The 576,716-nt window shown below is 43.2% G+C and overlaps 4 protein-coding genes and 2 long non-coding RNA genes across 8 annotated transcripts; 5 read left to right on the forward strand and 1 right to left on the reverse strand.

The window, feature by feature from the left end:
* Nucleotides 1–5,472: 5,472 nt before the first annotated feature.
* On the forward strand, nt 5,473–20,918 carry APOD (apolipoprotein D). Its single transcript, XM_012780294.2, has 5 exons — nt 5,473–5,599; nt 8,750–8,899; nt 13,197–13,318; nt 16,914–17,002; nt 20,441–20,918. The coding sequence occupies exons 2-5, from the start codon at nt 8,777–8,779 to the stop codon at nt 20,674–20,676; spliced, it is 570 nt and encodes a 189-aa protein (XP_012635748.1). The 5' UTR covers nt 5,473–5,599; nt 8,750–8,776; the 3' UTR covers nt 20,677–20,918.
* A 16,473-nt stretch (nt 20,919–37,391) lies between these two features.
* LOC105879794 (uncharacterized) lies at nt 37,392–40,803 on the reverse strand. 2 transcript variants are annotated; one of them, XR_012919233.1, is made up of 2 exons: nt 40,078–40,803; nt 37,392–37,978 (listed from the first exon to the last, which is right to left on the reverse strand). It is a non-coding gene; the product is annotated as an uncharacterized LOC105879794 (long non-coding RNA). The 2 variants fall into 2 exon arrangements; XR_001157894.2 differs by lacking the exon at nt 37,392–37,978 and adding an exon at nt 39,752–39,944.
* Nucleotides 40,804–40,814: 11 nt separating this feature from the next.
* PPP1R2 (protein phosphatase 1 regulatory inhibitor subunit 2) lies at nt 40,815–66,637 on the forward strand. The gene is made up of 6 exons (XM_012780292.2): nt 40,815–41,274; nt 54,233–54,340; nt 57,357–57,434; nt 57,964–58,058; nt 62,980–63,147; nt 65,069–66,637. The coding sequence occupies exons 1-6, from the start codon at nt 41,153–41,155 to the stop codon at nt 65,113–65,115; spliced, it is 618 nt and encodes a 205-aa protein (XP_012635746.1). The 5' UTR covers nt 40,815–41,152; the 3' UTR covers nt 65,116–66,637.
* A 30,157-nt stretch (nt 66,638–96,794) lies between these two features.
* ACAP2 (ArfGAP with coiled-coil, ankyrin repeat and PH domains 2) lies at nt 96,795–220,658 on the forward strand. Of its 2 annotated transcripts, XM_012780281.2 has the most exons (24): nt 96,795–97,138; nt 149,092–149,149; nt 156,420–156,539; nt 157,405–157,458; nt 165,009–165,067; nt 166,697–166,880; nt 170,969–171,013; nt 174,984–175,079; nt 176,248–176,322; nt 181,836–181,948; nt 189,433–189,484; nt 191,980–192,080; nt 192,251–192,356; nt 197,626–197,834; nt 198,480–198,549; nt 202,260–202,351; nt 203,693–203,877; nt 204,284–204,388; nt 204,776–204,868; nt 205,956–206,143; nt 206,590–206,699; nt 208,536–208,646; nt 210,325–210,386; nt 215,980–220,658. In XM_012780281.2, exons 1-24 carry the CDS (start codon nt 97,086–97,088, stop codon nt 216,078–216,080), a joined length of 2,442 nt encoding a protein of 813 aa, XP_012635735.1. In that variant the 5' UTR covers nt 96,795–97,085; the 3' UTR covers nt 216,081–220,658. The 2 variants fall into 2 exon arrangements, with proteins under 2 accessions (XP_012635735.1, XP_012635744.1); XM_012780290.2 differs by lacking the exon at nt 204,284–204,388 and having other exon boundaries at nt 96,796–97,138.
* Nucleotides 220,659–225,210: 4,552 nt separating this feature from the next.
* On the forward strand, nt 225,211–388,418 carry XXYLT1 (xyloside xylosyltransferase 1). Its single transcript, XM_012780277.3, has 4 exons — nt 225,211–225,844; nt 255,235–255,382; nt 315,070–315,202; nt 386,889–388,418. The coding sequence occupies exons 1-4, from the start codon at nt 225,341–225,343 to the stop codon at nt 387,283–387,285; spliced, it is 1,182 nt and encodes a 393-aa protein (XP_012635731.1). The 5' UTR covers nt 225,211–225,340; the 3' UTR covers nt 387,286–388,418.
* Nucleotides 388,419–448,128: 59,710 nt separating this feature from the next.
* On the forward strand, nt 448,129–494,706 carry LOC142873720 (uncharacterized). Its single transcript, XR_012921673.1, has 3 exons — nt 448,129–448,317; nt 471,404–471,504; nt 494,252–494,706. It is a non-coding gene; the product is annotated as an uncharacterized LOC142873720 (long non-coding RNA).
* The last annotated feature ends 82,010 nt before the right edge of the window (nt 494,707–576,716 follow it).

The raw sequence follows: 576,716 nt of genomic DNA on the forward strand, positions 1-576,716 counted from the left end.
GTGGTAACAGCTGTTATTCTCTTTAGTTTTGGGTTGAGCCCCACTGTATCTCTTACCAATAAAGCTGACGTTGAGACAAGTGTAGTTAGGGGAGCGGACATGTCCACAGAAGCCCTTCCACGTGATCAGAGCAAACCTGTTTATCCCACACATCTCAGCCAGGTGAGTGACTTAGTCACAGTCACACAAAGAGAAAACCCTGCCTCTTCTTACCACTGAGTGTGGGCTCCCTGCACCGGGGTGCCTGCTCTCTGCCTTCCTCTTGTCTCTACAGACACAGAACCTCCACTCCTCTCAAAAGCCAGCGCCTCCATCTGTGCTCTGGAGCCCACTCCTCTTCCCACCAGGGCTGCTCTTGCCGTCCCCACAACCCCTTCTGCACAGTCAGTGTTTCTCCTCTACTGGGTTGTCCCTCTGTGCATGCAAGAGCATCTCCCTAATCTCCATGTTCCCTTTCAGCTACTAATTTCTCTACTGTCCTTCAAATGGAGAGAGTGTTGCTGTCTCCTCTTCCCCTCCTCAATCCATTCAAACTGGTCTTGTAACCCCACTGCTCCACAGAGACTGCTCCTGTGAAGGTCACCAGTGACCTCCATGTTCCTAAGTCCTGTGGTCACTTCTTTGTTCATATCTTCTTCGACTTCTCAGCAAAAGTTGCTTGTTCTCTCTCTCTTGAAACAATTTCTTCCCTTGGTTCTGTGACAGCCCACTATCCTCTTTTCCTTCTGTCTCCTTTATTGGCTCCTTCTCCTCTGCTCAATCCCTGAAGATTAGAAGTACCAGGGATACGTCCTGGGCACCCTTTCCTCTCTTTCTGAATGTTCTCTCTTGGTGGCCCTGTCCAGTCCCATGGCTTTCATCTGTGTTCTGATGACTTTCAAATCCCTATCTCTAGCCCTGATTTGTCCCTCAAATTTGACTTGAATATCCAACTTCTTTCTTAGAAGTTCTTCTTTCTTTTTCACTTAGATGTCTAATAGGCATCTCAAACATAACTTTGTCCATAAAGAACTCAAGTTTTCCTCCCAAACTTGCTCCTTTCTCAAGCTTCCTAGTTTTAGTAATTGGCATGAGCACTCACTCAGTTGTTCAACCTGTAAGTCTAGGAGCCAGTCTTGACTCCCCTCTTTTCTTGTCATCCATATGCAATCCATCAGCAAGTCTTGTCCATTTATCTCCAATGTTCTAAATTCATCCACTTCTCTCCATTTTCATTATAATCACTCTAGTATAAACCACCATGATCTGTTCCCTGAATGATTACTGCAATAGCTTCTCAGCTGATGACTCTATAACTATTGTATAATCAAGTCTTCTTTTTTTTTTTTGAAATAGGGCTTCACTCTGTCACCCATAGCTGGAGTGCAGTGGCCTAATCATAGCTCTTTGTAATCTCAAATTCCTGGGCTCAAGCAATCCTCCTGCCTTAGCCTCCTCAGTAGCTGGGACTACAGGCATGTACCACCACATCCAACCAATTTTTAAAAAATATTTTTGTAAAGATGAGGTCTCGAACTCCTGGCCTTAAAGAGTCCTCTTGCCTCAGCCTTCCAAAGTGCTGGGATTATAGGCCTGAGCCATTGTGTTCAGCCATATAATTCATTCTTGACAGGGCAGCCTGAATGATCATGTCATGCTCTTGCTTAAAATCCTCTAATGGCTTCCCAGGGTACTTGACATAAAATTCAAATTCTTCAAAGTAGGATATAATCTGTTTCTGCCTACTTCCCCATATTAATTTCCTCCTTGCCTTCTCTGCTCCAGCCACTCTGGCCTTTCTGTCTCTTGAAAACATAAAGTCTGTGCCTGCCTTAGGACCTAACACTGACTGTTTTTCCTAGAACGCTTCCCCTTGATACTTGAACGACTGGTTCCTTTTTATCATTCACATCTCAGCCGAAATGTCAGTACTCAGAGAGGCCCTTCTGACCACCACACTGAAATAGCCACCCTTCGCTCCCTATCACATCACATCCTTCTCCCCTGGATATTGTCCCATCTGTTGGCCTGACTGACTCTCCTCTGGAAGGTAAGTGCCACAAGAGTGAACACAATGTTTTTCTTCTTCACTACAATATCTGCAGGACTTAGAATAGTGCCCAAACATATACATGTGTGTGTGTGTGTGTGTGTGTGTGTGTGTATATATATATATATGTTGTGTTGCTATGTATTGTCGAATGAGTGAATGGATAAATGAGTAACAGAGCTAGGACCAGAACCCATGCCCCTGCTGTCCAGTTACATGTCCTTTCCTGTGTGCTATATCAAGTTGCTATTTTCACCAGTTTGATTGCTTTCTTCCTATTCAGCAGGTGGCTGGCACCATTCAACCCTCAACTGGTTACAGCTTCTAGTAATAAACGAAATGGCCACCAGGGGGCAGGAAGGAGGGGAAAGAGGGCGACCGAATGAACCATGAAGTATAATATATACATTAATCCCTGCAAGACCTGAGACTCAAACATTCTACTACTCATTTAGTCATCCTCACAATAGCACTTAGTAAACACTTGCTATGTGTCTGGCATCATGCAAGGTACCAGGAATAAAAGGACAAACCTACTCTGAACGATCTGACAGTCTGCAGAGGGAGATGGGGGCATGGGCACAGTGAAGCGCTGAGGACAGAGGGACAGGTGCTGTGAAAGCACAAAGCAGAGACTGAAGGACTCTGCATGGCATGGGTAGAGTCCAGGAAGAAACCCAGAGGTGGGACATTCGAGCTGAGTCTTAGAGGGAATATGAATTATTGAAACCTCTCAGTCTGGGTTTTCACATGAAAAGTACAGTTGTGTTCCCCCTTTAGTTTAACTGACAAAGAAAAATCACTTTAGAAAAGCATACAGGATTACTCTGGTAGTTGAAAGAACCACTTATTAATAAATAAAGAATTTTTCATCAAGACAACTTTTTTTTAAGAGATGAGATAGTTCTCTATTTCTTGCCACAAACTGTCCACCAAAATAATTCCATCTTCCTTGTGGGTCTTATATTGAAACCACTGAGTCAATCACCTACATGATGGATGAAGGTCACCCAACCAAAGAAATACTTTCCTGTAAATCCACAGGCTGCCTCCTTAAGAAATGTGCTGTCAGATAAAAGCAGCAGTTGAAAAAACGAGGTAGATCTATGTGTACTGATATAGACAGATGCATTGTTACATGAAAAAAGCAAGTTTCGGAACACTGGATATTGTTATTAGTATGTTAGGATCTGTATAGAATGATCAAAAGATAAATACAAACATAACAATGGTTATCTCTGAGATGTCTTTTTCTGAGTCCTGAATTTTTGATACTATTTTGTTTAGAAAAATTTTGCATTATACTGGAATTAAAAATAAAAACTTAGAACATAGGTCTGATTTGTTTTGTGATGGTCAAGAACTTGTGATTGGCTCTACATTCCAGAAACATATACAGAGAGGATTTCTCTAAATCATTACTATATCATCTGCTAAGATTTACAGGAAAAAATTAACCGAGACCTAGAAAGATAATGTGATTTTTCTTATGCTGTGGCTCCTAGACTAGTACTTTTAGCTCCACAGTTATCAGTCCAGTCCTGAGAGATAACATACACAGACATATCCAACTCCAATGTACACATTTGGAAACTTAAACAACATCGCTTTATGGAAAACTGCAACTGTTTGGAGTAGAAGGAAATACTCCTTTCATGAAGGTGAAAGAGGCCAATTGTGTATTTCTTCAATGACAGGCAATTCTTGGTGACAAATGTGATGCAAGTGAAGAGGTCACAAACTTACAGGCTAGTGCTTTCCCAGGAAAACAATTCAAATAGAAATCTCTTGAATATTACCTCTAGTCCTTTTTCTATACTGAGAATACTCATTAAATTCTTTGGATAGCAGGCACTTTACAACCATTTATTAAGCACCTATTATGTGCTCTAGCCACTGGGGTACAGCAGTGAGTAGATGAGACAGATTCCTGCACTCATAGAGTTTATCGCATACCGAGGAAGACACACTAAGCAAGACAATATATAAATAAAGTATACAATTTCAGGTAAAGATGTGATGAGGATCTAAAGAAGCAGGGAAGGTGACAATGACAAGAGTGCTGTTTTTAAAAGGTCAGGAAGGCCTTTGCACACATGGACTGCCACACAAAAATACAAAAACTTGGGGCCGCAATGTTTTATTACAAAAATAGAATAAAAACTTCGAGTGTAATTTAAAGGTAAACATAAATAGAAAATGAAATTTATTGACTTCTATTCATTTAATCCACATTTTTAGGATTAAATTGTCAATAAAATTATCACAGTAAGAACATCAACAAGTAAGTATGCTTCACGTGGTCCCCGGGGTCAAAACTAGAGTGAGTTAAATACAACTGTCATGGCAGTTAATGCCCTAAGGAAAAGTGCCATTTGAGCAGGGACCTGGAATGAGGCGGGAGCCATGCAGAGTTCCGAGGGGAGGGCATTGCCGGAGCACAGCGAGAGCCAGGCCCTGAGCGGGAATACGAATTCCTTATTTTTCTGAAAAAGTAAAAAACATTCCAAAGAAAGAGCTCTCAGTGTTTGGTATGTTAAGGATTCACTGCTGTTGTTTTCATGTTTATAAGGCCCAGCGCTATAAATTTCTCTCTATTGCTTCTATATTTGATAATAAATTTCATTCAGGGATCTGAGTCTGTTACAAAGGTGCCATCTTATCTAAATGCCACTAAAAATACCTCCTGCCTATCACGAAGGCATAGAATCCCATTCCCAAGAGCCAAAGTTGTTCATTCCACAAGGAGAGAGGAGGGTGGACAAAAAGTATCCCTGGTTTTAAATCCGCACCTCATTCCCCCACTTGCAAGCAGTAACGGGCCGCCTAGGATGTGCAGCTGGGAGGGTCCTGAGGGGACAGAGAGAGGAGCTGCAGAAGACACCTCTGGTGTTCTCAACTTTTAGCCTCCGCTGTTACTGAACTGGTATCTCCCCTATACATCCAGCTCCGGTGGAGACAGAAGTGACAGTCTCCTTCACAATGGGGAGACTGAGGCTCAGAGAAGTGGGGGCCCTGCCCAGGGCCATGCAGGAAGCCAACTCTGATTCCTGAGCCACATGCCAGGCCAGGGACCACATGGGGTAAAGCCCATGCTCCATTTCAGGAAATGGGCTTGTTGATTTTTCATTTACACAAAAATGAAAAATAAATACCAGATGTTTGAAAACATATTGCAACACATTTTGCTGGAACTTAAAAGTGCACTCTAGCTGAAAAAGTTAAATTAGAAAAATCCACATAGCATAAAAGATGTTTTGAATGAAAATGCACTGTTTCTCTCTTACACACACATACACAAACAATATCTCGTTTCTTCTTCAGGGAGCAGCTGTGAAGGAAATTGGGGGAGGAGAATGGACACAACATCCCATCTTTGTGTTTGGTACAGAGCTGAGCTTTTAGGCCAGCCTTCCTGAACTGTAGGGGTGTGGCATGCATGAAAATTAAACATCAATGACCTGATGAAGCTTATAAAATAGCTTGGGAAAAGACAGCCACCAAGACAGGCACCTCAAATTGGAAGATTTTGCATGTGGACACTGTCTTCACCTTGATTTTAAAACAAAGGTATGTACTATAGTTTTAATATTCCTTTATGATAAATAATGCTTAAAATAGAGACAGTCTTGATTTCCCATTGCCTCTTCTCAGCTAAATATAATAACTACCACTGATTGAGGGCTTGTGCCAGGAGCTTTACAGACTTGGTCTCATTTTTCCTCAAACATATTTACAAGGTAGTCATTCTTTGAGCCATTCTTCAGGTGAGAAAATAGGTTCAGATCCTCTAAGCAACAGGTCTAAGACAAAATCAAACCCAATGTTGACTCATCCCAAAGTCTCTTGCTTATACTATGTCCTCCCCTTACCCAATGAGACAATGAGAACATTTTCCACACACCAGTACTGCACTAGATGAATTCTCAGGAAGTTATCCAACTGTGCATTACAGTAAAATTATCTGAAAACTGGAATTAATTATATTCATAGAAAGTGCATTTAACAATATGGCATAAAAATATTGTCTTCAGAAGTTAAATTTCCTGTTATATTCAATAGTTAAATGAGTATTTAAGAGCTATTGTAGAAACATATTTTATTTTATCATGTGAAATCTTGGAATCTAGTCCTTAATATTCTGCAGCTGAGATCAGGGAGTGTCCACAATAGCCCCCGGGCACTGAGAGTGCAGGCTCTCAAGAGACCTGGCTTAAATTCTTACCAGGAGATAATGTGGGCAAATTAACTTCATTGAGTATAAAATGTCAGCATGGTCACTTCCAGATAAGACGTTGTGGAGATTGAGTGCATAACACACTTAACACAGTGAGGCCGGGACTTCTCTGTAGGGGAAGTTGATAGAGTGTAAGCAGTGAGTTGCAGTCTGTGCCTGGCCCAGGGTGGATGCACTGTAACAGTAGGGTTACGTTTATATTATTTACTCTGCAGTTAAAAATAATATTTAAATTATATTTATTTTTAAAGAATTTGAACTCCTCATTAGGACAATCTTCCTACTGGTATCAAGAAGATGCAAAAATCTATTTTAGCCAAAGTTCCCAAGTATACATCAATAACGTGCTCAGTAAGTGTTGGGTAAACAGGAATGGAAGGGGCATTGAAAAATATTATGGATGCCATCCACCCTTTCTCTCACTGGGAGTTTTAACCATAGGAATAAAACTACTGAAGCAAAGAGGCATCTTTGGAAGAGATACAATCAAGGGAATTAGCTTTGTTCTGAAATCCTCCCACAGAGCTAAAGAATATGTTTCAGCCCACAAGAGAACACTTTGTAATAAGACATTCATCAGAACAAGATATGGAACTGACTTTTGTTGTACCTGTCACATGGTGGTGAGACTCATCGGGGCACAGAGGCAGGTGATTATTGAAATCAACCAAGGGGGTGCATAGGAGGAAGCATGGCTCAGGGTGCTGCAGACGAGGGAGCTGGAGATGGGGCCAATGCCCAGCTCTCTGCCCGCTTCCAGGCCTCAGCTTCCCCATCTATATGCTTGGGAGTAGGGTTGGATAGGTGAGCTCTACGGTCTGGTCCAGTTCCAGTTTTGGAGACCCTGTAGAATATGTGTAACACGTGGCTATCCGTTGAGGTAGATCCTCTGGGCAAGGCCCTTAGCTTGGGCCTACTGAGTAGGGCTCCAGAGGTTCTAAGAATCTCTTGAAAGTAGATGCAAATTTTTGTGGGTTTAGGCTGGATTTCAATACATCCATCATCCCCCAAAAGGTTAAACAGCAAGTGTTGTTTACATGGTGGTGGGAGCGCATGGGAAGCGGAGCCTCAAAGACCAAGGAAGGTGGTCGCAGGGCAGACTCGCTCCCAGGCGCTTGGCAGCCACACCCTCCCCCAGCAGCCCAGGCTGGCAGCTTTCACTCATTACATAACTGTTCTTTCGAAAACCAGGCAACGAAACCTCCAGAAGAAAAGCTATTGATTATTAAAGGTTACTTGGAGGCTCAGAGACTCATAATAAAGCAGTTATAATTATTCCTGTAATGACACAGCCTTTCAAATGCTCACATCTGAGAACATGTTGCTTGCATCACGTCCGTCATCTTCGTCACAGGGAGAAAGGCAAAGAGCTGGAAATAGCTCATGTGAAGCAACAGGCAGGAGTCACAAGGGAAGGAACGCACTAGAAGCAAGTCGGTGAAAGAAGCAGGGAGGAGCTCAGAGCACCCAGAACCTGCACCCAGCTCAGCCTCCCTCTCCCCGCCCCACGACCCTCCCCAAGACCAGCTTCCGCTGCTGCAGGACCGCAGCCCGGAATGGAATGCTGGCTGCTCGGCTCCATGTCAGCGGGCAGTCCTTCTCTTGTTAAACGCACATCATCTATGAAAAATACCCCCAGCAGAATGTTAAAAAAAAAAAACAAGCAGAAATCTGGGAAATATAATCATTTGTTTCTGCTTTTTATAACAATAATAACTAGCATTTATTGAGCATTTACTCTGTGTCAGACACTGCTCTAAGTACTCTCTGTGTATTTATTATCTCATATAATTCTCACCAGAATTCATGGGGTAGGTATGATTGTTATTCCCACTTAATGACAAAGAAGCTAAGGCATAAATTGAAAACAGTTCTATTAATACTTATTAATATATTAATACTAATATATGAATACTTAGTGGCAGAACCAGAATTGGAACCCAGTCAGGGTAAGCCTGGACTTAGCCAGTCAGCGTGCCCAGCAACACTGCACCCCGTTAAGGTTTCCAGGCCCACTCTTGGGGTGCTCAGCAAGAGGGGGCACTTCCCTTATGAATCTCAGAGTACACTAAATGCTGTGCAGTATTGGTTTTGTTTTGCTTTGCTTTGTTTTTTCCTTTCATAGTTCACTGAAGGCTCCACTCTGCCCCTTTGCCTGGCCCTTCATTGTTTCTGTGCATTTGACAAGTGTCTACTGAGCCTGACACTTGGAGGTCCTGGGGGCGATCCCCTGGGAAACGCACAAGTAGGTGCAAAATCAATTCAACCAACTCCAATGCCAGTCAAGGTGCACCCCAACAAAGGCAGAAGGCTCTGAGGAGGAAGGTCTCACAGCAGGGCTGACAATCAGGTGTCCCCTGAAGGAGGAAGGGTCCCCAGGGGCTGGGGGTAGTAGGGGCTGCCCCCAGAGGAATCTTGCCCCTTGCTTGTGTGTCCTTGAGAGGGTCACAATGCCCCCAGCTGCTTTGTTTCCCCCAATCCAGGTCCCCTCGACAGCCACCCGGCCTGAGATGGCGTCGATGCTGTTGCTGCTTTCCACGCTGGCCGGCCTCTTCGCTGCGGCAGAGGGACAAGCTTTCCATCTCGGGAAATGCCCGACTCCCCCAGTGCAGGAGAATTTTGACGTGAATAAGGTGTGGTAAAGGCTAAACGCCCGTTTGTTTTTCTATGTCTGGTGTGAATAGCACCCTACATGGCTGGGTTTCATTATTCCGCTCTCATCTCGGCAGCAAGCCTTGGGGCAGTTACTCGCCTTATTTGGGGTTTCCCCAGAGTAGAGTCTGAGACAAGGACTAGGGCAGCGAGTTTTTGGAAGATGATCCCAGGAAGCACAAATGGGCCTGTAGGAAAGTGAGACCGAGAAGTCAGAGAAGCAACAAAGGATGTGTTCACCAGCAGTTACTCTGCGAATGACGGGGTTCAGTCCTCCTGGGGGTCCTCTGAGGAAAGGCATGGAATGCACCCCACATTGTCTCACAGCGGATGCCAGCAGGCCATGGGGGGAGTGCCTGTGGAGAGGAGAGACATGGGGTCTCAGGTGGGCAGCTGGCAGCTTCCAAAAGACCTATACCATTTACATTCCCTCCAGCGGTGTGTGTCTAATTCCAATTTCTCCATATATGTTTGCCAAAACTTATCATTGTTGTCTTTTTTATTATAGCCATTTTTAGTGTGAATGAAGTGGTATCTCATTGTGGGTTTGTTTGTTTGTTTGTTTTTTACATGTTCATGGGGCTATTTGGAATTTTTTTTATTCTTGTTTTTAAGATGGGGTCTTGCTCTGTTGCCCAGGCTGGAGTATAGTGGCACAATCACAGTTCACTGCAGCCTCAAACTCCTGGGCTCAGCCTTTCAAGTAGCTGGGACTACAGACATGTGCCACCATGCCCAGTTAATTTTTTAATTTTGTATAGAGCCAGGCTGGTCTCAAACTCTTGGCCTTAAGAGATCCTCATCCTTGGCCTTCCAAAGTGCTGGGATTACAGGTATGAGCCGTTGCACCTGGCTCTGTGATTTTGATTTGCATCTCTTCAATGGCTAATGATATTTAGCATCTTTTCATGCGTTTATTGGCCATTTGTATTAAATATATCTTCTCTATATATCTTCTGTTCAAATCCTTTGCCTATTTTTTTAACTCGGGTTTTAAAAATTATTGAATTATTATGTAAGACTTCTTTCTATATTCTGATATAAGTCCCTTATCAGACATATGATTTGCAAATATTTTCTCCCATTCTGTGGATTTTTTCCCTTTATTGATGTGTGTTTTGAAGCACAAAAGTTTTTAATATGAATGAAGTTGAATTTGTCTACTTTTTTCTGTTGTTGCTTGTGTTTTATGGTATACATAAAATAATTGCCTAATCCAAAAATATAAAGATGTATTCCTATGTTTTCTTTGAAGACTTTTATATTTTTAGCTCTTACATTTAAGTCTTTGATCCATTTTAAATTAAATTGTGTATATAGTGTGATACAAAGGTTATTATTTTGCATGTGGATATCAATTTGTTCCAGCACCATTTGTTGAAAAGACTGTCCTTTCCCCATTGAATAGTCTTGGCATTCTTGTGGAAATCAATTGACCATATACTCGGGAGGGTTTATTTCCGGACTCTCAACTCTATTCTATTGATCTATATGCCTATACTAATGCCACTCCCACACAGTCTTGATTACTACAAATTTGAGGTAAGTTTTGAAATCAGAATGTATGAGTCCTCCAACCTTGTTCTTCTGGCTATTCTGTATGTATTATGTTCTCATATGAATTTCAGGATGAGCTTGTCAATTTCTGCAAAGAAGCCAGTTAGAATTGTGATAGAGATTGCATTGAATCTGAAGATCAATTTGGGGCATATTGCCATCTTAACAATATTGTCTTCCAGTTTGTTAACATAAGTCCATTTTTTCCATTTACTTAGGTCTTCTTTAATTTTTTTCCAACAACATTTTGTAGTTTTCAGAGTATAAGTTTTACATTTCTTTAGTTAAATTTACTCCTAAATATGTTAGTCTTTTGATGCTATTGTAAATGGAATTTTCTTAATTTCATTTGCAGACTGTTCATTGCAAGTATAGAAATGCATTTGATTTTTATATATTAATCTTGTATCTTTTAACCTTGCTAAACTCTTTAGACCTAATAGTTTTTGTTTTTGTTTTAGAGTCCTCAGGGTATTTTATATGCCATCTGCAAATAGATCTAGTTTCACCTCTTCCTTTCTAAGATTCTTTTCAAACACTGAATTCTCTTTCTATAGATAGAGAAACTGAGACCTGAGAAGATTAAGAGGCTATCACAGAAATAATAACTTCATGAGGGAGCATGATATGAAAATCAATCTTCTACCTCTGAGTTTCCTCTTTCCCAGAAAATCAGGCTCCCTCAGTTTTAATTGTGGAGCACTAAAGTCACAATTACAATAATAGAACTATTTTAAATGCACGATATAAAATGGAGCTTTTTCTGAGGATGTCTATGAAATCAGCCAGCCTTTAACCTTATTCTTTGGTGCTTTAGATGAATATTAAGCTCAGTGGTTTTAACTGAAAGTTGTGTTTTAATAAACAAGTGGAAAATTTATGGTCACAAGTGTGGGCGCATATTTGAGCAGGGAGCATGTGACTGAGGCAATACTGCCACCTGTTTGCATTATGCTCTCTTTTCAAGTTCTGGCTCTGAAGGCGAGTGCATCTCTTTTTGTTTTGTTGAGTGATACATTTTTAAATTTCTAAAATAATTTCAATTAAAAATTTGACTAGGTAAATATAGTCACATGGTTCAAAATCTAAAGGTACAAAAGAATATACAATGAAAAGTTTCTCTTCCACCTCTGTACCTCAGTTTCCATCCCCAGTAGCAACTAGTAAAACCAGTTATTGCATATCTTTTTTGGAGATAATGTACACATATTCAAGCAAATACATATAAAACTGTGGTAAGCAGAATAATGGCTTCTGAAGGTGTCCACACCCTACTCCCTGGGACTTGTGAACATTCCTTTACGTGAAAAAGGGGATTTTGCAGATGTGTTTAAAGTTATGGACATTGAGACGGCCAGATTAGCCTGAAATCCCTGGACTATTCAGGTGGGCTCAATCTAATCGCACAAGTCCTTAAAAGCAGAGAATCTTTCCCAGCTATGGTCAGAAAGAAAGGCTTGATGATAGAATAAGAGTCAGAGAGATGCCATGTGAGAAGGATTTGGCTTGCTTTTGCTGGCTTTGGAAATAAAAGAAGGGGATCCCCAGCCAAGGAATACAGGTGGCCTCTAGAATTTGGAAAGGGCAAGAAAATAGATTCTCCCCTAGGGCTTCCAGAAAGAAACATAACTCACACCTCGATTTTAGCCTAGTGAGCCCCATGTCAGACTTCCGACTTACAGCTGTAAGATAATAAGTCTGTGCTCTTTTAAGCTGGTGGTGACTTGCTATAGCAGTAATAGTAATCCAATATAATAACCATTTTCCCCAGTTTTACACAAAAAGGAGCTTAACATATATGCTATTTTGTACCTGGCTCATTTTTCATTAAATATATTGTAGAGACAATTGCATATGATTCTTTTCAAACAGGATGCGTAAAATTCCATTATATGGATGTGCCATTATGTATGTACCCAGGCCCCTACTGATGCTCACTTAGGCTGTTTCCTATCTTTTATTATTACAAAGAGTACTGCAATGGGTAACCTTAAACATACATGATTTCTTCTACCAGGAGAATGCATTACGAGAAGTGCAATTGCAGGGCCAAAGAGCATATGTATTTTTAGCTTTGCCAGATGGTGCCAAACTGCCCTCCACGGAGGTTGTGAACTAGTCTGGTCTTCATGTTAGGTGTGTCCGGAAGCCTGAGAGTGCACAGTGGCAGCTTTCTTTAAAGTTGACTCCATCCACTAGAAGTATGGAGGGCCAGCCCTGAGAGAAAGAATGATACAAGTCTTCTAAATCCTGATCACCTGCCAAAAGGCTTTGTGACCAGTTCCCTGTGCAGGGTCACATGAGGAAAGTTCCATCCACTCTGAAGTCCTAGGTCTCCACAGTGAACAGATCTGACTTTGCACAAGATTAAAGATGCCCTGCCAAATTGTAAAATGTTTGAGATGAAAGGTCCTTTACATCATCCCCTCCTTTTAAAGGTCTAGAATTTCGCAGAGCTTTTGGCTAAAGTGGACACTGAGAGCAGATCTAAACAGAGAGCACTTTAGGAATAGAATGTAGCACTCACCCAGTGCCCACACATCCGCTGCACTCATTCTCGTTGGAATCAATATCTTGCTCAGTTGCCTTTGAGAACAATGAGGCCCATTTTGCCTGGTTTCCCCAGGAAAGGGCTCTGCTTCTGAGAGGCTACAATGGGGAAGAGTTTGCAGGTCCCCAGAGAACCACAGGGCTTTGCTCTACTTGCTGTTGTCTCTGCAGTATCTCGGAAGATGGTACGAAATCGAGAAGATCCCAGTGAGCTTTGAGAAAGGAAGCTGCATCCAAGCCAACTACTCACTAATGGAAAACGGAAACATCAAAGTGCTAAACAAGGAGCTGAGGTGAGTGGCTGCGCCCACCCGGGCCAGGCCTGCGGAGTGCTGACCTGGAGTGGCTGGGGAGGATGGGGACGTTGCTGCCTGTCTGGACTGCCTGCTCACAGCGGGACCGAGAGGAAAGCTCTTGGCAGGCAGGGGTGGCAAGGAATAGAATCCACTCATGAATTTCCATAACCCCTTGCTGAGCACCTACTGTATACCAGACCCTGTGGGACCCACTCCAATAACCCAAGCTGGCAAGGCTGTCCTCAATGCAAAATAGATACTCTGGCAGCAAACGACATCAGGGACCATCTTGTCAGGCCTTGAAACCAAGAGAGATGCCCCTCTGATACCATCTGCTGACAGAGGCGTTCTGCTTTGCCTGGACACTCTCAGGAACTGGGAGCTCCTCGCCTTCCGTGATGGTTGACCCCTCTCCAGGCAGTGTCACCTTTTAGAAAACTCTTCTTCTTATTAAGCAAAAATCAAACATATACATATTCACACTTTTATAAACAGATATATGTATTTACACTATGTAAACAGGATAGCCTAGAGAAGTGTACATTTCTATTACTGAGGGCTTCTAACATTGATATTGGATCCAAAAATTTATGCTTTGGAAAGCAAAAATCAACTTAAAAAGAGCCCCAGAAAGAACTCCTTCCTACTCACCCTCTATGGATAAAGACAACAGCAGCAATAAACAACAGTAAGTAATATTCATTACACGTTTCCTATGTGCAAGGCACCATTCAATATATGTGCATATATACATGTGTGTACACATATGTACATATGTATGTATATATGTAAATGAATACACATTCATTTAATCCCCATAACAACCCTGAGACAGGTTCTATTATTAACATCATTTTTAATGAGGAAACGGAGGTACAGAGAGGTAAAGTAACTTGTCTGAGGGTCACGCAGCCCATAAGTGAGGAAGCTGAGATATGAGCACAGCGGGCAGTGAAATAGCGAAGAGGACAGAAGACAAATGAAAGGAAGGTTGGACGTGAAGGGCTGCCCTCCTGTTCCCTACAGGATCTGAGAACTATTCAACTCCAAGAAAACAACTACAGCCAGGCTTTCTGTGGTTTTCCCAACATCCACTAACATTTTCTGTGCTCCAAAACCCAGTGGGTAGACTGCCTAGACCTGCACAAACCAGCAAAACAAGGCAAGGATCTTGAGGGGCTCTGAAGAAAACTCCAGCTCATTTCAGAGGGAAAAGCTCCAGGAATTGGGGTGCAGATGCCCAGATCTCACAGGAATTTTGGAGTCCCCAAAGTTGTGATGACCTCATTTCAAATATTTTATCCCATTCTATGACCAAGAGTCAGTGACACAGATCCCAAAACCCATGAGATTCCCCCACCTCTCCTTTGGAGTTGGCCGGGAGTCCTCTTTAACTGTACAAGTTTTATTAGGTTGCTCTACCTCTAGGGTTATACCTGTCTAAGACACAGTAACACACGGAAGAACGTTTGTCAATTCGGGAAAATGGTATAGTTTCTCCTTCCAGGAAGAGTGTAGAATGAGCGGAGGACACGACAGCAGGGGATCTGAGCAGAAGATTGTTCTTAGCCAAAATATCATAGAATTTGAGGGCAACACAGCTGGCACAGGGTTGGGACCTGAAAGGCTCAGGCTTTGGAGTTAGGCTGCCTGGTTTCAAATCCTGGTTCTGCCACTTACCATGTGATCTTAGGTTAGTTATGATAATTCTCTAAGCTTCAGTTTCCTCATCTGTAAAATGGCAACAATAATAGAACCTACCTCCACAGGGCTGCTTGAGCATTAAATGGGATTTGGCAGGTAGTAATCATTTAATAAACATTACCTACTATCATTAACCTGCTACCACCCTTGAAAATACAAATGCATTTTTCTCATGAACATGGAAAGTTTATGATCAGAGACTGGTGTTTTGAAAACTGTTCTGGAGTAAAAAGCTAATGACAGTGGAAACGAAAGGGTCTGTTGGGAAGAGGCTGGTGTGTTGCTAAGTTAATGTATGCAGATAGAACAAACCATCGTCCCAGCTATCCGTGATGCAGGTGAGAGTGCGGGCACGGTCTCTAGCCCTACACTGTGATAAACAGGATGTAGTGGGACATGTTCCCACCTCCCATATCTGTTGCTTATTGTCTAGTTTTTAGGACATCCTTCACCACCAACCATAGCACTAACCTACCGACTTCCTAACACACATTGTTGCTTTAATTTTAGTTTGCCTGTCCTCCTTGAGGACTGAGGACAGACGGCTCCTCTGTTGGCTTCCTGGGGGGTGGGGTGCGGGGCACCCTGATGCCGGAGCATCCTCCCTTTGGTGCCTCCCTCCCCAGGCCTTTCCCTTCCTCCCAGGTTCATGGGTCGTTAGGAGTTACCCAGAAATGGGGCCAGGCCCATTCAAGAGGGTGAAAGTATTTCACCCAATCTAAGACCACCTCTTTTAAGACATACCACTATTTTATATACCAGTAAGAAAGAATTGACACTGCTACTTATAATTGTCAGGTGGCACCAATTGTAAGATGTGTATTTCTTCACATTTAACACCTCTGAGGCACTCTGGAATTCCGAGGCAGGAGGATCACTTGAGGTCAGGAATTTGAGACCAGCCTGAGTAAGAGTGAGACCCTTTCTCTACCAAAAATAGAAACACTTAGCTGGGCATGGTGGCATGTGCCTATATATAGTCCCAGCTACTCGGGAGTCTGAGGCAGGAGGATCGCTTGAGCCCAGGAGTTTGAGGTTGCTGTGAGCTGTGATGACACCACTGCACCTAGCCTAGAGCAATGGAGTGAGACTCTGTCTCAAAAAACAAAAACAAAAAACCCATCTCTGAGTTGAGGGCACACCTGAGAATGACTAAGATAAGGCAAATGTTTCCTCACTGCCTGCTTTTACCTGACCTATGTGGAAATGCCCCACACTCACTTAGAGGCTTGCTGAGCTGGAAGGTGTCGCAGAGCTCAAGCCCCTTGAAGGGACAGACAATGTAACACAATATCACTGAGGCCCAAAGAAGGGAAAACCTTTAGGGTCTCTAACTCTGTTTTGCATTCTTTTCAGTGATCAAGTCCATCCTTGTTCGTTCCTTTGGTCCCTTCTCATTTCTCTTTTTATTAATTTATTTTGCTCTCATTTTTTTTTTCTTGATTAGTCATATTTTCCTTAAGAAATGTGATCCCCTCTCATTTTTAAAGAAGTAAATCTTCTTTGTGTGTTGAGTTGTCTTGCTTGGTTTTCCTTCTCCTTTACTCCCTCTCTCTTTAGAGCCTGGGACAGGAAATGGCCTTTTAGGCAACTGCAGAGATCCCAAGAACAGTGTTGAAGTGCAAGGGCCTAGCCTCTCCTCCAGCCCTGCAGCATTTCAGCGGCTGCTTCTCATCACACTGTGCTGTCCTCCTCTGCTTGGTCTCCAACACAGTCACAATGGGAAGGGCAGGGTGTGGAGCCAGGGGCTGGCCTGCCTTTGAGAACCTCTCTCACCAGAAATCAGTGTTGGCCGCCGGTCCTTAGTGCCATCTTGCCTTTCATTGATTTGGGGCTTTCAATCAGCTGTTTTTATTTTCTTTTCCCTTTTTTGTTTTGTTCATCGCAGACATGATGGAACCGTGAATCAAATTGAAGGTGAAGCCACCCAGGTTAACCTCACGGAACCCGGCAAGCTGGGAGTGAAGTTTTTCTGGTGTAAGTGTCCACTTCTTTCAAAAGGATTTGGGGACAGGGACATGCAAACTGAAGGCGAAAGCCCTGGACTGGGGTGCTTCCGTCACATCTGAGTGTCATCTGTAATGACTTAATATGTAATCACTTACGAGTGCACGCTACATGCCGTGCCCTGGGCTGCAATATGGGCAAGAGGGCAAGGCAGAGCTGGCCCTTGTACCCAGGGAGCTTCCGTCCCAGCGTGGCTATGACAAGTAACCAGGCAATCTGCTAAGAAACTACAGTCAGGGTTTCAAAAGGTGAAGCACGAACAGGAGCACAGAGGGCATGAGCTATAGAAGACCAAATCTAGTCTTGTTTCCCAGAGGAAACTGAGGCCCAAAAAATTAGCAGATGTTAGCAGAACAACTAGCATGTGCCAAAGCTTGGAGGCAAGAGACGATAAGAGTGAAAGCGAGTTTAGTTCCTGGCTCTGCCACTTTCTAGCCACAGAGTTGGAGACCTTGAGAGATATCTAATCACAGGCACTTGTCCTCTGAGTTCTGAACTAAGTGAGGAATGGACACAGTCAATGTTGAAATCACCAAATATTAGTTTTATTGCTGATGTAGATACACTGGAGAATTCAGCGCAGAACTGTGAGGCTCCCTAGTGCTGAAAGTGCTTAGGAGCCTCTCCCCACACACAGGGCAGACACTGAAGTCAACAGTTGCAAGAGAAATCACTGCCCCCACCCCCGCCACTCCTCCACCCCACCCCAGCCAGTCCCTAGAGTGGGGCAGAGAGGAAGTTCTTACTGCATGGACTAAGAAAGGAATGCTGGGAGGAGAAAACAGCTCTTCCCACACAAAGGACTACCTGTACAAGCCAGGGATACCGGCCCAGCGTTGTGAAGATAAGCTAGACTGGATAACACATGCTCTGTAAACTGCAAAGGGCTTTGTGCACGTTAATTTCTCTTGTCATTTTACAAAGAAGGAAGTTGAAGTACAGGGCACCTGGGTGACGTAGGCAGACACTGACCTAATTAGAGGGGAAGTTGGGACCTAAACTTAGGTCTCCAAACTCTCAACTGAGTATTTTTCCCATAACACAGATCAAGAATAGGGATGGGAGTGAAGGTTAAATGCTATGTGCACGATCTTCATAAGGAAGCCAGGGGCAGGAGCTAAGAGAGGCAGGAGCTGTTACCTGGGGAAGGTGAAGAGGGAGAGATCTGTTCTGGTTGGAGGGATTCAATCAATGTATGCATTGGGCCTTGTAGGGTGTATGGGAGGTTATGGGAAAGGATGTCCCAAGTGGAGGGAATGGCTCAGGAGAAGGCCTGGATAAAGAGGCCTAGAGCCTGGGCGAGTCCATGGGTTAGGGTTGGCCTTGAATGCCTCGTAAGACAGTTTGGAGTTTCTTCCATAAGCAATAGTAGACTGTCAATGTTTTCTAAGAAAGAGAGCGACATGGAAATTTTCTGTACTAAGGGGGAAATATCTGGGTAAATTTATTCTTGAGAGCTAGACCTTGTGAGAGGAAGACAGAACCTGCATGCCTGCGTGTGTGCAGGTGGGACATCATGCCGCTGCTAGAAGAGGTAGGAGACATATCTTTCTAAAATTGCTCAGTGCTGAAGCGTTCTCAGCCCAGCTGGGAGTACTCAGAGCAGCTGGAATTTAGAGAGAGCAGGTGGATGATGCCTGTAACACTCTCGCTCTCTGGGTGAGTGAGGCAGGCAGGGCACCAACAGTGCTAGAAAGGTGAGTCAGGAACAACACTCATTCTAGGCTTCTGTCCAGACTTCTGCCAGGAGTTGTTCTGTTTCCAGATTTATAAACAAAGTCAGGGGTAGCAGGGACCTTGGTGGGTGGTTGTCTGGACCAGCCCTCGTGTGTCCTCCTGGTACCCAGCTGGGTCCTTGACACCAGCCATGCTCTAACCACTCACACACTGCCTCCTTTGTTCAACAGAGTCCCGGGGCATTCACAAGTGCTGAGTACTGATTTTCTGAATTTGACTTGGCACACAGGATTATTATTATTATTTTAGAGATAGGATCTTGCTCTGTTGCTCAGGTTGGAGTGCAGTGGCATCATCATAGCTCACTGTAGCCTCAAACTCCTGGGCTCAAGGGATCCTCCCACCTCGGCCTCCCAAAGTGCTGGGATTACAGGTGTGAGCCACTGCGCCTGGCCCTCACAGGATTACTTTTGAGCGGAAGAGGTGGGATGCTTGAAACCCAGGAAAGCAAATCACCCCTGACTACAAATGTGTCCAAGTGTTGTGCACTCGCTTACGGGGTCAGGACACGGCTTTTGCCCACTTGCGTCTATCTTCCTCTTTAACAAGCTGGGCTGTGAGTTTTCACTGGCTTGGACCTTGACTATGGAGGTTAGGTTCACAGAAGAAATTTCTAGATTCACATGAAGAGGGTAAATCCTCCATCTTTCCTCTTAAAGACCCCTTTAATGTTGGGCTTTCAACACTTTACAGATATCAATTAATGAATCTTTATAGGCATTTTGTGAGCTTATGACCTGTTACCAACTGGCTTGCCATTTTTTTTTATTAAGAGTAGAAGAATTTTTGAAGATCATACAGGAAGAAAAGAACAAAAACAAAAATAAGTTAGCCTCTGCCTCCTCCCATGGGCAGGTTCTAGAAGAAGCTGCGTGGTACAGACTCTGAAAGCTTGGGGCTCTGGTCCTACATTCTTTTTTTTTTTTTTTTTTTTTTTTTTGAGACAGAGTCTCGCTTTGTTGCCTAGGCTAGAATGAGTGCCGTGGCATCAGCCTAGCTCACAGCAACCTCAAACTCCTGGGCTCAAGCAATCCTTCTGCCTCAGCCTCCCGAGTAGCTGGGACTACAGGCATGCGCCACCATGCCCGGCTAATTTTTTCTATATATATTAGTTGGCCAATTAATTTCTTTCTATTTATAGTAGAGACGGGGTCTCGCTCTTGCTCAGGCTGGTTTTGAACTCCTGACCTCGAGCAATCCGCCCGCCTCGGCCTCCCAGAGAGCTAGGATTACAGGCGTGAGCCACCGCGCCCGGCCTGGTCCTACATTGTTGACTCTGCTTAGCTATGTGGTGCCTTCGTGTGCATTGGTGCTAAGTGCAGTCTGTCAGGCCAGGGGACCCAGCCAAATCCCCCAGTTACCCCAGACTGTTACACCAGGAGACCACCTGCTACCAGGGAGGAAGACTACAGTGATGGTTCTTAACTCTGGCTATATATCAGAATCACTAGGGAGATTTTAAAAGTACAACCACCTCCAGATCTGAATCTAGGGGAGGAGGAGGGAAGGTGGACTCTATTTTTTAAAGCTGCTGTGTGCTTCCCACGTGCAGCTAGAGTTGAGAACCACTGATCCAGAAGAAATAGACCCCCAGAGCCTGGCTTCCCGAGTCCTGGAGTGAGGTTTCTCTTGCCCTGGTCCCTCCTAATCCTGCCTTCCTCTGGTCCTCAGTGATGCCATCGTCGCCATACTGGGTCCTGGCCACCGACTATGAAAACTACGCCCTCGTGTACTCCTGCACCACGATCATCTGGCTTTTCCACATGGATCACGCTTGGATCTTGGGAAGAAACCCTTACCTCCCTCCAGAAACAGTGACCTATCTAAAAGATATCCTGACTTCTAATAACATTGAAGTTGAGAAAATGACTATCACAGACCAGGTGAACTGCCCCGAGTTCCTGTGAGCAGGCTCAAAAGGGAGGCTACAGCCTCTCCAGTTACTTCTGCCTTGCTTTCTCCCCCCCAGCTGCCCCTCATAAAGACAAACCAGCCCCAGCAAACCATCACAGATACCAGAGGGAAATGTGCCCGCAGAAGCTGGTGCAGGGGAGCTCAAGGAAAGTTGGCCCAACACTTAGCCACTCCGTACCCTGCTACCTTGCTAGCCCCATAATAAACCTGTTGCTGACCTGCTGTGCTCACAGTACATTCCAAATTGGATTAATTTATTGTGTTTTTTTCCCCCATTATAAGCTTATGCTTAAAAATCCTTAAGCTGGTAGGCTGAGAAAAACTAAGCACTGAACCGTCCTGGTTTAAAGGTAACCATCCTGTTTCTGGAAGGGGAAAACTGATGGCAAAGGCATATTCTGAGCGACCTGAATCCAGGTGCCCCCATTCTGGAGTAGACACTCCTTGAGGGGGAATCATCTGGGATTTTTGAGTCTCTGTTGGGCAGTTTCCTTGAAGCTTTTACTTTCTTATCAGGAAGTCTTCAGAGTCAGGCTGAAGACCATCCTGGGGTCTGTGCAAGGAAGAAGAGAATCTATGAGGGTGTGTGTGTGTGTGTGTGTGTGTGTGTGTCTTTTATTCACCTGCTATTTAGAGAATCCCAGCTGCATTCCAGGCATCGAAGAATACAGATTCCCTATCTTCCCACAGAAGCTCACAGTCTCCTGAGGGAGATAAACAAGTAAAGACGCAATTATGATCCAAGGTGAGGAGTGAAAAGGTAGAGGCATGTGGAGGATGCTGTGGGAGCTCCAAGAAAGTCCCAATCCCGCCAAACAGGGCAACCACAAGGGTGGCGCACTTACACCTCTGGGCATCCTAACTTCCCTGCTCCAACAGGGAGCCAAGGACCACCTTGAGCTTGGTTTTTCTTGCATTGAGAAATACCTCAAAATTATCACTCTTCAATTCTGCTTAGCTCACAAAACATTTATAATTTACTAATGCTTTGAGTAAATGGATAGAAAATTAAGCTATTTGATTAGATTTTTGCTTTTTTTTTAGCATCAATATAAAATAGTAACTTTCTTGAGCACCTGAGACTCTTTGATGCTTTATATTAAAAGGTACAAAAATTCCAAGGATCCTAATATATACAATTTTCATTTGACTAAATAAATATGACCTCAAAATGCAGCCTCCAATTTGAAATTCCAAAATGTTGGAAACTGTTGAGCAAAAGGGTGGTAGGAGGGGGCAGGTATTGAAGGAGAAGAGCCTGTCCCCAGCTCTGCCTGCCGTGGCACCCCGTGTCCCATCACACTGCCCACCCCACCAGAGGGCACTTGGCTCCTCTGCTAAACACAGTAATACCTAAGAGTGTTGAGCTGGCTTTCATCTCATGGTACCAAGTAAGGTGTGATCTGTTCCTTTTAACAGCAGTCTGGTAACATCTAAAACAATGAAAGTGACTACACTTTGCATCTTTTTTAGTGTCTTGCCCAACATAAGCTCAATTTATTTTTTATGTGAATGAATTACTGAATGGGTAGGTAGATGGATGGACTTGAGTTTTTATGTAAAGAAGAAAAAGGAACCTATGAAGCAGGTATCAGGGGTAGCTAAACCTGAGAAAATTTTTTGGAAATCCAGAGAGCAGCAAGTGGGTACCGAGTGTCCCGGAAACATGGGTAAGAACAACAAAAAATCCAGAAGGGAGGGAACTGGGGAGTGAACAGTAAAAAAGAGACAACAGTAGATAATAAATCTTCACACATCCACCATCAGCTCCAACTCTCACCAATATTTCACCAAACTTGCTTCAGCTATCACCACCCCCAATTTGTTTCCTAGAGTGTTTAGAAGCAAATCCCAGATATCACATCCTATTGTTTTGCTCATAGCTACTTAAGTGAAAATCTCTAGCAAATATACAAATTAAACAAAACAAAGAAATTGCAAAAGTATGTTTTACATTCTGAAGGTGCTCAGAGAATCTAATCTCTATGTAATTTAAAGATTATTTTATATAATCTTGATGAAACAGAAGATGTATGCACAAAAATGTTCATAGTTTTAACTTGTAACAGCCCCCAAATTGAAAGAAGCTAAAACTAAAACTAACAGCAGAGGAATGGTATTATAATTATGAAATAGCCGCTTCAGGTAATGCCATGCATTCATGAAAATTTGTAGTTGTGAGGACTGCGAAGCCACACCCAGTGCTGGGGAAGTCCCAGCACACAGCCATGCTGCCCTCTGCTCTGCAGAGGTGGAGTCTACCCACACCTGATTGGACCAAGATGTGTCCATCTTGTGACAGCCAATTCACAGGCTTAACAGTGACAGCCAATCCACAGGCTGAACAGAAACCTCTGACTTCTGTTGCCTTACTGAATGGAAAAGATAAATTGGGAGGATCAAATCAGTATTTGAATAAGCCAAGGTAGTGGTGCATCCTTGTAGTACCAGCCACTTGGGAGGCTGAGGCAGGAGGATTGCTTGAGCCCAGAAGTTCAAGGTTGCAGTGAAGGTGCCACTGCACTCCTGCCTGGGTGACATAGCAAGAACCGATTTTTTTTTTTTAAATCAGTATTTGACATTAGGCAATCTGGAAAGAGGATGATTGAAAACTCTGGAACTGTAAGGTCATGTATTGTGGTGGCTATTATAAGCAATGCACAGCTGAAGTTGTAAGTGTAGAGCAGAAATGCAGAAGTAAGCAGAGACCCCATCCATCCACCCAGAGCGCTGCCAGAGCAGCTTCAGTAGTGGTGGCTTTCCATGTCCTGGCTCCAATTCCTGTGGGGCTTAGCTACCTTAGTTTCCTGTTCTTGGATTTCTGTAAGATTAGGTGTGCACACGCACATGCACGCACACACACACACACACACACACACACACACACACACACCTTTTTTTCTGAGATAATTTAACTTGCCTGAGTAATTGTTCCTTGTAACCAAAATAGTCCTAAGACAAAAGTGTTCACAATATAATGTAGGGTGAAAAAAAGAATGCAGCATTTTAACTAGGCTGTATTTATAGCTACATCAAATGATGGCATAAAATCAAGGACTAAAAGTGAACAGAGAAAATGAAAGCAATTAATGTGTTAGAGTGGTGGGATTAGGGTGATTTTCTTTGCCATTTTTATTTTTCCTACTGCTTTTTGTAGTGGAGACCCTAAAACTTCAGACCCTGAAACCTCCTTCTAGTTCAACTTGACCCTCTGGTTAAGTCTAGTGCCATGCCCCCAAATGGGGAGAGAGTGGGCAAAAGAGGGCAAAAGATTACAAAACATTCCCCCCACCAAGTGATTCATATTTGCTTCCATGCCTTGACTGAGAACCATTGCTTTTTGAAAGAGAGCTGACTAATTACCACTCCCCATGTCTCCCATCTCTGCAACTTTGGTACACATCATTCCTCTTGAAATGTTCTTCTGTCAAAATCCAACCCACCAAGCATACATCAGTTCTTTTGCAGAGCAATTTGGCAATATCTATTAATAGTAGAGTAGAAGATGACCTAATAATTCTCTTCTCTGGTAAATATCCTAAAAACACTTCTGCACATGAACACAAGGAGACACAAACAGAAATGTTTGTCGTAGCACTGTTTGAAAGATTGAAAAACTGGAAAGAATCTAAATGTCCATCAACAGAAGAATTGATTTAAAAATTGTGGTAACACACATACACATACACACACCAATACAATGGAATGCTATGCAACAGTGAAAACTAACTAGAGCTACCTGTATCAACATATATAATCTATAAAGTATGTTGAGCAAAAAGCAATATACAGAAGGATACAGTATGCCATATATAAAATGAGATTATTTCAGAATACATGCAGTTGTGATAAAAGTATAATGAAATTCTGGAAATAATAAACATCAAATTCAATGTCCTAGTTACCTCCACAGGGGAGGGGGATGGATGGGGTTGCAATTGGGTAGGGGAAGGCAGCTGACTTTCATTGCATTGGTAATTGTATTAGTTTCTGTGACTGCTGTAACAAACCACCACAAATAGTGACTTAAAACACCAGAATTTATTTTCTTACAGTTCTGGAGGCCAGAAATCCAAAATCAGTATCACTGGGACAAAATGAAGGTATAGGTAGTACTGTGCTCCTCTGGAGGCTCAAGAAGAGAAACTGTTCCTCACCTCTTCCAGCTCTGGGTGACTGCCAGCATTCCTTGGTTTATGGCCACATCATTCCAATCTTTAAATCTGCTCTGTCTTCACAGGGCGTTCTCCTGTGTGTATGTATGTGTATGTGTATGTAGGTATGTGTGTGTGTATAATCTCCTTCTGCCTCTCTTTTATAAGGATACACATGATTACATTTTGGGCTCACCTGGATAATCTAGCTTAATCTCCCCATTTCAAGAGTCTTAATTTAGTCACATCTTCAAAGACCCTTTTTTTCAAATTTAACATTTACAGTTTTCTGGGATTGGGACCTGGTATCTTTGGAGGGGCATTTTTCAGACTATTATAGTAATGTTTCATTTCTTAAGATGAATGGTAGGTAACAGCAGATACAGGCTTCCAACTTGAGCCTGGTAGAATGGCTCCTGCAAAAAGGGTGGCCAGAAGAAAGGGGGCTTTTCTGCCATCGATGAGGTGCCAACCTGAGAATATGCCATCAACATTCACAGGTGCATCCATGGAGAGGGCTTCAAGAAGCGCACCCTCCAGGTGCTCAAAGAGACCCAGAAATTGGCTATAAAGAAGATGGGGGCTGGGTGCGGTGGCCCACGCCTGTAATCCTAGCACTCTGGGAGGACGAGGCGGGTGGATTGCTCAAGGTCAGGAGTTCGAAACCAGCCTGAGCAAGAGCGAGACCCCATCTCTACTATAAATAGAAAGAAATTAATTGGCCAACTAATATAGATACAAAAAATTAGCCAGGCATGGTGGCGCATACCTATAGTCCCAGCTACTCGGGAGGCTGAGGCAGCAGGATCGCTTGAGCCCAGGAGTTTGAGGTTGCTGTGAGCTAGGCTGACACCACAGCACTCTCTCTAGCCTGGGAAACAGAGCAAGACTCTGTCTCAAAAAAAAAAAAAAAAACACAAAAAACAAAATATAGGCTGGACGCGGTGGCTCACACCTATAATCCTAGCACTCTGGGAGGCTGAGGTGGGCGGATTGCTAGAGGTCAGGAGTTCGAAACCAGCCTGAGCAAGAGCGAGACCCTGTCTCTACTATAAATAGAAAGAAATTAATTGGCCAACTAATATATATACATAGAAAAAATTAGCTGGGCATGGTGGCGCATGCCTGTAGTCCCAGCTACTCGGGAGGCTGAGGCAGCAGGATTGCTTAAGCCAAGGAGTTTGAGGTTGCTGTGAGCTAGGCTAATGCCACCGCACTCACTCTAGCCTGGGAAACAAAGCGAGACTCTGTCTCAAAAAAAAAAAAAAAAAAAAAAAAGGAGATGGGGACTCCAGATGTACACACTGATACCAGGCTCAACAGAGCTTTGTGGGCCAAAGGAACCAGAACTGTCCCATACCAGACCCATGTGTGGTTGTCTAGAAAACATAAAAGGGAAGATTCATTGAACAAGCTCTATACACTGATTACCTATGGACTTGTCACCATTTTCAAAAATCTATAGATAGTCAGTGTGAATGAGAACTAACCACTGATTGTCAAATAAAGTTATAAAATCACACACACACAAACAGACATAGAATCATGGCCCTCCACCTTGAGTCACTGTTCTCTGTGAATGTGTCTTAAGTCAAACACAGACTGTGAGCTGAAGAGAAAAGTCTTCAGGAGTATGAAGAACAACACAATGAAGGTAACTCAGTAGGAAAGTGAGAAGACTAGGAGTCATGCCTTAAGAGTAGGGTATATAAATTGATCATTTCAGATGCGGGGCAATCCTGGATAAGATGAGATCCAGGGCATGACATCTATAATCTGACTCTTACCATCTTTAGAATTTTTGGTGAGTCTTTTTTAAGATGTCCAATTGTGTTTAAAGAGTGGTCCCTCCTCCAAAAATTCACATTAAATGGAGACCTGAAAACCAAAACCCCAAAACCAAATAAAAAACTTTCAAAGCCAAGTGGATTGGATGCTAACCTCTAGCAGTAGAATTTCAAGTATTGTGGACATGTCAGCAGAGAAAAATTCCAGTCAAGTTACTAGGCAGCCACCAGTTCCACCTGCTTTTAATCCAAGCCTTCTCTCTCCCACCCCTCCCAGGCCAAAATTGCTGCCAGTGCTCTGTGAGTCAGCTCTGTCCCCAGGAGGTCACCAATGGGCTCAGGAACTCCTAATTGGCATAGGCAGGGCTGGAGGAAGCAGGTGGCCACTCCTTTGTCAGCACAGTTCAGCTGTGATTAAGTGGATATTTGTTCTTTGCCTGCAGCCAAGTCTGAGCAGGACTGGTGCTGTGCTAGTGTGTACATCACAGCGTCAGAGGATGCCCTGTGTCTTCCCTCCCCAAATAAGGGAGTGGTCGGTAATGACCAGGACCAATCTGACTGGAAGATGCTATGGAAATCCACAAAGTTGAAGCTGACATCTGTGGCATTTTGCTTAAGCATGTTGTCAACAAAGTATATTGTGCATTGGAAACAGTCTAGATGGGCCATTTTTGCACCTACAAATTACTAATAAGAATAACCTTTCTATCTTGGCAAGCTTAGAAGCTGAGGTTGTTGACATTTCATTTGTCAAGTCTCAGCTCAGATGGTATCTCTAGAGGAATCTACCTAAAATTGAGTGCCCCAGTTACCTTTCATCACATCACCCTTTTTGTTTCTTTCTTACCACTTTTCATAATTTGCAATGATCTTGTTAATTTATTTGCTTATGTATTTATCCTCCACTTCTCCCACTAGAATGTAGACTCTCTGAAAGCAAGAATCCTGCCCTTCTTGTATACTCTTGTGTCCTTGGAGCCTAGGACAGTGCCTGGCACATATTGAGACAATAAATATTTATTGAATAAATGAGTGAGTGAATGAACAAATCAATGCAGATGCTGAAAAAATGTCACAGGACCCAGAAAGAATCAGGTATAAAAGTGAAAACAGGCCGGGCGTGGTGGCTCAAGCCTGTAATCCTAGCACTTTGGGAGGCCGAGGCGGGCGGATTGCTCAAGGTCAGGAGTTCGAAACCAGCCTGAGCTGGACCTGAGCGAGACCCCGTCTCTACCAAAAATAGAAATAAATTAATTGACCAACTAAAAATATCTATACAAAAAATTAGCCGGGCATGGTGGCGCATGCCTGTAGTCCCAGCTACTCGGGAGGCTGAGGCAGTAGGATCGCTGAGCCCCGGAGATTGAGGTTGCTGTGAGCCAGGCTGATGCCACGGCACTCACTCTAGCCTGGGCAACAAAGTGAGACTCTGTCTCATAAAAAAAAAAAAAAAAAAAAGTGAAAACAGAACCCAGATATAACTATCTTATATTCATGCATGTCAACATATTTGACTACGATTGCTTCCCAATTTGCTCTATCTGGTATGTTCCCCACAACTTACCACTAGAATATTATTCCCTTATATGCACATTCATTTTCCATATGAGGAAATGAAGCCCAGCAAAGCGAAGTCACTAAACAAAACTATATAGCCAGTTATAGTTGTGGCTTGAAACTTAGATTCTGATTTCTATCAGAGAAGTCATTTACACATAGGATGATTCAGGGTTTTTACCTTGTTTTGTTCCTTTTCCCTACAAACAAAACAAAACACACTCTATGAGAAAAGCGTTTTGTCTCCAAGAGACAAAAAACTGTAGTATAAGGCTGGGTGCAGTGGCTTTTGTCTGTAATCCCAGCAAGTTGGGAGGCCAAGTTAGAAAGATTGCTTGAGGCCAGGAGTTTAAGACCAGCCTGGGCAACATGGTGAGACCCTATCTCTATAAAAAATAAAAATAAAAAACTATGGCATAAAGTCAGTGTTACATTGACAAGTCAATAACCACTGCATAGGGGGTTCTATTCCAGGACTAATTATTAAGGAAGTAACTTTGGCTAGGCTTGATGGTACTCTGTTATTAGAGATGAGTGAGATGAGAACACCCTGCCTCCCGGGGCTACCAGGTACGTGAGATGGTCATCATGGAAGTCTTGGACTCAGACTCTGGTTATTTTTAGCATTAGGGAGATATTGTTTCATATGGTTAAGGGACAAACTCCACCAGGAAGCAGGGGCACTGAATGACTTTGTGAGACCTTCCCAGCTCCTGAGGGCCAACTGGACAAGGACAGCACAGGAAGCATGAAGAATAAGAGCTCCAAACACCCACTTCCCCCTCCTCCCAGGAGACTATGCTGGCTCCTTATGATTTGAGATGCAAATGATGATTGTGAGTATTTAATATATCAACTGAAAAATATTACTATTTTCTTAATAAGTGTCAATGTTTTATCTGTATCCAGTTCTCATTGTCCCTTTATGTGTCATAGAAAGTGTACCCACCCCAGCTCATTCACTGATCCTTAGTCCTTTCTCTTTGAAAATGTCACCCATTCTGAAACTTGTTTTGAATTATAACAGAAAAGTACCACTCTCTGTTATTGAAAGGAGAAAGAATTTTCTTTTTCATTTCAAACAAATAAAAGCCATAAGGTATCATATCTTCTCATAAGTAAGTTCACTGCCAACCCTTAGCAAAAGGTCACCCACAGTAAGAAAGGACTCTATGAAGATGAGTGATTTACCAAAGAATAACCTATTTTAGAGAATTTTCCTAGCTCTCACACAAACCCCTTCCCAAAAAGTAGCTAAAAATTAGCTACTTTTATTCACAAATTATGTCTAGGATGGTAGCAACCACTCCACCATCACTTTAAAGAAAATACCTCCCTATAAAGCCACAAAGAGCAAACAATGGGTGATTTCCTCAGACATTTTCAATACAGAATAATAGCACCCTAGATGTCTAACACAAAACTCCGGGAGAAAAAGGACAAAGCAAAGCAATTTTAAATGAAGAATAATTACTTCTGAATAATAAAAGAAAAGTCAAAGGAAACTCTTTAGGTAACGGAGCAGCTCTCTAGAAACAGAATCCACAGAACAACACAGAAAATATTGCATTAAGCCACCAAATTCAATACCAGCACGAAAAAGTATGGTAACTTTCTACCTGAGGGACAAAGATTGGTAGCCTTTGCAATGTTTTCAGTTATTTGCTTTGAGGACCAGTTTGACTCACTCCGTATTTTCTGGGTTTGAGTTTAGTTGTAATTGTTGTTGTTGTTGAGACAGGGTCTTTCTCTGTCACACATGCTGGAGTGCAGTGGCCCAATTATAGCTCACTGCAGCTTCAAACTCCTGGACTCAGCAAGCTTCCTGCCTCAACTTCCCAAGTAGCTGGGTCTCCAGGCACGTACTACTATACCAAGCTGATTTTTAAATTTTCTGTGGGGACATGATCTCACTATGTTGCTCAGGCCGGTCCCAAACTCTTGGCCTCAAGCAATCCTCCCACCTTAGCTTCCCAAAGTGCTGGGATTACAGGTGAGCCATCACGCCCAGCCTTGACTCATTATTTGAATTATACCTAAGAACTCAACCCTCACAAACTAGCTTTGGCAAGAAGGCAGCTAGTTCTTGTTCTTAGAATGATGCCTCCAAAGATAAATCCAACCTGTCAACTCTAAACTATTTACCTACATTATCTCCCTGATTCTTAACTGTTGTGTTGCCAGCCCGTCTCTCCCTCTAGATGGTGGGCAGGAACCCATCTTACTCATCTCTGTACGCCCTACTTCCAGCGCAGAGGAATGAAGTTAACACAATTGGGGGTGGAGCCCGGCTTAATCAATCCCTTTTGAGTACTTTTTAAAAAATCAGTTCTTTTCTTTGTTCCTATCTTTTTGGCATTTTAAGGACATTTAAAAATATTTTGACCCAAAGCACCTCAGACTTCATATTTCAAATTAGCTCACAACAGATTTACAGCATTTTATGAATGATGATGTTGCTGTTCTTTTATTTACTGTTAATCAAGATCTCCAAAAAAATCACAAAATAATATACCAGTTCTGAAATAGTAATTATAAATACCATAAGTCATAAACCCTAATTTGTAGCAAATGCTTTGGGTGACGGGCAGCAGGTTATTTCAAGCATCTGCAGTTGCGATCCGCCCACAGACTACTCTTCAGAGTGTCCTGTGACCTCACATCTCAGCCACAGCCGCGCTGAGGCCAGCTGCCTCTTCGCTGCTCCAGCTCAGTCTTTGTAGCTCAGCAGCCATTATGGGTACAAACACTACTTCTTTGAAAGGGAGTGTCTTAGAGTCCACAGCTAATGTCTATAGAAATCTGGAAATTCCATCAAGCAAAAGCAAAATTAAAATGCCAAAAATTATGCAAAAAACCCACAAAAACCAAAAAGCACAGATATCCCTACAGATGCCAAAAGAACAATGATTTGGGTACCCTGCTTTTGGGAGAACTGACCTGGATCCTGCTGGAGTTGCTTTCACTCTTGAGGGAAAGATAAACAAGAAAACCAGCCACTTAGATTTGGAGATCACACAGGATTAGGAGGCTGTCATGGAGGGTGGAATGGGGGATTATGGGGGAACAGAGGAGGGCTACCTGACCCTGCCTGGAAGAGGTGGGGATGGGCAAGGCTTCATTCAGGAGCAAATCCTGAGCTGCATTGGGAAAAACAAGCTGGAGTTAGCTGGAAACAGAAAGGGGAGGAAGCAGCATCCCAGGCAAAAGAAAGACTGCCACCCAGCAGGAGCTCAAATAATCCAGGAGCATCTAGAGCCCAGGGTCCTGTGGAGGAGCAGTAGACTACGGGGCTAGATAGGTGGTCCACGGTCACATCGCTGACAGCTTTGCAAGCTATGACAAGGAGCTGGGATTTCAATCAGAAGGTGAAGGGGAATGATGGAAGGATTCAATTCTAGGAAATAATTTAATTTGCATTTTAAAAATGAAATCAGAATACCAACTTATTAATTCATGGTGGGGAAAAAAAAGTTCCTAAAGAGCAGATCAGAAGCTGGAGTCCTCTGGGAAGTGAACACAGTGTCTCTCCATGGTCTGATGAGGAAGGGGCTGTGACGCTCAGGCAGCAGGCTAAGGCAGCCTCATTCATGACACGATGGGCACCCACCTACCGCCTGCCCAGGCACCTTCTCCCTGGGAAGGGTGCTGTCCTGAGCATGGGCGGTGGCTCTGGCAGTAGAGCAAGGGGCCTTGGGGATGGGCAGGCCTGACAGTGGGAGGACCCATGCATTGACGTGTGCAATGATGCAGCCCAAACTAGGTGGTGGGGCTGGAAAGGAGAAGGTAGGTTTAGGACAGTTTTAAGAGGCAGAATTATGTGGATTTAGGGACCAACTGAGTGTGGGAAGTGATGGGGACATAGAGGTCTAAGATGTCTGGTTGCTGAAGTAGGGCGTACAGAGATGAGTAAGATGGGTTCCTGCCCACCATCTAGAGGGAGAGACAGGCTGGCAACACAACAGTTAAGAATCAGGGAGATAATGTAGGTAAATAGTTTAGAGTTGACAGGTTGGATTTATCTTTGGAGGCATCATTCTAAGAACAAGAACTAGCTGCCTTCTTGCCAAAGCTAGTTTGTGAGGGTTGAGTTCTTAGGTATAATTCAAACTCTCAAAAAGGGAGAGTAAAGGAGTGCAGGCATGTTTGTGTGGGGAGATGACCAGAGGCGCGCCCTGGCTCCTGCCACACTGCAAATCGCTCACAGTTTCCAGAGGCGTCATCCTCTCAGGCCTCAGTTTTTGGACACATCACTCCAGAAGACATGACATCCTTCCCCCTCCCCTACTCTACCTGGCTGACTCTAATTTACCTGCCCACCACGTCTGTCGAGCCAGCCTTCTCTCTCCCTCCCTTGCTTTCCTTCCTATCTAACTGTTACAGGTTGAACTGTTTCCCCCCAAAAGATACGCTGCAGTCCTAACTCCCAGTACCTGTAAATGTGACCTTATGTGGAAATAGGGTCTTTGCATATTGAATCAAGATGAGGTCATTAGGGTGGGCTGCTAATACAATGTGACTCATGTCGTTATAAGAAAGGAAATAGCCATGAGAAGACAAACACACAGGGAGAACGCCGTGTGCTGACAGAGCAGAGATCAGAGCGATGCAGCTGCAAGCCAAGGAATGCCGGCCACCACCAGAAGCCAGGGAGAGGCATAAAGGATTCTCCCAGAGCCTCAGATGAAGTAGGGTGCTGCTGACACTGTGATTTTGGACTTTTAGCCCTGAGAACTGTGAGAGAATAAATGTCTGTTGTTGTAAGCCTCCCAGTTTGTGGTGCTTTGTGGCCTTGCCAGCAGCCACAGGAAACTAATACACCATCACTTCCAAGCGCCCATTCATCTATGTTTGTAAATACTGCATGTCCTTTGAGGCATTTACCACCTAGTCTTGTAATTCTTTGTTTTATATTTCTTCATTAAACTATGAGCTCACCTTTAGGGACAAGAATTGTGCATTGGCTGGGCATAGTGGCTCATGCCTATAATCCTAGCACTCTGGGAGGCCAAGACGGGAGGATCGCTTAAGGTCAGGAGTTCAAGACCAACCAGCTTGAGCAAGAGTGAGACCCCGCCTCTAATAAAAACAAAAAAATTTAGCCAGGTATGGTGGTATACACTTGTAGTCCTAGCTAGTCAGGAGGCTGAGCCCAGGAGTTTGAGGTTGCTGTGAGCTAGGCTAATGCCACGCACTCTAGCCTGGGCAACAGAGTGAGATTCTGTCTTAGAAAAAAAAAATCAAGAATCGTGCATCTTTGTACATGCAGCAAACTGTAAACAGTAAATGCTTAATAAATATTTAATGAGAAAAAAAATGAGCCAAAGTTCTTGATGGAATTTAGAGATTGGAAGGCTGGGAGCTGTGGCTCACGACTGTAATCCCAGCACGTTGGGAGGCTGAGGTGGAGGATCACTTGAGGCCAGGAGTTTGAGACCAGCCTAAGCAACATAGTGAGACTCCGTCTCTACAAAAAAAATAAATAAATTAGCCATGCGTGGTGGCATGTGCCTGTAGTCCTAGCTACTTGGGAGGCTGAGACAGGAGGATCACTCAAGCCCAGAAGTTGGAGGTTCCAGTGAGCTATGATAATGCCACTCTACTCTAGCCTGGTGACAGAGCAAAACTCTGTCAAAAAGAAACAAAGAAAGAGAGAGAGGGAGGGAGGGAGGGAGGACCGGAGGAAGGAAGGACTTTAGAGATTGGCAGGAGTTTAGCAGATGGCAGCCACTGGAAGGGCAGGCAGGGATAGGCAGTGGACAGGAGCCTCCCGAAGGAGGAGCGTCTCCCTTGGGGGGGTGTGGGGATGGGCAGAGTGATGATGGAGGAGGCAGCAGCCTTGGGAGGCAAGGAGAAAACCCAACTTCTGCCCAGCCCTGTGCTCCGTGGCACATGGGTAAACTGCCAGCCATTATTTGCAAGAGCTGCATGGGAGAGAAAAACCAGAATTCTGCTAAGGCAAGGAGTGCAGGCAGCAATGTGGGGAGGCCTGGGGTCTCAGGTGGCTGGTACTCATGGTGTGGACCAGCAAAACAGTACCACTTGGTGGGCAGCTACTCTTTTGAGCCTCCATGATGTTCCCCACCACTTGACCACCCCTGGGTCTCCCCAGTGAGCCCCCAAACGAAAGAGGTAATACTTGGTACAGCAGAGGCCTCTATGAATTCCATGAAACCATGCCTGTATGATGGCTATTTTCCTTTCTGCTTGATTGGGGCCAGCCCACATCATTTGGGCTATCAAATATTCTGAATATCATCTGAGTATAAGCAGCTTGTTTGTGCAGAATGGAGGCTGGAGCCCAGCAGACAGACTATGGAGGAGAAGCTGCACTGAGATGCCTGAAAATGACAGTGGGGAAAGAGACTGCATGTCCAGGGAGCTGAGGGTGACAGGTCTGGGAGGCCCAGCCAGAGGACTGGCCTTGGGTGTGAAAGGGCTTGTCCACCACACCATTTGACTCTCTGAGAACTGGCTGGACTAGCCTAGTTGGCTCCTGAAAGCAGCTGTCCCAGGAGGGAAGCGCTTAGCTAGGCCCCAGAGCTGAAAAGATTGAAAGAAGAGTTCAGTGCTTGTGGGGGGAGCAAAAACCATTTGTGCTCAATTCTGCTTAGAGCTATTACAGCACTAACTGCATTGTATTATATTCTATTCCTTCAAGAAATATAATCTCACATTTAATAAGTATGCTGCCTTGATAAACCAGAAGGTTTTGTTCCTGCCCACTCTGTATAAATTTTCTTGATTTCTGTGTCCCTCTGTGGAAGCAGAAACAATATGAAACAAAAGCAGTTAATGTTTTTATGCATTCTCCCTGACCTTGAAAAACCCTGAGGGCGTTTATTCCACAGCCTTAGTTAATTGTTTCCTTTATGGAGGAATCTAGCAAGATCAAAGTGAGTTTCAGCTCAACAACCTTGCACCTGCAGCCCTTCCTAACACAGTCAGACATGCTCTGGATTCTCTTCTGAAATGTGACAAATAGAATTGCCTTCAACAAAAAAATAAATAAAATAAATAAGTAAAAATAAAAACAGCGTGGGGTTTGGGTGCGCAAAAAAAATTTTTTTAAGTGAATTTCCTTTGACAAGCACACTGAGCAGTGTATTTAAGACATCAGAATATTAGGAGTGTGGTAGACTTTCATAAAATTAAGATAAAATTTGTGTTGATTAGGATCTGTCTTGGACAGGGTTGGGCTTCCAAGTAGGTAAACCATTAACAACAGGCAGGTAGAAAGAACATTCTAGTATAGGTAACAGTATAGGTGCCACAATAAAAGAAATTTTAAATCTAGAAACACAGCTAGTTTTCACGTTGGCTTCATTTTTAATTGAATTCCATTCAAGATGCTGGCTAGAAAATCTCCATATATGAGAAATTAGGAGAGGCAAACTCTTTTGTGTCCTAGAATGTTCTTGATAGGAGATATGAGAAAGGAGTATTGGAAGCCTCTGGCATTTCCTGCTTTATGTTTCACAGATCGAAGTCTGCAGGGAAACCACCAGCCCACATGGCCCTGGCTGCTGGATTCCTAAGCCTGAGCTTTTCCCCACAGTTGCCTTTAGCACCACTTTCTCCTGGCAGAGTCCGTGGGGAGAAAGCAACTAGATACTGATTTCTCTAGTAAGAGCTTTGTGGTTCCTATTGATGGTTTCCACCCACCCCTGCTTAGCCACAGGAAAACTCAGAGGGTCTTGAACATCATCTAGAGCACAGCCCACTCCATCAAGAACACCTGGCTGATACACAGAGGAAGACACACTTGGTGAAAACAGCAGCAGTGCTTCCTCAGAACACAGAACCAGAGCTGGGACAGATACATGAAACTGGGGTACACGTGTGCACATGGGTGTATGTGTGGGTGGAGGGTCTAATAATGAAGAATTTTTTTAAGAAAAGGTTCTGAACCTAAAATGGAAAGAAAGGGAATACTATACCTGCTGTAGTTTATTTTACTAAATAAACTGAGCAATAGTACTTAGAAAATGGGCTGGTTCTGCATGACCAGGCATACAAAAAAAAAAAAAAAAATTAAAAACAGAAAAGGGCCTGGTACATAACAGCCCTCAGTGGAGGTTTCTGACTGATCGTTGACAGGACAACCTCCTCCTTTTAATGCCTTCTCTATCTACTCAGCAGTCTTTCTGATTTCCAGCATTATATAATAGCTCTTAATACCTCACTCTGCCATGTAGAACAAGATGGATCATCAGATTGCTATCCAAGAAATTGATGTTTTATGGCACCATTATGCAGGGAGGGGGGATTTCAGAACAGTTTGTTCATTTATTCACTGATTCAAGCAGCACTTATTGAAGGTTTCTTACGCCAGAGACTGCATTCATTAAGCCATGCTGTTGGGCAGTAAGAGGAGAAAGACATGCGCCTACTCCCAAAGAGGCCACAGTGGGAGGCTCAGACGCTTGCAGAATGATGATGCTGTGAGACACAGGGATGCAAATGGATCCTCGGGCTCTCAAAGGAGGTGAAGATCAACTCTGCCTGCGTGGAGTCAGGGAAGGAGATGGCCTTTGAACTGGGGTCATTTAAGGGCAAGAATAGGTGACAGCATTTCACACAAATTAGTAAGGGCACGAAAAAGGAAGGGAACATGGGGTGCTCTGGCACCTTGAGAAGGGCAGCATGATTGGTGTGAAGAACATGGGGGATGTGAAAAGAAAAAGAGCCTAGAAAAACAGATGGGGCCATATTGTGAAGGTCAGAGGAATTTGTACTTTATCCTATGCAATGAGCAGCCACCGAGACTGGTTCCTTGAGTGAAAAACAAAGAGAGAAGGATCTGTTTGCCTCATGCCTGACACCATGTGTAGCAAAGCAGAGTTGAATTTATAAATTAAAGATCCTACATAACCCATTTGTTTTTAATATGAGTACAGTATGAGGACGAATGGACAGTGAGGAAAGTGGAGATCTGTAGACCAATCTGGAGATGGTTACAACAGTGAAAGAAAAATTAGAAATTTCAGAAACTTCTAATGAGCATAAATACAGTATTAAATTAAAAAAAATCTTCCTATTGTGACTTTTCACTACTTAGGCTTCAAACTATATTTCGAGTTTTCCAAAAAGTGTCTATACCAATACATTCTGAATCAAAATCTATACTCCTTATCCCATTTTCAGTTCATAGAATTATAAAATGCAATAGAATTTGGCACAATAGACACAATGAAATTACAAAATATGGTATTGCTTGCTTACTTCTTGCAGTAATTTATAAACAAAACCAGTTAACACTTAAGGAAAATTTACAGTTATGAAAAGCTGAGTGATTTCTGGCAGGCACAAGATAAATTCATAGCTTAGCAAAGAAAATAATTCACATTTCTTACTTAACATTTAAAGGCTTGTCACACTACTTATCCTGCCTTCTTTCTTTCCAGTTTTTGTTTCATAGGTTTTAAAAAAAGGAAACTGGATTTAACTAGTTTTTAAAGGGTCAAGAAACATCTAGGGACTAATAAAACCTTTGTGTACCAGAGGGAGGCATATACCCTGTGAGTCTTCTCAGAAAAGCATTTTGTACACTTGGAGGCTTTTGTGGTGAGGTTAAGGAATCCTTTTTGTAGATGTTTTTGAAGAGAGGAGAAACAGTGGAGTGTTTCATGATTGCAGATCTAAGCCATTTTTTAAGCAGAAAATGATTAATCTCTGCTCTTGTCTCTTTCTCATACTTTTTGTATTTTAAGTAATCTTGTCCCCTGCTACCATGAATTTCTACTATGTATTAATACTTCAAAATCTGTAATCTTCCTGTCCCATGGGGGGATTGCCTGAAAAGGAAAAGAACAATATGCTATTCTTGGCAAGAAAAGAATTGCTGCTGATTCAGTGGTCACATTAAGTCACAACTCTTAGGTACTTTTCCAGAGGTTGGGGTGGGGCATTACCCATTTCTCTACTCTGTGAACCTGATTAATGACTCAAGCCAGCCATGGGAGCCATTGCTAGCTGTGGAACTCTGTTCTTGGTGAGAAACCCAGTGGTGTCAGCCTTAGTAGTCTATTCCAGTGAACAGAGGGCCAATTGACTCAGTCACATAAGAGGGTACTTTAGAAACGTCTCCTCTCCTCCTCCAAGCATGTTAGATTGGTTCAGGGAACCATGATGAATAAAGTCTTCAAAAAGACAGCAGAAACAATTGTCAGATCATCTTTAAACATGTATATATTTTTAAAATACGAAATGCCTTGAGCTCAATAGCTACTTCCAGAAACAGAAACCAAAACAGAAGATCTCATTCACAATCCATGTCTTGGCAGCCAAACCCTCAACATGCAGGAAACATAACACAAATACAGCCAAATTCAGTGCTTGGGCTGTTTGGTCCAGAAGACTTCCTACAAGAGCAAACCTCAGCAGAGGCATAGAAGGAGAGCTCTGCTTAAAGGCATTTAGAAATCTTCTTTGGGCCACAGAGAGGAATAAAGTGGTTCAACTATTCTGAAATATAAAGAAAGGCAGTACTGGCACTCACCATCTTGCAGCCAAACTAATATTTCACTTTTTTAAGTGTTAAGGAAGTTTTCATCTGCATTAACTTTCATTGGGGTTGGGAGTGGACAAAATAGCACAGGACGCAAAAGTAACTTTTGATGAAGGAAACATTTTCCCAAGGTTCTTCAGAGAACCCTTTATCACTTCCTGTTCTGATATTTCTTAGTTTATTACCTGTAATAAAACATTATGTCATATTGTGGGAGCCCTTTTCATTAGAGGGTCTCAAAGCAAGGCAATGCTTAATTAAGGGCCTAGTCACAGTTAGGTTCAGGGTGATGACTGCCAGCCCAAGCAGGAACAAAGCAAATCTGCCCAATAATTTAGAACGTACAGGGAAGTTTTGTGCAAACAGGCTTACCACTGCTGACCTAGCTCCTGCTGACAAGGCAGGAGAGACAACACAGGTGTTGGACGCTGGGATGGAGAGGATCCAGGAAGGGAAGAGAAGTGGCCATCCTGCTTCCCTCACTGAGAACTCTCTCTCTCTGCCCCATGGGCTGCACAGGGCTGGCAGGGTGTGAAGTCAGAGCCACTGGGCAGTCCTGGGCTGGAAAGCGGGCTCTGGTGGACATTTGGATGGGAACAGAGGTGGGGCCAGTGCCACAGGTGGCTGTGGAGGCCCCTGGCTGGGGGAAATCCCGGGAGAACACATTCAGCTCTACAACTAACAAAGCTGTTTCCCTCTCCCCTTCCTGCTCACTTCCCTCCCACTATCTCCATCCAGCATTCATTCGCCCCTTTCCTCAGTGCCAGGAACTCAGCTGGGGGCTGGAGGCCAGACAATAAAAACAGAATCATTTTCAGGAACCCTGCAGCCATTTCTGAGGAGCAGAGGCCTAAGGACACAGAACTGACCATGGTCCTCAGGGCACAAAGCCAGTGTTAAGGGAGATGACACTTGAGGCCCAGAAACAAGAGACCTGAGAGATTGCTGCTGTAGGAGTGAGATAGGATAGAATCCTCCCTCTCACCCTACACCAGTGGACAGATGTTGCTGGGAACCAGGTGTGAGCTCAATCCAACGAAGAACTTTCTGAGTCAGAGCTGTCCAAAGATAGAATGAACTGTGTTGGGGTGTGGCCACCGCTGGCCACAGAGGTTGCTGGAGAGAGAGGCTGGGGAGCCACCTCATGGGACTGCTTGACAAGGTCCCTTCCAGACCTAGACCTCTGTGAATCCACAGGGGGCTGGTCCACCGGATGTGGCAGTTCTAGGTGGCTCAGTCTGCGCTGCTCTGACCTGTCATGAGGGTGACGAAGAGGCATGATCAGGAAAGGGAAATAGAAAAGAGCATGGAGAGGAGTGGGCTGTAGACTGGAGAGGGGAGCAGGAGGAGAGGGGGTGCACAAGGTGGCCATAAAGTACCACAAACCAGGTGGCTTTAAACGGCAGAAAGGTCCTGTCTCAGGTCTGGAGGCTTGAAGTCCACGGTCACGGTGCAGCAGGGCTGGTTCCCGCTGAGGACTGTGAGGGCAGTCTCTTCCCCGCCTCTCCACTAGCTTCTGGTAGGCCAGGTGTTCCTTGTCTTACAGGCAGCACGGCCCCTCCATGTCACATGCGGTTCTCCCTGGCGGTCTTCACGTGCTCTGGACAGGCCAGGTGACCGTGCAGGACCGTGACCGTCCTCTTTGCCCATCAGCTTCTCCAGTGGTAAACAGAGGTTACAGTATTCCAATGCAGACAGACATTCCACGATTTCACAGGAGTCGGTATTCTATGATTTCATAATAGGTCTCTAAGGCCCACTCCAGTGCTGATATTACACAATTTCATAAGGAGTTAAGCTGTTTGTGCAGGTTAAATGGAAAGAGGAGATATTATTGTGAAAGTCAGCTAATATCTGTGGGGACTGGCGTCACCTCGGTTTGCTGATCTATAAAATAGAAATAACAACACGGCTTCATAAGGTGGCGGGAGTGAGGATGCTTGAGAGATGTTCGAGTCTGTACAGAAGCAAGCCGCGAACCCCCAGCCAGGTTCTGGGAGGAAGCTCCCGGGCGCCCAGCCCCGCGCGGGGGAGGGGTGAGCACGGCGAGAGCGCCGGAGGGGGCGGGAATGGAGGTTGGCTTTGTTCTCGCCCCGCCCCGCCCCCGTCCTGCCCCCGCCCCCGCCCTAGATATCGCGAGAGGGCGGGTCCGCTTGGCTTTGGCGTCGGCGTCTTTCCAGCGCTGGGGCGCTAGGCCCGTGCCTCTCCGCGAGCCGCGGGTAAAGTGCCTCCGGCAAGGGCGCGCGAAGGGCCGCCACCCGCGCGGCTTCGGCTCTGGCGTCGGGGTCGTTGTGTCGTGACAACGACGCGGGTGGCCGTTTCCGAGACAGCAGGTGCGGCCGCTTTAGCCCCAAGCGGGCTCCGCGGCTGCCTAGCGGGTGTCTGCGAGCGCCCGAGACCCTTCTCTTCGCGGACCCCACGCCAAGCAGCGACCCTGAGCCGAAAGCCGGAGCGCCCGGCAATGGCGGCCTCGACGGCCTCGCACCGGCCGATCAAGGGGATCCTGAAGAACAAGACCTCTACGACTTCCTCTGTGGTGGCGTCGGCCGAACAGCCCCGCGGGAGTGTGGACGAGGAGCTGAGGTGAGAGCTGGGAGGGACGGCCGGAGGAGCCCCTCCTTCCCGGCCGGCGGCCTGGCGCGCCGCCGCCGTTACCGGCCCGACCCCAGTGCGGGCCGGCTCGGCTGCGAGGATGCGGCTCCGGTCTCCTCCTTCCCCGGCTAGCCGCGGGTGGAGTGATGTTACAGAAGGCAGGACCGATGACGTTTGTCGTGTTTCCTTTTTTTTTTTCTTCAGGTATATATGCATCTATAACATTTTTAAACAGATGTGATATTTGAACTTACTGTAGTTGGGAACATTAAGGAATCAAACCGAAGCTTCAGAGCTTCCACTGTTCAGCTTTTATTATTTCTTAACCTCATCTCGAGGTATTTAAAATTCTTCGATATTTAAAGTGTGTTTTTTTGCCTTGGAACCTTTTAACATTTAGGTTCAAGGTAATAAGGTCCCACAAAAAAGACGATTTGTCCATTAATATCGTGCCACACTCACTCTCTTAATTCCTGGTTTGTCACTATTTCTGTGCTAAGAAAAACCAAAATTTTCCAAGTCCTAGATCTATATTTAATGGAAAGTTTTTTATTTCTAATTATTTTTGCATCTGCAACTAGACTTTTGAGTGCTTTCTAGTTTTGATACCTGTTGAAAGACATGTATAAGCTCAGAACAGTTCAGAAAGGAGCAACTTAATGCCCCAGTGATATTTTAGTTGCTTTTGCATCTTCTGCAAATACACATTTAAAAAGATGTTGACCTGAAGCGTTGTTTGTAATAGTAATAGTTGGAAACAACCCAAAGTCCGTTAGTAAGAACTGATAAAATATTAATTATGGTACATTTGTATAATGGAACAATATATCAGTCTTTAAAGAAGAATGCAGTAGGCATTTATGCACAGAGAAAGAGATCCAAGGTCCAATGCTCTATGAAAAAAATGTTACAGTACAGTATCTACAGTATAAAATATACTGCTGGGTTAGAAGTGCAAGAGGGCTTGGATTATACTAAAAATGTAAGGACTCTACATTCTGGAAGTAAGACTTAAGAAAAGTTATTAAAATGTGTAATTATGAAGTTCAATGAGGATGTTCATGAAATCTTAGAATATTGGAACTAGGACATTCCTGTATGAAAGATCTAATTAAGATCATGAAAAGAACTAGTACTTGGTAGTGATAAATTTATAGGGACTCGTGTTACCGTGTAGAAAATACTCAGTAGGATCACAACTTAGAATTGTGGCCTTGGAGTTGGAAAAGACCTTAGTTTTGTCTAGCACCTCCTCCATGTCCATGTTCTTAGATACTTAAATCTCATATTCCCTCAGATGTAATTTTCCAACTTCAGTTTGGGGTAAGCCACTGTAAGTGGGGTTGGGGGTGGGGGGGATTGGATGGTTGTGGGTCATGGAATTAAGAAAACGGAATCTCACCAGAACATAACTGTAGCAGGAAGACCAAGATAGTTAAAAGATAAATAAAATAACTATAGAAGGCTCTAATGCAGCTTTATGTTTTTCAGCAGCAGGAATGTGGTCCTCATTGGCATTAGTTATTTAGCTGTTCTCCAGTGTGAGTTTATTTTTGTCCGGAAACCAAGTGGCTTAATCTTTTTCTCTTTGTCTGCCTACCTAATTTCTGTTTATTCTCAGCTTTGATCTACTGTAATTTCCCATGGCCCCACTCTATGGGTTGCCCCTATCTCTCTGTTATTAGCTGGGGTTTACATTCAGGTCTTTCTGCCTCAAAGGCCACTGTACTAGATGAACTCAACTATCTTTGTAGGACTGCGTCTTCTGTAGGAGCTACTGGCAGGGCAGATTCACATAAAAGGGATTTTTGCAAGGTAGGTAACTATCTTGTCTAGTTAGAAGGTTATAGTCCTATCTTCAGAGGAAGCTATAGAGAACTAATTCATTGGAGTTTATAATGTTTAGTTCCAAGTGGTAAAAGTGATGGACTTTTTCATGATCATTGTTATATGACTGTAAAGAATTCTCTTACTAATACAGTATTGTTGTCGTCTGTTTTCTGTTGCTTATAATGGAATACCTGAAACTGGGTAATTTATAAGAAATGACAAAATTTATTTTACACAGTTCTAGAGGCTGGAATGTGCTAGGTCAAGGAGGTGCATCTGTTGAGTGTCTCCTTGTTGGCGAGGTCTCTCTGTAGAGTTCCAAGGCAGGACAGGGCATCACATGGTGAGGGGGCTGAGCATGCTAGCTCACCTTTGTCTTCCTCTTATAAAACCACCAGTCCCTTTAATTGATGAATGGATAATCCATTCATGAGAGCAAGGTCCTCATGACCCAGTCACCTTTTAAATGCTCTACCTCTCAACACTGCCACATTGGGGATTAAGTTTCAGTGTAAGTTTCAGAGGGGACAAACATTCAAACCATAACAAATATACATTATTATTTATGTCACAGCTCATGCAGATAATATTGGTAACTCTATGAGAAGTTACTAATAAAGAAGATTCAAACAGAAACAATAAAAAACTATATAGTTGGCTCACTGTAGCCATGGATTTTGCATCCACAGATTCAGCCTACCGTGGATCAAAAACATTTGATAAAATAACAATACAACAGAAACATTTGATAAAATAACACTATAATTTTTAAAAATACAAATTTAAAAAAAACAGCATAACAACTATTTCCATAGCATTTACATTGTATTAAAAGTATTATAAATAATCTAGAGATGATTTAAAGTATACAAGAAGGTATGTGTAGGTTAAATACAAATACTACGCTATTTTATATAAAAGACTTGAGCATTGCACATTTTTGTATCCAAGGAGGATTCCCCACAGATATCAATGGACGACTAGCTGAATACATTTAAAACAAGCATTTTGTAATGTTTAATTTTAATTTAATTACAACCAGCATTCCCCCTTTTGTATAAAAAATACTGAAAATAAATAGCTCTTGCAATTACAATACACTTAGAATTCAGAAACTTACAAAGGTAGTGTGATAGTCTAACTTGAAATCTTGGGGCCAGGCGTGGTGGCTCACACCTGTAATCCGAGCACTCTTGGAGGCCGAGACAGGTGGATCACTCAAGGTCAGGAGTTCAAGACCAACCTGAGCAAGAGTGAGACCCCGTCTCTACTAAAAAATAGAAAGAAATTAACTGGACAACTAAAATAATGTATGTATGGAAAAAAATTAGCCGGGCATGGTGGCACATGCCTGTAGTCCCAGCTATGAGGGAGGCTGAGGCAGAAGGATTGCTTGAGCCCAGAAGTTTGAGGTTGCTGTGAGCTAGGCTGACGCCATGCTGGGCAATAGAGCAAAACTCTGTCTCAAAAAAAAAAAAAAAAAATCTTGGGACACAGAGTATAAGGAAGAAGAATCTCATATTAATGTGAAAATGACCAGGGATCTAAGTTGATTGTCATTATAGTAATAATGTCCTATAAAGTCCTGACAGACACAAAGTTAATGAGTACTGAACCCTTAGCTCCTAGGGGAAATGTGGGGTTAGGTTCCTACAAGCCTCTGGTCACATTTTCGTCACCTAATCAATACACAACTTGTTTCTGTGTGTTTGTATTTAAAGACATCTTATTTAACATATAGGTAGTTTGTTAACGTTGAACGTCGCTGCCAACTACACTATAACTCCTGGACGAAGGAAGTTTATCTAAGGAGTATTTTCTCCGTAAGTCACATCACAGACTTCTTGCACTTAGGAACACTAGATAGTACTTTCAGTTGGGAGCCATTCTATACACTAAATTCATCAACAAAAATGAAGAAACATGGTACTAAACAGACCTCGAAAAGGACACTTTTTTACAGTATGTGAGCTAAATGAAGAAGGCATAACATCACCTTGCTTGACCTCAGTCAGGAAAATAATGCCTCAGCTGGGGATGAGTGCAGTGGGTAACTCACATTTTACCCTGCTCTGCATATGTCTATGAGTGACCAATAAAGTGCCTCAAATGTTGGTTTGGGGATTACAAATTTTAGCAAGTAGGTGAATTTGCAGATAATCTGTGAATAATGAGGATAAACCCTACCTTTTATTGGTGCCTTTATCATGTAAAATACAGTGGGATATTACCAAGGGACTTTTTTTAAGGAAAAAATTTCAAACACTCTTCAAATATGTATGTTTATAATTCATATACATTATATACTATTATCCTTAGATAATTATCAAGACTAAATATACTGGTTTTTTTTTTTTTTTTGAGAAAGAGTCTCACTCTTGTTGCCCTGGCTAGAGTGCCATGGCGCCAGCCTAGCTCACAGCAACCTTAAACTCCTGCAATCCTCCTGCCTTTGCCTCCCAAGTAGCTGGAACTGCAGGCATATACCACCATGCCTGGCTAATTTTTTCTATATATTTTTAGTTGGCCAATTAATTTCTTTCTATTTTTAGTAGAGACAGGGTCTTGCTCTTGCTCAGGCTGGTCTCGAACTCCTGAGCTCAAACGATCCGCCCGCCTCGGCCTCCCAGAGTGCTAGGATTACAGGCGTGAAGACTAAATATACTCTTAAAGTGAGGTTTGTATAAAGCCATATTTCAAATATTTCTATTTTTTAATCCAATCCTTGTCAGAACTCATCAAAACATCATTGGGGGGGGGTTCGTTAATTTTTTTAGATGACTCAGTGCTGTTGTTATTCTCTCTATACCTTGCATTGGCACTATTTTATTCAATGAATGATTTCTTCAGGTACCAACTTTTGAGGGTTAGTTAAATTAAAACCGGATAGAATTCATAAATCTACATAATTAGGCATAGATAAATCTCAGTACATTGCAATACTCTGTTGAACTAGTTTGAACACCATTGTCATATCCTATGATTGTGGAGTTCTCATTCTTCTTTCAAGACACCTTGAATGTAGTACACAACTTGTGAGGGTCTAACTTAACAGACCAGAGTACATGTGTGTATTTCATTGAAAAGAAAACACTGTTGATTCTAAGATGTACCACCAAGAAAGAAAAAATACTGCCAATTATGATTATGAGATCCAGTCCTTTCTAATATGTATTTTTCAGAGGTATAAAAATGTGCATTTGGAATTATTGCAAATATATTAAATGTTATTAAAGCCTATCTATGGGAAGTATTATACTTTAGTGGTAAATCTGGAGGCAGACTGCCTAGGTCCGGATCCTGTCTGCCACTTACTAGCAGATTTTATTAGCTGTTTTTTCAGTGAGTTATTCATTACATCTGAGCCTTAGTTTAAGATTAAATGAATTAATAAATGCAAAATGTTTAAGCCAGTGCCTCACACTTAAATGTTAGCCTTATTGTAATAGAAATAAATGCAGAAGTTAATTTTTCCCACATCTCAATGGGTTGTTTTACACAGTCTGCTTTGGGGTAGTCCACTACTCTGTTCAATTCAAATTTTACCATACTCTTAGGTAATATGCAGGCAGATTCTGCTTGAAAAAAACTGTGCTTGGATTAATGATTTTTGATTGATGTAATTTAAGATGTAAGCACATTCTAACTTTGTCCTTTTCTGTCTATGAGGTGATGTGGAATGTTACAGTCAAAGGCTCACTGAGTAAAATAAAAAATTTGTTTCCAAAAGTTACTTTTTGCTTGCTTGTAATTGCTTTCATTGTTAAATCTTATTTTATTGTTCAGTATTGTTGTCAGGTTTCGAAGTCTTACATTTTGTCAGTCTACATAAGTTGAATCTTCATCTAAAGAAAGAACCATTTATTGAAATGTGCAATTAAATTTAAACACCTTGAGGCAAAATTCTGCCTCCCACTTCAAGCACAGCCAAAATTATCTAATGAATAAGTCACGTGTAACAAGAAGTACGAGTAGGTCTTTGAGATGGCACCATTTGAGCTAACAAAGTGAAAGTGAGAAGTGGTGACTTTTTCAGGACGAGATTTAGGCTGTAAGAAAACCAGTCACCCAAAAGGGAAGGGGGGGGGACTGGAAACCAGCAGGTGCTTTGACCATACAGCAGATCTGCACTGTAAATGGTAGTACCCCTATTTTTGTCTGTGGAGATACTCCAAGAAGGTCATACAGTACATGATGGTATTGAGATTAAACTCAGGTTTATTCCTGGGGGTTTGTTATTCCACAACTCACGTTAATTCTACCAAAAATTTAGAGATGCTGATTCTCATATCCACTGTCCTCTACTAACAGTTTCTTCTGCTTTACACTAGCATTGGAGCCTGTTGTTTTATATCTTTATTGAAATGCTTATTATTGCAAAATATTGTTATCTTTCTTGGATCTGAGTAATTCTAAAGATTTCTCTTTCTCTTAGTGTTATGTTGAGCAAACGGAGGGGCTTCTATTTGCAGTGAAAGTAAACTAAACTCCAAACAGACTGGGAAAAACTGGGGGTCTGTATAATGTGGTGTATGTATGTAAATCTAAATAACTCGTGCAAATGTATGGAAACGTTTCCAATAGATAGGCAAAGGATGTAAATGTGATTCACATAAGCAAAATTAAAAAAGCATTTTTCCTAATATTAGGTAATGAGCAAAGAAACACAAAAACAGTTTTTAAATATTATTTTATATCTGCTGAGGTGGGAAAAACACACACACAAATACCCAATCCTAACATGTTTTGGTAATTATTTGGGATATTACAAATGGTCCTCTTTACAAAAAAAATGCTATATGGTAACATGGAATGGAACTATTAAAGTTCTTAATTTTTTTTTAAGAGCTAGGTTCTCGCTCTGACTCCCAGGCAGAGTGCAATGGCATGGTCAAAGCTCACCGCAGCCTCACACTCCTGGTTGACAGTATCCTCCCACCTCAGCCTCCCAAGTAGCTGGGTTTACAAGCCTGCAGTGCCACGCCTGGCTAATTTTTAAAAAAAAATTTTTGTAGAGACAGGGTCTCACTATGTTGCCCAGGCCTCAGACTCCTGGCCTGAAGTGCTCCGCCCACCCTGACCTCCCAAAGCACTGGGGATTATAGGCAATAAATTTTAACTCAAACACCTATACTAGCAAATTATCAAATTTATTCTTAATTTTAAGAAAGCATGATTTCTGCTTGTGTTCTGTAGTTCTTTTTCTTCTTTTGCAAAAAAAAGGGTGTTGCCCCTGACCCCCCCATTAGAGACTTTTTAAACTCTAAAGGTCCATCTTCATTCTCTTTCTATCCTAAGCAACAATGACAATAAATTATCATTTTTAATTCAATATTGTTAACATCATTTAGGAAATAACTTGTTTTGCTTTGAGATTAGGAAGTGTGTGACAAGGTTGATATGTGTTTATTTTTTTAAATATTTTATTGTAATGCACATATAGCAAAGTGTTTTAAATGTATAGTGTAAGAAAATGTTAGAAGGCAAACACCCATGTAACCACCATCCTAGTCAAGAAATATTTCCATTACTTCAGAAATGTCACTTACCCTTCCCAATTAGTCTCCTCCTTCCCCCAGTAGAAACCACTATTCTGACTTTTGTGGTAATTGCTGAAGTATACATCCCTAAACACTTTAGTTTGCCTGCTTTTGAACTTTATATAAATGGAGATGTGCTAGTTTTCTTTTATAGTATCTTTAATAGGAAATGGTTATGGGGGAACATTCAGTTACAGTATCATGGATCTCTACTTGTTAATTAATTGGATTGCTTTCTTCACAAAATTAATCTACTCTTAAAACTTGTATCCACTTTTTTCATTATCCTATTAATCAGAAGCTTCTTGATCATTTCTGCTATCTTCAATCTTTAGAAGTGTATCTCTTTTCATTGTGAGTTTCCTTATGTAGAATATGGCATAAGCAGACCTAATCATTTACTTTCTAAGTTTACAGAAATTTGTATGTTACAGAGCTATGTAGCAAAATAAAATTTCTGTAATTGCAGATTTAGAGAGAAATAGAAAATTGCTTTTTAGAAATAACTCATTCAGTGGCATATCTTAAATATTTCAAAATCATATAAATTTTGAGTCTTAACAGGTCAAAGGTAGAAAGAGTTCAGTACAAAAGCAATTTAAACTTCTTTTCAGAATGCCATATCTGAACTAAATCCCTACAGTGGTAAGTGAGATCTTGTTTCAGATTCTTAACCCAAGACTTTAGATTTTAAAATCATAAAAGGCTGGTACCGAGTTACCTCAATTGATTTTTCACAGTCACAGATTGAACTCCTTATTTTGCTCTTTTCCCCCTTCTCACTACTGCATTTGATTAGTAAATACATAAATAAATAAATATTTAAAAATTAAAAGTTAAAAATAAAATCATAAGAACTCTATTTGTGTGGTGCTTTTATAATTTAATTTCACAGACATTTCAGTTGGTTTAATAATTCTAAATCATAAGGATTGTTATTAAAATCCCATTTTATTATAATTTCCATGTAGAGTACAGTTAAGCCTTGAACAATAAAAGGGTTAGGGCACTGACACCCTCCCCCACCCTGGAAGTCAAATCCACACATAACTTTTGACTCCCTAAGACTTAACTACAAATAGCCTGCTGTTGACTGGAAGCCTTACCTACAACATAAGCAGTCACTTAACACATATTTTGTATGTTATGTATATTATATGCTGTATTCTTACAATAAAGTAAGCTAGAGAAAAGAAAATGTTAAAATTTATAAGGAAGAGAAAATATATTTACTGTTAGTAGAAGTGGATCATCATAAAGGTCTTCATCCTTGTTATCTTCACATTGAGTAGGCTGAGGAGGGGGAAGAGGAGGGATTAGTTTTGCTGTCTCAGGATAGATGAAGAGGTGGAAGGAGAGGCAGACATACAAGGTGTAACTTTATGGAAATACATCGTAATTTCTGTCTAACTTTTTGCTTTTCCATTTCTCTAAAAATGTTTTATATGATACCAATCCATCTTCCACCATTTGCTTTAGTTTTAGTGCCCATGTCATAGAAGGGTCTATATTGTAAAAGACATCAAAAGCAGTCTTGAATAGTAAGAAACCTGCCAGATTGTCTAATGTCAATTTGTTTTCTGACACTGCTGCTTCTGCATCTTCTTCATTGTCTGGCACTGGTTCAGAATTTCTCATCTCCATGAAGTCATCTGTTAATTCCTCTGGTGTGATGTCTGTTGGCTCTTGAATTTCTCCAAGATCCATATCTTGAAACTCTTCACTCTGCTACCCCCACCTTTTTTTGGCCACAATCTGTTTTTTTATTTTCTTGATTGGCTGTATCATAAATCTGTGAAGTCACATACAACATCTGGACACAGTTTTCTCCAGCAGGAATTTATTGTTTTGGGACTGCTGGCTTTCCATAGCTTTTTCTATAACAATGGCATCTTCAATGATGTAATCCTTCCAGACTTTCATGATGTTCTGCTGGGGTTCTCTTCCATAGCATTGATAATTCTTTCCATAGAGTAATATGTACCATGAGCCTTAAAGGGTCCTTATGATGCTCTGATCTAGAGGCTAAATTAGAGACATGTTTGGAGGCAAGTAGACCACTTTGACAGCCTTTAGTGTTGAGCTTGTGGGGTTCTTGGTGGCCAGAGACATTGTCTGATATCAAAAGAACTTTTAAAAGGCAGCCCTTTACTGCCAAAGTACTACCTGATCTCATTGACAGAACCAGTCCAGAAAAAGGGTTCTTGTCCAGGCCTCCTTGTTGTGTCTGTACAACCAAAAGACTGGCACCTGTTGTTCATCTTTTCCCTTCAAGGCTCAGGAGTTAGCAGCTTTATAGTTAAGTACAGTCTTGATCATAAACCCTAGTGCATTTGCAGAAAAAAGTAGAGTTAACCTATCACTTCCTATCTTAAATCCTGGAGCTCATTTCTCTTGCTTACTGATAAATATCCTTTATTTATTAGTGGCATATTTTTCTAGAATAGGGCACTTTCTGTGCATTAAAACCTATTCAGGCAGATACCCTTTCTTCTCAGTGATTTTCATAATGCTATCTAGGAACTTGTCTGCTGCCTCTCGGTCAGCAGAAGCTGCTTCTCTTGTTGTCCTGACATTTTTTAAGACAAACCTCTTTCAAAATTATCAAACTATCCTTTGCTGGCGTAAATTTTTCAGCTTTATATCCTTTACCTTCCTTTTGCTTTTAAGTTACTATATAATAACTTCACTGTTCTCAAATCATATTAGAATCTATAGCTATTCCTTTCTTGTAGCAGTCCTGCACCCATTTAAAAGCTGCATTTTCAAAACAAGATAAATAGGTATTTCACAAAAAGTGCAAGGTTTTTGTACCTGCTTGTATAGCTGTAGTGACACTTTCATGAATGTTCTTTTCTTTTTTACAGTGGTCCTTACACTAGAAATCAATATTGTTAAAGCAAGATCTGTTTACCCTGTCTAGTTTAATCAAGTGACTTTCTCAAATACTAGTCACATTTTAATTTAATCAGTTGAAAATTCAGGTGAATTAAGCGAATATCCACGAGTTCCATTCTGAATGAACAAAGCAGTTCTTTAAACAAGAAGCATTCTCTGCTTTAAAATAATGACTATTATGTCTTAATTTTTAACTTATAAGCTTTTAAGATTTTTACTATTTCATGGAGAAAAGACTTTAGGCAACTTCTGACATTGAATTTTTTGGGGAAAATAGGAGTTGTAGTGTCAGTCACCTGTGGAATATCTGTCTGGGCCTGCCTTTACCTCTTGAGAAAATGAAGGATAAGTAAGATTTGTAAGGAATCTGTAATCAAAGGGCTTAGTTTACAGTGGAAAGTTATTCGGCTTTAAAAAGAAGGTAATTCGGACACATGCTACAACATGGATGAACCTTGAAGACATTATGCTAAGTGAAATAATCCAGTTACACAAGGACAAATACTATATGATTTCACTTATGTTAGGTACATAGAGTAGTCAAATTCATAGAAACAGGAAATAGAATGGTGATCAGATGGTTTCCTGGAGGGAGGGGGAATGGGCAGTCGTGTTTAATAGATACAGAGTTTCAGTTGGGGAAGATGAAAAAGTTCTGGAGATGGATGGTGGTGATGGTTGCACAACAATGTGAATGCATTTAATGCCACAGAATTGTGCACTTAAAAATGGTTAGTGGTAGGCCGGGCATGGTGGCTTACGCCTGTAATCCTAGCACTCTGGAAGGCCGAGGGGGGAGGATCGCTCAAGGTCAGGAGTTTGAAACCAGCATGAGCAAGAGAGAGATCCCGTCTCTACTAAAAATAGAAAGAAATTAATTGGCCAACTAAAAATATATAGAAAAAATTAGCCGGACATGGTGGTGCGTGCCTGTAGTTCCAGGTATTCTGGAGGCTAAGGCAGGAGGATCGCTTGAGCCCAAGAGTTTGAGGTTGCTGTGAGCTAGGCTGACACCATGGCACTCTAGCCTGGGCAACAGAGTCTCTGACTAAAAAAAAAAGGTTAGTGCTAGCTTCAGCAGCACATATACTAAAATTAGAACAATACAGAGAAGATTAGCAAAAAAAAAAAATGTTAAAATGGTGTATTTTATGTTATATATATTTTGCCATAATAAAAGAAGAAGGAAAAAAGCGCTTAGTCTGAAATGAGGACACTGTGGGTACTTGAGGGCAGAAAGCAAGAGAACATAAAATCAAACTCACCTGCCAGGAGTGAGCATGTGCAATTTTCAAGGTGATTTATCAAACCCTTTTGAGAGCATGGAGAAGGGAATATAATAGTAACTAACATGTAAGTATGTCATTCTTCAAGGGCATTCAGGATCTGGGAAATTGAAGATATCTACAGTAAAACCTCACCAATTGACAAAATGGATAAAGGATGAATCAGTGTAACATTTATATTGATTCTTTTTTTTTTTTTGAGACAGAGTCTCGCTTTGTTGCCCAGGCTAGAGTGAGTGCCATGGCGTCAGCCTAGCTCACAGCAACCTCAAACTCCTGGCTCAAGCAATCCTCCTGCCTCAGCCTCCCGAGTAGCTGGGACTACAGGCATTCGCCACCATGCCCGGCTAATTTTTTGTATATATATTAGTTGGCCAATTAATTTCTTTCTATTTATAGTAGAGACGGGGTCTCAGCTCTTGCTCAGGCTGGTTTCGAACTCCTGACCTCGAGCAATCCGCCCGCCTCGGCCTCCCAGAGAGCTAGGATTACAGGCGTGAGCCACCGCGCCCGGCCTATATTGATTCTTTTTAAAGCAATTTTATTTTCAAGTACATAACAGAGTTACAAACTGTATATGTAACAAAATAATGTTGGCTTGTAGAGAGATCTTTGAGGTCTTTTTTAATGAATAGATAATTTGTATTTAGGCATTTAATTATTGAGCACTTTAGTAGTGGTGCAAATACTTTGTTGAATTTTAATTGATGTTCTTGAAGTACTTACAAAGCATTTTTGTTTCTCTTCAAGTAAATCTGAGTACACCATTTCTTAAACCCTTGTTTTTCTAGATTCAGAATTAACTAACCTATAATTTTATTTGCAGTCTAATTATTTAGTGGTATCTGAGTTTAATGAGGCTTTCTCTATAGTTTTATGCTCTGAATCTTATTCTGATTGTTACAGATATCCCTGAAGAAATTGTGATATTCCCTGAAGGAAATGTTTGTTATTATTTATTTTTATCCTTCTGTACACTGATCTTGGGGTTTTTTGGTTTATCAGTTACCAGTATTTATTAATAGGTCAAAAATCCTTAACTACTGACATCAGACAATGTATGGATTTTGATTGTAGTTATTAATTCTATAGGTCAAATGAAGACTAAGCATGTCATAGTATGTAATAGTGTTTTGAAGCCCAGATGTAGATTCTGAATACTGTGTTTTTAATATTTGGTCACTAAGTGTTCTATAAAATATATACCAACATTTTACTTTAACTACTTAATGGCTTTTACCCTAAGTCAATTTCTATTCCAAGAAAGTATATGTAAAAGTAGAGATTAACAGTCAAATAGAAGTTGAAATATGGGATTTGAATGTTTGTGAATTTTAAATGTGCAAGTTTATCTTTTACTTCATTGGGAAAAATTTTTTTTCTTTTTAATTTTAGTAAAAAGTCCCAGAAGTGGGATGAAATGAACATCCTGGCAACATATCATCCAGCAGACAAGGACTATGGTTTAATGAAAATAGATGAACCAAGCACTCCTTACCATAGGTAATGTTACATAGACATCATTCCTGTTGTGACTTGTTTCCATTTTGCATTTGATATGAGTGTCTGGAGAACAGCCAATTTGAATTTGTGTTTTTATTTTATATTTTTTACTAGAGCAGTAGTCAATAACCTAACTGCACTTTTTTAGCAATAGTAGAAGTAATGTGTAACTTTAAAATTGTGGAATCCATTTTGTACTTATAATTGTAGAAAACATTTATTTGTTGCACTTCCGTGGTCACTAGCTACTAATAATGCACAAAGATTAGTGAGTTTTGCCTTCCTTGAAAGGAAAGTGAGACCTGAGCTTGTTTGCTTCCCAAGTAGAAATCAGGAGCTTACTCAGTCTCTTTGAAAAAAGGATAACTACATGGATAGTAACTCTGTTTTAACCCACTGAAAGACAGCTCATTTTTGTTATTTTATGTCCTTATTTTTTAACTTATGTAATATTGTAGTTCAGATAATTACATTGTGATTTTTGGCAGTTTCACGTCTCGGAATTTTTTAAATGCATTGCAAAATAACAGTGTGGCAATAAACCAGTATGAAGACCAAAAAAATGCATCAATAAGCATTATAAGAAGTTGGAGATTCTAAATAAGTAGAAATACCTAATTAAGATTGTACCATCACTTATATTGAATAAATAAAATATTTTGTCATTGAAGACAATATAAATCCAGAAATTACCATTAAAATAGAGTTAAGAAATACTGTATTTTAAATCAATGGATGAAAACTTTGGAAGATGATTTTAATAACTCGATACTAACAAAAACAGTAAAAATAAGAATACATATGAAGACATTAAAGATTGTGACAAGGAGAGAAAGAAATAATGAAATAGGAGGTACAGATACTAAAACCCAATACTAATGAAATTTTAGTGAAGAAATAGACATTTTATGAAGAGTTTTATACATTATTTTTCTCCTAATTCCAAGTATGTATTTTGAGACGTGTCTATTTTCTTTCTTTCTTTTAAAGAGATGATTCTCACTACGTTGCCCAGGCTAGAGTACAGTGGCTTTTCACAGGCACAGTCATAGCGTGATACTACAGCTATGACTCAAACTCCTTGGCTCAAGCAATCCTCCCACCTCAGCTTCCCAAGTAGCTGGAACTATAGGCACATGCCACGGTAGCCAACGTCTGAAACATTTCTTAAAACTTTTAGTGTAGCAGAATCCAAAGTTAGGGCTTTCTTCCTTTTCAATAAATATAGTGGCCATCCCTCACTTATTTGTGTAGTTGGGGATGACCATCCTAAAAGAGTTAAGATCTGGCATGATTTTAAAAAGTAGTTGTGGTTGTTATTTTTTGACTGTTTATATTTAAAATAATAACGAATGATAGGTATTTGCAGAAAAGTTACTTTGTCCCTAAGTAATTAAGAATATATGTACCCAGATATATGTGCTCAGCTTTTGTTGTCAATTCCTTTCATGGCTTTTTGCTTTTTTTTTTTTTTTTTTCAGACAGTGTCTTACTTTGTTGCCCAGGCTAGAGTGCAGTGACATAGTCAGCTTACTGCAACCTCAAACTCTTGGGCTCAAGTGATCCTCTTAGCTCAGCCTCCCAAGTAGCTAGGACTATAGGCTTGTACCACCATGTCCAGCTAACTTTTATATATTTTTTATATATTTTTTATTTTTTTTTATAGAGACAGGGTCTTGCTGTGTTGCTCAGGCTGATCTTGAGCTCTTGGTCTCAAGCAATCCTCCTGCCTCAGCATCCCAAAGTGCTAGGATTATAGGTGTGAGCCACTGCACCCAGCCAGAAGATGCTTTTTATAGACAGATAATATCTTACTACTTAAGAATTTCATATTATTAGTATACAGAAAGTTATTATTTCTTTTATGTACATACATAAACATACTCATACAATTCATCTGTAAATTTTATAACATAAATAGAATTTTCTATAGGATAATTCCACAAGTTGGCAAATTCTTTATTTTACCCTACTCTGGTTAATTAAATCCAATAATATAGATGAGTTCATTTCAACTTCCCTTGGAAAAAAGAGTATAATGTAAACTATAGTACTTATCTCCTTAATTAACCAGGAAATGTATAAACTGACAGTTTTTCTGTCTAATTGAGTTCAGTTTAATGTACCTTGTGACTTTAATATACCAGTGGCTTGAGAACTAAGGATGCTCATTTTTGCAGTATAGTGGGAGCAAATTTTTCAGTAGAGGGTCCACTGGGAAAGCTAAATAGCTTTTAAATTTCCTGAATGAGATCCTTAGGATGTAATTTTGTTATTTTACCTAGTCCTGTATCTGTTAGATCATTTGTCTTGACTGTAAGATTGACATACAAATACTTTAAAACCAAACAGTGGTTTATTTTACATTACTTATTCCCTCCCATTTGATGGAATCATTCAAACTTCGTAGTGTTTTTATTTTTTTCAGATGATCAAGTTTTCAGTATAGTTTGTCCTTCAATATCCATGAGGAATTGGTTCCAGGACCTCCCTCATATACCAAAATCCACAGGCACTCAAATCCCTGATACAAACAGGCATTGTATTTGCAAAAACCTGTGCACATCCTCTTGAATACTTTAAATCATCTCTAGGTTACTTATAATACATAATACAATGTAAATGCTGTGTAAATAGTTGTTATATTGTTTAGACAGGAATAAGGACAAGAAAAACATCTGTCCATGTTCAATACAGCTGCAGTTTTTATTTTCAATGACTATTTCAGTCCACAGTTGGTTGAATCCATTGATGGTAGAACCCATGGATATGAAGGGTTGACTATTTTTATGGTTATTTTTTTTTTAATCAGTTGGAGTCTTTTCTTGGTTGGTGCTATGCTTTTAAATATTTGCATTGAATAGAAACTGTTTAAAAGTTAAACCTCAAAGATGATGACAAAGCTATCAATATATTGATATATTAAACTAGGTTGATAGAATTATGTTTTTCTGCCTTGTTTTTCTTGTTGAAAATTATATTTCAAGTATTAATTACAATGTGCTTGTCATCCTAGTATGATAGGTGATGATGAAGATGTACATAGTGATTCAGAATCCACTGAAGCCATGACTCCAGATATCTTAGCTAAGAAGTAAGTACTGATCACTATAAAAGCATTTTCACTTATGCTGTTTTTAGCTGTACAGAGTTAAAGGAATTTTATGTTGCTTTACTTGTACAAGTGTAAAATAAACAAAAGGCTAAGGTTAGATTTTTTCATATCAATTTTTATAATCTTATTTCTTGATCAAAATCAAGGTATGTAAGTGGTAGGAAGATTGGAGTACCTGAACCTGGGATACTGAAGTATGTCACTTCCCTGTGGTTTTTTTTAAAAATGCCCTGTCACTTATGTTTTAAAAATATTTAAGAAAGGCAAAAAAGAAGTAAATTCATAAAATAAAAACTCTCTTCCTTGGCTGTTCTTGATTTTAGCATCCTTTCCACTGTTCTTATTGCTTATTGGTTTCTATTGTCTCACTTTTTATTTTCCTCATCAGATTATTGCTAGCATATTAATAATCTTTAGATGTTTTTACGAGACTCAGAAGTTGAATATGACTCTTAAACAATAAAAGAATATCAAAGTGTTAATTTCTTTGTAAATGGTTGTTGTATAGATTAGCTGCTGCTGAAGGCTCGGAGCTGAAGTATCGCGTTCGGGAAGAAGAAAGCAGTGGAGAGGAAGATAGTGACCTCTCACCTGAAGAACAAGGTAGTTTCTCCTTTACTACTTTAAGCATGATGATAATAATTTTTGCTAAAATAAGTCCATTATTTGGCAGATTGGCAGATGGTTTTCTTTTTTGGAAAGTGGATGATAGGAAAATGGAAAGCAACATTTTTATAATTCAGATTCTACTTGTGAGGGTTCATTGTGTAATAGTTTTTCCCCCCCTGGTTTCAAAGTATTACCGTCTTTAAAGTAGTTGTAAGTGGCTAGATGTGGTGGCTCACACCTGTAATCTTAGCACTTTGGGAGGCTGAGGCAGGAGGATCACTTGAAGCCAGAAGTTCGAGACCAGCCTGGGCAATAGCAAGACCCTGTCTCTACAAAAAAATATTTTAAAATTAGCCAGTCAAGGCTGGGCGAGGTGGCTCACGCCTATAATCCTAGCACTCTGGGAGCCCGAGGCAGGCAGATTGCTCAAGGTCAGGAGTTCAAAACCAGCCTGAGCAAGAGCGAGACCCCGTCTCTACCAAAAATAGAAAGAAATTAATTGATCAACTAAAAATATATATACAAAAAATTAGCCGGGCATGGTGGCTCATGCCTGTAGTCCCAGCTACTCGGGAGGCTGAGGCAGTAGGATCACTGAGCCCAGGTGATTGAGGTTGCTGTGAGCCAGGCTGACCACCATGGCACTCACTCTAGCCTGGGCAAGAAAGTGAGACTCTGTTTCAAAAAAAAAAAAATTAGCCAGTCATAGTGGTGCAAGTCTGTCATCCCAGCTACTTGGGAAGCTGAGATAGGATGAGTGCTTGAGCCCAGGAGTTTGAGGTTGCAATGAGCTATGATGATGCCACTGCACTATAGCCTGGACAATAGAGTGAGAACTTGTCTCAAAAAAAAAAATAAAATAAAATAATTATAAGTATTCCTTTCATTGTACTTTTTAGTGCAACTTGGGAGCCCGAGAGGCAGGAGGATCACTTGAGCCCAAGAGTTTGAGACTATAGGCTAGGATTGTGCCACTGCACAAGGCTGAAAACTCAATCTCTTTCTAAATTAATTAATTAGTTAATTAATGCTTTTAGAGTCATTGACTGGATGGTCATAAAGTGCATAGCTGTAAGAACTAATTTCCCATTTGCTTGTGCTTTTTCTATTGTTAGACAGTGGTACAACTTATCAAATGAACCAAGATGGTCAAATGCAGAGTGGCAGTCTTTATTAGGTCCCATCAAACTAAAAGAGCAATAGTGTCATCGGCTCTCGTAGCCCATACAGCACATACACAGTTATGGCATTGCTGCCTGCTTATGGCTTCTGTTTTCACAAATAACAGTGGTTACTATAGAAGTGGGAAGAAAAGGAATGTATTTTATCTTTGTTGCTTTTTATACTTTCTGAACCATGAGAACGTATAATCTTTGCAAGAATTTTAAAATTGTGTATAGTTTATTTTCAACTTAAGGAAAAACCAAGCCTATATATGAGGAGGAAAGATGCAAGAAATACACAAACACTCACAAAAAAGAAGAAGAAAGGAAGTAGAGTAGAAGTGTACTTGAAGCTTTACAAGCGAGGACTACCTTTATAAAGAAGTTGAGAAAAAACTTTAGAACTAAGATTCCAAATATTTTCTAGTTAACTGTCAGGATTTTTGTCACATGTGGTTGCTAAGGTATAATTTGCTACTTTTTCCTATAATCTTTAGAATACAGCCTGTTACAGAACTGTGAGGGTCGGAACCTAATATTTGTATAAGAATAATTTTACATGTAGCATATTTTCAAGTTGTAAGTCTTTTACTCTCAGTGATTTGACTTATTTTCCAAAAATATGCCTCCAAGAGGTCCTTGAAAAGGGTTTCAGACACAGATTGTTTTTAGTTTGTTTCCTCATTGCTCTCTAAAAATATGATCTGTTGAGAATAGAAAATTTATTATTAATGTATATTGTCAATTTTCATAAAGGTATCATTATTCCTTAAGTTGTAGTTCCATTACCTAGCCGGCAGGGGGAGCCAGGTGACTGATTATAATTTCATTAATTCAGTTTCCAGTGGTAGAGTTACTGAATTACATAGGTGTTCTTTGTTTTAATTAATTACATGACTAAAAAATCATTATTTATTGACAGCAAAGATTCTTGGAAAAATTTTCTTGTAACTTATAGCCTAGCAAGTAAAATTATTGACTACGGAGTTAGACAAACCTGTTTGTGCTCCAGGTATGCCACTTGACTAATTTGCTTAATTTCTCTGAGCCTCAGTTTCCTCATTTGTGAATTGGGAGCTGTAAAAAATACTTATTTTAGGATGTCTCTGTAAAAAGTAAAAGGTACAATAGAATAATTCACTTGTTTAGTGTATACAGGCAGTTGACCATCATTAGATCTGGGCCTGAAACCTAAATGTTCTTGTACTCTTCGCATTATGTTGCTCTACCATATAAGGATTATAAGTAAAGTGAATATAAATATTCAAAGACTATTGAGACCACTTATCTTAGCAGCTTTCTATGTAATGAATACTTTGCATATTTTAAGTGACATAATAAATATTGATTATTCCAAAATTAGAATATAACAACTCAGTTCAACATATTAGAATTAGAAAGAATTTTCTTAGACTTCATAAATAACATTCACAAAAGAGAAATACTATAATATCAATTCCTAAGAATAAGAAAGTGCAAATTAAAACAGCATCATGGTACCTTTCTTTCCTTGCAGATCAACAAAGATTAAAAAGAATGACAATTCTCTTTTAGTGTGAATGTGGAGAAATAGGTTACTCACACAGTAACATTGGTGGGTATGAAAAATTGGCCATTTTGGAGGGCAGTTTTTTTGAAGTATTTTTTACCAAGTCCCATTCAGTATACATGTACTCATAATTACAAAAGTAAAAATTTTACAAAAAAGTACTTGCCTTTACTATATATGATACATTCCAATTTATTTTACTTCATCTTTTTAAATGTTGGTTGTTACTTAGGAAAGAGTCATAATGCAAAGTTCGAATAACACTGGCTTATATTGAGAAAAATAATAGAATAAATGTAAAAATATTTATATACATTACACCATGAAAACATTGAAAATGTAATAGGGAAAATCAGAAATCTTTGAGAATAGCGAATTAAATTATAACTCAGTACCTTGTAACCACTTAAAAATTATGTATATATGCTATGTACGAGGCAGAATGTTTACTATATGTTCATATACTTTACTGTCTAAACTGGGTCATCATTATAGTTCTACCAAGCAATAGGCACAAACTGAGACTGCTCTATGCAAACTGGATATATATTCATCCTAATAATATATTAAATAATGCATTAAATCTTAATAATACATTAAAAATACAGTATGATATATTTTTATAAAATACATTTTTAGAAAAACATCTTATGAAATACTGTTAATGGTAATTTCTGAGTGAGGAAATTAAGAGGTTTTTTTTAAGTTTCTACTGTGAACATATGTTACTTTGTAATGAAAAAAGTGTTACCTTAGTAAAATTGCCCTTGGTAGTGGAGGCTTGTAGAACAATTATTTTTTGTTATTTTTTAGTATTGTTTTTACATCATTTGAATGCTTGAAAGACATCACTAAAAATTTAGTCATGGAGATTTGATCCTTTTATTGGTCTTTTTTAAAAATTTTATTCTTCTCTATAATATAATACCCTCAAAGAGCAAAACATGTCACAAAATTAATTTATAAAGCTATCTGGCAAGATCTTGGTAATTTGAAACAAATGTTTATACGGTGATATTATGGATGTTAGTCTCAGAACTTTGACTCTCCCTATCCAAATAGAGGATGAAAAGTGATCGATAAGTAGTGACATGAAGATTTTTTTAAAATATCAGCATAGATGATGATAAAAACTTAGAGAATTAGAGTCATTAAGAAAGTATTTTGAATCACCTTATTGAGAGATGTCTTTATGCTTTTTTGACATTAAGATATTTTAATGAAACTTTAAATCAATGGTGAATGAATTTTAATGCTCTTCATTGGCAAAATAGTTGGCAATTTTATGTAGACCTCTCTTTTTTGTTTTTTTAATTTACTGGTCTAAGAAATTTTAAAATCCTAGAATTATTTCTTCATAAACAGTTGCTCTTTAAGGTGCTGTCTATTAATGCAATCAGTTGTGTTGAATTGCTGCCAGCTTTGTGTTTCTATGGTGAAGACTGTAAATGAGAGAATAATCTGGAATCACTTCACCATTCCTTTATAAACAGGTTTCTCTTAAAATTACTCTGAGAATGAAGTTACTGTTTTAGCTGGTAGTGTTTTAAATCATGGTGGTTTCTTGACAAATAATAAGGTTTTTTTTCTTAATTATAAAAATAGAAAATATGAAATATTCAGACTGCACCATGCATCAACTACTGTTAGTTATTGAGTCTTATTTTCTGTGTTCATGGGTATGTGTGCAGGTTTAGTACATAATATATACAGTATATGGTACTGTCGTTTGCCTTTTTTTGTCCCCATTCAACTCTTTCTGGATAATTTTCCCATAATCTATAAATTTTCTTCACAAATATAACTTCTTCCATCCAAGTGCTAACCAGGCCTGACTCTGCTTATCTTCTGAGATCAGACGAGATAGGGCACGTTCAGGGTAGTATGGCCATAGACACACAAATATTTTAACTTCTAATGGCTCTATCTTATTCCTGTTCTCCATTGAGATGTACTTGAACCATTTAAAGCAGAGGTTGGCAAACTTTTTCTGTAAAGTACCAGATAGTAAATATTTTAGGTTTTACACACCCAGTGGTCTCTATTGCAAACTACTCTGTTCTGCCATTGAGCACAAAAGCAGCCTTAAGCATGACAAAAACAAATAAGCATGATTATATTTCAGTAAAACTTTATGTACAAAACAGGCATGGGTCAATCCTTGAGATAAGACTTCCTAAGCTTACTTTTTTGTATCTTATAGAAAAAAAGCGACAGTTTGAAATGAAAAGAAAACTTCACTACAATGAAGGACTGAATATTAAATTAGCTAGACAATTAATTTCAAAAGACCTACATGATGATGAGGAAGATGAAGAAATGTTGGAGACTACAGGTGGAGAAAGAATGAATATGGAACAATCAAATCAAGGTTAGATGTTTTGAAAATATCACTGAGACTTTTGTAATCCTCTGTGCCTAAAATAATATACTTTATTTTGCTTTAAACTTGTGAGAAAACTTCAGAGAATTTTACTGAGATTCACTTATGAAATATATTTCTAAAATTTCAGTCCCAGTGGGTAATTTCAGAAAAATGAAGCTTTTATGCCCAGAGTTGTTTTAAAAGAAACATGTTGTTAATATGGAAAGTCTGTTTTGACATTTTTTTTTGGTACAGAGTATGTCGTATCTTTCCAATGTTGATTCTTTTGACTATTGGATTGACAAATTATTTGATTTTTTTTTTTTTAAGTCTTAGACAACCAGCCCCTGTAGCCTAGCAACTCTTGATCAGTCATAGGAAATAGATTTTATTAACTTATTTTTTATAAACTGTTACTTCGGTATTTAATGAAGGTGAATCTTCCACACCACAAATGAAGTTTTTTGTTTTTTGGGTTTTTTTTTTTTTTTTTGCCTTTTACCTACTCTTTGTACTTGCATTACTTATGCTTTTCAGTAGAGGTATAACTTATTTTATTATGGTGCCTAGAATGGTTAAGACTTAGAAAAGTAAATAATTATATTATTGTTTGGGTGAGCATAGTATGAAATATGAATGAATAATTCTATGATACATCCTGATGAGTCACTTGTCTTATAGTATCAGGATTATAATATTTTTTGTTATTCCATATTATGCTTCAGCCTTTCAGTCTATTTCAGACAGGATTTCATTTCTATTATATATATACACCACAATCTGTTTAGCTTATATTTAACTTAAACTTGATCTTAAGTAGTACTTCTTACATGTCTCTCTTCCTTTTTTTTAAATTTATTATTCATTTTTAGATTATCTATCTCCTAGTTGCCCTAAAGTCTTTGTTTCTCATTTTACATATATCTTGAGGGTTTCCTTTGATGTATTCAAATAAATGTTTCTTTGATTATAACTTCTCATCAGTTTTTACTCAGACTTTCAATATCAACTCTAAGTGACTTGTAGTAAGATGCTCGGAATACCCCTCATTTGCCATTTGCTACTGGAAATTTGTACCAGCACCACTGTGCCAAAGATTAAAGGGGCTTCCTTTTTTTTTTTTTAAGCCACAGCTTTTGAAAAATAACTCTGGCATTTTGTCCATCTCTGCTAATAAGACATTAAATTTCACACATTTAATATATAATATAATATTTAATATATAATATAAAATATATAAATATATTTTTTCATTTAAGCATAATAGATAAAAATTTGTATGAGCTTAGTGCCTGATTTTTCTTCAATGAAGATAAAGTACTCCTCACATAAGATTTTGGAGTATATCCTGCTTAGCATTATAAAACTCCCAAGGATAGGATAAGGCTTAGGAAAATAAGTTCTTTATTTGTCCCTTACCCTTTTGGGGCTCTTAAAGACATTTTACCAGTTTTTAAATTTCCAGAGTCTGTAGAGCCCATTACTTTTTTGAGCATTGGCAGTCTCTTCCCTCCCCCATTCCCACCTGTTTTATTGGAGAAAAGTGGCATGTTTAGACACTGAGGTAATATTTTATAGTTTTGAGGTAATAGAAATCTTTTTATAGCTTCATATATTTGAGTTGTAATAAACCCTTTGCTTTCTACCTGTGATTTCTTCAATCTAAAACCTGTTTGTCATATTACCAAGTAGACACTTCTATTCTGCTCTTTAGAATATTTTAGGGGTTTATATAGATTCTTTCATATCAGTCTAATTCAGCCTATATGAAATATACCTAACTTGTTTTTAACATTATTGTATTTATTATTTATTTATGTTGCATTATTTATTTATGAAATAAATCCATCATCCATGTGAGGGAACTTTAGCCAAGGTGGCAATACACAACAAATTATGCTGACTTGTTTTTCTTTTATCTTTGCAGGATCTACTACAAGTGACCAACAGCAAAACAAATCACAAAGTTCATAGAAGATATTTGTTCAATACTGTAATTGTTTGTTAAATCCAGACCCTGTTACTATAATACACTGCTTCTTGTTCTCCACAATTCGTGACTTAAGTACCAAAATGCGTACCAGTTATTATATATTGCCAAGAATTAAATGATAACCTTAGAGACTGAGTAGACTGAAAATGCCTAATTGATATCTTGTGCCTAGTACTTCACCACAAATACAATGTAATGTCATCAGTCCAAAACTGCATTACTTTTGTAAGAACACTGGTTAATTTGTATAAGATATTATATAGCTTTTTATGCTTTAGAGGTTAAACGATATTTTTGGTGGGGGAACTAATTTATTTTCATCACTTTCGAGATGTGGTAGCTCTTATAAAAATTTTCTTTCTTTTTTTTTTTAATCAAAAGCCAATTGGAACAACAGGATATATAGGCTGATAAATATTCAGACTACAAAGTATTTTAACATTTGTCTTCAACTTGATTTGTCTGTTTAATTGAAGAGAATTATAAGAGTTAACTGTTGCATTTTCTGACCTACTACCTTTAAAATTTCTATTGAGTTTCTTTGTGTTTACAAGGAAAGTATTGAACTTTTTCTCATCAAAACTACCCTTTTTTTTCACAAATAAATTATCAGGTTAAACTTGCACTTAACGTCTGCTCTTTTGTTTTTGTTTTTGGTACATTGGGCAGACTCCAGATCAATTTTTTTTAATAGATATAATTCTAATGTAGTTATCCCAGCATTCCCTTTATGTACCTGTATTAACTACTTGCTTTTGTTTCCTATTCCTTTCCACACATATGCACATACTCCTTTACCTTTTAAAGGATGATAAAGATTATCATGGCATGAGGAACTGTTTTCCTCTCACATGTTCTGTCATTTGCTGCAATAATGAAATTCTTATTTTGACCATCAATGCCTATTAGTTCTTCTAAAACATGAAGAAAATAGAGTAGCAGTAGTACTGTAGATAGGAAATACAGTTCAACTGCTGAATTTCTACACCTCTCTGATTTACAGCTTGCTAATTAAATTGCTGTTATTAGTTTGTTTGACTTCATTAGAATTTAGAAAACAACTAACTGAGGTTTTTTTGCATGATGAGAGAATTGTGTGTAATCAGTGATATGATTGTTTACAGAAGTAAGCCTGAACATTTTTTAATTTAAAAACTTTACATAGTTCCTGCTTTAAGGGAATACAATAATGTTATACTATGACAAATGTATTTTATTCTTCTAACACAATAAGAATTATTTGGATCTTTTTCCTGAAATGAAGTGCAGGAAAGTCCTGTGTACCTTGGTTTAGTGATAGTGTCACTTATAGTCAATTATTTGTATCTCAATTTTTTGTTAGTACCAAAAGAATCCATTATATGAACAGACTTTTAAAATTTCTGTATATTATATATATGAAAAGGCTTTTATTGAACAGCTTATCTTCCACTTGCAAGTTGATGGAAATATCAGTATGTCAAAATAAATAAAAAGTGGGAGAATTCTTTGCTGTTAGTAAAATGTGCTTATTATTTTGAATGTTTTTTCCTTTTAATGGGATCTAATCAAAGTACCTCTGAACTGCAGATGCAGAATTCCAGCTACACATTTTGGCTGGTAATAACCACTGATTTACAAACAAACAGTATTTATCTCTGCTTTCTGAGTATAGAATGATGGGTTATCTTATCTGTTTAAACCTGTTTGGGGGCATGTGTGGGGATCAAATCTGTACATATATGTGTATATATGTTCATGCACCCAGACTTCTGTTTTGGTTTTCTCATTTTGAGTTCTTAAAAGTATCCACATACTTGTTATTTGTAGAAGTAGCTGTACAGTGAAGAAAACGTAAGACTTTTTAACAACTGATTCTTTGGGTGTTTTCTGCAAACTATTTCTTGAAACTTAAATCACAGACATACTCTCATTTCTGGTTTCAGAAAGTAGGTAATTATTTCAGAGGAGTAAGACATGCCAAATAATATGCTCAATAGGGTTTTAGGTAGTCAGATGCAACTGAGTAAAAATATTTTCATCTAGTCATGAGTTCCCAGTTGACATGATATTGAACTATACAAAAAATGGACCTTTCTGAGTCAAGTTAGATTTTTCCTTTGGAGAAAAGGTATCTGTGAATGTTCAGTTCCTGCTAATGTAGATTTTACTTTCAACTTTTTAATCAGCATCACTTCCTCTGCTTAACTCTGTGTCAGTTTGCTTATTCATTTATCAGTCTAAAATTGTGCAGGGATGACTCTTTAAAATTCAAGACATAATAGTATAAATGGATTGTTAAAATAAGACTTTAAGTTGAAGATTAAAGCAAAATGCCATTTCCCCCTAAACTTTCATTTTATTAATGTTTTTCCCTTTAAGTTAGTATACACTACATATATTATAATAAAATACAATAACATGACAATTGCATGTATGTGGATTTTATTTTCTTGCTCCTCTTGCTCCTCAAGACCATAATCCATTGACCAAGTGTTCAGGATACGAAGAGTGGATCTTGGATGATGTGGCAGAGTAGTTTGGTCAGTAGAAATGATAACAAGAGCAACCATTTATTGAGAACCTATTACTTGCTCTTGCCCAACATCGTGCTAGGCCCTTTGCATCTAATCCTCAAAACCACCACACAAAGCAGGCATTCTTATCTGTACTTTATAAGTGAGGCAAACACTCCTGGCCAAGTTCTTTAGTTTCAGTGTCACAAACATGCTAAATGACAGGATTCAAATCCAGATCTAATTAAATTTCATACTCTTTATGTTTTTTTTTAGGTGTAGAAAATTCATTTTAGAAATTGCCTGTTACAAATAAACTTTATTTGGATTATTGATATATATATATGCTTTAGGAGTAACAATTTTCAGGTATTTAGTTTGAGTTTCTATTTTTTAATTGTAATCTGAAAAATTAAAAATAATTTTGTTTGCAGTTTGTGTGCCAAAAGTGTCTCAAAACCACAAATACTCAGTGGCTAGAGATGTCTAAATGCATGTGATTTGGTTGCATTCTGCAAGATTTTTTTCTAAACAGGCTGTTTCAAGCTCAGAGAGATTTTTTTCATAGAATTAGCATTAAAAAGTCAATTACCAAACCAGCCTATAAAAACCAACATGTACCTAAACCTGCATTTCCCATTATGTTGCCTAAACCCTCATACCACAAGATGTTGAATGAAAATTATTTCATGAGCAAATTAGCCTTACACATGCTCTATACTTTATTCCTCTACCCCCTGGGAGACATATAATATATACATTATCGTATTAAAAGGTCTGAGAAGTCCTGCTTATAGGAACCTATTTATAATAAAACTTAGTTGAACATTTTTCAAATGTATTTCACCATAACCACCCCACCATGTCCATCAAATAACATCCCAAGTAGAGCATTAGGCTAGGGTTTCTAATATATGAAAGTTGAACTTCCTCCTAAAAGAAGAGGAGAAATGGTTTATCAGTGATAGAGGGAAGACATGGTAGCAATAACTGCACAGTATTTATAGATTGTATATAATTTGCCAAACATAAGACCTTAATTTTTGGAAACTTATGGAAGAAACTAAAATGTGTGTCTAGGACAGATGAGGATGTAGTTGATATGGTTGGTTATAAGCTGTTGTGGTTTAATACTGGTGGGACGATTGCTCCAAGACTGGCCGCTCAAAACAGTTTTCCCAAGCATGCTGGCCATCAGCTGGTTGACAAGAGCAAATCTGCTACTCATTAGGAAAATAGAGCAGACAACAAGTCTCTCTGGTAGGTTGTTCATACCTCTAAGCCTTGGTTAGTTGCCCCAGCAATGTGGTTTTGGTTTTTTGGCTCCTATACTTTAAATTTGGGTTTGACTCATCTAGTTTTTTATTTGAGGAATTATTTGGGGGAGGTAATGCTGAGAGTAGGTAAATGAGGGTGGATTTGGCAAGTGTTTAGTCATGATTTTATCTTAACTGCCCAACCTGAAATTTTTTTCAGTAGGTCTGCCAAGTGTTCTGCATTTCTATTCTATTACCAATGGGAATCATTAGAATTGGAAGAGAACTCATGAGTTGTTCTTCTCTGTTAATTTTTTTTTTTTTATTGATGCCAGTATTGACTAGAAATAGCAGAGGATTGTGCAGGCTGATCTTTGGTATCTTAATATCCTTTGACCTCACTGTAAGCAAAGGAGATTATAAGCAGCTTTGCAGTATGCCTTGTTCTAATAAAATGGTTCAATCTGAAAAGGTGTTACCAATAATAGAGCTAATGAACATAGGAAGAAGTCTCATTTAGTTAATTTCCCTGGTTTCTGAAGTATCCCTTACGTAAGCAATTAAAGACAGAATACTGTGTTTTCTTTTCATGTACCTATGTGAAAAGAGACTCCCAATTGAAAAATAAGCAAGCACTTTCTCTGTTGTAGGGCATATGCCAAACTAAATTAGGAAATGTGGACATAACATTTTTTCCCCACCTTTAAAGATTGCCAAGCTTAGATGTGCATGCAGAGCACAGAAAGAGCATTGCTTTGAGGAAACAAGGAAGGAGCTTAGCTCACCCTCTTCAGCCATTCCGAGGAGGCCCTTCTGGTAGATGAGACTGAGAAGGATGTGCTAATTATAATTAGGAGGACATTGCTATGTAAATTCCCTTGAAACCAAATTAAGACATCTAATTAATCACCTACCACAAAATTGTTATGAAGCAAGAAAGTTCCCACAGAAATCAGAAATGTCAAATGGTTTTCTTAACACCAAAGCGTAATATAAATGTTGAATTTCAGAAGTTGAAGCAGATTTGTAGATTGTTGCCAATTAAGCTTCTGCTGCTGTTTTAATAATCCCTAAATCAATTTTTTAGGGAACCAAGGGGTTGTGGAAGGAAGGGCTAAGTCAGAACCACAATATGGGAGTCCCACTGTAGCTTAATACTATCTTAGGAAATGTGCTGTGGTTCAATGCTAACTCTGAAAAGCGAACTGGTCTTCACTTCCCCAAGTAGGAGTGTCTGAGTTTTTCATGGTAAATCACAAAATATATAATCCAATCTAGGAGTCTTATTAAAAGCAGCCCTGGGTTTACAGGGAGGAAACAACTGATCAGATTACAAAGTGAATTGAACCCAAAATAGTATCCTCTATTATTCAAAGCTTCAAGCATTATTCTGTAGACCTAGACTAGAGTCATCTGGAATTTTGTGAATCAGATGAGGAGACACTGATAAATTAAAGTTGAAGGGGAAAGATGTTTATTTTTGAGAGCATTATTAAACATTTATAAGCACCAACTGTGTGCCCAGGAATTTTGCTGGACAATGTATATAAAAAGGCAAACAAAAGATGGTTTAGAACAAAGGTATACAATACTGTGACCAAAAACAAAATGTCAGACATATGACGGGTAGAACAGAGGTATCAGGATGTCTATTGCTTACATAAGATGTCTTACACATGTCACAAACACCGTGTCTCAGATGGAACTCTATATTTTTCCTCCAAACTATTATTAATTGCAATATCCCCCATCACATCCTGCCAAAATCAATAACTTGGCTCCACATTGTATCTCAACCTTTCTTCAAATTCTTTGAAATAGTCAAATCCAGTCCATTAGTAAACCTTACTGACTTCACCTCCATCATGTATCTAAATCTTTCTCCTTCTCCAGTCTCTACTGTGGGTGTCTTAGTGAAGCCACAATACTTGCATATATTCCTATGACAACAATCTTAAGTGATTTCCCCACCTTCATTCTACCCCTCTTCAGTCCGTTTGCTACACAGCAGAAAGCGTTGCTTTTCTACTTAAAGCCTTTCAGTGATTTCTCCACCACCCTTCAGAGTGAGCCCAATTTCTTAGAATGGCTTAGAAGACTCCGTGTACTGGCCCCCACTTACCTGTTTAAATCTTTTTGTACCATTTTCCTGCTTAATTATAGTTACAATAATTTATGGTTTGGGTTTTATTTTCTTCAGTTTCTCCAACTTGCTAAGTTTTTCACCTCTTGTAGGGCCTAGACACTAGGAAATCCCTCTGCCTGAAGTTACTAATTTTTCATATGACTTTTCTCACTCTTTAGGCTCAAAGGTAACTTTGTGCCATTCTCTTCCCACTCTATATAAAAAAGATTTTCCTACTATTCTCTGACCCTTTCTTACCTAGTTGGTTTGCTTGGTGGTTGCCTGGATTCCTCACTAAATACACATCTTCACGAAGACAGGGGTTCTTTTACTTACTACAGTATTCTTAGAGCTTAGTATGGGCCAGCTCAATAGAATCCTCAACAAATATTTATTGAATGAATGAAAGGATGATACTAGTTCATAATGTGATTCACCTTTTCCTTCCCTATTATATTTTCTTCATATGCTTCATATTAAAATATTAGAACCAGAAAGGATTTTAGAAATCAACCAGTCTAATTTCCTTATTTTTTAGAGAATGCAACCCAAGCAAAGGGAAGTCAAGATTACTAAACTGATTATTGGTAGAGGAGAAACTAGAATTCAATTCCTTTGACTCTTCACTTTCACAATAAATCTCTCCTTGAACCACTCTGGCCCTAAATTGGTTTCATGTTTTTATTTTTTTTGGAGTAGATGGACTTAAGAATCAATTCATTATTTAGGACAATCTGAAAAAAAAATCTTCCACCCAAGTAAAAGTTCTCAATCAACTGAAGTGTTGGTCAAGGTGTGGAGAAAAGGGTACCCTTGTAAATTGTTGGTGGGAATATAAATTAGTACAACCATTATGGAAAACATTATGAAGTTTCCTTAAAAAAGTAAAAGTAAACCAACCCTCTTTACCCTTTCCCTTTATAGAAAAAAAATGAAGTACATATGATCCAGTAATTCCACTTCTGGGTATATATCCAAAGGAAATGAAACTGGTGTGTTGAAGAGAGATCTGCCCTTCCATGTTTACTATAGCATTGTTCCCAGTAGCCAGGATGTGGACTCAACCTAAATGTCCATAAGCAGATGAATGGATAAAGAAAATGTGGTGTATACAGACAAAATGGAATACTATTTAACCTTTAAAAAAAAAAGGATATTCTGTCATTTGCAACAACATAGACAAACCTGGAGGACATTACATTAAGTGAAATAAACCAGGCACACAAAGACAAATACTGCATGATCTCACTTACGTGTGGAATCTGAACAAGTCAAACTCAGAAGCAAAGAGTAGAATGGTGGTTAACAGGGCCTGGGGTGTGGAGATTGGAGAGATGTTGGTCAAAGTACACAAAATTTCAGTTCAGTGAAGGAATAAATTGAGGCAATGTGGAGACTATATTGTACAATATGGTGACTATATTTGTATATTTGAAAGTTGCTAAGAGAACAGATTTTAAATGTTTTTACAACAAAAAAATAAGTATGTGAGATAATGGATATTTTAATTAGCTTGATTTTATTCCACAATGTATATATAACAAAAACATCATATTGTGTGCCATAAATATATATAATTTTTATTTGTCAACTAAAAATTAAAATGAAAGGGCATATTTTAGTCTTAGATATTTTCTAGATTCATTATGTAAATGCAAGTGAGTGAAAATGTGATGACCTTTCGATTATTTTAAATGATGAAAAGATCCATTTGCTGGACTTACTTGTAGTCAGAGGGTGTGGATAGACCAGTAAAAATACGTTTCGAACATAGCTTGAACATTTCAGATACTCTACTCAGTGTATTACACGAATTAGCTCATTTAATCCCCCAAACAATAGGGCTAACATGACAAAGAGTTCATTAGATTTAGGTTCAACTAGATCATTGGTATCCTAGGGAGAATGACTTCATTGGCCTTGAGGGTGGAAGCAATATTGCAGGGGGGCTAAGAAATGAGTGGAAGGTGTGGAGATGGATACTGCATGTATAGGCAGCTTGTTGAAGGAGTTTAGGGTGGGTGCAATGGCTCACATTGGGAGACCAAAGTGGGAGGATCACTTGAAGCCAGGAGTTTGAGACAAGCTTGAGCAACAAAGCAAGACCCCGTCTCTACAAAAAGTAGAAAAATTATCTGGGAATGGTGGTGTGTGCCTGTAGTCTGAGCTACTTGAGAAGCTAAGGCAGCAGGATCCCTTGAGCCCAGGGGTTTGAGGTTGCTGTGAGCTATGATGATGCCACTGCGTTCCAGCTGGGGCAGCAACAGAGTGAGACCCTGTTTCCAAAAAAAAGTTGTAAAAACAAAGATAGAAATAGAATGGACAAGGTGGGGCAGATTTTGTATGTTTATAATTATGTATTAGAAATTACTTATTATAGACTTAGGAAATGGGAAAAGAAGTTTGTCTCTTGTATATAGGTACAAGTGTGCTCATTACTAGATATTGTTTAAAAATTAATCATCAGCAATAATAAAGTACCTAATCAATAATCCTGCCTTCCTGTTCTTTGAAGAAGCTATCTCCTTAGCTGTATAGCACATTATACTATACACATAATGTTTATTATGTCTCTTTGTGGCATCTTCTCAGCCTGTATTTTTCCCTTAATGCAATGCTAAAACACATCATTGTTTTCTATAGTGTGGGTTTATGAGATCTATATTAATATTTTCCATTATTTTCATGTCATTTGCCTTCAAAAGATCATCTATTTTTAAACCATTAATTAGTCTCCAAGCAGATGGCACAACTAAAATTTTTTTCAGAGTCAGAGATTTTGGCATAATGTTAGAACCCCAAACTTTATGGTTCTTTGTTAACACATCTTATTAACAAAAGTTATTGCATACAAATTTTAGTTATAATACAAATTAAAATATATACTGATGGCAAAAAAAAGGCTATTTAGAAAAACATCTAAAATTACCACCCCTTATTTTTTGTTCAATGAAATCTTGGACAGTAAAATGTCAGGTCTTACAGAAAAAGGATATTTCAACACCCCATAACAAAACACTTGAGCACAGAGCTAGACAGCTCAGAGCTAATTTTGGAACTCAGCAGTCAAAGCAAAATTTTTCAAAAGGATAGCTGAGAAAAAGCAGGTCTTAAGTTTACATTCTTTTGTTTAAACTCAGTGTGTACAAAACTAAATTCCTCACCAAACAATGCCATAATTGTGAAGAAGTATCTTCCTTTCACCCATGCTATGCACCAAGTCATCTTTGATGTCCTCCTCGCCATCATCCCTACATCTTATATAAGTGATTAAACTCTACCAATATTACCTTCCAAATGTCTCTTGAATCTGTCCTTTTCTAGCTTCTCCATAACTATTCCCATTCTGATCCTTTATTACCCACCCCAAATTAGTCTCTCTTTTTCAGTCCCTTCTTTGTCACTATTGCTAATCTATCCATCCCATTCCTAGATTAATTATCCTTTTAAAATAACTGTAATCATACATTAAAATATTCCTGGTTTAAAAAACCCTAGCTCCCTATGTCTTGCAGGACAAAATTGAAACTCAATTTGCCCTTGGTCCTTTATGCTCTGGCCCTGGTCCACCTGGTCCACCTTCCTAGCCATATTTTTTCTGTCCTCTATATGTCCCCTGGGTTTAGGTGAAGCTCAGCTGGTCTTTTTTCTCTAACATAGCACTTGCTTTCTTACTTTTTCTTTTCTCTGAACATCAACTCTCCAATATAATTCTACCTCCAACATTAAGTTTTTTCATATGTGATTTTTTTGCCTTTGAATCCTTATTACATTACACTCATTTCTCCTATATCACATTCTGCTGTGCATTATAATTATTTGTGTACCTGTCTTCTCTTCCCCTGAACTGGTCACATCTTTCTTTTATTTTCTAACACATAGGAATGTACACAATGAATGTTTAATTATTCTTGAGTCTTGAGGTACATTAACTAGCGAAGCATTAGTGTGATTCCAACCTGTAATGATGGAGCCCTGTTGTCAATCTATAGCTGAAAGTGAGTGGAGAGACCAAGAAGAAAGATTGCATAGATTGCAATGGCTTGGATATTTTTCTCAATTGGATGTAAGAAAACATTCCACCTACATTCCTCATCCTTTCTCTTTAGATCTAGGCACCAAGGAAACTTGCTGGATTGCCAAGGTATGCTAGGCTGCAAGGTACACATAGATTCCAAAATGTGTGTGGGATTTGGGTTACCAGAGAAACTTCTATTCAGTTTAGTTTGAACTGAGTTTATCCACCATGTGTAGTGCCATACAATATTCAAAGGTGACAGGGATTAATGCTACATTAGTAATAAATGGTTCCTCTCTCAAGAAGAACTGGAGTAGGTTTGGCTTAAAGAGCTATGTATGCTGGTTAGTAGGCAAACCCAAATGCTGGTTAGTAGGCAAACGCAATGATATTTTATTTTTCAGTGACATTGTGGGTCCATGGAGATAAAAATGTTAATTTCAGCCGATGTGTCTTTTACTCAGGAAAAGGTGTCAGAACACTGTACCATCACCAAAAATAGCTTCTAAAGGCATTGGGTGTCTGGATTTAGAAAGGTTAAAAATAAAATAAAAACGTTTTTACATATTTTTCAAATGGTGGGAAAATATGCTTTATACAAGAACTTTTCAATGTACTTATTTATTAATATCAGAATAGTTTCTTGCATAACTCACATGACAAAGATCCCTGCCAAGTTTTCATAAATTTCCAGGGATTTTTTCACCTGCCTCTTGCTCACACCTTGCTTTTCTCAAATATCCCAAGTTCATTCCCACCTCAGGAGTTAAAAAATTCTGTTCCCTCTCTCTGGATTGTCCTTTCCCCAGATTACTCTCTCACTTGCTTTCTCATTCTATTATTCAGGTTTCTGTCCAATGTTACCTTTTCCTTGATTACTCTATAACCCCCTACCCTCTTCCTTCTTTCCTTCCTTCCTTTCTTTTTTTTTTTTTCTCTCTCTCCCTCGCTGCCTCCCCCTCTCTCCCTTCCTTCCTCCCTTCCTAGAGACAGGATCTCACTATGTTGCCCAGGGTGGTCTCAAACTCCTGTGCTCAAGCAATCCTCCCACCTCAGCCTCCTGAATAGCTGGGATTACAGGTGCAAGCCACCACACCTGGCTTGTTTTATTTTTCTTTATAGCATTTATCACTCTCGAAATTATCTATTTGTTGTTGTTCTTGTCAATCTCCCCTTCCATGAGAGTGCAAGCTCCATGGGGGTGAAAATTTTGTCTGTTTTGTTCATGACATGACTCTGGTGCCTACACAGTGCCAGGCACATGGTAGACGCTATCTATTTATGGAATGAATAAATTTAGTTTCTCCCAAGAGTGTATAAGGAACATAAGACAGATAGTATTACATCCTTTTATAATTGAGATGGTCTCAAAAAGATTAAATAAATACCTCAAATGTATTGGCTAGTACCTGCTTGGGACTAAAGTGAGACTAAAACCTCTCCCTCTTCACTCTCAGGTCTGGGCATTTTTCACTGCACCATCCTGGTCTGCCTGATGTCATCTGTTTTTCTCTTTTTGCCTCCAGTGTGGTTACATTTCTGAAATTACTGTTTGTTTCACTCATTACAACAACCAAACCACAGCTAAGATTGACTGTGTAGTTTGAGAATTCTTTGGTTAGTGGCTCTAATGTTTGCTTTTTCCTAACATGATTTTTCTATGACTTAAACTTTGAAGTATTGACAATTTGTGTCCTTTTCTTCATCTCCCATTCCATACACAGTCAGAATATTTATCTTAACCCAAATTTTGCTTAATTTGAATCAATTAATTCATTTACTCAATATAGATTTAAATCCTGGCTCTTCTACTTACTGGTATAAGACATTTCATCTCTCTGGGCCTTGGTTTCCTCATTTAGTAAGTGGGGATAATAATAGCAAGTACCTCATAAAGCTGTTCTGATGATTAAATAAGATTATGTAAAGTGCCTACTACCTAAAATCGTAGCTATGAACTGGATTGCTGTGCATGCACTCATAGATGTGATGACACAACAATTAAGAAGCTTGATTTGGGGCCTTCTGCAGAACTTTCTGTCTAATAGGGGAGATAGTTAAATAAGTACAACAATATATGCTAAGAACTCTAAGGGGGCAAAGGGGCAACCTTGGAGCTATCCTTGACTCCTCTCAGAGCCACCTCCAATCCATCAGCAAAACAGGTCAGCTCAACTTTCATAAAAACTCCAGAATGTGGTCACATCTTACCACCTCTACTGCTGGCTCCCTGGTCCAGGCCTTGGCCAATTCTCACCTGGACTCCTCCAATAGTCTCCTGACTGGTCTGCCTCCCGCTGCCACCCTATCCCCTATGCTTTATTCCCCACAGAGCAGCCAAGGGTGATCCCATTAAAATGCAAGTCCGATCATGTCATTTGCTGTAAGAAGAAAAACAGATCCCACCCCCAAAGATGTCCTTGTCCTAATCCCTGGGGCCTATGGAGATGTTACCTCATGTTGCCAAAAGACTTTTCAGATGTGATTAAGGACCTTGAGATGGGGAGATTATTCTGGATTTTTCCTAATCACATGAATCCTTAAAAGTGGATAACCTTTCCTGAGTGTGGTCAGAGGGAGACGTGACTCCAGAAGAATGGTCAGAGAAGGGTAACGCTGTTGGCTTTGAAGATGGAGGAAGGGACTTGTAGACGCTGGAAAAGGCAAGAAAACAGATTCTCCCCTCGAGCCTCCAGAGGGAGTGCAGCCCTGCCAACATACTGATTTTATCCTAGTGAGATAACTTCTGACCTCCAGAGCTGTAAGATAAGAAATTTGTGTTGCTTTAAGCCACTAAATTTGTGGTAACTTGTTACAGCAGGAATAGAAAATTAATGCATCACTCTTCCACTCAGAATACTCCAGTGGCTGCCCAGCTCACGCGGGGTAAAAGACAAAGAGCCCTGCAAGGCCCTGAGCCACCTGTCCCCCACTCCGTTCCTCACTGACCTCACTTTCTCCAGATCCCCTTGCCCACTCTGCATCAGCCACACTGTCCTCCTTGCAGTTCCTCAAACATCCCAAACACTCTTTCCATGCAGGGTCTTTGCATATTGGCTGCCCTGTTGTTCTGGACTGTTCCTCCACCAGAAATCCAAATGGCTGTCTCCTATTTCCTTTGATATCTGCTGGGATGTCATCTTCTCCATGAGCCCATCCCCAACCTCCCAGTATAAAATAGGCACGTGTCCCCTGTCCTATGGCACACCAAGTCCACCTAACCCTGCTTTACTTTTCTCATTAACTCTTATCACTACCTGGTGTATTTAATTGTTTATTGTCTCTCCACCCACCCCACACACACACTTTGGAAAATATGAGCTCATGAGGGCAGGGACTTTGTCTTCTTTGCTATTATATCTCCTTGCATGGGGTAAGTGCTCAATAAATAATTTATCAAGTAAACTGACCAGAAGAATGAGGGAGAGAGGGGGAAGGAAGGAGAGTGCTATGGGAACACAGAGAGGACATCTCAGGTGGTATAAGGAAATGAGGGAAGACCTAAGGGGAAGCCGGTATGGGGATAAACCAAATGCAAGAGGTGATGCATTTTAGACATAGGGAAGAGCATGTGTGAGGTGATGAAAATGGCCAGAAGGCAGGAGCATACAGGGGCTGCATGATGAGGCTTGGAACTATGTTAAGTAGTGGGACTCACTGGTAATTGCTGAGAGGAATTCTGGCCGGGAGTGTTGACTCTGGAACTAGACTGCTGCTTGGGTTCAAATCCTGGCTCTGCCTCTCACTAGCTGTGGGTCTCTGGGCCAGTTACTCATCATCTCTGTAAGATGAGTACCTTCCAGGGCTATTGTGAGGAATAAATGAGTGAGACATATATAAAGTGTTTAGAAGAGGGCCTGGCACGCTGTAAGTACAGTGTGAATGTTAGCTATTATTATCAGCAACAGGGGAATGTTCAAGAGTTTTATGCAAAGGATCCACTTGATAGGACTTATGTTTTAAAAGCCTTGCTATGACCATAGTATAGAGAATGATGAACAGGGAAAATAACTGTCTTCTGAAAATGGCTTTGTAAGAATTGTGATACCATTTTTTTTTTTTTTTTTTGAGACAGAGTCTCACTCTGTTGCCCAGGCTAGAGTGCCGTGCCGTCAGCCTAGCTCACAGCAGCCTCAAACTCCTGGGCTCAAGCAATCCTCCTGCCTCAGCCTCCCAAGTAAGTAGGACTATAGGCATGCGCCACCATGCCCGGCTAATTTTATATATATATTTTGTTTTGTTTTAGTTGTCCAGCTAATTTATTCTATTTTTGTTAGTAGAGATGGGGTCTCACTCTTGCTCAGGCTGGTCTCAAACTCCTGAGGTCAAGCGATCCTCCTGCTTCAGCCTCCCAAGTAGCTGGAACTATAGGCATGCGCCACCGTGCCTGTGCCTGGCTAATTTTATATATATATATGTATATATATACACACACACATATATATACACATATATATTTATATATGTATATATTTATATATGTATATATACATATATTATATTAATTGTATTATATACAAAAATATATATATACATATATATACTTATATATATGTGTATATATATATATTTTTAGTTGTCCAGCTATTCTATTTTTTTTTTTTTTTTTTTTGAGACAGAGTCTCGCTTTGTTGTCCAGGCTAGAGTGAGTGCCGTGGCGTCAGCCTAGCTCACAGCAACCTCAAACTCCTGGGCTCGAGCGATCCTCCTGCCTCAGCCTCCCGAGTAGCTGGGACTACAGGCATGCGCCACCATGCCCGGCTAATTTTTTTTTTAATATATATATCAGTTGGCCAATTAATTTCTTTCTATTTTATAGTAGAGACGGGGTCTCGCTCTTGCTCAGGCTGGTTTTGAACTCCTGACCTTGAGCAATCCGCCCGCCTCGGCCTCCCAAGAGCTAGGATTACAGGCGTGAGCCACAGCGCCCGGCCTATTCTATTTTTTTAGTAGGGACGGGGTCCCGTTCTTGCTCAGGTTGGTCTCAAACTCCTGAGCTCAAACGATCTTCCCGTCTTGGCTTCCCAGAGTGCTAGGATTACAGGCGTGAGCCACCATGCCTGGCCTACGAGACCATTTTTTAATTAAGAGTGATGATTACTCTTTTTAGAAATTTCTACTACATAGGGAGTAATTAATATATTCAGGACAACCTGAATCTGTGTTCTCTCGGGTTGCAAAAAATATACTAAAATATTTTTAATTAAATTAAAAATTTAAAAATTGTTGAGAATATAATTAAATTTAAAAAAATCAAAAATTTTTACATAAAAATTTTTTAATTTAATTCAAAAATTTTTTACTACATAGTTAAAAGTGATTCCAATGGTTCAGCATGAAATAGTAATACAAGGAGTTTTTGCTTATGTGTATAGTGCTTTTTAAACTGCAGGTTTAGTGGGTCACAGACCAATTTAGTGAGTCAAAAGAGCTTTTAAAAAAACGAAAGTAGAAAATAGAGCATAGCATTTGAAAGGGATAAGTAATGCATCGTGACATTTTTGTTTCAATTTATATTTATCCTCACATGCTTGTGGGTCACCACGTAAAATGTATTTCTGACCAAGGAAATACAAGTTCAAGAAACACTGGTTGAGGGGACCTGCTCTAATTCTTGTTCTGCAAGCTACTGTGTCACCATGGTTGTTGAATCCTTTCCAGGATTGTTGACGTTCTTATGGCTCCGTAAAATTATGACTCTGGATACAGGAAATCCTCCCGGTTTGGGTGTGTGGCCAAATGTCTTGCTGTAACCTACAGTGAGTTAAAAGGCAAAACCCAACCACTCCTCAAGGGACAGCCTGAGGAGGAAGCAGTTGGTAAAGCATGAGCCATAGCACAACAGCTGCGGGAGGCCGATTCCAGATCCCGAAGTACCTTGTGTTTGCAAGTTCGGAAGTGGGAGGAAGGATGGGGAGGTGTGAATTGCTTATCTCCATAGTGCCACCCACCTCTACTGCCTCCGGGAAAGTCACATAGACAAGCTGCGACAGCTCAGTGGCAATGCCCTGCCTACCCTGGCCCACCTTTCAGCTGACTATTATGGAATCAGCTGAGGAGGAAAGTGAGGGCAGGAGATTGGAGGTCCCCACACGCCTGATGGTCTGTCATCCCTACTGAACTCCTTTGTCAGATGGTTGCCTGGCAGGTCAGCTGCTCCATGGGTGGAAGGAAGGGTTGAGTCTGGCTAATTGCACGTATGTAGCAATTAGCCAATGCCAGTGGTGCCACGCACACCCCTGTCAGTGGCAGCATGCTGTTGGCACTAGCCCACCTATTAGTTTTGCTCTAAAAAAATCTTCTGATTCTCTGAGGAAGATTAAGAGCACCAGGAGACAGAACTCTGAGGAACTGAAGCGGTGGTAGCTGGGACCGGGGGAGTTGGACAATTCCTGTTCTTTGAATTTAACTATGCTGTGACCAGTCATGTAGAAATCACAATGCGCTGAACAGCTTGCACTTGGAGGCATGAAGGCTCAAGGGTGGGGGCAGGTAACTCCTTGCACTTCTCGACTCTGTCATTTCTCTAACATTTTATTCTTCACTCTGGCTATTTTTCCTAACTTGAAACATTGTCCTTCCCATTGCATTCCCTGAGCACACACATCTGGTATTTTTAATGTGTAGTTTTGGACTTACAGCATTTTGGCAAGCATTTGTTTTGGTGAAAGGGTTATTAGTAATGTCAACATTAGAATGTTTTTTAAATGTTTTAAGAAGCTGGTGGAAAAAAACTTCTTTTTAAAAGACTTTTTTTTTGAAGTCATAATTATAATATAAACTTGTGTTATGATACAGGACAGCGTGTTCAAAGGGACTAATAGATAGATAAAATTCACCCCCCAACACACTGTTTTTAAAACAACAACAACAAGCCACACTGTCATCATGACAGATTAAGGAATGAGACATCTATAAACCTTATTTAGCAGATAATTTGGGGAAGCTAGTTTCTTATCATTTCTAGTAGGGGACATATTTGGCTGTATTCCTCTTGTTGACAAAATTAAAGAAATGCTTTAATAGGCAAGGAAGTCAACAGCTTGGTTTTATCTATTAGTACCAATTTCATCACATGAAGGAAAAAGAGAAAGAAGACAAATTTATATCTGTGGGCTTACACTTCCCGAGCACCTCCACCAAGAATCCAGATGCAGTTGAAGAGAAAGAACAGATATCCAGAAGAAAAGCAGTGAATATTCCTGTGGAAGGTGATGGGTGACCTTTGGCAGTTAACGAGAGAAATGAAGTCCAAGACTTGAGCCCCGCTGGCATCAACGCGGAGGGAGAGGGACTTACTCTTTAGTGAATATCTCCGTATACCATGTGCATGCGCTTAAAGTTTTAAAATCATAAACAACAGCAACGAAACTAAAGTCCCCTAATATTTGGATTAAACCTTTTCATTTTCATATTTGGGAATACCAAATTTTTTTCAAATAGTAAAAAGTAAAGAAAATAAGGTATGTATTTTGATGCCTACTAAAAGGAAATACCAAAATGTCCTTGTGATAATATCACATGCCCACGTGTAAGCACTTTCAAAGCCATGGATCCGGCTTGAAAGTGAGGTTTCAGTGGAAGGGCAGGTTTGCTGGCTAACAGGTTATAGTAATAGGAATTAAGCTGAATAATTTCCTCTTGGAACTCAAGAAAATGTTTGTCTTTCCTGACAAACTGGTATGAGCTCTTTCCTCAGTTAATTAGAACAACATCCCAGTGCATTTTAATTTTTCCTTTGTCTAAAAACAAAAGCCAAAAAACAAGTCTAGGTTCTTGCCAAAACTTTTTACTCTCTTTCCCATTAGGTTCTCATTTCTTTCACCTTTCATTTTAACTGTTATCACTTAATTTTTTTTAATTTGGGAGACATGAAGGATATACATGATTAAAATAAAGTTTAAAACCCTTCAGCGTTCACAATTCTTGGAATAATGAGTCTGAAATTTTTTTTTTCAAATGAAAATTTTGTCTAATTGTAGAAGTAATCTACATGTTCATCAAAAAAATGGAGAGACAACATAAAGGAATAAAGGCAAACAAATAATCACTAACATTGGATTTACTTTCTTCTCATTTTTGTTTTAGGAATAACATATACTACCTGGTCTTCTACTGTACAGATATACTGTAATTTTATTTAACCAATCTATTAGTAAAAATGTAGGATATATCCCTTTTTTCTCTAGAAACATTACAGCAAGCATGCATATGTATATACTTCTATTATTTATGCTGTCCTTTTCTGAGGATAAATTCAAAAGACACACATCTATAAAATTTTAATACTCCTACCTATAAAATTTATGCTCCTACCAATACTCTGTGAGACCCTCTATCTGCATAGCTCACCAATATTTACTTAATTTTTCCTGTGTCTACATGTTTCCTATTTCTTTTTTTAAGGTAATTTATCTTCTCACAAACCAGAGCTTTCAGAACTGTGCAGCATAGCAAGCCATGCTTCTTTTTTTAGAACAAGTGTTTCCTCATGGTATTGTATGTGTCAGAGGGAAGAAGGCTCTGATTTGCCCACTTCTCTTAGCAATAAGGGAAGCACCTATCTGACAGGTATGCTAGTCATTTATTAAATATTAATTGAATCTAACTATAATATTTGCCAGGCCCTTTGCCAAGCGATCAGGATATAGTGGTGAGCAAAACAGTCAGAACCTGCTCTCAGGGAGTTTATATTCTAATGGATTATTTTCTAAGACATTAGTCTTTTTCATCTTTACCATGTGATGGGGAAGAAGAGGTGCATCCAACTTGCATGCATTTGATTTCTGAATTCAATAATTTTTTTTTTTTTTTTTTTGAGACAGAGTCTCGCTTTGTTGCCCAGGCTAGAGTGAGTGCCGTGGCGTCAGCCTAGCTCACAGCAACCTCAAACTCCTGGGCTCGAGTGATCCTTCTGCCTCAGCCTCCCGGGTAGCTGGGACTACAGGCATGTGCCACCATGCCCGGCTAATTTTTTTTTTTATATATATATCAGTTGGCCAATTAATTTCTTTCTATTTATAGTAGAGACGGGGTCTCGCTCTTGCTCAGGCTGGTTTTGAACTCCTGACCTTGAGCAATCCGCCCGCCTCGGCCTCCCAAGAGCTAGGATTACAGGCGTGAGCCACAGCGCCCGGCCAGAATTCAATAATTTTTTTGTCCATTTGTATTTCTCCCATTTTTTAATATGACCACTCTTGGTCCTTTCTATCTTTTTGATTTGTAAGGGTTAAACACATTAATCCACTGTCATTGTGGCAGACAGCAGTACCCCTCTTTATCCTTGCTAATGGAGCCCTGATTTTGTTCAGGCATTGGGTGATCATATTAAGTGGAGCTGGACTCGGTGCCTGGGGTTTGAGGAGAAACACTAAGCCCTGGCTCTGGCACTGAATCCTCACGTGAGCCCATAAGTGCACAGGGCCTCCATTTCTCTTGCTGGGCCTGCATTTCCTCACCTGTAGAATAAAGGCACTAGGCAATGTTTTTAGGTTCCTTCCAGTTCAGGAGGTCTTGGTATTAGGAATTTAAGAGTACAGAAACAAATCCAACAATATTTATGTTATGTTTGCAGTACAAAAACTATGCTAGACATTGAGTGTACACAGAAAAATAAGACACTGTCCCTACTTTTTAAAGGCTTCATGAGTTTGTAAGAGAAATAGATGTGTAAACAAACAAAAAGTAATCTACTAGGATGGACTTTCCAATGCACAGAACTGGAACTATTAATTATCAATATGTTTAAAAAGTTACCTTTGTTATGCCATTTGCAAAAATTGATTCCATGTGGTATTGAAGACATCTGAGAGAAATAACACTTCTAGAAGACTATATAAAAGAACGTCTTCATAATTCAAGGTATGAAAAAAATTCCTTCACACAAGAAGCAGAAATTATAAAGGAAAAGATAGATTTGACTATATTAAAATTAGTTCAATTTATCATAAGGCGCCATAAAAAAGAATAATATATACAACTTGGAGGAGATATTTGTAACATATATAATTGACAAAATGTTGATATCCAGAACATATAAAGATGTTCTGCAAATAAAGAAAAAAATAACCCTAATAAAAACTGGACAAAAGATATGAGTAGATATTTCACAGAAGAGGCAACATGAATGACCAATAAGCATGTGAAAAGATTTTCAACCTCATTAATAATCAGAGAATTTTAATTTATATATGTAATTATTTATATATAAAATATATTATAAATTATAAACTCAATGAGATGCTTTTTATTCCATCAGATTGGCAAGAATGAAAACATCTGACAGCACCAAGAATTGGTGAGATATGGAGTAATGGGAGCCCATAAAGGGTGGAGGTAATAAAATCAGTTTAACACTTGGCTGCCTGTATCTTGTAGAGTTTAGGATATGCATACTCCCATGGCTTAGCAATTCCACCCCTGGGTACATGCCCTGAAGATACTTTTATAAATGTGCACTAGGAGACATGGACAAGAATGTTCACAGTAGCATTGTTTCTGAAAGCAAAGAACTGCAAACAACAGTTCTCAAAAATTCACAGGAGAATGGATCAATAAAGTAACATTCATACAGCAGTGAAAGTGACCGATGTAGAACTATATACTGGATATGGGTGAATCTCACACATGATTTTGAGCTAAACAAAAAAAGGAAAGGCCGTGGCTCATACCTGTAATCCTAGCACTCTGGGAGGCCGAGGCGGGAGGATTGGTTGAGCTCAGGAGTTTGAGACCAGCCCAAGCAAGAGTGAGACTCCATCTCTACTAAAAACAGAAAAATTAGCCTAGTGTGGGGGCATATGCTATAGTCCCAGCTACTCAGGAGGCTGAGGCAGGAGGATCATTTGAATCCAGGAGTTGGAGGTTGCTGTGAGCTAGGCTGCTGCCACGGCACTCTAGCCCAGGCAACAGAGCGAGACTCAATCTGTCTATCTACCTATCTATCTATCTATAAATAAATAGATAAATAAATAAATGAAAAAAGGAAAGAAGTAATAAGAGAATATATATAGTATTATATCATTTACAGAAAGTTCAAAAATATACAAAATTTAACAATATTCATATAAAAATAGAAAGAAAAGAAGGAAATAAAAAATGCAAAATTCAAGATAGTAGGTATTTCTTGGGGAGTCGGGAAGGAGAAGCAATCAGGGAGGAATTCACAGTGGGGTTCAACAGTGCTGGTAATGTGCCATTCATACATTGGGTGGTGGGTACAGGCATTTGTGATATTATTCCTTATATTGTACATTTATGCACACATGTGCACACACATAGGCATTTGGGGATGGCCAGGAGGAGAATAAGTCATTTCTTGCATGAAGGGTGTAGCAAGTGCAGGGGTCCAGAAGCCTGTAACAGCATGGTACAACGGGAAAACTCCAGACAGTTTGTCATTACTTGAGCATAAAATGTGAGCAGAGGAATGGTGAGAAACTCCTTCAACACATGTTTGTAGAGCATCTGCTAAGAGCCAGGCACTGTGCTGCATTACACACTGACACACATATGTAAAAGGGTCCATTCCTGCCCCTGAGCTCAGTCTATGGCAGGACAGTCTGGGGAGTGCTGCAGTGGGGAGTATACACAGACAACAAGGAGAAGGCAAACAAGGGGCCTGAATCCAGAGGGAAGATTTTCTGTAGAAGAGGACAATGAAGTGGATTTTGAAGGATGAGTAGCAGTAATCCTGCTGAAAACCTGAGGAACACTGATCCCAATACAGGGAATGCTGTGTGTTAGAAAGAAAATACAGTAAGTCATGGTAATGAGCATTGCCATCCTTTTTTGGTCACTGTTAGGGACTGAATTGTGCCAAAATTCATATGTGGAAGTCCTAACCCCAGTGTGACTACCTGGTATTTGGAGATAGGCCTTTAAAGAGAATTAAGGCTAAATGAGGTCATAGGGTGGTGCCCTAATGCAGTATGACTGGTATCCTTATAAGAAGGGGAAGAGACACACCAGGGATATGCTCAGAAAAAGGTCACGTGAGCACATGGTGAGAAAGGCAGCATCTGCAAGGCAAGGAGAGAGGCCTCAGGAGAAACCAAACCTGCCAGCACCTTGATCTTAGACTTTCAGCCTCCAGAACCATGGGACAATGAGTTTCTGTTGTTTAAGCCATCCAGTTTGTGGCCTTTTGTTACAGCAGCCCTAGCAAACTGATACAGTCACCCTGTTGTTGGATGCCCTGACTGTCTGGGGAATCCCCCACATCACATAGCAAAGTCAGCCTGCCACTGACAGAAAGCTGACTGTCATTCTCTTTCCCATCCCTCCCACACAGGGAGGGTTGTGACCTAGTGTTGGTCAATGAGAAGCACCCTCCCCAGACTTGGTCTCAAACCACAGTCAAAAGTAGCAGCAGTTGCATAGAATCCAATCTGGAGCCAGGAGTGGCAGTGATGGGAGAGGCATCTTGGTTCTCAAGGATCAGTGGCATGGCCCAGGGTGGCAGTGGCCCATGGAAGTGGTGCTGCTGGTGAAGTCATAATGTCTGGAGTAGGTGGCAGAGGGATAGCATCTTCACTGGACTAGTTCTGATCTGTGGTTATAGGCCTTGTTGCTGCCACCATGGAGCCCAAACCTAGATCTCTATCCTCCTGGTGATCTTAGGAACTACCCAATAGACTTTCTATAATTTCTTAAAAATCAACTTTACTGAGGTATGGTTTACAAATTAAAATGTACCTCTTTTAGGCCAGGTGTAGTGGATCACACATATAATACCAGAGCTTTTGGAAAGTTGAGGTGGGAGGATCTTTTGAGGACAGGAATTTAGACAAGCCTAAGCAACGTGGCAAGACCCCATCTTTATAAAAAATAAAAACATTAGCAGGTGTGGTGGTACATACCTGTATATGCCCAGCTACTCGGGAGGCTGAGACAGGAAGATCGCTTGAGCCCAGGAGTTTGTGGTTGCTGTGAGCTATGAGCAACCAGAGTTGGTTTCTGTTTCTTATTAAATCTAAGGACTGTGGCTGAAATGGTCTGTATGATTAGAGTCTTGGAAGTGGTGGTGCAAGGATAAAAGGTGGGGCTGGTGAGATAGCTCCTGTGTGCTGGGCCAAGGAAACAATGGGAAAAACTACAGGAGTTTGAGCTTGGGAGTGATGTGATTAGAATGGCTCTTGAGAAAGATATTAATACTTTTTAGTAGTAGTACAGAGGCTACGTTGGAGATATTGAGACTGGCAGGGAGACTGATTATGATGCTATTTGGCATAATACAGGCAAGAAATAATGAAGGCCTGAATGAAGACAATGACATTGGGTTTTGGAAGGAAGACACAAATTCGAGAGCTACTACATGAAAACAGTCAACAGGATCTGAGGATCAATGAAAGGTGCTGGTTATGAGAAAGGAAGATTCCAGGAGAGGTCCTAGAGAGTAGACTGAAGCCAAGCCAAGAGGTTAGGAAGCAAATTCTTAGAAACCTGGGTGTTTTGGGTCTATGGGGGTTGTAGTTGGGCAGAGAGATTGTCTTACTATGTAATAAAAGCAGAAAGGTGGGCAGGGAATGGAAGGAAGTAGGAGCAGCAGAGTTTACTCAAGTACAGACCCGACAATGAGGGACCCAGAATCAAATTTTGGTCTATCCCCCTTTAGCCTAAATCTGCCCTTTTACCTCAATCTCTTGTCTTGTTAGATAAAAAAATTTGTTGCATTTTGAATATTGAAAACTTCTTTCAATTTCAACTCATTCTATATTTAGCAAGTACCTACTGTATTGCTGGTTTCTGAGCTAGGTCCTGGAGTTACAAAATGGAACTTGGCCAGCACGTGAGTTTCAATCATAAAGGCCATGCATCAGAATCACCTGAGAGACTCATGCCCAGGCCTCACCCCTGGGAGATCTGATTCAGTAGGTGGGGCCCATTCATCTATATTTGAACAATGATCAGAAAATTATACAGATGGTTCTGTTACAAAGTTATAAACTACCAATGAATTAGACACTGTTATCTATATCTTATTTAATTCTCACAATCATTCTGACAGAAAAGTATCACTCTCTGAGCTTATAATCTGTTGGTAAATACATATATGTACACAAATTATTACAAGGATTTGAATGAGGAGCAGATTACTCTGGGAAAGAAGTGTATATATTTCTTCAACAATTTATTAGGCACCTATTGCTATGGTTTGTATGTGTCCCCCAGATTTCATGTGTTAGAAACTTAATCCCCAATGTGGTGGTATTGAAAGGTGTGGCATTTAAGAGGTGATTGGACCCAGATGGCTCTGCCCTCACGAATGGATAAATAGATCAATGGGTTAATGGATTAATGGGTTATCATGAGAGTGGAAGTGGTGGCTTTCTTTACAAGAAGAGGAAGAGACACCTGAACAAACATTAGCATTCTCAGCCCCTCACCATGTGATGTCCTGCCCCACCTTGGGGCTCTACAGTGGCCTTAAGAGCAAGAAGGCTCCCACCAGATGTGGCCCCTTGGCCTTGAACTTCTCAGCCTCTGTAACTATAAGAAATAAATTATTTTTCTTTATAAATTACCCAGTTTCAGGTATTCTGTTATAAGCAACAGAAAACTGACTAAGACACACAATAAATGCCAGGCATTGGGTGAGGTTCTGGTACTACAAAGATGAAAAGAACATATTGTCACCACCCACAGTACATAGACATAAAAATCTCCAATTAGAATACAGAACTGAACCCTGTTCCAGCAGAGTTATGTACAATGGGAAACAGAACCCAGAGTACAAAGGAGAAGTCAAGTCACTGTGGTGGGAAAGTACCTGAGGAGATTCCACATAAGGCAAGTTTTAAACAATGAAGAGGAGTTCACAGGTACACAAAAGGCAGAAGCCTATTTAGGCTGAGGAAAACATCATGTACCAAGGGGGGCTGAGAGAGAAGCTCAGTGAAGCAGCTGAGAGAATTCCTTCACGGATGGATGGACTCATCTTCTGGAGTAGAGAAACTGGCAGTGAAGAAGGTAGGAAAGGTTGGCAGGTGCTGGATATTGAAGGGACCTTATTTGTGAAATTAAGGAATTTGGAGTTTATCCTAGAGACTTGTGGTTTTCAATTTATACTCAGTGGAGCTGTGAGTAGCCCTTGGAGTCCATACATGGGTCATCTGGGGAGGGGGCGAGGCAGGTAGGGCTCTGGGTCTCCCACCCTGTTTCCACCACACTGACTCTCCTTTTATCTATTTAATTGAGGTGGGCATAAATGAAAGACTATTCTTTTAAACAAAGAGTTTCATGACTAAAAGAAGTTTAAACTTATAGCTTTAGGTGGTGACAAAACATTGAAGAATTTTAAGCAAGAAAGTGGCGTGAGTTTCCAAGGTGGAATAAGTTGTCAATGGGGTCAGGTGCTGAAAAGACATCAGGAAAATAAGTACCGAAGAATGTCCTTTAAGTTTGGCAACTGGAAAGTGACCTTACTGAAACAGTTAATGGGAGGGGTGGAGGAGGGAGTGGAGAGCAGAATGCAGAGGACAGTGGAACAAAGAGGTGGTTAATATAAGGAGCCTATGCTTTTAAAGAGTCTTTGATATAAAGCGATGGAAGGAGATTTGGCAAAAGCCAGAGGGGGATTTATCCAAGTGAGAAGCCCCCCTTCTTTTATGTTTTTATTTTATTTTTTGTTTTAGAGACAAGGTCACCATTTGTTGCCCAGACTGGAGTGCAGTGGCCTGATCATAGCTCAGTGCAATTTCCAACTCCTGGGCTCAAGCAATCGTCCTCTGCATCAGCCTCCTGAGTAACTGGGATTATATGTGTGCACCACCATGCTAATTTTTCTATTTTTTGTAGAGACAGGGTTTTGCTATATTGCTCAGGATGGTCTCAAACTCCTGGCCTCAAGTGATCCTCCTGCCTGGGCCTCCCAAAGTACTGGGATTACAGGCATGAACCATTGTGCCTGGCCTATCCCTATTCTTTGCTAACTGATGTCCCATCTACATGGTCACAGGGGTGGGCTTCTGGGAGCCACGTTTGTATATTGCTTCCCCCTTGACTGTAGTTGATTGGCCCTTGGTGGGGTACATCATCCAAGTGGGTTAATACTTCCACCAAGAAATTTAGAATTGGGGCCAAGAGAGAAAAAGCCCATCCGCTCTGGTTGGTTGGGTAATCTTGGGAGCTGGTGCCTTGGAGAGTCGGATGAAGTGAGCTGCAGGTGTGCCAATGTGCAGACAGGATAGACAGGGAGGAGCAGCAAGGGTTTACAGGCTCTGCTTCCAAACCGTTCTCTAGGCCTGGGGAAAGGCTGCCATCTGGGTTCTGAGCGAAACCACCCCATCTTATCATGAGTGCTTTGTGTCTGGTTAATTCAAGTAGTTTCTCTTACTCATAACAAAAATAATCCTTTCTGATACAGATGGTGTATGATTTGATTTCTTTCTCTTTCCTTCAAAGAGAAAAGAATGGTCAGTTGAGAGAAAGTTTGAAGATGCAGAGAAAGCAGGGATAATTGATAGAGCCAGAGAAGAATGGAAGAAGTGGGTCTGGAGCACAACTTAGGAGTGGCAGGAAGAGACATGCCTTCCTCTGAGGTAGGTGGGTAAGGAAAAAGGAAAGTGAGAATGTATTATAGACAAGTGTGTGGGCTGGGCTAGAGGAATGTTCTTAATGACTTTTATTTTCTTTTTGATGAGTCAAGAATGGGCCACACTTTGCGGGAGGCTTGAGGAGAGTGGCTAGGTTTCAGAAGAGCTTTTGTGCCTGTGGTCCAGAGATCTGGCCGCAGATAAATAATACAAAGACAGTTGAAAATCCTAAGTATGTAGAGGTGAAAGCAGGGATAGAGTTGCAGCCCTAAAAGCCTTCATGCCTTTGCTTACTTATCCTCCTTTAAAATACAAATCGGGCCAGGCAAGGCTACTCACACCTGTAATCTCAGCACTTGGGGAGACTGAGTGGGAGGATCACTTGAGCCCAGGAGTTTGGGACCAGCCTGGACAGCATAGTGAGACATCCTCTCTACAAAATATTTTTAAAAACTATCCAGGCATGGTGGCGTGCACCTGTGATCCCAGATACTTGGGAGGCTGAGGCAGGAGAATTGCTTGAGCCTGGGAGTTTGAGGTTGCTATGAGCTATGATGATGCCACTGCTCTCTAGCCTGGGAAATAGAATGAGACCCTGGCTCAAAACAAACAAACAAACAACCTCCCCCCCCCCCCCCCGCCCCAAATCCCAAGTCATATCACATCATTCTCCTGCTTAAAATTTTCCAGTGGCTTCCTGCTGCTTTAAAATTGCTCAGCAAATAGCATGGGGGAAAGCAGAAGGAATATGTTTGGATTGATCCAGAGCTGGGTGTGTGAAACTGCCAGGGAATGACTGGGGGGGGGGTGAGATAAAGTGGGTGTCAATAGCCTGGGGGACAAAAAAGAGTACTAGGTGGGAGTGGGGGTGGGGACATGAAGTGATTTTTGTGGGAGTAAGACAACTGGAGACATCCTGAGTGTGTGCATGATATGTTCTGGGTGAGACAATGATTTAAGATGGGGACATTTAAGGACTTTCTGAAATGACATATTTTGCAACACATAAACTTTCTCTTCTCTCTATGAATGGCACCACCTCCCACCCAGTCACCCAAACTTGAAACCTGGAGTTTAGTCTTTTTTTTTCTTCCTCCCTCACATTCAGTTGGCCATCAGATCCTTTCAATTGTATTTCCTAAACATCTCTTGACTGCAATAGCATTGGTTGAAAATGCTTAGAGCATGTATTCTCAGTCCTAAGAGTTCCTACCCCTTTGCCCCTTTAAAATCCAAATTGAATCATGTCACTCCCCAGCTTAAATTCTTCCAATGGCTTCCTATATCTTTAAGATACACATTCTTTAGTGTGACAGACTAGGTCCTTTGTAATCTGGCTACTGTTTACCTCTCTGGCTTCTTGTCTTGCTTCTTTTCCAAAGCCATATGCTCCATTTACAACTCTTGAAGACCAGGTGTTTCTCTTGCTTCTGTGCTTTAGCCAATTAGTTCCTGATGACTAAAGGTCCCTGGAAAGACCTTCTTTGCCTTTTCTTAGATCTTGCTTTTTCAAGATTCCTCATATCTGTAGAGATATGAGAACTCTTATTTCCTTTCCAAGGAGAAATGTCTGCTAGAGTATTAGTAGCCCCCTGTGCATATCCCTGGCACAGAATTTACCATGCTCCAAGAGTTCTAGGGAAAAAAGATTGTTCATTTCATCTGTAAATCTCAGCGCCTACTATAAGGTCTGGCTAGATTAGCATGTTCGATGGATATTATTGAATGAAAGGAAGAATGATTGAATGTTGAAGTCACCTTAGCTGATGGCAGAAGTTGGGGTGGAGGACTATGAGTCATGGGCCAAAGTCCTGGATGAATGTGAATGTTTACCAGCTGTGTTTCATGGGGCCCAGCCATCAACATACTCTTTCAGGGAAAATGCCTTGACTACCAGGCAGCTGTCCTGCAGCCTACATTCCCACCCACCTCCCTGTACAAATGATTGATTCCATCGCTCTATTGGCTTGCCAGGAACTCACGACCTGTGTGGCCTGACATGAAAAGATGATCTGGGCTAATGTGATTTTCTCCTGAGATCTGAGACTTGGGAAACAGACTGAAGTGATTAACACTAGGAGCATAAGTTGAAAAGATATATCTAAAGAATTGCCAAGGAATATATAGAAGTTGCATAGTGGTTCTGAAACTTATTTTTATAACTTGTGCAATGGTGTTTAATATTTTGAAAGGGTTGCCAATATTTGAAAATGGGAAGATTTCACATTAAAGCCTGGCTATTTGGCTTCTTTTGTAAAATTCTGAAGATCTGGCATGGTTGAAACTGACTGGAGCTGAGCAGTACACAGGGCAGAAGCTTTCTGTTTCCCACTTTTCCACCACTCCACACTGTTTATACCTGGCCAGCTTCATTTATTTCCATTACCTGCTGGGTCTCTGTGGAAGGAATCAGTAGCAATGACAGATTCTAAGCAAGCTAGGTTCACAGGGAACGAACCTATAAGAGAGCAGAGAGGAAACTTGGTGGGGGTGGGGGAGTAGGAAAGAAAGAGGATACAGATGTCAAGAGAGGAAAACCAGTTCTCAGGGGTACCTGGGTTTCTGTGCTTCTCAGTTCCAATGAGGGTGCCCATAGTTACCTTCATCATAAATTCCTTTTCTTGAGATAATCTGCAATGCAATTAGCCAGGCTAAGGCAGGGAGTTACTAGGAAATTGGTGGGTAATAGCAATGAGGAAAGTAAGACAGTTGTATGGCTAGTTGGCATTAGCCTCAAATAAAGAGAAATCCTTGCATGAACATGGAATGTAAATTGTAAGTCATCAAGGGTTAGGCTCTTGCTGATTATGTATCCTGACTTAGGAGTACCAGGGAGGAGAGAATGAACAACCTCTGCTCAAGAGGATGTGTGGTCAAAGTATCCTTAGAGGAAATTAGAAGCATTCTAGAAAGATCTATGGGTATCCAGGGTTCCAGAGAGTTTGTAAGGATGTACTGAGAAGTCTGTGGAGAAGAAATTTGGGAAACACTTAAGGTTTGATAATTTATATCCTTTTAGAGTGTAGACCGGGCCTGGTATAATTAACTTCCATTATATGTTGAAAAGAGAAGTCTGTATTTCAGCAAACAGGTAAGGCTTTCTGAAGGAGCTGGCATATGAGCTGTGTTTTAAAGAGGGGATGAAAGAGAGATTGCTACATAGGTAGAGCCACAGCTGCAAAGGCAGAATTCTTAAGGGCAGGGTGAGCAGTTTCTACTTAGGGTCTGGTGTCATGGAGCCTGTGTTTGGCCTCAGTCACCTGGCAAGTTATTTTTATATCTTGGGGCCTCGGTTTCCATTATTACAAGACAAAGATAATTATATTGTATTTTTTCTATTTTAAGACCCACTGCTCCCACCCCACCCCACTTTTAAAGTTTCTTAATTTAAGACATATCTTACAACTGACACCCCAAAAGTCTTGCTTTATCACAGGGCAAGAAGAAAAATTGTGACAATGTTATCACTAACTGGGCATATGCAAAGTTAGCCATCCATAGAAAATGTTCATTTGGTAATTAGCTGAGTTATATACATTTGTGGTGCCATGCAGTTGAATTTTAATTTGAACTCCAAAGTATCACCTTAGGTATCTTCCAAAAGGCTACACTGTAATGAAACAATGAAACAATAAGTTATAGCTTATGCAGCTTAGTTGTCATGCATCAGGAATGCAACCAAATGTAGTAGAAATTGCCAACTCTCTTGGTAAATTTGACATTGAAGTTACAATGCTAAAAGAGGTTGTTCTGACCCACTAACGTGTTTGAGGACACTGAACATTTATTTAACAGTCAATAGTTTTTAGCTATCAAGAGAAGCTGTGTAGATTCTAGTGACACGCAATTCAATTACAAAAAGAAATTAAGTTTATAACCAAGAAAGTAACGTATATAATGCTTGTATATTCTTTAAAATGCCTCAAAATTATACCGTTAAATTCTAAAGGTGCTAAAGAGATCAATATATAACCATAGGTTAATGAAAACCCGTATGCCATCATGGCATACTTAGCCAGAAGGTCAAAAGGTTATATTAAGACTTTAGACAGAGAAAGTGAGAGGGCTTAGGCCTTAACCTTTGATTGTGGTACTGAAGAAAGGTGGTATAATTATAACAGCCAACAGTTACTATGATTACTATGTGGCACTGTGTTAACCAGATAGCTCTATCAAATCAGCGGTGTTATCTTCATTTTAAAATGAGAAAGGTAGGATGTAAATCCAGTAAGTTTGCCTCCAGGTTCCCACTCAGAGTCACTGTGCTGTTAGAGCACCCTATGTATACATTTTTATGGATGCTTTTTAGGTTGGTTTAAAAAGTATGCATTTGAATATAATGTATCCTTGTACTTTTTACAGTGAATGCATCTTAAAATCAAGGAGTATGGTAAATATCTGCCTCCTTGGGTTATTGTGAGGATCAGATGATACAAACATTAAAGTGTTCCAAGAAAAATTGTGGATCAGAGGGGCAGGTGTTGCAAAGTGGAGTACAATGTGCCTGGTCTTCAGAACCCCCTCATTGTAGAGCAGGTGAAAACTACTGGTTGAAAAGTCAGTTAGGAGGAAAGTCTTCTGCAGTTTTGAGAGCAGCTCTTTCACACGAAAGGCCCTACCTCTCCTACCTCTCTAAATCCTTCTGATCTTTCGATGTCCATCTCAAATGCCACCTCCTTCAGGAAGTGGTCTCTGGTTCTATGAAAAGATGTACATGGGAGCAATTTCCAAATTATTAATCGATGAAATCAATAAGTGAATGATGGATTTTATCATTAAAATTACCCTTGCTCCATTCTCCTGGTCTTAGTTTCTCTAAACTGAGAGGAAGCAGTGGTTTAGCTCATCTCTTCCTTTTACAATTTCTGCCTCTGAAGAAACTTCTTCAGATTTCTGCCACGGCGGCTTTGAAAAGCAAATTTCCTTCTTAAGACCTGCAGGAGGAGGTTCCTCTGCGCTGGCAGCTCAGCAGGGCGGGGTGAGGCAGCCGGAGAAGAGGCGGGGGCTGGGAGGAAAGCTCGGCGCTCAGTCACGTGACTTCCTTCCCAAGGAGCCTCAGCGGCCGGCCTCCCAGCAACCGGTGCGTCCCGCCTAACGACGTCCGCGCATTCCGGTTGGCCCTCGGGGACGGTTGTGGCAAGGCGGCGCCCACGGTCGCACTGATCATTGGCTTAGGCTGCCGTCGCTCAGGCGCGTTGCCCGAGCGCCCGCAGGCGGTGCTGCCGGAAGCTCCGCCCATTGGCCGCCGGGTTCGTGGCTGGCTGGCCAGGGCTGTCACTCCCCGGCCGTTTCCCTGAGGCCAGCGCTCTGCTGGGGGCGGGAGGAAGAGGGGCCGGACTGGGGCCTGACGAGCCGCTGCTGTCTTCGCGGCTGCTATGACCAGCGGGCGAGGCGCCCTCCGCAGCTCCGCACAGCGCTAGTCGCGGCCGTGCGCCCGCCGTAGCCGTCTGTGTCCCCAGCGCGGCCGCTCCCGCGGCCCCCTCGGCTCTTCCAGCGCCGCCTGCGAGCGAGGCGGAGGCAGGATGAAGATGACAGTGGATTTCGAGGAGTGTCTGAAGGACTCGCCCCGCTTCAGGTAACCGGCACGGCCGCCCGGCCGGCGTCACCCCGGAGCTGCCTCCCCCTGCGGTGGGGGCGTGAGTCCAGCCCGGGGAACTGGGCGAGGGCCCCGCAGTGCGCGCCTTCCGACGGGGCGAGCAGCCGTTGCCGCCGCTTGCGACCCTGAGAGGGCACTGCAGCCCCTGACCGACCGACCCTTCCCGAGGGGAGAGGCTGTGGCCGGGAGGGGGCCGCCGCCTCCTTGCCCCTTTTCCTCGCCCCCTGCCCGGGGCGCAGCGCCCCAGAGGCCCGGCGCACCCGCTCCGGCTCGGAGGAAACGGGGTGCAGACGCGTTCCCGAAGTCTCGTCCCCTTTGCGGGCGCGCGCTCTCGCCCTCTTCCTCTTCTTGCTGCTCTTCCTTTCCTCTTCCTTCCGCTCCTTCTGCGTGTCCACCCCCTCCCCACCCCGTCTCTGTCTCTGAGGGAGCTTTCAGGGCATCCTCTTGCAGCTCACTTAGTTCCTCTTTGCGCTTTTCGGCTCCCCTTACCCGGGGAGGAAGGCGTAGGGGGCGAACTGGAGCGTCGACTTCTGCTTCGTGTCCCCTGCCGGGGGACTCTCACGGAGGAGCTGGCGATTGACTTGTACCCGAGTCGGGGCGGAGGTGCTTTGACCAACCGCATTCCCTCGACCCCAGTTCGTGCTTTTTCTTGCCGCTTAAGCTCTTTGAAGGGGGCTGAGGAGTGAGGACTAGGAGAAACAGTGCATTTCTGTTTTGAGAACGGAAGTAGGAGGGTCACGAAGATTACATTTGTGTTTCTTCCAGGAGCCTCTGCCCTGCAGGGCCCGCATCACAGTCGGATGCTCCCAGTGGATCTGTCACACAGACGACGTGGGGGCACTCCGATTCACACGGGCTGGCCTTCTTTGCATGTGAGAGGTCGCGGTCCTGGGGTGTCGGTTTAGAGCATCGTAGGAAACTCTTGAATTGTTTCGGAGAATGGAGTTTTTCTGGGTTGTATTTTACACGGTATTTACCGGGCTGGCCTTAGGCCTTACAAAAATATGGCCTTAAAACTTCCGTTAGATAGTGACATTTCTTGAAAGCTTCCTCTGAGCATTGATTGGTCTGTGTCTGCCCGCTGATCTCTGGGCCAAGGCTGGATTGTAAATTCTTACGTCTTCTGACTGGGAACTAACTTCTCATCTTATCGCTGTTAATTTGATTTCCCATTCTTTCAGTGAAAAGCAAGGAAAAGAATTGTAAAACTAAAGGAGCTCCTTCTTAGAGAAAATTTACAAGCACTTTTTTGTCTTTGTCCATTTATCTTATTTGGGTGTTAATTTTATTTGTAGCTTAGGGCTATTGCTTGTAAAAAACTGCAGTTGGTTTGATTGCTGTTGTTGCTATTCGTTTTTGAAATTTTTATGTTCCGTATAAATTGAAGGACTCAGGAGACACACAGATTGTCTAGGACAGCCTTGTTTGTTACTTTCCAGGACAGTGTGGCAAGTGAAGTAATTTTTAAAGTGTACCTTAGAAACTTCTACTTTTTGTGAGATTTTTATTAATATGAATCAGCTATTTTTTAAAAATGAAATAATCATGGGATTTTTTTCATAAAGAATGTAGCTTTGTGTTCTCTTTGTTTCACATTTTAAATTTGTTTTTTTAAAAAAACAAGTCGAGGCCGGGCGCTGTGGCTCACGCCTGTAATCCTAGCTCTTGGGAGGCCGAGGCGGGCGGATTGCTCAAGATCAGGAGTTCAAAACCAGCCTGAGCAAGAGCGAGACCCCGTCTCTACTATAAATAGAAAGGAATTAATTGGCCAACTGATATATATATAGAAAATTAGCCGGGCATGGTGGCGCATGCCTGTAGTCCCAGCTACTCGGGAGGCTGAGGCAGGAGGATCGCTTGAGCCCAGGAGTTTGAGGTTGCTGTGAGCTAGGCTGACGCCACGGCACTCACTCTAGCCTGGACAACAAAGTGAGACTCTGTCTCAAAAAAAAAAAAAAAAAACAAGTCGAGAGAAGTAATTTGGAAATACTTCTAGCTGCTGGTCTTGGTCACAAACCATGTGATGTCTTTGTTTTTGAAATAAAGGAATCTTTGAATATAAAATGAGGGAAGGATACTGATTAAGTTGTATGGAATATTATATTGAACTTTTGTTAAATTTGAATGTATTGTCGATTCTATTTTAGTTAAGGTATTAGAGATTTTCAGCCAGGTACAGAGGTGTGATCCTGTAATTCCAGTTACTCCGGAGACTGAGGCCAAAGGATTGCTTGCTTGAGCCAAGGAGTTTGAGGCTGTGAGTGTTATGATGGTGCCTGTGAATAGTCACTGCACTCCAGCCTGGGCAACAGTGGAACCCCCTCTCTAAAGAAGATAAATACAAAATAAAGATATTAGAGATTTTCAAGTGTTGTTTCCATTCTAATTATTGTTGGCTGCAAATTGGGAGGAGATACCAAGATTTCAAGAGCTCCAAAATCTTGTATACACTTTGGGGACCTAGATTAGATTTTCAATACAGAGAAGAATGCCAAGAAACAGAAGTTTCATTATTTACTTTCCTAATTTGTACAGTTATTTTAGAATTCTTTTATGTAGATTTTGTAGCATTTGGAAAGAATATTTCAGAAGTCTTTAATCACATGCTATATGTACAAGAGAAACTTCACTTATAAGAGTATTGTGCATGTCATGGGTGATATATTGAAACTCAGATGAAAACAGAAAATTTGTGAGCTCTAGGCTCACCATGACAGCTGCTCTTGTAGTGTCCTGATCTATTGTGCTGTCTTTAAACGAATTCCTATTTTTATTTTCCTTCAAAAATGAATCTTGTGGCATTTAAGTCCAGCATATATATATATGAAATTAATGTTTTTGGTGCTGTAAAATTAATGCAAAAGTCAGATCTTGCTGAAGAAAAATCTCACCACTGTTCAAACTTTAAGCATTCATTTTCCTGTTAAATGGATGAGGAAAATATAGCGGATTGGTTGAAAGGAGAGAAGGATATTGCAGTTGCAACATTGTCTTTAGTAATTTGAATAGTCAATGGTTACTTTTACATTCCCATGAACATTTTTTGTTTTTAGATTGGAGGGCATATTTCATTGTGTAATTTCGGGTTTCCTTTTTAGTTTTTTAAACACCAGTCTAATTTCAGCTTAAAGGTCAAAATCTTCTTTATCTAAAAATTTACAAGACTGTAAATGTGTCTAAGTGTATTTTTTTTTTAGTAGAAATTTTACATGTTGACCATCATTTGTTGCAGAAATTTAAATTTGTTTGGGCCCTAAATTGTATTAGTTATGTGTAGTAACTCTTTAGGATTTTATAAAACTTTATATTCTGTTTCAGGAAGTGAAGATTTTGTTTAAAATAAAAAGTTGAATTAAATCTTTCTGAATTGTGAAAGACTTGCCATGTATAAAAATATTGGCCTTAGTAAGCTGTCAAACAGTTTTTATTTGATATCTTTATTTTTTTAATCCTTTAACAATGTCTATTGTATACCATCCCAAAGATTTTTCATTTATAGATTTTATTTCTGATATGATTCTTGTTCAATAACTTAGAATAAAATCTTTTTTAAAAAAGGATTTGTAGATAAAAGGTTTTAATGGGTGAAAGACATTGGAATAAAATGTGACTACTGTATACACCTTGATTATGTTTTGCTATTCAGCTGGCGCCAATCCTGGCTGTTTGCACTTTACCTTCCATCTTTGGAAGAGATAAACTTAACAACTGACACCTTATACATCATATTATACAGTGGGCAAGGGATAAGGGGAAATGTGTTTTTATTTTAGAAGTGGTAAAATGGAATTATAAAGTAATTGTATTTTGAACCAAAATACAGGAATCCTGATCTTCCTCATTGCAGCTTCCAATTCTTCATTTAATGCAAAATTGAAATAAACACAAGCTTTTGTAATGTGCTTGACCTCATAGTAGATGTTTTTATAGTTACTCTTTCATTTAACTGTTAAAACAGCTTGTGAAGTTGGAATTATTATCCTCATTTTTCAAGTGTTTAAAAAAAATCCCAAACTGGTTGTTTTGGTAGGTTAATTGACTTTCTTAATGGTGGACTGTCAAATAATGGACCCGGAAGTGAATTCACTCATTTACTCTATGTTTAAGCCAAAGGCTTTAATTGCATTAGTTAATTTACATTAAATTTGCTTATGGTGTCTTTTGTCACATAGAAATTTAAAAACTGGCTTTTATGTATTGCCTAGAAAAGTCTTATTTTCATTTAATGCAATGGGAGCTTAGTTTGGAGTCTAGGAGATAATCTAATTTTATTTTCTTTCTAATGAAAGCCACTTGACCTAATATTACTTTCATGGAAAAAGATCCATCCTTTCCCCATTGATTTAAAATGCTACATATACACATCTTTTTGTAATATCTGGTGAAACAAATTTTTCTTTGCCATTAAAAAAATTTATTGACTGTTGTTGACAGTCAATAAAAGTACTGTCTTTACAGTACTTTCTTCAGTTTCAGAAGAGGATATGACTTTCTATGTATTTTGGCCTTATTTAAAACTTTATTATGTAAGATTTCAATGATGATCCAACTATCTGCTATTTATAAGAGGCATACTTTAGAATGAAAGACAAAAAATAAAAGATAAACCATGTAGACAATACCCAAAAGAGCTGGAGTGGTTATGCTAATATCAGATAAAATAGACTTTAAGACATAAATTATAAGAGATAAATATGATGATAAAGGATTAAGCCATAAAGAAGACTAGCAATTATAAATAAGTATATACTTAGCAGAGCCTCGAAAATACATGAAACAAAAACTGACAGAATTGAAGGCAGAAATAGACAATTCAACAATCATAGTTATAGCACATAAGTACTCTACTTCCAGAACTAGGTAGAACAACTAGGCAGATGATGAATAAGGAAATAGAAGACATGCACAGCACTATGGACCTACAAAACTTAATCGTCATCTATAGCATACTACATGCAGCAACAGCCAAATTCACATTCTTTTCAAGTATACGTGAAATGTTCTCCACCATAGACTATTTGTTAGACCATTAAACAAGCCTCAGTAAATTTAAAAGGACTAAAATCATGCAAAATGTTTTCTGGCCACAATGGAATAAAATTAGAAATCAGTAACAAGAGATTCTGAAAAATTCGCAAATATGTGGAAATTAAGCAACACACCTCTAAACAAAGAGTGAATCAAAGAAAAAACACAAAGAAAATTAGGAAGCACTTTCAGACAAATGAAAACAAAAATGCACTCAAGGAGGCTGAGATGGGAGGATTGCTTTGGGTCAGGAGTTCAAGATTAGCCTCAGCAAGAGCAAGACCCTGTCTGTAAAAAATAGAAAAATTAGCCAGTGTGGTGGCACATGCCTTTTAGTCCCAGCTACTCCAGAGACGGAGGCAGGAGGATCGCTTGAGCCCAGGATTTGGAGGTTGCAGTGAGCTATAATGACGCCACTGCACTATAGCTGGAGTAACAGCTGTCTCAAAAAAAAAAAAAAAAAAAAAAAAGCTGCTTCAAAAGAAAAGCCCAGGCTAAGATGGGTTCTCTGGTGAGTTCTACCAGATGTTAAAAGATGAATTAACAACAATCCTTCACACTCCTCTAATTATTAGAAGAGGAGATTTCACTTTCCAAGTCATTAGTCCATTAGTATGCTACCAAAGCCAGGCAGTACATCACAAGAAAACTACAGACCAATATCCCTTATGAATATAGATACAAAAATCCTCAACAAAATACTAGCAAACTGAATATGGTAGCATATAAAAAGGATTGTATACCATGACCAACCCCGATTTATCCTAGGAATGCAAAGTCGGTTTAACATACAAAAATCAATTGGCTGTGCATGGTGGCTCATGCCCAGGCGGGTGGATTGCTAAAGGTCAAGAGTTCAAGACCAGCCTGAGCAAGAGTGAGACCCCGTCTCTACTATAAATAGAAAGAAACTAATTGGCCAACTAATATATATATAGAAAAAATTAGCCGGGCATGGTGACACATGCTTGTAGTCCCAGCTACTTGGGAGGCTGAGGCAGGAGGATCGCTTGAGCCCAGGAGTTTGAGGTTGCTGTGAGCCAAGCTGATACCAGGGCACTCCAGCCAGGGCAACAGAAGTGAGACTCTGTCTCAAAAAAAAAAAAAAAAAAAAAAAAAATCAATCAATGCAATATACTATAATGATAGGGTAGAGGACAAAAACAGTGTAATAATCTTGATAAATACAGAAAAAGCATTTGACAAAATCCAACACTGTTTCATGATAAAAATACTCAATAAACTAGGAATAGGGAACTTCCTCAACCTGATAAAGGATGTCTATAAAATATCTTCAGCTAACTTCTTGCTTAATGGTGAAAGACTACATGTTTCCCCGTAACATAAGGAACAAGAGGCCTGAAACTACCACTACTTCTATTCAACACTTTACTGTAGGATATAGCCAGAGCAATTAGGCAAGAAAGAGAAATAAAAAGCATACATATAGAGAAAGAAGTAAAACTATTTCTATTTTTAAATGATATATCTTGTACAGTCATCCTTCTGCCTCCATGGGTTCTGCATCTGCAAGTCAACTAACTGTGGACTGAAAATATTTGTAGAAAAAAACCCAATATAATAAAATAATATAAATTTGAAAATGTAACAACTATTTATGTAGCATGTACATTGTATTAGGTATTATAAATAATCTAGTGATGATTTAAAGTATACAGGAAGATGTGCATAGGTTATGTGCAAATATGCCATTTTATATAAGCACTTGAGCATCCATGAATTTTGGTATTTGGGAGGGTCCTGGAGCCAATCCCCTGTGGAAACCAAGGGCTTACTGAGTATAGAAAATCCTAAGGAATCCACAAAAATCAACTAGAACTAGTAAGTTTAGTAAGGCTGCAGGATATAAGATCACTTTTCAAAAGTCATTTTTATTTCTATACACTAGCTAAGAAAACCAGTCCATTTACAGAGGCATCAAAAAGAATAAAATTCTTGGGAGTAAATGTAATCAAAGAAGTGCAAGGCTGTAGACTGAAAACTGCATAACACTATTGAAAGAAATTAAAGACTAAATAAATGGAAATACATTCCACATTCATGGACCAGAAGGCTTAATATTGTTAAGATGGCAATCCTCCCCAAATTGCTTTACAAACTAAACACAATCTCTATTAAAATTCCTGTTGGTTTTCTTTGAAGAAATTGGCAAGCTGATCCTAAAAGTCATGTGGAAATGCAAGGGACCCAGAATAGCCAAAACAAACTTGAAAAAGAACAAAGTTGGAGAGTTCACTTTCCAACTTTAAAACTTATACAAAATGATTTTAATGAGGGCAGTGTGATACTGGCATAAGGATAGACATATACATCAGCGAAATAGAATTGAGAATCTAGAAACAAATCCTTACATTATGGTCCACCAGTTTTTGACAGGAGTGAATTCAACGAGGAAAAGTCTTTTCGACAAATGGTGCTATGGACAACTGAATATCCACATGCAAAAGTATGAAGTTAGAGCCTTACCTTATGCCATAGGTCAAAATTAACTCAAAATAGATCATAGATCTAAATGTAAGACCTGGAACTATAAAACTCTTAGAGGAAAACATAGAATTAAATCTTTGTGACCTTGAATTAGGCAATGATTTCTCAGAAGTATAAGCAACCAAAGAAAAGATTGATAAATGGATTTCCTCAAAATTGGAGACTTTTGTGCTTCAAAGGACACATCAAGGACATTTAAAACCAACCTATAAAATGGGAGAAAATATTTGCAAATTATACCTGGTAAGGGATTTGTATCCAGAGAATATTAAGCTTTACAATACAGTTAAAGGACAAATAACCCAATTAAAAAACAAAGGATATGAGTAAAAATTTCTTCAAAGAATATGCACAAATGATCAATAAGCACATGAAAATATAATCAGCATTGTTAACCAGTAATGCAAATAAAATCCATGATGAAATACCACTTCATACCCACTAGGAAGGCTATACTGGAAAACACAGACAATAATCAGTGTTGGCAAGAATGTGGAGCTATTGGAACCCTCATGCATTGCCTGTGCAAATGTAAAATGGTGCAACCACTTTGAAAAACAATTTGGCAGTTCCTAAAAAGTTAAACAGTTATCATATGTCCCAGCCTTTCCATTTCCAGGTGTCTACCCAAGAGAATTGAAAATATGTGCCCACAAATTTTTGTACATGGATGTTCATATAAGCATTATGCACAGCCAAAAAGTGAAACAGCCCAAATGCCCATGAATGGATAAATGGATAATTAAAATATGGAGAATCTATACAATGGAATATTACTCAGTTATAAAATAGAGTGAAGTACTTGATGCTATGTTATGGGTGAACCTTGAAAACATTATGCTAAATGAATAAACCAAACACAAAGTCCACATATTATATAATTTCATTTATATCAAATATCTACAATAGACAAATCCATAGAGACAGAAAACATATTAGTGGTTTCCAAGGGTTGGAGGGAGGGAAAATGGGGAATGATTGCTAATGGATATAGAGTTCCTTTTGGAGCAATGAAGATTTTCTGGAGTTAGGTAGTTAATGGTCATAGAACTATGAATATATTAAAACTCACTAAGTTGTATATATATTTTTTCTTTTCTATACCCATTATGTGAGATAAGTTGTATATTTTTTTTTTTTTTTTTTTTTTTTGAGACAGAGTCTCGCTTTGTTGCCCAGGCTAGAGTGAGTGCCGTGGCTTCAGCCTAGCTCATAGCAACCTCAAACTCCTGGGCTCGAGTGATCCTTCTGCCTCAGCCTCCCGGGTAGCTGGGACTACAGGCATGCGCCACTATGCCCGGCTAATTTTTTTTTATATATATATCAGTTGGCCAATTAATTTCTTTCTATTTTATAGTAGAGACGGGGTCTCGCTCTTGCTCAGGCTGGTTTTGAACTCCTGACCTTGAGCAATCCGCCCGCCTCGGCCTCCCAAGAGCTAGGATTACAGGCGTGAGCCACAGCGCCCGGCCATAAGTTGTATATTTTTAAATGATGAATTTTATATTGTGAATTCTGTCTCAATATAGCTGTTACTAAAAAAGATTTGAAGCATAGAAGATTTATAGTCAAATGCATAGATAGAATAGAAAATATATATTGAACCCCCATATTTCACCCTAACAGTTATTAATGCATATTAATCTTTAAACTCCTCCTCTCCATTTCCCCATATGATTTTTTTTTTTTTTTTTTTGAGACAGAATCTCGCTTTGTTGCCCAGGCTAGAGTGAGTGCCGTGGCGTCAGCCTAGCTCACAGCAACCTCAAACTCCTGGGCTCGAGTGATCCTTCTGCCTCAGCCTCCCGGGTAGCTGGGACTACAGGCATGCGCCACCATGCCCGGCTAATTTTTTTATATATATATCAGTTGGCCAATTAATTTCTTTCTATTTATAGTAGAGACGGGGTCTCACTCTTGCTCAGGCTGGTTTTGAACTCCTGACCTTGAGCAATCCGCCCGCCTCGGCCTCCCAAGAGCTAGGATTACAGGCGTGAGCCACAGCGCCCGGCCCCCATATGATTTTGAAGCAAGTCTCAGTATATAATTCTATTGATATATATCTCTAAAAAGATAAAAACTTTAAAAAATTATATAACCATACACCAATATCACATCAGAAAAAAAGTAACAGTAATTCCTCAATATCATCAAACATCCATCAGATAAACTTCATAGCTTATGTAGGGTTTATTTTTTATCTTTTATTATGTTAGAAGATTTTGTCTCTTCTCTTCCAAGTGAATTTCCTTTCCCATAATCTGACTGTACATCAGAGATCCCTGTAGGTCATCCTGGAAGAAACAAATCATCAGTCAAAGAACATTATTTGACAATCATCCATGGACTCTTTTGGACATATTATTTTCATATCTTTTTTTTTTTTTCAGGCCTGTCAAGTCTAGGGGAGTATTCTTTTCATATGTCTCATCTTCCTCTCTAACCTAAACTGGTTGCTCTCTTGGTCTTCTGCACTTAGAAATATTTTCTTTCTTTTCTTTTTTTTCTTCTTTTTTGACAGAGTCCCACTCTGTTGCCCGGGCTAGAGTGCCATGGCATCAGCCTAGCTCACAGCAACCTCAAACTCCTGAACATTTTCTTTTGGTTATGGACAATTTCAAATATGTATAAATTAAACAAAATGATATTAATGACCCCTTCATTGCCCAGTTTAAACAAATATCAATCAACATTGTGCCATTCTTGTTTCATCTATATTTCTGCCCACTCTTCCCATTATTATTCATAGTTTTTTTCTTTTCTTTTTTTTTTTTTTTTTTTTTTTTTTTTTTGAGACAGAGTCTCGTTTTGTTGCCCAGGCTAGAGTGAGTGCCATGGCGTCAGCCTAGCTCACAGCAACCTCAAACTCCTGGGCTCCAGCGATCCTTCTGCCTCAGCCTCCCGAGTAGCTGGGACTACAGGCATGTGCCACCATGCCTGGCTAATTTTTTTATATATATATCAGTTGGCCAATTAATTTCTTTCTATTTATAGTAGAGACGGGGTCTCGCTCTTGCTCAGGCTGGTTTTGAACTCCTGACCTTGAGCAATTCGCCCGCCTCAGCCTCCCAGAGAGCTAGGATTACAGGCGTGAGCCACCGCGCCCGGCCCATAGTTTTTTTCTTGAGATAAGACTTACATACATTGAAATACACTATTGTATACTATGTGTGACCTATATTTCTGTTACCATATAGAATATTTTCCATCTTCCTAGAATGCTTTCCCCACCACCCAGAAACAACCACTGTTCTGCTTTTTTTTAAACCTTAGATTTAGTTTTGCCTATTGGAGAACATTATAGATAGGATCTTGCAGTTGTTTATCTAGCAAATAATTATTATTCTCAACATTTTGGTACTTTTGCTTAGCATTTTATCTATGATATTCATGGCTGTTATTCTCTTTGTCAGTAGTTCATTCTTGCTATATAGTATTCCTTTGTGAATATGCCATAACTTGTTTATCCATTCTCCTGTTGATAGATTGTTTCCATTGTTTGACTTGTGAACATTCTTGTACAACTTCTTTTGTTATGGCAAGGTTAAGTTTTCATTTCTCTTAAGATAAATATCTAGGAGTTGATTGCTATGTCAAGGGGTAAATATATGTTTAACTTTATAAGAAATTGCCAACCATTATTGCAAAGTGATGGTACTGTTTATATATCTGCCAATAGTAACAGGGTTCCTGTTGCTCCACATTCTTACCAACATTTGGTGATGTCACTTTTATTTAACCCTTGTGGGAGTCTTTTTGTGTGTGTGTGTTTAATTATAGTCATGTGCACTTAATGATGGGTTTACCTTCTGAGAAATGCATCATTGGGTTATTCTGTTGTGTGAACATCACAGGATATACTTACACAAACTTAGATGGTATAGCTTGCTACACACTTAGGCTATCCAGTATAGCCTGTGGCTCCTAGGGTACGAACCTGTACAGCATGTTATTGTAGTTAATACTGTAAGCAGTTGTAACACAATGGTATTTGTGTATCTAAACATATCTAAATATAGAGAAGGTATGGTAAAGATATATTATAATTTTATGGGACCACCATTGTATATATGTGGTCCATCATTGACTGAAATGTCATTATCACGGTGTGTATATGTTTGTATAAATACTTGTGTGTACATTTATATATGTACACATGCGTACATAATTGAACAGATTGTTGCTATTATTATTTTGAATGGTTATCTGTTAGATGAATTAAGAATAAGAAAAATATCAACACTTAAATGGACATAAAAGAAAAAATAAAAAAAAGAATAAGAAAAATAAGTTTTTATTTTACTTTCAGTTATTCATTCTCAGACGCTCTTCCTTTCTTTATGTAGCTCCGAGTTTCTGACTTATATAATTTTCCTTCTGTCTGAACTTCTTTTAACATTTCTTGCAGGTCTACTGATGACATATTCCCTCAATTTTTGTTTGTCTGAAAAAGTCTTTCTTCTTCACGTTTGAAGGATAAGTTTGCAGGGTACAGAATTCTAGGTGGGTGCTATTTTTCTCTCAACGCTTTTATTTCACTCCACTTGCTTCTTGCTTGCATGGTTTCTGAGAAGTTAGATGTAATTCTTATCTTTGCTCCTTTATAGGTAGGGTATATTTATACTCTGTCCTCCTTCAAGTTTTTTTCTTTATCTTTGATTTCCTGAATATTGAATATGATATGCCTAGGTGTAGGGCGTTCTTGTTTTTGGCATTGATCCAGCTTGGTGTTCTTTGAGCTTCCTGTATTTGTGTTTTGGTGTCTGATATTAATATGGGGGATATTCTCTGTTACCGCTTCAAATATTATATCTGTTTCTTTTTCTCTTTTCCTTCTGCTATTCTAATTATGTGTATTGTATACCTTTTGCATTTTTCCACATTTCTTGGATATTGTCTTCTGTTTTTTCGTTATTCTTTCTTTTTGCTTTTTAGTTTTGAAAGTTTCTGTTGTCAAAGCCTCAAGTTCACAGATTTCTTTCCTTAGCTGTGACCAGTCTACTAATGAGCCTATCAGAAGGTTCTTCATTTAGTAAATTTGTTATTTCTTTTTGAGTCTTTCTTGGAATTTCTTTCTGCTTACAGTATCCTTGTCTTCTTGCATATTGTCTTATTTTTTCCATTAAAGCCCTTAGCTTATCAATCATAGTTTTTTTTAATATTTTGGTCTGATAATTCCAACTTTCCTGTCATGTATTTGTCTGGTTCTGATCATTTTTCACTCTATTCAAATTGTGTTTTTGGCATTTTTGCATGCTTGTAATTTTTTGTTGAAAGAGAGACATCAGGTACTGGGCAAGGAACTACAGTAAATAGTCCTTTAGTAACGTAGTGGTAAGGTATTGTGGGGAGTGAAGTGTTCTGTTGTCCTGTGACTAGGTCTCAGTCCTTTGGGAAGTCTGTGCCCCTGGATTGTGAACTTCACAAGTGCTTCTCATACTCTTCTAAGGTGGGACAGGATGGCTGGCAGCGGGTAGGCGGGGTCGGGGGCTGGAGCTGGAGTTGTGTGTTTGCCTTTCCCCATGTAGGTTAGGTTCTGGTAAAATCGTTTCTCCTGAAGGCAGGCTTTGTTAGAAACAGAATGCTTTGGTGTATTTCACAAATGTTCTTTTCCTCTTCCCTTTGCCAGAAGCAGGAGGGGATTTTCCTCCCAATCACTGTGAAGAATTGGTAGAGCTTCTGGAGGTAAAACTTACAAAACTGTGAGGCACACTATTACTACCACCTTGGGAGTTTTTTTTTTTTTTTTTTTTTTTGAGACAGGGTCTATCTCTGTTGCCCTGGAGAGAGTGCAGTGGCATCATCATAGCTCACTGTAACCGCAAACTCCTGGGCTCAAGCAATCTCCTGCCTCAGCCTCCTGAGTAGCTGGGACTACAGGTGCACACCACCGCACCTGGCTAATTTTTTCTATTTTGGGTAGAGATGGGGGTCTTACTCTTACTCAGGCTGGTCTCAAACTCCTGACCTCAAGTGATTCTCCCACCTTGGCCTCCAAGAGTGTTAGAGTTAAAGGGGTGAGTAACCACACCTGGCCCCCCTAAAGTTTTTAAGTCTCAGTCTTGTTACATATTGAGCCTTTAGCAATTTGTCATTACAGTTGAGGTGGTTTTCCTTCCCTGGCACTGGTTACTGGGGAGGTTTTTGCTTGTGGGTTTCTGCTCCAGGAAGTTATGATTTTCCATATTTATGTGTCTGTCTCTTCAGTTTTGGGGGCAGTGGTTTGTCTTGTGATCTCACTCCTCTGATAGGTCTAAGAAGAGTTATTGATTTTTCAGTTTGTTCAGCTTTTTAATTGTTAGGATGGAGTGGCAACTTCTAAGTTCATTACACACTGGACCAAGTGTGGTTTACTTTCAAATTTCCCTTAAGACTAATGGTGCTGAGCACTTTTAAAGGTAATCATTGGCCATTTGAAATTCATTCTTTGTGAAATATCTGTTCAAATCTTTTGCCCATTAAAAAACTTTGTGTTGTATTTTTATTTTTGTGTTATTGAAATTCTTTATATATTCTAGATCCATGAATATATGTGTCAGATACATATTTTGTCACTGTTCTCTTTACTTTTGATATGGAAATTCCCTGTTTTTCCTATATTAGATTTGGTTTGTCTTTATTTTCACGTTGCCTTTTCTGTTTGTTTTGGCACAATACAGTTTCCATTACCTTCCTGTGAAAATGTGCTTTTTTTCTCCCCTTTTTTTGAGAACTTAAATGTTAGGAAATGTCGAAACTATTTTCTCTCAAAATTTGAAGGCACTGCCTCTTTGTCTTCTGGTTTTCAGTGTTGCAGTTGATGTATAATACTACTTTGGATATCCTGATTCATTTTTTTGTCCTCGAAGGGCTTTTTTTTTTTAGATTTTTTCTTTATTTCTGGATTATTGAGCTTTCATAATGATTTGCCTTTGTTTGGGTCTTTTTTATTCATTGTCTTGGACACTTTTTTTTTTTTCTAATCTGAAAGCCAATGTCTTTTACTTCTAGGGAATCTAATATTATTTCTTTGAAAATTTCTTCCTGTGTGTTATTTTCTTTCTGGAAATTTGATTTAAAAAAATTGTGTTTTAAATTAATCTTCTAATTTTCTTTTTCTTCCATTTTCCATTTATTTGCCTTAAAATATATATATTTTTTTGAGATACAGTCTCACTCTGTCTCTTGGGTTAGAATGCAGTGGTGGCATCATCCTGGGCTCAGGTGATCATCCTACCTCAGCCTCCAGAGTAACTGAGACTATAGGCACAAACCACCATGCCTGGCTAATTTTTCTATTTTTAGTAGAGACTGGGTCTCGCTCTTGCCTGGGCTGGTCTAGAGCTCCTGCCTTGGCCTCCCAGAGTGCTAGGATTACAGGCATGAGCCACTTTGTCTGGCCCATAATTTAAACAATTTTTTTATAGAGACAGAGTCTTGCTATGTTACTCAGGCTGGTCTTGAATTCTTGGCTTCAAGCAGTTCTCCTTCCTTGGCCTGCCAAAGTGCTGGGATTACAGGCATGAGCCACCTTGCCTGGCTACGTTTTTTTTCCTTTATGAATTTTCTTTTTCCTCCAAGTTGTTTTCTATTTTTGTTGTTTATTTTGGTGTCTGATTTTCTTTTAGAAGTTTTCCTTAAATATCTCTGCTGATCATTGGCTCTCTGTTCACATCAAAGAATGAGGCATTTAAAAGATTACTGGAAGTGTGATCTGCTTGGGTATGACTTGCTGACTGGTAGGTTTCACTATGGGGTAGTATTTTCATAGGGGCCATTCCCAAACATTAATATTTTTAGATTTTTTTCTCTTGTTTACCTGACCAATGTCCTTAAATAGGTATCTTCTGTCTGGTGAATGCAAGCCTGAGTGCTTGCCTTCTAGGAACTGAGATAGGAGAGAGAGCTAGAATAGGAGGCTGTGGGGTAGGGAGTTCTCACTGGAGTTTTTCTGGCACAAGGAGTTTGTTACTGACTTTTATTTTCATTATGTAAAACCTCTACAGAAATTAAATTCCCATCTTTTGTCAGGGTTGGGGAGGGGTGGTCATGTCAGCATGGAGGAGTGGAGTGAGGATCTGAGCAGTCTAATTGTTCTTTATGAAAGTAGGATGTTGACCAATCCTATTTCACTTCATCCACACCCCATTTTGAGACATATGATGTCTTCATGCCTCTAACCATCTTGGGATTCTGTGTTACGAATCTTATCACTTCAAACTGGCTTCACCAGTGCAGTTTGCAGACTTAAGTTTTAGCTTTCTTTGGTCTAACTGGGTTACTGTTCTTTTATCTGTCTTTTAGTTTCCAGAATTATGTTGCTACTGTTACTTCTTCTGTTCTTTGTCCTTGTGGATTAATGCTTAAATTTTTTTTCCTGTCATTTTAATTGTATTTCTGGAGAATATAAAGATAAATGGGTATGTTCAATCTGCAGTGTTTAACTGGAAGTTTCTGTTGCTGATAGGCAAAACATAATTTATACTGGAGAACTTTCCTTTAGGGTACTGAATATCAACCAAGTATGTATGTGGATTCTGGAGGCAGATTACTTGTTTTACTACTGTTTTTTCCACTTACTGGTTGTGAGACCATGAACAGGTTTCTTACTTTTTCCCAGGCTCAGTGAATGGGAACAATACTATCTTGTTGAGAATTCAAAATATCTTTCCACAGAACTTGGTATGAAGTATACACTTGATAATGCTAATTCCTCTCCTCTTTTTCTTGTATCCTTGAAGAGAACTTGGAAGATTTAGTTAAGGATACTAACATTACCATGTGGAAATAAACTATTGATTAGAAGCATTTTAGAACCCATGAAGGAAAAATAAGATACAAGTTTGGTATGCACTTGTAAAGATGAAAATCACTGATATTGTGGATGGTGAAACGATACAAGCAGATGGATAAACTTCACTTAACTTTGCATGAGAAGAGCAATAAAAGTCTTAAAAAAGGTCATATGTAGATTTTAAGTTTGGAGTAGTTAAGAAGGTAGAGCAAACAAAAGAAGAGGAGAAAGAAAAAGCTAGAGCATTAAAGATTTAACTCTGAAATGATGTCAGAGTAAAGGATAAAAGTGAACTGAGAGGTCATGGAAGAGAACTATTATGAAGAAATGTATATGTTTATTTGAGATTACATGAAGTCTTTTTCTATGTAATTGTATCTAGAAGGATCTGGAGATTAGGCAGATGAGATACAATGTAAATTAAACCTCTAGAAAGATTTGGGTAAATGGATGTCTTACTATTCTTATTTCAGAGATAAAGAAAATCTCACAAAATGAGTTGACTTGATTATAATCTTGTAGCATTTTATACTTGAAATAAGTCAAGATTCTTCATTGAAATATGGTTAGTTCTTCCATTTAAAGTTTTTATATTTTTCTCTGATGCTACAGACCTATTCAAATTTAAATAAAAGATTTTTCCTTGTTTAAAAAAATATAGTCTAAGGCCGGGCGTGGTGGCTCACGCCTGTAATCCTAGCACTTTGGGAGGCCGAGGCGGGCGGATTGCTCAAGGCCAGGAGTTCGAAACCAGCCTGAGCGAGACCCCGTCTCTACCAAAAATAGAAATAAATTAATTGACCAACTAAAAATATATATACAAAAAATTAGCCGGGCATGGTGGCGCATGCCTGTAGTCCCAGCTACTCGAGAGGCTGAGGCAGTAGGATCGCTGAGCCCCGGGAGATTGAGGTTGCTGTGAGCCAGGCTGATGCCACGGCACTCACTCTAACCTGGGCAACAAAGTGAGACTCTGTCTCAAAAAAAAAAAAAAAAAAAAATATATATATATATATATAGTCTAGTTTGAAGTGTAAAACATAGCAAAACAGTTTAATTGAAGAAAGACAGTGGAGAGTGGGCACTAGGATGATTAATTTGAGAGTTTATCTTTATCTCTATGTATTTTAGTCACTTTAGACAAAATGTAAGCCAAGTGTATATACTTTTTTATTGACTCATGCAAAATTAAAGTTGATAGAACTAACCGTTTTGATTTTTATAGTTCTAGCCAGACGTGTGTTTAAATAAGCAAAACTTTTCCTGTTGTTATTTTTCAAAAATGGCTTTTAACTTGTTAATATATTATTTCACTTTGGTTTTAGATTTCTGCTTATTGAAAAGCTTTATTTATAGTGAGTTAAAAATACATTCCTTGGATTTTTGAAACAAAGTATTTAAAGTAATACAATAGTAAGGAGATTAGGTTTTATTGGTTATTTTCAGGTAATAGTTTTTTGTGAATAAAACAAGTCAAGATACCTTCTAGCACATTTATCATTTAATTCTGAACACTTTCTTTGGTATTTGTTTCAGGGCTTGTGGGGTGGCTAAGAGCCACCTCAATTTTTATCTGAAAACGCATTTGTTTTTCTTTGATGTTTGAAGGCTGTGTTCCCAAGGTATAGAATACTAGGTTGACTTTTTTTTTTTAAGTAGTGTCATTTTATTGTGTTTTATGTCTTTATCATTTATGGTAAAGTCGATTCATATTGTTGCTCTTTTGAGGTTAATGTGTCTTTTTTCCTTTGACTACTTTTTTTTTTTTTTTTTTTGAGACAGTCTCACTTTGTTGCCCAGGCTAGAGTGAGTGCCATGGCTGCAGCCTAGCTCACAGCAACCTTCAACTCCTGGGCTCAAGCAATCCTACTGCCTCAGCCTCCTGAGTAGCTGGGACTACAGGCACACGCCACCATGCCCAGCTAATTTTTTTCTATATATATTAGTTGGCCAATTAATTTCTTTCCATTTTTATAGTAGAGACGGGGTCTCGCTCAGGTCCAGCTCAGGCTGGTTTCAAACTCCTGACCTCGAGCAATCTGCCCGCCTCGGCCTCCCAGAGTGCTAGGATTACAGGCGTGAGCCACCGTGCCCGGCCCCCTTTTGACTACTTTTAAGATTTTTTTTCAACTATGGTTTTTGGCAGTTTTACCATGATATATGTAGGTGTGGTTTCTGTTGTATTCATTCTGCTTTGGGCTTTTAGATATTCTTCAATAATTAGGGTTTTTAGGGTACCTATGATCAGTTTAAACAATTCTTGCTATTATCTCCTCAAATATTGTCTCTGCTTCACTTTCTTCTCTCCTTCTGGGACTCAATTACACATGCATTAGAACTTTTTGCTGTGTCCCATATGTCTCTTGTTCTCTGAAATTTTATGCTACTACATAGAGAAATAGAATATTTTCTTTTGATCTATATACTTGTTTATTAAGCATCTCATCTTTTGCTGTGTATAGTCTGCAGTTAAATATATCTGTTGAGTTCTTTAATTGTGTTTGTCAGTTTTGGAAATTTCATTTGATTTTCTTTTTTAAAAATTCCAGTTCTTTGAAAATTGCCAAGTGTGTCTGTTTTTTTTTTTTGTTGTTGTTGTTATTTAGTTGTATCTTTTGCTGAGCCCAAGTTTTTTTTTTTTGAGACAGAGTCTCACTTGTTGTCCAGGCTAGAGTGAGTGCCGTGGCGTCAGCCTAGCTCACAGCAACCTCAAACTCCTGGGCTCGAGTGATCCTTCTGCCTCAGCCTCCCGAGTAGCTGGGACTACAGGCATGTGCCACTATGCCCGGCTAATTTTTTATATATATATATATCAGTTGGCCAATTAATTTCTTTCTGTTTATAGTAGAGACGGGGTCTCGCTCTTGCTCAGGCTGGTTTTGAACTCCTGACCTTGAGCAATCCGCCTGCCTCGGCCTCCCAAGAGCTAGGATTACAGGCGTGAGCCACAGCGCCCGGCCTGAGCCCAAGTTTTGATTTAATGCTGTATAATGTATATGAAAAATTGTAGATGCTCTGGATGATGTCTTTCTCCAGAGAGGAAGATGTCTGCCTTTGTTGGGTGGATAGAGTAGAATATGATCATCTTAGTCCAGTCAAGGAATGAGCATTATTATAGTCTTGGCCAGAGTCTCACTCTTTCACCTAGGCTAGAGTGCAGTGGCATGATCATAATTCAATGAAGCTTCAAACGCCTGGGCTCAAATGATCCTCCTGCCTCAGCCTCCCAAGTAGCTGGGACTACAGGTGCACACCAACACATTTGGCTAATTTAAAAAATTTTTGTAGAAACAAGGTCTTGCTGTGTTGCCTGCATGGTCTTAAACTCATGACTTTAAGCGATCTTCTTGCCTTGGCAGTCCAGAGTGCTAGGATTACAGGTGTGAGTCATTGTTCCTGGCCACACATTTATCTACTGGTCAGAGTTTTAATACGGGTCTCTCTGGGCTAAAATAAAGGGCCATTTGGCATGGGTGCATTCTTTTCTGGAAGTTCTATGGGATAATCTTTTATTTTTATTTAATTTTTTGCTTTTTTGTTTCAAAGAGGACTTCTTCCACTCCTTGGCTCATTGTCCCCTACCAGCTTCAAAGACAGCAATGGCTTTGACATTCTCTCTTCTGTCCCCCTCTTGTACTGATAAGGATCCTTATGATAATGTTGAGCCCACCTAGATAATTCCAGGATAATCTTCTGATCTCATACTCAGATGATAGCAACCTTAATTCCATCTTCTGCCTTAATTCCCCTTTACCATGTAATCTAACACATTCATAGGTGCTAGATGTTAGGATATTGACCTTAGAAGGGCCATTATTTTGTCTACTGCAGTCTACCTTCTGGCTCCCAAAGATTTACCTCTGTCCACATATAAAATATATTCACCCTATCCCAACATCCCTAAAAGTTTCAACTCACATTGGGTTGTAATTTTGCCGAAGATCTATGTTCATTATTTTACGTATTACCTTCTTATAGTTACAGTGTAGATTTTTGGTAGCTTTGCTATTTTTTATTTAATAGTATATTACAACATTTTAATATTACTAGTAAAGTTTTATGATTAAAAAATTGTTGCATCATGCGTTTTATCAAGATGTTATGGCATAACACTTACTGGTTTGGACATGTTGATCTCCCGCTTTTCTGGGCTATTGATAATTTAATAAGTAACAATCTTATGATAATTACTTTTTGAAGAATATAGATTAGTTATCTTGTAGAATGTCTCATATTCTGAATTTGTCTGATTGCTTCCTTGGGACATTTTTAGTTTAAATATTTTTGTCAGAAATGCTCATAGGTGGTGATGTATTCTGTCATCTCCATCAGGAGGTCCATGATGTTTGGTTGCCTCCTTGTTGGCAATGCAAAAAAAAATTTTTTTGACACAGAGTATCACTCTGTTGCCCAGGCTAGAGTGTTGTGGTGTCTGCCTAGCTCACAGCAACTTCCAACTCCTGGGCTCAAGAGATCCTCCTGCCTCAGCCTCCCGAGTAGCTGGGACTACAGGCACACACCACTGTGCCTGGCTAATTTTTTCTATTTTTAGTTGTTTTGGCTAATTTCCTTCTAGCTATAGTAGAGATGGGTCTCGCTCTTGCTCAGGCTGATCTTGAATTCCTGAGATCAAACAATCCTCCCACCTCGGCCTCCCACAGTGCTAGGATTACAGGCATGAGCCAGCACACCACACCTGCAATGCAAAATTTGATTACTGGAGCCATGGGTAGGAAGTGGGGGTGGTGACGGGGTGGGGGAGATGCTTGTACATAAAAGACCCTGAAGTAAGAACGACCTTGATTGTCAAGGAACAGAAAGAAGGCCAATATAGCTGGAGCAATGTGAACAAGAGGAAGAACAGTAAGAGATAAGATCAGAGATAGGCAGGGACTAGGTCATGTTAGGCCTTATAAGTCATCCACAGTAGGGAGTTTGAATGTTATCATTACTGCAATAGGAAGTGATTAGAAAGTGTTTAGCAGTGGTGAGAAAAGTGATAAAGTTTATATTTTAAAAATATTTTGACTACTATTTGGAAAATTGGTTGTGGGGGTCAGGGTGGGAAGAGTGGGTTCAGAGAGACCAGGTATAAAGCCATTGCAGAAAACTAGTTATCAGGCTAGGCTGGTGACAGATGACTTGGGAGATAGTCCAGAAATTTTTTGTGGTAGAATCAACAAGAACTGCTATTGTATAGGGAATGAAAAGAATTAAAAAATGACATTTTTGGCTTTAGCAACTGAGTGGATGGAAGTACTATTTAACATGAGGAAGTCAAGGAAGAACAGATTTTGGGGAAAAAAATCTAGAATTCAATGTTTTACATGTTAAGTTTGGGATACCTAGTAGACACCCAAGTGGAGGTGTTAGGTAGGATTGGCACTTCTGTGTAGCCTATTATAATTTACTCCACAAATTTACATGATCACATTCTATAGTCCCTTTTAGATTATAAACTCTTTGGGGCAGAGACCACCCATGTCTTTGGATTCCTTCACTCTTCAGCACAATGTCTTACACACAATAGATAGGCTACAGGCTTTACTACCAAAAACAACTTTCTTAAAATAGTTACATGTTCTCCATTTTCACATACTATAATTTTTATTTTAGGAATTTTTCTATTATTATATGATTGATGAATTACAAAACTGTAAGAAATATATGACAGCTGCTAGGTCTTGTTTAACACATTGACTGCCACACTAGAAAAATAATTTTTTTTCCCTGGGGCTATGGTGTTTTATTAAGACAAAATGATGCTTTCTGATTTGTTAATTTTGTTTTCTGTACATGAGTTATATGCAACACAGTCCATGTTTTTAGAATTAAATTGTCAATATTAATTATAACAATAAGAACATCAACAAGTAAGATTTTCAAGAACCAACTGCAAGGTTTTGCTTCATGAGATCCTGGGCTCAAAACTAGGGTGAGTTAAATATGACTAACATAACAGTTAATCTGTTAAAGTTTCTTTTACAATGTAGTAATTAAATCAAGCCAAAATCTTTAAGTCCTCTTGGATAGTTGTCATAATTCTTGAGAGACCCTGACTAGTCTGTTTCTAAGTTATCAGCATATTTTTATATGGGGTCTCTAAGGAAATATTATATTTAATTTTACAAACATTTTTTATAAACTGACCTATTCAGAGAATTCATACTTGTTGAAGTTGTATAAAAATTAAAGAGAAATGTGCCTCATATCTTGTTATCTTGATAAACTTAAAAATTGTTTGGCTAAATGTCCCCTGGAAAATCTAAGATAGTCTTTTCTGTTGTCCCTGGACCACCTGAATCAGAATAGGATATTTTTAAAAAAGTAACTGAGGTTCCTTGAGTGATTTTTAAAGAGTTGTTTCTAAGATGCTTTCAACAATTCCAAAATCACTGGAATACGTGTGTTTTTCTAAGGTGATCTTTTGAAGCATACATCAGTTTGGAGATGTATAATCCTGAAAGTCAGTGCTTACTTTAAATCATGTTCTGGTTTTCTACTGCAGTGTAACAAACTAACCTAATATTAAGTAACTTAAAACAGCCATTTTATTTTGCTTATTATTTTGCTTTATTTAGAGTTCATGGAACAGGTGTTTGGAAAGGGCCTGGCTAGGTGGTTCATCTCTGATCTATCCATAACTGATCCACAATGCCAACTGGAGTGGCTGAGGCTGGAAGACATACTTTCAACATGACTTCTTCTCCTTTATGTTTCTGACATGCACTGGTATTCCTTGGTCTCTCTGTCCTCTCTTCACATGGCATCTCATTCAGGGTTTTCCCATGTATCTGGGGCTTCTCTAAGCATGTTAGTGTTAGGGCAGTTGCGCTTACATAGCAGCTAAGAGACAGGAGGTTGAAGCTTCCAGGCCAGGAATAAGCATAACTTCAATTTTACCATATTCTGTTAGAGTACAGATATGATAAAATTGAAGGCGGGTGGATAAATAGACTGTACATCTTGACTGAGGAGTGGCAAGGTCACATTGCAGATGACCATGTGTGGCCAGTTTTAGAAAATACAATCTATTGCATATTATGTCCAAAAGTGCCTTAGAAATCATGATGAAGAAAATTAGGACGCAATAAGATTGTATAGTTAAAGCTAAAGCTAACTGTTTTTGTCTGTCAAATTGGTAATTTTAAGTATTCCCAGTGCTGTGAAAGATACAGGAAAATAGTCCTTATACTATTGGAAAGAGTTTGGTTTGATAGAGGGTTATTGAAGGATAAAGTGGTAAAATATTAAATATCTCAGAATTTAAAAATACTTATATTTTGATTCAGTATTTTTATGTCTAGGAATATCTTCTAAGGATATTATAGGGCAAGTATGCAAAGAATATCTAGAATATCTTCTAGGAATTATAGGGCAAGTGTGCAAAGTTATACTAACAGATATTTATCAGAGCGTAGGAAAAGTTGTGTAAAATAATGTCATGTTGGCTAAAAATACTGTTTCATTATTAAACTATATTGATAGCTAAAACATATAAAACACTTAATATATACTAGGACCATTCTAAGTACCTTGTCTATATGAAGTCATTTATTCCTTACAGTAATCTATGAGGCATACATTATGTAATACTATTATTATCTCCATTTTAGAGATGAGGAAACTAGAGCACAGAAAGACACTCAGCAATTAAGTGGTGGGGGAGAGATTTGAACTTTGTCAATTTGGCTCTGAATCTTGAAATATCTCAAGTATAATAGAATCTACGCCAGGAATTGGCAAATTGTGGCCTGCATGATTCATGGGTGGCAGCCTGTGCAGCCACACAGGGACCCATCCTGAGAAGGGAACTGTACTTGGTTTAATGCTCTGCTGTCACTATTTTGAAATTTTTTTTTTTTTTTTTTTGAGACAGAGTCTCACTCTGTTGCCTGGGCCAGAGTGCCGGTGGCATCTATTTTTTAGTAGAGAAGGGGTCTCGCTCTTGCTCAGGATGCTTTTGAACTCCTGACCTTGAGCAATCTGCCCGCCTCAGCCTCCCAGAGTGCTAGGATTACAGGCGTGAGCCACCAAGCCTGGCCTATTTTGAAATTCTTAATAGTTTTTAAACAAGAGGTTCTACTTTTTTTCCCCACTGGTTCCTGCAAATCATTATTATTTCTACTTGTGAGGTAAGTTTTCACACCTTTAAAAGTTAAAAAACTCAAATAATTTCATAATACATGAAAATTATACAAAATTTCAGTGTCCATAAATAAAGTTTTATTGGAACACAGACATGTTTATTCATTTACTTATTGTCTATGGCTGCTTTTTTGCTACAATACCAGAGTTGAGTAGTTGGAACAAGGACTATATAACCTGGAGGTGGGGGAACCTTTTCATGTTGGAAGTCTGAATTAATTTAGGTATAATCGAGTAAGGCCACATTCAAGAAACTTTAAGTAGATATACTTAAAAATGTACATTATTTTGTAAAACTATAATTACTAAGTACTTAATAATTTCAAAAAAAGAAAACTATTTGTTAATTTTAAAGTTAACTAACCTTTTAATGATTTTGCTGTGTCTGCTTTTGTTGGAAAGCATTTGAATATTTGGTTGCAGCTTGGAGGTCTAGTTTCAGTTGATCCTCTAAATGGGTATCAGTCATTTGTGACCTTAAAGGCATCTTGATTTGGGTTAGGTAGGAGAATGTAAATTTGTAGCAATATGTGATTGAAAAGCAAGAAAGTATTTTTTGGGTATGTTGCTGAAGGCCTGAGTATTCTACTGCATTTTTCCATATTTTAATTGGATCTTTCTTAGCATCAAACAATGGCTTAAAAATGTCATCTACTGAGAGCTCAATCAATTCCATCTGTGGTTCTTTAGGTGCCTTGGTGATAGCAACTAGGTGAGGCTGAGATGCTAACTTGAGTGTGAGGTCATGATTCTCAAAGTCAGTGAACCTTTCTTTGTATTCTCCAATTAATAGGTCTATGACAGCTGTTTATTCTTCAAATCATTCGCATGTATCATCCTGTTTATCAGTGACCTTTGCTACCTGGGGAAAATGTTCATCCAAAATTTCGTCTTGAAGAAGTGTTTTGAAAAAAGATAGCTTTTTATGAAATGCGTGGATTTTTTGCCCGTATCTTATATAGACTTAGTTTTACCTTGCAAAGAAACATTCAAGTCGTTTAGACTTGATATCACACAGAAAGGCTGCATTCCTGTAGAAATCTTCCAATAATTCACATTGCTGATTCTGTTGTTCATAAAATGTAACTATCTGTTCTCACAGAGATAAAATTTTGGCTAACACCTGTCCCTGCAATAGCCAATGCACTTTAGAATATGGCAAATCCATATTGAATACCTCATCATTAAACTTTAGCATGTTATTAAATTGCTGATGCTGTGTTGCATTTGCATGAATATAGTAAATAATACTTAAAACTTGTTGCAAAGTGTCACCTAGAATAGTAGCTTTAGCACAGAGATTTTGCTAATACAAGATAACAATGAAAAGAAATGAGAGCATTTGGATCTGTTAGTAATTTTTTTTTATCTGTGCAATAAACCATCATGTTGTCCTGTCATGGAAGGTCCACCATCTGTACATACACTCACTAAGTATACCAAATTCAGTCCAACTTCATGACATTTATCTTGAAAGTTGTTGAAGATATCTGTTTCCTGTGTACTGTTTGCAAGAGTGCCCAAGACCAGTAACTCTTCGTAGCAAAGAAAATCTTCTGTTATAACCTGAATGAAGTATAAAACCTGCTCTAGGTCAGTAGTATCAGTTGATTCATCCAAAGCTATTGAATTATATATATATTTTCCTTTTGAAGTATTGCATGAAGTTGTTCTGTTAAGTTGAAGGCTAGTTCATGCTGCCGATCGTTATGGTTCTCCTTGAAAGAGGCAGTCGGTTTGTACTTTGAAACGTTATCGGGGTCTAAGCATCCTACAATCTTGACAATGCATTCTTTCACAATTTCTACATCACTGAATGGCTTCCCTTTTTTCCCAAGTATATAAGCTACTTTATAAGTTGCTTCAGTGGCATTATTTCCATATCTTACTGCTGCTTGAAAGAATTACCTTTGCTTTTACTTTTCATCTTCTAATTTCTGTAGTGTAACCTTTTGTGCTTCTCCCTGTAATTTAAAATATTTGTTGTCCTTGTGAGTGTTATATTGCTGATGAGCATTGAATTTCTTTAATGTTGATACTTCAGTATGACAAAGCAAGCAAATCATATTATTTTTAGCAGAAACAAGATTATATTGCAATTCCTAATCATTAAAAAAATCTGTTTTCATCCTTCAGCATTTGCTTAGTCTTCTTTGACATGATGGGCTGTTAAGCAGACAAATTTTTTTTTTTTTTTTTGAGACAGAGTCTCACTTTGTTGTCCAGGCTAGAGTGAGTGCCGTGGCGTCAGCCTAGCTCACAGCAACCTCAAACTCCTGGGCTTGAGTGATCCTTCTGCCTCAGCCTCCCGAGTAGCTGGGACTACAGGCATGTGCCACCATGCCCGGCTAATTTTTTCTATATATATATCAGTTGGCCCATTAATTTCTTTCTATTTATAGTAGAGACGGGGTCTCGCTCTTGCTCAGGCTGGTTTTGAACTCCTGACCTTGAGCAATCCGCCCGCCTCGGCCTCCCAAGAGCTAGGATTACAGGCGTGAGCCACAGCGCCCGGCCTACGCAGACAAATTTTAAAAATCCTGTGAAGCTGTGCAACTATCCACAAATTCCACTTCAGACAGAAACACAGTGCACCATTCTCAAAAGCTGATAACAGACTGGCATACTTGACTCCCATAAACACTCACCAGTCAGCCACGTGTGGTAGTGGTGCCAGTCAGGTGAGGGATGTTAGAACTAAATGAACATGGTAGCCATCAGTTTAGCCCTTGTGGTTCACTAATATTCTAATTGTGCCTGTCAGTCTGGGAGGATTATTTTGTTAAACTTATTTTATTCTTTGGTATTTGAAATAAATTCATTTTAAAAAATAAAATAAAAATTTAAAAGACGAACAAAACTATATTAATAAAAATAAAAGAATTTGTTCTTTAAAATTTGGTTTCAGTCAAAAGGCTGCATTTAAGGACCTAGAAGGCCACATGTGGACTTACAGCTGCAGGTTTCCCACCCCTGGTATAAGCTATAAAACTTAAAATATTTACTATCTGGTGTTTACAGAAAGTTTGCCAACTCCTGCTTTAAACCACTGTACTGTTTTGCCTTTCATAAAAGAATGAGAATATAGATCTCAATTTATGAGGATGATGTCCATGATACAAGGGAGAGAAAAAGTAGATTATAGAATATAATTAGAAAATATGACACTGCATATGTCAAAAGGGATATATATTAAAAAGTCTGAAAAGCCTATTAACACATTTTATTTTTGGGAAATGAGAGAATGCTTTTGGACCTTTTCCCTAAAGTTTTGTTTACAACAGTCATTGCTATCAATAAAAACCCAAACATATTAATGGAAAAAAGGAAGCAATATATTCTTTCTCTTTTTCCCCCACAACTTTTTAGTTTTAAAATGTTCAAACTTGGTGGGGTGTGGTGGCTCACGACTGTAATCCTGGTACTCTGGGAGGCCGAGGGGGGTGGATTGCTCAAGGTCAGGAGTTCGAAACCAGCCTGAGCAAGAGTGAGACCCCCGTCTCTACTAAAAATAGAATGAAATTAATTGGCCAACTAAAAATATATAGAAAAAAAGATTAGCCAGGTATGGTGGCACGTGCCTGTAGTCCCGGCTACTTGGGAGGCTGAGGCAAGAGGATCACTTGAGCCCAGGAGTTTGAGGTTGCTGTGAGCTAGGCTGACACCACAGCATAGCCCGGGCAACAGAGTGAGACTCTGTCTTCAAAAAAAAAAAAAAAGTTCAAACTTAACGAAAGAGTTGAAAGGATCATATAATGAACAGCTTATCTAATCTTCATCTGGATTTACTGTATTTATTCTATCTATGTATGTCTCTATCTTATACACACAGGTATACAGAGGTATATACATACAACATGTACATTTAATTTCTGAATCATTTGAAAGTTTGATATGCATTTCCTGAAAATAAGGACATTCTCTTACATAGCCACATTTATAACACTAGTTTTAATTACATATTCAGATATTCCCAGTTGTGCCAATTATGTCTTTTATAACTAGTTCTTTTCCTTTCAGTTCAGTATTCTGTCAAGATTCATGCAGTGGGTTGCTTTTTCATTACCTTTAGCAGAGTGTACATTCTTGATTCTTTTAATCCGTCATCTGTTATTGAGATAATTTAAAGATTAAGAAAATTTTGGATTACAGTGGAGCTAGGAGAGTTCTCAGTCATATCTGAGGCCTTGATTTGAATAAGGGGCAAATTATGTAAGATATTGTATGTCATTAAGGATTTTAAGGGCTCATCATAGAAAATATAGTGGGAAGCTCTTAAAGAGATGTGACCTGTTGAAATTTGCAAAGCACATATAACATTGACTTTTCAAGTAAAATATTTTAGTGCACCACAATTTGGAACAAAAAGATAAAGTCTTGAACAAAACTAACCATAACAGTACATTCTGAGACAATAAGGGAGAGTCATGCATGAAATAGGTTTGAGATATTATTAAGGATTTTTTGTTAATATTGTTATATGTGATAATGATAAAGAGGTTCTGTTAAAAAAATCCTTATCTGTTAAAACTCAATAAGCTAATACAGTATCTGGGATTGGCTGTAAAGTACATTAGCAAAAAAAGGAACGGAACTATATGAGACAAAAATTGCCAAATTTTGGTAATTGTTGAAACTTGGTGAGAGGTACATAGAAGTACATTATATTTTTGTGTCTTTGATTCACTTCAAGAGGTTAAAAAAGGCATAATCATTGACATCTGGTTTTTTAACATACACACACACAGAATGAACTGGTACATTAACTTGTATGTGAAACTTGTCTGGTATCCAAAACTTGTGTTACTTTCCAGAGGAGTTTTTTCTTTACATAAGAGTGTCAAGATGAGAAATAAGGTAAAGTCACACATGAAATAGTATGAGATACTCTTACATCAGAATACTAAAGGAACTTATTTGTATTTGTTAGAAAAAGAATTCTTAACAAAAATAATTTAATTTATTACATGTTCCTGAATCTCTTGAAAAGAACTCAACATTTTAAGGTATTAGGAAATAATCTTACTCTTATAGTATTTATTTAAAAATTGCAATCTTTTTAAGTATGGCAGAGAGCTAGCGATGACAATAGAAAAATTCTGTGCAAATTACAAAACTGTTTAATTCAAAACACCACTCAAACAATTGTACAACAACCATTGTAGAGGAGATTTCTTGCTTATCAATCAGCTATTGTGTAAGTAGTGTGTAATCCTTCCTATGACTACAGAACTAGTGCATTACTAGTACTGCTCTCCTATGATTCCAACAGATATAAACAATGGCATTTCTTTTGATTTGAATCCAGCAGCTATATCCTAGTCATAGGTGCTCATAGCAGTCATTGAAGTAAAAGTATAATATTGTTATGAAGGTAGAGTTAGAGCATAAGAAAGATAGTACATGATTTAGTGTTATATAAGTTAATATAGACTTGCCCTCTATATTATTGATGTTTTAGTTTTCTTTTTATTTTAGTGTTTATTTGATCATTGAGAAGTCATCTATGCAGTCAAATAGGCAATTTGTAACTAGAGGTGCACATTAGATTCACCTGGGGAACTTTTTCCAAAATACCTTTGTTTGGACTCTGTCCCAGACCTACTGAATCTGAACTCTTGGGGGCGAATAGGACCTAGGCATAGATAGTTTCAGTAAGCTTTCTAGGTGATTCTGATGTAAACCTTTGTTAAAGGACCACTGCTCTAAAAGTCTCAGAATTCTTCTTTAACATATATAAACAGATGATAGCAAAACACAATGATTTTTTTTGTCTTTTCCCTCTCTTTTTAATTTAATGGTTAAAAGCAAGGCATAGTTTTCCACTGGTTATGTATCTATAGCTCTATTCCTTATTCTGTCACTGTAAAACAAGTAAGTCATTAAAAATTGCAATGGATAGCTATGAAAATGTTCTAGCAGATAAATGACTTGGTAACATTTGTTTTCTAGTTATTAGTAACAAAATTGTTGTGCCACAACTGAAACTGATCTCAGTAACCACCCCACTGTAGACAGCCTCATCATAGCATGGTTCAAGATAACCTGTTCCCTGCCCAACTCAATGCTACCTGTTGTTATCATATTGTATTAAATTCTTAGTATCTTTACTTGGCCTTTTAAATAAACTCTGTTAGGGCCTTCTAATTTACTCCTTCCTATGCGCCTTCTACTCTCCAATAAAATTGTCTTTTATGTCACCTAAACATTGCCATAGTGACTACTTCAAACATTATATGTATTGTAAATTCAGTTTGTAATGCCTTGCTCTTTTTTGTCTTTAAAAAAGTTGTGAAGCATTATTTTTTCTTGTAAAAGTTCTTTTTTTTTTGGTACAGGTTTTAAAAACAATTTGTATTAGTTGGAAAAATAATAAAATAAAAGCAATTAAAATAAAATTTAAGTGGTAACAACTTAGTGTTTTGCTCTGTTTATGCTAACACACACCTTTTTCTTACATGAATGGAATCAAATTATATTTAACTTTTTGCACTTGGCTTTTTTTGGACTTTATAATATTCATCTTATTTGTTAGTTCATATAGATCCACCTTACTCTTTTTTTGAGCTTATTTTTATTTTTAAAGATAAACTATGTGCACACACACAAATGGAATATAATTTTATAACCACTCAGAAAAGACATGAAGGCAAATAATCACTAAAATTATCTTCGCTGTTATAGAAAAGTCAACAGCAGCTCAGTGAATTCTGACCCGGTTTATGTAATTTTTGGGGATGAAGGGCTGCAGGGGAGTGTCTCCGTGTCACCTTACTCTTTTAAACGGCTGTATACTGATTATTGAATGGCTGTACTATAATTTGATTAATGAATTCCCTGATGGGTTTTTAATTTTCACCTTATTTATGTTTTCTATGAAGTTCCCTCTATACTCCTGGTATATTTGCCTTGTTCCACCTGTAGCATAAATACCTAAGAGAGTCATAATAATTTGGGTCAAAGAGGATATGCACTTAAAATGTTAGAAAATGTTGCTAAATTTTGCTCTAAAAAAGAAGAAAAATGAGGGGGAACTAGTCCAACTAAACTAGTGCTTTCTTTTCTCTATGTGTGTTATCTTAAAGAAATAGCTCTTTATTTATAAATAGAATTTTAAATTAGGAATGGGTGGTTAATTTTGTCAAATGCTTTTTCATCATCTGAGACAATCATGTGTCTTTTCTCCTTCGAATTATCACCATAGGGAGTTAAATTAGTTAATTATTAATAAAGTTGATATTATTACAGTCCTATAAGTAATATTTACTTGATCATAATATTTAAAAACACAGCTGGGTCTTATTTGTTTATATTTTATTTATTATTTTGCATTGATATTGTTATAACAAGTTATTATTGTTCCTTAGAGTTTGGTAATAGTGTTATATTGACTTTTTAAAAATAGGGAAAATGCCTCGTAGTAGTGGGGAATAATTTACCTGAGATGGAGCACTGCTCCAGGCCCACCTAACAAATTATTTAAAAGAAGACCCAAAAGGATCAAACTATTTTAAAGTAATTGAACTGCACCCAAGGACAAAGCTCAAGAGTATTTATAGTAATACTTATGTATTTAGTATCCAACAAAGTAAAACCCAGAGTATCTGAGAGTTAATGGGTCCTCATGAAACTACCTATGGCATAGACTGGACTCTGGTAACTAAGAGAAACATTTAAGACATAAAATAATGTTACCGGGGAGAAATAGGCAGAAAAACAATAGGAAGCAGTGCTACCATTTTGCACTTATTGGACGCTAGTATTTATCATCCTTCAACAGTCTTAATCACAGGGAAACCATTAGTTATGGTAAGATTTATTGTAATTAGCACAATTTTTTTTTTTTTTGAGACAGAGTCTCGCTTTGTTGCCCAGGCTAGTGCGAGTGCCTTGGCATCAGCCTCGCTCACAGCAACCTCCAACTCCTGGGCTCAAGCGATCCTGCTGCCTCAGCCTCCCGAGTAGCTGGGACTACAGGCACGCACTACCATGCCTGGCTAATTTTTTCTATATATTTTTAGTTGGCCAATAAATTTCTTTCTATTTATAGTGGAGACGGGGTCTCGCTCTTGCTCAGGCTAGTTTTGAACTCCTGACCTTGAGCAATTCCCCCCCCCCCCCAGAGTGCTAGGATTACAGGCATGAGCCACCGCACCCGGCCTGATTAGCATAATTAATAAGTGATTTATTTTGATCATGAGCCTCTGAAAGAGTATCCAAATGCTTGAAAGAAAGGAAAAGCAACATAGTTGTCCCCTTTATCCCCAAATTAACTGTGTAACACAAAAATCATTCTATCACTGAATATATTTTCATGATTTTTCTATCATAATTTATTCCAGATTTAGTGAGATTCTTTTTAAAGAAGGATACATCTCTGTGGTAGGTCAGGGTTCCTCACCCCACCCCCTGGGAAAACAAGTATGTATCAGTTTGTCAGATAAATTCATCATCAAGTTAAGTAGTAAAATTACTTTTTTAGATTAGAAGTTATGTTAGATGGACTCTGAGTGGAACAGGATTATTTTCCTTTTACTTCCACCAGTAGTCTTCTTCACCTAAGTTCTGTATAATTCATTCTGCTGATTATTTGGAAATATCTCCCATCTTCCTTGGGGAATTTTGCTTGTTGAGTATGGTCAGAGCTGGATGTATTTTCTGATCTTATTCCTGTATGCCTTTTCAGCTTATAATATTTAGTTCTGATTAAGTATAAGGCAGGTATAATGAAAATTAACACAATAATTCAAAAAGGCCTCTGAACATATTTATACATTAAATAAAATTAGTAACTTTATTATATACCTTTATGCAGATAGAAAAAGAATTATGGGCAAAATCCCATTTAAATTAATAATATATAAAATAAATAGAAATAAAATTAACATAATATGTGGGATGTTATAAAATAACTATATTCTTCCTAAATTAATTTATAAATTTAAATGAATATTAATCAGTGTTCTAAAGTTTCTATGAAAGAACAAATGTGTAAGACTAGCCAAAAACATTTTGTAAAATAAGAGCAATGAGGACAATGTCCCCTATAAAATTTTAAAATCTATTAATATTAATGAAATATAGAGATTGATACTAGTACAGACAGATGAAAGGAATAGAATTTTAAAAATCCAGAGAGACACCCAAATGTATATAAATTTTAGAGAAGTTGGGTGTGGTGGCTCATGCCTGTAATCCCAGGACTTTGGGAGGCCAAAGTGGAAGGATTGCTTGAGCCTAGGAATTTGAGACCAGCCTGTGCAATGTAGTGAGACCTTGTCTCTACCAAGGAGGGTGGGGGGGGGGGAATAGGGGGAAAAATTAGTCAGGTGTGATGCTGCATGCCTACAGTCCCATCTATTCAGAAGGCTGAGCAGGAGGATTGCTTCTAGGAGTTTGAGGTTACAGTGAGCTATGATCATGCCACTGCACTCCAGCCTGGGTGACAGAACAAGACTGTGTCTCTTTAAAAAAATTTTTTTTCTCTTAGAGAATGATGAAGGGCACCCATTTCAAATCAGAGAGAAAAGGATACTTGATAAATAATGAGAGACAGCTGGTTATTTGGGTAGGCTACATACATTTCTCCAGAATAAATTTTAGATGGAGCAGTGGTTTGGATGTTAAAATTGAAGCTGTGAATGTACTACTAGAAAATATGCATGAGAATATACGCTAACTTGGGCCTAGGACAGTCTTTTTAAGCATGACACCCAAAATAAAGGCCTTATGATAGATTTTACTATATAAAAATATTATCCTTCCCCCAATAAATGAAATATTGGAAAATATTTGCAATAATGTGAAAGCAGTTTCAATTTCTATATATTTAAAGAGATTTAAAAAATATCTTGCAATTCCACTTAAATGAAATTTCCAGAATAGGCCAATCTGCTTAGACAGAAAGTAGATTAATGGTTGCCTAGGGCTGGGAGCAGGGAAAGTAGGAAGAGGGAGTGACTGCTAATGGGTATGAGGTTTCTTTTTGGGATGTGAAATGTTCTAAAATTAGATTGTGGTGATGGATGTGCAACTCTGTGATATACTAAAAACTATTGAATTTTGCACTTAATATACATGTGGTATTTGAATTATGTCTCAACAAAACTGCTAAATTTTTTTTAATTGCAAAATTGCATCGTTAGAAAATGGGCCAATATTATAAATGGGCAACTGAAAGAAAGAGAAATAGAATATAATAGAATAGAAAACAGTCTATTGCAAGTATCTACATGTTATTATATAGTGTCTCAATATTTTGACTAGCTCCTTATATGTAATATTTAAGGGGCGGTACTCTTTACAAAACACTTTTATAGGAATTAATGTTCTTATCTGGACTGGATTATCCCTTTGATCATTAAGAAATTACTAGAAACAGGCCGGGTGGGGTGGCTCACGCCTGTAATCCTAGCTCTCTGGGAGGCCGAGGTGGGCGGATTGCTCAAGGTCAGGAGTTTGAAACCAGCCTGAGCAAGAGCAAGACCCCTGTCTCTACTATAAATAGAAAGAAATTAATTGGCCAACTAATATATATACAAAAAATTAGCCAGGCATGGTGGCGAATGCCTGTAGTCCCAGCTACTTGGGAGGCTGAGGCAGGAGGATTGCTTGAGCCAGGAGTTTGAGGTTGCTGTGAGCTAGGCTGACGCCATGGCACTCACTCTAGCCTGGGCAACAAAGCGAGACTCTGTCTCAAAAAAAAAAAAAAAAAGAAATTACTAGAAACAATCTTGAAGGAGCATTTTAATGCAGACTAAGCAGCCACCAAAACAAGCTAATTGTAAATCACTAGGAATACCAGTTTCTTGCTTTTTTTTTTTTTTTTAAGATAGAGTCTCACTCTGTTGCCCAGGCTAGAGTGAGTGCCGTGGCATCAGCCTCGCTCACAGCAACCTCAAACTCCTGGGCTCAAGCGATCCTCCTGCCTCAGCCTCCTGAGAAGCTGGGACTACAGGCATGTGCCACCATGCCCGGTTAATTTTTTCTATATATATATTAGTTGGCCAATTAATTTCTTTGTGTTTATAGTAGAGACGGGGTCTCGCTCTTGCTCAGGCTGGTTTCGAACTCCTGACCTTGAGCAATCCACCCGCCTCAGCCTCCCAGAGAGCTAGGATTACAGGTGTGAGCCACCATGCCCGGCTAGTTTCTTGCTTTTTAAAAGTTCAACCTGTCAATCCTTTGAGCTAGGTTTTGGACCTTTAATGGTGAGCAAGACTTTGTCCCTATCCTCATGTAACTTGTCATCTTACAGGGATTGTTGAAAACAAAATGGACATTAACTTACAGTATAAGTGATACAATTGAGGTAAATGCTGGAAGCTGTGGGAGCTGATAAGAAAGATCTCTTGTCTTGCATAGGTAAGGTATTCTATTTCTCTATTTTCTTTGTTGCCTGTGCTTTTGGTATCATATCCAAGAAATCATTGCCAAATTCAATATCATAAAGCTTTTACTCGATGAGTTTTGTGGTTTTAGATCTTATAGTTAGGTCACAGATCCCATTTGAGTTAAATTTTGTATGTGGTGTTAAGTAAGGATCTAACTTCATTCTTTTGCATGTGGATATCCAGTTTCATCAGCACCATTTATTTACTTATTTATTTTTTAAGAGACAGGGTCTCACTCTGTTGTCCAGGCAAAGTGCAGTGGCCCAACTGTAGCTCACTATAACCTTGAACTCTTGGGCTCAAGCAATCCCCTTACGTGATCCTCCTGGGTAGCTGGGACTACAGGCACATGCCACCATACCTGGCTAATACTTTAATATTTTGTAGAGATGGGGTGTTGGTCTATTATTGCCCAGGCTGGTCTTGAATTTCTGGCCTTAAGCAATCCTCCTGCCTTGGTCCCAAAGTGCTGGATTTATAGGCGTGAGCCCCTGTGCCTGACCAGCAGCACCATTTATTGAAAAGACTGTCTTTTCCATATTGAAGGTCACAACACCCTTTTCAAAAATCATTTGGCTATATATCTGAGTGTTATTTCTGAACTTGATTCTATCCATTAGTCTGTATGTCTTTATGCCAGCACCAAACTGTTTTGATAAGTTTTGAAATAAGGAAGCGTGAGTCCTCCAATTTTGTTCTTTTTCAGGATTGTTTTGGCTATTCCAGTTTGCTTTATTTCCAGTTTGCTTTAAGTTTTTCTGTTTCTGCAAAAAGCATTGTTGTGATTTTGATAGAGATTGTATTAAATCTGTAGAAAACTTTGAGTGGTACTGACATCTCAACAATATTAAGTCTTCCCATCCGTGAACATGGGATGTGTGTTTCCCTTTGTTTATGTCTCCTCTACTTTCTTTGAGAAATGTTTTCAGAAATCTTTCAACTTGTTGGTTAAGTTAATTCCTAACTATTTTTGTAATTTTGATGTTATTGTAAATTGAATTGTTTTCTTAATTTTCTTTTCAGATTATTCATTGATAGTGTATAGATAGAAATGCAACTGATTTTTGTGTGTTGACCGTATCCTGCTACTTTGCTGAGTTCATCCATAAGTTCTAACAGGTTCCTTTGTGGAATCTTTAGGGTTTTCTACATATAATATAAGATCATATCATCTGTGGACAGGGATAATTTTACTTCTTCCTTTCTAATTTGCTAACTTTTGTTTGTTTGTTTCTTTCATTTATTTATTTATTTGTTGCCTAGTGGTTCTGACTAGGACTTCCAACACTATGTTGAATAGAAATGGTGAAAGCATCCTTGCCTTGTTTCTGTTCTTACAGGAAAAGTTTTAGTCATTCACCATTGAGTATGATATTTACTGTGGGTATTTGATATATGGCTTTTATTATGTTGAGATGGTTTCCTTCTATTCCTGTTTTGTTAAGTGTTTTTATCATGAATTTTGAATTCATGAATATTGAATTTTGTCAAATGTGGTTTTGCATTCATTGAGATGATTTGTTGAGGTGGTTTTTTTCTCTCCCTTTGTTCTGTTATTGTGATCTGTTAAGTTGATTTTTTTGTATGTTGAAGTATCTTTGCATTCCAGGAATAAATTCCACTTGTCATGGTGTGTAATTCTTTCACTATGCTGATGAAATCAGTTGCTAGTATTTTGTTGAGGTTTTTTGCTTCAGTGTTCCATCAGGGATATTGATCTGCAGTTTTCTTTTCTAGTAGTATCTTTGTCTGGCTTTGGTCAGGATCATGCTGGCTTCATAAAATGAGTTTGGGAATATTCCTTTCTTTTCAGTTTTTAAGAAAAGTTTGAAAAGGATTAGTGTTCTTTAAATGTTTGGTAGAATTCACCAGTGAAGCCATCAGGTCCAGGACTTTTCTTTGTTGGGAGATTTTTGATTACTGATTCAGTCTCTTTACTAGTTCTAGGTCTATTCAGATTTTCTTTTTTTTGTAGTTTAGTCTTGATGGGGTTGTTATTTCTAGGAATTTTCCATTTCATTCATGTTATCCAGTTTGTTGGCATACACTTGCTCATAGTACTCTCTTATAATACTGATTATTTTTCTAGAATTGGTAGTAATGTACCAACTTTCATTTCTGATTTTATTAATAATAATCTGAGTCTTTAAAAAAATTCTGTCAACTAATGGCTTGTTATTTTGTTAATCTTTTCAAAGAACTAAATTTTAGTGTCATTGATTTTCTTTTTTTATTCTCTTTCTTTTATTTCTGCTTTCATCTTTACTGTTTCTTTCCACCTACTAGCTTTGGATTTAGTTTGTTCTTCTTTTTCTAGTTTTTTTGTTTTTGAGACAGAGTCTCGCTTGTTGACCAGGCTAGAGTGAGTGCCATGGCGTCAGCCTAACTCACAGCAACCTCAAACTCCTGGGCTCAAGCAATCCTTCTGCCTCAGCCTCCCGAGTAGCTGGGACTACAGGCATGTGCCACCATGCCCGGCTAATTTTCTCTATATATTAGTTGGCCAATTAATTTCTTTCTATTTATAGTAGAGACGGGGTCTTGCTCTTGCTCAGGCTGGTTTCAAACTCCTGACCTCGAGCGATCCGCCCGCCTCAGCCTCCCAGAGTGCTAGGATTACAGGCGTGAGCCACCTCGCCCGGCTTTTTTCTAGTTTCTTATGTCATAAAGTTAGGTTGTTGACTTGAGATCTTTCTTGTAATGTAAGCATTTATAGATTTTTTTGAGATAGCATCTGGCTGTGTCACCTGGCTAGAGTGCCATGGTGTCAGCCTAGCTCATAGCAATGTCAAGCTTCTGGGCTCAAGCAATCCTACTGCTTCAGCTTCCCGAGTAGTTGGGACTACAGGCATGCACCATCATGCCCGGGTGATTTATTAGATATATATTTTTAGTTGTCCAGTTAATTTCTATTTTTTTTTTTTTTAGTAGAGTTGGGGTCTTGCTCTTGCTCAGGCTGGTCTTGAACTCCTGAGCTCAAATGATCTGCCCACCCTGGCCTCCCAGAGTGTCAGGATTACAAGCATGAGCCACCATTCCCAGCCTCACTATCTTTAAGGTTTTTTTGATAATTGAAAATCTGGTCTGTGAATATTAGCTTGCATTAGAGGCAAAATACATTTTTCTGAGTCCTTCCTGCTTCCTACTTCTGGTCTTTATCCGGATGATAGATGCTCCCTTAACACATGGCACTGGGAATGGCCTTCTTATTCAGGAGAGCCTCTGTCCTTTTTAGGAGTGTGACGCTATAAATAATATAGCTTCATCAGAATATAGCACAGGCCTATATACATACAATAAATGTATCTATTTAGTGTTGGGTTGCTTTTGTGTTAGGAAAGATAATTTTTACTTTTCCTTAGCAATATTGGAAATAGTAATAATAGTTTAAATTAGCCACCAGAATTAAAAACTAAAGGTGATTCCTGTCCCCTACACATTAACATACATATGATTTCTTCTTATTTTAAAATATTAAAAGATCATGTTTATGTGTTACAATGTGTTTTATGATAGAGTTTATAGACTTAATTTGTCCTTGAATGTGGCTGATTACATCAGAGTCACCTGGGAGCCTGTTAAAATTATACATTCCTCAACTCTGAAGATAAAGATTATATCTTAGTGGAATAGGACCCAGGGATCTGTATAGTGTTCTGAAATGCTCATTAGTTGGTTGGAGATAGGTGTTGTTGCCATTATTCCAGGAGACTTCCATATTTGACACCCTTATATAATCTAGATTTTAGTTTGTATCATATGCACATATGTCTCCATTCCTTATGACATTAAACCAAAGACAGTTATTCAAAACTGACTTATCACAGTTATTTTGAGACTCCTGTAGCATCCTTTTATGAGGTAGGCTGTTAAACACATATTTATATATGCTACATGACAAATAAGATTTAAGCCATAGAACAAATAAATAAGAATTAAATCAATCTATTAGTCTGTAAAAATTTAAGTAGTAGTTTACATTTTTTCCCCTTAAATTGTGTTAAACACAAAATGTTTTGAAATTTTAGGGTGTCTTAGTTTATACTTACTAGGAAGTGTCACACTTAGGAGTTTTATAAAGGTAAGAAAGTACCTTATCATTATACATGTTGCTTTTAGTTCTCTCAGCTAAGTAATTTGATGTCTTAAAATGAGTAGTACTGTCTTATTTAATTGGTAATATTAGATATCACCAGGAATGTACTACTGTGATACTATAGAGATCAACAATTGTTTTATTGTGTATCCATTGTATCTGCAGTCATTTTCTATTGATGGATTAGATCTAGTGATGAACTATGTAATATGAATAAGTGCCCAGCCTAAGAACACATAATCTGTCACTTAAATTGCACAATCTCCTATAGAGTATAAGGATAATTAAATAGGAGGGTGAGGACTTAATGATAGAAAATAAAATTTGAAGTGTAAAGGTTCTTGACTCTTTTCAGTAATATAGTTGATGTAATTGCATTAAGGTTAATATAGCTAGATTATTGGAGCAAAGATAACCCAGTTTTCCAGTTTTGTTTGTTGCTGAAAGAGAAGATTGCTAGATTTGTGAGACAGAATGTATAATCCATCCTGAACAGTTAATCAAATTAATTTGAAGTTATTGATCTTGTGTATATGTGTTACTTTTAATTTTGAGATTCAGTAATGAAGAATAACAACGGTAGCTATACGAAATGAAACATAGAGTTGGAAAGCAATGGATCCTAATATTATAGAAAGATAAGAAAGCATAGATCTTGATCTGTATTGTGTCTTATATGGAAAGTTAGAGCTAAATTATCAGTCTTTGTAAAAGTTAGACTGTGTTTAATATAAGTAGCAATAGAACTTTTCCCTCACACTTTTGAGAAAGAAAATGAAGATTTCTTTTTCAGCCAATTAATTACCGTTAGCTTCCAGAAATGGGTTGGAAATTGGAAAGGGGAGAAAGGGAATCTAGCTGCTTATCTTGCTTGTTGAATGTTAATGTGCATTTTCATGGTTTCTAGTTGGGGACATTTTTATTCTTATTCCAATTTGATGTGCTATGTATAATTCAATCAGCATATATTGCTGAAATATTTTCCAAGCCGTTATTTTAAAATATTTGATTAATCTCTTCCTTAGAAGCATATTTTTGGCTTATCAAAGTATCAGGCCAGAAATATTTTTCAGCATTTTAAAAATTGTTTTCCAGCCATTTTAATTTGACTTAAAACTTAGGTTAATTCTCAGTCTTCTTTTTATTTGACCTGTCTGCAGCTTTGCTCTAATTGATCACTCTCTTTTCTTTGATATATTTTTTTCACTTCCCTTCTCTATGACATTCTCTTAGTTTTCCTCTAATCTTGTCAGCTTCTTCTCACATTCTTTCCCTAGTTCTTCTTGTTCTTCCTGGCCTTTAATATTGGAATGTCCCAAAGCTCAGTCCTTATCTATCTGTCTGTCTGTCTATCTATCTATCTATCTATCTATCTATCTATCTATCTATCTATCTATCTATTGCTTAGTCTTATGGCTGTCAATACCATCTATATGTCCTTGATTCCCAAACTAATACCTTTAGCTCAGTCTTCTCTCCCAAACTCCAGACTCATGCTTATCCACCTATTTGATGGTGTCACTTGTGTAGCTAATAAAATGTTTTGAGTCAAGTCCAAAACTGAACTCTAAGTCTTCTCTCCCTAAATTTGTTCTGCCCATAATCTTCCCTATGTGGATTGGCTGTAAGTCTGTCCTTTTTCTGCTCCAGCCAGAAACTTTGACCTCATCCCTGATTACACATTTACCTGTGCATCGGTGTACCCATGCATATGCTTGCATGTCACATCCAATTCATCAGGAAATCCTCTTGGCTCTACCTTGAAAATATATCCAGAATCTGAGTATTTCTCACTACTGATGGGTGCTTATTTTGAGCCATCTTCATCTTTCACCTGAATGACTGCTATAGCCTCCCAACTAGTCTCCTTGCTTCTTCCTCTTTTGTTTCTCTACAGTCTTTTCCACATAGCACCAGAATGAATCTTGATAAAATAAGTCATATTGCTTCTCTTCTCTGGTTCAGACTTTTTGGTAGTTACCCAATTTTACATAGAGTAAAGCTATTAGAATCTTTACTGTGGGCATACAAGGTTCTGAATGTGTTGGGGCTCTCCTTTAGTTCTCTGACTTCTGCAGGTCTCTCCTGTTATGCTTCTGTTTCAGCCATATTGACAGCCTTGCTATTCCTTGAACATTCCAGAGCTGTTGCATTGGTGGTTTTTTCTGCCTATCACAGCCTTCTCTGTATGGTTCCCTACATTACATCAGGTCTTACTCAAATGTCACTTTCTCATTAAGGACTATCTTGACCACCCTATTTAAAATTGTGGTTGTCCTCCTCCTCTTCCTTCCTTATTCTGCTTTTTTTTTTTTTTTTGGTAGTACTGATTACCTTATAGAATGCTATCCATTTGACCCATTTATTATGTTTGCTGTTTATTGACTATCTTCCCCTTCAGAATGTAAGCTCTAGGATGGCAGAGATCATTGTTTATTTTATTCCCATATCCCAGGCAATAGATATTTGCTGCAGTTTGTTGTTAGGAAAAGGAAGGAAATTTTCCAGTTTTTTCATTTGTCAGATTTTTCTAACAGTGGTGATTTCATTTTTAAATTTTTTAAAGTTGCTGTTTTTAAAACTTTTCCCTACTTCTGATTAGTATAGCTAGTTTGATTCTTCCCTTTGAATGTTTAAGAGTCCTATCTGATTATAAGTTGAATGCATTGAGGAAATCATGACAGTATAATTTTGTGGTGGTAATGGAGTGCATTACCTCCTTAGCTCCTGTCAAATTTCTGTTAAGACCTGTTTAGAAGTCCAAATTTTTTATTATTCTACATTCTGGAATATTATAAAAGTTTCTAATTTCTCTCAACTTTAAAAAAATATATTAATGCTTATTATAATTATTAGATATAGGTATATAGGCTCATCTTTTATGCTGAAAGATGGCTTTTTCCTTTTTTCATTATAACTCTAGTCTTGAGGTTTATGTGATTGTTCTTTTTTCTTTAATTTTTTTCTAAAACTATATAGTAGCATTTATATGAAGCTGGAGAGGACATGGCAGATTGGAATAACTACAAGGCTGGAGTAAGAGGGAATTGGAAAGTTACACATAAATACATGTACACTGAGATGCAGGTATATAACTATTATGAGTGACCCAAGCCCCCAGATTACATAGTTGTTTTAAATGCTTCTTCTATCCAGCCATCCAGCCTGCAAACAAGTGTTTACTTGGTAACTAACTGACCTAGGAATAGATAGCTGAATGGACCATAGTTTATGCTTTTGAGGCCTCTCAGTCCAGACATAATGACCAGTAATTTAATTATCATTTATATGTTGAATGTGAAGTGCTCTATTTGAAGTGAGCACTGGGTGCTCTGTGGAGATGGTGGTGGTGGAATGCTCATTGTGCTAAGGAGTAGAAGGCACTTGAGTGCCACAATATACTATCCTAGGCAGTTTAGGGTGTGAAGATTGTCTTTAAAATCTTGAGGCTATTTATTAAGCTCTTAAATTTGTAGTTTTCCACATCCAATTTTAGTCTTTTAAAATGGCTGGATTTGAATGGAGATGAAATACTGTGTAAAATGCTTTTTTAAACACAGCTGCTTTACTTTCATTAAACAGGTCTGTCATTCAGCAGGTTACCAAGGTTTCTTCTAATTCAAATGTCTGTGATTCTGGGGTTGTGGCTCATTTTTTCTTAATGTTTTTTCTCTTTATATTTCATATTCCTATTCTGTATTCTTCTTTTACTATAACAAATGTGATATCACACATGAAAGTACCAAATTATTAATATAAAACACATTAATATGTAAGACAGAATTATTTTCATTGTGTATTAATATAGATGTTTGGTTGTTAATGGAGGAGCCTGGGAAAGTTATAGATGTGATTGTGGGGCAGCCTGTGATATGTTGTGGAGAGAACCCTGGAAGGCTGAGTATGTGGTTACCTACCTGTTGTGATTTGCAGGATGTCTTGTGCCTCAAGTACCATTTCCACTTCCTGAAAAGGATAATGGGGAACAGCCAGAAAATCAGGAATATGGCAGGTCTCTGATTATAATTTTTGACAGTTTTGTCTGGGCCTGGCCCTGGATGTTTCTACCATCTTGCTTCCTTCTCTTACTGTGAGTCTGCTGATAGTCCCATCTTCTTTGAAATGCTTAGTCATCCTGACAGTGTCATCAGTCAGTGTTCTTTCCCCATGGACATCTCTCCCCTTTTATGAACCATGAAGTTTACAGTGTTCTCTTCTCCCAAAGATATTGCCCATGACATTCCACTAATAACATAAGCACTGAACTTTAACTGCTTTGGTTGAAAATTTGATTTGAACCGTTTAAACAGTGATGATAACTTCTTTATTTTCCTATCATGTCAAAACCTACTACAGTGATAAGAATTCTTGGGAATGCAGTGAATAACTTTGTAGAAAGTCAACTTAAAAATAAATTTTTTTTGAGGGAGCTCTGCCTGGGTTTGTTGGGATGTCAAGACAGAAAGATCTTTATTTTTTATTTTTTCAGAGCCTAGTTGAAGGCAACATGGTATAGTCTACAAGTTTGTAGCCTTTTTCCTCTTAATCCTTTTTTTTGTCATTAAGGTAAGCCTTATTCCTCTTTAGATGACTAGTGCCTTTATTCTTATTTTATATCCTCTATAATGAAAACTGAAAGGGACTATTACCCATTTGTCACTGTTAATTTATTGATCCCAATATAATAAATGGGCCATCTCTTCTTCTACTACCCTTTCCTAATGGCACAGCAGAATGATGTTAATTCACACTGTAATTTTTTTTTTTTTTTTTAAAGAGATGGGGGTCTTGGTATGTTGCCCAGGCTGGCCTTGAACTCCTGGGCTCAAGCAGTCCTCTGCCTCAGCCTTCTGAGTAGCTAGGACACCAGACTTCACACTGTAATTATAGTGCCATTTCACCTGCTTGAAAATGCTAACTGCCTGGGCAAGAAATGCAGGCTGTTAGAGGAGGGTGAAATGGAACATTGCTTTCTAAACTAGCACAGATTTTTTATGAGGAAGAAATACAGAATAATTTAATATCTAATCAAAATAAAATATTACTAGTATTTCCTGAGACTGATTTCCTGTAAATAATATTTGCCACAGCACGTGTTAAAAATAACTTTGTATATAGCCACTATCTGTTATGCAGAACAAATTGTGGAAGTAACTATTGCATATACCTTGTTAAGGTGAAAAGCTGAAGCCCTAGTAACAGAAAACCCTATGCATCTCTCTTCCCATCCCAACTTCTTTTTGCAAGATGGTAATCTGGATAATATTTTAAGAGTGTTATCTTTTTTTCTACCATGAGCTGGGATTTATAGGGTTATTGACATCTGAGTAATGATTTAGGAGTATAGTATTCATTCACCTGGGCCATACTACTTGCATCTTAACCTTGTGCTATGGTTTGGTTACTTTTTCAGTTACACACTCATCCCTGGTCCTGATGGGTTAACTTTGGATACAGTTTCTTGATAGGGGAAAATATGAAGGGAGAAGAGTTTCTTTCATTACTTTTTTTTTTTTTTTAAGTTCTTCACTCTTTGGGAAATGGCAGAATAATGTTTACAATCTGTAAAAAGCAAATATAAAGAAGCTTGCTCAGAAAGACACAAGTGTGGATGGAAAATGAAACCTTTTTCCTTCTAAAATATTAAGCTGAACGAAAAGCTTAAACTACCACTTTTTTCATCTGTATTCATTTCGCTTACCTTTTAAGAAATGCACAGAGGAGACTTTTAAGAGAAATTAATGAAACTTAATATAAAATCTGGTGAGAATTTTCATGGCATATAAATTTTTTGGCCGGGTGCGGTGGCTCACGCCTGTAATCCTAGCACTCTGGGAGGCTGAGGTGGGCAGATTGCTCAAGGTCAGGAGTTTAAAACCAGCCTGAGCAAGAGTGAGACCCCCGTCTAAGAAACTAATTGGCCAACTAATATATATATAGAAAAAATTACCCAGACATGGTGGCACATGCCTGTAGTCCCAGCTACTCGGGAGGATAAGGCAGGAGGATCACTTGAGCCCAGGAGATTGAGGTTGCTGTGAGCTAGGCTGACGCCATGGCACTCACTCTAGCCTGGGCAACAAAGTGAGACTCTTGTCTCAAAAAAAAAAAAAAAAAAAAAACAGAAAAAAAATGTAAAAAAAAAATTTTTTTTTTCCTTTTCTTCTCTAACTCTGTTGAAAGTACAAATGAGGGCCTTGAGGAAAGCTTGGCTTGGGAGAAGAGATTCAAATCCAGGTTCTAGCTTTCCTTTGAATGTTTATTCCAGAATAGTGGAATGTTAGGTCTTAAAGTGACATTAATGATGTTCTAGTCTATTTCTCACGTTTTGTGAATGAGAGAAATGAGGTCTGTAGAGATTAAATGATTTGTTATGGACTCAGTTGACAGAGAGTTGGGTTTAAATTTTGGTTTCCATTTCTAGTTTGTTTTTCCACTATATTCTCTTTCCCATTATAAGACTAAATTTCTTATGGATCTTGTCATATTTGCTTAGTAGACCAATATGAACAAATAGGAGCCAGTTATAACATTCGTAAAATAACAAAAGGACAACAAAGACATTTTAATTTTAATTTCATTCATTGAAACTTCTGAAAAAAATGAAGGCCAAGACTTTTAAAAATGTGATTTTTTATTATTATTATGTAATAAATATACAATTGCTTCTCTGACTTCTGGCTAAGATCAGAACCTTAACTTTCCTTAATACTGACTGCAGTATTGGTTTTCCTCTGTTGTAGGCTCTTAGAGGAGCTCATAGAGGAGCTGGGCAGAACTCACCTTGGTAACCCTGGAAACCAAGTGGATTTTCAAAAATTTCCTCATTATATATCATATATATATAGTCCTCTGGCATAGGTCGAAGTTTTTAAGTTAAGAGAAGACTCCAGTGTGTATTTGGCATGTGATTTTTGAAGGGGACAGAAGTATTGGAGTGTTTTTTCTTAAAGGCAATTAGACTTGCTGTTTTATTTGCTGATCATAGACTTGTAACTTTTTTTTACTCCATTTTCAAACTATTTCACATTCTTGTTGGAAGTATGCGATAACTTAATCTTATTGTGGTTTTTTCTGCATGACCCCACAACATGAATTAAAAAAGGACTGTGTATTGTCTTTAACATCATAAATAATTATGGCTCACATTCACTGATTACTTACTGAGTGTCAGACACTGTGCTAAGGTTTTCATGTGTATTTTAAAATTTAATCGTTGTATATCTCTATAGGAGAGATTATTATCTATATTTTATAATTGAAATTGAAACACAAAGAACTTGTTCATCATTACACAGCTAGTAAGAAGTATAGTAGGGGTTCAAACACATGCAGGTTTTTTTGGTTTAACTCCATTGCACTGCCTCTCAACTTAAAGATGTTACAGAGACACAGTATAAAGGACCCAGAACTTAACAAATAAAATAAGGGGTGATCATTCATGTTACAAAATGATTTAATGAGGGATTTCTTCTAAAAAGCAGGTTTCCAGGATGTGTGCACTCTATGTTTTCTGGTCAGAAACCCAGAGGGAGCCATCTCATTGGTGTGGGGACTTTTTGTCATTCCTTGTACCACCCAGTGAGTCACAGGGCAGCCCTTGGCTCAGTGGGCTATCCCTGATCCAGCTACTATCTTTTCTTTGCAAAGCATAGTCCAGCATTGCCCAGGGTAGGGAAGATTGTTGAGCTGAAAAAGGACGTTGGTTGGGGATGGTAGGTACCATGATGGATACATACAGGCAACTCTTCTGAGTATCTAAATGGTTATTCAATTTATATGCAACTTAAAAAATATATCTATTATATAAAACAAGAAATACAAAAGTTTCAAAATGTGCACATTATATTTTGAGTTATTTATCTACTTAATAATTATTTGTGAGGTAGTTATGACTTAGAGCCTCAAATCCATCTTTAATGTTTGAGGATGTTTATGGGCTTGTTAATGATCTTGAATATCCTGTTGTTGCATTTTAGATTGTATCATCATGTGACCTAGTTTTAAATTATTAATTCCATCTTAAGGATATTGCCAAGGTTGAAGTAAAGGGTTTTGTTGTTGTTTTTTAAGAATCTTAAATGGATGAGAAAAATGATCTTTATCACATTTCCTTTTCCTTTCAAATAATTTTCTTGTATAAAGAAAATGTAACGCTCATAGATACTATTTAGTTTTTTTAATGGATACTTTTTTAAAAACAGTAGTTTAAAAAGTTTATTGGAACAGCAGGGATATGTATGCAATTATCTGGGTGGGGAGAATTCTATTTTTGTGCTTCTCTTAGAGCTTCATTGAATTCACAGCCAAAAGTGATCACTATGTGATTAGAAATGTCTCTTTGTTCACACTTGCTGCTGGATGTTTTTTCACTTCTAGTTTTATGTTTTGAGTTAACTATTTTCTGAGTTGATCATGAAAAACTATGATGCATGAATACATGAAAGAATGAAGGTATTGTTACTAAAAATAAAGTGTCCATTTTTCTGAATTCTGGCCTTATTCAGCTTGTTAGGGTACAGACAGTTAGAGTTAAATCCTAAAATTTATTTTCTTGTGTGCATTTCATACATGAGAAAAGGTTTTGACTTATGTTCTCCTATTTGATATTCACAGAGGGCCAGGTAGTGGTAAAAATTTTAGGCTTTGTGGGCCATGTGGTCTCTCTTGCAGCTACTCAGCTTTGCCGTTATAGCATTGTGCCATAGACAATATGGGAGTAAATGAACTTGTCTCTTTTTCCATAAAAATATATTTTATGAGAACTGAAATTTGAATTTAACATAATTTTCATGTGCCACAAAATATTAGTATTCTTTTGATTTTTTTCAACCACTTAAAAATGTAAAAAACATTTTTAGATTATGGGCAGTATAAAAACTATAGCGAGACTTGTCTGTTGAGCTATATTTAGCTGGCCCTTGTGACTTTGCTGATTGCCTTCTCTTTTCTCCCCTTTCTTTTAACATCTATTGCCCTTATTATTTATTTTTTGTTTTGCTCATTTTGCTGCTTAATCATATATTTTCTTTATTAATGTGTCTGTCATTTAAGTTTTTAAAATTACATTTTAAACCTTGAAGAATAGGGGTCTATAATTTTGGACCCTTTCATGCCTTGCACATTTATAAAAGTTATATCTTAGTAAATATCTGGTTGAATTGGAGAGGAATAATATGTCATCCAAAAAACTTAGATAAGATATCTTAGGCTTAGATAAATTAATGGTAGACCAGAATTTGACCATATACTTTTCTTTTTATGCTAAGAAATATTCAGCAAGAACCAGTCTGCCTTAGACACTAACTACTTACCTATTGCAACAAGTTTTCACATACAGCTAAGATGATCTATGACAGAGATTTTTTTTTAATTAAAAAAATATTTTTTTAAGAGATGGGATCTTGCTCTTTTACCTAGGCTGGAGTGCAGTGGTCTGATCATAACAAACTACAACTTCAAATTCATGGGTTCAAGTGATCTTCTTGCCTCAGCCTCCCAAGTAGCAGGGGCTACAGGCGTGTGCCACTATGTTCAGCTAATTTTTTAAAAAAGTTTTTATACAGAAGGGATCTCATTATGTTGCCCAGGCTGCTCTCAAACTCCTGGCCTCAAGCCATCTTCCTACCTCAGCCTCCCAAAGTGCTAGGATTACAGGCATGAACCACTGTGCCTGGCTGAGATTTTTTTTTTAAGAAAAGATGAGTTGAAGGATCTCCAAGATAAACTTACAGATTCTTTGTACATATGATTACAAAGGGCTGTATTTTTCAATGACAGGTTAAAAATCAGACATTTCTCTCTTGTACATAAACTCTTACCTTTCTTTAAAATTATTATTTCACAAAAGTAAATTAATAGAATTGCACAATGAAATAAAGTTGAAGAATATACATGAAGTTTCTATCAAACTATGTGTTTAATGGAAACCAATGATTAAATCAAATCTTAAACTGGTGATTTCAACTAATTTGCTTGACAGAAATTGACAATTGAGTCAAGACAAAACAAAGATTAGAAATGTAAATGAAGAGCATATCTGACAATTAGAGGAAATACTTGTAGAGTTTCTTCCCTGACTAAACAAACATTTGAGCCTCTATAACTGCTATGGGGAGCCCAGACTAGTGAGAGAAGTGAACAATGATAGAGATATGCATCAGGTGCTGTAGGGGCACAGGAGGGCTATGACATTCAGCCTGAGTGGGTGAGGGGAGAGATTCCAAGAGGACTTACTTCTTGGAGAGGTGGTGTCTGAATTCCATTCCCCCCCTTAATAGCTTTTAAAATTACTTAACAATGCATAGTTGTTAAAAATAGTGAAACAGAAAGTATAAATCCTTGTTTATACTTTCTGCTTTCCAATTCTCATTCTTCAGAGTTATAGTTAATTGATTGGTAAATATGCTTCCAAATACTTTCCTATGCATAGGCCAACAGTTTTTTTTCTCCCACAAAATTGGGTTCAAACCATACATACAATTTTGTAGCTCACTTTTTTCCCCATGTAATACTCTATCATGTATATATTTCCGTGTTGGTAGCTATAGATGAACCTCATTTAAAAACTTGCTGCCTCACATGATAGGATGTATATACCATCATTTATTTACATTGTTTCCTATTTCCTATTGCAGGACATCTAGGTTTGCAGCCTGTTGTAAACAGTGGAGGAATATCCTTGTACAGATATATTTGTTCTCTTTTGTGCATTAAGTTTTAAATGATAAGCAGGTGAAGGGAGAGGATTAATGTGAGGGGGAAATGTTTTCTAGGCTAAGCAAACAATGTATAGTTTGGAGAACACTGCTGAAGAAAATGGCAAACTTTTAGTCAGAGAAGTATTTCTGTTTCAATGCTATGAAGGTGCAGCACCTCCCCTTTTCTTGAAACATAAGCTATAGGATCTCATAGGAATTTCTTTGCTGAATAATGTATAATTATTTTCATATTTTGGAAATTTAAAAACTTTTTAAAAAAAATAAATGTTACCAGATAGAGATAAAATTACAATGTGATAAAGTGACTATTCAGAGGTGAAGTGGGAGTTTTTGTTTTACTGTCTTTCCCTTTATTGTGTTGTCTAACTCAGAATATCTTACTCAGTGCTCAAAATACCTTTTTGTGTGTCTTGTCCCCCACTATCCAATCAAAACAAATTTGGGTTAATTCTTAAAATAGCTATTGGAAAATTGCTACTTTATTAAGTAGGTATGTGTAAATGGCATAGATGACTTAAAACAGATGAATTACATTTTGTTATATACTACTCTTTAGTATAAAACCTTATTATCCTTAAAGTGTTTTAGTTACTGCTGTTTTGTTTCAGACAAATTTCCAATTTTGGAATGTTGCCCTAGTGTGATAGTAAGTACTAACTAGTTTTATAATTTTATCATTCCCTTTTTTCAATGAGTACCTGACTTGTTTAATTTCTGCTTTTTACATAATCTAACCTTTGCTAATTTTTCTGTATTAAAATTATATTGTTAGAAGACATGAGGCTAAAATTCATCAGTGTTAGGTGCTGATTTTTAAAAAAAGGCTTTGGAAACAAAATGATGTATTAGACAAGAGTATTATCTTTCAGAGCTAGTTTTGAAAGTCAAAATCCTTCTTTTTGGTTGGGAACAATACTTTGCAGTTTGGTTGCATATGCTTTGTTGTCTAGAAATCTGATTCTTTGTAAGACTCAATTTTTAAATTTCTTATTCATTTAAAAAATACGTGCCAAATAGTTCCAATTAGTGTTATTAATTTGAATAATATTACTTCTTTGAGTAAATCAACCTAATGTGTTCACTCATTGTCCTAAACAATAATTGTATTATGAATTGCATTGTATGATTATGGAGTATTTATGCTTCATTCTAAGGTAATTATTACTTTATGTGAAGTGTAATTTTTAAGCATTCATGTGTGTAATTTTTGAAGAGTAAAATATACATTTGAACAAATGAAATAACTTTATATTTAATTTTTCTAGGGCTGCTTTAGAAGAAGTAGAAGGTGATGTGGCAGAATTGGAACTAAAACTTGATAAGGTAAATATTACATTTTTTACTTTTTAAAACATTTATTCTTGTTTTCCACAGATTGGTGGCTCATGTTTTTATCTCTATGAGGGAAAGCACTGCTATTATCTCAATTTTACACATGAGGAAATTAAGACTAGAGACATTAAATAGCTTGTTCAAAGTCTAATCTAAGTGCCAGAACAAGAATTTGAATCCATGTCTGACTTCAAAGCTCACTAAACATTCTTTGTATTGTTGGAAGCTTGTTTCTGTATTCTCCATCAAAAAGATGGCACCTGTGTTTTTTGATGCTTAATGGATTTCACACATAAACTAACCATTCTATAAATTTGAGTGACAGATTCAAATATAAATAAAATTTAAAATATTCGTTCCATTTTAAGCTAATACCAGAAATGTTTAATATATACTTAATAATTGATATGGTTATATTTTACATAAGGATAAATATACATTGATTCTACCCTTCTATTTTCCCTCCTCCCAAAGTTCCATAGTTACTTTTTTATTTCTCTGATTTGCGATCTTGATCCTTTATAAAATATACCTCTCCCAAATTCTTAAACTATAATCTATCATTTTTTCCTTTAGAACTATGGGGAGTTAGCATAGATGAGAACCTAAGAGAAACAAGAAATGCTTGTTATTGAAGGTAGTGGCATTGAAGGCCTAAAGACAGGGAGGGGTTGCCAGAAGCCTAGTTTAGTGATTTAACTGTGTGCAGGGCAAGTTCCACCTATAGTATCATTGTAAATCATGCCAGCAACAGGTTAAACTAGCTTGATGACTTAGCTTCTATTTATTTTGCTTATAATGTCTGTCACCAGTAGTTATATTCTTTCTGGTGAGTAATATTTTATGAGTGGCATTGCTCTACTGAGTTTAATTATTTATCCATTCTGCCAGGTGTTCTGGCATTGGAAGCATCATTCGTAGTTGCCATCCAGATAGAATTTCTGAAACTGTTGCATTGTCTCACTGGCATGCTTGCTCCCTGTTTGTTAAGCAGACACCATTTAAATCTCAGCTTATGTACTACTAAACTTTGGCTCTTTTTCTTGTATTACATTGTTTCTTAAATGTACTTCCCTTGAAACTATTATAATATTTGGTTTGTAGCATATCCTAGTAGTTAGGAGCACTAAGCCTGGAGCTGCCTGGGTTTGAATCTCCCTCTACAACTTACTAGTTGTATGGTCTTGGGCAAGCTCTTCAACCTTTCTGTGCCTCAGTTTCTTCATCTCCAAAATAGAGAAAATAAGAGTTTCTATGTATCTGTCTGATAGGGTTATTATGAGAATAAGGTGAAATAATACATATAGAGTGCTTAGCATGGTTCTTGGCACATGGTAAATTCTAAATAAACAGTAATGATGAAGACAGAGACTGTCTTTAAAAGGAAAAACCCCTCATTTGTGCACTTATTATATACAAAGTCCTGTGTTTTACTTATATAATTTCTAATCTTTACGACAATGTTGCAAAGTTGGTATTATTGCTAATTTGCACATGAAAAAATGTGAATTAGGGAGGATGTTGCTTATATAAGGATAGTCAGCAAGTGAGTTGTTTGTATTCCTATCAGCTGGCAAAGTATCACCTAGTAAAATATTGTTGAATGATCCAGGGCTACTATTAATAGTTTGATAATTTTGACTAACTTGACATTTAATCTTATTCTTAGGTACAAAATTTTCTTCTTCTTAGGTTTATCTTATTCGGTTATAATCTCATTCATCACTGTCATCTAATAAGGATTTTTTTTTTTTTTTTAAAGACACAGTCTTGCTCTGTTGCCTGGGCTAGAGTACCATGGCATCAGCCTAGCTCACAGCAACCTGAAACTCCTGGGCTCAAGTTTCAGGTTGGGCTGAAACCTGGGCTACAGCCTTCCAAGTAGTTTTGACTATAGGCACGTGCTGCTACACCAGGCTAATTTTTTCTATTTTTAGTAGAGATGGGGTCTTGATCTTGCTCAGGCTGGTCTCTAACTCCTGACCTCAAGCAATCCTCCTGCCTCATCCACCCAGAGTGCTAGGATTACAGGTGTTAGCCACCATGCCCGGCCACTCTCTCCCCTTGCTCCATTCCCCTTGCTAAGTCAGTTCTTCCACCCAGATAGTTGCAGAGAGTTTGTGTGTATGTATATATGGTTCTGCTATATGACCATTTCATTTTCTCCTGAGATAGTGACCTCTACTCCAATTCAGATACTTGTTTTCATGGCTGTATTCTATCCCTCATCACCATAGTTCTAATCTCTGAAATCTGGAATGCTGATAATCCTACTTTCTTACTTGATTATACAGTCCTTCCGGTTCTCAGCCTCGCTACTGCTTCAGTTTCAAGCTTACCTCTCGTCTTTCAATCTGTCTACTTGTGATATTTCAGATCACTTTTAACTTCACTTCAGAGTACTTATTTTTTTGTAATTTTTAAAAATTGAGACAAATTCACCTAACATAAAATCCACCATTTCAAAGGGTGGAGATTTTTAGTATAGTCACAGTGTTGTGCAGCCATCACTTATATCTAACTCCAAGATATTTCTGTCGCCCCAGAAAGAAACTCTGTACTTATTAGCAGTCATTCCCAATTTTCTCCTCCCTCTATCCACTGACAACCTAATCTACTTTCTGTCTCTGTGGATGTGCCTGTTCTGGAAATTTCATATAAATGGAATCATGCAATATTTGGCTTTTTGTGACTGGCTTCTTTCACTTAACATAATGTTTTTAAGGTTCATCCATGTTGTAGCATGTATTAGTGCTTCCTTTTTAGTGATGAATAACATGCCATTGTATGGATATACCACATTTTGTTTATTCATTCATCAGTTGGTAGACATTTGGGTTGTCTGTCTTTTTTGGTTATTATGAATAATGCTATGAGGGGCCCTTTCAATATACTGTTAATTTCACTACATCATTATTTCTCTTCAGAGACCTTTATTTCCCTTCTGTAACATCTACCTTTTAGAATGCTCACTGTCTTGTGTGATCATTTATGTTATTTGCTCCATAGCTGGGCTATAAAGCCCTACAGGAAATGTTATACAACTGTTTAGTGCAACCAAACGGAGCTACACATTCCTGGAATTCTTGATAAAAAGCAATTTTTTCTAAAACCCAATTAGGTTCTTCTCTTGTTCCCTTTAGCAGCTTTTCAATACTTTACTATTTTCTCAAAACTCACCACTTTGTTCTTCATTTTTAGCAGATGACCTTGTTTCTTCCTTCTCTTTAGTGGGAATGCCTTTATTTCTTGTTTCTAATCTAGAAACTTAACAGGATCTGTTCTTTGGTTTTTTCTCTTCCATTTGAGTGATAAGAGTATCTTTTATTTTTTTCTATGCAATTCCAAACCTTCTATCTGCTCAGGACTTTGCTTTAGCCATTTCTCTTCTTTCCCTTTTCGATCACCTCTTCTTATAAAGATGTTCAAATTTGATTTTTAAAAGGCAAAAGCAAACAACAAGAAAACCTCCACCTCTGACAAAGAAGCAAAATTCTTGATTCTATAATTACCATGTGCCAGTAACAGTTTGTGCCAAGATCTTTATGTGCATTATCTAACCCTCTTTATATGCTTTAGGTATCATATGGGAGAAGAAATTGAAGTCTGTTGAGGTTAGGTTACTCAGGCTCACTTAGTTAAGTATGGCATTAAGATTTGAACCTCAGCACCCTGAGCTGAGAATACTGTGTTTTTAACCATGATGTTTTACTGTTAACCTGTTTCTCTCTTTCTGTTTTTGTGGAAACTTTCAATTTAATTATTATTATTATTTTTTTTTTTTTGAGACAGAGTCTCGCTTTGTTGTCCAGGCTAGAGTGAGTGCCGTGGCGTCAGCCTAGCTCACAGCAACCTCAAACTCCTGGGCTTGAGTGATCCTTCTGCCTCAGCCTCCCGAGTAGCTGGGACTACAGGCATGCGCCACCATGCCCGGCTAATTTTTTATATATATATATCAGTTGGCCAATTAATTTCTTTCTATTTATAGTAGAGACGGGGTCTCGCTCTTGCTCAGGCTGGTTTTGAACTCCTGACCTTGAGCAATCCGTCCGCCTCGGCCTCCCAAGAGCTAGGATTACAGGCGTGAGCCACAGCGCCCGGCCCAATTTAATTATTTTTGAATTATTTAATATATTGAACAAGTAATACCACCTCTGTGGCACAAAATTCAAAGGCAAAAAAGTGTGTACTCAGTGAAAATTAGTCGTTTTCTAATCTCTTTCCTAGAAGAGTGCACTGCCTAGTTTCTTCTGTGTCCTTCCAGAAATTTTCTAAGTATATAAAATGACTCTCCTCATTCAAACAAAAATATTAGACTTGTTCTACATTGTGATTTTTCTCTTAATATATCTTGTGTGTTTTTGTTATTAACTATAAAGATGTCTTATGTTTAAATGACTGAATTGTATTATATGGACACATCATAATTTATTTATCTAGGTGTCTACTGATGGACACTTAGATTGCTGCCAATATTTTACTGTGACTATGATGAATAACTTTCCATGTGTCATTATGTGCAAATATATCTATATGATACATTTTTAAAAGTGAAACTGTTAAGTTAGAAGGTATGTGTGTTTTAAATTTTGATAGGTCTTGCTAAATTGCCTTCCTTATAAATTGTAGCAATTTATACTCCCAAAAAGAATATATGAGAGTGCCTGTTTCCTTATACCTACCCTCTCGAAAACAGCATGTTGTCAAACTTTTTGATCTTTGCTGTTCTGTAAAAAATAGTAATTTCTATTTCTTTTATTATGAGTGAGACTGAATATCTTTTCATGGGTTTAACACATTTGTACTTCCTTTTTTTGGAATAATTTGTACATGTCTATCACCCATTTTTTCTAGTGGATGGTTAGGTTTTCAAAATGATTTGTCTGTCTTTTCTTTTGGTAGAGAAATTAGTCCCTTGTGATTTGTTGCTAATATTGTTGTCTTTGTGTTTATTATTTTATCCTTACAAAAATGTTTTATTTTTATGTAGTTGAATTTATCAATTGCTTTTTTTCTATGGCTTTCAAGGTTTGCATTCTTCTCAGGCTTTTCCCACTTTGAGATTATTAAAACAACAACAATAACAACAACAACAACAAAAAACCCTTGGCCAGGCTGAGTGCAGTGGCTCATGCCTATAATCTTAGCACTTTGGGAGGCAGAAGCAGGAGGATTGCTTGAGCCCAGGAGTTTGAGGTTGCAGTGAGTGATGCCACTGCATTCTATCCCAGGCAAAAGAGCAAGACCCTATCTCAAAAAAACAAAAACAACTAACCAACCAACCAACCGACCAAACAAACAAAAAACCCAAAAATAACCCCCAAAAGTCCTCTGCCAAGCACAATGGCTCATGCCTGTAATCTCAGCACTTTTGGCAAGCCAAGGATTGCTTAAGGCCAGGAGTTCAGGACCAGCCTTGGTAACATAGCTAGAGACCCTGTCTCTACAAAAAGTAAGAAAAATTAGCCAGGTGTGGTGGCGTGTGCCTGTAGTCCCAGCTATTCATGAGGCTGAGGTGGGAGGATCACTTGAGCCCAGGAGTTTGAGGTTGCATTGAGCTATGATCATGCCATTGCATTCTACCTTGGGTGTCAGAGTGAGACCTGGTCTCTCTCTTTTTTTTAAATCTTCCTGTTTTTTTCTTAGTTTTCTGATTTCATTTTTTTTATGTTTAAATCTTTATTCCATCTGAAATTAATTGTGAGGTTTTGGAATCTAACAGTTTCTCCTCCCTGCCCCTTATGGTTCTCCAGTGTCCCTGATGTCAGTTATTGGACGCTCCCCTCCCACACCCCACTGGCTGGAATATTACTTTAATCAAATACTATATATTTGTATCTGTTTTTTGAGTGTGTATTCTGTTCCATTGATCAGTTTGTTTATCCACATTCACTACCAGAGTTTAATTACTATATCTTTATAATATATTTTAATATCGCATAGAGCTAATGTTCCCTCCTTACTTCAAAAAAAATTGTTTTTTGCTGTTCTTGCATGGTGGTTAGAATCAGTTTTTCTGGTAAGACATTATATTTTATTTTGTAAATAGCAAACTATTTAAAAGACTTATCTCTGCCAGCGTTTCTCATAGAACATTGGTCCTATGAGAATGCTTCCTCCAAATAAAATTACACAGTCAAATATTTTTGAGAAATGTTGTATGTTATACCTCCTCTCTTCAATGTACATTAATATGTCAAAAACTCTTAAAAGTTTAGCAGTATCTCATGTTGCCTTTTCCTGGAATCCTTCCCCTGGTCCCCACAGTCCTGGTTAGGCCTTCTTCCTTTGTTCACTCATGCATTTTTTTGTTGTAGCAGTTGTGTCTGTGTGCTGTAGAATTTATCTGCTTGTCAACTGGTTAGAATTAGAGCTTCTTGAGAGCAGAAATTATGTTTTTAATTTCTGTTTCTCTAGGCCTTAGGGCAACAGTTTTAAGTTATACCCTTGGGATCCTTTAGGAGTTTTTTTATGTTTTTCTTGGCTCTTTATCCTCTTCTTGGTGTTCCCCTTTCCATCCCCCTCAGTGCTCTTTTCTCCATCTAGAGCAGTTTCACTTTTATCTGTTTTTTAATATTTGACATGGCACCCAAAATTTTGTTTAAAGAAAATGTTCTATGTCTTAATGAAAGAAAGAAAAGAGAGAAGGAAGAAGGAAAGGGGGAAAAAGTGGGAGGGAGGAGGGGAGAGATAGAGAAAGAAGAAAGGAAAAGAAAGAGAAAAGCTCAGTCCTAAGGCTTATGCAATGCCTAGAATAATAGGCATTGGAGAAATATTTTTTGGGTAAGTGGTTGATTAATCAGTTCAGACATCTGCTTTTGATAGACTGATTTTGAAATGATCAGCACAACTAATCTACCATACTAGTTTATTCTAAAACTTTCCTCCAGTATACTATAGTTAAAAAAAAAATTTAAATATCTTTTTATCATATGGCTTACTTATCCTTTTCTTCTAGGAGTTACTTAATAAATTTTTGTGGGGTTAATTTATGGGATTGAATCTGACTTGAAATGATTTCTTTTTGTTGTTGTTATCAGATAGCCTTTGGATCCTAAAGGTCAACTTTTTTTTAGTACAATTCTCCTACAAATTTACTTTATAAGCAAGAGGAAAAAATAATTTTCAGTTAGTCCATTTTGAATTTATTGATGAAACATAATTTAACTAGGTTAACTCATGGGGTTACTCCTAACACTTGTTCAACTAAGTTAATTTGTAAAATTATTTTCAACTTGATGTAATTTTTTTTCTTTTTCAGCTTGTGAAGCTTTGTATTGCTATGATTGATACTGGAAAAGCCTTTTGTGTTGCAAATAAACAGTTCATGAATGGGATTCGAGACCTGGCTCAGTATTCTAGTAATGATGCTGTAGTTGAGGTTAGTATTATTAAAATTGCAGTGAAAATGAAAAAAATGCAACAAGACATTAAAGAAATGTATATTCATTTACCTACCTGATATTACTAGTTATGGTGATCCTTAAAATTAGAAATATAAAAGCTATCATTGCTATCTTATATAATTCTCTTTTCTAAGATAATTAGAAATTGTTGTTTAATTTGTATTATACATACCGAGCATCCCTCTTCTAACCCAGCTTCTCATTGTTTTGCCCAGTTTACTAAGTTTACTTGCTGCTAGGTGAGCTGAAACATTTGCCAGAGGTCCTGAGCAGGAAATACAGGATGATACCTACTAGTAGATGCTTATAGGGGCAAGCTGTGAACCTTAACCTGAGAATAATATGAATATGTAACTGTATGAATGGCGGGCTGTCTAGGTTCTGGTCAGACAGCTATGTTGGATTAACTTAGATCCCTTGCTATACTGTGTGATGTTAGGGTATTTCTTCCCCAAGGAAAAAAAATAATCTCTTTTTTGGAAAAGAAACGGGTGTGGTTGGGTGATTATTTGGTCCATAGACGCTTAAATGATCACGTAATCTTGATACGATCAAACAATTTTACCTTTAGGTTTATATATGCCATTCCTATTTGTTAGGGTAATACTATTGATGGGGCAGTACTAATTCTTTGACTTTTCTAGAGTTTTATATGTTTCCACTTGTAGACTTGATCTTTCTGCAGAGCATCCTCAGGAAGTAGTGAGAGTGCCCTTGGAAATAAATGTTACTGATTACAATGTAACTTGATCTTTCTGTCAGAAACGCTGAAATAACATTTTTGTGGCCTATTTTACCAGCTCATAAATGACTTGGTTTCTTTTTATTTCTTTCTCATAGACAAGTTTGACCAAGTTTTCTGACAGTCTTCAAGAAATGATAAATTTTCACACAGTAAGTGTCAGTAAGTAGGTGTTACTATGACCATGTTAATAGTTTAGTACTTTCCTTAGGTGGCAGGATTTTGTACAGTGACTAAAGTTGAATTCAATGACTTTGATCAACAACTTTTTAGTTTGGTGGATCTAAAATGTACACTGAGTGTGTGACTGTGTGTACACGTGTGTGTTTGTGTGTATGAGAGAGAGAGAGAATATACATCTTACTTCCCATTCCGTTGTAGTGAACTTAATATCAATGAGGTACTCACCCATAAAAGTTAATTTTTCCCTTTTGAGTTGTGGCTTTGTAAGTTTTTGAACAGTTATTTAAAAATAGTTAGGTAAGAAATAAGTTTCTTATTAAGATACTTAACAGTATATCCCATTTATCTGATCAGTTGCTTATATTAAAGACTGCTATAATCTTTGAACTATCTTTAAGATTTGAGACTGTTATCCATCAAGAAGGAAGGTATATGTTACTTTCAGAATGTCATGAAATTCCTTTATAAATTTTGTAAAAGTTTACTGGAGATATGGTAGCTTATAAACTATATACTGCTGCTGCTTTTTTTAAAAACACAGATGGGGTCTCAATCTGTTGCCCAGGCTGGAATGCAGAAGCCCAATCATAGCTCATTGTACCGAACTCATGGGCTCACGCTATCCTCCCACCTTAGCCTCCTGAGTAGCCAGGACTACAGGCACACTCCATCACACCTGGCTAATTTTGCTTATTTTTTTGTAGAGATGGAGTCTCTTGCTGTATTGCCCAGGCTGGTCTTGAACTCCTTTTCTCAAGTAATCTTCCTGCTTCAGCCTCCCAAAGTTCTGAGATTATAGGCATGAGCCACTGCTCCCAGCCTGTATGCTTCTTAAATTATTTAAAAGGCTTAATTGATATGGCTGCCATGTAATTATGTATTCAGTGCTTCAAAATTTATTAGCTGCTGTCTAGAACAACAATATCAATACTCATATTCTTTATAAAATCTGCTAATTTTTGGTTCCTAGTTAATTTGATTTTCTTAAAGTTTTTTGTTGGTCATATTAAGGATAAAGTTATATGACAATATTTTAATTGTAGTTCAAATTTTAGCTGTATCAATACTGACATGTGCAATTATCTGCTTGAGTGCTTGTTTTTAGTTCTTTTGGATATATACCTAGGTATGGAATTGCTGGGTCATATGGTAATTCTACGTTTAACTTTTTGAGGAGCTGTCAAACTGTTTCCCACAGAGGTGGCATCATTTTATGTTCCCACCAGCAATGTACGAATGTTCCAGTTTCTTCACGTCATTGTCAGCACTTATTATTTTCCTTTATTTCAATTTTAAATTATAGCCATCCTGGTAGGTGTGAAGTGGTATCTCATTGTATTTTTGATTTGTATTTCTTTAATGACTAATATAGTTGAGCATCTTTTATGTGCTTATTGGCCTTCTGTGTATCTTTTGCAATTCTTACTATTGTTGTCCGTTGAAGTTCTTTGTCCATTTTTTAAACAGGTTGAGTTATAGTTTTGTTGAGTTATAGTTACAGAATTCTTCATACTGGATATTAAATCCTTATCAATATATGTGAGACAAATATTTTCTCCCATTTTGTTGGTTTCCTTTTTTACTTTCTTGAAAATGTCCTTTGCTGCACAAAAGTTTTAAATTTTGATGAAATTTGAAGTCCAGTTTATCTAGTTTTTCTTTTTTTACTTGTGCTTTTGATGTCCTGTCTAAGAAAAGCCATTGCCAAATCCAAGGTCATGGAGATTTATCCCTGTGTTTTCTTCTAAGAGTTTTATTGTTTCAGCTCTTATGTGTTATACCAATTTGACCACTTACTAGTTTTCTTTTTTGCCTTCTATTGAGTTAGGATGCCAGCATTTGGTATAGTTGATTTCTCTTTAAATCAAATGATCTTTTGGATTTAATTTGATTAAAAAATGTAATATAGTAAGAATTATTTTTTTGTCATAAATTATTTATTTTAAATTAACATAATAGGTTAACTATTTAATAGGTTAATTATTTATTATCCTTTGAAATATTCCTATCGCTCATATTTTGTTTAAATCAGTAAGTCTTATACTATTGTTATATATAAGAATACTTTGTTTTTTTGTTATATGTGAAAAGCTATGATAAACTTTTGACAAATAAATCGTTTAATTGTATGTTGGAAGCTTTTTTGATCAAGAAATATTTCTTCAAAATATTTTATAAATTACTCTTTTAGAGTAAATTCGATCTTTAAAAATCAGGTTTGTTTGATGGAAAGTGTATATGTATTATTTGCTTCAAGGGGATAGAGATTGGTCTTTTTAATGTTCATGCTCTCAATGTGTACCTACATTCCTGAAACCTAGGCAGAGATTCCACTAATGTGTGTTTTTCCTTTCTAAAATTGAAAGCAGTCAGTGTTTCTTGACTTAAACATTGTGAAAAGAACTTAGGAATAGATGGAGATAACTTAATTTTTATCCTTAAAACTTTTTTTTGTATAATGCTTCTCTTTTCCATATACTCAATGTTCAATAAATTAGCAGAATATACCCTAAATCCAACTATCAGTAGTTTCTCTGCCACCTCCAAGTCTAAACTCCCACTGCCTCTTTTTTAGGCTTCTTTCTACAATAGCCTCCGAGCTGTGCCTCTTCTTCTCTTCTTTGCCTTCTACAATGAATTCTGAAGACAGCAACCAGAATGAACTTTTAAAAATATAAATTAGCCGGGCGCGGTGGCTCACGCCTGTAATCCTAGCTCTTGGGAGGCTGAGGCGGGCGGATTGCTCAAGGTCAGGAGTTCAAAACCAGCCTGAGCAAGAGCGAGACCCCGTCTCTACTATAAATAGAAAGAAATTAATTGGCCAACTGATATATATATAAAAAATTAGCCGGGCATGGTGGCGCATGCCTGTAGTCCCAGCTACTTGGGAGGCTGAGGCAGAAGGATCGCTCGAGCCCAGGAGTTTGAGGTTGCTGTGAGCTAGGCTGACGCCACAGCACTCACTCTAGCCTGGGCAACAAAGCGAGACTCTTGTCTCAAAAAAAAAATATATATATATATATATATATTAATTAGGCCAGATGCAGTGGCTCACTCTGGGAGGCTGAGGCAGGAGGATTACTTGAGGTCAGGAGTTTGAGACCAGTCAGAGCAAGACCCCATCTCTACCAAAAATGGAAAAATGTTAGCTGGGTGTGGTGGCGCACGCTTGTGCGCACTGGTAGTCCCAGCTACTTGGGAGGCTGAGGGAGGAGGATCACTTGAGTCTGGGAGTTTGAGGTTGCAGGGAGCTATAGTGAGGTCACTACATTCTATTCAGGATGACAGTTCAGGATTCACATTCAGGATTCATATTCAGGATTCACAACACTCCCATGCTGTAGTCATTCCCTGTCACACTCAGAATAATGTCCTAACCAAGGCCTGCCAAGCCCATTGTGATTAAGCTCCTGCTCATACTCCCAGGTCTTGCCTCTATTCTGCCTGGCTGTAGCCATTTGGATTTTTTGTTCTTTGAACATACTGAAGTGACTCTCATTTCAGGGCTTTGTGCTTATTTCTGTTCTATCTGGAATGTTCTTACTTCACATCTGTGTGTGGCTAGTTTCCTCACAATATTCCTTCCCACATACATACATACATACATACATTCATTCATTCATTCATTCATTCATTCATTCCAGCATAGTATGGGGGTACAAATGTTAAGGTTATGCTCCCTCACTTTCTTTAGGTTACTACCTGTCAGCGAGTCCTTCCTTATCTACCCTATTGTCACTCTCTGTCACTTTACCTTGCCATTACATGCACATACACACAAGAGATTATACATATATGTATACACACATATACATGTACACATACATGGTGTGTTTTCAAATATATATACTTATTTTATTGTCTAAGTTCCATGACTAGAGGAACTTTGTTATGTTCATCTCAGTACCTAGAATAGTACTTGGTAGAAAGGAAGTTTCTCATGGCAGGTTTAATGTGAGGTTATGGACTCAAGAACAATCTTAAATGTTTTTTCACTTTTTGTTTTTTTTTTAAACATAGGGTCTTGCTATGTCACCAAAACTGGAGTAGGTGTGTTTATTCTCAGATGTAGTCATAGTATACTACAGCCTCAAACTCTGGGCTGAAGTGGTCCCTGCCCCCCTCAGGCTCCCAAGTAGCTAGTGTTACAGGCTCTCACCTGGTTTAGTTTTTAAATTTTTTGTAGAGACAGGGTCTTGTTATGTTGTCCAGGCTGGTCTTGAACTCCTGGGCTCAAGCAATCCTCCCACCTCAGCCTCCCAAATTGCTGGGATTACAGGCATGAACTATTGTACCTGGCCCTAGATGACATTTAATCATAAAAAAATCCTGAAATTATAAATTGCTATTTATTATAATATTTAAATATGATCTCAAAACTATTTGTTAAAATATGGGAAAAGCCTAATTATATAAAATGCTTTGTTTTAGTAGCATTCTCTGCAATGGGATTTTAATTACAGAGCACTCCAGTATAAAGGAGACTTAAGAAAAACTGCTTTCTGGAAAGTAATAAATAGTGGAACCTGCTTTACATTCTGTAGCAGAGATCACAGCACTTGGGTTTTGATGTTATCAGTTTTTGTTAGGATAAAAGTCTGGATTTTCTAGAGATGTCATTTATAAATCACTTTGTGGGCCTAAATAAATGTTTGAAAATAATAGAACCATTTGTGTTGTTAAGTCAAGTAAAGATTCAGCATACATTAGGATTTGATTATCTAGGCATTAAAATAGGTCATTTAGATTATCTTGTGATTTATGTCTTTACTTATATCTTGTGATTTATGTCTTATAACAATGGATAGAACTGTTTCTTATGCTCTCTTTTACAATGAGAATTTCCCTGGCGTGCTCTTTAACTTATATATCTTTATGAGATTTGAACACATGACTTTTCCAAAGATATTAGAGTAGATTTGGTGTGAAGACTTAACTAGTTTTCCTGGAACTTAGAGGTTTTGATGACTTCACTGATGACTCTTTCAGATTCTGATTTGCTGTTGGTATAGGAATTTAGAATATTTATTGATTACCTTTTCTAAATGTAGCTTTAAAATTGATTTCCTATATAAATTCTATGAAAACGTATGACTCTTTAAGTTTGAGTTTCTAAATTAGAGCTGTACACTCATTAACTCAACAGATAGTTTTAGATAATGAAAATACAGTAGTTTTAGTGTTTCCCAACTTTTTTCAGCTCATGGCACAGATTGAAACTGATGGTCATATTTGTATGGGACACTGGGGAAAACTGCAGGGGGACCTGAGGGCACTCATGAAAAATTTTTATTTTTTAAAGGAATTTTTAAAGGAATTGTGTCTTACAAAAACACAGTGTTAGGGAAGATATTATATATTGAGTGTGTACAACCCTTCCAAATATTTAAAACATATTTTAATGAGGAGCTTGAGCTTGCTTACATAAGTATAACTTAAAAAAAAATACAGGTTTTTATGCATGAGATGGCTTCAAGCAATTCCTACTCAGGATTTAAAATTGATGATGTTTTCAAATTCTTGGTCATTGTCATTGATAAGAAACTTTGCCTACAGAGGCATATTAGTGAAAGGCAGAGAAATATTTATTGCTCTTCTCCTCTGGCTCTCAGGAGCTTCATTTTCACTTAATTAGAATTTAAATAATTCCATCTCTTCAAATTGTATTTCAAAGGGGCAATCATTCATTAATGGAACTGTTAGTTTTCTCTCATTGACACAACTAATGCTTAAATTTTCTGGGATAAATTGAACAGATTTTGAATAAAATAATGGTGAAGCTTTCCTGCAGTTCTCCATAGAATATGCTTCACTTCTTCCCTTTCCCTCTTTACCCCACTTTGAATGATTCTCCTTTTGGATTCAGGTAACATACACATGTACACAGAGATTATATATACATGTCTACACACATATACATGTACACATGAAATGCATAAATGCATTAAGATTCACCTATGTTGTTGCAGGTATTAATAGTTCCTTTTTATTGCTGAGTAGTAGTGTATGAATGTACCATAGTTTGTTTCTCCATTCACTAGTTGAAGGACATTTGGGTTGTTTTCATTTTTTGGTAATTAGGAATGAAACTGCTGTAGACATTTGCATACAGATTTTTATGTGGACCTAAGTTTTGATTTCTTTTGGGCAAATACCTAGGAATAGGATTGCTAGGTTTTATGTAAGTTTAGCTTTAACTTTATATGATATGGGAGGTTTTAAAGTATAGATTCTATTTCCTTAATTCTGTTCGGTTATCAGTTCCATCTTGAGTGAGTTTTGGAAGTTTTTATCTGTCAAAGAATGTGTCCATTTCATTTATTGAATTTATACAATACAATTGTTCCCCAGCTCTGCCGACTGTCTTTCTAATATATTTACAATCTGTGATGAAGATATCTCTCTCCTTCTTGATATTTGAAATTTGTGCTTTCTTTTTGATCACTTTGGCTGGAGGTTTATCATTTCATAATCTTTTCAACCAGCTTTTGGACTCGTTGATTTTTTTTTCTCTGTTGATTTTTACTCAGATCTTTATTATTTCCTTTTTCCTGCTTAGTTTGGGTTGAATACTTTGGTTTTAACATACTATAGAAAAACTTTGTTCTGTGGAAATAAATTGACAAATTTTGAAACCCCAGACTACATCCAGATTCCAGATTGTGTGTGTATGTGTGTGTCTTAATTAGGAGAAAATAGAAGACACAATTTCAGAAAGTATGAAATTATGGTATTGATTTTAATTAATATTGTTTTTAATTAGTTTTACTTGTAAGAAGGACACAGGATTTTCTTTTTGCTTTGAGTTTTCTGCCTGTTATCTAATTCTGTTTCAAACTCAGAATGAAGTATATCTGTAAATTATGAAGTTACTTGGAATTTCCATAATAAGCCCTGTGACATTTACCGTACACAGAGCCATCAGTGTTAAGTATGTGGCATCATTTAAGTGGGGGCAAAATACTGTTCTGAGAAATAAAATTTTATTCTTGTCTCTAATCTTAGCAATATTTGACCTAAAGGACTATGCAATGTTTACTTGAATTCAAAACACACAATGCTTAAATCCCCAAGTCTTCTCAAATGAGTAACCTCTAACTAAGGTATATGGCAGTTATAGAGTTGTTTTCATTTGGTATCCTTTGATATATGGGAGTAAGGAATTTCTGTGATGGTTAGAGTGGGATTTGCATTACTATTTTAGGTTGTCTTCCAAAGCCTGAATTAGAATAAAGGAAATAGGTTGCTCTACTGTTTGAGCATTCTGTTTAAATATTAAGGCAGTTTTGTTTTTCTCTGTAAATAGAAGTAATTTTATTTTTGAGACAGGTGAAATTGGCTTAAAATCTGTTTCAATTTCTTTTTTAAACATATTTCTTTTGTAGTCTTCAGTAAGAAGAAATATAGGTGGTATTAGAATTATAGTATTGATGAAGGGATGCAGTATTTGTAGAACTACTAGAAAATTATTTTCTTTGTTTACTTTTCTAATCACTAAATATTACATTTTATTTTTTAGATCCTGTTTGACCAAACTCAAAGATCAATTAAGGCACAGCTTCAGAACTTTGTTAAAGAGTAAGTTAATTACAGAGGCAAAGAGGAAATAAAAGCAACCATTTCATGACCACTTCTGGGAATTGGTATCTTTTGGAAGAAATTATGGGCCATGAATTACTGAAATTACTAAAAAATTGAATTTTTTGTTTTTTGTTTTGAAATATATATTGTATTTCTTCCTAAATTACTCTGCAATGGAATCAGATTTCATGTCTTTTAGTGAATCATTTACATTATGACTATGTGTTTAGGATAAATAGCTAGAGTTATAGTTTTAAAAATATTTTTAAATGTAATAAATAATGTGATTGACCTTTCATATCAAAGCTAATCCAAAAGTGATTGGAATGCTATTAGTTATTGTAGTTGAAACTAAGTTTTCCATTGTTACAATGATTTTTTCTTTGAAGAGGAGATAAATATATGAGAATGAGTCATGGAAGCATGTACCGTTTTTTGTTACATGAGTCTTTTGTGTCACAACCATCACATTTTATATGTGAAATAAAATGGAACTAGAAATAAAACAACTCTGAACTTTCTGAGTTAGGAAAGTTTGCCTTTTTCTCATTAATAATTCAGTTTTTCTCTTTTAATTTTTGACTGAGGATATATAAAATTACAGATAAAGTTGATTATGATATAGTATTCAGGATACATTATAGAAATTACAGGCTGTAAATAGTATCAGATCTCATCAACATAGTACACTGTTTTAGTAGTTTAGAATTTGTTATCCTAGAGGTGATGTCTTGCAGATTCTATATAAATTATTTCATAATAGACTAACACTCAGAATGTCCTCATAGAATGTATACATAAAAATTTATGACTTCCTTCAAAAGGTTTAAAGTCTTTCTTATGTATACTTTATTATGATTTTTTAAAAAATCATTTATCTTGAGGTTATTTTGCCCGGTTCTCTTATAGAAAAATAAAAGCAAAAAGATGTTATATGACTTATCTAAGATCAGTAATGAATCAAGTGTTTCAGATTTTCAAATAGTTGAAAGAGATACTAATACCTTTTACTGGTACAACAATTCTTTTAGAAATTTGTGTGTGTGTGTATGTGTTAAGAGTTGTTTTATTCATGCCTTTTGATCCAGTAATTCCTTCCAAGAAGAAATGAATGTTGTTTCTAGAAGTGTAGGATCTGTAGACCACCCATACGAGTAAAATCAAGGGTGTGTCCTTAAAAAACTCTCAGATTTCTAGGATTTATCCCAGAAATGAAGTGTAATCTCTGGGAAAGGGTCTTGGAATTTGTATTTTAAACAAGTGCCCTATGGTGATTCATATGTATACTACTGTTTAAAAATCATTTGTTTAAATAATAGTACATCTCCCTGAATTTGTCTTTAGAAATTAACTTTGCCTTTTATGTTTCTGTAATGTTAATTTGATAATTTATTTTCACCTCAAGTTATGTAGATTTAAATAAAGAAATGTTAGCTGACTGTATTAGGTTGTACATATAATTCAGAAACAGTATATTAATATGTTTTAGTGGGAAGTGCTGGTGAATGTCAATGCAAGGTGAAACAAATAAGTGGAAGAACACAAGAATTAAATTCTAAATGTTATTTTGCTAAAGTTTTTGATCAAGAAGGTTTTAATGAAAGTTTCATGGTTTTTATTTTTTAGAGATCTTAGAAAATTCAAAGATGCCAAGAAGCAATTTGAAAAAGTCAGTGAAGAAAAAGAAAATGCATTAGTAAAAAATGCTCAAGTACAAAGAAACAAACAGCATGAAGTTGAAGAAGCCACAAACATTCTCACAGCAACAAGAAAATGTTTTCGACATATAGCCCTTGACTATGTACTTCAGGTATATACTTTATTACTATATATGTTTTCAAACAATGATTATTATGCCGGGTGTGGTAGCTTATGCCTGTAATCCTCATACTTTGGGAAGCCGAGGTGGGAGGATTGCTTGAGCCCAAGAGTTCAAGACTAGCCTGGGCAACATAGTGAGATGCTGTCTCTATAAAAATTTGAAAAATTATTCAGTTGTGATAGCACGTGCCTGTAGTCCCAGCTACTTAGGAGGCTGAGGCAGGAAGATCTTTTGAGCCCAGGAGTTTGAGGTTGCAGTGAGCTATGATGATACCACTGTACTATAGCTCAGGCAATAAAGTGAGACCTTGTCCCCCCAAAAGCATAACAAAACAACAAAAAATAAAACCAATGGAAAAATAAAAAATAAAACCAATGCTTACTAAACAGGTTATTACTTTTGAACGATTGCGTCAAGAAAAAATACTTTTTCTTTGAATTTAAAATTAAAACATCTTTTATGGAAAAATTTCATCTATGTGTATATCTGTGTGTGTATCTACTTGTGTGGTTGTGCATACCTTTGGTTCTGAGTTCTTCATCTTTGCACTTAACATTATGATTTCTATCCACTTATAAATGTTTTAAAAAGTGCTAAATTTTATTCTGTGGAGTTGTTATGTCAATTTAATTGATACTTGATTATCAGACATTTATGGTGTTCAAGTTTTTACTGACAATAGTGAAAATATAATTTCTAAGAATTATAAGTGATAATAACATCTTGATATATAAATCTTTTGCCACATTTCTGATTTTTTTTAGAGTAGATTCCAAGGCTCCCCATAAGGATAAATTATAATAATTAAATTAATAATTTGGGAACTAGTTTCTTCCATGCATGTAAACAAACCCACATGGCATAAATGGCTTGTTAGCACAACACGTTTACACTAGTGTCTGGTCTCATTGTTTATACAGTCACTTACGCACAGCATCACTTTCATTTTGGCTTTTTAATCTGATTTCGTGAGTCTATATTTACCCTCATGACCATGCCTCCAAAGCAAAAGTCCACTGCAAGGCCAGCCGAGCCTGCAGTGAACAGAAAGGTGATTATAATGGAAATGAAAGTAGAAATAATTAAGCCCTCAGAGAAAGGCCAGATACCCTCATTCATTTGGAAAGCATTAGGCTCCAGTTGCTATCAGAGTAATAATAAAAGATAAAGTGAGAATAATGGAACATGAGAAAGGCAGTGCTCCAATGAAAGCATCAATTATTACTAAGCATTGTGGTGGATTAATTACTGAAATGAAAAGATTATTGTTGATTTGATTAGAAGATCAAAACAAGCATAACATTCCTATTAGCCTAGGAATTAAAAGAAAGAGCATAATAGTTTTTGTAACTTATTATTACAGTATAAGGGTATTATTATTACAGTATTATACTATATTATTACCACATATGAGCCATTATAGTATTATTATTATTATTACTATATGTACACTATTTGTCAGGCGTCTGAGTTAAATACAAATCCAACCCAAAGACATTCTCAGTAACGTATCTCATCTGTAACACAGGGACTGCCTGAATTCTCTTTCACTAAAATGGTAGACCACACTCTCCTTCTTGAAACATACTTTTGGTTTCATTTATCTGAAACTGCTTTTACGTCCTCTTCCTCAGTTCTGTTTCTTTTCGATTTCTGCCTTGGGCTTCTCTCCTTTGTCTGCTCTTTCAAGTCTCCTTTTTATGGCTCCATCTTTGGTTTTATTATTTTCTTCCTTTATTATTTTCTGACAGTCTCATCATGCCCCTTGCTTGAATAGCTACCTGTACATAGATGGAAAAACTTATTTCTCACAGAGGTACCTCATTGTATCCACAACTGAAATCTCTCATCTTCCAAAATGGCTTCTCTTTCTCTATTGCCCTTATCTAGCTGAATGGTGTCACTCTCTCATTCTCATGTAAGTTCAAACTGAGAGAATTACATCAGATATTCTCCTCATTCTAAGCCACTATATCTGGTTACCAAAATGTCTTGAAAGTTCCTCCCATGTCCCTCTAAAATCTGTTTTTTCTTGACCCTTCTGTACCCCTAACCCAGTCTTATTGTTTCTTCTCTGGAGTATTGAGATATTTTCGTAAAATCAGTCTTCCTTAAATTGCTTTTACCTGCCCTGTCACCAATTCATTCTCTGTTCTGTGGTCAGGGTTACTCAAATTTCTCCAGGTATAATGAATCAGTCTTGCCTTTGTCTTTTCTGTGTTGCCATAATATTTTCATGCACATTGCAGTTAGACCACTTATCACATTTATTATAAATATTTATTTATATGTTTTTTCTATTCCTAGTCTCTAGTCCAGTGGTTGGAAAATAGATAGGTAATACCTCCTTTTGAGACAGTGAATGGCTTGATGTTATAAACTTTGTATGGTGGGGGGTTAGCTAAAATATTAATTATTTTCAAACTTCACCTTACAGATGATCCATTTTCTTTGGTGTCCATTCAACAGTTCTAAATTAGGGCTCCTACCTCCATAAATAACTATTACATTGATTTTTTTAGTGAGAACTGTTATATCACTTTATTTTATGGCCAAGGTATCTATTTTACAGAATATTAAGTAATAAATACCCAACTGTATAAAGTTTATCATGCTTTAACTTCTCTAAATATTTGAATTTACTTTTTCCCCCCCAAGAATTTAAATGCTGTTTTTCATTGCCAAATAGGAAAAAACACTAAAACAGAGGCACTTTTAACATTATTCAAAGTTTGAATAATAGGCTATTTGCAGCCTCTTCTCTTACTTAGAGCATTTGAATATTAATATTTTAGTTCTCAAAACTGAATAGGCATTGAAACAGACATGCAAAGAAACGTGCTTAGCTATGCAAAGTTATTTAGATTTTTCCTTGGTCTGGTTTTATTTTCTAGTCAGTGTGTTAAAATTATCTTATAAAAGAGAGAACTCAGCGGGAAGGACATTAAAAAGGCAGATATTTTATAATCTTTTGGCAATATTAATAACAAAGAATGAATGATTCTTTTCTTGGTAAATATTTTATTTTATTAAGCTGATATATAATAACAGACAAAAATAAAATGTTGTGAATTTGTGGAGTTGGGAAAGATCACATAAAAGGCAAATCTCTTAATTTGCTGATCTTTCAGTAAGTCTAGTCTAATTAAAATATTTATTTAAGATCCATTAATTTATTTAACAAATATTTATTGAATGCTTACTGTGTGCTACTTGAGGACTAGAACTGGGAATAAGACAAAGACCCTGATCTCACTGAACTTACACTTCACCTAGGGGAAAGACATAATGAAGAAAATATAAGGTATAAGGTAGTTGTAAATGCTAGGAGTAAAATAAATAAGGTTGATGTATTAGGCACTGCATAAGGGGCTACCTTAGACCTTTGTGAGGAGATGATATTTAAGTTGAGACCTGAGTGGTAAGAGATAGTCTTGTGCCCATCTAGGCAGAATGTCATGAATTGTAGGCAAATAGCTGGTACAAAGGCATTGAGGTAGGAGTAGTCCAGGTTGGAACACAGAAAGGGGGAAGGTAATAGAAAACTAGGTTGAAGAGGTAGGTAGAAGATTTTAAGCTGGAGGTAACAGGATCTTATTTATATTTTAAAAAGATCACTTTGGTTGCTGTGTAGAAAATGGATTGTAGGGAGTCAAGAGTGAAAGCACAGAAGAGACTAGTTCTATTGCAACAGTCCAGAAAAGATATGATAGTGATAAAGTGATGAGAATTTGCATTAAGGCTATAGGTTGCCTCTTGATGAGCAATTAGATAAAGAAGGTGGGGGAGAAAGATGGAATTCATAGAAGTTTAAATGTCAAAATAGTTCCATCACTGTAATATAATTTAAATGACTAATTTTCTTTGAGCTCAAAAATGGATGAGAATTTGTTGGTATATTTGTCTTAATTGTTTTTTGCAAAAAGAGGGTCAAAGGATGAAAAAACTTGAACTTTGTTTTTATTTGCTTTTTGGAAAAGTATTAAACCATTAAACTAAGCAAGTTTTACAATATTGCATTATGGATTAGTCTTTAAAATAACGATGAGTGATTAACTGAGTGTATTTTCCCTCAGATTAATGTTCTTCAATCAAAAAGGAGATCAGAAATCCTAAAATCAGTAAGATATAATTGAAATGATCTTTTAAGTATTTTAATATGAAACTAAATGTACATATTTAAGTGTTTAAAACAGCATATGGTATATATATTCCAGGTTCATAGTTGCTATTACTTCTTTTTGATCTTTATTTGTATTTCTTATATGGCACTTAACCACTCTTTGTCTCCTTCATGTTATAGTTGTTCATGTGTGTCTCGTCTGTTAATACACTGTGAACTCTGTAAAGGCAGACTTCTGTACATTGTTTTTATATTCTGTTATCCTAATGTGATGTTCAGTGCTGTTTGGTGAATAATTGGAAATGATTGGTATAAAAACATGTGAGCCTATTTCAGGATTTATTTTTAAATTTATGAAAATAAAATAATATTACATTTAGGTTTTGAATTTTCTCTCAATTTTATTTGCTTTTAAAAATTTTCTACCCAACTTCTTTCAACATATTTTATTTTTCTCTATAATTTTGTGTATTATTTGGATTTTTAAAATATACAAGATTGAGAATTTATACAAATAGTGTCACTTCAAGAATTTTCACCTCAGGATTGATGATGTGTCTGTATTTTGTTCTTCTGTATGCAATTATAAAACCAATGGGTTGAAATTTGAGAGTCACTTTTATTCCTGAGCCTCTTTATCCATGGTGACAATAATTTTTTTTTTTTTTTTTACTTCTCTGCTCCCTTCCCCATCTGTTTTGTGACAGGGTCTTGCTCTGTCACCCAGGCTGGAGTACAGTGGTGTGTGATCACAGCTCACTGCAACCTTGAACTCCTGGGCTCAAGCAATCCTGCCTCAGCCTCTTCAGTAGCTAGGACTACAGATTCATGCCACCATGCCGGCTCATTTTTTTTGTTATTAGCCTGGCTAATTTTTTTAAAAAACTTTTTTTGTATGAGTTACCCTGGCCGGTCTTGAATGCTTGGCCTTGAGCAATCCTTCTGCCTTGGCCACCCAGAGCACTGGGATTATAGGCATGAGCTACTGTACCTGGTTTGCCCATATTTTTGTCTCAAAGATAACAAATAAGTGGGCAGAGGATGGTAGTGGTATGGCATTGTACTCTTCATATTTAGAGAACCCTAGAAATAACTTCTGAATTTATTTACTGTATTTATTTTCCCCTAAAAAGGCTATACTTAAATTGCTTTAGATCCTTGTCCCCACCTAGCTTTTTCCTAAATTTTATGTATATATTCATATTATATCAGGTAAATACAGTGTACTTCTTGTTTTTTAAAAGACAACATTTACCACCCTCCTTACTCATTTTGTAGATTGACAGTAATGTGTGTTGATTGTAGAAAATTAGAAAATGTCTAAAAAAAATCCATAAAAAACCACTCATAAATTCTACTACCAAGGGAGAACCACTGTTAATATTGTTAATATCTTGGCATATATTTTCGTCTTTTTTTTCTCTTTCTTTATGTGAACATGTATATCTCCCTTTTAAAATTGCATCTAATTGCATTTAAGCAAAATTGATCATTCCTACATACCATTTTATAAAATTTTTTTTTCCATTAGTAGATTGTAAAATCATGTGTCATTTAAATGTTCTTTATTTAATGATGGCTTTGTGGCCAGGTAGAATTATTCTACCACATGAATATACTAAGGGTGGGCAGATATTTCTTGTAAAGGGCCAAGTAGTAAATAGGGTATGTTTTACAGGCCTCATGGTCTCTGTTGCAGTTACTCAGCTATGCCCTTGTAATGAGAAAGCACCCATAGACAGTATGTAAATGAGTGGTCATGGCTGTGTTCCAATAAAATTTTATTTATGGACACAGAAATTTGAATTTCATGTATTTTCATGTGTTATGATTCCATATATCTTCATTTTTTTCTGACTATTTAAAAATGTAAAAACTATTCTTAGCTCATGGGTCGTCCAAAAACTGGTGGTAGGGCTGGATGTAGTTTGCAGATCATAGTTTGCTGATTTGAATGAAAATACCATAAATTAACTTCACCTATTAATGGATATTTAAATAATTTCCATGTTTTTGACATTAAAATGTAACATTGTAGTGATCATTCTAATGCATAATCTGATTATTTCCTTAGGAGAGATTTATAGATAAGGGATTACTTAGAGAATTTGAGTACTGATTAAAGCTTTTTAAAAATATTGTCAAATTTCAAGGGTTATACAATATTTCTACTAATACTGTGTGAGAATGAACATTTCTTCACATTTTACCAGCACTAAATATTACAGTTTCCCTTACCTACTCTCAATTTGGTAGATAGAATTTGGTAGATAGATGTGATCTCATTATTCAATTTTGTGTTTTGTTAATATAGATAAGTTAGAGCATTTTTTCCCATATTTTTTGCCAATTATGTACCCTATATATATCCTTTATCTCTTTTTCTGTTGGAATATTCAACTTTTTCATACTGATTTGTAATATTTCTTGCATATTAAGACTACTAATGTATTTGTTTTTTTTTTTTTTTTTTTTTGAGACAGAGTCTCACTTTGTCACCCAGGCTAGAGTGAGTGCTGTGGCGTCTGCCCAGCTCACAGCAACCTCAATCTCCTGGGCTCAAGCGATCCTGCTGCCTCAGCCTCCCAAGTAGCTGGGACTACAGGCATGCGCCACCATGCCCGGCTAATTTTTTCTATATATATTAGTTGGCCAATTAATTTCTTTCTATTTATAGTAGAGATGGGGTCTTGCTCTTGCTCAGGCTGGTTTCGAACTCCTGACCTCGAGCGATCCGCCCGCCTCGGCCTCCCAGAGAGCTAGGATTACAGGCGTGAGCCACCGCGCCCGGCCTTGTATTTGTTTTTTGTTACGTGTTTTTTCTTATTTTATGATTTTTTAATATGCCTTTTTTGTTTTGATGTACAGGCATATTTTATATTTTCATATAGTTCTAGCTATTAATCTCCCTTCTCTATTTTTTTAAAAAACAATTTAGTGTTTTTTATTACTTTATGTATGTATAGTTTTATTCTATTCACAAAGTTTTCCATTATCTTATTCCAGAATAATTTTTCTTTTGTGAGTTTTATCATTTTGTCTTTGTGTTTTATTTAATAGGTTTTTCTCTCAGAAAGAAAATTTTTTTGGAGGATTTTTGAGTATTAAAGACCTTATGACCTATTTTAGACTTCAGAGAATTAAACAGATGCCTCTTCTTGCTAAAAATAATGTGGATGCTTAGAAACTTTTTTCAGTATTATGCATTTAATTATGTGATTCCTTCCCATGTAAAAACTAATAAAAATGAGGGTGATTTTTCTGTCATGAATAGGTAAAATATAGGAAAATTTAGAGAAAACTTAATCCGTTGATATCATTTCTGGATTTATGGAATGACTATAAAGAAAACTCCATATTGGCAAAATCTGTTTCAATTCATTTTATTTTTGTATTTTAAGGAAAAAATGAACACTTACCCACTTCAAGTTGTGTTTGGTGATCTAGTAGGTTGTGAAGTGTGATTATTTTGAGAGCTTTATATTTCCCCTTCTTATCTTTTTATATCTTACTTGCAATTTAAGGTTTTACAGTGAATTTGGTTGAAGAAGCACATAGATATTTTGTAATACACCTAGGAAGATAGTGAAGCTATCAAAAATTGATTATTTGAATTAATTGTATACATTTTAATCATCTGGATACAGTCTAAACAACTAAAATGTTGGGCATTTAAAAGACTTTAAACCACTGGGAAATTTCTTTTAAATAAAATTTATTTTTATTTTAGTTTCAAATATTTCTGAAATGTTCTTTTAAGAAAAATGGCTCAGTTTAATTTTAAATAAGTTTGACGTTTTCAGCGCTTGTGGAATAATTTTTAAACATTAAATAGGATTGGGATTTTTTCTTTCTTTTTTTTAAAAAAAATCAGCATTTTCAGGTTGAAAGGATTAGGATATTTTAAAATTTCAGAATTAATTAATCTAAGAACAGATTTTAAAATGGCAATCTTTTTTCTCTATTAGATGTTATCCTTTATGTATGCCCATTTGGCCTTCTTTCATCAAGGATATGATCTGTTTAGTGAACTCGGGCCCTACATGAAAGATCTTGGAGCACAGGTAATATTGGACTATATTTCTTGATTTTGTATTATACACTGATATTTGTGTTTTTAAATAAATTTAGCATATTTTGAGGTATTTGACATTTCATGTACTTAATGAAGGAGTTTGATGGTATAGCAAATTTTTGTATGGGTTAAATATATAGCCAAAAATGAAATCAAAGGTAAAAAATAACCTTATGTTATAGATTGTATATGAGGGTACTGAAAAGGAGAATTTAAAAATAAAGTATTTGTTTTACAGTATACACAGCTAGATTTACTTTTTAATTTCTAACATGTGGATAATTGAGTTATTGTCCTAATTTGGTTTTTGGGTCATAGCTTTTTTATTTTCCAAAGAAACATCATATATTTTGCTATTTGAATAATATTATAGACTCTTAAAAATATAGGGCCTCTAGAATTTTTTTCATTTCACACAGACACATGTGAGTATCTGTGTATATATAAGAATTATACATACACATAAGAGTTTTATATGTATAGAGATGTCATTCTTTTATATTATTTTTCATATATGATTAGAATTTTAATTAGATATATTCTGGGGATTTTTTTTATTGGTAAGCTTTTTTGATTTGATAATTTCAACTTTTAGGTGATTTTCTTTCCCAAGATGGTTTAATTTACTTTCTGAGGGGAGTGGATTAAGGATAAAAAATGAAGTTTAGGGAAATGTGAAAAAGGTAGCTGTTACAGTAGACTTGTGAGAGCCGGCTGCACTAGTTTAACTGCACTACTTTTGCTATTTGGGAAAAATCACCAGTGTGTTTTCTTTGTATCTTGGATTGTAACTACCAGGGTTTGCTGAGTGGGTCAGCAGGCAACTTAAGCTAGAGTCATTTACTTTATTTAAAGCCTGAACATGTATCACTGCAGTGCCCATCACAAGGCCTCCAGTCACATATGTGTGGCATGATGACTCTTCTTGGAAACATTTTCTCTAGAGGCTATCTGGATCTTCTCAAGAGGATGTGATTACCAGAAAAAATATGAACTACTTTAAAGTTTGGCCAAAATGCGTTTTTAATTAAGCTTAAATTGAATGATTTATTGCTGTGTTTGTCTGTGAAATGAATTGGAATATGGTTTGAAAAAATAATCATACCTTTTTTCCTTTGATTTTAAGTCTACAATTTTCTCTTTTCCCCCACTTTAAGTTGGATCGACTGGTTGTGGATGCAGCAAAAGAGAAAAGAGAGATGGAGCAAAAACATTCCACCATCCAACAAAAGGTACCTGAGGGGAAAAGTTAAAGGAGACTAATTCCCATTATACACAGTTATTTCATTATTGGTTTATGCAAGGTACCATTGTGTTGGAACAAATCCTTTGATTTGCTTAATAATTGAATTGTGTAGATAAATTCCTCCTCTTTTTGTGAAAAGTGGAATATTTTTCAGATATTAAGGTATGTATTTTACTATCCTTTTAGATCAAAACGATTGAAAGCCACGCTCTTGACAGTTTATAAAAACTTTAATTTCTTAGGGCCTTAAGTCAGTTAAAAGTAGCCTTTAGTGAGAATTTGAAACACTGTTTGTAGTTTTGTTTAGGATGTCACCAATCCCCTGTAAACGTATGTGTGTGTGAGTGAAAGAGAGCGTGCACACGTGCACAAGCGCAAGACGAGATGGGGAAAAGGGTAAGAGAGGGCACACACACTTTAGTGACAATATGTGTGTTTGGTTTTATGGACTTTCCAGCTGCAGTCACTCTAATGTATAACTACCTTCTTGTGTGATGCCGAAACTTCACTTGCATTGCTTGTTAAATTGGCAAACCCTAGCTAAACTAATTTTTGAAAAATACATTTTAAACATGAAAACTCAAATATTAAACAGTTTCTATTTCTTCATGAGGAAGGAGTTGGTTGTGACATGTCTGAAACCCAACCTAATAATTTTTTATCTTATATAGTCAGTGGTATTTTTTGTGTAGTAATCTGAAAATAAAAGGAGAGAGTTGAAGGTTGAATGCAATAATATGTGTGTGGCAAGATACCTTTTGGTATTGCTCTAAGAAGTCTGCTTTCTTGGTGTTGAGCAATCAACTCAACTTTTGTCATGGTTTATTTAGAATTTAAAATGTCAGTAAACTAGACCTGACATAGAAGTTGTCAGTGGAAAGAAATGAAATCAAAATCGGTAATAAAAGTAGGAAAAATTTAATTGATAATGGATTACTAATGCTCAACGGGAAACAGTATTAGAAAAAGGGAAAGATTTTCTGGCTGTTTTTAATTAAAATAAGAGATCAATCATATTTGTAGAAATATGTGACTATTTGCTTAAATTAAATTATTTAATGAATATTATATATGTTTTAACATCTTTTCCTATGTGTACACAGTTTATTGTCGTATTGAAGGTCCAAAAATGGTAAATTATAAATATAAGATTAAGTTATTTTATTTTAAATAATACTCAACTGTTTTCCTTTAAAGAAAATAATGCTATTTTCTATTTTTGCTCATTATGAATACTCACCTCTTTTCTGTCCTTAAATGCTGACACAAGGCTGCATTACAGGTAAAAAAAAAAATTCCAGCCAACTAAAAAATTAAGGGAAAATATGTCTAGTTTAATTACTTAGCTTTTTTAAGAATTGAAATTGGTCAGCTGAAGAAATATTCATGTACATGCCTTTTTTTTTTTTAAGAGTCTCACTATGTCACCCAAGCTGGAATGCAATGGTGCTATTGTAGTTCACTGTAACCTCAGAACTCCTCTGCTCAAGCTATCCTCCTGCCTCAGCCTCCCAAGTAACTAGGACTACAGGCGTGTGTAACCATGCCTGAATATTTTTTTATTTTTTGTGAAATGGAATCTCCACTGTGTTGCTCAGGCTGATCTGGAACTCTTGACCTTAAGCAATCCTCCTGCCTGGGCCTCCCAGAGTTCTGGGATTACAGCTGTGAGCCACTGTCCTGGCCTGTACATGCCTTTTGGATTTATACACACATTTCTGTTGGGCTTATACCTAGGAGTAAAACTGCTGAGTCAGAGGGTGTATTAACATTAGTAGATAATGTTAAATTGTTTTAAATTGTATTAGGGTTATTACATAATACTAAATCGTTTTTCAAAATGTTATACCATTTCTGGCAGGCAGCACTGTGTGAGCGTTCTCATTGCTTCTTGCCACAGCAATTATATTGTGAGATTTAAAAATTTTTGCAAATTGGTGGGTAGATATTAACATCTTACTGTGGTTTTAATTTATACTTTTTTAGTGACTAAAGAACGCAAGCATCATATTTTATATTTATTTGTCATTTGGCTATCTTATAAATGCTTATTAGTCTTTCTCTCATTTTTTACCAGGTTGCCTCAATTATTGATCAATACTTAATATATTCTGGATATAATCCCCTTTTGGGATACATGTATCTTTAATTTCCATATAGCTTATTTTATCAACCTCATATTTGGTGCTTTTTGTGTCCTTCCCAACTCAAGATCATGAGAGAGAGATATCTTGTTAGATTTGCTTTTCATGTTTAGACATTTAATCCGTGTGTTATTGGGTATTTGTGTATGGTGTGAAGTAGAGATCTAATTTCCTTTCATTCTCCCATTAGTAGTTAGGTGATCCAGATCAGTTATTTAGGTCCTCTCCTCACTGCTCTGTCATATACCATGTGTTATATAGAACACATTTCCATATATATGAGGCATGTTTCAGGCTCTTTAATCTGTTCCATTGGTCTGTTAGTCTAAAGTGCCAATACTCTGCCTTCTTGATTATTTTTAGCTTTATAGAAAATTTTGATATCTGATAAAACAAAGCTTCCTATCTTCTCTTCTTCAAAAGTAACCTGCTTAGTTTTGTATTTCCATATACATTTCAGAATATATATGGCTTTTAAGTTTCCATAAAACTAACTTTTGGGATTGTGGTTGGGATTATATTAGATCTATGAATCCATTTAGGAGAAAATTGATATTTTATTCCTTCTAATCCATGAGGTTGTTATATTCTCCATTTATTTCAGTTTTCTTTGATGGCCTTCATAAAGTTTTATGATTTTCTTGTACATCTTATGTTAGACTTATTCCTAGACACTTGTATTACAAATGTTATTGTAAATGTTATCTTTTAAAAATTTATTTTCTCACTGTTTCCTTCCGTAATATGAGAATAAAATAGATTTTTCTGTATTTTGTAACTAGTAATCTTGCTGAGCTTTCTTTTTATACTTGATTTATCTCTGGATTCTTTTGGGTAGTCTGTGTATAAAGTATTATCATCTGTAAATAATGATAGTTTGTTTCTTTCTTTCCAATCCTGTACTTTCCCCTATCTTGCTGGCTAGGACTTTCATCATAATCTTGAATGGAAGTGGTAATAATGGTTTTCCTTGTCTCGTTTGCACTTTCAAAGGGAAAGCTTCTGTTAGATTGCCTTTATCGACCAACCATGGTTTTGCCTTCTGTTCCTTGGACCCCACACAAAAGCTCAAGTTCTCCTGATAGGCAAATGACCTTAAGGTGAAGCCTGGATCCCTTGCTCTGCTTACCTTGATGGCTTCCAATTTTCACTCAGTCTTTTGCCTTTGAGTATTCCTCCCTAATTTGTCAGATCATCAGTGTATTTAAGTAGAGTTTAACAGTATATATTTTATCCATTGATATTTGCTAACATTATGAAATGTGTCATATTTTAAGTACTATTAAATATTAATTGATATTAATAGTAATTAAATTGAAGATTTAACTTATCTCAAGAAATACAGTTAAAAATTAGAGAACACTTATAATACACTGCACTTTCAAGGAAGTCTTATTCTGTATTTTAAGTAGCATCAAGATCATTAAAAAATTACAGGTGTTACATACAAATGAAATCTTTAGAATGTTCCCCAAATCAGTTATATCTATTGCTCCCTTAATCCTGTCTGCATAATTAAATAAATTATAGCCTCAAGTAAATTTTACATAGGGGAATTAACGTTTGCCTGATTTTTTTCTAAAGAAAAAGTAGGAAAAAATGTAGTAATTCATTTACAGATTCTGTTTCTTTTGATTAATTAGATTGTCATGTCGTTTTGTGGTTAAAGTTTGAAAGGTAGCAGGAGAGTTTTTTTTTTTTGTTTTTAATTGTGGCTTCAGTCTGTTTTCTTTTCCATCTGATTAGACTCTTAGATTTGTTTTTTTTTTTTTTTTGAGACAGAGTCTCGCTCTGTTGCCTGGGCTAGAGTGGTGTGGCGTCAGCATAGCTCACAGCAACCTCAAACTCTGGGCTCAAGCGTCAGCCTCCCAGAGAACTAGGATTACAGGCATGAGCCACCACGCCTAGCCTAGACTCTTAGATTTGGAAGGCTCTTAGGTGATTCTTATTCTGTCTCCCCTCCAATGCAGGGCCCCCACATCTCAGCATTCTCAGCAGGTCCTCATACAGTCTCTGCCAAAATGTTTCTCAAGGCAGGAAGTTTACTTGAAAGACAGGAAGTTTACTACTCCCTAATAGGATAGTATTCTAATTTTAATCATTGCTTCAGGAGTAATTTTGAAAGTTCCGAAACTGATTTTCAGAGTTTTCAACTTGCTGATAACAGCAATCTTGGTTTTGTTCAAAATACTTTGGAAGTTTGTTAGGAAATACTTTAAATATTGGATTCTTGACTTCCAAACTTCATGAATCCTTGGAGGAAAATTGACAGTTTATATTGCATTGAAGTGATGACTTGAATGATTAGAATGATAGGCGAAGACTATGAGTAATTTCATAGTCCTCAGGGAAAAAAATGAGCTCAACAAGCCCACTTCAAACTGTGGACTAAGATCCTTTTCCTTTGCAAAAGTGAGTTTTATTTCTGGAAAAAAATGCCATAGATTCTTTATCCTGTTTCTGAACTTCCCAAATGGTGGAGTGATTACTCCTATCAGACCAAAAAATTATCTTGGTAGTGATATGTTTAGAAAATAGTAGTAGATTAGGCCGGGCGTGGTGGCTCACACCTGTAATCCTAGCACTCTGGGAGGCCGAGGTGGGCGGATTGCTCGAGGTCGGGAGTTCGAAACCAGCCTGAGCAAGAGCGAGGCCCTATCTCTACTATAAATAGAAAGAAATTAATTGGCCAACTAATATATATAGAAAAAATTAGCTGGGCATGGTGGCGCATGCCTGTAGTCCCAGCTACTCGGGAGGCTGAGGCAGGAGGATCACTTTAGCCCAGGAGATTGAAGTTGCTGTGAGCTAGGCTGACGCCATGGCACTCACTCTAGCCTGGGCAACAAAGCGAGACTCTGTCTCAAAAAAAAAAAGAAAATAGTGGTAGATTTAAATAATCCCAATTAAATATATTCATATGCCTTTTAAAATATTGATAACACATATCCGTATAAAATATTGGGGTAAAACAAAAACATTTTAAACATAACACTGTGTAATACTCAATTGTTCTTTTATCTGTTTGCATACATATTATTTCGTGCTTTTAATCACAGCATAATACAAATATCGTTTTCTTTTTTTTTTTGCCGTATATTCTATATAATTATCTGTTTTTACATCATCATAATAAGTATTGCATAGTAGTCTGTTGAGTAGAAATACTATAATATGTTCAAGCATTCCTTTATTATTGATCATTTGGGTCCCCATTCCCCTTTCATATGAATATTGTTGTAACTGTCTTAATAGCAAACTTTTTCTACCTTTTGTGCTCTTTCTCTAGGATACATTTGTTATCTAGGGAACTTAGTCAAGTCATATAAACTTTTTTATGTGTTGTTTTGTCTAGGATTTCTCCAGTGATGATTCTAAGTTAGAATATAATGTAGATGCTGCAAATGGTATTGTTATGGAAGGATATCTGTTCAAACGAGCCAGCAATGCCTTCAAAACTTGGAACAGGTAATATATTTCAAATACTAGTGTTGTTCTTTCCTTAGTCACAATTTTATGACTTTCTCTGTGATTTGGCAGCTCTCTCTGTAATAATTCTTTAAATTCTGTAAATTCCATGGCAACTTTCCTGAACCCAGTCCATTGAAGAAAACATGTCTTTAGAAGCAGGTGAAAAATGAAAATATTAATTCTAAATTTAAGCAAGGTTTAAACAAGGAATCAAGGAAAATTTTTATAATATTTGGTCTCTAGTGACTAAATCTTTACAATAAATAAATTCTGAATATGAGCTACCTCCTATATTTGTTATAAAATAGATTCAAGTACAAATTATACATATTAAATGTAATGAATGATTAGGAAAAATGAGCTTTCTGTTTTCTTTTGGTTTCTCCTCTGTATGATGTTTATGTAACTTTTTACTTAGTGTTTGCTTATGAATTTTTAAGCTAGGTGATCCTGATCTTTTGATCTTTGCAATAGCTTTAATTAACCTGGAGTTTTAGGAAATGGGTTTTTTTTTCCGTATGTGAAGTTGTGGCAGCTAATGCTCCTTTATTCTAAACTTAGTGGCTACCAAAAACTTTAAATTTTTTTAAACTTATTTTTACAAAATATAAATCCAATAAATGTCTATTAAAATAATGACTGTATAAAATGTTTCATTGTATTTTCCCATGTATTTATGTCATAAAACAAAATAATTAAAGCATTAAGACATAAAAAACAAAAAGAGATTGACTGTCTCAGGAATATCCTTCTGAATATCAGTGATTCATCTTTTATTCAAGGATACCTCTCCTTTTACCAAGAAAAAAAGTAGTCATAACAATTCTGTAGTAATTGAGAGTAGTATTTAGTTTCTCATTAATTGATTTACTATTATATTATTGGTTGCAATGTGTATATTTTATTACTGGAACAGAATATGAATTCACCCAATGATAAAAAAGGTTGTTTTGTTTTTTTTAAATAAATGGACATTAGTGAAATAAATAGAATTTTCTGGTAAGTTCAATTTAGTATACATTTTTGGTAATTTAAGTGGAAACACATTTAATGCTTCATTGAAATAAGTTCCTAGTGCACTTATTTTGGTTTCTTGGTGTTGAGGTTATATAGAAAAAACATTTACTGACATTTTCAAATGTCAGTGATTTATTGAGCATTTCCCTAGTATTCAATATTGCTGAATGTTTAAATGGTGCATGGTTTGTTTTATTTAAAATAATTTTCCTGTATCCAAGATTGAATATAAATTGGAACGAATAATGGCTATATTTGACACTAAACCTCTTTAAGTTATAGAAAACTTTAAAAATAATACATGAATATAGGAAACCCAACTAAAATGTTCTGGTTAGAAATGTTTCTAGCTGTTTATGTAAAGTGAAAATGAAAAATTAAAATTTGTTTTGTAAGTTCTAAAAATTAAGACAATAATCTTTAAACTTTTCCTAAAAAATTTCTGTAGCCAGAGTAGAAATTTGGGGAAAAAATGGTATGACTGGTGAATCTTTATAATAAATAAAGATTATTCAGCCAATATGGTTTCATGATATAATGTTAGAATTAATTTATCTTGGAGATTTCAAAACAACCTACTTAGAGTTTAATGAAGTGAAAATACAATAAGTCCATAGAGACATACCATTATGTTAAGAAGAAAAGAAATGAACTTCCATGGACTACTCCAATGAGAAATGATCTCGGACTTCAAAGTGAAGCACACTAAGTGTTAGTGGAAAATTGCACTGCCATTAAGGGCAATAGAAGAAAGTTAATTTTGATTTAAGCATGGACCTTTTCATTTTTTGTTATCTGTTTTAGGAATTCTATTAATTGACATAGATATTAAAAGGCAACTAAAATCAAGTAGGGAATAACTGATAAATTCTCATTTTTAGACATGTTACCTACCATTTGCAAAGTGAAAAAGGCAATACCTTGAATTAGGCTGCTTTTTAAAGCAGATACCATCTATAAGTAGTGAGATGACAATTATTGATTAGAATTATAGATTATACTTCAATGCCCTGATTTTCAGTAAAAAAATGGAGCTTGAGAGACGTCGTATAACCTTTATAAAAAAAAATTGAGGTGCAAAACCTGAAACGCTGAGCTCTTAATCAAGTATTCTTTGACATTTTTAAATTTTACTTGTGGAAATTCCAAACAATCTGCATTTTGATAAAACTAAATACAACTTCAACTATTAAAAAATACATCACTTTTCAAAAACTGTCATAATCCATTTACATTATTACGAAAAGATTATAGATAGCAAATTACTTGTTCATGTGCTGTTAAAGAACATTTTGATGAAAACACTAGTGAAGAACATACTTGTGAAAGAATGTAGCATATAATGATTATATAAAACTTCCTTCAAAAACAAAATTGGTAGCCAGGTATGGTGTTGTGTGTCTGTAGTCCTAGTTACTCTGCAGGCTGAGGCAGAAGGATCACTTGAGCACAGGGGTTTGAGGTTACAATGAGCTATGATTGAACCACTGTACTTAAGCATAGGTGACAGAATGAGACCCTCTCTCTAAAAAAACAAAAACTAAAACAAAACAGGAACAAAAGTCAAAACCTTGTAACAAAAGTCTTTAAATATTTTCTAGGTTATAGGAAAAGAACTATATAAAAAAGGAGAAGAAAGAAGAGTAATCTTTTAAATGATATTTAGAATTTTCTCCTGTTTTTCAATATTAAAAATTTCAAATGTATCTAAAATTCTTAAATGAGGTTTTCTAAAATCTGGCATCAGGAAATACTTGTAAGTAATTTCCTATTATCCAAGTTGGACTTTAGAGTACCTACTTCTCTAATTAGTTCTCTACCCAGCTTAATTTAATATTCTACTAAACTCTGGGTAAAAGACTATATATTTTTGATATTTGTACCTTAACTTATCATAAAAAATCCAGGAATCCAACTATTCAAATATGAAGGTTTTTCTGCCCATTGCTTAAGTACCTTTTTTAGATTACTTATGGATTGGTCTTAGGGCACATTTTTTATTATAGTTACCGTAAGGTATACTAATCATATAATGACATTCGCCCTTACCTATTGTTTTATGGAATTATGGCACAGAGTATTTTAAAAATAAATTTTTTAAAAAGACCTCCTTCCTACAGGAAATGTCAACATCACTAGGAATTCCCAAATAGTTTTAAGACCTTACCCCATGCATGATTCATGAATTACAAGTATATTTTGAAAACATTAGTCTAAAACCTGAAATTTAACTGAATAGATAATATTTGGTGTGATTGATTGAAATAGCATAAGGAGTGTAGAGTTTTACATCTTCTATGGACCATTGAACTTAATTCTAATTGGTTTCAGATTTCTAGTTTGTGGCATCTCAAAGTTTGCATGTATAATATGTAGTTTTCTGAAGACACGTGTGAGGTCTACCACAATAATTTTTCCTTATGACATTTTCATGGTGTGTCATCCTTATTTCAGGCTCAAATCGGTGGATTACTAGAACGTTTATTTCTATTTTGCTTTTCATTATAAACTTAGAAAAGATGAATGAACAAGAAAAATAAGTAAAAATTTATTTAGTAATAACTTAGAAAAGATAATAAAGAAACTGTATAATTACCATGCTCTTTGTTGAACTAGAAAATAGGGCTAAAAGCATAAAATATAATACCCAAATTTTAAAAGCAGTGTTCTATATGCTGCTGGTACAGATATAACAGATACAACATTTTTTTCCCTTTTGTTTTAAAAGAAGTATACACATAGATTAAAGATGAATCCTACTTATGTGTGGCCTTAGAGTCTCTGCTATTATTTGACAAAAATGGGGGTGGGGGTGGACAGGTGGGAGAATGTTTATTTGGTTAAATATTTTATGATCTTTGAAAGTCTTGATTTAGTGATCCAACTTTTCCTTATGAAAAGTTTTCATTTGTCTCAGGTTTATATATTAATAGATATACCCAGAGTAATTATCTTCCTGAATTTTTAGGAGCAGCTTATTAAGATGAGGCAAGGTACTATCTATATTCTATAACCATGACTATAGAAGCAGAAAATGAATAATAGAGGTATGCCCAAGCATGCTAAGTCCTACCAGAACTTCCTATAACATAATACTTGAAGATATTTTTTGAATATTTCTGAAATATTAGTGTTTGAGATTTCCAAGAGTTGGAATTAATTGTACAGATGCATATATGTATAACAAGTAAATAAAATGCAACGGATAATTTTGACTTTTGTTAGGTTCTGAGCTTAAGCCTGTTCCTTTAATTCTTGCTTTATTTTTGTATCATGCTAGTCCTTTTGCTTATTTTGCACATTTGCATTTTCATTCTTTTACCACCTTTCCCTTATGTTTTAATCCTGCCCCATTTTTTCACATGACAGGAAAAAGCCCGATCATATCAGGTACCAAACTGGCTTCCTTCCCTTTCCCCTCATCTTACTCTGGTTTCCTTTTTGGCACGAGAAAGCTCATAATTAACCTGTATTTCAGTTGGATTACTTGCAATGGATAAAAAGTCTCTATGTTTTGAATTGGGAAGAAAATATAAATATTATATTTGAGGAATGGAATTATGCCTTTTAATTGTATCAGTTTGTTTTAATGTATAAAATTATAAACATACTTTATGTGTTTATAATTATCCAAAGAAGATATGGATTGATGAATATCTTTTTTGATATCTTTTTATTGAAAAGGAAAACAAGCTAGTAAGCTCTTTTTAAAAATTGGAGCAGCAACTAGGATTAGTCCCTTTGGTAAAACCATATTAATTATGTTAAAAGAATACATTGTCAGTTCCTAGGCTTTTTTTGTTTACCATTTATTTTCCTTGTGAAAAAATAAATTAAGCTTGAAATAAAGGAGCAGACATGTTCAAGCTTTTAATTTTATCAAATGTTTACCTGCTTGGCACCTATATGAATGTGTAAATTAACCCATTGTCTATATATTTTTAGTGATAAAGCTTCTACAGATTTAGAAGTTTGACTTTTACTCCTGTTCTTGATTTCAAGTCCATTTCTGGGATTAGTGATCAAATACAATAAAAAGATACTCAATTTCTAAATTTATATATTTCTTCCTTTCCTGCCTAAATTTTGTCATCTGGAAGCTCTCATTGGTTTGTTAAAATTAATAATATTTAATTACTTATAAATTTAATATTTATAGTATAAATATTATATTTAAATGATATAATATTTAGAATTTAATAAAATAATTATTATATTGATTTATTTCAATTTGAGATAGGTATAAAGTGATATTTTTCTGAAGCAAAAAATTTTCCTATTTTGAAAACTGTCTTATATTTCGGCTTTGTGGTCAGTTGCTGACTCTTGTAGAATAAAGTTGTTAGCACAGTGCTTTCCAAAGTTTGTCTCTTTGGATCTAATTTTTTTTTTTAAAGTACTTTCAAATGCAGGTACCAAGTACTTAAAATATTAAGTATTTTTTATATCTATATTGCATAGGCAGGCCATGAACTGTTTATAAGTCTCATTTTTCCTTTTCTTAGAAACATTAACAATAACTAGGATTATTCTATAGGAAGAATTAAAAATTATATTCCATTTTTACTTCCTTACCTGATTAAAATTTTGGTCAGTATAAGATGAGTATAGTTAGCTCTTTTTATTTATAATGGCAGGGGAAAGGAGATAGTGTCATAAGACATACAGATCTTAGTAATTCAAAATTTTTTTTCTACCTGGGATATATTATATAACTTTTTTCCTTAGAAGACAACAAGTTAAGATGAATTTATTTATATTATCTTTCCTGAGTGTATAAAAACTGATGATGTGATAATGTCACCCAGAAGCAGATAGGTGCCAGAAGAACTGGGTTTCAGAAATATATATGATCTGTATCATTAATCAGAGGTCTCTGACAAAAAACATAAATTTTTATCTAATATTTTGATGTTGTTTTTAGAGGATTTTGACCTAAGATGAAGTTGGTCAAAAGAAATTTGTTTTTTGATGACCTCAGAAGCATGGAAAGTTTACATAGTTATATGGGTGTTTTCCATTATTCTATAAAACTCCTTGTAGCTTTCATCAAATTATATAGTATGATTACTATAATATAAAACATGGATTTTTATTAATATGGTTCATCATACTTCAAATGATTTAAAAAAAACCACTTTAATCAATATCAGAGATTGTTTCCATTGCATGTCATCCCATGTGGCAGGGTTGCATCATTCTGTTTGTAGGTATTTCCTTTAACATTTCTAACCAATTATGTATCCCAAAGCAAAGAAACCCAGAAGTTCTTCCTTTTCTAGCCTGCCTCTTGATGATTTGCATTTAGAGGCAACCCACCTCATTTTATGTAGATGCTTATTTAACAAATCTCTCTATTTTAATGGTAAAGGTGATTCCTTTTTGAGTGGCAAGAAAACCTAACAGTCTGTCTAGTAAAAGGCTTAAAAATGGAAAAGCATCTCCTAATCATTTTCTCAGCTTTGGAGAATTAACTTAATTTTTTAAAAATAGAAATTCTAAATATATCTAAATACAATTTCTGGTCCTTTGTATTAGTATCAATGAAAAGGTAGAATCTCTATCAGCTAATTGATTAATAACTAATATTTACAATAGAAATCATCTCACATGAAACTAATTTTAAAATAATGACTCAAATATTGTTTTACCTTTCATGCTTGATAAGAAGTTTTGCTTCCTTTTATGAATGGCTTTTGGCTGTGAATTTTTTTTTATAAGTCTTTAGGTCTTTTATTGTTTTAGTAAAATAGAAATAGTAAATATGCCATACAATAGCTTAGCTTTTTATTATAAAAAAGATTGCAAGTAAATTGTTTGCCTAATAATTTACAATAATGAGCAGAACCATATAAACAGTCGGGTGGATCATCTGTAGTAATAACTTTGATAATTTTGCTTAGAAGTATTTCATATAAAAGTAAGGCCAAGTTAATTTGTGATTATCTCCTGTTAGATATCAGTTCTAAACAGTTACTGAATTGTTTGCTGAAAGGTTAAAATTAAAGCACAGTTTATTTCAGTGTTTTATTATATGCATGTGGATATTTTTATTCACAATATGAATTTATTTCAACTTTATAATAAAAGCAATTATTTTGGTAGAATGATTTCAGTTATTTTTGAGGAACCTCAAAAAACTATAAATTTATACTGTAAAACAATTATTATTTGGTGATAACATAAATGATAACAGCTTTGGTTAGGATACAAATTTATGACATAAAATGAATCAAAATATAGTAATTTCATTTTCCTAATCTGTGGTTTAAAAATGCTTGTTTTTTACTTTCAGTAGTTACCCATATTGAAATCAGTTTATATAAAAGCAAAATGAAGCAGTGTACATCTTAAAACATAATTACCATAATCTGATTTCCTGTGTTTTCCCAAACATTTCATTTCTAAAAACAATGGAAGTAAATGATGTTTATGAAAACTCAACTTATTTTGTATTTATTTAGACGCTGGTTTTCAATACAGAACAATCAGTTGGTTTACCAGAAAAAGTTTAAGGTAGGTGTTTGGTTAAGTAATTGAGTGAAACATGAGTAAGTTCCCAATTTCAATTCTTTATCTGTTTGTCTTGGTATAAACATTGAAGTCCATAAATACTCTTGTGTGCAAAATTATTGTAATTATTGTTTATTAGTTTTATGTTTGAGCATGAGAGGACTCTAGAGTGGAAAATACCAAGATCTGATCCATAAAAGCAGAGTGATTTTGAATCCTGAATTCTTAATTCCTTGCTCTGAGATCGATTTTTCTCGGGATGTCCCAGGATTATATACTTTTATTTCTTTTTTAAAAAAATGTTTCCGGCCGGGCACGGTGGCTCATGCCTGTAATCCTAGCATGCTGAGAGGCTGAGGTGGGCAGATTGCCCGAGGTCAGGAGTTCGAGGCCAGCCTGAGCAAGAGCGATACCCCATCTCTACTATAAATAGAAAGAAATTAATTGGCCAACTAACATATATAGAAAAAATTAGCTGGGCATGGTGGCGCATGCATGTAGTCCCAGCTGTTCGGGAGTTTGAGGCAGTAGGATTGCTTGAGCCCAGGAGTTTGAGGTTGCTGTGAGCTAGGCTGATGCCATGACACTCACTCTAGCTTGGGCAACAAAGCGAGAGACTGTGTCTCAAAAAAAAAAAAAAAGTTTTGGTAGCTTTTTATTGTCGTATATTTGTTGTACATATCTTTGGGGTACATGTGATATTTTGATACCTGTATACAATGTATAATAATCAGGGTAATTGGGATATACATCACCCTATACATTTATCTTTTCTTTGTGTTGGGAACATTACAAATCTTTTCTTCTAGCTGTTTTGAAATATATGATTTCTTCCTTCCTTCCTTCCTTCCTTCCTTCCTTCCTTCCTTCCTTCCTTCCTTCCTTCCTTTCCTTCCTTTCCTTCCTTTCCTTCCTTTCCTTCCTTTCCTTCCTTTCCTTCCTTCCTCCTTTACTCCCTTCCTTCCTTCCTTCCTTCCTTCCTTCCTTCCTTCCTTCCTTCCTTCCTTCCTTCCTTCCTTCCTTCCTTCCTTCCTTCCTCCCCTTCCTCCCCTTCCTCCCCTTCCTCCCCTTCCTCCCCTTCCTCCCCTTCCTCCCCTTCCTCCCCTTCCTCCCCTTCCTCCCCTTCCTCCCCTTCCTCCCCTTCCTCCCCTTCCTCCCCTTCCTCCCCTTCCTTCCCTTCCTTTGACATGGTCTCTACTTCGTCACCCACACTGGAGTTTAGTGGAGTGATCACTGCAACTCTGAACTCCTGGACTCATGTGATCCTCCCACCTCAGCTTCCCAAGTAGTTAGGACTACAGGTGCACACCACCATGCCTGGCTAAGTTTTGAAAAGTTTTTGTAGAGACTGGGTCTGCATTGCCCAGGCTGTCTTGAACTCCTGGTCTCACGCAATCCTCCTGCCTCAGCCTCCAAAAGGTGTGAGCCACCACTCCTGGCCCTTTTATTTCTTTATGTATTTTTTATGTCTAGTTGTGTGGCAGGAACAACATTACCATTCCATGGTAGTATTTTGAGGCTGGAGGAGACGGTGCCTTTTAAAAAATATCACCTTAGGGCAAAAGGTAGTAATATAGAAAGGTTAAAAATGGCATTAACTAAAATGTAAGCTTGAAGTAATTTAAATAGAAACACCTAAATTTGTTAATATAGTTTTTGTATATTTTTTTTCCTAAAACTTATTTTAAGGGTGAGGAAGTTTTATTTATTGGAAAGGCACACTGGAATATATGACTTGAGAATATTAAAAATAATTAGAAAAAAGAATCATTAGTTAAAATTGATAACTTGCTTTTTACCTAATTAGCATTTATAAATAATATTCTGTCAACTGTAAATTTCAAATATCGACTTAACCTTGAGATGATATTATATGAAATTTTACTTGCTAGATTCTAAGGTGAGCATGTAGGTTCTACACAAGTCCTTTAATTTAGCCAGTAGTTCATCGTTTCCTCTATTCTGATAAACTTGGTTTTGAGTTTATATTTTTATTAAGTAGTAGAATACGATAAAACCTTGCTCATTTTCTTAGGTGTTTTAAAAAGAAGTTATAGCTTCTTATCTTTCTTTGAGGTGTTCGATATTTGACTGATTAAAGACTTTTCTTTTGGAGGAAATTAGCTTTTGTTATATGTGAGTGGGGCCAGGAGAGTAATAGATATGAAAGAAAAAAGAAAAAAATTGACAGGAAGCTAATATTTATTGAGCATCTAAGTATCAAGTGTTGGACCAAGCTCTTTATATACACTATTTCATTTAATCCATACATAATAATTTTATGAGGCAGAGATAATTTATTAACAGGACAGAATTACCTTTATTTTTAAATCTATGTTGATAACCTTTATCTGTATCTAAAATAAGGTCAAGTATAAATAAATCTTTAAAATTAGACCAGTTATTCCAAGTAATATTTTTAGATATGTTATTATTATTGGTGGTAGTATTTGAAACCTAAGTTGTTAAATATGGAAATTTCATTTCCTTATTTGTAGGATAATCCCACTGTAGTAGTTGAAGATCTTAGGCTCTGCACAGTAAAACATTGTGAAGATATAGAACGACGATTCTGCTTTGAGGTGGTCTCTCCAACAAAGTAAGTGGTTCTAAAGAATCTGTGAATTGTTTTTATGCTTCTAGTTTGTCTTAAAGAACTTTTCAGAGTAGAGAAATTTGCATTTGACTGTGATTATCTGTGCTAAAGAGGAAGAAAATGTTTTAAAAATAAATTTAAATAATTAATCATTACAACTTCCTTCCTTTTAGAAGTTGTATGCTCCAGGCAGATTCTGAAAAGCTGCGCCAGGCATGGATTAAGGCTGTTCAGACCAGTATTGCTACTGCTTATAGAGAGAAGGGTGATGAATCAGAGGTTAGTAGAGGTATTAGCAATATCAAATGACATAGTACCAAAAGTTCTTAATTTTACGGTTACTTAAAACATTATATAATTTTAACATCTTTTTAAATGAAGGATGATTATATGTAATTGAAATGAGTTTTATTTTTAAAATCTGGATTTAATTTCTATTTTATTTCTCTTGATTTTTACCTATCATTTTATTTTAATATTTGAATATATGTTTATTTTAATATTTGAATATATGTCTCAGATTGGAATAAGGTATAGCAATATCAGTATTTTTCACCAAAATATTTTATTATTTTAATTAACTATAAAATAAAATAATAATCATGAAAAGTATTTGAAATTAAAACTGAGGAAAAGCAAAAAAGGAAAGTACAATATTGTCTCTTAGTTGAAGGCTCCTTGGAAAATATAAGCTGAATATGGAATCTTGGGTGATAGTCTGGCTTTAGCCTCCCAAGAATTTACACACTTTTTTGGGCAAGGCCATGAGTGAGTTTTGAGAAATGGAATTCATTACTTTTGCATCATCTGGCAGGACTGTGGCATAGGTTTGGTGATAGACAGGTGTCAGGGGGAATGGATTGTTCTCTAAATTGTATTTCAAAGGTCATGATGGCCAACTTCCAGCTCTCAAGAGTAGATAAAAGAACTCTTCCCAAGCAGGAAGTGTGGGGACTCACTTGATGTAAGCTACAGGACATAGAGAGGAAAGTAGAAATTTCTTAAGTGGTCAAGTTCATCTGGGGTACACTGTTGGGTACAAATGATGAGAACATTGACAAAGGGCGTGTTGGCAAAGCTGAAGTTCCATATTCAGCTTATGTTTTCCAAGCAACCTTCAACTAAGAGACAATATTGTACTTTCCTTTTTTGCTTCTCCTCAGTTTTAATTTCAAATACTTTTTATGATTATTATCTTATTTTATAGTTAATTAAAATAATACTGATATTGCTATACCTTATTATTGCTATACCTTATTATGTTTGTCTGTAGAATCATAGTTCTTCGGTCTGCACCACTTTCCCCATAAGCCTGCAGCATAGCTATTAGTTTGGAATTTCCTTACATAATCATTTTTGAAGATTCTTCTTTTTCCTATATCCCATATATTTTTCCTTCTTCAGAAAAATGTAAGTGCTTTCTCCAGTAGTTTCCTGAAAATGAGATATTTGTGATTCTATGCATGTCTGAAAATGTCTTTCTTCTGTCCTTATATTTGATAGTTTGGCTGGGTATAGAATTTTTAGGTTGGAAATAATTATTCTGAAGAATTTTAACAGCATTGTTTATTTGTTTAGTTTCCAGTATTGCTACTAGAGCTTTTTTCATTTCTGATCTTTTCTATTTCTCCTCTCCAGTGTCTCTGTTTTTTCTTCCTGGAATTTCTGGACTGGTATTATGATATTCGTGTGTGTGTATGTGTGTGTGTGTGTGTGTCTGTGTGTGCTTTGCTCTACTTTCTGGGAAATCTTCTCAGTTAATCTCCCAAGCCTTCTATTGAATATTTCAGTTCTTGCTAGCACACATTTAATTTCCAAGAGTTTCTTTTTGTTCCCTGAATGTTTATAAATATAAATCTGTTCTTTTCCATGGATTCAGTGTGAGACCTGTGGTTCTCAACCTTGACTGCTCATGAAAAACATAGGAAGCTTTAAAAAAAATCCCAATGCTCAGCCAGGCACAGTGGCTCATGCCTACAATCACTTTAGGTGGCTGAGGTGAGAGGATCACTTGAGGCTAGGAATTCAAGACCAGCCTGGGCAACATAGTGAGACCTCATCTCTACAAAAAATTAAAAATTAGCTGAATATTGCCTGTAGTCCTAGCTACATGGGAGGCTGAGGCAGGAGGATTGCTTGAGCCCAGGAGTTCGAGGTTACCGTGAGCTACGAGCAAGCTACTGCACTCCAACCAGAGCAACAGAGTGAGACCCTGCATCTTAAAAAAAAAAAAAAAACAAAAACCAAATCCTGGTGCTTAGATGCTACCCTAGAACAACTGAATAGAGTTAGGACCCAGGCATCAATATTTTAAAAACCTTCCTAGATGATTTCCATGAATAGCCAAAGTTGAGAACTGTTGTAGTAGAGGCTTTCTTTGGCTATCTGTTAATCTGCACATGATTATAAGTTAGGGATAAAAACCTCTTTAGAAGCTCTGAACAAATAGTTAGGATTTTGTCGACTGTGTGAGCTTCAACTAAATCTAGATCATTTGTTGAGGAATGAGCATAGTCAGGGTCTTTTGGTGTCTTCTCTGCTGGTATGATTTCCCAGGGAAGACTCCCTGATCTCTTGCATAGGGTTAAGGGACTGGCCCAGCCCTAAGTGCTGCTATCTCAGCATTTGGTATGTATATGTTCACTTAATCTCCTGCCTTAATCTTCCATTTTCTAGATGAATCCCATCTAGACACTCCTCCTAGTGGTATGTGGTTGGGAAGGGATCCCTGAGATATAACTGCTTCTTAAACAATCATTTCTCCTACTTTCATGAATAGGTGTCATGTTCAATGCTGTATTCCTTGAGGTGGCTGGCCCAAGTTATGCTGTGTTATTGTACTTAGCTTTTAGCTTCTCTGATTTGGTGCAAAAACATTAATTACCATATAGAGAAAAACTGGTAATGAACCAACATAATTTTTGTATTATAATGCTGTCATCCTTTCCCTAGAGGATCATTGCTTATGAGCTAATTCACATTATCAAACATGTTCTGGTAAAACAGATTATATTTCTTTTTTTAAATTTTGAAATAATCTCAAACTTGCAGAGAAGTTCCAAGTACAATACAAATAACTTTTTTCCTGAATCATTTGAAAATAAATTTCCAACAACACGATGCCCTGTCACCTGCCATTACTCTGATGGAGTACTTCCCACAACCTAGGACATTCTCCTATATAATTGCAGTACAGCTACCAAAGTCAGGAAATGAGCATTGATATGTTACTACCATGTAATTCCCAAACATCATTCTAATTTTAACAATTGTCCCAGTAATGATCTTTATGGCAAAAAGATTCTGATCCAGAAGACAGGTAGCATGTAGTTGTCATGTGTCTTTAATCTCCTTCAGTCAGGAATAGTTCCTCAGTCTTACCTTGACCTTCTTGATCTTGATAGTTTTGAAAATTATAGATTAGTTATTTTGTAGAATGTCTCTCCATTTGAGTTTGTCTGATGTTTACTCACAAGGTTATGCATTTTTGGCAGAAATATTATATAAATGATATTGTGTTCTTTTCACTTCATCCTCTCAGGAGACACATGATTTTGATTTGTCCCATTATTGGTGATGTTTGATCTTTTGATTAACGTGGTGTTTTGCTATACTTCTCTACTGTAAGAATAATCTTTAACCTTTGTATGTAATGAGTATTTTGTGGGTTAGGTGCTTTGAGACTTCCATTTGGTAGAGAATTATATTTAGAAACCAAGATAAGAGTTACAGCGTTTGTGTATACATATATGCACATTTACATCTATATTTCTTTATATATTTATTTATATTGAAAACTGGCCATGTGCAGTGGCTCATGCCTGTAATCCTATCACTTTGGTAGGCTAAAATGGAAGGATCACTTAAAGCCAGGAGTTTGAGACCAGCTGGGCCATAACAAGACTCCATCTCTACAAAAAATAAAAAAATTAGCCAGGTGTGGTGGTACATGACTGTAGTCCCAGCTACTCAAGAGGCTAAGGCAGGAGGATCGCTTGAGCCCAGGAGATGTGAAGGTTACAGTGAGCTGTGATCACGACACTGCACTCCAACCTGGGTGGCAGAGTGAGATTCTGTCTCAAAAAAACAAAACAACAACAACAAAAAAAACAAAAAAAGGAAGGAAGGAAGGAAGGAAGGAAGGAAGGAAGGAAGGAAGGAAGGGAGGGAGGGAGGGAGGGAGGGAGGGAGGGAGGGAGCAGGAGGGAGGGATGGAGGAAGAGAAGAAAGGAGGAAGGAAACCATTAAATGCATGCCTATTGGTATCTCTAGTTCTAATCTAACAAGATTCGTTCTGGTTCTCTGTTTTCATATAAATAATTCCTGTCTCTGCATTGAGAAATCTGGCTCCTATTTATCTTTAACATGTTTGCTTATATGATTGATCCCCCTTTATGTCACCAGTATCTTGTCTCTGTTGCCACCTGCCCCCAATCTTGTCCTCTCATCCTTCTTATCCCACTGAGGTTCTGACACCTCATACTAGGTAGCACTCCTGTTACTACTTAGATATACTTAGATGCTTTCCTCTCCCTACTAAAGCTCCTATTTCCCTTGCTGGGCTGCTGCACTAGACAGACATTCTCCTTAACCTGCTTGGGATCCAGCAACCTGCGCAGGGTTAACCTACCTCATGTGGATACATTCCTCAGTCAACCCAGTCCTCTAGAATACTGTATCCCCACACTTACTTGCGGAGCCCTATCTAATTGCTCTTGAATTGAGCTTTCAGGAAGGGGAAGACAAGAGCCAAATTATATTTCTATTGATTCTGTACTCACATACTGGCTTGTTGAAATTGGGGTGTTTTTAAACCAGAAGGCATTTTATAGACCGTATCTTTCATTGCTTAGGATCTGTGAACCACATCTTCGTATTTAGTCATTGTGGCAATGTATAGACAAGTGTTTATTAAATACTCTTTATTGTTGGCATAGACTTTGCTGTGCACTTAAAAAATTAACTTTTTGTTTATCAGCCATCTTTTGCTTTTCCCCTGGTTTACCTAATATCACTTGAAATTTTAAACATTGTGTGTTCTATTGTTGATTCACTCTTTAATCATAATTATGTAGTTGATCTGTTCTTTAGTATTTAACTATATACAACCATACTTTTTCTAGTTATTCACTGCAATAATTAAAATAACTTGCTTACAGTTCATTGAACACCTTGGAAAAATATGGTATAAAATAATTATTTTATTCTTAAAATGAATTATTAGTCTTAATAGTCTTAGCTCTATTCCTTCTCTCTCCCATGCTGCTTGTTAAACTAGTGTTCCGAACCCCTTCTCTCTGCCCTCATATCTTGTACATATGTTCATTATATCAGTTATTATATATAGTTTTAAATGTTTATATGATTCTCCCCACTAGACTAAAGGGCCATTGATAGAAGAACCTATGTCTTTTTATTTTTGAATCTCCAGTGCCTAGAATAGTGCCTGGCTTATGCTCATAATAGGCCTTTCATTTATGATTAAGTTTTTGTTTGAAGCATGTAGCATATAATCTTTTTTTAAAAAAACAATTCTTAATTCTTTTAGAAGCTGGATAAGAAATCATCTCCATCCACAGGAAGTCTAGATTCTGGAAATGAATCAAAAGAGAAATTATTGAAAGGAGAAAGTGCTCTGCAGCGGGTCCAATGTATCCCTGGCAATGCCAGCTGTTGTGACTGTGGTCTGGCAGACCCTCGGTGGGCCAGCATCAACTTGGGCATCACCCTGTGTATTGAGTGCTCCGGGATTCACCGGTGGGTAGGCCTGCCTAGAATGAAAGACTCCTTCTTTGGATAAACACGCTTTGGAAATTATCATGTGCCGTTTGTTAGAGGGCCTTTTTCACTGTACATGTTAAAAAGTGTCTAAAATTCTAGTTTGTAAAGTGTTTTTGAGGACTTTGGCTCACCATTCATTATGAACCAGATCTGTCCCTATTTTTATGTGTGTTAAGGGCTATAGTGGCTGGGTGTCATGGCTCACGCCTATAATCCTAGCACTCTGGGAAGCCGAGGTGGGAGGATTGCTTGCTTTCAGGAGTTTAAGACCAGCCTGAGCAAGAGCAAGATCCTGTCTCTACCAAAAATAGAAAAAATTAGCCAGGCATGGTTATACACATCTGTAGTCCCAGCTACTTGGGAAGCTGAGGCAGGAGAATTGCTTGAGCCCAGGAGTTTGAGCTTGCATTAAGCTGTGATGATGGCACTGCATTCTACCTGAGGTGACAGAGTAAGACTCTGTCTCAAAAAAAGGGGCGGGGGAGGCTATACAGAGACTTTTAGAGACTCACATTCAAAGAGAAAAAGAAAAAGAATTTGCACAACTATGCAAAATAAAGTAAAATAGAGTGGAAACTTGATAGTTTTACCTATTAATGTTGTCTTCTTTTTTCTACTTAGGAGTCTTGGGGTTCATTTTTCTAAAGTAAGATCTTTGACTTTAGACACCTGGGAGCCAGAACTTCTAAAGGTAAAATAAATATTTGCATAAAAATATTTCATATTTTCACATATAAGTGAAGAGTTTAGAATCTTAGTTTACAAATATATGAGTTCCTCATGCTAACAATGAAATAAATTGTATTGGAACATATTTGAGGTTATTTTGGCAAATCTAGTGTTTTCATAATAGGTTTTTAAAATTGCTAAGTTTATATAGCACTCTTAATTCCAAGTCAGTTCACTCTTTAAGAAAACCAGTATTCCTACATTTTTGTGTTTTTTCAAAAATTATCTTAGATTTTATGCCTTAATTTTAATCATTTGTAATTAGCTTTTTTATTAAAAATAGATACATTGCCATACTATAGTTTGTAATGGGTTGGCATAGCTTTTGGCACCATTGGGTTATTTTAGCATAGGACTGTTTGCAAATTTACATTTGTCAGGCTAGGAGGCATCAAACCAAGTCATCCTTGTTTTTCCTGTTTCTAAGAATTTATATCTGTGAAACTATCACAGATAATTTTAGGCCACTACAGTGTTTCTGATAAGATTACAAAATTCCTAACAGTTAAGAGTATACTCCTTTTAATTCCCACCATCTAGTTTACCATATTGTAGAAAATAGATTAGTTTAAGGGTTGGCGTATACACTGATTTATTTCTGTCTGAAAATTGTGTTTTTAATGTATTTGTGTTTTTATTTCAATCCATAGATAAACCAGTAAACCTGTCAATTATGTGAAAAATTTGCTTTGTGGAATTATTGTGTAAAGATTTAAATAAAAGTAATAAACTGGCCCCTTAGAGCCCTATTTAGATAGATTCTACAAATTGTTATGAATTCAAAGGAGAAGAAAGTGGGAGATGAGGGACAAGAAGCTAATTTCTGCATCAACTTTGTGTGTAGATAAGAATTGAGCGGATTCAATGTAGAAAATTTGGTCGAAACACATTTATCTAATAGATTTTAAAAATGTGGGTGAAACTTTTAAGCAAAGTATTTTGAAATACTTAACATAAAGATTATAATGAGAAAATAATTTACTTTAATTTGGAGTTGTTTAAAACTTTACATGTCTTATCTTAGGCTTATTTTTAAAATTAATTTACCAAACATTGTGAATAATGTGTAGCATTGTGCTAGCCATAGTGGAGGGGTAGAAAACTAGTAGAAGATGGGTTCCATTCTCTCAAGGAGCTTAAAGTCATGTTGGGGAAAGAATGCAGATATGAATGAAGACTTTAGATAACAGATATGAACACCTGATATCTTAGTTCAAATTTTAAATAATGGAATTATTAATGAGGATACTTAAGAAAGAAGGAAGTACTTTGCATCAGGTCTTTTTAGAGGAAAGTAAAATTATAACCCAGGAAAAATATAGAGCTTCAAATAAGTAAAACTTACATTGTAAAAGATTGGAAACAGGACAGTAAATAGAATATTAAGAGAATTCCTTGAGAAGAAATGGGAGTCAGATGGTATTACTGGAGAAACTAGTGTGCCACAATACTGAGATTTGATTTGTATGTCTTTATTCTAGAAGTTTAGGGGAGGAGATAGGAAAATATTTTTCTTTGGGCAAGTATGTGTAGGGAAAAGGAATAATTGGATGTAATTAAGGTAAAGTTTGTAAATCTTTAATTATTTTTTTAATTAAAATAACATGTATCAAAGGTAAGCTTTAAAATAATTGTTAAGTAAAAGGAAAAAAGCCTCTCAAAACAGTAACCACCATCTTCTCCAAAGTTAACTATTTTTAATATTTTGCCAAATATTGTTCTAGACTTTTATTTTGTCCCTGTATGATATCTGAAAAATTTTAAAGAAAATTATAAAATAATAGTATATAATACTAAAATTTTGAAAAGTAGATAATAATTCCTATAATTTATTTTTCTTAATAGAATTTGTTTTTTTGCTGAAATTCACTAATTTTTAAAAGAATGTTTTATAAATTTTAATTATAGTGACATGTGAATTTATTTGGCATATAGTAAAAATGTGTGCCTAACTCTTGATATTTTTTCCAAATTCTTAACTAACTTTCTTAGCATCAGTATTGAACAATCCTTCCTTTTCCTATCATTTTTTTTTTTTTTTTTTGAGACAGAGTCTCGCTTTGTTGCACAGGCTAGAGTGAGTGCCGTGGCATCAGCCTAGCTCACAGCAACCTCAAACTCCTGGGCTCAAGCAATCCTGCTGCCTCAGCCTCCCGAGTAGCTGGGACTACAGGCATGCGCCACTACGCCCGGCTAATTTTATATATATATATTAGTTGGCCAATTAATTTCTTTCTATTTATAGTAGAGACGGGGTCTTGCTCTTGCTCAGGCTGGTTTCAAACTCCTGACCTCGAGCAATCCGCCCGCCTCGGCCTCCCAGAGTGCTAGGATTACAGGCTTGAGCCACCGTGCCCGGCCTCATTTTGTTATTTCCTCTTTGCCCTATGTTAAATTTTTATAAGTAGGCTTCTGTTTTGTCAATTCTCATCCAGTGATGTATTTATTGTCTCATAGTACCAGATTTTTTAAAAGGCTATTATGTAATTTCTAGTATCTTTATAAAAATGAAAAATGTGGTATATAAAACTAGAAGTATTAATTGCTCAAAGAAGGAAATAGCACATTTAAAATTTACAAGAGGTAGCTGGGCTGTGGATTCAAGGGAGAGAAACTCACAGAGGGAGGGGTAATAGAAACAAGGGAAGAAAACCATGACAGAGAGGGATGTCGCAGAAGTAGTGGATCCTTAAAACGATCACGCTTAAGGAAAAGGGAAGAAAGGAAAACCATTCTCTCCTGGCTGCCTATTGTACACTTTTAGAGAGTGACCTTCCCATACTTTGTTCCTATTCATGGATCCAGATAGCATTTTTATTCTCTTGCTGTCTCAGCCCAGGCCTTCCCCTCTCCCACCAACTCACATGTCCCGACACCTTATAACTACTGGTCATGTCTTCCTAGTTTATATGCAGTATCTCTTTTACCCAGATATAATTTTTCAGGGAAATGGTTTGTGTGATCTGTATCTTGACATCATAGGCATGTTTGCTATAGGGGTCAAGCCTGGAGTTGGGCACAGCTAAAAACATGGGTTCCATTTTCTTATCTTAATTATCCATTCATTATCTTAATTAGCTAAGAAGCTACAGATATAATTTGTTAGTGAGGTGAGGAGAGCTTGAACTGAATTAAAGACGTGAATGGACAGATGGAAAGAAAAATCTAAATGATTTTGAAGTTGGTTGTTATTTGGAGACAGAACACAAGGAGAGGTAAAAGTCCAAAAATAATTTTAATAATGTCATAAACTTTGTAGATTTTTTAATATTTTGAGGAATTATAAGTAAAAACTGAAAAGAATAGATATTTAATTTATTGTCCTAAGACTGACAAGTACTTGCTATACATTATGGTATAGGTAATACTTTGCCATGCTTCTTGCCTTACTATGTACATACAGGTGTAATAGTTGTGATATGTAGATAGGTAGATAAAAAGAAAGAATCTGGTAGGGATGATAATCTTCTGGGGAGATTTTCTGGTAAAGAATGGCAAAGTGATAATATTGCTGTCAGTTCTTGTTTCATTTTATTTTAACTTTAAACTTCTTTGTGGAATGAGCGATTGCAGAATATGCAAGGGAATTAGATGTACTTGCTTTAAGGACTTTTAAATTTTAGCTTATTTTAAGGACTTTATAGCTTATTTTTCTATTTTCTTGACAAATAGCTTATGTGTGAGTTGGGGAACGATGTTATAAATCGAGTTTATGAAGCTAAAGTGGAAAAACTGGGAATAAAGAAACCACAACCAGGACAAAGGTACTATTTCAGTTGTCTTAATGTGCTACCTTTTTTCTCTAATCAGGAATATAGCTATGATTTTATTTCACTATAGTAACTGACATGTAACCTTGAGACAATGTTTAGAAGTAATCATTACGGCTTCTGTTCAAATGTGGCTATCTCTTGAGTAGATAATTTTTTGAATAGATAATTATATTGTATTGAGCAGATAATCAATTATAATCTCTAGAGGAAAGAGAATCTTAAAAACTAAGGACTTACATAGGAATCTGAAAGCTCTTAGCAGTTAAAATAAACCAAAGTTCTGTTAGTGGTAGGCATTCAAAAAGGGACAATCTGTTCATAATGAAAGGATCAAGTTTCTGCAACCTACAATGAATAATTTTACTTTGTTTGACTTAGTTTAGCAAATATTTATTAATCACATACTTCATGCATGGCATTATAATGTTGAAGAAACAAAGATGAAAAGGGTACTTCTGGTAGGGGAGACTTCTTAATTGCTGTGTTTGAAATTACACTTCCAATTCTATATACATCGAATGAAGTGGGTAAGAGTCGGTGCCTTCAAACCCATAATTTTGGTTATTGAAGCTGTTTTTAGTCTTTACAATTCTTTATTTTAAGCATTAAATTTTTATTTGCCATAATCCTATGTTAAGATTTTGTGTTTGACTAAATATTTGTATATAATCAATACTATTTTAAAGTTACCACTCTTTAAACCAATTTCATTTAAATCATAATCTTAATTATTTGCTAAAGTATGACTGAGTTATTTCAGACCTTGAATTATCTCTCTACTTTAGTCAAAGACCTAAGCATTTTAAAAGTATATAAGTAGGAAAAAGTATAGGACATGGCATTTTATGACTATATCATATATCAAAGATTTTAAAGTGACATGTATGTTATTTTAACGTAGTTGTCTTATGAAAAATTATGGCCATCAATAGTGATAGTTCAGTATATGCCATTATTTCTTCAAGGAAAAGAAAATTAAAGTTGATTTCTATAAATTTTTTTAAGTTTTCCTGGTAATGTTTTTCATTCTGTAAAAAGCATGAGGGTGTATGTTATAGAAGTGAATGAGCATAAAAATTAAGACAGTAAAAGAGTGCCATGTTAATACTTGTGATTTTTTGGTTAGGTTATTGTTTATATTTATTTAAGTGCAAAATCATAGTTCATGAAATATTTCGAAGGAAAACTTGTATAATGTCACAGATTAAGTTTTAACTAGTATTAGATTTAGTGACTTTGTTTTAAAATATTCAATACATAATAGCTTCTTTTCTGTATTAGCTACGCTAAGGGATTAAACAGAACATGATGACATGTTTTTATGTATACCAGACAGGAGAAAGAGGCATATATCAGAGCAAAATATGTGGAGAGGAAATTTGTGGATAAATACTCTGTAACATCATCACCTCCTGAGCAGGAAACAAAGAGTGTCTCAAAAAGTTATGAAGAAAAGAGGCTGAGCATTTCTAAACTTGGGCCAAGTGACCAAGTCAGAGCATCTGCCCAAAGTTCAGGTATTGTAACTTCCTTCTTGTGTATGCAGATATTTTCTTAAACTGAAGTCACTTTCTTAATCCCTGAATTAGTAGTCATTGTAGGTTTTTTAAATGCTAAAAACCTGTGTCCTTCTACATATTCTAGGGAAAAATTGGATTTCTATGACTTTAAAACTGTTAAATTTAAATAGTGCCATGCTAATTCACATTTCTAGGTAATGTATATATTCTAAGGAATAAAATTGCTTAAACTGCAAGGGAAGATGGGAATTATAATCTGTCATTCCAAAAACCCTAAGTATCTGATTAACTGCCTGATTTCCTTCCTATTTTTTCCTCCTAAATTTTTCCCAGTAACGTTTTTTTCCTGCCCTTTTCCCTTCTTATGGCCTGCTTTGTGCTTTGCTAACTTGCATGTCCCCAGTGATTGCTGTAAATAGCGACGAGGCCAGGCGGGAGTCTCTGTTCTGTCCTGATGAGCTAGATTCACTCTTCTCCTACTTTGATACTTCTTCAAAACTGCGTAGTAGTAAGTACTACTCTTGTGGAGCATTCCAAGTCTGTGCCAGTGGTCATTGTGCGGTGTGGCCATTTCTCTAGATGTTACCCATTGTCTCAGGATTACACATTACTTACAATCATACAATAAATTAAGCTCTTTACTATCCCTGACATATTATGGGGGTAATGAGATGTGTTGTAACTCTGAAAATAAATTCATTTTCAGACTTTGTGATTGATTTATATCTTGATAAGCTAAGTGTCCAAAAGGTTTAAAATTGTATTAAAGGTATTCTGCTGGTGGTGCCTGAGTTCATGTTGACGTGTAAGAGCTCATTTTAAAACCTTGTTTGTGGGAGATTGTTTTCTAAGTGACGTGAACTTTAATCACTAGCCAATTTTTTCTTTAAAACAGTCAAAAGTAATGACAGTGGAATTCAGCAGAGCTCTGATGATGGAAGAGAATCTTTACCCTCCACAGTGTCAGCCAATAGTTTATATGAAACTGGTGAGTTTTGATGAAATTCAATGTTAATTGAATTTTATTATCCAATAATTATTATTATTTGCTGAAAACGTATGTAATAAATGCCTAGTCTTGATGAAATAGTTTCTAAGAGAAGTGGTTAGTCTTCTAAAAGGTACTAAGGGAAGAGTAATACTTCTAAATGGGAAAGCAGCTATTTCTCTTTATATTTGGAAGTTCTCTCCTAGTTGTACGTCCTTCCAGGCCTCATGATATGTGTTAAAAGTGCCTTTCCAGTAGCTGAAAGTAATTTTTAATATACACGAACTGTGTATCTTATTATTCTTTATCTTTTCTTCTCAAGAGAAAGAGATCATCAGCTCCCTTGTCACTAGATTTTCCTTCTGACCTTTGCATTTTTTCTGTATTCTATCCTCGTGATTTCATGGTTTTGATCCCGCAGCGTACTTGGGGGAATAAGCATTCTTCACATTCTTTGAACTGCGTATAGTGCAAATTGTGATGATATTGTACCATCCTAGGAATGAAGTGAGGTTTAGTAGTAAAATTCTTTAGGGTTTCTTACTGCTTCTTAAGTCCAAGCTTATAGGAATATAACCAATTTTAATCTAGTATAGAGTAATTAACCTATCCATTACATACCGGTAAAACCAGAAAGGCTTAGCATACCAGTTGATGTCTTTATGAAGAGAAGAAGTTTGAATGTTTGGGGTGTGATTATTCTATGGGAAATAAGATATCTATGTGAAAATCTCCCACAAACTCATTTTGATAGATTAATGGTTTCTTATGTCACAACTTTCACATTGTGATAAGGTTAAGAGTTCATTTATTAATATTTTTAAAAATTTTGGCAAAATAACACATAACATAAAATTTACCATCTTAACCATTTTTAAGTGTACAGTTTGGTGGCACTAAGTACATTCACACTGTTGTGCCACCATCACCACTGTCCATTCACAGAACTCTTTTCATCTTGTAAAACTGAAATTCTACTTATTAAACAATTTTTCCCCCTTGAAGAGCTCATTTTTAAAAACTATAGTTATTATATGACTTTCAATAAGAGCTTATTTTTATTGAGGTATTTGTATTTCCTTTTCAGAAGGGGAAAGGCAAGATTCTTCTGTGTTTCTCGACTCTAAACATCTTAATCCAGGACTTCAGCTTTATAGGGCTTCATATGAAAAAAACCTTCCTAAAATGGCTGAGGCTTTGGCTCACGGTGCAGACGTGAACTGGGCTAATTCAGAGGAAAACAAAGCAACACCGCTTATTCAGGCTGTATTAGGGGTATGAATTTATACATTGACATTTTCAGTGGTAGTAAAACATAAAAAATCATAATACATTCTGAACATGGCTGTAGTATTATGTTTTGCTTTAAGAGATGAGTTGGAAAGTAGAAGGAGCCTCTGTGCAGCTATTAGTGATTTCTGAGCATTACTTTGATTATTTCAGATTTTTTTTTCATAATAGAAGAAAATTCTGATACTGAAAGTATGTAGTGTATTTTGCTAGTTCACAAACTGCAAATGAATCCCTCATAGAAGCTGTTCTTGGGAAGAAAATAATATAATTTATCATTTCTCTGCTTTTGGGGAGAATGAAATGGAAATGCTTTTTGAGTAAAGTAAATAAAACTATACTATTTTAGAAATGGAATTGTATTGCTGTGTTTTGTTGTTTGCCTTTGTACATTGTTAATCCTTTTTTTTTTTTTATTTTTTTTATTTAAGGGCTCTTTGGTGACATGTGAATTCCTCCTACAGAATGGTGCTAATGTGAACCAAAGAGATGTCCAAGGACGGGGACCACTGCACCATGCAACCGTCTTAGGGCACACAGGGTAACTATAGTGCTTAAATATTTAAGTATATTTTATTTCAAAAATTATTTTGAACTAATGTTTTTTTTTTCCCAAATTAAATCATTAGGTAGTATTTGTAAAGGGATGCATTCCTGTGACTTATATTGTCATGATGGCATTTGAAAGTTAAAAAATCTTATTCAGAATAAAGCTATTATTAGTTTTCAGCTATGAAAATTGCAAAGCTTACTTCAACCTTAACTTGTCGTTCAGTAGATCAGTTTTAGTATTTAACCTCCTCTGTTACTGAAGTTGTGGTGATTTTGTCAGATAACTTAATTCTGTGTTTACGTGCATTTATGTTTGTACACATATGTTATCTACATAGCTTGTACACACCCAACCTATTTTGGGAAAATTTTGTAACTTTTCAATTTTATTTTTTTCATGGGGTAGCTAAAGTCAAATTCTAAATTAAATTCTTAGTTTGGGCTTTTGACATTGTGGCTTCTAGAGCAACATTAAGACTCACTATAAAGCCATAAAAATGGACTTTCTATTAGAAAATATAAATGAAGTCAAGATGTTGGCCTTATATGGAAAGTTTGTGTCTTAAACGATTATTTTTTAATAAAACATCTCAGGGTCTCCCATTATTATTACCTGGATAAGCAAGAAGCTGTTCTTTTTTATGTTTTTTTAAATAGCATCTTTTATTTTTATCATAACATGTTTTCTTTCCTTCTATCAACAAAGAGATTGTGTTCAATAACTTCATCATAAAATTTTTCTATACTTAAAAAAGGTAGTATTTAAGGTAACTCATCCTTTGTGTTTTCTTCTTCCTCCCCCCCCCTTTTTTTTGAGACAGTGCCTCACTGTGTTGCCCAGGCTAGAGTGCTGTGGTTATTCACAGCTACAATCATGGTGCATTATAGCCTCCAACTTCTAGCCTCAAGCAATCTTCCCATCTCAGCTTCCTGAAAAGCTGGCACTACAGCCACCTTGCCCGGGCTGTTTTTCTTCTTTAACTATCAAAATTCTTCCTATTTTATTTTTCGTAGACTCTAGTCACCTATTCTTTCATTTTTTTTCTTCTTTTTTGAGACAGAGTCATCTTGCTCTATTGCCCAGACTAGAGAGCAGTGGCATCATTATAGCTAGCTGCAGCCTCAAACTCCTGGGCTCAAGCAATCCTCCTGCCAATCCTCCTGAGTACCTAGGACTACAGGGGCACGCCACCACTAATTTTCTATTTTTTGTAGAGATGAGGGTCTCCCTATGTTGCTCAGGCTGGTCTCAAACTCCTGGGCTCAAGCGATCCTACCACCTTGACCTCCCAATATGTTAGGATTACAGGAGTAAGCCACTGTGCTCAGCCTTTTTTCCTCCATTTTTGTCAGTTTCTTCAAGATATGAATGTTTGTGGAGTATAGCAGGAAGATTTTATTTTCTACTCTTTGATGTTGTATTTTCATGAATATATTATGACATTTACCTTGCCTTGGCTTTCTTCATTCTGAAATAATGATTTTGAGTGACCTTTCTTTTGTTTAAGTTTATATTAATAGGTACCTGTATACATCTTTTTAGGATATTTGTTGAGGGTAGGGATCATAATTTATATATTCCATAATGCCACATAGTACTAGATTAAATAAAATAATATATATGAAAACACCTTGAGATGTGTAAAAACGTTGATCTTGGTAAATTATTATTAGTCAGTGTTTGATAAATATTTGTAGAATGAATCAAGAATTTCCGTATGAAAATGTTATTTCTTTAAGGTTAGGTGGTGCTTTTTATTTTTTAAGGTGAATACTGTTATTTTCCTTTTTGACAATATCTCAAAAATGCTGTTTCCCTAAACAGGCAGGTATGTTTATTCCTAAAACGAGGTGCCAATCAACATGCCACAGATGAAGAAGGGAAAGACCCTTTGAGCATAGCTGTGGAAGCAGCCAATGCTGATATAGTAACCTTGTGAGTATTTCTTTTTACTTGAGTATTGTCCATACAATTATAGTCATCCCTCAGTTATCTGTAAGGTATTGGATCTAGGACCTCTGCAGATACCAATAGTAGAAATAATAGTGTAAATGAATCTCAGTCTCTTACAAAGAGAAATTCCCATGGTTGCCTTGAACTCCTAAGCTTTCACTGTGAATTTTTGATTTGCCATCTATCACCCCTCCCTAACCCCTGCCAAACAAAAAAACAAAACAAAACAGTCACACATACTTTCTCAAAGTCCTTTCCCCAATTCTCTGGAGAGCTAATTGTTATTGTAAAGGCTATTGTGGGTAAATTTAGAACTATTAAATCATTATACATTTAGAATCGGAGAAAGAGAAGTTATTAAAAAAAAGATAGGAATAGTATAGAGAAACTAATTCTGGGTGCAGCTTCCCAGGCAATTCCTATAAGTATCCTTTCTTTTTTTTGAGACAGAGTCTCGCTTTGTTGTTCAGGCTAGAGTGAGTGCCGTGGCTGCAGCCTAGCTCACAGCAACCTCAAATTCCTGGGCTCAAGCAATACTGCTGCCTCAGCCTCCCGAGTAGCTGGGACTACAAGGCATGCACCGCCCAGCTAATTTTTTCTATATATATTAGTTGCCCAATTAATTTCTTCCTATTTATAGTAGAGATGGGGTCTCGCTCTTGCTCAGGCTAGTTTCAAACTCCTGACCTTGAGCAATCCACCCGCCTCGGCCTCCCAGAGTGTTAGGATTACAGGCGTGAGCCACCGCGCCTGGCCCCTATAAATATCCTTTCTGAAATCCAAATACCAAAGAAAGGCTTATGGAGCTATTGTTAATTCACTCCATTGTTGAGAGAGGAGATGAAGGGAATTGGGTATTTTAAAAATAGGAAAACTTCATATGAGATGCTGCAGTTGCTGTAGAGAACATGTCAGAAGAGGATGATGGAGGTCTGAAAAGGTAGTGGATATCTGGTGACCCAGAAAGACGGGCAAGCAGTACAAAGTAGGAGAAGAGTACCAAAGACAATATTTGCCTATTTCAAAATGTTGTTCATTTTTAAAAATAGGAGGAAATACTTGTCTTCATAACTCAGTGTTGCATGTCTTCTGCTGCCCGGATGAATAACCCCCCAAAAAAGAATGTATAACCAAGATGGTAACCCTGAGAAGATCTTGGTTACCTGTAGTCACTTGTTATATTTGTATATACAATTTATCACCAGTATTTAGATAGCACTGCTGTTTATATGTTTGGAACTACCTCACTTGAGGGTGAGCCAAAGTAAACTTATGACAGGGTCTTATAATAATTTCAGCAGCTGGCAGTTAAAACTTGACAGGTTACTATAGGAGTCAGGAATTTTCTGGAGTCAGGAATTTTCTGGAGTCTGGAGGAAGTAAGCTGCTAGAGGTATTACAGGGATCCTGCTTAAATAGAGCTGCAATGTACTTGTCAGGAATCTTTTATTGTATTTTCTCATGAGAATTGTATGAAGATGAGATGTAGTTATTTTTGTATCTCAGATTGATGAGACTGATAAAGTAAAAGCCAGTCTGCTTTAGTGCCAAATGAAAAAAAATTATATCAGTACATGTATTACCTGCTTATATATTTCATTTGTTTATGAACATTTATATTGTATGACTTCATCTAAAAGATCCTTTTATTTAATTTTAGGTTACGTTTAGCGAGAATGAATGAAGAGATGCGGGAATCAGAAGGACTTTATGGACAGCCAGGTCAATATTCTACTAATAACCATACTGAAATGCAATATAAGAAATGCATTCAGGAATTTATCAGTTTACAATTGGAAGATTCATAGTTCTTTAGCAAACTAATGTGATACTAGAGAGTTTTTATAACCTACTTGTAAATTGTGAGTTGTTAGCTATGTACTGTACTTCCTGAATTCTTGGGTGGCTAATCCTGGGCCTTTAAAAATCCATAATTATTCCAATTGCAGTACACATTTACTTGCTGTATTTAACTCTGGCTGCTGACTTCTTTATCTGCTATACACATGTCTTCCATATACATTCCAGTGAAGTGAATGGAATGGTAAAAGTATTCTTTATATATTTACAGCAGCAAAATAGTTGTTTTCTTTTTGGAATTCTTTTTAACTGTCAAGTGAATATAACAAAATTGTTTTCTTTTTGTTATTCAGGGAATTTCTATAAATTGTGTTCAGGGAAAAAAACACACAAATCACCATGTTTCTGGCTATAAAAAGTCAGTATGGAAAATGCCAAGAAAAAGTTTATTGATGAGTTTTGTACTCTAGTCTAAAAATGAGTTGAAAATTTAAAATAAAAATTTACCAGTAGGTTGAAAAGTCCATGATGGGAGTGGAGTTAGTATAAAAGGTTGAAGGAAAAGGTCTTATTTCACCTTTAGCTTTGCCCCAAGCAATGGTACAATATCTGTTGGATAAGTGGAAGTATTTAGAACAATTTTTTGTGACCCTGATGGCAAAGTAGACTTACTAGATAAATCTCAACTCATGATCACCTCCTTTCATTTTGAGTAAGTAATTTTCACCTTTGAATCGAGATGTCAAGAAAAGGAAGAAATGTTGCTCACCAGATTCCTTTCTTTGATGAATACATTCTTCACAAGAAGAGAATAATTATTGGCTGTTTAGTTTCATGAATTTGAGTATATGAATTGCTAATTTACTTGTTATAAATTCATATACATATTAGTAAAAAATTTCAGGAACTTATGATTAAAATACTTGAGAATGTTTAGTTTACAATGAGCATATTTGTGTGTTTTTTAAAAAATGAATATTGATACATTATTTTTAAGGTGGCCTGGTAGTATCATTTCTTCTTTTTGTTCAAATATGTTTTGAAATTTCTGTACTTTATGCTAGCTTCAGCCATTTATTTTGACCAGATTAATATATACTTAATATCAACTTGTGGCCATTCTTTTCTCAGAGGACTGTATTTACTATTTATTTTTGGCCTAATTTAATAGGGAACAAGTAAGATCTTTGAGAATAGAGGCACTTAAGCTAGATAATTCTAATCTAGGGTGTCCCACTTTAATCCTATGGATCATACGGTTATATTGATTCATGATATTCCAAGATGTAACAGTGCTGATTAAGGGTGAAGCTCTAGCATTAATTCTGGATTTCACCCATTTGTTTTAAACTTGAATGTTAGATTTTAAATAAGTTATAATTTTGTAACAGATATTCTTAAGTGATAGTATTACTAGGCCATTTTTGAGGCCTTTGTGTTTAAGCACTTTAAAATAAAAACTGTTCAAAGGATATGACCTGATATTTGTGAGATATGAGTGAACTTCAAGATTTTAAGTTAAACAAATTTTTTTCCCCCTGAAATTTTAAACTTAAATATTTGGTTAGCTGCTGTTTCCTTAAGGTGTTTGCTGATTAGTCAGAAGGTTGATGGTCAACTCTTCTCTGGAATTGGGAAGCTTGAAAGGACAGGGCCTCTATGTTCTGACCACCTCTTGTTCTACCCAAATTGCCTGGGCTTCTGCTGCCACCATTTAAGCGCATTCAAATGTCTCTTTCACTGTTGTTTATGTATAAGTATGTGTGTATATATATGTGTATATATATATACATATATATATTTCTCTATTGGTAGAAAAATAGATTTTTCCAATTTATTTTAATGAAGACTTGCAAAAAGTCTCATATTAAAACAAGCCTCTACCATTTTCAAATTTTAGTTTGGAGGTTAACAAATAGATCAGAATTCTGGAAATAGTATATCAGAATAAAATAGGTTTTTTGATCTATTTAAGGATCATTGTGAAAATAGATTTTTAACTCATTCAGAGGACCTAATATTTAACTTAAAGCAAAATAATTTTATGTTTATACAGGTGACATGGTGAAATGGCACAACAGTTGCTCTCTGGTTACTTTTCTTTTCCTTGATGAGTCTTTGGAGAGCAAACATGTTTGGCTCAGGCAGTGGATCTTTGTTTTTCTTCTGCTTATCACTGTAAATTTTTGTGTCATAGACTTTGGTTGATTGTTTTATTGGGATCCTTTTTTGGCTTGTCTTAGCAATAGAAAGAAAACCTTAGAACTCTGGGTAATTTTTAAATACAGGTATGTTTAATCTTTTGATAGTGAAGAGATCTATTATTTAAACAGATTCAGGTAATAATAGACCTATTTCTAGCAAACTCCACTTGTAAATTGTCTATGACCCTTAAGGACCTGCAAGGTGATGTAAAAGCACATGTTTTTTGAAGGGAGGATGAGTCCCTCTGTAGCAGTCCCTACAGCTCTCAGGAGGCCTGGGGTAGGTGAAGGAAACAGCACACCCCACTCTAAACTGTTGAAAACCAGTCTGGTGGTTCTTATAGTCTCTGGTTCTGTGACTCTTCTTAATCTTTGGCAGGTTCTCAGCCAGTTGAGAATCACTGTTTTAGGGACCCAGTAATGGTTATGTAAGTATACAGCAGACAAAAGTTGGGAATCACTGATTATCATTGATAATCAGTTATCAAAGGAAGCAGTTACCAGCCCCGCAGGGGCAGGGTCATGCATATGATCAACTGGGGGTGGGTCTTAGGTGCTGCTGTCCCTTTGAGGGAGTTGATTTCAAGAGCAAAATCTGTTTTGGTGGATATTCTGAATACCAAAAATTAAAAATGAACTTAACCTATCAGTGGAAACACAGTAGTCTACATTTTAAAAACTCAGAACTGTCCAGGCACATAGAAAAGTTAACTTTTTGAAGGGAAATAGAATGTGGTTAGATAATTTAAAGAATATGCATAGCATTACAAATATTGGGTGATTAGTTATTTACCATTTATAGTAAACTGTTAAATGTACTTCTGGGAACATTCCAGGGCAGCATATTCTGGGTGGTTGTTTATGTGTTCTAGTGTAGACAAATTATATTTGCCTTGGGAAAAATTCTAACTGATCAGAATTTAAATTTTAAATAATCACATTGAAGTTCAACTTGTGTTAGCTATATTAAATATCTTAGTCACTATTGTTATCATAACATTTGTTTGTGACAACATATTTTGAGGTCTAAGAAAGGTAGTATATTAACAGTGTGCTAATGTTTTGTTAGTAACTATGTAAACAGAAAGTTTTGTGTGTGTATGTGAAGGTGGAAACTTCCTTTTGTATTGTATTAACTTTTTTTAAATGTATTAAGTCAGTGAAACCAATGATTATTATAGCACCAACACTTTTCCTTCAAAGAAGCATTTAATTCAGTGAATGAAAGCTCTTACAATTTGTTTTGCATGGTGCAATGGTTCTAAAATGTACTTGCGTTATAGGTACTAGATGATTTAAAAACAAAAACTGTAAAACCACTTAAAAAATCTCACAGCTTGTTATACAAAATATGCATTGCTAATAGTAGAAGCCATATATTGCCATTGTACTGTTGTTAATACTTAAGAATGCTCATCTGGTGCTATCTGTAAACTATTTGGCATTAGCATCTGCTAGATCCTTCCTATTTCTTCTTGAATGTATAATGTGTGCCTTTTAAGTTACTTCTAGTGTTGAATGGTAAAATCAGTGTGGTATTTTTGTATTATAATCTGCACTTTACACTTCTTGGAAAGTAAAATTCCAGACTATCCAGTTTAAATAGTATTTTAAAAATATTTATAATGTTTACAATAAATATTTTAAATATTTTAATTCAACATCTAAAAATAAGAAATGATTTAAAATATTTTGTATTTATTAATTGCTATTTAATATTGTTCTCTTCTCAGTTTATTTTATATCTTTTAGAATGACTAAAAATGGAAATAGATTGTAGTATTCTTTTGATATGGCAGTAAACTTTTAAGAAATCATGGGTATACTTGGATTGTCTTGCCAGTTTTTCCAGTATATCAACCTTTATTTTTGTTTTAGTTTTTATTTTACTATCTGAGTTAATTGTTATTCTCAGCCAACCTATTAATATTCTTTTCTTACTGTTTTTTCTTTTTAAAATAGATTGATTAGTTAAATTAATTGATTCAGGTCGTGAATAAATTTCCAGGGCTAAATGAAAACTATATAGAGATTTTAATAAGTTGCTTTTTACAAAGACTAAGTATTAAAAGTGACTAAATATTTAAAGTATTAAAATTTTTTAATTGAAAATCTTGGGTTATGCTGTTAGATCTTTTTACTAGATCTTTATCCCTGTCCCCCAACTTTTTTCTAATTCTCTAGCTTTTGGTATGGCATCTCTTGCCTCAAAAATCTCGCTTTTTAAAAACTGACAAAACTTACTGCACTATTAACAACTGTAGCAATGAGTTTGTTATAAGATGGATGCAAGGTATCTAGTGGGAAATAATTATAAAAACATGTTCTAACAATAGTAATCTAAAACAGTATTTTATGGTCTAAATCTTGAGAACAGAACTATGCCAAGCATCTGTATAAAGCTAATGTTTAGCAGGAAGCATTCATGATGAATGATTTATCTTGAAAATAAGATTCCTTTGTCTGAGGAATTAATCTGTTGGTGTGTATATATATATATTTAATTTCTCATGGCAAGAAAAATAGTATTCAGTCTGCTATAATATCAATATCTATAGTCTACTTCACGACAATCATATTTGTACATATATACGTATGTTTATTACTCTAACAGATGTCTTTGGTATTTATTCCCATTTTGTCAGAGCATTCTTGCTCATATGGCCTACAGTAAACAAAAAACTTATGATTAAATGTGAAACTATCATTTATAGTCATTTTCTAGGCTTTTTATTTTATCAGTTTAGTAAGCAGTGGATTAGATGCTTTAGTTTTAATTAAACATTAAAGTTTGAGTAAAGAATTACTTTTTCACATTCTGTTTTAAGTTTCTTTTAATTAAAATATTTCTCCCACCTGATTATCAGTTTGTCTTGTTAATAACTTGCATCCATCAAGAATATTAATATTTGGTTTTGTTCATTTCTTTTGCCCTTTATGAAGGGAAATATTTATTTAAAGAAGGTCTTGTTTACTATACCTCATTTCGAATGACTTTTATTTCTCATGTGTTAATAAATGTATTTCTTTACATTGATTTAAACACTTGCATCTTTGCTCTTTTCTAACTCTGAATTTTCCTCTGTGGCTGCATCTGAGGTGCTTTTTTCAGGTATAGTTTTTTTTCTTTCATTATATAATTTTTCAACATTTAAATTTAGTTGGCCTTTTTTCTTCCAAAAATGCTCATCTGAACAAAAGTTTAAAGTGATGAATTATAAAATAGTTACTAGTCATAAAAAATGAATGTTGTCTTATTAATACTTAAATTGTATAAATTTTAAAACTGTCCTTATTTTACTTTCATGCAGGTGATGAAACTTACCAGGACATTTTTCGTGATTTTTCCCAAATGGCATCCAATAATCCAGAGAAACTAAATCGTTTCCAGCAAGATTCACAGAAATTCTGATTTTTTTTTAAAAAGGGGGAAATATGAAATTTGGTGACCCCTACACAGCTGAAAATTCAAAAATTTTTACTGCTTTCATTCTACTTAATTTTGGTAGATATTGAGTGGTTTGGAAAGAAGGTACCCATTTATTGATATTTTTATAAATTAAAACATAGATCTCTAGTAGTTGGGAGAGGAACCTACTTTAGGACCTCTTTTATTTTAAAAAAGCCTATTTAAAGGGCTATTTCTTATAGATAAAAGTTGAATCTACATCTAGGCCAACTCTAGGTTACAAGATGCTCAGAGGTTAGACAAAATTTCATTTTTTGCCAATGGATGGTGTATTGATTTTTTTTTTTATGCATCTTGCCCAGGATCATTCATTCAAGCATGTCTTCATCAAGTGGGAGCCAACTGTCCTGTCTCCCTCAAGAATGTGTCTTTTCTTTAGCTTCCCTGATGATTTAGAAATAGGTGTGTGCATGTGTGTATGTGTGTGTGTATGTGTGTGGTAGCTTAGCCATCATACACATAATAAATGATTTAATTATTAGAACTAGAAAATTCTCATTTGCTCATAAATACAGTTATATCCTTAGATAACATGTTATTGTCCAGTACTTTAACATATATATAATGGCTTTACAGGTCTATAGTTCAGTCCTTTAGATTTATTCCATCTTATGAGGCAAAAAGAAGCTTTTACTTTTTCAAATCACCAGAAGGATCCCAGTTCAGAAGTTGTACTTCTTCGTTGGGTTGATTTCCTAAAATTTTGACAAATTTATTGTTGTAATAAAATTGTGTTTCAAAGGTTACTTGAATGTTGCAAAATTATGCTTTCATCAAAACTTAATTTTCCAAGAAAACATTGATTTATAAAATAACATAGGACATTTTTATATTTGAAATTTGTCCTTTTAAAGATACATTTTTTTCTATTGCTCCTAGTGAAAGAAAAATCTCTCTGTACAAAAGAAACCCCTATTTTTCTCAGTTTATACTAAAATATACAGCAATAAATTGATTTTTATTTTTTTCTACATCCTGTGTACTTATGCACAGCGTACATTCTTTTAAATTATATCATGTATATAGCTTTAGTATTAGGTTACATGAATCACAGGTCTTTGAATTCTAAAATATTATGGATATACTTTTTACCACTTATATGCTACAAATTAGTCTGATTCCATCTTTGATTGACATGTCTTGACTACAAATAATTTGCCTTATGGTTCTTTTACAGTGTTGTCAACAATTAAATTTAATCTTCTTTTAGAAGTTATATGTAAGTAATATTTTGATACTCTTTATAAATAAAAGAGGTCTTTAAATTTATAAAAGAGGAATTATATTTAATTGGATATATAATAAATTTTCTAACATTTCACTCCCAATAACTAGAGTTTTATAAATTGATTAAATATTATATCAGAATCCATCTAAACAGAAATTATACTGAAATAAGTTCACATCACAAAAAGTGTTCCAGAATTTGGCCAAATTGCATGCATGTAATGTTTATTTAATAATAGTCATTATATATTATATGAGGATAAAAAATATATTTGTAAATTATTTCTGAGGAAATGCTAACTTCTAAACATTCATTGTATTTGAATTACAACATTAGGAACATTAAATCTTTCCTGTTTCACCTCAAAGTCACAGATCATCATTAGGTACTTTTTTTACATCTTTATCTAAAGACAAAAGTCTGATTTATAATTTTTATTAGAGTATACTTTGTTATTAATTGTCCAAAAAGGTCAAGGAAAAGAAAGGTGTTAAAACAGAAAGAAAGAAAAAGAAGAGAAAGCCTCATTTTTCCTTGATAGTGCCTATTCCTGTTCTAATCCTAGGACTTCACTCCTAAAGATCCTGACCTTTATTTGAGCAAGTCTGGGCAGTTTTCCTTTTGGATCTGGCCATTGGTGCTTCTAATCACTTCTAGGATCTCTGTGGCTCTGAAGGCAATTCCTTATGACACTCTTACCTCCTGTGGCTTGAGTCATGAATTGTTAATGTAGCAGTAATTAGTGTCTACTTAAACTTAATGGTTAGAGATATATTTGAAGTGCCCTAAAGATGATCATGGTTCTGAATATCTTCAGAGAAAGCTAAATCTTTAATATTGCAGGGAGGCTAGCAGTATAAAAATACATTTCTGTGGCTTGATTCCTTGAATGTGCTGAGACCTAATTTGGACTAAATTTGGCAGAAACAATGGAGTTTCTTGCTGTTGCAAGGCTTTAAATTAATAGTTACGAGGTAGGTTGGCTCTTAGGTGAATTTAGCTGCGTCAACTAATAGCTTTTATATAGTATAGAACAAATCTGAGTTTTGTTATGCTGTGAATTATTCAGTGCATTGTGAGAAATTGTAGAATAAGCAATGTTAATTGTACTCTTGGGCTTCATTAGTCAATGTGATTGCCCTTTGTTTTCTTTCCATAACTGATCTGCTATTATTAGTTTCTGATTCCCTATTACTAATCTGTTAGGTCATTATCATTAGCTCACTAACTTAAAAATTAGATTAATATCAAAATAAGAAGGGCAGCACTAACTATGAAGAGTTCATAAAATGCAGTTTCATGTTAGAACTAGAATAAAGGTAATTGAGCAGTTATTTGTAATGCTTCAATGCAACATGTTTAAGATTTCTAAGATTTCAAAAATCACCTTTAATGCAATCTTTAGAAATTCAGAAATTGCCTGGGATTTACTACATTACAGTGTTTGCCTAATTTATACTGGTTTTCACTGTAGATTTTCATGAACTTTGGTGTTTACTTTCCCAGACATATAGGTTTAATTTGTAATATGTACTTTGGTTCTTCACGAGTGCATTTGGAAAAAAAAAAGTTATACCTTACTAGTCTGACCAACTTAGGTTTGTGACATGTTAGCAGTATTTAAAAAATATATTTTATGCATGTTAATTGTGGTCACAATAAATGAAATTGTGTTTAAAACTAAATTTACTACCCATTTTGAATAATCAAACATTCCAAGATCACTCTTAGATTGTCAAATTAATACTTCTGTATGATAGCACTTTGGACCATGGACATGAGCTGGAAAATGATATATTTTTATAGAATTGTATGTCCAGAATGACTTTAGAACTGCATGATATAGTGGAAAGAGCACTGGACTAGTAGTCACTACCCTTTTTGGATTCAAGGCTCCTCACAAGTAAAATGAATGGAATGAAACAAGGTGAAAGTATAACAACGTCCCTTTGTATACCGTTTTACTACTACAATGTACTTTGGCATTGCTTTATCTCACCTGATGTCTCACAGTAGGAATTCTGAGATCTTATTACCCTCTGAGCTCCAATATTGTCTGCTTTTTTGATCCTAGCGTGTTCCTCTTGTTGTACAGAGGCAGTTCTCTCCGTTTGCTAGTTGGTGGCAGAGCTGACACCATAACCCAGGTCTGACTACTACTCAGAGGCACTTTACTTGTATCATGAAATGTTTTGAAATCATTGTAAAGCAGCAAAATCTGATAATGACTGCCAGCTTTCCTTGTGTTTTGATAACAAAGACTCCAAATATTCTGGAGAACCTTAATACAAGCTTTGAAGGAATAGATTGGGATTTGAATACATCAAATTGCAGGAAATTTGACATTTTTGCAATAAGAAACATTAATGACAGCAAAACATCATAAAGATAATTTTAATTCACTATATACATATCAATTTCTTGATGCTTCCAAATAACATCTATAAATACAGTTTTATGGATGTTGTTTTCTGTTTATATAAACTTATCCACTTAAAATGGGATCATCGGACAAAGCAAGGTTTGACTAGATAAACTTTTCTCTGCATTGGTCTTTTCACTATGTTATTTTCTAAATTTTCTTATTTTTCCTTAACCTCCATATTCCCCACAATTTGGGTGTTAATTTTAAACAGGGAAAGCTTGCTACATTATAAAGATTGTTGGCACCATTTATTACACAAAGGCTAAAGGTTAACTTTTGGAAATGATGAGCTACTTTTCTATATGTGTTTACTTGTGCTTTGTGATATTTCTGGATCATTCCAGTCATAAAGACTTATTACATGTAATATTTCTTGCTACCTGTGAAAAGGTATATTTTAAAGAATGTATAACCAACAGTCCATTCACTTTTTATTAGTACGTAGAGGATTTGTATCTAACTCATGAATGTAGTTTTACTGTAGTTTGTCATTGTAAATGGAGCAAAGTACATTATGTTTGTAGTTATTCTAAAATGTACATTATGTAAGAATTGTAAATATTATACTTGATTAAGTACTTTGTATGCTGAAAAATTACAATAATAAGTCAATAAAAATCTCACCTCTGGCATAGTTCTTTTATGCTCAGACTTCTACATGTGAAATACACTGCCAACCTATCTGTTAATGTGTTATATTTAAGGTACTGTTAATATATTCCTTCCCAGCCATTTGAAATTGATCCACATTGATCCTATTTGTGATTACTTCAATCAAGAAATCTATTTGCTCTTTTAAGTATTTTCTTCTGTCTGAATCCAGAGCTGTGATGATGGGCCTTAATACATTGACTAACAACCTCAAAAAGGCTTTTTTTTTTTGCCTTTGCTCTAATTTTTTTCCATTATAATTTAAATACCTGTTAAAGATCCTAATCTATGCTACACATTCATACTTTTAGTAAACACACAAACCAAAACATGTTTTTATTAGAATTGGGATTGAAGGGATGGAAGATTGAAAAAACAACTGGAAATGAACTGCCTGCTTTTGGCTTTCCTTTAAAAGTTAATTGAAAGCAGACACATAAACTTTTCAGTGTAACTTGCTTTATTCAGCTTCATTTCACTTTCAGAATAGTTCTGTGAAGAAGAGAACCCACATTAACAGTCAATGAATGTTTTAAATGAAAACAAAAAGCCTATTTTATTGCAAAAGCAATGTTTTATCATTGTAGAAAAATGTTTAACCATAAGTAAAAAGGAAGACAGTAATCCATAATTCCATTATCTACCTCTTTGGTCCAAAATGGAAGGTGGCTATTTAAATTAATGAAAATTAAGCAGAATAAAGAGTTCAGTCCCTCAGTCGTACTGCCACGTTTTAAGAGCTCAGTAGCCACATGTGGCTAGTGACTATTGTTTTGAACAGGACAGATTGTAGAACATACCCATCTTATAGGAAGTTCTGTTGGGTAGCCCCGAAGGAGCTTACTTTTTTGGCACATATCCTTCTAGATTTTTGGGTGTATATGTTTATACATTTATAAATGGGATCATACTGTTTGTTACCCACTTCTTTCATTTACTACAGGAGAGTATTTTTAAAAATATTTTTATTTTGGAAAATTTCAAACATGTACAAAAGTAGAGAGAGGATAACTTCAATATCTATATTGAAGATATAGATATGGCTAACATTTTTTTTATTTATACTCCCACCCAATTTTCCCCATCCCTGGATTTTTTTGAACCAAATCCCGCACATTTCATCAGCAAATCATTCAGTTTGTATCTCTAAACTCTAAAAGACTTTTAAAAATTCTAAAATAACATTCCTTAAACTATAAAACTATAAAATGAGTACTCATACTTTTCCAATTGTCTCAAATGTGATTTTTAACACATTAACTGCCATGTGAGTTGTATTTAACTCATGGGAGTTTGGAGCCTGGGGCCACGTGAAGCATATGTAACTCACGTCTCTTCACCTTGGAAGCTTCATGAACTATATTTCAAGTTGCATATAATTCATGCACAGAAAAACAATAAAAAATAAATTTTTCATTAAATTAGAAAGGATCATTTTTTTTTCAAAGTTTTAATTCTATTTTTGTAATAAAACACCTTGGCCCCATGGAAAAAAATTTTTTTTCTAGTGTGTCAGTCAGTGTGTTAAAATAGGTTGAGCGTGGTGACTCACACCTGTAATCCCAGCATTGTGGGAGGCTGAGGCAGGAGGATGGCTTGAGGCCAGGAGTTGGAGACCAGTCTGGGCAACATTGTGAGACCCTATCACTACAAAAAAATTAAAGAAATTAGGCGGGCATGGTGTCATGAGTCTAGTCCCTGGTACTGGGAAGGCTGAGGCAGGAGTTTGAGTTTACAGTGAGCTATGATTATGCCACTGCACTCTAGCCTGGGTGACAGAGTGAGACCTTGTCTCTATAAAAAATAAAAATAGATTGTTAAAGTCAGAATTCATATAAGTTCCATATATTGCAGTTGGTTAATATGTTTCTTAGTCTCTATAGGTTTTTCTCCATTTATTATTTTTTAAAATTTCTACTTGCAGTTTGTTGAATATATCACTTTTAATGACTATTATTCTTATTTAACCACTTTATATAAGGATGATCATTTGATTCCATTTTTTTTCATAAACCTAGCTCTGCTTTATCCTTATGGCAAATATTTTAGTACATTCTTAATTATTTCCTTAGGATTAATTCCTAGAAGTGAAAATACTGGCTTAAGGGCTGGATATATTTTTGAGGCTCATTCAATGTGGTGAGGTGGTGTGTTAGGTACTGGGGATTATTGTGGTTAAAAACAGAAGATAAACGTGCATCCTGTTCTCCTAGAGTTCTTGCAATGGAGAAAGATGGGCCTAGGATATAAGTAGCCCTTATAGAATTGTTGAGGATAGGAGGTGTTTAGAGATCATGTAGGCAGTGACATGCAAGCCACGGTCTGAAACAGAGAGGTTGGATAATATATCCAACTTTACAGATGTGGAAATCACACAACAGGAAAAACCAATTACCTATAATCTCTAGTCAGAAATCAGAGAACTTGGCCAAAGTTAAGTTAGAACTGAAGGGTTATTGTACTTACCAGAGTTCTTTGTCTCCTTAGCTATGATATGATACACCCAGATATATCTATTTTAAGCTGAGAAAATAATACATATTACCATCTGGCACACTACATACTGTTTTTTATTTATCTATTTTCCCCTTGCTCTATGTATGAGGTCAAGGATTTTTGTTTTTTCATTGCTGTATCCTCAGGTGCTACTAGTATGCTTGGTATGTAGTACTCAGTATCTATTGAATAAATGACTAACTGACCATCTTGAACCTACTGTTTTAGTTTTTAGCCACCAATCTACTTCAGAAAGCTGCAACATTAATTTTTCTTTATGGGCAAAGAACTGGGAATGATAAGCTGCAACTTGGAGATAAGACCAGCCTCATGAGTATTTTTTGACTTCCTATGTAAAACATAAATGATCTTGTTACTTATTTCTTATCCATAAATTCCTGGAGTAGCGATCTTATAAAGGTTTGAAAGATAAAACATTAATTCTAGAATGAATGGCAGAGAAAAAAGCCACCTTATTGATGGTGTAGGTAGGGGACTAAAAGTCACAATTCCAGAATTATTTCTCCTTTATTAATGAACAATAATTAGAATGTAATAATAAGTTATACTATGCTGCCTGGAGATTCTGTGGAATATATAAAGCCTTAACATAGATTTGGGGTTTAGTATTTGTAAATACTCCAGGAAAGCTATGGTTGCTAAATTATGTTTTTGTGTATGTTGGATATTTAGGTATTAAAAACAAAAAGTTTAGTGTCTCTAGCATAGTTTATATTTATTGTTCACTCAGTACTAGGCATTGTTCTGCTTGTTATCTACTGCCTCTCATAACCCTATGAGGTGTAGATACTAGTATTAACCTCATTTTCCAAATGGGTGTAATTGTCAGGGTAATTAAGAACCTGCCTAAAGTCTAACAACTTGCTGTGGTAGAGTTGGAGTTCCAGCCTGGATGGTCCACTCTAGAGCTTAACAAGTGTCATATGCTGAAGGTTGTGGTAAAATACATTTCAGAGCTTGCATTACTGCTTTTAGAGCTAATCTTGGCTGAAGGCGTGGGCTTTGGAAGCAGTAAGACTTGAGTTGAGATCCTGCCTCCATTACTTACCAGCCAACCAAGTTTGAGTAATTTTCTATACCTCAATTTCCTCGATTGTAAAAACCTCTATCTCTTAGAGTTGTGAAGATCAAATGAATTACTCAGGTGTGGTATTCTGCTATATATATATAAATATATATATATATATATTTTTTGGCAAGGTGAGTAGTTTGAGTTGAACTTGTTGCAGGTTTGTGTCAGAGGTCCGATGTTTTTCAGAAAAGTGTTGCTCCAATTGAGAAGGTCAAGAGTTAAAAATGAGATGAACTGTGGTTCTGGGAAAGGTGGGCTTCACGCACACTTGGAGAAATAATGGTATGGCTCATAAACGGGTGAGAGATCAATTTGTATGCACATTTGTCCATGCATTTTTCGCCTCCATCTTTTAAGCATGCAGACCACTTGTACATGTTTACTTCAGAACAACTGGTGCACCATCAATTCTTAGAAGGGTTATTAGGTTAATGAGTTTTTATTTATCTAGTTGGCAGTGTTCAACTATCTGGGGTCAACACTGCGACTGGCTAGCTGTGTGACCTTGGGCAAATTAACTCAGTGTGCCTCAGTTAAGAATTCGCAGAACTACCTGGGGTATATTAAGGCTCTTGATAAAGTGTCAAAGTCTGTTTCGAAAATAAGGGTGTTACTACTCAGGGGCTCGCTGAACTACCATGGCGTTTTGGGCAGCGGGGTCCCCCTGCTGGCCACATCCCTTAGCTTACCTCGGGTCTGTGTCAGAGGTGCCAAGTGCGGTGGGAGGCGCCGCGAGTGTCATTACCTCTTTAGCGTGAAAGGGCAAGCAGCTTGCCACTTTAAATTCCCTATCTCCAGCTAGTCTCCAAGGTACGAAGGGAGTGGGGGAGAGGACTTAAAGCCTCCAACAAATTAGGAAGAAAAGATACAGAAATAAAAGTTTTCCCTTTTCCTGCGTCCAGTTTACCTTTTTGCTAACCAAAGGTCCTGCATTGGGTCGCTTCAGTCCCTCTCCAGGATCAGCTTCGAGATCTAGCCTCTGGGGCGGGGCACGTAGGCGCGCCTGTTCTCACAGGCTGCACAGCGGGCAGGCCTTCCGTCCACCTGGGGTCGCAGCCCGCTCCTCCCACGCTGGGCCTCTAGACCCCACGCGCGGTCCATCCGGCCGGTAATCCTTCCGAACCTAGGACCCAGCGGCTGCCGACAGCCCTGGCCCCGCCTCTCCGTGCATCAGCGCCCGCGATTGGCTCTGGGTAGCGCGGCGCCGCCTCCGCCATGGCCGCCGCCTGCTGCCGGGGCTACTAAGTGGCTGCCGGGGTACTGGTCGCCGCTGGCGCTTCCTGGCGGCCGGGACCGCCGGCTCGTGGCGCATGGGCCTGCTCCGAGGCGGGCCCCCATGCGCTCGGGCCATGGCGCGCCTGGGCGCTGTGCGCTCCCACTACTGCGCGCTGCTGCTGGCCGCGGCGCTTGCCGTCTGTGCCTTCTACTACCTGGGCTCGGGCCGGGAGACCTTCTCCAGCGCCACCAAGAGGCTGAAGGAGGCCCGCGCCGGGGCCCCCGCCGCGTCCTCGCCGCCCGCGCCGGAGGTGTTGCGGGGCTCCGTGGCGCCGGCCCCGGGCGCCAAGGCCAAGAGCCTGGAGGGCGGGGGGTCCGGGCCGGTGGACTACCACCTGCTGATGATGTTCACCAAGGCAGAGCACAATGCCGCGCTGCAGGCCAAGGCCCGCGTCGCGCTGCGCTCGCTGCTGCGCCTCGCCAAGTTCGAGACGCACGAAGTGCTTAACCTTCATTTCGTGAGCGAGGAAGCCAGCCGCGAGGTGGCCAAGGTCCTGCTGCGGGAGCTCCTGCCGCCCGCCGCCGGCTTCAAGTGCAAGGTGAGCGGGGCTGCAGCTAGGGTCTCCCGGTGGGTGGCCCACTCGGTCCTAGGTGAGGTCTTGCGCGCCCCCGGCAGGGCTCCAGGGGCTCGGGGGTAGGGTCTTCGCTGTGCTGCCCACTTGCAACGCCTGTGACCAAACTCCCTCCGCCCTTCCGTAAATGTGCGTTCACAGCTAGCGGGAGGCCTTGCCCGGGGGCGTGTCCGGGAGCCAGAGGCGCTTAGCCGGTGCGGGAGTGAAGCCGCGGTGTCAACTGACCTCAACATTGTTCGCTCCCCTTCTCCCCTGGCCTTCCTCCGCATTAAGTGCAGCCCCCAGTCAGCACGCCCCCATTTGCTAGAGTGGCAGGGTTCAGCAGTGCCTTCAGAGTCTGCACCTCTTTTTATGTTACTCAGTCTTTGACTTTTGAGGATGAAAATGGTCATTTTAAGGCACCATTTGTCGCTCCCAGCAAAGTCTCCTGGACAGGGTCTTGGTGAGGCTTCTGGAAGTGTCAAAGTTGCAGTGACATTTCTCATAGCTCTTAAGGTATTTCAGTCGGGTCTGGTCAAACCTAGTGTGAACCATCTCATCTCCTCTCTGTCCCCACTTCTCTGCCCTGAAAGATCATGAACCTATTTAGAGAACCCACAGATTCCTCCAAGTGAGGAAGGGAAAGCTCTAAGAAGAAAAGATATCTGAGGAGAGCACAGCTAACCACCTTGTCCCAGGCTGGACGAACCTGCCGCCCTGGCAGCGCCCATCTCTCCCCACCATCTCACTTTACCGCCTGGCTCTGCCTGTCCAAGATTGGGTTCCTGACTTGGTGTGAATTACTTCATTCAAATTGCTTGCCTTATTTTGACCTAATAATTGTACAGAGGGAATCTAAGGGACTTTTGGATAAGGAGTAGTAAGTGATCCAAAGGATGGAGACATGTTGGTTGGGGAAGGGTGCTAAGGCCGCGACTGAGTGAGTGACTAAGGGGAGCTGCTGGCAGAACCCTTCAGGATTCAGGGGTCCCCACTGGTAGGGCTCTCTGTGTTGTGAGCCTGGTCCTCCTTTCTGGTATCACCTGTCTTCCTTCCTCTGTATGAAACTTATGTCTTAAATGTAGTGAATATGCCTTTATACAGGCTGTACTTTCTGCCCAGAATGTCCTCTTAGGCCCTTGACCACTCTTTACTCAGCTTTCACCTTTCCTGAGAATGTCCCTAAACCCTAGGGACTGTCCATGCTCAACCCTCCACAGCTCTCTGTTCCTGCTTCCTCCGCAGCATCCTAGGCCGATATTTTTCCCTTTGTACTATATTTCCTCTTTAAGGAGCACTTCTTTCTTGTAAGAAAATGTCTGGAGGGCAACTTAAATTGAGTTGTGTCAGAAACTTTAGGAAGGGGAAGGCAGCTCCTTGCCCACTCATAAACAAATAAATCCATCAGGAACATCACTGTGGTTAGGGGAGGGCACTGGGGCTGGATATTGTGCTGTAGGAGGCCAAGAATCCAGGTCCTGGAGCTTGTGGGTGGAGAGCCCTTTGGGACTCACTGTCTGACTTGGGGTTTTCTTCCTGGGGCCCATCTGGATTTACCTAATTGGAATCTCTGGAGGTGGGGCCTGGTACCCTGTCCCAGGTAATCTTACGGACCCTAATATTTGAGAAACTCTGCCCTAGTCTAGGGGAGAAAACCAAAGACCCTTGGCCACAGGGCGAGTCTGGGCAGATCTGGGATTTGGCTAGGTCCCCAGATGCCACTCTAAAGACCAGCAGTGTCACCTCTTCACCTTCTGAGTCAGAGGTAGCAAGCTGGGCCTGCTCTACACCATTGCCAGGTCTCCATCCTCTTCTTGTCCCTGGCTCTAGCTGCAGCTCTTGTTGTATACCCAGTGCTTTCCAGCCTGCATGCCTTTGCCCATGTTGTTCCCACTCTTGGGATACTCTTTCTCCATGTCCACATTTTCCCATCGTCAGATACCATCCCCTCCTTGAAGCCGTCTAAGGAACCCCCAGCTGAAAGGTTTGTCTTCCTCTTCTTCCCTCTTGTACTTCCCTGGGGCTGTGACTGTATCATGTCTGCTCACCCATCCCTATTTACAGTGCCTGGCACTTAGTTGGCACCAGAAGTAGTGGTGCAGGGATGAATCCAGCCTCAGCATCAGGCTCTTGTCTTGGAGTATGTTTCGTGCTCTGTCTGACTCCCTCCCTTTGCTGGGTCCACTTCTCACAGCCTCACCCAAGGCCTGGAGACAGTTGCACATGGCCTGAGGGAGCTGACACCTCCCTGCTGAGACATGAGGGTGAGGGTCGGGGCTTTTAGCCGGATGGCAGTGGTCAGGTGAGGGTTTATCAGTCCTGGCGTAAAATTAATCTCATTACTTTTGAGTTCATATTTTGTGAATTTGTTTTCTGTTTGTGATAAAAGGTGTTCTTTTTTTCTTTAAATGTGTGGTTCTAAAAGGTTTGCTTTATTTTGTGATTTAATTCTTCCTCAGGTTTAGAATATTCCTAAAAAGTGTGCTTCTCCCTGTACCAGGGACCACTTCACACATGCCTTTCCCTTTGTCTGGAGTGTCCCCTCCCCTCCATCCTTAACTGGGACTTGGATTTCAGGTCTCAGCTTATGTGTTATTTCCTCGGTAATCCTTTCCTGAGCCCCCATTGCACACTCTCAAAGCTTCAAGACTTTTGCTTAATAACATTAATCATAGTTGTATTTATATAATTATCCAATTAATAATTTGTCTAGAGTCTTGCTAGATTCTAAACCCCTTAAGGGAGTTTAAATGTATCCCAAGCATCTAACATCATACCTTATATACGTGAGTCAATTTTGTATGGAGAATTATGTTTTCATTATTGATTAGGAAGGGGAAAACTAGAATTTCTAACCCAGGCTGCAGCCACTGTTGGAGATGGTGCCTCCTCAGTGTGTCCATGTCTGGGGCTCACGGCCGCCACCACTGCTGTCACCCCAGGAGTTGGCAATATGGCTTGTGGTCACGTGAGCAAGGGTGACAGGCCCTGCCTTGTGTTGCACCAGGCTGTTCATGAAGTATGTTGGCCACCAGTATGGGCCCCCGTAGGACAAAAGTACAAGATAATAAAATACAAAATGGTTCTTCGTATCGGAAAGATACAGTTCATGACAATAACTTTGAGCCCCACCTTTCTGGATGGTCAAATCAGAGTGACAGTTACCCCTCAGTGAGCAGTCCCTGCCTGTCCTGCTATTATCTGCTGTCCACTGGGTTTCGTTACTCCCTTCCTGAGGCTCTAGGGTCCACCACGGGGACCCTCTGGTTCCATGCCTCACCACCTACAGACAGCTCATAACGGAGACCATCCTTTTATGCATGATGCTGTTTTGGGGCAGCCTCAGGGTCTGGGGAACAACATCTATCAGCACAGGTTTAATTTCCCCCCCAAACCCTGTGTTCTCAGCATGTGGCACAAGTGGGTCTCAAGGCAGCAGGCTCAGAGCTCCACGTACGGGAGCAGCTGCATCTACCCTCTGAGCTCCCTGGGTGGCTGGTTGCCGACGGCCAGACAGGCTTTCACAGTGACTCCCTCAGCAAAGCCCCGGGGTGAACAGCCTGAAGCAGGCATGGTTGGCATGAGGATCAGGGATAGCACCATCTCTGGAGTCGAAATGATAGGCTTTTTTTGTCAGCAACGTGGCATTGACTGGGTCCTTTCCAGCAATGGTGGGACAGATGTGAGCATGCCACTTTCAGAGCTGACCTCATGGGCTGCCGTGGCCAGCAGGAGTACAGAACCACAGCCTAAACAAAGAGCAGGCCTATGCAGGGGAGGAGGGTGTGCTGCCCCCTCTACCCATAAAGCATAGCATGGACATTGGCACCTGGGATAACAAGGGACCCAGGCTGAAGGCTCCAGCCACCCAGGAGGTGCCACCCCGAGCCCCCCCCCCCCACCCGTCTGCCCCAGAGCCCCAGCCCGTGGCTCAGGTGCTTCCGGCTCATCCTCCCTCTTTGGCCTAACCACAGTATCAGAGCCCTCTCAGAAGCCACCCCAAACCTACTGGGTCTCACCTTGTAACAGAAACATGGCATACGGGCAGAGTGGAAGGGCCAGTGGTGATGGTAACTCTCTTGTAAATACCCAGCCTAATTCTGCCCCGGTGTAGAATCCCACCTTGTCCTTCAAAAACTGAATGCTGCCCACAGCTATAATCCCAAGGGGTTTGAGTGGAATCTTAAAAGCAGATGTGTGCTCATAAAGAGCTGTTGTGAGTAGGAATCTGTCTTCATGGAAAAAAGAAAAAAAAAAAAAAAAAAAAAAAAAAAGAGCTGTTGTGAGGATGACGTTCACCGCTCCGTTGAGTACTCTATTTGGTGTCCCGGTAACGTAGAACGTGGCAACAAGTGCCTGGACAGGGCCTTCTGCCGCCTGAGCAGCAAATGGCATGTCTTTGTCTACTTGCTCTTCATCGTCAGTGGGAGTGGGCGTTTCTGTGGGGTGGCTGAGATGAAGTCCCCAGGGGCTATGGCACCAGTCCTGGGATCTGGTCTCAGGTCATCAAAGAGGAAGTTTGATATGAAGTGGATTTTGTCAAGGATGTGCCCAGAAACTAACTCCAGCACATCAGATTGGAGAATAATGTGACAAACTGGTCACAAACTCCTGCAACACACAGGAGGTGCCCTTAGAAAAAGCAAAACAAGGACTGAAAATTATCGCTCCTGACAAGCACACAGCCTCCATCTTCGAAGACTTTTCTCACTGTGAGAAGCACCAGGAGGAGAAGGTGGTGTGCAGAATCCAAGCAAAGGAACGGCACAATCCAAACAAACCATAAGAGCAAACCAGTTTCTTTTGTATGCTAACATTTGACTTTGAAAAACAGACTTAAAAAAAATGTGTGCTTGGTCAGCTCCAACGTGTCATCCTGTGCAGGGGTTAAGTGTTGCATCTTTACCTTCTTTGTGGTTTATTTTCACCCAGATGGGTCTGCATTCATTTGGGTTTTTTTTCTGTGTATATTATAACATCATAGTACTCACTAATAAAGGAGTATTTTTTCACAGACCGACCTAATGTGAAATATAAGTATCCTTAGAAACAAACAAAGCAAAGCAAAAACCTAATCTATGCCAAAGATTTTTTTATTCTAGCAGAAATTATGTTCTTATATCCACAGTTATGTACTATCTCTGTATGAGACTTCATATTTCTCACCCCTTTATTGCTTTATAGCAAGCATAAGAAACCATGAGTTGTTTTGTCATTTAGAGTATTCTGTTAAATACTCTTTCTGTCTTTAAATACTTTCTCTATTTCTCTTCAAAATACTGAAATCTAAAGGTTAATAATCACCTTGTTCACCTGGTTTGCCATTTTTAAAATTTGTTATCTAACATGCAAATCCCCATTTGATTTTTCTACTAGACAGAAAGATAAAGTTTAATTTTTTGAATTTGGTAGACACAGTTGGTTTCCCTGGAAACTCTGTCCTTTCACAATCTGTTGCCCACCATGCCAGCTGCTCTGCCCTGTGCTGCCCTGTGTTCTGACCTGGCTGGATTGTGCTGGGGTTCCACGTGCAGAGGATTTGGAAGACGTTTTAGGTCTGGTTCAGTGTTCAGGCGTTCTTACTTGTTTGCGGATCATTTCTAATTTTCACCTTTTTCTTCACTTGAGAATCCTAATGCCACTTAAGTTTTTATACCAATAATGCTGCATTTTAAATGTAAGATCAGATAGTAAGTGTGATGGATGATTCCACCGATTGTATTGTAAATGTCACTGTATGTAATTTTTTCCCCCTGACGATTAGGTAAAAATGAAAAACAAAACCTTTTACAAAATGAATTTTCTGTGATGTTTTGGGGAATGAGGGACCATTGAAGAACTCACCACCACCTGGAGTTTAAGTTTAAGCATAAAAATGTCACTCATGCCTGATGTACCAGTGCTCCAAATCAGCACGTGTCCGATGTAGAAGATCTCTACTGTCCTAGAGGGCAGATGCCCTCTGAAAAGTCCTTACTCCGAAAGACCCTCTGAGTTAAAGTTTAAGCTGTATCATTTAGACTTGTATTTGGAATATATCACGTCCTCTGAACTGTCACTGCCTGTATGGAGTCATGAATGACATTGGGTTACTTTCCTCTAGGAGAATATAAGCCTTAATAAATTATTTATTTATTTTTTTTGCTGTTTAGCAAAAAATAAAAAAAAAAAAACAAAAACAACAACAACAACAGAAAAACCTCACCCAGGTTGGATCAGAGCTAGAAGGCAAGAAGTATATAATGTATACTGTATATGTAATGTAGCAAGAAAGTCAAGAGTATATAGCATAATAGGTAAGGAAACTTGCCCAAGGCTACCTGGGGAATTACTGACCCAGTTGGGGTTAGACCTGCATCCTAGGCCAATGTTCTTCCCTTTGTGCCATTTTCCCCTTTAAGGAGCACTTCTCTCTTGTAAGATAAGGTCCAGAAGGCAGTTTACCCCTGGGAAGAATTGACTTGAATTATGTTGAACTCCTTGGGAAGGGCAAGGAGCTGCCTTGCCCACCCAACTGCCTAGAGACAGCCTGGGAGTCCTCTTCCCTTAGGGTGGCTGTGGGACTCCACTGTGGCTATAAGATGCAGAACAGGGTCACAACGAACTGGCAGAGGACTTGTGCCCACACCTGGAGGTCTCTGCTTAGGCCATTGCCAAGTGACATCTTTTAGCTGAAATGGTTGTGGAAATAAATCATAGAACATTATTAATGACCTTAGATTCTATTTTGGTTAATTAAATATTAGCTAAAAAGAATTTAACCAGAAAAATATTGTTTTGACTATTATTAAAAGTTTTTCAAAATCTATTAGTTTCTTACCTAACAGTATGAAAATATAGTCTTTGTTAACTTATTTAATAAATGTCTGAACCTATTATGTTTGCAGCATCAGTTTCTAACTGCATTAGAATCCCCTGGGGACACTTATTAAAAATACAGAATCCTGGGCCCTGTCCCAGTCTGTGGGTCAGAATTGTGGGCAGGGCCTGGGAATCTGTATGTTTCTGGAGCTGCATGGGCAGGCGTGGGAGTCCCTGCTGTAAAGGATACAGGAGAGCTTGGTGCTCTCCTGCTCATCTCAGGCATCCCAGCCAGGCATCCTCTCCTCTGTGCCGCCTTCCCTGGGGAGCAGGATGCCTGGCACAAGACTCATTTGACTGAACAGCTGTCTTTCATCCAGGCTCTGCTGACCTGCAAAAGGGAGCTACATTCACTTTGCTAAAATGCTTTCATCACATCACTTCCATTCAAAACTCCAGTTGCTCCTGGCTACCTGGCATCCCAGATCCTTCCAACGTTCTTGACCCATAGCAGCTGGCTGAGCTTTGCGTGCTCTGCTTCTGCGCCATCTGCTCTCTCTTTCTGACTGTCAAGTGGAATCCCACACCTCAAAACTTAGGTCAAGACTTATCTCTTCCATGAGCCTCTCTTGCTGTATCAGGTTGGACAGAGTACACCATGAAAACTCCAAGTAATGGTAGCTTAAACAAGATTGAGCTAATTTATTATCCCACTGAAGTTCAGAGGTGGGCATTCCTGGGCTGGCATAGGGCGTTGGGGTTATCAGGGTCCTCGACTTCTTTGTGTATTTCTCCTGTGCTGTCACCAAGGTACCAGCTCAGAAAGGCCTTCCCTGAACCCCTTTTCTGAAGCAACCCTCATCTTTCTCATCAACTTGTGTATTTATTTTATGCACATGTTCATTTCTGGTTCTCATGTTCCAGGATAGGAAGCTGCATGTCTGCTATGTCTGTCACTTCCAACTCAAGCCAGAAGTACAGATGGCATTTATGGGTTCCTATAAACCTCAAGAGATGAGGAAAATAAGTAAGGTCCCTGCCTTCATGGGGATTATATTCTAGTAGGAAGAGAGAGGCTGCAAACAAGTAAACAGGATCCTTCCTTTCTCAAGCATACAGAACATACTGCAACCCAAGGCCGTCCGTCACACCTGCAGTTCTCTCTGAAGGCCTCTTGCCAGCAGCCACCCCCTCACTTCCTTTAGTCTCTGCTGAAATGTCACCTATCCGTGGAGCCTTCCTTGACCACCTATACAATAGCCAACAACTCCCCATCCTTGACACTCACATGTGCCCTGTCTCCTTATCCTGCTTCACTTTCTCTATAGAATGTATCTCAATCTTTGTCTCTGTGTATTTGTTTAAAGTCTTTCTCCTATACATCCCCACAACCCTAGCTTCATGAAGGTAAGCTTCATGAAGGCATGGACTGCTCTCCGGATGACAAGTTAGGAAGAAAAAGGAAGCTATGTGCATTCCCCACGTTCTTAGTCCATTTTCTGTTACTATAACAGAATGTCTGAGACTGGGTAATTTATAAAGGAAAGAAGTTTATTTAGCTCACATTTTTGGAGGCTGGGAAGTCTAAGAGGATGGCCCCAGTGTCTGGTGAGGGCTTTGTACTGCGTCATAGCATAGTGAAGAAGCGGAAGAGGGGGTGAGTATGAAAAAGGGACAAAACACAAGGGTGCCTTGCTTTTTAACAACCTGCTCCTTCCCTAACTAATCCGGTCCCATGAGAGTGAGAACTCACTCCCACAGAATTTTCCCAGGCTTGTGAGAGAGGCATTAATCCCTCTTAATGACGTAATCACCTCTTAAAGGCCCGCCTCCCAACACTGCCACACCGAGGGTCAAATTTCCAGCACATGAAGTCTGGGGGGCACACACCGCAGCACCCACTTACAAGTGGTTGTGGGATTCCAGGAGGACCATGTGCTGAGGACTAGGAGTGATCAGACAGATGCTAAAGCTCCACAAGTGCACTGGGGGATTCTTGGAGTTTCTTTTATTGCCAGTGGCTTGGAAAAGATGAGTACCTGAGCTCCTATTGGGGCTTGAATACTTCAGTGCTGGCTGTGTCATTGCTGAAACTAATGACAAACAGGTGACACTGGAAATGCACTTGATCTTCCAGCTTGTCACAGCAACAGACACTTTGCACCCGAATGAAACTTTTGAATAAATTATGACTCTCTGGGAAAGAGGTGATCAAAGAAATGTGTCCTGAAGTGAGAGGCTCATGGAAGAGATAGGTTGATGTTTCATATCATAGTATTTAGAGAACAGTGTGTATTTTACCAAATGCATTTAACAGAGGCATTCTTTTAAATTATACTCATGAAAACAACTGTAGTAGTTTGTGTGCTAATGTATGTTTTGCATGGAAAACTTTATAATCATGTATCTGTAGGGAATAACTTTGTATAGTATTATATCAAATACAATAAACTGTAGATAATTTAACAAGTATGTGTTGAAATTATAAGGCAAAGCCCATAACATAGGCCAGGTATTGTTATATAGATGAAATACATGGATGAGTGACTCACAAATTGTGTGGGGCCTCAGTGTACAGATGAAATGTTCCAGCTTTGGGCATCAGTAATTCCTCACATATTCCTGACTGTTCTCTGTTCCTACAGACCATTTTTTAAAAGACAGGTAATTATTTTTTTTTGCAATTAAGAATTGAGATATATTTCATATACCATAAAGTTTACCCCTTTAAAGTACACAATTGAGTGGTTTTTGGAATATTGACAAACTTGTACAACTATGACCACTAATTCCAGAACGTTTTCATCATCTCAAAAGGAAACCCTGTATCTGTTAGCAGTCACTCACTCCCCATCTTCCTGACCTACTATCCCCTGTAAACCACTAATCTGCTTTTGTCTCCACAAATTTGTCTACTCTGAACATTTAACATAAATGGACTCATCTAATATGTGGTCTTTTGTGTCTGGCTTCTTTCACTAAGTATTATGTTTTTAATGTTAATGTTGTATCATGTATCGATGTTTAATCCCTTTTTATAGTTGGATAATACCCCATTGTATGGACATACCACATTATCCATTCATCAGTTGGTAGACATTTGGGTTGTTTTCACTTTTTGACTATTATAAATAATGTTGCTGTGAACATTCATTTGTAAGTTTTTGTGTGGACATGTTTTCAGATCTCTTGGGTACAACCTAGGAGTGGAATGGCTGGGTCATATGTTAACTCTGTTTAATCTTTTGAGGAACTGCTTTTTTGAGGACTGTTTTCTAAAGTAGCTGCACCATTTTATATTCCTACCAGCAGTGTGAGGATTCCAATTTCTCCATATCCACACCAGCCCTTGTTATCGTCTATCTTTTTGATTATAGCTATTCTAGTGGGTGTGAAGTAGTATCTCATTTTGGTTTCGATTTTCATTTCCCTAATGACTAATAGTGAGATGATTACATATTGATAGGGACAACTACATAAATATATTTGGTATTTTTCATATACATTTTCCAAAATAGATTTTATAAGAAAAACCAGTTACTTTGACTTTCTCCTCTTTGCCCTAAAAGATATTATAACATCTCTGGAAATGTGCATATTCTGAAGAACATGGTTTGGAAATTTCTGGTGTGTACAATAATGTTTTGCCTAAAATCAGCAAGAGGGTGTTACTAGAATGAAGACTTGATTGGGAGAATAATAGTAACATTTGTTCAGCACTTTAGAGTTTATAAAAGTGCTTTTGCAGATGTCTCATTTGAGCATCACTGAGACTGGGGAAGGAGGTATGGATTGCCCGAGGCTGAGAGGTCAGGTGGCTTATGAGCTAGAATAGGAGGCGCCTCAGGACAGAGCCGGCAGCTGTGCCAAGGGACTGACTGTGGTTGTGGGGAGAGGAGGGGAGGAGTAGCCCACCTCACTGCGGAGGCAGCTGTAATAAATAACATCAATCTGAACAAAAACTGCTTTGCAAGTGCAGCTTCGGTCCCACGCAGCTTCAGGGAGCATTGCGGAGTCGCCATACGCTGGAACAGGGAGCAAACTCTGAACCCCTAGTTGAGTGCCCCCCGCGGAGCTGGTAGAGCCTGGGTCAGAGGGGCAGTGACCTAGTGCGGCACAGGGCTGAGGGTAGAACCAGCCCGGGCCCTTCCCTCTCTTCTGTTGGGTGTCAGTGTTATCAGAGGCCTGGGTCCTTTGGCGGGGCGGGTTGAGAGCCAGCACCTCACACCCACGAGCTGGCAAGGCCTGTGCTCTTCGCGCACGCTGTGGAGCCTCACCTCCCCGTCTCCCCCGCGTGCTTCGCTGGGGAGGGAGGCCGCACGTCCTGGCCCCAGGGGCAGAATCCCCGCCGGTCCCTTGGGGGCAGTTGCCCGCTGCCCTGTGCCTAGTCAGTATTGGGGAGCTGTCTTGGGAGGGGGACCACATAGTTTGTCCTTTGCTTGGGCATGATCGCTGGAGGACCTCCGTGGCCACAGTCAGCGCGAGGGCCTCCCAGGCCGGGAGGAGGAGCCACAGGGTGGCCCACAGTGGCCGCGTCCTCCGCGAGACCCGCGGGCAGCGGGGCAGAGCTGCCCTCGCACGGACGCCGCCCCTCGGGCCGGGCGGACCACGGGCGAGTGCGGCGCCCCGCGTGGCCGCTGGAGGGCGCCGCCGCGCCGCGTTTGCGCGCCGCACGCCGGCCTGCGAGGCGGCCGCTCGGCCTCCCGGGCTCCCGCGGAGCCCCGCCCCGCCCCGGGACTCGAAGGAGAGGCGGTCAGCGTGCTGATCGTGGCCGTCCCTTCCTGATGGGGCCCTTTGAAAAAGGTGGATGAACAAGCAGCTGGGGAGGTCGGATCTGGCAGCACACAGGGAAGCGTGCGGATGGGAGGCCCTCCCCTCCGCCGTCGCCAACCTGGGACCCCAGCCGGGCGCTGCCCACGGCCCCGCAGCTCCACTGGGGTCACACCCTGGTGGGCTTCCGCGTACGGTGCGGGAGGTGTGTCAGAGTGGCGAGGAGGTGCAGTGTCCCTTGGCGTCGTGGCACTGGGTGGGCAGCAGGGCAAACGCCCGAGCCGGGAGAGGCAGGCGTGGCGGGCGCACCTCCAGAGCGGCTCGGTGGCCTGGAGCCTTGCAGCCCTGGCGTCCACGACTGTCAGAGGGGCTCGGATTCCCACCTCCCAGGCCTGTCCCCAGGTGAGACGAGAGCTTCCCCGTCTGTTTCTGGGGACGGAGGCCCCTCCCTGGGAGGAGGAGGCCAGGTGCCACTCAGAGGGGCCCAGAGGGGGAGCTCAGAGGCTGCGGGGTACCTGGCAGGGCCCCTAAGGAGTCTCCACTGCTTTTCCTGAGCCCTTCCATCTAGGGCTCTAACTTTTGGCCTCCGGGCCACTCACACTGTCCTGCAGGTTTGGAGGACTGGTCAAGATGACCATCACATCCCTCACTTTTCCCCCAGGACCAGGGGCCTTGACTTAGGGGCTCTGACTCCAGGAGGCAGCGCTGCCTGTTCTGAGCAGCTGAGCCAAGCCCTGTCAGTTGGCAGGAAGCCTGCAGTTAACTTAATGTGATTTAAATTAAAGTCATTTGTTTTATTTATTGGAGTGATTACTGTTAAGCAGCCCCATAAGCGATCCTCTGCTGGTGGGACTAAGTGTCCCAGAGGCTGGCCTCTGTTGCCCTGTTCAGGTCTGGCCCAGGGCTAGGAGAACTGGTGTGCTGTTCCCGTAACAGATAAAATGAAGCAGCAAGTGGCAGGTGATTAGTAAATGGTGGCTGCTACTACTGGTACCTGAGTAGGTGCGTTGGGAGCAGGGACCCTCATCCTTCTAGAAGGCACACACTGGTTTATTCATGATCATAGTATCTCCCCTGCCAGGTAAATATTATACTTGTTTATTCAGTTGGGGGGGGGCAGTGCAGCTTGCTTGAAAATAGCATTCTGCCCAGGTTTATGTTCTTTCTACTCTTCTTCAGTGTTCTCTCATGTTCTTCCCCAAACTACAGTGTTCTCGCCTCTCACCCTCCCCACCCCTGGATAGGCCCACACCCCTTCCCCCTCTCTGAGAGCACCAGGGCAGTCCAGTGTGAGAGCTCTGTGAGACTGCCCAAATGATCCTGGTCAGTGTGAGACTCTGGAGGGACTTCATGGGCTCTGGCAAGCAGATTTAGTCATAGCTTGAAAAACCTGTGCAGGATGAGGCACAGTGCAAGCTTTGCTTAGGGTGCCCTAGGCCACCTGCACTCTAGGGGGCAGGAAGACACAGGGCAGAGGATTCCAGGTGTGCCTGGGGCTGCTCTGTGGGAGCAGGGAGCCTGAGGATGTGCATTGTGGCCGATTGGTAGGATGTGACCTGTGCATGTTAGAGACAGGGGAACTGAGGCAGCTGGAGCAACAGACTGGCCCTGTCCCCTGTACCTGGCAGGAGAGTCATAACCAGAAGTTGGGGCAGAGGGAGTGGCTGGGTGAGTGTGTGGCTGTCCGGGCTGGCAGAGTCAGACAGCAGTCAGACTCCAGAGCAGGAGCTGCAGAGAGGACATCTCAGGGAGTGCCTCATTGTTATGTGGCTCTGCCTTACCAACTGCTTGGAGTTGCCACTTCACACCTCCCCTGGAACACCCGTCCCCCTCTTTATCTGATTAACTCTTTCAGCCCAGCTCTGCTAGCTGCAGAGCTCCTAGCAGATCCACCTCTGACCACGCCACCCTGGTTGGTGCTGACACCAGCCCCTCTGCCAGCTGCTGGAGGCTGGAGGAGCCCAATGCCAGCACAGGGGCTGAGGGGTGTAATGCACGTCGTGGAACGTGGGGGCTGGGCTGCCGCTCCATGCTCCTCAGGCGTCCTGTGGGCGTGCTTCTCAGACGTGCAGGATTTGGAGCCCTCGGCCATCTACAGAGGTCACATGATTGTAAAGAAAGCTTCCTGGTACCTTTTGACATGGGTTCTCCCATAGGAAGTGGTGCAGCCTGAGACTAGCCAGAAAGATTTAGGTGTGACTTGGAAACTTCTATCTTTTCTTCTATCCTCCTTGAATTCCCATAAAGAAATACTGATGCTGGCTGGCAGGAGATGGGAAGAGATTCACTGTCTCTCACCGTAGACAGCTAGGGCAGTTGGTCCTGGAGTGGCCACTGTGTCTTGCAGGGCCCCCGGTTGGCAAGCAGTGCCCTGGGCAGGCTACCCGCCCTGCCCCTGCCCCGGGCACGCGCTTCAGGTGAAATGGAGTGGGCAGGGTCCTGCACAGATGTTGGTGATCCTGCCCGTCTTAGAGACAGGGAAACTAAGGGTTCTAGGTCTTTCTCTGGCCCTGCCTTCCATTGGCAAGGCAGTGTCTCTGAGCCGCAGTTTCTCATCTGTGAGAGAGGCAGGGACCCTCTAGCCCCGAGGCACGTCTGTGGCTCTCACTGTTACTGGCATGTGTAAACTGGGTCTGGAAGCTGCAAAGCACTCATCATTTCCAGACCCCGCCTCCCTGGGGGGGGGGGCAAGGGGTTGGGGGTGCTTGAGGCTGTTGTTCCCCCCATGCTGGGGTAGTCCCTAGAGAGGCCCTGACCAAGTCCTCCCTGCTGACTCACCCCTCTGGGACATGTTGCTTTGTTTCTTGGCCTTGGCCCTGAGGAGGATGGGGGGTCTGACCCGAGCTCCCTCAGACATTTGTCACCATTGTCAGTGATAGCAGCAGTTGCCACTAGCGACTGTGGGCCCCGCTGGGGCTGAGCCTGAGCCTGTGTGGGGGCTCTGTGGGCCAGGGAGTCCCTGCTGTGTCCCCCTGGTTCCGTCCTCCTTCAGCCACAGTCCTGCCGGGTGTGTCCCGGGCATCTCTGGGTCCCGCGCAGGGGGCTCGGGTTGCGAGCGGGTCTGTGCGACACTCGGTGGTGCTCCGGGCGCCTCCTGTGTGCGGGTTGCCGTCTGACCGAAACTCCCCACCTAGAGCGTGCGTGAAGGCCGCCTTACGGGTCTCTCTGGTGCTGCTGTGGTCCCTGCCCTGCCGCCGTGCAGGCGAGCGTGCCAGGCTGCGGGCCTCGCGGGCGCCGGCTCTGCGCTCCCTCTCCGTCCCGCGCGGCGGCGTGGCGTGTGTGCCGCGAGTGAGTGTGGCTGGGCCCGGGTGGGCCTGGCTTCCACTCGGATCTGCCCCATCCCTCCGGGAGGCAGTGGATAGTTGTCTGCCTCCGGTCACCTGCCCCAGCACCGCGCTCCCTGGTGCGGGGCTTGGCAGGAGGCGCCTCTGTGACTTACCTGAGAGCATCATTTTCCTCCCTGTTACAGCTTAAAGGTCCTCAGCGAGCGCCTCCCTTCCTCAGTGCAGAGCGAACCGCTACGGAGTTGAGCGGGCCGCGTTTGCAGGGGATGAAGATGTTCCGTGGGCTGGCTCCGTTTACTGGTCTGTCGTTCAGGCTCCATGAGCGGCTTTGCTTTGATCAGAAGCACGAGCAGCTGAAGCTGTTTAGTGCTGATACGGCTCTCTCAGACAGTTGGGAGACCTTTTAGGGCAAATGTAAAATGAAAACCTTTCTTTTACTTAAGGCAAAGGCTCTGTCTTAAGCAATTGGCTTTGGGGAATGAAATATGACCTTGCTGTTTAAACTCCTGATTTCTGGAACTGTTGACTTCTGAGCCCTTTTCTGTGACATGTGCAGCATCTGGACTTGATTTGTGGGGATCTCTGGGGCATTTGTTACAGCCCGGACATATGAGAGGGAAATCTCGCTGCTCTGAGGACCCAGCCTAGTCCTGGGCGTGGGCTGGGGAGAGGGTGAGACAGTGGGAGGAGGAAGTGCTTGGAGCCAGGTGGACAGGTGGGGCACAGTGGATGGGCCCCACTAGAACCCTTGGAGTGGGCCTGCTTGACAGATAGTGCAGAGCTGTAAATCTCATTCTAACAAGGCGTCTTCGCTTTCCCATGTCCCTGTGAGCCCACGTCACTGGCAGGCCTCATTTTGGTGTGGGAGGGAATTGTGTCATTTGCTCATTCTACCTAACAGGGGACCCACACGGGGTGGCGTATGCCATAAACATCTCCCCACCTGCTTGCCTGGCTCATGCTTTGTGTTCATATGGCTGTATTGTAAGTCATTGCCATATTTCTTTTGTAAGCTGTTCTGTGAGTTTCTGATTTTTCACACTGTAAAAAACACCACAGAGAACATCTCTGTGTATATGGTTTTTTCCTTTTGAATTGTTCCAAGGAAGCCTTCCTTGATCCCTCCACACTTCCCAGTCCTGCCCGGTGCTGTGCCCACACGTCAGCGTGTGCAGATCGGTACCTGGCGGTGGGGCCTCAATGCCCACTCCCTAGGCCTTCCATTATAAAGCGTTTTGCCTGCTAATTTACATTGCACCGCGCTGCTTTTTCTCCTTTTATGTAGTATTTTGTTTTGTATACATTAAAACATTTAAATTATGAAACAAGTCAAAACAGAAAAATTGGCTGGTCCAAAGGTAGTGGTTATCTCCCTTGATTGTTCACAATCAGTTACAGAGTGAACTCCTCCTTCTGCCACTGTCCCCCCTTTTCACTCCTGCACTTGACTAGTCTTAAAAAAAAAAAAAGAAAGAAAAGAAAAATTCAGAAAAATATGTAATGGACAGGCCAGGCGTGGCGGCTCATGCCTATAATCCTAGCGCTCTGGGAGGCCAAGGCGGGAGGATTGCCCTAGGTCAGGAGTTCAAGACCAGCCTGAGCAAGAGCAAGACCTTCTCTACTAAAAATAGAAATAAATTAGCTGGACAACTAAAAATATATAGAAGAAATTAGCTGGGTACAGTGGTGCACGCCTGTAGTCCCAGCTACTCGGGAGGCTGAGGCAGCAGGATTGCTTGAGCCCAGGAGTTTGAGGTTGCTGTGAGCTAGGCTGATGCCACGGCACTCACTCTAGCCTGGGCAACAGAGTGAGACTCTGTCACACACACACACACACACACACACACACACACACACACACACACACAAATGTAATGGAGACATCTGTGTTCCTATTATATAGGTTAAATAGGTGCTAACATTTTGCTGTATTTGCTTAAGATTTCTTTTTTTAAGGAAATAAATATCATAGATATAGCTAAAGCCTCTCCAGCCCCCCCCCAGAGGTGTTTACCATTACACATGAGAAGGTAGAGTATCATGTGTAATTTGTATGCTTTTGTACTTTTCTTTTATCACATATATGTGTATGTAAAAAAAAAATATATATATATAATTGCTTTGTATGTTTTAAGCAGTTACCTAAATGCTCTCCTATGTATATCCTTTCCATATTTCTTTTTTCATTCAATGTTATGATTTTGAGATTCATCTTTGTTGGTACATGTGGGTCTTGTTGGGTCGTTTTAACTGCTGGATGGGCCTTGGTTTACCCATTTTCCCTCTGAGAGATGGCTAGGTGGTTCCCACTTTGTTATCACCCCAACTTTGTGAACACCCAGGCCCAGCCCTGCATGCCCACCTGGAAGGGGCCGGCTGGTCCTGGAGTGTGTGCCCCTTCAGTTTTGCAAGACGCTGCCGAGCTTTCTCCAGCTTTCTCCGCCATCCCCCTTCCCACACACGCCTCCCGAGCACTTGGTGCAGACCCCCTTTCCTTGGTGTGGATCTTGCCACCTTTGAGACAGGAGGTAGGAACTTGGGGGCAACTTTGGGAATAGGATAGGTGGGAGACTTTGAGGGCAAGCTTGAGAGGCTCCCTAGCGTCACTCCAAACTTCCTGGTCGAGCAGAGACTCGGGCTGGTCTTCTCAGAGTGGTCAGAATCTCGGTGGAGGAGGGCAGGGAGGAGGGGTCCTCCAGCGGGAGGTGGCGTAGGCTTTTGCTCAAGTCTGCACACAGTCTTCAGTGCAGCTCCACCTTGGTCTGCCCCTCCTTGCTGTCCTCACGCGAGGGTGCAGGGTTATATGAGAAGGTCTAGGCCTGGCTCTGGGGCTGGCGCCCCCAGTGGCTTGCCCTGTCCCAGCTTTGATTTGTATGGCCTCCTAGCTCTATGCATGTTGCTCACCCACTTTGATTTTGCAATTAACAAGTGGTCTTTCAGCCTGAGCCTCGGGGAACCGGCAGGTCGGGTGCAGTCAGGGGACTGCCTTGCGGGGCCGCTGTGGCCTGATGCTTCTGTGGACCTGGCTGTCTCCTCCCTGGCTCTGCAGCACAAACCTGCTCAGTTAAGTTGTCTGTGTGTTCACATAGCTTGAGGGAATGTCCTCAGATCCCAGGGGCTTCAGGCAATGCAGATTTATGCTGACAGAGGGAAGCCTAGGCTGGCCCTCGCACAAAAGCCAGAGGCAAAGGAGCGCTGCTTTCTTTGAAATGAGCATTTTTAAGGTCCTTGGGAGCCCGTCCAATATTGCTATCTGCAGCCTGCATTCAGCCACTGTTTACTGCATGCCTCCTACGTGCCAGGCACTGTCCCGGGATCTTGGGTAGGTCACCAAACACAAGAGACAGAACAGGTGAAAAGTCCCTGCCCTTGTAGAGCTTATATCCTGGCAGGAAGTGGATTAAATGAACTAATGAAAGTTGTCCACTTTGCTGCCTGGGAGATGGTGAAGTGGGGGCTGGGAAGGGGTTAAGTTTCATTTTTGTTTCTTTGTTCCAAGAAAAGCAGAGGAATAAGTTATATGTTAATAGCATGTTAGCAGGTGAGTAAATCATACAGCGCCTTAGCAGGATAAGGGGGTCAGGAGTACGGGCGGGTGCGATCTGTAATTGGGGGGCAGAGGAGCCTTACTGAGAAAGCAGCACTGAGCAAAGACCCTACGGAGGGAAAGAGCTGGCCAGGCAGCACGGGGAGAGTGTCAGGTGACAGGGGCGGGCTGGGGGCTGGCAGAGCCCAGTGGGCACTGGTGTCAGAGGTCACAGGAGGAGGGCAGCTCCCAGCCTGCAGCAGAGTGACGGTTCTGGCCTTGGCTGTGGTGAGAGGAGGAGGATGGCTCTGGCCACTGTTTGAATAGAAAGAAGGCAAGGCCTTAGGACACCATCCTCCTGGCCCTGGGGGAGAGGACAGTGGTGAGCGGAGGAGGGATGTCGGGGAAAGGGCTGTTATTAGGTCAGGATGTTGAGTTTTTCTACACTGGAGTTTATTCCCATGCAGACTTGAGGTATTTGGCATCGAGAGGGCGGTAAACATGTTTACGTCTCTGCAGAACTCGAGTTTGGAGTGGACACCCTTGGTGTGAGCTCTGCCCCTCAGTGAGGGAGTAAACCGAGAAAAGAGAAGTGAAGGCAGTCCCTAGTGATGAGAGGTTCTGGGATCTGCAAGACCTGGGCTCAAATCTGGGCCTTGGCCACCCACCAAGTCACCTTGGACAGGTGACTTCACCCCTCTGACCACAGCGGTCTTCATTATAAAGGGCACGGTCACGGCGAGGACTGGATGAGCTCATGTTTGTCTGTGTTGTTGCCTGACACATGTTTTGTGTCATTTCTTTGTGGTCCCGTGAAGAGCAGGTGCCAGTGTGCAGTGTGCCTGTTGTGTGCTGTGTGCCTGTCATGTGCCTGGTGGGAGATGTAGGTCTGATATGGGCCATGTGCCTGTCCAGAGCCGTGTGCTTGTCGTGTGCCTGTCGTGAGCTGTGAGCCCGTCACGTGTAGCTTGGTGCTGCTTAGAGAAGTTCTGGATCTTGAACATCGCCTGGTGGGTGTGACCTCTTGAGGTTAGGGAAGGGGCTTAGCCAGCGGCTTAGATGGGGAATTAAGTGAATTTGCAAGCTGGTTCTGACGTCAGCTGGTGTGAGCTGGGGAAGGTGGTGGCAGGCAGGGAACTCGATGTGTTGAACTCCTCCGCTGCCACCGTCATGGGAGGCTTTTAAACACATCGTCTCACCCACAACAGGAGGCAACAGGCACACACAGTGTCTCTGAAATCAGGTCATTTGAACATTTTCTTCCAGTTTTTGCCAGTGTCCTAGAACTCCCTATAGTATTACCTACTTATCATATATTTTAAATTGACTCACCTTTTTTCTTCTTTTCTCTTTAGGTAATATCTGTGAATCAAAGTTCTAAAGAGTTTTTTACTAATTGTTCTAGTATTTTGCACAAAAAAGCAAACCTACAAGTATGAAAATGGCTGGCCTGTGTGCCTCTCAGGGTCCTTTTTGTACCCCGAGGTGGACTGTGACAGCTCACCCAGGATTTCACAATAAAACCCTCATACTGCAGGTTTCCATCTCGTCTCCTTTCTCTGCTTTCCTCCTCTCTCATCATACCTCTCCCCATCCTTTTTATGGGGTGGAAAACATTATTTTGCAGCAGACTGGCTTATACCATCAAGAAAATGTAGTACTAAAGAAGCAAAACTTCATGATTTATAAATGAGCTGAAGTAAGGAATGCTCACACTCACTATGCAAGGATTATTTGCTTTAAAGAGTTCACTGCATGTATTCTTTAGTGAGTGCTGAAAAAAGCTAGGGGCGACTCCTTGTGTTTGCAAATGACTGACTGCTCTGCGTGGAGAGGTGGGAATCAGCCGGAGGCAGCAGCAGCAGGTGCGAGTGGCCGGAAGCTGGGGAGCGAGAGCTGTCCTGCCGTGGTGTCTCCCTGGCTGCGGGGCTGCGGGAGGTCGGACGGACCGTGTTAAAGAAAGCACAGGTTTATGTGTACAGAACCCCTCAGCCATCCTGGCCCTCAGTCAGTAGCGTCTGGAAGGGTATCTGGCCACAGGCTCATGTCACTGTTGGCTGGTCGTGAGCACATGCAGAGTCTGGAGGATGGCACAGCCCCCACTCCACCCCGCTTTCTTTTGGGGTTGCCCTGTGGTTCATTCCTGATCAGCCTGGGGGAGCATCTGGGGCTCACTGCCGTCTCCCTGCACTCCTCTTCATTCCTTGCAGTGTGTTCCTCTTAGTCTTTTCTCTGACTCCTCCTCACCTTCCAGGGACATGGCTCCACCCTGGTGTGCCACAGTTCCTGGTGGTCATCCTGGAAATCCATCTGGAAGGCCCAGGTGTTTGAAGGTCTACAGCGTGCTGCACCTACAAGACAGACCAGCCTTTTTCTTGCTTATCTTACACACATGACCTCTGTATTGCTATGCTAACAGGGTGTTCACCTCTGTATCTGCTTGCTGAAGACCCTCTTGTCCTTGGAGGTGAGGAGGATGAGAATGAGGTGAGGGGAAAAGAGCTGCCCCCACGCTGGGCACAGAGGGGGCCTGGGTGTAGCTTCTTAGCTTGAGGTCCTCTCTCTTTCAGTGGTGATGGCCTCATCATCCTTGGGACCGAGCCTGGATTGCTCTGTTACTAGCTCCTGAGTCAAAAGAAAATTGAGGTTTTCAAAGAGGGAAGGGGGTTTATCTCAGCCATTTATCCTCTCTTTATCATAGATAGGAGAATAAATCCTGGTGAAGACATGCCTGGACTAGGTGGAGCAGCTGAAGGGCATGAATCGGCACGCGTGTGAGACAGTGGTGTCCTCTCTGCCTTGTCCCTCCCCAGCCAGGGCAAGCACCCATAGCTCCTCCAGCTGCCGCCCAGATTCAATGGTTTTGGGACCTCTTGCTACCTGGGTCTTTTCCTCTGGATACTCTAGAATTTACCCCTGGCTTCCCTGCAGTGTGATTTCAAGAGCTGAACTCACCCAGTACTGGGGCAGTCTAACTGGCATTGAGTTGAATAGGGTCACCTGTCACCTCCCATCTCAAAGTGTCTGGGGGCCACCAAAGGAGCATCACTTGGAGGTGGGTTTTAAATGAAGATTCCTGAGCTTCACCCCAGATTCTGTCTCAGAATCTCTGGGGCTCTGCATTTCCCCCTGTGAGAGCCTGTACACACTGAAGCTGGAGACCCTCTGACCCACAATCAGCCTGCTGGTGATGCAGGCGAGGCTCGAGGCTTGCTGGAGACTCGTCACCCTGCTGGTATTGTTTGGTTCTTGGTCACCCACCATCTGGTGGGCCTGTCTCTGTCACGTTTGTTTCCTCCTGTCCCACCGTGCCCTGGGCATATCAAGGGTTTGCACAACTGGAATACAGCCCATTTCTGCTAAAATGTTGGCAGTCTTGCAGGAGTCCCAGAATATTATGGGTCTGGGTCGCTTGGAAACTCCTGCAGGTGCGGTGAGAGTGGGTTGGAGATGAGGGTGGGTGGGAGCAGACAGGTATGCTATAACTACTGGACGCCCTGCAGTGAGGCTGAGGGGCGCGGGGGACTGTAGCTTTTGAACTATTAGCACAGTGAGTCAAGAGAATAGGTATTGGAAATGACTTTAGAAATTAGATGGACGGGCTTCTTTTTTCCTCTTCACTGCTGTGGTTCTGGCTGACAAAATTACATTCTATGTAGGACATCCACAGAAGTGATAAAAGTCACATTAGGGAGAGGCCCAACCTGTGCATCTGTCTTTTTCTTTTCTCACAAAAATCATTATTATCTTTACCTTTTCCATTTGATACTAACAAATCCAGAGCATTGTTCACTTATCCTAGGAGATCTTTATTTTCGAAGTGAGTTAAAGTTACTGGAGGGGACAGCATACAGCCACCGATGATGACGATGATGTTTTTAGGACTGATTTGTGATTTAAAAAAAGAGCTCAATGGATCTTACTCAGCTATTTGTCTATCTCTCCCTAGTCCAGGAAAACTTCATTTAAGGAAACACCTTTGATATAATTTCAGACTTAAAATTTAAAAATAGGACATAGTTATTCTGAAGCAGCTTACAGGTTGGGTCCAAAATTTAGGCAATGGCTCCTACTGACGAAGTGAGGTATTGCAGCCTGGGTCTACTGGACGTTCCACCCAGCAGGGTAAAGCTGAAAAGAAGCCCCATGTTCCTGAAGGTTTAGCGTAAGTCCCATGTGGAAGAAGTTTCTCTCTTGTGGGTAAGGGCTGGGATGGAGATGGGGAGCACATGGCGTGCCCAGTGGGAGATCTGGGGTATTCTCAGGTCTTCCTGGGAGCTGGTCCTGCAGGGCCACCGCTCTGAATCCTGGAACAGGTGTAACATCATCCCTCCCCTCTGGATGCTTTTATCTCTGCCCGTTTGCTTGCTCATTCTGGTCTGCAGCAAACCTCTGCCAAGCCTCACTGCACGGAAGCGCTGGGCTGGGAGCTGGGTACAGGGCAGTGAATAAGACAGCAAGGTCCTGCCTCATGGTGCCTTACAGGCTGGATGGGAGCTGGGGAAGACAGGTGATAAATGACAAGACACGTAAAAATATAAATGTTACGGAGAAAATGAATCTCGTAATGGAATAGCCAGGACTGGTTGTGTGTGTGTGTGTGTGTTGGTGGGGGGTGAGGGAAGCTCTCCAGCAGGTGACATCTGACTTGATATCTGAATGGCTAGAGGGATCCAGGCACGAGAAGATTCTGGGGGAGAGTGGTGTGAATAGAAGGAATAGCCAGTGCAAAGGCCCTGCGGTGTTTGGCATGTTCGTGGGATTGAAAGACTGCCAGTCTGTTAGCAGACTTTCTTTCCCTCATGGAAATATACCTTCACATTCATAGTGTGGGTCAATGAGAAAACCTCTTTTCCCCCCAGAAAATTGTTATTCCTCCAATTCTTGTTGGAACTGATACTAAGATCACACAGATTAGTAATGTGTTTGTGGGAGTTGACCAGCCTCAGGGGAGGTGGAGGTGGGGCCCACTCTGTCCCTGCCCACCACCCTCAGAGCAAGTCATCCTGTGATGCTTGCCCCCATTTGTCCTGAAGGGGGGACAAGGCCATCATGGGACTTGCCCTTGCTCTGAGAAGGCCTGAACAGCTGCTCTTTGGGAATGTGCCAAGTACTTGTCAGTCCCTGAAAGACCTTCCCTGCTTCTTCAGGCCTTCCCTGGTTCCCGCCAGGCTGGAGGATGCCTGAGAGCAGAGGACTGGCTTGGGAAGATGTTCTTTCCAACTGGGATGTCCACACTTAGTGACTTTTTTTCTGATAAATTAAGACCTCTTCATTCAGAATTGTGTTTAATCTACCTGTACGGTTGGATTGTTTTGGTAACTTTAGAATTATGGTTTGCAAATAGGTACTCCGTGTAAAGCATGCAGAGTGTGGAAGGAACCTTCTGGGTGGGCCCTGGGCAGCCCCCAGCAGAGGTGGGGTCAAGGCGTGGGCTGAGTATAGCAGGAGGGAGGGCCTGGACCCCCTTCCAGCCAGAGCAGGGCAGAGCCAGGCAGCAGCGATTAGTGTCTATAATATCTTGGGACGATGTAAATACAGAATGTATTCTTTTCTCAAATCTAGGTATTCTTGTATGGAAAAAATTCTACCTGTATTGGAATGGGGTAGTAACAGTGTCACCTCTCTTTTACCAAGCTCCTGCTACATTCCTCAAAGAGCCCTGTGACACAGGCACTGCGATGCTTCCTCATTTTGCAGACAAGCTAGGGTGTTTAAGTATTTTGACCAGGGTTGCCAGGCAATGAGGTGGCATCTTAGCACCTGAACCCTGGACTGTGCTTTTCATAACATGCCACTCTGCCTCTTGAGTCTCAGGAGGCACTGACTCCCTGTCACTGGAGTGATTCCAGCCCAAACTAGATGCCCACTGAGCTGGGGTGCTAACCACATGGGAGGCATGCGTGCCAGCCCGCTGGTGGACATCCATGTTGATGGTGGCATGCTTTCTTGCTGAGTCCAGATGTGCTGCAGAGCCCCTCCTAACCAGTGTTCAGGACAAGCTGAAACCTCTTGGTCGCTCCTGTAGTGGATGGATTCGGCATTGTGGGGTGTGCCAGAAATGGTGGATTTGGGTAGGTTTCGCACCGTCATCCTCCCCTCCAACAACTCTGCGTGGGACGGTCTCTGGCTGAGCTTGGGGCGGGGATGCTGGCTGCCTCTCCACCTCTGGCTGACCTGCGGCACTGCTGTCTGTGGCTGGAGGAGCTGCTGTTCTTCAGGCAGGCCCTGGGCTTTCCTGGAAACCCGGCATCTTCTCGTGCTCAGAGCCAGCCCTCACCGCCTCCCATCCTGGCTCCAGGAGCACGGCTGTGACGGGCCTCCCAGTAGCGCAGGCCCGGCGATAAATGAGTTTTCTCTAGCAGCTTTCGCAAAGGCGAAGATGGGGGCGGTGAGAGGGAGTTGCAGACGATGGGAACATGTTGGCGTGGCGTTGTGTCCCCACCGAGCACTCAGGAGCGGTGGCCTGGCTCTTCAGGACTGCTCCTGCCTGGCCCCAGGCTCTGCCATGGCTGGTTGCTTCTGCCACCTGTGTTGGAAGTGTCGAGAATGTGCTGCGCATGGTAGAATATGAGGCAAGCTTTCCCTCTCTCCCCCTCCCCAAATCGTCCTTCTCAAGAGAGTTGAGTCTTCCTAAAGTCTCTTATATGGCACAGCGCACTCTCACTTACATGCTTTATTTTGAACAACAAAGTCCCATTTGAGGACACCTTAGCCTAGAAAAATCCTCATTCATGACTGAATTTGAATGCTTCTAAAAGTTACTTCAGAAAATTAATTAAAAATAAAAGGAGGCAAAGAAATTTAACACAGACTTAATTATTATTCTGGGGGGGGGCCTAGGCGGGGGTCTGACCTCCTAATTATAACTGTGGAATATTGTAACAAGCCTTAAAAATCACTAAGGAAAGGAAGATTAGTAATTGGCTGTAAATATATGATTATAGGCTGATGGGAAAGAACAACTGCTTTAATGATGTGAACACAGATTCTTGCAGGTCGGGGTAACATTTCCCATGACAGAACCCTACATAAATGCGCAAGGAAATGTACCCAACACATCTCAAACAGCTGGTGAGGGTCACTCAGCTTGACTCTAGGGTTGATAAAGTCGTTACTGTTGATGCATATGAAGGGTTTGAAAAAAATTATTTTAAGCTGGGTGTGGGAACAATAGAATCTTATAATTAACTGGATTTTTATTTTAAATATGTATATGTAAATAAATTAATAAAACTTAAAAATAGTGATTTGACTTTTTGGCTACATCCCCAAAAATCTTATATTCAAGTTGGTGTAGACCAGTGTTTGGAATCTTGCCTTCAATGTGGGAGTTGCCTTATACTCCTGGTTTCCTAGGTCATATGGCAATTCTTCCCATAGCCCCTGAGGTGGGAGACTTAAGGGACTTTCTGTCCCCTGCCTCCCTCTCCTCTGCTCTCTTCACTCTTGCCTGTTGCCTCCTGCCAGGCACCGGAGCCTGGTCTGGGCTGGGGCTCTAGGGTACGTCAGACTCCACCCTGTTCTTGGAGAGATCACGGTTTGCAAACCTGTTTTATACTCTGGGAGCTATGGCCGTTTTGATTCACACTTGTGCAGTATCTGTGGTTTGCTTCTTGCTGCACAGAGTGTATTCCATGAAACTTATTAATTTATCTTTGATTTGATTTATTATATTAAACATTCACTGGAGCAGGCTTCGCAGTACAGCATTTGGAACAATGTACTGAGTACAGTTTGTCCTCGTAAATCCATTAATGCTGATGGGACGCCGTTGTCTCCTGTGCAGCTTTGGGGTGAGATGGGGCCGGGAGGGGAGTGAGCTGGCTGCTGCTACCTCTTTATCTCCCCTGCTTGGGCTGCAGCAGCCCCATTTTTCCTCTTTATAATGAGTACAGTGGCTTCTGCTTCTGTGAGAACCCTCTTGTCAGCTTCTAGCTTCTTGCCTAATTCCAGCTCCCAGTGATGGTTTGTGGGAGTAATGGGGCTCAGAGGGAAAGGCTGGCTCATGAGTAAAGACTGATCTGTGAGGAGGGGGAGAGGGCAGGGCGCTCACACTCAGGAGTAAGTGCAGTGCTGCAAGCCCTGGCTGGGTGCCTGTCTCAGATCACCCTAACAGACACTTGGAGGTAGGTGTTGTCATTGCTATAATACACATGAAGAAATTGAGGCTCAGAGAGGTTTAGTAACTTGCCAAAGGTGCAGTTCACTTAGTTTAGCAAAGCTGTATTGATGGCCTGTCATGTGGCCAGGGGCTGGATACAAGGCCTGGAGCAGTCACAGCCTCTGGAGTGCCCCATCCAGCCGATGTAGGAACAGAGCCCTGAAAAGTGAGTTGGATGGTGAGTGGAGCCCCTGTGTGATTTGGGGTGCAGGAAGGGCATTGTGAATTGGGGGGGGGCTGGCAAGGAGGGCTGAAGACTGAATGGAGATGGGTGTGGTGGCTCACACCTGTAATCTTAGCACTCTGGGAGTCCAAGGTGGGATGATCACTCAGGGTTAGGAGTTCAAGACCAGCCTAAGCAAGAGTGAGACCCTTATCTATACTAAAAATAGAAAGAAATTAGCTGGATAACTAAAAATATATAGAAAAAATTAACTGGGCATGGTGGCACATGCCTGTAGTCCCATCTACTCGGGAGTCTGAGGCAGAAGGATTGCTTGAGCTCAGGAGATTGAGGTTGCTGTGAGCTAGGCTGATGCCACAGCACTCACTCTAGCCTGGGCAGCAGAGTGAGACTCTGTCTCAAAAAAAAAACAAACAAAAACTGAATGAGAGTTCCCCAGGAAGATGGGGGCGGTGAGAGGGAGTTGCAATCGATGGGAACGGCAAGTGCAGATATATAAGGATATACAGGTGTGGCTGGCAGGAGCAGGGCTGCCTGGCTCTGTTCTGCCTAGTCCCAAGAGGAGGACAGGGCAGGAGAGGTCGCCAGAGCCTTGGAAATTTAGATTGTACCTGAGGGCAGGGAGGGGCCACCAGAGGTTGTGAAACCAAGGAGCAAGAAAGATGAATCTGTATATTTGGTAATGACTCTAGAGGTACAATAGAGGCTCTCTGGAGGGAAACCTGTCAGGGAAGCACAGGGGCAGGGCCTAGAGGGAGCATGGTGTGAGGGGCGAGAGAACTAGTCTGGATTCTCTATCTGAGGCTGAGAGGCCACAAAAAAGAAAAAAGAAAAGAAAAAAAGCAGCCAGAAAAAGGAAAAGGAAAACTGTACATTAGAAGAGAAATGTCAAGAAGTTTTTAAAAGGCTTTTATAAGGAGAGAAAAGATTTAAAGATTACATAAAACATGTTTTACGGAATGATGAGGACCAATGCCAGATAAAAGTTTTTCTAAGTTTCATAGTGTTTGAGAAATTTAACGAAAACTAAGGAGAAAAGCAAAGGCTTACATGAGCTAAGAGAAATAAATGTAGGTTAAAGAGAAATATAAGAGAAATAAGATAATAAGAGATATATGTATAACAAATATGAGAAATAAGGGACATACAGGCCAAAAGCAGAACCAAAACTGGGGAAAGTGGACAGGGCGGGACTGGGCGGGAGGGTTGGCGGAAAGGGCAGAGGTAAGCGGCAGGGCAGAGCCCACCTGGTAGAGAGCTTCTTGGGCACTGCCCACATCTGCCCTGTATCCTGAGGGCAGGGCCAGTGACAGGTCATCAGGCCAGTTAGGGGGTTCTCACAGCTTCACCTTTTGCTGCTGGTCGGTGTTCAGGTGGGTTCTTCAGAGCAGGTGTGGTAGTGGTTGAGCCCCAGGTGGCAACCTGGCAGGCTTGTCCTGTCCTGCAGCTACCAGGGTGGAGGGTGGTCACTCGCAGAGCTCTTAAGGGCACGGGGCACTCTGGAGGCAGGAGGAGGAACGCCCAGGCTCCTGGCTTGAGGGCCTCTCGTGTGCAGGGGAGTGACCGAGATGCTGTGGCGACAGGTGGAGCAACAGGAAAGACTCCCAAGACACGTGAGCAGCATGTGGGTCGGGGGCTACACTTCTGAGCTTCTGGAATAGTGTCCAACAAGGAAAACTAACCAGGGCTTGTTAGCACTCTTGTCTACTCTAATGGCGGATGTCTCCCTGCTCTGTTGGCCACTGCTAAGGAACGAGGATACGACTGTGGTGGAAAGACGTGGGTCTGGGAATCGGGACCCAGGGCCAGGTTCTGACTGCCCTTATTAGCTCTGTGACTTCGGGGACATGTGGCTTATGAGTCTTCTCTCTAGTTTGCTCTTTGGAGGCTGTGACGGTGACGTCTGCCTCCCTGGAGTCCGAGAGATCAGTATGCTTGTGTGAGTGTTTCGTAAACCCCAAAGCTCTGAGCAGCAGCTGGGGGCACCTCTAGGCTTCTGAGGGCTTTGCAGAAAATGGTACCTGGTTATTCCTTATCCTTCTGACTTCTTAGCACCCCCAGAGTGTCTGGAACGCTCTAGAAAGGCTGGTTGAGTGAGAGGATGAGTTTCTTGCCACATAGAGCATTTTCTACGTCCCATTTTCTGGTGGCCAGATCCTCTCTTGTTCCCACTCTTGGATCAGGGAGGTGGAGATGGGTGTCTGCCTGGCCTGTGGACACATGAAGTGGCCACCAGGGGGCGGCGATGCCTGGTGACACCTGGAGCCACCCAGACATGCTGAAGATACTGAGTTCCAGGACCAGATGCTTTAACCTGGTTTCTACCTTCAGCGTGGCTAGCTTGAAGTTCAAGAGCAGAAAGCAGACTAGAGACTGTGCTTGCTCCCTGTCCTCCCTCCCACTCCTCTTCTGCTGCACCTCCCCCTCAGCATGCCTGCTGTCCCTGTCCCAACGGCCAGCCTCTGCGCAGCCTGGACCTTATTCCTTGTTTCTCTAACTCTCCGTTGCCACCCGCACCCTCATCCCTGCCCATGGGCCCTGGAGAGGCGCTGTCTGCTCCTGCTCCTGGGCCCAGGTATGAGTTGGGTCTTGAGCTCAGGGCAAGAGCTGATTTGCTGAATCCTGTGGTTTTCTTGTGCCCTGCTGCAGGTCATCTTCCATGATGTCGCTGTGCTGACGGACAAGCTCTTCCCCGTCGTGGAGGCCATGCAGAAGCACTTCAGTGCTGGCTCAGGGACCTACTACAGCGACTCCATCTTCTTCCTCTCGATCGCCATGCATCAGATCATGCCCAAAGGTAACCCGGGCTCCCAGGAGCAATAGCTTCTGCATGTTTAGCTTTTGCATCCACTTGCCTGGCTCCACACTGCTGGGGCCCTGTGTCAGAGGGAAGGGCTCCCCTGAAGCGTGAAAGACAGGGCGAGGGAGCGTCCCACACAGAGAAGCAGGGGCAGGGCCCTGGGTTGCGTAGCTCCTGGGGCCCTCTACGAGGACAGTGTGAGTTGTGCAGTATGTGCTTCTCAGTGTGGCTTCCTCCTGGCTCCGTCCACCCTCCCCCCTGGCTCCCCGACTTAGTTTGCTTACTTGAAAAATGGCAGTTTGCACTAGATGATTCTGCATCAGAATTTGTGATCCTATTCTTTCTAGTTTGAACCTGTACTTACCCAATTTTGAAATATCAAATGTAGATGTAAACGGTACAAATTATGACCAAGTAGGAGTTTATGTGAAACTCTGATGCACAATTAAGAGGCTTTTTTGGGTTTCTGTCCTTCTGGGAAAGGAGAGGTGCAGCTGTGGCGTGTGCCTGGCTTCTGGCTTCTCCTCCCGGTGACCCCTAATTGGTCTGGAGCTGTGGATACTGCCCAGTTTCTGGCCACAGTGGACCGTGATCTGAGCCTCTTAGGGGTGAGAAGGGGTGTTCAGGGCTTTGGGGTAGCAGTTATCTGAACTGTGGCTATTATCTGAACAGTTTTCAGACCAGGCAGGCCCTGATAGCCCAGGGGACAGCCAGGCCATTTGGGGGAGTCCTGCTGTTTGGCCCAGCAGACCAAAAGTGAAAGAGGAGGGGCCTGGTGAACCAGGAACTCAGTGTTGAAAGTTGAAGCTCGCTTCCTATTGGCAGGTTGTCCTACCTCAAGGAAAAGCGGGCCACCCGTTCTGGCTGGCTCTTTGTCGCCATAGACAAGTTCCAGCACCCCGGAGGCCTCTAAGTGTTCTCTTAGTTGAAGGCAAAGGCTTGGGGGCCTTCACTGAGCAGAAGCTTGAGGGAGAGAAGAGATGAGCTCGCCGAAGGGCACAGGCAGAAGCGCTTGCACTTGGGATCCTTTGCAGAGAGCCAGGAGCGGCTCTGTTGGCTCACCAAGCCCTCCCGCCCATCCTGTTACAGGTGGTGCTGACTGAGGACTTGCGTGACCTGCCAGGGTTACACAGCCACTTAAGTGGCAGAGCTTGGGTTTGAGCCTCTGGCGTGGAGTCCTTCTTCTACAAATAGCAGTTACATCTGCCCCGTCAGGGGGCCCATATGGGACCTCTCTGGGCAGGCCCAGTGCAGAACTGTGGGTGGCTCAGACTAGAGGAGGTTGCTTCTCTTTTAGACATTAGGGGGAAGACAGATGTAGCTGCTGGTCTCAGCTCTGCCACTAACTACTCACGTGCCTTTGGCTAAGCCACTTGGTCTCTCTTGGCCTCAGTTTCCCCACCTGTAAAATGAAGGACTGCACCCTGCACCAGTGAGCTGTCTCAGCTTGTATTCTGAAGAGCCCAGGGCTGATGGGAATACCCTAGGGCAGCAGACCCAACCTTTTTGGCACCAGGGACTGGTTTTATGGAAGACAATTTTTCCATGGACCAGGACAGGGGTGGGAAGGTTTGGGGATGATTCAGGCACATTGCATTTATTGCGCAGTCAAACCTCTCTGCTAATGATAATCTGTATTTGCAGCCTCCCGTCGCTAGCATCACCGCCTCAGCTCCACCCCAGGTCATCAGGCATTAGATTCTCATAAGGAGCTCACAACCTAGATCCCTCGCATGCGCAATTTACAGTAGGGTTCGCGCTCCGTAGATATTCGAATGCCACTGCTGATCTGACAGGGGGCAGAGCTCAGGTGGTGATGCAAGCGATGGGGAGCAGCTGCAAATACAGACGAAGCTTCACTTTCTTGCCTTCCTGCCACTCACCTCCTGCTGTGCAGCCTGGTTCCTAACAGGCTTTGGACCAGGAGTTGGGGACCACAGCCCTAGGGGTTTCTATAGTTCTTGGGAGCTGGCATAGTGGAGTTCTACCCTCATCCCACCTCTCTCTCCCACCCCCACCCCATCCTGGCCATCTGTCTTGATCTACTGTATATTATCAGGCTTCGGCATAGGATATATTTGGTCAAAGGCTTCCATGGCTAAACAAATTTGAAATGGCTCAATGAGATGAGCCTTTGGGGACCAACCAGTCCTATTGTCCCGCTTGCATGATTGGCTTTGAAATGCTGTGGCTGAAGAACTGCCAAAGGACACAGGAATTCTGGGGGAGGTGTGCCTGACCTCCCTCCCCCCTCTCTCTCTCTCTGTCAGCTAGCAGGTCCCTGTCGACTTGTGCTGAACTCTAGGTCACATTATGATGGGGGTGCCCAGAGGGAGGTGAAATACAGCTCCTTTGGTTTGCCAGGGAAGAGAAGATACTGCTGCCTCACAGTATAGGAGAGCCAGGCAGTGAATTGTGCAGGACAGATGAGAAGAGTTGGGCTCCCGCTGCCTCTCCTTCAGCTTTCCAGCAGGAGAACTGCTCCAGGAGGGTGCTCTGGCCCTCTCTGATGAGCCCTGCCCGATAGCTTGGCACCGCTCAAGGGGGTGAGGTCTGCAGAGAAAAGGCTTCTGCCGGGGCCTTGCAGTGGATGCAGCAGATAGATTAGATCATTGGCATCCCTCCAGGCGTGGCCCTGGCCCTCCGAGAGGCTGTGTATGGAGGTGGGGAAGGAGTTGTGTGGATGTGCCTTGGGCAGACTCAAACACCCAGTGTTTCTTGGGTTCTTTAGGTGAATGGTAATGTGCTTTCAGAGATTTATTTTTACAGATGCCCAAGATCTGCTTCCTAAGAAAAGAGTTATTAGGAGTTACTAAAATTTGATAGTCATAAAATTAAATGAGCAGTCCTTGCGGATCCAGTGGCGTCTGGAGCGTGTTCTGCCAGGAAGTCTGGCTGCTGCACGGCGCTTGGCAGCCTCTCGGAGCTCCTACTGGGCAGATCACTTGGAACTCCTGCCATTTTCGGAGGGACACTTTATTTCCAGTCATCATTAGTGCTGTCTTGAGTTTGTCTTGATTCTTTATTGCTGCCTTTTTTGTATTGATTTTTTTTTTTTTTTTTTTTTTTTTAATCTTAGAGTTGACTGTTGCTTTGTGCTGTGGTTGATGGTTTTGTTCCAGTGTAATTGCTGTATCTTTGTTACTTTGGTCATTTTTCTGCTTTCATGGCATCCATTTTTTTTTTTTTCTTCAGGAAAGTGAGAATGGAGCCTGGCCCTACCCAGGAAGGCTGGGTCAGACAGGCCTGTGCCCCTCGGAGTTATGTCTCACCAGGGCCTGTCTGCTGTTTGCCCCAGAAATCCCGATGATTTCTGTGTCTTCACCCCTCCCCTTCCCCCTCCTGTAGCATAAGTGTCACCCTTCTGTGCCTAAACTACTTTTAAAATGTTTACTTCTTTTTCTATTTTAAAAGTAACAGTTATTCATAAAAGAATATCTGAAAATGACATTGAAATAGAAAGAAGTTATCTCTTTGCTACTGTATAAACATCATCACTGTTAATTGTTTATCTTCTTCTAGCATATTCCCAACATGTAGCTTTTTAAAAATTTAGTCAAAGTAGGAATTATGTGATATATTCAAATCAGCGAGTCTTTTTTATATATCAAGATAGGAAATTGAACCTTCATTTAAACAGAAAAATGAAAGAAATGGTACAAGTGAAGCTGTATCGTGATTTTTGCAGTTACTGGTGCATATCACCATTTTCTGTGTAATTACAGTTTTTGAAAATTTTTCGAATGATTCCACAGAGTAGATGAGCCTTCGTTCACTTTATCATTTCCATGTTCTCAGCTAGCTAGATGCTTGTCACTTACATAATGATTATTCTCTCTGATTAGGAGTCTTTCCTTATGATAGCTCCCCAAGGGTGGCATTACTGGCCCAGAGGTGGTCCTTACAAAGCCAAGGTATGTCACATGGCCATGCCCAGCCAGTGTCTCAGCTTGTACCGGTGAGATCCGATATGGTTTTGCAAGCCCGTTGGCGTCTGATCTCTCACATGGACCTCAGGCAGCCACATACGAGCTTTGAGACAGTTGCTTCCCTCACTTGACAGGAAAGGAAAGTGAGGAACTGGAGGCTAGGCACTCCTCTGAGTTCGGGAGTTCGGGGTTCTGATCCTGGGACCTTTGCCCATTATGCTGTCCAGGCGGGGTGTCCAGTCTCTTGTACCCTTGTAGCCCTTTGCAACTCACAGAGCTCAGCCTCCTCGCTCTCTTCTTGGCCTCTGCTGTTGCCTTGCAGAGGGGGCCTGAGTGGGACAGGGTTAGGGTAGTCAACCCTGTGCATTGCACCCTGACTGTCCCCCTCGAGCAGCACCGCCTGGAACCATGTCTGCAGAGACAGAGCTTCCGGAGGAATGAAGGAGCCCTGCCAGGCAAGACACGTTGGCTCTGATTTTGGCCAGAGCTTGTTTTTCTTTTCATTTCTTGTTCACGGGGCCATGTGCAGCTGGCTGGCCGGTCCTATGCCCACACTTTCCTGCCTGTATGCCCTCCACACACACACTCTCCGCTCCTCACTCACGTTCACGGGGCTTTTATCTTCTCCTGTCCATGGTGTTTGGTTTGTCACCATTGGAAGCATCTTAAGCAATGGAAAAGAGAACATTTTTTGCTCCCCTGGAGCTGGAGGAAGTGGAGAGCAGCTCTTCAAGGACTGCCAGCTTCCCTCTGCTGTGTCACACGGCTCGAGAAGCTCTTGGCTAGCGACATGGGCTGTGGTACTATGGTTCGTGGTCTGTGACTGTGGTGCGTTCCCCTGGGACTTTCCCTGGAACTTTCCAGTGCCCCCATGTACTCTGGAAGGCCCTACCGTCCTGTGGTAAACCCTTTGTCAATAGACGTTCTTTGCCAAGGGCTGCTGCTTGCATGACATGGCGCTGGCCACTCTAGGTGTCTCAGAGATGTTTGCTGGGCTGCTGCTGCGTGGACTTGTGTCGAGTGGGCTGAGTGCTGTGGTCCAGCAATTAGGGCTAATGCAGTGAAGAGCCACACGATGCTGAGGGTTTCAGAAGAGGACAAGTCACAGGCATTTGGCAGGAAGGAGGAAGGCTTCACGGGGAAGGTGGCACTTGAGGTGGGCTTTGCAGGGTGGATAAAGTTTCATTAGGTAGAAATAGTGGGGAGAGAGTGGTTCAGGCAGAGGGGACAGTGAGCCTGGCAGAGCAGGGCAGAGAGGGCCTGACCGAGCAGGGACCAGGCCCCAGGCCTGTGTCCTAGCTGTGCTGCCACAGACGGGTGCTCTCGCCTGGTGCACCACGACTGCCCCTGCTCCTGCCTGGGCTGGGCTGAGGGCTGCCCTGCTGTGTTGCTTAATCATCCAGGCCTGGCCTCTGAGACAGTGCAGTGGGGTTAGCACTTATAGAAGCTTGTTTCTCTTCACCCTAGAGTCAATCCACCAAAATTTGAGGCCAGTTGTGCCTGAGCCCTATGCCTGGTGCTTTGGGGTGAGTGGAAAAAACCCAATTTGCCCCACGTGAGGCAAAGCTTAAACAGGGAGAGAAAGTAGACACAGGCCACATAATCCTAGAGAAAGAGCAGAGCTTTTGCCCGGTGTGAGGAGGAGCCAGTGGGCATGGTAGAGGCGTCAGAGCTCAGTTTCCCCATACCTTACTCCTCTCCAGCCTTGGCTTTTATATTTTTGAGTGGGGATGGTTTTGCCTTTTCTACCTTGGTTCTAGGGCTGTTGTGAGGAGAGGTCAGTGTGGGAAAACTTTCAATGAATAGTGACATGTTGATTATTATTATTATTATTACTGCATGCTGGTGTTTCCTCAGGTCAGATGCCCCTAAAGCAGTGGTTCCCAAGTGTGGCTGCCTAGGAACCCCTTCAGCTGCCCAGGAACCCCTCAGATCACCAATCAATGTTTCTCCCACTTGCCACCTGAGAAAACCAGTACCTAGTTAGGAGCGCTGGGTTGGGTACCCTGCCCAGAGAGGTGGTACATTTGTAACAATTAATAAACCAATACAGACATATTATTATTCACTGAATTTCACTTTTTTTTTTCCAGATTTCTTTAGTTGCAACCTAGGTCTTTCTCTTGTTCCAGGATCCCTTCCAAGATACCACATTTGGTTGTTGTGTCTCTGTAGGCTTCTCTTGATTATGATATTTCTCCAACTTGCCTTGTTTCTGATGACCTTAACAGTTTTGAGAAGTACTGGTCAGGTATTTTACAAAGTGTCTCCCAGTTAGGATTTGTCTAATGTTCTTCTCATCATTAGACTGGGGTGATGGGTTTTGGGGAGGAAGACCACAGAGGTAAAGTGCCATTTTCATCACATCATATCAAAAATACATGACATCATATCAAGGGTGTGTGATTTATCAGTGTTGATGTTGACCTTGAGCGGCTGGCTGAGGTGGTGTTTGTCAGGCTTCTCCACTGTAAAGTTACTCTTTCCCCCCATTTCTACACTCTACACTTGGTCACTATGTGCATGCGGTCCACACCTGAAGAATGTGCACAGTCCCTTCTCAAAGGACACATGGCCACTGCTGAGGCCCATCCCATGCATCCTGCTGGTAGTGTCTACCCTCTTGCAAGTGCCACTATCCATGTGCTGTGGGAGCCCAGAGATTCTGAAGGACTGCCTCACCATTCCAGATGATGGGAACGTTTTACCGCATGGTCAGTACATGGCCGAGTCTGACGGTCCCTTGATCTCCATGTCTACAGGCAATGCCAAGTCAGCCAGGCATAGCTGGAAGGGGAGTGGGGATGTCAGAGAGAGCAGGGCTTTGGGCTCAGGCTGGGACAGAGCTGGGTGCAAAGTGCAGCACTGTGACTCACTGGGTTTGTGACCTTGGGAAGTGACTTCAAAGAGGCCATATGGTGCAGCGGTTAAGAGTGTGGGCCCTGGAGCCAGCGTGTCTGGGGTCACGGCAGCCCCATCACTGATTAGCTGTGAGACTCTGGCCAAGTTACTCAATTTCTCTATGCCTTGGTTTTCTCAATTATAAAATGGAGACAACAACCTTTCATATCTCATGGGGCTGTTACGAGAGTTAAATGAGTTAGTATACGTAACGAGCTTAGGGCAATGCCTGGAGCGCGGCAGACGGCCTAAGTGCCAGCTTGTCTCCTCGCTGGATCTCAGTCTCCTCATCTGTAAGATGGGACAGTATAGGACTGACTGCATGTGATGCCCGGAACAGCATGGCATATCTCGAGTGCGCAGTGATTGTCATGAGCTGTTTTGGTGGCAATGATGAGTCGTGCCTTCAAGCATGACACCAAAGGGTGTGGGGCTAGAATTATTTGCAGACTCTTAGACCACCCACTTTTGCCTTTTGGAAAGAGCTTTTAAGGGAAACTCTTTGCAAGACATATTACCTTTTGCCCTGCAGGTGAGAATGTCCATCCTCTTCTTCTCAGGGTTATGTGAGCCAGGAATGGAGTAATGCAGCTAAAAATGCTTCCCTAACCTTTTCCACCCACTCCCAGAATCAGGGTTCCTGAAGTCTACAGTCATAGCGTGTGATTATTACTACCACCAGCTCCAGCTCTCTGTGAGTGAAAACATGAGGCAATTGTAAACTGTGGTAAAATCCCTGAAGATGTAGGATTTGGGCCTCAGCCTCCTCTGTCCAGGGGAACCTCTTGAAGCCTAGCGTGATGCTCACATTGTAGGACAGAATGGCAGAGCCAGCAGGTGACGGGCTGGGGTGGCCTGGTCCTGCTCCCAGCCCTGACCCCACCATCGTGGGTGCCACCAGCCTGAGTCTTTTTTTTTTGAGACAGAGTCTTCGCTTTGTTGCCCAGGCTAGAGTGAGTGCCGTGGCGTCAGCCTGGCTCACAGCAACCTCAAACTCCTGGGCTCAAGCAATCCTCCTGCCTCAGCCTCCCAAGTAGCTGGGACTACAGGCATACACCACCATGCCCGGCTAATTTTTTCTATATATATTAGTTGGCCAATTAATTTCTTTTTATTTATAGTAGAGACGGGGTCTCGCTCTTGCTCAGGTTGGTTTTGAACTCCTGAGCTCAAAGGATCTGCCCGTCTTAGCCTCCCAGAGAGCTAGGATTACAGCCTGAGTCTTTGTTCAGCGTCTGTCACAGGGGCCTTGCTGTCCTGAGGCCGCAGGCAGACTGGACTCCGTGAGGACATTCCTGGGCCTGCTTTGGGTCAGTGGTTTGGATGGGACAGGCGGGCAGAGCTGGGGGGGAGCGGGGGTGGGGCTGCAGGCCTGCGCGGTGGAACCCACCTGGGACACCCAGACTGGCAGCTCTCACTCACTCACTCACTCATTCATGTCCTGAAACACGGAGATCGGTGTGCGGCCTGTCACAGAAAGCCTTTAAAATTCAATCTTTTTTTTCCCCTAAGTAAAATTCGACAAATGTGGTAAAAGCCATATTCAGTTTCGATTTCTTTGTTCTGTGCTTTTTGTACTTTTACTCACCACCATGGGAGGTCTTTAGTGTTCTCTGCTGTTCTTCCATATCAATTTCATAAAACAGAGGCAGCTTTTAAGGCTGGCTTATAGAACTTCATTACTTTGCTCAGTCTGAAACCAAATCAGGAAACTTCTATAATCAATTTTAATTAGCCTTCACGAGGCAGCCGTGTCCCCAGTGGGAGGGTCCTGCAAGGGGACGGGTGTGCCTTCTGGCACCCGGGGAGTGGTGGGCCAGGGTTGGAGGTCCCTGCATGGCCTCCTCTCTACCCCTTCCCCAGTACCAGGAGAAAGCAGACACCAGGGGCCTCCTCCGCGCCTCGGTGCTGCATGGAAATGGTTTCCCGTCTCTGAGATCCTTGCTGTGCACAGTGCTGGTGGCAGGTGCCAGTTCCCATGGTTAGTCCTGTGGCCTTCGCTTGCTTCAGGGTGAAGTGGCCTGAGGCTAGACGGGCTCGAGGTGGTTTACTGTGTACATGGGGGGTCAGCAGGCCTGGGAGTGAGTCCTCCCTCTGCCCCTTACTGTCCTGGCTGTCTGATGTAGGAGAGAGGGAGACCCCCCACCCCCACTCCTGCCCCAGAGAGGGCGAAATAGAACCTGATTCCAGGACCCTGGTCACTAGTGGGCATGGTCACTGGGTAGAAGAAGGTCACGTGCACAAGCATGGCTTTCCTCCTTCTGGAGTTTTCTTCTTAGTCCTGAGGCAGGAAAGTGAGCTGAAATGGGGCTAGCCTGATCAGGGCTGGGGGCAGGGCTCGGTTTTCTTCTCTTTCCTCTAGCCCTTGTGTTCTCTGGGCTGGAGGAGGGTGAGGCCCTGCTAACACTGAGCCCAAGACACATTCTCTAACATGGTTTACTCTAGTTTTCTCTAGTTCTTTGTCGCATCCCAGCTGATAATAAAGTGGTGCTTGAATTTCCCATCTGCCGTTGCCCCTCCAGTGTATAAAGTCTCAGACACTCTCTTGGGAAGAGGGGTCACTAGGCTATCTCTAACTTCTCCGGCCAAAATAACATCTGGTATTGCCTAAAACCCTCCTAACTCCTAACATAGATCTTGAATGAACAGCCTAACTTCTCTGAGCCACAGATTCTTTGAAGAACAGGGATAGTGATTGTACAAACCTCATGGGGTTGTGATCAGGACTATTGAGAGTGTGTGAGGAGTCCTAGTGCCTGGCACTAGTGCTTGGTAAGAGATAGTATTATATTAGGACTTTTCCACTTGGAGGGCCAAGTACATTATCAGCAAATCTAAAGCTCTGATAAGTGCTGCAGTAATTAAAAGTTTAACTTTGTGCAACTCAGCATTTCTTAAACATGATCAACAACAGAATGCCTTTTTTTGTTTGTTTTTGTTTTTGAGACCAGGTCTTGCTCTGTTGCCTGGGCTAGAGTGCAGTGGTGTCATCATAGCTCACTGCAGCCTCAAACTCCTGGGCTCAAGCGATCCTCCTGCCTCAGCCTCCAGAGTAGCTGAGACTACAGGCTGATGTTGCCAGGCTTGGTTAATTTATATTTTTAGTAGAGATGAGGTCTTGCTACATTGCTGAGACTGGTCTTGAACTCCTGGCTTCAAGCAATCCTCCTCCCTTGGCCTCCCAGAGTGCTAGGATTGTAGGTATGAGCCACCACACTGGCCCAGAATGTCTTTTTGAGGAATGCCTATTCACATTCTGAGAGAGGTTTGTTCCACAGAACTCACTTTAAGAAATGGTGCCCTAAGGCCAAGGTTCAAGATCAGCCTGAGCAAGAGGGAGACCCTGTCTCTACAAAAAGTAGAAAAAGTAGCTGGGCACAGTGGTATGAGCCTGTGGTCCCAGCTACTTGGGAGGCCGAGGCAGGAGGATCGCTTGAGCAGGAGTTTGAGGTTGCAGTGAGCTATGACGATGCCACTGCCACACTCCAGCCTGGTGATGAAGCAAGACCCTGTCTCCAGAAAAAAAGTAATGCTACCCTAAAATAAGGGAACTACATAACATTGGTGTAAGTAGGTCTCCCTCTTGGGGTGGGGGTTAGGGCAAGAAAGCCTCCACTTTCAGAGAGAGGCGCTTTCTATCTGTCTTTCCTGCCCCTGCAGCAAAGTTAGTAGAGCATGCAGTTGAGGGTGACATCTTAATTGTTCACTTATTGGTTGTTTATACCACGACTACTTCCTGAGTGAATCTGAAATAGCTTTGTATATGCCTGGTGTTTACTTTGGACCCAGAAGCATCAGGAAGGTTCCCCAGGTGCGTGTCTGGCTGCACACTGTGGCTGGAGCACGCTTGCAGCACTGGCCAGTGACGGCTCCAGAGAGGCGTGACCTAGAGAGGGATCTTGCTGTTGATCCCTGGGGAAACCGGGTCTACACACCAGGGAAGACTCACTCTCTTCTGAAGGGCTGTGCTGGGAAAGGGGAAGCAGGCCTGTTCCGTGCGGCCCTGGGAGGCCACACCAGGTGCAGCTGATCAGATTTTAACTCTGTCACCACCATTCCTCAAGCCCAAGGGCAAAGTTTTTCCCTCCTCATGTAGCAGGTCCTCACCTGTAGATTGAGGGGTTGGATAAGGAACAGGGCTGCAGACAGGCTGCCTCTGGCCATAGAGAATGCACTGTGTGGTCATTTTATCATCCTCATGGGGGTTTTAAGCGGCAGTGTACCCGTAAGCTGCCCGTTCTGTTCTCGAGGCTCCTGGGTTCTGGTCTTCCTGCAAGGCTTGCAGGCATTGGCGTGTGGCCCCTGGGCCTGAGGCCCTCTCTGCAGGCTGTGACGGAGCTGCTGCAGGTTGGGGGCAGCCCAGGCTTCTGCTCGTTTCCCTGCTGCCCTCTCCCCAGGGGTGTCCCTTGGCTGGCTCTCTCCCCCCCTTCAGCTCTTTGTGCGGACACTGGACATCACCTCCTCAGCCGGGCCTGCCCTGCCCACCCTGTGCGAGCCTGTTCTCCTCCCCCACGGAGTGCCCAGGCCCTGGCTGCTCTGTGTTTGTTCACGGTGCCAGTTGTCATCGGATAGGGAATGCATTTGGCTTTTTCTGTTGATCGTCTCTCTGCCCCACTGAGGCGTCAGCCCCCTGAGAGCAGGAGGTTGTGTGTTTCGTTCTGGCTGTGTTACCAATGCCTACACAGCAGGCACTCGGCAAATATTTGTCAAGTGAATTAGATGAATGCATTTTTTGGGGAGTTTCTCCCGAACTACTTTATCGTGGAGGTCACCTCAATATGATAGAGCCAACTGACTGCCTCGGCCCTTTTCCTGAGGCCCGTTAGAGAGCCGTCTGGGGATGAAACCCGGCAGCTTCTGATACATTCCACAGAGCGTGAATGTTCCCTGTGGGTTAGTCACAACCGGGAGTCCGAATTTTCTGGAGGGGCCATTTCTTGAGCCTTGAGGAGGCACGTGGACTCTGATTTCCGGGGGTGGCAGGCGATGCTCTCAGCCTCGGGGTTTGGTGTGGCGTGAGGTGCCACAGGGTTCTCGTCTGAAAAAAGCAAAGGAAAAAATAGACATTCAAGAACTTGCCTGAGTGAGAACATCTGAATAAACACTGAACAAAGGTTATAAACATGCGTCCAGTGACTTCAGTGAAAACTGTTTTCTGGCAGCTTCAATGGAGCAATTTGGAAGCACTGGAGTTCTTTTGTTCTGAAGAGGGACAGCTGAGCCAGTTTGTCACAAAATGCTAAAAATAGTAACATGGCAGAGACCACTTTCTACTAGTTTAATGCCAGAATCTCTTCCTAAGCTGATGAAAATAGTCGCCAGATTGGAGAACAGTCGCATCTCCTGCTCTGGTCTCCTCCATTAGATTCTGCCTTTTCTCTTTCCAAGATCCTCCTTTACGTTCCTGGCTCTCAGTCGGGGGCGTCGGCTGTCTTCGCCAGCTCTTATCCTCGGCCTCTCCTCTCCAGCGAAGAGTGCAGGGCCCTGGCGTAGGCGCTGTTGTCCTGCCCTCAATATTGATTTTTTAAGAGCATCATCTATGACATAATAAGTTTTGTCCATTATGGTCATCAATCAAAGACCTATGAAATTTGGGGGGTTCCCACCACCTGGGATAAGAGGGAATTGATTATGATTTGGTAGCCGGACCTCGCACAGACCTCCTGCCAGGGGTGTTCGGAGCTCTAGGTGCTCTCTCTGTCCCCGCCCTTCCTGTTCTCCCCCCTCCACCACCCGCCCTCATGAGAGGGTGAGACTCAGGCAAGTCCGCTCAATCAAAGAGGGATTATTAGGGAGAGGCTGGAACTGGAATTTGGGCTCTGGGACCTGTTTGTTTGGGTGATCCCCTTTCTTTCTCTCCAGTGCTATCGTTGCTTCTCTCTGCGCTTCCGTAATTTCTCCTCTCTACAACTGCTTTTTAAAAATGTGTTTTTTCTGTTCCTACAGAACTGAAGCATGCGTGGGGTTTTGGTTTTATAACTTCCCCATAACGGGCATCATCTCTTGGTATTATTTTCCATTTCAGGTCTTGAAAGAGGACGATCCCGCCAGCCTATAGGTCATGAATTGCTGATTTTTTTTTTTTGTCATTGGTCCAGTCAGCTGGGACGGAGCAGGTGGGACCGTGTGGTACCACACCCAGCCCCCCGGGCCTGCCTCTTCAGCAAGGGTGTGGGAGCTGGGGTGGGGTACTGCCCTCACATGCAGAGCAGGCATAGGAGAGGGGAAAAGACATGGCTCAGATGTGGTTTCCCCTCATTTTATAGTGGGGGAGTTAGGCATTTACATAAATGCACAAGTATCTGTCATACAAGAAAGAAAGAAATGGGTAGTATACAAATACCAGCTCCACAGGGGGTTGTTTTAGACTCTTGAGATGTCTTCAGTGATCCCTGCCTCCTGGGATTCATGCCCTGGCAGGATCCCTTTCCTGAGTGTAGGCTAGACTCAGTGAGTTGCTTCTAATGAGTAGAATTGGCAAAAGCAGGCCAGGCGCGGGTGGCTCACGCCTCTAATGCTAGCACTCTGGGAGGCCGAGGTGGGCGGATTGCTCAAGGTCAGGAGTTCGAAACCAGCCTGAGCAAGAGCGAGACCCCGTCTCTACTATAAATTGAAAAAAATTAATTGGCCAACTAATATATATAGAAAAAATTAGCCGGGCATGCTGGCACATGCCTGTAGTCCCAGCTACTTGGGAGGCTGAGGCAGGAGGATTGCTTGAGCCCAGGAGTTTGAGGTTGCTGTGAGCTAGGCTGACTCCACAGCACTCACTCTAGCCTGGGCAACAAAGCGAGACTCTGTCTAAAAATAAATAAATAAATAAATAAATAAATAAATAAATAAATAAATAAAAAAAAAAAAATAGAATTGGCAAAAGCGATAGCCTGTCATTTCTGAGATTATGTTACAAAAGGCTGTGGCTTCCATCTTGGGTACCTGTTCCCTTAGCTCTCTCTCAGAGCCCTTGCTCTGGAGGAACCCAGCTGCCATGTGCTGAGCTGCCCTGTGCACAGGCTTGCATGGTGAGGAACTGCTATCTTTGTCCAACAGCAGCTACCCGAGTGAGCATGGAATCGAGTCCTTATGCAGTTGAGCCTTGAGATGACTGCAGCCCTGGCCAGCACCTTGATTGCAGTTTGCAAACCAGAGGCATTCAGCTAAACTGTGCCTGAATTGTCTCAGAAACTGAGATAATAAATGTTTGTTGTTTGCAGCTGCTAAGTTTTGGGCTAACTTGTTATGTAGCAGTAGGTAGCTGATACAAGGGGGTTCAGCACAGAGCTGTGGGAATGCAAAGGAGAGTGTACCCTTGGCTAAGGAATTTGGGGAAGGTTTTGAGAAGGATGTGGCATTTGAGCAAGGCCTGCCTGTTTTCCTTAGTGTGTTGGCCCTCATGTACAAGGTAGGCCATCTGTGTATAACAGAAGACAAGGAAGCTCATTTGTCAGTCCCATTTTCCAACCTGGATGGGATGGTTGCACTGTTTCTCTGCTGCCTGTCCTCTGAGAACCTCTAAATCTTCTATTGAAGGAGGGCAGGATTTGCTCTTTCCTGGAGCCCTCCTGCCCAGTCCAATGTGGCATCTCTGATGAACGTGGGGTCTCACAGGCCAAGTGGCCTCCATCCATGGTACTACCAGCTGTGTGTGAGCCTGCTTTGAACCCCATACACCGATTAGAGAGCAGCAACTTGGGATCCATGGGCCTGGCCACCCCAGTGCACCTTAGACCTGCGTGCCACCTGGCAGGCTGCCAGAGGAAGCTCCTTACCAGCTCGGTTGTGGGCTCTGCCCTCAGTGGCTCTTCCAGAAAGGGCTGGCTCAGCCTGTGGTGAAGAAGTCTGAAGACCCAGGTCAAAGCTCTGTCTCTTTCTCTTAGATGGCAAGGCACTAAACTCTCAGGGTCATTTTTCCCCCTCTCTCCACTTTTATTATGGAAAATTTCAAATATTCACCAAGCGGAGAGGAAAGCATAGATGAGCTCCCATGCACTGCTCGCCCAGCTGCAATAGCTACAACTCGTGGCCTGCTGTGCTTTACCTCTGCTCCCACCCTCTGCCTTCTCCCTCTGACTTGGGTTATTTCAACGCAAATACCAGATATCATATTATGATTTTATTCTTAAATACTTTGATAGGTATCTCAGACCGATAAGTACTTTTTTCTATAAACACAGTATCTATTACATCTTAAAAAATCAACAATAATGCCTCATTATTATCTAATATCCATGCATTCTTCAGTTGTTTCACTATGTGTTTTTATAGGTTTATTCAAATCAGGATCCAGACAAGGGCTACATGTTTCACTTGCTTGACTCTTGAGTCTTTCTTTCTCTTTCTTTTAAATTAAACTTATAATTGTGAGATAATTGTAGATTACCATGTAGTTGGAAGAAAGAATACAGAGGTCCTTTGCTCATGTTCCCCTAGTGGTGACATCTTGCAAACCTGTAATATGACACCAGGATATTGACATTAGTGCAGTCAAGTACAGAACATTTCCTCCCCACAAGGGTCCTTCATGTTGTCCTCTATAGCCACCCTCATTTCTATGCTTTTGTCATTTCAAAATGTTATATAAATGGAACCATGGAGTTTGTAACCTTTTGGGATAGGCCTTTTTTCACTGAACACAATTCTCAGGGACTTCATTCCAGTTATTTCATGTATCAATAATTTATTCTTTTTATTTCTGAGTAGTAGTCATGATAGGGATGTACCACAGTTTGCTTAACTCTTCACCCATTTAAGGACATCTGGGTTATTCCCAGTTTTGGTGCCATTGTGAATAAAGCTGCTATGACATTTCTGCACAAGTTTTTGTGTGAACATAAATGCCTGAAGGTACAGTAGCTGGGTCTATGATAGTTATGTTTTGTTTTATGAAGCATTGCCAAACTTCTCCAGAATGGCCGTACCATTCTACATGCCCATAAGCAACGTGCGAGTATTTCTCAAGTCTCTTTCAACTGCAGGTCCTCTCTCTGCCTCTCTTTCCTGACCTTCCAATTGGGGCTGGAAACTTGTGCTTTGATCACCTCACATGATTGAAATCATACATGTGAAACTGCTTTATAAACTGTCCCTAAGTGGGTCTATACGTGCTTCCCTTTTGTGGGTGTATCTGAAACGGTTGCAGGCTGTCAGGGAAGTACGGTCGACACTGATGAACCGTGCGCCCCGCATTCCCTGGCCTGGCTGGACTCTGTAGGCAGCTAGGGCTTGGGGGTTGTGCCTCAGGCAAAGTGTGTTAAAATCCAGCTTGGCTTTTTTAATTTTATTTATTTTTTATATTTTAAAAATTTTATTTTATTTTATTTTAAAATAATTTTTTTTCCTTTCTCTTTCTTTTTTATAACAGATTAATCAGCTTGGCTTTTAAAGGACATTTGGGGTTGAAGGAAGTAAGACACTCAAATTGCCTGAGCAACGCATGGGGACCACAGTCCCTGCCCACAGACCAGGCATGCTTCCATGCCTCACCCTGGCTGCGAAGACTGGTCCTCTGGGCCACCTTGTCATTCATTCCTAGCCGTCTGTCTGGGCGGCTGGCTGTTCTGACCGTAGCATGGAGATGATGCTGTGTGTGTGTATGTGTGAGCTGGCCTTTTAGCCACGGCTATGTGCCACATTTGTTTAAGAAGATGACAGTTTTCTATAACACAATGTATAGCAAATCCCAAGCTCTGTTAGAAACAAAAATCTGAGGGTTTTTACAAGCGCTTTCCTTGTCTCCTTCCTTGCACCGTGTCTAATGTGACTAATTTCCTCATTGGTCATCTGCCGTTTCCTTTCCTTGCTGAGCTGTTGACTGTGCCCCACATTAGTGTCAGCCTCTGTTCCAGGGGCTGACTTGACTAAAATGCCCCCTAGTTGCTTGGTGACCTCAGACAAGAAGCACAGCAGTTACCTGGCCCCATCAGCGTTGAGGATGACAGTCCTGGTGTACCGCAGAGAGGGGCTGTGAGGAATAAATAATAGGCTGATGGAAAAGACACATTGCAGAGGAATGGTGTTGGAGAGATACTAACGCAGTGCAGAGAATGCATCTGTTAGGCCACTTGCACCTTACATCACAGGCCTGAGTAGCTGCTGGGTCTCTGTTCTTTGTCTGTAGAGAAGGAGATTTTTGTTTTGTTAGACTCTCTTCCTTTATGGGTTTGTCCAGTGCTCCCCTCTGCCTTGCTGTCAATCCCAGGCCTGTGGGTGGGATTGTGTCTGCCGCTCTCTCGAACGATATGGGGGTCCCAAAAGGGTTTTCATGAGGTGGAGGGTGGGTACTAGCCACTCAGTTAAACAAATGATGGGCTGCTGAAGGCCCAGGAACGGTGCGTCCCTGGCACAGTGTTCACGCTAATGCAGGACACAGGAGTGAGTGAGAACTGCTGATATTTTCTTGCAGATAAAAAGTGACCCAGCGTGTTTGAAAAAGAACAAAATAAAACTTTTAGAAATAAAGAGTATAGGGCTGGATATGGTGGCTCACACCTGTAATCCTAGCACTTTGGGAGGCCGAGGTGGAGGCAGGAGGATTGTTTGAGGCCAGGAGTTTGAGACTAGCCTGAGCAAGAGCAAGACCCTGTTTCTACAAAAAAACAGAAAAATTAGCCAGGCATGGTGGCGTGTGCCTGTAGGCCCAGCTACTCAGGAAGCTGAAGCAGGAGAATGGCTTGAGCCCAGGATTTTGAGTTTGCTATGAGCTATGATGATACCACTTCACTCTAGTCTGGGTGACACAGGGTGATACTGTCTCAAAACAAAACGAAACAAAACAAAACAAAATAAAAGTATAGTAACCAGAACAAAAAATTACAGTCAATTAAGAAAAATCTTTAAAGTGCATATTTTTAAAGGTAACCAGTGTACACATAAATTCCTACATTCCTTCTAGCCTACCTCAATTCTACTCTCTTCATGGGTAAACACTATAAATAGATTTGGTGTTTCATTTTAGATTTTTTTTATGCATTTATAAACACACATATGAACACACACCTAGTTTTTTTTTTAACATAAATTAAATTAAACTCTACGTATTGACCTTCAACTTGCTTTTCTTTCACTTAATAACATGATAGACATTTTTGCTATCAATGCATATAGATTTACCACAATGATGAAACTCATTTTTATTTATTTATTTTTTGCCTTTTTGTTGTTCTTATTTTCAACCACATGCATGTGGTACAAAATTCAGAAAGTATCAAAGGGTATACAGAGAAAATAAGTTCTTCTTACCCTCACCTCCTGCTACCAAGTCTTCAACACCCTAGAATAGTTCCTGTACCTTATTTTTTTCACTTAACGCTATATCTTGCTGATAGTTGTACATCAGTGTATACAGGGATGCCTCATTCTTTTTGTAGCTACAAAATATTTCAATGTATGTAATTTAATTTATTTAGCTAGTTAGTCCCTTGTTGATGGAGTTTTAGATTATTTCTAATTTTTATAATTGAAAACAGCACTGCAGTTACTATCTTGTTTGTAAGTGATTTTACACATATGCAGTGTATTTGTTGGATAAATTCCTAGAATGAAATTGCTGAGTTAAAGGTATGTGTATTTTTAATTTTGTTAGATGTTGCCAAATTGTCCCCCATCGTGTTGATACACATCTGTACTCCACAGCAATGAGTGAGACTGTCTGTTTCTCTACATCCTGGCGAGCTCAGAATGTAAACACATTATTTGATCTTTGCCAATTTGATAGATGAAAAATGATATCTCAAGGGAATATTAAGTTTTCTTTCTCTTATTTTGAGTGAAATTGGATCTCCTTTCATATGATAAGAATCACTGAATTTCCTTTTCTGTGAACTATTTATGCCCTTGGCTCATTTTTTATTGAGTTGTTGACTTTTTCTCACTGATTTCAAAGTGCTCTGTATTTATTAAGGAAATGAGCATTTTTGTCCCTGATATGAATTGAAAACATTTGTTTTTTTTTACAGTTTGTTGTCTTTTGACTTTTTCTTTTCTATGAAGATTTTTAAAAAATTTGTGTGTTCTCATGTATCAGTCTTGTCTTTTGTGACTTTTAGATTTTATGTCACACCTAGAAAAGCCTTCTTTGCTTCAAGATTATAAAAAACATTATCTTGTGATTTGTGGTGAAACACTGTAAATTGTAGTGTGTTAACAGAGAAATGAACTATTATTGCCCTTAAGAATAATTGTGGCCTACTTTCTTCTCTGATTTCATCTAAAGTGACTCTTCTTTCAAGGTAACCCACATGGATGTCTGTGGGTGCAGAAGGCTGTGTGCTACGGGTCTGATACTCAGGATACCCAGTTAGCTTGCGCTTGTGGACCCCAAATTGACAGTGTGCTCAGAATTCCCAGGTTTTCACCTTTTGGGCTGCTGGTAGACTCAGCTATCTATACCTATGGGAGTGAAAGCTGAAGAAACTTGCAGAAAGAGGGACAGGACAGTGGGCAGTGGAACTAGAATGCTCTAAAGCCATAGCTAAGCCTTCTCCTCCTCTGGATGATGCTTGGAGAGCATTCACTTTTGAGGTTCTCTTTGTCTTTTGGTTGACACATTTTTAGATTTGTTAATGTATTCTATCAGGTTACTACCAATTTTTGTTGGCCAGGGACCTGTTGGTTTCTTTAAGGTAACATTGCAATCTCTGCCCTATTCCATTGTCTATTGACTTTAGGATTAGTTTTCCATGTTTATGAATTTCATTTCTGTGTTATCAGAGGAGAATGTCTCTAGAGTTCTTTGTTCTGACAACTGGAGCAAAGTGGGATTCGGTGCTCCAGACACCAAGTTTGAAGTTGGCCTTTGTCAATCCTGTTGCGCTCTTGGTTGTTAGTTAGCTCCCAGTTACCTTCACTGATGGTGGGGAGGAGCAGAGTAGCTAAGCTCCAGACTTGGAATTGACCAGAATGCCAAGGCTTTGTGTCCTTCTAGGCCTTCAGTTATGGTAACTTTCCTTGGCCAGTCAGGTCCTGTGAGACTTAGATAGTCCCTGAAATGTGTGCATCAGCTCAACTGGGACTTGGGTCTGGAGGGGCCACCAGGATAGGTGTTCTACCTGACATCGGCAAAAGTGTGAAAAGCTACTAGAGTAAATTCATGCCTTGCCAAAGTGAAGCCTGAGATTCCAGTACAGTTTCGGCATCCAGAGCAGCAGAGATGGGATCATCAGTAAGGAATAGTCTCAAGAAAGAACTTGGAGTAAAGTGAGTATAGAATTGGGAACAGGATCTGAGAGAGTTGGTGTTTGCTTTTGTTGGTACATGGTTTGAGAATGTGTTGGGATGGCCAGAAGGCAGATGGCCTGAAGGCAGGACCCCTAGAGTTAGGCAGCAGTAAAGAATGTCCCAGAACCAGATGGGCTAAAAGTGTGTGCCGGGGACTCTAGGATGTATAGAGCACTTTTCTGCTGGGACTGAGGACCCTTCCTAACATGCACTCTTAGGAGATCTGGCTTTGTTTAGCTGTTGATTTGAAAGGCAGTGGGCTCAGTACTTCTTCACCAAGGAATCCACAAGTCTGGTGGCTTTTTGTAAGATACTGGAAGGGATGCTTGTGGTCATCCAGGCCTGTGGCTCTGTACAAGAGGGTGGATCAAAATCACCCAGGGAGCTTTTTCAAGTACTTTGCCTGGGTTCCAACACTCAGAGATTTTTTTTTTTTCAGTCGACATGAAATTTATGTGCTGTGGAAATAAAGATTTTTGACTCAGGTCTGGGTTGGGCTTGGACAGGGTTATTTCAAAAAAAGTGCCTTGAATCAGTTCACTGTATATCTCCACTTGAGAACCTTTGTTTTCTTCACTCCTAAATTATTTTTTGGGAAGGCTAAGACCCAGAGAAGGGCACATTGGACCCTGAAGTTCATGTTGGACCATGGGCCAGAACCCAGGTTTCCTTCTTGTGGTCCACAGCTCTGTGTACTCAGTGACTGTGCTGCCATTAAGCTAGCAGTAACTGCTAAAGCCAGAATAGACCAAAGCTGTTTGATACCTTTGCCACGCCATTTTAGACAGTGTTTCCAGGTTTTCTGCATGTTGCAGGGTAGCCCCAGATTCCTGCCCTATAGAGTCCATGAGGGTGTTCACATAAGTCACCTGATTGTAGGTCAGTTGAACGCTAGCCGCCAAAACCCTTGCCTGGAAGGAGCCAACCTGGTGATGAAAAGCAAATTCTATATCCTGTTGCAAGTCTGTTGGTAAGCACTGGGAGAAGCATTTTCCAGGCTCGATTCCAGAGGAGTAATGGAATTCTCCTACCACTACCAGTGAAACATGCTGTGCACTTTGATGAATTATCCCCTGAGAGTGAGCACACTCATTTATCCCATTTTACAGATAAGGAAGCAGCTTAAATAACATGGCCAAGGTTACCCAGCTGGCCAGGCTGGACGTGGAGTCCAAGCACAGGCAGAGTGACTTCAGCACCTGGGTTCCTACCCCAGCTGCTCCATGGCATTCCAGAGCATTGGCTCCAAAGGAAGTCTTGCAGAGCAGCGTTCCCTAAACTGTATGTTCCAGAGAAGGCCCTTATGGGAAATGTAAAAAGCAATGACAGGAAAATATGTGGAAACATACAAGCATTGGCTCGCCTTCTTGGAGATTCGTAGTGTGCACCATCATACTGGAGTCTTGGAGGAGAACCGCAGTTAGGAAATCTGTTTAGCTTTGACTAACCACCAGGTCCCAAATTAACTTGACCATGGAACATTTCTTTTTATGTTATCCTAAATGACTTACAGACCAGTGTTCCTCAAACACCAGTTTGGGAAATGCCATCAGGGATTATACGTCTAATGTTCTCATTTTCCGTGAACACATTGAAAATGTGTGATCCAGGGGAGGGCAGGGACTTTCCTAAGGCCCAACACGAGTCTGCCGCAAGGCTGGGGACCTCTGCAGCCTCAGGTTCGTCAGGACAGGGGCACCTGGAATCATGAGAGGAGACAGGTGATAACCCTAAGTGACACTCTTTAGATTTAGGCCTTTACAAAGGTGGCAAAAAGATTTGTTTGAAATGATTATTTTTATACGTGGGTATACACAGCTGCAAATGTTATTTTGAGGTGCTTTGGATAAAGTTCAAGCTCCTCCTTCTCCAGGTGGTGATGGGGACCCCGACCCAGTGGCCGAGGAAGCAGGCTGTGCTGTCTGGTCTGGGTTCGTCTCCTGTGGGCCGTGCTCGCTCCTGTCCTGTGCTGACGCCCCGGCCCAGCAGAGCAGCCGCATAGCCCAGCCCTTCCTTCCGTTTGCAGATTAGCGTCAGTCCCTGGTAATGCAGTTGATCACAATTTACGTCTAAGCAGCAAGTCTCTGTCAGCTGCTTTTTACAGAAGTTTGTTCTTTCCAGTGTTCTTGCCAAAATGCCTACCAGTATTTACTTATTAACTTGAGAGTTGGTTTTTGCACTCCCTTTGGAGGACTCTAGCTTTCGTCTGAATTTTTCATGGTGATCAAAGTTCTTTGTGGTGAGGGGAGGGGATATTTTGCTCCCTGTGATGAAAGAGTCACTTCCTGCATTGGCTACTAAGAACCGCGGATGCTGTGATCTGGTGAACACCATGGAATTTTCTTTGATGATAGAGGTGTTCATGTTTAAAGATTTTGTTACCTGTTACGTAATAGTTAATGGCTCTAGAACAACACTGGCGGGTGTGAATGCAGCTCTGCAGTTTAGTAGCTGAAAATAACAGTATCTGTTTGTGAAGATGAATTGAATGAATATATGTAAAGTGCTTAGATAAAACCTGACAGGCAGTGAGGGCTGTCTCAGTGTTTGCTGTTGTTGCTCTTCTTGGTGTGGCTGGGTTGGGTGGTTTCCACACCCCAGCTCTCCTGACTCCCGGGCCGTTGACTATTTGTACCCACCCAGGAGCCTTTTCTTACTGTGGATACAACATGGCCTAGAGCCCCTTCTTTGGGCCTTAGCCATCCAGGATGAAATGCCTGGGCAGCTTGTTTCTGCTTTACTCCTTTTTGAAGATCAGGGAGAGGAGGAAGAGAAGTTCTACTTTGCATGACTCCTCTCTCAGAGTCTACTTCCTACTTGGTGTTACTCATCCTCTTTATGAATCACTTGTGCCAATTACTGCCCCCGGAGTTTGCATCCCTTCCTTCCCAAGCATGCTTCCGGGATGTTTCCATCAACCATTCCTCACAGTCAGGAAATGCACCTTAATTTTAATAATCCAGGCCAGATAGAATTGAGTAAACCTAATATACACTATATCCCCAAGCCCCAGTTGAATGAGTATTGGATTATCTTTTGTTATGAGTAAGTCACACTTATGGGAGTCTGATCTTAGGGATAAGGGAAAGCTGAGAAAGAAGCCTGTGATTATTAGCATGTGAGCCAGGCATGGCTTAAGTTAGCTCCTCTCCCCAGCTTGTGCAGAGGGTGACTGGCGGGTGAGGCCACATGGGCTGTCCCCTAGCCTCGTGCCTGCAGGGACTTTAGGAGAAAGCCTCTGGACTTGCTTTTCTGTAAGCTCCTGGTCTGAGTTAGGGGAGTGTGTGAGGTCAAGTGAACAGAGAGGTCACGTGAACAGAGAGAAAGTGATCAGCTGTGTTAAATGCTTATGACAGGTAAGCAGGATGAGGACTGGATTTAGCAACGTGGAGGTTATTGGTGACCTTGACCAGCAGCTTCACTGGAGCAGAGAGAACTGTGAATCTGAGTGCAGTGGATATGTAATGTACAGAACTTTAATTTCTTTAGATCGTTTCATTTTTTACCATTTTATGATGCCATATAATGATGTTTGTGAACATCTTAAAGTATGTAGCTTTTCTTTTTGAATGTTATTTCCCAAGGGTAATCATCAAAGTAAAATTTTAGTATTATGCCGCTAGTATTTGACTTAGTCTGGTCCTCTTAAGATTCCCTAAAACAATTTGAAATAACATTGCATTTTTGTTGTAAATAAACATCTCAGAAGAAAATAGAGACTATCTGCTATTGTTTAAAGTTAAAAGCTAACTGAGCCCTGAAAACTCATTGCCAATTCAGGACCAAGAGGTGCAGAAAATAATTGCCTCAGTGCATATTGATTTTTTTCAGTGCAAGGTGGTTATTCTGTGAGATAATTGACCAACACTGGCTTTTGAAAAGGACATACTAGTCCCAACACAAAAGATTTTCCTTGTGCTAATTCCTCTGCCTGTCCTCAAATGTGCTACTTCTTTTTTCAAATTTTCATGAAGTGACAATTAATGACTTGTTTAGCTGCCAATTATAGCCAGTTTAGTTTCATCTCATCCAATATTCCTCATTGCTTTGGCATTTTAGTTCCTACAAAGCATTTGTTAAGAATCCCCTTTTCTCTTTGTTTTACACAGTTGGGCTCCAACTCTTAATGCAGTGGGGGAAATTATGAAAAAATTCCAACTATGTTATTTATTCACACTTAAAAAGAGAAGGCAGAGGCCGCATCCCTCTCTGTAGATGTTTCCATCACAGGCCTGACTCCTCTCTGGCTGATTGCGAAGCCAGGATTCAGTTTCTAGAGCCGGGCTGTCCGGCATGGTAGCCACTAGCCACATGTGGCCATTTATATTTAATTAATTAAAAGTAAAAATTCAGTTTCTCTGTCACACTAGCCATATTTCAGGTGCTCAATAGCCAAATGTGACTAGTGGTTACTGCATTGGATAGCACAGATGTGGGACATTTCCATCAGTGCAGAAACTTCTGTTGGACACAGCTGCCCTAGAGGGCTTGGCAGCCTCCTGGGAGGTTTGAGAGGCCAGCAGTGAGGGTACTTGTTCATGGCTGCCCCCACCCAGACCCTTGGACAGGGAACAGGGTTCAGCTTTCTGAAGACAGGATGTGGCAGGCAGTCTGAGCAACCAGGCTGCAACCTTGGGCGCCTGGAGGGAACAGCAGTGCCACGCAGAGAAACTGAGGCAGAATCTCAGACACACCCCAGGTCAGCCCTGTGAGGAGAAAGGGGACTGTAGCTTAGAGGTCTCTGATGATGCCCTGGCTCTTTGAAGCTCCCTGGATATCTTAATGGCTGCAAGACTGAGCCTACACCCATGCACAGATGTGGCTGGGGTCGCTGAACTCCTGCCTGCAGAGGGGCCAGGCCTGCTAGAAGGGGCTCCAGCTGGGGCGCAGAAGGCAGTTCCCAGCACAGCGCTGCCCTGCCCCTCAGGGCTGTTCTGGAGAGCTGTGTGAGTAGAGTTAGGGAGTGGCAGAGGGGGAAACCTCAAGAGTTGAGGGACCAGGACACAAAAGCTTTTCACTCCTGAATCCCTTTCATGTACACCATGCCGTGGATGGCCTTTCCCCAGGGATCTGGATGGTTCTAAGAATAGAGGAACAAATAGAAAAAAGATTCCTCTTTTTTTTTTTTTAAAAAAAAAAAAAAAAGCTGAAAGAGGCTCTAACCACAGGAAGAGCTGTGACCACTTCTCAGTGGGACTCCTGCCAGGAACAATTCTAGCTGCCTGAGGGACTCTGGGGAAGGATGGTGGCTTCCTTGGGGGACCCAGGACTACCTTCTCAGAGCACTTCAGGGCATGTGTGTCTTATTAATAATAATGACATTGAGGATGATTGGAATAATAGTAATAATAGCTAATACTTGCATAAGGCTTACTATTTCCCAGGCACTGTTCTAAGTGCAATATATAAATTCATTCAACAGGACACTTAGGAGAACTGTAGTCAAGTTTGTCATTGGTGGGTTGTCGTTGGGAAAGGCCTGACATCATAGCATTTAACAACATCAGCAACCATTGTGATAGCTGCTGTATTTTATGGTTTAAAAAGAATTTTCACAGACATTTTTTTTTTAAAAAAACAGCTTTGTTGAGATCCAATTTACATACCATAACGTTCACCCTTTTTAAATGCACAATCCAGTGGTTTTAGTAAATTATAGAGTTGTGCAAACATCACCACAATCCAATTTTAGAACCTTTCCATCACTCCAAAAAGTTCCCAGTGCTTGTTTGCAGTTAAATCTCTGCTCCCACCCTAGCCATGGGCAATCACTGATAGGTTTTCTGGCTCTATACAATTGGTCTTTTCTGGAAATTGCATGTAAATGAAATTATACAGTATATAATCTTTTCCATCTGGGTTCTTAGTATAATGTTTTTGAGGCTTACCCATGTTGTAGCATGTATCAAGAGTTTAATTCCTTTTAATTTGTTGGATAATATTCCCTTGTATGGATATACCACTTTTGTTCATGTTTTCATGAGTCGATGGACAATGGATCGTTTCCACTTTGGGGCAATTATGAATAATGTTATAATGAATATTCACATGTATGTCTCTGTGTGAACATATATTTTTCATTTTCCTTGAGTAGGTTCCTAAGAGTAGGATTGCTTGGTTGTATGGGAAATTTGTGTTTAACTTTTTAAGAAACTGCCAGTTTTCCCAAGTGGTTGTGCCTATTTACATTTCTCAGGTAATACAGGAGGGCACCGTTTTTCCACATCTTCTCCAACACTTGTTATTGTTGGCCATTCTAATGGGTGTGTGAAGGTCCCTCATTTAATTTACATTTCCTAAAGACTAGTCAAGTTAAGCATCTTTTCATGTGCTTGTTAGTCCCTTTGCCTACTTTCCTTGGTGAAATCTATTAAAATATTTTGCCATATATTAATTGTCTTCTTCTTATTGAGTTGTAAGCATTCTTTATATAATCTTAGATACCAGTTCTTTATCAGATATATGATTTGCAGATGTTTTCCTCCCAGTCTATTTCTTATCTTCATTTGATTGTTGGTTTCTTTTGGTGTGCAAAAATGTTTAATGTTGAAGTCCAATTTATTAATTTTTCTTTTATGGATAGGGCTTTTTGTGTCAAAAAATATTTTTTCTGACTTTTTTTTCTAGAAAGTTTTATGGTTTAAACTCTTACATTTAGACCTATGATTCATTTTTGGTTAATTTTTGTGTATGATGTGAGGTAGGGGTCTAAGTTCTTTTCTTTCTTTTCATTTTGCACATGCGCATCTAATTGTCCTTTACTTGTTGAATTACAACAGTGATAAGTAGTATGAATTACCTTGGCACCTTTGTTGAAAATCAGTTGACTATAAACGTGAGGATTTATTTCTGGATTCTCAGTTCTGTTCCATGGATCTATATGCCTATCCTTGTGCCAATAGCATACCATCAGGATTACTGTGGCTTTATAGTTAATTTTATGATCAGGTGGTGTAAGTTTGCCAACTTTGTTCTTTTTCAAAATTGTTTTGGCTATTCTAAGTCTTTTGTATTTTCATATACACTTTAGGATCAATTTGTCAATTTCTACCAAAAAGTCTGCAGGGATTTTCATAGGAATGTGTTAAATTTATAGATCAGTCAGGGAGGAATTCCTATCTTGACAATATGGAGTCTTCTAATTCATAAACGTGTAATAGCTCTCCATTTATTTAGATCTTCTTTAGTTTTCTCAGCAATGTTTTGTAGTTTTTAGTGTACACATCCTTTTATTAAGTTTATTCTTAGGTATTTTATTATTTTAGGAATGGAATTTTTTTCTTAATTTTTGATTGTTGCTAGTGTATAGAAGTATGATTGATTTTATATCCTGCCACTTTGTTAAACTTGTCTTTTTGTTCTGGTAATTTTTCTGTGTAGATTCCTCGAGATTTTTGACATACAGAATCATGTCATTTGTGAGTAAAGACCGTTTTACTCCTTCCTCTCCAATATGATGCTTTTAATCAATTAATTGGCTAATTGATTTTATTTTTTTGCCTTATTCCACTAGCTAGAGCCTCCAGTACAGTGTTGAATAGATGTGGCAAAAGCAGACATCCTTCCCTTGTTCCCAACCGTATGAGGAAAGGATTCAGTTTCTCACAATTTACATGTGATGGTTGTCTATAGGTTTAAAAAGAACCAGATAGATATCCTTCACAGGTTGAAGTTCTCTTATCTTCCTAGTTTATTAAGAGTTTTTATTATGAGTGGGAATTGGATTGTGCCAAATACTTTTTCTTTTATTTTAATTGATATATAATAGATATACATATTTTCAGGGTCCATATAATAATTTAATACATTCATATAATTTATAAAGATCAAATTAGTGTAACTGGGATATCCATCACCTTAAATAGTCAAATACTTTTTCTGTGTCTATTGAGATGATCAGGTGTGGTTGTCCTTTATTCTATTAATATGGTATATTACATTAATTTATCTCAGATGTTACACCAACCATGCAGTCCTGGGATAAATGCCTACTTGGTTATTCTGTGTAATTCTTTTTTACATTGATAGATAGGGTTTAAGACTTCCAGTTTTCTTGTAATGTCTTTGGTCTCATAGAATGAGTTGGGAAGTATTCTTTCCTCCTATTTTCTGATTTTTGTGGAGAATTGGTATTATTTCTTCTTGAAATATTTAGTAGAATTTACCAGTGAAAGTGACTGAGTCTGTGTTTTTCTCTGTGGGAAGATTTCAAATTATGGACTCAGTTTATTATTATACATATATTCAGAGAACTTCCCCCCCACACACACTGGTCAATAATACATACATTTTTTTTCCATTTCATCTAAGTTGTCTTATTTCTTAGTGTAGAGTTGTTCTGTAAGGTCAGTAGTTGTGTCCTTTCTTTCATTCATAATTTTGTAATTTATGTCTTCACTCACTCTCTCTCACATCAGTCTAGTCAAGGATTTGTTGATTTTGTTGACCTTTCTAAAGAACCAAAGTTTGGTTTTGTTGATTTTTCCCTGTCTTAATTTTATTTTATTTTTTTGGTTTTCTCTTTCATTGTTTTCTGCTCTAATCTTTATTCCTTTCTTCTGATTGCTTTGGTTTTATTTAGGTCTTCATTTTTTATTTCTTAGGATGAAGGATAGGTTGTTTGAGACCATTCTTCATTTCTGATATAGGCAACTAAAGCTATATACTTCCTCCTAAGTATTGCTTCAACTGTATCTTACACATTTCGATATACTGTTTTTCATTTTCATTGCATCCAAAATATTTTCTAATTTACTTTGTCATTTCTTTTTTTGATCAGTATGTTACTTAGAAGTGTGTAATTTAATTTCTAAATATTTGAAGATTTCCCAGGTTATTTTTTGTTGTTGATTTCTAATTTTAATCAGAGAACATACTTGGTATGACTTCAGATGTTTCAAATGTATTGAGACTTGTTTAGTGGCCTAGCATATGGTCTATCCCAGGGAATGTTCCATCTGTACTTTGGTGCACAGAGTGTGTATTCTGCAATCATTGAGTGGAGTGTTCTACCTATGGCAGTTAGGTCAAGTTGATTGATTGTATTGTTTAAGTTATATATCCTTGCTAATATTCTGTGTAGTTGTTCTATCAATTTTCGAGAGTGGGCTATTGAAATCTCCAGCTGTAACTATTGAATTCTCTATTTCTCCTTTCCATTCTGTTAGTTGTTGCCTCATGTATTTTGGGAATCTGTTTTTAGACTTACATATGCACACATAGTTGTTATATCTTCCTGATGTAATGATCCTTCTATCATTTTGAACTGTTTTCTCTTTATCTCTAATAATCTTGTTCTGAAGTCTGTTTTGTCTGTTATTAATATAGCCACTCCAGCTCTCTTAGGGGTACTATATGCATGATATAGCTTTTTCCATTTTTTTACCTTTAATCTAAAGTGTGTCATCTGTAGATAGCATATATGGTTGATCTTTCAACAACATAAGGGTTAGGGGTGCCAAACCCTGTGCAGTTGAAAATTCAAATATAACTTTTGACTCCCCCCAACTTAACTACTAATAGCCTGCTGTTGACCAGAAGTTTTAACTATAACAAACAGTTGATTAATACATATATTGTATATTATGTATACACTGTATTCTTATAGTACAATAAGCTAGAGAAAAGAAATTGTTATTAAGAAAATCATAAGAGAGAGAAAATCTATTTACCATTCACTAAGTGATACTGAATCATCATAAAGGTCTGCATCCTTGTCTTCTTAATGAGTACTCTGAGAAGAGGAGGGGTTGGTCTTGCTGTCTCAAGGGATGGCAGAAGTGGAAGAGGTAGAGGGGGTGAAAAGGGAGGCAGGACAGGCAGGCACATTCAGCATTAAAAAAATTCACATTTAAGGGAACCTATGCAGCTCAAAACCCATGTTGTTCAAGGGTCGATATAGTTTGAATATAGCTTTTTCAAATCTAGTCTGGCAATCCCTGCTTTTGTTTATATTAACTATATTTAATATACTTAATTGATATGGTTGGGTTTACATTTGCCATTTTGCTGTTTATTTTCTACATACCTTCTCTGTTTTTTGTACCTTTGTTCTTTTTTTGATTGCCTTCGTTTATGTTAAATAAATATATTTTAGTGTACCATTTTCATTCTTTTGCTGATTTTTTACTGTATTTTTTGAGTTATTTTCTCTGTGATTGCTCTAGGGCTTACAATATGCATCTTAATTTATCACCGTTTGCTTCAGATTAGCAAGAACTTAATTCCTACAAAACAGAAACTTTGCTCCAGTAAAGCTCCAGTTTCTCCCCCTTCTGTTATAAACCCAACAATACAGTATTGTAATTTTTGCTTTAAATAAATGTACATCTTTTTAAAAATTTAAGAAATGGTAAAAGTCTTTTTAATCATTTCTATTAGTACATATATTTATCATTTTTGGTGCTTTTCATTTCTTCCTGTGGATTCAAGTTACCATCTACCATCATTTCCTTTCAGCTTGAAGAATTTCATTTAGTATTTCTTGTAAGGCAAGTCTGCTAACAGTGAGTTACCTATGTCTTTGTTTATCTAGAAATGTCTTTATTGTGTTTTCACTTTTGCAGAATTGTTATGCTAGATATGGAATTTTTAGTTGATGTTTTCTTTTTTCTTTCAGTGCTTTTTTGACTTTGTCATTGCATTGCCTTTGGGTCTCCATTGTTTCTGACGAGAAGTCAGCTGTTAATCATATTGGTGCACCCTTGCTTGTAATGAGTTGTTTTTCTCTTGCTGCTTTCAAGATTATTTTTGTTTCTCATTGTCTTTCAAGGGTTTGATTATACTGTGTCTAGGTGTAGACCTCTTTTAATTTATCCTATTTGGGGTTTGTTGAGCTCCTCAGATGTGCTGATTAATGTTTTTCATCAAGTTTGGGAAATTTTCAGTAATTATTTCTACAAATATTTTTTTCTCCCGTCTTATCTTTCTCTACTCCTTCTAAAACTCTCATTGCATTCATATTGGTATGTTTGATGTTGTCGCATACATCTCTGAGACTTGCTTCATTTTTCTTCAGTTGTTTTCTCTATTCTTCATATTGAATAATCTCTATTTATCTTTGTCCAGGTTCATTGATTCTTTCTTTTACCATCTTGAATCTTCTGTTGAACCCCTTTAATTATCTTTAAATTTCAATTATAGAACTCTAACTTTAGCATTTTCATTTGGTTATTTTTTTTAAAAATTGCCTATTCTTTTTGAAAAACTTTGTTATTCATTATTATCATGCTTTCATTGAATTCTTTAAATATGTTTTTCTTTTGGTTTGGGGACATATTTATAATATCTGCTTTGAAGTTTTTGTCTGTTAAATACAATATCTGGGTGCTTTCTATTAATAATTTTCTCTTAGCTGCTTTATTTCCTGAGTGTGGGTCATACTTTCCTATTTCTTTGCATTTATCATAATTTTTTTTGCTGAAAATTCAGTGTTTTGATAATATATTGCAGCAACTCTGGTTTCTCATATTTTCCCCCAATGGTTATTGTTGCTATTTTGTTTGTTTCCTTTAATTGTTGTTTTTATTTTAAAGCCTGGATTCCTAGGAGTTACCCCATTATCTGTGTAGCTTAATGGGCAAGTCACATATATTTTAGGTCTTGGTTTTCTCTTGTAAAATGGGAATAATATCATACCTACCTCGTAAAGTTCTTGGGAGGTTTGAATAAGCTAATCAATGTAAATCACTCAGCATAGTGACTGGTATATAGTAAGTGCTCACTAGGTGTGAGTATTCTTATTATTTGCTATTATTGTGTGAGGAAAGTGAGGCTCAAAGAGATCTAGTGACACAAGGTCACACATCTGCTGAAAGCTAGAGCAGAGCCTGAACCTAGACCAATCTGACGCTGCTCCACCAGGCTGCACCTCCTGGTTTGAGATGTCTCTGCCATGTTAAGTCACAAAATTTTTGCGTAAGGGAAGGGAAATAAAGCATTGAAATGAAAATTGAAAGAAATTTTGCTCTCTCAACCTCAAAATTCTATGATTCTGAGATATGCACAGTGGACAGAAATGGGAGCAAGCGGGTTGAACCTTGGGCTAGAAGGGCCCATTTGGTCACCTAGTACTGGCAGTGGGCGTCTCAGATTCCTGGAGAGACTATGTCCATCCAGGAGGCATCTTTGGCCTTCGGTCCAGAAAGTGCCCTCAGAGCTCATCCCACCAGCGCCTTTGTAGGAGTTTGGATTTCTGGAGGGCTTCCTGGGGGCCTGAGTACTTTATGTCATTGTCTGCCCAGCTCAGGAGAGGAGAGGAAACTGCAGCAGAAAGTTTGCGGATCAGAAATAGCTGCCTCTGGAAGGCACAGCTCCCTTGTCCCTGCCACCCCACAGTCTTTCCTCTGGACAGCACAGTCTCGCTTCCTGGATTTCTTTCCCCACGGAGTAAAGGGCAAGTCCTACATTTGTGGTCAGGTGGCTAGAGACTATTCCTAGTAACTGTAGTCTTGGGAGGTAAACTAGTTTAATTCCATCCCCTGGACTTTTTTTCCTGTCTAGAAGTGGAATCTCTGGGATCAAACCTTTTTCCACAATTAGGTGTTTTCCCTCATATCTAAATTTAGAGCCCAGCAAACTTGTCGAGACATTAGTTGAACTCGTGTCCTTCAGATGCATTTCATATCACAGAGTTTCTTTACTAGGGCCTTTGTCAGAGAGAAGGGATTTAATTAAAAAAAAAAAAGTTGACAATTAACAAGGATACCTCTTTGAAGTGTTTAGTAGGAAAGGGAGTTTTAAAATATTTCCTGGCATTCATCTAATTTACAAGTGCACAACTCTGCTAATCATGTCCAGGCATGTCCTCAGCCTCAGGTCTTTCCATAATATTAAGAGTGTGTTCACTGGAATGCAGCCTGCATCACTCACTTCTGGCTGCAAATGAAAAAAGTTTCAGTCAATTGGGACTCTACCTCGATGTGCATGCAAAGCAATTAAAATCAAAGAGGCTTAGAGAAATCATTTCCAGAGGCGGAATCCCATTTCTTTCTCCTTCTGTATGTTCCAGCTCTTGAATCAAGTCACTCCAATAAATGTTAGGACAAGTTATTAGGAGGAGATTGCCTCTCTGATTGATTGACTATATTCTTACGGCTCCTCCTAGTGCTGCACGGATGAAATTTCCAGAAAAAGTTGAATGGTGGCAGAGGCAGATATCAAGAGAAGGGACACAAAAGAGATTGTTGGGGGAAGTCAGGAGCAAGGCTCAGCCAGTGTTGCCAGTAAGAGGACTCAGGGAGATGGAGAAGTTATCATTCAGCAAAGATTTATTCAGTTCCAGCTGTGAGCCAAATCTTGCCTAGGTGCTAGGGACACAGGGGTTAGAGAAACAGATGTGATCTCTGTCTTCATAGAATGTATAGTGAAGAGACACATTAACCAGATAATTATATAGGTGGTTAATTTACTGCAGCTGTGATAAGAGCAATGACAAGGAACTGCAGGTGCTGTGTGAATCAGGATTCCAGGTGTGTGTGTGTGTGTGTGTGTGTGTGTGTGTGTGTGTGCATGTGTGTAGAGGGTGTTAAGAAAGGCTTTCTTGAGAGAGTGACATTTAAGGTGAGACTGACAGGTCAGTGGGACTTAGCTGGGTCAGGAGCAGAGGAAGGAAGAACTGAGTTCAGGCTGAGAGCAAAGTGAATGCAGAGGCTTTTAGGGTGGAGGGAGCTGATGTACCCTAGAAACTGAAGCCTTAGCTGGCTGGAGTCCAGCCAGGTACAGACCAGGGCTGGCAGGGTGGGCAGGTCAGAGTATGGAGGGCCTTGAAGCCGTGGCAAGGATTGGGAACTTTATCCTGGGGATAGTGGGCTTTCCAACCATTGATGGAGTTTTAACCAATAGAGCAAGATGTGTTGCATTCTCATTTGGTGAGTTAAGTGCTTTTCATGCATTCTTGTGTTAGGTAGGTAGGGAGGGATACGGGTCTCCTAGGGACAAAAGTGGGTGCTGTTGCTTTGGTGCAATTGCCCCACCTGGGAAGAAGGCCCCCATCTTGGTCCCACCCCACCTTAATCTCTCAAGCAACTGCCATATCTGGGAAAGGAAGGTATACCCTACAAATCTGCCAATCAGAACTTAGCACGAGGGCTGGGCGTGGTGGCTCATATCTGTAATCCTAGCACTCTGGGAGGCCGAAGTGGGAGGATCACTCAAGATCAAGAGTTCGAAACCAGCTGGAGCAAGAGCGAGACCCCTTGTCTACTAAAAATAGAAAGAAATTAATTGGCCAACTAAAAATATATAGAAAAAATTAGCTAGGCATGGTGCACATGCCTGTAGTCCCAGCTACTCAAGAGGCTGAGGGAGGAGGATTGCTTGAGCCCAGGAGTTTGAGGTTGCTGTGAGCTAGGCTGATGCCATGGCACTCTTGCCCAGGCAACAGAGTGAGACTCTGTCTCAAAAGAAAAAAAAAAAGAAAAGAACTTAGCACGCCAGCTGCAAAAGAATGCAGAGGACTCTCTAGCCCATTAGCCAAGCAGCATAGGTACCACAGTGTCTGGAAATGAACCTAGAACAACCCGCATGCATAGTAATGCAACTCCTAACTGTCCAGTCAAAGTGGTTCCATGGTGACTTCTGAGCCACTAGGGAGGTCCCAATCCAGGCACTATAATGCAAGACGCAGACCATAACCAGGTCCCTCTGTTGCCCTTCCTTTGGTTTTCCCTTTGCTGTGACAGTGGGTCCGATCATCATCTGTGGCATATGTATCATGCTCTGTAAACCTATATCTTGCTCTTGCTCTATAATCCTATCTTTCTCTTCTCAGTAAACCTCATTTTTTGTGCTTGCCTTACTTTGGTGTGTCTGCTCATTCTTCAGCCATTAGCATACTAAGAACCAACATTTCAGACTAAAACCTGACACTTGTGTGGATGGACATGAAAGAATGGCCTGGACTTGAGGGTCCCCACGGAGCACATGGCAGCCCAGTGAGGAGTTGTGTTTGTGGAACTGTGGTCAGAGCACCGGCACTAGAAGGTTTAAGAGGGGAGTGACAGGTCCCGGAGCAGCTCTGTGGTGGCTTTCACGTTCTGGGAAACTTAATATGTAGCCCAAGGCAGCTGAGGAAGCCAGTCCAGGCATTTAGGAGTGAAGAGGCTTGGACTTCTTAGTGGAGGGGGGGGGTTGTGCACCCGTGGCAGGTGTCGCAGGGATCACAGAGCGAGGAAGCTGTAGTCTTGTCTTCAGAGCTTGGGCGCTGGCAGAGCAGCACGTATTCCTAGGAAAAGAAAGAGGCTGCAGATCTGAATGCAAGTGGAGAGAGGTGGGAGGAGGGAAGGAGGGCCTTCTGGGCTTATTGTGGAGGAAGAAGGGCTATCTGACCCCTTTTTAGAGAATTTGTTACCAAATCAAACTGGGGCTGGCGCGCGGAGTGCAGTGAAGCCAGACTCTGAGGCCGAGAGCTGCCGCGGGAGAAAGAGGCGCCTTTATTGCAGGGACCGTGCAAGGGAACAACAAACTCCATGACGGCTTACAGGCCAGGGTTGTTACAGGCAGGGCCACATTTCAGACAGGCAAAATTGCAAATCAGTACATGGAGGTTATACATTGGCCCGGCCCCAAAGGGCAGGATGTGCTGATGTGAGGGAGCACAGATAGAGTCAGAGATTCTTGGATTCGTGGAAAGGAATGTTAAGATGGGCATGAGAAGCCCCGGGGGCTGGGGGCATTTAGAACAAAGAATGGTGGTCAGAGTTTAATTCCTCAGTACCCCCCATCTCTGCATTTTCCATGGGAGGTGGTTCTCAAGAGCAATCAAGAACCTATGTTTAGATGCCATCTTTTAGTTTAGATAGGGAACCAAAACACCTGGGGACTCTGGCTCACCTTGGAGGGCCATCTTCTCAGCAGGTTGCCCATTCACCTTGCAAGGCTACCCAGCTACCTGCAATGTCCCTTGAAGGGACTCAAGATTTTCTTGTGTTTTCATGCTGGCTACCCCCTACCCAGGCCCCTAAGATGGGGTCCCTTGCTCCTTTCAAAGTAGGGGTTAGGGCTCCCTTGCAAACCTTTGGGAAGGACTTGAAGGAACAAAGTGAAGAAAGTGAGGATGCCGTCCCCAGGTCATCCCTTAGCATCTGGAGGGGCGTCAAGTTGCCCCTCAGATCGGGTCAGCCCAGCTCCCGTGACTACATGACCCCAGAGTGGAGAGCTAATCTCATGTGTGCCACAGCTCTGAAGTCAGAAAGCTAATCTTCATAAATCAGCACAAACGGATCTCCTTACCCATGGTCATTCAGTGACATCAAAAATCAAAATGAAAAAAACAAAACAAAACAAAACAAGCCAACCCCTAACTTCTTCCAGACCATAGTTTTGCTCCTGCAGTGGGACCCAAAAATACTATTGGCCTGTTTGCTGCTACGTCTTTCTGTCCTCATGGTTCTAGATGATGTCCCTTTAGTATCTTCATTTTTTCCCCATTTCACTGCAGATGTGCTTACAGTTTCATGTTCCACTAATCAGATTATCATGAACATTCCCCAACTGAGCTGCTTTTTCCATTCTTTATTATTCTAAGTTCAAAGGCACCGAGCATTCCAAAACCCTGATTGTTCTTCTGTTTCCCAGAATAGATCTTTCTTCCCCAATACTTCAGACCTTTCTTCCCAATACTCTTTGCCATTCCATTCCATTCCAGTCCTTCCTTTCTCCTCTTTTCTTTCCTTTTCCTTTTTTTTTTTTTTTAAATGGGAGGGAGGTCATTTGTGGAGCTGCGGGGCGCCAGGCTCCTTGCTCACGTGCAACTTCTGATTTGTGCAGGCTGTAAAATGAGCCAGATAAAATACCTGACATTTGAGAAAATGAAACTGAAAGGATCATTTAAGATATAGGGCTAAACTTTAAAACTGTCCTTTTTAATGTAACAGTTTTATTGGTGAAGATGAACGAGAATGATTTGACCTGAAGGGGAACTTCTGATTTTTTTCTTAGCTGAAGTAGGCACTTCTTTCAGAATTATTAAAGTTCCCCAGAATATTTTCTCAGCCCACAGTGTCCATGACAGACTCAAACACTGGAAGTTTTCCAGGCTGGGTGGGGGAGGGGGAGTTCTGTTGATTGTCTAGTGAGCCCTGAAGAGGGAGTGACCTTGTTTGTGCATACGTAGGCCTGACTCAGAGAGGCTCACAGGTGTCCTGGGGGGTTCTTCTGAACCGTTTTGAGGGTTTTCCTAAACTTCCAGAATTAGGAGGCCATTTATTAGGGTGGTCTGAGGTACGGTGACAGCCAGCAAGGGGAGTTGGGATTTTAATCATGTTTTCTGCAAAGGCAGCAAAGACCAATGCCATTCACTTAGCCTCTTGCTGTGAGCCAGTGGTGTTCAACAGCGTGAAATCCAACAGGAAGTCAGCTGAGGAACGGGGGCTCCACACATTGTGCTGAAAACCATTTTTCCTTCCACAGTTAGCATTTGGGAAAGTGTTATCTGAAAGACTTGTGTAGTCTGTCATTGTAACACTGAAGCAATTGCCAAGCTTGTCCATTGTTGCTTTGTGCTGAATTAACTCACTCTTAATAAAAGGACCCAAACAGGGCTCGACACAGGTGGTCTTTGTGCAGGGCTGGCCTGTGTATCTTGCTTTGACAGTTGCCTTTGTTCCTGGTGGACCTTATAGGTCAGTGGTGGAGATTAAGTGGATTTATGTATGCTGGGACGTGTTGCACAAACTAGGCCATTTGTTTTTGTCTTTTTCTCCTCCTCCTTTCTAGATTATAAATTCAGTCTGTCTTCTAACAGAAGATTTTCATTCCAGAATTTAAGACGGTGTTCCTCTCCCAAAATGAGATGCCTCATAAGTGGCCTAAGGGCACCAAGGGGATCATAGGGCCCTTCAACCCTGAGAAGTCTCAAGCCTTCAACTTAAGCGGTGTTGAGAGGTGGAGTCTGAATTGGTCCCAAATTGCCCCTTTCCTGAGGACAGTGTGGATAAGTTGGGTTCTGGGCTCCTGGGTAATTCCTTTTTCTTCTTGTTTGCGATCATAGCAGAACTTTGGCCTCAGGCTGGAGGGACTTGCATCTTCTGGATTCCTGGCAATGACCTGACTTCTTTGGATTCCTAGAACCAGGTCTCCTTGCAGTGGCCACCACAGATGGAAGCCAGTTCTCAGAGAGCCCAAGAGCAGCCTGAATCCCAAGAGCTCAGTAGGAGACACAGTGAGTGGAGCAGGGTGACGAGTGTAGAGGGACCAACCTGAACCTCTCTCATCCTAGCTTTGCTACTAACTGGCTGTGTCAACTTCATCATTTGTTTGTCCTGCCTGAGCTTTAGCTGCTTGATTTGTACAATGAGGATAGTAACATGTACCTCACAGAGCTTTATAGAAAATGAAAGTGATGAAGTATACGAAAACCTCATATAAGTGATCGTAATATCGTTAATTTTTTCTACTCTTGCTATGGGTTTTGGAGTACTTCTGGCCTCGGTATATACTTCAGCACCAGGTACATAAGAAGGTTCTCAGTAACTCTTTTGGAGTTCTGGGACTTGTTTTGGCAGCCCCACTCTAAAAGTTTTAATTCTGACCTTTCATTGGGAGGGAGGTAGTTGTTATTATTGAGAGAAAAAAATAGATTTCACATAAAGGGATGAAAAATGTAAGGTCTTTTGTTCTTTTTATTAATTTCCTTCCTTTCACCAATGACTTTTTGTATTAAGAGTTTTACTCTCTTGATGGTGAAAGCAGACCTTGGCTTAGTGCTAGGTTCCAGGAGGTGGGAGGAAGGAGAATGGAAAACAAACAGGATGTTTTCTCCTCTGCGGAGCCCTTTCTAAGCTTTTGGCAGCGGGAATAACATAGCCTGCTCCTGTAGTGAGTCTGGCTCTGTGGCCCTGAGGCTTGCAGGCTAATCGATTTATTTGGAGAAAGAAGGGAGGCTTAGAACCTTTGGAAGGGAGATGCTACCTTCTAGTCCCTTCTGGAGTAAAAGCTACTATTACTGCTTTTAATATATAAACAGGTTGCCTTTTGTAGTTGTCATTGTCAAGTAAAAGCAGCACAGTGACAATTGACATTAATTGAGCAATTATTAGGTGTTAGCACTAATCTAAGTGTTAGTTCCTATCTGCATGGATACCGTATAAGGTAGGAAGATAGATACTGTAGTTTTCCCGTCCTTAAGGGGAGAAAACCCCGCACAGAGACGTTAAGTGACTTGCCTACGAGCACACCCTGCTGAAGTGGCTGGCACAATGTTTGGTAAGATGATGACTAGGAATCAGGGACTTGGATTGATTAATCAATCAATTAATTAATGTGCCCTTTACAGTGTCTGGAGAAGTCAACACATGGCAGTTTTTACTTGTATTGCTTTGGAAGGGGACTGGAGAAGGGGGTGTCTCTTGTGATAGAAAGAAAGAGTGTTTGTAGTAGCATATTTTATTGGAGATCTTGGGGCTCCAGGGCTCTCAAGAAATGCATTAAAGCTCATTAGGATCTAACCTCAGAATTTAGCTTAGGAGCTTAACCACTGCGTGTGAATTAATTAGATTCATTCCTCTGCCCCTCATATTTCCACTCACAGCGCAGCAGTGAAGGGTCCAGGCTGTGGGGAAGAACTGCGTGGGTTCAAACCCCAGCTCTGCCAGATGCCACCTGTGTGCACTGAATCACTCAGGCCCAAGAGTCCTCCTCTGTGAAATGAGGGTAATGATAATATACCTGTCCCAGGTGCTGTTGTGATCACCAAATGAGCTTATATGTAGTAAGAGCTTAAGACAGTACATGATGAGCGCTCAGTGTTAACTGCTAACACTATTACTGTTGGCATTTATCATCTTTCTACCTCCTTAATCCCCTGCCACATTCCTTATAGAATTTGAGGTGTTCACTAAAATAACACAAAGTTAAAAAAAAAAAAAAAGAAAAAGAAAACCAATAGTAATTCCGGGCAGGGGTAAATTATGTAGAGGATGGAAACTTAGGCCTCGTAGAAAAAGACATAAAGGCAGGCACAGTTGCAAAAGAGGCTCCTCAGCCCAGCACTCAGTGCAAAAATGGAGGTTGTCATTGCCTGCGTCTGTAGGGTTGTTATCAGGGAGAAGGAAGCAAGTAAGTCCTCAGGGGAAGCAACGCTTTCTCAGGCACCCACTCCTGAAATAAATTAACACCTTTATTTCTCTTTTGTTAGAGAAAATAGGCTCTAAGTGCTGAACACCCACCCACTGTCACACGCTGGGGACCCCTGGCCTTTGTCCTTCTCTCTTATGCACTGGAGTCTCCGCCCGCATGTCTCTTGTCTAGACTGACTTCTTTGAAATTAGTTGGGCATTTTACGTTTTGGTTTGTGGTCAGCCCTCATTAGCCAAGCAGGGAAGAACGACATCGCTTACTGTTTTATAGCTAAGGGCCTGGATGACCTCAGCTCTGAGAACCCCTCATGAGTCAGATCCCCTGCCGGGCACAGGGGCTCGGGGCTCCTCCTGGGGAGCCGCCAGCAGAGGTGCAGCTGTGGGGTTGGGGCGGTGGGTGCCTCTCCAGCCTGCCTTCGGAGTGTGTGTAGCTGCTGGGCCCGCGATCCCGGTCACATCTGCAGTGGCACTTGCTGCTCCAGCCACCACCACCGCCGTCTGGTGCCCTTGGCCAGATGGGGCCACAACGCGCTCTCCTGAGGGAGGGGAAGGGCCACGGGGCTGGCCTCAGTGGCTGACCCTTATCTGTTTGTTTGCTTATTTCCAAGGACTACGGAGCCAGGAAGAGGAGTGCAGGCCCCATAGAAAGAAAAAGGAACAGGAAATTATTCAGAAGAGGTTGATAAAATGAGAAAAGCAGCAGGAAACAGCTTGGGGATAGGGGAGGCTGCAGCCAAAGGAAGTAAGTCTGGACGACCAGGCTGCCCGAGGCATGAATCATCCCCAAACCTTCAGGACTCCTTCCCCCTTGGCCCAGTGAGCCAGGTCCTCGGAGGGAAGGGACCTCTCCTGTTACTGAGCGACTGACAGTGCCACCGCTCCCCTTGGCTTCTGCACAGACTCGGGCTGTGGCGTTAGAGGCCAGTGTGTGCCTGTCGTCCCAGGTTTGCACTGTCGCCTCCTTCCTTCCACTGCGGGTCAAGGGGCTCTTCCAGGAACCCGCTGCTTGGGGTGCTTGGAGGTTCTTCTGTCCCCTCGCTCAGCCTCACCCCAGCCCTGCTCTGTCGCAGCGTGGAGTCCCGGCCTGTAGCCTGTCGGCGTGGGGGGACAGAGTGAGGGCCGAGAGCGCTGCCTCGGTGGAGAACGAGCGGGTGCACTTGGGCACCTGCTAAGTCACATGGCATGGTGGTGCAGCACGGCGTTTCTTGGGACAAAAGCCACACTTAGGAAATCATTTGGTAGCTGTGGCTTGCTGCTAAATTTGTGCCATATCTCTACTCCTCTAAGGGAAGTTTGGGAAATCACTTTTTTGTGCTTCCCTCACAGGAAGGAAGAAACTGAGTCCCCAGTTAGGAACTGCTTACCTCTAGATGTAGACTGGTTTGTTTCTATTTCTGGGGTTTTCCTGTTGGAACCGATTATGAATTTATAACCTAACAATATGCATTCTGGGGCTTGCATCTCATCACCACTCCTCTTCTCCATCCATTCAGCGGGAGCGCACATGCGCACACACACGTAGATCACTTCGGTTTACGGACTCTTTGGCCAGGATTCAAGTGGAGCTTAAATAGGACGTGACTGAAAACCAGTACTTAAGCTTCCATATCCTTTTGTGGTCAGACTATTATTGGACATTGCAGTTTTTAGTGGAGATAAGGGAGTTGCTGAATTGGGTCAGAGAATTTCAGGACTGGAAAATTCTAAGGTACGATCTTATCATCAGTTCTTAAATCTCTTCCGTGACATCCCTGGAGCATGGGGGTGTCTCTAGCAGTGGAAACTGCTCGAACTCCCAATGGCAGGGAGCTGCTACCGCCAGAAGCAGTCTCTTTCATCTTCAGACGTGTTTGGATTTTAGAAAGGTCTTTCTTATGTTGTCCAAAGCCTGCTTTTATCTGTTGATGCTTATACCAACTCTTGACCTCACTGAAGAAGCCTAGTTCCTTTCTTTCAGAAATTTAAATGTAGCGTTCAATCAGGGGAAACGGCCTTAGTTTCCTTGTGCGTTCTTCACAAGAAATAATTCTAGACTGCTTACCATCTGGATGCCCGGTTCAGGGTGTGCTACCCTTGGTCTCTGCTCCCCCTAAGATACAGGGCCCAGATTTGAACGTAGTACTCAGAGGTGGCCACTGCGAGAGGGACAGGCGCAAACTGGAGTACAGAGTAAAGTGGTATTCTCACCTCCTCGTGTGAAACCCTGTACTTCTGTTGATGGAGCTACATGCAAGTCCTTAACTGATGGCTACGTCTTGCTCAATACAGAGTTTGTAATTATATCAGATCCCCTGTGGGCGCCCTTTGTTGTGGCTACTCTACATTCTAGGGTGGACCCCAGCCAAGATTTGGTTTGAATGTTGAGACCACATAATGGGGTTTTCTGGGGAGAGCAGGGCAGGCTTCCCAAGCTGGCCTGAGAATGAAAGAGAGAAAGAAGGGAAAAGAGAAAGGAAACTGGCTTGGAGTTTTTAGGGTGATCAGAGATTGGGGTTGAGGTTGGGGTGAGGATTTCATGTGGGCAGGGGCTTGTGTGGTTTGAACCTCCTGCTGGTGCCAAAAGGAAGGGGAATCAGGCTTTCTTATCAGCTTGCCCAGATATGGGGCAGAGGGGAAGAGGGAGGGATGGGGCTTAAATGAACTGCCAGCAATCAAATGTCTAAAAATGGAGTCAGACTATCACACCTCCCTTTCATCTGTTTTCTGTCGGGGTGCAGTTTTTACATACAGTGAAATGCACAGATCTAATGTGTGTAGTTTGATTAGTTTCAGCAAATGCATGCCCCCTTGTAACCAATACCCCAGTCAAGATAGGCAACGTTTCCATCTCCCCACTTCTGAGGCTACTGCTAAGGTGGGTCTCTTGGCCATGAACTTGTGTGGTTGGTTGGCATGGTGCCACTGCAGGGTTGTGTGCCCATCTGCCATCAGCTCCACTGAGTTTGTCTCAGTGCATTGATCCTGCCTCTCCAGGTGTGTCAAAGATTGAATCCTTTGCCCTTGCTGTTTGCCATTCTGTGTCTGTTTCGTGACCTGGGCAAGCCTGGTAAGCATGTTATCTTCTAACAAGTCCATGATGAAAATATTTAATGGGCTAAAGAGAGAATCTTGGATTTGGGCATTTGAGGTCATCTTGAAATCGAGGCCCTTCTTCAGTTGCTGTTCCAGAGACTGGGGACAAAAGGAGGGTGAGATCCAGGCCTTACCTTTGTGGGGCTCACTGCCTAGTGTCACAGACACACAGATGACCGAACATGATGCCAGGTGCATACAATGGAATTATGTAAGAGCGTACGAGGAGGGAGCAAGTAATTCTGCATGGACAGCTGGAAAAGCCTACAAGTGGATGAGAAGGAGTCAGCAGGAGGGCACCCGTGGAAGCCCAAGGAAGAGACGAAGCTTGTGTGAGCAGGACACTGCCCTCCCGCAGAGGAGGGTGTCCTGGCAGTAGGACTGATGTGAAGGCCAGAGAGGGAGGGTGGCAGGAGGTCCCTGACATGCTGGAGGGGGGAGGATAGCTGTGTCAGCAGGCCCAAGAGTCCTTCCCACTGGTTCTGAGTAGTTGGCCTTGTCTTACATCGGACATCGCATTTCCAGCAGCCCCTGTAGGCATGTGCTCTGTGAGGTGAGGAGTGTTGCCATGGGAACACTGACATTTGCATCTTCTTCCTGAGCTATTCATGCTGTCAGTACCAACCCCAAACTTCTGCCCTTGCACATTCAGAGTCCTTAGGTGAGTGTGAGGGAGTTCTGACCGTGGTGTGACACATGTCACTGTCCTGGTTCCTCCAGCTCTCCCGCCTCAGCCACGTCGGCATCTCTCCCAACAGCAGGAATTGGAGAAGCCAAGGGAGCTTAAGAAACACAGTAAATTAATTGTGTAATACCAGAGTGTCGGGGAGGTGCGTGCTGATGGTTCACAAGTGTGGGCTGTCGTGTTGGAGACCGAGTAACAGAACATTCAAGATCTGCTTCTCATCTCATTTCATAACCGTTCTTCTCAGATCGTAGGGGTGGAGGATGAGCACAAAGGTATCAGAATCGCCTGGATGGGATTTAAACATTCTGTGTAGCCCCCTCCACCCAAGATTATGATCTATATCCCAGGGTGGGGCAAGGTTGCCTCTTATTTCTTTCAGGTCATTATTGGAGTGTGGTCCTCTTGCTAAAACTATGTCATATCTTTTAGGTGTGTGGGCAGATCAAAGATTGTATTTGCTCACCGTATCTATGCCTTGACTTCAGCTCCTACCTGTACACTGACGACTTCTGTGTTAGTAAGGCTACGCCAGGCTGGGCCATAATAACAAACACGCCCTGAAATCTCAGTGGCTTAATACATAATTTTTCTTTTCAAGCAAATTTCCCTCCAGGTTCAGTGGCTCTCTAGTGTGACTTCCGTTCAAGCCATGACCCAGGGATCCAGGTCGCTTCCATCCTGTAACTATGCCAAAGTGAACAGGTGGCCTCCAGGGCAGGAGAGGATGCGATTGTGCAGTGGTTTCTCTCTGCTGCAGTCCAGGAGTTAAACACATCACTTCTGCTCACAGTCCCTGAGCCAGGAGCTCGTTGTATGGCCACCTAACTGCAAGGAGCCAGGAGAGTCAGACCAACCTGGCTGCCACAGTGAGGCTGGTCTGTTATCACCATGTCAACCTGAGATCTGCTTTTAAGAAGTCCAGATCCATATCCCAGCTGTCCCTGGGAATCTCCATCCGAATGTCTCATGGTACGTCAAAGTCAACAGATACAACGCAGAGCTCATTGACTTCCTCTCCCCACATCTGCCTTTCCTAATCCTGGCTGACGATAGGCCACCTGAGCCAGAAACAAAGGAACAGTCTTAGACTTCTCTGTGTCCGCACTCCCCCAGTTCTCCCTCACACACATCTCTTGAGAGCGTGTGCTCTCTGGTCCTGCCCACACGGCGTGGTGCTCGACCATGGCAGCTGCATGGCTGCTTGCTTGTAAAAGGGCCTGTCTTGTTCCGGGAGGGTCCTGCCTCCGCCTTCTCAGGCCTGAGCTGTGCATCTCTCCCTCCAGTGCTTCCCTGACTGCCCCTTCTGTGGCCTCTGAGGGCCTAGCCCTGGTTGCCCTGTGATGTAGCTGTTTTTCTAGTTGCCCCCAGGAGATACTAAGTTTCTTCAATGGGGCAGCTCATTGCCAGGTGAATCTGGTTCTGAGAGAGTCTTATTTAAAATAATAGTCGTTGTTACATGTGCCAAGTGCTGTGCCAAGCGCTAATATTCCAAGTCCTCGTGGAGCTTGCAGTCTTACGGGAGAGGCCAACCATAAATAGTAAACAAACAAATGTACAATTTCCAACTGTGAAAGTCCTAAGAAGACAAAGAATGCCAAGGTATTATGAGCAGGAGAGTCGGTGTGGTTCCTTGTCCCAGGACCCATTCTCTGTCCTCTCTGCAGAGGAAAAGTGAAAGCCTCATCTCCTTTCGAGGGTCTGAGGTCTGTAGACAAAGGCGGGGTGGTGTGGGTGAGGGTTTCCTGACTGCCACGGTGAGGCTGGCATGAGGCTGGTTCTGTGAAACTGACAGATGGGATTATCCACAGTCTTCAGGAAAAAAGGACCACCTGAGAAGTGTCCACGTGGCCTGGAGTCCTTATGCCCTGGGCTTCCTGTCCATCCTCCGAGGGAGGGACAGACAGGAGTGTGTCGCTGTGCCTCGCTGCAGTGCCAAGGAGCCAGAGGCTGTGCTCACCAGCGTTCCTGCCGATACACAGTCTCTGGTCTCAGGACCCGTGGAAGATACCCCAGCAGTGGCATCTCCTCCTTTCCTTCAGGGAAAGGAGATCACTGCCTTCAACTCTTTGCCACCGATGGACCATAGCAGTGAGTCCCTGGTGGGAGCTGGGTGCCCTCAGGCAGTGAGCAGGTGCAGAGCAGCGCCTGCTTTCTAAGCGGATGTTCACTTTACCCAAAGAGATGCCTTCAAATAGGATTCTGCCAGAGCCTGCCCTTCATCCTGAGTTATTGCACTGCCTGTGGTAGGGAGGGTAGAAAGAAGGGAATTTGGAGAAATAGGGAGCTCACTGGCCATTTGAAAACAGCCAGAAAGGAAAATGAAAGACTTAAAATGATGCTTTCAATCATTGGGAAAATATGGTTCAATGAATACAAATATAATTTCAGGCCAGTTTTTAGGCGTATAGCAAGAATGCCCTGGGAAGTGTTATTTTGCCAAGTCTTAATATAATCAGAATGTTATTTGGTGTCAAGCACCTCCTAGGTAATAGCACAAAGGACCAGACCCAGACCACAATGGTAAGGGAAGGATACAGTGCATATTTCCCTAAGTCTCCTTGAGGAGTAGCAGCTACACCCCCTGTCTTTGGATGCCAACCTCACAAAAGTTAGGTGATGGATCCAAAATGCAGGGAAGATGTGGTTCCCTAAATGGGAGAGCTCTGTGACACCTCTCAAGGTGGGCATCTTTGCTGTTGGGAGCACAGCCTAGAGAGCCAGAGTGCCTGAGCGGCTCGCCAGCTTATGCACCAGGACACCTGGATGGGGAAGAGGCATGGAGAGCTGCCAAGTCTTCACAGTCAGGCGTCAATCAGCCCGGAGGTTGCCAGTCACTCCTGGATGCTGCCTAAAGCCCCTGCTGGGTCAGGTGGCCACCTAGCTCTGCAGGCACGGCTTCTACGCCTCTCTCCCTCCGTTAACTGTGTTCCTACTCTACATACCCAACTTTTTACTTGAGCATGCTAAATACATTCCCTGATTTTTCACTAGTGGCCTCTCTTTGCCCTCTTGCCCCACATCTTTGCATTTTTGTTTCCCCATCATTCAGGTCTCAGCTCAAGTGTTGGTTTTGCAAAGCCCAACCCTGTCGACCCAAATTCAGCAGCCCCTCACAATGTCACGTTCCTTCCCATCACTCTATTTTATTTTCTCCATGGTACCTACTGCTATCTGAAGTCACCCTGTCTAGTCTGTATCTTACAAGAGCAAGCCCCTTGCCTGTCTTTCCCCTGCTTTATCTGTAGTGGCTAGTACACAACAGGGTGGAATAAATATCTGTTGAATGATTGAAAGAATGCAAAGTTGTTAGTCAGGGGCTGGAAAGGCATCCAATGTCTTAGCGCTCTGCTGTGCATCACTGGGCGTGTGTCCTGATGGGGGAATGCCCACCCAGAGGGTCTGTCTTGGTACTTCCCCTGGACCCGGAGCACTCGGGGTGTGCTCACACTCAGCGCTGCCCAGCTGGCAGCTTCCTGGGGGAGTTTTTCCTCCTGAGCAAAACCCTTCTTCTAACAACATTTCTTTTCTGTTTTTATTACAGCATCTCATTAGGTACAGAAGGAAACTTTGGTACAGTTCCAGGTTTTTCTTTTCAAAAGAGGAAGGGCTTTATCCTTGACCAGAAAATCACAGCTCTGCCCGAGCTAGAAGTCTTTTGACCAACTTCGTTTATATTAAAGAAATTAAGGTTACCAACCATCATGACTGTACTTAAGATGTGAATGGAGGTAAAAGTGTTTTACAGAGAAAAGAAAATTTGAACTGGCTTGTACAGAAAAGAAACATTCCTTTTTCTTTTGGTATGTGTGCAGAGTTTCTGTGACCACACAGCTATGCCTGGCGTTCTAATTGAAATCATTTGGAATACTTTTAAGATTGTTCAACTCTTCTATCACTGACAGTTATGAAACTCTGTACCTGCATGTTTATCACTAATGATGCCAATAAAGTTGCAAATAACTGTTGTATGAATTATACCAAGGCAATTTTATCACTTGGTATTGGATTAGAATGTTCAGAAAGCAAATTTGCCTTGACTTGGCATTCCAGGAACTAGACCATACACACAGACCTGGGGAAATCTACCTGCTGTGGTTAGAGAAGGGGCAGGCCAGGGCATCCCTGCTGAATTAGGGCAGTGCAGGATTAGAGGATAGTCAAGACACTGATAATCTAGACATCTTCCTGCCAAGATATGTGTTTCCATAGGAATGCCAAAGTTTTTCTTTCATGCAAGCATGCAGGAAATTAAACCACAAGAAAGGCCAACTTGGATTTCTTAATCTACGCAAAACAATGAAATTTCAAGTTTGGGTTTATGGATGGAAAGTGACTGGGTAAAAATAGCACTGACTGATTCGACAAATATGCCTCCTTGGGCTCCCAGAGCTGTTGATATGTGTGGATGCTGCCAACAGACCCCAGTGCTTGGGCATGTAGAACCTGCACCCCGTAGGGAGGACTTGACCTGACAGGAGAACTCAGGCCCACCATGGGCATCTCCTGCCCAGGTACCCTGCTATCTCCATACTCAATTCCAGAAGTGTCCAGTCCAGGCTCATCCTGTGTCATTTGGTGGCTGTGACTCAGAGGGAAGCGCCCTGGCTGCGTTTGGTGTTGGGTTTAGGTGATCTCTACATTTTTAGGCAGTGGCAACTTTATCACCTTCAACCATCATTGTCCGTGGTGAGATTCACACGGTCATTTAAGTATGACAAGAAGGGGGTTGCTTGGCTTCAGGTAACCTCCTGGACACAGAGGGCTGGCTGAACTTTCCAGTTCATGATCTCATGCCCTCACCTATTGCCAAGGCTGTGCTTTCTTTGTTGGGGTCCCTTAGGCCTGGAGCTCTGAGAATGCAAATTGGCCTCTGGAAAACAGACTCATCCCAGTAGACTTGGGAGGTTTCCTGAGCTCCACAGATAATCAAAGCATCCGCTATTTGTCCTGGATTTCCAAAATGTACTTGGCGAGAGGAAATGGGGAAAATGTAGCACAAATACAATTAAGTATATGAAAGGAAAATGAAACCAAGGGAGAGTAATTCCCAGCTTATTGTTTGCTTTTGCTTTGAAAAATGTGTTTAGAAGCCCAGTAAACCACCTTGTGGTGAAGCAGGAAGGATGCAGAAGTTTCTAGATGGACTTGGCTTAGGAAAAAGGTTATAAAAATGGGTACTTCTGGCTACCTTGAGAAGGAATTCTAAAGAAATTTGAGGTCATGTCAAAATGCCTTAAATGTGATATATACTACCTTAAAAAATGGGTATTTTCTAGAGGTAGTTAATGTCTTTAAAATGAATTTTAATTTAAAAGTAATATATGTCTAGTTTGGAAAGATGAAAAAATATTTTAAAAATAATTACACATTTTACCACAGTGATATTTTAGCGTATTTTTGTCTAATTTTATATGTATGTTTGTATATATACACACATAAATACATTAATATGTATTTGACATACTGATCATCATAAAACATTATATATTACAATATTATAACATATAGTTATAGTTCAAATATTAATTTATTTCTATGATTATAAAAGTATATATGTGTGTAGTAGAAAACTTGGAAAAGTGTAAGGAGGAAATTTAAAATATAGATGCACCTTGACCTATGATGGGGCTCCATCCCAACAAACCTGTCATAAGTCAAAAATATTATAAGTTGAAATACATTTAATATTCTGAAAAACTCATCATAAAGTTGAAAAACTGTAAGTCAAGCCATCTCACGTTGGGGACCTTCTACACCTGTGATTGCACTATGAGTGCGGGTCTGCGGTAGGTAGCTAGTCTCCAAAGTTGACCTCCGAATGAACCATTCCTCCCAGTATTCACATCACTGTGTAGTAACCCTCGCCTTGCATGTGGGCTGGCTCTGTGACTTATTTTTGACAAATAGGATATAGTGGAAGGACACCTCTCCTGAGGCTGGGTCACAAGAGGCCTTGTGGTTCCATCCCAGGGCTCTTGGAACGCTTGCTCTTGGCAGACTCCCTCTTGGAACCCAGCCGCCATGCTGGACAGAGCCCAGACCCCAGGGAGAGCCCACATGACAGCCTTCGGGTCGATGGCCCCAGCTGAGCTCCTTGCCGACAGCTGGCATCCACAGCGGGCAGTCTGCGTAGCCGCCTTGGACGTCCGGCCGAGGTTGCCAGCCCAGCTGCCATTTCACTGCGTCCGTGTGCGACCCCCCAGGAGAACTGCCCGGCTGTGCCTGGTGGCCTGCCGGAACCGTCAGGGGGAATAATCCATAGTTGTTTTAAGCCCCCAGGTTTTGGGGTGCTTTATTATAGAGCAGTAGATAACTGGCGTAGTGTGTGGGCGGCTTTGGCAGTAAGACCGTTTAAAGGGAGTGCACAGAGGCCAAAAATCTCATGCTCCAGAGCCAGGTGGGCCTGACCTGCCTTCCCTGCAGTGTCCCTCACTGGCCATGTGACCCTCGGCAACGTATTGTAAGCTACCATGAACCTGAGTTTTCAGCACTTGTAAAATGGAAAGTGGGCTTAAAAGTATGCCAGTGGCTAGCACACAATAGGTACTAAGTAAATGTTAGTTTCCACGTGGTGGTATTGTATGATCATGAGGAATGGTGCAGAAGTAGTAAGGCAGGTCTGTGGCTGCCCTTTGCTGGCGTGGCCCTCTCTTGCAGGGCCACTCAGCATTAGGGGCAGCCCTGTCCCATGCTTGCTGGGTGATGGGTGAGCAGGGCTGCCACCCTCAGGGCCAGGAAAAGATGGAAACAACAGTGGCAGCAGCAGAGAGTACCTAATGAAAACCCTACTGTGTTTACATTTTGAGGCTAGGAAAGATGTCATTCATTTGTGAGCCTCCACGCTTAGCACAGTGCTTGGCACATAGTAGGAACTTTGTGGCTCGCTTGTCTGGGCATGACTGAGCTCAGCACATCACGGTGTATCTTCTGTGCCTGGGATGTGTCTGTGCTATCGAGAACAAGCAGAAGGGTATGAGTGAGGGGAAAGGGCCATGTCTGTTCAGAATCACAGGATGGTGGGGCTGGGAGGGGTCTCAGAGAGCATCTGTTTCAAAGCCCTTGTCCTTATAGTATGTGACAATGGATGCCCAGAGGGGAAGTGGCTTGCCCATGGTTGGACACAGTGGCAAAGCCAGGCCTGTGAGCCAGGGCTCTGAGCCAGTGCCCTACCTAAATCCCCGAGTTCACATTTCATCGAATAAGGTAGAGAACCTTTGTTAGGTTTCCTGGTTTTGCACTGAATCCATAATGTAGCATGGGCTCAAATGCCAGGCAAGAGGGAGAGAGTGGTTAGAACATGTAGAGAGAGGACACGTGAGATTAGAAAAACAAGAGCACCCATCATTCCAATAAAGAACCTCAAAATGGGGGTTTTGGGAAGTTGCACTATGACAGTTTGGACAACCGGTGATAGCTGTATCATTATTTTCCAAAAACATCTGTTAATTCTGCCCACAGGGCATTGCCTTCTCCACCTTCCACTCCCGGGGTCTGTGGAAAAGCCTGTTGGTGAAGAGGAAAGACCAGTGTGATGAACCATTGTGAACAAAGTCAAATGTGGTCCTGCCTTGGGTAGGAATGAGAACTGAAGCTTTTGGAGACAAAAAAAAAAAAAAAAAGTCTATAGCAAAAACTAGAGAGATCTATACTAAGGCCAGTAGGGCCCATGGACAGCTATACCACAGAAATGGAAGATTGTTAGGTCTGTAATTCCATTTTCTCTATATACTGAACTTCATAAATAAGTACATGAGCTATAATTTCATACTGGCAATAGAAGCGAGAAGAAAATTTACACTGGGTGTTACATGTGTTGTCTTATATAAGTCCCAAAAGTTTTTCAGCCAAGTTCAAAATAAATTCTATCCTATCTTAAAGTACATGATTTATACCTTGTCACAGAAGGTGCTAAGGATGAAGACGGAAACTCGTGTTACACTGTTGCCAAAGCAAAAACTGAGTCTTTTCTTGATAATTTGTTTTGTCCACAAAACAGGAGCTAGGAGTTATAAACAGGAGCTAGGAGTTATGGCTGAGCCGCAGCTAACGCTATTTTCCATGCTCCATTTTGACAGGGGGTGAGGAGGGCTATAAGAAAGAGTTTATTGTATAGCGCATATATAAAATTGACTGTGGCCATTAATTGCAACCTCCTGGCCCTGAAACCTTTTACCAGAGCTGCTAACAGGTTGTGTAAATCACTCCTAGGAACTCCATTTCCTTTCCCTCCCCCTCCTTCCTCCTAGCTGGGGGCAGGCTGCTAATGTGGAAAACATAGATAATGTGGAAAACGGGGAGGCAGAGGGACTTCCTGTCTGAGCAGAGCCTGCAGAACTGAGCTCTGGTGTGTCCCGGCCGTGTCCCGGCCGTGCAGGGGCCCGGAAGGCTGGGCAGCGGCAGCATGGCGACCAGTGGCATGGGCCTTCACAGCCCAGCACCTATGAGTGGGGTCGCCAGCTCTGCCACCACTGGCCACGCGATCCTGGTTATTACACTTCTTGAATTCCTCATTTGTCAAATAGAAATAATACTATTGATCTTGTAGAGCATTTAGGTGATTCAATGCGTATAATGTGTTTAGACATGTTGGCTATTGTCATTAAAAACTCCCTTTTGACTTACTTTTCTGGCAATAAACCCTTTCTCTCAAAAGTGACTCCATCAGTCTCTGCTCAATGAAAGGGAACCCCAATAATCTTCACGTCCCTGGGGATGAGGGTCTTGAACAAGGTGGTTATGGGACGTGGGGAGCCCTTCTCTGCCAATGGAAGTCCCAGTCACTGCGCAGAGGTGATCTGGAGCTCTGTGCTGTTTTCACCCTTGATGTGGAGCATTTCTTGTCTTTAAAGATAATGGGATTTTAAAAGGGACTTCAGAGGTCTCTGAAGGCTTTTTCTCGGAATCTTATGTGTGATGGATCGAGCAAACTAATGTGTGATTGCTCTTAACACCGGCCCTTCCTTGCTGGGTTGTCTTAGACAAATTGCCAAAACTCTCTGAGCATCAGGTTCTTCATCTGAAAATGGGAGATGCTAATGCCCACCCTGAGGAAGCATAATAGGGGTTCATTAGCTGAGTCGGTAAACACAGAGCCCTCTGCATGGGCCTGGCACACTGACATCCTCTCCGTGCTCCCAGATGGGGAACTTTTGTCCGATCAGGCCGGAGGAGCCCCAGGAATCTGTGCCCAAGGCCTAGGGCCCTTGGCGTGTTCTGCTCTGTTCTTTTGCAACCCCTATTCCCGTAGTTAGCCTGTTGCCCGGCAGCTGGGCCCTGCACTTCAAAGGGAATGGGTAAGGACACTTTGGCAGACAGGGAAAGGCCCAGCCGGGAAGCCACCCAGTTTCTGCTGGATGTGAGCATCACCGCAGCCAGTTCCAACCACGATCCCCTCGGGGACACGGCCGTCCGTCACTTGCTGGGACCCTCCAACAGGAGAAGCCAGTCTGGTATGGCTGGCGTGGCACAGGGGGAACTGCCTGTCCCATGGGTCTCAAAACAGCTTCTCTGGGGTCACGAGCCTCTCACCGTTAGAGGAAATCGCCACCCCTTTCACTTGCCCTTTGGCTCCTGCAGGCCAGAGGTGCTGCTGAACCGCAATTAAAAAGCGCCAGAGGGTGATAAGGCAGGTGGCAAATGGCTGCAATATTTCCAAGTGGACAATGAGAAAATTAGCTCCCTTTCCAGGCAGCTGCTTCCGGGTCCTCGGCCTCATGACGCTGGAGTCACATAACTCAGCGTTGTCATTATTTCCGCGTCTCCCCAAACCCTCTCCTGGTTGGTGGAAAGCCTGGGCTGATGTTCTGCGCTGAAAGCCCTCTGATGTCTTGTAAATGTTTATCTCTGGGAAGCTCTGAAGCTGTTTCAAAACAGAAAGAGAAGGCCCTTGCCTGGCTAATCTGCCCTCTCAGAAAGCCTGTTTTGTTTCCTGGGATGGTAGCTCCGTGCTTACCTAAGCATATCTTTTCTTTTCATCGTCCTTGATTTATTTTGTTGCGTGTTGTTTTGTGTGTGTTAAGATGTGTCTGCCAGGAATTGTGTCTGCCAGGAATTGTTTCTGGGGATAGGAGACGGGAGGGGAGAGGAAAAGATACTCTTTTTTTATTTTTTTCCTGGGATTTTTTTTTTTTCCTTTTGCTGTTTGTTTTCGGGTATCATTAATTACTCACTCTGGGCTGTAATTCCACTCCTGGTCAGATGACATGCTTGTGGCTGGTTTAATTGGAAGCTGATGAGTTGTCCCCAGCCTGTTTCTGCAGGGGAATGTTGACTTGGGAATCTTCCAGCCGGCGCTAGGTCGAGAATGTGGCCTTCTCTGGTGCAGCCGTGCAGAGGTATGGGCTGCCAGCCACCTGCAGCCCCGGCAGCAGAGGTGGGGTTCTCAGCCCTGAAAACAATCCTCCCGGCAGTCAGGAACTCCTGAGCATGGCTGCTAGAGCCATGGCGGTGATAATGGTAATGGGGTCTTGACGGTCTTGAAAGCTGAACTGTTAGCTAGCACTTTCAATCTCGTGCTTCATTTTCCCACTTGTTAGAGCAGAGTGGCACCATTTCTTGAGCCTGCAATGGGAGCATGAGAGGATGAGGGTGAGCAGACACGTTCCTCTGTGTACGTGGTACCACATTTTTTACTCTACCTGCTGGAGTTGAAGTTCAAATGGAAACATGTTTCGGGCCAGAAAGCCCACCTGGATTCTTAGTGTCTTTTCTCACTTTGGGTTGACATACTTCAGTGACTCCTGTCTCATGGTCAAATACTCATCAGTCCTGTGGTTAGGGGCTTCATCCAGGACCCCTGAACCACCTTTTGTACCCTGGAGGCAGCAATTCTTCCATTTCCTGAAATACTTCAAATCAACCTACCTGCTCTCTTGCCAAACTGTCATCCTCTATGAAAACCAGTGCTTCAACTGCTGGCCTGTAAGTTAGAAATTCTGGAAGCTCTTCTAGTTTCTCTAATCTACCAGGAGGCGAGGTTGGCCAGCACCAGGCAGTTGAGCTCATACAAGGAGAACACTTGGCACAAATGTGTTCTCTGACACCAGGTGCCCATGCAGGACTTTTCCTAACACACAAGAAAGCTTCCTGCCACCTGAGAAAATGACATGAGTGAACGTTGATACTTCAGTTCTTGTTTTTGCGATTTAAACAAATACATGAGAGGATCTATAAGAGGATGTTTGGAGGGTTTAACTTATTGGAAGCAGCAGCGAACACTTTTCCAGGAACGAACAGGTCTAAGTAGAAAAGGGAAGGGTCGGTAGGAGGGTGGATGGTGAGTATTTTACTACTGGTCACTGTGGGTCCCGCGCTAGGACTGCGCTTGTGTCTCCACGATGGCTCTGAGTCCTGAATGTTAAGTCTGCCCCTGCCCCCCCTTGAGGTTAAAACAGCTCAAGGTGTGTTCTTAGAAGAATGTAAAGATCTACTCTTTTTTCACATCCGTGCCTGGTGTTGACGTGAGAATATGGAGAACAATATTCTTTCCTAAAAGCTGGCTGTAAGGTGTGTTGCTCACGGAGGTCTCATTCCTTTTCTTTGACTACTACTTACTGGTCTTCAGGCTCACATTTTCAGGGGTTGGTGTGCCGATACTCTATGAGCTAATTGTGCTGGGTGCCTGGTTAGTCCTGTGCACAGCCTTTGGGCCATTACACAATGTTTTCTGTTCTCTAGGAGCTTATGGCCCCTGTTGGGGGCGGGGAGGTGCAGGGGCTAATAAACTCAAGGGATTTAGAAGACGTGAGTTCTGGGATCAGCTTTGCCACTTAGGTTGAGTGTGACCCCTGACAAGTTTCTCCTTGTCTTTAGTCCTCAGTTTCACTATCCATAAAATGGGTAGATTGGCCTCAGTTATTACCAGGCTTTCTTTTCATGTTTGTCATCCCAGATTATTCTGTCCTCCTCCTTTTTGTTGTCTTTTCTCAAGGTTTAGATACGGTGGACATTCAGCCAGCCTTGGATATTGGCCATTCTTTTGAGTCTTGTAGATGTCTAGTCCTTCTTTTTCTCATACATGCTTTATAGATTTCATGCTTTATAGATTTCATCTTTTTCTTGCTTTGGGGATAATTATCTCATTCATTAATTCTTTAGATTTCAGTGGTCCTACTACTGTCATTTCAGCTGGTCACCAACCAGCATCTTATCCAGGCTGTGGTGGATAAGTCACTGTGGTGTTACTTCCATGTATCTGTAATGCCTCTCAGTAGTATATAGACACCCCGCCCCTGACACAGTTCCCACAGAGGGATGGCTACATCACGGACCCGAGGCCAGAGAGACAGGTCCATTTAAAAAAAATCCCATCCTAATGAATTCCAGCATTCCTAGTAGGCATCTTTCTCCTCAACAGTGACATTTGCACTTGGCATCTTATTTCATAATTACATAAAAGGATACCCTGCTGGACAGGCGCCCACACGACAGTGCAGGCTGCGCGGGGTGGGGCTGTCGACCCGCTGAGTTGAGGGGAGCATCCTCCCAGCTCTGCCTGAAAGGGCATGGCCGGGTCAGTCGCTCACAGCAGCGTGAAGGGGCCACTTTGTGCGGGAGTCGCTGCCTCTGTCCTTCCTCGTCAGTTAACCTCGTTTGGCAAAGCCCCTCCTGAAAGAATTGTTAACATCTTTAAGCAAACCTTTCCTGAAAGGTGCTTTAGGAAGGAGGAGTTGTAAATAATGTCAAAGCAGCTCAAATTCCTGTGTCTTAGGACTCTGTATGACCTTTCTGGGTTCATTCTTAGCCAGTCCCTACAGGGCAAGGAAAGTGCTCAGGTTTACTGAGGGCGTATTAAGACCAAGATTCTGCCAAAATGAAGGAGCTGGGTCTCGTCTGGAGGCCTCCCGTGTCCCTGAGCTGTGCCCTCCCAGCTCGTTCCTATTTTTAAGAAGTGCTCCCTCTAGAAGGGCGGTGAGACAGGTACACACACAGGTAGCAGTGAGCAGACTCAAGCGGCCACGTGGGGAGTGCAGAATAGGAAGCCACAGCTTGTGCGGGGCCTGTCTAGGCGGGCCGGGAAAGGGAGGCGTTCAGGCTGCTCCTTGCGGAATAAGTAGGGCTCGGATGGCCTTGAAAGACCAGAGAGTGCACATAGCAGGTGGTGGCTTTGATGAAGGACACAACTGACAGACTGACTAAATGAATGGCCTCTCCTACCATCAGGAGTGTCTTTAACTATAGTGAAATTATTGTAAATTCCTGAAATTTCCTTCCCTTGAATTCTGCTTTTGGCCAGCTTGTTGCCCTGCTCCAGAATTCTTTCGTCTCTCAAGGAGTTTGGCCCTTCTGTGTGCTCCTGGGGCCCTGGCATGGGTGGCAGCCGAGCCCACATCTGCCTCCCAGGGGCTCCTCTCTGATCGGAACGGGGGTCAGGGTACACTGGGAGGAGCTCGCCCGGCTTTCAAGTCAAGTGGGCCAAGGTTCACATCCCAGCGCCGGCGTTTCATTGTTGTGTGATCTTGGACTATAGTTTTTAACTTTTCTAGGCCTCTGTTTATCTAAAAATGGAAATGACTTAACACACTGGGCAGAGAAATAAACTATTGATGTTCAATGCTGGACACTTAAAAACCACTCAAGAAAAGGGTGCCTCCCTGTGGCCATTGTCGATGTGATGGGAAGTGACCCGTGGGGCCACAGAGATGAGATCTCCCTTTCTTTCACAGCCCTGTCAACACCACAAAACTGCCGCCCCACCTCCTGGCTGCACACCCGTCCCCGCCTTCCCTATCAGCAGGACTCCGGTGGGTGGTGCCTGCCCCTTGTCATCAGGGCTTGCGTAAGAGCTGCCTGAGACCCTAGAACTGGGAGTGTCGGGTGCGAGAGATGGACCAAAATAGAGAAATGGCCCGGCGGGCATGAGCTGTGGGGAGTCCCCAGCCCCAGGCGGCCACCCCTGGATGGTCCATCGTGACTTCTTAGTGGCTGCCAGTTTCATTCCTGGACGTTCTTTCCTGGTACACAGTGTCCTTCCCTAAGGCCTCCCCTGGGTTCTTTCCCTCTGATCCCCAGGGCTGCCTCTGAGAGCAGCAGGCGCCGAGGCCCTGCCCCGTGGCCTGTCGCTGTTCCCGACCCTGCAGTCTAGGGCAGCTTTCCAGAGACCGGCGGAGTCACTGCAAGGGCTTCCCGACATCCGGACTCCCAGGTTATCAACTTTCCTGATTTCTGGGTCTTTGGTATTGTTATTGTTTTTAGCTGCAGGAAGGAAAGCCGTTGTGAAGCCAGGCAGGCACAGGCGCTGTGCTAGCCGGGGCAGATCCACTGTCCTGTGTCCTGCCCACGAGGCCAGAGAAGCTGGCGCTGGTGCCCGCTCACCTTCTTCTGCCTGAGCAGCTGCATTCTCATGTGCTCTGACTTTTTTTCTCCCCAGAAAAGTCATGTAGAATGTTTCGCTTCTATGTCACAAAGAAAAATAGAATAAGGAACAAATGAATCAGTTTTTCTTGAATCGTAAGCTGTGATTTCTTCATAAACTAATTTAGGGAATGGCTGTTGAATTTCACCGACATTCCTGAGTGTTTACTGAATGCCAAACCCTGTGAGAGGAGGGGACGGGGGCCAAGGAGTGCAAGACGGGGTCCCTGTCCTCAGGGGGCTTCCGAGGGCGGCCTGTCCGCCGAGCGCCGAGCGCTCTGTGCTGGCAGGTGAGAAGAGACGGGTGAAGAGCGAGGGGGCGAGGCCTGGTGTCCTGGGTGGGCGTGGGTGTCCTTCCCTTCTCTGTGCTGCCGGCTTCAGGGCCCAGCCCAGACCTGCCTGCCTCGAGCCGCAGAGAGCTTCCTGTTCCCCAAAGTCTGGGTGCCTGGAGCCTCTGCAGCCTGGAAGGTGTTTCCCACACTCTTTCCTCGTCTCAGCGTCACAGCCTCACAGGGCACGTGACATCATGCTCATTTCAGCAAACGAAACAACTGAGGTTCGGAGACGTAAGCTAACTTTCCCAGGCCAAGTCTTCTCCTGAGGACCGAGTCCGCGCACTCTCCCTCGTCATTTGCTCATGCGCCTCCACTAGGCGCTCTCATGGCACCTTTGCCATTTTATGCATCAGCGGCTCTCGGTGTCTCTTGGCGTCTCTCGGCGTCTCTGGGTCTGCGCGGGGCCTGGCCCCTCCTGGCACCGACTCAGCAGGATCTCGGTCAGCCCTGGTTGGGTGAAAGGCGTGGGAATGAACTTCACCGGTGCCTCCCTCCTCCTCCAGGTCATCTAGCAGGGATGGGAGCAAACAGTGCCGGGTAATTGTGAGACTCAATAACTAAGGCTCATTTTGTGTTTTTTAGGTGCCTAGGTTCCTTCAGCTGTTTCCGTCTGGGCCAGCTTCTTAACTTGACACATATCTGGGGCTGTAGAACGTCCTGATAAGGGCCCAAGACCATAACGCGTTTACCTCTGCCTTCCGTGGGTCACTTGCCACCTGTGCTCCAAAGAGGAAACGCCTGGATGCCTTGAGTTTTATGTGGGCCGGCCACATCACATGTCCTCCAAATCAGACACTTTTGGGAGTGAAAGGGTGCACTGTTAACAGTCATGCCAGGACAATAGGCCCACCCGGAGCACACGGTTGCCTGGTTTTAGACAAAGGGGATGTGTGCAGTTGGAGGGAGCGATACTGGCAGTTGTTCGTGAGGATTTCTAGAGCAGAGGGGGCTGCTGGTAGGTGAAAGGCCTCTGTTTCCAGGGGTGACTCCGCATCACTCAGTGACAACAATAATAATCCAGCGCCCTTTCCTGTCCCCTCCACTTCATTTTCTGTCAATGGCTTAGTCTCCCTGGGCGTGTGTCTATGTCTTACCATTGTCTGTTTCTTTCCTCCAGAGATCCTGCGGATCATTCAGCTGGACCTAGACCTAAAGTATAAGACCAACATCCGGGAGTTGTTTGAGGAGTTCGACAATTTCCTGCCCGGCGCCGTCATCGGCATAGCCCAAGAGATGCAGCCAGTGTATAGGTACGTCAAGGCTAGCGGGGGCCGCCTCTACGCCCCTCCTCCACTCTCTTCTGCCACCCATGGCACACTGGGATTTATCAATGTGCAACCTCTCTGTAATTCGTATTTTGGGAACATGTGTGTACTTAATGCTTACAGTGAATAATGCAGGCAGGCGGGTCTGCTCCTAGGCTGTAGATGCTACCTCATTATTTTAGGGGAGTTTGTGACATTTTTCTTCTGAAAAGCTCAGTTGTTTTAGTTGTTGGTTCTAGTTAAGCTCAGAATTTTAAAATCTTGGGTTTTTTCTTACAGAGGAGGTGTCAGGATTTAACTTCCATTCTAGTGATCACCTGGGCTTTCTTGGCCTCTGAGTTACCAGTGACCGCTGTTCTACATAAGCGCAGTGGGTGGTTTTGGAGGCAGGGAAAGGCAGCCCAACTCTGGAACACAGGTGGGCATCACCTAGTCAGGGAGAAGAAGCACATTCTGTATGCTGCAGCGTTTTGTTGTCAAGTGTGTATCATAGTATGTATCATAAAGATGTTCCAGAACCTGAAAACCAGGAGATATGTTCCAGAATATTCACTCCAGCGTTGTTTATAGTAGCCAAAAATTGCAAACAACTTAAATGTGCTAATCTGCAGAACAGATAAAATGTATCGATTCGATTGAGTACTATACAGCAACAAAAATGAGCAACCAGTAGCTACGTGCAATAATAGGCAAACCTAATCTTTAGGGCTGCATACACAGGTGCTAAGAATTATGAGGAAAACCAAGGTGATGATGCTTCTCAAAGCCAGCATGGTGGAGATGGGGGGATGTGGGGATTGCCTTTGGAGAAATGCAAGGCTTTATTTCTCCACCCTGGTGGTTATGCATGTGTTTGCATGCACTCTTTTGTGCATAAAACGTCTTACAATTTAAAACAAACAAACAACAACAACAAGGAAAGAAATAGCAGAAGCAGGTTTTGTTAAAAAGCTAGGCCTATGACCAGAAAGGTCCAGAAACTTCCATCTTGCTCACTGTTCATCCATTGGACGGAGCAATAGCTCACCCATACACAGCCAGAGCTGCCCTAGGAAGAGCTGGAGTTTCACTGCCCTCGGGCACGCCCACCCTTTGTTCTCAGTGCAGACCCTGAGGTCGCCTGGCTGTGGCTGCGACATTCCTGGAGTGGGGCCCAGTCATTGGAGAGCTGCAGGGTACCAGCATTTAGTGACTCAAGAGCATGTATTTCCCCTAAGAGGGAGGGGACAAAGCAATGCCTCAACTTGGTTGTGGCTATTTGCAAGACCCGGATCACATAACAGGAAATTCCTGCAAGGTCTCTGAATGAGCTGATAACTCCTCGTTCTCCCTTACATAATCCTCTCTCTCATTGCCCCAGAGTCTCTGGACAGGCCTCTTCCTCTGCGCTGGGGGTTGAGGGGAGAGCGTTTGCGCAAACACCCATCATTTTAGCTACAGCGGACTCCCTTGCCTCATTCCCTCACCTTCATGCCAGGGATATTGTGTTCTTGATCTGACAACGGGAGGTGAGAGAATGAGCATCAGACAGAGAGCCCCAGGTCATAAGTACTAATCCCAACTCTGCCACCATGCTTGGGGCCTTGGTTTCCCCATCTGAGAAGGGGAACAGGTGAGCTCCAAGCCCTTCCTCTCTGGCTCTGGCATGGGGGAGTCACAGCTCCTCTGAGCACCATTGTCTTCCCTCCCTTGGGAAGCTGCTTCTCTGCTGGTGAGCTCCGTAGGGTTCTGGGACGCCTAGTGCCCCTGTGATACATAGACTGAGCTAATGATTAAATGCAGTTAGGACTGTGGTGACTTCAAGCCCTGGTTTGAAATCTTCCCAGGTAATGTAAGTAGAAACCTGGAAATTTCATCACCTTTCATTTAAACAGCATTGGCTAGAATTTATATTTTCTATGGATCTAGGATGTTATAAACAGTGCAACTTAAATCGATTTAATTTTCTGGGCCTCTCAGAAGAAATCTCAAAGATTTTAGATTTGAAATGAAATTGAGTTTTTCTCACTTTTGAAATCTTCAATTTTCATTCTGTACCATGAGAACAATGAGCCCTCTGCTGCGGGTCGAGTCTGCAGAGTGCTGTCTGCAGGGCTAGGGCGCTCGAACATCAGCAGAAACTTGTACTCCTTCGCATGCTGCCTCGCTTCACCCCCTGCACTGAAATGTTTCTAAATACCTCTAATAATTAAGTCTGCAAATGACTGCCCTGCCTGCTGTGTGCCCTGCTGGCTCCAGGGAATTGCCTTTTAATATTTGCAGTCTCGTGCTGGGGCTGAGAATGGTTTGGTGCTGGCTGGCAGACAGGAGTTGAGTGTGGTTTTTACCTTCCTCCATGAGAACACTGGAGACTGCAGAGACCTGGACAGTCAAGTGCAGTTGGGTGCTGGCAGGGGTGGTGGGGGGAGCAAGGGAGAGACTGGGAGAATAAAAGGGTGGCAATAGAAGGGGAGTGAAGAGAGGGTATCCAAGTAAGGACAAACAGAGCTGGCCCTTCTCTGGAGCACACAGTCTCAGCCCTGTCTCCCTGGGCTTGGCCGTCACAGTTTATGGGGGATCTGCAGCCCAGCCATCTGCCTGCTCCCTGTGGCAGTGGCCACTTGTCACTCCCTGAGACTCCTTGCAGACTAGGCAGCAGGCTCCAACAACCAAGTTGTCTCCTTCAATGGTTAAGTAAGGAGGACAAGTGTTTTATTGTAAGTGGAATCTGCTGGCATCTATGAAAATAAAGGAAAATTTAAAAACAAAACAAAGGCTGGGTGCGGTGGCTCACGCCTATAATCCTGGCACTCTGGGAGGCCGAGGCGGGAGGATCGTTTGAGCTTAAGAGTTTGAGACCAGCCGCAGCAAGACAGCCTCAGTAGAGAGGCTGTCTCTACTAAAAATAGAAAGCAATTAGCTGGACAACTAAAAATATATAGAAAAAATTAGCCAGACATGGTGGCGCATGCCTGTAGTCTCAGCTACTCAGGAGGCTGAGGCAGGAGGATCTCCTGAGCCCAGGAGTTTGAGGTTGCTGTGAGCTAGGCTGATGCCACAGCACTCTAGTCCAGGCAACAGAGTGAGATCTGTCTCAAAAAAAGAAAAGAAAAGAAAAGAAAAAATTAAAATAAAAAGGCACAAAACCAAAACTTGTTTGCTTAAGCGAACACATTCTGATGTGGAAATTCACTAAGCAAGAATAGATTTGGATCTCCCCAGCTGTGTCATTTTTATAGTCACTTGTCCCACAGTTACCATACTTCTAAAGGGCACATTTTAACTCATTTTTTTTTTTTTTTTTTTTTTTGAGACAGAGTCTCACTTTGTTGCCCAGGCTAGAGTGAGTGCCGTGGCGTCAGCCTAGCTCACAGCAACCTCAAACTCCTGGGCTGGAGCGATCCTTCTGCCTCAGCCTCCCGAGTAGCTGGGACTACAGGCATGTGCCACCATGCCCGGCTAATTTTTTTTTTTATATATATATATCAGTTGGCCAATTAATTTCTTTCTATTTATAGTAGAGACGGGGTCTCGCTCTCGCTCAGGCTGGTTTTGAACTCCTGACCTTGAGCAATCCGCCCGCCTCGGCCTCCCAAGAGCTAGGATTACAGGCGTGAGCCACTGCGCCCGGCCTTTTAACTCATTTTTATGGCGGTTTCCCCTTTATTGTGTGCCACAAATGTTCAGAGCTTAGAGGAGGGTGGGGGAGAAGTATTTCCCACTGTCCATTTGACAAATAGTTTTTTTAACAATTTTTTTTCCCCAAATGTAGCCTGAACTGACTGTGTTTTCTGGAAAATGACGCAGGTATTGCAGGATATTAGGGTAGCCTTTGTATAATAAGTATGTCCCAAATATTGCATGGGACATACTTACACTAAACAGTTATTTGTTGTTTACCTGAAATTGAAATTTAACAGGGAGTCCTGTTTGGTTTTTCCCCAATCTGGCAGTCCACACACATCTATCCAAGATTTAAAAACTTCCCTTTTTAGCAGAAGCGAATTATCCGGCTTTCCTACAAGATCCTGAGTGAACAGGAACAAAGAATGCAGAAGTGGATCTTGTGCGGGGAAATCGTAGTGACCCTCAAAGTATCCCTGAGGCACCAGGCGGGAGGCTCACCAACCTGGGGCCTGGGTCATTTGTGGAGCTTGGCTTCAGGCCGCAGGGCTCCCGCTGCTGACCCTGCAGTGATTGAGAGAGAGAGTCTGTGTGTGTGGTGGGGGCGGGGAGGAGGCAGGGTTGTCCCTGTTTAGTTATGGTCACTTTGTCCTGGGTCTGGCGGCCTGAGGAGCTTCTGAAGAGCAGCTTGCTGGCAGGGGCAGTGGGCTTCCGGTTTCATTCTCTCGGGGCTCCACAGGCCGTTGCGTGCCTGGCGTGAGCCCACACCCGCCGTACAGGCAGGAATGTGCTTTTGTGCTAAGCATTTTAATGGCGAACACTCTTTCACCTTTTTAGGTCACGTGGTTTTTAATTGACAGTAGTGCCGTGCCGGCCTAGCCTCCTTCCAGATGCTGGAATGAAAGTGTCCATCCAGCTTCTCCGTAGGCTGCATCATGCCACTCCGGGGCTGGTGCGAGTGTTGGGAAGAGAGGGAGGACTAGCATAGAGGGAGGAAGGAAGGATGCAGACTGACACCTAGCCCTGCAACTCAGTTGCTGTGTGATCTTGAGCACGTCTCTTGACTTCTCTGAGCTTTGGTTTCTTCAGCTGAGAAATGGAGACGATAACACTATATGTGGCAGAGTTGACAGGGGGATTATATTAGACAACGTATTTATAGTGCCTGGCAACAGAGTAGTGTCACTCAATGGTGACAATGTTATCCAGAGTTTCAGCTTGGCTGCTGAGTACTTCCATGAACTTAGGAATGTCACTTAACCTCTAAGCCTCAGACCTCAGTTTCCTTATATGTAATATTGGGGCTACTTATCGACATATGCGTGTGTATACACACACACACACACACACATAAATATGATGGTTACTTTTTTGCTCAAAACCTTTATATAAATTAGTGCTACTCTTTTGGCTTCTCAGCATCTAAACCCTTTCCTATGTTTGAAGAATTCCCCGCCATATTAGCCCATTATGGAAGGCAAAGAGGCTGGGTACTTTATTTCCTCGCTTCCTTGTAGCTAGTGGGGGTGTCGGTGCTGTGTTCCCTTCTTTCTCTCCCTCCCCCGGTGAAATTACTGTCGTGAATTTAGTATCTATACAGGCCAGTTCTTATACTTTTCTATATACCCTGAACAATATAAGGTACTTGCAGAACAGAAACTGACAGCATTACAAGGAGAAAATAACCAGCCCACAGTAATGGAAGAACATTCTAAAATCCCAAGGGAACATTGGAAACCAAGAGCTCACAGGCGGGGGCCAGGTGTGTATAGAGAAGCCTGCAGTGTAGGGAGAGACAGAGGGACTGCGCCTGTGGCAGGCACCTCATTCCCTGGCTTCACCCTGTGCGCCTGGCTTTTGCTTTCCCCCACGCATGGGGTATTTTGGTCCCTGGGACCCTGCACAGAGGGTGAACTTCTGGCCACCTGCTTGCCTCCAGACTCCAGGCCATGGCTCCAGCCCGCTTCACCAATGTGGTTTCCATGCTATTTCTGACCTGTGGAGGTGTATTTCTCATTTTCAAGCCCTACTATGTATGTCCTTTCCCCTTGTTGCCCTCCTTGGATTAAAAAATTATTATGTAAAAATCTTATTAAAAAGTAATAAATTTTCATGGATTTTTCCAGAAATTTTCTACAAATTTATCAATGTGTATGTGTCTCATGCTCTGTATACCCTCGAGTATCCTTTTTTGGCTCACTTAGCAGTGTATTCTGACTTCCTTATACCTGACTCAGTCTTCCTTTGTTAAATATTGCTACTCTCCTGATATTTTTATTATTTTCTAACTCTTTGCTATGGAAAACTTTCAACATATATAAGAGTAGACAGAATCATATAATATTTCTGGGTGCTTCAATATTATAATATTCATAGAGCCTCAATAACTATCAACCTCTAGCCAATCTTTTTTTTTTATCTCTACTCCTACCTACTTTTTCCTCTTCCTCTGGTTATTTTGAAACAAATCCCAGGTTTCACAGCATTTCATCTGCAAATGTCATTTTTAATCAATTAGCTTTTAAAAAAACATAATCTACCGTTGCTGGGTTTAGAGCTAAGGAGTGTTGTGTGAACTCATAGTGTCACTTTGTCTTCCAGTTCCTCAGTCTGAAGTCAGTTGGTGGGAGGGAGGGAGATGAGGGAGGCAGCTCTAACATCCAGCCAGCCGGCACTTTCCATCTCTCTCCACATCGTCTCCTGTCAGGATGCTAATGTAACCGTCACGTCTGGAAGCCTTTATGGCTGATACAAATTCAGGTCCATTGTTCACTAGGCACGAAGCCCTGCTTTTTAAGAGAACCAACCACCGCCACCACTTCAGGATACGTAAACCTAGGACTTGAAGGACAAAAGGTATTAGATTCTCTTCTTCACTCTGACACTTGAAGATGAATTTCTTGGCCCTTGTTCTTGTGCTTTTTAAAAGAATTAACCAAGATTGAGCCTGTCAGTTTCTATTAGGTTAAATGTGAGTAAAAGAGAGAAGAGCTTGCCACTTTTTAAAAAATAGTGATTCCTTCACTCCCTGGGAGTTAGAAAGCCGGGCTAACTGTTTTTGCATACCCTGTGTGAGCTGGAGGCAGTGCCGTAGCCCCACAGAACTGACTCATAAAAGGGGACTGTGTGTACCTGCCCTGTGGTAGAAGCGAAAAGTCTACTATGAGGTTATTATTCTTGAATGATGTCGATGGGAAAATGTATTTTAAAAGGAAGAAGCTGTATACAGAAGAGCCAGGTGGGATTGTGTCCCTGTTGATGTGATGGGGTCCTGTCCCCTGGCTAAGCTGGGAGCACCCGGATGCCATCTGGAGACTGGGGCTGCTGGGGGAAGCAGCTGAGGATCCGAGTGTTGAGGCTGAGACACCAGGTCTGGCTTGAGCCCGTGAGGGGCTTCCCGTCTCTGAAAACACCACTCATTTCCGTTCTTTCTTCTGCGTGTACATGGTGAGTGCCTTGGCACTACCGAGTCAATAGAAAAGAGCCACCACATTTTCTTGACGAGGGTGCCCCTGGGAGGATGAGGACGGCCGTGAGGGGGTGGGAGGGGTGGGAGCGGGCTGCGTGTTCTGTCCGTGCTGCGCAGAGCAAGCGCCGGGCACGCGGTGGGTGTGGGGTGAATGGAGGAACAGATGTTTAGTTGGGGGATACGTCTTCAGTGGTACGTGGGAGTAAGTGCCATCGTGGTCTTCTCGCAGGAATCACTTTCACATTCCGTTTTTCTTTGTAAAAACAATCGTGGGAAATGCTGTAACTTCACTCATTGTGTGTGTGAACCACAGAATCAGATGCTCTGAGGAATTATGGAGTAGAAGCCATGGTTCCTGCTTTCAAGGAGGTTATAATGTGAGGGAGATAGGGCAGGTACATTTAACAACGACACATACGCCTAAGATGCCGATACCACGTCGGTGCTGCTGTTTAGAGGTAGCTGTGAATGAGCCACGAAGGTGTTTTGCTGTAGAAACGGTACGCTTTCCTGAGTGGCCCACCTCCCCCTCACTTTAATATTTTGCCTTCAAAATGCTAGAAAGTGAGAGTCATGCTCCTTTCTTTCCTCCAAAATGTCTCTTGGAAGGGTGGTCGGATTTGCTGTGTGGCTGAAGCCTCTAAGAAGCACACGTACGATGGACCAAGCGCTGTGCCCAAATGGAAAACGCACCCAGCAGGCATTTGCTGAGGGCCTGGCTGTGCGGGAGAGAGGAACTGGACTCTGCCCCCCAGGAGCTTGCAGCCTGGCTGGCGGCACTGCCTCCTCAGACCCCTCCAGGGGGAGGTGGGCCTCCACAGAGGTGCTATGAGAGAGGCACGGGCAAAGGATGATGAGCCCAGGAGGACTGTCTTGTTTTGCATTAGTGCAACCTGTTTCTTTAGCCAAATTAACATCTCACTGAAAGAACCTCATTTGCAATCTATGTAGCAAAAATACTTATCTGCAAGCATCTTCCTGGGGGGAAAAGCAAGATAGCATAGTTGAATCACAGTGGCTTGTGTACAAGAGGGACCTGTGACAAACAGCATGAAAGGGATTGAGTTAAGGGTGACCGGCTCCACATGAGGGGAATTTCAGTATGGCTCTATGGCCATCTTGGGCACACATTTTAGTCTCATGACTGCATTTCTTCTGCAGGTGACTAAGTAAAATGGATATTCAGTCCCCAGCCCCTCTGCCTCCAGGTTAGCAGCAGAACTGCTTATTGCAGAAATATCAGGCTTTTAACTGAGCTTGGGTTTGAATTGAACACCTATCCGCTACTCTTGCATTGGGCGACTTCTTTACATGAGCCACTGACTGCTGATTCTATAGCACGCCAAGATCTTCTATTTGAGAGTGCTGGAATCGATCCCCAACGTCAACAAGCTGCCCGCAGAAACGTTTTGATCCATGAACCCAGCTGTCCGTGTTTTGCGGAGTTTTCTATCACTATTCGTAAGAGAGGTAGCTTATTTAGGAACCAGAATTGCTCAGAATGGAATGATTTGCCTGGATGTTTGCCGTGTCCTTGCCTCTGCAGATGGGCGGGCATTATGAGGCTGGCCAGTCCTGGTGGGCTTTCAGGAATGAAAAGTCGTGGAGATGCTCGCGGGACCTCATTACTGTCAGTCAGCGTGGCGTGAAGTGCCAGTGCATTTGGCTACTTCTCTGCTTCCACTTGATCCCCTTGGCCCTGTTAAAAAAATATACTGCCTCCCTTAATAAAATCAAGCCCAGTATCTTCCCAGAAACCCTTTCCTTTAATACCAGGGCCATCCTATCTCCACTGGCCCAAGGATCATGAACTTGGAATTATAAAGAAGACACATGATCCTAGCACTCTACTTGGGCTGTCAGTGAACAAGAGTTTCATTGTTCATAATAATGTAATTGCAGTTCATTGATATTCAGCTTTCAGAGAGCCTGGAAGATAGTTTCTAAGCAAGGTAAAGACCTAAAGATGAATCATATTATTTAGAAGGAATAGCCAGAGCAGAGGAGAGGCACCCCCATTTCTTCTGCTACCTCTCTCCTCATATCTCATATCCTTTTAGCTGCTGTCCAAGGTTAAAGGCGTTATACAGATGATCAAGCAATACACTTTGCATAGAAGGAGTCATAGAGTCCTTGAGGCCCTTTTGGTGCAAAAGAGACCAAAATGGACAGGGAGGAGGAACTGTCTGACCCATGGTTGTCAGCCAGAATTGGGAGAGATTCACAGATGAAATGGAGTGCCTGGGGGCATGTGATTAGCTGTGAGTGCAGGTGCCTGCCAGACACCTGCAGACTAGATCAGAAGAGCCCAGTCCCCAGACACCGTATCACGCTAAAGATCGGATGGAGTGGGGAGTTGTTTTTTATTTAAATTATAAAACGGGAGAACATCTGATTAGCTCTCAAAAGAAAAGGTGATCATCCAGTGAATGTAACATAGTGTAACAGGTACAAGAAGAGGCCATCTGAGATTCAGAAACTCAGGATGCAGCCTATAGCAGTTTAATTTCAGTTAAATGCCTCCAGGAAGTGACACAAGTTTTTGAAGATTTAAAAATGGATTGCAAAAGAGAGGGAAGAATAGTGATGGATTGAAAACCCATCTATGCCCTGGTTCTTGAATGATGTTTCTGATGGTTTTTCGTTTGTTTTTGCATGAATATGGATTCTGTGTTGTCAGATCTTCTGATTATATTTTTCTTTTCAAAAGGAGCCAGAAATTTGGGTTGTTAATGTAAAAGCTTCTGATTTTTAAATATTGACACTTAAGGAAACAATCTGCTGGCCAAACAAAACACATCCGTGTACCAGACTAAGCCCAAGAACTGCCAGATCGAAACCCTTTGGTTTAAAGGTGCATTGAGGCAAAAAATTGGCCAAATGCTCAGGACCCTCAGAAGGCTTCAGTTGGCTGGTCCTTGGATGCTGATGCAGACAGTGTTTGGGTACAGTTCAACTTTGTTTTTCCCAAATATTTTCTCCCATTACTTGAGAGTATTGATTTTTATTGGTAATTTGAAATTCCATCAAATGTTTTTCTAACTAACCTCAGACTTACCTAATAACAAAATGTCAAGGCCAAGCATAATTCTTGTCCAGAAATGTAATTTGAAGAAGAAAATGAAAAGATCCTCAGACTCACCATTTATTGGAGCTGGCAATTACTTTAGCTGTAATGTGTGTAAGAGCATCTTTAAACTACTTTCGTGTCCGAAGGTGCTTTGGGGAAATTGAAAGCCTGGACAGGGAGGAATGGAGGGAGAGAAATCCAAAGGGAAAAGAGGGAAAAAGACAGAGAGAGGCCTGGGGGTGAGAGGTGTCTGTGTGCTCTCTGCTTCCCACTTCACCATCCTCTGTGTTCAGTGCTGCCTCTTAAACAAGCCTGGCCAGTGCTGGACCCGTGGAGGTCCCAGTGGGCTCGTGGACACCAGCCCCAAACCTTGCTGCCTGCTCAGCAGTGCTGTCCAGGATGCCATTAATGGCCTCACAGAGTGTCCTCTTCAATGGCCTGTCTGAAAATGGTCTTAGAGTCAGGAATAGTTGCATTTCTCCTGGATAATTTACTTTTTTTCTTTTGTTCAACTACTTAAATATCCTTTTTCTCAGTTGACTAATAGAAAACTTATAGCCAGCCTTGTGGTTTACCAATCGCAAGCTTATGGTTCTCATAGGATACATTTTGGTGTCTTTGGCAGCTAAGATAAATTCCTTGTGAGAAAAAATGAGGGATGAAAATTGAAGGGAAGGAAGGAAAATGTGTGCAATCTGAATTAGGCCCTACTACCTAAGACTCCATATTCTAGATCAGCCTGCCCATAGTAAGTAAAGATGAACATCATGAGAAACAGTCCTGGGTGGCAGTGACCATTCAGTTTCACCATTAATTTGCTGTTCAAACTAGAACACTTTTGAGAGTTAGAGGGTGCTATTGATGATTATGCTATGACAGGTATAAATCAGCGCTGTCTTGGGCTCCCCAAAGACCTGTGAGTGCCCTAAGTTTTGTGGGACACAGCAGGGAGGGAGGCAGGGGAAAGGCCTGGGGAGGGGAAAGGGCAGGGAGGCTGAGACATTTAGGGTCAGAAACAGTGCTGAGGCCGGCAGTGCATTCATATGGCTGAAATAAGGAGATCAAAATATAATTTCACAAAACACATGGTTTATAGCTATACAAAGAGACTTTTTTTTCTTTTGCCTTGGTTCATAGTGCTTAAAGAGGGGGCTAATGAGAACAAATCTCAGAGTAAACACATTAACCACATAGTGAGTGAGTTCCACGTAGGCAGAAGAAATTGGGGTGCCTCTCCTCTGCTCTGTTTAAACGTGGAAAACATTTGATGGACTTTTAAACATTTGCTCAATTAGGATGGAAGCTGGTCTGGAAAGTAAAGTCTAATTAAAGTTTGAGATGTACCTTTATACAAGAGGTTCTCGGGAGAGATGGCTTCACCAGCACAGTGGAGATCCCTGATAATGCATTAGGTCCCCAAGAGGGTGGCACTGGTGTTGGCTGGTGAGCCTTCTGAGATTTGCTTAGAGGCTAATGAAGTGTGGCCCTGCTGTCCCTGAGCTCTCAGTCTTTGGAGAGGTGGCTGACAGTGCAGCACTGACACAGCATTTGCTCTCTACCTTCAGAGAGTTGGCTAACAGAGCACAGCCCTGCCACAGCCTGAGCTCTGAGTGTCTGTCAAACTCGGGTTTGTATGTATTTTGAAGCCTGGAGTTTGAGGTCACATGTAGGGTTTGAGAAGGTGTGCTGTAACTTTCTTGAGGGGAGGCAAGAGTTCACTCCAAGTTCTCATCACGGCAAAACTTATGTCACTCATGTAGCAAGTGTTTGGAATCATTTCAAAGCTACAGAACACAGTGTATTTGGAAAGATGATCTGTTAGAACCAGAAGGGGAATGTTGGACCATTCTTGGGCTAGCCTTTAGCTTTTGACTGGACTATCAAGGTAAAGAGTACTCTGTCTCCATAAATGCATCTTACCAACTGTCTGTTCAGGCTGCTATAGCAACACCATAGACTGGGTAGCTTGTAAATGACAGAAATGTATTGTTCATGGTTCTGGAGGCTGGGAAGTCCAAGATCAGCATGCTGGCGGATGATGTGTCAGGTGAGGGCCTGCCTCCTTGTTTGTGGATGGTCCTCTCCTCGTTGTATGCTGGGGGTTGGGGGAGCAAGCTCTCTCATGTCTTTTCTTATAAGGACACTAATCCCATCGTGAAGGCTTCCCCCTCATGACCTAATCACCTCCCAAAGCCCCACCTCTTGACACCATCCTGTGGAAGGTTAGGATGTCAACATGTGATTTTGTGGGGACACACATGCAGGCCATCACCCCAAGGCTACCCCCACGTCTCCTGGTAGTCCAGGTCAGCTCATGAGCTGGAATTTGGCCCTGAGTTAAATAGGAAGATTAGGCTTTCTCTGAAACTACCTCTCAAAAGTGTAAATGTGACATTGTTATCATTGATTTCCGGCTGGTCTCAAATGTCCCTGAAAGCTGCTTTTAGTGCGCATCAGCTACAGGTCAGAATCTTACCTCTCAGCCTGTGACTGTAAAAGGATGACTTGCCTGCTTTTATGTACTCCAGAGAGCCTAAGGTACCTTGTGGGGAGGGCGTCGCTTCCCCCACCCTGCCAAGGGCTCAGGTGTTGCCATAGCCTCTTGGATGGACTTGTATTATGTCTGGAGCAGAATTTCCAGAAGCTGGGAGGGTCTTCATCTGGGAGGAGTCAGCAGGGGCTGTAGGAGAAGGCAGCCCAGCCCAGCCCAGCCCAGCTCTGGCAGGGGTACGGAATGGAAACCTGGGTCCCTTGTTGGCTTCACCCACATGGCTTGGCCCTGGCATTATTCTGGATGAACTTAGGAAATTAATGTGAGCTTGGCCTCAGTCCTGGGTGCATTTGGGGGAAGTGGCCCTTGTCCTCTCATCTCAGCACATCTGAGCTCGTCCAAGCTAATTTAGTGACTTAACAGCTTGGCTGTGAGGAATTCCTCAGATATTTGTCCGGGGCCTACTATGTGCCGGGCTCTGCGAACAAGCCACAGGCCCTGCCCCCAACAAGTTGAGTCCAGAGGGCTGGCCCCACACCCACAGCCCAGCATCTTAGCACGCTATAAAAGTACCTCTGGCCATATTCCTGTGACTTGGAGGTCCTCTACACCTTGCTTCCTTCCTGCTGCCTGACTCTAGGGGTCCGGTTCCTTCCTTATCACTTCACACCATTTTCTGCCTTGTGGAAGCTCTTTAGCTAGACTGTCTGCTTGACTTTCCACTTCATTTCATGCCAGACATGGGCTCTCGAGTCTTTGACAGCTGCATGCCCTGCAGCCAAGGGGTCGCCTACCCCTTCCGTGTCCCCAGACTAACGATGACTGCCTCTCTTCACTTTCTTGAGTATCTGCTATATGCCAGGGTTTGTGCTCATTTTAAAGGACAAACTCCTTAGCCTGGCATCCGGGGACCTCCACAGTCCCCCTCTCTCTATGCGCCCTCTCCTCCCTCTGGGCTTCCCTTGTACCTTTGGTTTCAGCCACACTGAACCGCTGGCTGTTTCCCAAACAGGTGCTCACCCACATTTGCGGCCTTGGGTGTGCTCTTCCCTCTGCCAGGAATGCTTTCTTTCCAATCTACCCTTCTGTTTGTCCTGTTTATTCTCCAAGGCCCAGGTGATATGCCTCCAACTCCATAAAGCCTTCCCGAGGGCCACCCGCACCCAGCTGTCGCCCCCACTCCTCAGGCTTGGAGGACAGATGCTTCCTATGAATGTGTGTCTTTCCCTACAAGGGAAGTCCTCTTTGAGGACTTGGCCACCGGCTAATAAAACATTGCCCAGCCTCTCTCCCCGCAGTGTCACAAGTCCAGGCTGGAGGCCTGGAACTGAAACCATTCTGCCAGCCATTATCCACCTCGCTAAGTACATCTTGGAATTTTAAGGCTTGGTTATTATTTTTAAATAATGGCATGAAGGAGAGGAAACTGAGCTCTATTCATAAGGATAAGACCAAATTACTTGAGTTTTCTGGAAAGTTACCCACTGTCATTGCCATTGTGGAGATAGACTAAAATATTAGGGAAATTTTTGTCCTCAAAGCCAGGCAGAGCTGGATTGATCGCTGGTTCCACAACTCGCTGGCCATATGAGTTTGCACAACATACCTAAGCCTTTTAAAGTCTCAGTTTCCTCATCTGTAAAATGGGGGTGCACCCAGTATATTGGTTCTTTTTGAGATATGAGTCACATGTCACAATGCAGGCAGAAAGGTTGTTTGAAAAAGCCTGCCTGCTAATTCTGATATGCTGGAGTTTTGTGCTGTTTGAGAATCACTGGCCTAGATCCTTATCGATAAATAGTTGAGAATGAAATGATGTCACGTACACATTACACAACACCAAGCAAAGAACAGCTCGATAAGAGCCCTCTCCCTTTCTCCCTGCCCTACACAATGCATAACTTCCCATGGTGCTGGGAAGTCAGAAGTGGAAATTATTTATAGGACGTAGAGAGGTTACTGCAGAGCATGAGTTAGGGCCACCCCTGCAGCCAGAAGACATTTGTCCTGGCTTAGAAAGCGAGTGTGCTGTGCAGCAAGGGCTCGCATCCTGCCTTGGATGAAGCTGCTGCCTGCCCTCTCTCCTCACAGCCTTTGAGCTTGCACGCTGGTCGCATGCCCTTGGTCATGATGAAAAACAGGCCTTTGCTTTCTCTTTCCACGGCGCGGCAGACGGATGCCAAAAGCCCGATGGCAAAGGTGCAGAAGCTGCGGCCAGGTTGGCGCAGACTGTGAGTAGCCATCTGTGTTGTTTTATAAATTGCAGACTGAAAATAGCTTCCAACAATATGGTGTCAAGGATTTTTTTGAAGCACCAGTATCCAAGAGTTTCAAGCTTCGATTTGTAATGTGCCCGTCTCTGCGTGCCTCCTCCCCCAAGCCCCAGAAGAAAGAGCATCCCACTCCACTTTCTCTCTCATTTCACTTTCTTCTTCCCCCTCAACACCGCTTCTCTGCTCTGGCTCCCACAGCCAGCTGATGAGGCCACATCTCTGCAGCACCTGGGCACCGTGGTGTGTTGTAATTGTACAACTGGATGACCCCATGCTGCCTGCAGCCCCTCCTGAGCTTACAGACAGCTTCATGTGACTTGACCAAGTTGAAGCCTAACCATCTCTTTTTAGACACTCACTCCCCGTGGTCATTTCTCAGTTTAAGAACCTGTCTTCTGGGTCCAGATGTTTATAATTAAGATCCTTACCTTCCAATGCCTCTTCTACGTACAGTCCAGAGGCAGAGAATAAGTTACTTCCTTTGGCTTCTGGTTGGTATTTTCTTGTCCAAGCCTGAGGTCTGTGTCCTCTTTGACAGATGTGCTACAACCTTCCCAGCAGTGTCCGTGAGCCGTGAGCTCCCGTCTCAGCCCCTTTGCTCCCGCAAGTGGCTGTGGCAATGATGCGGTCCCGTAGGCTTGGACAGGGCTCAACTGTTTATAGATTGGCTTTCCGTTCACATTTTAAATTTGTTCCTCATACTAGTTCAGTGAAGTAGGAAGGCAGATAGTTTTATCCTTGTTTTGCTGAAGATGCTAAGTTTGGGCAGGTTGCATTTGCCCAGGGTTACTTGATCGTTTGGTCAGGACTATAACCTAGGTCCCTGGCCTCGGTGCCCTGCCTGTCCTGTATGCACCTGCATTCCTAGGTGGGTGATTCCTAGCCCCTGCCCTCTGGTTGCTGAGTTAGGAAACAGATCTCAAGAGGTTGTACAGCCTGGTACCCAACCACCTTGCAGCCTGGGTCATTGGGTCCCTGTTTTGGGGATTTGTAGCATGTACTTGTATGTTAAAAATAGTCCTTCCGTTAAAACATTTAAGAGCACTCAATTTCCTGCCTCGGTGTTTGAGCCATGTACAAATGGCTCTTCCAGCTCTGTTCATAGTCACATTTGGCAAATGGTGGATTTCTGCTCAGCCTGTGCAAGTCTCTCCAGCAAAACAATTTTATCACTTTTTCTCACAGCGCGGTGACATCCCTGGTGATCAGTGTGTAATTAAATAGAATTGTGCATGGCTGGTCTCAGACTGTTTCCCGGGGTTTTCAATCACTGGGGAATCTCAGTGGTGTAGGTTTTAGTGTGAATTGTATCCATTCAGACCACTCAGAGTTTCTACACCAGAGAGGGAATGCTTTTCATTGTTAGCGGCTTCATTTTTTCATATGTCTGCAGCCTAGATGAAAACTTCTCTCACCATTATGTAGGCATTAGAATAATGCCTGCTTGCGTGCCATCCATCCATCCAGCCAGCCATGTAGGGTGACAGGAAAGATTTACTGTGGGTAGAAACCTCTTTAGTCTGAGTTTCAGTATCTGCCCCTTAATACACAGAAATCCCATTCTGCCATTTATTGCAAATCTCTCCTGTGGGTTGTGCCTTCCCGTGCTGAGGCCTGGGTGCCGTGTGCACAGCCGGCCTGTGTCCCCTAGGGGAGTGTGGAGGTACCCAGTGTGTCATCAGCTCTTGGAAATTGAAACCACTTGTGCTTTGCCTTCCCTGCTTCTATCTTCTCGGTGCTTCTCCCCTCACTGAAATGCTTGACAGGCGTTCTTCCTCCTGTGCGTGGAGCTGTTTGAGGAGGGGGTAGCAAGACAGACCTGGTGGCTTGGATCAAGTCCCTTCCTACCTGCCTTGGTTTCCTCCTTTATAAAATGAGGAGAATGAATTGAAATGCCTTTCCTAGCCCTGACAGGCAGTTCTAGATTCTATTCGCATAATTACAGAATGTCAGGCATGGGGGAGGCATCCCAGGGCAGCTTTTCTCCAGTTGGAATTTCCCCTGCAGTATCCCTGATTTATCAGATCTCAGCTCGATCACCTCCCACAATGGGGACCCAGCCACTACAAGGCGGCACATTATATTTTATTATTCATTAGAATATCTTTCTTATATTAAATTTTAAAACCCGCTTCTCCGTGGTTTCTATCCATCGTCCCCCCCTTCTGTGCTCCGAGGCCGCATGGAACATGTCTGCGTACTCTCCCCCACTACAGTCCTTCGGATGCTCAGCTTTGCAGAGAAGCTCTCATTTCCTCTGCACTGTCCTTTGTCAGGGCTGATAGCTATGATTCCCGAATGCCAGGAAGTTGGAAATATGGATGAAAAGCCTTCCCTCTCTGCATAGGATGCCAGAGGCAGGAAGGCTGTGCAGACACTCGTTCCTTACCTGGGAAGCCAGAGTCCCAGTTTGTGGCTTTCCCCAAGTCCCATCCAGGCATCCTGAGGGCCAACCTTCTTAGCTGCAGGAAACACAAATATGCATGCAGATTCAGTATGGTAACATGCTGCACAGGTTTCTAGCCTAGGAGCAATAGGCTACATGGCATAGCAATAGCCTGTGTAAGTATTGTCTATTGTTCCGAGGCTATGAACCTGGACAGCATGTTACTGTACTGAATGCTGTGGGCAGCTGTAACACTATGGTAAATATTTGTATATCTAAACCTATCTAAATATAGAAAAGGCAAAGTAAAAATATGGTGTAAAAGATAAAAAGTGGTACACCTACTGTGTTTCCCTGAAAATAAGACAGGGTCTTATATTTATTTTTTCTCAAGAAGACACCTTAGGGCTTATTTTCAGGGGATGTGTTATTTTTTTTAAGTATGGTACAACAATCTACATTTATTCAAATATAGTTAAGTCATCTTCTTCTGGAACATCATCATAACTCTCCAAACCCCGAGTTCCATCCTGAATTTCTTGCGACTCTATTTCCTTTAGAACCATTGGCCCCAATCTCTCATGTCAAGCAATAGAGCTCTCATGGGGCAGATGAGAAGGGCTGCTCCTCTTCTTTACTCCTCCACGACGAAATGCATGGGTTGTGCAGAAATACTGCGTAGCCACACCATCACTAGATCTTATTTTCGGGGTAGGGCTTATATTGCGCAAATGCTTAGAAATCCTGCTAGGGTATATATATATATATATATTTTTTTCCTTTTGCAAGTCTTGCTTAAGGGGTATATTTTATGGGTAGGTCTTATTTTCAGGGAAACACAATATATAGAGTACTTACCATGAATAGAGCTTGCAGAACTGGAAGTTGCTCTGGGTGAGTCAGTGAGTCAGTGACGATGGATAGTGAGTGAATGTGAAGGCCTAGGATGTTACTGTACCTTACTGCAGACTTTATAAACACTGTATACTTAGGCTACACTAAATTTATTAAAAAATCTTTCTCTTTCTTCAATAATAAATTAACCTTAGCTTACTATAACCTTTTTATTTTATGACCTTTTTAATTTTTAAAAACTTTTTGACTCTTTTTAAATAACATAGCTTAAAGCACAAACACATTGTCCAGCTGTACAAAAATATTTTTCTTTATATTCATATTCTATAATTTTTTCTATTTTTTAATTTTTAAATTATTTTTACCTTTTAAACTTTTTTATTAAAAACGAAGACACAAACACACACAGTAGCCTAGGCCTACACAGAGTTAGGATCGTCAAGACATCAGTAGGTGATAGGAATTTTTCAGCCTCATTATAATCTTAAAGGGCTATCATCCGTATATGTGGCCTATCGTTGACCCAAGTGTCATTATGCAGCGCCTGACTGCATATAGTCATGGTATGGAGCATGGTAACTAGTTGCCAAGAATATACATCTAAGAGTCTTTTAAACCCCAGATCATCTCCCTGTGGTTGTTATTTATAGCAGAGGCGGTTAAAATATGAAATGTTTATCATGCTAGAGGCTGAAAATCTGATTTTCTTAGTGCAGATACATTCTTATTTAGAGTCCAATAGATGCCATCGCTTATAGTACAATTTCTCCTGAAGGTCTTTGGTCACCTGCTTTCCTGCAGTACTTCCAGAACCCTTAGGCACCTATTCCATTCTCCAGGTTTTTTTTCTTCTTACTTTGGAAGAAAGGTCTCACCCTTCATTCCCATCCACAGAGCTGGCAGAGCCATCCCCCTGCGGATGTTGGCTGCTGTGAGTCTGGGTGCCATTCAGGACAAATTAATTTTCCTCTCCTCTTCAGAGCTTCACAGTCCCGTGGCCATCTGTCCGTTCAGCAGGAGGGGCTCCTCGAGCATCGGTTGCGTTTTCCTTCACATTTCACACTCCTCGATCTGCCTAGTTCCATGTCTGCACCGCTCCCCTACCAGCAGGCTCCGGAGACCATGCTAGTGTTTACCCCTGCCCCCCGCCCCCACCCCAAGCAAACTTTTTTGGATAAGATGCTATAAGCTTCATTGGAACTCAGTCAACTGGAAAATTTGCTTTACAAAATATAGCTACTTCTGCCCTTTTTAATGAGAAAATCCAGTTCATCGGAATATACAGTTTTGATAGAAAGAGAATTGTTCATAGAATTAAACAAACTGAATCAAAATCTCACTTCACTTTCTTCACTGGTAAAATGAGAATCGTATTGTGCGTCTTGGAGTTGTTTGAAGACCTGTGTAAACCTTAAAGTGCTACACACATCTGTGAAAGATCAATATTATTATTATTGTCTTTAAGCGTTCTACCTCACTGGGGTCTCCTGTATGCGAGGTGTCAACTGTGAGTCTCCAAGTAGACCAGGAGTGAAGAGGCGCTGGTACCCTCAGCTCTTCGGCTCTGGCTCAGGTGTCAAGAATGCTCACACATCATCTCTCCAGGGAAGGCTGATGTCATTAATTCCCCCCAAAACTTTGCTTTCCTCTGGTGCAGTGTAAATGGATGGTGACCAGAAGTATAGTTCTAAGCCAGTGTGTTTTAATCTCCCAGCTCCCGAGGACAGTCCTGTTTCTGCCCCCATTTTGCAGGTGAGGAAGCAGAGGCTCAGCAAGGCACAACCTTGTGCCCCGTGTGTCACAGCCTGTAAGTGACCCTGGGATGCTGCCCTTGTGCTCCAGTGTGGCAGGGTGGCCCTGAGAGCCCCACTGGGTTCCTAGTTCCTTAGGAGTGAGGGCCTGCCTGGCTCCCCTGAGTCTCTCTGGCTGGCTTCTAGCATCTTCCTCTTGGCTGTGCTAGATGCTGACCACCTGCCCAGACTTCTTTCTTCATCACCACATCTATTCACTGAGGCTCTTAGGAGCTAGACAGGAGAGGTAATGTCCCCATTTTACAGAATTTACCCAAAGTTGCAAAACCAGGAAATGGAGGTTCCAAGCCTCATCCATACTCCAGTGTTCTTTTTACTATGTTGTAGCGTTTTATTGTTTGAGGTGACAATAGTGAGGATGTGGTGGGGACATGGTGAACACTTACTGTAGAGTTTGTCATCTCCTGCCTGCCCCCATGCCCCAGCCTTGCCCTAGCTCATGCTCAGAGAACAGTCTCCTTCGAAGAAGGTTCTCAGTTCTCTGTTTGAACTGTCATTTGCATCGTTGGCTTGTGACCACAATGGAGTAAAGAGTGGGCAAGTGTCTAACAACTAGAGTGGGACTTTCTGGGGAAAGTGTCTTACGAGTGGAGCAGGGCTTTCTGGAGGTGTGTTTTCCTGCTGCAGTGGATTCCAGGCCATCCATTGTGAGTGCTGATTTGTGCATTTGCTGCAGTTGCAGAAATGGCCATGCCACGGCTAGGCGGATGCCATGTGTCTAGTTTTCTCCGGGACAGCTGGCTGCAAAGCAGAGGCCTGCCCTTGTTTGTGAGATGCTGATGAGAATGTGGAGCAAGGTCTGAAAAATCCACCTGCTTTTCAGATCACCTGTCCCTTTTGTGAACAGAGAAGACTGTGTGTGTTTGGAAATGAGTTGGGGTAGGAAGGAGAGGTAAGAGAAATCTTCTGCTGATCCAGGTTCTGATTCTGGGGTGATTGAGCAATATGGGGGGGCAGATCTTTGGTAATTGGGATTAGGAGAGAAGCTGCTTCCCTTAGCAATTGAGAAGGAACAGGCTGATAGATCAGGCTAGCACAAGGGAGAACACTTTCTGGGGTCTGATTCTGAGGACAGGCTGTAGGGCGGGGCCAGATGGCATACATTGAAGGAGGCGTCCAAGTACACCTGCGTGTGGAACTCACAGGCCTTGGTGGTGGTATCACGTTTGTAGATCCTGAGCTAAGCAAACCCTTAGGGCTCCTGCCACCACTGGGCCTGGCCCTGCCTCCTTCCTCAGAGCTCGTGGGACAAAGCTACGCTTGATGTGGCATGAAGGCACCTTTTCACCTGGCTTCAACCTGATCTTTCAGCCTCACTTCTCTCCACTCCCGTCTGCCCATGCCCTGCAACTGCATGCACAGTGAGCTGTACGTGGATATGGGTGCATTTGTTCAGATTCTTGAAGGTACCGGCTGAGTCCAGCCCCTCCAGATTGCCTGTTGCCTCTGCTCACGCCGGTTCCCTAGCTTGGCCTCCCTTCCCTGCCTTTGTCTGCAGAAACCTACTTATTTTGTAAGCTGTGCTCCAGCATAGCCACTGCCACCACCCCTTTCCCTGAATGTCACTCCACCCCTTTCCCTCTGCTCCTGAAGCACTGTGCTATGACTCTGTAAAGCACTTGCTTACTCTCACCTGGTGTCTCCCAGCCGGGTCCATCCTCACCCATATCTGCACCTTTCCCACCCAGCCCTACCTGGCAGTTTCTGGAAGATAGCAGGCTGTATAGTCCCTGTCTATTGAGTTGAATCATTGTCCCTTCAAAGTCAGCTCCAGACTCGTCTCTAAGGTGCTAGTGGGTGACTCTCACCTGTTGGAGGGATGCTGGAGCTGTGCCCGACAGTCCTCAGAGAGGGACCGCAAGCCTGCCAGGAAGTCCTGGCATCTGAGTGTATTACGCTGAGAATTCCTGAGACTGGCAAAATGGCAGGAGAGATATACAAATGGCCAAAAAGCACATAAAATATTCCTAGTCATTAGTCAAAATATCATTAGTCATAAGGAAAATGTAAATCCAAACCACAGTGAGATACCAGTTCATACCCACTGGGATGACTATCGTCAAAAAGACAGGACAACCGCTGGTGAGGTGAGGCTGTGGAGAAACTGGAGCCCTCATTACTGCTGGTGGGAATATAAAGTGGTATGATTGCTCTGGAAGACAGTCCAGCTGTTCCTCATAAAGTTAAACATAGAGTTAGCATGCGACCAGCCATTCCACTCCTAGGTACATACCTAAGAGAATCGAAAGTGTATGCTCACACAAAAACATGTACCTGAATTAGCATTATTTGAAATAGCCAAAAGGGAGAGGTAACCCAAATATCTATCAACTGGTGAATGGATAAATAAGATGTGACATATCCATTTCATGGAATATTATTTGGCCATAAAAGCTAACAAAAAATCGATACAGGTTACAAGATGGATAAACCTTGAAGGCATTATGATGAGTAAAAGGAGCCAGTGATGAAAGACCACATTACTTGCTTCCATTTATAAGAAATTTCCAAAACAGGCCAAAATGATTTCTTAGGGCCGGGACAGGTGGTTCGGGAGGTTTAGGGGAGTGATAGCTTAAGGGTACAAGGTTTGTTTTTGAGGTGATGAAAATGTTCTAAAATTGATTGTGTTAGTTGTGCAACTCCGTGAATATACTAAAGTCCATTCAATTGTAGGCTTTAAATGGGTGAATTGTACAGTATTTGAATTGTATGTCAATCAATCTGTTACCAGGAAAGAAAATAAAGGCAAGAGAAGATGTATTGCTGCAATATAAGCATATTAAGACTTATATTATATGCATATTAATATAAGCAATATAAGACTTCAGTGTACATGCTGAACTGCTTTTCACAGAAGAAGATGTCTTGTAACACTGTCCCTCTCAGCCTTAGCCTAACACCTTTCCCACACGTGATATTTTTTTCCAGGAAAGAACAAATACAAGTACTGACAGATCTGTATAAAGTCATTTATTTAAAGATGAAAGCTTTTATTTCTTTTTTTATGATTTGGCTACCTTTTACTTTCTAAGAGAATTAAAATGACTCAGCTTGCATTTGGATTTTTTTTTGGCCACTGGGATAAGACAGTTCTTTCCGTGTTGGTGCATGCATTCATTTATTCAATCAGTCACAGCAAATATTTATTGTACATCAGTGTTTTAAGAGCTGAAGAGCCAGAAATAAAAGTTTCTACCTTCAGGGAGCTTAAAGTACAAGGGGGGAGACATGCAAGTGAGCAGGTAGCAGCTACGTACTATGATGGGGGAGGCTCTGTACACATAGGGGAGACCCTGTAACCCAACTAGAGGTAATCAGGGAACGTGTATCAAGAAGAGGTGACCTGTTGGAAGGAAAGTAGGAGTTGGTCAGAAAGGACATTTTAGGTCAAGGGAGCTGCATGAATGGTCTGGGGTGCTTCAGGGAACTGTGAGAGTTCAGTCCAGGGCCTCAACATGGCACGTAAGAGCTCTGGTCAGAGGAGGCAGACATGGAGGGCCTCCTACGCCACGCAAAGGCATTTGGCTTTATTCTACAGGCGATTGGAAGGTCTGGTTTTATTTTAATTTTAAAAAGGTCAAGGCTGCTTGATGGATGGAGATTAGATTGGAGGGGAGTGAAAACATGAGTGCCTAGGGCTAAAATGAGATTTAAGGAGGGGAATTAGGTAGAAGGATGAATGTGCTACAGAGTCAAGGATGCACCTGGAGCTCTGGCTTGGATACCCTGGTGTGTGGTGGTGCCTGTTGGTGAGATAGGAGGGGATGTGCAGGCATTTGTCAGTCATTCTTGAGGAGGCTGCACTGAGGCTGAGCTATCCGTGCCTACATAAGCAGACCTGGATCACATGCTGGAAAGTGACAGAAGTGTTCTGAATCTGCCATCAGCCAGCAGTCTGCCTTCCCTAGCCCCACTGCATAACAGCCCCACTGTTACAGCCCCTCAGGGGCCTAGGCTCATGGCATGCCAGGCTCTTTTGCTTCTCTGGACTTTCGGTTCCCTGCTGTCTGTATGAGATAGATTTATTGATGTTTACACTCCCTTCATGCTCTGATATTCTGCCATTCTGTGTGTTGGGAGTTACACATTTGCACAATTCCCTCTTTGAATGATTTACATAATCATTTCAGAATTCATTTCTGATCAATAAAATATCTTACTTTCACTTCTTCTATCTACATAATTTTTTCTCTTTTATTTCTTAACTTTAATATTGCCTGTATTTCCATTATTAGATGCCACCTTAAAATCTCTGCAAGTAGATGGGACCTGAGATATAAATAAGTCAATAAAAATGTGTGAATTAAAATTTTGATTAAAGTAACTTTTTGGCAAGTTCATGACATCCCTTGAGATAACTGAGAAGGATACCAGGGAGCACCACAAAACCACATCTCAGAATTACTGCCTTATAGTCTTGCTGTCCATGGTTAGATGATGCCAAAAGCTTAGATTTCAGAGTTGCTGTTTCTAGCCCCCCAAGACCTTTCATGCATTAATCTCTGAACATTCAGATTTCCTGGGGTGCTGTGTTGGGAAAGGCTCTTCCCAAAGCAAAGACTCTTCTAGAATGCAGGTGCCCATTCCTAGTATTTCAGGCTCCTCCCACCTTTATGTGTCAGGACCTCTTCTCTTAATTTCTTAGCCTAGTTCTGAAAATCCACAAGGAGAATATTTTGCAAAATGGACCCGGGTGTTGGCTGCAGCAGTCGGGTTATAGAATGGCATGTATGAAGATAAAAGGCCTCTTCCACTTCCCTCTGAGAGTTTTTGGTCCCTCTCTTTTATAACACCATAATTATATCACGACCAGGCAAGAAAACCAAGTCATCTCCCACCAGATTTGCAGTCTCTCCACTGGGCAGCCAGGACAGGATGGAGGGCTTCTGGGAGGCTGGGCCTCCCGCCCAGCGGGCTGGTAGACGGGGCAGCAATGTTGTTGAACAGTTCTCCAGGGAAGGGAGTGCTGGGATCAGATTGAAGGAAAAGGAGAAACCTTCAGGGTGTCTGTTTTTCTGTATCTCCCTTTTCTCAAGAATGGACATTCTGTCCCTGCACGCTTCCTTCTCGTGGATGATTTTAAGTCGCTTTGCCCTGTTGGGTTTTTGCTAAGACTGTCACAGAATTGACAAACGAGAAATGTCAACGTTGGAAGGTCCAATCCAAATACATGAATTTCATCCTAGAGAGCAGGAATTATGCCTTCATCACTTTTATATCTCCAGTGCTGGTCTCAGTGCTGGCACTGTGCTCAGCAGTCTCTGTGAACATTTGCTAAGGGAGTGGATGGATGAATCACAGAATGACCAATCTCGTTTACCAGTGAGGAGGCGACTTCTGACCTGCCTTCCCCCATTGGCCACTGGTTCTTCAAGGCACAAGTGGTGTGTCTTAGCCATGTCTGTACCCACAGGCCAGCCCAGTGTCACAGGTGGCCGGCGAGTGAATAAACACCTGACCGCTTTGCTGATGTGGCCTCTCCAGGCCTGGGTCTGGCAGTCTTTCATCCAGGGCCTTCCCTGGCCCCGGGCTGCACAGGGGGCTTCTTACCTTCACTACTGTGAGTTAAGGGTAGAACTGAACTCATTAAAGGAGAAAAAAAGAAAACTTTATCAAGGAGGGTCTGTGATAAACAGAAATGTGATAATAATCTTACAGTGTGTGAGTGATGTGGTCATTTGTTACTATTGACATTTCTCATTTACTGACTATAAAGCAGTAATCCCTAGAAGTGGTTTTGTAGTGCTCCCATTTTTCTCAGTTATCTCAAGAGATGTCATGAACTTGCCAAAAAGTTGCTTGAATCAAAATTTTAATTCACATATTTTTATTGCTTTATTTATACCTTAGGCCCCGTCTACTTGCAAAGATTTTAAGGTAGCATCTAATAAAGGAGATACAGGTAATGTTAAAATAATATAAAAATAAAAGAGCAAAAAAAAAAGTAGAAAGAGCGAGTAAAAATTAGGATTTTAAGTGCTTTGACTGAAAATTGAATTTAGCACTTAGCCTCTTGGAGGCCAAGAAAAAAACATATATGGTGAAATACATAATATATTTTGTAGTAGAAACTCTGATTTCAGCTACAGATACAGTGAACAGTAGTCCTGTGGGAGCTCAGAATGTCCCCCAGGGACTTCTCCCCATTTGCAGGAGTTCACTGGTGCAGTGAAGGGGGGCCAGCGCAAACAGCCCCGGGCACCCCTCACCCATGGGGCGTGGGAATGGTGCATGCCGCTGCAACTTTACATGCCTGGAGGGCAGCTCTGGGAGGCCTTCTGTATACTTCTGGAGTCCTGGCTGGATCCAGCACCCATTGCCTACAGCGTTGGTCTTGATAACCTGATCTTGTATTGGCCGGTCCTCCTTTTCTGTCCTTTCTCCTTTCTGGTCCTTAGGGCCCCCTCACAATTAAACTCTCTGTGTCTAAGCTCTTGTCTCAGGCTCATCCCCTCCCCCTAATCCTATAGACCTTGGTCAGAGACAGGCAAAAACCAAACAACAAAAGATGGTGAATCCAACAATTCCTTGATCTCAGGGCTGGATGGGAAGTTGGGCACCCCACTCCTCAGGAACACTTTGTTTTAGAAAGGCCCCTTCTTTGTGCTCATCCTAGTGTCTGCCTTGGCTAAGAAACTGTATTCAGTTCTTGTAAACCAACTTCATGGTGTCCCTTGCCCACCCAGCCCCTGGTTGCCTGGGCAGACCCTGTTTTCTTCCAGGTCTCTCCACTCAGGGGTGCTCAATGTTCATATGCATATTAAAGGCCACCCTTAGTTTAGCCCAGGGGACTCCAATGTTTGCGTTAAAACCTTCAAGAAACAGCAGCCCCCACCTTTCTACTGATATTTCCCTCTGCAGACATCCTTCCAAGCAGGGAAGCAACTCTCCTATTTTCAGCATCACTGTTTAGGAGCTGGGTCTGTTTTGTGACAAGGACTGATGAAACATCTCATAGATTGGGCGGCCTCCTCTGCTATCCACCAGAACTGCTCCCTGCCCTCACCTCCCCTGCCAGCGGACACTGTCGTCGGTCAGGGTGCCCAGCTGTTGTGGGGCAGGTGTGGGTAGAAGCTGCTGTGGCTTCCTAGGGCTGTCCTCACACGGGCTCTGCCGGCCCCACTACCAGATCTGCACAACAGGGCCGTGGGGCCGATCCCATCTGCTGGCCACAGGTTCTGATCACGGACATTTCAACTTACTTTAGGCATCATTTCAGTTGAAAATCAACATGAATTCTTCACTCCATTGGGAAAATTTGCATTTGGAAGCCTGAGGCCAGCAGGTGCTACCTGGGGAGTGATGGAGCTTGGATGCTGGCCAGGTGTCACCCGCACCTGGAGAGTTTAGAATCAGAGGAGGGTAGCTGTCCCAGCCCTCTGCTGCTCACCCTGGGCCCTTCCTCATTGCCCCAACCCCCCGACCCCTGCCAGGCTTTTGAGCTCATTTCCTGACCCAGAGCTTCCTCCTACACCTTCCCGTGGACAGGCCTGGTTAGGACGCCCCTCCTGGTTGATGGCCCGTCCCAAGGAGGGTCTGCCCACTGCTTTCCTAACTCCCAAGCCCCCTAACAGAAGGAGATGGGCATGGATGAGCCCAGGCCCCAGGCTTTCCCACCTAGCCTTTTTAGGACTGTTGTGGTCAAAGGTTGGGGAGGATTAGAGGGCAGCAGCAGCATCTCCAGGCCCCCGATTTAATATCAGTGCAGCTCTCTGTCAGAGCCAGGCCCTTCTGCTCTTGGGGATGTGCTTAGCTCAGGTGTCTTTGATGTCAGTGTCTTCAGTGTTCTGTGGTCACTTCTACAAACCTCCTTTCTCTTGTTCTATTAGTCTCTTGAGCGTGTGGATCAAGCCTTTCATTTTTTCTCTTTCCTTGTAACCATTCTGTAAATGTGTAATGAATGAATAAGTAATTTGGGTTAGCTTAGCGGAAGTTATTCATACTGCTGTTTTCCCCTCAGTATGTCAGGTGGCCCATGGCCACCTTGCACAGCCTGCATCACTGATAGAAAATACAGATGTGTCTTGCATCCATTAAAAATGGTTCAAATGCTGGCCCAGACTCCAGCCTTTCTGGAGCCAGCCCCTTTCCGTACTCTGCTTGGCTTTAGTGGGAGCCGCGGTTCCTGGAGCCCGGCTGACCATGTCCTGGCAGCAAGGGCAGCCTCTTACACTGAGCAATGGCTTGGCATCCATAGCTTCATGGGACTCTTGCATCTGGAAACAAGAGGGCTCATTTTCAAGGTGTCTTGGAAGTAGATATTAAGGCATGTGCTCATGAGTCCATCAGTCAGTCAGCAACCATTTCCTGAGCACTGTCTGCTCGCCGGGCACTGTGCCAGCCTGGGGATGCATTCATGAGCTCACCAGACATGGTTCTTGCCCCATTGGAACTCACAATTTAGCAGGGGAGCCATGGGAATATTAAGCAAATGATTATCAGGGGGGAAAAGTCTTGCAAGCCATTCCCCTTCCAGGTGAGTCCTGGGGCTTGGATTCATACCCATAGTTTTCCCAGAAGCATGTCAGTCCTAGAGAAGACTGTGGAATTTTCTCCAAGCAGCTGGTAAGCACCTAACATTACCATTTAGCATGAGAGACTCTACCTGGGATCTGGCTTACCGTGTGACTGCTCTGACTCTCTGTCTCTTCATCTGTGAAATGAGGGACAGCAACATAGAATTCTCAAGGTGAATTCCATGGAACACTAATCCCAGAACATGCCCTAGAGAAAAGGATTTCCTGATCAAGTAAATTTAGGAAACTCTGGGGGTAGAGGAGATACATATGTATATTTTCCCCCCTCTTCTAGATTCAGGGAGATACATAAGTATATTTTTATATTCAGGAGATGCATATGTATAATTTTTCCTCCTCTTCTAGATTCAGGGAGCATGATAAAGGCTCTGAGAAGTCCTGAAGTACACGATCCTGTTTCGCTTTGTTGAATATTAACCTTTTTAAACCTTTTGACCCAGATCCCTCTATTCACATGGCACTTATTTTCCTGAGGCTCTGAGACCCTACAGAGCCTGCTGGGCCATAGACCCTTGAAGGCCCTTCTGCTCTGCATGCTGTAAGTAGGTCTGGTGATGCCCTGGGCTGGGGGCAGAGTTGGCGTGGGGCAGTGGCCCCAGACTCTGTAGCGTCTGGCGCCCCTCCTTCCTTAGTGATGACCAGGCCTGTGTGAGAGCCGGCTGTGAATTCCCGGCAGTGGGTTCTGGAGACATTTTAAGACACTCACCGGTGGTGGCACAGCCTCGGAATCCACAATCATTCTTAATTGGTCTCAGAATCATCAGCTCGGAAAAGCATCTGTCAGGGGAAACTTGAGCAGTGTTCAGAGTCCCATTAATAATTCAGCTGACGAGCTCCTTCAGACGCAGGCCTCCCGCCCTCGGGACTCACTCGTCTCCTGCCTCCAGAGACGTTGCGGGGAGAGCTCGGTCACGTCACTGGTGTGAACGACTCAGGCAGCCGTGCCTCCGCGCTCTCCCAAAAGCTCCGGAGCCTCATCGGTCAGAACAGGGAAGACTGACGCAGGTTAATCCCAATCGAATGCCGTCAGCCGCTGGGAAGCGGGGCTTGCTCGGGAGGCCCTGGGGGGCGGGTGCCGATGGCAGGCTTCGGAAAGCCCCTTGTGCTGGGGTGGGGCACTTGTCCACCATGATGGGTGGGTGGGCGCCTCCACTTCTTCCTATGCCTGTAGTCTCCCCAGCCATTCAGAAAAAATATAGGATTTTTTTTTTTTTGTAAGTGAGAGGTTTACACCTTGAAGGCACCTAAAATATTGGTTGAATTAGTTCTAGCTGCTTAGATCTGGTAGTCATTCCCATTTAGTAGAACAATAGAATGTCACAGCTCAATGGGAACATAGAAACCATCTCATCCAACTCCTCCAGTTTTCAGTTAAGAAAGTGAGGCCAGAGAACAGGGACTCTCTCACGGTCGCCCAGTGGTTCTTCACAGAGCCGGGCTGGTGCCCAGACTCCTGGCTCACAGCCCCTCATCCTGGCCACCCTGCCTCCAAACACCTGAGCTCAGCATTCTTGGGGTGCTGCAGACAGCCCCAGGCACTTCCTTCCCTGGTGCTGAGAAGCTTAGGGGAGCACATCCGCCCCCAGTGTCACGCTGGTGGGGTGGTGCGGTAGGTTTGTTGGGTGTCATCAGTAATGTGAAAGTAAAAGAGCTGGAGACTCTTCCCTCCTCTCAGCTTCCTGCTAGGTGGTGGAGCTTGGGGCTGGCACTCACCTGGTCGCATCCCCTGCCCTTGCTGAGGAGTCCAGCACTGGAATCAGCCTTCTCCACCATTTGTAGGTTCTGCTGGGGCCCAGCTGCGGGGTGCTTAGGCGGGAGGTCCTTTCTGGCTAGACACTGGGCCAGTTTACCACCTTCCCCGGGAGCCTAGAGGGTTGGGGAACAGTCAGGGGGAGATCAGAGCCTTGTCTTGCCCATTTGCAGTTTTAACCTCAGCCCTTTTAGACTATTGAGGGGTGTAACAGACTGAATCATTATCTCCCCAAAATTCATATGTTGAAATCCTTACCCACAATGTGATGATATTAGGAGGTGGGGCCTTTGGGAGGTGATTTTGTCATGAAAATGGAGCCCTCAGACATGGGATTAGTGCCCTTCTAGAAGAGACCTCAGAGAGCTCCCCAGCCCCTTCCACCATGTGAGGACATTGGGGGAAAGAACAGCCGTCCATGAACTGGGAAGGCTGCCTTCACCAGACACAGAAGTTTTGGGCACCTTGGTCTTGGACTTCCCAGCCTCCAGAACTATAAATAATTAATTTCTGTTGTTTATAAGCCACCCAGTCTATGGCACTTTGTTAGAATAGCCTGAATGAGGACAGAGTGGGTGGAGGAAGACAAACTAGGGCCCTGGGGGCTGGAGTTTCTCATGAAGGCTCCATCTAGATGCCTTTAGAGATGACTCATCAGCACCCACTGTACAGATGAGGACACGGAGGCCCAGCGAGGGCAGCCACGTGTCCAGGGTTACGGGCCGGCTGATGGCAGGGCTGGGATAACTCACAGGCTGCCCAACCCCGCCTCCTGCAGAGTCACCGCTGTAGGCCCTCAGCCTTTCTAGTTTGGGCTGTCATCCTCCAGGATGGGACCGGCACATCTGCTAGCCCAAAAGCCCTCCTCTGTAGAAAGTACAGAGGAGGTGTAGGGAGCAGGGACACTCAGCGTGGCTGATGAGGGTTTTGCTGTGGGGTGTAGGGGCAGATGAGATGGGAATGTTGGTTGGGGCCAAGCAGCAAAGAGAAGCGCTCAGAGGCTGTGAGTTCAGCAGAGGACGGTGGCTTAGGAGGTCAGTCTGCAGGGCGTGAGTGCCGAGAGGAGGGAGAGGAGCAGAGGTGCAGACGAGCCTGGGTCATGGTCCCATCTCCATCCCTCCTGGACACAGGGACCCAGGCTTGCTGTGCCAGAGGGAGCCCAGCTCTCATAGCCATTCTTTTTCTTTGATTCTGAAGCTGAGTTCGTGAGCTAGTTTCTACCCAGAAGGTGTAGAAAGAGGTAGCCAGACAGGGACCTGGCAGGCCTGAGTGGAGGGCCGACCACGTCCTCAGGTGAAAAGCAGATGTCTCAGCCTTGCTAGGAGGCCTCAGCCCCCCACCCCCACGGTCTCCAAGGCCCTGTAGCTCAGCGAGGCGCTGCAGAAGTGCAGCTTTGTGGAGGGCAGGTGTGTGGGACCCGGGGAGGGGCTCACAGGCCACCTGCTGTAATGGCGGCCCCAGCACATGCCACACACACTCACAGACCCCCGCCTGCAAGCAGCAGGGGGGCACCTCCAGGCCTGACTGCAGGTGAGGGTTGGGGAACAAGTTCTGGGAGCCCTGAGCCCTTGGGGAGCAGGCCAGGGGTCTGGGGTGGCACGAGGAGCTGGGCCAGCCAGCAGCCTGCCCCCTTCTCTGGTCCCTCCAGCTCTGTGAGCACCCTGAGTTGCCTTGTCCTCCTCTCTGGGACCCCACTTTGTAGGTGCTCAGTAACTGGGCCACAGAGAAAGGACACCCTGAATGAAATGAGAATGATGAAACAGGTTTAACGGTCAAGCTACTAAGTGCTTCTCCTGGAACTCGGATCATCTGAGGAAAAACCCTCAGGGATAACAGCAATGCCAGCCATCATCGCAGGTATTCAGAGATGTTTGCACTTCTATTGCTGCTGCTGACAGGAATGATAATACTTGTTCATGTCACTGGGATGCACCTTGTGCCGGGTACTATGCTCAGCACTTTATGTGCAGTGTCACTTAATCCTCATGGCAATTCTGTAAAGTGGATATGAATATTACTCCCATTTTCCAGACAAGAAGACTGAGGCACAGATTGTTTACACGTTCCCTCAAGGCCAGCCTCAGAGCCAGGACTGCACTCAGCCTGGGGCTCTGTGCCAGGCTCCCATCTCTGTGGCCACGTGGGGGGACCTGGGCAGCAGGGGCAGTGGTGGTGCTTGGGGGGGGCACCCGCAGCAGGAGGGGCAGCTACTGTGTCCAGTGGGAGCGGCAGCCCTCCACTGCATGCCTCCCTCTGCCCTCCTCAGAGCGGATCACCCTGCCCTTGGATCCCCGCTGCAGGCCTTACAAGATGGTAGAAATCTAAGCTCTTCATTTTCAGAGAAAAGAGAGAGACCACCTGAGCCTTGAGTGCAGTCTGATCCTGGAGAAATGTAGCCGGTGCCCCAGTCATCCCGCAGGAATCCCGCAGGCCCAGGGGGAGGAGGTGGCTGTGCATCCCAGGGGGAGCAGGACAGAGCCCCTGCCCCCACCAGCCCCTGGCCCTTCCGCCTGCCCTCCCCCTCCAGCCAGAACCCCTGGCCTTGTTGTTTCAACTGCTCAAGCATGCTTACCAGCTATTGTTCTTGGAAGTGTTTCTGTGATCTTAGGACCTTTGAGAAAAGAACAAACAGCTAGGAAAACACAGGGTAGTTAAAAATGTTTGTGATTTTTGTGCTGTATGGAACAAAAGAGGCATTCAGGAGATTCAGCATTGTTCTGGGGAGCGAGGATGAAACAGCTCTTGGAGGCCTCCTCTCCTTTGGGGGCACCCAGCTGGCCTGTGGAATGTGGTGAGAGCCTCTCCAGAGTCAGGCACCTCCTCTGCTTAGGGTCACTTTTACTCTCTCGGTTTCTAGTTCATTCTTTCTGCCTTGTTGGGAGAGGTGGCTCAGTGTTATCACCTGATCACAGTCATTTCATACTAGCTCCCCACATCCCTTGCTGGGTACTTTCAATTACCTGGCCTCAACAGGAATAGTTATGACTTTAGTCATAATTATATGACAATCTATAGCTCACATAGTAATTTCATGTGATTTCCATTATTGGATCTTTATATCAGTTTCATTATATAGGTGTTATCTTCACTTTTTTTTTAAAATTAAGAGATGGGGTCTTGCTCTGTTGCCCAGGCTAGAGTGCAGTAGCTCACTGCAGTCTCAGACTCTTGGGCTCAAGCAATCCTCCTGCCTCAGCCTCTCAAGTAGCTGGGACTACAGTAACACACCTAATTTTTTTTATTTTTTGTAGAGATGGGGTATCACTGTTGCCCAGGCTGCTCTCAAGCTCCTGGCTTTAAGCGATCCTCCTGTCTCAACCTCCGAAAGTGCCAGGATTACAGGCATGAGCCACGGCCCTCTATCACCACGTTCTCAAAGACAAAACTGAGGCTCAAAGCAGGGAGGGGACCTACCTGATGTTGCACAGCTAACAACAGAACCTCCATGGAACACAGTGCTCTTAGAACTCTCCTGAAGATTCTTCCTTCAGGGAACTAAATGTTGAAAGCTTACTCCATAGCTTTAAAACATTGTGTACCCACTCTTTATCCATGCCAGATATTCCAAGTACTGGTGCCCCAAACTCCTGGCTGGGTGCCTCTCCTTCTGAATGGGTAGGGTTGCGATAGTGAGGTCTGTGAAGGCCCCGCTTTCCAGTGTCCTTCCCCAGCAGTTCGGCATGCCCGGTGCCCCGCCACAGCCCACAGCCCTTCGGAAGGTGACCGTAAGGAAGCCAAGATGTTCCTTTGCCTTCTGAAGGACACGCAGCCTTCTGCCCGTGAAGGCAGCCCGTGCCTTCTGCCATGTCCACATCTCGTTTAATTGTGTAGCGTTTCCTGCGCAACTTGTGGCCAGACAAGCTCAGAGAAGTGCGCTGGGAGCCAGGTATGGAAGCTGGGGTGTGGTCATCTGGGTTGTCACATCAGAGGTGGCCAGGAACGGGCTTCTCTCCCATCCTTCAGAGGAGGGCTCTTGTGGAAATTGGAAGGGACTTTAGACCTGCCTTCCTCCCTGCCCTGTGCCACGTCTTCAAGATTCTTGTCATAGAGATGGTACAGGCTTGCCCTTTGGGGGCCTTAGGGATCTGGGGTCTTTGTCTGCATCCTGTGAAAATCCCCGTTTCACTGGGGGACCTGCCGTCAGGAAATTCCTTAGACGAGTGCTTAGCACAGGGGGAGGAACAGGGATGTTTAGTTAAGATACGAGAAAGCCAGGGGGGTCGAGGGGAGCATTATCTCTGTCCTCATGTTCGACAGGAAATGCACTTGTTCCCTGTGTCTCCAAGGGGACAGGACGGGGAGCAGAGAGTAGAAGCTTCAAGGGGTGAAACTCAGCACAAGGTAAGAAACTCACTAAAAAGTGTAGTTTTCAGAGAATAGCCCATGTCATCCTGACAAGAATGAGTCTCTTCTCTCTGGAAATTTCCAAGTGTTATTGTGATGGGAAGGCTGTGGCACAGGGACAGGGAAGGGGAACTCGGGTGCTGGGTGGGCACTGCGGTGAGCACTTCCCCACGACACCTGTTGGCATGTAACCAGTGCCCTCCACAGTGTCCTTCAGTGACAGCGACCCCCAGAGCCCAGCCCCGGGCAGGTGCCCAGAGACGCAGGGGTCAGGGGCCCCTCTCTCTTTCCTCGTGTGGAGCCATGCTTTTGGCTTCAGCCTTAATTTCTCCAAGTGATGGTGATCATGATGGGCCTCTCGCTGATTGCTATAGAGGAGAGGAGCTGAGCAAGCGCAGCTTGGCCGTCAGGACTGGTGGCTCTGTGACATCTTATTTCCACTTCACGCCCTACAGATGGTGGGAGAGGTTTGCTGAGAACAGCAGCCGGGTAGACAGCGGCGAGTCTTCCTTGCAAGCAGTGCTGTGAGTTGGAAGCGTGGACTGAGGGAGAGCAGGGACTCACAGAACTGTGACCTTTGCACTTTCATCACCTCATCAGCGCAGGAACGGGGTATGCACGTGCACGGGAGAGACAGAGACAGGGAGGATGCATGTACTTTCCTTCTTCCTTTGCATGCTACAGCCCCTACACCAAATCACTCACTGAACGACTTGGAATCCCTCCATACTTTTATCTATGCTTATAAAAGTCATAGATAGCTGTGTACACACATAAACACACACAGAGAGACATGGTTACTTTTTTTAAAAATTGTTTTACAAAAATAGGATCCTATTAATCAAATTTACTGCATATCGCTCATCAATACTTCATAGAAAAATCTTTCAAGTTAACTGGTGTACCTCTTATTTCATTCTGTTTGTTTATTCCACAGAATAGATGGTCCATATTTTATTCAACCATTCTTATTTTGATGGGCATTCACGTCATCCCCAGTTTTCTCATTATAAACAACACTGCCATAAACACTGTTGTACGTGTGTGTCTTTCCAAACAAGTGCTTTTTTTTCCCCATGCAGAGATTCTCAAGAGTAAGAGAGCTGAGCTGAAGGGTATATGTATTTTTATTTTTGATGGATGTTTCCAGATTGTTTTCCCAATAAACTACAATTGTCATTTCCATTAGCAGGATGTGAGGATACCTGTTCTCCGACTCCTACAGCATTCGTTGGTATTTCCTTGTGCGTGCTGGCTGGTCTGGTGGGTGAACCATAACATCTCATTGTTGCTTTGATTTTCATCTCTCTGACTCCTGGGGAGTCTCAGCATTTTCTCATATGATGATCTGCCATTTGAGTGGCTCTCCTGTGAATTACCAGTTGTGTCCTTTGCCTATTTTTCTCCCAGGGCTCCAGTGGAGAGAACAGGACTTTCGGGCTCAGGCAGACAGCAAGGGTGCTCTTCCACTGCAGCCTTTACCTGGTCCTGGTGATGAGCAGCTCTCCATGGCTTTTCCTTCCCTTTCGTTATCCTTCTTACTGTTCCTTTGGCCCAGATTTTAGAGTCCACAAAAATGGGAAATTAAGTCGTATTGCCTCATGGGCCCCAGGCTAGGGGTGAGGGGCACAGGAAGCGAAGGTGCAAGCAGGTGGGAGCTGCCGGGTTGGCCTGTGGGTTACTTCTGCTGCTTCTCTCTTGCGTGCCGGGCACGTTCCTCAACTTCTTGCTGATGTGAAAGCTGCACCTGTGAAATAGGGAACAGACACTTGGCAGTGCACCTATAAATAGTCCAGATCATCACTGATGTTCATGAAGCTTAAAGTCTTGCTACTCAAAGTGTGCTCCAGGACCAGTCTCAGACCCCACCCCAGACCTACTGAGTCAGAACCTGTGTTTTAACGAGATCTCCAGGTCATTCACATCACGTTCAAGTTTGAGAAGCGCTGGCTTAAAGCATTCTGATTCGAGCTTTGAGAACAAAAAATCCAGTAGAACTTACTTGTCCAGAAACTTTGCTGCAATTTAGAATTTTTTAGATGTTTCCATAGATTCAACATGGTGTGGATTAGACAGCTCACAGTAGAAAGCACATTCAAGAGAAATGCACATCACAAGAGAAAGCACATTCTTTCTCTTGATCTTGAGATCTTGTAGTGCATGCCACCTAACAGAATATAGCACCCTTCCCCCTTGGGTGACAGGAAAACTTGATATACCCAAATCCAGCTGGTTCTCCCTGTCCCTGAGCCTCACAAACCCACCAAGCCCACACTAACAAACAGCCCACCGCCACCATCCCAACTCCATTTGTGGCAAATCCTCCATGCTTCACCTGCGTGACTCAGGCTCTCTGCCTTCTCTTTGTGGCCCAGTTCCACATCCCTGGCCCTGCCACCTGTCCTCAGCCTCTCTCTCTTGAGCCTGGCACAGCCTCCACTTCTCTAGTTTTTACACTCAACTCCGCCCATCAGACCTTCTCACCCTCTGGACAAATGCCACTAGTTACCCTCTAGCTCTGCGGTCCCCAGTCCCCGTTCCGAGACCCATTACTGGTCCATGGTCTGTCAGGAAATGGGCCGTTCATCACGCCTGAACTCCTCACCCCACCCCCACCCATCACATCCCCCCACAATCCCCAGTCCGTGGAAAAATTGTCTTCTATGAAACCAGTCCCTGGTGCCCAAAAGGTTGGGGACCGCTGCAGCTGACAGAGGCCCCGCCCTTCATTTGCTCTCTTATCCTGCACCTGCCACCTTCCCACCTCAACCGCGATGTCCACGCTCTGCTCTAAGGTGGGAACACACAGGGCTTCCTGCCAGGGCCACGTGAAGGAGTCACTGGTCTGTACTCGGCATGTGCACTGCGGCTCCTCTGGCCTTTGAACTTGCTTGGATTATGAGGCGTGGTTTGTCAACCAGGGATCCATGCAGGAAATAGAAACTACTCCAGGTACTTTGAACACAAGAGTTTAATATTGGGAATTAGGTGCTTACAGCATTGTTGGAGAGGCTGAAAAGGCAGGTTCTGGGCTGGGTCTTTTGAATGCCTCCCAGCTGGTACAGAAGCTGGTTCAGAAGCTGGCTGCTGCAGCCATTTCTGCTGGCTTCTGCATCAAATGCTGTTCATCTGGGGTCATTAGGATTTCGTGTCCAACCCTGGTCTTTGTTATTAAACATGTAAATAGACTCTCAGGAAGCTGCAGGAGGGACACTCTAAGTTGAGGTGCAGGGGTTACCAAGTGCTCACACGAAACCACCACCACAGCCCTGCTTTTTTGATACCCAGGAAGCTGCAGCGTGACGTCTGGCTTCAGGATGACCATGACCTTCTAACAAGCAGTGACAGTCAGAAGCTGCATTCCCACCTTGCACATCTTGTGCGAGCACATCTGATTTCTTTTTGGCAGGACCTGACTCCCCTCCAGAGCTCCAGCTGCCTAGGAGTGTGGGAAGCATAGTTTCCCCCATTCCCATCTCAACAGGAGGAGGAGGAGAGGGAGTTTGTTGGGAGCCAACCACGTAGCTTCAGCTAGGTAGGATTTGGACAGGTGGAAGTGGGTGGGGCCCTCCTGCATCCACACACCAAAAGTCAGCCCCCCACACAGCCCAGCGGAGCGCCTGCACCCAGAATGCCCCAGTTTCTTCCAGCCTTGGCTTTAGCACCTTCTGCACATGGCAGCCTCCTCTGTGGGGTGAGCTTTTCCTTCTCAATGACGTGGTTCCACTGTACCAGTGAGGAGACCATGGTGTTTCTTCACTACTCTGCTTTTCTAAGCACATAACATACTGCTACTTTCCTGAGTGCCCCCAAAACGATTTCTATTTTTACTTGATTACTGTTTTATTTGATTCCAGAGTGACAGACTTGACAGAGGTGTAGGGGATATGGCTGTACTGAGTCCTGCTGGCTTCTGCATCAAATGCTGTTCATTTGGGGTCATTAGGATTTTGTGTCCAACCCTGGTCTTCATTATTAAACATGTAAAGGGGTATTCTCCCTGCATTGTCATTAGTAGGAACTTTTTCTTGCTCATAACATGGTTGTATGATGTGACTGCCTGCAGGCTTAGGGGAACAGATATGTTTCAGGTGCTAGGGAAATGACAATGATCTGGGTCTCATGGACTCCCTGGGGAGTGTGGGTTCAGTTTGGTGGTGTGGAAGGCTGTCCAGCAGGCTGCTGTGATTTGGCTTGTGGTTACAGAACTGGCCAAGGGTATTGAGTGCCTGAGAGGCAAGGGCTGATTTTGTAATAGGAAGGGAAATGGAATTCAGCCGCTACCCTGTGACTTGGGCCATGCGCTGCTTCTAGGTCCCCCATCCAGAGCCCTGTCTGGCTCTTCCTCAGATGCGGGCACAGTACCATACATAGAGCAGGTGCTCAAAATGGCTTGTTTATTACACAGAATGAAATGAAAAGAAATTAAATGTGGGTGAGAGTTTGGAGATCCGTGATGCCCTGTGTCTCCCGGTTCCCCAGGCAATAGTCACTTCTTGGGCCTTCAGGCCCTCTGCACCGAGGGCACCAGTGTGGCTCAGCTTTTGGGAGAAGCCAATTTGGGCAGTTGGATTCAGGGTTCCACGTGGAGGAGAGGAGGGTGGCCACCCAGTGTGGCTTTCCTGGAGAGCATTCAGACCAGGGCCATTTTTGCAGGATGAAGAGTTCCCACCATTATCTGGCAGAATCCAGAGATGGTTCTGTGACACATCTTCATCCTGCTTCCTTAATTGCATCTTGGAATGTATTCAGCATCTTCATCCCTGGGGCCTGGCGTTCAAGGCCTTTGTGACCTGGCGCTGACTCAGCAGGCTCCAGCCAAATTGGGCTCTCATGGCTCCCTGATGCCGCGCCAAGCTTGAGCTTCTTATCTTCGCTTGCCCTGTCCCTGCCAGCTCCGGGGGCTTCTTCCACCCTCTCCACCTTGAGAAATCCTCTCTGTCACTCATGGCCAACTCAGACACACCCTCTTCATGGCATTCCTTGCCTGCCAGCCCCAGGACCACCCTCTTGCCCACCTGAAGAGCCTTTTCTCCTGGACAAACCCTTTCCGCCTTGCTATTTAGCCTGTGGATGCCGTGCACGCCTCCCTCCAGCCAAGCTCCGCATTCCCGGGTCTGGCTCCAAGTAGGTGTTTTTGGAGTGAATGACTGAAAAGTAGAGCAAATGTAATCTATTTACATATACAAACACACATTTGTTTCTATTTAAATTAATTATGTAGTTTTCAGTTCTTTGTGTGACTTGATAGTATTTGACTTACCTGGTTGGCATTATCTGGTTGGTACAGGGTTTTGTTCTAGCTATCTCAATTGTGTAGACTCCAAAAGACAACTACAACTGGTCTGTGAGTTCCACATCTGTGGATTCAACCATGGATCAAAAATGTTTAGAAAAATGGATGGTTGTATCTGTACTAAACATATACAGACTTTTTTCCTTGTTATTATTCTTGAAACAACACAGTATAAAAAATATTTGCATCACATTTATGTTGTATTAGGTATTATTATTATAAGTAATCTAGAGATAATTTAAAGTATACAGGAGGATGTGCATAGGTTATATGAGAAAAGTACACCATTTTGTACAGGGGACTTCAGCAACCATGAATTTTGGTATCCGTGGGGTTCCTGGAAGCAGCCCCTGGTGGATACTGAGGGGTAACTGTACACTCTCCTGGTATCCATAGCAAACAAGATAAGCAGTATCTCAAATTGAATGCTGCCTTCACCTGGCTCATTCACCCTCTAACTGTGCTACACATAATATTTCTTCTAGGAAAAGGCAAAAAAAAGTTATTTAAATAAAAAATTTATATTTTAATAAACACATGTGATATAGAAATGTCTTTTTTATAAAAAAGTAAGTAGAGCAAAAAGCTCCTAAACAGGGAAATCTAAAACTGATTAAAGAGAGAAAGGGCAGCACAGTAGCAAGGTTAAGACCATGGGTGCTGGGTTCAGGTGCTGGCCCTGTGACCTTGGGCAAGCCACTTACCTCTTTATGCCTCAGTTTCCTCTTCTGTTAAGAAAGGATAAGGATTATGCCTACTCACAGGCTAACTGTGAGAGTTAACATACTTTAAAATATGTGAAGTTCTTAGAACAGCACCTGGCCCGTAGTGTTATTATACGTTAGTACACGATGCCTTCCGAGTACACCTGCCCAGCTTTCTCACCTGCTTGTCGCAGACAGTGCCAGGGGCTGGGGGTTTGCAGAGCCCCCACTGGATGTTCACCTCTGTTTAAATCCCACACTTGTGGCCAAATCAGGTGAAAATTTTTCCCTGAGAAGCTCTGTCATTTCCACGGAAGGAAAGAGAGAAAGTTCCACTGACCGAGGACCGGCTCTGGCCAGGCTCTGTGTCAGGGCTACTCACACAGGATGCTGTTTAACCTTCATAGCCACCTCTAGATAGGTATTCATGTTCCCATCAATGAGGATGGGCACCTTGCCGGGATGACACAGCTAGTGGGGGGCCTGGCTGATCACACTCTGAAACCTGAGTTCTCTTGGCTGCTTCATTTGGGTTTTTCCCACTACCTGGTGCTGGGAGAGGGCTGCTTTCGTGGTCCAGATTTCGGGGGGTGGGCTTGGCGGCCCTGCTTGGGTTGCCTCAGGACTGAGCAGAGTCCGTCAGTGTGGACAGATCTTCTTGGGCCTGGAAGCCCAGAAGCATCAGCCAAACGCACGTTTTCCCAGTGCTCGGCCGTGACAGCTCACGGACCCGACCTGGGTCCCGGCAGCCCTTTGCCACGATGCGGGTAAGACGTCAGCAAGCCTTGTTTCAGTTCTCTAGTTCATGGAGCCTCTTGGTGATTAGAAACGGTCTTGTTGGCTTGAAGAATAATTATAACTATCTTTTCCTCACTCCCACTGATTTGGTGTACCAATTTTCTGGCTGATATTAGCACCCACATCATTTGCACATTTATGCAGCGACAGTCATGCCAAGTAAACTGTAGAGGAAATGAGCTCCTAAGGCATTTACAGGCAATCATAATGTGCACTTTGCATGTGCAGCAGGCACACTCTATTTGAATGAAGATTCCACACTTGGGATAAGCAAACGGTGTCTTATATTTACATATTTTCCCCTGGGAGGCATATAATAATAAGGCCACTTTACCTCTATTTTAAATCTTGAAGTTGAGTTTCTATTTTGAAAACTTTATTCTGTTATAACTGAGGTAATACAGCCCCAAGGCTTTCTGAGAACAGCATATATGTTAAAGGCCTGTCTGTCAACCGTACCAGCTTGACAGCAGCAGAATCCTGTGAGAAGACATGCGACATGCGACTCACGAGTCGGCACCAGTGGTGGTGGATGGGTGGGCCAGAGGTGGCGCCACAGTGTTCGGGCTTGGTCACTGTTAGCATGTCCCGTTACCTACTGCTTATAGACATTCACAATGATAGGTGCAACCCTTCATGAGAAGCACTGGCCACCATTCACACACTGTCCCTGGAGAACTAGCCAGATGGAGTACGCACAAGCCCACCTACACGTCAGCCCAGCCAGACCCTCTGGCTCCCCCATCCACTCACCCATCCTGTCCTCCCGTATCTCTCTCTCTTGGATTGATTTATGGTCCTCAAAAATTCATATGTTGAAGTCCTAACCACCATTACCTCAGAATGTGACCTTATTTGGAAATAGGGTCATTGCAGATGTAATTAGTTAAGATGAGGTCATTAGGGTGAGCCCTAATGCAATATACCTGATGTCCTTATAAAAAGGGGAGATTTGGACACAGAGACACTCACAGAAGGAAAACATCATGTGAAGATGAAGGCAGAGATCGGGCTTTGTTTCTACCTGCTAAGGAATGGCAAAGATTGCCCGAAAACTGAGAGACATGTAACTGATTCTCACAGTTCTCAGAAGGAACCAGTCCTGCTGACGTCTTGATCTTAGACTTCTAGCCACTAAAATTGTGGGACAATAAATTTCTTTTGTTTAAGCAACCCAGTTTGTTGTACTTGGTTACAGCAGCCTTAGGAAATGAATACACACACACACACACACACACACACACACACACACACACACACACACCCCTTCTGGCTTGGGAGAGCCAGGCCTGGTTACTAACCACCTTCTCATAGCACTCTCCTTAAGGTGTCCAGGTGAACTTCTCAGTTGTAACCAAGGTGGTTTGTGTACTGGCCTGTGATGTGGAAGCACCATGCATGCGCCTTCCTTTTTAAAGTTATGTGCCTGTTCAAGAATAGAGAACTACAAAAAATGAAGAGAAAGAATCTGGTGTGATAGAATCTGGCAGAGAGCATGAATTTGGCAGATAACTGGACTGGAGTGATTTAAAATCCTGGCTCTGCCACTTTCTCGTTATTTCACTTCCCTGAGACTTCACTGCTTTATCAATATATTAAAATATATCAATATCAATATTTTCAACAACCCCTTTGTTGTGGGCTTGTGAGAACTAAAGAAAATACAGGTAAAGCTCTGAGCATAGTGCTTGGCTCACAAGATGATAGCTGCCTTAATCATTATTATTATTAAACATCTTATGGGAAATCACCTTAACAGCATATTGTAGAAGACAATTCTTGGATTTACTTTCTGGCTTCATGGGTGGGGAAGGAGGGGGAGGTGGGAGATGGGGAGGTGGAGACTGAATACGCAGTCATGTGCATAACATTTTGGTCAACAAGACAGACCATATATGGCATAGTGGTCCCATAAGATTATAATACCATATTTTTACTGTACTTCTTCTATGTTTATGTATGTTTAGATACACAAACACTTACCATTATGTTACAGTTGCCTACAGCATTCAATATAGTCACATGCTGTACAGGTGGGTAGCCTAGGAGCAATATGCTATACCATATAGCCCAGGTGTGTAGCAAGCTCTAATGTTTGCACGATGAAATTGCCTAACAGTGCATTTCTCAGAATGTGTCTCTGTTGTTAAGCAACACATGATTGTATATGTAAGTATTTTTTCTTTAGGGTTTGTAAAAATTGTTTAGATTTTTTTACTTTGAACATGTATTTAACAAACAGGAAATTGATTTTTTTAAAAAAGAGAAATATTTTACTAAGTCCCAAATGAGTAAACCAAGAACAAGATTCAGCAGTTTGATAACAGTTGAAGGTTCTTGAGAAAGATTCCAGTTATACCTAGTTCATAGGATGTCTTTATATCTTCCTCATATTGCATGTTTTTATAAATGTAGTAGTTTGCATTTCTGATTAATATTTACATCTAGCTGGTTTTAATATATGGTTATATTTAGTAAAGGAAAATAAGAATAGATGGAAGAGCACTGCAACATATGTGCCATGCCCAGAACTGAGACTCATAGCAGGGGTGAGCCCAGGCTGCCTCTGTTGGCTGCAGCGCCTGGTCTATAAAATGTGGGGCCAGACTCCCCTGCAAGGAGAGGTGTGAGGAGGGCAGCGATAACTAGACCAGCGGGGTAGGGTGTTTGCAATCTACTCTCAAGTTTGACGTGGTTCAACTGCAGGAGAGCTGAGTGGCACAGAGTTGAGTTGCCAGATACCATGGTTTTTGTTATTTGCACCGCCCCCACCCCAGCACTGGCAGGTAGCCGGCAGAGGAAGGGTCCTGCTGTGTGGAGGGCTGAGCGGGTGATTTGTCCCCACAAGTTTCCATTTCCTGCATTTAAGAAATGAGATGGTGCCTCTGCTGTGCGGGCCTCATGAGGCCATGAGGATTCCCAGCTCCAGGCCTGGAGCAGGCCCTGGCAGTGGGAGGCTGAGGAGGAAGTGATGAATGGTGGGGAGAATGCCCACTGCTGTTGCGAATTTTGCCCCCAGCCCTTGTGGCCCCCTTTTCTTCTCTCTGAATGGTGTTTGGACTCAGCTTTTAGTTTGCTGAAACGAAGCTGTACATGGGAGGTCGTTCTAGACAAAACAAAACAAGAGCCCTCTGCTCCACAAGGCAAAGGGCAGGTGCCTCTGTGTGTTTGGGATTTATTTTCATTTTCTAATCCCGTTACCAACAGAAAAGATTCTAAGGAGCCTCAGATTTTATAACCATCCAGGTGCGGTTTATCTGTCGTCTGGGGGACGCGTGGCCAGATGTCTCGGGCTCGGCATGTCTCTCCTTCACGCTCCCCTGTCCCTCTGGGGGATGGCTGGGAGAGCCCAGCCTTGGCCTAGCAGGGTGAGTGCCCAGGGTCCCGTTCTATCTCCGCGTGCCGGGAGGGAAGCTATCCAGCTTGTCGGTCCTGAGAAGGAGGTGGCAGCCAAAGACAGTAGTGATAGGAAGATGGAAAGAGGACTTGGCTCGTAAGCACCCGACTGGGTTGCCACCCACCCACCGAGCTTCCCAGCTGGCAGCGCCCCCAGACCCGCCCTGCGCCAGCAACCGCCTCCCTGTTGCGTGGCTGCAGTTCCCCGCCTAGCCAGCAGGGGTCTCACCGGTGTCGCAGCCAGGTCTGCACGCAGGTTAGAGAACCACCTCCAGGCTCCTGAATCCCCAGCCCTGGAATGTCCCAGCAGCGTATTGAGACTTTAGACACCGCTGCCAGGCTCAGACAGGGAAGTGACAGATCCAGTGAGAGAGGGTGTGTGTGGGGCCAGAACCTTCTTGGGGTGGGGGTTGGGGGTTGGGGGTGGGTAGGTGGGAGTGCAGAATAAAGCAAGAACATCCCTCCACCGAGAACACTAATTAATGATGGAAGGAAGGTTTGTTTCCACAAAGAGCTTTTATTATTTTTTTTCAGAATGATCACATACAGTAACTTTACTAATTATTTGATATCACTGTTTTTGTAATAATAACAAGTTGGGCACTTTGACATAAAAAGTCCATGTTTAATTTCAAGCACTCTTTTTCCATAGGAAGCAATACTGTGGTGTTCAGTAGTTCAATGCTACACACCAGTGAAGTGCTGCTTGAAGTTAACCAGAAGTTTCACACTTAATAACATGTACATACTCCAGGAAAGGGGAAGGCTTTAAGCTTACTCAGAAGTAATGATATTAGAATAAGGTAGGTGGGGAAATGAGAAGCAGCCATCAAATGCTGGTGACTGTTAGAGATGTCACCCCCATCAAGGAAAAGGTGAGCCCAGTAAGGGCTCCCAGTCTCACTAACATTGGTAGGGTGGCCGGCAGGGGCTCTGCTACAGTGTGGATATCACTCTCTCCAAATCATTGCCCTGCAGCCCTGTTTATGGGCACAGAGGCACCACACTTGGATAGAACTTTCAGGGATGGATGCTTGATCCCGGGGGAGTCTGGGCTGCTCGTACCCCTGGCCGCCCAGATGAAGCAGGCCTTTGAAACAGCAGAAATGCTTCATTTTCTGATGACTACTACTTTCTATGAAAAATGTCAATAAGCCACTCTTGAGCTATTAACCTTTTAAAGCTGTGTGTTATTAAAGGATAATTTCTTTTTATTATGTCATTTTCCTCCCTGCGTAACATCCAATGCTCACATCCCTTTGAACAGAAATTTAGCTAGATTGCTGTTGAATAATTTTGCACGAGCCTCCCCACTGTGGCCCTCGTGTGGCACTTGGCCATTGGGCTTAAGTCGAATGAAATATATGGAATGTAGATATAGGTCTGTGCTGTCCGGCCTTTGGTACATACCCTGGGACTCCTGTACTTGGGGAGTACTTGGAGGACTCCAACTCACAGGATAGAAACTTGCATCTTTCCAAAGAGTCAGTTTCACTCAAAGATTTAGTAGGGGGGAAATTAGTCTGTTAAAAAAACATCGATATGTTCTAGGGTAGAGTTTTAAAGTTCATAGACTTTTTAGAAAGGCACATTTTCACACACTTGGCACTAGCTCTGTCCCCAGGTTCCCTCAGTGTATCCCACTGTTGTATCCCGTGGGGTCAGTATCTTTTGTGGTTTTATCATTTTATCATTATTGCAATATTATTTTTCTCATCATGAACTAGAGGTGTGAGACAGAAGTGGACGTTTGGTTATGAAGTACAAACTAGCCAGTGGTTTCCAATGCAGCCACATCATGATCACCAGCGGGTCTCAAAAGACAGCTTCCTTTGCCTTCTCCCAGGGGATCATGACTCAGTTGGTCTAGGGTAGGGCCCCCAAATCTGCCTTTTCAACATGCACCCAAAGTGATTCTGGCCTGTAGCTAGACTTGGGAACCAAAGAACCAAACAGTTTATTCTAACTGTGGACACTAGGCAAGGAACTACATGTACACTGGTATCCCATGGACCATGCACAAGAGCATTTTTGGTTTTGGGGGGTTTTTGCCTGTAGCACCTTTTTTGTTGTAGTTGTTACTTTGTATTAGTTGCCAACATTTAAAATCAAGGGTATTTTATAGCTTTTCTTTAAAACTCAGAAGTTGGGACAATACCGAACCTGCCTTCCCTCTAAAGCCCAGGGCCTCGGCTGAGCAAGGGCTGCCTGTCTCAGATGGCCCGTGCTCTCTGGGTCTCCAGCACCCCCCCCCCATAGGCACGTGGTCGTGCATCCTGTTCTGCAGTCACAGCCTGAGCAGCCAAGTCCCAGACGCCCTTTCCCAGAGAGCAGAACTGGCTGTTGCTCACTCCCCCTCCTTCCCTTGAGGGAACAGCGACCTGGGAAGTGGGCCACTCAAGAGAGGAGTTGCTGGGACTCAGAATCATCTCCTCTGCTTAGTTCTTCTTGTCTTTGGATCTTGCTCTCCCAAAACACAAACACACACACACACACACACACACACACACACACACACACACACACACGCATGCATGCCTCCCTCATGGCTGTCACAGTGGGAGTGCAGTCCCAGAGCGCCCCTTCTGACCGGTAAATGTCATAGGCCTGAGCCCCCATTTTCCTCTTGCCATTGGTCCCGTTCTAAACTCTAGTTCCATCTGTGTGTAATGTATAAAAAGGAACCCAAGCACCGGTAGGAAATAGTTTTTATAGGGGAATGTGTTCAGAATTCCAAACAACAGACGTGGAACAGTGGACTTTAGAGTGTCAAACCCATATACCCTTGGAGAGGCTGTGTGAAGCAAACGCTTTAGGTACCGCCTGCCAGGGCTGGCCTTGCTCAGGATTCAGAAGCATGACCCCAGCTCCTGCTTTCTTCTGAAATTTTTCAGTGACTCTCTTTTACTCCATGATGTCAAAGGACACCACTTGGATTGGTCACTTGACAAGATTGCATTGTTTCTCTAACTTTCTCTTCTAGTTGCTCAAGGCCTGAATCGCATTTCTTTTGCCTAGCAACTTCCCCTTGATATATTCTAAAGTTCTTGCAGAAGATTGCATCTTCCCTCATTTATCTGAGTCTAGGTAAAGTTGCACAGGCAGTGACTGTCAATAACCTTTAAAAGGCAAAGCACACTTTCCTATTAAAATTTAACTCCTCTCTTACCTTAACCTCTACTGATTCTGGGTTCTGAGCATGTACAATTTAGGCCCATGTTATTTCTTACAAATGTAGAAATGATGGACACAAGCTGCTGGAGTGGGGGTACATTCCTGCACCCCTCCTTTTCTTGGCAGCAAAGCCACCAGATGGCCAGCACTGACTAAAGTAAGCCCAGTCTTGTGGCCTGGAATCCCAGTGTCTTATTCAGAGCTCATCACCATTTCCATGTAGGGGTCCCAGGCTCCTGTCTGTCCGCCTCCCAGAGCACTGACAGTTATTGGCCTCAGCCTCCAGTTCTCCCCACCAAGTGCAGGCTGGGGGTTCAGTGATATCTTTTTAATTCCTTAGACATAAAAATCAGACAAAATCAGAAAGCATGCATTCTCGTCCCACATCTGTCAGAATGGCTATTAACAAAAATAAGTGCTAACCAGTGCTAGAAGGTGTGGAGAAAAGGGAAAACAGCAGGGAAGTTCCTAAAGAAGTTAGAAACAGAACTACCATGTGACTCAGCAATCCTTTTCGTGGGCATGTACCGAAAGGAAATGAAATCACCACCTCATAAAGATAGCCGCGTTCCCATGTTCATTGCAACATTATTCACGCTAGCCAAGATACGGAAACAACCTAAGTGTCTGCTGATGGATGAATGGATAAAGAACGTGCGTGTGTACACACACACACACACACACACACAGGAATATTATTCACCCTTAAAAAAGGAGATCCTGCCATTTGCCACAATATGATTGAAACTGGAAGACTTTATGCTAATTGAAATAAGCCAAACAAAGAAAAAAAAATGGATGATTTCACTTATATGTGCAGTTTGTTTGTTTGTGAAAATCAGATACACGGAGAGAATAAAATGGTAGTTACCCAGGGTGGGGGCAGGGAAGGGAATGGGGAGATGTAGATCAAAGGATACAAAGTAGCAGATACGTAGGATGAACAGGTTTGGAGATCTAATGTAGAACACGAGGACTATAGTTAATCATATTGTATTCAGAATTCGGGAATTTTGCTGAAAGAGTATGTTTTAGGTGCTCTTGCCACACATATAAAAATGAGTAATTGATTTGCTGGATATGTTAATTTGCTTGACTTTGGTGACCATTTCACTATGTGTATATCAAAACACCATGTTGTACACCTTAAATATGTAAAATTTTAAAAAAGAAAACATTCATTTTAATCTGACTGTTGGAAAAAATGTAGACTCAGACATGCCAGACATATTTTCTGATATGTCCCAATTTCATATATTTCATCTCAACAAAGGACCAGATGTTCTCATTTTCATTCAGGGAATATGTTCATCAGAGCTACATGTGTAACCACCGTACTTTACCCAAATCTCACGGAAATTATATAGTGTACAAGGAGTATCTCTGGGGCTAATTAATGTTTAAAAATACTTATTTAAAGCAGGCAGAATACATTGTATACATTTCTAGGAAAATTAATAAATGGGAAGGGAGTGGTTTTGCAAAAGAGGATGTTTTTACCAGTTTCATCATGATGACACCCTGAGAGTAAAAATACCAACCAGCCAGGGAGATTCTGTGTTTTTTCCCAGGGTGATTTAAGAGGTTTTGGTGAAGGTGGAGGTGCGGGTACAGTGTTTATTTCTGTGCCCTAAGTCAAGTAGACCATGTTCAGGCTGGCGGTACCTGCCCGGGCTCTACAAGGCAGCACAGCACTTGAGAGCCCGGCGCCTCTGAGGATGACATGTTATTTACTAGCCACAGGCCCACTGTCACGTGCTGGGAGACGCCTTGTGGGTTACAGCACTGATGCTGGCGTGTTGCTGGAGAATGGCAGAGGCCACGGCGTGGAACCTAGCTATCTGAGAAGAGCCAAGCTTTGTCCTTGCTGTTTGATGGTGAACTTATACCTGTCTAGAATAATTCACTTCAGTAAATATGGACTGAGCCCCCTACTTTGTGCCGGGCACTGAGCTAAGCAGTGGCGACTCTGATATAGAAAGACACAGTCTCTGTCCCCAGTGAACTTACAGCCTAATAGAACAGAGAGGCTTAGGATCATTATCAGTACCACAACCAAGGAAGGTGGCCTCTGAGCTGGATTAGTGACAAGAAGTTCTCTGGAGCACAAGGAGGGAGAAGGGCACGCGGCCAGGAGGTGCCGCAGCACAGAGCCTGGCGTGTGCAGGGACCTCAGGAGCCTGGGTCTGGGCGGAGCATGGGGGAGGGAGCTGGGGAGCAGAGGAGGAGGTCGGCAGGGGCTGGGGCTGGATCGTGAGGAGTCATAAGGAGAGTTGGGCTAAGGACTTGGAGTTAATTCTACAGGCAGCGAGGAGCATGATGTCACTGTGAGGCCGGGGTGGAAGACTGCAGACACCCGCCTTCTGGGAAGGGGTCAAACCCTGCTCCGTCCTGGCTAAATCACACCGTCTGGTGATCTTGGCAGTCAAAATGTCGTGCCATAACTCACTTTCATCCCATCTAGGTCACACTTCCGAGTCAAGGCCCCGTGCTCGGTGTGTAGGCAGCAGATTCAGAGATGAATAGGAAACCAGCCCTGTCCATCTGGCCATCAGAAGTCACTGACTGGTGGGGGGGTTGGCGAAAAGGGGAGGGGACAGGCGTGGCCAGACCAAGGAGTAATAGCTTGTCGCATGAAGCAGTGGGAACAGCCGTGGTGGGGAGATTCGTTTCACATGCAAGATTTCAGATGGTTTATACAGTGGCTGGAAATTCCAGATCCCTCAAACTTCCACTACTTTCTTCTGTAGATATTTATTGTACTTTATTTAGTCTGTCTTTTTTTTTTTTTAAGTAAAACAGGAAGAAATTTTCTTTTCCCTGTCCCTTTTATAGCCAGTGAGAAACAGATCCCATTGTTTACTAAAGCCACACTTGCAAAACAACTTTTTCTTAAGAACCTTTACACTGAACGAGATTTCAAATATAGTTCCTGCACTTAGTTTTTCATGAGCTGGCTCTGTCTTTGCTAAGTGGCACAGGGAAAGGGGCTTAGGAACAACTGTATTATAAGTAATGGATTCCACTTTTGGCTGACTTAACTGTGTCCGGGCTGACAGTGTGGGCCCCAGATGGCCCTGCTGAGTGGGGCGGCTGTGATGGTGTGTGCTAAATGTGTCTCTGTGGCCATGACGCCTGGGTGGTGACGGATGCAGACCAAGGCGGGCCGGCTGCCACCCCAAGTGTGAGTCCATGCACCTGCGCCAGGGTCGACTTTGTACGTGTGAGGCTGAACAGGTTTATTTCTTTATTTCTCAGAGTTTATTATTTTAATCTCTCCAGAGGGAAGAGGGAGAGGAGAAAACAGACCCTCTTCAACAGAAAGCTGTTGTTTGAGACCCCGACCTCTGCCCCACGTGTCCTCGGCTCCTCCAGTACATCCCATGTTAATTATACCCTACGCTGCTACTGCAATGTGCCCTTTGGTGTCCACAGCTTTGGATCACAGACACACTGTGATTGCAGGGCGGCCGTGCTTGCAGCGAGCTGGGGAAGGGAAAGCAGCAGCCCTGCCAAGCCCAGGGGCTGCTCTGGGCTCAAACAGACCGCAGGGACTGAAGACATCGAGGCGGCTTGGAGACCCCAGACTTTGAGCCAAGAGGCCTGGGCAGGGGTCCCGGGAGCAGGTGGTGTTGGGAATGCAGGCAGAGAGCAGGTCTTTCAAGCTGTCTGATTCTACTGTCAGGCACGAGAGCCGTCACTGCCAGGACCTGAAGGAAAGGAATAGGTCCCCTCTGGCACATGGGCTTCGCAGCTCCTTTCCACCCAGCCTGGCTGCCGTGTGTGCACGGGCCATCCATGTAAGGGCTCTTTCTCCCCCACGTTGCCCCACTGATTCACAAGCCACTGTGCCGTCACAGAGGAGATGCTCAGAGCTAGGTTTGTCTTGGTGAATGTTCACTCACGAGGCCCTGAGAGGCAGTAGAGGACAGTATCATAAAAGGAGGCCCCCCGGGCCAGGCTGCCTGGGTTCGAATCAGACTTCACCACGTATATTAGCTGGCTGGCTTAGACTATATTTCTTTTTTTTTCTAATTTCATCATATTATGGGGGTACAAATATTGTTAAGGTTACATATATTGCCCTTGCCTCCCCTCCCCCCTCAAGGTAGACTATATTTCTTAACCCCTGTTAGCCTCAGTTTCCCTGTCTATAACATGGGGATAATCATAGTACCTACCTCACAAGCTTGTGAAGGATGCATGAGTTCAAGGATGTAAACACAACAGTGCTTACAAGTGCTGGCACGTGGTGCTAGGCCAGCGTTTGCTGTTATTATTGCCATTATTGTAACCTGCGTCACAAAGTTCTTGTGAGAATGAGATGAGATAATTCATATAAACTGTTTAAAATGTGACTGGCATGTAATAAGCATTTAGTCAATGTCGGCTACCATGATGCATGTATGTATATACATATGATTATAGCAAAACCAGCTCAGTACCGAGACTGGTTTGACTCCAAAGTAAAGTTGCCACTGGTCTGGTGTAGGGGACTGGGCCATATCAGGGGCAGACGCAAACTAACCCGGCTGCATTTCTTGTTCTTTTCTTCAAAACAACAGAGAAGTGGGAAGTCGCAACAGATAAATGCCATGGGGACCTCTTCCTCGGAGGTCTGCTGAGCTGAAAATCGAAAATCGGAGCTGCTAACATTCGGGCATGTCGTCTCAATTGACAGCACAGTCTTTGCATTTTCACCCTTTTTTCCTTCTTAAATCTGGAAACAAATCATACACATTTGAATCCTCTCTGACCTCAAGCTTAAGATCCTCACATTCTATCTCAATTTAGAACACTGAGTGGGCTTTACTGTTTATGTGGGTATCTACAGTTTCAATCAAGATTCTCATTTTTATAAACCCACAGAAGAAAAGTTACCCTCTACGAAAACCAACCTTTACAAAACTTGTCGCTGTGTTCTGACTTAATTGCCAGTTAAAAGGCAGCCTCAGCCGTGCTTGTGAAATAGCTGTGTGAAATATTACCAGGGCACAGGGAAGGGCTGGGGCTAGAGAAGGAATGGCCTCCTTGCAAATCTGCACCACATTCTGAAGAAATGAGCGCTCAGGCTGGATGGGAAGTTCAACTCCAGTTCCCCCAAAGCAGAGGAAATGTTTGTGTGTGTGTGTGTGTGTGTGTGTGTGTGTATGTATATTTTGTGTTTGTATTCCTGTATCTATGCATGTGTGTAGTATGTGTACATGTGTTTATTGTGTGTTTGCATGTATGTGCTTGTATGTGGTGTATATGTTGCGTGTGTGCATACATGTGCATATACACATGCATGTGTATGTTGGGGGATGCACTGGGAACAGAGCATGGTTTCAGGGGACTACATGTCATTTCCCCCAACTTGGAGCCTTCTAAGCACTGTGTCTGTGTATTTATAGTGCTTTTCTCTGCCACATGTATCCCCCTGCTAGACGTGGGCCAGGACCATGGCAGAGGGACCCCCCTAATCTCCCCTAGGTGGTCCCAGGCTCAGCAGGTACCCTCTAAAAGTATGTTGAAACAGCATAATATTCTGACTAAGGTCAAAGGGTTTGCTTTTGTCTATGTGCAAAGGGCAGGTAAAGGCTTGGGTGGAAACTGAACATCAATAAATTCTTGCTGAAGATGCCATTGATCTGATTTCTCCTCTTGCCTTTGCTTTAGACCCTAGCAGCAGCACTGCTACGTATCACATGTTGACTTGGGTCCCTGAGCCCCCAGCCTCTCCCTGGAAACAAGCAAGACCTTCTCTGGAGCTGCTTGAGTTCCTATGATCTGGCAATACAGGCAGGGAAGGAGGGGCTTGTAAATGATTCTTTCCCCACCACACCTGGTGAATGTAGCTTCTAAAAGCACGTAGCTCATTTCTGTTGTGCTGCTGAGCTGCTATGAGAATCAGACTCACCAAGTGAGTACGAGAGTCCCCTGCAGTGAAGGCTACCCACCAGCAGCTCAGCAGGAGGCAGCAGACCTTGGGGCCTCACCAGGGCACTCTGTGGCTGCTGCTACCTGCAGGTCCTTGCACTGTCGTGGCTCCTCCCAAGAGCTGTCTGACATGCTGTCCACACATAAGCACATAAACAACAACGTCACTCAAGACATTGCCCACAGCATGACCTGAACAACCTTTCCCCAACACCATACACACACGAGCACTAAGAGCTGGGTGTGGAGGCCCTTGGTCTAGGAGACAGGACATCAGGTCTCCCCTCCTCCCAAATCATATGGAGTACAGGTTCTGCGCTGGACCTGGTACCAGACAGTGGAAGGGAAGGAAGGAGAACTCACATCAGCCATCATCTGCTGTGCACCAGGTGTCCACATGTTACTTCATTAATTCTTTGGCAATCTTCAGAGGCATCATACCCCCTACTAATACGGGGAGAAAGCTAAAGCAAAAGGAAGAGCAATTGCATTTGCGAGCACGCACTTTGTTCCAGGGACTGTTGGACACCGCGGCACCTCCTGAATAGAGCATGGTCTATGGGATGTAATGGTTAGCTCGGGTGGAGCTGGGACCAGAGCGCAGTTTCACTGACTCAGAGTCCTCACTCTTTCCTCTACCTTCTTGCTACTCAGAAGTGTGGCCTATGGACCCACAGTGTCAGTGTCACCTGCGAGCTTGTCAGCAGTGCAGAATCCCAGTGTGCTTTGTATCCAGATCCCCGGACAGAAATGTCCCGAGCACGGTAACATTAGGGAGGCACTGCCCTTCCTCGAGCAGCTCTTAGGAGAGAGCCCCTGCGCAGGGAAGTGGAGGCAGAGTGGGATGAGCGGAGAAAACCCTCCAGACGTACACACAGTGCTGAGCTACAGAGGAGTGCTGTGGAGGAGAAGCAGCACTTTCTAAACAGAGAGGCGTCTGCAAATGCCTTCCCAGCCTGTGCAGAGGGGGAGATGCAGCCTCGAGGTCCCTGCCCGTGTGGACAGCGGCGGCTCTGCTGGGGAAGGACGGCGTGAAGACGGGAGGCGTTGGCATCCGCACAGGCCTCAGGTCCCCTCGTCCCGCAGCCAAGGCTGTGGGAGGGGTGGGACTCCAGCAACTCAGCGCCATCTTGGCATTTGCAGTGGGGCATTTGCAGCGGGGAAGGCTTTTTGGGGAGGGCTGTGAGTGTGGGACTGAAGGGCTGAGTTTGGTAAGGGTTCCCTGAGATCCCACGAGGTGTCCAGCTCTGTACGGGTGTGGGATGAGTCAGACAGCGGCTCTCCTGTGTCAGCATTTGCGTCTGGACAGAACGAGGGGTGAGGGAGCCTGGCTGGGCCACTCTGGGCCTGCGTGCCTGTGGGCAGGTGTCTGTTGGTCTTGGGCAAAGGGCCAGGCGACTCTGAGGAGGTGAGGGAGGAGCCCCTGAGAGACGCCGGCTGGGCCAGGGGTGTGGATGTGGTTTGAGCAGAGTGCAGACAGGCGGGCAGGGCCGTGGGGCCCGGCCTGGCTGTGCCGGACGGTTTGTTCCTTTCCTCCTTCACCTCCTTCCCAAGGTGCGTCCACAGCCGAGGTGTCTTCATGCCTTTCCCTCAGGCTGAGACCTGGGAGGAGGAGAGGCCAGTGTTGGAAACTTCGCCCTTCCAGTTCCATGGCCTCCCCAGAAAGACAGCCCACCGGGTGCCACACAGGGAGGGGCGCTATCCCCAAGGAGAGCAGCTGAGACCCTCCCTCCATCGCACTGGGGTCCATGGGTGTAGGAGCCTCCGTGGGCGAGGGCTGAAGATAAGCTCCCAGTAAGTTTGGACGTGGTTCGGGTCAGTGCTCGCCTTCCCTAGTGCCTGAACGGCTGTGGAGAGAAGTGCAGAGAGAGGGCAGCCGGGAGCCCCCGAGGAAGCCAGAGAATTCCAGAAGAAAGGCCTTAGGAGTAGCATCCCTCAGAACTGCTGTTGTTTTGGGAGGACTCTAATTACTCTGCTCAGGTAATGGCTTGAAGTAGCATCTAATTTTAATGCCAACTTTGATCTGGGTTTTAAAAGTTCCACTCTGCACATTCACTCAAATCCCAGTTGGCTGTTCTGGTAGCTCCGTCCTGATAGAGCGAAGTCACTCTGCCGGCTCCAGGCAGCCCCTGGCACACCTGTGTAGACAGCCGAATAGAGTGCAAGGTGGGGAGAGGTTCAGGAGAATCATCCAGAAGGCCTGGAGAAGAGACTCTAGTGGAGCAGACCTGAGGAACAGCCAAGGGGCACATTTCCAGTTTCAAGGGGAAAAATGTCTCCCTAGAAGGTGGGCATGCCTGGGCAGGGCAGGAAGGAGAGGAGCTCGGGCGCGTGCAGCCTGAGGAGCGTGCATGCAAGGGCGGTTTGCTTCAGGCCACCTGGAAAGGAGGCCACGGCAGGCCAGCAGCCCTGGCTGCCCCCGCCCCCTCCCAGCCTGCTCCTGTGTCTGGGGAGGCTGCACGAGGCAGCAGGGGTGGGCATGGCGCTGCCCCGAGGAGGCCTGGACGTGAGTTAAGAGCCAGAGCCACGGCGCACCTGAGCCGGGAAGGCCGGGAGACCACTCTTCTTGTCCAGGTGGGAGGACGCCGCCCAGAATCTGGGCAGAGCTCGGCCAGTGTCACTGTGCAAGTCAGTGATGATTAGAACAGCCACTGCCGCTCATCCCGTGGCTGGAGTGCTCAAGAGGGAACCCGGACACGGGGCTCTCATCTGCCCTCTTCCCCTGCGTCCATCAGCCCTCAGAGCCAGGCACGATGCCGAGCATCCCCTGATTCCACCATGTCTCTCCACCCTCCACACTGCTGCCCTCCTCCCTGTAACCTCAACAGCCTCCTGCCTGGCCCTGCTTCCTCCAGCCCTGCCTCCTCTGCACCAGTGCCCACCAGCCAGGGTGACCTTCCTCGTGCACAGGCTGCCCTGCGTCCGTCACACCCTTTGTTATGCCCAGTGCCAGATCGGCCCCCTGACTGTCCTCACAGGCCCGTCCTGCACGGCCCCTGCTTGAACTCAGGCCTCTGGCTCCACAGCCCCGCTGCTAACTGCTGTCCTTGAACAGAACTGGGCAGACTCTGCCCCGCAGGTCTCTGGCCCCTGCTGAAGGAGCCTCTGTTCCAGGGGACGAGGGCTGGGGGAGCAGCGGAGTTCCAGACCTGGCTGCCTTTGATGAGTTGTTTATTTTCTGAAGCAGACAGCTCTGATAAACCCCCGTAATGTTGCTCCTTGATCCAGCTTAGCACGATTGCCATCTTAGCCAGCCTGTCAGAAGGACAGATTGTTTTGCAGATTTTCTTCTTCTTTTTTCAACCTTTAAAAAAAAAATGGAAAATTTAAAAGGCAAAGACAATGTAGTGGAGTGTCGAGAGGCTTCAGGGCATGCTGTGTGGTCAGCCACGTGGAGATGCTGGGCAGGCCAGGGGCACCCTTGATGTTCGGGTGGGCTGGAGACCAGGTCTGCTTTGTCTGGTGCTCTGTCTGCACGAACGGCCTTTAATGCAACTGTCCCTGTGCACAGGCCCCGGGCAGCCCTTGGAAGGAGAGAGGCTTAAAAAGTCAAGAGTGGGTCTTGTGCATCTTGGGGCACCCCTGAGTTATAATGCAGGGCTGGCCTCCATGAGGCCTGCACAGCGCCGAGGGCAGAGGTGAATGGGGACAGCTGCTCCAGGGGCCAGCCTTGGGTGGGGAGGAGGCCGGCCCAGCAGCTCTCCAGGTGCCTCTGTACTGTGTTGAGCAAGAGCTCAGTGCTCACAGCAGCCAGGCCATAACCATAGCCAAAGGCTGATGAGGGTGGTAGGGCCTGAGACTTTTGAACCAAACTCTGGGACAGCCGCTGATGCAATCAGTGGTGAGAATGAGCCCAAGCATAGGCATGGTCTTGCTGCATCAGTCCTGGACTCTGTTGAGGGTTGTCATCATACACAGGTTGTGGCTCATAACTGCCCACCACAGCCCATGGGCGTGCCAGGGCCTTCCGAGCTGCCAGGGAGCATGCAGAGCTAAGCCCAGCTCCCTGCTGTCTGACTGCGCCACTGTGCTTGTCAGATAGACCTGGACAGACTTTTCCCCCACAGGTCTGTGGTCTCTGCTGAAACGTGCTGGCAGGCTCAGAGGTGGGGAAAGAGCCTCCGCTCTAGAAAATGAGGGTGAGGGGGAAAAGCTGAGATTCCACACCTGGCTACCTTTGATGAGTTTATTTTCTGAACGAGCTTGGAGTCAGGGCGGCAGGGCCAGGGATGGGGATCAGGACTGTGACGCTGGTGCCAAGTCACCATCCCCAAGAGGTGCAAAGAGGCCAGAAAGGGGTGGAGCCAGGGGCAAGCCCAGATGTCATCTCTCCAAAGCCCACGCTCCTCTCCACCATTCCGCAGGGACCTTACTCAGCCTCCTTTTGTCCCCTGCTTGAACTTTCAAGTGGCAATCCCTTCTTTTCCTACTTGACCTCAGGCAAGAGGATTTGAGTGTTTGAATAATGTAAATCCCGCAGGGATTGCCCTTTGCTTTGGAGAAGGTTACATCCACATGAAGACTCTGCAGCCGCTCGGATGAAGCACAGACTCTGGAGATTTTCAGTATTTTGAGAGACTTTGGGAGTGGCTGCTCCTTTGGCCTCCCTGTCCTACCCTCGGCTTCTACGACTGGTGGGAGCTGCTGTCTTGGGCACCATCAGAGAAGCTTCCCTGCCAGGAGCTGAGGTGTGCTGTCCCCATAGTTGGGAATGGCCGTCCTTCCGGGGTGGGCTCCACAGGACGAGGGTCTCTATCAGGGAACGCCCTCAGTCCCGATGCCCGATGAACAGATGGGTTGGAGTAGATGGCTGTGGTTTGGTCTCAAAGTCTGAAGGAGTCCTGCGGTTGCATGTAGCTGGGGGGGGGGGGTGTTTGCCGAGAGCATCTTTGGGTAGTTAAACTCACTTAATTGTAGTAAGTGAAGAACAGGCAGCAAGGGCTGACCTAAGTATTTTAAGGAAAACATTGGATGGGCTATGACCTTTCAGTATGGTTTTCTTCAGTCTGGAAAGTATGAGATAAAGCAAGGTGAGGCTGCCATCTCGTTGGCGTGGGAAAGGCCACAGGCAGCTGTGGGGTGCCCTGGCTGTGAGCTGTTACGTGCTGGCTGGGCCACTTTGCCCACGTTGCTTCCACGCTCTGTTTTCCCAGGTTTTTTTTAGCTATAAGATTTGGGGTCTAGCTAGGGCCTGGGCCATGAGTGGAACCAGGCTGTCTGCATCTAAGTGTACCTGAACTAGTGAGAGCACAGATATTAGTGCCCTCCTGCCCCATTCGCTCTCTGTATGGCACAAAAGGTGTGGCAGGGAGCGTGCTTCCCCTGTCCCCGCACCTGACCCCTGGGCTTAGCCTCGCAGGACGGCTGTGTGACCACAAGCACGTCACTTAACCTCTCGGGGCCTCCATTTCCTCATCTGTAAAGTGGAAAAATACTGACCACAGGTGGTTGTCACGAGGAATTGGGATAAGGTACATGCAGCTGAGTCGTGGCTCCAGAGAGTAAGGGAAGGTGTCCTCCTTGTCCTTGTTGTTTCAGGCACGGAGTGCTTGTCCATAACAGGCTTTGAACAAATGTTGATTGATGACTTGGGTATAGAGATGATCCTGACTTCGGAGAAAGAGTTGATGGGGAGACAGGCCTCTGGTGTAGGGGAAACCTGAGCGTGGCTTCCCCAGGGGTCATCTTGGCAGGGAGGGGGTGAGCTGAGCGTGTGCTGCGGCCTAGGGCCTGTGCCACCTGTGACCTGGGGGAGGGGAGGGGCCCACAGCGCTGCTGTTGTAGATGGGGGTGAATGGGGGGGGGCCTTGGCTGAGGGCAGGTTTGGAGAGGTTTCTTCTGCTCCACCCCACTCCTTCAGGGAGGGAGGCAGAAAACTAAGTCTGATCCACCTCTGTTTCCTGAAACCTGAATCTACAAATACCCAAATAAGACAACACTAAGAAGGACTCAGCAGAAGCAAGCGAGTACAGTGGGTGCCGGGCCCCTTGCCACGCACAGCATGTTGCTGAGGTCCTTATAGTGGAAACCCACCCGGACGCTCCCTCCACACTGGATACGTGGTGGGGCTTTGTCAATACACGGAGTGAAAGCAAGTAGCAGCAACAGCAGTGTTGTGTGCACATGCAGGACACAGTGGAGACGTCAGTTACTGGAGTCTAGCGGCCACCGTGTTCCCTTGAAGTTCACCACCAAAAGCTTCATGGACAGCAGATCTAGTCCTGGCATAGAATTGCAGGCTTTCAGGGCTGAAAAAGGATCCTTGGGCCGATTAGTCCATTTAGTCCAGGAAGGGCAGTGACTTGCCCAAGGTCACCTTGCTGGTGAGTGCAGAGCCAAGTGGCCCTGGGGCAGGGCCCACTGCCTGCCGCAGATGACAAGGAAGTATGTGTGGCACAGAGCAGCAGTCCCCGACCTTTTTGGCACCAGGAACTGGTTTCATGGAAGACAGTTTTCCATGGATGGGGGTGGAGGTGGGAGAGGGGGAGCTCAGGCGGTGATGCCAGTGATGAGGATTCACTCACTCGCCTGCTGCTCACCTCCTGCTGTGCCTCCCGCCCCCCACCCCTGTTCCTAAGTTTAACAGCAGACAGTTTTTCCACAGATGGGGGTGGAGGGGCGTGGACCACAGGCACAGAGAATCCACTCTGCTTCTTGCTGAACTTAATGCATGCGGGTGGCTTTCCTTATCTCATCTCAGCTGTTCATGGTCAAGAAGCCTGAAGCACAGAGAGTTTTAGCACCTTTTCCAGGGTAGTAAGCAGAAGACCAGGATTTGACCCCAGACCTGGACCTTCTGCCCCAGAACCTGGGTTCTTAACCCCACGTACGCTGGTAGCTTTTCCAAGGCAGTGGAAATCTGATGCTTGCCTGCCTCCCTGCCCTGCGAGCCCCGCCCCAGGCTGACTGCTAACCGGGAGAGCAGGTGGCAGGGCTGGGCCTTCCGTCCTGTCAGTGCTGTGACAGAGAGAGCAGGCGGGACAAGTGTTAGCCTAGAGTTTGTATGCAGTTGGCAAGTGGCTGTGCAGCCTGCTGCCAACTATTTTATGGCCATTTTCAGGATAAAATAATGTCTTTGCTACTCTTGTGGCTTTCGTCTATTTACACAAAAAATAAAAACACTCTTTTTTTCTTCTGAGTATGATCCTCAGACTGGTAGCCTTGGCATTCCCGGGAGTTTGTCAGAAACGCAGCGTCTGTACGAGAATCTGCGTTTGGCGAGATCCCGGGGAGCCCCAGGCATGGTGAGAAGGGCACCCCACGACACAGGTACCCACGGTCAGGCCTGGGTCTGGCCCTTTGCCGTCCCCCCCGTGCCTTGCTCTGCGTCTGACGATCAGAGCTCCTCGGCATTTGTGCCGACGTGCCGATTACTGTTTTGCCTTGACCAAGACCCAAGCCACGCGTGTAGAAGAGCGAGCAGGGACAGCCAAAGTCACATGGAATCAGGGCGGTGGTGCTCCAACTGTTTCTGGTCTTGAGAAGTAGCACATTTTGCCTGGTGGCCACACTGTTCCTCACCTTCACACCTGGGTGAGCCACGCCCAGGTAGCCTCCATAGCCTCAGGCTCCTGTGAGGGTGAAGGGCACCGGTGTGGGGTGATTGGGTTTAATTGGGAACACAGTGAATGTTAAATTCCACGGTACCCCTCCCCACCATGCTTACTGCACACGCGTGGTTCCTCTCACTGTCCTGGAAAACACCTGTCATGTGTCCCAGGCACACTCCTTGGTGAGCTCTGGTGCCGTGGGGCTGTCGGGGCCAGTGAGCTGATTCTGCAGTGATTTTTCTCTGGTTTGTTTCACCCTGACAATAGTCCCTCCCGGTCCCTAAATCCAGGGAAGGCCAGTTGAGGAGCTGAGTGTACCCAGGTCCGCTCCAGCCCTGGCTGCCGGCTCTGCAGCCTGTGAGTAAGGCCGGAGGCTCCCACCAGAACAGAGCTGCACTCACAGTGATGGACAAGCTCTGTACTAGAGGCCAGAGGGTCTTTCCGGGCCAGCGCAAGGAAGGGCCTTGTCCAGAGAGCCGTGGGCCTCCCTGGGTCGGGTCACCATTCGGGCTCCTCCATCCCTAGCCTTTGTCATGCTGGGCATCTCATCACACACCAGGGTCCTGGGCTCGTGGGGCCAACGTCTCTGCCTCGCTGTCTCCATCCTTACCTTGGGGGAGACCTGGCTCCTGTCTGGTGAAGACCCCGACGGCTCTCATTCACTGTGTTAGACTCCTTCCTTCACTCGTTAACCCATCCATCTGAAACTAACAGTCAAAAGACCTTCTGTGAGTCAGGGGCCCACGCTAGGCCCTCGAGTCATGAAGATGAGTGAGACGAGGCGCGGCTCTCAGCCCCAGAGTTTCCTGACTGCACTCGCATCCCCAGATCCCTTTACCCGCCTGTTGCTGATTCCTGACTGTGTTACCCGGGGCCCTGGGAACTAACTCTGTCTTTCTCAACCCCTCACTTGTATGTGGCCCCTCTTTCTCCATAGTTGGCGTCACCTCTCCCTTCCTGACCCACCTCAGAACCACAGCCTCCTCTCTGCTCCCAGACGCCTCCAGGCTTCCCTCTTCTCAGCCAGCTCTTCTGCCCAGCTGCTCTCCCCGTCCTGCCCTTGGCCGTGAGTCTCACTGCCCTACCTCAGCGTCCTCCCCTGTGACATGGAGACAATAGTCCTTATCGCATCTGCTTGTTACACGCATTTAAGGACTTAAAACGGTGCCTGGCACATAGTAAGCACTCGCTAAACAGTAGCCGTTATCATTATTATTCTTTCCCGAAGAACCCACCCTGCCACTTCCCCATGTCTCTTCTCTCTTGGGTCTGCCCTTCTCTGGCATAGACATTCCTTGCCCGCGGCGTGCAGACACGCGCAGCCCTGCCTCTTGGAAAAATACCCTCCCCCTGCCCTCTCTGCAGCCAGGCACCATCTGCCCTCCCTGCGTCTCTTCCCTCCCATTCGTGTGCTCCCAGGGCTCAGTGTACAGCTTCTTGGTGTCTGTCACTCACTCAAAGGTCACTGTCACCTCCTGCAGCATCTCCAAGTTCTTGTCCTCTGCAGCTTTCAACACTGCCAAGCACTTGGCATGCAGTGAGGCGCTGCGGGACAGGATAGGCTGGGGATGGGGAGCCAGGAGGACCCAGGGGGACCACTGGGTGGGAGGGGTGGGCACCAGAGGTTCCCAAGGGGCCATGAGTGGGTGCTGCAGGAAGTGCAGGACATAGTGTTAGAGGGACCGGAGTTGCTGCCACTGGAGCACACTGCCTGTGCTGGCAGGTTCACGGAGAGCCGAGTGGGTCACTCAGGTGGGCTTTGAGGAGCCTGTGGCCAAGGTGAGGGAAAGGCCATCTGCCTGGCCTTTGGAGTTATTAAGGGTACCCCTAGGGACAGAGCAGAGAGGAAGAGGATGTGGATGGTGGGCAGCAGTGACCAGCAAGGAGGCACCAGGCTGACATGCTGTGATGGACAGCAGGGAGGATGGCTCTGGAGGCTGGGGGCAGTGTGTATGCCCGGGGACTCGGGGCACAGCAGGATTGGTCTCTACTTGGAGGGGGGATATTGAGGTACTTGGCACCACCCAGGTCAGAGTGTTTGCGTGAGAGGCAGGGAGTGGGCAGTTGATATCAGTAAGAGGGTTTGGAGGGCCCCATCCAGGGAGAGAAAGCCCAGAGAAGGCCCAGGGTGGACAGGGTTGAGGAGGTGGGCGAGAAAGGCTGGAGGTGCTTTGGCTGGGCCCCTGGGTCAGAGGCTGGAGTGGGCACAGTGGGCCTGCAGGTCGTGTATCTCTCCTGGCTCCTCTTCTCCTACCCCCTAAATGTCGGAACTCTCCAGAATTCTGTTGTGCCTGCTCTGTCTCCACATCCAGCCACCTGCTGGGCTTTTCCACTCTGTTCTCACTGGCATCTGTTGGAGACTAAACAGGATGTTCCCAGCCTTGCATCACAGTCTTGGCCCCACTCTCCCTGTAGTAACCCAGGCTTGAAGCCCCTCCTGTGCCTCCTCCGCCATCATCTCTGTCCCTTGTCCTTCTCCAAAACCCCCGTGCGGCCCTCCTAGGGCCTAGCCCCACTCGGGCACATACATGCTCTGGGGCTGTTTGCGGGACGGAGTGAGGATGAGTTGTCGGGGGAAGGCCGCGCAGCCGAGATGCCCGGGCAGGCTGGGTGTGGGGAACGGCGGGTCAGCAGACGCTTGCCCCCTGGCTGCGTGAGAGCGGAGGCTGAAGCCTTGGAGAAGGGCGTCGCACCCCTCCTGAGGACGTGGGCAGCAGCCACAGGGAGGCTGCAGGCTGGCCGCCCGCCCTTCCGGAGGGTTCTGGAGAAAAGGAGGACTGGGGTGTTTGGAGGGCCAGAAGCCTCGCTGTCGGGTGTCCCCCTCCGTGGTTCCAGCACTGTGCCAAGTTTCACAGAGTCCCGTGGGGACCGGTCGGTCACAGCTCGAGCAGCTTTGGGAAGAAGACAATGTGGGTCACCTTTCTCGTTCCAGACTCCCGAAGCAGGAAGCCGAGTTGGAGCTGAAACCTCCAGACATCTGTGTGGGTGGAGGAGGGCTGGTCCCTGAGGTGCCACCACACCCTGAGAGGAGCTTGGGCAGGGAGGGGTGTTGTAGCTCTGTCCCTTCTGTGGCTGAGCATTGTCAGGGCCACTCCTTGTGGGCATGGTGGGTGTGGTCTGTGCGCTGGTCTGCTCCTGGGGTGCAACCACAGCTCTGCAGGAGCGTCACCTCTGTCCCATCCCCATGTGTCTCCAAGCAAACCAGGGCCCTGGCAGGCCTGGCGGCTCCCACGCTGGCCGGAGTCCGGGCATCCGGTTCTAGATTGCAGACGGCCACTGTTGGCAGGTTCCCGTGGGGGAGTCTTATCTCCCCATTGGCCACCATTTTCTGGAGGACAGGGACATTCTACTCGCCTCCTTATCTGTTAGTTCCCATAGGTGCTTCGTCAAATATCCGGGTGACCTCTCTCAGCTCGGCAAGAACAGGAGCCGTGGCAGCGTGGGCTTCTGGACATCTCTCTGCTGCCGCCCGGCGCCACTCCCACGCCATTTCCAAATCCTCTGCTTTTCCCTTTCCTGCTGCCGACACCTGCCTCCTCCTGCCGCCCTCCTGGACAGAGGCTGCGCAGGCTTCTGTGGAGGGTCCTGTCTCAGCCCGTGGGGGGCAGCAGGGGTCAGGGAGTTTGCTGAGGGCAGTTCTGGCCCCCACAGGTGCCGTCCGAGTGTGTGGATGGTGAGAACAGGGTGTAAATGAACTTGGGGTTTTTCTGCGTCTTCCTTGTTGGAGAGTGTTATGGGTTCAGTTGTGTCCCCAACATTTCGTATGTTGCAGTCCTACCCCCAGCACCTCAGGATGTGACCCTTTCTGGGAATAGGGTCATTGCAGATGTCATTAGCTAAGATGGGGTCACACGGGCGTTGGGTGGGCCCTCGTCCCACGTGACTGGTGTCTTTCCAGAAAGGGATGTTTGGACGCAGGGACCCATGCACACAGGGCGAAGGCCGTGTGAAGATGAAGGCAGAGATCAGGAGGTCCAGCAGACGCCAGGGAGTGCCAGCCTGCCGGCAAGCCGCCAAAAGCTGGGGCAGCCGCGTGGACCGGGTTCTCCCCACAGCTGTCAGAGGGCCCGCCTGCCAGTCCCCGCCTGGCGCCCAGCCTCCAGGACGGTGAGAGGAAACGTCTCTGCGGTGTGAGCGCCGGTGTGGTGCTCTGTTACGGCAGCCCCAGCAAGCTAGCAGAGCGCCCGGTGGTCTCAGGGGTGAGGTGAGGGGCCCGCTGCACCGGCAGTAGGAGAGGCGGCTCTCTGGAAGGCATGGCCTGTCTACCAGCTACCCCACGCCCTGCCGGGACGCTCCCTCCCTTAGCTGAAGGCCACAACAGCATGGTCCAGAAAACACAGACTTTGGGAGCGTGTGTAGCTGGGCTCCAATCCCTGTGCCACTGTCTACTCCTGATCTCGTGTAAGTTTCTTCACCTCCTGGAACAGGTGGCTGTGGAGTGGGTGGCAACACTGGCCCCATTAGTGCAATACACATCCACTCAGCAGGTGTCGCTTCCCTTCCCACTCGCCTGAACCCCATTCTGCCAGGCTGGGGAAGGGGCTCAGGGATGTCAGGATTTGCAAAGCAGCGGCATTTGCAGCCTTCAGCACAGGGAGAGGCTCGGGGAGGCTGGGGATGGGGAGAGGCCCTGGGGCTGCGGCTCCAGGGGGAGGAGGGCCTGGAGGAAGCCTTCTGCAAGGCGCCTTTGCCACAGGGTCTCTGGCAGATCCCTGTGCCCCAGAAGTCCTCTTCTCTCTTGCCAGCACCCTGCTTTCAGCACTGAGGACTGACGCCACCTGCTCTCTCAGCCTGGGAAGTGCAGGGCCCTGCCTCGGCCCCCCACTTGCCCTCTCCAAGTTCTGGGGATGTTGTGGTTTGGAAACTTAGTTGCTGGCCTGCAGAGAGGCCGGTGTTTAAAAACAAACAAGTGTTTCCTAGAAGGTCTGACCAACAGGGCAAGCACATGGCTACCATCCACTCTATTCCCCTTCTGTTGCCCAAGCGAGGCCCGGGCATCCTTGGGCACCCAGTTCCCCTTCCAGGGGCAAGCGTGGTGGGCTTGGAGGAGTAAGTCCCTGCCAGAGGGGAAGGCACAAACTGCGCCTCTGGGTAGGCCAGCCTTGCCGGAGCAGCGCGCCCTCAACTCACCACAGGCTTGTTTGAGGGGGCGGGGGCAGGAGGGAACAGTTGCCTTTTCTGGGCAGGGGCGTTTGTAGAAAAGCATAAATGATTTGCCTGGAAATGTGGGGTTTCTCTTCCAGTTGCATGGCTCTGGGCAGGGTGATTTTGAGCCTCAACTTCCTCATCTGTGAAATGAGAACAGGAACTAGGAATGTCTAAGTGTCTTCAGGCTCTTGTAGACTCTGGTTCTGTGAGGCGCCCCTCTTGGTCCTACCACTACCAGCCTGTGTGGCTTTGGGAACACTTCTCACCTTCCCTGTCCAGCAGAGCTGGGACCTAAGCCTGCTTCAGGCCTTGCTATCAAGAGCTCCTAATGAAAGTCAGTAGTGACCGTTGGAAATGATGAATGCCCCAGGGACAGGGGCAGGGTAAAGCTTCGCAGTGGCCCCACAACTCCAAGAAGTCCAGGCCCTCTCTGGGTTGATGCCACAAGGTGGTGGGTCCCCCACAGGACGGCAGGTCCACGCCTGTCCCACTGAAGTTCACCCTTAGCTCTAGTCAAGCCCTATATATGGTGTCATTGGTCTGAAATTATCCCACATCACCCAGCCAGGGTGCAGGGTGTCCAAAGAGCTTCTGGGCCAGACCTGTCCCCAGGTCACCCCTCAGGACCTGGGGTGGATGAAATGCCAGGCAGCAGCCAACCCGCTGCCCTTCACTCCTGGCCTTTCATCTCAGAGGGTTGGAAAATGGGGTCCCTTCCAAGTCAAACAAGAGCTAATTGGGCCCGGAACATACACACAGGCCACAAGGGAAACACTATTTCCTGATTCCAGCCTCTGCCAGTCACAGTTACGCAGCATCCAGAAGGCTTCCTCCGGGAGAGGCCCGGCCTTGTCTGCTCAGTAGTGACTCTGTGCTCAAGGCTGAGGGATGCTGGTGGGCAGGCCACGGCGAGGACACATGATGTGTAAGAGCTTGTCCTTATGAACCTTGGGCCTAAGATGGGGCCGCCTTTGCCTGACAATCTACAGCTTAAACTTAGCCTGAGTCAGCACAGGCTTCTAGGACCTTCCTGTGGAGCCTCATGGAGGCCGCCTGGGCACAGTGTGCGTTCCCATCCTTGCTTCTTCCTCTTAGAAGTGCAAGTGGAGACCTCTGAGCCTTAGGAGCTAAGAAAGGCCAAGCCAGCAGAGGAAATCTTGACGAGTTGGAGGCAACAGGGTCTGTGTTTGGGGTGGCAGGAGGAGGAGGAAGGAGTCGTTTACGGCACCGTGTGTTCTTTTCTGGGAGCACAAGCTTTAGGACTGGCCTGGGCTCTAGCTGAGAGCCCTTATTACAGCGACCTTGGTGATGATCACCAGGGAGAGACCAGAGGGAGGAAGTGACTTTGTTTTCAAAATTGTTTCCAATACTCCTTTCTATAAAGATGGGTTTTCTTCATGAAAACCAGTTCACTGGTGTTTAATAGGGTTTTTTATGATCATTAAGACACACTTGAAATAAAAAATTTAGAAAATTTGTCATTCATAATCAGAAGAATGTACTGGAAAATTCTCAATCTGCCTTTTCCCAGTGGTCCTCACTGACTTCTGGAAAGACACAGTATTTACAGTGGACTGTCTGTGTCGGGCCTGTTTCCCAAGTGAAATTATTTCTCACGGGAGCAAAAAGCCTCATCCCGCCTAGTGTGGGTTTCCAGGTGACTGCGGAGGGTGGGAACAGGACTCTGCACAGGCCCCGATCCAGACCTTTAGGGCAATGAGCTGGGTTACAGGCATGGGAGGTTAATCAGAGAAACTTCTGGAAGCTCCAGAACCAGATACCTGCATTCATACAAATGTTTCCTCCGCATGTGCCCCCAGCAGTGCCGTGGGCATGTATGATCAGCCAGGCCCCTGTGAGGAAGGGCCAGGGGTCTGGGTGCTCACCGCCCTGCCTCAGAGTGGCCTCGGGTCCACCCCTGAGCTGGTGGAGGGCCAGCAGTGGCCTCATCGCCCGGCAGCCCGGTCCCCAGTGCCCCTGGTCTCGGGGCATGCCAGCCAGATTCAGAAATATAAGAAGGTTGAAATCCAAGAGCTGCTCCTTGGAACATTAGCCCGTGGAATCTGAGGCACTTGGCTGAAAGGGACCTTGGAGACCAGAAGCCCGGCCCTGACGCACCGAGGGCTGTGCCCTGTGTTACAGCGCAGGCAGTGCTCCCTCCAGGGGGAAGGCGCCGAGGTGAAGAGTGTAGGAGGGCTTTGCAAACCACGCCGCGCCGTGGCTTCCAAAGAACGGGTGGCACCACCTGGTTAGGCCGTTTACCATGGGATGGAAGCTCCTCTCGCGACGTCTCTGTGTGATTCTCTCTGGCCCAGGCTGGTGCGATTCCTCTATGAGACCCAGCAGACAAGGAGGCCAGACAGCCCCTCCGTGCCCCCCAGTGACTGCCCTGTTTCTCTGGGTTTATTTTGGGATAGTAGGAATGCTGTGAACAAGGGCACCCTGGACATATTTTGGGCTTGGAGAATATCGGTTCCTTTTCAGGCTGTGTTTCTGCTTCAGTGGACACCCTGGGCAGCTTATTTCCAATTTCCTGTCTCTTCTCTGCTTCTCCTGCTGACGCCCAGACCAGCGCTTTCTGGCTCCTTATTATAAAATGCCTCTTCATCCTGATGGAGTGGCGATGCTGCGCATTTTGTTCCCAAAGAGCCGCCTGGGTTATGGTCTCTCGGAAGAATGTTCCGTCCTCTTCTCTCTGCTTCTGGCCCCTATGTCCTGAGCCCAGCAAGCGTGGTGCCAGCGCACTCCTAGATTGCTCTTGCCGCAGACAGGGAAGATCCCAGGGGCCCCCTGCTGAGGCGGGTAAGGGTGCCCTGGACTGTGGACGCCTCGCTGCTCCCAGCCTGCAGGAGAGTAGAAGCCCTTCCACGCCACCTGAGCCCCTCCGTGTTCCTGCTCTGCACTCGACCCCGTGGCAGATCTGGCGGGCTGGGTTCAGTGCTCAGTAAGGCCACAGGCTCAGCAGCGGCAGCTTCATGTCCCCTGGTTCCACCCGACCCTGATGGCTGCACAGTCCAACCCACTTCTGCCTGTCCCTTGTTCCTTGTGAGTCCCATCGTCTTTCTGTGGCCCAGCAGTGCCAGCGGAAGGTGCTATAGAAGCAGGGGGCTGCACAGACTGCACCCCCAGCCGGCTAGTTCTCCCTCTTCTGGGCCCGCTGAGGAAGAAGAAAGGAGACGGGTGAAAGGATGGTCGGATCGGTGGGCTGGCACCGGGTCCTTGGCAGACACAGTCCTTCCCTCCCTGCGTCACATGTCCTCCCTGCCCTGGGTCTCTCCTCCCTGGGAAACGCTCCTGCTTCCACCCTCGAAGGGTGAGCCGAGAGCCTTGGTGGGGCAGCACCCGCTCCCCCTAGTCGGAGGGTCCCTCCTCTCCCACGTGGTGTCCTGGTCTGTTAGGTAGAATTTTTGCTGGTTTTCAACCTGGTCCTGAAATTAATCACTTGGAAGAAATAGGGTCCAATGAACAAACATTGGCCACACTGCAGCCCAACCCTGCGTCACCCGCCCCTGCAGGCTTTGTGGCTGGGAAGACGACCGCACCTCCTTTTGCCTGAGAAGCTCTTTCCTGCCAGGCCTGTTATCACCAGCAGGCACCGGAGCTCTCCCCACTCACGGTCCCCACACGGCGGGATTCAAACAAGGAAGCCCTGGATCCCGCCTGTGCAAAGGGAATGCTTGTCCCCTCGCCAGGATGGAACTCTCGGCACCTTTGTGATACTTGAGACCTCGAGGAAGGTTTCTCCGCTCCCAGACACAGAGAAAGGTGCTGGGGCTGGGAAGCGGCCCCGCTGCTGCCCCCCAGGCTAGGGCTCTGGTTCCTGTCCCCTGCACCCTCCGAGTCACCACACAGGTCTGTGCTCTGTCTGAGTGGTTGGGGAAGTTACTCTGCCCAGGACCCAAGGGGCTCTGCCTCCAGGCCAAGGAGCAGAGTTGGTGCTGCCAGGATGTGGGCCCCACCCTGAGGACCCCTCTTCAGCCCTCCCCTGCCCTGACAATGGGCTTTCTCGTATTCCCCCGTCCAATCACAGGCACTCCTGCTGTGACCTCGTCTCTGTGGGTACAAGCTTGGGCATCCCTGCCCACGCCTTGCAGCACACACGAGACCTTGATGTTAAGGTCTGGAGGGCAGAGTGGCCAGTGCTCTGTCACTCACAAGGACAGGGCTAGGTCTTTCTTCCCTCCTCCAAACGGAAGCATTTGGATAGAGGGTCCCTCTGGCTAGCACACCCCATGAACTGTGACCCTAGACTAGATTTCTGAATCTGCCTAGAGAGAAATTGAAATTGTGACATTCCCTCTAAAATAGCCATCATCCTACTTGGCGCTTCTACAGCTGCCTTTTACCCTAACCCTTGGTGTGCCCTGCGCTCTGGGTGAGCCCCCAGCCTCTGCCCAGCGTTCCAGAAATGCTGGGTTTGGGGGGCTCAGTGAATGAGGCTTGTCCCAAAGCAGAAAATCGTTTTGTCTCAGCCTGTGTTCAGCCTCCTATGTCTTGACCAGGTCACCATTCAGAATCACTCCCCCACTTCTCTCTTCCTTCTCCTTTTCAAGATGACAGACAAAGACTAGGGAGTAGAAAGTTCTACCTAGATTATTGCTATGTTGGGAATGTGGACTTTGGAGCCAGGTGTCTGGTTTAGTCCTTGCTTCTGCTGCTGTGTGACTTTGGGCAAGTTACTTAATCTCTCTGAGCATCAGTTTCCTCTGCTGTGAAATGATATATCATGTCACAGAGCACCCATCTGTTAGGGTGGTTGTGAAGGGTAAATAAGCTGCTTTTGTACATGGCCTGGTACATCCCAAGTCCCTACAAACATTAGCAGAGGCAAGGATGATGACAACAAAGATGAGGATGATGACATTGTGGTTGTCATCCTGAGGCAGCAGAGGATGGTGGAGAGAGCACAGGGCTTGGAGTCCAGAGACCCAAGTTCACGTTCCCGCTCTGCCACATGCTGGTGGCAGAATGTCAGCTTTTGGGGCTGTGAAACCAAGATGGAAACAGAGTCTCCCTGCAGGGCGGTCGTGGAGACCCAGGGAAGCTGCCTCACCCCTGCACATCGGGCTAAATCTGTTCTCTCTCCCTTCACAGGCACACATTCTGGCAGTTCCGCCATGAGAACCCCAAGACCAGGGTTGGGGGCCCACCCCCCGAGGGGCTGCCTGGCTTCAACAGCGGGGTGATGCTGCTGAACTTGGAGGCCATGCGCCAGTCCCCACTCTACAGCCGCCTGCTGGAGCCGGCGCGGGTGCAGCAGCTTGCTGACAAGTACCACTTCCGGGGCCACCTGGGGGACCAGGACTTCTTCACCATGATCGGCATGGAGCACCCCGAGCTGTTCCACGTGCTGGACTGTACCTGGAACCGGCAGCTTTGCACCTGGTGGCGGGACCACGGCTACAGTGACGTCTTCGAGGCCTATTTCCGGTGCGAGGGCCACGTCAAGATCTATCACGGGAACTGCAACACCCCTATCCCCGAGGACTAGGGACATCTCGCCTGCCCTGCCCTGGGGGCCTCTGGATTGTCCAGGACAGCCCCAGCGGTGTCTGAACTGCAGGGAAGTCCCCTGTGATCAAGGTGCTGCGATCTCCCACCCAGTGGGTCACTGTCCAAGGCCACTCAGTGAGCACCAGCCTGAGCATCGCTGGTGCTCGGGACGCTGTTCCCCTGGGGGCCAAGCATCATGAAGGACAGACGCGGTGCCGCCTTCCAGCGCGCTTGGAAGCCAGCACGTGAAGAGAGGGAAAGAAAGAAGACGGTGCCCCTTGCTGTCCACCCCCAAGGAATGAAAATCCTTTTAAGAACCAGCCTTTCTTGGACCAATATAAATTTATCTTAAATTGACAGGCTTCCATTTTGCAAGAAAGAGCATACAATACTGCTTTAGCACCTGGTGAACCAGGGTTTTAACAACCAGCCAGAGTTTATGCTTCTAGACAAATGCCGACCTTCCATATACTCACCCCGGGAGGCTGTGCGCGCATTCTCGTGATGTTCACATCCTTGGTGTGGGTTTAAAGATCTCTGCCTCTTTGGAGAGGGCCTTCAGGGCCAGCTAGGGCCCACGTAAGGAAACCAGTCTCATTATTGTAGCGTTCACAGCTTTTATCTGCCAGCTATATCACAGAATGCCATTATCCCTTATTCATCCAAGCCAGCGCCAGGTGACCAGACTGTAGTCAGAAATCAAATCCGCCATCAAAGAACAGAGCTTGGCCACCCCCAGGGACGTGCAGTAGGATTGTCTGGACTGGGAACACTCGTTCCAAAGCGGAGCCCAGTAGTCCTCGGTGTGACTGTGTGGGCCAGGAAGAGGCGCCGCTCACGGGCCCTAGTTTCTTTGTTTAAAAAACTCATCCTCGTTACTTTCTTACGGTGCCATATCAGACCCTATACCTCAGTAGAAATGAAAATGTCATTTTTTTTTCTGCGTCTGTTGATGGGTTTTCCTGTGAGTCAAGCTGCAAGCGTGAAACCCCTGGTGGCCCATCTCGTGCAGTCTGGCTGAGGTCTTGGGGAGAGAAACGTTACAGGATCTGCATCTTATTTTGTTTCAATTTCATTTGCTTTTTTATTTTTGTTTTACCATGAGAATAGCTAATAAATAATCTTTGAGGACACAGCGATTCATGTTGTTTGTTGTCTGATCACGGTTCTCAGCGACATGAAGGTTCTGCATCAAGAATGTGATCATGGTTAACCCAGGCTCACTCACGGGGTGCTGAGGACCAGAGGGAGGGCATGTCTGTGAGGGAGGGTAGCAGAGTGGGAGGAGGGCATCGCTGTGTTTGGTCCAAAGGAGAGAGTCATTTCATTCTAGGTATTGGGGAGTCTGTCTGTACCTGGGAGCAAAAACAACCCCACCCCTTCTTATCCTTCCCACCCCAGGCTGGCCGGCCAGTTACTTGATCCCCCAGCGGAGCGGACACACGTCTCTCCTGACCCTCTGCTGGGGCAGGGTGGGTCTGTTCTCTCTCTTACTTTTTTTTTTTTTTTTTTGAGACAGAGTCTCACTTTGTTGCCCAGGCTAGAGTGAGTGCTGTGGTGTCAGCCTAGCTCACAGCAACCTCAAATTCCTAGGCTCAAGCGATCCTGCTGCCTCAGTCTCTGGAGTAGCTGGGACTACACGCATGCACCACCATGCCTGGCTAATTTTTTCTATATATATTAGTTGGCCAATTAATTTCTATTTATAGTAGAGACGGGGTCTTGCTCTTGCTCAGGCTGGTTTCGAACTCCTGACCTCAAGCAATACGCCTGCCTCGGCCTCCCAGAGTGCTAGGATTATAGGCGTGAGCCACCGCGCCCGGCCTCTCTCTTACTTGATTTTCTATTTCTAGCTAACAGTTATTGACCACTGTATTAGGTATTTATATACACTATTGATAAGGTTCATGAAAACTTCATGAAGTGATTCCATTTCTCAAGCTTATTGTAAGAAAATATAAGAGACGTGGACAGTCATACATTACATTGTTTATCACTGCATTTTTTAATAATAGAAAAAAAATCAAGAACAACTTAAAATGTTGAATAGGGAAGTAGATTAATGTATGCTACATCCATATAATGGAATACCTTAGGCATTCAAAGTCATATTTTTGAAGAATATTTAATGCCTCAGGACATGTTATTAAATAAGAAATACAAAATACAAGATTATGTACAGTATTATCCTAATTTTAGTTTTTGAATTACATATATGTGTATATATGTATAAATCTATATATACACATATGTATGTGTATATCTTTATACATACATGTATGTATAAAAAAAGAGAGTCTGTTCTGCTAGACTTCATTAGTTCAGCTCCTAAAAACCATGTGTTTCAAACACCACGTTAAAAACAATTATTTCAATGAGGAAAAAATTGGATTAAAGGCTGGAGAGTTTTAGACTCGCAGTAACAAAGCTACTTTTTCTGCAAATTTCAGTAATTAAAATGTTTCTATAGCTACGAGTGTATTTTGTTATTGCAAGACAAAAACAATAAACTGGTCAAAATGGGCAAAAGCCAAACAATGTCCCCTGGCTTGCTTTTGAGTTCTCCTCCTCAGGAGCCCCCTCCTCCAGCACCCATGGCCTTGACCTTGCAACCCCACGGTGACAGCAAACTAACACCCACAGGAAACCCAGCCTGACCGAAAAGCAGCCTCGAGTTCCCGCGCTTTACTGGCTCTTTGACAAATCGTGGCGTGCTGGTTCCTGACTGGGGCCCTGTATAATCAGTATGGACAAATATCACTAACTATGCGGTGCTTAAGTTGCATGAAAACTTTCACTGTCCAGTATATGCCTGTACCTGTGAGGGGAACGGAAATCTGAAAAGATAACATTCCTGGGTACTAGGATTAAGGTGCTTTTTATCTGCATCTGTATTTATTTGTATTTTCCACAGTGAATATTAACTGCTTTTATAATAAAGATAAATAATGCTATACATGTTGAACCACTCCCCTTCTCCCCAATTCACCCCGGCCATTTGGTAGCTCTTGGCTGGCTGTGGTTGACAGCATCCACAGGAAAACATAATCTAGGCTAAGTTGGCTGTGGGTCTTCTGCTTTCCCTTTGGATGTCCTAGTTCCCTAAATAAAAGTGATCTAATAATAGCAGCTCCAGACCCTGCTTTCATTTCTCAGAGACTGTCATCTTTTGTGTGTCTACAAAGTCCACCCCCCAAATGATAATGGCCTTTGGAAAGCGTGCAGACTTGTTGAAGAGATTTCTATGTGTGTCAAACCAAACAGACTACAGCCTCCCCTTCAATGGCATTTCATCAAGTCAGAGAACGTGTGGGCTCAATGGGCACCCAACCTAGAGCACTCCAGGAGTGTTTTGTAGGTTAAGGTAGTAAGTGCAGCTGTGACTTGGCACCTGCTTTGACTAAAGGCCAAACCTTTGCTAATTTTAACACTTCCTGGCTGATCTCAATATGGGAAGATCAGAGATTGGGCTAAATCTGGAGTTTGGCAGGGAGCAGAAATACCAAGCAAGTAGGTAGTATATTGGAGAGAGCGTCACATCCAAGACAGAGGCCTGGCTCTGAGGTCATGTTCTGCCCTCACTACCTGGGTGATCTTGGACAAGCAAGGGCACTTCTTTCCCCAATTCTAGACACAGGTAATAAGAGCGTCCTCAAAGGAGTGTTGGAAGAGGGAAAAAGATGTGTAAGGACTTGGTGAGCTGTGAAATAATACATAGGTGTGAGGGAATTCTGATAATTATTACTTAAATATTCTTTTACAATAAATTACAGCCATTTGGGGGCTCATTAAATGTGTTGGTAACATCTCCTTAAGCCCAGTGGATGAACTGATGCTTGCTTGCACATTGTCCAATTTTTCATTAGCTGAACCACTCCGCAGAGGCTTGGGTGTGTCCAGGAGATCAGGGGCCACCTTAACTCGCAGGTAACGTGCTGGAGTTGACCAGCGGACAGGAGGTCGAGAGCAGGGCTACCTCAGCTCACGGGTAACCTGTCAGGGATCCCTGGATAAACCCTTTCCCTCTCTGGGCCTCTGTTTCTTCATCTGTAAAACCAAAGAAGATAAATGAATTAGATCTCAGAGCAGCACCCCTGCCGCCAGCTGTTTGGAGCAAAAGATATTTAATATGCATCCATCCGAGTTCACACATGCTTATATATAGCAGGGAGTCCAAATCAAATGCAAAACCACACCTCAACTCATTGACCAACTTGGGATGTAGGACCATTCAAATGGAGAGTCACTCAAAATTTACCATTAGCACACTTCTTCCCCCCGCCTCCCAGTGACGGATGCACACTGCAGAGATAAGGAAATCCAGAGGGAAGCAGCTGCCTTCCCAGCCCCCTGCTTGTGGTCCACTGATAGCTGTTCCAGCTTTCAGCTTATGTGGGCAGCTCCCAAAGGGCCTCCTAGGCAGAGCCGCTTTGCAGACAGACCCACGGCACACAGGTCTCACTTGGGAAGTATTGAGCCACAAGCCCCCAGCCAGGGAAACCAGGTTGAGCTGCCCTGCTGGACTTGAGGGGCTTAGCCAGCCATTCCCTGAGTGCTTACAAGGGACAGAAAACCCCTTCTAGAGTGAAGTGAAGGCTGCTTGAATGGGGACTGGCTCAGCTCCCACAGTGTCTCCACTTGCACCCACATTCCGAGGGGGAAGAGGTGTCCCACCGTGCAGACCCACTCAGCAGCCTCGCTGAAGGTCAAGCATTCTCAGAGCCTCAGAGTAGAGGGGCCTCAGCACACCTCCAAGGCGGCTGCCCTCCTCTCTCTAGCCTCCCTTCTTGACGTGTAGGGGTTTGCTCCAGCCCTCCCTGAGCCCAGTGCCCCTTGTGCACGGGCCTGTGCAGGACCAGGTGAGCGCTGTTCCCCGAGGGCCTCTCTTCGTCATCTACTCGTTCCCTTTTCTCACCATATCCCACCCCCACCCCCGACAGCCCGTCACTAATGAGCTCACTGTGGCTCCCATGCTCACACTGCTGGACACCCACGTGGCCTGTGACCACTCATTCGCCCAGTGACCCACCCTGCTGTGAACATCCCTGTCTTTCCTCCACACCAACCTGGTAAGGATGTCTTTGTTTTGCATATCCAGGAACAAAATTCCTGGACCATGAGGGATGCACATGCCTAATTTTCGACTAATTGGTGCCGACTGCTGTCCTTAGTGGCAGCCCCCTTCCCACTCTCGCTGGCAAGAGACACACTTTCTCTCCACGACCGCATCTGCGTTCACGTGTCTGTGTGCATGTTGGAGTGATCATACTGGAGTCCTCCATAGCGGGCGGCCCCGTGTTAGAGCTGCCCCTGTGTGAGTGGTTTTATGCTGCTCTGGAAAGAGGCTGGGCTGGAAGGCGGGGCCCTGGGCCCTGGTCCTGACCTCCCACTACATGAGCTTGGCCGGCGGGGTCCCTTCTGTGAACTGGGGAGAGTCACCTGGCTCCTGCGCTGCTGTCAGCAGTGGGCGGGTAACCCGTGGGAAAGTACTTTCGAGCACCCTAGATCCCTCACATCCCCGCCACCCCCAGTGCCACTTGGAGCCATCAGGGTGGACACGTGTCCACAGCTGAACCTCCGTGGAAACTCTGTGGTCAGTGCAACTCCTGTCTGGGGAGAGCCTGGCCGTCTGGCCCCCACTCGCTGCCTCCTGGGTGGAGCTTGGCCTTCAGCCCTCAGGGCGCCCTGCTGCTGGGGGAAGCCTGCTCTCCCTCACCCAGGCTAGGCCAGGAAGACACCCCGCCCCCAGCCCAGCCCTGGCACTTCCCAGAGCGGCTTCACACAAGCCACAAACCCAAGGGCCGAGATTGCCCGCTCTGTGTTTGCAGAATTTCCGTGCCTGCAGTGCACGCTGCCAGGAATGTAGGTAATCCTCTTCAAGCAACAGAAAGTGACAGCAGTGTCGATAACCTTCCAAGGCTAAGTGAACACATGCTTTGAAAAATGTAAGTACTTGGTCACGGTCACGGGCAGGCGGCTTCAGGGTAAGCTTAGATCCATCTCATCCTGTCCCATCTTTCAGGAGAATTAACCTTCTCTCTAAGCCAGGAAGCCATGACAGCTCCCCCCTTGGCCATCCTTTCTCCATGCCTCGGTGGCTTCTCCCCTTCTGCCTCTCTTCCCTGGCCCAGCCTCCTGCCCAGGGCCCCAGGATCCTCCTGCCACCCCACAGGCTTTGAAACTTCCCAGCTGGGGCTCTCACTGTCTCACTGGCACCCACGCCAGGCCTGCCCCTCCCTCACTGGGTGTCCTTGGTTCCCAGGAAGCAGACTCTCAGGTGGGGACTCACCTGCAGGGGGCTGCCTGGGAAGGGCTCCATGGGACGGGAGGGGAGCAGGACTGGGCGGGGAGAAGTTGAGCCAGTCACAACAAAGGCCTCAGCCAATTCCACACAAAGCTCCAGAGCCAGGGAGGCCTTGCAGGGAAGCCGTGGGCTAAAGCCAGGGAGCGGGGCCTTCACCCCTCACCTGTCCAGTCGACGAGCATGGGCTGCCCCAGGCTGAGGGCACAGCTTGGGCAACACAGCTGTCTCCAGCCAGGAGCACTCCTGGGGACTCCGCTCTGAGCCCTCAGCAGCCAGCACTCCAGGGGGAACAGTGCCCCGTCCTGAAAGGGATCTAGAAGCACACCGCAGTGTCCCCACAGAGCCCCGCCCTGCAGGCGACCCCCCCAGTCTGCTCCTGCTCCCTCTCTGTGGCTGCCCTCTACACTGCTCTGGCTTTGTTCTCCTTGTGGCCTTCAGCTCTGGGCATGTCCTGCCCCAGCCCTGCCCCTGTTGTATTTCCTGGCCCCTTCCCCTGCCATGGGCTGGATTCTGGGGTCACAGTGGCAAAGATGGGATGCCAACAGAGGCATCCCAACAGAGGTGGTCTCACTGCCGTGGGCAAGTGCTCCAAGAGGGGGCCGTGGGTGCCCCAGGAGGGGTTTCCCCGATCCAGACTGCAGGTGAGGAGTGCCTCCTGGAGGATGTGACGGGAGCCCTAAGACGTGTGCCCCTGGGGAGAGAGCATGGCTGTGTGGCCTTGGGAAACATACTTGACCTTTCTGAGCTGTTCTCTGGCACATATACTAGAATCCCAACTCTACACAAGGAGCTGCCATTTTCTGGGAATGAGAACATTACCTGAACCCTGTAGTTAAATATGAGCTCTGTTCCATTCAGGATCTAGGGGACTTGGGGTCCCTCGGGGACAGCTAGGATTCTCATCCTTGTCTTGCCACGGACTTGCTGTGTGACAGTTGGGGACTGCAGGATTATGCAACAGAATTATCTGGGAGCTTATGGAGGCAATAGAAACAGCCACAAGTTCATTCCAGAAAGGGAGAATGAATATAAGCCAAGCCTGTGCCTCCCGGGAGGTGCACAGTGGGGTGGAAAGAGCAGAGGCTTTGGAATTAGAAAGCTCTAGAGCACTGCTCAGCTCTGCCATTTGCTAAGTGCGTGGCTTGGAGTCCGGCATTTGACTTCTCTAAGCCTTGTGTCCCTCATATATTGAATGGGCACAATATCCCTTCCTTCCATGTTTAAATAACATGAGATATATACATATATATGAAGCATAAAACACCAGGAGCAGAGCAGGCCCACAATGGCTGTTCCATCTTGTTCCACCTTATCCTGTGTCTCCTGACTCACACTCTGTGAGGTCCAGTATTTTCCAAAGACTTCTGCAGGTTCCCAGGACTTCCATCCTCTTGGGCGCTGGCACGAAACCCTGCTCCATGAATAAGCCCCCTCCGTCGAATGCCACCCCCTGGGCCTGTTCTTCTGTGGAATGGCCCACAAGCTGGATTCTTCAGATTAGATTTAATATGAACCTGCATGGTGATGTCTCCACCCACGTTGCACCAGGAGGCAGGTGACATGAAGCGGCCCACTATTGGTGGTGCTGGGTTTTGATGACCTACCTGGTTAATGTAGATTAGCCACAGCTCTCTAACATACAGCTACCCTTTACCCTCTGTAAATTATAATTCATCTGCGAGGGATACTTTGCGACTGTGTGAATACCCTGTTCCCCAACAACCTCTCACCCAGTGGTCGTAGCATCTCTTGGCTTGCTTGCGTCTCTAATGCCTTCTGGACTTATCAGCTGACATTCTCCTCTAAAGAGGAGGTTTCTGTCTCTTACCTTTAATCTTCAGGGCTGTGGCTCTAAACCTAGGCAGCATATTGGAATTAGCTAGGAACTTTTAAATATGATCAATGCCTGCTCCCCAAATTCTGATTTTTTTTTTTCTGGTCTGGATGGAGCCTGAGCATGGGTGTATTTGAAAGCTCCCAAATGACTCTGTTGCATAGTCCCATGGTCCCCAACCCCCCAGCCGCGGCCAGCCAGGCACTGGGCTGCACAGCAGGAGGCGAGCGAGGGAAGCCCCCCTGCATGCACAGCTGCTCCCTGTCACTGGCATCACTGCCTGAGGACCACCCCGTGTCAGATCAGCAGCAGCATCAGACCTTCATAGGAGTGCGGACCCCACTGCAAACTGCACACGTGAGGGATCCGGGTTGCACACTCCCCATGGGAATCCAACACCCGATGATCTGAGGTGGAGCTGAGGCCGCGAGCCCCCACCACTCCCTGCCCCTCCTGACTTCCATGAAACTGGTCCTCGGTGTCAAAAGGTTGGGGGCTGCTGGTGTAATCCATGTGTCGAGCATCACTGCTCTGGGTGCTGGGGAGCCACAGAAGGGTTTGAAGCAGAGGAAGGGAGAACCCACTGGAGTCCAGACCGCCCCCTGGCTGCACGGGCATGGGCTCCCGAGGGGAGCAGGGCTGGGGCAGGAGGCAGCACAGTGAGGATGAGGTTGCCATAATCTCGCTGCAGCAGCGTCGGGGAAATCTGAGGAATAATGTTCCTTAGATGCCGTAGTCCTGGGAGTTGTCTTTGAGGAAGCTGTGGCTGAAGTTAATAAAAAGTAATGAACGACATCTTTCATTTGTGTGGCTGGCCCAGTGTTCCCAGCGTTGTCACATCCCTCAGAACCCACATTTAGAAAGGGTTGGAGTGCGGGGAAAGACTGAGGGAGGCCGGGGCCTGAACGGGCACCCCCCGCACCCCGAGGCCTTTGCTCTCCAGCTTGTAGCTGAGCACCTGCCCGGCTGTCTCTCCTCTGGCAAGTGACTTGTTTAAGACACAGGAGGGGAAAATGCTTGTTTTGACTTATGATTCTCATCAGTGTTAGGATTACTCACGTTTGGCTTTGTCTTGCTGTTTATTTAAAAAACATACATATATCTCTGTCAAGAACAGTAGGCAGGTGGGTAGCCGTGAGACCACGGGTTGGGGGAGGGTGTTCCGGGCTCGGGGCCCTGGCAGAGTGTGGCCAGAATGGCGTGGTGGCTGTGGGGGCCGAGCCCACCCCTGGGCAGACTCGGGGCAGTCCGTCCCAGCCAGAGCCTCCCAGGCCCATCTGGGGGTAACGGGGCCTGACTTGGCACCTCTCCTTTGTGGAGTGGGGGCAAAAGGGCCCTTCCTGGGACACCTGAACCGTTCTCCACTAACAGGTTTCTTAAGGGGTTGTTGCCACAGTCGCTGGAAGGCCGAGCCAGGGGTCGTTCCATGGACCTCTCCCCTCGGCTCGGCAAAGCCCTCCGGGGCAGGCCTGGCGAGAGCCGCTGAGACCCGCCTGCTCCTCCAGACGTCAGCGCCTGCTGTCCACAGGCTGCCCTGGCAGGGATGCCACCCAAGGCCCAGAGCATGTGACACAGGCACTCGGCCCCTACAGAGTCCTCCAGCCCAGCTTCTCACAGCCACAGCCAACCGCATTCCATCAGGAAGCCCCTCGACTTCTCTCTCTCAGGCCCCAGGAGCCTGGGGGGCCTCGGCCTTGACCGTGTCCTGCAGGCCATGCCGTGGGAAGCACCCACAGCTGGAGAGGCAGGACATGAGTCAATGCCTACCCGTGACTCCAGTGAGAGGGCCACGAGAGGTGCACACAGGGTGACGCAGGTGTTGAAGGCATGGGCACACAGAGGGGGGTGTGAATGGCAGCTGCTTGGAAGGAGCAGTATCTAAACAGAGTCTTACAGAGACAGTGAGGACTTTCTGGTGCGGGGGACGGTGCTTCAGCAGCCAGGAACAGCACTGCCTCTCCAGAGAGGCCCATCTCCAGAGTGAGCCCGGGGCAACAGGATGCCAAAAGAGGGGCTGGAATTCCTAGGTTACACCTGTGCATGAACTCGGGTGCCTGAAGCAGGTAATGCTCCCTTTCCATGGCTAACGTGAAGGAACTGCAGCCCTGGTTTTGCCACTACCCTGGCAATGTGCTTTTGGGTGAGTCCCCTCATGGTCCTCACTTCCTACTTGGTCCTTCTGGCTCTAGCAGTCTGTGGCCTGGAGTTACACATGGGGCCCAGATCCCCAGATGGCTGGCTTGGGCTCAGGCAGTCACTGCCCTCTCCTGTCCACTGTGGTCCGAGTTCTGGGCACAGCGACAGGCAGCACAAGGGGTTTGCAGGCTGGTGAGCAGATGATCGATCCCTAGCCACACCCACGTTCATCCATGACAAGCTTACCCCCGAAGGAGCTGCAGGCAGTAGGAGGAGGGACATCAGGCTCCTCCTAGCTTGGGTGCTGTGTGACCTTGGGCAAGTCAGTTCTCCTCTCTGGGTTTCAGGTTCCTCATCTGTGAAAGTGGCAGTGCCTGCTTTTGTCCTTAAAGAATTGTTATGTGGCTTGAACTTGGTGGCTTTTGAACCTAGTGACGACCTGTTGGGTGAATGTCGGGGGCAAAGACAGTTATTATATTTCCCTTCTGAGGTCGATTCCTCAGGTCCCTCCGTCCCCACAGGGGCACTGCAAATCTAGGCCAGTGATTTTTCCTCCTAGCTGGCGAGGCAAGAATGCATTGTAATTCTCCTTCCTCAGTTCTCCATCTCCATCAAAAAATGAAATTGCTTTCCGCCCAACCAAGGGATGCTGGGGGGTTTAAGGGAGTCAAATTTGCAAAACAATCTGGCTGTGAAACCTGCTCCTTTCTTTGCTTTCCTGAAGCTCCTCGTGACCCCTGACTCCTGAGGGGGGCTGGGCGGGACTCCTCTGGCCCTGGAGCCCAGCGCTTCAGGAGATCCTCCTGGCTTCAGGGTTCTTTCCACAATTCCTCCTGCAGCCACAGCGCTGGGCCCCAGTGGCTCGTTGCAGAGTCTCTGTTCCTCCCACACTGCCAAGCTGTGGCTACCTGGCCCCAAGCAGGCCAGGGATTCCCCTGAAAGGACCAAGCTCTTTTCTTTCCTTGCAGTTTTTCTCCCTTTCTTGGAAAATGTCAAACAGAGAAATGCAGCTTAGAGGAAATCAATACCCTCAGACGGAGGAGAACTTGTTACATTTAGAGCAAATCAATTCAGCACAAATTTACAGAGCACATGCTGTGGGTGGGGCTCTCAGACCCGAGGGAATCAGAGCTGGATCAGCCCCTGGCACACTGGGCAGGAGGGGAGATGGGCGCCGGCATCCCTAATTGAAAGTTAAGCTGAATAGTGCTGCCAGACCAGAAAACCAGCACCACTCTGAGCTGCCACTGCCCCCGGCAATTTATGCCTACCTTTATTCCTGCTGGCGATAATACATCTATGATGGTTCTGCAGAAACCAAGAAGAAAAAAATAATGCATGTTTGAAAGGACTTTGCAAACAGAAACACATGACCTGTTCTTTACAACACATAATGACCAACATTATAATGGCAGTGTAAAAGAGGGACAGGTTGATTCTGACTGGGGAACACCAAGCATGTGTCTTAGAGGAGGTTGGATTTGTTCCTTTAAAAAATAGTAAATTATTTATAATTGTATTAGGTTTGTCTATAAGCACCAGAGAAATCCCAAATAACAAATGGCTTGAACAAAATATAAGGCTATTTCTTTCCATAGAAATTTCAAAATGTATGTGGACTAGGCAAGCATGGAAGCTCCATGAGATGAGGGACACATCTTTTGGTCTTGTTCCGCTTCTAAATATGGCTTCATTCCCAAGACTACTTCCGAATGCCTGTTTCAGGTCCAGCCATTACATCTACATTTCAGCCATTAAGCAGGAAGTGAAAGGAAGGAGAAAGGTACATTTTTTTTTTTTCTTTTGAAACAGAGTCTCACTCTGTCACCCAGGCTAGAGTACAAAGCAATTCTCTTGCCTCAGCCTCCCTAGTAGCTGAGACTACAGGCACACACCACCACGCCTGGCTAATTTTTCCATTTTTTGTAGAGATAGCATCTCACTCTTGCTCAGGCTGGTCTCAAACTCATGGCCTCAAGAGAGCCTCCCGCCTTGGCCTCCTAGAGTACTAGGATTACAGGCATGAACCACCGTGCCCAGCCCATATCCTTCTTTTAAGAAAATGTCCCTGATGTTACAGTTCCCTGATTACATCCTAGTTGCATGGCCATAGCTACTTTAAGATATGCTGCATCTCCAAGCTCTAGGCCCAGATGCTCTGTGTAAAGACTGGCCAATATGGGAAGAACATGACTACTCCTAAAGTAGGAAGAAGCAGATATGAAATGGAAAGGCATCCATTGTCCTTTGTCCTTGTCCTTTAAAACTATACAGGCTTAAAACCATCTCCTCACTCCATCCCTTCCTATCCTGCCCCAAGAAAGCAGAGGACACTAGAATTGCCACTGTGGCTTGGATGGCAGCTCTCTATTTCACTGTGTGTCCTAAACACGCTTCTCTGAACCTTGAAGGTCAATATCACAGCACTTCCTGGATCAGAAATAAAACGATCAATTGTCAGATCCAATTAGCCAAGGCCCACCTCTGCGTATGTGGTGAGGACCGCATCACTCTCCCCTTTCCTTTTAAGCCTGAATCAATCTCTGTACAATTAACCCCGTCTGACTCAGTGTTTAATGTGCAGGTGTGTCTGTCCAGGGCCTGTGGGGGGACCTCCTGGTCTGTCTGACCACCGTCTCTTGGCTAATCCCACCTGACTTATTTTTCCAACTCTGCTGTTGCTGAAATGCACCAGTTAAATACTTCGCTTCAGAGGGAAAAGTGTATCAAGGACTGTTTTTATATTCTCCTATCCCCCTGCTGACGGGAAATTCAGGATTAAAAGGGACCTAGCTATGGAACTTTCCCTAGGACTCAAATCCTAGATTTTACTCAGCCATCTTATTAAGCATCTTAACTTTTTATTGATAATATTTTTGATGCCTAAGAACATATTTGATGTTCTAGCTTTTTATTGTCATTGGCTATACATGCAGAATTGTATACTTAAGTGTACACCTTGATCCATCTGCACAAACTGAACTGTGCAACCACTTGGCCATTTTTAAAGTCCTGATTTATCAAAGTAAGATTCCATCAGGAGGGAACGCCCTAACTGTGGGTAACACAGCAGAGCCTGTGTTAGACTCGCAAGTCCCCGCATGAGCTGGAAGGTAGGTTTAACTATCTCCCGTGTATGGAAGAGGACATGGGCTTAAAGGAGTTTGGCCACCTGGTTAGTAAGCCACAGGAGCTGGGGCCCAGCCCCTTCCTTTGCCTGCAGGTGTCCTTGGAGGTCCTTGTGCTGGCCAGCTGGAGACCTGTACATGTGTCTTCTCGGGGTCAGGCAGCAGACACTGCCCTCTCTCCTGCTGGGAACAATCTCAGTCCACTGGGAGACTGGAGCCCATATATATCAATTCTCAGGTGATACGTAGCTTACCAGAAATCTGCTGTCATCTCCCCCAGGACATTTAACAACAGTATGGCAAGGATGCTGACCAACCAGGATGACACCAGCCATAGCATGGAGCAGAGTTCTGGAGTCACTGCCACACCAGGTGTCACCCTTTAGTGGCTGGACAGCGGGGAGGAAGCCCCAGGGGAGACGCTGGCTTTGGGTGTTGGGGCAACCATGCAAAGTACTTCAGTGTTTCGAAAACCCGCCTGGGCGCACCGGTGCATCCGGACTGACCATCAGCTCTGCCTGCAGATCTTGTGAAGACAAGACTTGTTCCTGGCTCCCAGGGAGCTTGCGGCCCTGCCGAGGAGACAGGCTCCTGGCTTACAGCTGGACAGAATCAGCACTTTGGTCCAACTGGGCAGTCCGTTTGTCTGTTCAGACATCATGTCCCACAGGCCAGCTACCTACAGAGCCTGGAAGAGGACTATCTGAGGGTCCCCGCCCTTGGGAGAGCACTTTTACTAGAAGAAGGAGGCATCTGAACATATAACCATGGTGCCGTCTTTTGTTTGGGTTGAATGCTGGGTTGGAGATCATTTTAGAGCACTTTTATGGGAATTATAGAGCCTTAGAGCCTGATAAAATTATCTTTTCTAGTTCCTCGTGTTTCAAATGAAGACACCGAAGTCCAGAGAGGAGAAGCTGCACACCCCAGGCTGGAGGACGTGGGGCAGGACCAGACCCCCTCGCCCCTCCCCACCCCCTCACCCACGGACCACGTTCCTGCTCCTATCCTGGAAGCAACTTCAGGGAGGTGGACAAATCTCTGGGGGATGACATGTTGCCAGGGTGACAAAGGGCAGCTCACAACACTATCGCAAGGCGATGTACAAGAGCTCACAAGCACGACTTTGCGCAGGGGAGTTAGTGCCACCTTCCCCAGGGAGCCCAGTTCTGGTGGTCCCCGAGGTACCGAGTTATGTTCAATTTGTTTTCTTAAGGATACAAAGCTAAATGCACTGCTTTTAGAAAGTTTTATGTCTAAATCACCTAAGTTAGTAAAATAAATCAAAACATTTGAGTTTGGAAATGGTCTTCAGTTGCCCACCACATTCACTTCTGTGAAAGCCCCTGTCTCCTGACAGCGTCTGATAAGGGAGTTTTCAAGAACTTCGTAGAGATCTTCTGAGAGACATCGTGTAAGAACCCTTGCCTCATCGTCAGTTCTGAAGCCCCAGTCGCACTGCAGCTAAATCACAGGTGTACCGGGGTACACGGGCTCTCCGTTCTTTGCCTCCCCCCGGACACTGCTCTGAAGGCACGTGGATTGGGGTGTGTCTCTGTGACTGTTCTGTGTTGCTGAGGACGTAAGACCCTCAGGCTCCTTGAAAGCAGAGGCTCGAGAACCTATGGCCAGGTTCCCCAACAGCTGAAGGCCCTTCCCCCCACCCCAACCCAACCCCGAGAGGTGCCCCACTTGCCGAGGGGTCCTGGGGAGCCGGCATACCCTGCCCTGGCTGCAGGAGCCCTGCCTTTTCCTGCCGCACTTGTGCCTACAGGGAAATTCCAGGCTTCTCCAGAGACTCTTAACTGCTTGGAATCCTGCTCTTTGACCTGTCTGGGCCGGCTCAGTCCTGGGAGGAAAGAAAAGTAAATAAATATAAAGCCGTTTGATCAGACAGAACATTTATCTTTCAACGGGAAGCTTCCTGAGGAAGAACAGCAAAGGGGTTTGGAATGAGACTGTGCTCATAAGCCTCAGCCCGCATGGCAGACATCCGCAGACGGAGCCTCACTGTAGTGTGTCGCGGTCATCCCGGAGCCCTGCCCTTCTCACCCCGGTCCCTCCGGGGCTACGCCGCCTCCCTCTGGACCAGCACAGCAGCTGATGGGCCTGGCCAGGCTCCTCCTGGCTTCCCCAGTGGAGGAGGAAACCGTCTTTGCCATTGAAACCAGCAGGAAGCTCGGGTGTTCCTCAGGGCTGTGGAGGGCGCTGGGGTGGCGGGAGGGTTGGGAGGCCAAATCAGGTCCTCTCTGCAGGCACGTTCCCTGCACTGTCAGGATCCTGAAAGAGAGAGGATGCTGGTACCCTTCTGGTTTTGGCCTTGAGCATCACTTGCCTGGGACTCTTGTCACATCCACTTTAAGTCTCTGTCCTTGTCTGGCTCTGGCCAGAAACCTTGTATGGCTTTTAGATTCTGAACAGCAGTAAGGGTCCCAGGAATCCTTTCTGGAAGTTCAGGGAAATCCAGTCCTCTGGGCAAAAGCCCATTTGCTAATTGGCTGATAAAAAGTCAGGTGTCTCTCTCTTAAGCCTCACCCAGTAGACGTGTCTACACTGTAGGTCCCAAAGGCACCTTAAACTCATCACATAGAAAACTAACTCCACACCAGGCCCCCTTCCCTTTTGGTGTGCCGCTGCACCCATCCTTCCTTCTGCTGGACTTCTGAGGACTCAAAGTCACCTCCATCTCCCAATGCTCACAACATTGTGAATCAGAATCCAGGCAATAATTTGATGTTCCAAAGATGTCCTTTGTGACCACCCCCTTTCACCTGATTTGGTTGTATCAACCCCTTCTCTTTCATTCATTCATTCCAGACACCTGTGCCATGCCAGCACTGTGCCGCAGTTAGGACCACAGAGGCGAGGAGGACTCAGGCTGCCTGCAGGGACAGTCACCCCACACAGGGGCGGGCAGAGGGCCGTGCTGGTCAGTGCCTGTTTCACACCCACACTGTGCTCCATTCAGCACAAATCTGGACAGTTTGCAACAAGAAACACAGGCCACAGAATGATGGTCAGTACTGACAGCAGAGAGTCACTATGTGGGGAAACTAAATAAAGTGAGCTCCGCAGGCTCCGTATATTTTTAGAAAATGGAGTTCATTCATGGAGGAAGCTAGACGGAGAACTGAAGCGGCAGTCAGGGAGAACATGACAGCAGCAGCCCTGGCGGAGCATGCCAGGCCCTGGCCAGGTGCATCGTGCACCTCACCAAGCAACCCCCCAGCACCTGTGAAGGAGGTGCTCAGATTATTTCCAGTTTCCAGATGAAGAAACAGTATCACAGGAATTACGTGGCTTGCCCACAGTCACAGAGCTAGTGCCGGAATTCAAACAAGATCTGACTCCAATGTTTCTGTTAATTACAGCAAAGAAAGGATTCCTCATTTCCACCAGCTCCTTTTTCTTTCTTTCTTTCTTTTTTTCTTTTTAGGCAGGGTCTCATTCACTCGCCCAGGGTGGAGTGCAGCGGCACAATCATAGCTCACTGTAATCTTGAATTCCTGGGGCTCAAGTGATCATCCTGGCTCAGCCTCCCAAGTAGCTGAGACTACAGGCATGCATCACTATTCCCAGTTAATTTAAAACATCTTTCGTAGAGATAGGGTTTTACTGTTTCCCAGGCTGGTTTCAAACTCCTGGCCTTAATCGATCCTCCTGCCTTGGCCTCCCAAAGTGCTGGGATACAGATGTGAGCCATATCACCCAGCCTCCACCAGTTTTCTTTTAATCAAGACAGATTAAGCGTTCATGCATTGGCTAAACTAGCCTTTGAGTGCAGTGACGTTTATTTAGCATCTACAAAGCCAGATTAGCTGTTACTGGTTTTGTTGGTATTCCGGGAACTGACTGTTGGCAATTCTCAGCCAGGTCTCATTTCAAGATATTTGTTGAAATCTCAGCCCATGTTTACTTTGCCTACAGAATGGAAATGAAGAGAGCTGGAAGTCAGGTGACTGATGTAATCCTGGACTTGTAGGTGATTAGCAGTGTGACCTTGGAGAAGCCACTTTTCTCTGGTTTCAATTTCCCATGTGAAATAAAGGAATCACAGCAACTCTACAATGAGGACTAGAAGTGCATGGGTGTCGAGAAGCATGCTCTGGGAAAGTTGCAGCTCACCTGTGGGAATGGTGAGTGACCTGTGGTGACCCTACATGGTAGCAGCCCTCCACTTTGGCCCTAGTGAGCCCACCTCCAGGTACTCCCCCAGGTGTAGTCCTCTCCCACACTGAACCAGGGCTGGTCTGCCTGACCGACAGCACATGGTGGAAGTAATGGTGTGTCACTCCAGGAGCTCAGGTTATAAAGACAGCAGCTTCCATATTGGGTTTTCTCTCTTTCTCTCTGGTCACTTGCTGTGGGGAGCTCCCTGTAGGGAGGCCCATGTGGAGAGGCACTGAGTCCTCTCACCAACAGCCACGTGCATGAGTCGCCTTGTCAGCCCCTCCTGTAACCTCCATCAAGCCTTCAGATGACTGCAGCCCCGGCCCACCTGCAACCCCTGAGAGACCCTGATCCAGGACCACCAGCAAGGGCTTTTCTGGGATTCCTGATCTCAAAATCTGTGTTTTTAAGCTGCTAAATGTTGGGAGTAATTTGTTACACAGCAATAGATAATAAATACACCTCATACTATAGAATATTATGTAGTAGCTAAACAATGGCATGGGTCTATGTATACTGATATGGAAAGATTCCTAAGATGTATTGTTAAGAGGAAATAATAAATACAGAAAAACATACAGCTGCATCTTTTATGTAAAATACCACAAATACTCACTATACTTTTATGCATTTACATATGCATGTATATATGTAATAAATGCCCCATCATGATATATCAATGATTAACATCAGTTTACCTCTCAGTAAGGAAGTCAGAGGAGGATACAAAAGAGGAACTTTTTTTAAAAAATGCAGTATATTACAGTATATATTTTTAAATTTTTACCATGATAATGTATCCAAGTATTAAAACTTACATCCAAGAAAAAAAATTCTTCTTTAAACTAAGTGATTTAATTCATTGATCACTGAGATCTCTTTCAATTCTGGTGTTTTATAGTTCTATTAAAATAGTCATTTGAATGCAAATTAAAAGACTGATATAACATTTATCACCTCTTTGTTGGTAAATATTAGAAGTTTGATAAACCAAGTGCTGGCAAAGATGTGGGGAAAATTGATATTTCCACACACTGCTGCTGGGAGCATGAATTCAGAGTGACTTGGGAAAACTGGTTTGGGTGAGAATAAGGCAATGTCTATTAAAGCTAAAAATGCAAACTCCACACCCTTTGAGATCTAGGACTTCCATTCCTAGGTATTCATTCTTTTATGTAGAAACATGCTAGAAATAAGATGCTATTGTGTTTACTAATATAAATGCTACATTGTAAGTGTGCACCAAGGATATACACTCAGCAGGGCTTGTAAGAACAAAAACTTAGAAATAAGCTAAATATTTATAAATAAACAAGTTGGTACGTTTTTATACCACAAGATACTATGAAACTACTGAAATGGATCAGCTAGACTTACGTGTTGCAATGTGGATAAATCTTTAACATTTTAAGGGAAAAAAACCACATTGACAAATGTTACATATGATCTAATACCATCTATACACGATACCATTTTGTTTCCTACTGTTTCTATGAAAATTATAGAGAAAATATGTAATGATACAAAGACATAAGGGTGTCTCTGGAGGTGGGGAAGATGATGTAATTGAGGGACTAATGAAAAGAGACTTAACCTTTATCTGTAATGTTCTAATTTGATTAAATAGTTATAAAGCATTAGTGAGCAATATGTAAGAGATGTATTTAAATATTTGTGTGTCATTAAAATTTAATTTAGAAAGAGCCACCTGCCCATATTTTGGTATACTTTGTCTACTCAGCCACTCCAAGTTCTTTGACCTAAGAACTTTGAAAGGAGGAGTAGACTTACTGGGGCTTTAAGAGCAGCGTATCTCAGCTCCGGGTGGCTGTGTGGTAGTGTCACAGGCAGCTGTAGGAGAAAGTACTGCTAGTCTTGCCCACACCCAGCGCCTTCAATGTACCCGGTGCTGTGGCTCTGGCTCTGAGAGGCCCTGAGCTCTGGTGCTTCTCAAAGGCTTCCCAGGTGATTCTAGTGGACAGCTGGGGGTGGGGGTGCTGAGAACCCCTGATTGAGAGTAGCAAGGACTGAAAAACTGTCACAGAGAGTAGGACACTAAGGAGGCATAATGATGTGGCATCCTGATTGGATGTTGGGACAGAAAAAGGTCATCAGTGAAACCCAAATAAAGGCTCTCGTTTAGTTACCAGTGTGTGCCGGGTTAGCCTCTTAGCTCTGATGAATGCACCACGGTCATGCAAGATGTGTACACAAGGGGAAGCTGGGTGAAGAGTAGAGGAAACTCTGCACTCTCTACAACTCTTCTGTAAATCTACAACTATTTTCAAAATGAAACATTTAAAAGCTCGACACATCATGGATAACTTTTCAGGTTACATTTTAATATTTGCTCAATTAAAAACATCTTTCAAGGCTGGGCATGGTGGTTTACACTGGTAATCCCAGAACTTTGGGAGGCTGAGGTGGGAGCATGGCTTGAGGCTAGGAGTTCGAGACCAGCCTGGGCAACATGGCAAGACCCCATCTCTACAAAAAATTAAAAAGAAAAAAATCTTTCTTTTGTGTTTTTGACTTTTGTATTTTAAAATGTTGAGGGTTGAGCTTTGTCAGACTTGGTGCTCATGAGGTTTCTGGAATGAGAGGGTAGGAGAGAAAGGTCCTCTCTACGGGAAGGGAGGAGTCCCAGTGCCTTTGAGCCAGGCGATCCTAGTGCTCAGGGGGCTGCTGCACTCATTGCACAGGTGGGGAGAACAAAGCACAGAGAGGAAGCAAGGCCACGCCCCGGCCTGCAGGGATTTAGGGGAGGGCAGGGCTGGCCTTCAAACCCACTTCTCTTGATTTGCAAATCTAGGACTCCTCTGTTATTTTACCTGTGTCCCTGTAGTTAAAGAGCAGGTGTCTGTGCTGGGGAACTTGTCTCTGGGCTAGAGAGAGCCCAAACTTTAAATTACCGCTCCTTGGATCTCCCTCTGTTTTTGTTGAGGCAAATTTTTCATTTTCCATTACTTATAAGAGATGGGCTCTGCGAGAAGGCTCCAGTTCGCCAGCTGCTACCACTGTACAGAAATAAATCATCCTTTAGAATTCATAAATTCTGAAACTACTTCCACCCCTGAGTGCTGAGGCCCAGTCCAGGCCTGGCTCACTTGACTGATGATGGCTTTGTTTGGGTTCCTTGGGAGCGCTGGGGTCTCTCTCATCTGATGTGGGTGTTCAGCTGAGATGAATGGGCCATATTGCCATGACACTCCCCAGAGTGTCACGCTGCCCCTTGCCAGACCGCTCAGGGGCTGAAAGATCTGCCCGCCCTACCCTGAACCTCTCATCTTGTGGTGGCCTGGGGAAAAGCAATTGCATTTGAAGTCATATACAGTAAAATGCCTCTGATTTATCTTGCTTGAGGAGAGCAATAAATGCTACCGGCCGGAGGCTCTGAGCAGGAGTGCTAGGGGAGGGGAGCTTGGGGCAGCAGTAGAATCACCTGTTCTCCCCCTCCCCATTCTGACTGAATTGATTTGGGGGCCCCCGCATGGGTGTTTTGTGAAAGTGCCTCAAATGGCTTTAATAAACAGCCAGGGTTCCAGAACACCTGGGTTGGAGGGAAATGGGAAAAGAATGCTGAGGTCAAATGGACAGGATGAATTATGTTTGCTAACTCAACAAACTCTCTAGATAGGAAAGGGATTGCCCATGGTTTTGCATATTGTTGGCAAATTAAATTCAAGTTTCAGTTTAACAGAGACCTGTGGGCCACCCACTCTGGGCTGGGCATGGAGGGAAGCTGGGATGTCAGGGGCAGCTACTCACCTGGCTGTGACAGGAAGCCAGGAGGAGAAGGGCCCAGTCCCAACCCGAGACTGCTGGTAGAGAGCTGAGGGAGGCAGTGCCCAGCTCTCACCATGGTCTGCTTTACCCGGCTCCTCCTGCACACAGCTGCAATCCTGGTGTCAAGTGACTGTCACCTTTGAACAGCCCATTCCCTGAGAGGCAGGAGAGCATGGGAGTTGATTGCATGGGCTCTGGAAGCAAGCTGCCTGGGTTCACCTCCAGCTCCAGTGCTTCCTAGCTGTGTGACCAGGGCATGTTACATAACCTCTCTGTGCTTCAGTTTCCTCATGTGTAAGATGGAGGTCATGCTAGACCATACAGTCGTGAGTTAAAAGAGTTAACTGCGTGCACATGAAGGACTGAATGCAATGCCTGGCACTCGCTATGCACTCATTAAATGTTAGCTATTGTTATGAGACCCTCAGGCTCAACATTCATGCCTTCTGGTTGGAAGGGAAGAGAAGTTTCTCTGCAATCCATCTCAGTCCTACTGATACATAAACAGTCTTTGACGCACACCTACCACCTTTAGCTGCCTTTCTCCTGTACCTCCAACCACCCGCTCTCAGATGCATGTAGGCCTAGTTCCATCTGCAACCTACATCCACTCCTGTCTGTGCTTGGCTGTCACCTGTGCCCAGATTCCATCTGTGCCTGGGGCCTGCCTGAGCCCAGGTCCTGCTGTGCCCAGAGACTCACCTGTCACTACCTTGGGTTTGTGTTTCTTCCAGGAGCATCTTCTTAATAATCAAGAGCAAGTTTGTATGGGGTGAACTGACTTCAGCAGGAAGGAGTTGGAGGTGTCTTTCCTTGTGCCTAAAAGTGCAGGTCATGGACGAGCTGGGGTGGTGACACATTCACCCACTCAAGGGAACTGCAATGAGCAAGTCACCGTGATGCGGGGAGGGGTGGCCTTGGAAAAGCAGCAAACAAAACCACCACAGAAGCAGGTAAGAAGTTTCCCACTCTCCTCGCCACCTCTCCCTCCCAAGTGCCCACCTTGGGAAGGTCAGAAGCTGCAGTTAGCAAAGGGAGGAGGAAGCACTGCGGAATAAAGAAGAGAAAGGGGAAGGTCATTGTTCCTGTGATGGGCTGCACTGTTTCTCCCTGGAATTCACGTGTCAGAAGTTCTAACCCCCAGTACCTCAGAAGGTGGCTGCATTTGGAGACAGGACCTTTAAAGAGGTGATTAAGTTAAAGTGACGCTGTTACGGTGGCTCCTGACCCAGTATGACTCAAGTCTTATGAGAAGAGGCACCGTGGGCACACAGTGACACCAGGGTGCGCACACACAGGAAAGACAGCTCGGGGACATAGCGAGAAGGCTGCCCTCCGCAAGCCACGGAGAGAGGCCTGAGGAGAAACCAAACCTGCTGAGACCTTGACCTTGGACTTCCAGCCTCCACAACTGCAGGAAAATAAATTTCTGTTATTTATTTACCCGTGTCTGTGGCATTGTTTATTAAGTGTCTGTTAGTTAATACACCCTGTCTGTGGTATTCTGTTATGGCAGCTGGAGCTAAGACCCTTCTGTGGCAGGTGTTTCCTAAGGGCCCGGCCACAGTATTCTGCAGCTGTCTCTGGCCCTTGGGGAAGCTCTGAAAGGAGGAGCCTGGTGCTGGGGTTGGGGGTCCTCGGTGCTGGGGTGTGTGCTCAGCCCGCCCTGTTGCCTCATGGCTGCTCTTCAGAGCTGGCCCTGCGAGCGAGACAGTAGTGTGCTTCGCAGCCAGCAGCTGGGCAGAGAGGGGACTCTGCCGCGTGGCCCAGGCAGGCCTGCTGCTGGGCCATGGACAAAGGGTCAGAGCAGCCTCTGTACTTCTGCGTTCCTGGAGGGTTTGACCATCTGTGTGGTTCTCTGCGTCAAGTTGACAGGGGCTGCTGCACGTTGGGCCCCGTGCTTGGCACACGCTGGCTACGGGCTGGCCAAGTGCGGTCCAACCTACATTCCAGCCTTTTTGTTCTCAACCCCCACACAGTGAACCTTGTGTCAGGACTCTCTCAGTGGTAAGTGACAGAAAACCAATTCAAATCAGTATAAACAAATAGGATATTTATTAATTCATATAACTAGAAAGTCCTAAAGGGCAAATTGGTTTGAGGCTTGGTTTGATTCAAGAGTTGTCATCATCAGCAATATGTCTCTTTATCTTCATCTCCTAATCTCCTGCTTTTCTCTTTATTGACACTTTTCTCAGACTTTCCTGACATCATGGCAAAGTGGTTGTGGGTAATTCTAGGACTAGATCTGAATGAGCCCAGTGAGATTTGGCAAAGGCTCTGGCTCTACTTGGGTCACATGCCCATTTCTGAACTAATTGCTCACGGGGTCATCTACCTGGCCAGGCCTGGATCATGTGCACAGCCTTGTATCGGGGGAAGAGTTTATCCATATAGAATAGGCTCCCACTTTCACAGAAGGGATTCTGTTAGCAGAAGAAAAGGAGAAAGGATTCAGGGCTAACAAAACTAGCACGGTCTGCACCAGGGTGAAATAAATCAGAATTGTTACTACTTAGGGTTAGGATTAGGGTTAGGGTTAGGGTTAGGGTTAGGGTTAAGGTTAGGGTTAGGGTTAGGGTTAGGGCTAGGGTTCGGCCACTCATATTTTCCTACCACCTTGACTTAAGTCAGTCCTCCTGCCTATGCTGTAATACAGCGGTTCTCGACCTTTTTGGCACTAGGGACTGGTTTCATGTAAGACAATTTTTCCACAGTTGGTAGGGGGAAGGCAGAGCTCGGGCAGTGTTGTAGAGCAATGGGAAGCAGCTGAAATACACGTTTCACTGCCTGGCCACTGCTCACCTCCTGCTGTGCAGCCCAGTCGTTAGTTTCATGGAAGACAATTTTTCCGTGGGTGGTGGGAGTGGCGGAGCTCAGTTGGTAATGTGGCCTGGTTCCTAACAGGCCATGGACTGGTGCCGGGCCAGGTTCTGGGGCCTGCAGCTGTAACAGACATAAAATCTGATAACAGACTATCATCAAAGCCCAACTATATTTTAAAAAGAAGACATACAAATGACCAATAGGTATAAGAGAAAATGTTCTGCATCAGTAATCATCAGGGAAATGCAAATTAAAGTCACAATGAGACCACCTCACACCTGTCCAAATAACTATTATCAAAAAGATGAAAGATAAGTGTTGACAAGATATAGAAAAAAGGGAACACTTGTACACTGGGGAATGTAAATTAGTATGGCCGTTATGGAAAACAGTATGGATGCCCCTCAAAAAATCAAAATAGAACTATCATATGATCCAGCAATCCTACTACTGCGTATATAATTCAAAGGAAAGAGATATCTACACTTCCATGCTCACTGCTCACTGCAGCACTATTCATAACAGCCAAGGTATAGAGTCAACCTTAGTGTCCATTAACAGATGAATGGATAAAGAAAATGTGGTATACATTGGAGTACACAATGGAGTACTATTCAGCCTTAAAAATGAAGGACATCCTGTCATTTGTGACAACCTGGGTGAACCTGGAGAACATTGTGTTAAGTAAAATAAGTCAGGCACAGAAAGACAAATACAGGGTGATCTCACTTATATGTAGAATCTAAAACAGTCAAACTAGCAGAAACAAAGCGTAAAATGGCAGTTATCACAGGCTGGGGGCCGGGGTGGGGTATTGTGAAGATGTTGGTTAAAGGACAGAAATTTTCAGCTAGACTGGAAGAATAGCCTCAAGAAATCTATGGAACATCATGGTGACTGTAGTTAATAATAATATATTGTATACCTAAAAATTACTAAAAGTAGCTTTTAAGTGTTCTAAACACACACACACAAAGATAGTGAGGTATCCTTTCAAATAACTTGATTTAGCCATTCCACAATGTATACATATATCAAAATAACATGTTGTACACCAGAAATACATGTAATTTGTCCTTGTCAAATAAAATAATAAATTAAAAAAACACAACCCTACTGCAGTTCACAATGGCAAGCTCAATAAATTCCAGGACAGAGAACTACTGTAGACATGCTTCAATCTTAATGTACTACAAATAAAAATGGATAAAACTAGAAATCAGAAATCCTTATTATTCGAAATGAAACAAAACCAAATTTTAACTATTTTGACAAATTTTGGAATATCCACAAGATGAGTTATTAATAGATAATAAATACAATGAAAATCTTTATATATTTAATATCTAATAATATATGATATATAAATATAATGAAAACCTTACATTTTATAATATATAATATAATGCAGCTAAAATTGTGTTTATAGGAAAATACATAGTCTGGAATATTTTTGTTAAAGAAAACAATTAAATGGAATTAGCATAATATTTAGTAAGTTAAATATATATCCAAAAAAAGAAAAGGGAATAGATTTCTAAGGGAAGTGGTTAAAGATTAGTGAATCATTAGATTAGGAAAATGATAACATAAATAATAAATCTGAGAGCTGAATACCAAGAGGTGGAGATCATTGGTGGCCATGTCAGCAGCTGCCTCCCATACTGAATCATTACAAATCCCCCATAGATTTGAATAAGTAAAAGCTTTGGGGGCCCATTATTCTCTAGTAATAAAGCAATATGACAAGAAAATAAATCATTCGTAAAATAAAACCACAATAACAAGAACCTACATATCAAAACCCGAGGGATACAACCAAAACTGTTCTTAGAGGACATTTTATAGCAATAAATGCTTGTATTATTTGACAAAAAGAATAAAAATTAACTTCCCTTTCAACTAAGGAGGCTAATCTTCTTCTACCACTGAACAAAACAGACTTAAAGGAAAAAAATCAGCAAGAATACAATGCAAACATCAATAAGGTAGAAAAAAGTAGAATTGATAAATATAAGAACTCATTTGAAAAAACCCAATAAAACAGGTAGATTTCCAATAGGGTTAACCAAGAAAATAAAGTCAGACACACCTAACATTAGACCTGAAAAAGGGAATATCACTATATAAACAAAATATGTCATTTTCAAGTGAAAGAGTTTACTATGCACTAAATTTGCTAATTGAAAAGTCACAATAAAAATTGAAAGTCACAATAAAATAAACAGTTACAGATTATAGAAAAAGTCGAGAACCCGAAAAGTCAAATAGAGTTCAAAGAATAGCTCATTAGGTGAATTTGGTCAAAACTTTCCATTGCTATTCTTGTGCCATTTAATTTTTCCCGGAGCACAGGAAAAACATTACATTTAATTCTGTGAAGATAGCATAACCCCAAAACTTGATCATCAGCTCCTTCTCTTGGACAAAGGCTCTCTCCTTAAACTTTTGGTTTCTTCTGCATGTTCTCCGAATTCGGTGACTTTCCCCAGGCCTGGCCCTGCTGGAAGGTGCTGCAGACCCAGCAGCTCCACAATCTGTTCTCGCTTCAGGAGCTCCTGCCTCTGCCCTGGGCCTCAGGCAGGAGGATCTGGAAGGACTGGGCAGGAGCTGAGGGTTTTTGCTGCCTGGGCTACCTTCTCGAACAAGAGTGGGATTTATTTCAGCCTCAAAGGACCTTTAGGACACTTCAGTTCTGCTGGAGATTTAGGAACACAACAGACGGATCCCCTCAAACCAGTCAGAAAAGGCTGCATTAATGTTTTTATAGCCCCAATGCTTTCAAAAATGAATCAGAGCTTGTTCAAGAAAAGCTACTTTCTAAATAGGCTGGAGGGATAAGAAGAGAAAATTGAGACTGAGGAAAAGAGGAAGCAAGGTTGCTAAAATACTAGGAATTAGTATTAAAACTGATCATCTGGTTTGGTTCTAAGCTTCTTGGCAGACATGATAAGAAGCAAAACATGGAACATTACATAAAAGATGGAAATGCATTTTCTTAGGAGAGATGGCACTTTTGCTGGCACTAAATTCTACAATTATTTTTCACCTAGAGTTAGCTTAAGGAAAATTGGAGCACATAATAGATCAACTCCACAAAATAAATTCCATAACAAATGCAGAAAATCAGTGCTGGCTGTTTCTTATAGAGCAGAACGTGAAAGCACAGCCCAGTGAAAAGGAATCTGCAGGAGGCTGAGTTCCTGTGGTCCAAGTAGGAAAAGCCAAGACCGTAGGGCTTGCTGTCAGTAGAGTGTGGCAGACGCCAGATTCAGGGGTTAGGGTAGAACTAACTAGGAAGCAAGGACAGCAGCCCTCGAATCTGTGTTCAAGAAAGTTGGTGAAAGTGTGGCAAAAAGTGAATATCTGTTTTCAATTTTTTAAATCCCTCCTAGCACACAGGAAACATTTCTTACCTCCTTGGAGTTAGGAGGAATTTATCACTTCCCCTGTTGCAACAAGTGGGGGAGTTCTTGCCTTGAGGAGGGGGAGACACCAGCCTAAAGCAGCCTGCATTGCTGGGTTGCTACACAGAAGTCAGTTGCTCTGGGGAGTCACTTTGACCTGCAATAAACTTTGCCTGAGTGAGGAAAGTAAACCCACCTTGGTTGTGTTAGATTTGGGGATGTTTGTTACAGCCGCATAGCCCTAGCTTAGCCTAACTAACACCGTGGAGATGAGCCACAGTGGAGCCCCAGTGAGAGGAAAAGCAGGGTGAAGAGAGGCTATGTTTAAGGAAAATCCTGGACATGTTTACAGACTGAGGAGAATGATCCAGTCTTCTCCAGGTGGAGAAGAGGACTTGCCTGGTGATTCAAATTTAACCGATGACAGCAGGTGTGTGATCCCCAGTAAGAGAGAAAGGTTTGCCTTGGGAGGAGAAGAGAGACACTCCTCCCCTGGGCACAGGGGGAGACAAGACGAGTGAGGAAGGACGGCTAGAGGGGAAGGAGGTCGATAGCGCCTGTCCGGTGGTCTGGACTTTTCCTCAGTAAATGTGGACATGAGAGTGCTGGCAAGAGGTGGGAAGAAGGGATGGGACAGGATTTGAGACAAAGGGAAGGGATTTGGGGAACTCCCAAAAGGGGAATCTTAGAGTGACACAGAGTGGAGGAGCCTGCTACAGTGGCTCAGCATGGATTCATAGGAAACCTGGTTTGTGAAAATTGTGATCTTTCCTGGGAAACCTCTGCCTCTGTACAGGGCAGGGACAGTCCCATTCGCCTGCCTTGAGGAGAGGCAGGCTCCCATCCCTATGGTTGTGGAAGCAGAGCTTGCATAGCCAGTGGTGGGGATATGGTGGAGGAGATCCCTGAATCGGATGGACTAAATGACCTTTAAGTTCCCTTGCAACCTTGAGATTTTATGATTCAATAATTCTATGTATTGTAAGGAACTTAACAAAATCAAATTACTTCCATCCTATTCAAATTACAGTGACCTGCCATTTAGCTTCCCGGAGGGAATGGACTTAAAACTGCTGTGCACTCAGAATAGATTATGGGATTCCTGCACTCTCACTCCGGGTCAGCTCTCCTAAGTGCGGGAGTAATTATGATGGAACAGCTGCCCACGGTGCTGACGGACAAGTCGGCACAGCGTCCATCTCTCTCCAGCAGGCGCCATGGGCCCGCTGAAAACGGAGTGACACTTTGATACATATTCCTTTTGTTTGCTGATGACTTTTTGAATTTTCAGTTATTGAATTCAGCAGTTTCCCTCTTGACTCTGGGTTATTAAAGTTTTATTCTCTTCAGAGAATTTTATTTAGTTCTTCTATCTTGGAAGCAGCTTTGCAAAGGAGGCAGCACGAGGGAGAGGAGGGGATCCTGTGTGGTTCTGGCTTCAAAGGTACCAAAATCTCTGATTGACGACAGGACCCCCATCCGAGTACTGGTTACCCCATGTGTCCTAGAATAATATAAAGGAAACAATGTTCCAGGGTCATGAGGCTTGTTTCATACTGGGATGGAGCTATGGAAACCCAGTCTAGCTCAAAGGATAACACTTTCAACAGGCTCGTGATGGAGTCACAAAAATCATTGAACATTTTGCAATTCTATTCTGGTCTTAGTGACCCTCCCCCAACTATTTCCATTACCATAACAATCCACTTGATGAGCAGCAGCAGAGGGATTTTGAGGAGAAATAGGAGGCATCAGCTTGCTCACATGACCTCATTAAGGAGATGTTTGTCCCAGGGAGTCTTCTAGTCAGCTTGTAGCATCTTGTGACATAAACCATCTGCCCAATACACTGAAACATTTCCATATGAAGCAGGCTTTACACCACTTTTTGGCATAAGAAATATTGTTTGAGTTCTCCCTTGAGTCCAGCATCAGTGGATTGGGGGAATATCAACATCACATAAGCCCCACATGTCAGGGGGAGGCAGAGGGAAAATATTCTAAGATCAAAGGGATTATCATCCAGTTTAACAGATAATAAACTCAGGTTGATAAATAGCTTAGTGGTGCCTTATGACAAAGAACAAAAGGGCAGAAATAGTCATCAAAAACTCCACTCACTTTTTGACTGTTAGAAGGAGCTCTTTACTTCTGGTTAGAGTCACTCTCACCAGTGTGGCCTACGGTATATCAGTTACACTCTCTTGACCTCATGTGCCATCTGAAAACACTGGGATTAAAATGAGAAACTATGGATACCATCCTTGGCTGTTCCAAATGCATATTAAAGAGCTTTGATAAGAGATCCACAGTCTACATAAGATTCTTCAACACATTGACTGCCACACTAGAAAAAATATTTTCCCTGAGGCCACAGTGTTTTATTAAAACAAAATGATCCTTTCCAATTTGTTATTTTTTGTTGTTTTCTGTGCATGAATTATATGCAACATAATCCCCATTTTTAGAATTAAATTGTCAAGATTAATTGTAACAATAAGAACATCAACAAGTAAGATTTTCATGAACCAACTGCAGGGTTTTGTTTCATGAGGCCCCAGGCTCAAAACTAGCCTGAGTTAAAAGATAACTCACTTGGTGGTCAATGTGTCAACCAGAATATAAGGAGAACCATGCAGCAAAATGGAAAGAGGAAAAGGTCGTATGCAGGTCTTAGCCTGAGTAGAGGTACTACAACAGCAGCCCAGATTTAGCCCTCAAAGGGTTTAGACTGTCTGTAAGATTCTCCACAGGCTTAAAACACCATGATTCTTATAAGAAATAGTTTCTTGCATTTCCCAAACAGGTAGATGGATGGTAAATAGTGTTGTGAATTGCTGTAAAACCCAGGGAGAAAATGGATTGTAGGAAATGTTGGATAAACATAACCTTCTGCCACAAACACCTGTATAAAATATAATAAAATTGTCGTACACGGGTAGTCAAGTGTGCAAGCAAGAAAAGAAAATTACCCGGCACTGGAAAGAAAGAGGGAAGTAAAAGCTACAGCAGAGAGTGCACGAGCTGCTGCTGCTGCTTGCTGCTGGCATGGAGGTGAGTGGTTGAGGGGAGAGACTGATGATGGCACGGTGGTCGGGGTGGTCGGGTCATGATGTCATCAGTTTCAGCAACTGGGAGGCTTGGGCGCTCATGTTCACATAGGCAGGAAATGAGGCCTGGGGCTTAAAGCTGGCATCCTTGGAGGGCCACGACCTCAGGAAATGTATAGATTAGGAAAAAAACTTGTCCAGTGGCACAGCCAGATAACAAAAAAGTATGTCTGTCTCTGCTTGGGCCCAGAGTAAAAATTTCTCTTATGAAAAATCAAAACTCTGGGCCCATGTCTCACATAGACTTAAGTGTGAATTTTTACTATCTAGAAGTCCAGGAACCTTCCAAGTCAAAGCCCTTAATATATAGCCAGGCATGGTGGCATGTGCCTATAGTCCCAGCTACTTGGGAGGCTGAGTCAAGAGGATCCCATGAGCCCAGGAGTTTGAGTCCAGACTGGGCAATATAGCAAGATCCCATTTCTTAAAAGAAAAAAAGAGCCCATGCTGCTGATACTTTTAATTTGCCTGTAAATACAGTAACACTTTGGTGGTGGGACTATATTCTATAATCTAGGACAAAAGGGGTTTCACAGAATATGCAAGACACACTAAAGATGAGGAAAATATCCACCATACACAATAGTCTGAAGACATGAACAGAAGGACTAGAGTTCTAGGAAACTGGGATAATAGAAAGCAAACCAGATAAAGAATGCAAGCGTGTTAAAATTAATAAAAAACTTGTCCATATAAAAACTGTCATATGGACAAGATTATTGCAGTATCACATGTTAAACGGATGAATTTTACAGTGTGCAAATTATATCTCAATAAAGCTGTTACTTCAAAGTGATCTGAAAATGAATGAGCTAAGCCTATAATTCAAGAAGCCAGAAAAAAGCACAGAAATATAAAGTTAAAGACAATAGAAGGAAGAAAATTACAAATAGAAGAGCACAAATTATGAACTGGAATAACATGAGAGTGATCTTTGCAAAAATTAATAAAATACACACGCCTATAGCAAGACTGCTAAAGAAAACACAAGAGAAGGCTCAAATAACCCATAGCTGGAATGAAAAAGGAGCCATCACTAGAAATGCTGCGGATACTGCAAAGAGAATAGTATATTATGAACAAATTTACGCCAATGAATTAGACAATTTAGAAGTAACAGACAAAATCACCCCAGAATTCTATCTGTTATCTACGAGATAATGGGCCTCTCAGGCTTTTTTACATGGATCAGTTTAACTTATGGAGAGGAGGATGCTGGAGGGATGGAAACAGAATGAACTTGGATGTGAGAAGAGGCAGGGAAGAGCCGTGGTCATCAGGCCTGGGTGGAGCACCATGGAGGGAGGCAATTGACACTGAGGGGACACCAAGAGGGCTCTAGAGCCTCGCAGAGAGCCCCAAGAGGGATAGTGGGGGTGTCTGGGGGCCACCTTCTAGGGATGCAGCATGGTTCCAGCAGGCCTTCCCACCTCCTGATCAGTGAGGCCACATCCTTCTTTCCCGCCCTGGGTGGCCATCCTGCTCCGCTGCCACCTGCCCTGCAGTCTCAGGAGCTTCCTTCTCCGGTTGGGTTTTGCATTTCCTTCTTTGTCGAGTGAGTCGGTCCAGATGATATCTATGGTTCTTGCCAACCCAAGAGTTCTATGAGGCACATTGTCCTATCTTCCAGTAGCTACAAGAGATGTGAAATATGAAGTGTTTGGTGATTTTGTGGATCCTTCACAAATCCAAGTTACAGAGCAAGCTCTGAAGTGTTGTTTCCACACTGTGTTCCATGGAACCCCAGGGTTCCAGAAAGATTCTCAGGGGTTTCTGAGGGGTGAAGAGAAGCTCGGCTGTGGGCTTAGGCCTCCTGCCAGAGTGTCATCCTATGAATCTCTGCCCTGGGCAGTATTATACCCTAGTGAAAATTCGTTTGCAGAAAAGACTTAAGTGGAGAATGTTATGAAAATCCTACACCGTCTAAGTTGCAGTCAGAAAATAGGCCTCCGATCATTGACTGTGGATGTCTGGGATTCCCTGCTGAGGCTCCGGACCAAGAGCATCTGCTACGAGCTAAAATGAAGGTTTTCATTTCTCCACCCTGGATTGCTGGCCTGTGGTTTGTGTTCGCTGCACATCTCTGAGGTTTTCACAGCACTCGATATATTCCTAAGATATTTATTAATCTTCCCAGCATCGTTTAAAGAATGTGAGCAAATCTGTGATGCAGCTTTCGGTAGAGGTTTGTGAGTTGGCTGGGTGTCTGCCATGTTCTCCACCCTGTGCTGGGTTTATGGTGGGGAGGATGGTGGGAGTAGGGGGAGGTCAGGCTGGGGGCGGACTTTGAATGCAAAGGAAGAAAAGGCCACACTCTTAAGGTCCACCTGATGAGAAAAGATGGCTACATAATTGGAGCAGAATGGTATTTGGGGGATGGGAATTGCGGAGAGAAAAGGCGCTGTGCAGCCAGGGGCCTGCAAGAGTTGACAGGTGGAAGAAGGGTGGGAATTGCGTGGCACTAGAAGTAGAACCACGAGCCATGTGTGGAAGTCAAAGGAGATAAATCTTGGCCTGGCACTGAGGTCACGCTGAACCGTAACGCCTAGCTGAGGATGGAGCCACCTACCTCTTGAGGCTGTGTGCGCCCCACCTCAGCAGGGGCTGAGAGGCTGCACAGTCCTTCTGGGGAGAGTAGAGGAGGGAAAGGGGTGTGGACCGGTGGCATGGAGGGGGAGGTGAGTGCCCTCTGGCTCTTCTGCTTCCAGTGAGGAGCTGCATTTGCAGGTGCAGACTCAGCTGCTGTAAAGCTTCAGGGGAGAAGCCAACACAGTCTGGGCTGGTCAAAGGGTCTCCCTTAGGCCATTGCAGTCACTTTGAAACACCACGTGCAACCGCTGTGCTCCAGGCAGTCGGTCCTGCAGCGCTGGTGAGGCAATGACGGTAGGTAGTACTGCGCTGTGATCTCAGTGACTCTGTGTGTGAGATACCATCAGGAGACGGGGCTGGGCACTGAGGCCTGGTATAACCGCTAATTGGAGCTGTCACACAGGCCTACCTAGCTCGGCTCTGTACCTTCCAAGCAGCACTCTGAGCAAAACGCACATTTATGAAATGCCCCATTCATTTCCTGCCAGAGATCCGATCTTAATCCAGGGGCCTGGCCTCCTGGAGAATTAGCTGTTTTTCATAAAACATTCCCTCCCCCTAAAGGTGCAGAGAGAATGCTGGGGGGAGAACAATTTCCCTGGCAAAGCAAACTTTGTGATTGTGTATTTCCCATATATTTTCTTAAGTATATGTTTAAATATCTGGTATAAAATATTGGGCCAATTTAATGTTGCATCAATTCCTATCACGAATTTTGGTTGATCTGAGAGAATACACTCAAATGCTCCGAACAAGGTCTGAGTCGCTATAAATGCTCCCACCACCAGTTGTAGAGGGTGGCTGGATCCCAGTGTTGCAGGTGTGAAGCTGTCGGACCCTCTAGCCCGCCGTCGCTAGGTGTGCTAGCTAGGAGAGCCCGCACACGACCAGGGAGGATGGGGACAGGCTACCAAGTGACGTCTTGGCCTCCACAAGGCAGCCTTGCAGGAAACCACTCATGTTCACCAACCCGCACAAAGAGTGAATGGTATTAGCACTGCTTTCAGCTATCCTGGAATGACAGGGGGACAATAAAATCCATAGTCATCATAATAGGGTCAGCTAACTTGTCTCTGGTGTGGGCCTAAGGAAATGCCTCACTGTGTCGATCTGGTTGAAATTCTGTGTTCTGAGAAGAGAACCAGGACGTAGAAGTGGGAGCTTTGCTGTACAATCCCGCAAGCCCCCTGAGTTTGGTAATACAGGTAGTTGCTGGCATGACCACGTGCTTACTCACCTTAGATGGGGTGAGCACTGGCTGGAGAAGCAGATAGTTGCCCGGTCCTGTGGCTCCTCTAAGGCCCCATACACGTAGGGGTGGGACCTGGATTATAGGGCCAGGGCAGCTGCCCTGGGGACAGCCTAGATTGCTGTGTGTGAAATGGGACGGGCACAGAGGGAAGATGAGCATCTCTGAAATTACAATGCAATTGATGGGAAGGTAGGACTGACTTGTTCAGCCTTTCCCCAAAACAGTCCCTCTCAGAAAACTGAGGTCAGACTTACTTTCCTGTCTATCCAGGTCCCCTGTGATCTCCTTTCAGCCTGAACCTCCTGCTTAGCTCCATCTCTCCCTCCTCAGAACTGCATCAGACTTCATCTGTCCCCATCTGTCCTCTCTCACAGTCTACCTTGTGTTAAAGGCAAGTGTCTGGACACGCCCGGGCTGCAGGCTGCCTGGAGCAGAGACGATTGCCTTATGGGCCTGTCTTGCCCGGGGAAGTGCAGGGTCTGAGGGTGAGCACTGGATGTCTGAGCGCAGGAGTAGGGCCCGTGTCGCCTCCATCTCTGGGTCCCTAGCATATAGTAGGGGCTCAGGAAATGTTTGTTAAATAAATGTCTGAGGTTCAGCAGGGCAGGCTCTGGGAACTGCCCCAAATGGCTGTTTGAGATTGCCGCTGGATTCCCCGGCATGTAGAGCGGAGCTGTCATGTTTGGCTGATGAAGTGGGTGACTCACCTTCCTAAAATCACTCCCTGTGCTGTGGGGAGTCTGCTCTGCAGCTGCCTGGATTGCTGTGGTGTGACACCCGCACCAACGCCCTTGTGTCCCCTCCTGGGCTCCCAATGGGTGGACCTTGGCCTCCTGCTGTTTCCCTCTCTCCGGGACAGAAGTGGTTCTAGAACAGCCAGCCAAGGGTCAAGAGGAGGAGGCAGGCTGGGGTGCGTGGGTAGAGGTTATTTTGGCATCTCCCCTGCTTTGTCTAGAGGAAGTGCCAGCCGGCCATGGCCAGGAGCAGCTGCCTGCTGCACCCAGGGGTAAAGAGGGAGGCACCCATCCAGAGGGGCTGCTACCAGGAACTGGGGGCCTGGAGAAGGCAGCAGGGCTGGGCTGTCTACAGCAGACCGTTCTGTGACCTTGTTCCTCCCTTCCTGTCCTTGGCCACCTCTGGGTCACTATCATCTGGCATTTCCCTGCTCCAATCTGCTGGGCACCAGCCTTGTCCCCATGCCATCTCTGTCCCCGCAGCTGCCTGTGAGTAAGCTGCGAAGCTGCATTGTCTCCATTCTGGGCCTTCTCTCTGCCTGACTCTACTATACCACTTCAACTCACCAAAACTATATTTAGCACCTACAAAAGCCTTTCTCCTGATTGAGTGAATGTTTTCAGAAATACAACTATAGGTAGCCCAGGGAAAGAATGGAGCCAGTAAAGGCATTGCATTTACAAGTTTTATTGAATAGACAATACATACGTCCACTAAAGTGTGCAAATCTTAAGCGTACACCTTGATGAACTTTTACATAGGTGCACACCCAGGGAAGCACCACCCAGATCAAGACTTAGAACATTTCCAGTACCGCAGAGGGCTCCTCCCAGGCAATAACCATTCCCCATTCCCAACTTCTGCCAAAGGTAACTACTTTCTTGACTTATTTGGTCATATATTAGTTTGCCTATTCCTGACCTTGCTAATTCTTGGAATCTGTGAATGTGATCTAATTTGGAAAAAGGATCTTTAAAGATACAATTACATTAAGGATCTCAAAATGAGAGCAGCCTGGATTATCCAGATGGGCTGCAAATTCAATAAGTGCCCTTATCAAAGACTGAAGAGGAGAAGATACAGAGAAGAGAACGAGGCTGTGTAAAGATGGAGTCAGAGACTGGAGTTACACGGCCACAAGCCAAGGAATGCCTGCAGCCACCAGAAACTGGAGGGAGCAAGGAGAAATTGCCCTGGGAGCTTTCAGAGGGAACATGGCCGTTCCGCCTCCGGAACTGTGAGAGAGTAAGTTTCTGTTTCTGTAAATCGACTTTTTGTGGTAAAGTGTTACTGGAGCCCTAGGAAACGGATATAGTGTGTTACCTTCCTCCTTGCTTAGAACCTGGTGCAAAAGGCCATGTTCAATCTTTGGTACATTTCTGTTCTTCACTTGCCAGTTTATCAAACCCTTCTACACAGAATCATTAAGACAAAGAAGAGACTTACAAAATTTTTTCACGCTCCAGGTGAGGCATCAGAGGCTCAGAGAGTTAATAAATTAAGTTGGCACAGTGAGCCGGTGCCAGACCTGAGGCAGAGCCCTGGCCTCACCCCTCCTGCAACCCTTCTCTTCCTCCACTGCTGTGTCCCCTCTGAGCCCAGCCTCGCGCCCTGCACATGGCGAACGCTCCAGACACAAGGACTGGCGGGCTGGGGCTCGTCGCAGGCTCTGTCTGGACCCTCTCCTCCCTGAAGTCCTTGAGAAAGGGTCCCATGTCCCAGGTTGCCGCAAGGACCTTCTGACCCCGGAGAAACAATGGGGAGCAGCGAATGAAAAGGCTTTGGGGAAAAGTTGTAATTTGTTCTGCAGGTTCAGGTCGGTTTGTTTATTATGGGACAACAGGCAAGCCAGGATCAGCTCAACCCTGAAAGAAAATCGAGGCACTCCCAAAGCGAGCTCTGCCACCCTCGACAGGAGCTGCCCTTCCTCCCTGGAAATGGGGACAAGAACACAGCCCAGGGCTGGGACCAGGATTGCTTCTCCTTATGTTAACACACACTGTTTTTTTTTTTTTTTTTTTTTGCTGAAATGAAAAGTAAACACGTTATTATATCTCATGTTCTAATTTGATGAGAAAAACTTCTGTTTCTAAGAAGCAGATTTTCATGTTCTTGCCAACTAAAAATGTCGTAGTGGAAATCAATTTCAGTAACCCATTTCTCCATCTTTCCACTCACAGCAGCTTTTACTCTGCAAGGACTGTTGGGAGAGGCCACCACCTCTTACCTGTGACATCCTAGTCCCCAAGCTGAGCTCCAGCCAGACCACAGCCAGGTGGCCCCACGGGAGGGGCCTTGGGAAGAGCAGAAGGAGCTGTAAAAGCCCTCCTGGGTTTGGGGGCCACTCAAACCATGAGCTGAGGCTGGGCACGGTGGCTCACACCTGTAATCCTAGCGCTCTGGGAGGCCAAGGTGGACAGATCACTCAAGGTCAGGAGTTCAAAACCAGCCTGAGCAAGAGCGAGACCCCATCTCTACTAAAAACAGAAAGAAATTAATTGGGCAACTAAAAATATATAGAAAAAATTAGCCGGGCATGGTGGCACATGCCTGTAGTCCCAGCTACTCGGAAGACTGAGGCAGCAGGATTGCTTGAGCCCAGGAGTTTGAGGTTGCTGTGATCTAGGCTGATGCCATGGCACTCTAGCTTGGGCAATAGAGTCAGACCCTATCTCAAAAAAACACAAAAAACCATGAGCTGAAGTGAAGACAAATAATCTTAATAAACCCATCCTCCTTCCCGCCAGAGCAGATGGCATAAGAGAACTGCTTACTTTCGATATGCATGTCTTTGTAACTGGTAAGACCACACTTTGGAAGCAAAGGGAGTTGTAGAGCGAATGGAACATTACATGACATCTTGTATGTGTGCAGAACAAAAGGACAGGCCACGTGGAAGTTGACAGAAGTCTGAGTTTAAAGAGCCCATTCCTGCCTGAAGGACCAAGAATGCCTGCCTGCCAGCCTTCCCTCTTCCTTCCTTCAAAAAATACTTGATGAGCTTTGAGTTTATGCCAGGTATTGTATTAAGTGTTGAGATGCAGCTATGTACAGCATAGATAGGTCTTTCTCCTGCCAGGGCATACAGCTTAGGAGGGGAGACAGGCATTTAACAAATAATTTTAAATTTCATTATAATGATGTATTATGAATTGCCTTGGCACCCCCATTTGATGTAGGGGTGGGCTGTTTCTGGGTTCTCTCTTCTGCCCGTTTATCTCTCCTTGCACCAACTCCGCACTGCCTGTCTGCTGCAGGAAGTCTCCTAATGTACTCCTCTTTTCCAAAATTGCTTTGGCTATTTTGGTTCTTTTTTTTTCTGAAATAAATTTTAGAATCATGTTTTTAGATTCAATTAACCTTATAAGTCAGGTGATATGAAGGGAAAGTCCATGGAGCTAAAGATTTTTCATAAATGAAGTTTTTGCCGTTGGCACAGACTCCAATGTCAGATAGGCAATAGGCAAATGATGGACAAGGTGAAAGTTAACTTCTCTTTATTCTTTTCTTTGTTTTTTTTTTTTTTCACAAGAGACTCTGAGATTCTGTGATCCCTCCACAAATGATTTGAGGCTGGTGTTGAATGTGGGTCAGAACTATCTATAGCTGCCCAAACCATCCTTGGTGTATTTTGCTTCTTTCACTCTTTCGTGCCCACAGACGTGTGAGTGAAGCTGGGGACGCGGCACTGGCCTCTGCAGCAGAATGTGGGGAGCCCGGGAGCCTCACCCTGCTGGGTCACAGGCTCTCGGACTCCGAGCCCATCGCGTATGGCTGATGCTCAGTTCCAGGGCTGAAATGCTCCTTCCAGGGATTTAAGGGACTGCAGTCATGTCTGGCAGATTCAAAGCAGAAAGAGGGTGAAGCAGCCCTAAATCTGGCCAGGCAGGGAGGCTGCCCCTTGCCCAGGGAGCACTGCTAGTCCCTGCCATGCTTGGAGCCCGCGGAAACCTCCTTGCTGCGTTGCCCTGAGTGGCATCACCCTCCGGGTCTGCCTGCTTTGCTTGGACTGTGAGCTGCCCCCCTGCCGGGAGCGGGTAAGCTGGCAGTCAGAGCCCAGGGCTGCAAATCAGTGGTATGTGCCAGGCTTGGAGGTCATGCTCCTCACCTCCACCCAAGTTCCATGGGCTACAGCTCAGTCACCAAGTGGAGGCTCGCAAATGCACTCTAGCTGTGCCCCAGGAGGTCACAGTAAACATAGCAGTTTCTGCCACTGTGGTCCTTCTCCCCCCACCCCCCACCGTGTAAAGACGGATCAGAGCACAGTCAGGGCACAAGGAAGGGCCCATGGCAGGGTGCGTGTGCTGTGCACTGAGGCACAGGGGTGTCCACATACTCAAACTCTTCCCTGCTCCCTCCCCTCCTCCCCAGTCACAACACCCAGGGCATCCTACGAGCTGGCTCAGGAAGGAGTGGTGTCATTTGGGAGGACCAAGGAGATTGCTTATCCCACACATCTTGGGCTACCCGACCTGCACAAGTGAGCACAGATCTTTCTTCTCACAAGGACAGAAGGTGGTCATTCCGTGAGTCAGGTAGATGCTTTTATAGCCGGTAATTGCATATTCATTGGAGAAATGTAATAAAAACCATTCCTCTCTTCATTTACTTAAATGTGATTTTTCTGTAGTCATTCTGTAATTATGGCATATTACAGCAACATTATTAAGAATAAATGGGCTCCCACTTCTCAACTGTCACACAAATTCAAATGTGCAAAGTAGTTCATTAGATAAAGTGCAGAGGAAAGGGGTCATTTTCTGGGAGAAGACACTAGCCATGTTTGGGGACATTTGTCATGTTGTTTGGAACGAGTGGTTGCAGGTGCCTTCAGCGATGGGCCCACTTCTCAGCACCTGCCCTCACAGCCCTGCCCCGGGACTGAGGCAGAGAATGCCTCCCCTGTGCCTGGCTGGGGGCAGAAAAGGCACACACTGAGTGCATATTTTAGAACTTCTCCTGCTGTGTGTCCTTTCTCCCAGCTCTTCCCTCTTTTTCTAGATGGCTAGAATGGAGATGGATATTCTTTTTCCCAGAATATAATTATAAATGGCAGGGACTGTTTCAAAAGAGCAGATATGGGATCACTTTGAATCACCAGCGCCTAACACTTGCACAGCTATTCGTAAGGCCCTTAAATTATTCACGAGGAACATGTCATGCATTGCTGTGAGGTTTGGGGACAGGAATACTGCATACGTCTGCTCAGGTTGTGAACTGCACAATTGGGAGACGGGGTGCTACTCAGACAGACTACAATGTGTACCTGCATGACTGTAGGTGGGTAGACCTATTGCAGAATCCTGGACACAGCTAAAAAATAAATACAAGGAGGCAGCCAGAACCCCCAGGCTGGTGCTGCCAGGCTTTCTCTAATATCATGATATATACATGCTCCACACTTCTGCCAACATGAAGGCACTGGTGTTTGGCTGGCAGGACCTGGGAGGCATCGATTGGGTTTTATGGCCTGGGAAAAGCCATACCATTGTCCTGGAGACAGGAGGCAAAACTCTCCTGAGAAATGAGGGGTTTGGGGAGACAAGAGTTTTTGAGTAGGCCTGTTAGAGTAGGGGGCTAAGAGATAGGGGCTTGCAGATTGGGTGCAGGGGTTCATCAACTCTCAGGCAGAAGCTAACTAGGGGGGCTAATAACCACAGGCAAGAACTAGCTTCAGTTGGCTTGTCAGCTATCTCTGTCACCTTGCATGAACTTTGGCTAATTACAACGTCATTTATACTGTGGTTTTAAAGTTTCTCCACCATGGCAGTTCCGAAACAACCAACCATATAAAGTATGAAAATGGGAAGGAACCCATTTCTAGGAATTACTACCCAAATTCTTAGTAAAAACCAACCCCTTAGCCTTGAATACTCCTCCCCTCAATTAGTAAGACTTCAAAAGAGCAGAAACCACCTTCTCCCAGTGGAGCTGCTCTTTTTGAGCTTGCTCTCTCTCTCTCTCTCTCTCTCTCTCTGTCTGTCTCTCTGTATTTCAATAAACTGCTTGCTTTGGCTTACGTGGTGTATCCTGAAATTCCTTTCTCCAGATGATCACCAAGAACCCAGAAAAGCCTCCACTCAGAGGCAACTAACAGCTGTAGAGGCCAACAGGAGGGAAAACTGAAGCATTTGATGCAGGAGCCCAGGTTTAGGGCTAGCGCTGAGCTGGATGCCACACTGTTAGGTTGGACAGTCTCAAGCAAGCTAGTGATCAGATTTTACTCTTTCACTTATGATCATTTCACATGCATTGAACCCTTTCCTCATGCCAGACACAGTGCCAATGCATTTTATTATCTCATTTAATCTTCCCTGGGACCCTTTGAGAAAGATACTTCTAGGATCCCTGTTTTAGAGACGAGGAAACTGACAAGAGGAGAGGGTCAGTAACTCGCCCAAGATCACACAGCACCTGTGCAGTGGAGCAGGGATCTGAACTCAGCCTCTCTGGGCCCAGAGCCCATTTCCAATCATTATGCCCTTCTCCTGAGGTTAACTGAGCAACCATTAATGCTTGCCTTTGGAAAGTGAGATTACGGGGGTGGCTATGAGATGGACAGACACATCTGTCCCCAAACACCCTGATCTAGCCATCTTTCAACTCTTCGGCATCCTTCCCTCCCTTCCTCTTCTCCTTTCTGCCCTTCTCCCATGCTTTTTCATGTTACACCCCTCCCTTCCACCTAGGCTAGTCCTTAACCCCCTGCCTCTATTGGGAGTGGGGGGAGGGATATTTCCCAGATCCCCCACTTTTTTCTGTCCATCAACACTGGGTCTTCCCGTTCAGATTTGGTGCCAAGTTCACTGCCTTCCAGAAGCCTGCACAGGTTCACTTCACTCATTTATTCATCCAATACCTGTTGAGCACCTATTTTGTACCTGGGACCATTCCACGTCCTGGGATGCGAAAATGAATGAACTGTGTGTGCTACTCTTTAAAGAGCTTGCCATCTAGCTGGGGAGACAGCAAATAGAATAGACATAGAAGAGACTAGGTGTCTCTAGAACAGCTTAATGTGCTTGACGAATTATGCGGGGGTCTGGTTAGAAGGTCTAGGGGTGGCCTAACATTCTGCCATTCCAACAAGCTGCTGGATGCCGCTGCCGAGGGCCACCTCTGTGTAGCAGGGCCCCGAGCATTTCAGACGCTACGACAGCAATGAATGCCTGCTGCTGGGGGAGGGGGAGCACGGAGAACTGGGAGTCTGAGAAGGGGCTGAGTGAGGCCTCAGCCAAGACCTGACCAAAACCAAGGGGATATCAGCTCTGTCACCTCCTGGAAATGAAATACATTCAAAACCGTACGGAGGGGCATGGGTTGGCTGTATTTCTGTTCCAGAATATGTCTTCTAGCTCTTCTGCCTTGACTTGCTCTGCACAAGTCACTTGCTCCTGGGAAACAAGGAGGTTTGGGCTAGGAGTTGAGGTCAGGTCCCCTCGGCTTGGACATTTTTAGGAGTTATGATTCCCACCAAAAACAGAACAGCTCCGTTCCTTGGCACACTGCTAGAGCTTGGTAGACAGAAGGGACCCAAGAAATGATACAATGCAATCCCTTCATTTTGCAAATGAGGAAGTGGGTCCCAAGAAGAGGTAATTTGCCAAGATGACACAGCAGGTCAGTCCAGCCCCAGACGCACAGCTGCCAGGCCCGGGCCCCTTCCATCACGCCCCTGCACGGCACCGCGCCAGCCACTCCACTGCCTTGCATTTCATGCGGAACGTCCCCCCTGGAGTGGGGCCGCACGGGTCCTGCCTTCCATGGGCCCCAGATGCCTTTCAGAATGAGATGAATAACTCGCCTGGGAGGAATTAACAGAGCCCTTCCATGAGAAGCTGTCAACAGCCAAAATAAAGTATCCCTAGCCTGCCAAATCCTCGTGGAGGGAAATTACAAAGTCCTAGTAATTATCATCTCAAGGAGTTCGGAGTAAACACAAAGTCTCTGTTTCAATCTCAAGTGATTGATGTGAGCAGTACAGCTTCCCTGGTGCTTTAAGTGTCACAAATGGAACTTGGGCGGCCAGTGCATTCACCGAGGGGTGTGCCGTTGGGTGTCACACAGAGGCAGATGTGTACTTGCACCCACGTGAACAAGCACACGGGCTCACACGAGCACTCACACCCATGTAGGTCACATACACACACAGGCACAATTGCACATACCTGCACATACACCTCAGGACTCAGACATGCTCAGGGACAATGGTGAACCTGGCAGCCGTGGTGCTGGCCACAGTGGAGGCACAACAAATGCCCACTTGGAACTCTGAAAAGCAAACCAACACACTCTGTAAGCTGAAACCGCATCCCTTTGAAAAATAAGCCCCACCTCTCCCCCAGAGGATTAGCTGGGTTTACCTCACCCACTGTTTTAATTAACACACGACACAGCTGGCAGGTGGAAGACTGAAGCTTGAGTTGCATGAATGCAGAATTTCAACTACGTCAACAAGCTTTAATGGTCATTGTGATCAGAACGCTTTGGTTAAATAAACAGGTGCAGCAAGAAATGCCAATAAGCGCAGTGTGCCAGGCGCTCATCGACAGCGAGGCCTCCGCCCTCCCCATCCTGCCCTTGGCCACTGTCCAGGCCAGCCCTGCTGTGACAAAGGGATTCGAAGTCCCTGCTCCTCCCCAGCTCATCCAGCCAGCAGGCTCACCACCTGCTGGCCCTCTGAGGCAGCCCCACCATGCCCCTCGTCCCTGCAGGTGCATTCTGTAAACACTTGCTGAACTTCTGCTGGGAGTCGGGGAGGGGGCGGTTTGAGATCCAGGGGGCCTGGGACTTGTGAGCTGAAGCTTTTGGCCTTGAGCAGCCCCCAGTCAAGTTGAGAACACATATCTAAACCCAAGAAACTCAAATTCTTCTTGTGGGCTGAGGCCTTCCCTGCACTTCATCCCCCCACGCTGTCAGCCAGTGCCTGGCCAGTGCCCGGCAGGACTCAGAAACAAGAGTTATGCAGATGAATGTGACACTGATCAAGGATCTGGGAGAGAGGGAGGTTCTGTCTCCTGGAGAGGTGAGGAAGGCTTAGCTTTGGGGGTCGTTGGGCTGGGCCTTGGAGGATGGGAGGAATGTCACCAGAGAAGTTTGGGAGGGGAGAGAGGCAAAGGGAGCACACACGGAGGTGGGACAAAAGCGAATCCACACATTGACTCGGGCGTGGAGGGCTGGATGTTGGGAGGGATGGGGGTATGGAGAATTGTCACTGTTGGAGTCAGAGGAGAAGGTGGGGTGCATCACACAGAGCCTCGAACGACACGTGGAGGAATTCGAGCTTCACTCTGTGGGGGGAACTGGGAGCCAAGGGAGGTAGCTTCCTGCAGACCAACACTGGCTCATCTTAGGCCTGTCACTGCCACTGAGTAGAAGAGATGATGACAGCATGGAGGTGCAGGGGGCAGGTGGAGCACTACCTGTCCAAGTAACAAGCATGTTCCATGCTATTAACACTAGGCTAGCACTGCGGTGGAGGTGACCTACTGGCCCAGGTGGCCCTTGGGGCAGACCCACTTCTTTTCCTCTTTCTCTATGCAATTTACATGAAAATGTTTGAAAATAACTGTTCCAAATCAGTGTTGTCAAACTCAAGAACATGTCCGGGGAACCCTGGGAGCCCTTGACCCCTCAATTTGAGAGGGGTCTCAATACTGTCTTAGCTACTCTGCTATTTCCTTCTTGCTTAAAAAGACCACCAGAGAACTTCAGATATGGACTGCAGAGTTATGGTTCAGGTCAAATTGATTTCACCAAACTGTGCTGGTGCAATTATGTCAGAGGCTAACATTGAGGGATCTTATGAAGAGGTTAACATGTTTCCTGAAAAGATCTTGTTGAGAATTTGCTCATAACATGCCAGAGTACCCTCTTTTTAAAGGCCTAAGTAAGAATATTCTTCCCAGGCCTTAGAACCAGGAAGAGTTGACCTTTCCTAAGTAACTGGTTTCTTCTTACTATATCTATGCTCTCAGTTTGGAAACTGATCACATTTGCCTCTTTGCATTGGCTGGTAGGAAGCTCAGAGGCAAAAGTTTAGCCCACCTCTAACAAAGCGTATAGAGCGTTATCATGCAGCTCAGAAGCTAACTTTACTTTAGCTCCCCAACTTTACTCCTTTCCCCTTCAATTTTTTCACTTAAGTTTTTAAAATCTTATGCCTGATTTATTTTTGTGAGCCACCAAGAATCATATAAGTAGAACGTAAACAAAAAGAAAATTAATTAAGAATTGTGGGCATTAAACTGGGAGAAATTTTAAAGAAAACATGGTCCATGCCCTTACATTACAGACAATACAACTAAGACTTTGAAAGGAGTAATGTGTCAGGGTGCCTTAGTGACCCTAACAGGGCACAGGAAGAGCCTGGACTCCACCTGGGCTTCCTGATCTGACCTCTCCTTTCTGCTGTGCCATGGAACTGCAGACCTCCAGAAGAAGGTTTTTCTAGCTCTTTCATGCAGTCTCATTAAGCCATCTGTTTGAAATGAACAACCCATCCCGCCCTCTGGGATTCTCTTGGCATCCCCAGCTGGGTTCACATGCCCCAACACCCTCTACCCAAAGTCAAGGGAAGGTGTGATCTGCATCACCAGAGGGGGCGGGGGCAGAATATGGGCATTTACAGCATAGCCTGTTTTGAATAAGCCCATTTTCACGTGGGCTCCAGACCCTGCGGTGGGCTAGTCCTCGGTGCTGACTAAGAATCAAAGCAGTGGATGCTCCATTTCACTATCCAGAGGAAAGGCAGGGGGAAGGGTGTTGTATGACAATCCATGGGAGAGAGATTGAGAGAGAGATCGGGGTGACAGCTTCTCTCCTCCGTCGACACCCAGGCAACAGGGAATCCTTCCCTCTGCCTCATTTGGAAACCGTAAACAGCAGCATTATCATAAATTCATCAGGGGAGAGATCTCTAGCCTGCCAAGTGGGAGAGTCAGCATTAGCGGTCACCGCACTCTTAAAAACAAGCGACTGGATCTGCCTAAGAAGCTAGCTAAACATCAGCCTCTGGTCTAGGTGCACAGGGGCTCTCCACCTCCCAGGCCTGAACGGCAGAAACTTTCTGGCCTTTACTGATTTTGATGACAGTGGTGAAATGTAGTCATTTGTCCCGTTGCTTCGGTAAACATGAGACCACCTGGGCCTCTCCACCTAGGGGGCTGGGGTGACCAGCCCCTTGGCTGGCGAGTGGGCCTAAGCTCGTGCCCCGGGCAAGCTTGTTGCTCTCAAGTGTCACCGTGGACTCAGAGCTGTGCGTGACAGCTGGGTGGGCTTAGAGGATTTGGGGATTCCGGGCGGTCCTGGAAAGTGCGTGTCTGCCTCTTCCAGCTCTCGGCTGAGTCATGAGCTGCTCGGAGATCCTTCCCTGACCTCGCCGACCACTTCTCATCCTACATCCACCTCACCTTCTTGGCTTTTGTGACAGTTGCAACTTTACATGAAATTTGTGAAATTGCTCATTTCATGTTTGTCTCTTCCAAGGCCTGGTGAGCTCCAGGAGGGCCCATAAGTTTGGGCTGTCAATCGCCAGTGTGCTGAGCTCAGTGCCAGGCACATCAAAGATATGCAATAAATATGTTTCAGTTGAATGATTAAATAATTGAATGAGTTGATCTCTAGAGCTTTTGGAGCATCTATTGAACTTGATCCCTTGAATTAGGCCTGTGCCCCATGGGGCTGGGCTGGGGCGGGGAGCTCACTCGTTCCCTGCCATTAAGTCCTGGGCAAGGATTATTCCCTGCCATTAAGTACTGGGCTCGGGATGCAATGGCTGCAGTTCTGGGAGGAGAACGTGAGCCTCGGCGCAGAAGGTCCTGGGAGAGGCAGGGCCCCAAGCGGGGAGGTGTCTGAGCAGCTGGACACGTGTGGAGCTCTGGTCCAGGTTTTCCTTTTTTAAACATGATAATGAGACAAGTGAGTACAGCTTGTTTGAAGTTCGTAAGTTTCAAAATCTGTTTTTTATGATTATAAAATTAATGAAAGGAAAAGAAACCCAAATGGCCAATATGTATATGAAAACTTCTCTAACAATCATGGCAGTGCAGATTGAAGTGAAAATGAGATGCCATCTCTATCCATCAGCGTGGCAAAAAGTAGATGAGCCAACAGGGCCAGGATCGGGAAAGACATGGGGAAGCTCTCACACGCCACTGGGGGAGGTCAGTAGGTAACTGCTTTGAGAGCCATTTGGGGGCATTTGGGGATATTTGGTGGACCTTAAAATGGTATACCCAAGGACCTGGGCATTCTATTTCTAGATATGTTCTCTAGTCTACAGTGGTGGTTCTCAAACTGTCATTTGCATTTGAACCACACTGGGGGGTTTGTTGAAACAGATTGCTGGGCTCTGACCCCAGGGCTTCTGATTCAGTCTGGGATGGGGGCTGAGGATTTCATTTCTACCAAGTTCTCAGGGGATGCCGATGCTGCTGGTCCTGGGACCACACTTTGAGAACTGCTGTTCTAGTTAAACTCTTGCTTATGTGTGCGGGAAAACATGCCCGATGATGTTTATTTCTTATGGCAAAAATTAGAAACAAACCCAAAGTCCATGAGTTGAGGAATAGATGAATATATTATGGCATATTATCTAGTGGCTTATTATGCAGCAGTTAAGTGAATGAATGAAATATGTATATTTCATCATGAATAGCTCTAGAAAGATGTAAATTGTAATGCCCTGCAATGATACCATTTTATCAGTAAGTTTAAAAACAATTTAAAAATCCAAGTCTATGTAATCAACATATATAAGTATTAAAATGTGAACTGGACACACATTTAACCTATAAAAGCTGTTGTCTCTGGAGAGGAAGGGAAGAGACTAGAGCTGGGGAAGAATAGAGAAGCTTCTATTCAAATCTGTTGTTTTAGTCTTTAAAAAATAGTTCTAAATAAAATAGGTCTTAATTTTAGGGGGTAGATACTGGTTCTTACTGTATTAGTCTTTGTTTCTCTATATTCTTTAAGTGAATTTTTAAAAAGAGTAATATAAGCTCATTGTAGAAAATTAGAAAATGACAGAACTCAAAAGCATCCCCAAACCCCCTGTAGACATTTGGTGTTCTTTCTGGTTTCATATGCTTACAAAAACCAAATTGGGAGCACACATACTATTTATATTTTTACAACCTGCTTTTGTGGCTTAATATGATATTGTAAACATTAATAGTTTCCCATTCATTAAATTGCTTTGAGTTAATATCCTTTTAATTACATAATAATCAATCCTATGGTGGTACTTTTATTTAACCGATCCCCTATTGGTCTTTCAGAGTTCCAGTTTTCTACTGTTATAAATAACAAGGTGGTGAATATCTTAACACATTCAGCTGTGTGGAGGTCACTTCCTTCCCTGCCTGGAGGCAGCAGTGTCTTTGAGTTTTGGGTCACAAAGCAGGTGACCCTGTCTGTCCCACCAGGCCTGGGATGGGCTGGCTTGAGAGAGTGAGTGAAATAGGTCGCATGGAAGTGGTCCTGGGGGACAAGTTAAGTTCCTGGACAACTTCAGGGATGTAGCTCCCACAGTGAGCCTCCAGGACACCCCTCCCCCTCCCTCCATTCATTCAGGCCAGATAGGCTTTCAGGACCCTAGGTGACCCTGGGGCAGGGGCGTGGGGCAGTCAGAAATGATGAGGCCTGGTCTGGATGGGAGATGCAGGCACAGCCACAAACATCACAAGTTGAGGCATGAAGTGGGAGAGAACCCCAGGAAGGGCGCAGGGGTTCCGAGGAGGGGTGGTCAGCCCCACGCAGGGAAGGCAGCTGGGAAGAGTTTGGAGAGGAGGTCACATAAGAACGGGTAGGGCTTTTTTGTTGTTGTTATTGTTATTGGTTTTGCTTTGTTCTGTTTTTATTACTCACTTTATTGAGGTCTATTTTACAGATCATAAAATGCAGCCATTCTAAGTGCATAATTCAATGATTTTTAGTAACTTACTGAGTGCCACAGCCATCACCATAAATCAGTTTTCGAGCATTTCATCCCCCCAATAAGATCCCTCATACCCATTTACAGATACTCCCTGTTCCCACACCCATCCCTGGGCACCCGCTAATCTACTTTCTGTCTCTATAAATTTTCAGGCTTAGGTTACATTTTGAAGGATGGAAATTGGACCTTAAATTAAGATAATAGCAGGGAACGTAGAAATCTCTATAAATGTTCAGGCTTAGGTTACATTTTGAAAGCTGAAAACTGGACCCGAAATTAAGATAATAACAGGGAATGTACAAAACCTGGGGACACAGGTGGTTGCTTCTTCCCAGCAGAAAAGCAGCTCACAGCCTCTGACTTCTGGAGTGAATCCCAAACTCAGAAGCTTCGAGCAGTCAAGAGCTCTGCAGCCCCTGGAAGCGCGATCTCTACCCTTGGTCAGGTGAAGCATTTCATTCCTTTTGCCTCTTTGGTGGCTGAATTCCTGTTCTTCCTGCAGTTCCTAAGCTCACTCAAGTGAATGCAGAGATGTCGGCCTTGAAAACACGTTTGGCTGTCAATTCTCTGGCCTGGCAGTCACGGACAAGCTGGGCTGAGGAGGCCCAGCAGAATCGCACCGTGAGGGCATGGAGGTCTGCCGGGGAATTGCGGAGGACAGGGTGGCAGAGTGACCTCAGTAAGGGTCTTCACTCTCTCGGTGGTGTCTGACTTGGTCCTGCCACGATGGTCTGTCCTCCTAACTTCCCACCTTAGACCCCAGTGCTTTTCACCCTGAAAAAGAGAGGTGTGAGCAGATCATCTGCAGTCTGTTTGCCTTTGTATTAATATAATCAGGTATGCTTTAAGATACCTGTACCAGATTCTTTAAAATTATGTTTAAAAAAAAAAGTTCAAAAATAGTGTAAGCTCAGTGCTAAAAAAATAGCACAATAAATAAAAATCCAAAGTCATCTCTGTGATCTCATCTGAAGATAACTACTGATGCATTTGGGGTCTATACTTCCTGTCTTTTATTTTATTTATGTTTTAACTTGAGTGCCATTTTCTTGGCTTCCATTAAATCCCCATGGCGGTGGGAGGGGTATCTTAGTTCATCGGGCCCCAGCCTGGCTCCTACTGTCCTGGGGCTCACACTCTGCTCAGACACAGGCTGCTCTGGTGCTTTGAACCAGTTGTTTAACCTTGATCTCGGTGCTTCTCTCTGACGTGAGCCAGGTGCTCAGCTCTGGGGACAGAGTCCCTCCGCCTGGAGCATGATCTGCTGTGTAAGGGAAGAGTCAACCTGAAGTGATTAACAGCTCTAAATTCTCTAAAGAGTATCTGGGCAGCAGGTTGCAACACATCTCAGGATAATTCAATTTTTATAGAAGCTATTTCCATTAATCATTTATTAATGACTCTCCCAGCTGAGGCAATTAAGTAGACTTAGGATTAAAAAAGAGTCCCATATTCATTTCACATCTGTCTAATTACCTTGAGGTTCATAGATCCTGGAAGAATGAAAAATGGGCTCCATTCTTCTTCTTTGTGCTTTGCATTTTTCTCTAGGTTTGGTCTCAGCCCAAGGGGAGGCAGCCTGGGAGGGGGGGTGGCTGGGGGGTGTGTGTACCTGTGACTGTGACACCCAATGGTCCAGGCTCAGAGAAGAAGGGTACTGACTCTGTGACATCTGAGGAAGCTTTTGGGGTCCCGGGCAGGTGCAGGGGAGGGGCTGCCTGCGGGAGGGGAGCCCAGGGGGCCTAGCCTGTCTGCTGGGGCTGAGGGTGAGAGATGGGGAGACGGAGCATCAGCTCCCTGGGCTTGTCCCAAAGAGGGCTGGAGGGATCCGCCCCTGAGCTGGAGAGCAGGGACAGTGGGCGGAGAGATGTCACAGGGCGTCTCCTGGCGCCGGGTCTCACTTTGGGTATCCTATGTGTGTACTCCCACTTCATTCTCCAGACTCTGGGAGTTAGTATCGACAACCAATTTTGGACTTAAGGAAATGAGGGCTCAAAGAGGCGAAGTGACTTACGTGCTTAAAGTCACACAATTGATGAGTGCGGGCGGGGTCGGGGCGTGGGTGTCCCGACTCCAGCATCTTGGCACTGCCCCCATCCCGGCTGCTGCCAGGACGCACATAGCCCGCCGGGCACACTTCTGTCTTGCAGCCAAATAATGTTGCTCTGGGAACAAAACTCCCTCCTCTTCTTTTCTTTTAAAGAGATAACGCACACCCTGTTTCAGAGAACGGAGATGGTAATTAAAGAATTTCCAGAGAATCTGGTGGAGTGGCGAAGAGGAGTTCTTGCCTGATGTCCTTCCTAGGGTGGGTCCTGCTCTCCAGCGGCCCTCCCTCCACAGGACCTGGTTTCTAGGGAGGGCACGGTCAGCTCGGGTGACCTTCCTTCGTGAGCGGGCTGGGAGGCGGAGAGGGGCGAGCCCCGGTGTGAGTGTGGGGCGGGCGGCAGGGGCAGCTGGACCTAGAATGGCAGGAACCTGCTGTGAGGGGCAGATGCCAGAGCCCAGGGCAGCAGTGTTCACAGTGAGACCTGCAGGTAGAGGAGGTCACCAAGGGGTCCTGAGCACTGCAAGTTTTAAGGGATCCATGCATGGTACTCATTACTCTCTCCTAGAGCTGATCTCCCTGGGATGCGAAAAACACCTGGGTCATTAAACAAAGAGGAGCCTTCTGAGAAAATTGTTTTTGTAGTGATGGGGTTTCGTTGCTTCCCAGGCTGGCTTCGAACTGATGACCTCAAGCAACTCTTCTGCTTTGGCCTTCCAAAGTGCTGGGATTACAGGTACGAGCCCCAGCACCTAGCTGGCCAGGCGGGGGGACCTCTTTTAAAGACTAATCAAGCCACCAAAACCTCTGTGGGCATGAAACCTTTACAGGTCTCATACACATATCCATTAGGGGTGGAGTGTAACTTTAGCAATGGGAGTCTGGTCTCAGGTTGGGATATTCTGAGTCTAGATATATAGTGGAGTGGAGTGAGGGGAGTATTAATTTTTGTTTAAGAATTTTAACTCTTCTATCCCCCAAATATAACTCTAATGTTTCCTGGGACTGGCATGTTTTTCAAGATAGACTAAACAAGAAATAAACAAATAAAGCTTTTATGTGCTGTCTTTCATATTTGTGTACATTATTTAATAAAGTAGTTAAAAGTTATTTTATTAAATCATAGCATGAATTATTTATCCTAGAGATAGTTAATTTTCATCTTATTCCATTTTGTAAATGTTTCACATTTTTCATCTCCATTTAAAATGTGTTAAGTGTGGGCCAGTTTTCTTTAGTGGAATTTATCTTTCTCTTTCATTAAATATATAGAAAAATTTGATCATAATGTTCAGTGAAATTAATGAAATTATTTCTGATTCTAATTTAATTAACTCCCAAAACCAAACACCAGAGTTCAAAGAAGTATGCTTTTTATCATACTTATTTCCTAAAAAACTTATAATTGTGGCTTCAAATTATATCATTATTATATACTTTATAAATTAAGTAATTAGTAATCATATATTGAGTTGTTATTTTGTTTTTATAACTTATAAAATAAATTAAATAATTATATTGAACCAAAATCATGTAAATCCTGACCTATTTTTAGAATACCATCTAATGAGATTTATTCCAAAATTTATTTTCTAGTAAATTCTAGTAAATTTCTAGTAAATAGTCTTCCTTGAAATGCCCATTAGCACAATTCTGAAGTCAAACGTTTTCTGACATAAAACCTGATTTGATTGATAGATTAATAGTAAGGACTAGTTTGGTAATTAAGTTATGTTACATATTTTTCATAAATTGAATGAATTAAGTTTGCAGTTTCTACATTTTATGAAAATATATTTATAGCAAGTGCTAATATAAAAGCATTTTATTAAAAATGGTGTATTATCAATGGTTTAATTAAATTAATAGATTTAGATTCCCTAATTTTGTCTGAAAATAGTGGGTTAAATCAAGTGCCTTTAAAAGAAAGAGTAAGGGATCAGATTAAGAGTCATTTCATAAGTCTTAATAGAATTTTTTGGTGTTTTTTCCAGAAAATGACAAGGAGAATAACTCTAGAGACTGGGTTAAAATTCTTTTGCAAGCCAAATGATTTCTAGCTTTTGGTGTCCATCAAAATTAAATAGTAGCTTACTACATGATTTTCAGGCATATAACTCAGTAGTTTATAGAATTAAATGACATTGCTAGAACAAAACTCTTCCATTCCCACCTACTGATATGACTAGAGTTTTTCAGTGCTAACAACTAAAAAACCCATAAAAATAGGTATAGAATTAACATGAACCCTGACTTATTAGAGCAATAAATAAGTTATAGTCATCAACTATACATGACCTAGTTGGGGAAAACAAGCCAGCTTCATTTATCTCATTAAGAAAATGCATTTGTAATAAAAATTTGTTTTTAAATTTTTATAATTATTAAATTTTGTATCTTCATGTTTTTGGTCAATTACACACTATTAATAATTTTAATGATAACTCATTCCAGAATAAAATAGTTTAAAACTTTATGGCCATAAAAATGAAAATTTCAAATAATTTAAATGTATATTCATGTTTTTATTACAGTGGAGTATGCCAGCTGATGCATAAAATATATTCAAGCATAAAATTGCATTGTATTAGGATAAGATTCTGTGTGAGAAGTGGAATGAAAATATGAGCTCACAGAGAAAAAGCAAAGATAGAAATGTTTGAATGTTGAAGAGCTTGTTTCTAGATGTATGTGTTTTAAAAATAGATGATAGCATGCAGAGTATCAAATTCATAGAGACAGAAAGTAGAATGGTTGTTGCCAACAGCTGGGGGAGGGGGGAATAGGAAGTTATTTAAGTGGGTACAGAGTTTTCGTTTTGCAAGATGAAAACGTTCTGGAAATGGATGATGAGGTTGCACAACAATGTGGATATACTTAATGCATCTGAACTGCACACTTAAAAATGCTTACTATGGTAAATTTCATGTTATGTGTATTTCACTATAATTAAAAAAAATAGATGGTAGCAGGATTAAAGTGTTAGAATATTTAGATTTCATTAGATACATTCCAAAGAGTGACATAACAGTTTTGTTTTAAAATGTCAATATTTTCAATGCGCCAGAAATCACATACTTTGCAACTACAGTATTTAACTTACGGTGACAAATTTTAGATGTCAACTTAAAATGTGTGAGAGGGTCCATAGGTTTTGAAATTGTTTTAGTGGGTTCTCCAGCAAAAGCATGGGAAGGCTTTTGCTCTAAGAAGTTCTGGGGTTCCCCTGAAGTATTTCTGCAGTTTTGCCAAACTGAAGTGTTTTCCACTAAAAGTGAAGATCTAAATTGCCTGTGGGAGCATCACCACTCTTAACTGATTTTATATGTTGAAGCTTTTGGTAACATTTAATTTAAAGGGCAAGGAGGAACAGAGGGAGACAGAGAGAGAGAAAGGGAGAGAGGAGAAGAGGAGAAGGAGGGGGAGAGGGTGGGGGAGGAAAAGAAACAGTATCTGTTTTAAAAATAAAAAGGGCTTTAAAATCATTGTTCTAGAGTAGGCTTCTGGACAGGGAATAATAACAAGACCAAGCATGTTTGACCTTGTCCAATATATAAACATGGTAAACTTACATCTCCCTTCTCTTCTCTGGCTAAATATGCCATTTCCATCACCTCTGTGAGCCGGTCTGCAGACTCCTCTGTGCCCCTCTGTGCTGGCTACTTCCTTTTACATTCTTCCCAGTCTGTTGGTGCTCACTTTCCAGGGCTAGGGGAGGAAAGGAGTTAATTGTGGTCACAGTGGTTAGAACCATGAGTCCTACTGCAAGACCAGCTGCACTCCTTCCAGTGTTAGGCACGATGCACATTCCAGGGCAGCTGTAGCCAACCTGCAGGTTGGGTTCTAAGCTCAGCACATTAGGTCAGAATCCTGTATAGTACACATTCCCCTTGAAAATCTCACAGGAAGGCGTAACACTGGAGCCAGGCACACTATCTCTCTGTAAGTCTGCTCCAGCCAGCTTTTCTCTAGCACTGGAACTGTTAGTTCTTTGAGCATTGGAGGAAGTAGTTGACATGTATTTGGGAACCATGCACCATGAAAAACACGTCTCTTTAGTAAGATCATACCCTTTCAGCCAAATACTCATTCTTTGACAGGCATGTGGAAAGTGAGGCGGAGGAGGGAATAACAGATTTGTCTCATGCTCACTTCAAGGGGTGGAGGCCATGCCTTGGGATCAATGATACTATTTAAATAACCTCTCTCGCTCTCTCGTTCCCATCCTCCAGTAAATTTGAGTCCATAGGTGACATATGTGTCTGATGCAGCTACACTCGTTCTGGAATCCTGACAACTGGACAGCCACTGCAAGAGACACTGAGTGTTTTCTTGGTCTACACAAAATCCCTCTCTTCCTCCGTGAGTGCTCCTTCTCCTCCTCCACCCATGTGTGGAGATTACAGATGGCAGCAGATTCTTTGCTGCTCCCTCCCACCCAGGGTGGAGTGTGTTTCCTTACTCCTTAAACCTGGACTTGCCCAGTGACTTGCCTTGGGCATTCTGCAACAGAATGTGGCAGAAGTGATGCTATGTGGGCTCCAAATCTAGACCTCAAGAAGCCTTGTGGTGGCTTGCTCTTGCTCCCTTGGGATTCGGCTGCCCAGCGAATGCGCCTGCTAGAGAAGCCAGGTGCCCTGGCTGATAGCCTGTTCAGGGCTGAACACGTGTGTGAGGCCATCCTGGACCATGTAGGCCCAGCAGGCTGTCAGCTAACTGGAACTGCATAAATGAGCCCAGACACAACCAGCTGCTGGTGCCAGCCCAGATTGTTGACTTGCAGAACTGTGAGCCAATAAATGTCATTTTAAGCCACTAAGTTGGGATGGTTTGTTAGCTGTTGCAGAGATGGCTGTTTAGGAAAATGTGCACTCCCCTTGTGTATTATGGCTTGTCATTGCGAGGTGGCTGCTCAGCCGGGGCTACATCTCCCAACTGCCCCTGTGTCAGATATGGCCACCATATAACTGGCTCTCACCACTGATGTGAGCGGAAGTGGTACGTGATGCCTCCAGGCTGAGGCTTCAGGCGTTGATGGGGTCCTCCTCTCTCTCGTTCCCCTTCTGTTGCCTGGAAACAGAAGACTTCTAGGTTCTAGGGGATGGTGAGACCACAGGATATGATAAGCCTGAGTTCCTGGTCGCCATGTGGCAAATTGCCTCCCAGTAAGAAATGCTGGCATTGGTCTGTTATGGGAGTGAGGAACTTACATTAAGACTGAAAGTCTGGGGTGTTTATTAGAGCAGGTAACTGTGCTCACAGTTACAAATGTCTGTGTCAGGCACTGTGCCACGCACTTCACATTTATGAACCCACGTCACCCTCCCAGCAGCCCCACACAGAAGGTGCTTCATCCTCACTCTGACACAGGAGGACACTGGAACTCCAAGGGACTAAGTAACTTTCCCAAGGGCATGCCTAGAATAAAGTGGGGCTGGGATTTGATCTGGAAAACCTGAGAGCTAGGGTCCTGGTCCTGCCCTGTCACCGACCCACTGTGCGCTCCCGCCCCCTCTGGCTCCAGTTGGCTCATCTGCACGGCGGGTTGGGAGAAGGAGGGTAAAGTCCACGAACTTCCCTCTACAGCTCTAACATCCGGGGTTTCTGTGGTTCTCAGGTTTCAGGTTGAGACACAAAGGAGAATTGAGTCATGAAGGGAATTCACAGCAGGGCAGGAATGAAAGTCTCTGCTGCTCAAGTCCTTGGAGGTCCATCTTGGTCTCCAGATTCTTTGATGTGGTCAGCAGGACAACCGGGGAAGCTGGGCTGACTTGGCAAATCCTGGGGCCTGCAGTGCCTGTGGCTTTGGAGACAGGAGTTAAGGCGTGTGATACCTGCCTGCTGGTGTCTCTCCAGGGAACACAAGGCCTGGCATGCCCCCTCCTCAGTACTTCTGGAAAGTTTGTACTCAGTAAATGGCACAGTCCTGCTGTTGCCTGGGGAGGCCCTGACTGAGGGCTCCAGCATGAAGCGTGCCTTCGGTGAGGGAGTTGGAGACAGCAGCCCTGGAAAGCAAGCTGGGCAGAGAATTACAGTGCCCTTTCCCCTGCCTGTCACAAAGGGAAGCAAAAGCCCGAAGAGGCTGAACCACGTACTCCAGATTGCCCAGCTAGTGGAGGGCCTAGAACCAGCTTTGGCTGCTGGTCCAGGGCTCTTGGCCTGCCCCACGCTGCCTGCTGGGCTTGGGCTGGGGCTAACAAACAGATGCCTTTTGGCTGTGTTTTGTTTCAAGTTTCTGATGCAGAGAGGAATTTTGAAAATATAGCTGGGAGAAGCTCCTACTCTCAGGAAATCCCATAGGAATGACCTTGGCCATAGAGGATGGCTAGTCATGCGGGCCTGCAGACCCCAGGGCCTTCGGCACCCTGCTTCTCCCAGAAGAGCCTGCAGGAAACCCTGTCAGACTGATGCCAGAGAGTGACAGCAGTAAGACTTCGGCCTTCTGTGTGGCTTCAGCTCAGACACCTGATGTTTTGGGGAGGAAGCCTGGATTCTGCTACTGGTGTGGTGAGTCACCAGCTCTGTGATTCAGTGAGAAGCCTTAATTTCCTTATGGGGTGGGGGGCTGGACTAAATAGTCTGTAAGGTCCCTGTGACCCTATTCCTGCAGAAATGGAAAGGGTGTTCTGGTATATATATATATGTGTGTGTGTGTGTGTGTATCTCATTCTCTATATGTCTATATCTATATCTCTATATGTCTCTATATTCATGTTAACATGGTCCAATGATACCTACTGTCTATACATTTCCTCGCTCAAATGTGTGGGCAAATTGTACAGGACAGGGTGATGCTCAGGATGGAGGTGACTGTATTCTTGACCCTTTGCTACTTGGTGCCATCTTGGATTTTGCTTCTTTGACTTGATCCTGGTTCAGCCACGGCTGACTGGGCATCGAGGCCCGTGTCTGGACGCACTAATAGACAGGATGCTTACGGAACAGCTGGCACGTGGTGGAGCCTTGTTGTGAGGTTGCTATACTGGTGAGGAGTCTGACTGGACCAGCTCTGACTCACCTTGGTTCTAAATGATCAGGCCTGAGGAGCATTGCCTCAGCCATATTAGTCAGGACTCTCTCGGTTGAATGTGACGGAAACCCAACTCACACTCGTTTAAACACAAAGGGGAATTTTTTTTTTGGCTCCAGACATTGGGAAAGATGGGTGGAGCAGACATGAGGCATGACTGAACTGAGGTTTCAATGATGTTGTCAGTTGAGATTTGACAACAAATCTCACTCCCATGCTTAATCGTTTTTCTCTCTGTGTGTTGTCTTGTTTGCTACTACACATAAGATTACCTGGGGTGGGGGCAGGGGGTGGGGGAAGGGGAGCCCCTGCTGCAGACAACCCGGTTTAAGTCACCCCAGTTGGTGACCCTAGAAGAAAAAGACCTCGGTGCGTGTAAGTCCTAAGGGAAGGCTCTGTGAGCTGCCCTGGACCACGTGCCCATCTCTGGGCCACGTCATACCAGGCCAGGTTAGGGCAGGGGGACCGCCTCTGGAGGTTAGATAGAGTCCTACAGAATGGGTCATGGGGGAGGAGTGGTTTTGTAAATGAGGGGGTACTGCTATCACAGAGGGGGTCAGAGGGACACCGTGGGAGCCATCAAAACAGGTCTTCACTAAAGACATTGCATCAGCCACCAGTAATGAGCAGAGAGACTTTGATCTAAAGGACTGTTAGGTATAAGGTGGTGAACTAGGTGGCAGAAAGGGTAAGCAGAAGCAGCAGTTGCAGAAAGCAGCCACCATTCCATGGCTGAGGAAGCAAAGGGGACAATTTAGAAATGCAGAGGAAGGGCCTGCGGAGCTGAAACTTGAGGAGGGGCTCTGCTCTCTGGTGCTGGGCTGCTGGGCTCAGATGGCCCCTGAGCTCAGACGGGGCCCCTATGCCGGACCGGACCTCTGAACAGGGGTACCAGCCAGCTGCTGAGAGCACCTCCTGGAGACCAGGGGGAACGAACTGGTTCTGCAAAGCTGCAAATTGGTTCATCTGTGGCTACAGTTTGGGTGAAGAATAGTTGCTGGATGCCACTCTCAGAAACAGGAAGCCTGCAGGAAGCAGGCAGGGAACAAACAGGAAAAGCAAGTCCGGTCCCCTGCCGCCAGCCTTGCTGCGTCCCTCTAGCACGTGGGCTGCAGAGCCCTAGTGGAACTGGACGCAGAGTCCCAGCCCCCGCATCGCCAAGTGGCAGACAGAGGAGCAGCTTTGGAGCACAGAAGTAAAGACCTAATGACTGACCCAGGTGTCCCCCTGCAGGTGTCTGGTTGGAGTGGCCTCTGTGGGACAGCCTGTCTCCCGCAGGGGGCTTTGAACTCCGTGAGGTCAGGGGCATGCCTGACTTACCTGTGCGTGCTCTCAGGGCCTGGTGTCCTTCCCCAGGCAAGGCAGGCCCTAGTGAGTGGGTGTCATGCTGAAATGAGTTGTGTGGCAGGACCTCCCATTGGGCAGTGTGTCCTGGGCAACTCTGCAGCCCTCCCTACCCAGCCATTAGAGTCCTGTCTGTCTTCCCTTCGGGTGTAATTCCACACTCTCCCTGGAGTCCAGAGTGGGACCAAGGGGTGGGGACGTTGAACACTGGACCTTGGGGCAACCTGGGACAGGCTCTGCCCAGATCTGGTGAGTGTGCCCCAAGCTCTCTTCTCATCCTCAGCCACTTTCTGATAGAGTCAGCAGTAGGTTCCTAGCTCCGCCTTTTATAAGCTATGCAGCTTTGGGCAGGTGACTGGATTCAGTTTCCCAGAATGCCCTCTTCAGTCCCTTAATCCATGCACCAGGAGACAGGAAGAGACTCTTGGTCCTCTTTATCCCACTCAATCCTCTCCCCATCCTCTGCTCCTTATAGGAGTGATATTTTAGCATAATGCATCATAATTATGCTTTAAAAGGCAGGTGGTATTAGCAAGGAAGAGATCTGTTTAGCATGGGGAAAAAGTAAAGATCCAGGACAATTGGCACTTGCTGGGCAGAGCTCAGGACAGCTGCAAAATGAACAGGGCCCATGGTGTGGAGAGGGGGAGCAAAGGAGGAGAGCAGGTGATGGGGGCGGGAGCTCTGCACCATGGGCTCCACGCCCTGGTTCCGGTGAATTCCAGGGCAGCATTTGAGCAGGAGTCCTCAGGCGAAGGCGGAGCCACCCAGCCTCCAGCTGCTTCAGGGCAGGACGGCAGGGGGACAAGCCCAGTGGGGGCAAGGGACCTGCAAACATTTATGTGCTACATGGAAAAAGGGATTAGGCCAGTGCTCAGCACAGAGCAAAGGCTCCAACAATAAATGATCGCTTTCACTCTGCATGGCCGTGTTAGTCCGCCCTGTACTGTAGGTTTGTGTGCAGGTTTTCCTGCCTCACTTATCTCAAGTTCTTTCAAGACAGAGGCTGGGGCTGAGTTTTCTCCAGCGGTGCTCAGAGAATGTGTGGCGTGTATCTGGGGACCACAGTCAAAGCTGGGTGAGAGTTGGGAGGCCTGCTGGCAGTGCAGCTGAGGCCACTGTGGAGCCACGAGGTCTATGAGCTAGGCAGCAGTGTGAGCTGTGGCAGAGGTGACATTTCCTGGTGAGGGGCACCAGCAGGCAGGCAGAGGAGATCAAAGCACAGGGCCCTCTTTTTCAGAGAAGGGATCAGCGAAGAGCCCAGTGTCCCAAAGAGAGGCTAATTGGGTCCCGAAGACTGACGGGTATTCCTGGGCCCACATGGCATCCTCCCACCCTCTGAGCACCTGCTTCCTCAAGAATTTAATTTTCCTTTGTTGAATACAGCTCTCAGGTGAGGAGTGGTTTGGGCTGTTTGAGCTGTTTTGTTTCCCTCCCTTTCTTCCTTCCTTCCTTTTTTGTAATGAGCCACTCTTATGGGAAGATGTCAGTGCTGGGTGACTTTTAGGACTGGCTGGTGGCATGACATTTCCCTGAGCAGGCCCTCACCACAGGGAGCACTGTCTCCCTCTGTCTGCCCAGCTGACCAGCCATCTGCTCTGCTTGGTCCCTGTGGGAGGTTTGCCCGGGCTGCCTTTTGTTGGAGTCGGTGGGGTAAGACTGGCAGGTGAAGAGGTGTCTGAGCCCAGGCTTCTAATACTTTTCCTGGGGCCCTGATGTGCAGCAGGGGGTGGACATACCTCCCCTTCCCTTCCTGCTTGATAACTGTCCCTGCTGAACCACCCAACTTGAGAGATGGGCCTGCAGTTCTTTCAGAAAAGGATTGCTCTAGAGCTGGCCTGCTTGTGTCTGAAGCCTGCCTCCATGTCCTAGATCCTGGGTGAGTCATTAAACCTCTTCAAGCCTCAGTTTTCCCACCTGTGAATTAACTACCCAAAGAGAGATTGTGAGGCTTTAATGAGATGAGCAGGGAAAAAAGTTCCGCATAGGGCCTGGGGTATGGCAAGTGTGATGTGGCGCCATACTCTTGGACTTCCCAGACTCCAAAACTGAGCCAAATAAAATTATCTTCTTTATAAATTGCCCAGTCTTGAATATTCAGTTAAAGCAGAAGAAAATGAACTAAGACACAGTCTCACCCTAATCCCACAGGGAGCTTTAAAAAGAAAACCCACTGATGAAATCGAATCTTGCATTTGTCACTACCCAATCCCATTTCCCTCTTTCCCTTTCCAGAATAAATTATTGTCATAAATTTGGTATTTTTGCTTGTTTACTTTTAAAAAATATTTACAACATATATCTGTGTTGCTAAACATGTAAAGTATTATTTTCTGTGTTTAAATAATGTAAATTTGTATAATAAATGATATCTCACTTTATATTTCTGCCACTTTGCTTTTTTCACTCAACGTAGGGTTTAGGGGATCCATTCATGTTGAGACATACAAATATAATTCATTCATTTTAACTGCTGCTAATTAATATATACCACTTTTACTTCATTTATTATATTCCTTTTTTTCCATTTTTAAAAATTTCAGCATATTATGGGGGTACATATGTTAAGGTTACGTATATTGCCCATGCCCCCCTTCCCCCTCCCATTCCCCCCCACACACAACTGATAAATGTTATTCCTATATGTCCACTTAGGTGTTGATCCATTAATACCAATTTGCTGGTGAGTACATGTGGTGCTTGTTTTTCCATTCTTGAGATACTTACTTAGTAGAATGGGTTCCAACTCTATCCAGGAAAATACAAGAGGTGCTACATCACCATTGTTTCTTAAAGCTGAATAGTACTCCATGGTATACATATACCACATTTTATTAATCCACTCATGTATTGATGGGCACCTGGGTTGTTTCTATACCTTTGTGATTCTGAACTATGCTGCTATAAACATTCGAGTGCAAGTGTCTTCTTTGTAGAGTGTCATTTGATCTTTGGGGTAGATGCCCAGTAGTGGAATTGCTGGATCAAATGGTAGATCTACTTGTATTGCTTTAAGGTATCTCCATATTGCTTTCCACAGAGGCTAAACCAGTTTGCAGTCCCACCAGCAGTGTAGGAGTGTTCCTATCTCTCTGCATCGTTGCCACCATTTATGGTTTTGGGACTTTTTGATAAAGGCTGTTCTTACTGGAGATAAATGATATCTCATTGCAGTTTTGATTTGATTTGCCTGATGATTAGAGATGTTGAACATTTTTTCATGTTTGTTGGCCTTTATTCTGTCTTCTTTTGCAAAATTTCTGTTCATGTCCTTTGCCCACTTTTTGATAGGGTTGTTTGATTTTTTCTTGCTGATTTTGCTGAGTTCTAAACAAATTCTAGTTATCAGCCCTTTATCGGATATGTAGCTTGTGAAAATTTTCTCCCATTCTGTAGGTTGTCTGTTTGCTCTCTTGACAGTTTCTTTGGCTGTGCAGAAGCTTTTTAATTTGATCAGCTCCCATTTATTTATTTTTGTTGCTGTTGTGATTGCCTTTGGGGTCTTCTTCATAAATTCTTTGCCTAGGCCAATGTCTAGAAGAGTATTTCCAATATTTTCCTCTAGAATTCTAATAGTTCCACACCAAAGGTTCAAGTCTGTTACCCAGCTTGAGTTGATTTTTGTGAGAGGTGAAAGGTGTGGGTCCTGTTTCAGTCTTTTGCATGTGGCTATCCAGTTTTCCCAGCACCATTTATTGAATAAGGATTCTTTCCCCCAGTGTATGTTTTTGTCGACTTTGTTGAAGATTAGTTGGCTATATGAGGATGGTTTTATATCTGGGTTCTCTGTTCTGTTCCACTGGTCAATGTCCCTGTTCTTGTGCCAATACTAAGATGTTTTAATTACTATAGCCTTGTAGTATAGTTTGAAATCTGGTAAATTGATACCTCCTGTTTTGTTTTTATTGCCTAGGATTGATTTTGCTATACGCAGTCTCCTCTGGTTCCATACGAAGCCTAAAATTATTTTTTCTATATCTGTGAAAAATGATGATGGTATTTTAATAGGTATTGCATTGACTCTTTGGGTCACTTTGGATAGTATAGACATTTTAACAATGTTGATTCTGCCGACCCATGAGCATGGTATGTTCTTCCATCTGTTTATATCCTCTGCTATTTCCTTCTTCAGTGTTTCATAGTTCTCCTTGTAAAGGACTTTTGCCTCCTTAGTTAAATATATTCCTAGGTACTTTATTTTCTTTGTTGCTATTTTAAAGGGAATTGAGTCCTTGATTTGGTTCTCACTTTTACTGTTGTTGGCGTATATGAATGCCTCTGATTTCTGTGTATTGATTTTGTATCCTGAGACTTTACCAAATTCATTTATCAGTTCAAGGAGTCTCTTGGTTGAATCCTTGGGTTTTTCTAGGTATAATATCATGTCATCATCAAAGAGTGAGAGTTTGATCTCTTCTGCTCCCATTTGGACACCCTTAATTCTGCTCTCCACTCTCTTGTCTGATTGCTGTAGCAAGGACTTCCAGCACTATGTTGAATAGAAGTGGAGACAGTGGGCAACCTTGTCTAGTTCCCGTTCTAAGTGCGAATGCTTTCAATTTTTTCCCATTCAATGTGTTATTGGCTGTGGGTTTGTAATATATGGCTTGTATCGTTTTTAGGTAAGCCCCATCTATGCCTATTTTGTTGAGCGTTCTTATCATAAAAGGGTGTTGAATTTTGTCAAATGCTTTCTCTGCGTCTATTGAGAGGATCATATGGTCTTTATTTTTGCCTCTGTTTATATGATGAATTACATTTATAGATTTGTGTATGTTGAACCATCCCTGCATTCCTGAGATGAAGCCCACTTGGTTGTGATGGATTATTTTCTTGACAAGCACCTGGATTCAATTGGCTAGGATTTTGTTGAGAAATTTTGCATCTATATTCATAAGGGATATTGATCTGTAGTCTTTTTTTGTTGCATCCTTTCCTGGTTTTGGTATCAGGGTTATGTTGGCTTTGTAAAATGTGTTGGGGAAGATTCCATCCTTCTCGATATTATGGAATAATTTTTGCAGGATAGGCACCAGTTCTTCTTTGTAGGTGTGGTAAAATTCGGGTGTGAAACCAGTCCAGGACTTTTCTTTTTAGGAAGGTTTTTTATTGCTGTTTCAATTTCAGTACTTGATATTGGTCTGTTCAGGAACTCTATTGTTTCCTGGTTGAGCCTAGGGAGGCTGTGTGTTTCTAAGAATTTGTCCATTTCCTCCACATTTTCCAGTTTGTGTGCATAGAGGTTTTTGTAGATTATATCTTGTATCTCCATGGCATCAGTTGTAATTTCACCTTTATTTTTCCTGATGGAGCTTATTAGAGAGTTTTCTTTTCTGCTTTTTGTTGGTCTAGCCAAAGGTGTGTCAATTTTGTTTATTTTTTCAAAGAACCAACTTTTTGTTTTATTAATCTTCCGTATAGTTTCCCTGTTGTCAATTTCGTTTTGTTCTCATTTGACCTTAATGATTTCACTTCTTCTGCTGGGTTTTGGATCGGTCTGTTTTTCTTTTTCCAGCTCTTTGAAATGATTCATTAGATTGTCTATTTGTGATCTTTTCAACTTTGGGATATAGGCATTTATGGAAATAAACTTTCCTCTCAGGACTGCTTTAGCTGTGCCCCACAGGTTTTGATAACTTGTGTCTCCTTTGTCATTTAGTTCAAAGAATCTTTTGATTTCATCTTGATTTCCTCATTTATGAAATGATCATTCAGCATAAGGTTGTTTAGTTTCCATGACTTTTTGTAGAAATGAGAACTCCTGTTAAGATTGATTTCTACATTTATTCCATTGTGGTCTGAAAAGATACATGGTATAATTTCTATTTTTTAAAATTTTTTGGACATGTTTTGTGTCCTAGGATATGGTCAATCTTGGAGAATGACCCATGAGCTGATGAGAAGAACGTATATTCAACGGTTTTGGGGTAGAATGTCCTGTAAATGTCAGGCCCATTTGTTCTAGGGTTCTGTTTAAGTCCATTATTTCTTTGTTAATTTTTTGTTTGGAGGATCTGTCCTGTGCTGTCAGTGGGGTGTTAAAGTCTATGACTATTACGGTGTTGTTGTTTATCCATTTGTTTAGATCAAGTAGAGTTTGCTTTATGAATCTGGGTGCACCAAGTTTGGGTGCATATATATTTAGAATTGTTATGTCTTCTCATTGAACTGTACACTTCACCATTATATTGTGACCTTCTTTGTCTTTTATTACTGTTGTTGATTTAAAAACTAAGTTATCTGTAATCAGCACTGCCATGCCAGCTTTCTTTTGGCTTCCATTTCCTTGAAATATTGTTCTTCACCCCTTTACCTTTAGTCTAACTGCATCCTTGCAGGTTAGACGTGCTTCCTGAAGGCAGCATATACTTGGATTGTATTTTTTTATCCATTTGACCAGCCTATGTCTCTTGAGTGGGGAGTTCAACCCATTAACGATTATTGAGATAACTGATAGGTGTGGCAGATTTCTGTTCATTATGTTGGGTTGAACTTTGTTGCTTTGTTTTCTCTCTTGAGCCATTGTGGTATCTGGGCTTTGATCTTTAGCTTTGAGCAGATTTACATTCATGAGTGTTTATTGTGCTGATCCATGTGTAACACTGTTTTGAGTACTTCTTGAAGGGCTGGTCTTGTCTTGGTGAATTCCAGTCTTTGCTTATCTGAGAATGTCATGATTTCTCCATTTTGTCTCCATATACAAAACTTAGTTTTGCAAGGAATAAGATTCTAGGCTGGACATTGTTTTGTTTCAGAAGAGTGAGAATGGGGCCCCAGTCTCTCCTTGCTTGTAAAGTTTCAGTAGAGAAGTCTGGTGTTATTCAGATTGACTTTCCTTTGTATGTTAATTGGCTCTTTCATTTTACAGCTCTTAGAAGGGCCTCTTTAGTTGATATTTTGGTCAGTCTGATGACTGCATGTCGTGACATCTTCCTGTTTGCATTGAATTTCCCAGGGGTCCTTTGAGCTTCTTGAACTTGTATCTGGAGATTTTTAGCAAGGCCTGGGAAATTTTCCTCTATTATATCTTCAAATAGCTTGTCCAACCCTTGAGTGTTTTCTTCTTCCCCTTCTGGTAACCCTATGACTCTCACATTAGGTTTCTTCACATAATCCCACATCTCTTGTAGGTTTTGCTCTTTTCTCTTGTTTCTCTGCTCTATCTCTATGACTTATTTATTTAATTGGAAGGTGTTATTTTCAATCTCTGAGATTCTTTCTTCTGTTTGATCTACCCTGTTCTTGAGGCTTTCTACTGTGTTTTGTAGTGCCCTGAATTGATTCTTCATTTCCAGGAGTTCGGTTAAACTTTTCTTCATTGTTTCAATTTCTTTAGTGAATTTTTGTTCCAGGTCCTGGAATCTTTTTGTGTTTTCTTTGTGTTGGTTATCCAGTTGTTCTTGCAAGTCGTTGTTTTGATGATCCACGTTCGAAATTCCTCTTCTGTCATTTTAGTGGTCTGATTTTGGTTGGTGTCTGTTTCTAGGGGGCTGGTGCTCCTCTTTGGGGGTGTGCTTTCTGTTTGGTTCTTCATGTTTCCAGAGTTCCTTCACTGATTTTTTCCCATCTGGATCAGTTGTTGCTTCTTGCCTTTAGGTTTTCATTTGGGTATTAACACACCCTGTTTAGTCTCTGAGCCAGTAGGTGGTGTTTGTGGGTGAGATTTGACCACACCCTGTATGATGAGTCAGTAGGTGCCATGAAAAGCATGTGCAGAATGTCCTTCCTGTCAGAAGGTAGCACTTGCTTGGAGGAGCAGGATACACTGTTGTTTTGGGGTCTTGTATCCAGTTCTTGTTCCTCTGGAGAGGCACTCTAGTGCCTCAGGTGGTGGGTGGGGCTCTGGGACTTCCAGGTGTGTCTTTATTCTCCACCTCAGTGAGGGCTGGTCTGGAAGTGAGTCTGAGTGGAGCTGGGCTGGGTAAGCCTGCCCTCAGGCACCACAAATGCTGTTAGCAGGGTCAAAGTTCTGTTCTCTGCTTCTGGGAAAAGCTGTCAGGGAGGGGTCTTGCTGTTGGTCTACAGGCTACTCAGGAGGTCTCCGCTTCCAGTTCTCTTCCACAACCTCCTCCCGTGGAGTTTCCCGTGGTCGCAGGTACCCCTCCTTCAGACCATTGTCCACTTTATGCTCCTCTGCCTGCTTCTTTCTCCTAGAATCTGTCTTTTCTGCAACGACACTCTGTCTGATCATGTTTCTCGTCCACCATCTTGCTCCTTGTTTATTATATTCTTGATGAACATTTAGATTGTTTAAAAATGTTTTCACTATTACAAGGCTGAGGTCTCTCCTCAACCTCATAGAAGAGTTTCTCTAGGGTTGACACCTTGGTAATTTGCTGGGTCATGAAATGTGTGCATTTTTCAATTTTAATAACTGTAAATCTGTCCCCCAAATGGCTGTGCTAATTTATCCCCCCACTAGCAATGTACAGGTGTTCCCATATGCCCCATATTTGTACAAATATTAATATTGTCATACTTTTATTTTTCCTAAAACATGGAGATTGAAATAGTATTAGAATATTTTGATGTGTTTTCTGTAAGTGACTGAGAATTGAGTGCTTCTGTGAGTTGAGCATCCTTCCATGTGTTAACTGACCACTTGGGTTTCCTCTTCTGTGAATTACCCTTTCATATCTCTTACCAGCCGGCTAGTGGGTTGACTGCATTTTTCTTATTGAGAGGTAGATGTTTATATTCTGGAAATGACTTCTTTGTTATTTCATATTGCAAAAAACATCTAATTGGTCACTTTTTGGTCACAAAATATTTTAATTTTGGTAGCAGTCACATCTATTAATTTTAAATGGACTCTTATTTTTATGCTTTGAAAATTTTCTGTTACCTGATGTCATAAAGCTATGTTCACTTTTCTAATAGCCTAAAAGTTATATATATATTTTTTAATGAAAATATGTTGATTTTATTTTGCTTTTTAAATTTTTCATTTTTAATTATGGGTACATAACAGCTGTATATTTTATAAGGTACATGTGATGTTTTGATAAAAGCATACAATGTGAATTAGTCACATCAGGATGATTGGGGTATCTATCACCTCAGGCATTTATCATTTCTTTGTGTTAAGAACATTCCAATTCTACTCATTTAATTATTTTATTTTTTTTTTTTTTTTAAATTTTTTTTCTATATATTTTTAGTTGGCCAATTAATTTATTTCTATTTTTAGTAGAGACGGGGTCTTGCTCTTGCTCAGGCTGGTCTTGAACTCCTGACCTTGAGCAATCCGCCCTCCTTGGCCTCCCAGATTGCCAGGATTACAGGCGTGAGCCACCCTGCCCAGCCCTCATTTAATTATTTTAAAGTATACCCTAACTTATTGTTGATTATGGTCATTTTGTTGCTCTATCAAATATTATTCATTACATCTAACTGTCTAACGATATTTTTGCACCAATAACCAGACTCACTTTATCCCTCACTCCCCACTACCTTTCCTAACCTCTGGTAACTGTCATTCTACTTTCTGTCTCTATGATATCAATTGTTTTTAATATTTAATATTTTAATATTTAGCTCCCACATATGAGTGAGAACATGTGATATTTGTCTTTCTGTGGTTGCCTTATTTTACTTAATATAATATTCTCCAGTTTCATCCCTGTTTTTGCATATGGCAGGATTTCATTATTTTTGTGGCTATAAAATATTCCATTGTGTGTATGTACCACAATTTCTTTATCAATTTATCCATTGATGAACACTTAGGTTGATTCCAAATCTTGGCTACTGTGAATAGTTCTGCAATAAACTTGGGAGTGGAGGTATCTTTTCAATATACTGAATTCCCCTCCTTTGGATATATACCCAGCAGTGGGATTACTGGGTCATATGGTAGTTCCTTTTTAATTTTTTGAGGAGCCTCCATACTGTTCTCCGTAGTGGTTGCACTAATTTACATTCCTACCAACAGTGTACAAAGGTTTCCCTTTCTCCACATTCTTGCTAGCACTCATTATTGCCTGCCTTCTTCTTCTTTTTTTTTCTTGAGACAGAGTTACCCGGGCTAGAGTGCCATGGCGTCAGCCTAGCTCACAGCAGCCTCAAACTCCTAAACCCAAGCAATCTTTCTGCCTCAGCCTCCCAAGTAGCTGGGATTGCAGGCATGCGCCACCATGCCTGGCTAATTTTTTCTATATATTTTTAGTTGGCCAATTAATTTCTTTCTATTTTTAGTAGAGACGGCATCTTGTTCTTGCTCAGGCTGGTTTCAAACTCCTGACCTTGAGTGATCCTCCTGCCTCAGCCTCCCAGAGTGCTAGTATTACAGGCCCCATGCCCAGCCCTGCCTTCTTGATAAAAGCCATTTAACCGGGGTGAGGTGATACCTCATTGTAGTTTTGATTTGCATTTCTCTGATGACTAACCCATGTTGAGCATTCTTTCATAGACCACTTGGCCATTTGTATGTTTTCTTTTGAGAAATGTCTATTCAGATTCTTTGCCTATTTTTTAATGGGATTGTTTGGTTTCTTCCTATTGAGTTGTTGGAGCTCCTTATATATTATAGTTATTAATCCCTTGTCAGATAGGTTGTTTTCTTCCATTCCTTGGGTTGTCTCTTCCCTTGTTAATTCTTTCCTTTGCTATGCTGAAGCTTTTTAGCTTGCTGTGATCCCATTTGTCCAATTTTGCTTTGGTTGTCTGTGCTTTGGGGGTATTCCTTTAGAAGGCCTTGCCCAGACCAACATCCTGAAGCATTTCCCCTGTGTTTTCTTTTAGTAGTTTCATAATTTTGGGTCTTAGATTTAAGTCTTTAATCCATTTTGATTTTATGTTTGCATATAGCAAGAGATAAGGGTCTAGTTTCATTCTTCTGCATACGGATATCTAGTTTTCCTAGTATCATTTATTGAAGAGACTGTCCTTTACCCACTATATGTTCTTTGAAACTTTGTCGAAGATAAGTTGACTATAGATATATAGATTTATTTCTGGGATCTCTATTCTGTTCCATTGGTCTGTGTGTCTGTTTTTATTTCAGTACTATGCTGTTTTGGTTACTACAGCTCTATAGTATAATTTGAAGTCAGGTAATGTGATTGCTCCAGTTTTTTTCTTTTTGCTCAGGATGGCTTTGGCTATTCTGGGTCTTTTGTGGTTTCATATAAATTTTAGGATTATTTTTTCTATTTTTGTAAAGAATGTCATTTTGATGGTGATTGCATTAATTCTGTAGATTGCTTTGGGTAGTATGGACATTTTAACAATATTAATTATTCCAGTCCATGAGCATGGAATATCTTTCCATGTTTTTTGTGTGTTCTTCAATTTCTTTCATCAACATTTTATAGTTTTCATTATAGAGATCCTTCGCTTCTTTGTTTCAATTTATTCCTAGGTATTTTGTTTTATTTGTAGCTACCATAAGTGGGATTACATTCTTGGTTTCTTTTTCAGATTATTTACTGTTGGCATATAGAAATATTACTGATTTTTGTATGCTGGTTTAGTATTCTGAAACTTTACTGAATTTGTTTATTAGTCTTACTAGTTTTTTTACGGAATCTTCAGGTTCCTTTAGATATAAGATTATATTGTCTGCAAACAAGGATAATTTGACTTTTTCCTTTCCAATTTGGATGTCCTTTATTTCTTTATCTTGTCTGATTGCTCTAGCTAGAACTTCCAGTACTAATTTGAATAAGTGTGGGGAAAGTGGATGTCCTTGTCTTCTTGTTCCATAGAGGAAAGACTGTCAGTTTTCCCCATTCACTATGATACTAGATATAAGTCTGTTATACATGGTTTTTTATCATGTTGAGGTAAGTTCGATCTATACCCAGTTTTTTGAGAGTTTTAACCTTGAAGAGATGTTGAATTTCATCAAATGGTTTTTCAGCATCGATTAAAATGATTATATTGTTTTGTCCTTTGTTCTATTAATATGATGTATCACATTGATTGATTTATGTGTGTTGAACCATCCTTGCATCCTTGGGATGAATCCCACTTGGTAATGATGAACAATATTTTTAATGTGTTGTTGTTAGTTTGCTAGTATTTTGTTGAGGATTTTTGCATCTATGTTCATCAGAAATATTTGCCTATGGTTTTCTTTTTTTGTCATGTATTTGTCTGGTTTTGGTATCAGGGTAATATAGGCCTTGTAGAATGAGTTTGGGAGTATTCCCTCCTCCTTGATTTTTTGGAATAGTTTAAGTAGGGTTGGTATTAGTTCTTCTTTGAATGCTTGGCAGAATTCAGCAGTGAAGCCATCAGGTCCTGGGCTTTTCTTTGATTGGACACTGTTATTGCTTCTATCTCATTACTTGTTATTGGTTTAATCAGGTTTGGGATTTCTTCCTGGTTCAATATTGGTAGGTTGTATGTGTCTAGGAATTTATCCATTTCTTCTAGGTTTTCCAATTTATTATCATATAGTGCTCATAGTAATCTCTAATGAGCCTTTGAATTTCTTCAGTATAAGTTGTAATGTCTCCTTTTTTATCTCTGATTTTATTAAATAAATAAAAAGACCTAAATAAATAAAAGACCTAAATAAGGTCTTCTCTATTTTTGCTTAGTTTAGCTAAAGGTATATCAATTTTGTTTACTCTTTCAAAAAACTAACTTTTTTGTTGATCTTTTGTATTTTTTAATTTTAATTTTATTTATTTTGCTCTGATCTGTATTATTTCTACTAATTTTGTATTTGGTTTGCTGCTGTTTTTCTATTTCTTTGAGATGCATTTGTTAGGTTGTTTATTTGAAGCTTTTTTGCTTTTTTGATGTAAGCACTTATTGCTATAAACTTTCCTCTTGGTTTTACTGTATCCCATAGGTTTTGATACATTGTGTTTTCATTTTCATTTGTTTCAAGACATTTTTAAATTTTCTTCTTAATCTCTTCATTGACCCACTGGTCAATCAGGAGCATATTGTTTAATTTCCATATGTTTGTGTATTTTCCAATGTTTCTCTTGTTATTGATTTCTAGTTTTATTTCATTGTGGTTAGAGAAAACATTTGGTATAATTTCAATTTTCTTTATATTTTTAAGACTTTTTTGTGGCCAAACCTATGATCTGTCCTTGAGAATGATCCATGAGCTGAGGAGAAAAATGTGAATTCTGCAGCTGTTGGATGAAATGTTCTGTAAATATCTATTAGGTCCATTTGGTCTATACTGCAGATTAAGCCCAACATTTCTTTCTTGATTTTCTGTCTGAATGATCTGTCCAGTGCTGAAAGTAGGGTGTTGAGCTCTCCAACAATTATTGTATTGGGGGTCTCTCTCTCTCTTTAACTCTGATAATATTTGCTTTATATATCTGGGTGCTCCAGTATTGGGTGCATATATATTTAAAATTACATCATCTTGCTGAATTGGCCCCTTTATCATTATATAATGACCCTTTTGTCTCTTTTCACAGTTTTTGTCTTGAAATCTATTTTATCTGATAGCTGTATAGCCACTCCTACTCTCTTTTTGGTTTCCATTTTCATGGAATGTCTTTTTCCATTCCTTTATTTTCAGTCTATGTGTGTCTTTATAGGTGAAGCATGTTTTCTGCAGACAATATACAGTTGGCTCTTGGATTTTTTAAATCCATTCAGCTATTCTATGTCTTTTGATTACAGAGTTTAGTTCATTCACATTCAATGTTATCATCGATAAGTAAGGACTTACTATTGCCATGTTGTTATTTGATTTCTGCTTGTTTTATGGTCCACTCTTTCTTTCTTACTTCCCTCCTATCTTCCTTTATTAAAAGTAATGTTTCCCATAGTGTGTTTTAATTTCTTGCTTTTTATTTTTTGTGTATCCATTGTAGGTTTTTTGATTTGAGGTTACCATGAAGATAGTAAAAAACATTTTTTAACCAATTATTTTAAGCCTATGACAAGTCTGCTTACAAACAAACAAGCAAAGAGAAATCTAACAGAAATTTCATGCTTTTAAAGTTATATTTTAAATATTTAGACTTTATTTGATCGGGAACCTATTTTTGTGTGTGTTATGAGGTAGGAATCTAATTTTATTCTTTTACATGGAAAGCCATTGTCTCAGTACCATATATGTAGTTTCTAGGCTCTTTGGACTATTAATTTGGTCTATTTTTCATTACTATACATATACAACCCCATTTTTATTATTATAGCTTTATAATGAGCCTTCGTGTCCTGTTCGTTAAGCTGTGCCCCCTATCTTTTATTGTTCTTGGCCTTGGCTTTTGGTGGGACAGGTGCAATAAAGCCATTTTGCTCCCAAAGGGAAGCTAAGCTTAGAACAAAGATGGCACTATGGCAGGGGGAACAGAGATGGATGAGATGGGTCCTCAGTGAGATTGTTGCTAAATCAACCTACTCTCAAGCTTATCCTGCCTCTGCAATGTCTGTTTATCTAAGCTGATAAATCTACTTTATATTAACCAATTTGAGTTGACTTTTCTGTAACCTGTGACCAAAGCTTTCTTTCTGTCTGATACACTTGGTGTATGTTTTTCTATTTTCAAACTGTGCCATGTTTGGTACGTTTCTTATAAACTGCATGTATTTGAATATTTAAAGCACACTCTGAATGTCTTTCTGTTAATAGGCAAAATTAATTTGTTTATGATTTGTATGATTGCTGTGATTATTTGGATTTATGATTATCTTATTTTTCATTCTTTATGCACTATTTCTCTGCCTTACCCACTCCTTTCTATGGCTTTTCTATGAGATATATTGGGGTATTCTTCCCTCTTATGCCTTCTGATTTGAAAAGTTATGTATATATTTCTTGTCTTTCAGTGTTTTTCTAAAGTGTATAATATGCAGACTTCACTTTATATTTTCTGAACAAATCCTGATGTTAATCAACATCTTTATCCTCCTGAATAAAACTAGGAATTTTATACACTTTCTTACTATCTTTCCTTCTCATTTCCCTATTACTATTTCTAGTAATTTAATTCCCCCATGTTTTTAAAGCTCCCAAACTGATGATGACGATGACCATTCAATACTTATTTAATCTTACTGATTTCTTTGTTTACATTTATTGTTGTGGGATGAATTGTGTCCCTTCGAAATTCACATGTTGAACACACAGCACCCTAGAATGTAACTGTATTTGGAGATAAGTTCTTTAAAGATGTAAATAAGTTATAATGAGGTCTTTAGAGTGGGCTTTAATCCAATATGACTGATGTCATGTCCCTATAAGAAGAGGAAACTTGGACACAAACATATACTTGCAGAGAGGAAAGGCCATGTGAGAACACAGAACGAAGGTGGCCATCTGCAAGCCAAAGAGAGAGGCGTCAGAAGAAACCAAGCTTGCTGATACCTTGACCTTGAACATCCAACCTACAGAACAGTGAGAAAATAGATGTCTGTAGTTTAAGCCACCAACTCTGTGGTATTTTGTTATGGCAGCCCTATGAAGCTAATATATTTACCTCTAATTAATTAATTAACTAATTAATTTAATTTATTGGTCATTCTTTTCTTCTGGGATCATTTTCTTTTTTTTCTCCTAAATTATTTATTAGTTCTAGTTATTTCAGGGGTGAATCTCTGGGCCTTAAACTGTCTTGGTATATATTTAAAAAATTCATTTTACCTCACTCTGTATGATACACTGGGTGTATCCTGAATGCTAGTTTATTTTTGTATAGAATTCTAGGAGTGAGTTACAGTCCCTAGGAAATGTGGATCTACCAAGCCCCATCACACCAACTCCACCCTCACAGAAAGGATTCTCTTTGGTCATTTCCTCAAAGGAACATGCTAAAACAAATGAGAGCTTCCTTGTAAGTACATTGGCCTTCTATGTCTAGACATATTGGAAGAGAAGCTCAGAAGGACATGTTCAATACTATAATCCCCTTAGAAGATATTTTTTCTGAGCACATTGAAGATACATTAATAAATTCATCATCTTGCAGTGTATGTGTTGATGAAGGAAACTGTTGTTTATCTGCTAGCCATTCTTTGGCAGGTAATTTATATTTTCACTAAACTAGTTTTTATCATTTTTTTCTTTGTAAATACAGATTTATATCCATTTATTCTGCTTTGGGCTTAGTGTGCTTATTCAATGTAAAGCCACATATGTTTCCTAATCTCTGAAAAAATCTCAGCCATAATCTCTTTAAACAGTAAGGACATCTTTCCGCATCTCTGTATTTCATACTTCTCGAAATTCTATTGGGTATAGCATGAGTTATCAACCTCTCCTCCACATCTCTTCATACCTCTCTCATATTTTGTCTTTCTGTGATTTCCCTTTTTGTATCATCCTGTCTAGTAATTCCTCCTTGAGCTGTCTAATGGTTATTTAACCTGATCACTAATTTTTTAAAAAAATCAAATATTACTCATTTCTGTAATTTTCTCTTTGGTACTTTTTAAATATTTCTGTTTATCTCTTACAATACTCTGTTTTTACCTTATTGGTCTATTCCTTATCTAATTTCATTGAATATTTTAAGCATAACTATTTTACAGTCCTTATCAGCTGTCCATATAATTTGTAGTTTGCTTCTTGTGTCTGTTGGTTTGGATCTGCCAGTTTTTGCTCATGGATTTGGATTTCTTTGCCTACTTTGTCATTTTGTGGGTGACAAGTTTTCTTCTGTGGGGGCCCTGCAGTGCCTTGATTTGGGAGATATTCCAATGGAACAGGATTGTGATTACGTCCGCTGTCCCTAAAGAATAAGTAGTCATGGCTGTTGCCAAGGCCCACCTTGACAGAGCCAACGGGATGGGTACCAAAGAGGCAGATCTCACAGAAATGAGGCATAAGGGCATGTTCTGTGGGGAGGTGTGACTGGTCTTTGGAATGGTTCTGAAGAGGCCAGGATGGCAATCCAAATTTCCATCTCAAAGTGTTTGCAAGAAGTCAGCATTAGCCTAAACAATCTCATCCAAACTATCAGTAACAACTAAAAAGCTTCCATTAAGGGAGCTGATATTTGGTTGCTGCTTCTGCAATGTATCAATACTTTTCTGTATATCTTATCAGCTACCAGAATTTAACATTCCCATTAGTGATGCTCAGTATTCCTGTTGAACATTCCAAGAAGTAGATAAGTTTCGCAAAGTATTTGCTTGGCAAGTTGAGCTCTGCAAATCAGCTCTTGGTGAATTGGTATCTTAGCTTTCTGTGAACTGGCATTTGCTGGGTGGACCTAGACTCACCCTTCTGGATGGAGATGGGAGGGCTGGCATTGAGTCAGAGTCCTCGGGGAAGAGAGGCCGACATTGTGTCCAGGAGTCAAGGCGTGACAAAGCCATGAATGGTCCTGCCGAGGCTCTGACTGGTTTCCTCATGCTGTCCCGGCTGCCTGGACTCCCTCCAGTGGGTGAGAGTGTGGCATCGGCTTGGCTGAAGTGAACTTGCCATTTAACTTCCAAAGGGTCTCGCTGGAGAAATTCACAACAGGAGATATGGGTGATGCTTATCCTTGGCACAGCTCTATAGGGTTCAGTAGCCTAAGGGTCTCTTCTTTCTCAGAAAGAAAAGGGCTGAATGCTTGAGAATCCAAGTGAAGACTATTTATAAATGCCTTAAGGACCTGCGTTAGGGACCTTAGCAAGACAGCTGGGGCACCAGAAAAGGTCAGAGCTGAACAGTGTGTGAGGCAGCCTCACCCATTTGCCCAGGCTGGTCTTTGGGGGTGGAGGGGTAAGGAGTGAAGCTGGACCACCTGCTGGTTTGCCAAATGCAACCTTGGACCACTGTTGTGGGGGAAGGGGATCCTGGAGCAGGAGCCTCCAGAAAAATCCAACATTTGAGAGCATATCCAATGTGTCACATCCAGTCCTTGCTAGAATGAAAGACTCTCAGTACTGCATTCAAAAAATCTGTGTCATTTTTGTTTATTTCGCAATCACAAAGTATTAGGTGAATATATGGGAGTGAGGTAGCTGGGGTGTGGTTGTTGAGCAAAAGAGGATGTTTTGCTAGTTTTAGAGCATTGCTAAACTGGTCCATTTCTAAAAACAAAATACATATTTGTTGATTGACTTGATTGTTAATTACAGCTCTGCTTGCCAATCTGCATAGCTACTCCAGTGCAGTGTAAGACATGCTTAATCATGGTTGACATTTTTTCTAAGCATGGTGTTGGCAGAGTTTAGAAGTTTTTAAAATATTTTTTTCTGAGTAAAGAGGCTTCTTCAGGCCGGGGATGGTGAATAATTTCCAGGGCAGAGCATCAACGAGCTTCACACAGCACAGGCTTATGGTGCACTGTGATGGGTAAGAAGAGGATTTTATTAAATTGCTGTGTCTTAGGAATGGGAGCAGGTTCAGCCCTTAAGAGAGTCCCATGGAAGGGACTGGGGCCACTTGTGCCCTGGCCAGGCCTGCATTCCTCACCTTGATCTGGTGGCTTCCACACTTGGCATTTATTCCTACCTCCCAGTAGCATCTCTTTTCATAGTGTCCCTCAGCTCCAGCACTAACCAGGAAGATTCTACACGCCCCCAAACCCTTGAGAAAGAGAAAACTCTCTAGAACACCACCAGCAACACATATACGGGAAATGAGTCAGATTTTATTTTTAAAAATGCCAGTTCTGCAGAGTAAAATGCCACACTGGAAACACAGTGTTCTTAAACGTACAAGTTGCTGAATGAGTAGTTTTTGGAGTATCTCGTTGCCCATGCAGTGAGATTTAGTGGGTTTTTTCAAAATAGAGAGGAACCCTATGGACTATTTGTTGGTATAGTATGTATCTATTGCTTCATAAGAAATCACCCAACCCTTAGAAGCTTAAAATAGCCATAATCATTTAATATCTCTCATGGTTTTTCTGGGTCAGGAAGGTTGGAGCAGCATGGCTGGGCATTGCTGGCCTGGGGTCTCTCCTGGGTTGTGGTCACACGTCAGCCGGGGCTGCCACCATCGGACGCTGGAGGAGCCTCTTCCGAGGTGGCTCACTCTCATGGCTGGAAAGCGGGTTCTGGCTGATGGTGGGAGCCTCAGTTCCTCTCCAGCCCTCAGCGAGGCTTGAGTGTCTCCCCCACATGGTGGCCTGCTTCCCCAGAGCGGGGATCCCGAGGCCAAGGAGGAAGCTGCAGTGCCCTTTATGACCTCGCCTTGGACGTCAGACACTATCCCTTTTGCCATATTCCGTTTGTCACCCAGACCATCTCTGGTTCAGTGTTGGAAGAGACCACACAGGGCTTGAACACCAGGAGGTTGGGGTCCTTAGCGGCCATCTTGGATGCTGGTAGCACCTGAGGTTCACGAGTTCTGCCTGTAAAGCACCCAGCCAGTGCCAGCATTTCATTCACCTGGGCCATGAAGCTGGTCACCTCCTGATCCTAAAAGGGTCATATTTTGAATTCATAAATCAGGACTCTGTTCCACCATAGACAAGACCTTGTTTTGCTGCTTTGTGTTCATACTGTTTCTCTGAACAACAGTAAATCTTTCCCACCCAGGTTTAGTCTAGGTTGGAGTGCTTTGGTGCCTACAGCGGTTGCTTTGACAACTAGGGCACTTTGTTAGAGGACATTCAAAGCCCAGATTCTGTTTGAGCTTCTCATACTAAATACAATCCCAGCTTGTTGATCTCATTAGATTCTAAATGTTCTGTTGCATGTGAGTCAATATACAAGAGACATTTTTTAGGAAAAGAAACATCATCTTTGGCCAGCTGAGCTTCTTAATTGTAACAGTAGATAGCAATTATGCTAATTTAAAGCGAAAAGAAACTTACTGATGTTGGGTGCTTTACCACAGGGAATGGGAATGTTGGAGAACTGAGCTTAGAAAACGGGCCAGAACAGCAAGGCCGGCAGTACTCAGTTTGACAGCCAAGCCACAGCCCAGAACCAGGCTGGGGAGGATGTTGCTGTCACACCCGCTGGGAAGCACAGAGCCTCAGCTGGCATTCCCGCCGCTCCACTGCCACCGCCACCTGGGCCGCTGAGCACTCAGCACCGCTGCCCTTGCCTCCGCCCCAGCACAGTGGCACAGCCACAGGCTCTGCCACCACCGGAACGTTGCTTTCAGTACCCTACTGATTTTCGCCATCAGATCCTGGCTCATGCCTATGGCAGGTTGGAATCTGATTGGCTGAGTCTAGACTGTGTGTGCACGTTCTAGCTGCAGGGGAGTCTGGGAAACATACATCTGCCCTTCTTGGCTTCTACAGTAGAAAAGGCTCTGCTTCCTATAAAGACTCATAAGGTAGTAAATTCACAAACACGAGAAGGGGGCCAGATGCTGGCCCATCAAATCAACAGCAAAACAGACAAATGTATGCCACAATTAGTTTCCACCTGGAGAACAACAATATTTTGGCTTTTTTTTAATACACAGAGAGCATATGAGAAGTTGATCTAGGCTAACTAATTTGTCAAAAGATCAAAGGAATGGCTACAAAAAATGTCCAATAGACAATAACAACCTCAAAGCAAGAAGAAATACTTGTAACTCAATAATAAAATGACAAACAGCCCAATTAAAACACGGGCCAAGGATCTAAATAGACATTTCTCCAAAGAAGAGATACAAATGGCTGATGAGAACATGAAAGATGCCCAATGTCATTAGCCATCAGGACAAAACAAATCAAAGCCACAGTGAGATACCACTTCACACTCACTAGGAAGGCTATGGTAAAAACGACAGATCATAACAAGAGTTGTCAAGGATGTGGAGAAATTGGAACCCTCATGCACTGCTGGGGGGAATGTACAATGGAGGATCCACTTTGGAAAACAGTCTGGCCCTTCCTCAAAAGAGTAAACATAGAGTTACCACATGACCTGGCAATTCTATTCCTAGGCATATACCAAGAGAAATGAAAATATCTGTCATTTTGGACAAAAACTTGTACATAAACATTTCTAGCAGCGTTATTTATAATAGCCAAAAGGTGGCAACAACCCAAATGTCTATCAACTGACCAATGGATAAACAAAATATGTTATATCTATGCCGTGAAATATTATTTGACAATAAAAAGGAATGAAGTACTGATATGTGCTACAACATGGATGAACCTTGAAAGAAGTGAAAGACACAAAAGGCCACATGTTATATGATTCCATTTATATGGAATATCCATAATAAGCATATCTATAGCAGGACAGTAGATTGGTTGTTGCTTAGGGACAGGAAGGGGTCTGGGGGACTAAAGGTGATAGCTAAAATGTACAGGGTTTCTTTCCGAGATGAGGAAAACGTTCTAAAATTTACTGTGGCAATGATTGCATATAACTATGAATATACTAAAAATCACTGATTTGTATACTGTAAATGGGTGAATTATATATGTGAATTACATCTCAATGAAGAAGTTGTAAAAAAAGAAGAAATAATTGCTTATTATAAAAAAGTAGAAAGAAAGAGAAAAATAAGACTTTTCTCACTGTCACCTTTTTGGGACAATCCTTTCATTCCTTTTCTAGGCAAAGCTTTTCTAAAAATTGATTTAAAATAGATTTAAGGATAGAACATATTTAATTTTATCCAGCTATTTTGTTTAATGTAATGATTCCCCATGTTTTTATTATTATAAATATGCTTTGATAAACATCTTTATTATGAAGTCTATTTGAGATTTAAAAATTGTTCCTTGGGATAGATTCAGATGGTGGGATAATTGGGTTAAAGACTGCCAACTTGCTTCACAAAAGAGATATACCTTTGCAAAGAAGATTTACTCTCTTAAAAGATGTCATTGTAAGAGAAAAAAAGAATCCCATGCCCTACCCTCCCCCAAATACCTATGGCCTCAACTAGGTTATCTTTTCCTCTGATGCCCTGCTGTGTTCTTCTCCCTCACCATTTCTCTTAGAAATGGATTTGCACTGTAATATATGCAGTCGATGCTGTCGGGTTTTTCATCTAGGCCCCTGAATTGATTGCTATCTGATAACATTCGAGACAACATATTGGATTTTTTTTCAAGGCATAAATGCACAGGGACAAATAGCACAGGAGAAGAGGCAACAGCAACAAAATCGGGAAGCTGAGAAGCAGCTGGACACGTTAATACTGAAGCAGGAGTCAGGTACTCAGGGTCAGAGGCACCCGGCTCTTCTAAAAGTGAGAGCAAAAGTGGCGTTCAAAAGAGGAGGTTCGGTTGCACTCAGATGTCCCTAGATCGCCTCTCCCACTCCACACAGCCAGACACCTGTCTGCTCCACAGCCCTGCTGAAGACTGTGGCTTTACCCTCTGGAAAGGGCATGACGGCAGCAGTACTGTATTAAAAACAGGAAGAGCATGTGGAAGTTTAGATGGTGAATATTGAGATACTCCAGCCTTCTTCCCTGCTTAGCTTCCAGAACGTGGGCTACTGGGTGTACATACTCCGGGCAGGAAGTTGATGAATCTGCTACAGGGCCCAGGCCAGGAGAAAATCCCTAAAGATACTGAATCAGGTGTTTTCCATAAAATGGCCCAGCCAGGTCCCCCCTCCGTGAAGCCCGCGGTCGCCAGGCTGCAGGCACACCCTCAGTCAGCAGGTTCGCGCAGCACCCTTCACTAGGGTCTGACGGTCAAGGACTGTGCGCTCTTCCGTTAGGAAGCGTGCTATGTCTCACAGCGTATCCAGGTCCTTAGAGCTCTCGGTAAAGGTTTATATTTTACTGATGTCTTGGACATCAATTGTTAATTTCCACATTTTTTCTTTTATTGTTGCCATACGTGAAAGGGAACTTTCCTCCACATATTTCCTGATTACTGGATATGTTTATATGAAAGTTGAAGCTTTTTGTGCTTCTTTTGTATTCTACTACTTCACAGGGATTTTTTAATTAATTCTAAAAATTTTCAGATGAATCTTAGGTTTTGTGGCATGACAATTACACCATGTGCAAATTATGATAACTGTATCTCCTCTCCCTTTTTTATAGCTATGCTTTCCACTTCTGGTTTATAGGTTTTGGTCCCACATTTTAGAACTGTTAATTAATATTAGTGACAGCAGACATTGTTGCCTGTCCTTGGCCTTTAATAAGATTGCTTCTAAGTGTTTTGCCATTAGGTGTCATGTTTGAAGTTGGTTTAAGAAAGATATTCTTTATCATACAAAGGGAGTATACTTTTCTCTGTCCTTTTCGGTTTTTCAGGAAAATTTTGTTACAAATTTTATCAAATGTCTTAACAGTGCTTACTGAGATGTGCATATAGTTTTTCCTTTGACTTACTGATAAGTTCTACTGAATAAGTTAACAATGTCCCTTTGGTAACCGTCTTTTGACTGGATTGATTAGACATAGTAGCAGAGTCATGGGAAGACACAGGCCTTCTCAGCATCTGTCCTCAGCAGGTGGAACCCTGCAGGCCCATTCTTGCTGGCTGCCTCTACCCCCTCCTGCAGTCCCTGCTGTCCTTGCAGCCCCTCGCAGGTTGGGGAGGTCATTCTAGTCTCTTACCGCTCAAAGTGTGGTCCATAGTCCGGCAGCTGCATCATTGCTGGGGAGCTTATTAGAAAGGCAGAATCTCAGACCCCACCCTAGATCCTGCAGAGTCAGGATCCGACATTTAAGGAGCAGGAGACTTGTGTGCACGTTAGAGACTTTGAAAAACTGTTTTCAGGCCAGGTGCGGTGGCTCACGCCTGTAATCCTAGCACTCTGGGAGGCCGAGGTGGGCGGATTGCTCGAGCTCAGGAGTTCAAAACCAGCCTGAGCAAGAGCAAGACCCCGTCTCTACTATAAATAGAAAGAAATTAATTGGCCAACTAATATATATACAAAAAATTAGCCGGGCATGGTGGCGCATGCCTGTAGTCTCAGCTACTTGGGAGGCTGAGGCAGGAGGATTGCTTAAGCCCAGGAGTTTGAGGTTGCTGTGAGCTAGGCTGATGCCACGGCACTCACTCTAGCCTGGGCAGCAAAGTGAGACTCTGTCCCAAAAAAACAAAAAAAAAAAAGAAAAAGAAAAACTGTTTTTATGCAGTGGTACCATGGCTTATCTTAATTTCTCTTCTACCAACAGGTTAGCCCTCTAGTCTTGCCAAACAGCTATGAAAAGAAGTTCTAGGTTGTTCACCTGTGTGTGTACATGTGTGTGCGTGTGTGCAAGAGAGAGGGAGAGAGACAGACACAGGCAGAGGCAGCAGAGAGACAAGAGCAGTCCTGGGACAGTACACCTATGTAGGAGCCTTTTCAGGCTCCCTGGGCAATTATCCTGAGTGTGTGAGCCAAGCTCTCAGTGTCCAGGGCTCAGAGAAGTGAGCGCCCCCTGAGCTAGTGTGGGGAGGAGAGCAGAGAGGGAGAAAGAGGAGGCAATACTTTTTCCTAGAAAGGGTCACCTGGTGATTTGCTTTAACCAACTGCAGATGGTGATTCCTAAATTGCCTGAATCATTGGGAAGGGGCTGCTGGTTGGTTAATTGTCTCCAGGCCTGATGGTTAACAGCCGCTGGAGGCAGAATTTCCTCTAGTTTTCTTGGGGTGCTGAGCTGGTTAAAAAGAATTAGGCTCATGAAGACCCTGTATGTTTCTTCTTTGGAAAGTGTCCCAACCTCTCCTTTTGCTTTCTCATTCACAAAACAGAGACAGACATCACCACCTCTAACCCAGGCTTCGAACAAGGATTGGGAGAGTGTGGACAAATTAGAACATACAGCAGGAAGTTCACTGTGAGCCCCATTACGGTGAGTTGGTGCCGAATCAAAGATGTCCTTAACACGAATCGCAGGCGCAGGATGGTGTCACCATCATCTGACACAGAATCGATTTCCCATGTTTCTCCAGGGAACTGGCAGGGAAAATGAAACCGGCAGAGCAGAGAGCTCTTCCCAACTGACACTCTAGGCTCATATGAGAAAGAGCCTTGATGCAGAACCTCTTTTTAACTCTGGAATATAGATTGGGTCGACTTCAAAGAAGCTTGCATATCAAAAGCATTTTGAAATTAAGTTTTACAAGTGAGACCAGAAGCCATCATTTAAGACAGTGTTAGAGAGAGTGACCTAGCGGTGCAGCTCCGATAGTACCAGGAAGGGAAAGATCAAAGAGTGTGATTAATCAGCTGCTTCGCAGACAGGAGAGGAATGCAGGCATAGGAAGAATGTGCCTGCTGAAGAGTCACACTCTCTCAGACCTGGGAAAGAATCCTGGAAAAAGTCGATGAGGGAGAGAAGAACATTTGTTGATCCTCTGCCAGTGGCCAGGCACTGTGCTAAGTAGCCATGCTTCCCCACCTCTGTGATGCTCATGGATTAGTTAAGACAGAGCTGGGATTCAAGTTCAGATCTATCAGGCTCTGGAGGTCACACTCAGACACACCAGGCTGCCTTATACTCTCCCATAAAGCAGTGCTCCTCAACTGTAATGTGCCTGTCAATCACGGAAGATCTTGTTTAAATGCAGATTCTGATTCAGAACAATTGGGGTGGGGCTTAAGATTCTGTATTTTTTTTTTTTTTTAAGAAATAGGGTCTTGCTCTGTCACCCAGGCTGGAGTGCAGTGACAGAATCATAGCTCACTGCATCCTTGAACTCCTTGGCCTAAGCAATCCTCCTGCCTCCGCCTCCTGAGCATCTGGGATTACATGCATGAGCCACCACGCCCAGTGAGACTTTGCATTTCTAACATGTTCCCTGGTGATGCTGATGCTGCTGGTTCATGGACCACGGTTACAAAGTAAAGTCCTTACAGACAGTCTATTCCAGGGATCATAGCCTTTAACATGCATTAGCTTTACCCGGGGGTGCCCAGGCCTGGATACTTTTTAAAAGTTCTCTGCAAAGAGAACTGCAATCTTCTGCAGAAAGTTGATTGCAATGTTGCATCAGGATTGAGAATCAGGGATCCGAGCCACTGTTTTCAAAGTGTGGGATGGAGATGGTGTGTAGGTGGGGATAGGGTATGATTTGTAACAGAATGATCTTTGGAGTTTTTTCAAGCTGTGAGGGTATGTCTGTCTCTCTACAGATATGTATTGTCACCACACTATACGTGCTACCCTGTTCTGAACTTCAGGTATGTTTCCTGAACTCATGCCCTTCTGCCTGCTTCCTCTACATTTCATAAATAAAAGCCAGCTAGCTCTGAAAGAATCAGATATAATTCAAGAAGCCAGTAAGAACATTTTTAAAAAATTGTAATTAGTGTCCTCAGAGAAATCAAGAAGTTATTGTACCCATAAAACAAGAGTGTGCTACTATACAAAAAGTTGCTTGAGAACAAGAAACGGAGCAAGAAATTCAAAGCATGATCGGTGAGATTAAAAATTCAGGGGCATAAGCTGAATAATGTAGTGGACAAGACTGAAAACCAAATTGGCAATTTGGAAAAGAAATCTCCAGAATACAGAGCAAAAGTACAAAGAGGGAAAATATCAGAGGAAAGTCAAGAGAAATAGAAAATAGATCAGAAGGCTCAATATCTATTTAATAAGAATTTTAATAGGAAGTGGACATTAAACAGATTAAAAGAAATATTTCCTGAACTGAAGAAAGCAGGAGTCTTCAGACTGACACAGTCCACAGAATGTCAAGGATTTAAAAACTGAAGACACTGTGGTGAAATGACCAAACTCTAAGGATAAGGACAAAAAGCATGAGCACTTACAGAGCAGGGAAAAACAGGTATCTTGAAAAATAACAAGATTCAGACCGACATAATATTTCTTTTCATCAGCTATACTTGATGCTAGAAGCCCATAGTGTGATGCCCCCAAAGTTCTAAGGAAAAATGATCTTAAGCATAGACTATAGAATTTTATACCCGGTCAAAATGCTAACAAGAAGGAGACACCCAAAAAGCCATTTTCAGGTACGCAAAAATTACATTACTGTATTAGTTTTCTGTAGATGCTGTAACAAATAACCACAAACTTGGTGATGGAAAACAACAGAAATTTACTTCCTCGCTGTTCTGAAGGACAAGAGTCTGACATCAGCATCACTGGGCCAAAATCCAGACATTGGCAGGCCATGCTCCTCTGGGCATTCTGGGGAGACCTCTTCCTTACCTCTCCCAGCTTTTGCTAGCTGTTGGTATTCCTTGGTTTGTGGTCACTCCACTCCATTCTTTACGGCTGGCATCTTCAAATTTCTCCCTGATCTGTCTTTAAATTGCCTTCTCCCCTATGTCTGTGTGAGAAATCTCTATCTTCCTTTTTCTGTTTTTTTTTTTTTTTTTGAGACAGAGTCTCGCTTTGTTGCCCAGGCTAGAGTGAGTGCCGTGGCGTCAGCCTAGCTCACAGCAACCTCAAACTCCTGGGCTCAAGCAATCCTCCTGCCTCAGCCTCCCAAGTAGCTGGGACTACAGGCATCCGCCACCATGCCCGGCTAATTTTTTGTATATATATTAGTTGGCCAATTAATTTCTTTCTATTTATAGTAGAGACGGGGTCTCGCTCTTGCTCAGGCTGGTTTCGAACTCCTGACCTCGAGCAATCCGCCCGCCTCGGCCTCCCAGAGAGCTAGGATTACAGGCGTGAGCCACCGCGCCCGGCTATCTTCCTTTTTCTTAGAAAGACATTTATGATTGCATTTAAGCCCCGCTTGAATGTTGAAAGATAATCTCCCCATCTCAAAATGCTTAATCCCATCTGCAAAAAAACCCCTTTTTGCCATATAAATTAACATTCACAGGTTCCAGGGATTAGAATGTGAGTATCTCTGGGGAGGCCATTTTCCAGCCTACTAGAGTTACCATTCATACACCCTAGATGAAAATAGATTTTGAGAAAGTACTTTAACAAAAAGTAAAAAGGAATTTTAAAAGAGGATGACATGGGAGACAAAAAAAAAAAATGTATGGCTGGGAATTGACCCAGAAGAAGTGAAAATAGCTGAAAGGAAATGATAAAAGTTCTCATGTATTAGTTACAGTTCTCCAGAGAAACAGAACCAATAGAGGAAAGAGAGACAGATAAAAGGAGATTAATTATGGGAATTGGCTCATGTGGTCACGGAAGCTGAGAAGTCCCGTGAAATGCCATCCGCAGGCTGGAGGGCCAGGAAAGCTGGTGGAATACCTCAGTCCAAGTCTGACAGCTGAGAATCAGGACAGCCGATGGTGTAATGCCCAGTCTGATGCCATGAGGTCAAACGGATGCTGCTGGTGTAGATGCAAATTCCCAAGGCCTGAGAACCGGGGCTCCGATGTCCCCGGGCAGGAGAAGATGCCTGTCCCAGCCCAAGAAGAGGGAGCAAGGTCACCCTTCCTCCGGTTTTTTCTTCCATTTGGTCCCTCAATGGATTAGATGATGCCTGTCCACACTGATGGGGGTGATCTTTACTCAGTCTACTGATTCAAATGCTAATCTCTTCTAGAAACATCCTCACAACACACCCAGAAATAATGTTTTGCCAGCCACCTGGGCTTCCCGTACCCCACCCAAATTGACACATAAAATTAACCACCACACTCCACTAGACTCTAGAAGAGCCTCCTTAGAATGTCAAAGATATCATGCCAGTGAATTCCATTTTCTTCCTCCCTCTAGGGCCGATCATATTATTGGGATCTTCAGTAAAAAATGTTCGTTAGTCACAATGCTATTTGTTGGTTTTCAGCCTTTAGAATTACCTTATGCACCAAATATAGAGCACTTACTTATAGCTACAGAGCAGGGTACAAATGTTATAAACCTTGAAAGTGTACAAATTGCTATTACACAATGGGGAGTTTGTGAGAGAAAGGGAGGTATAAGAAAAGAGAAGTTCACAGATTCCCTCAGCTTTCAGAGTGGGGAGTTACTGCGTGCTGTGTGAAGTGGAGAAGTCCCGGCAGATTTTTAGTCAGATTATTGAAAGTCATAGGAGTAACGACTAGAAGGACTAGAAAGAGCAACGTAACTAGTGAAACTGGGAGGCGGAAGTGGTGTGAGGAGCTGAATCCTTCATCCTCCACGCAGGAACTTCAGCAGAGACTATCTACAGATAGGCAAACAATCAAGGTATAACATTTTATTTTAAAAAAATTCTATTATATAAATTTCTATTATAATAGACACTACCACAAGAAATAAAAACGGAAACTTTCAGCAGAGGTTTCCTGGGCAGAGTGGTAATGGGCAGAGTGGGAAGACGATTGGGGCTTGAGGATTGTACTTTTTGCTTTAGATCCTCTTGTGCTATTTGAATATTTTAACCATTTAATTAAAAACAAGTTTAACAATACAGGTAAATATAGCACTTTAACACATGAAGCTAGTTGCCCGAGAGGCTCCCAAGTCTCCTGCCCTATGACTTGTGCCAGGACCCTTCCTTAAGGGCACAGATGATGATGTGCAGAGGCGAGAGGTGAGGGAGTGAGCAGGTGGCTTTCTGTCCTCTAGGGAAGGGAGAAGCAGGAGGCTCAGCCTGGAGAAGAGAAGCCCCCGGGGGGATTAAGAGCCTTATCCGACACTGGAGGCCGCTGTGAGGCCAGAGGGCACAGATTTGATTTTTGAGACCCCAAAGGTTAGAATTAGGAGCAGGTGGTGGGACCTTTGGAAAGACTTCAGTTCATTGTGAAGAGCACAGTGACAGAATGGATGGCCTCGGGAGGTAGTGAGTTCCCCGTCAATGGAAGTGTACTAGACCAGTATTTGGGGAGAGTGCATAGAGAGGCAGTGCAAAAAGATGGAAAGAACATGAAATTGGGAATCAGATAACTGTGGGTTCTGATCCTTGTCAGTGCCTTTTAGTGGCCATGTGACATTAAACAAGACAAATGCATTAGCATCTCAGAGTCCCAGTTTCCCTCATTTGAAAACAGGATTAGTAACTGTTTGCTTATAACATTGTTCCAGAGGCTTAATTGAATACTCCATGGAAAAATTGGCCAATAAAGTGCCTGGCATTTAGCAAGAGTTGAATAGACGACAGATGTCATTATGGAGAAGCTTGGATGGGGTGAGGGATGATAGGCCAGCTCACCAGGAGCCCCCTCCACCCTGCCCCGCTGTGCCTGTGGAAGCAGGGCTGGGGCCCGGCATTGAGCTCTGAGGCCCTGTCTGAAAGCCGGGGACTCTGGGCGCTGAGCCTCCCTTCCATTCCTACTGTGGGATCACAGGCCAGAACTAGGCTGGCCTCTTTTCTGCCAACTGGAGCCTAAGGAGGCAGGAGACCGAGGAAGCTCTGGATCATGCGGTGAATCAGGAGAAGGGGCCCATCTGCTGGAAAGATGATAACACCGGCTGGGGCACCTCTTCAACGGAGTGTTGGGAGACTTGGAAAATCACTGTGACTTTGGACCTTTTCACTGTGACTTATGACCTTTGAAGCCTCCGGGCAATAGCTACCCCACAAACAGGAAGCCAGGGTAGGACACTGTTTCCACCACTGCCCCAGACAGATTTCCATGGCAGCCTGCTCTGATCCTGCCTCTGCCCCTGCAGGCAGGGCGGAGGGGACGCAGGGTGAGATGGCGCATTCTCAGCCACAAGCGTAATGGCAGGGCCTTGATGGATTCTCCAGCCCAGACACCGGGTGGGTGCTATGCTCTCTGAGGGCCGTGACCAGGAGCCATTTATAAACGCAGCTTCTGCATGATCACCCCCCCTGTCCCTGCAAGGACACGACCTGCCACGGAGCCGGTTTAATAAACAAACCGAGAAGGTGAGAAGCTCGGTTGGGGGGGGGTTGTGTATCTGCAATTCAGACCCTTTTTATTAGCAACAAAATACCATGAGGGGCCCAAAGAATGTTGTTGCAAAAATGATGGGGTCTTGGAAGTGGCTGGTAGAAGTTGGAGTTGATAACTAAAGGGGTGAGGCCTCAGAGAAAGGGGGTATGTGCTAGCCACAAGCAGAGCCCTAGAGCCATTACTGGGGGAGGAGATAAAAGGGAGGGAAAGTGCTCGAGGGAAGCTTGCCCTCGACCTCTGCAGCCAGAACTGGAGGCACATCTCAGCTCCAAGCTGGGCACCCGGGAGGGGAGGTTCTCCCTGTGACCAGCCCTTGCACCAGACCAATCAAGTGATGGTGGACTTCCGGATGCAAGGGACTCATCTCAGATGCACTTTACAATTTTTAAATATCATATTTTGAGATTTTAAGATATTGTTCACTTGGCACACAATGGTGCTCTGCCTGGAAGTGAGAGCAATGTGCAGACTCAGACGTATTCCTGCACGGCTAACAAGAAGGAAGACTGCTTCTCTTTCTTTCTTTCTTTTCTTTTCTTTTTTTTTTGAGACAGAGTTTCACTTTGTGCCCAGGCCAGAGTGAGTGCCATGCCACAGCCTAGCTCACAGCAACCTCAAACTCCTGGGCTCAAGCAATCCTGCTGCCTCAGCCTCCCGAGCAGCTGGGACTACAGGCATGCGCTACCATGCCCGGCTAATTATTTATATATATATTTTTAGTTGGCCAATTAATTTCTTTCTATTTTTAGTAGAGGGGGGGCTCGCTCAGGCTGGTTTCGAACTCCTGACCTCCAGCAATCCACCCGCCTCGGCCTCCCAGGGTGCTAGGATTATAGGCGTGAGCCACCACGCCCGGCCTCTTTCTTTCTTTTCTTTATTTGCTACTTGGAGGACGTAATTAGGGAAGATGGGTGCCAGATTTTCTCACCCAGTGTTTGAACATTGTTGCTTAAGTGCATATGACTCTGATCATAACTTTTATTAAGAAATATTCGAGGTGCTGCTGTGCTCAGTCCTCTGTCCTGCCACACCTCAGGCTGGCTGAGCCCTAGTTATGATGCCTCACATGAATCTGCACCAGTGGGGACCTGCTAACCGCTGTATCAAATGATCCTAAGTCTTGGGGGTTTAGTTCGGAGCAAGCTGCTCCCTCAGAACAGTCCGGTGCGGGTTGGGGATGAGGGTGCTCCATGCACATCCACTCAGGACCCGGCCTCCGTCCTCTGCGTGGCTTCCCCACTTTCCAGGGCCTCGGGTCTTCCCCCGGATTTTCTGCATTAGTCTGGCAGGCAAGGGAACAGCTACTGTGGCAGGTGGCAAGGGTGGTTTCAGGGGCTGGGCTGGAAATGGAGTATGTTACGTCTGCCCAGAATCCAGTGGTGAGAACTAGTCATGTGGCCACAAGGTAAGAGGGGCTGGGAAATATATTTGTTAGGCTGCCTTGTGTCCCCCTCCAATTTATATGTCGAAGCCCTAAGCCCCAGTACGTCAGAGTGTGGTTGCATTTGGAGACGTGGCCTTTCAATAGGTGACTAAGTTAAACCGAGGCTCTAATATGATTGGTGTCCTCTGAAGGAAGAGGAAATTTGGACACGCAGCCTCTGAGGACTTGTCCGCACACAGAGGAAAGGCCATGGGGGGCACGGCGAGAAGGCGGCCACCTGCAAGCCAAGGAGGGAGGTCTTGGAAGAAACCAAACCTGCTGACACCTAGATCTCGGACTTTCAACCTCTAGAACTGTGAGAAAATAAATTTCTATTGCTTGAGGGACGGAGTCTGTGGTGTGTTGCTGTGGCAGCCGCAGCAGGACAGGAGCGTGAACAGTCTGCCGCAGCCCGTGGTTGGCGCCCCTGCCCAGAGAGTGGGCAAAGCCCGCTCCGGTCACTGCATCTAGCCCAAAATTTAGGAACTTTAGGTGTGCTGGGTTAGTCAAAGGCCTTTAAATCCAATCTCTTGATTTCTTTGGCAATATGATTTTCTCAAAAACTTAGGAAGCTTCTAATCTATTTGTTTCTAGTCAATTCCATGTGCCAGTAGTTTTACCGAGATTTTATTTCAGAGTCATAATTCTCAACACTGCCTTATTTTTGTTTGCTTCCTCGTGTAGTTCTTTCTCGACTTAACAGTGGCTGCCTTGAGACTATGAGGTCTTCGTAGAAAGAAAGTATATTCCATAAGTAGATTTTTGCCCCAGAGCTGATTCACTGTTTAGCTGAGAAGAAAGATTGCTCAAATCTTTTAAATTTCAGACATTGAATGGTGTCTGAGGAAGCATCTTTCACTATATTATACACAGGAGATTGTTACAACAGTTAGCAGATTCCCACTAATCCAGACATCAATTTTATCCGGGGGCGTAGAGAGAATCCAAAGAGAAAAGAGTTTTTTAGAAGAGGTCATTTTTCCCATTGTTGCAGGTCCTGAATTTCTGATTCTCTCTCTTCTGTTTCATTACTTCTTGCAAACCGGCCAGTTCTTTTCTGAGCTCATGTTTTTCTTGTAATATCTTGCCGAATGCAGCCAGCAACTTTTGTACTTGATTCCATCCTCCTCCCCTGGAGCGTGTGTCTTTGACTTCCAGGCTAGCACAGGCAACAGTTTGCGCCAACTGTTTTGTCTGAGCATAGCATGGATCTCCAGTGACCTCACCTGCCACATCTCTTTCCTCTTTGTGAGGCCTTCATATTTCAGTTTTTGTCATGGAAGTGCCCTGCTTCAAGAAACAAATTCTTGCATTAGTCAAAGAATGCTCACTGCTGAAACAAACAGCTGCCAAATCTCAGTGAACATAACAATGGATGCAGAATAAAAGTTTGTTCTTCCTCCTGTCATAGTCCGATGTTGATTGACTCAGGGGTGGGGGTGGGAGAAGCAAGAGCTCTGCTCCACCTTGTCACTCAGGGACCCTGGCTCCTTCCATTGTGTGGCTCAGGTATCTGTGGGCACTGGAGCTCATTGCTGGATTCGGGTATCTGGTTGGCAGGTGAGGGAAGAGAGATCATGAAGAAGTTCGTAGGAAATTTTTAGGATAAGTTTACAAGGGCAAGAACTATTCACATGGCCCCACCAGAAGCAAGAGCTCTTAGAAATCCAGTCTATTAGAAGCCCCAAAAGAAAAGGACACACAGATATTGGTAAGCAGGAGTGTTCTCTGTAGACCCCTCCTTTCCCCATGCTATGGGTGTTATGGACAGGGGTGCATCACCCAATTCTCCCTCAGATGAAGCACTTGTTGCCCCAGTGACAGCCTTGAATTGTCAGCCCCATTAGGGGTCATCTCAGCTGCAAAGAACCACCTCACCCAAGGTCGTGTCTTTCCTGGGGTGACCTGCATCCAATGACTGATCAGGATGGGAGTATAGAGGCCCAGTCATTTTGACCTAAAACATGACAGCTCTGACATGGGGTGTTTTAGTTCCAGATCTCTGTGGGATTGGCCCATGCTGTTGTTGGGTTTGCTTTGCAGCTGGGCTTCTCCCTCTGTCCAAACCGGCTTCTTCTCCTTTCCATGGGTATTAATTCCGAGGATATTCACTCCATAAAAAAACACCCTACAGGCTAAACCCCAACCTCAGAGTCAGTGTCCTTGCAGAACCTAACCTGAAACAATTGGTAAGTGTTGTTAGTAGTTCTATCAGGGTTCTTTTCTATTGTTGCACTGTTTTGTTTCTCTCTGCTATGGCTCTGGCACCTGGAACAGTGCCTGACACACAGAATGTGATGACTAAAATATGTTTTTAAATGAATGTATGTTTAAATGCATTTGTATACTTGTCACTCTCCTTTGCCAGGCCATAACCTCCTCAAGGACAAGGCGTATGTGGTCATCCTTTCCTGGATAAGTGCCTGATACTTAATCATCTCTTGAAAAGAATTCTTTTTTGGTGAATACAAAATAATGTGAACAGTTAGAGAATGAGAAAAGATTTTCTTAGACCTGGGCCAGTCCAGACTTTCCGTGTAGGAAAGAAGGACTTGGGTGGAACACTGGTGGTGGGGGTGTGCACATCGAGAGGTTATCTTGAGCTGATGGTCTTTTTTCTTAGTGCATTTTTATTTGGGATGGACCATGTAGGTTACTGGGGGTAAAGATTGCTCAAGCTGCCCTGGCTGGGCTGCCCCCAGGCGGAAGGCATTCCACTGGGCAGTGAAGGTCAGAAGCCCGAGGGGTTGGGGGGAGCATCCCTCTCTACCCACCTGTGTCCTGAGCAGCTGCAGACAGGACCCGGCAGGAAGGGCTGAGGACAGGGACTCCAGGGGCCATCGGTCTGCTGCTTAGGACACTTACAGGGAAACCAAGCAGACAAGACAAATTCATCACGAAAAATTAAACGCCACTGAGACAATAAAGGAGACAATACAAATAGATTCGACACAGGTGCTGTTACGGGAGAGCTCAGAGGCCAGGAAGGAACTCGGCAGGGGCCTCTGCTCTGAACCAAAGCAATTTGTTACCCGTTCAGCTTTCTGCTCCACAGATGCACAAATAGAGATGGATGTCAAGAGAGAAAAGGGGATAAATAAAGGTTTTAGATGGAGCTGAAATAAATAGAATAAGTGATGGATGAGAGAAAGACTAGAAAACCAAAAGACGCATGAGAAACTGGATGAATGAGAAGCCTAGAAAGTGGATGGGGGGTGGGGGGTATTGGGGGGTGAGGGGGATAGGCAAGTGAAGGTGGAAGGAGAGACAGTCCCACAGGCCTCAGGCGGCTCCCTCCCTCCCTTCAGCCAGTGCTGTTCCTCACTGACCTTCCCCAGCTTCCAGAAGGTGAAAGTGAGGGCCCATGCCAGTCCTCTGCCTCCTCAGGAGGGAGGTGAGGCCCCCAGAGCCCTTCCGCAGCCGGCTTTCTGCTGTGGGATGCCTGCCTTTGCCTGTTCTACTGGATGCTTCACTTCTGCCTTCCTTCCTGGACCTCTCCGACCCACCTTACCCCGCACGGAAATCCTGAAATGCCCACTGGAGACTCCCAAATCTCTCCCTGTGTCCTCCTCGAGCTGCAGACTTGTCATATTCCACAGTTGGAAGCAGGATCTGATGGGCCCAATCCCCTCCCAGAGGAGAAAATTAAATGGTGGGATTATAGGGAAGTGTAGGAGAAAGTAAATAAATGAATAAAAAGCCCTATAAAATGAGACTTATTAATGGGGTGAGAATTTTGTTTCCCGGTTGCTCTCAAAATGGTAACACACTTAAATGAGAAGAATGAAATAAAATAGTTTTGTATTTATTTCTTCAGATAGAAATGAGCACAGAGGCCTTACATAAATTGACCAGAGACCTCGAATGATCTTAAAACTTAGTTTAATGGGGGTTTGATGAGTGCTTTTCCTGGCAGAATGGAAAGAGGATGGAGTGGGGTCAGGAGACCCCATATCTCCTATGTGGAGTCACCGTGAACAGCCCATTCCCCTCCCTGGCCACAGCTTTTCTGCCTTTCAAATGAAGGGATTGGTCAATAAATATCAATAATTTCCAGAGTCCTTCCAGTTTTGCTGTTCTAGCCTAGAATAAAGAAAGGGGATAAAAGTGTGATTCCAGCCTCAGATGGGAATCTACACGGGCATTCTGGTGCCAATGCAGCCAACTTGTCAGCACCTGTGCCAGACTGGGGCCCCACGGGGCTAGGCACCCCAAGTGAGGTGGAGACGTGCAAATGCTCACACACCCTAGACAGTGTCCAGGCAGGCAGAGAACGCAGTTTTCCACCAAACTCTTTCCTCGGGACAGGAACACAGGAATCAGGCACAGGGGGTGGCATGGCCCAGTGCTAGGGTTCCCCATGAGTAACAGTTTGAGGACCTCTCCCTTGTGAGTGTAGTTCCATTTTTAGTATGAATGTATTGAGAATATACATACTTACAAAAAGCTACACGAGCTCTAACATTTTGAAATACATTTGTATTACAACAGCATTTACATTAATTTGAAAAATAGTAGTGCATGTATCTATAAGAAAGATTTATTCAGACCTCAAATAATGCACAAAGATTCAGAAATTCTGAGTTCCCATAATTTCCCAGTCTCCCAGGGTTCTTGGCTGTGGGCTGGGAAGCAATGGTCTAGCGCTGTGGTTCTCAAAGTGTGGACGCTGGGCCAGCAGCGGCACCTTCACCTGGGAGCTTGTTAGAAATGCAAATTCTCAGGCTCTGCCCTAGATGTGCTGGATCAGAAACTCTGGGGCTGGGACCAGTGATATGTGTTATTTTGGACAGGACTAAAGGAAAGCAACATGGGATGGTACAGTCCCTCAGGGCTAGCAGGGGCAATGCAAGGGAAGGGTGGTCCTAGGAACCCAGAGAGGCCTGCAGCTATGGGATGAGCCACCAGGTAGGAGCTGTGCCTTTGATGGGGGGATGCAGTCAGTTTTTGGTAACCCTGCAGGAGGAAGCTGAGCCAGTTAGTCCCCTAAACCCACTCTCCTCCTGCCACCGATCTCCTGCTGGTTCCTTCCAGTGGCTTGCGTGGTTTCATCCACACCAATTCTGCAGTTCTCCAATGCTCTGACACCAACTGGGTGTGTTTCCGACAATTCAGTTCAATCCTGGCACTAACTCTGGAGTTAGCGCAGACCCCACAGGTTAAGGGCTCAGTCCCAGAAGAGTGCTCTCGCTTCAGATGCCATCCGCGAGTTCCAGGTCCCAGGCTACCCACACTGCTGTCCAACTTGGCTACAAATCTGGGGGGTGTTCACTTGAATTCAATCATTCGCTAGAATGACTCACAGAACTCAGGAAAATACTATATTTATGTCCATCAGTTTATTATAAAGGATATAAATGCAGGAATAGCCATATGGAAGCGATGCATTAGGCAACTGATGGGGGCTTGGGGGAAGTGGCACAGAGCTTCCACGCCCTCCCTGGGCACAGCACCGCCACCATCCCGGCACAGCAGCGTTCACCAACCCGGAAGCTCCCCGAATCTCACTGTTAAACAGTTTTTATAACACAATCTCCAACCCTGCTCTGCTCCCGTGAGGTCAGGGGGTGGGGCTAAAAGTTCCCGCCCTCTGATTACACGCCAGGTCTTCTCTGCTGTCCCCATCTTAAAGCTGCCAAGGGACCCCACCCTGGGTAGCCTGTTAGCATGAACTCAGGCATGGTCGAAAGGAGTTGTTATGAGTAACCAAAGACACTCCTATCACACAGGAAATTCCAAGCGTTTTAGGAGCTCTGTGCCAGGAACCTGGGACAAAGACCCAATATAGTTTTTATGATACCACATAGCTGAACCCAGTGGAACCTGCAGGCAGTCAGCCACAGTCCAGCAATGGCCTCCAAGGCCCAGGGCAGGGCTGAGAAAGGTGGGGAAGCATCAGAGGGGTGAGTGGACCCCTCCAGCATGCCCCGCCTTACACGCACCTGCCGTCCAGAGGGTCTTCACACCTCTATCTTCCCACCAGCCAGAGGGGAGAACAGGAAGTCCACTGTGGCCCAGCTGGGCAAGAATTCACAGCCCGGCACATCAGAGGGGGGCAGGGGCTCTCCAGCTGCACCTGGGCTCCAGCAGGGCCACGCAGCTGGTCGGGGCCAGGCTCCTGAGGCAGCTTGCTGTCCCCTGCTCCCCTCCTGCACTGGTGAGGGGTTGAGCCAGAGCTGTTTCCTCAGCCGAATGCCCATGACTTCTCTTTCCCCTGCTTCTCACCACCAGCCCTGAAGCCCATGCTTCTTTAGTTCCAGCCTGGGGGCTGTCACGGCCCCCTAACCGGTCCTCCTGGGTCCAGCCTCTCTCTGACCAGCCATGGAACCCATAGCCTCCCTAGCAACCTCGGCTCCCAGCCTGCCATCAAGGCCCATCACCCTCTGCCCCTCGTTTGTCCATGTGCTCCTCCTGCCACCACCAAGTGCAGCCTGTGCCTCCCTGCTGCCTCCCTGCCTGCCCCTCTGGGTCAGGCTTCCCCTCCAGGACAACTTGCCCACCTTCTCTATCCCACCCCTTACACGCTCTCAGCCTTCCAGAACTCTGACAGTGACCTTGTCCTGTATATATTTGTTTACTCACATGTTTTCCCAACAGATATTTATGGGATTCTTACTATGCCAGGCACACACGTACAGTGGTGAGGACAATGGACACTTGTCCTGCCCTCACGGAGCTTGCTGTCAACCTAGCTGGGCAGACATGCATTAATAAACAAGTCATGCAGATAACTGTAACACTGAGAGAGTGACAAGTGCCACTGAGGAGCAGGATGTGGCCCACAGAGTATATAACTGGTGAGGTTGGGGGAAGGAGGTTGCTAGAATCCTAGAAGGCAGGAAACTCTTCCCCAGGGAAGTCACACTGGGCTGAAAGCTGCGGGAAGAGTAGAGAGAGCCAATGAGGTGAGGAGGTGAGGGAAGGACAGTGTGTGCAAAAGTCTCATGTCATACCCACAATGCCCCTGCCTTACCCTTGAACTGTTAACTATGGCCTTTATGAGGCCAGATCGGCTTCCAGTTATGTCTAATCTCAGCCCAGGGCCTGGTTCTTATAGGCGCTCAAATCCTTAAGTTGAATTAAGTTGATTAAACTGAATCCCCACTTCCCAATTAGGCCACTGCTGACCTTGAAACAGCCTCCCCTGACCCCCTGGGTCTGGGCCCAGGGTACTTTCAGTGACTGCTGCCATCATAAGCCACATTTGACTTTCAAGTGGCACCTGCAGCCTGAGCCCCAATGAGCCAGCAGCAGGTACTGTCTGTGGGCCGCCAGCAATATTTGCGGGGGGTGGGGGCAGGCGCAGTGACCAGAGTGACCAGCACTATCTAGATGCTGCCCTTGCAAACAGTGATCAGAGGAAGCCATCCAGGGGAAACACCCAGCATCAGAGCAGCTTCTGATACCTGACAGGCGTGTGCCTCACCCTAGGCTGCAAGGTCAGACACAGAGTGCCGGAGTCCTAGAGATGTCAGGGAGGCACTTGAGATGGCCCAGCCCTGCTGTAAATCAGAACTGTCATGGTAATGGCATTTGGATCTGAGAGCTGGCAAGGCTACTGTCTGCCAAGCAGCCCTGCCTAAGCCAACCTGTCAACTGGGACCACACGTGACTGCTTCTTGCATCTCCCTTGAATGTGGAAGAAAGGAGGAAGTTGGAGCTGGTTTGTCTTGTTCTGGCCCTCTAGGGACACCACTGGGCACAACTGTCCCAAAGCCTGTGGTGCCTGAGCCAGGTCTGGAGTGGGCAGGGCCTTTCATACTGGAGGGGTTGGGGATGGAGCACATACCCCAAGGGACCTGTCTTCAAGACAAGGATCCAACAGGTGGCCTCCACTCCCCAGTCCTGGGCAGCCCCAGCCTCCCAGCCTCTCCCTGTGACCTTCTGGAGAGCCCTGCAGTTGAGCCTGGTGTTCCTGAATCAAGCGCCATCGCTCACAGGCTCCCTTTAGGCCAAGCTGGGCCGTGCCTTCCTTCCCAACACCTTCCTGCCCCTTTGCTCATGCCAACTGGAGTCTTCCCCCTCCATCCCAGCACAGTCTAATGCTGCCCAGCCCAAACGCCACCTCCACTACAAGACCTCCCAGGGTCTCTACCCTTAGATCTGATGTGGCATTTCTTACTCCCTGGCTTATCTCATGGCTACTTGCACACTTGTCTGATCAGCCCCTTTGGTTTGGGCTGAAGTCTGTCCCCACCTGACCATCCTTCCTCTCTCCTCCACCTCCCCTTCACCTCCCCTGTACCCAGCCTGGTGCCTTGGCCATGCTGGACACCAGTCAGCGTTGGGATGAGCGCTGGGGGCTCAGCACAGGGCGTCCGGCTGGCCCAGCGAGCCCATCAGCATTCAGGAAGGCTGCGCAGGGCAGTCTCAGAGGTGCTGTCCCTGCAGTCTCAAAGTCCTTCCTGTCTCCCAGAGGAGGTAGAAGCTTCTCGCCCCTGGGAGAGCAGAGCTGGGATGATGCACGATGTTTTCTGGGCTGTCAGCCCTCCCAGCGGTCATTACTAATCCCTAGAAAGGCTGTGCTTAGGCCATTTTTCAGGAGAAAATGTATAACCCAGATCAAGGCTGGCTCTTGGCAGAAGCAATGGCCACAGGTGCCAAGGGCATTTGTCAGGAGGCAGGAGGCACAGAAAGCCTGCGCTCCACTCCTCCCAGGGGGCGGGGGAGGGGAGCCAGCCGCCCAAGCTCCCCATCAACATCTGTTGCTTTCTGTGTGCCTTGGAATGTCCCCATCATGGGCAGATGCTGGGCCTCAAGCCACCCCACCGAAGTCTGACAGGGGAGAGGGGAGCAGCCAGCCTGGATGCTGGTGGCCCCCACGGGGACAGGGACAGAAAACTGGCCCCCTCAGGCCACACCTTCCTTGGGCGGGGGCTCTTTATCCTTACCACATACAGAGCCACTCTTTTCCCTGCCAGGGTACCTGAGTGACATGGGCACTCAGTGATGGTGACAACTTCTGTTCCCAATGCCTGCCATGCCCAGGCACTGTTCTCAGCACTGTGTATTATAATAATGATGCATCTTAATCCTCACAACAATATTGTGAAATGGTTTCTATTTTCATTCCTGTTTAATAGTTAGGGAATCTGAGATACAGAGAGATTATGTAACTTGTCTAAGATCTTAATGAGCAGGACTTGAACCCAGGACCATGAATTCCAAAGGTGGAACAGGTATTTATCCTGCTGTTTCTGTCTGATGTTCAAAATTCCACTGCCACCAGCCAGGAAAATGCACGTGCATCCTTGAACAAGTCACCTCACTATCCTGCACCTGCTTCCTCATCAGTAGAAAGGAGCTGATTGCAGTGAGAATTCATTTTGCAAGGTGCTCAGAGGCCCAGGAGGAAGGAGAACCAGAAGACATCTGCATAGAAGCAGTGTGGGCAAGGACACGTACCAGCCCCTACAGGTGCCGAGATCTTCCCAAGGCCATGTCGACAAGGAGAGATGAGAGGGCTGGGCCATTGCCAGGGCCGGGCCTCGGTGCTGGCACATTGACGAATGAGGGTGTGGCTTGTTCTGCCTGATGATGTCACCTCTGCAACCAATCTCCCTCCATGTCTCCCAGGACACGATGTTTAATTTCTTATGAGAAACTAAATTAGGCAATAAAATAAGGAAGTCCAAATTTCATCAGCATTTCCGAGGAGAGGGAATCACTCTTATGGAAGAAACTCCCAGCTCCAGGTAGTTTTTCCCTAACAGCTCACCCACCGCTTTACTCGGCTGCTAACTACTAACCCAGGCCGCTGGCTCTTGCCCAACGCCCCAACCTTGGACCTTGCATTCATTTTGAATTCCCACATGAGGAAATCCTAAATGCATCAATGACAGCCAGTGATTCATCTGGGAAAGCATCTGACATACTCTTTTACCATCCTCCTGCCTGCAAGACCCAGATTTGGTTTGGGTTTAGTAATGTTTCCTTTTCCTGGATGGACAAACAGGCACAGGCTGACTGATGGCTTTTCTAGGTGGCTGCTTGGTGCTAACAAAGGCTGATTCGTGGGGAGTTTAGAAAATGTGAACTATGGGAGATTTGGGTTGGAAGTGACCCCCAAACAACTCATAGTTGGATCCCTGTTGACATTTGAATCTTTGCTACCATGTTCCCAGCAAGTGGTTGTCAAGCCTTTTCTTACACGCCTTCACTGATGGAGAACTCACTACAACTCCAGGCCAGCCCAATTAGAAAGGCAGTTCTTTAGTGTTTTCATAGCCCTAATTGCTGCAGCAGAAACTCCCTACCATGGAGGGCAGAGTAGGGAGCAGGGACCACTTGCTTAGCTAATCCTGCTAGAGGCTCAGCAATATCCCCTCCTGTCAGGTCTGACGGGGCTTTAGGAGGTGATCTGGCCCCACTGCCTGATTTTACAGAGACGGGAGCAACGCCTCGAGGAGTAAGTCATCAGCAGCAGGGGCTTCCTCTAATCACATTGACAGCTAACGTTGGCTGAGCTCTTGTTATATTCCAGAAATGTTGATAACTGCTTTATGCTGTACGATCTCATTTAATTCAAGCTGCTGTTACGCACTTGTAAGTGGGTGTTATTCACATGACACATGAAATGAGCAAGGCTCAAAAAGGTGAAATAATTTGTCCAAAGTTACAGCAGCCAATTAGTGGCAGAGTCAGGACTTGAACCCAGGCCTGTCTGGATCCATGTTTTCAACTGCCCTGCTAGTCTTTAAGTTCTGTGCCCAGCTTCACATGGGGGTACGAGTGTTGAATTTTCTTCGGTGGTAGAAATGGATTGGGACTTATAATTAGGGATTTAAAGATTCATGGTAGACTCTGAGTCCATGTAAAATTCTGAGGTTGGGTCTGTGCAAATAAGAAAATTAGGGGAAATATATAATCAAACGATGGAAATCTGGTTTAACCACTTGTCCACACATCTAGCCAGTTCTTCCCAAGCTGTTCGCATGTGTAGTTATAGTGTGAAGGCCTGGGGGTACCTGCTATTCTCGTCAGGAGACTAATTTGTTTCATTTCCTGACTCATATGATCTCCAGGTGAGATCATGAGAACCTGGAGATGCCTAATATTTAGTTTACAAGCACAGAGCTCCAAAAAAGATTAAAAGCAAATTGGAGCGGAAATTACCATTTGGCTGGAAAAGAAGTTAACATGATCTTATTTAAAACAATGGAAAGAACTTTTTAGCAATTATTCTAAATTAATTTTCCCTAAGGTTAAAACTTCTGTTGAATCAAAGCTACAACTTGAGATTTAGCTGTGAGAATTGCTCTATTACGGAGAAACAGCCTTTGGGTACTTGAATTTTTCAGTACTGAGTTAATTAAGATTTTAGAACATCCCAAGGCACTTGTCAAAGCTCTTATGTTTCCTCCTGTTCCCCCCAAGAAAAGGCAGGAGAGGAAGCTGGCTGAAGTTTCTATATTTCCTCTTGGTTTCTCAAACAAAATCTGCTGGTTGGAAGGTAAGATTTCTTATTAGTCTGGAGGCCATTTGGCTAAATGATTTTTCACATTTTCCCAGAGTCGGATTGACCTTCACTGTGGACATTTCTTTTGTACTGTGACAAGGCTGTGGTTGGGAAGAGACACTGTCCTGATTGCAGGGAACAATCTCCCTTTTGCCTTTTCTGGTGGTCTTGGAGGGAGCTCCGTGTCACTTTGCACACAGGGCTGGTGCTGCTGGGCTGGGGGGCTCTGACCATGTGCTTGGGCCATGCTGGGGCTTTCTGCTAATGCCATTCTGGCAATTTGGGAACAGAGATTCAACAGGTTAGTACCTGCCATGAATATCCGTGGGTATATATTCATGGATATTTATATATGTGATCATGCATTGCTTAACTATGGGGATACCTTCTGAGAAATGAATTAGGCAATTTCATTATTGTGCAAACACTTGAGAGTGTACTTACACACACCTAGGTGGTATATGGTATACTATGCACCGAGGCCGTTTGGTATAGCCTATTGCTCCTAGACCACAAACCTATACAGCATGTTACTATACTGATTACTGTAGATAACTGTAACACAATGGTAAGTACTTGTGTATGTAAACATATCTAAACATAGAAAAGGTACGGTCAAAATACAGTATTATAATCCTATGGGACCACCATCATATATGTGGTCAGTTGTTGACCAAAACATTATTATGGGGTGCTTGACTGTATTTCCATGAAGCTTTGGACTCTACAAATGTCTATTTGATGATAACTATATAAGAATGAGATTGATAAGTCAAATGGCACTTTGTTTTAGTCTTTTTGGCACATGTCAAATTGCTGTCTCAAAAGATTGCATCAGCTCAAACTGCCACTGGGTCTCTGTCTAGAGTGCGTGCCCACACCTTTGTCAATGTGGGGTAAGATCAGACTTTTGCATCTTTGCCAATCAGGAAGGTGAAAAATAGCGTTGGCTTGTTTACATTTGTATTTCTTTAGTTAGGAGTGAGGTTGAACATCTTTTCATGTATTTATTGGTCATTTGTTTGGACTTCTTTTCATGTCCTTGGCCCTTGTTTTTGTCCATTTTTGCTGAATTGTAAGAACCACTGACCTTTGCATTTGATGTGCTACCATTTAATGTGTTAATGGCAATGCCCTCCTTCCGGCTGCTCCCCCATGGCACATGGGGCTGAAATTAAAATAGGAAGGGGGAGCTCTCTAGGGTCCCTTACTCACATGCTGCATTTGAGGCTTGAAATTCTATGACTGGGAGAACTCGGTGTTCCTAATAATCTCTGGTTCTGAAGGAACCAACAGAAGCTGTTTCTGGTTGTTCAGTGCCACTTAGCCTGAATCGAGGGCAGGGGTGTTTTCTGTTGTCCTGATCCTGCTCAGTCTTAGGCAGGCCTATGTGCCCCTTGATTTTGGAGTTGGAGCTTTCTCAGTAATCCTGCCCCTCTTCCCTGTGGTGGCCAAACTCTGCCATGTCTTTTAGGCTGTTCTTGTACCAAACAGTTTCCTGCCCACCCCATCCCCCATTCCCAGGGGCGGAAGACCACTAATCAGCTAGACCCTGCATGGTCTCTGCCCCTTCTCAGGGGTTGAAGTTTTAACCTTTTATTTCTCCTTTGTTTACAGTGGGTGCCCCTGTGGCAGTAGGGTTTGCCCTTTCTCTACTGGCTTAAGACCACAGGGAGAAGGTTCTGGACAGAGCTTTATGCTCTTTCCTGCTGAACCAGCTGCTCCTGCCTCCAGGACAGCACCACTGAGGGCACTTTCTCCCGTGTGCCCACCTCCCCAGTGTTTCTTGAGAGCAGCTGGTGCCGTCCATGAGTACATGTGAGCTCCCCTGCGTCTGCAGTCTCCGTCTGCAAGCCCCCTGCCTGCCCATACTCCGTCTTCAATGATTTCCTTAAAGTTCTAGCTGAGTTCCTCCTGTGCCTGGCATCTCCTCCAACCATGATCTGCCACATATTGTCAGCCGGCACGCACATATTATCTTTTTACAGAAGGGCTTGACTTTTCCTAGATTTCAGGCTACCTCGTTACCCTGAAACCTCAGCTCTCTGATAGGCTCAAAAAAAGTTATGATTTTGGAGCTTTGCTGGCTTTCTGTCTTGTCATTGTTGGTCCAGCTCTTCAGCACAATTCAGCAGCGCTCAGCCTCACTATGGAGCCCTGTGGTTGGTACCCATGTCATCTGTTTCTTGGGGCAGGGACCAGGTCCTAGTTATTGATGTGTCCTCAGCACTTGGCATGAAGTAGGTCTCACTAATGCTTATGGGATGAAACGGGCTCTGCAGTAGGCAGCCATGTGGGCAGCAAGGCAGCTAGAGTCATTGGCAAAAGGAAGGTGCCCCAGGGAGGACAACAAAACATTTAAGATGGAAAATTTTGTGCCTCAGATTCCTGTGTCTGTGCCCTTCTCCCTCTCTGAGGGGCCTGTTGCCACTCCCCCTCCCCCATCATGCCCTTCTCTGAAGGTAGGATCTGACTCAAGATCTTATCCCTGGGGGGAAATGGATGACTCTCATTCAGAAGTGTTCCAAAGTGTTAAGGGCCCAGAAAATTTTGATTCATTTATCCACCAGGAGTTTTTTGAGCTCCTTCTTTGTGCTGGGCACTTTTTAGGTGCTGCTTAATCCTGAGTCCATTCTTGGGTTTCTAAATGATTCCAACTGGTCTTCCTGCACATTGGGGTAACCTAGCTCCTGTGATAAATACCCTCAACATTTCAGCAGCTTAACACTATCGGCATTTATTTCCCATTCACAGCATAGTCCAGTGCAGACATTCCTGGGCTTTTTCTGTCTTGAACCCTTCCCTCTGCTAGGGCCTCAGAGTCCTCTTCATTCAGCTGGTGGAGAACAAAAGAGTCCAAGGAGGAGACACCACTGCCTGTTAACCATAGCAACACATTGGTGAAATACACTGGCTCTATTATCATCTCACTGTGAAAATTAGCTGGATGTTCCCACCTAGATGCAAGGGAGGCTGGGAAATACAGTTCCTAACAGAGAAACTGGTTTGTAGCCACAACTGTATACTCTAGAAGGGACACTTCAATCTTTGGTAATGTTACCTGTCTCTGTCATAGTCTTGGAGAGATTAAGTAGACAAGGATGTTGATCACTTGGTCCCAGCAAGGATTAAGTCTTGAAAAGATCCTACAGAATACTTCACAAACAGGCTCAGCTAGAGGATATTTGGAGTGTGACCTTGGATAATTTAGAGTGTGGGGTGGGGGAGACTTGGGGTGTGAGCTAGGGAGATTTGGGAGTGTGAGCTGACCGTTTCCTATGCCTAGGCTGGGGCATGGGCTGGGGCTTAGTTTGCCATACTAAATGCAAATTCCTCTATCTAGCACTGAAGTTTTTTCATAATCTTACACTGACATACTTACCTAGCCTTGTCCCATTGCTCCTCTGCTTGTCCCCTGTGCTTGGGGTACAAGTATCCCATCACCTTCCTTACACAGCAGAAATATTCATTCATTCATTCATTCATTCATTCACTCACTTATTAAACATTGTGTCACTCTATACAGAGGAGCACAAAAGTGAATGAGATAAGCCTCTACCCTCAGAAGTTACAGGGCTTATGTGCGATGACCTTTCAGAATGTGCCTTTGCTGGGAACTCCAAATGCTGATACAAGAAAACCTCCTTCCTCGGGGAAATATCCTTTCCTTGCCCTGCCTTTCTCTGCGTCAACAATTGCTGTAGACTCTCCAGCCTGGTTCTGCCGTCTACACAATGCAAGAGTCCCTTCCACAGCTTTCCTGGCACCAGCCATCCAGCGTGTGCCAGAGATAGGCCAAGGTCAGCGGTTTCGCTGCCTCCTGAGGCACCTGGCGAAATGGCCTTCCTTTTATGGAACTAAACCCTGTTTCCCTTCTGTTCCTCCTTTGGTCCTGGGGGCCCCACAGCACAAATCTGCCCCTTTGTCCTCCAGGGAGATCTTCAGACATTGATCGGCTCTTGTCTTCAGAAAGGCCTCTCCCTAGACAACACCTTCCTGCTCTGAGACGCTGCTCATCTCTGGTTTTATTGCTTACACCATCGAGGTCCTCCAGCTCCCGCGCCCACCCGCATCCGCACACGCGTCTGTGTGGACTCTGCTCTCAGGTCACCACCCCTGTGCCAGGTGAGGGCAAAGCGCTACCTTGAAACACAGCCTGACTTGATCCGATAAATCCAGCATCATGTAGGGGAAACTGCAAGATTCCTCGCAGAGACAGAGACTTCGCCCTCTCACTCTTTTGATGACTTTAAGGACGATCTTGCATACATTTGTGCATATTCAGAGATGGGGTCACAAAGAGTCAAACTGAGTTTTCTAGAAGTTATAAATAAATTTGCCCTCCTTTCCTTGCTTTACTTTTGAGCATTCTCCAAATGACACTCTTTCTGGAAAAAAATAAAAAATAAATTGGCCTGAAACTCCAGGAAATACACTTAATTATTTATTTTTTAATCAGCTGAATTTCTTTAGAGTTGTAGCGGGCAATAAAAAGATGGCATCTGTTTAACTGATTATAATTTCACCGGAAGAAGTGTGTGAGCAGCATTGTAAAAGCTTTTGCTTTGCCTTTGGTTTCTCTTTGTGTCCCACTTGAGTAATTTCCTCCTACAGCCTCTGTCCCTGGGCCCACAGGCCTGGTAAATAGCAGGCCCCAGAGACAGCCCAGGAGCCAGCAACGTCCTGGAAATCGGAGGCCACCAGGTTAAGCACAGAACCGCTCTCTTTCCAGGAAGGAATGACCGAATCAGAGCAACGACCTTGGCTTTCAATTAGTCCTTGTCCAACTTTTCCCACTCTTTTCCTCTCCGCAGCCCAGCTGCAGTGCCCCAAGCCACTGGGGAGCTGGAACTGTCCCAGCGCTCCCCACCCGCAGCCCCTGTTGCTGCAGAAGCACATCCTGCCTTAGGCCTGCACCTCAGCACCTCCTCGAGTCTCTACAAAGCCCAGCTGAGTCAAGCTTCCTCCCCAGCTCCGAGAAGAATGCCTGCCAGGAAGTTCAAACATTTAGAGAATGTAAAATACAGTATTTTAATGGAACCATTTTCACCTCCTTTAGAAAGAGGATGTAGAGATAGTTGTTGGTCTATCTGCAAATTAGCCTTGTTCACACTAGAGCACCTTCCTGATTTCCACACAGCAAACTCTTAGTCCTTTTTTTTTTCTGCCACCAAGAGATTTTGGCCACAGTGATTTTCTCCACAAGCGCGGTCCAGCGAGACAGGCTGCTGAAACGCAGGCAGTGCTGTTAGTAAAGGGACCTGCCTTTGGATGTTCTCCCGCAATTACGGTGCCAGCCGTGTCACAACAAAACCTCAAGCAGGGTGTCAGAATTTATTTCTAGATAAGAGCCTGGGCTTAAAACAAAACCATGGTGTTAGCAGCAGGATGGGAGAAACCCTAGAGCCTTTTTTGCTATTTGGCTCCAACACAAGTATATAAAGTTTTTGATAAGATCTTCCTTTTAATTGCTATTCCTCCCATGGTAAACACCAAACCCTCTCCGGTCCATGCACTAGAGATGTTGCCAAGAGTAAAACTGCATGATTTTGCTTTGTCTGGGATGGGCTGTTGGATCAGTCCTCTTCTTTGTTGAAAGAGCGCTATTTTGACATCATATTAATAATAAAGATGCTTGCATTAAACAATTAAAATAATAAAGCAGAGAGCATAATTCACATCCCTGGGCTTCTGAGCTCCCAATATTTCACTACTTTGGAATTAAAAAATAAAATAAAATTCCTTTTAACAGTATTGGCTTTTCCAGATGAAACTGGGCTATACAAACATACTTTTGAGTATGTGTGATTTCACTTAAAACCTGTGCCCTGGCTCAGAGACCTGATGCAAAATCCAGTCAATTCAGGGAAATGGATAATCCTCACTCTTGGATCACTTTAAGAAAAAGAGGTCAGCCTTACTTGAAGCCAGAAAAAAAAATGCTTTTTTAGAACTGAAGCCTTCTCTGCAGCGTTTGATCCCTGTTATTACTTCACTGAGCAGGGAGCGAATGTAGGGAGGGAGAAGCCAAGTTACTATAGCAAAGTTCAAGGCTCTTAGACTCGCTTTCTTGCTCCTTCCAGGTCTAACCCTCAGTCAGCACTTGCGGCTGAGAAATGGGCTGGGGGGTGGAATTTGAGCACAATTGCATATGGGTATATGCTTTGCACGTGAGGAAGAGATTGATAACATTTCTTTGACTTTGAAAATGCCTTTGACCTCCACTATACGAAAACCTGCTTTACCAGCTGGGGAGACAAATATGACCACATCTGTTTGTAATGTCCAAACTCATTCCTTTAGCCACCCCCACAGCCAGATTCACAGGAAGTCGGTCCCTCTCAGGACTTCCCACCTTGTTTGTCCAAGAATTCTTGGGCTCTCTCAGTCTAAGGGGCTTGGTACGGGCTGAAGAAAGAAAGAAAGGGAAGACCCTGATAAGCCCCCAGATTCTCCACACAGCTGATAGGAGTGATGGGAGTAGGTGGGCGCTGAAGTTCTGTTCTTTTCTGACTCCATATCCAACGCTTCTCCTGGCCGATGGAGACCTTGGGGGAGGATCTGCTTGGAGTCCTTTCCAGCCAGCTCACCCCAGGCCCAATCATCTCAGCCCATCAGAGATCTTCTAATAATGTGAATCTTCAAAATGATGGAGTTGGGGTTGCTTTTCAGCAATTCCTCCCTCCCAGGAAGCTCCTTGACCTCAGCAAGTTTACCAGCCTCTTCCCAGAGGAGGGCAGTGGGGTGGAGGATGGACATGCTTCCACTTGGTTTAGAAAATCTTCAAGCTTGTGAAGAATTGGCCACCAAGGGAACCCCAGAGAAACCTGAAAAACTGAGTTCCTGGCCATGACAGGGTGGGAGATTTGACATGCCTCATTATACCCCATCCCTCACTAACCTCCACTGAGCTTTCTCTCCTAAGTGTTAGACGGAAACCAGCCCAGTTGGACTCCCCTCCCTTTTTGCGGTTTCAACACCGCTGACTAGCATTCCTTCCTGATAAGAGACCATGGACCATGGACTGGTTTGGGCTGGTTTACAGAGGCTGCACACAGGATGCCTCTGTGTCCTCCATTTCACCTTTTGATATAGAGAACCAAATTTTAATGCATTTAAGTGTTAAGTCTCCACCCCAAAGTGAACATGGAATATATGTAACAAACATATTTGCTTACTACGCATGTATGTATCCCCTCTCTGTGACTGTTCATAGTACCTTCCTATAACCTGTTAAGTATTAATATATATACTTAGCCAACCCATTTGGCATGCATTCCTGTTCCACCCTGTCCTGCTTTCCATCTCTGCTGGAGGCTATGCGTCTCAGCCTGCGAGATGGCCAGTGTGCAGGCTGCAACCCTTTGTAAGAAATAAAGCTCCAAATTTATGGGTCTCAAGTTTTAAGATGGCAAACATTTTTGACATACATAGGAATAGTACAGGAATAGTACATAGACGGTATTGTTTACTTCCCATTGTATTTCAAGGTGGCAGGGATGCGGTTTGGGGAACCTGACGTCTGTCCCATTATAGGTGATGTTAAAGCTTGATCATTCAATTAAGGTGATGTTGTTTGATTGTTCAGTTAAAGTGATGTCAGCCAGATCTCTCCTCTGTGACTAAAATACAATTCCTCTTCCAAACTAATCTCTAAACATGACACAAGATTGAACATTATTACAAACACACAAAAAAGACAAAGAAGTTTAAGATGAGGGATAAAGGAGAAAAGAGTCAGTGAACCTGAAGAAAGATTAAGGGAAACCATCCAATATGAACATCATGAAAAAAAATCAGACAAAATGAACAGAGCCTTAGTAAATTGTAGGATGTTATCAAAAAATCCTAAGATACATGTAATTGTGGTCCCAAAAGGAGAAGATAGAGATAATGGATCATTTGAAAAAGCAGTGACTAAAATTTTCCAAATTTGGGGGAAATACATAAATTTAGTAAATAAGTTCAGAGAATTATTTTCTTCCTCTCCCAACCCCCAGTACACAAAGAAAACCACACCTGGGCACATCAAACTGCTGAAAACTAAAGGCACAAAACTTTCAAAAGCAGCTAGAGAAAAATGACATCTTATATGCAAATAATAATGGCAGACTTCCCATCAGAAACAATGGCCTCCAGAAGATAGTGGAATGGATCTTTAAAGTGCTGAAAGGGACTTCTGGTTTCAGCTCCAACATGTAAAGAGCTTGGAAGTCCTGACTCCCATCCTTACAATATGAAAAGGCTGAGCAAACTGAAATTCAGCAACTTTTTATGGGCTCATCAGAGAACTGAGGTATCAGGGCAAATTGCCACCTGAAATCTGTAGAGACACACCCATTAACTTAAAAAAAAAAAGCAAGATTTATATATATATATGTATATATATATATATATATTTTTTTTTTTTTTTTTTTTTTGAGACAGAGTCCCACTTTGTTGCCCAGGCTAGAGTGAGTGCCGTGGCATCAGCCTAGCTCACAGCAACCTCAAACTCCTGGGCTCAAGCAATCCTTCTGCCTCAGCCTCCCAAGTAGCTGGGACTACAGGCATGTGCCACCATGCCTGGCTAATTTTTTCTATATATATTAGTTGGCCAATTAATTTCTTTCTATTTATACTAGAGACAGGGTCTCGCTTTTGCTCAGGCTGGTTTTGAACTCCTGACCTGGAGCATTCCGCCCTCCTTGGCCTCCCAGAGTGCTAGGATTACAGGCGTGAGCCACCGCGCCCGGCCAAGATTTATATATTAATAATTTGGAAAAGGGGAGCTTTATTTCTTATAAAGAGTTTACAGCCTGCAGTGGCCATTCGGCAGGCTGGGAAACAGGGCTCCCGGCCACAAGCACATGTGCTTCAAGGGAGAGACAAAGAAAGCAGGATTTTATACTGAGCGGGGTGGCTAAATGTACATGTTTAACAAGCTATAGAGGAGCCATAAGTATTTATAAAAAGAGAACTCTGTGCCTGTGCAGTGGGGCTTTCTGCCCTTTTATAGGGTCCATGTTTAAAACTAGCTACCCTCTTTGCCAAAAAGGTGAAACATGGACACAAAAATCCTCTCTGTGCCTGTTCTGAAGACTATTAAAACCTCCCATGGTTGGTGGTCTCTTATCAGGAAAGAAGGCTGGTCTGGCCCTTAGGAAATAAAGCCTGATGGTGAGCAAGGGAGGGGCAAAATGATGCATGTCAGACCTCCCATCCCATCACAGCTGGCAACTCAGTCTTCAGGTTTTTCTGGGGTCCCATTGGCCGAGAGGGGTCTGTTCAGGCAGTGGGGGGTAGGGGACACCTTTTCTTTTTAGTTCACACAGCTAAGATTTGCTTTCCTAGAGCAGAAGCCACAAGAGCCAGAAGCAGCTAGGACACTTAAATGGTCATTTTGATGCATTGCTAGAGGCGGAGGAAACTAGTGCGAGAGTGAGAAACTCCTGGGGGAGACGTCTTAGTGGGCCACACATGTCTGTGGGTTTTACCTCCAGGAACCCACCAGGTTCTCATGGTGAAGAGCCAACAAAGATACCTGATGGCTTTGGCGGGGAGAAGGGAGCAGTAACCATTGTGAAAAGAGCATTCTCCATAACAGAGACTGACTCTTTAAGGAAAAACACTTTACCTGAGCCTTTTCTCACCTGGGGGAAAGGTAATTCTCCTACTCCTTTGTCTCACCTAAGGGGCCAGTGGTGGTGAGAAAGCTAAGAGACATCTGTGAAAGTCACAGCCCAGGGACACAGACCTACTAAAACATTGTGATTTAATCACATGAGTATAGAATGCTTCCCCTCCCTTACAATTTACCACTGTAGGGGCCAAAAGGAAACTGCCCCTGCAGCCTCTGAAGGCTTGCTGAAAATCAACTGAGAAAGTCAGATTAATGGGAGAAAAAGGTATACACATTATTTTAATGTGCATAGCATCGCATGGGGGAATTGCAGGAGAATGATTACCCAATAACCCAATGGGGTCCAGATGCCTATATATCTTTCTTCACAGGGGAGGGAGGACATAGGGAATGTAGATACTTCATTTGAGGGGCAATGAATGATTATTAGGGAGGACCTGGGAATGGACCTGGGAAATAGAAATCAACCTGTATATGATTCTCTTTGAAATTCGAATGAGCCTAAGAGACAGACATTATCTGATGAGAAGGTTCATCATGGTGTAGTGACAGTCCTCAGTCTTCTTTTTCTGCCAGGGTTGATGAGACTTCGAGGAGGGGATGGGAAACAGTTATTCCCAGTCTTTAAGCAGATAAGAGAAGAGCTTCTTCCAGCTTCTGCTGATCTCCAAGAGCCTTTAATTTAAAATGCTCATCACATCAGGGCGCCCCATTTTGGGGTGAAATTATTCTGGTTTCCTTCACCATCATTTCAAAATGGTCCAGTATAATCTCAGTTATCATAGCTGAAGGAGTTGAGGACACAGATTCTTTCTGAGAAGGAGACAAAAATAAGGACATTATAGGGATTTGAAGCTTCTCACCCCTACAGCTACAGAAAACATTAAAAATAGCCCAACTTCTAGCCAGATTAACATAAAACCTCACACTAACAGCCTATTTACCTCAGTTCCATTACTCAATACATCATGTCTGCCTTTCAGAAAAATATTATTAGCTATGCTAAAAGGCAAGAAGAAGCAAAATCTGAAAAGACAAGGCAAGCACCAGACCCAGATATGATACAGATGTTGGACTTATCAGATTGGGAATTTAAAATAACTATGATTAATATGTTAAGGATCCTTATGGAAAAAACAAAACAAAGTACAAGAACAGATAGAAAATATAGGCTGAGAGATGGGAACTCTAAGAAAGAATGAAGAGGAGATGTTGGGTCGTAGTTGTCTGTTCTCTGTTCTTGGTGTGTTCTTGGCCAAAGAATGACCAGAACACCAAAGTAAGGCAAGCAGGAGGTGAAGTTTATCGAGTAAAGTAAGATACATTTGCCACAGACAGTAAACAGACCCCGTAATAGGAAGGCCCCGATTATGGTCTGGGGTCCTATTTTATATTGCCTAGGCTGGGCCCTCCTTGTGGTTCAAACGTCACCATCAAACCACTGTGATGGACTGTCAGGAGTTATATAACCTGAGTCTTACTGTGCATGCAGATCTCCCATGAGCCTCTCAGAAAACCCATTTGGGGGGTGAACCATAATGTAGATTTAAGCTAATGACTTGATAATTAGCCTTAGGTAGTTCTAGGTCACTTTCCAGACCCTGTTGTTCCTGTGCTGCTTGGCCCACAGGCTCCAAATCCTATGCATTCTTTTGCAGTTGGCAGGCTAAATTCTGATTGGCAGATTAGTAGGGCTTTCCCTCCTCCCCCAGGTGTGGCAATTACTCAGGGTGCCTGCCTTTGCCCCAGGAGGTCAGAGGTCCCCTACCTAACACAAATATTAGGAATAAAAAGAAAACCCACTAACATAAATGAAAACTGCCTTTGATGGGCTCATCAGTACACTGCACATGACTGGTGAAGAATTAGAGAGCTCGAAGACAGGGCAATAGAAACTTTTCAGACAAAAGTAAAAAGAGAGAAAAAAAAATTAAAAGCCAGAAAGAGAACAGACATCTAAGAACTGTGGGACAATTACAAAGGATGTAGCATATGTGTAATTGGAATACCATAAAGGGAAGGAAGACAGAACAGAGCTGTAGAAATATTTAAAGTAATAATGGCTGAGAACTTTTTCAAATTAATGACAGACACTAAACCATAGTTCTAGAGATCTCATAGAACATCAAGCATGATAAATACCAAGCAATATACATCTAGGCATATCATATTTAAACTACAGAAAACTATTGGGGCCAAGGGAAAATTTCTCCTTTGCTCTCTGAAGGTTTGCTGAAAAATCAACCCACGATAGGCAGATTAATTGGAGAAAAGGCATACAAATTTATTTAATGTCTACATGGGAAGCTTCAGAATGAATACCCAAAGATACAGGGGAAATTGTCCATTTTGATGCTTAGGTTTGTACAGGAAAATATAAATCTCAGGACCAGCTCCCTAGCTCCTTATGCAAAAGAGAAGGTCAAGCCTGGAGGCAGAGTTATGCTACACCCCCTTCCAAATGAATAGTTCTTACTAACCTTATGCATTATCCAGAACCACCCCCCAAGGTAAAAGGCCTCAGGCATCTCCAAGAACTGCCCCCAGAGGTCATTCATAAGGCGATTCCTTGCTGGCCTCCCATAAACAGGGACATGCAAATTGTGGCTTTAGGTCTACAGGCTAAGTCTAGCTCCTAAAACTAAGGTCTGTTGATTTCACACTAATAATGTTGATTATAAGTTTATCTTCCCAGGTGCAGAACAGAGACAAGACAAGATCAATCATTCTTCTACTTACCCATCTACATAATTGATGTTTCCTTCACTCCCTTTTCTCTTAAAAATTTACCTTACCTTATGTAAAATGTAGAACCATTTGCCTCACAGCCCATCCCCCTCCTTTTTTTTTTTTTTTTCTTTTTGTGTGCCCTCTGCCCTTTAAATACTGAATTTCCAAATCCTGCATTGGAACAAACAGTCACAGATGCATCTGTGGCTTGTGTTTTTCGCAGGCACCTCCTCAAATTTTGGCTTAATAAACCTCCATTGATTGAGATCTCAGCCTCAGTCACTTATTTTGGGTTATCATCTACAAACTATGGTTAGCCATGTAGAAATATGATTGGACAAAAAGAGTATGATCTAATGCTAATAGACTGAGTGGGGGACCCCCGCAAGGCCTGTTTGTCTATATTCTTCTTGGCCTCTCTGAGCATGCATTGCCTCCTTCTGTGAATGGGGCAGGACCAGCTCTGGAATGGGGTCTGATAACATACAGTCAATAAAGGTAGGTCAGATAATTTCTTTATGGTCAGTTTTCACACAGAGAGGCAAAGAGAAAGTTAGAGTGGTATTTTTAGGTTTTATGGCTGGCTTTGGGGAAAAAGGGTTCTGGTTTCTATGACTGCCTTGGGGAAGAGAGATTCTAGTTTCTCTGGCTAACCTTGGAGGAGAATAAAAGGCAGGAGGGCAAGAGGAGGGCAGAGAATAACTTTTTCTTCTGAGGTTTTCATTTTGGGGTATTGTACTGGGGGAGGGCAGAGAATCTTAACTATGAAAGAAAAAGGAGAAGAATTTTAGCAGACTTCTCTTCAAAAGCCATATAAGTGAAAAGGCAGTTGAGTGAAATATTTGAAGTATTGAAAGAAAAAAACCTACCAGCATAGAATTCTATATCCAGTGAAATTATCCTTCCAAAGTGAAGGAGAAATAATTTCTCACACAAAGAAAAACTAAGGGAATTTATTATCAATAACATGCTCTGAAGAAATGTTAAAAGAAGTTCTTTAGGAAGAAGAAAAATGATATAGTCAGATGTTCAGATCTACATAAAGAAAGGATTAGAGAAGAAACAAATGAAAGTAAAATAAAATCTTTTATTTTTCTTATTTTTAATTGACATAAAAATAACCATTTGTTTAAAGTAGCAATAGTAACAATGTATTGACTGTTGGTACAATACAAATAAGTGAATGACAGCCATGTCATAGGGGGTGGGAAAGAAGGATTAGGAACACTCGATCAGAAGGTATCAGCACTACATGTTAAGTGACATAGTGTTATTTGAAGGTATACTTAGATTGGTTTAAAAATCAATGTAAACAATGGAGCAACAACTAAAACATTTAATGAGGAAGCATACTTGACATTCTGAGAGAAGAGATGAAATGAAATAGTATAAAATTACAACCATAAAGGCAAAAAAGAGAGGGAAAACATAACAAAGAACAAATGCAACAAGTAGAAAAAAATGTATAGATAGACAAATATAGTACATATTAATCAAACTATAGCAATAATCACTTTAAATATGAATGATCTAAATACACCAATTAAAAGACAGAGTGTCTGACTGGATAAAAAAATAAGACTCAACTATATGTTGTCTACAAGAAAACTTCCACTTTACATATAAATACTCAGATATATTAAGAGCAAAGAGATGAAGAAAGATACACCTTGCTAACACTAATCAATAGAAAGCTGGCATAGCTTTATTAATTTAAGAACAGTTCAGAATATGGAAAATTATCAGAATAAAAAGGGGCATTGTATAATGATAAAGGAGCCCATTCTTTAAGAAGACATAGTGATCCTAAATATGTATATTTCTAACAAGAGAACATCAAAATATATGAGGCAAAAACTGATATAGTTCAAGAAGAAATGGACAAAATTCACTATTATAGTTTGGACACTTCAATACACCTCTTTCAGAACTTGATAGATCAAGCAGGCAGAAAATTAGTAAGAATATAGTTGGCCTGAAGGGCACCATCAATCAACTTGGTCTTACTGACATTTCTAAAATACTCCATCCCCAAACAACAGAATTTACACTCTTCTCAAGCTTACATGTAACATTCACAGAGGTACACCATGTCCTGGCCATAAAAAAAGCACCTCAACAAATTTAAGAGAAGAGAAATCATACAAAGTATGTTCTTCGCCCACGGTGAAATTAAACTACAAATCAGTAACAGATATAGAGCTGGAAAATCCCCAAATACTTGGAGATTAAACAACACACTTCTAAATAATACATGGGCCAAAAAAGAAGCCTCAAAAGAAATTTTTACGTATTTCGAGTTAAACAAAAATGAAAATCCAATTTATCAAAACATGTGGGATGCAGTGAAAGCTGGGACATTTATAGCATTGAATGCATAGATTAGAAAGATCTAAAATAGAATAATTAGGCAAAATAACAATATTAAAAATCAATAATCTAAGCTTCCACCTTAGGAAACCAGAGAAAGAAGAGCAATTTAAGCCTAAAGCAAACAGAAAAAACAAAATACGAGCAGAAATTGAGAAAATTGAAAACACGAAAACAATACAGAAAATCAATTAAATTAAAAGTTGCTTTTTGAAAAGATTAATAAAACTGATAAAGCTCTAATCAGACTAACCAGAAAAAAAAAGAGAAAGACAAATTACCAATATCAGAATAAAAGCAGACTTATCAATTGAGTCCATGGACACTAAAGGATAATAAGGGAAGACTATGAACAACTCTATGCTTAAATGAAATTTAACTTTCATCTAAGTTAAATTTGATAACTTAGATGAAATGGATTGATTCCTTGAAAAACTCAAACTACCAAAACTCACACAAGGAGAAATAAATAATCTGAATAGATCTGTGTCTGTTAAGGACATTGAATCAAAAACTAACAACCTTCCACAAAATAAAGCACCATGGTCATATGATTTTACTGTTGAATTCTACCAAACTTTGAAGGAAGAAATTCCTTAAATAGAATACCAATTCTCTACCATCTCTTCCAGAAAATATTGGTTTACTAATTTTAAAAAGTGTATGATACTAATAAAAGATATAATAATAAGGCAAACTGGGTGTAGGGTATATAAGAACCCTCTATATTATCTTTATAATTTTTCTATAAATAAAAACGTTTCTAAAATAAAAATTTATTTTTTAAAAAAGTAAAATGCTAAACGGAAAAAACTGTCAGTCCAGAATTCTATATCTAGCAAAAAAAGTATCCTGCAAGAATAAAGAAAAAATGAACGCAATTTCAGATAAAGAAAAACTAGGAGAATTCATCACCAGCAGACCTGCTATCCAAGAAATACCAAAGAAATTTTTTTTTCAAAATAACTTATTCCTTACTTAATACCTACCTGTTCATTAGTCAGAAAACTCATCACAAAGTTTACACTTGCATTTTAACATTTTAGGGTTTAAAATACTGATGGTCCGTGACTTAAAATGGTTGAATGATTTTTCAACTTTACCATGATACAAAAGTGATATGTATTCAGTATAAATCATACTTCCAGTATCCATACAACTATTCTGTTTTTCACTTTTGGTATAGCATTCAATAAATTACATGAAATATTCAACAACTTATTATAAAATAGGCTTTGTGTTAGATGATTTTGCACAATTGTAGGCTAGTGTAAGTATTCTGAGTACGTAAAGAAAGTTGTTTGAACTAAAAGAAAATAATACCAGTGGAAGATGGAAGATGAGACCCTCAGAAAGATATAAAGAGTACCAGAAATGGTAACTATTAATATACTGGTATATATTTTTTAAATTATCATTTTTCTCTTTTTTCTTTTTTTTAGAGTCAGTCACAATCTGTTGCCTGGGCTAGAGTGCCATGGCATCAGCCTAGCTCATAGCAAACTCAAACTCCTGGGCTCACTCAAGCGATCCTTCTGCCTGAGCCTCCCAAGTAGCGGGGACTATAGGCATATACCACCATGACCAGCTAATTTTTTCTATATATTTTTAGTTGTCCAGCTAATTTCTTTCTATTTTTCGTAGAAATGGGATCTTGCTCTTGCTCAGGCTAGTCTCGAACTCCTGACCTTGAGCTATCCTCCCACCTTGGCCCCCCAGAGTGTTAATTTCTTTAGAATACATCTTACAGCTTAAAGCAAAAGTTATAGCATTACATGGTGGGGTTTATAGAGTATGTAAATATAATACTTGTCAGCATAAAAGCTGGAGGGTTAAAATTGGTATGGACTTTGAAGGTTTGTGTTTTAAGCGAATACTATTAAGTCTAAGTAGATCTTAAAAATCTAAAGATACATGTTGAAATATCTAGAGCAACCACCTAAAAATAATGTAAAGAGATGTAGTTTAAACACCAAAAGAGAAATTAATTAGAATTCTAGAGAATATTCAATTAACCCAAAAGAAGGCAGAAAAGGAAGAACAGGCCAGATGCAAAACAGGAAACAAAAAGTAAAATGCTAGGCCTAAATCCAAACATATCAATAATTTCACTGAAAAGAAATGAACTAAACACCCCAGTTAAAGGGCAGAGATTGTCAGAATGAATTAAAAAATAAAAGCAAGACCCAATCATATGTCTAGAAAAGATGTGATTGAAAGTAGATAGAAAATAGATTGAAAATAAAAGGAGAAAAATAACATATCATGCAAATACAAAGCATAAAAAGTTAGACTGACTATATTAATATCAGATAAAATAAACTTCAATATAAGGAGTATTATCATAGATAAAAAGACATTTCATAATCTTAAAGGAGTGATTCTGCAGGAAGATACAACAATCATAAAAGTGCATGTACCTATAACAGAGCTTCAAAATATATGAAGCAAAAATTGACAGATGGGAGGGGAGAAATAGACAATCCCACAGTCACAGTAGGAGATTTTGATACCCCTCTCTAGATAATAGAATAATTAGGCAAAATAACAATAAAGACATAGAAGATCTGAACATTATCAACTACCTTCATCTAATTGACTTTATACAATATGACATCGAACAACTGCAGAATGCACATTCTTTTAAAGTGCACACAATACATTCACTAAAATAGACCATATGGACAGCCTTAAAACAAAACCATAAATTTAAAAGGATCAGCATTATACAGTGTACTCTTTGACCACAATAGAATAAAGTCAAATGTCAAAAACAATAAGATATTGAGGAAAATCCAAAATATCTGGAAAGTAAGCAACACACTTCAAATAATTAATGGGACAAAAGCAAAATCACAAGGAAGGGTAGAAAATATTTTTAACTAAATGACAAAAAATATAATACACCCAAATTTGTGGGACACAGTTAAAGCAGTGCTTATAAGGAAACTCATAGCTTTAAATTCCTAGCAGAAAATAGAAAAGAACTAAAACAATTATCTAAGTCTCCACTTTAAGAAGGTAGAAAAAGAAGAAGAAAGTAAACTCAAAGAGAAGGAAGAAAATAATAAATATTAAAAAATCAATGAAATAAAAAATAGCTAGATGACAGAGTAAATTCACAAAGCAAAGAGCTGCTGCTTTGAAAGATCAATAAATTTGACAAATTTGTAGCTAGACTGACCAAGAAAAAAGAAAAGAGAATGTATGTATCAACCAATCAGAAATGAAAAGGGGGTTATAATCACACATTCTACAGATGTTTATAAGGTAATAAGAGAATGTTATAAACAAGTTAATGTCAACAAATTTGGAAGTTAGATAAAATGGATGAATTTCTTGAAAAATAACTTACTCATATTAATGCAAGAAGAAACAGAAAACCTAATAATTCTATTTCTATTAAAGTAATGGAATTTGTTAATGAAAACCTTTCCATAATGAAAATTTCAGGCCTAGATGTTTCCCTTTTGAGTTCATCAAATATTCAAGGAAGAAATAACACCATTTCTACACGAACTTTCAGAATATAGAGAAGGAAGATCACAGTCCAACTCATTTTCCTGAATCTAGCATATGTCCAATATCAAAACCTGACATGGACATTACAAAAAATAAGAGACCCATCCCATCATGAGTATGATAAAAAATTTCTTAACACAATAATAGCAAATTGAATCCAACAGTATATGATGTACATAATGACCAACTAGTTTTATCCTAGGAATGCAAATTTGGGTTCACATTTGAAAATAAATCAATGTAATTCATTATATTAACAGAATAAAGGAGAAAAATTGTATAATCATTTCAATACATGCAGAAAAGGCATTTGACAAAAAATGACACCTGGCCGGGTATGGTAGCTCATGCCTGTAATCCTAGCACTCTAGGAGGCCGAGGTGAGTGGATCATTTGAGCTCAGAAGTTCAAGACCAGCCTGAGCAAGAGCAAGACCCTGTCTCTACTAGAAAGAAATAAGCTGGACAACTAAAAAATATATACATATAAAAAATTTAGCCGGACTTGGTGGTGCATGCCTGTAGTCCCAGCTACTCGGGATGCTGAGGCAGGAGGATCGCCTGAGCCCAGGAGTTTGAGGTTGCTGTGAGCTAGGCTGATGCCACGGCACTCTAGCCCGGGCAACAGAGTGAGACTCTGATCTCAAAATAAATATATAAATAAATAAAATAAAATAAAAAAGATGACACCTATTCATGATAGAAACTCTCTAAAACAAGGAACAATATAGATCATCCTCAAACTGATAAAGGACATCTCTGAAAAACTAAAGCCAACATACTTATAATAAAGACTGAATTGTTTTCCCCTGAGATTGAGATCAAGATGAAGGTTCCCATTCTCCCTGTCTTCATTAAACTGCTCTGGAGTGTTGGATGAAGTCCTAATTACTGTAATAAGGCAAGAAAAACAAAAAGAAGGCATACAAATTAGAAAGGAAGACATGAAACTGTCCCTATTTCCAGATGATATGGTTGTTTATGTAGAAAATCTTAGGGAATCTATAGAACAACTGTGAGAACTAATAAATGAATTTAGCGAAGTTGCAAAATAGGAAGTTAAGATGTAAAATTAATTATAGTCTTATATGGTATCAGCAAACAGTTGGGAAATAAAATTGAAACCAATTCCAATTACCATGGTGCCCCAAACCGTATAAATCTCTTAGGTATTTATCTAACAAAATATGTCCAATACTTATACACTGAACATTAAAAATTGATGAGAGAAATTAAAGAAGACATAAATAAATGGAGAAATATATCATGATCAATAATTGGAAGACTCAGGCTGGGTGCGGTGGCTCACGCCTGTAATCCTAGCACTCTGGGAGGCCGAGGCGGGCGGATTGCTCCAGGTCAGGAGTTCGAAACCAGCCTGAGCAAGAGCAAGACCCCGTCTCTACTATAAATAGAAAGAAATTAATTGGCCAACTAATATATATAGAAAAAATTAGCCAGGCATGGTGGTGCATGCCTGTAGTCCCAGCTACTCGAGAGGCTGAGGCAGAAGGATTGCTTGAGCCCAGGAGTTTGAGGTTGCTGTGAGCTAGGCTGACGCCACGGCACTCACTCTAGCCTGGGCAACAAGCAAGACTCTGTCTCAAAAAAAAAATAAAAAATAATAATAATAATAATTGGAAGACTCAGTATTTTAAGATGGCAATTCTCCCCAAAAAAGACCTATAGATTTATCACAATCTCAGACAAAATTCCTGTGGGCTTTTTAAAAAATATAAATTGGCAAGTTGACTTAAGAACTTATTTGGAAATGCAAAAGACCTAAAAAAAAAAAAAAAAGCACTTTTTTTTATAAGAAAAGCAAAGTTGGAGGGCTTACATTATCTGATTTTAAAACTGACTATAAAACCATAGTAATGAAGGCAATGTTAAACTAGTGAAAGACAGACATGGAAATCAATGGATAAGAATAGAGAATTCAGAAATAAAACCGCACATCCGTGGTTGGTTGATATTCTGCAAAGAAGCTGAGGCAGTTCAAGGGGGAAAGAAGTCTTTCAGCAAATAGTGCTCCATCTAATGGAGATCTCTATGGAAAAAAAGTGGAAATTAGCCCTCATATCACACTATACAGAATAACTAACAAGATGGATCTTAGACCTAAATATAAAATTTAAAACTGTAAAACACTAGAGGAAAATATAGGGGAAAATATTCACAACCTTGGAGTAGGCAAAGGTTTCTTAGAACCAAGAAGGCATGTTTTATAAGAGAAAAAACATGAATAGTTAGACTTAAATATTATAAGCTTTTGCCTTTGAAAAACACATTGTCAAAAATAACAAAGTAAGCCACAGACTGGGTAAGTAAGCACAGTACCTTTGTGCAAGGTACTCCTCACATCCTTAGAAAGATCTGGTGGGCTGGAGAAGACCTAAGAAGGCAGGTAGAATAACATCCTCGTACGGTGATGAAAAAGTGAACCCTAAATTGTATAGAGACAAAGGGTGTGAAAGGTACAGAAGCCGATGTGTTGACCAAACCCCACAATAACTGAATGAGGAATGTGTGTTAAAGGAGACACTCTGGGAAAAAAAAACAACAAGTGGATACTCTACCTAGGGAGGAAGGAAGTTTTTGAGTTTGTTCCTGTGAGAGATGGCACAGAGGTCCAAGAAGGAGTTGTGTCCACAGTGTTTTAGGGGAATCTGAGAATGTTTGGGAATTCCCTTCCTTCAGCCCTCTGATGATCGTGGGATCATTCCTGGTCCTCTCTGTGCCAGCTCTTTCCTCTCCTGTCAGCCTTTCCCGGTCCCCGCCTTTCCCACTCACTGTGCTCCACTTAGATCACTGGATGCAGAGCAGGATATATTGGAGATGTTATGTCTTTTGGCAAAGTCTCATTTTATCTGTGTGTCCCTCCTTCCAGGGGTCTCAGGGAGGATGAGCCATCTCTGGCTCCAGAGCGCGTCCTCCCTGCCAGGGACTGGCCAGCGGGTGGGCGTGGGACCTGGTCCTGACCACGGCGTTCTCCGGGTAAGGACCCTGCATATAATCACACACCTTCCTGTGTGGAAGACCTTTGCTATCACTTCATTAAAGTGTAGGCTTTGAACTAATTCTCATTCTTACCTGGGCTTGAAAAGTCCAGCTAGGATCCATGGTCCATCTTTGAGTGAGAGGGTAAGGGAAGAATCGTGGTATTGTCCATAGTTTTAATGGGACAGCCCAGCTCTCTGTGTGCTCTGTCTTCTGACACATCAAAAGACCACAAATCCAACTCTGAACACTTTGGGGGAGTTGGTCTTAAGTGACATTTATCTCTCCTGGCCATCTTTTGTGTCTCTTACTAAATAAGCTGAGCTGATGACTATCTTGCTTCACACACTAGTTTCTACTAACCTAGGTTTTCAATCACAATTATCTAATCCCCCACCACCGTCAAGTATTTTGCCCTGTTTCAATAACTTTTTCCTGTAATTTTCATATCTGTGCCTGTAACAGTCCTGTGATAATCAGAACAATTAAATGGGGAGCACTGGGTAGAGCTGTTCAGGGATATTGCCATGTGGACTTTTGTCTTTATTAGCCAGGATCACTATGACCCACTGAGCGGTGTCGAGAAAGAGAAATGAGCAGTGTGACAGTGACCACAGTCACAGTCTGTCTAGAATCTCTGTGTCATATGGAAAAAAGTGGACTGTCCCTGGATCTTATCTCAAATAATGCTCTGCTCTCCTAACCCAGGAGATAGAGAGGTGATTGTAAGGGTCTTTAGGGATGAGGCATTCGTTAGGAACAAGACCAAAGACCAGGGGAGTTCCTCTGAAATAATGAGCATTAAAATAAAAATAGAGGTCCCTTGGCACAGCTGATAGCGCTAACTCAAATTTGAAAAAAGATAGCAAAGCTTCTTTTTGTTTATGGAGTCAAGAAATGTGTCTCTGTGTGAGACTTGTCAACCTTTTAAGCTAATGCTAAATAATGAATTAATATGGAAATATATGTACCTGCCCTCCAATAGGATCAGTGCCAGATTCCCCGGCAGCTCCTGGGAGGGTCTGATGAGGGGGGAAAGGGAGCCCTACAGCCCTGGTCTGACCCTAGGGGAGCAGCTGGGCTTCCCAGGGCCTAAGGAGAAGGCAGCTTTCCAGCTTCCAGGCAGGATGGAGAACTGCTCCTTGGGGTTGCCAATTCAGGCACAGATGGAGAAGGGAAGCACAAGAGTGTAAAGTCCATGCTCTGAAATTACATCCAGGCAGAAAACAAGGCAACTGGGCAGCTGTTCTAGGAGCAAAAGGCCTAGTGGCTGCCAGTCAGAGAGAGAAAAAAGAGGCGAGCTACAGAAGTAATCACCACTTCTCGTGTGTGCAGCAGCTCTTGGGTCTCAAACTCCTGTTGCCTCTAGGACCTCATCTGACCCTCACATCTGGTCTGGAAGTCGGCAGATGCTGCTCTACCAAGAGCAGGCTGTGAGGCCTGGACCAGGTTCCTGTCTGCAGAGTCCCGGATCACAACGTCTGCTGCACAGAGTTGCTATGGATAAGCAAACACTGGTCCAGCCAGGGCATATGAAGAAGACCAAGACTGGATTCCTGACCTCCAGGAATGCCAGGCACTGGCCAAAGCCACCTCCCTAGTCTAAGCCACTCACACCTTTCTTCTGCCAGAGACTCTCCCCACCTTCTCCTTCAAGTATCAGCTTAAGTGTCACCGCCCCCCAGGAAGCCTTGCCTAACACTGTCTCCCCAACAAGCTGGATTCGATTCCCCTTTTGATACTCCTGCTGCACCCTCCATTTCTCTACTGTGATAATTAGCATGCCTGCAACTGTTCAATGTCAGGTTGTATTCCCCACGGGACCCTAAGCATCAAGAAGTCGAGGACAGTCTCAAGCGCTGCCTGAGACGGTGAACACAGTGCTTGGCACAGAATAGGCACTTGAGGAAAATGTGTTGAACTCAGTTAATCTGGGGAGTGATGATGCTATGGTTTGAATGTGTCCCCTCCAACATTCAGGTGTTGAAACTTAATGGCCAATGTGATGGTATTAAGAGGCACAACCTTTAAAAGGTGATTAGGTCGTGAAGGCTCCTGAAGATGCAGCAACAAGGTGCCGTCTTGGAGGCAGAGGGCAGCCCTCGCCAGACACTGAACCTGCCAGCACCTGACCTTGGACTTCCCAGCCTCCAAAACTGCGAGAAATAAATTTCTGTTCTTTATAAATTACCCAGTCTCAGGTATTTTGTTATAGCGACACACAATGGGCTAAGACGGATGAATAGGTGGGACACAGAGGATTATTAGGGTAGTGAAAACACTATGTATGATACTGTACCAGTGGACACATGTCACTATACATTGGTCCAAACCCATAGAATGTACAACCCAAGAGTGAACCCTAATGTAAACTGTGGACTTTGGGTGATAATGGTGTGTCAATGTAGGTTCATCAGTTGCAACAAATGAACCACTCTGGTGGGGGATGCACGGGGGAGCTTTGGATGTGTGCAGGCAGGGGGCTTATGGGAAATCTCTGTGTCCTCTGCTCAGTTTTGCTGTAAACCTGAAATTGCTCCAAATAAAGTCTTTAGTAAATAAAAAAGTAAAATGGTGTAATTCGTATCTTTGCAGATGAGAAACCAGATGCCCAAAGAAGTGATAATAAATCTTACCAAGGCCACACAGCAAGTTGACCGATCGGCAAGGCCTGAACTAACACGCAGCATCCTGATGACCCCAACCAAGCCTCCCCTAAAAGAGGGAACTCTGGCTGTGTCTCTACAGTCATCCATGAGCACAGATGCCTGGCTTGGAGGGGCAAGGGAAGCCAGAGGATGGTGCTCAATTTGTCAACCCCCCCTGATGCTCTCCAGTTTACTCTCTGCCACCACCTCATCAGGGTGTCCTCCCTGACACTGCTAACACTGTTTCCTAGCAAAACTCATAAGTGCTGAAAAGGTGAGGCCAGGCCATGCCACAGCCCCCAGGCCTGAGCCAAGGAGCCACCCTAGTGTCTCTGAGTCTGGGGTGTTTGTCCGTGAGCTGCGGAAGCCACAGACAGTTCAAGGTCCTTGGAGAAGGTACAGAGCTCAGTGCATATTCTCAGCATAGTTGGTAATGACTCCTGGTTTTATGTTCAATGAATACATATTACTGAATTATCATAGGGTATATTTATTGGAGGTGGGAAGTAACTGAGTTTTGTGAAAAATAATTACTGCCATCAAGTTGATATGATTATTTGCACTGGTTTGCCAGGGTTGCTATCCAATTTTATTTATAGGCAATTTTTCTGATATGGTTTAAACAACTCCCAGAGAATAATCAGTCTGTTTTATTTTCAGGCCACTTTTCTGCTGCCACAGCTGGGCCTGGACAGGGCACATGCTGTGCGGCCGCTGCTTGTGGCCAGCTCTGGACGCTGCACTGGCTGCCGTCCCGGAAGGCAGGGCTGGTCTGTGCACCCCTTGCTCTTCTGCACAGAGAGGGGAGTGGGCGTGTGTCATTATTGTCAGAGTCCTGGTTGCCCTTCTCTTGAATAAATGACTGTTCTTTGGTATGCAGGGTCTTCAGGAGAAATTGATTGTGAAGATTTTTTAGGGAAAAATAAGGGTAACAATAGAAAGAAAATAAGTCTTGGAGTTACATAGAGCTATGTTCCAATTTTGGTTCTACAGCTTATTATCCAGGTAACCTTAATGCACTGGGTCTCAGTTTCTGTTTCTATGAAAACATGGGGTGATGCGAACCAGCCAGCTCAGAGTCTCGAGCACCAGCAGACATACAATGAGATGTTATTAGGAGGTGAAGGAAGGGGTTGGGAGAGGTTAACGTCCTTCAGTGCCAGGGTTGGAGGGAGCCCTGGAGAGCAGGGGCTCTGCCCTCTCACAGCCCTCGAGAGGGAGCGGCCTGTGGTAATCTTGAGTTCAGCGTGGTCACATTCTGTCACATGGCCTTTCCTCCCTGGACACAGCCGAGAGGGTTGTGGCAGGCACCTGATCCAAGGGCAGCTGATATGTAGTCTGAGCAGCTGTTCTATGGGATGTCTTAGCCCAAAAGGTTAGCCCAAACCAGAGAGGTGAGTGATTAGCTGAGCTAATCAGATTCTCTTTGAATGATCCATGAGGGACAGAAGTAAGCAGGCATCCAAAGAGAAGCAGACACACACACACACACACACACACACACACACACACACACACACACACAGAACCTAGCTCTAGCTAAGGCAAGGTGAGCACTGAGCTAGGGACAGTGAGCTCCTGTGGCTGCTGCATGAGTGCCCGGAACCCACAAAGGGCTTCCTGGGCTCTGACTGTCCTTCCAGGTGCAGAACTACGCTACAGGCCCCATGGGCCAGGCTGTATGTCTGTGTCCGGGTTCACTTGTGATTCTTACCCTGCACGTGGTCCTGCATTCCCACCATGACCCTCATCACCTGAGACAACTCATGTGGGTCCCTGTTCCTTGCAAGAGAAAGCCAACAGAGCACCAAAGGTGGCTAGAACAATGCCCAACTTCATAATTTTCTAACAAAATTTCTATACCTTAAGTAGGAGTTTGGGTTTTTTAATTGTTGATTTTTTTTATCATTACTCCATCAAAAATTGTTGTGGGTGTGTTTGAAAGAATATAAACCATTTTGTAATTGGCCAAAGTTACTAGCTCAGATAATGTTAAAAATGGTTTAAACTTTTTGGTTGGATATTAAATTCTGATTTCAAGTGACTAACTTCATTGATTCTTTTTTTGATTGCTGAAAGGAAACTTCTTATCAAATTCATTATGTATCTGCTGAGAATGTCTAAAACCATGCCTACTCTCTTATCTTTAAAAATGTTTTACACAGCGAACAGTTTTTTTTGTTTTTTCTTGCCACAACAAATTGCAATAACTATTCTCTGTTTCTATCTCATTTCTTATTTCTGCTTCTTTTTTGATGTTGATTTCCTTCTTTCGAATCAAATTACAAATTATGAGTATGGCCACTGCCAACTCATTTTTAGGGGTGGGGGAAAAGGACTCTTCTCTACCAGCTCCACTTAGAAAAATTTCAGGGAAGGACTCTGATTGTCTTGCTTGGACTACACATGCATCCTTGCACCAATCACAAGGTGAGGGAGACTGGAGGCCTTGATTGGTTTAATATGTATCGTGTGCCTACTCTGAAGGCCAAGTGGGTGGGGTCTGCCACCCGGAGAAGAGAGGGAAGCCTGGAGGAGTGGAGCCTAATCACCCTGGGAGCTGGAAGGCGAGTTGGGGAAGGGTTCCTGGAGAGGGTGATCTTTTAGCTGCGTCTTTGATAAAGAATTAGAGGTAAGCAGTCCAAGTGGGGGAAAGGCAAGGGGATTAGGAAAAAGGCATTCCCGGGAGAGAGGAAACATGAGAAAGAGCACGGGAGCGAGAGACGGCACGATGTGGGAAATAAGCACCTGCACTAGGCTTCCAGGTGCTAGACTGTCAGCATTTTGAAGGCAGGCACCATGTCTTGTCCGTCCTTGTCTCCATCCATCTGCCTGGCTCCCTGTGTGTCTGTTGAATGAATGAATGAATGAATGATAAACAGCAATATTCCATAAGGTGACCATCCCCAGGCAGGGGTCTGAAGTGACTCCTCCATGTCCTCGGAGGGTACAAGCTGGAGTGCCACTGAATATCAGAAAATAACTTGTTGTTTTATTTTTCCGGAGAAATAAAAATAATTACAAAAACTCCCACAGGCAGCTTGGCCGCCAAGGCTCTTGTTCGCTGTTGTCAAGCCTGGCTATTCAACTGCCCTGCAGGGGATTAGGCCAGACCTTCATTATGAGAATAAATCATCCTTTGTGACACTCTGTAATGCCAAGCCACTTCCACAAGTATGAGCCACTTAAATAAATTCCAGATACAGAAGTCTCAATGAATAACACGTAACTGAGATATATTTAACATTTTAACATTTTTGTCAAAGTTTCATAAGCGAATGGTTTAGAAAGTCACACAGCTCTGCTTGCCATTGAGAAAAGCAGTTCCCATGCCTACCCCGTTTCTCAATATTTTGAGGCAACCATTTTCTAGTCTTTCGAGTAAATCTTTTGGTATTTCCTTCCATAGATGCTTATAGTGTTACCTATTGATTTTGCAGTTTGGGCATCATCTGTTGACTCCCCACTACGGAAGATGAGGTGCTAGCACCTTTCTCTACTTTTACCAGCACCACCCAGAGACACATCCAAGATGTATTTCCTGCTCCCCCGCTGTCCTGAGAGAGTTGCACAATAGTTTGGATTAAATGCATATTCATTGTTTACTTAGTTCTGACTTTGTAAATGTTATTTATAGCTGAGCCATATTGAGTACTATGATTCCTTTTCCTTCTTCCCACAGCTTTCTGTTTACCCTAGAGTTAATCATTGCCTTCTTTTTCTTTGCTAAATTCTCTATGTAATCAACACCAATTTAAACTCTCTCCTGAGTGTGTACATTTTCTCCTAATATATTCAAATACATTAAGTATTCTGTCAATTTAGCTTTCTTGAAGAAGTTACTCCTAGACCTGATCCACTCTGGCAGTCCCTTCATACCCAGAAATAATGCTTTGCCAGTGATCCACATGTCCCTTAATCCAGATAAGGTGACACCTAAAATTACCAATCACACTCCCCCAACCCCAAAAGCTTGTAGGTTCTTTTCTTGTTCCCATTGTTCTGAAATTTTACAATAATGGACTGATGTGAGTCTATTTTTATTCATTTTATTAAGCATTTAATGGATATTTTCAGTTTATATGCCTATAGTCCCAGCTACTTGGGAGTCTGAGGCAGGAGGATCGCTTGAGCCCAAAGATTCAAGGTTACAGTGAGCTATGATCATGCCATTATACTCCAACCTGGGTGACAGAGTGAGACCCTGTCTCAAAAGCAAAAAAAAAAAATTATGCAGAACTATTGATTTATAGTCTGCTCAAATCATTAAAATAGATTCAAGAAGAATGAGCATAATATTTGTACAGATATGCATAAACCTCCTGCTTGTATTCAGGTGTACCTGAAGGTTACTTTTTGAATCAGTATGCATTTCAATATCCTGAGTTTCCCTTTTCATCAAACAAAATTCTGGATTTATCCCCCACTTACTTGAGTTTTAGTAAATATAAAATAAAGTAAAAAATGAGTTGTAGTAAAATAAACCTTCAAAAGTAATTGAAATAGATGATCCTATTATTTGTAAATGCTTGTATCTGTCCTTTTGAGGGTCTTTTTTGAAGATTTTTTTTTCTATAGATTATTCCAAAAATTATTATCTGAGCTTCAAAGCTATGACTTATCACCTAAAAGAGAAAATTTTTCATCTATTAATATTTTAACAAACAGCTTTAGCAGAAAATATCTGGAGTAGGGGGTGGTATAGGTTGGGGCAAAAATTAGATGAGCAAATGTTTTAATGTTAACACCATGTGCTTTTGCACAGTGGTTAACAGCACAGGCTTTGAGGGTTGAGAGAGTGGATTCAAGTCCTGGCTTTACCATTCACTAGTTGTGTGACTGTGGATAAGTTAATTAACCTCTCTGTGCTGCCAATTCGTCATCTTTAAAATGAGGGTAATAATAATCTACCTTACAGTTGGATAGGAGGATTAAATGACATATTTAAAGATTAAATCCATGTTTTAAAAAGAGAGACTGGGCAGATGTGGTGGCTTGCGCCTATAATCCTAGTGCTTCAGCAGGCTGAGGAGGATCACTTGAGGCCAGGGGTTTGAGACCAGGCTGGGCAACACAGCGAGACCTCATCTCTATAAGAAATTCTAAAAAAAATTAGCCAGGCATGGTGGCACATGCCTGTAGTAGCTACCTGGTAAGCTGAGGCAGGAGGATTGCTTGAGCCCAGGAGTTCAAGGCTGCAGTGAGCTGTGACTGCACCACTCCACGCCAATCTGGGTGACAGGCCTTGCCAAAAAAAAAAAGACCTGGGACAGTGCCTAGTTCATTGCAAGTACTCTAAAAATAATTATTGTTATCAGGATTATTCTACTTCATGCCAGTGTCAGCATCCTCTAGAAGCAGTCTCCCCGCATCCAGGTATGTGGCGTGGGCACGCAGCTGGTTATGGCAAAGAGGTCAACATGGGGAGCTGGCTCCAGACCCCTGCCCTGTGCTTACCACCTCACCCTCTACCAGATGTTTCCTCCTCTCCACTTTTCTAATTCTCCCCAGCATCGGCCGTTACCATCTCCTCCTGGCCCCTCGGCCTCGCCCCAACCCCTGAGACAGGCCTTCACGTGCTTCAGCTTGGATCTGTTTGTTCTTCCTCTGACAGAGGACTTGACCTCCATCCCAGATTCCTTCCCACGCTGAGGCCACCTCCCGCTCATTCCAAGAAATGGGGAGAGGGTTTGGGAGTCCCTGGGGGCCAGGAACTCCTTAACAGCCCCTTCAACGGGCTGCTTTAGGCCCCGGCACTGGGAGGTCACAGGGAGATGAGGCCAATAATGCCCCTGTGGCCTAGAGACAAGGGCCTTGAGGAGTGCAGGTGCAGACTTTGGGAGGACGAAGGCAAGAGCATTTCCGAGTGGGTGGGTCAGGAGAGGCTTCCTAGCAGAGGCTTGACATTTGAGCCACGTGGAAGGGTGGGGACTTGGACAAGCCGTGGTGGTCGGGGCGGAAGGGGAGGGGAGAGCATGGCACAGCCGCTGAGCACTGTGGACATACCAGGCCGTGGTCACTCATGCACTCCTTTGTTTATCCATTTTGCCGCCTCTGGACTCCCTTTCCACATCACTGAGCCACGCACCCTCTTCCTGTAAGCTGGGATTGCTGGAGTCGTGCCTCCTCCTGTCACTCTGGGCGAGTATCCCTCTCGCGCAGCTGTCCACAGTGTGTAGATGAACCACCAAAAATGCAGGACTAGGCTCCTGAAGTTCCGGAATCTGTGAACATCCCTCCCGCAGGACTGCTCTCCTGTTCAGTGTCCAGGTCCAGCTCCAGACCCACCTACTGTGGGAAGAAGAGCAGGAGGCAGGTTTTACTGCCTTCCAGCTTCTCTGTGCGGGACCCCGGCTGGGCCTGGCCCCCACTCCCGCGTCGCTCGCCCTGTTGTCTGCGTGCGCTGTGCGCTCTGTGATGCCGACCCTGGGGGTGGCTTCCGGTCTCTCCTCCGTGCCAAGCCCCGCCGCTCCGGACGGGGGCAGCCTCCAGAGCCTGCCGTCCGCAGCCCATTGCCAAGCCGTGACACCACCGGGTCCTGAGTTCACTGCGGGACCTGGCCATTTCGGGAGTCCAGCCAGCCGCTTCCTGAGGATGTGCTATGGTGACTCACGACCAGCCCCCGGGGTAAAATAATCCAGAATCTACTCGCCAAAATTTAACAATAGCAGCGACATTTTAACCGTCTCCTAGGAGTGATGGACGTCACTGCCTCCAGGGGAAGAGGAGGTGTTCCACCCAGCTGCATCCTAAGCGAGGCCTCCCTTCCTCTCAGGTGGGTGCCAGGGTGGGCAGGATGGGCTGAGGTGTGGGTGAAAGGTAGTGTCATTTTTTTCGCAATCAGAGAACTTGAAAGGATGCTCCAGTTTGTGTGATCCTCAGAGCCTTGGGGCGCTCATGTGTAAAATGAGGGGGTTAGACCCGATGATCCCCAAGTCTCCTTGCAGCTCAGAGGCTCTGGGGTTCCGAGCCCTAAGAAGAAGGGTGATTCTTCCAGTTCTTTTCCCAACAACTGTAGTCAAAGCAGCACTTATGTCCTGACTCCAGCCAGCTAAACTTCTCATATTTGCTGATCACTTTTTAATTATGAGAAACTCAGAGCAGGAATTGGGATTTCTGAGGAAGAAAGACCCAGCCAAACCCCCGTCCTCTGCATGGTCCTTGCCTTCATGCCAGGGGCTTGTCATAGACATGCAAATGGGATTTAGGTTCTGGAGAGTGACACAAAGACTGAGGTCATTCACAGCAGCAGTGGAGGTGGGCAGGTGCCGCAAGTGTCCAGTGGTGGGGATGCTTTGGCTGTCACTTGACCAGGCTGTTCTTGCCATGTGACCCTCATCCTAGCCTCTCTGGGTTCCTGCCCATTTTCTGAGTTTGGTTCTCCAGCCTTGCCGTCAGCACAGTGAGCTCTGATAAATACACATGTAATGAATTCCTGTTCTTCTTAGAGATCCAGACTCAGCTGCTGTTGTTTGCACCTAAGTCCTGGCTGGTACCCTCACCCTAGTCAGGAGGCTGGGAGTCCTTCCTGGCTGTCCCTTTGTGCCTCACACACCACTTTTACTGAGGCCTCTGATCCTGCCCTACGATGCCGGCTCTGCCATCCCACTGCTGCCTCCAGCCAGGCCCCTGTCACATCTGCCTATTCCTATTGCCCCTGTCGATGGCTCCTCTGGCCTCTGGGCTCTTCTTCACCATGATCACCCACTTCCCGCCAAACCTCAAAGTCTAGGATCAGGCTGTGACCTCCTTCGGAGTTTTTGACAGAGGAGGAAAAGGATAAAACTGGAAGAAAGAAAGGCGTTCAGTGACTGTGAGGGCAGAGGAAGGGAGAAGGCAGGTGTACAAAATGCAGGTGCCAGTCAAATGTTACTGAGTCTGTCTGAAGGCCCAAGGTAGCATAAGCTGCTACCCCTTCAATGCTACTTTTCCTTATTTTCTAAATTCACATCAATGAAAACATATTAATTACCCTTTAAATGGAAATAAATTAACTTAAGAAGATGCAGTTTTGTCTTGCTGTTAGAGTAGCCAAATTCCCTGAGGATGCATTAATTGATTTTAAATCCAAATCAGTCTAATGCACTTAGGCACTTGGCTGGTAATGGAAATTAGTAACGTCTCCTGTAAGGAGAAGGCTCCATGCCAAATCCTGTTTCTGCACTTTTTTTCACTGTGGATGAGGTAAGCCTAAGCATGGGTGGAGAAGGCCCATTAGAATCAAGTTTTTTATTTATTTAGTAAATATTTATTGAGCACCTACTTTATGCTAAGGACTGTGCAAGGCACTGGGGATCCAGTGATGAATGAGACAGCCTTGATCCTGAACTAATGAAGCTTATAGCTGAACACACTGAAATGCCTTTTAGGGCTTCCTGAAGTTTCTATTATAGGTCTCCCCTGCCCGGGTCTCCTTCACAGGGAGCCAGGCCCATGAGGGACCTGGCAGTGGATCTCTAGAAAGCCTTGCCTGGAAATCCAGGGACTTGCAGGTCTGGACAGCTACACATTGGGGCCAACTTAGTTGGACTGGCTCTCCTCTCCCCAGGCTCTTCCTCCTTGAAGATGCAGCTTAGTGTATGGAATTGGTCCTAGAAAGTCAGCAGAGATGATCTCCAGTACCTTCTCCCTGGCGTCCTCATTTAGGGTTGCCAGGTTTAGCAAATAAAAATATAAGATGCTCATTGAAGTGTGAATTTCAGATAAAAAAAATGAACACTTTTTTTAGTGTAAGCATGTTTCATGCAATATTTGGAACACACATATTCAACTTGACTGGTGTCCATATTTTATCTGGCGATCCCACCACCCCACCACCCCTCTCCCTCCCCAGCCAGTTGCCCCCAATAACTCCATAGCTGCTCTGAAGCAGCAGCATGTCCCCCAGAGCAGGCAGAATCAACCTGCTGCCTTTCAAAATGAGCCTCTTCTTGGGGAGTATTCAAGGTAGGTCTGCCATCAGCTAGCTGTTCCCAGGAAAGAAATTCAATTCAGCCACCTTAACTGAGCATGAGCACTGGCTCCAGGAGATTCCAGTAATGGGTCACTACCCCAAGGAAGCCAGAGGCTAGTAGGACAAGGCAGTAAGCTGTTCAAATAGTTGTAATTCAAGGTGGGAACTGAATTATGACTTAGGTGCCAAGGGAATGCAGGAGGACGAGGTCACATGTATTCTGGTGTGTGGGAGTCTTGAGAGTGTCATGGAGGAGGTGGCTTTCACAATTGACTAGACCCATGACAAACCCATGAAACATGTGCCTCAATGTTTCCCACTGCCCTAGCGCACGTCCCCGAGAAGTCACGTCACAGCTTGGATGTGGTCATCACAAAGCTTCCGGCAGCTCCCACAAATCAATCCCAGTTGGCACCCCAGATGAAGGGCGCCTAGTGCTGCTGCAAGAGGGACACTCCAGAAAAGGCATGCCAGGTGGGACAGCCACAACCAACCCAAGTCATGAGGAGGGGCCTGTGTGTTTGGAGAAGTCTGAGATGTCTCATGTAGCCAGAGTCCAGGGCCCCATGTGGAGTGTGTAGCAGGATGGGCTGTCTGAAGTACATCAGGGACAGGTGGTGCAGAGTCTAGGACACAGGGAGTCTGCACTGTCTTTTGGAAGCCTGGCTGGGCATGTGCTGTCCCTGGAGGGGGCCTCCCTGCCCACGGGCCTGCCTGGGCGCCGTCTCTGCTTCTGACGCTCAGTGGACACTGGCTGTGCTTTACGAGGGAATGCCAGTCACATTCTCAGTAAATATTTAGCTCTCTGAGGATTGTGAACAGATAACATTTCAAAGCCTGCTTTATGCTTGTACAACAATTTAATAAGGGAGAAGAAAGGCTTCTCATTCATTGCTTCCTCATTAACATGAGTGAGCATTTTCCAGCCAGGCAAACACTGACCGCAGCAGTGGCCGAGCCCAGCCCTGATAATGCCCTGAAGGTGGCCAAAGAAGAAAGCCAAGTGCTCCAGCCGCCTGTTTGCCAAGGAAGTAGCAAAGCAAACGTCCCCTAGGGGCTGTGGCCACTCAGAGAGGAGGAATTCTTCGGTCTATGATGGTACTGCAGGGATTATTCTGCCCACCCAATGCATTGCACCCAGACTGTCCCAGCTTGGAGGGCTCTGGAGACAGGAGAGCTGCTGGCTGGTTAATTAATGCTCCCCGGGCAAGCTGGGCAGACAGGCTCCAGCTGCCTCCAAGCTGGTCTATTAGCAGGGCCAGGCTCCCTGAGCAGGGCACGGTGTGTGGAGCTGTCAGGCAATGTCTTTGAGAAATTAAAGTGGCATTGCTAAATGAGTACACGTAACAGGAGTGAGCTGGCCTGCCTCTCTGTCCTCCTTCTGCCGGCTGTAGGACACCCCCGCCCTGAGGGAAAGAGTAAATTTGTGTTCCTTCAGAAACTTCATTAAAGCTGGCTGCAAGATGGAGCCAGTCTGTGCTCAGTTTCGGGCCAGGCAGGGACAGGCTCCTGAGCCCCTCCTGGGTCCACTGCCCAGGTGGGATCCTGCCCCTTAGGCTCCTCTGGACCCTGCAAGAATAGTGGAGATGCCACTGGTGAGGCCAAGGCCAGAGCTTTAGGCTCCATCCTGCTCCAGCTGGTGAGAACTCTGCCCAGCAGGCCCAGCCCTCTCCTGGCCTGAGTGCTGTCCTCTTTCCTGAGCCCGCCTCCCTGGGTTCTGATCATTCTGCATGTTTTCACCTTCCCCAGGCCTCCATCAGCAGGCTCTGGAGGCCTGCACTGTGTGCCACCTGACCCTGTTTCCCCAAACACTGCGGCCCTGCTGGAAGGGCCTGACACAGTGTCCCCTCCTTCCTCCTCCCCTCCCCCTCCCTCCTGCCAGGAGGGCTGGGCTGGAAACCACAGGAAGGGGCTGGGCTGGTTTGGCTGAGGGGAGAGTCCAGTGGGGAAATCACGAAACTCAGGCTGGATTCCAGCATGGCTTGGAAAAATCCCCAACAGCCAGGGCATTTGATAATAAGGCTCCCGAAGCCCATGATGGCAAGGGATTTTTATTGCCATTAACCTTTAAAACGTTTGTTTCCAAGCATAGCCCTACCAAGGAGGAGCACCATGTCTTTTTATTAATCGTTACGTATATAATACATGCTCATGGGCAGGAATCAAAATAATATAGAAGGGTATAAAGTAAAAATAAATGTGCACCTCACCCACCCTGACTCCACGGCCCCGCTCATCAGAGGTAAACTGCTCACAGGGTCTAGGGGCAATTAGGTTTCAAAGAAACAAAATTCAGGATTGCAACTGCAGAATTCAACTAGACTATGGGTGGTGTGTTTGGGGTGGGAAGGGAGAGAGTGTGTGTGTGTGTGTGTGTGTGTGTGTGTGCGTGCATGTGTGTGCACACACACGTGTGTAAGCGTGGGCTGTGCTCTGCCAGCACAGGCTCTGCTATCCACTACCTGGGTTCAGATTCTAGCTCTTCTACTCTTAACTGTGTGGCAAGTTGAGCAATCTGCTCAACTTTCTGGTTCCTTAATTTTATCATTTGTAAACTGTGAGTACCAATAGTACCTACCTACACAATTACAGACAGATGAGTATTTTTCGCTTTGTGAACCTGCAAAACATTTATCGTCCTGCTTATACCTGCTTATCAGTCCCACCTCCTTCCAGAACCAGCAATAATTATAATAACCCTTCACATGCATTTCCCACCCACAGTTTATAATGCACTTCACATGCCTGGGGGCAGCCGTGGATCCTCTTAAGAGGTGAAAAAATGGAGGCATAGCAACTTGTCACAGCTACAGCTATAGGTAGCACGGCGGGGTCTCAAACCCCAGTGGTGGTGTTCCAGTGCTCCTAGAGGACCACAGAGGTTTGTCTGAACAGTGAGCATGGGGCAGGTGACAGCTGGGCAGAGGAGAAGCCCCTGTGGTTCCCATCATCTTCCCCTTTCCCTATGATTTTGTCATGGTTATTGGGACAGCAATCAGGTGTCCTGGCCTGGGCTAAGGCTACAGGCCTCAGGGGCAAAACCAACTTCAGTAAAGAGTCTCTCTTCTTCCCCCCTCGCCTCCTCATTGACATTTTATAGTTTTAATCAATCTCATTGTTTGAAATTGTGTACTTTCAAAAAATGTATTGCTTTCTCTTATTACAAATGTGATACCTGTATAATGTAGAAAATACAGAGAAGCAAACAGAAAATAAAAATAAATGTCACAGGCCAATCTGACCAGCAGCACTTACCAATAGTGCAGAATTCACAGGATTATTGATTGCAATGATTTTGGCCGGCAAATGGCTAATGTAATTGGATGATAGCATTATGTAAGAGTTTTTAAAGCTGCTTAATTTAAAAATCAAGTTTAAAACTCAACCCTTCACATGAAATTTGATGAACTTCTTGGAAAAATTCATTTGGTCTGCAGATTTGAAACCACTTCACTGCATCAGTTCTAATTCTCTTTGATATTATTATCAGTGGCTTATTTTATCAAGAAAGGAAAGTTGTTCCAGGGTTTCAACAAGCTGTTACCATGCGTCACACACTTAAAGGCCAATGGGAAGAGAGAGGTGTGGAAGCTACAGTTACAATGCCGAGCATTGAGTGTCATGATAAAGGAGTGTACCAAGCATCGAGGGAGCGCCCAGGACTGGGGCACTGACCTCGCTCAGGGAGGAAGGAAGGTCTGATGAAGCTTCAGAGGGACTGGACACAGAGCTGGACCTCGAGTGAACATTAGGAGTTTGTTGGGCAGAGCAAGGACGGCGGGGAAGAGGCTTGGGGAGTAGGAAGGTATGGCCAGCAGGGCAGGTGTGGGGGGTGGGGAAGGGCCACAGAGTTGAGAGGCGCAGCTAAAGGTTGGGCAGGAGCGAGATTATGAAGGCCCTTGTGGGCTGCACTGGGGCATTTGGTCCTCACGGGCCCTGGAGCGGAGCTGCTTAGCACTCTCCGGCCCCTGCGCCCCGCCCTAGTTCTGCAGGACAGGCCTGCTGCGGGCACGGCGATAGCGGGCTGGGCCTCGCACACCTCCGGGTAGTGTGCTGGGCTCCCGGTGGAGGAGAAAGCAGAGCAGGGTCGGCTGCAGGAGGAGAGGGGGGCTGGGCCCCTCCTGCTCACACTTTTACTAAACCCCTTCACAGCTTCTCTGGAAAGTTCTTGTGTTTCTCTTCTCAAGCATCTGTCTTCAGCAAAGTCATTATAAATATTAAAACACACACACACACAAAGCAAAGGAAAGCAATTAGTTTACTGGTTTTTTCCAACAGTTTTAATATGGGGACTTGGGACTGTAGGAAAATACGACTAAGAAGATGAGAGAAATTGAAAGCAGAGCAGGTAGTAAACAGACAAAAAGCAAGAAAGTAAAATCCAACCTCCTCAAAAGCGTGTTTTAACTTTCGGCTTTTTAGATTCCCTTCTCGTCTCTGACTTGGGGACAACAGAGCCGGAGAGGCAAATGCTGGCTCCGTCGCTGGGTACTTGGGTTTTCCCGGGACGGAGTTTGGCCGTCTGGTTCTGTCTAGGTGGGACGTGTCTTCAGTGGCTGTAAAAGCCCAGAGTTTCCTGAGTTAGTAAGTGGGTCAGACGGAGGCAGCCAAGCTGGGCCTCTTTCCACCCAGCCCCTGGGGCTCTGCCTGGTGCCCCCCCCCCCACGCCACTGCGCAAAACCCAGCCAGGCGGGAAGGAGCCGGGAAGCCACGGAAACAGCTGGTCCTGGTCTGGGTGGTGGCCCTCATTTTTCAAGCAGCTGACCCTACTGGGGCCGCACTGGGGCCATTAGGCCGGAGGGGAGGGGAGAGCCAGGGTGCTGGCAATGTCAACCGCCTTGTCTTGGCCTCTGGCGTCTGCGCTGGAAACAGCTCTGGAGGTGACTCACTCCATCCTGGCTGCTGGAGGATGCGGGGTGGCGATGGACTGTGGGCAGGGTGACCAGATGCCTCCCGTGTGTCAGGTGTCAGGCCCTGAAGATTCGAGCAAGGCCCACGTCTACAAGAGCTCCAAGTGCTTCATCAGTCCTCTATTAGCCCCCTCCCCCCGGGCCTGGAAGCAAAAAGGGCAGCTCTCTAGCCCACGCAGGAGAGGTTGAGGCTGCTCAAATCGCAACAGCCTGCCCTTCTGCACGTCTCATCTGTACCCTTCCTGGACAACCAAAGAATGAGGATTTCCCAGTTCCCCAGTGCCTAAGAACAGGATTGAAGTATGAGTTCAATATGACACTCAGGTTTCCCTAGCATGCCCCACTCTTCCGTCAAAACACAGAAAGAGATAAGATGTGAACACTGCGTTGACATACACATCGCCCACGTATGCTTCCTGCGAGCCTTTGTGGAGCTGCCTGGAGAGTGAATAAATAGGTTTGTCATTTCCATGCTATGGAGATTTCCATGTTCTCTGAATAAGAATTGTGTCAAGTTTAGCTCTGGGTCATGGTGCCCCAAACCCAGCCAAAAAAGGAACAAATTCTGGGCTTAAAGATCACCCGGTCTAGCCCGCTTATTGCCTTAATAAAGGTTTGAGATCCAGGGGAGTGGTGGTGTGCCCTGCGGTAAGTGTACAGTGTGGCTCAGGGTGGCTTTGAGGACAAGCCTGGCACCTCCCAGTGGGTCCACATGTCTCAGCTTGACGAGTTACAGTGTTTGGACTGGAATCTGGGTCAGTCTCCAGCTGGACACACCATTTAATGAGGTGCCTGTCTTTCTGCTGCTTTGGGGAATGGAGTTCGTTGGTAACTTTTAGCCCTGTGTATTCAAGGAAAAGACTGGACCAAGCCTAGGTCTTAGGGAGAAAACATCGTATCAGAAGGCGATGGCACTGAGGGTTATATCGATAGAGGTATATGCACTGCCCTAGGTGTGTGTGATGCACTCTACTGGACTTCATGACTTAGAGGCACAGGCAGAGGGGAGAGCCCTGGGAGGGCAGCCGGGGTCAGACAGGGTCTGAATGAAGATCTTGTCAATGAGCAGGAGCCCAGGGGAACTGGGAGGGCGGGAACGGGAGAGTGCTTAGGACCTGGGCGTGGAGGACCTGCCATCTTCACATTTCTGGGGGCTGACCTTGAAAGAGCAGTTAGGTGTGTTCTGTGAGGTCCCAGGGATTAAATCTCAGATCTAGGATGAAGTGGCAGGGAAGAAGATTTCAGATCCTGAAGTTTGAATCAGATAACTACTGGAGTCTTTCTGCCCTAAACAGCCATTCTCAGGTTTCCAAGGTCAGCGAGTTGAGTATTGATTTGCATTTTCCTGCAGAGGGCGGGAGCTGCCAGGCAGTGTGGATCCACAGCGGCCTTGCCTGTGGGCCTCCAGAGCACTGCCATCCTCACACTCGGCTCCATGACTGGCATCAGCCCTCAGGGCTTTGGGTTTCAGGGTGTCTGAAAGTGTGTTCCCACCCTGGTCCTGGGTGCCTTGCCACAGCCCCCTGTGTGAAGGCTAAGTCACCGGGCAAGTGCGCTGGAGGAGGGAGCAGGGGGAGTTGTGGATTCTGGGCCTGGCTCCCCACTGCTCATCTGGGGACTTCCAACGGGACTCATTTTCCTCATCTGTGAAATGGGTCTAATGACGCCTGCTGTGCCTCTCAGGATGACCTGGTAAGGATGGAGAGAGACCCTGGAAATGGAAGTGCTATGTGAAGCATGCTATGGTCCTCAGAGGGGATCAAGCTTGGCTTCTTCAGGTTTTCATCTCTCCTTATCACGCTAATTGGTCTCAATCAATCCAGAAATCAGATTCCAGGAGTAGGTACCACCAGGGATTAGGCAACTGCTTCACAATCATTTCAATTGCTTCAACTCAAGCTGGTGGGTCTATGAGAAGCTACAGACCCTGCCTGAAGGAACTCACAGTAGTGACGGCATGCCAGGGGCTGGGAGTTCCCCATCAGAGAGACCTCTTGGGCCTCCCTCTGAAAAGGACAGTGTGATCCCCTCCAGGCCATATGAGTCTGTGCTTAGCACACTTTCTCTTGGCTGTCATTCACACCTGCAGCTTTTAAGAAGAAGTCATCCAGATGTTCTTTGGAGACTCAGTTGCAAAACAGGAACCAGTTCTCTATAACCAAATGATCTTTCCAAGCTAAGGAAAGATAAACCAAAGCCTCAGCCCCCTGATAACCAGGAGAAGAAGAGTTGCTTTTCCCCAGAGACTGGCCCTTGATTGAGCTTGAGAACCTTTGCTCCGCTAAACACACAGTGTCCTGCAGCAAAGGCCCCAGACTTCGTCAGCCTAAGGAGTTCATTTTCCATTGAGACATGGCCTCACATGCCATGTAATTAGAAGTCCTCATCTCCAGAACAGTCTCTGTGATGTGTTCTCATTTATTCATGCCTGATGCACCAATGAACACATCTTAAATTAAAGCTCTATGTATATAGGGATTTTACAATATGGGTTGTGTTCTTAAGAAATAATAAAATAGAAGCAGTGTTTTCAAAGTCTAAATTTACTTTTTAAATCTCTGATTTTCATCTACCTTGCCTACTGTCCAAAAATTAACCTTCCTGATTCTCCTCCACTCTTCCTGCCCCATCCCCTCCCCACCAGCTGGTTACACAGCCTCAGTGTCACCTTCTTTGCCCCTTCCCTCAAAGACCCAATATTGGGCCTAGGCTGGTCTCATGTGTAGGCAAGTAAATATAATTAAAGGTATCCTGAGGCCACCACTTGTAACTGACCAGCTCATCAACAAAGCCCATTAGAGATTCTGTCCTTGGAGTTACAAAGGAATTACTCCTTGTTAATTTAAAACACATTAACCATCTTTCTTAGCTTGGTTTATTAACATTTAACAGAGTACTAACTAAACAAGAATGTGGAAAGAGCCCAGAGGTACTTAGTTTTTGCATCTGTGGAATGGGAACTCCACAGAGCTGTTTCAGAGATCAAATGAGACATGGGGTGTGACTGTAAAAGTCTGAGAAGATTTGAGGGGTGCTGCTGTTTCCCTCATGGAATGGGGGGTGCCTACCCTATCTTCCCTTCCCTAGTCCCCTCTGCTGTTCCCACAGGGCTCCGGCAGAAGAGGTGGGGGGTCAGAGCCGTTGGCATGGTACTCGGGGCCAGAATTATTGGGGGAAACATTCCTGAAATGCCAGTCAGGCCAGGCCAGTGCCCTGACTTGGGAGGGTGGACGTGCTCTGGGGCTGGTGCCCCTCAGACTGCTGCGTCCTTTCTTCTTGGAACATCTGCTCACAGCCGTGCCTTGCCTTTGGCCTCCCACTTCCTCACGTGCCCTCTCCAGTCCCCTCCCTCCACCTCTGCCTGTGCCTCAAGCTTGGAATGGCATTGCAGAGCACAGAGTGCTGGGGTGTTCTCACCCTCTGCTCACCCCTCCTGCCCTCCCGGCCTCCCTCCTTCCTTCCTTCCACAGTCAACTCACTCAGTGGGCACCACTCCCTGCCAGGCACCTCATGGGTGCTGGGGACATAATGATGTTCTAGACACACGTGGCTCCCACCCCCACACAGTTCTGTCACCCTGTAGGAGCTGTGTGACCTTGCGTGAGCCCATGGCTCTGGGGCTGCCTCCTTTTCCAGGCCTTTCTCTGACACCCAGGCCTCCTCTGTTCTGTGATCTTGTGGTTGAGCTGCTGGCAGGGGCCCGGATGCCACAGAGGTAAGACTGCAATTTTAGCTGCAGCCCAAGGACAATCAGACTCAATGGCCATTCCTCCCACATAACTATAAAATACCACTTCCCCGAGCCTGATTTATTCATTTTCTATTTTTAAAACCATAACCAAAAGCAAGCCCCAAACATTTGCCAAATGGCCGTGCAATTCATTGGCTAAAGCCCTGAACCGCCCACCAGCCAGCAGCAGAACCAGCTCCTCCCTCGTCGTGGAAACCAGCCCTGCTGTAGAGTCTGACCTGCCCACGCCCCGCCGTGCCCCACCCCTGCTGGAACAGCGAGGGCAGGGGGGGGGGCAGCTTTCTCCCCGGGCAGTGTCCTTAGCAGGAGCCCAGCTCACGTAGCTGTCTGTGTTGGCAGTGAGGGCGCCTTCCGCAGACAGAGTCCTCCCACAGGCAGCCTCTCCAACGGAGCCCTGGCTTCCGTGGGTCCGCACAGCGTGTGGTCACTCCAGGAGGCCCATCTGGAGTGGCTTAGGTGCTGGGATGGGTCTTCTGGGCTTGCCTTGAAGCTGTGTTTGCACAGCAAGAACACTGCTTTCATTTATATTGTATGTTATAAATCAATAAAAATAGCAATATTCTATAAAGATGCATGTATTCACACTTTATACAAGAACAGCACGTCCACAGCAGAGATTATTACCTTAACATTGCGTTGGGTGACGTGGGGATTGGAGACATGGGTGGTGACTACAAAGGCCACCCTCCTGGATGAGCCAGGCCAGAAGCAGCCCCTGGGAGGGACCACTGGGCAGCACTCTGAGCTTAAGTTTCCTTATCTGTAAAGCTAAGATGAAAGTTCCTATTCACTCTTGCCTCTTGAGAATCCAATCAAATAAGCTAACAGGTGTAAAAGCCTTTTGTGAGGTGTGAAGTTCTGTATAAATGGAAGCCTGTCGTTGTTTTTATTGCAATCTGGTTACCCAAAGGGAACTAACACTGCAGACTAGGTTTCCCACGAATTCCTATCACAAGCTTCCCGTTTCTTCCGTTCCCCACCCTCTCCTGCTGAGGGCCGAGGGCAGTCACCTGGCAGCATCTGCAGGTTGACTCAGCAACACAGTTTGCTCGGTTCATGAACTCAGATGTTCCTTGGAATCTGTCATGCTAAATCCGGTTTGTTCTGACTCCTCTTTCAACCAGAGTTTGTACATGTCCCATGAATTAGGTGATAAAACGGACTGGGCAGGACTCAGTTTCCTTATTATAGTTCCGAGCTGTGACTCTGCCACAGATTTCAAGCCCCATTAAGGCCCAAGTCTGGGTACTCCCAGCAGCCTAGGGGCCTGTGACTTCAGAAATCTTGATTGATGGGTTATTGTCCCTGAGGCATCTGCAGTGACAGCCATGGCACACTCCCTCATCTGCAGTGACATGAAACACAAACAGGTCTTGGCCTCCTCAGTCCTGTCCTGCTGCCCAACCTACCTACTAGAGGTGGGTTCTAGAAGTGTCTACGGAAGCCCAGCACTTCTGGGCTGGGGTGGAGCTCAGAGCAACCCCAGTCCCTTCTTTCACTGTATGGATAGGAACCAGATCCCCAGGAGAAAAAGTGACCGGCCTGGGTCACAGATAAGTTCATGGTTGTAAGAATCTTTACCTCGAGCTTCAACTAGGTTAAATAATGTCCCCCAAAATTCGTGTCCACCCACTACCTGTGAATGCAACCTTATTTGGAAATAGGATCTTTGCAGATATAATTAGTTGAGGCCATACCGGATTAAGGTGGCCCTAAATTCAACGACTGGTGTCCATATAAGAAGGCCACGTGAAGACACAGACACACACAGAGGGGAGAAGGCCACGTGACCACAGAGGCAGAGACTGGAGTGAGGCGGCTGCAAGCCACATGGTGGCAGGGACCGGCGATGGCCTGCACAAGCAGGGAGTGGCAAGGAAGGGTCCTCCTTGGCGCCTTCAGAGGGAGCGTGGCCCTGCCAGTAACTCGACCTCAGACCTCTGGCCTCTGTAACTGTGACTGAATACATTTCTCTCGTCTTAAGCCACCCCGTTTGTGGTACCTGGTCGGGGAGCTCTGGGAACCTAAGACACAGGCTGAGGCCTTTCCTGCTGTTTCCAGTAGAAGCAGCAACGGTGACACAAGTGCCCCTCACTGTGCTGCACGCTGAGGCCCTGGCCCAGGGGCCCACGTACATCTCACCTAACGCTCATACAGACACGTGAAACGTTTATTGTCAGCATCCTCACAGCCCCTCCAGAAGGTAGGGAACGTTTTTTCCTTTTTCATTGTAACTTTGAATTGTGATTTAGTCATATGGCACGTAGATGTAAAATTCCCAAAGGGTACGGCCCTCAGGGAAAGGTCCTTCCCACGCAGCCCCATCCCCACCGCCCAGTTTCCTCCTCTGGGGGTGCCATTGTGATCAGGTTCTTGCAGCACCTTCCAGAGCTATTCTATAGGTAAACCTGCAAATAAGCCAAAATATTCCCTCCCCCCAACACCCGCCCTTTTAAGACACAAATTTAATATATTAATACACTATAGATGGTCCCATGACTCGTTTTCATTATCCATGTATCTCAGAGCTCCTGTCCTCATCTCCGCAACTTTAGACCCACACGGATTCCAACTTCCTGAAACCCCCTCTCTGGAGCCATACCCCCTCCTTGCTTGCCTCTCACATTATTGGCTGCGCCTTTGTAGACTCTTGCCGGTGATCCTCCTCTTCCCTTCTCTAAACGTCGGTGATGGTGATCCCTGGGCTCACCTTGCCTTCTCTCCCTGCACCCTCTGCCCAAGCCACCCCTCTCCTCAGTGTTCCCCACGTCAGCACCCACTTCCATCATGGGCTCGAGCCAGACCCGCACAATCCCCCCATCCCCAATGCATCCAAGTCCAAGGGCCTGGGACTTCTAACCCCATGAGGGAACGCGATGCTCGACTCTCTCTACTTCCTCCCATCTCCACTGCCGTCCTGTGAGCTGGTGGACTCCTGGGCCAGAATCCTGGCTGGTGTCCTCACTTCCATTCTTAACCATTGCCCTACCCTTCGCCCGATCTCCACCAGCAGCCAGTGTGACCATCTGCCTACTGCCTGTAGGATGGAGTCCAGATTCCTTCCCTGGCTCCCCAGCCCTGCAGAATTCAGCTCCTGCGCCTCTCTCCCCGGCCTCACTGGATGCCATTCTCCCCTTGCCTCAGCCTCACTGGCCTTCTCTGAGTGTCCTGAATGTGCAAGCTCTTTCTGGCCCCAGGGCCTTTGCATATATACCCCCTTTACCTGGGAAGGCCTTCCCCTGGTTTGCTCCTCTTCCTTTGAGGTTCTGCTTAAGCGTCCCTTCTCAGTGAGGTCCTTCTTGACTTTCCTGTTAGTTTCTATCTCGGTTCATGTTTGTTTCCTTCATAACGCTGTGGCTGTGATTGTGACTATGTTGACATAACGTTTGGTTTTTTACTCTACCTCCCCTACATGTAAACTCCGTGATGGCAAGGACCATGTCTCTCTCATTTGCCATTGTACCCCTGGAGCACAGGACCCTGCCTGACACAGAGCAGATCTTTCAGTAAAGGTCCATTGACTGAATAATCATATCCCCATTTTACAGATGGAGTACTTAGAGGTTAGAGTGGCTGAATAACTTCCCCAAGGTCACATTGCAAGTAGGCAGCAGAGCCAGGATTTGACACCGGGAAGTCTGACTCTAGAGGTGGAGTTTATATGAGATAAGTTGCAATAGGGGGTGAATTGTCATTGTGCACATTCGGATTTTCCCTCCCTGCAGAGAAGGAATGGAGTCCCACACTCTCATTACAGTAGGAACCAGACCTCTGCAAAGACTTTCTCTCCGTGTTGGTACATCTGATACGGAGATCAAGGAATTGGGATGGCGTTCTTACAGTAATTTACTGCCTGCTTTAATACCTGCTGCTCTGCTATGAATAAGGGAGACTTTTTCAGGACTGTTGGTTAGTAGGAAAATAAGCTTAATTTGTGTGGCAAAAATGTTGAGACTTTTTTCTAAATATGAAACATGGGGAGTAAGGAGGGATTTTCAATTTCCTTTCTCTTTTTTTTTCTTTTTTGAGACAAAGTCTCGTTTTGTCGTCCTTCATAGAGTCGTCGTAGATCATAGCAGCCTCAAAACTCCTGGGCTAAATCGATCCCACTGCCTCAGCTTTCTGAGTAGCTGGATTACAGGTGCACACCATGATGCTGGCTAATATATATATATATATATATGTATATATATATATATATATATATATATATATATATTTTAGTAGAGACAGGGTCTTGCTCTTGTTCAGGCTGGTGTTGAACTCCTGACCTCGAGTAGTCCTCCCACCTCGGCCTCCCAGAGTGCTAGGATTACAGGCATGAGCCACTGCGCTGGCCAAATTTTGAGGCTTTTAAATGTTCAGCTCTTTCCTTTTCACTGCTTCATCTCCACCTTTCTTAAACAGTTTGACTACAGTAGGGAGCCCCTGAAGGAAAGGGATGAGGGGCTGGGAAAACCGGGCTGTGCTTCAGAGCAATCCCTTCAGCCACATCTGCAGGAAGGGTGAATTGTGATAGCCATTTCTCTGGTGGGGGCGGCAGACCAGGGAGGCATTTCTCTCCTCAGCTCAGCAGACAGGAAGTGCTTTGTGTGCTAGGAAGCACATGTTCTTCCTTCCTTTCTTCCCTGCCTGTATGGAGAGTTTTCATAAGCATTATCCTCTCTCCCTGAAGGGCCTGGGGGTGGGGGGAAGGCAGGCAGGGGAATATAGTTGTTCTTACACCTTTTTTGTTTGTTTGTTTTTAACTTTTTTTGAAATGTGAGATTCACACAGAACTGCACCTCTCATACATGTCCTGAATTAGATTATTGTTCGGCAAATATTTACTCCCCATGGGGAGCAGCGTATTCCCCTACTCCATCAATGTTGGACTTGGCCGTGGGACTTGTTTTGGCCATTGGAATGTGGGCAGCAGTCAAAGGACACTAGTTCCAAGCCAAGACCTGAAGGGACCTGTGTGTTTCCATTTACCCTTCTTGGGCTCCTGCCTGTCACCCTCAGAGAACATGCCTCGGAGAGCTGCCAGCTCAAGGAGGATGACAGACATGCGGAGAAGCCCTGACCTCAACTCCCAGCCCAGCCCAGCTTAGAATAGCTGAACAGTTGAACACAAACCAGTCAGCACAAAATAAATGCTTATTGTCTGTCACTGGGTTTGGGGGTGGTTTGTTATGGCAATAGCTAACTGATACAATAAGTGTACATCTCAGTAAATTTTTATAAACCGAATATACCTTTGTAGCCAGCACACATAGCACCTAAGAAGCCCAGCCGCCCTTGTACCCCATTCTAGTTGCTTCACCCCTCCTTAGGGACCCACAAACCCGCATTCTAATAGAAGAATCTGTCTGTTTTCTTACTTTAAATAAAGGAAATGTACAGATTATATTCCCTTCTGTCTGGTTTCTCTCATTCATCATCACGATTATAAGTGTTATCCCTATATTATTGCATGCAGCTGTAGTTCATATATTCTCATTGCTATTATGGGAATATACCATAACTCAGTTCCCATTCTATTGTTGGTGAACATTTGAGTTTTGTTTGTTTTCAGCCATCATATGTAGTATTGCTGTAAATTTTCTAGTGTAAGTTTTTTGGTGAGCATATATACACATTTCCGTTGGGTCTACACTGGGAGTGAAATTGTGCAAGGGTTTACTCTCCTTGTTAGTGTATCTGATATGAAGATTGAGGAACTGGGGTGGTGTTCTTACAGTAATTTACTGCCGGCTGTAGGGTATATATTGATAGTGAAAGTATATATTAGATGTATGCATATTCAGATTTAGTGGACATTGCCACACAGTTTTCCAAAGTTCTTATGTCAGTTTACACTCCTGACAGCTTATGAGAGTTCTCGCTGTGCCACATCCTCCCCAATACCTGCTATTTCCTGTCATTCTGATGGGTGTGTAGTGTGATTGCATTGTGGCTTGTAATTTGCATTTCCCTGATGACTAAGAAAGTTAAGCAATTTTCTGTATGTTTATTGGCCATTTGAATATTTTCTTTGTGAATTGTCTGTTCAAGTCTTTTGTCCATTTTTTCCTACAGTGTTTTCTGTCTTTTTAAAATTGTAGAAGTTCTTTATATATTCTTGATATGATTCCTATATGTGTTATAAATATTCTTTCCATTCTGAGTTGCCTTTTTATGTTCTCAATACTGTCTTTTGATGAACAGAAGTTCTTCATTTTAATATAATCCAATTTCTCAGTTTTATTATTTATGGTTAGAGACTTTTTTACCTAGTGTAAGGAATCATTATCTACTCCAAGGTTATGAAGATGTTCTTCTATGTTTTGTTTTGTTATTGATCTGTGACTTAATTTGGATTGATTTATGTGTATAGGGTGAGGTAGGGGTTAAAATACATTCTTTTCTATAAGAATATCCAGAACTATTTAATTGAAAAAGCCACCTTTCCCCCATAGCACTGTAATGTCACTGTTTTTTTTTTAATGTGGGAATTGATATAAAAAAGTTAGGTTTTTAGGTCAGAGAGACTAGGTTCATGCCTCAGCTGTGAATGACAGCTGGTTTTGAGGTAAGTTACTTCCTATCTCTGAGTCTCAGTTTTCTCATCTGTATTATTCGGGAGTAATAAAAGTTTTCATCTCAGAATCTTAAAGATATCAGATGAGAACATGTGTACAAAGTGATTAGTACAGTGCCTGTGAGTGAGTGCTATAAATAGCTGCTGTTATTATTACCACGTTTCAGATGTTAGCAGAACTTAAGACAATTGGAATTTTCCTGATCTGGGAAACAATTTTTTGTCTGTGCTTAATTCTGTTTCCAAGTCTCTGTGAGGCCTAATGCAGACCAGTGGACCACTCCAAGCTGGTTTTATCTTTTTCTCTGTTCCCTAGCCATCCTCAGCACTTTCACTCTGAGGCCCTTACTATAATATTTCCAGCCTTTGTTTTCCTGAGCTTTATATGAAATCAGCAACCTCCCAAATATTTACCAATTTTTTTCCCACTTCACTGCTGTTCTGCTTTTGAAGCCATAGGCCCAGCTTCCCTAGTGAGCTGGCATCACTGAGCATACTTTTCTGGTTTGTTTGTGATACCCAGCCAGCTGTTGGCCTGTCCAGCAGGGAACCAGAAGACGCTTTTTTAGGACAACATCCTGTCTTTGTGAAATCGCTTTGTGGAGAAACAGCTGTGAAAGAAGCCTGCTTGGCCAACGTCTTTGACAGCGAAGTTTTAACTCAATGCAAAGCATAGCTAAAATAAACATCAGACATTTCGCACATCAACCTGGTTAGAGTTATGTGATCTTGATGATTAAAAACATTGTTTGTACTCCCGTGGACAAGGCAAGTTCATACTCCTGCTAAAGACGGAGCAACTAGATTGGAAATAAGTTCCCTGGGGTTTGGCTTCTGTCTATGGAAATGTCAATGGTTTATTTGAGTTTTAAGAAGGCTGCAAATGTCACCATTTGTGATTTTCAAGATCAGGTTAAGTGTTTTTCAGGGAAGATGGAACTAAAATGGTCTCATCATCTACAACCTGCATTTAAGACATTGTAAAAGCCGGGGCACAGACCTTCTTGGCATACTGTGCATTTATTCAGTCTGCACACATATATGAGGTGCCATATTATGCCAGGTCCCCTACCAGGTGCAGGGGGTAAAAAGACAAATATTCTACCTTTCCAAGCCCTTTCATTTAGATTATAACACTTAATTCACAATATTTTATAAGGTAGGCCAATATTGCCAGAACAAAAGTTGGTCTTGTTTTGAAGCCTTTTATGTCATGCCTGGTTTTTACTCCAATTTACTCGGACACGTGCTTTGGTCTTTCTCCTTTGGAGCTATTCTGTCTGGGTGAAGACCATGTAGCAAGGCCCTGCTGAGTAGGGATTCTAAATGTGGCTTGATCACTGAGGTATTCTACTTTGATTCCCACCAGGGAACATTTCTTTAGTCTCTACATGTATTTTTAAGCAAGCACACCTAAATTGGTGTCGAAGTCTTCTTTGTGTAATTACCTGAAATCAGTAGCAAGATGGGAACACCTCTTAAATTGACCTTGGAGATATTTAGAAATCATATCTCTTTCAATGGAATGAGAATTTATTGGCAACTTTTTATCAAATATCAAAGCCAGTACATTCTGCTCACGTCATTTCCAAAAGAAAAAGAAGTACATATTTCAAATTATGAAGATTCTCATGCCATATATTGTCTGTGTCATTAACTCATTGTTTAACATATAACATAAGAGTTCTGTGGTTTCAAAAATTTTTTTATTATATCTGGTTCTTCAAGTCACAACATGCCTTTCTGCAACTGTTCTCTAGACCAGTAGTTGCCAAGCTTTTTTGAATGAAAAATATTTTTCACTGGTTAAAATTTTTGAGCATATCTTTCCCAGCATGGTTTTTTTTTTTTTTTTTTTTTTTTTTTTTTTTTTTTTTTTGAGACAGAGTCTCACTTTGTTTCCCAGGCTAGAGTGAGTGCCATGGTGTCAGCCTAGCTCACAGCAACCTCAATCTCCTGGGTTCAAGCAATCCTCCTGCCTCAGCCTCTCAAGTAGCTAGGACTACAGGCATGTGCCACCATGCCCGGCTAATTTTATATTTGTGTATATATTTTTAGTTGGTCAATTAATTTCTTTCTATTTTTAGTAGAGATGGGGGTCTCACTCTTGCTCAGGCTGGTTTCGAACTCCTGACCTTGAGCAATCCACCCGCCCCAGCCTCCCAGAGTGCTAGGATTACAGGCATGAGCCACTGTGCTCGGCCTTCCAGCATGTTTTATTTATTTTCCAATTATGCCACAAAGAGAAAGCGGAATAAGGACTGTTACAATCTAAAGAAAGCTACTAACATATTCCTGGGGACTTATGACAGCAAGCATCGTCCAGAATTTATCAAACCCCCAGTCTAGATGAGTCAAGCCTAGAAATTTGTAAGTTCATTGAAGTCAGGGAATTCAGAAAAGTAGAGAAGTCTTACTTTCTCCTCTGCAAGCTGTAGAGAAAGGATTGGGAAGCACTTACCTACTCAGAACCAGGGAGGAAGGACTCAAGAAGATGAGGAATTTCTATAAGAAAGGGAGTGACGGACCCATGGCCTGGCATGGGCTTGATGAACTGCCTGAGGTTGCCTCATCTCAGTGGGGCCCTGGGGGAGGAGTTTCTCCAGAGAAACTGACAAGCACCCCAAGGTGTTGGGGAGCAGGTTATGTGACAACAGGAGCCTACCACATGCCCAGAGCTGTGAAGGTGGGAGGCTTGCTGGAGCTGCTGGGCTTCAGGACAGGGCAGGACAGAAGAGATGGGAGCAGCCTGCATTGGTGCAGACTGGCTGGGTAAGGATGCCTGAGTCCCCATGGGCCAAGTGGATGGTCCAGAGGACTGTCAGGTGTGAGCCATCTGGAGGGACATCTCCCAAGATGTAGCCTGTAGAGCCTGTGGTATTCTAATGCTAAAAAGCAAGAGCGCTATAGGACCTGGCCAGCACGGTGGCTCACGCCTATAATCCTAGCACTTTCGGAGGCTGAGGTGGGAAGATCACTTGGGGACAGGAGTTCAAGACCAGCCTGAGCATGAGTGAGGCCCTGTCTCTAGAGTGCCATTGCGCTCTAGCCTTGGTGACAGAGAAAAACCCTGTCTCAAAACAATAATAATAAAAATAACAATAAAAAATGAAATGCAGGATCTGATCAAAGACCATATATTGCATTATTTTTTTTAAAAAAGGGGGGAGTTTATAAGAGGTCATTCAGAGAGGTCATTGTTAGTGACTGGGACAGTAAGTACAGTGTGTGGGTCTCCAATGGGGGAGAGGAGAGGGGAGGGACATCTCCAAATAACACATAAACAGGTCCCATGAAACAGACAGCATTTGGTGGATGCTCAACTCAACAGAAAGCACCAGTAGCCAGATTGAAACAGCACCGACATCATGGGAGACTCTGCCCTCCTGCCCAGGTGGCCCATCCCCTGCCCCAGCCTGGAGGAGCTGGCACAGGCAGGGAGCAAAGACATGAAGGGCATGTGGAGGAAGAGTGAAGAGCAACCCCCTCCTTGGTCCCTAGGGCAGGTCCTCAAGCGCCGAGGCGGGCCTGAGATGGGGGGAAAGGAGTATTCAGTTGGATGTGAGTTTGCACTTTTGATTTAGACTGGAACTTTTTGACACCGGAACATCAGACCATTTTCTGTAGCCGAGAGTGACCAGAAACCTGAGGTATCTGTCTGAGATTTCGTCAAGGAAGGGAAAAGGAGATCCCAAAAAGCATGTATGAAGGCAGCGGTGGGAGAAAAAGGAAGCCGTTTCCTGCTTGTTCAACATTAGTCCATGCCATAAATTGACTCCATCAGAAAACCTGGAATTTCTTTCCTTGTTTTAATGAGGATGTAAATCAGGTGATGTTTTGAAGAACAAGTGAGTGGTGGAAAAAATTTGTGCCATATTCATATATATGTGTGTGTGTGTATATATGTGTATTTTTAAAGAAGCATGACATATAGAAAGAAGCTTTTGTTATACTTCAATGAAAGACAAAATACTCATTAAAATCTGTTATTACAGTATCTAAACATTTTCTATTAAAAGTGTCAGATTAGGAAAAAATAATAATAAATAAATAAATACAAATGGAAGTCCTTCTATTACCTCGTTTGTCCTGGTGGATGGTTACATGCAGCCCCAGGGGTAAGCACTCACTTTGGAGGCTCCCACCTGGTTTGTTAAGCCGGAACCCAGCCTGGAACTCCTGTGCAGGGGACCTCAGGGGGCCCAGCCACTATCCCCAGCTAGAATAAACTCAGAAGATGCACCACAGCTCCCTCGAAGCCGGCCCAGACTGCTCACCCATCCATTCATCAGCATCTATTTCCCGCCTGCTCCCAGGTGTCAGACACCGCATGTGACACAAAAAGAGTACAGTGCAGTCATGAAGCATCGCGTGTGTAGCTGGTGGGGCCGATGCACTGGCAACATCCCTCTCTAACCGCTCCAGCAGCTGAAAAGTACAGGGGGAAAAAAACCCAGCCATGATTATGCATTCAATTGGCCACTTTTATTTTAGAGGAGTTTTTATTTTAGAAACGGAAATGAGAGTGAAGTGTGTGTGTGTGTTTATGTAAAGATAATTTCATCTAACAAACATTTGCTGAGAATCTACTTTGGAAAAGGAAACACACTAGGCAGGGCTGTGGGGAGAGATTTAGCAGGGGAGTCTGAGCAGGAGCATCCTTGGCCAGTCTCTGGCTATTTTGGAATATCTCAGCATTTCTGACATTTAGAACAGCAGGGCAATGCATGTGCCTTTCATATATTTGTCAGCACAAATGTCTGATCTATAGGAAATACAAGAAAATAGGTTTGTTGCTGATATTATTTTTAATGAAATAATGATGGAGAAAAATAAAAAGTAAATGGGAGGTTTAGAAGTAGAAGAAAGAGAAAGAAGAGAAGAATTGGCAGCCCACATTGAATGTTCCAACATCAAAGGATTATTATCTTCATTTCATCTCTCTGGACTTCAGTTTCCAAACTGTGAAAAATGGGGAATATCTAATTCCTGGTAAACTGGCTCAATAAATATATAGCCCTGATTTGTAGACTCTGCCCATTTCCCTGGTGTAAACACTCCCATCATGGTTGATTTTCACTTATGATTGGCTTAACAATGGCTTAGAAAACTCCTGGTTATTTAACAATCGTGCTTCCAAGCCTGCACCGGCTAACTCCAGCCAAGCACAATAGGGGAATAAGTGAGTTAAACATATATAAAGTGCCTGGGACAGTGCCTGCCTCATAGAAAACACTCAATACCTATTAGCTATTATCATTATCCTTATGGCTATTAATAATGCTATTTTCTTTACTCTTATTTTGCTAATAGAACTTTTTGTCTCTACCAGGACTCAGAGCAGTTGAGGCACAGGATTTTTTTTTCAGTGTTTTTTGAGTATGAACCTTGTAGTTCCTGACATGTATGTGGCATTCTCATGCAGTCTGTTTTAAAATCGGGGGTTATTTAACAGAAATAAACCACATTTTATGATAGTTCATAGTTCATGAAGCACTTTCATGGCTTTTTCTCTCCTTTTGACACCCACAACAATCCCATGAGATAGGCAGGACTCCCTATTTTGCAGACAAATACATTGAGGTTCAGAGAGGCTGTGATTGATCAAGGTCACACAGCTCCTGCCAGTGATGGAGTTGGGTCTGGTGCTCTTTTCCCCTATTGTAGCTGTCACTTAATTTCCAGGAGGCACTTATGTGGGACACAGGGTTTCCCTGACCAGGGACGCCAGCAGGCCTCAGCAGCGAGGGAGAGAAGAAAATAGGTGGGCGGATGGTCTCATTGACTCTAAGCTCTTAAGACAATACAGTTAATTCAGCCTAAATATCTTCAGCGAGCATTTTCAGGGAAGGGATCTCCAGAGGGAAAGATTACTAATGCACGATAAGGGTAAAGTGGACCCATCCCTCGCTTTTAATGTGAGCTTGAGTTACTGCAATAATTAAGTTTGGCGGTAAGGGTATTACACTATGTAGTGCGAGAAGCCTGTTATCTGTAAAACACCGAGCACTGTTTAATGGAATGGGTATGCCAAGTGCATATTAAGGACAGCCTGGGGAGGACTCCCGCGACACTATGGAGATCGGTGTCTGCTCAGTTGGGCAGCTGTTGGGGCTCCCCAAATGTGGTTCTTGGGTTAAAAGCCTCTCCGTGCTGATTAGGCAATGGCTGTGTCTCTGTGGAGTGGAACACACTCCAGTCTGTGTCCTGGGGACTATCCAGAGTGGTGTCTGGAGAAGGAGCACACGCATCGCCCTTATGACGTTTGCAATATGCCATCAGTCCTGCAGTGTGTCACGCGCTTAAAGTGGGCTCACTAAGACGGAGGGCAGGTTGAAGGTGATTCTCCTGCATTTTCTCCACCAGCCCTCTGGTAACTTAGGCTGGGAGCTTGTGAGAGGGGCTGGGAGCTTGTGAGAGGAGTTGGGTAAATGTGGGGCTCACGGTGGCTGCAACTAGAGCAAAGGGTCCACGTGGAGAATGGGTGCAGCTAACCACCGGAGCACTAGCGCCAGATTTTTATGTTTCAAGTGGAACACCCTCCCCCAAATGCAACATACAGAAATGCATGTTTGTTAAACTATCTTGGGAGAGAGCCTTTTACATTGAAGGTCAATTTTTTCCGTTTACTTTTGGAGTTTAAAAAATATATATTATTAAACCAGTAATCACAAATGACTTGCTTCTTGATCTTCATTATTTTATCTAGCATTGCTTAGAAAAAGCCATGTGGGTTCCAGGGAGCCTTTGGGTCCCAGCCAGCTTTGGAAGGAGCTGTTGGACTCTGGAGCCTTCGAGGACACTGTCACAGAGCTCCAGGGCTTTGGGTCCCAAATGCTTTCCAGGCTTAACATGTCCAGATGAGGCTCTTCAAATACCTGTGTTTTGAGATGCTCCCCCAGAGGCCCTCACTTACACACATTCCACGGAGGCAAGCCCCTCTCGTGTTTGGAGCCTGGAGGCAAGGAGACCAGCATCTATTGAGCACTCCCTAAGTGCCAGGCTCTGTGCTCATCGCTTTCTCTGTATTACATCATCTAATCACCACAATCACCAATATGAAGTAGCTGCCATCATCCACATTTTGCAGGAGAAGCAAGATGCCCAGGGCGTCAGCCCAGGAGGCAGCAGAAGATGAGGGGATTAGGACCCCACTCTGCTTACCTGGCTCCTCTGAGCCCTGTGTCCAAGGCATGGGTGGCACAACTTGGACCAGGACAGACTGGTATCCTCCTTGCTCCAGGAAAAACAATTCTGCTAATGAGGTCCTTGGTCTATCACAATATTGACACAGAATAAGGAGAACTAAAATAAAATACCTACTGTGTGCCAGCCCTATGTTAGGTCCCTGTGAAAAGCGGCGTGGTGGGATAGAAGGAGTACTGGCTTTGGAAAGAAAGGCCCTGGATTCAAATCCTACTTGTTAGTTGTGCAGTTTGGGGTAACTTACTTAACCTTTCCAAATGTTAGTTCTGTCGTCCAAAAAATGAGTATCATAGTAGTACAAACTCTTCTTCACAGAGCCGTTGTGAGGATTAAATGAGATAAAGTGAGAGCACAGGAAATGTGCAATAACTGCTAGCATTATCATGTATTCGTAACCTATGCTGAACACCCATCATGCACCCTTTTAACAATACAGTCTACAATTTTGTCCAAAATGTACTTCAGACTTCATATCTTTGTTTTCAGAGTATATCTTCTCCCTCTTTTGGAAAATTGGACTGAATCTTTCACTTCCGTATATCGGCTTCTTTTCCTAATTCCCCCAAAATCATCTACCATGCTTTAGCGAGCTTGTGAAGTCATCCCGTAATCTGGAGATGCATTCCATCCGAATTTATGGGAAGTAAGAAAGGTTTCTGGGAATAGGGAAGGGGGATGATTTATTTATTCACTTGTCCTATATTATTTTGCACATACTATGTATTATTTAGCACCTACTATGCAAGGGACTGTGAAAGACACAGATGAGAAAGGCACCATCTCTGTCCCCAAAGAGTGTACAATGTAGGAAATAACCAGAGAGTGAGGCCGAGTGTTGCACACCTGAAAAGCAATGTCTCTAAGGAAATGCGGTGTTCAGTGAGGGAGAGACGTCTTCTGGCTTGGGCACTAAGGAGGAAGAGGAATTTGGACAAAGGACTTAACCTTTTGAGAACTGGGACAACTTTGTTAACCTTTGGAGCAGGCTTTGAAGAGTGGGTGTAGTTTGGTGGAGATCCAGAAAGAGGAAGGGCAGCTGGGCTCAGGGGGAAATACACAGGACACGACAGTGTCTGACGGGCTGGCTGGCTCCTGCGAACTATGCGAGAGAAAAAGAAGAGAGAATTTAGCTGGGTGCCAGAGTGTGAAAAACCGTAAATATCAGGCCGTCTTTGACTTCAGTGGGGAAGCACTGAGCCAGGATTTTCAACAGAGGAGTAACATGAACCCCACCCAGAGGTGTCTGTCAATCAGACAACAGATGGAGACCAGAGTGGAGCACGCTAATGTGACAGTCACTGGCCAGGTGACAGCATAAAGGGCAAGAACTAAAGTGCTCATTCAGGATGAACAGCTCATGGAATGAGCCCTCTGAGTTCCTGTCCAACACCCACCATGGGGGGCTTCGCTTCTCTTCTCTGGGTCTCAGGCCCCCCAGCTGGGAAGTAAAGAGGTTGGACCAGAAGGTGATTTCCAAATGATCTCCCAGCCCTGGCCGCCTCTGACTCTTTGCCTGACACTTTTGTCATTGCTCTTCAAGCTTGCTGGCCAACTGTTGCTGGACAGGGGAGGACTCCCAGGTAGTGCCTAGCAGGTGCCCACCCCCTCTGCCCTCAACAGTCCCAGTCACATTCTCAACAGCTGGTGGTGTTTGTTTTGTTGAGCCTTGCGAAGAAGAAACCTAACTAATCAAATTAGTTGTGTTTGCTTTGACTTTGTAAATCGTCCCGAACCAAATGATATCAAAACTAATGAACACATCAATGCAGCAAAATAATAAAGTCCAGGAACACATAAGAATGTCCTTTTATTTCAAAGGTGACATTGCAAATCAGTGAAGAAATGATAAATTCAACCAGCAGGACTGGGGCAAATGGCTGTTTAGAAAAAAATAATGTTCCATCCCTATCTCACTTTTGGGGCCAATATTAATTCCAGATGGTTTCAGGAGAGAAATATAAAAAGAAATCACTAGAAGAAAAAATAAAGACTGTTAACGTAATATTGAGACAGGGGAAAACTTTCTTAGCATGACACCAAGACAGTTATAATCAGGGAAGGGATTGATAGATTTGACCATATAGATATTTAAAATTCTGCATCCCCAAAACACCAAAACTATTCCCCAGTGTAGTATCATCCCTTCTTACATGTTTCTGGGAAGGGTAGGGAGGCCATTTCTAATTATCTGGACCTAATATGGTGAACCCATCACAGAAGGAAGTGAAGACGACTAGTTTCAGGGAAACTTCACAAGGGAAGGAAGCCCCACTGCAGGCTGAAATGGGGGCGCTCAGCCAGGGGGCACGAGAGCCGTTGCCAAGAGGACTACGGGATTTTTTAGCTCCCTGGCCAGGGCCTCCATTTTCCCTCTGCCCTGGGAGGAGGTGAAAGCTCTGCTGGTCTCCCCTCTCCCACCGCCCCACCCAGGGTGGAAGGGACCACCTAGGAAGTAAACAAAGACCCTCGGCCTGGAGCTGATGCACTGTCGGTGTGACTCAAGTGAGCAGGCATATGGCCCAGCGTGTCCTTGGGCCCCTCCCAGGAGTTGCAGGAGCTTTTCTGTTCTGTCTTCACTGCCTGGGTGTCACAAGGGAGGGATTTAGTGTCACACTACCTTCCACAACCTGTGGCTGCATGCCAGGTCTCAGTACCCACAGGAAACATGATGCCACCTGCTCCAGGGGACGCCCGGGCCACGCGACTCTCAGAGCTCGCTGATAAGTGGCTGGAAGGCTCCAGGGACACAGCACTGCTCATCTGAGCCAGCAGATTCCTACCTTGCTGGGCCTCCCTCAGGGAAGCTGAGAAGGAGCCCCAGTGTTCCCTGCAGATTGGGAGCTGCCTTTACGGCCCCCTCTGTAGCCACAGGCTGCTGGCCTGGGCAGTGGTCTGGGGATGGGCTGCGGGGTCACTGCCCTCAGCAGCAAGTTCACATGCACAATGATCCCAGCCCAAGATGGAGAATCTTACAGGCGGCAGGTGGGGGGCAGGGTGGCTAACTTGGCTTCCAGGAAAAGAATTCAAGTTGTATCCGAAGATAGAATTTATACATTCCTGGGAGCAGCGGCCCAAGGAGTGTGTAAGGACAGGGGTAGCTGAGGAGCCTCCGGGGAGGACAGCCACCCTAATGGAAGAAGAAGCCAGGCATGTGGGGCATGGACGCAGGGCAAAGCCTCCTTGTTGGAGGGATGAGCAATCTGAGCAGCAGCGGAGACTGATTTGGACCCTGCACAGGTCTCTTTAGATTCATGTCTCAGCCTTGTGCAGAGGAAAGGCCCTGAGTAAACATAAACTCTGGGCCAGCCCAAGACCATGCACAGAGAGTGTCAGGGAGGTTCTTTACTGCAGGTGACAAAAACCAAATCTGGCTGATTGGCACCAAAAAGGAATACCATGAAAACATATCACATAGCTCACAACATGGCCAGCCAGCATGACTGGAAAATGAACAGAAACAAAAAGTTACTGTGCAGGCAGAACCACAGCCCAGAGCCAGCCTGGAGAGAAGCCTGCTGCCTTCTCCACGGCCACACTTCTGGCAGGTCAATAGGCACCCTTGATATGGGACACTGGATGCTGCTGCCACCACCATGACCATCACCATCACTGCCACTGTCACCACATCCTCACCATCAGCACTGTCACCAGCACCACCACCATCACCACCATCATTACCATCATCACCACCACCATCACCAACATCACTGCCACTGTCACCACCATGCCACCACCCTCATCAATACCACCACCATCACTACTGGCCCCACCACCGTTATCATCACCATTATCACCACTGCCACCATCACCATCACCTCCCTCCCCCCACTGTCACCACCATTGCCAGAAAGAATTTGCCCCTGTCCCTGCTTCACTGCAGTCACAGGCTCCTGATTCAAAGTCTGAGGTGTGTGAGGCTGATTGGCCCACACCTTGGCCTCAGTGAAGACTAGGAAAGTGGGTATCTGTCCTCTTCAGCTTCTAAATTTGTGCATTAGGGAATTCTCCCAACATGGGAGATGGGGGAGAAGGGGTTGGTAAGACACTGGCAGCCAAGAAGAAGGAGGAGGAGGAGAAGCTGCAAGAAACAAACTACATCTTGAAACAGTCTTGAACAAGTCACTTATGCTCTCTGGGCTTCAGCCATCTCTTCCATAATGACAGTCCGAATTGCCTGAGGGTCACAGGAGGGAATGGTTGTGAGAGTCTACTGTCACCTGAAGCATGGACAAATGGAATCATCTATCATTATCATCGTTGTCACCATCATCACCTTCATCTTAAGCATTGTCCTCTGTGTAGAACCCAGGTGTCTGGACTGCCCGGGCAGTGCAGACAATGGGTTGACAGAGATCCCTGTGTCCACATGGTCTCTCCTCCTAACTCAACTTCAGCATTACCAACATTTTGGATCAGATAGTTTTTGTTGTCCAGGTTGTCCTGTGCATTGTAGGATGCTCAGCAGCATCTTTGGCCTCTACCCATTAGATGCCAGTACAGGAGCACCTCCTCCTCAATTGTGACAACCATGAGCATCTCTAGACATTGCCAAGTGTCCCCTGGAGAGACAGACTCACCCCTAGTTGAGAACCATTGCTCTACCACCCACCAGTTTTCCCCATTCACCACCATATTGTCCTAGAGATGAAGAGCTCTCACAGGCTCAGTCCTCCAGCGCCGCCCCCCCCCCAGAAAAAGGCGGAGGCTTTCCCTCTGGGGAGGCTGGGTTCTTGCCAGGAGCATGCAGAGTTCCAGGGCCCCCCCCTCGTTACTCATGCAGGTGGAGGCAGGGAGCAGGGAAGGAGCAGTCTTAGGAAGCTTAATGTTTACTATTCATTGACCTGCACAACCTCACTTCTAGGCTTTTGCTCACTTGGCATGCGCTCCCTCACCCCCACCTCTCCCCACTTGCCCAAATCCAACCCCTTCATTTCCCTGAACTGGCCAGCACTTCCCCTTTTCCAGATGCTCAGTTCCCTAATCTGATCCACACTTTGCACTGTCCCCCATCACCACAGTGTGGACTAGCAGCATGGGACGGGGCCTGTACCTGGGGCAGCACTGTAAGAAATCACCCCATGAGGACTTTGTCAGAGCGATGTTAGGACACTGCTGACGTCATCACACGGTTCTGGCTTAACTAGGACCCTCGGGAGAGATGCTTGAATTGCTCCTGAGCAACGGGTCAGTTTTTGTTTTATGGACTCTGGGTCTTTTTTCAGGTTTCCTTTTCCCATTAGCTGTTAGAAACCTTGGAGCCAAATTTGTGGTTCACCCTTAGCTTATGTACTTTTATTTCTGGTTCTCCTAGTTTCATCTCATTCCTGGCCCCATTTTATGCCCTTACTTTTATTTTTTTTCTTTGTATTCCTCCTTTTAAATTATGTTCCCTTGTTAGGTTTTATGTATTAATACCTTCTGGTACAAAGCAAGGTATAAATTTAAAAGATAGATATGGATAAAGTGCCTCTTTCTCTCTCATATGAGAGCTGTGTATTTTTATGTCTTGTCTTCCCCTAAATTATGTGAATTTCCCGAAAGCAGTAGCTATGTCAGATCCATCTCCTGGCCCACCTTCTCCACTCCCACACTCCCCACCCCGGTGTTCAGCCCAGCGCCCGTGACATGTGCACACTCGCTCAGTACTTGGTGCTCTGTCGATGGCTGGTTCTCTTAGGCACAAAAATTATTCCTTCCTTCCTTCCTTCCTTCCTTCCTTCCTTCCTTCCTTCCTTCCTTCCTTCCTTCCTTCCTTTCTTCCTTTTTCTTGTTCTTGTCTCTCTCTTTCTGTTTTTCTTCCTGAAAGACAAAGGCAAGGAAGAGGAAACAAGTACACTTTGGAAAGAACTCTCCATTAGGCCTGTTAATGTATTCACACCTTAGGTGTTTACACCAAAATTCCCTTTGAACAAATACCGCAAGAATCTATAAAGCACATACTGAAGAGTGGCTCCAGCCAGGAGAAAGAGGCATTGAGCCTTGGGCAGAATCTGAGCTCTCTTGTTGATACTGGTCTTGCACTTGGGGGTCAGGCAGCAAGCTTGTCAGCTCACCCCCTTCCCTCTGAAATCGCCCTGTCTTTTCATCTGGACCCAGCAGGCCTCACACTTTACCTCGTCCGGCTGGGCCATGCGTTCCATTGAGAAAGTAAGTGCTGTGCTCAGGGAACATTTGTTGAATGAGTGGATCCCATTTGAACCTCCCAACACTGCCATGAGTTAGACAGAGCAGCTCGGATTGTCATTGTCACCCTCATGGATGAGCAGGTGAGGCTTAGACACATAATCAACAGTGGAGTCAGGACCAGAGCTGTTACATGAAGCCCAAGAAATCTTCTGGGGGTACAGAAGATGATGCCTAGTTGAAATAGGCATTATCTGCCCATTCTCCATCTCATGGCAAGAGACATTTTAGTAGATATTAGGAAATTCTACAATAATATTAATAGTTGCTAGTCTTTACTTATTGTCTGCTCGGTATCAGGTATATATTATAGAATATCTCTCATCCTAATAACAACCTTGAATTGGAGATCATGGTCCCACTTTACAAATAAACAAACAATGCTCAAGAAGTTAAGCAGATTTCCCAAGGCCACATGATTTGTAAATGTCACAGCTAGTGTTCAAACCCAGAACTTTTTGGCTCCAAATCCCATGCACTTTGCCCTACACGCATACATCTCTGCCTGGGCTGTGTACAAAATCCTCACTCTCACCACCTTCATCATCTTCATCATCTCCAGTGATGACACCAGGGTGTCCATGGGTACTAGAAGCTGCAGAGATAAATATGGGCCGTCTTCTTGTGGTACAATTTGTTTGGTGACTCATAGACGTTAGTTTTATGTTGAAGTCAACATTGATATATTAAGGAAGAGAGGACAAGATAAGCATAATTGTTTAGGGCAAAAACAGAACTCCCAAGATCTGTGGACTCTCAGGCTCTGCCCAAGGCTTGTGGGATCTTCCTTCCCTGATATGGAGACACTTGGGTGGAAAATGTTGAGAAGTTCCAGGCTCATCTGGGAAAGACTGAGCAGGCAATGGTGGCGAGGGCTGCAGGCTGTCCCAGAGCCCCCTCCTGGGTCGCCTGCAGATCAGCAAGGCTCAGATCTCTGTGACATGGGCTGTCTCAGTGCATACAGGCAAGCTAGAGGCAGCTCTCCTCATCTTGCTTTTAGGCAACCTTGTTATCTAAAGTTTCTATACTCTTGGAAATTTTAGGAAAATTAAATTTCTTAGGAAACTTCCCATTAAATAATGCTGTCACATAGTTAGGGAACTGAGCTGCCCCTTTGGTGGCCTCTGTGCACCTTTCCCAAGAGATGTAGTAAGAGATGTAGGTTTTACATGGTTAGTGGGAGGGTTAGCACCTTTCCTTTCCTGCAGTAGTTCTCAAGCTGGGCTGTACCCGGAATCACTGGAATCACCAGCAAAGTTTTAACAAACACTGATGCCTGGGCTCTACCCCCAGAGGCTCTCCCTGATGTGCTTGGATGGGGTGTGGTCTGGCCATTGAAGGTGTTAAAAGCCCCCCAGGTGGCCCAGTGGGAGACACCCATGAGAACCACTGTCTAGTTTTAAGGCAGCAACCAGGATCCCTGGCACTTTGAAGGAGCAATTTCAAGTAGGTTCAAGCTGCAAAACTGCCATCACCTTATCCCCACTGATTAAGAAAATTCAGAGAAAAACCTTTCTGCTAAAAGCCTGAGGTGAAAAGGTTCCACTTTTGATGGATGAACTTTAAAGAAAAAGGCTTTGATTTGCTTGAAGTCATCCTTAGGGGTGAGGTTTTTTTTCCTTGCCTCTGAGAGTTCTAAAACCCTCTGAAATGAATTAGATTCTAGCAGCGAAGGGTTGATGAAATGCAGGTACTAGGGAAGAGCGGTCTGAATTAAAAACCAGAAGGCCCAAGGCTGGCTTCCCTCCTGAATCATGCCTGTGTTTTTCACAGATGAATTTCTGTAATAGTATTGAATCCATTCATCCTCCCCACTCCCACTGTCGCTGCCTGAATCCAGGCCTGGCATCTTCCTGCTGCAGCATGAAAGTCTCCGGACTAATCTCCCTGCCACCAGCCTTTCCCTTCACCAATCACTCTGCATCATGCCCAGAAAGATCTTTCTAGAACACCTAGCTTTCTGGCTTTACATCTCAATAATTTCTCCACAAACCCCCACCCTCCATGCACCCCATGCCAAAGCCAAGCAGAATGACTCACAGTTTTCCAAACATACTGTGCCATATCCTGTCCCTGCATCATTGTTTAGAGGGTTCTAGAAGGTCCTGTGTATCTTGAACATCCTCCCCACCGTCTTCTTCTTTTGGCCGAGTCCCACTGGTTTTTCAAAAAACTTCTTTGAAGCCCCTGGTACAGGTGAAGCATCCTCTTCTCTGCTCCCAACAGCTGAGGCATGGACCTCAGCCCCTGCTCATTGCTCTGTATTACGATCATCTGTTCGCATGTCTGCACAGGACTGTGGTCTCTTCAACATCACTCCAGCACTCCAGTCGGACACATCATTGGTACTTAGTATGGTTTACAATAAAAGAAGTCAAAAGAATTCCCCAAATATGTTCACTTCTGCCCCACTGCCTTCCAGCAAAATGGGTGCCCTGGAGTAGTTTGCATGGACACCAATAAAATAAATCTTTGTCCCACGTGGCACTTAATTTCTCCTACGTTAATAAAATCTCATGAAAAGTATCACGCATTTGTTGAATAATCAGCACTATGGGAGATAAAGAAAGAATAAGACATGACCAGATCTGCCCAGGCAAATGCCCTTCCCTCCTCCTTGCTTCTGCTGCAGTAGTTGTTCCTTAGCTGAATCCCTTCAGTCTCCCCAGAAGTGCTGCCACCTGGGCACGAGTCTCTTTCACTACTACACTCAAAGCAGCTGGAGGGCAAGAACCATGCTTCACGACTGTCCATGACTCACATTGCCTGGGACAGATGCTCAGGAAATGTTGTCCAATTCTGGATTATGATGAGCTAAGGATTTGGGGATATATTCTGAAATGTTTGCTTTGGAGCCAAAAATTAAAACTTTTCCTTCTGATGAAGATGCCTCAAATCCCTTCTGGAGTAAGGCAAGCTATAAATAAATGAATGGAGGAGAATGAATATGCACATAAATTGAATGAATAAGGAAGTGAAGAAATATTTGGTGAAACCCACTGTCTCTTACCTATTCCTTTGTTCATTTATTTATTTGTCAACCCGTCCTTCCATTCAACCAACCATCCCCCACTTAACAAATAGGGATGTGCCGGGGGCTGGGCTCAAGAGTGATAGATATGCCAGAAACAATCGTTGCACTCATGGGCTTATGTTCTAATGGGAAATAGATACTCAGTAAATAACTTCAAGTGTCCCCAGGAAAATGACAAAGGTGATATGGAAGAGCATGCAAGACAGAGGATGGCACACATTCATTCCTTCACTCCCCACTCATTTGTTCATTCATTCCCAGTTCCAGGCACAAATCCTGGACCTACTAGTAGGGCACTAAATGTTTACTGAAGGCATGAATGAGGGCTGCTGCCTGCATACTGCACAATTAACAAAGGAGGATTTATCTGAAAGTTTTATTTGGGAGCCCCAAATTTAAATTCACATGAGTTTTTTCAAAGCTTCTGTTTTTCTCCAACCTCTGCCGTAAGAAGGAACACAGGCATGTATAACATCAGAGTTAGGACCTAAAACTGGGACAGTCACATCACTGCCATAAAAGGAAGTACACCTGGCAAGAGGAGTGAATGCCATAAGTTTCACAGTAAAACAGGATCCAGATTGCCCCGCAGATGCGCCCCGGCTCCTACTCTACAAAACCTGGCCTTCTCGGTGGCAAGCCCTCGTGCAGTGCGGCCTCTCCCCACCTCGAGTCCCAGCCTGTGCAGCCAGAGCCAGGAGAGCCCTGAGGCATAACTGCCTGCTTGATTTCACTAAAGGAACTGACCTTTGCATTTTCTAGCCAAACATGAGATGGGGAAAGACAGCAAGGACAGGCTTTGGGGTATCACTGTGATCTTGGCTGGGGTTCATGCTGGTGCCAAGATGAATCACCTGGAAGACAGAGTCTCCATGCATTGTGAACGAGGCTTTACGGTAATTGACAGAACTTGGATTCTGTGGCAGGTGTAATGAGCTGTCATTTCCCATTCCTGCTTGGGTCTCAATCTGTAAACCATCAGTGGGTCCAGGTAGCTGAAGCTCTATGAAAGGTTCTATGCCTTTCTGTCTTCCAGCTTAGGAACTGACAGGTAATATAGATGCTAAGGAAAGAATCCAGGAAATGGGATGGGAGACCTGATTCTAGTCCCAGATCTGCCACCAACCCCCTAAGCGGCCTTGGAGAAGTCACTTTTCCCTCTGGGTTCCACGTTCCTCATCTGTAAAATGGGAGTTGGTCTAGTCTAGAAGCTCTGATTTTGGGGATCCTAGTCTATCAGAAGTCCTCAAAGATAGTGACAGTATCTGTGATACTGTCAAAAGTCCTGATGGAAATTTACATTTCCCAACAAAGGGGCTGAGTTGACAGAAGAGCCCAAATCCATGGCTTGACTAGCCTTGTACACGGTCTATATGTTGGAGCCCTTGTGCTAATTAGAAACCATATCAGCAGTCATCTATTTCTTTAATCAATAATGAGAAGTAGATTCATTTTAACTTATCTAGTTTTTGAATATACAAATTCACCCAAAGTGTGGAGCCAGCATGAAGACTATCTTTTGACAGTTTTTGGTGGCAAACACATTGGAGGTCCCTCAGAACCCAACAGTCCCTCCAGCTCTGAGATTCTAAGATGGACTAAGGAGCCCCCCTCACCCCTTCCTCCTGCACCCTCACTCCACAGGAAACATCAGCCCCCTGCACCCAGGATCAGGCTGCAAACGCACTTCAGACAAGGGCACTGGCCCACATCTGTGTGTTCAGAAAAGGATCAAGAAGTTGGTGATTCAGGATGATAGGTATCTCTCAGTAACCCCTGGCAATCCACTTTTATCATCACTTCAGTTTCATTTTCAAAATAATGCCCAGTCATGCCTATCTTAGAGAAATCTTCTAACTGTTTGAATGCCATTGGGAGAGGCAGGTGGTGGGCCGGAAGTGCAGACTCTTGGAACCAGAATTACCATTCACTGAAGATTACCCATCATGGGCCTGTACACACTTTCACATTCCATCACACTCTCCTACAAGCTGTAGGTGAGACCTAGCCTTCTCTTTGAGCCCTTTCTTTCTGGCTTGGATAAGAGCAGGCAGCTGGGGTTAGGGGAAGAATTTTCTAGGTTTGGTACCTGAAGCCTGGCAAAGACTTTGAAGGTCATCAGCTCTTCTTCCAAGTGAAGCCAGAGAGAGCTTGGCTCAGTGGGGTACTGACGCTCCAGTTCCCTGCTGCTCAAGGAAGGACAGGAAGGAGGAGCCGCTGGACTCAGCAGAGGGAGAAGGATGGTTGGAGACATTCCATCCAAACTCTCTCTGAAAAAGCTAAAAATGGATCCTTCAGAGCCAGGGTGAGAACCCAGGGGTGGATGAGATGGATAAAGTTAGGCCATTAAAATCGGGAATTCGTCTCTTAGTGTGATATTTCTAGGAGTTGTGCCTAAACAGTAACTCAGCCGCCATTACCACCATTGCTATCATCACCATTACCCCGAGAGATAGGCATCTGCTCCTGTCCTGTAATGTACAAGGACAGCCTTCACATCTGTTATCTTATTTGAGCTCCATAATCACTCTGTAGAGCAGGTGCAGCAGGGCTGATTCCCTGCTCCCCATCCCTGTGGGGATGAGAAAACTGCACTCCAGGAGGAGAAGTAACTTGCCCAAGGCCACCCAGCAGGTAGTTGTAGACACAGGACTTGAACCCAGGCCTTCTGACTCCAGTCCAGTGTGCTTCCAATGACAGCTTGGAAGGCTGTTGCCTTACCAAGAGCACCTTGGGAAGTGGTGGGCACTATAAGGTGCCCTCCTGGGTGGAGAAGACCTCAGTTCCCACTGGGGACAGAGGAGCAGAGACCCTGTGCCCTGACAGAAGCCTGCAAGCGCTCTGACTCTGCCGGGCCTGCGGATGGGCCTCCCGGCACCAAGGGAAGCAGGTGATTTTCTGGCTGGCTTACTTCATTGATTGCAATTGAGCCGAATCTTCAAATTGAGTTTGTCAGAAAAATTGGTAGCAATTAAAGAAGAGCCTTCTGCTCCCCATGACTGCACAGGAGGGACTCTCCCTGCAAGGGCCAGCCCTCATCCTCTGGTCCCCGAGGCCCTTCTCTGTAGCCTGAGCAGACGCTCTCACCACGAGCATCTCTTGCTTTCCTCAGCAAAACCTCTCCATATGTTTCCTCCTCCTGCAGCCTGTCTGTTGCTCCTTCCCATCTCCTTTGAATCAACCCAATTCAGTCTCAGAAACATGAGCTAAAAGCACCCAGAAGTCAACTGCAGACAGAAGCTCCAGCTCCAGAGGAGCCCAGGCCTTCAGCTGACCTCCGGGACACGCTGCTCCTGCGGCCCCAACACCCGACAGGCTCTCACTCTACAGACCCCCGGCCCCGCGCCCTGGCAGGGCAGCTTCCCACTTTTCCAGCCCGTGCCCCCATCCCACCCTAGGAAATTGCTCAGTCCTCTGGCTTTGAACCGATTTCTGCCACATACTTCCATGCATCCTTGACTCCAAGTGATCTCTTTATTTGCTAATCACAGTTGGAACAAGACCGCCCCAGCTAATTTATGTTGGCTTTTAAACAACATGTTACAGGCCTCTGCATGTCCTTCCCATTCACAGAATCTCGATATGTAGGACTAGAAAGGAGCCTTGGATGGCCCCTTCACAATCAGAGACACAGAGGGCCTGAGAGGAAAAGCAATTTGCCTACTAGAGTCACGCGGCCGCTAGCCTGGACCACAACCCCAGCCTCCTGATCCAGCCTGAGTGTCTTTCCAGGACTTCCTTTTCCTGGTCAGTCTGCTACTTGAGTCAATCCCCAAACCTTTCAGTCCAGGTCTGGTGCCGATGCCATTGATGCCCAAGATGTTGGTAAATGACAGAAGATGTCGTCATCACAAAGCAGACAGGGGACTTCTTTGTTTGCTACATAGTCGTGGCTTTGTTTTCTTCCAGCCTGGACTCACAGTTTCAAAAGATGCTTGTACAAACTTCAACTCTGTTCTATTACACCTAGAACCACACTGCTGTCCTGTCAGTTCAGGCCCTCAATATTTCTTCCCTGGTTGTTTTCTCTAACCCCATATAATTGCCTGGTCAGCCTTCTAAAAACCCAGCTCTGAGCATGTCCCCCCTCCTCTAAAACCTTCTGTGGCTCTCCATTATTTGCTGATCTCCTTCAGCTGGCATTGTAGTTCTCCGAACTGGCTGCAAACATGGTGCTAGCTGCGTGTTATCCAACAACTCCCTTCACTAGGTGTCTCATGTCCCTCACGCAACCAGCTTCTCACTGCTCCCCGCACACAGCTGGAGCGTCCCTGATGCATGCTGTTTGCTTAGTCTGTTCCCTTGGCTTAGAATGCCCTCTTCTTTCTTGCAAGCCTGTAGAAATGCTACCCAGTCCTCAAGACCCATGACAAAGCTTTCTGTGAAGCCTTCTTAGTCAACACATGTGATACCTCAAGTTCTTTGTGGCATCATCCTTATCTCACCTTATCCTGCTTTGTTCGACTACTGACACTCACGCCCCACGTCTCCACTGGGCTACGAGTTGGAGGGCAAGGGCCTGGTCTTTTCCAACTTGGTATGCGCTGCCGCCCCGCACAGCAGCCTGTAGGAGAGTCTGTGTGATGAACGATTGTTAAGTGAATGAATTCTTTACAATGCTGTGGTTGCAAGGGTGTCTCCGGACTATCAAGGTTAATATGAATCATTAAGGATAATTATTCGCTTCTGGATTGTTAAGGTTTATCCAGTCCCTGCCTGCCTTCCACAGAGTCTGACTCTGACAACTCTGTACCCTCAGCAGAACTTCCTTCTGGGAGCCTGAGGCTTTGATCCCCGTCTTTACAGAAAAGCACCCTGGGCGGCAAGACCCAGAAACACTGTCCTCTGTCCTTCACACTTGCAGTGTGCCTGAAGGCTCCGAAAGTGGGTTGTGGGAGGCTTAAAAGCTGGAGGCAGACAGAGAGACGGCTGCCCTCCACACCGGCCTGAGTGCTTGCAGATCTTAAAGTGGTTGCACACTCTTTAAAAACAGCGGGTGTTTTCACAGCGGGCAGGGCGCTGTTCCCGCCAAGCCTTTCTTTCTCCCATGCCCTATGGGTCTGGAACAAGCAGCCCGTCTGCTGTGGATCTGTGATGCTGCCTGGAAGTGCATGCTGTTGATTCTCACGCTTTGGATTTTAAAACACTTTATCAACCAGTCCTTTCACTCTGCCGGATAGATTTTTACCCTTTCCACTGCCCATGCACAAGGCGGGATCTGCTGGATTTTTCCATCTGCGTCAATAACAGCTCCTTGAGCTTCGACCAGGCCGGACCTTGCAGAGAGTGGCAAGACAGGACTCCCATCCTCGCCAGGCATGCGGTCTCAGGTCAGACTGCGGGGCAGAAAGGACCCCACAGGGCACTCAGCCATCCTCTTCGCTCCCAGCCCTGGAAGCTGGCTAAAGAAAGACCTGAATCATTCAGACCAGTCTGAGGAACTGCTGTGGAAAGAAAAGGTCTTCCCTAAACCTTAGGAATGGGGGTAGGGCTGCACAGCCTAAGGTGAGCGGCAGGTGAGCGAGCAAAGTTCCCTCTGTATTTGCAGCTGCTCCCCATCGCTCACATCATCAGCGCCTGAGCTCCGCCTCCCCGCCTCCGCCCCCCACAATCCCGTGTAAAAATTGTCCTCCATGAACCTGGTTCCTGATGCCAAAAATGTTGGGGACCTCTGCTTTACAGGATCTGGGAATACAGGGAGCCTTGGGATTCCTTTCAGCTCTTCTTGGCTTGGTTGGCCAGAACCCTGTGAGCTAAGAAGAGATCCCAGGGCTCGTGGATGAACCCCTCCAGCAGCAAGGACTGTCCGGCACACCTGGCCCCGTCGGAAGAGCACATACCTGTTCCCACTCCTCCAAGGACACTTCCACAACTTCCATGAGGTCAAAGTCAGGAAATGGAGTATTTACCCTGTAAATTAATGTCTTCATTATTCATTCATCACATTTGGTGCTACCTGCGTGCCAGGCAGATGATAGGCAGGGAATGTAGACACCAGCAGGGGAGTCTCTGCCCTGAGAGGACGGCCTCATTCACGTGCTAGCTGCACCAGGCGTTGCCTGTTTCTAAGACAAACCTTTCTTTCTTAAATAGCCTGTCAGGTGCGCCCTTAGGAATCCTTAACCTTGGCTCTAACATGTTGTTTACAATTTGTTCACCCATCTCAAAAACACTCCTGCCCTGATTTATAGATGGCTGACTATACTGTTTGTTTCTTTTGGCTGAGCTGGAACTGTCTGCCAGGCCCCTCTTCTCTGTCTCTGCACCCCATCTGATGCAGGTTGAAGTGTGGGTTTAGCTTCAGGTTTGTCCTACAGGCCACCTGAGGACTACAGAGAAGTTTTGGGCCATAAAAGTCAGATCACTGTCAGTAACCATTCTCTAGGGATTGTCCTGTCAAAGGCAATGTACTATTTCCCCTGGGGAGTTCTCCCAACCTATTGCAATCTCATTACTAGTTATTTCCACAAGAGAATTCCTAATGAGCGCTCTGGGAGCTGAAATGATCATGTAGATGTCCAGGCAGTCAAAGCCCCAAGGGTCCAAGGCCTGAAAGGAGTAGGACTAAGCCCGCAGGTGTGGCCAAGCCATAGCAATGAGATGGCTTGGCCATTTTTCTGTGTCACGTTTCCAGGTGAACCAATAAGCCTGTCTTACTAATTGGAGGACTTTAAATTTCACACGCAGCATCCACAAATCTGACCAGGTCTCATTGCCTCTCCGAGGCTTCCTTGGACGGCAGGGTAGAATCCAAGCCCCTTCACTCTGATTCCCAGAATCCTCCCCGCTGACCCCTGCTGCCCTCTACTGCATCCTTATTCCTCAGCTTCTGGCTCTTGCACTAATGTTCCAACTGCTCATACCCAGTGCTTGCTTTTGCTTCTGAGTCTTTGAATAATGATGCACTTCCTCCTGGATTCCCTGCCTGCCCTCCCCTGTCAATGTTAAAGACTGTCTAGAAGCCAGCATGGGACACCAGGGCAGGACACTTCCCCAGGGCACTCAGCGATTCCCACCACCACCTCCTTTCCCAGCAGTTCGATCAGGAGGCCTGCGGTTGCTCCAGAGCCTCCCAGGACATCTCCATCCGGCTATAACCGTAATATATGCTAATTACATACTCAGTTGTCTGTTCCCCTTACTGAAATGCAAGCCCCTTGAGACTTGGATTCTCTCCTATTCATTACTGTATCTCCAGTGGCTAGCAGTTCCCGGCATATAGCAGGAAAGAACTCAATAAATGTTTGTCAGATTGATTCATTCATGAATAGAATTGCTCCAATAGAATAAATCCTTGATGTCAGGGACAATCTTGAAAAAGCAGGTGGTACCATTAGAAAAACCCTGCGCAAAAAGTCATGAGATCTGGGTTCCTTGTAAATTTAGACAAGTCACTTCTCTCTGCACAGAACTTCAGTTTTCCCACAAATAAATTCCAGAATCCCAATCTGAGAGATCCTTTTTAACCTCTTATGGTTTATGGTGGTGAATCATACATTTTTTTCTCTAAGAATTAGTCTTATTCTTCTGAGTTGTCTGTAAGGGACATCAGAAGACCATTGTGTCCAGAAGGACCCTTAAAAATCCATAAATAGCATCAAGGACATGATTAGAAGCAAGGGCTGCTTTGCTCACTTAGTCCTCAAAGCCTAATTAGCAACACCTCCTACTGACTTCTTCCTGGGCCTGAGGACTCCCTGTCATTATTTCCTCCTAATTGGCATCCTGGGGCTTGTCTATGACAGCTCCACCACCTTTTCCCTACAGAGCTGATAAGTTTGCCAAATGCCCAAGCCTGGGGGTGAAAGTATGACTCAGAACCAAAGCCTGAGAATTGGAAGGGGTGCCAAATTCCATGAATGAGCATCAAGTGTCTGGAAATTTATTATAACCCTCCAGGCCTGAGGCCACAAAATCTCAGGCTAGAATGTAGGGCAGCAGGTAGAAGGGCTCGACATTATTCCAAGGGGTCCACAAATCCATCATTGTCTTTAGAGTAAGTCTTGCAACTATACCTACTTTCTCAAAAGAACAACAGAATTGCTTTATTGACTAACAAAATAGACTTTCATTTGAAAGTAGCTCTAGATTCATACCAGGTATCGTGTGCTTTCCTTGGTTTGATGGATGTTAACACAGATACTATGGCAATTGCTACCACAGGGAGTGCAATGACTCTCAGTTACTAGAATGTCAGCTCCAAGAATACGAAACCACATCTGTCTTGGTGATGTACTCCTAGCACCTTGTTCAAGGCTGGGCATGCACTAGGGGCTTAATAGATATTTGTCAGGTTTCAGGGAAACTTTTTTACTTTCAAAAGACAGACATATTTGAAAAGGTTATGAACCACTGGATAATCAGAATAATTAATAAAGTAACAGCATCATGTTTTATAGCCCTTTGCAATGAAAAAGCATCTCTTTTCACATATGCAACTGCATCTGGCTCTTAAAAAATGACATTGCAGAGGAAGCGAAGCTCAGAGTCCACGAGGCTGCCGCAGGTGACTCTGCAGGCAGCAAGTGTCGGGACCTGGGCTTCTGTTCACATCGTGTGAGTCTATCCACTCTGCTCCTCCTCCCTCTGCTAGTGGGAATGGCTCAGGTGGATGACAGTCTAGTAAGATGAGGCCCTAAAATAAGACTGGAGTTTCATCAAGCTGGCTAATACTGTGAGTTACAGAGACAATGCTTCTGGCATGTAAAAGGATGAAGGAGCTGAGGACGTTGCCTGAGCAATTGTAGGCCTCTCCTGTTGTAGCTCTGTTGTCGCTCCTTTTTCCATCATTACATAGAAGTAGATGGTAGGGGCAAAATGACTTGTTAAGTAATTTCAAGCACGTATTTTTGTGTATTTTGATTGAGCTCCTAGGTCTAAGATCATGAAAAATGGTTGAGACGTGAAACCCAATGCAAATTGCAATCAGAAGAATATGGATTAAATAAAGTAAGGTACGTTGGCACAATGGAATTGGATGCAGCAGTTAAAATGACATAGATTTATATTTATTGATATGTAATTGACTAAAGCAAGTCAAAGGACAGCATATAGTGTTTTCATATTTACATAAAATTATGTACCCTCTTACAAGTGCAAAAAGAGATGCTTGGAGTAAGAGATGGTCACCAAATACTTACCAGCTCTGTATGACAGGATTTCAGGTGACTTTTATTTTTGTACTTTGGTATTTTTATGAGTATGCATGATGAGGTGCTCTGAGTCATTTGTGTTGCTGATTCCAGAGAGCATAATGCATGCCCATAGGGCAGTGGTTGTTATTAGCTAGTCCTCACACAGCATCCACACTGATTGGACACTCTGGATCCTTTGACATCTAAGGAAACCAAGCCTTGATTGGCCATGTGGTGAGCCGCCGCTACAGGGCTCAGGTCACAGTGCTCACTGCTGCTCTGAGCACTGTGCAAGGCTCTGCCGGGAGGTGTGGGGACACCCAGGCAGTGCATGGGCCCATTGTCCATCCTGCCTGCCCGGCTCTGGGTCTCTTTGCATTTGCTTTCTTTTTCCCTGGGAGGTACTCATGAGGGGGGACAGGTGGGCCAGGTACTGCAGTGTTTGTGTCCATAGCCTTCATCCCTATAGGTCGTTGACCCTGACCAGGTGCTCAAGAAATATGGAGTCCCAGGACCCTGGTGCGGTCTGAAGGCGTTCCAGGTGTGAGACAATGGGCCATTCCCCTTGCTTTTCTGAGCCTCAGTTGATTCACCAGTAAAATGAGAATTAAAATACTGCCCCATGGCCGGGCAAGGTGGTTCACGCCTGTAATCCTAGCACTCTGGGAGGCTGAGGCGGGCTGATTGCTCGAGGTCAGGAGTTCGAGACCAGCCTGAGCAAGAGCGAGACCCCTGTCTCTACTATAAATAGAAAGAAATTAATTGGCCAACTAATATATATAGAAAAAACTAGCCGGGCATGGTGGCGCATGCCTGTAGTCCCAGCTACTTGGGAGGCTGAGGCAGGAGGATCGCTTGAGCCCAGGAGTTTGAGGTTGCTGTGAGCGAGGCTGACGCCACAGCACTCACTCTAGCCTGGGCAACAAAGCGAGACTCTGTCTCAAAAAAAAAAAAAATACTGCCCCATGCAAGGACCAAATCAGATAAAGCTTATTGAAGTGCTTTATAGACTTTAAAATGTTCTTATAGTTGAAAAATTGACAAAACAGCAGGAGCTCTGGAGTTAGACACAGACCTGAATGTGGCCCTGGCACAAACTGACTCTGGGGGGAGTTAAACATCCTCCTGCAGCCTCAATTTCTGGCCTGTACAATAAGGTGATTCTTCTGTTCCTTGTCCTATCCACCAGCCTGAAACACTCCCCGTGGAACTGAGATTTGTGTAAGCTCCAGGGAAACAGGGCTCAAATGAAATCTTTTTAAGAACAATTATTCAGCTATTGTGGAGGTGGGGGATGCCCCATGGCTGGACCCCAGCTTCCCCCACCTTGTTTTTATTTTTACACCCCCGAAGTTGAAAGCCAGCTATCTGAATCATTTGCAAACAGAGCCAAAACGATTTTCATGTGTCATAGGAGGCCACAGCCTCCAGCCACGCCTCAGGATGGTGCACTAAAAATATCCTCCCTGGGCTATTTTTAAGGCGCTGCAGCCTGCTAACCACAGCCTGCCAGAGCGGAACTCCTCACTGTGTGCACGCAAAGGTCACGGAGTGAGGGCTTGATTCCCAGCGGGCCCTTGGGTCAGTTAGGGAGCTGGACATAAACCCCATGCTCTCTTCCTCGACCACTGGGACTGCTCACTGTGCAAAGGCCCATGCTGCAGGTGCAGCCTTGTACCTCTCCGGGGACCTGCTGGGCCCAGTGTGATGGGACCGCCTTGCCGAGCTGTGTACTTCTGGGACATTGGATACTCACCCTGCACGTTTGCGTAGTCATTTATAATTTTCAAAGCATATTCATATCCATTCCCTTCCCTGACCCTCATGGCACTTCTGCTAAGTGGATATTATTATTCCTGTGTTATAGATTAGGAAACTAAAAACATGTGTGTGCTCTTATGACACCACTGTTTTGCGATAGAATGTAAATTAACTTCCTGATGTGACCGAAGGTGGGATGACCTTGGATAAGCCCACACTGGCTCAGCATCTCTCTTCTCAGTCTCCTACACACCTGGCCACACCCCACCCTCTGCTACAGTCGCACCAGTCACCATTCATTCAATCACTCATTCATTTCATCTGACAAGTTTTTCCTGAGTACCCACTCTAAGCCAGGCAGGCCCTTTCTGTGTGAGGCTCAGAGATAGATGATGTCATCCCTGCCATGGGGAGGTGACGGTGCTAGGACAGAACTCCAGTGCACGGTAGGCACAGGTGGGGGAGAAGGCAAGAAAGGCTTCAGGAAGGTGGTGACCACTTTGGGGTCCTGAGGGCTGAGCAGGAGATGGCAGAGCAGTGCAGACAGAGGGAGCTCGTGATAGAGCAGGGAGCACATGGTGACAGGGTGCAGATTAATGTCATGGGCTGAGCAGGGGAGCGCAGAGAAGAGCAGCAGGGCAGGGCAGGCTTGGTTCTGGTATGCGGTAGGGAGCAGTCCGTCTGCTGTCTGAGTAGCGTGATAAGCAGAAAGTCAGATACACAATTGTGGAGCTTGGGGGAAATCAGGCTTGGGTAGAAGAGCAGAAGCTGGTAGGAGTGGAAGAAGCTTATAGAACAGTGGGTCTCAACCCTCACTCATCAAAATCAACTGATATCTGGGCCTCAGCCCCAGAAAATCTGATGCAGTTATTGCATTAGGGGCCCTGGCATCAGTATATTTTTAAGGTCCCAGGTGCTCCTCCTGGTGTGTAGCCAGGGATGGAATCACTGCCATGGAGATGTGACAGAGCAGAGGTGGCCTGTGGGGACACCAACAGGGATGGGCTGGGGGGATGCCCCCAGGGAGGAGGGCACCAGGAGAGAGCAACGGGAGGGGGGCTGGGAAGGAGGCCCTGTGAGCAGTGTCTGATGCTGCAAGAAGGGCCAGGCAGTGTGAGGACTGGAGAGTGTCTGGGGTTAGCAATGAGTCAGTCCCGGTGACATGGCCAAGACAGATTCAGGGAGGAGAGATTGCGAGAGCCAGATTGGCTCAGACCTTAAGGAGAGTAAAAAGAGAGGAAAGGAAGACACCAAGTGTGGACCACTCTGTTAGGAAACTTGGCTGTGAATAGAAGCAGAGGGAAAAAGAGGAAAACGAGATATGACGGGGTATTTGAGAGGAAGCTTCTGTACCAAGCATAAAGGGCTAAGGAGGGTAAGTTGACAAGGCCCCAAATGGCAGGGGAAGGCTAAGTTCCTTGCAGACTGAGAAAATGAGAAACTGGGGTTCAGAGCTCAGTGCAGAGATCGCCCTAGGAGGAGGGGTGCTGCCCCCTCTGATGGGGCAAGGACCTGAGACCTTGTCACCTGCCCTCCGCAGAGCCCCACACGTGCACCTGTGCCGTGGCGTGTGTTGACTGTGGGTAGACACTGCTCCTTCCCCTCCCCACCGGCCCTGCTCTAGCATTCAGTCTCCTCTCTGTCCTGCTCCGGCTGCTCAAGCTGGACATGCCAGACCCTGCCTAAATGCAGACGACTCTACACCTTTTGCCTCTCCTCTCATCCCCAAACTTTTTTTTTTTTTTTTTTTTTTTTTTACCAACTACAAAGGACCTACCATACATATAGAACCAAGTACTTCAGGCACACTTGAGTCCCTGCTTTCAGGGCATGCATGGCCTACTTAACAAACATTTATTGCATAAATTCATGCATGCATACATGCATAAACGTAAAAACATTTTGGCATAAATACATTTCTATACATGTGTATGTCTAATTGTGTACCACGGGGTAGACACAAATGTTCATGCTGGGCACATGCGTGTCACCAAGGTCTCCCTGCAGAACCCTGCTCGGCCAGTCTCTGGGAGCTGCTCTCACATCCTGAAAGAAGCCCCCGTGGATACAGGTCCTGGCCCGTCCACCTTTCCCAGCACATTCACTCGACTTTAGGAAAGGTCAGAAGCCACTTTCAAATTCCAGAACACCCGCCCTTCTGACACTTGGTCAAAGGTAAGAAAATCTGCCATCACATTTGGAGTTTATGCAGCACAGAGCTCAGTTTTTGTTTTCCCAGTAAATGGCTTCTAGGAAGATAACAGGAAGAGGTGTCTTTCCAACGCTCTTCCTCTTTCCCAGTTTAGCTCCAGAAACATCTGGCAGAATCAGTGACTCAGTTTAAACTTGCGCTATAGAAGACTGGCCAGTAAAGCAGTCACTCCAATATTTTTAAGCTTACATCACTAATTCTTTTTTTTTTTAATATACTAACAAATGGTATTGAGTATTTGCAAAAAAAAAAAAAAAATCCAAATTCAGTACATTTTAATACATTCTTAAGGAAAACTGTTCTAACATATGAATCGCTCTCTTTAAGCCAAAAAGCTTTTTAATTCTGAATTCTAGGTAAAAATAGTAAGTGTGAGGATGATGGTGATAGGCTATTGTGAGATAATGCTTTTTTTTCACCTTGTGCAAGTACTTCGGTTGAGAAAAGAGACACTGACCCTCCTGCCTGTGAGGGACGGGAGAAGGAGCTGTGTTCATGCCTTCAGTAGCAGGGCACCCAGCCCCACACAGCACAATGGTGTATTGAAATGGGTGAACTTGAGCCAGTTCAGTCTAACGCTGAATTTCTTAGAGAGTCAGGGCCACTGGCTCACAAATGCCACAGCCCTACAGAAGTCATCTGAGTCCCCCAACCCATTCCACCCCCTGCTTTTCACAGCTACAGACAATGACCCCTGGCTTGGTTAGTTCCTTTGCAATACAGAATGTTCCAGGCCTCCAGGCTGCCTTGCTCCTGCCTCTATGACTTCTCTGACTCTGACTGCTTGGACAAGGTGGAGAGGATTCTCTCCCTTAGAATGAAGGGGCAGGGGCCCAATGGGGTTACCATTTCCTACCTTAGAAGGGCATCTGGAGACAGATATTTCTAGAACTGAGAGGACTTCCGGGTTCTAGCCCTCTGCCGCTCTCAGATACTGATGTGCTCTGAGCAGTTAGATCCTTTAGGCCACAGAGCCTGCGTGTTTGCATGAAGAGGGGTGGGTGGAGACTGGTGAAATCGGGTCTAGGGCTGGAGGGACACAGACTCTTGGGGACAGAGCTGGAATGGCAGCCTCAAGAGGAGAAGAGAGCAAGTTGCAGCCTCGGGATACTCTGAGGAGGCAGGACAGGGAGCCTGACTGGGCATCAACTGTGTGGGAGGGCAGGAAGATAGAAAGAAGGGAGGAAGAAGGAAAAATGAAAGGTCTTTCCAGCTCCTTTACGTACAATCTGGAATGTGCTGCAGATAATCTGTCAGAACACAGGCCTGCCTGATGCTTGCTAAATCCTACAGCTGCAGCCCTTGACTGGGAGCACAGGTCCCGTAGACAGGAGCAGAAGCGGTGGGGCCATCTGTCCGGGAAATCCCACAGGGATTGCTGTTAATTAGGACTGTGCAGCCATTCCTGCAAGCAGGAGTTGAAGGCTGGTTAGTCTTCTACCTCCTCCATGGCCCTCACTGTGGCTGCCTGGGCAGGCCTCACTCGAGACTGTCCGAGACTCTCAAGATTGTGAACAGCCTAAGTGGGCTGCCCTCCTCTGTGAGCAGAGCCCGTCCCTACCTGACCTATGACATCAGCTCACAAAAGTGACCGGGTCCCCACGGGTGCTGGGTTACAAACTCAGGTCCTGGCTTTGCACATATGAAATAGATTATTAATAGGTTTATTTTACTAATGAGGAAAGCAGAGCTTACAGAGGTTATGTAACGAGCTGGTGAGTGCAAGTCTGGCCCAGGCTCCTACCCACCTGGCTGTGCTGATTTTTAAAAAGACATTCTTAGGTAAGGCAAAGGCTAACGTGAATAATGACTCCTCCTAATTTAACCTGTTCATAAACTGAATTTTTTAACACATTTCGTTAAAATGCTGTTTAATGACATGATTTTATCCCTGGTCTCTACTCAAATGATTTTTTTTCTACATTGCTCCCTTCTATTATGGGACGTATAGGGTATGGATTACCAAGTTTTAGGGAGTTGTGATATCCAATAATTGCCTGTTTGATTTTTTTTTTAATTTCAGCATATTATAGCCCTGTTTGATTTTGTAATCCATCCTCCAAACCCTTCCTAAAAATAGTCTCTGGAAGAGATGGAGGCACGCGTGTGCACATGCAAATTAAGCAAATTAGGACACATTTGTTTCCACACATCCCAGGAGATTTGAGGGAACAACAAAATGTTCTGGGTGGTCTTGGATCCTACGCCATCCAGGTTCGACAGGGGAGAGAGGCAGCCAACCGGCTGCCTGATTGTTTGTGGTCGCATCACCTCTCAGGTGTTAGCGCCCCTCCTTAACACGAGAAGGTGGATTAGTGGGGTGGGCACATCATGTCTATAGCCTTTAGTTTAAAAAAGCTAGTACTTTGTGTGTGAATTAGGAGGGGGCAAAATCCACCACCCACACAGCTTGGGGGCCTCACACCCGCTGGGTGGGCAATTCCACCTCTCCAAGGAAGGCTCTGCCGCTCATCACCTTTTAAGAGGGGCTTTAAAGGAGTGAGGAATGCTCTGTCACTTCCTTCCTTTTATTGGGACTCCTTATATGTCATCCCCAGGGCCAAAAGCCATGACAGGTGGATGAGGAGGGAGGCAGAGATCATTTCCTGAAGAGAAAGAAAATAAAATGAGGGGAAGGGGGAACTGGAGCATTTTTCTAGCAGCATCTGGAGAAGGGGAGGCAGCAGTGCCCCCAGCAGTCTGCTGAGCTCCGACCCCCACGTGGAAGCACACAGCCCAGGGCAGCCTGAAACACAGAAGACAAGAGGTGAAGAGTGTCTCATGCCCAGACTGATTAATTTATGGGAAATTTATCCTTAGACAACCTGGGCCATTTCCATCTCCTGAGGCCCTTAGAAAGTAGTCAGTGCCTGTGCTGTGAGTGATGCCAGGAGGAAAAGGCCCCCAGCTCATGGAAAAAAAAGAGGGACACAGGAAGGTGATGTGTCCTAACTAGGCCCTTTTTAGCATCTCAAAGACATGAATTGATTATTCAGCTGTGGTTCATTTGCTTTTGTTTTATTCTGAGTTTAAAAAAAAGAAAGAGAGGAGGGAAGAAGGAAATGTAGAGAAAAAGGCAAATGTTTAAAGAAATTGATCTGCATGAATTACAGCTATACCCTCAAACTTCTAGAAAGGCAAAAGGTTTGTCAGGGGAAAATAATATCAATCATATTGATCTTACTGTCACACCATGAAGACTGAGGAAGAGAAGGGACATAAGACACAGAGAGAGAAGGGAAGAGAAGGGAAGGGAAGGGAAGGGAAGGGAAGGGAAGGGAAGGGAAGGGAAGGGAAGGGAAGGGAAGAGAAGGGTTATCAAAAATTAAATAATTATTTCTTTTTAAATCACAAATATAGCTTCGTTTTTAACATATTTAGTGTAAGCGACTGATATGTTTGATTTTATTCTTTCCATTCGTCCACTGTTATTTCCCTAACAAAAGTTATCAGTACAGCTCAGGATTTTTCCCAAACCGCACCATACTCCTATGTTCTAAGTGTCATTCCTGTTACTGTCAAATCTGAAAGGAACAACCTTCTCTTCTGGACTCTGTTTGCTGGTGTGTGAATGAAGAGCAAGGTAAATGCAGAGCTCTTCCAGCCCTGACTCCAACTAGAGAAACTGCACTCGCGGTCCTGGGTTAACGGTGAGGACGCTGACCACTGGCCCCAGGCACGAGGTGGGGAAAGAGTCCCCTAACAAACTCGGAAAACCAAGCTTGTGCCACACCACACATGTGTCCATGCCATGCAGAAACCCAAGACCAAGAAATTAGTATTATGACTAGTTAGAGACCAGTGAAACACAAAGGATGCGGCAGGGGAGGGCAGAACCACCCTGGGGGCAGACGTTTGTCATGCAAGGAACACACCAGGCCTCCGGAACAGCCCCTGCTGAAGGTGAGTTACTGTCCACACACACACACACACCCCAACTAGATAAGACCGTGAACCTCAGTTCCAGAGTATCAGCAGCCACAACAGAGAGAAAATAACCCAAAAGCAACTTTAAATAACTGAGCTTAGAAGAGTGAAGGGGGGGGGAAGCAGCTTGGTGAGTGCAGCCAACACTCTCAGGAAGTTTTGCTGTGAAGGGGAACAGGGACCGGGCAGCGGCTGGTCGGGGGTGGGAGAGGATGAAGACTGGGTGGTAGGGATGACCACGGCCACGGACAGGGAGAGAGGAGCCGAGCCCTGAGTAGGGCGGAGGGGGAGGCTGAGAGGCCACTCTCGGCGGCGGGAGGGCTGCCCTGTCTACCAGGGCCCAGGGGAAGAAGCTGGTGGGGTGGAGGGATCGTCCCAGCCTTGGCAGAGAGACGGTGAGGCTGCTCCTCTCTAGAGGCTTCTATTCAAAACACGAGACACGGTCATCAAGCGAAAGTGGCGGAGTTTGACGAAAAAGGACAAAATATGCGGTTGTCCCTTTGCCGAGGGGCACGGCAAGTTTCCAGGACTTTGGAGGGTCGCTAGACAACGTGGAGGTGTGTGATTATGAGTGCTACATAGGAAGCCGGGCAAAAGGACTGAGCGCATTTTCAGGCAAGCAATTCTAACACTGGCTTATTGCCCGGTGAACGTCACGGAAACACGGGTGCCCAGAGGACAAGCCAGCCACTTCATCAAAGGACCCCCAGATGCCAGTCTCTCAAGGTCTGTCCTTGTCACTCGTTCTATTTCTCCAGAGTGGCAGAGTCCAGGCTCCTTCCCAGAGGGCCCGGGCCTGGCTGCAGGTGTCCTGCACTAGGGCGGGGAAAGGAGCGAGGTCGCACTGTCCATTACATCAGTTTCACGGTCTCCTCCTGTTTGCAGCCCTGCGACATCCACAGACTTCCACGGAGCCTAGCGGCCCTCAGGTCAAAGTCCCTTTCATCAAATGTATTGAGAGAATGATCTCCACGCTCCTGCTGGCGCTGGCGGGGAAGGGCTGGGACAGGACAAGCATAAGCCCCTGACTGTGTGAGGTGGGATAAGGAGCATGATGGTGAACCCGCCTACAGACTCTATAGCAGTGCCTGCTTTTCATGTCTGAGCTGGGGCAGGAGGCCAGTCCAGGCCCTGGAGGTGGCTCCAGGCAGTTTGAGTGGGGAATTCTGTCACTCTGTGTGCCCGCAGCATGATGTCGAAGGGGCTGCATGGGTTCCTGCTGGCACAGCCCCTCGGGCCCATGGGCCTCCCTCCAAGGCTACAGGAAGGCCTACACTGGGGCCATCTGAATTGTGGGGTTGAGGACAGAGACCTGGACCACCCAGCCTATGGGAGATACCGCATCTAACTTTCAGTGAACTGGAAGATACAAACCGCTCACTCTCCCTATTTTTTCTTTACTTATAAAATGGGAACTGCCCATCCAGACAGGAAACAGAGATGCGGCTTTGACACCTAAGCCTGATCACACAACAGATGAAAATAGGACTGGAGAGTTCCACCTCGCCCAGCACCTGCAAGACTCGTAGTCCGTGAAGAGCAGTATGCTAAGAGGTTCTTTGCCTTGCCTGGCTGGAAGTTTCATGTCCCAGTAGGCAGGAGAGGCAAGAACTTTAGTTCACTGCTGGTTAAGAAAATTGGGCAGGCAACGTGGAGGGCCAATCCTCTGGATTCTCCACCCCGCTCTGCCTCCTGGTCCGCGGTTCCCCTCATCAAAGGCAATGGAGCCGAGCGATGGTGTGTCCAGACAGGTGGAGCAGCGGGGAGAGGCAGAGACCTTGCTCTCTGCAGGAGCATCCGCAGACCTTTCTTACTGGGGGAAAGCGAGAGTCTGGGAGTCAGAATGGTTGGGATTGGGAGCCAACATTCTTGCTGGTGGCCTCAGGCAAATCATACCCTGTAAAGCACAGCAGCTTTGGAGCTGTCTAAGCTTGGGTTTGAATCCAGGCTCTGCCACTTACTGGATGTGTGGCCTTGGTTAAAGAGTTCATCTCTCCAACCCCCACTTTACTTACTGTGAAAATGAGGACTGAGAGCACCCTCAGTCGCAGGGTGGCTCTGAGGACCAGAGGAGGTAGTGCTTTAAGGTACTGAGCATGGTGTCTGGCACTTAGGGAATATTCCATTAAGGGTTCTCATGGCCAGGAAAAGGACGCTAATAATAGAACATAAACTTAGAGCTCAAAGGAACATCAGAAGTTAGTTCTCCTCTCCCTGACTTAGTTAACTCACCTGTAAAAGGAGAATACTACCTCCGTCTTTACTTGGTCTTCTCAAATTGTTGTTTTGAGGATCAAAGGAACTGAAGCAATGGTTCCCCAGTGCAGATCTTTGGAGAGTTGTCAGTATATGACAAAGTTTTCACCAATCTGCAGGGAAATGAGAAAAATAATAATGCAGGGCATGTTTTCCAGATCAAATTCTTCATAATTTTAAAAGACCATTCTTTATTCTGATATCTTGTCATTTGTAATCCCTGCGTGTGTGCATGTGTGTGTGTGTGTGTGTTAAAATATCCCTTCTTTCATGCAAGTATGGTGCTGTGGATGGTAGTTTGTTTTCAATGGCCTTGGTCAGCAAAATAAAAATTGTTAATCCTATATTGGTCCTCTGTTTTTCTGAAATTTTACTGGTCTGGGAAATCAAAAAGTCTGTGAAGAAACCTCCAAGATAAGAAATTTGAAGAAGTTTGCCAATGGTAAGGTTCTGCATGGAGACAACAGAAACAACAGCACCACATCTTGAGCCCCTACCACATGCCAGGGATTTCTGAGAATAGATGCACACTTTATATGTTCCTCACAACGGCCCAGCAGGCAAGGTGTCATTTAGCCCATGTGACAGATGGAGAAACTGAGACTTAGAGAGGATAAACAGCTGGGCTCTTCATCCAACCGGGAGTTCAATACCAAGTCCGCCTGTCTTCAAACCTCACAGTTTTTCCTGGACCACACTGAAGGATTACTACCAAGGAAGCCCTGACACAGCCACAGACTTCAGCACTATAAAAGGTAACCACACCATGGGCTTATGGACAAATCACTCTCCCTTTCTCTGCTTCTAGTGTCCAACTGGGAAATTAGGTAGAAATCAGGGTCACGCTGAAAACAGATGGAGAGTCAAGCTGGGCTGTCCTGGGAAATAAAATTAGCACAAAGAAGCCGTTCTCTATGATTTTCTGTGATTCAGTGCCCTTTGACTATTTATGAAATTGGGAAGCATCCCAGCCTGGGTAATTGACGGAATGCTGCCTGGATACAGAGACGTCATCAGCTGGCCTCTGTCTCTCTTTGGCCAACCAGATTCCATCCCTCTGCCTTCCCGCAGTCGGGCAGGCCTCCCTTCCTGCTGCTCTTGGTGGTGCTCTGGGCCCCATGGGCCTTCCCAAGGCTGGGTGATGGGGGACCCCCACCCGCTACACTCTTGGCACTAGAGTGGGCACCGTGCCAAGCATTGTTTATTTGTTCTTATTTATCCTCTCAGCAACTCTGGGAGGGGGGTTTATTAACATTATTTTACAAATGGGAAAACCGAGGCTCACTGGAGCTAAGAAACTGGCTTGAGCTTACACAATGTGGAAGGGGCAAAAGGAGAATCCCCCCTCCCACCCTGCCCCAGCCAGGGCTGCCTGACTTGCGTCTGTGCCTCCCGTTCCATCACCCAAGTGTGCAATCAATACTGGTAGAGAAATCATCTCTGCAAGTCATTTTCACCCTCATCCCCAAGTGCCGGCCCAGCTCGCTGGCTGCGCCTCAGAACCTTTCATGCCTTGATCCTGGGCTCGGAGGACTCAGCACCTGCTCTTTCGCGTCTGCGAGTCGCCGAGGGAACTGCGGCAGCCCGCGGCCACCATGCACTCGCCGAGCTGCCTCTGCAGACCCTGCCCTTCCTTTCCAGATGATGAGAAGAGGTTGGCAGACTGGCTAGGGATTTCTCTCAGAGGTCATTCTGTGGCCTACATTTTCTTCCCTGGGATAAGTTAAGATGACATTTCTTCACATCTCGGGCGCCATATATTTTTAATGACCCCTCATGGAAGCAGAATCATACTAGCCCCTGCAGAACAAAGGAGCAGCCCCTTTCTGCCCCAGCTGCCGATTTCCTCAGATGTACATAACGTCGAGTTTATCTACTTGGCTCTTGAATTCTATATCCTTGAATAAGCAAAAAGGGTTATAATTAATGTCTTGTTTTTAACTAAAAATGGAAAGTTAATGCTCACATCTTGATGCCACTTTGGTTAATGAGATAACACTTGATGTGCCAGGACAGAAGAAAGAAGTTACTTTCAATGTCACTGCCAGACACGCTGAGCGCCTCTATGTGCCAGGCGCTGTGCTGGGTGCTTTCGTGCCTGACGACCCTCTGGAGGAGGCTGGCACCTCCCAGGATTCTCAGTTTTCACATAAGGTGAGACACACAAAGAGGTTGTGGCACCTTGGGGGCAGAGGCTGTTTTGTGCCTCTTGGCGTCTTCCGTGCCATCTGGTAATGTCCCCTGCACATAAAAGGGCCCTAAGTGTTTGTTGAAAGAGTGAATTTGCCAAGATCACAGAGCTAGTTAGGTCTCTGAGTTCCTAATCAAATGTTCTCACCACTAATCCAAGCTCCCTTTTTCTGAATGAGCCAAAGACTTTGAAAACAATAAATAAACAGCTTTTAGTAACTTTGAAACTGCAAAGAAAAACAAGCCAGAAGCATGAAAGAGAACACATTTTAAACAAAAACGAGCAGGTTCCAGAAACCCATGATGCTGCGTATCCTCTGATAACCTCACCCGTTGCATCTTAAACAGAACAGATGGGCCATGCCAGATCCTCCCGAGTGAGGGGATGGTCCGATTTTTACAGAAAAGTCTATTTGCCTTGGGTCCTC

This window comes from Microcebus murinus, chromosome 1, assembly GCF_040939455.1.
Source record: "Microcebus murinus isolate Inina chromosome 1, M.murinus_Inina_mat1.0, whole genome shotgun sequence".
In the NCBI taxonomy this organism is placed as follows: domain Eukaryota; kingdom Metazoa; phylum Chordata; class Mammalia; order Primates; family Cheirogaleidae; genus Microcebus; species Microcebus murinus.

Coding starts and splice junctions, on each gene's coding strand:
- APOD (XM_012780294.2), top strand. CDS start 8,777: ATGGCGTCGATGCTGTTGCTGCTTTCCACGCTGGCCGGCCTCTTCGCT. Junction 8,900..13,196: donor AGAATTTTGACGTGAATAAG/GTGTGGTAAAGG, acceptor TTGTCTCTGCAG/TATCTCGGAAGATGGTACGA. Junction 13,319..16,913: donor GTGCTAAACAAGGAGCTGAG/GTGAGTGGCTGC, acceptor TGTTCATCGCAG/ACATGATGGAACCGTGAATC.
- PPP1R2 (XM_012780292.2), top strand. CDS start 41,153: ATGGCGGCCTCGACGGCCTCGCACCGGCCGATCAAGGGGATCCTGAAG. Junction 54,341..57,356: donor CCAAGCACTCCTTACCATAG/GTAATGTTACAT, acceptor TTGTCATCCTAG/TATGATAGGTGATGATGAAG. Junction 57,435..57,963: donor CCAGATATCTTAGCTAAGAA/GTAAGTACTGAT, acceptor GTTGTTGTATAG/ATTAGCTGCTGCTGAAGGCT.
- ACAP2 (XM_012780281.2), top strand. CDS start 97,086: ATGAAGATGACAGTGGATTTCGAGGAGTGTCTGAAGGACTCGCCCCGC. Junction 149,150..156,419: donor TGGAACTAAAACTTGATAAG/GTAAATATTACA, acceptor TTTCTTTTTCAG/CTTGTGAAGCTTTGTATTGC. Junction 203,878..204,283: donor AGCATCTGCCCAAAGTTCAG/GTATTGTAACTT, acceptor GCATGTCCCCAG/TGATTGCTGTAAATAGCGAC.
- XXYLT1 (XM_012780277.3), top strand. CDS start 225,341: ATGGGCCTGCTCCGAGGCGGGCCCCCATGCGCTCGGGCCATGGCGCGC. Junction 255,383..315,069: donor GCATCAGATCATGCCCAAAG/GTAACCCGGGCT, acceptor TCTTTCCTCCAG/AGATCCTGCGGATCATTCAG. Junction 315,203..386,888: donor GAGATGCAGCCAGTGTATAG/GTACGTCAAGGC, acceptor CTCCCTTCACAG/GCACACATTCTGGCAGTTCC.